Source organism: Mesoplodon densirostris, chromosome 16 (genome assembly GCF_025265405.1).
Source record: "Mesoplodon densirostris isolate mMesDen1 chromosome 16, mMesDen1 primary haplotype, whole genome shotgun sequence".
Lineage (NCBI taxonomy): Eukaryota > Metazoa > Chordata > Mammalia > Artiodactyla > Ziphiidae > Mesoplodon > Mesoplodon densirostris.
In genome coordinates, this window is record NC_082676.1 from 82820111 (window position 1) to 83352728 (window position 532618).

A 532618-nucleotide genomic window follows, 5' to 3' on the forward strand; every position below is an offset into this window, starting at 1 on the left:
AAGACCCTACATAAATACTATTTATGTACACTAAAATTTGAATTTCATATAATTTTTACGTGTCATACATACACTTCTTTTGCTTATTTTCTCAATTATTTTAAAAAATGTTAACAACCACCCTGCTCACAGATCCAACAAAATCTGGTAGCAGGCCAGATTTGGCCGGTGGCCCTTTTCCACCTGATAGACAATTTCTGGTCACTGATGATGACCATATGTCCAAATTGCGCTAAGGTTACCCAACAGAGACAATTTAGACAGAAGATTAGAGATTAGTTCCGCGATCCTTATTCTGCTAACAGCAGAAAGCAAACAAACAACTGTTACTGACCTTCTGCAGGTTTAACAGACTCTTTAGGTACCCCAGCCTCTGGCTATACCTGAAAATCATCCAGGTAAAAAAGACACCCAGCGACCGGAAAATGCAAGGCTTCAGGAAAAGTCATCAAATCAAGGTGGACAAAACATCGGGCAGACACTACGGAGCCCTCGGTCTTCAGGCAGAGCCGTCAAACAACGGCTCCAAAATCCAGGTTACACCTTTCCAACACGTCCCCCAGCTCTGAGCCGGCTCCTGCCATCCAGCGGGGCCGCAGACTCGTAACCACACACACACTCCCGACCCGGCCACGCTCGGAAGCCGCCGGCGCTGCGCGGGCCAGGACACCCGGTCCGACCGGAAAAGCCCCTTGTTCCGTCTCCTCCCGGTCGCCAGAAGGCGCAGAAAACCTCCCGCGGGCAGTCACGACGTCCTCCTCACGCAAGGAGGGCAAAATGAGAAAAGAGATAAGCACAGACAGGCACCAAGAAGGAAGCCTCGCTTCCGACCACCCCTACACTTCAGCGACTCAGACAACCGCTCGCACCGTGACGGGGGGGAGTCCCCGGCCCTCCCTAGGACCACGATTCCGGAGTCTCGCGGGACGTCGCTGTTCCGCACCGCTCAGGTATGGGGACATCTCGCGGGAGTTCCCCGCCGGTGCGCAAGGGTCGGGGGGCCTCGCGGCTCCGCCCCGGTATTTCCCGTCCGCCGGGCCGTTTCGCGCAGGCGCGCGCGGCGGCGGCGAGTTGGCGCGTCGCGCAGGCGGCGGCGGCATGGGGCTGAGCCGGGTACGGGCAGTATTCTTCGACTTGGACAACACGCTCATCGACACGGCCGGGGCTAGTCGGAAGGGCATGTTGGAGGTAACGTTCCGGCTACCGCTTCCCTCCGGCGAGCCCGGCGCCCCGCCCCGCGCGCTCTCTCGCCCCCTTGGGCCCCCGGCCCACTGCCCTGTCGGCTCCCTCCGCGCCGGCGCCCCTGGTCCCGGAGGCCCCTCGTGCTGGCCCGCGGCGGCGGCCCCGCTCAGAGAGCGGGGAGGCTGCAACCTGAGGGCGCTCCCAGCGCTAGGGCTCCCGGAAGGATGTCGCCAAACTGCCACGAGGGCAGAGTCGCCTCCGCACAGAAAGGCGGCCGCGCGCCAGGCGCCTGGCTTTCTGCCGGGACAGGTTTGGACCCGCCGGGACGAGGGGGCACCCGGCTCTCCGGGACTGACCGCGGGAGGATGGTCTCCCACCGCGTGCTCTTCGTTGGACCTTTGAGCCTGGACTTTATCAACTCGAGGGAGTTTTCTCCGCAGGTGTTCCTGCCGTGGGTGTGACCCTCAGTAGGTTTACTTTCACGAGGCCTTGCTCCGCCGCATCCTCCCCTTTCTGTACCTACTGATGCTCTTTCAGACCTTTCCCGTGCTGTTCAAGACCCGAAGCCACCCCTGCTTTCTTTCGTCTGCATTCAGCTTTAAAGAGAAAACTAAGGATTACCATATCTGAAAACCCCACTTTCAGAAGCTAACCTTCCAGCCCTGAGTGCCCCGTCTTCTTCATGCTTCATTAGTTAGGTTGTGTCTCCCTGGATCTTCAACCTCATCGTCCTCTTTCTTGGTGCATTCCACTCCTACTGCGTTTTCGGATCTGTCCAATACTCTTTTTTTTTTTTTTTTTTTTTGCGGTACGCGGGCCTCTCACTGTTGTGGCCTCACCCGTTGCAGAGCACAGGCTCCGGACGCGCAGGCTCAACGGCCATGGCTCACGGGCCCAGCCGCTCCGCGGCATGTGGGATCTTCCCGGACCGGGGCACGAACCCGTGTCCCCTGCATCGGCAGGCGGACTCTCAACCACTGCGCCACCAGGGAAGCCCCTCCAATACTCTATTTTTATTTGTTTGATAAAGATGTCGTTACACTCTCTTATGATACTCCATAAGCAATATAATCAGTGTTTAATCATATATAGTCAGCTTGCACATTTCTTGGGTTTGAATCTTGGCTCCACAATTTTCTCTGAGATCTCGGGCAAATAATTCAACTCAGTGCCTCAGTTTCTCATCTGTATTACAATACGACACTAGGGCCAACTTTAAAAGACTGTTTTGGGGAATTAGTTGAGATAATGTGTTTAACAGTTTAGCAGAATGATTCTCCAAAATATGCATTGGAAAAATGTTAACGATGATTTTATACAGTTATTGCAAAAAATAAAAAAAGGGCAGCAAACCTATGTCAATTTTTGAGCTAAAAAAAAATAAGCAAATGTGAATAATTCATGCAGAATCTTTTAAAATGCCCAGTACTTTAAAAAGAAAGCTTCCCTTGGACCCTTCTTTCTCCACAAGATATTACCTCTCTTGACAGCCATGTTTTTCAAGAGAAATCTGTACCATTATCTCCATGTTTCTACTTCCTGTGTATTCCCAAAACCACTGTAGTGTGTTTCTTTTTGTTTTTGCCACTAGGATGAAATAAACTCACCATCTATAGGCACCTCCCACATTGCCAGAATCCTGGACATTTTAAGTCTGTCTTAATGACTTGACCGAAGTATTATACACTGTTGACTGTCCCTTCATGCCTTTGATCTTGACCTCAGGGGCACCATCCCCTGCTATATCGTCTCCAGTATCTCTAGCTGCAAACTGTACATATTTACCTGTGTGTTTTTGGCAGGCCAAGTCCAGTGTGTTGTCATTAAGTTCTTGTTTTATTCCAATCCTTGCTATAGGCCAAGAGTTTAGGCTTTAAAATTAGACAGTTGAGTTTGAATCACAGCTCTCCCAATACCTAGGTGAAAGCACCCGAACAAGTTAGTTAACTGCTCTAAGCCTCAAATCTTTAAATAGTGATAGTTGAATAGTGAAATTAGTTCTCAAAAACCCTATCAGCTAGGTTTAATGTAATGCATGGGAAGTACATACAGTCCAGTGTTCCAGAATTATACCACCGTCCACTCTGTCACCAAGTCTGTCCTCTCCTGCACATCCCCTCTGCCCTTGTCTTAGTTAAAGGTGGACTTGTCTCTCACCTAGACTGTTACTATGGTCTTGATGCCAGGCTTACCATGTCCAGTTCATCCTCCACATTCCAACTCACATGCCCACAGCTAAATAGTGAGCTTCTTAAGAGGGAACAAACTGTCTTATTCATCACCCTGTGTTTGACACAGGGTGAATGTTGAATGGATGGATAAAAGTCCAGTTCTCTAGACTTGGTTCTCTTACCATTTGCTTTATAAATATCCTATGAAATGTGCAGAATTAACTATATGAGGATCTAGGATCGCTTTATCACATAAGAATACAACACCCACAAATGTTAGCCTATTCAAAAGTAACATCCAGCTTTCTGAATCACTCTGAAGGATTTATGAAAGGAGGAAGGGGGAAAGGTCCAGCCATTGCCTTGGGCTTGAGGAAAAGGAGTCATATACTGACTATATATCAGCTTTAATTTTTTTTCTTTTTTCAGCCTCTTTTTTTTTTTTTTATATACAATTTTTAAATGTTACTTTCCATTTACAGTTATTACAAAATATTGGCTATCAGCTTTAATTTATTTTTAAATCATCTGGGAAAGCTATTTCCACCCTCTTTCAGTGTCACTACTCAAGAGGAAGCCTTCTCCAGAAAACTGGGGTTTCTCAGAGAACAAAGCAAAAAAGATTTCTGCATTTTTGAGTTTGCTTTCTAATGGGTATTACAGTGAACATAATAAATGTGCTTTTATTTGTAAGTGTGTCAGAAAAAGTGGAGGGGAGAAAGAATTGCATTTTTAAAATAGGTTCTTCAGGGCCTCCCTGGTGGCGCAAGTGGTTGAGAGTCCGCCTGCCGATGCAGGGGATACGGGTTCGTGCCCCGGTCTGGGAGGATCCCATATGCCGCGGAGCGGCTGGGCCCGTGAGCCATGGCCGCTGAGCCTGCGCGTCTGGAGCCTGTGCTCCGCAACGGGGGAGGCCACAACAGTGAGAGGCCCGCATACCGCAAAAAAAAAATAAAATAAAATAAAATAAAATAGGTTCTTCAGATTAGGCCACATAGAGTAGATGATGTTTGAACAAAGACTTGAACTAAAAATAACAGGAGGGCTGCTTAAATTGTTAGTCTGTATGCAACCATCACGTTTTGTGAGCATGTATTTTTTAAAATAGTTTTATTTAGGGCTTCCCTGGTGACGCAGTGGTTGAGAGTCCGCCTGCCGATGCAGGGGACACGGGTTCGTGCCCCGGTCTGGGAAGATCCCACATGCCTTGGAGCGGCTGGGCCCATGAGCCATGGCCGCTGAGCCTGCGCGTCCGGAGCCTGTGCTCCGCAACGGGAGAGGCCACAGCAGTGAGAGGCCCGCGTACTGCAAAAAAAATAAATAAATAAAATAGTTTTATTTAGAATTCAGCCACTTCATATCTTTATCATATTTGTAATATGGTTCCCACACTGGCCCTCAAAAAGTCTTTTTAAATCACAGCTAAACACTAGTACTAATGGTATTTAAGTCTGGGTCCAGAAAGTAGGAAGTAGAACAGAGTTTCCTTTTTGTTTGTGTTGAGATAGAGCCTTAAATAGAGTTTTGAAGTAGATGGAATTTGAGTTTATATTGTGTCTAGAAACTGATCTCCCCTCTCTCACTATCTTAGCTCTCCCTTCTTGAGGCCTGTACGTGCCTAGTGGGCTCATTCTACTCAGAATCCTTTTCAGGCCTGACTTACCCTTACGCAAAATGTTGTCACAGCTCTAAATTAGAGACCTTTTCCCTCCATCCCCAATTAAATTTAGACTCCCATTCTCTCAGTGCAGGTGTTAGGAGAGTTTGCACCAGTAATGTGGACTAATTCACCTTAGGTATTATTTCTGTTTGAACTAATATTAATATGTGAATGACTGATAAACATCTTTCCCAAAGCTGTTAATATTAAAATTCCACTTGTTGTTCCAAATGAATATGTGATTAGTTTGTGACAAAATGGCAAAGTTAATTCAGGGAATGTAATGGGAGGCAGTTTTGAAACTTGGGAGCAATGTACCTCTATAAGAATCTCCCCTTTAAGGTGAGCTAATCTGCTTTTTCAGATCCCAAGAATGTGCTTAACAAACTGCCAATTGCAGTTTATAGGAAACTGGATCTTTATTGGGAGCTTTCATTTATGAACTGTGAGCCAGTTCCTGTTGAATCACAAGTACTGTGGAGTCCTAGAGGCCTGTGTCCTTTTATTGTGTAGCAGTAGTGTTGCTAAAACTGTACAGTGACCTTCAATCATAGCTCAGGAGTAATTCAGTTGCCATTGCTAGAAAAGATGGTGACATAACTATGGAGATTGAAAAGGCTTGATTTGTTCATTGGAATTTAGCTTTATAAAGCAAGAAATTTCTAAGTTTTCCCTTCACCTAAAATTCTTAGGGCTGGTTTATTTTTCTCCGACTAGTAAGACTTTTCTTAACTATTACGTTTTGTGATTAACACAAATACCTTGAAAAATATTTCCTTTACCTTTGGTGTGGTTTTTATACTCTAGAGGAAGAATGTGTCTCTTCAGCTCTTTCCCCTTTTCAGTAGGTGAATTGAGTGTCTGGTGTGAGTAGCAGATCATTTATTCCCTATAGAGTTTAGGGTAACAATTTAACTTGACTTTGACTGCTTCACTTCAACAACAGAAAATCTTTAGCCCCAACTGTGTGCATTGCCCTCATCCTCAAAGATCCAAAATTGCCTTGGCATGGTCGACTGTCCCAGATGTCCCTGGGACAGGCGGCTTCAAGTGCAAGCAGTTCACTTGGAAGGCGACCCTAGGAAGCACTGTAGGGGGTGGTGGAGTCAGACAGGGAAGGGAAGGAATCTAATACAGGCTGTGTTCATGAGCAGGGAACTGTGGGAACGGTTGGGGACTCTGGGAGACACATGTAGACATACTTTACTTGTCCCTTCCAAGGGGCAAACCCACCAGTATCTGCTGCTTATTGGTTGAGACCTGCTCCTTGGGCTATACTCTGGCTCCAGCCTATGTGCATGGGTGCCCCTATGGCGAGAATAAGCTCCCAGGCAGAGAAGCCCAAGCACTTGCAGTATGAAGCCTTTGGCATGTATGGGCATAAGGGTGCCAAGGGAATTTCGGTAGCTACAGCCCACCCAGCCTCATCTTTAGCACTCGCCCTCACTTGCCTTCCATTGTGGCTGAACTCAGCTTCTTGCCTTTCCCAGTTCACAGAATTCCAAGTACTGTGTCTTTGTGCTGTTCCTTCTGTCTAGAATGATTTTATCCTCCTCCCGTCCCCACCTTTGGGCTTGGCAACGCCTTGGTTTAAATGTTCCTTCCTCTGCCCTCCTTACCCAGCAACCCTGGGGTTGCTCCTTACATTTTATTTCCAGTTTTTTGTGTGACTGTCAAGGCACTCAACCCAGCATTTGTGGTGGTTATTTTCCCCACCAGATAAGTTCATGAGGACAAAGGGTCCAGTCTCCAGTGCCGAATACATAGTATAAAGGCAAGCATGTGGCCTGTGGAGTTAGGCAACTATGGGCTTAAATCTCAGCTGGGGCAAGTTATTTATCAGTTCTAAACTTCCATTCCCTCATCTCAGAAAGGAAATTCCCTTGCAGAGTTGTAGGAAAGATTAGAAATAATACATGTGAGTACTGAGCATAATGCCTTGCCACATTAGCATCTTGGTAAGAAGATAGGCCAAAGGGATAAGAACCTAATCTAATAAAAAGTCAAGATAAAGAGCTGTGGGAACATAAGAAGGATTATGATAAGGGATTCAGAACCAGTGTGACCAAGAGGGAGACTCAGAACTACTTGATGTTTTTTATCTGGAATCCTAAGTTTGGAAGAAGCACCGTCATTAAACTGCTGAGGTCACAGAACATGCCTGATTCCATTAGAGCTACATATACATGTTTTTAAAAGTACAGAATTAGGTCCCCTTTAGGACCTAATTTAGGCCTTCAGAACGTAAAATGGATAAGATGAGGAAAGGTTATGTGAACTAGCGTTATTTCTGGGAAGAGTCTAAATATCAGTTGTTAGAAATTTTTTGTTTTACTAAATATAAGCACAGTTTTATTTTCATGTCTTCGTGACCAGAATGAAAGGTGGTAGACTTAAACTGACAAATGAGGGATTTTTATTTTATATATATATATATATTTATATATATATATATATATATATATATATATATATAAAGAATCTTCTTAGAAAAAATTGGTTAAAAAATATGAATGAGTTGTCTAGAAAGGTTGGGAAATCTTCACTCTTGTGTTCTTTAAAAATAAGACCAATCCCCAACAGAAATGGTGTGGTAATAGAGCTTCCTTAAGACAGAGGAGTGGAGTTAGAATCTGTCTGTGCTCTGGGTTTATAGGCTCACAGGGTAAGTATTAAAGACATGAAGTATGTTGATGGAGTTGTTTTCCTTTATTTAGGTGATAAAGCTCTTACAATCAAAATACCATTACAAAGAAGAGGCTGAAACCATCTGTAACAAAGTTCAAGTTAAGCTCAGCAAGGAATGTTTTCATCCTTCTAAAAGCTGCATTACTGACCTCAGGACTTCACACTGGGAAGAAGCAATCCAGGAAACAAAAGGTGGTGCAGCCAATAGGAAATTAGCTGAAGAATGTTATTTCCTGTGGAAATCTACACGTTTACAGCATATGACATTAGCAGAAGATGTCAGAGCTATGCTCACTGAACTTCGAAAGGAGGTCCGCCTACTTTTATTAACAAATGGAGAACAACAGACCCAGAGGGAGAAGATCAAGGCTTGTGCCTGTCAGTCCTATTTTGACGCTATTGTTGTAGGTGGAGAGCAGAAAGAGGAGAAACCGGCACCTTCCATATTTTATTACTCCTGTGACCTCCTTGGAGTGCAGCCTGGGGACTGTGTGATGGTTGGTGACACGCTAGAAACCGATATACAAGGAGGCCTCAATGCAGGGCTGAAGGCAACAGTCTGGATAAATAAAAATGGAATGGTGCCGTTGAAGTCATCCCCCAGGCCGCATTATATAGTTTCTTCTGTGCTAGAGTTACCTGCTGTCTTACAAAGTATAGACTGCAAAGTCAGTGTGTCTGCTTAAAGCACAGAAAAGGGTATGCTTACGAATTTTAGGGTCAAATTACCGGGTTTGAACTAAGAAAAGTTAAGTCATTCTATGACCCAGTTCTAAGGATAATTATACTTGTCATGTAATGGCCAACCAACCATTGACTGGTATTTATATCTGGAAATCCAGAGTACATTATTATAAGTTATTTTTAGTAGTGTAACCCAGAAAACTTGAGGAAGTATATTTGTCAATCTGTGGCTTGAGATTTTTTTAAAAAATTATTTTGTTAATCTCTTAGCATCTTGGATCTATGAAGATACCAAGGAGGATAACTTATACATGGATGCACAAATACAGATTTTATGTTTTGGCTTAAAAATAGGTATTTTTTTTAAAATAGTTATTCTAAAACATATATACTAGAGATTTATTAGAGCAGTTGGATCTGGTTAATATAAGTACCAACTCGCAAATCAAGGCATTTCACAGTGAAATTATTTTCATATTTTCTGTTTCAAGAACATGCACCATAGTTTTGCCTACTTTGAACGTATACTTCTCTTATGAATCTAATTTTTATGCATTACCTTTGGGGTGGGGGGGGATAATTTTCCTATGGTATGTACATGACCAATAACTTCCTCCAGTAAAAAAGCTGTTAAAATCAGCATATGGTGCTCCTTTTCCATTACATTTTCACATCTTTCCAGGGTGAGCTTATAGGTTCCTGTTAGTCTTTACCTCTTATGGAAGTACTTTTACTATCTTTTCCCAGGTACGCACTGAGGTTGAGGGACCAGTCTGTCTTGCTGTGGATGAGTGCAAGCCACATGGCCCCAGAAGTCACTTTCCTGGAAGTTGCCTTGGTGTGGCCTAATCATGCTGCCCGCATCTGTTGTCTGCTGACTGGAGAGTTTCACCCATATGATGAAAACTAATAGAAAATTAGGTTTTGCTATGAACCATTTCCAGAGTGCCATTTTAATACTTGACTGGCTCTTTTTGGTGTTACCATCTGCCTTAAGTCTCCTGTTTTTCAAATTTTGGGAACTATGTCATTGTTTCACAAATTTCTATATCCATTTCAGAGTTTGCTTTGAGCTTAGTAATTAAAACTCCATAGGGAGGCATCTTACAACTAGAAAAATTTCTCAAGACCATTAAGGCTAGAAAGTCTCTTGATTTCACCAGCCAAACTTAGAGTAAAATGGTTAATTAAGGAAAAAATAAATAATGATTAGGGTTGTTATTTGGTAGGGTGTTTTTTTTTTTTTAACTTTTGTATAGGAAACTACTAGTGTAAGATGTTCGTTAGTTGGGGTATATTTAGCTACGGCTCCTTCAAGTATTCTACAAAGAACAGGATTCTCTGCCATTGTGCATGTGCCTGTTGCACTTCTCACTCTTAATTTTTAAAAATGTGACTGTGCCCTTGACTGTTCGCTCTGAAGCTGCACGTTTGTGGACAGGGAATGTTTGTGTATAGCTCTTCCAGGTACGGTGTCCATGTGACTTCAATTATATTGTAGCTATTTGAAAATTGTTAAGTTGGAGGATGTTGACAGGAAAATAGTTGTGTGCATGATTTCTCCAGTGGGCTGAGTGTGATGCTGAGAGCTTGACCTTTCAGCTCACCCACAGGATGGGTCTAGACATGGCACGTTCACTGTGCTCACTGAGAAGGCTCATTGCTCCCAGATCACGGCAGCAGATCTCCTAGGATGTTATGTGAGCAGTTCGTCAGCAAAAGTGATCTGGCGGGGAATGAAATAATTGAGTTTTTTGTAATATAATATTACATTCCATTTGCACTTTTCCTTAGGGAAGAACTTTGTGGTTTTCTGCCTTCTGAGTGGAATGTTACAGAAGATACTAAGAACTCTTGGAATAGACCTATTTTATTAATAATGTTTTTGTTTTAGAATAATATTTTGTTTTTCATGGTTTCCCATACTCCTAGAAAGCCATAAATTCTCAGTTGTGCGGAGGCTCTCTCAAACACTCATTACAGAGGAAGGCCTAGAGTAGACACGAGTGGACGCTGCCCCTGGAACACTGACACAATGATGGATGTTTTCTGGTTCCATACACATGTCCACCCACTGGTGCATGAACATCTTAGATATGGTGGTGCCCAGGACCCAGCAAGTGTGAATATTGTGGGAAAGACAGTTTTCTTAGTTACAGAGGTACTTGGTTTAGCACTTTCATATTTCCTTGCAACCCACAATAGGAAACATTTTCTGTCACAATCCATTAAACACATTTATAGTGAACATTTAGTTAATATCAGTGTGTGTATATTAAATATATATTTAACAAAACTACTTCCTTGCTATGCGTGATGCTCAGGTTTTTTTCATTCCATCATTTTTTAAATTGGGGAATATATTTTTTTCATTTTTGAACAAGTACTTGTGGTACTTGTACAAGTATATGTGGTACACAAGTCAAAGAATGAAAACATGAATAGCAAAAAGTCCGTCTCATCTCTTTTCCAGCAACCCACCTGCCCTAAAGGCCTCTGCTGTCAGCAGTTTCCTGTGTATCTGCATATATAGGTAGGTATGAGTATATAGAATTCCTCTGATTCAGGCAGGTTTTTATTCCTGCTTTTCAGTTTTGGGAGGCAGTGATCTTGCTAAGAAACTGATTTAAAAAGTTAGGAAGCTTCTGTGCGTCGTTCATGTTAGGAGCATACATCTTTGATCTCAGCCATCCACTGTTGTTGATAAAGGTGATGGTTCCATTCGCTTTCACTGGGCCAGTTGTTCACTTTGAGGTCAGTGCAGCTGTGAAGCCCTTGCTTCTGCCCCAGTCTCATTGCCCTCTTCTGGTACCTATCACCACCCTGGAGATTCCCTTTGCCTCTTAGGTTGGATGTCCTGTGCCCTGTGTATTCCCTTTTTTGATTTGTTCCCCCTTTGGTGGCGTGCATCCTTGAGTAGTTTCCCTATAAATGTGAGAGATAAAAATATTCAGATCTTAAGTGTCTGAAAACGCCTTTATTCTCTTCTCCCATCATTGATAGTTTAACAGCATGTAGTTGGATATCATTCAGAATTTCAAAGGCATTGCTCTGTGGTCTAGCAGCCACTTTAAGTGACAATTTTCTTTTTCTCTTGAAGCTCTTAGAACTTTGGTTTTTCCCCTGTGGTCCATAATGATGTATCTTGTTATGCTTTCATGCTCTACTCTTGGCACTCTTGAACCTTTCCCAACAAAACCTTATGCTCTTTGTCCTGGAAAAATGTAATTACTTAATTGATAGTTGCTTCGCCACTGTGTTTCCTGCTTCCTTTTTCTGGAGCTCCTACTATTCGGGTGTTGGACCTCCTCTACTGACCTTTCACTTTCTTTTCTTTTCTCTCCTATTTTTCCATATCTTATTTAGTCCTATAATGCTTTTTGGAAGGTTTCTTCAACTTTACCTTTCAATCCTATTGAATTTTTTTTCCTGCTTGGCATCATGTATTTCAATATCCAAGTTTCTTCAATTTTCTAAATGTTCCTTCCCTTTTTAAAAAAAAGTTTGTGTTGGAGTATAGTTGATTTACATGAATGTTCCTTCTTAACGGTCTTTTATTTATTTATTTTTTTGGCTGTGTTGGGTCTTCATTGCGCGCAGGCTTTCTCTACTTGTGGCGAGCGGGGGCTACTCTTCGTTGCAGTGCGCAGGCTTCTCATTGCAGCAGCTTCTTGTTGCGGAGCACGGGCTCTAGGCATGAGGGCTTCAGTAGTTGCAGCACGTGGGCTCAGTAGCTGCGGCATGCAGGCCCTGATTAACATTCATTTTTGTTTTGAGTGGAATATTACCTCTCAAAAATTTTTTTAAAGTTTTTGAAGAATCCATGGAATCCACTGTATCTTCCATGTTGCTCTGATCTGTTTATTTGGGTTTATTTGTTCACCTTCGAGGCTTTCCTTAAATGCCTAGTGAACCATGTTTATCACAAGAGAAAGGATGGAAATGCTGATTGGAAGCTCTGCACGAGTGGCTGGGTCTTGTAAACTCAGAGGTTCCTTTTCTATAGAGTATCTGGGTAAGCAGTTATATGAAGAACCCCTGGGGTCAGTGTCTGAAGGTCTTTCCTCTTGATCTAGCTCCCTAGCGAAGAACCTCTGACTCCTGACTGAGGGTAGAGGTCTGATGTCAGCACCTGGGAGCTGAGTGGGAAGGAGGTGTGTGGTGGGGGGAGAGGCATATGGTCACTTAATCCCTGTTCCTGGTTGTACCTGAGCCCAGTTGTGTGTGCTCTCTCCCGGTCTAGAGACCCTCTGTTTTACTCTTTCCATAGAAGCATTGTGACTTCTGTTGAATGAGGACTTCAGGTTGGAGGGGGCAGGGGTCTAGGGATCTATTGGTATTTGCATGTTTTCTTTCTTTTTCTTTTTTCTTTTGGCCACACCGCGTGGCTTTCAGGATCTTAGTTCCCTACCCAGGGATCGAACCCGGGGCCCTGGCAGTGAGAGCACCGAGTCCTAACTGCTGGGCCGCCAGGGAACTCCCTCCATTTGTATTTGGAACACTTTTACCCCATCCTCCTTACCTCAGCTCCCTCTTCTCCTTCATGACTGAGGCATCTGGTGGTATCAGTGCCTGAATCTTTGGAGGAGTCACTGTGCACCTCATGATTTCTCAGCGTTTAGAAAAGCTGGTCTAGACTCAGCTTTCTTGAATCTACTAACTCCTTTGCCACTTGTCCATATGCTTTCTGGCTTCCACAGTTTTGTTGTCAGCGCCTGTTTTCCTGGTTTGTGTGTTTAAATTCCTTTATGATAGTTTCCATTGGGTTTGGGGTAGAAGCAATATTAGATGGGTACTTCCTCTTTTGCCTTTGTTGTGGAAGCTGTTCTCTTCTAGTCTGTGTTCAATGTAGGTCAAGTGCCTGTGCCTCATAGTCACTACCCACAGCTTGAGAAAGGCTGCTCATTTGAAATGGAGATTTACAGCATGCCCACAACTTTTTTTTTTAATTATATATGCAGCTTATTTCTTAAGATCTTTTCCCGAACTTCCTTATTCTCTGTATTCTTGTATACAGCATTCCTTCTCTGACTTTCATCATCATGGTGGGTCTCCTTATGTTCTATGTTTCTGAATTTTCAACATTGCTTGTACATAGATATTTATTTTGATTGGCAACTCTGTTCCTATGATCACTTCTAAGATGTAAACTCAGATTTCTTTATAATAAAATCCTTCTGAGCACAGTACATTCAATTTATACTTTTACAATGAAGTTTAACAGTATAGGGGATTCCCTGGCAGTCCAGTGGTTAGGACTTGGTGCTTTCACCGCTGGGGCCTGGGTTCAATCCCTGGTCAGGGAACAAAGATCCTGCAAGCCTCGCAATGTGGCCAAAAAAAAAAGTACAGAAAAGTCACATGACCTTGATGGGTCAAAGCATATTTTTTTTAACCAGTCTTCACATATGTGACATTGACAATACAGTTATTTCCATGGATTTCTTGGAAGATGTTATGATTTTTTTTTTCTGGGCATCAGCCTGACCTATGGAAAAGATCCTCAACCCAGGCTTTTTTAAAGTGACAGATGATAAATGACTTAATTTACTGAAACGGGAATGAAGAGCGCGACTGCATTATGGATACAGAGTTTCTTTCTGGGATGATGAAACTTTTCTAGAACTAGATAGTGCTGATGGTTTCACAGCATTTTGAATGTACTAATGCCCCTAAATTGTACAATTTTAAATGATTTAAAAGTTAAATTTTATGACGGTTTATTTGTTGGTTTATATCACCCATATTATACTTGCTGAGTTCCTAATAATTAGAGATGTGTGTTTAATCTTTTTGTACATCTCCCAAGTTTGAAATCTGTGCTTGAAAACATAATAAAGTAAATAAAATAATAGTTGGCAAAATACACTTTGAAAATCACACATATGGTGCTTCACTGAGTGTCCAGCAGATGTCATTGAAATAAGATATTTACAGTGCTCCTCTGAAAACAGCGCTGTTGTTACATTTAACTCCTTGGAATGAGCAAAGTTTGTGGAAATTCAGTGGGTTGACTCCTCCCTTAACGAATGATAAACAACATGGAGCCAAAGTAAGAACAGTCGGTACACTGGGTACACACCGCAGCTGGTGAGACAGCCCGTCTACCACAGCATGAGAGGGGGGCCACATCCAGTCCCCCTCCCCCAGCTCTGCCAGATTCCCTGCTTGCCCAGTGTTAACTCCCGAGTCAAGTGTCGGATAGTGTGGCAGATGAAAGAAAATGCAGGCGCCACGTTTGAAACACCCGGTAGTCAGACATAAAAACTAAAGAACTTAGTAGGAAACATGCATGTAACCAGCATGCTGAGCAGGGAGGACACTGGGATGTAATCATAATGAAACTTCCCTGTCACTTATTGTTCCTTTAGCCTCGACTCAGGGGCGAAGCTTTCTCCCTGCCAGTGGGCAAAGACCAGATGGAAACTCAGACATGGAGAATGTCCAGCCTAACAGATTAGTCCACACTGCCATGTTTGGTCAAGAGCAGGCTGGGGGCTGCAGGATGGTGGAGGAGGATGGTGTGAGGACAGGGTGGTTGTCGCTTAGCTGGAGCCTGCTACCGTCCTGAGTTGGCTCTGAGGCCTGCAGGCCTCACAGATTTTCTCACGTGACTACCTTGTGGGCACTGCCAGGGCCTCTGGAGGCCCCCGCTGGGCTCCTCCAGCTGCTGCTCCTGGGCCCCTTCTCCAGTGGGCTGCCTGCCTGGCCCTGGTTATCTGGCAGGCCTTTTCACCACTGACTCTCACCAGTGGGATCCCCTTCCTCTCCCAGGCAGTCCTCCTGGGATGAGAAGGACTCTACGTGGGTCCAGATCAGCCTCTTTCCCATGTCCTTGCCCCAGCATTAGTGAGAGTGGAGTTACACTCCCACCCACATCCCTCCACTGTGCTGGCTACCCTGCTAGGACCCTTGAACTTGCATGCTTTCCACAGTAAGTGCATGTCAACCTGTCTCTCTGAGTTTTATCGTTGGATCCCACTCTCTAAGTTTGAGGTCAAGGAGATAGTTCCTCTGCCACTCCCCAAGGTGATGGGACGGGCTGCAGTAGCTCTCTCCAAAGGAACCCCATAAATTCCCTTCCACCTCCATCTCTACTTTCTCAACTCTTATGTTTGTGAAATGGGTGAGGGAACTCAAATTCAGGAAACAAGTTCTTGACTAATTACCTTGAGAACTTCAGGGAGTCTCACGCTCACTTTGGTGTCTATTAATCTACTGAGTTAGATCACAGTTTCAACTTTAATATCCTGGAACATAAGGAAGAGGGAGTATAGTGCAAAACAGATGAACACTTCCTTTGTTTTTTATGTTTTTGGCTGAGCAGCTTGCGGGATCTTAGTTCCCCGACCAGGGATTGAACCCGGGCCCTCAGCAGTGAAAGCGCAGCATCCTAACCACCAGGGAATTCCCAGATGAGCACTTCCTAACAGAATATCAAATAAGGGAGCTACCGTGTGGTGGCTTCATTGAGGATGCGAGCTGGGTATTGTAGGATGTAAAATATTTGGCTGTGCTGCGCAGCATGTGGAATCTTAGTTCCCTGACCAAGGGTCGAACCTGCACCCCCTGCATTGGAAGCATGGAGTCTTAACCACTGGACCGCCAGGGAAGTCCCCTTGAAGGATGTAAATATTTGGGGCAAAGAAAGGAGAGAACATTTACAGAGAGAATTCAGTTCAACACCAAGTTATTGGACCCCTCCTGAGTGCCAGGCACTGAACGCTAAGCAATCAGGAGGAGTTCACAGTCTCCAAAGAAGGAAAATGATCAGCCTGGCTGAAGAAAGGGACCTCAGTAGGGATTGGTTACAAATGAAATTTGGACAGGTAGGAAGGACAGTCCTGGATGTGAGGCTCAGGGGTGGGGAGAGCATTGTCACCAACGTTTTAGAAAAGGAGGGGTAAAACTTGTGTGTGTGAGTTTATGGGTTTGTGTGCATGTGTGTAATGGGACAGATGAGTGTGTGTGGATATGGGGGTATGACTAGTGGGGTAAAAGTGTATGTGTCTGTGTGTAGAGGTGCATATATGTGAAGTGGGTTGCATATATGTAGTGTATGTACATATATGTAGAAGGGGTGTAGATATGTGTGCATAGTGAGGTGTGTGTGTAGTGGGGTGTGTGTGAGTGGTGGGGAGTGAATACAGTGGGTGAGTGTGCATGGGTGTGTGAGGCGTATGCGTGCAGTGGGCTGTGTTCATGTGTATATGTGAGTAGTGGGGTGTGCAGGGGGTTTTGTGTGTATGTAGTAGGCTGTGTGTAAGCATTGGTAACTGGGGTAGGAGTGTGTGTGAGCACCATGTGTGCTGAGTACTGCAGTATATGTGTGTGAGTCGTATGTGCAGTGCATTGCTTATCAGTGGGTTGTGTGAGTAGTGAGGTACGTGCAGTGGGAGGTGCTTGGTGGAATCATGTGAGTGGTGGGGTGTGTATGTTTTGGGGTTGTGTGAGGAGAGAGGTTGCAGGTGGGGGTGTGAGTAGTGAGTATGCATTTGCCTAGTGGGGTATCTGTGTAGTGGGCTTGTGTGTAGTGGGGTGTGTAGGTGGTGTGGGGTATGACTAGTGGGGTGTGTGTGTGTGTCGTGCTGTATTGTTAACAGTGTGTGTGTGGTGGCCGAACAAGAACAACGTGAGAAAGAAATGGTTCCTTTACCGGGTTAATACATGCCTGGGTGAGAGAGACAGACACAGAGAGAGAAAGGCTGGGAATCTCCTTTAAGATGTGGACCAGGGATGCCAATTATTTCTTTGCCAGTCTTTTCCTCTGAACCTCCAAAGCTCCTTCTTACAGGGACTCCTGTCCTTGGCTTCTTCTCTGAACTTCTCTGGCTGGGGAGGTGGGGGGAGTCGGCAGCCACCAAGTGAGCCCAACTGTGAAGGTCAGATTCTTCTTACAATTTGGGACTGAGAGGGTCTAGTTTGGGGGTTCCACTCATGAATGCCCATGGGAGCCAGGCCAGCCTGAGCAGGAGCCAGGGGGGCTAGGGTGAGGGCACAGAGGTGGTGTGGACTGTAGCAAACCCAGAAGGGGGTGACCTGCAGGAGGGCCCTGATCATCAAGCCAAGCAAAACAGGTCTGAGGCGAAACCACGGGCCCCAGGATTGTGAACTCAGCACATTCCACTCTCTTGAGTGAACGCTTAAAAGAGCGAATGAAGCAAAACCACAGAAAAAGAGAAAGTGGGTCCATGGAGAGAGAAGAGAAAGAATTACGTATGTAAGGAGAAGGAGGGTGAGGGACCTTCAGGTGAGGAGAGGTGTGCGCACTGCATTGTGTTTCCCCAAATTTCATATGTTGAAGCCCTAACCCCTAATGTGACTATGTGGAGACAGGGTCTTTAAAGAGGTGATTCAGGGGACTTCCCTGGTGCTCCAGAGGCTAAGACTCTGCGCTCCCGATGCAAGGGCCTGGGTTCGGTCCCTGGTCAGGGAACGGGCTCCCACATGCTGCAACTAAAGATCCTGCCCACGGCAACAAAGATCCCACATGCTGCAACTAAGACCCGGCACAGCCAAATAAATAAATATTATAAATAAAACAGAGGTGATTCAGATTAAATGAGGTCATAAGAGTGCACCCTTAATCCGATAGGACTGGTATCTTTATAAGAAGAGGCAGGGACATGCATGCCCTCAGAGGAAAGGCCACATGAGGACACAGGGAGAGGACAGCCATCTACAAGCCAAGGAGAGAGGCCTCAGGAGACACCAACCCTGCCAACACCTTGATCTTGTACTTCCAGCCTCCCATAGTTGTGAGGCAATAAATTCCTGTTATTTAAGTCACCCAGTCTGTGATATTTTGTTAACGGCAGCCTGGACAGATTAATACAGGAGGTAATAGCTATTAGACTTGCAAGACTTGGTTATTGTATCATTCAGCCAGCGAACATTTGAGCAGTGCACACACATACACACACACACACACCAGGTGTGTGTGTGCGTGCAGTGGGGTGCCCTGGGCACTGAGTCCACAGCAGGGAAACAAAGGAGCCCAGCTCTATTCTCGTGGAGCTCACAGGCTTGAAGCATGTGGGATACTTCATGGAAACTTTCAGTATATTCCCTCTGTTACGAAAGCCCCAGTGTGTGAACAGGACTGCGGGCTCTCAGTGATTCCCAGCCAAGACAACAGCCCAGAGGCCCTGGACCACTTCTGGGTGTTCTGTCCAGTGGATGCTTGGGGCTTGGGGCTTTACTCCACTGGGGTGCAATCTAAACTCTTCAGGAGCCAAAACTAACCCAGGGTTCTGGGCCCTCAGGAGCCTTGACTGTAGGCAATCATACATGCCTTTAAAGGGAAACTTTATTCTAAATGAGAAAATTCCAGGAATAAAAGAAAAAAATCCCATAGCAAGAACATCTTAGATTCCCTCAGTTCTCAGTTACTTCCTTTACCTTTTTCTCTAGAAATTAAAGATCTTTAAAATTCAATTGAGTAAATTTAATGATTTTATTGGCTTTAAAGTGATTCATAAATCGGGCAGCATCCAGTCCAGCAGATAGAAAAGGGCTCCCAAGTGTTGTACAAGGTGGGAGATTCTTATAAACCAAAGTGAGTGGGAACAAGGAAGTTATCCTGGGCATTTGCTGATTGGCTAAGTAGGGTTCCTTCCTTCTGTGGAGCAAAGGGCAGTCTTAGAGCAGCTCAGGTAACTTGTGCCAGGCAGGGAAGTGTGATTGGTGGACCCAGGCCTGCCTTTTCTGGGAGAGCTGAGCCTTAGCTAAGTTTTGGTTTGCTGATGTGGGGCTTAGCATGAGCAACTCCATCTTGGGCCTAATCTGGTTACTTTAACGCCTTCAAACTGGAGTAATTTCTAAAACATGTTCTTCTGTCAACAGCATTTTGATTCAAGATGATAAGTATATTTTGACTTACTGTGGTTAAAAGATAAACTGAGGTATATTAAAAATTTTAAGTTTATTTGAGCAAAAATTGATTCAAATCAGGCATCACCAAACTGGAAGTGGTAGGAGTGCTCCACTGACAAGAGCTGGGGAAAGACTTTTATAGAGAAGATGTGGAAGCAAAGCAAGAAAATTATTTGATTGGCTATAGTGTTAAGTGGTTGACTTATTTGGGAAAGCCTGGTTGGCTGTTTGTGATTGGTTGTCCTTAGGTGTTGATTTCTTAACCTTGAGGCATTTCAGGCTTAGGTTTTGGTTTGTTTACATAGGCTGCTAAGGCATTAGAACCACCTCAGTTTATTTACTTTTATTTAATTTAAATTTAATTTACTTTTTAAAATTTATTTATTTATTTATTTATTTTGATTGAGCTGGGTCTTAGTTGCAGCATGTGGGATCTTCATTGTGGCATGCGGGATCTTTAGTTGTGCCATGCGGACTTCTTAGTTGCAGCATTCAGACTTCTTAGTTGCAGCATGTGGACTTCTTAGTTGTGGCATTTGGAATCTAGTTCCCTGAACAGGGATCAAACCCTGGACCCCTGCACTGGGATTGCAGAGTCTTACTCACTGGACCACCAGGGAAGTCCCTTAATTTCCTTTAAGTAGGAGACATCAGTATGAACTCATATTCAGTTTAATAGGTAAATTGAGATAGATAGATAGATAGATAGATATAGATAGATAATTTGTAATTATGTTAGTATGCACGGGTCATTATACTTACATATATTACCTGAAGCTGTGTCCTGAGAGTGCCTAGAAGCAGTGACAGCTCCAATAGCAGTGAGCATACCCTCATCCAGATTTTGGTTTCTAAATACCATTTTTCAATGGAAAGAACCAGGGTTCCTTGGGGACATGGCTGATACTAGGGCTGGGGCAGGCAAAGTATAAACTGAGTCTGGAACATCTTATGGTGCCAGAAGCTAAGGAAGTGCTCCAAAAGCAAAAGGATGGGGGCCTGTCAAAGGGACACAGAAGTTAATCTGAAAGAGCTCCCAGTGGCCAAAGCTGGAAAAATTTGAGCAATGAAATAAATAACATAGCATTGGATTATAACCAAGAGTATAAAATAAATAACACATGAATCCATACTGATATACATAAATGATCAAATAAATAAATGACAGATCTTCCTTATAAAGAATTCTAAATAGGGCTTCCCTGGTGGCGCAGTGGTTGGGAGTCCGCCTGCCGATGCAGGGGACTCAGGTTCGTACCCCAGTCCGGGAATATCCCACATGCTGTGGAACGGCTGGGCCCGTGAGCCATGGCCGCTGAGCCTGCGCGTCCGGAGCCTGTGCTCCACAACGGGAGAGGCCACAACAGTGAGAGGCCCGCGTACCGCAAAAAAAAAAAAAAAAAAAAAAAAAAATTATTTATTTTTGGCTGCATCGGGTGTTAGTTGCGGCACGCGGGCTCTTCTTTGCAGCGCGTGGGCTTATTTGCCCTGCGGCATGTGGGATCCCAGTTCTCCAGCCGGGGATCAAACCCGCGGCCCCTGTGTTGGAAGGTGGATTCTTAACTACTGGACCACCAGGGAAGTCCCCAGACATATCTTATGTTGTGAGTGGTCTTCAGAACTCTAGAACCTGGCTTCTCTCTTTCACATCTCAAGTGGGGGGTGACACCCACACCCCATGTCTTGAACGTTCTTGCTCTTGCCTCGTTAGTCTCTCCAGACGTCAAGTATGCTCTAGAGACAGACTGAAACTATTTCTCATAGGACAAGATTTACAAACTACCCAACAGAATTTTCCCAACTTCATTTACTGACCTACTGCCATCAGTTTTTCTTCTAAATCCAGGCCATGGGCAAGATAATGGGCTTCTAAATGAAGGCACTGGATTCTACCCCTGAGCCTCATCTCTGGTTAAATTTAAACAATACTCAGTTTATAAAACAATTACAGTCAATGTTCCACTAGCAAGTCATGGTGAGAACAGAGCACATAATTTCTCCCTAAAGTGTTGGGCAACACTGCAACTTCATCTTCCACCTAAGCAAGACACCTTGGAGACATTTCTGATTTTTTTTAATGTATTTATTTATTTATTTGGCTGCATTGGGTCTTCGTTGCTGCATGCGGGCTTTTTCTAGTTGCGGCAAGCAGGGGCTAATCTTCATTGCAGTGCACAGGCCTCTTATTGAGGTAGATTCTCGCTGCATAGCACTGGTTCTAGGTGCGCAGGCTTCAGTAGTTGTGGCACGCAGGCTCAGTAGTTGTGGCTCGCAGGCTCTAGAGCGCAGCCTCAGTAGTTGTGGCACACAGGCTTAGTTGCTCCGCGGCATGTGGGATCTTCCCGGACCAGGGCTCGAACCCATGTCCCCTGCATTGGCAGGCGGATTCTTAACCACTGCACCACCAGGGAAGTCCATTTCTGATTTTTTGAATAAGGTCTTCAGTTAATAGTAATGTACTGATGTTAAATTCCTGGTTCTGATAACTATAACATGATTATGTAAGATGTTAATAGTAGGGGAACCTGGGGGAGAAGTATATGGAAACTCTGTATACTATTTTTGCAAGTTTTCTATAAATTTAATGCTAATTCAAAATTTAAAAGAAGTTTTAAAGTAGGAGAGCCACATGGATGTGATGATGTATTAAATATAGGGTAGAAGAGAGGAAGTCAAGAGTGACTCAAAGTTTCTTTCCTGAGCAAATGAAATCAGAATCTCTGGCGGGTAGGACCTACCCACTGGCATTTATATTTTTGATTAGCTCCTTTAAACTTAGTACACGCTTGTGCAGTGGTTTGTTTGTTTGTCTTTGGCTGCTCTGCTCGGCTTGTGGGATCTTAGTTCCCCGACCAGGAATCGAACCCGTGCCCCCTGCAGTGGAAGCACGGAGTCTTAACAACTGGACCACCAGGGAAGTCCCCGTGCAGTGGTTATTTTTTATCAATAGATTTCCACTTTACAGATGAGGAAACTGAAGATACTAGAGGTTAAATGACTGGGTGGTCCACAGTCAAACAGCCAGTAAAATGGCACTATGATTTGCATCATCTGACCCCAAATTCATTCTCCAACTTGTGAGTGAAAATCCAAGCAGAGAGTAAGGAGCATTAGAGAAAAGACATTCTTCACTCTGGCAGCATGCACCCCTGGGAATTTAATACCATCAACTGGAATCAATCAGGGTCTTGGCAGCTTGACCACCTCTGCGTGGCGTGGCCTGCCGCTGTGCCCCTCCCTGGCTGAGGAAGTTCGCAGGCACAGCAGAAGGGCTCCAGCCTCACTCAGAGCAGCAGAGCGTGGTGTGAGCACATCTTCACTAACCCCCTCTGGTTGCCGTTCACTCTGTGTGAAGTTTGCTACTTCCCCTTGGTCCCTTGCCCACAGTTTCCTACCCTTTTCCCCCAGCGTCTAGCTTTCTCCCTACCTCCTTCCCAAACCATTTTGCCCTATATCTTCACATCTTTTAAAGTGGAGTCCCTACAAAGTACATACCCCTTCCCCATGCTAGATTACAGCTTATTTCATAATACTGAGGTATTATTATGCTACTAAGTCTTCCCTTTCCACATCAGCAGTGGGAGGAAAGAGCAAAGAGTCGGAGGAGCATCACTAACAAGGTCAAAGAGGGACGGTGTCAGCATAGCCCACTTAGCAAAGCAAACAACGCTCGCTGGATTCTAGGCACCGGCAGCAGGCAGAGAAAAAAGATGACTCTTGCCGGCAGGAGCTCAGAAACTGCCAAAAGAGCAAACTGATGTAGAGATTATCAAAGTAAAGAGTGATACAAGTCTGGAAGTGAGCATGGGTGTCCTGGGAGGACTGAGGAAAGGGGCAAACACAGGTGCGGGAATTTCTGGGTTGAATGATGAAAACTGGCCAAGAGGTTCCCAGGGCGTCGGCAACGCCCAGGTTCGGCCTCATTCACAGAGAACCGGGAAGGCCCCGCGGCCTGAAGGCTGTGTGAGCTGGGCGGTAATGCTGGAAAGGTGACAGGGCCAGGTCTAGAAGAAGAATTTCAGCAGGAGAACTTGCAGGGCTTTAGGCAGGAGAGGGACAACACAGGTGTAAGTTTTAGAAAGTACATCTGGCCACTGCACGGAGGTGGCACACACAAAGCGCAGACAGTGGTCTTAAAAGCTTTAGCAATCCTCCTGCGGTGGTCCTGGGAGGGGATCCAAGGGCCTGACACAGGGGGTGGTGTGGCTGGGATTTGAGAGAAAGGACACAGAAATCTATAGGACCCGGCAACCGAGTAAATGTGAGGAGGTGATGGAATGGCTGTGACCTTCGTCAACGTGGGGAACCCGTAAGAAGAAGCATGTTTAAGGCAAAGATAAATATTTCAGTTCGAAACCTGTTGACTGGTTGCGTTTAAACTGTGTGTGGGGCACGGAAGTAGAATATCCAGTTGGCAGTTGGATGTTTGGGGCTTTAAGAGAGAAAGAGAGAAAACCAGAGTAACAGACTATAAAGACCCAGGAAGGTGTAACCAGCTGGTCCCCCAGAGTTGTCTCCTTCCCTCACTTCTTCTGGCCTTTTGACCTTCCCACTGACCTTTGCTGGCCAACCTCCTGCACTCCTTAAGCTCCTCTCCTACTTTGCATTTACAACTATCTAACGTTTTTGTATATTTCCCTTAAGTTTTTCAATTGTCTTCTAGCGTGTAAACTCCACGAGGGGCAGGGATTGTTTTTGCCAACGTCCTCCCCCCATCGTCACTGCTCTATTCTCAGCCCCTAGGACAATGCCTGGCACTAGTAGGTGCTCAATAAATATTTATTGATTGAATACATGATGGAAAAACAATAACCGAAAGTTTTATGTCTTCCGGTTTCCTCAACTGCGATTTGGGGTGTTGCCTGGCTGGCCTCCTCGGCTTGTTTCCAAAAGAGGATGCTAGACAGAGACCTGTGAACAACGGTGTATCGCTCACAGAGATCACTAACGCCCCCGGGTTCATTCCCTGAGGCTCTAAACTTTTCCGAGATGCCCCTGGGGCGGCGGGGCAGCCCCAGCCAGCGTTAGCATCCCTACCCATCATTATTTCCGAAGAGGCCCCACCACTCCGGACCCGCCCACCAGGCCCCACCCACTCAGCACAGACCACGCCCCTACGACGCCCTTAAGATGGCCCCTCCTCTGTCGGCCCCAGCCCCTCCTGCCTAGCCCCTGGTTTTGTCCCTGCAACGGAGGGTACCCCCGTCGTCTTTGCCCCGCCCACTCTACCGCCTCTCCTCTTCGGCCCCGCCCCTGAGTTCGGCCCCGCGCCTGGTTCAGGCCCCGCCTCCTATGGCCCCGCCCCTCGGCCCCGCCCCGGGCTCGGCGCTCCGCGTCCCGCGCCTGCCGCAGCCTCGGCGCCTGAAGGCCGGGAGGAGCGCGGCGCGGGGCCCTCCAGACACAAAGAGCGGCTGCAGGACGCGGGTGGGAGAAGAGCGCTCGCCCGCTCCCTTGGCCTGTACGCGCGCAGGCGGAACCGGAGACGCCTCCACGCCCAGGTGAGCCGGCCGCGGGGCGTGATAGCGCATCAGGGGGCGCACAAGGGTGGGTTGGTAGGGACCAAGTGCCGGGGGCCCGCGCCTCGCTCCGCCTCCGGGCCTGGGGGCCCCTCGGGAAGTCCGGCGGGACCCCGCTTCTCCTGAGACCCTGGAGCGCGGGGCGGGTCCGGTAGAGCCAGGCCCTCCGGCGGGCCGCGTCTAGTTTGGCGCTCCGGGACCTTGGCTCAGGTGGCCGGCGGGCGACCGGCTGGGGTCGCGAGGCTGCCGGGCCCGTCCTCTGGGCGGCTGCTGGCGTCCAGTTACTGCATGGGATGAGCTCTGAATAACATCCCCCCACTATGCCGAAGCTCTAGAACCTACCTGCTTCTTTTGGTGTATCAGGAGTTTGCACATGGAAAAATTGTTAGAAATAGGGACTCACGCTCTGGGGCGGAAAAGTCTGCTGCGAGTTTTGTCTGTCGTGAGTTGTTTGCAGAAACGCAGCTTTCCTCCCGCCAGTGCGCTTAGTCGCAGAACCCATAAATCGTGCTTATTACTGGGAGCTCCGCGTAGGGAGCTCCGTGTATTTGCACAGGATGGAAGTGAAGAAGGTCGCTGGGTTCCCTAATGCAACTGGAGACTTAGGCCACGCTGTGGAACAGGGAGGGGTCGGGGGCAAGAACTGTGGAGCTGGAGCGCCGGGAGGGTCGAGTGACGCTCGCACTCCCACAGCCAACACTGTCGATAAGACGGAGCGACTCTTGAGAGACGGTGAGCTGCTCCTTAGAGGCAGCTGCTGTGATTTCCAGGTTTTCCACATCGGACTTAGGATACTTCTAAAAGCAGAAAATTAAAAAAAAAAAAAAGATAGTTAAAACTGGTCGGTTAAACAGAAGGCTAAGTCAGCAACCTCTCAGTTTTATGAACCGAGTGCAGGAGTAAGTGTATATTAAAAAAAGCTAAGGCGGTTAGGGAAGCGGCTACCACCACGCTGTCCCTTTTCTGTTTGATTTGCACATCATCCGTAGTGGTTTAAGCTATTACAGATTGAACTGGTCTATATGGCAAATAACAAATATATAGCTCAGGTTCAATAAAAAATAGAGGATAATCGTTTTTGCAGAATGGTAAAATAACAAATGGTAAAAACAACAAGCCATCTCCAAAGAACCTGAACTTCAGATAACGTTACATCATCAAATTAGAAAGAGAACATGTTATGGAAAAGTTGGGGTCTTAACTTTTTTCAATTGAGGAGTTTATGTTTTTATTTTTTATTTTGGCCGTGCCGCCGGGCTTGCCGGGATCTTAGTTCCGTGACCAGGGATCAAACACGTGCCCCCTGCAATGGAAGCACAGAGTCCTAACCACTGGACCGCCAGGGAATTCCCTTCAACTGAGGAGTTTATATAAACTTTGATGGAAAGCTGTTTTTCTTTAGCTCATGTTTACCCCAGACATTGCCGTTAGCAGGGCTGCTCGGAGGTGGGCGAGCTGTGCAATTGCTGATGCCATGCTGTGAATCCCTTAGCGTTAGTGCATCTTGGGTTCTGTGTCCTTAGCCCTTGTGAACATCTGGTGGTGGGAAATAGAGTAACAAAAGAGTTGCAGAGTTCTAACTGTAAGTATTCAGGGTGTTCAGATCCTGCCCTTTTATTATGAGTAGCTTTAGGTGCTGGTTACTGGATAGTTCGTTTCGTGTTTTTTTTGGAAGATGGCACACTTGGCGTTTGGGACTTGGGGCATGTGAGAGAGCCCTCTGACCACATTCTTTTCATCTTGGACGCTTAGCTTTGGATCTTGCCACAAACAGGTGGTTGCTAAACACCTCTCTCCTTCCCTGACTCAAGACAGATCCAGAAGAAGAAGGCAAAACAGTGTCTGGCGTGGCCTGGAAGTGGACGTTTCAGAGGTGGAGTCAGGGCTGTGGTGTGGCTCCTGACTGGAAGGAGCAGTGCCTTCCGGCCTGGAAGGGTGTTTCCAGTGCCTTGGCCACTTTGCTCTCCGATTCCGTGGTCATTCCCTAAAAAGTTGAGTAGCGGTGGCTGTAACTGGACTTTAGATTTGGGCTTAGCTTAGTCCTTGGCTTCAAGTACGAATTAGGAATTCAGGCTCAAGGCCAGCAGTTTGGTTAATCACAAGCAGGAGGCCAAAACTTTGGGTCAGACCCTACCTGGAGCTATTTGGAGGGAGGTGACAGCAGAAGGCTTTCCTTCCCCCATCCTTGAGGTAACCTTGAGCCCCTGGTGAAACCTCTCTACCAAAGGATTCTGACTGTCGTCATCTTTTGGTTTGTGAACCGTGGGACAAAGGAGTCCTTTGGAGCATTCTGTGTTTTTAACCTCTTGATGGAAGTTGGAGTTTGCATCTGCTGCTGGTGGTTGCACTTTTCTGTCTCTCTCGACCCTGGATTGTCCTTCCTTAGACTTCAAGGGATGATGCCGTCTCATTTCTCAAGACTGGTGCATAGTCTCAAATGAACCACAGCCCTGAAGGTGCTGGCACATACCAGCTTTTGTGTGTTGACAGTTATTTTGTATTTCATGAGAGGAAACTGGCAAATCCTTGTGATGTGACACATGCTCTTATAACCCAGTTACCTTGTTTGGGCATCTGCTTTGCTTAATAAGTTAAGATTTTGGTATGTTGGAGTTTCTCAAAATGGTCATCATTTACTGTGATTGTCAAAGATCTGAAGGGAAATCAGTCTTCACAATCTCTAGGTTTTTAAGTTTCCAGTGAAGGATTTTACATTTGTAGGTATACATCAGTTATGTTTTTAGCTGCCTGTGATAGACAGCCTGACTCAGTCTTGGCTTAAACAAATAGAGGCCCCAAAAGGAAAGCACAGGCTTCGGGATGGGTTGTTCCGGTGGCTGAAGCAGCCTCTGGGGCCAGGTTGCCCCTCTTCCTCACGGTGTCATGTTGGTGGTGGCTGTCTTACTCACATCAGGAGGGAGAGGGAGTTTGGCTTCCATGGCTCGCTTTAAGAATGAGGAGTGGGGGACTTCCCTGGTGGTCCAATGGGTAAGACTCTGTGCTCCCAATGCAGGGGGCCCGGGTTCGATCCCTGGTCGGGGAACTAGATCCTGCATGTGTGCTGCAACTGAGTCCACATGACGCAATGAAGATCCCGTATGCCACAACTAAAACCTGGCGCAGCCTAAATAAAAAAAAAAAAAAAAAAAAAGAATGAGGAGTAAAATGCCTGTTGGCCTCCGGGCCATTTGAACCAGTCACTGGCTGGGAGAGGACCCCCTCCCCGATCTGCGTCAGGTCCCCCCACTTCCCTGCCACTACTCCCTGAAGCGGGGTGTGTGGGGACTGCAGGGGGCAGGCTTTGGGTGCCTGGTCACCGGAGGGCTTGTGTGGCTCGCCACACAGGTGGCATGTCCCCAGTACCTGAGCTCGTGCACTGGCCAAGCTACTGTTGGAAATGGAGCCCCGGTCTCTTGATGATCTGTGTTTAAATTTTGGCTGAGCACTCACTGTGTGCCAGGCTCTGTTCTCAGTGCTTTGGGTAAATTCCTTTGGGTGGTGCTCACAGCAAGCAGTCGGCTGAGCTGGGGCATGCTGTCTTCCCCATCTCGAAGACTGTACCTCACTGCCTCAGTGACAACATCATTTCTTTACATTAGAAAGAAAATGAGGAGTTTTCAGTGTTGATACAAACCTGTGACTTACATGATCTGTCTAGACGCGTGAAGTGTGGGGCAAGAGAGGAACTTTCCACCCAAATTCCGCCTGTGGGCAAGAGTGTGGATGGCTTAATAAATTGGGCTTTGCCTCCTGTGGGCCTCGTGGCTGTGTGTGCCCTCGGAAGTAACAACGACAACTAACAATAACAACAGAAGAGTCTGATGCTGGGATGGGGCTGAGCCTCTGCCAGCCCCGCCGCGGAGGGCAGTGGACTGGTCCTGCCAGGGCGGATCCGTCGGAGCGCGGTTCACACAGGGCCGTGGGGTCGCTCTCAGGGTCACAAGACGGCATGAACATAAGAGCCAACATCAAGTAATGTAATGAAACATTCACTGACTTGGAGTTTAGTTTCAGGGCACAGGAATTTTGTAAATGGTTGTAAATTCTTTAAAAACCAACAAGGCAGTCTGCTCAGTGGAGAGTTTGACAAGCAGGCTGTCACACCCCAGGGAGAGCGCACCGGATCTACAGTATGTCCACCTGCCCTGCACTCGGGTGGTCCGAGGAGGGAGGTGCTGGCACTGTCCGTCCACGTGGCCTCCTGGCTTCCGGCTGCCTTCGTGGAAGTGGACAAAACCAGGCAAAAGTGGGCAGAATCGTCAGTTCTGCAGCTGGGGAGGGACGGCTGAGCCTTGGACAGACGAGACTCCTCCCCTCACACTGGGGAAGGTGTGACCCCGTGATAACAGGGAGGGCGGTACCTTCTGTCCCAGGGGGGTGATTCCTCTGTGCTGACGGCAGCTCCACCGGGTAGCTCCCTGGGCCCAGGTGACCGATTCTGTGGTCTGGCTCCAGTGAAGTCTCCGCTCTCTGAGGATCTAGACGAAGAAAGTGACAGGGCGAGTTTGCCCCCTGACTGGGCCAGAAACATGAATGCCCAATTTCTAAACCTCATAATCTACGTTAATGGCCCGTTCTCGCCGCTGGTAGCACTCCTCAGAAAACCTCTTCAAACAGGATGTTTGCAGGGTCCTGTGTAATTCAGACTTAGCCGGCCCTGCTCTGTAGCAAAAGAGTAAAAAAATAGCTGACAGTTCATGCAGCAATGTGGCTTTAAAATTAAGCAGTTCTTGATACATTTTAAATTCTTTTTGAATTTTCATTATTCCAAATTGTACACATAAAAGAAGACTTTGACTGCCCTGCTGTGGACGCCCCTTAACTAAGCAATCAACGTTAAGGTCCCAGTTAACCTCCTGATAAGAGGTACAGAGAGGGCTTCCCTGGTGACGCAGTGGTTGAGAGTCCGCCTGCCGATGCAGGGGACACGGGTTCATGCCCCGGTCCGGGAAGATCCCACATGCCGTGGAGCGGCTGGGCCCGTGAGCCATGGCCGCTGAGCCTGTGCGTCCGGAGCCTGTGCTCCGCAACGGGAGAGGCCACAGCAGTGAGAGGCCCGCGTACCGCAAAAAAAAAAAAAAAAGGAGGTGCAGAGAAGGGCACCACTTTACCTGGGGTATTCCCGCCGTAACCTGAATCTCATTGTGCGGAGACCTGAGACAAACTACATTTGAACCACATTCTATAAAGTAAGTGGCCTCTGTACTCTTCAAAACTTTCATGGTTTCAGGGTCAAGAAACACAGAGAAAGTCTGAAGAACTATTCCAGTTGAAAAAGTGCTAAAGGGATCTGACAACCGTATACAGTGATTTTTTTTTCTTTCTTTTTTTTTTTTTGGCTGCACAGTGCGGCATGTGGGATCTTTGTTCCGCCATCAGGGATTGAACCCACACCCCCTGAATTGGAAGCACGGAGTCTTAACCACTGGGCTGCCAAGGAAGTCCTCTGTATACAGTGCTTCACTGTAGACTGGATTGGGGAGGGAGTGACTATAAAGGATATTATTGGGACAGTGGACAAAATATGAGTGTAAAGGTAGATTGGCCAATAGTATGTTAGCAATGTCACATTTCCCGAGTTTGATCATCATACTCTGACTATGTCCTTGAGTTTGTAAATACATATGGAAGTCTTTAGGGATAAGAGGGCACAAAGTCTGAAACTCAGTGGGGGAAGGGGAGAGAGGGTGGGAAAGAAAAATGATCACATGGACATGATAAATGAGGCAAAGTAAAAACAATTAATTGGTGAAGCTAGCTGGGTAAAGAGTATTCGAGAATTCTTTGTACTGTTCTTGCAACTTCTCTATACATTTGAAATGATATCAGAATAAAAAGTTACAAGGACAAATGTCCACCCTGGATTCACTGCAATCTAAATACCTTCCACCAATAAAAGTTTGCAGTATTTCATCTTTTCTTCTGTTTTTTTTTTAAAGTCTTTATTGAATTTGTTACAATATTGCCTCTGTTTTATGTTTTGGTCTCCTGGCCGTGAGGCATGTGAGATCTTAGCTCCCCAACCAGGGATTGAACCCACACCCACTGCGTTGGAAGGCGAAGTTTTAACCACTGCACCACCAGGGAAGTCCCATATTACATCTTTTCTAAGATGCATTTTTTTTCATCTTATAACATCTCTGAATTTGGGATGCATCTTATAATCAATGCTTTCTTAGAATTCATTGTGTCAGGTTTTGACATCAGTTTTTCTTTCTTAGTGATTTGTCTTAGAATCGGCGGCATCGTGGATTTGATGAAATATGGTATTCTCCCTGGCTTTGTCTGAGAAGTGGGAAAAAGAAGACAGTGCTTCGAGTAGCTTCACGTGTAAAGTTTTTTCATCTCTCAGCTCGCGTCTTTGTTCCAGGCCAGATATCCAGCTACATTTGCTTATTTCCACCTCTGTGCCTGCTAGATATTTCAAACTCAACACATTCCAGGTTGGATTTCTGTCTTCACCTCTACCACCCCAAACTGCTCTCCCTCTGAGTTCCCTATCTCAGGGAGTGTAAACCTGATTTTTAACCAGAGTTGGCTCCAGAATGGCCCCATGAGAGGAGCACAGGGACCTGTCAGTGCTTATGGACATGGGGTGTGTGTGTCCCAGTCTCACCTGGAACAGAGGCTGCTTTTTTTTTTTTCTTTTTTCTTTTTTGGCTGTGTTGGGTCTTGCTGTGAGTGGGCTTTCTCTAGTTGCGGTGAGCGGGGGCTACTCTTCGTTGCGGTGCCCGGGCTTCTCATTGTTGTGGCTTCTCTCATTGCAGAGCACAGGCTCTAGGCGTGCGGGCTTCAGTAGTTGTGGCACGTGGGCTCTAGAGCACAGGCCCAGTAGTTGTGGCGCACGGGCTTAGTTGCTCCATGGCATGTGGGATCTTTCTGGACTAGGGATTGAACCCATGTCCCCTGAATTGACAGGTGGCTTCTTCACCACTGCGCCACCAGGGAAGTCCTAGACTGCCTATTTCTTGAAGTGTCTTTGGGCTCCAAACGTCTGTGCCTCATTTTCCCCATTTGTCAAATGAGGATATTTTTCCCAAGTCTGTCAAGATAATGTACAAGGCAAGTTAAGTTACCATAAAACTCTGAAATTCTGTGACTTAAAAGATGAGAGCATTTTAGGAAGACTTTAAATTAGCATCATTCAAGTGGCCAGTTCCTGCTAGGTAGACCCTGCTCTGAGCTCCTGCAAGTGTATGGCCGACCCTGCTGCTCCTTGACTCCTAGCACTTCCTCCCCGGTTTCTTTCTGGTACAGTGTTCAGTTCATGGGTGAGTCGGGTGGGGCTGGTTGTACACCGGATGCTGGCAGGCTCCATCAGGAGCAGGTGCGTTTTATAGAACTGGCCGTGCCTGGTGCTTCTGGGCTCATCTCCACGCTAGGGCCACTGTGAGTGTGGTTGGAACTTCTGTAGCACCACAGTATCTCACTAGTTCTTGAACCCCTGTGTGTCAGTTGTGGGAATGGCTCCATCTGAGTCTTTGTAGCGCCATTTGACTTGGGAAACTTTGAGTCAGCCCAGGATGGTAACATTTTCCTTTATTTTGTTTGGCATGGACTTACTGCAGTAGCAAAATACTGTGATTTCCCCGTGGCCTAGTTTCTCCACTACCATGTTTCATTTGCATTTTGGGTGATTACTTCTTGGTGATTCTGAATCTGCTTTGGGGACCACTGAGTTGTTGGTGTTGATAGTGACCTTCACAGCAGGCTCATTCTTTAGAAGGAGAAACCCAGGGTATTCAGGCCACTGCTGGATTCTGTGGACTTTTAAATATGTGTAGAGAACAAACAAGATCAACAGTTTTGTGTGATGTGCCTTTAGGCTCCTAACTTCATGGCTGGAATTTAAGATAAGAAAGGTAGGATAACAGTGAGCAGGGGGCAATTTGTTCACAGGGTTTTCTGAATTGATTTTGTGGACTGTGTTACTTCATTCTCTTGTTTTCTTTATTATCAACACAACACAAGAAAGGTTCTGGCACAGAGAAAGTTTCCTAACAGATGAATAGAAATGGACTGGGGCACGGAATGTTTGGTTGAAGTACTGCTTTTTAATTTGGGGGACTATCCAAGTTAATGTTCTCTCCTTATAGTTAGGTTTCCTAATACAAAATTCTTGCATAACATTAGGACTTTCTAGTTTGGTTTAGAGCTAGAAGAGACATTTTCCTATCTATTCTGGATTTCAGATTCTTGCACTTATTCATGGAAAAACTTTTTTTTTTTTTTTACTATTCAAAACTGCTTTGTGGGTTTACATGTTATTAGTAGGCATGAGGTAGTATGTTAAGGTTGGTAGCTCTAACTGTGTGGTTAGACCTCAGTGTGTGTTCACTTACTAGCTCTGTGACTTTGGGCAAATTACCTAACCTCTCTGTGCCTCATTTTCCTTGCTTTTAATAGAAGGTTGATAATAGTGCCTTCTTCACAAAGCTAAATTCCTCAGTGTTTAGGAATGTGCCCATTACAGGATGAGTGCTTAAGAAATACTAGTTTTATATTGTCACAAGATTATTTAGCAAAAGCAAGCATCCTATGGAGGTGTCAAAGGTCGAGACATATCTCCAGTGGCTCTGACTGTCCACAGAAAGTAGACTCCAGGGCTTGCACAGATGGGAGTGGGGTGTTGAGAAAAACTCCTAGAGCCCTTTTCATTTTTCTCTCTCAACCTTTAAGGTCACTTGACTGAAATAAAAATAAATTGCAACAATTATCCCACAAAAAGAAACTACTCAGAATGGCAAACAAAATATACACACATTTCAGAAAATGATAAACATGGGTAACTTAAAGGAAAAGAATATGTTCACCAAGACGTTATCATTACCTTGCAGGTTCTTTCCTCATTTCCTCCCGTGTGGATGAACGTATTGTGTGGAGTTGAAATGTGTGCTAGACTTCTGTCTTTTTCTGCTAATTTCTGTAGTGTTTTATCTTTAATTTATTTTGGCTGCCCTGGTCTTAGTTGCACGGCACACAGGCTCTTCGTTGCGGCCTGTGGGATCTTTAGTTGCAGCACATGGGATCTTTAGTTTCAGCATGTGGACTCAGTTGCGGGATGCATGCAGGATCTAGTTCCCTGACCAGGGGTCGAACCCAGGCCACCTGCGTTGGGAGCGTGGAGTGTTACCCACTGGGCCTCCAGGGAAGTCCCTGTAGTTTTGTAAAAGATGAGCTTTGTGTGTTCATGCAGTTTACAAGTCTGTCCATTTTCACTGCTGTTGAAAACATTCACCTGGTGTGCTGAGCTATTCCCTCTGGTTAGGCTTCTTGTTTTTTTCTGAGCAGTTAGGGACTTTCAGATAACATTCAATGAAAAATTTCAGGCTTTCTATTTTCTCTCTCTTTGGATATGAAAGCAGACTCCTCTTTTCTTTCCTCCAGCCCCACCACTGCTCCTTTATGTGGCTGGTGGGATGAGTGTGCAGCGGGGTCTCTGACCAGAACATCCTCACCAGCTCCTCCCTGCGAGGGGTGTGGGAGAGTCAGCCCTTGACCCCAGAGGGCCAGGCAGCTGGAGTCAGCTCACATGCACCCTGTGGTGGAAACCTCTTGCTTGTGTTGTTTTAATTTGGTTTCTTTAGTGATTAGCAAGATTGTGCCTATTAAATGTTTGCTTATTTTTGATAAAGAAAAGCAACATCATGCCCTTAGGACTCAGCCTGTGTTCTTGGGTATCTTGACAGCATTGTTCTGGCAGGTGTGGGACCCTGAAGCCAGCAGGTGCCCCTTGCACTGACCTTCTGGTCTGTTCTCTGACTAATGCATGAACAAGGAGCCTTCACAGTAACATCCACTCACCTCCAAGTTTGGATCTCAAACATTTTGGAAAAGAAAAAAAAGTTAGTGTTTATGTGAATTCTCTCCTAGAATTTCTAGCTGCGATAGAAAATCAAATGCTCCAGCTGGCTTGCTGATAAAGCTCTAGGTGGTTCTGTGACCACTAATAACATTTCTCTAATGATAAGGGTCATGGGGCTCACAGCCTTGGGTGTCAGTTGTTCATCCCATTTGGGAAAGCCTCTGCTCTGCCTGCCTTCCTGCTGGCTCCAGCGTGCCCTCGCCTCTCACTTCAGGCAGAGAAATGTAGGTTACTCGTTTGTCTCTCAGAATGCATCTGCACCCACATCTCTCCTCCACAGTGGCCTCTAGGGAGAAGGTGACCTGCCCACCTCCATTTACTGGGGCTGGTCCTGTTCCCAGGGTTTGAGACTGGGTGAGAGATGAGAGGGAATTGCAGCTTCACATTCCACACCTTTGCTGCTCAAACGGGAGTGAGGTTGAAACCCGTTGGGAAGTTAATAACAGACCCTCAGAGGAAAACTGAAGTGATTTTGTTTGGTCAGGCTAGCTATACGTGCCTTAGCGTTTGTAAGCCTGTAGCAGGATAATTTATTGAAATTCAATATGTGTTTTAGGGACTTCCCTGGCGGTCCAGTGGTTAAGACTCCGCACTTCCACTGCAGGGGGAGTGGGTTCGATCCCTGGTGGTCGGGGAACTAGGATCCTGCATGCCATGTGTCCAAAACAAACAAACAAACAAAAACCCCACAATATGTGTTTTATATGTTTTTCCCATTCCAAGATGGTACCAGACCTTGGTGTTCCCTTGCCTCCAGGGGACTTATGTTAAAGGGCTGAAGGCAGAAGTTTCTGGAAAATGACCTCTCTCTCCCTTTAAAAAAAATTGCTTACACAAAAATTGACTTATATGTGCATGCATGTGTATAGTTCCAAGAGTTTTAACACGTGCAGATTTGTGTAACTGTCACCACAATGAGAACACAACAGCTCCATCACCAAAAACACGTGCTGCCCTTGGGTAGCGCTAACCCTGCCCGTGTTTGCTGACCCCATAGTCTTGCCTTTTCCAGAATGTCACATAAATGAAATCTTACAGCACGTGGCCTTTCTAAGCTGGCTGTTTCTCTCAGCGTCGGTGTGGCTGCACGGATGGTTGTCCTTTCACTGAGAGCAGCGTTCCAGGTGAGGGTTACCACACCCGGTCCATCCATTCACCTGATGGAGGACATTAGGATAGTCTCCACTTTTTGACAATTATGAATGCAACTATTGTAAGCATTTGCATTTGTAAACATTTCGTTTTCCTAGGGTAAATACTGAGGTATGGGATTGCTGAGTCTCATGGTAAATCTTTGTTTAATTTCATAAGAAACTGCTTTCCCAGAGTGGCTACACATTTTGCATTTTCAGCGCCAATGTGTGAGTTTCATTTGCTGTCCTTGCCAGCTCTGGGTATTGGAATTTCTTAAACATTTAAATTTTAGCTATTCTAATAGGTGTGTGTGGTGGTATCTCATGGCAGTTTAATTTGAATTTCCCTATTGGGGAAAGATGTTGAGCATCTTTTCTTTTCTGTTTTTTAAAAAAATTTTTTCGCTGCACCTTGTGGTGCAGATCCCCCGCACGTGGGATCTTAGTTCCCCGACCAGGGATCGAACCCGTGCCCCCTGTAGTGGAAGCAAGGAGTCTTAACCATTGGACCGCCAGGGAAGTCCCTTGAGCATCTTTTCATGTGCTTATCTGCCATCCATGTATCTCCTTTGGAAGTGTGTCCATTCCAGTGCCTTGCAAGTTTTTTTTAAGGGTTGTATTCTAAATGTTCAGTGATAGGTTTTTTTTTTTTTTTCCTGGCCTTGCCATGCGGCTTGCGGGATCTTAGTTCCCTACCAGGGATCGAACTTGGCAGTGAAAGCTCCAAGTTCTAACCACTGGACTGCCAGGGAATTCCCCTTAATAGTTCTTTTTATATTATTTGTACTAGTCCTTTGTTGAATATGTAATTTGCAGAGATTTTCTCCCAGTCTGTGGCTTGCCTTTTCATTATCTGAGCAGTACCTTTAACATCAAAAAGTTTTAATTTTGCTGAAATCCAATTTATCGGTGTCTTAAATGGATTTTACTTTTTGTGTCCTTTTTTTTTTTTTTTTTTTTTTTTTGCGGTACGCGGGCCTCTCAATGTTGTAGCCTCTCTCGTTGCGGAGCACAGGCTCCGGACACACAGGCCCAGCGGCCATGGCTCACGGGCCCAGCTGCTCCGCGGCACGTGGGATCTTCCCGGACCGGGGCACGAACCCGCGTCCCCTGCATCGGCAGGGGGACTCTCAACCACTGCACCACCAGGGAAGCCCTTCTGTCCTTTTTTTTTTTTTTTTTTTGCAGTACGTGGGCTTCTCACTGTTGTGGCCTCTCCCCTTGCGGAGCACAGGCTCCGGACGCGCAGGCCCAGCGGCCATGGCTCACGGGCCCAGCTGCTCCGCGGCACGTGGGATCCTCCCAGACCGGGGCACGAACCCGCGTCCCCTGCATCGGCAGGCGGACTCTCAACCACTGCGCCACCAGGGAGGCCCGCCCTTGTGTCCTTTTTAAGAACTCATCTAACTCCAAGTGATAAAGATTTCCTCCCATGTTTTCTTCTGAAAGTGTTGTACTATTATGTTTTATGTATAGATTAATGATAAACTTTGAGTTAATTTTTGTATAAGGTGTGAGGTTTTCGTTGTTTCTTTTTCCTGCATATGGATATTCCATTGTTCCAACAGCGTTTGCTGCAAACACTATTTTTACTCTATCAAATCGGTTTTGCAACTTTATCAGAGATCACATGGCAATATTTGTGAGTCTATTTCTGGATTCAGTTCCATTGATTTAGGTATGTACACAGTTGTCCCTCTGTATCCACGCAGTTTGATCCACAGTTGGTTGAACTCCCGGATGCAGCACCCTGGGATGTGGAAGGCCATGGAGGGTCGACTGGACCTGGCATTTTATATGAGGGACTTGAGCATCTGCGGATTTTGGTGTCTGCTAGGGTGTCCTGGAACCAATCCCCTGCGGATACCAAGAGAGGACTGTTTGTGCTCATCCCTTCATGAACACCACACTGTCTTGATTATTGTAGACTTGAAATAAGTCATAAAATTAGGTAATATGAATCCTCCAACTTTATTCCTTTTTTTTTTTTTTTTTTTTTTCGGCCGAGCTGTGTGGCTTGTAGGATCTTATTCAACGAGGGATTGAACCCTGGGCCCTCAGTACAGAGCCCTAACCACTGTACTGCCAGGGAGTTCCCGTTATTCCTTTTTTTCAAAATACTTTGTCTATTCTAGTTCCTTTGCCCTTCCATATGCATTTTAGAATCAGCCTGTCCAGATAAAAAACTCTGCTGGGATTTCTTTTGGAATTATGTTAAATCTACAGGTCAGTTTGGGGAGCATTGACATCTTAACTATATTGAGTCTTCTAATGCATGAAAATGGTATGTCTCTTCATTTATTTAGATCTTCTTTGATTTCTTTCATTAGTGTTTTGTAGTTTTCAGCATACAGATCTGCATTATAGAATTATACTTAAATGTTCACTTTTTTTGCAGAGGTGTTGTAAGTAGTATTGTTTTGTAAATTTCAGTTTCAACTCCACTGAAATATGATTGATTTGTATGTTGACTTGTATTCTATGATTTTGCTAAACTTATTAGCTTTAGGAGTTTTTTTTGTAGATTTCTTGGGGTTTTTTACATAGACAATCATGTAATCTGTGAATAGGGAGTTTTGTTTCTTCATTTCCAATCTGAATGGCTTTTGTTTCCTTTTCCTTTATTGTACTATGTCTTCCAGTATGATGCAGAATAAGAAGGGTGAGACTGGACGTCCTTGCTTTTCCCAGTCGTACAGAGAAAACATTCAGTGTTTCACTGTTAAGTATGGTGGGTTAAGCTATGGGTTTTTTAATAGATGCTCTTCATCAGCTTAAGGAAGTTCCCTTTTATTCATAGTTTGCTGAGAGTTTTTGGCATGAGTGGATATTGAATTTTTGAAATGCTTTTTCTGCATCCACTGATGTGATCATGTAGGTTTTTCTTTTTAGTCTGTTGTTGCAATGATCAATCATTGTTGTTGGGAGGGGAAGGAGGTGGGGAGGTACCAAATTACGTTATTCGAAGGATTGGTACAAATGAAAGAAGTTAAGTAGATGTTTTGGTACTATCTTTGATTGATTTTTGAATATTAAATCAGCCTTGCATTTCTGATATAAACCCACTTCATAAGTGTATTATTATTCTTATATATTCCTGGGTTTGATTTGCTAATATTTTGTTGAGGAATTCTGCATCTATATTCATGAGAGATATTGACCTAAGTTTTTTCCTCTTGTATTGTCATTGCCTGCTTTTGGTATCGAGATAATGCTGGCCTTGTAAAATGAGGTGGGAAGGGTTGTCTCTTTTATTTTCTGGAAGATATTGTATAGGACTGGTGTTATTTCCAACTTAAATGTTTGGTAGGATTTGCTAGTAAAGCCATCTGCACTTGGCAATTTCTTTTTTGAAAGTTTTTAAACTACAGATAAATTTCTTTAATAGTTTTAGAACTATCATTTAGATTATCTACATATTTGATCTTGGGGAAGTTCTGATACTTTGTGATTTTCAAGGAATTGGTCCATTTCATCTAAGTTGTTGAAGTTATGTGTGTAGAGGTATTTGTAGTATTCCTTATTATCCTTTTAACGTCTGCAGAATCTGTAAAGATATTCTTTTATTTCTAATGATGACAGTTTGTGTCTTCTCTCTTTTTTCTCTGTTAGTCTTGCTAGAGGTTTATCAATCAGCTCTAGCAAAAATCAGCTTTGAGTTTTATTGGTTTTTCTCTATTACTTTTCTGTTTTCAATTTCATCGATTTTTCCTTCTTATTATTTGCGCTCTTCTGCTTGCTTACATTCATTTTGCTCTTTTTTTCTAGTTCCTTTTTTTTTTTTTTTTTTTTTTCTTTTTGCGGTATGCGGGCCTCTCACTGTTGTGGCCTCTCCCGTTGCGGAGCACAGGCTCCGGATGCGCAGGCCCAGCGGCCATGGCTCACGGGCCCAGCCGCTCCGCGGCATATGGGATCCTCCCAGACCGGGGCACGAACCCGTGTCCCCTGCATCGGCAGGCGGACTCTTAACCACTGCGCCACCAGGGAGGCCCTTTTTTTCTAGTTTCTTAAGGTGGAAGCTGAGAATACTGATCCAAGACTCTTCATCTTTTCTAATATAAGTATTTAGTGATAGAAATTGCCTTCTGAGAACTACTTTAGCTGCACCCTATAGATTTTTATATGCTGCACTTTCATTTCCATTCAGTTTAATATATTTTAAAACTTCCCATGAGATATCCTCCCTGACCAATAGATTATTAAGAGTATGTTGTTTAATTTCCAAGTGTTGGGAGATTTTCCTCCTTCTGTTACTTACCTCTAGTTTAATTCCATTGTGGTTAGATAGGATGCTTTGTGTGATTTCAGTTTTTTTTAAATTTGTTGATGTATGTTTTATGACCCAGGATGTGGTCTGTCTTGGTGAGTGTTCCATGTTAGCTTGAGAAGAAGATGCATTCTGCTATTATAGTCTATGAATACTGATGAATCTTTTTTTTAATTGAAGTATAGTTGATTTATAATATTGTGTTAGTTTCAGGTGTAGAGCAAAGTAGTTTGGTTATACATATGTATGTATATATCTATATTCTTTTTTTAATTCTTTTTCATTATAATTTATTCCAAGATATTGAATATAGTTCCCTGTGCTATACAATAAAATCCTTGTGTTTTGGGGGGGTTTTTTGGCCGCACTGTGAGGCTTGTGGGATCTTAGTTCCCTGACCAGGGATTGAACCTGGGCCACAGCGGAAGTGCCAAACCCTAACCATGGGACTGCCACTTTTCTTTTTTTGAATATTGATGAATTCTGATGAAGTATTCTAGAAAGGTTCATTAGGTCCACGTAACTGATGATGCTCTTCAGTTCAACTACATCACATCCCTAATGATTCTGGGCCTGCTGGATATGTCAGTTTTGGATAGAAGTGTGTTGAAGTGTTGAACCATAATAGTGGATGTGTCTATTTCTCCTTGTAGTTCTATCATATCTTGCCTCTTGTATGTTGTACTCTGTGGTTAGTCCATATGTTCAAGGATTGTTATGTCTTCTTGGAGAATTATCTCCTTTATCATTATGTGATGTCCCTCTTTATCCCTGATAATTTTCCTTGTTCTGAGTCTGCTTTGTCTGAGATCCACATAGCTACTCCAGCTTTCTTTTGATTAGTGTTAGCATGGTAAATCTTTCTCTATCCCTTTACTTTATTTTTAATAAATTTATTTTTTAAAATTTATTTTTGGCTGTGCTGGGTCTTCGTTGCTGCTCACGGGCTTTCTGTAGTTGCGGAGAGCAAGGGCCACTCTTTGTTGCAGTGCGCGGGCTTCTCATTGCGGTGGCTTCTCTTGTTGTGGAGCATGGGCTCTAGGTGCTTGGGTTTCAGTAGTTGTGGCTCACGGGCTCAGTAGTTGTGGTGCATGGGCTTAGTTGCACCACGGCATGTGAGATCTTCCCGGGCCAGGGATCGAACCCTCATCCCCTGCATTGGCAGGCAGATTCTTAACCACTTTGCCACCAGGGAAGTCCCTATCCCTTTACTTTCAATCTATGTGTGTCTTTATATTTAAAATGGGTTTCTTGTAGACTGTGGCGCACGGGCTTACTTGCTCCACAGCATGTGGGATCTTCCCAGACCAAGGCTCCAGCCCATGTCTCCTGCATTGGCAGGCAGATTCTTAACCACTGCACCAGCAGGGAAGCCCCCAGGCTCTGTCTTTTGATTGGTGTATTCAGACCATTCACACTGAAAGTGATTACTGATATAGTTGGATTAATATCTACTATATTTGTAACTGTTTTCCATTCATTGCACTATTCTTTGTTTCCTTTTTAAAATATATTCCCCCTTTTTCCTGTCTTCTCTGGCTTTAATTGAGCATTTTATATGATTTCATTTTCTCTCTTCTCTTAGCATATCAATTTTTCTTTTGAAAAAAAATTTTAATGGTTGCCCTGGAGTTTGTAATATACATTTGCAACTAATCTATGTCCGGTTTTTGTTTTTTTATTATTTACTTATTTATTTGGCTGCGTTGGGTCTTAGTTGGGGCACGCAGGATCATCATTGCTGCGTGCGGGCTCTTCTTTGTGGCACATGGTTGCAGCATGCAGGATCTTTAGTTGCAGCCTGTGGGATCTTTAGTTGCGACATTTGAATTCTTAGTTGCAGCATGTGGGATCTAGTTCCCTCACCAGAGATCGAACCCAGGCCCCCTGCATTGGGAGTGCAGAGTCTTAGCCACTGGTACCAGGAAAGTCCCTATGTAGCCTTTCAAGTAACTCTGTACCACTTTACAGATAGTGCAGGTAGCTCATAACAGAGTATTCCCGAGTCCTCCTTCCCGTTCCTTATAACATCGCAGTCATTCATTTCACGTATCCATAAGCTATGATCACCCAGCACATTGTTGCTTTTTAAATTTTGAACAGTTATCTATTAAGTCAATAAGAAAAATGAGGGAATTCCCTGGCAGTCTGGTGGTTAGGACTCCGTGCTTTCACTGCCAAGGGTGCAGGTTCAATCCCTGCCCTGGTTGGGGAGCTAAGATTCCGCAAGCCATGCAGTGTGACCAAAAAAAAAAAAAAAAAAAAAAAAAAAAAAAGAAAAGAAAAAGAAAAGTGAAACACTTTATTTTACCTTCATTTATTCTTTCTCTTATGCTTTCCCTTTTTAAATGTTGATCTGAGTTTCTGACCTATATATATTTTCCTTTTCTAGGAAGAACTTTTAACGGTTTTTGCAAGGCAGGTCTCCTGGCAGTGCATTCCTTCAGTTTTTGTTTGTCTGAGAAAGTCTTTATTTCTTCTTCACTTCTGAAGGATAATTTCTCTGGATATACAACTATAGGTTGGTGGTTTATTCGTTCAATGCTTCAGATGTGTTATTCCATTCTCTTGCTCATGGCTTCTGAGAAGTCGGATGTAATTCTTTACTTTGCTCCTCTACAGGTGAGATTTGTTTTCCCTCTGGCTTCTTTGAGGATTTGTCTTTGGTTTTCTGCAGTTTGAATATGATATGCCTAGGTGTAGTTTTTTGGATATGTATCCTCGTTGGTGTTCTCCAAGCTTCCTGGATGTGTACTTTGGGATCTATCATTAATTTTGGAAAATCCTCAGCCATTATTACTTCAAATGTTTCTTCTGCTTATTTCTGTGTTTCTTCTCCTTCTCATTGTTTAAAAAAATTAATTTTTTAAAATAAATTTATTTATTTATTTATTTATTTTTGGCTGCATTGGGTCTTTGTTGCTGCACATGGGCTTTCTCTAGTTGTGGTGAGCAGGGGCTACTCTTCCGTTGTGGTGTGCAGGCTTCTCATTGTAGTGGCTCCTCTTGTTGCGGAGCACAGGCTCTAGGCACACAGGCTTCAGTAGTCGTGGCATGCGGGCTCAGTAGTTGTGGCTCACGGGCCCTAGAGCGCAGGCTCAGTAGTTGTGGCGCACAGGCTTAGTTGCTCCGCGGCATGTGGGTTCTTCCCAGACCAGGGCTTGAACCCGTGTCCCCTGCATTGGCAGGCCGATTCTTAACCATTGCGCCACCAGGGAAACCCCTATTTTTATTCTTATTTTTTATTTCTTGGCTGTGCTGCACAGCATGTGGGATCTTACTTCCCCAACCAGGGATTGAACCCATGCCCCCTGCAGTGGAAATGTGGAGTCTTAACCACTGGACCACCAGGGAAGTCCCTTCTCATATTTTAATTATGCATATGTTACATCTTATGTAATTGTCTCACAGTTCTTGCATATTCTGTTCCTTCCCCCCCCCATTATTTTTTCTCTTTGTTTTTCAGTTTGAGAAGTTTCTAGTGACATAAATTAAAGCTCACTGATTTTTCCTCAGCCGTGTCCAGTCTACTGATGAGCCTATCAAAGGCATTCTTCATTTCTGTTACTGTCTTTTTGATTTCTAGCATTTCCTTTTGATTCTTTCTTAGAATTTCCATCTCTCTGCTTATGTTATCCATCTGTTTTTGTAGGTTGTCCACTTTTTTTCCATTACAGGTCCTAGCATAGTAATCATAGTTAAACTTCAAGTCTGATAATTGCAAAATCTTTGCCATATCTGAGTCAGGTTCTCATGCCTGCTTTATCTCCTCAAATTCTGCTTTTTCTTGCCTTTAGCTCACCTTGTAACTATTTGTTGAAAACTGGACTTGACATATCGGGTAATAGGAACTGAAATAAGTAGATGTGTAGTGTGAGGTTTTGTGTTTTTCTGGCTAGAAATCCTAACTCCTACTGTGTTTGACGTTTGCTGAAGTGGTAGGGGCTTCAGATTCTTCAAGTGTCCTATGTTGTCTCCCTACTGTCTATAGGTTTCCCCAGAAACTCTATCTGAAATGGAATCTGTGTCTTGCAGCTCTCTTGGCGTAATGAACTGTTTTTCTACTGGAGCCCTGTGCATGTGGTGATGAGTTGCTAGGCGAGGAAAGCATTCTGTAATCCTGTGAGTCAGACTGTTTTTGTGGGCCTGAGGTCCTGGACTGTGCCCTTCAGAAGTTTCTTAGTTTTTCCTTTTTTTTTTTTTTTGTTGTTGTTGTTGTTTTTCCTCCCTGTTGTAAGACAGGAAGGCTAGAAGATGCTCCAGTTGTCAAGTTGCCCTTCCCCACAGGTCTGATAAGGCTCTGATAAAATAGTTTTCTTTTGAGGCAAGGCATTTGCTATGGGTGGTTTTTCAAAAAGGTTAGTTTTCTCTGGGTGCATTTCAAAACTGTAAGTTTTCCTCTCCTCCCTGTCCAAATCATGAGATTTTTTTTTTTCTCCAGTCTTTACCATGAAGACCTGGTGGGGATCCTGGAAGTAAAACTCATGAATGTGTGTCATCTCTTCTCCCTTCCCCCAGCCCAGGAGTTTTAAACTCCATCTCTCCATCTTCAGCCTCCAGCAGTTGTCACCTACTGTTTATGTGTTTCTATCAGTTACTGGCTGCAGAGAATTTTGCCCCAGGAAAGCTGTGGAACTGAAAAAGAAGTTTGTTCTGTCCATTTTTGCTTCATGTGTTTTGTTGGTCTAGTTTTGGGTGTATCTACATTTAGGATTATTATGTCTTCTTGGTGAGTGGACGTTTTGAAGTCATTTAATGCCCCTCTATATCTCTGGTAATTTCCTTGCTCCAAAGTCTACTTCTGGTGTTAATATAGCCACTTCACATAAAGAAATATTGTTTGTATGGCTTATTTTACCCATCCTTCTACTAAAAAATGAAGTAGATTTCTTGTAGGGAGCATGTATTTGGGTCTCATAGTCCCTCTCTTTTAGTCAATGTGTTTAGACCATTTACATTTAATGTAAACATTAATATGTTTGGATATAGGTCTATCATTTTATTATTTGTTTTCTGTTTGTCCCCGGTGTGTGTGTGTATGCTTTTTGAGGTACAGTTGACATATAACTGTCCTCTATATTTTTATTTCTCTCTTTTCCTTTCCTGGATTACTTGAATGTTTCTTAGTATTCCTTCTTTTTTTATTATTTCATTTTTTTCTTCCAGTTTTATTGAGATATAATTGACATACAAAACTATGTAAATTTAAGATGTACAGAATGATTTGACTTACATACATCATGAAATAGTTACCACAATAAGTTTAGTGAACACCTATCATTTCATATAGATACAAAATAAAAGAAAATGAAAAAATAATATGTTTTCCTTGTGATAAGAACTGTTAGGATTTACTCTCTTAACAATTTTCATATATAACATACAGCAGTGGGGCTTCCCTGGTGGTGCAGTGGTTAAGAATCCGCCTGCCAATGCAGGGGACACGGGTTCGAACCCTGGTTTGGGAAGATCCCACATGCCACAGAGCAACTAAGCCTGTGCGCCACATCTACTGAGCCTGCACTCTAGAGCCCGTGAGCTATGACTACTGAGCCATATGCTGCAACTACTGAAGCCCACATGCTGAAGCCCGTGAGCCTAGAACCCATGCTCCACAAGAGAAGCTCATGCACCGCATCAGAGTAGCCCCCGCTTGCCACAACTAGAGAAAGCCCGCACGCAGCAAATGACCCAACGCAGCCAAAAATAAATAAAATAAAAAATTATTAAAAAAAAACAAAAAAAATACAGCAGTGTTTGTTAATTGTGTTTATCATGTTGTACATTACATCCCTAGTAATTGTTTATCTTATAACTGGAAGTTTGTACCTTTTGGCCACCTTCATCCAATTCCCCCTCCCCATACCCCTCCAATAACCACGAATCTGATATCTTTTTTCTATGAGCTTGTTTGTTTGTTTTTGAAGTATAATTGACCTACAACACTATGTTAGTTCCTGGTGTACAACATAGTGATTTGCTATTTCTGTACATTTCAAAATGATCACCGTAAGTCTAGTTACCATCTGTCACCATAAAAGATATTACATTATTATTGGCTATATTCCCCTACATTATTATTGACTATGTTTTGTTTTTTGTTTTTTTGCGGTACGCGGGCCTCTCACTGTTGTGGCCTCTCCCGTTGTGGAGCACAGGCTCTGGACGCGCAGGCTCAGCGGCCATGGCTCACGGGCCCAGCCGCTCCAAGGCATGTGGGATCCTCCCGGACCAGGGCACGAACCCATGTCCCCTGCATCGGCAGGCAGACTCCCAACCACTGCGCCACCAGGGAAGCCCCTATTATTGACTATGTTATTGACTATATTCTTAGTGTCCCATTTTAATCACTCTTGAAGTTTTTTTTTACTCTTGAAGTTTTTAACCATGTATCTTTGTATAGCTATTTTACTGGTTGCTCTAGAGATTACAGTACTCATATTTAGCTTTTCCCTGTCTACTTGAAAATAAGATTGTGCCACTTCAAGGGGAACATAGAAACCACACCACCACTTTGTGTTACATCTTCATGCATCAGAAACTGCTTCAGTGTTAGAAGTTTTGCTTTTTGCTGTCATACATCCATCCATCACATGTACATACAAAATAGTCTCATATTTACATAGTTATTTGCCATTTCTATTGCTCCTCCATTATTCCTGAAATTTGAGTTTTCCCTCTGGTATTATTTCCTTCCCATCTGAAGAATTTTCTTTAACGTTTCTTTCGAGCAGGTCTGCTAGAGAGCTCTCCTCTCCCCTTAGTGCAGATGGTGCAGAAGGTAAGGATTCAGCTCAGTGCTGCCGAACGGTGAGTCTCCAGGGTGCTCAGCCACTGCTAAACTGTCTTGTGTAAACATCATGGTTAGTGTACTGGAATTGCCTGGTGTCAGCCGCACAACCTAAGCACCATGCAGCAGACAGCTGCTCTGTCCTGCACTAACCAGGCAGAGGTAGCTGAGCCTGGATGAGTGCCGTCTGATATCCCCCTTTGCTCCTCCTGACTCAGTGACCCCCTGTCTTCTTGGAATTGGTGCCCCCCTTCTCCTATGACAGAGCAAAGCCCAGCCATCAGCCATATGCTTCCATGGTCGCCTGGTGACATGGGAGCACTGCCTGCCAGCTTTTCCAAAACCATCAGATATTCCTCTTTGAGAGTATGTAATTAAACAGGTTTTTTTACACCCTCATTAAAGGAACTTCAGGCTTCAGAAGAAGGCAGGGGAATACTCAGGGGTTCAGGGACCTCCTGAAATCATTTGAGGCCAACCTGGCTGGTTGTGAAGCATATGTATGCGGACCAAGGGAGGGAACCTTCAGGCATGCAGAAAGGCTACCTTACAGGGAGGCCTTCCCAGTCTCCCCATTTAAAACTGTGAGCCAACTTCCCCACCGGCTCCTACTTTGTTTCTCTTGTACCACTTAGCACCATCTAAGATAGGATTTGCTTATTTGCCGAGTTGAGAGCATTTGTCTGTTTCGTTAGTTGCAGTGTCCCAAGTGCCTAGAATGGCACACGCTCAGTAAATATTTCTTCTTTTTCTTTTTCTTTCCTGGCCTCGCCGTGCAGCTTGTGGGACCCTGGTTCCCTTGTCAGGGGTTGAACCCGGGCCCTGAGCAGTGAAAGCATGGAGTCCTAACCCCTGGACTGCCAAGGAATTCCCTCAGTAAATATTTCTTGAATGAAAGAATACAGTTTTGCAACTTGCTTTTCTTTCTTCCTTTTTAAAAATAAGCTGTCCCTGACATCCTCCCATGGTGTACGTAGCCCCAACGGGTACCTCCTCTTTAATGTTCTCCCTGCTGTCCTAGCCTGGTCCCACAGATGCAGAGCAACTTGTATGACCTGCGAGTGGTTTGAGGGAGAGGACGTGCCCTGGGGCCCTTGATCCTTAGGATGGAGCCCCCAGTGTGGCCTCGTCCATGTGATGGAGGCTCTCTGGTGTGCAGATGCTCTGGACATGGGGCTGTCTTTTCAGGCCATATGCAGGTCATTACGTGATAGTCACTTATGTTGAAGGCAGTTGTACGGGTCTCTTGAGGCAGAATCTGGCGGGTAACCGCTGAAAAGCAACAGTGTTATGGAACCTAAGACTCTGGAGAACGTCACAAGGCGTTGGCGGTGAAACAACCTCCTGGGAAAAGCAGGAGACTGCAGCTCGTGCCTCGACTCTGCTGCTTGCTGTTAGGAAATGAACAAATGCCTTCCAGGTGTCCGCTGCCGTGTGATGAAATGAGGATACAGGCCAGGTCCATTTTTTGCTGCGTGGTGTTTGCAGCACTCAAAAACCACCCGCCTGGATACCCCCTACCTCTGACTGACCGCTTGTGATTGACCCTCAACAGATTTCTGAAGGGAAGAAGGGCTTCTTATCAAAACCACGTGGGTTCTGGGGAGTAGAGAATTTAAAAGTCTAAGAGGAAAGAGTAAGGGGACTGTGCCTTGGGGGAAATGGATGGTTTTGAATGAATCTTTGTGTTTGGAAAAGGATGTTAAGAAGGAAGAAGGCATCAGTGCAAATTACCTTGTTCAGCATCTTTACGAAGACTTAAAGAAAGATTTCAGACCGCTGAAAGATCCTTATACGTTCTGAGGAGAATGACTGCTTAACCACTGCTCACTATACTCAGCATATTTATTTTATGTATGTATGTATGTATTTTTGGCTACATTAGGTCTTTGTTGTGGTGTGTGGGCCTCTCATTGTGGTGGCTTCTCTTGTTGCGGAGCACAGGCTCTAGGCGCGAGGGCTTCATTAGTTGTGGCACGTGAGCTCAGTAGTTGTGGCTCGCGGGCTCTAGAGTGCAGGCTCAGTAGTTTTGGCGCACAGGCTTAGGTGCTCCGTGGCACGTGGGATCTTCCCGGAGCAGGGCTCGAACCCGTGTCCCCTGCATTGGCAGGCAGATTCTTAACCACTGCACCACCAGGGAAGTCCCAGCATATTTACTTTTAGGCAAGGTAGTCGGTGGTGTTGTGTAGGTCATCTGTATCGTTATTGATTTTTTTTGGGGGGTGGGGAATCTAGTTCTATCACCTGCTGAGAAACTGGTGTTAAAATTTCCAACTATAATTGTGGAATTGTCTATTTCTATCTTTGGTTCTTTCAGTTTTTGCTTTGTTTATTTTGAGACTCTATTGTTAAGCATGTGGATACTTATGACATGCCTTCCTGCTGAATTATCACTATGAAAAGTCTATCTTTGATAATACGCTGTCTCTAGAAGTCTATTAATATGGCCTCTTCAGCATTCTAATGTTTAAAGTATGCATGGTATGGGTTCTAACCAGTTACTTTTTAAAAATTGCAGCTTTACTCTAAAAAAATGACAGGCTTTAATGAGATATAATTCACATACCATCAATTCACCCATTTAATATGTATAATTCAGTGGTTTTCAGTATATTCACAGGGTTGTACAACCATGACCACAACACATTTTAGAACAGTTTCATCATTTCTAAAGAATTCCACATTAGCAGTCACTCCCCATTTCTTTCTGACACCCCACCCCCATTAGCCCAGGGCAACCACTAATTTATTTTCTATCTCTATAGATTTGCCTATTCTGAACATTTCATATACATGAAGTCATACTATATGTGGTCTTTTATGACTGGCTTCTTTCATTAGGCATAATGTTCTCAAGGGTCATAAATGTTGTAGCATAATCAGTATTTTATCCAACCATTTTTTCTGTTTTCTTAAAAAAATTTTTAATAGACATTTTTTTAGAGCACTGTTAGGTTCACAGCAAAATTGAATAAACAGTACAGAGAGTTCCCATATACTTCTCCCACCCCATAGCTTCCTCCACCATCAACATCCCTCACCATTGTGGTTACAGTTGATGAACCTACATTGACATCATTATCACCCAGAGTCCATAGTTTACATTATGGTTCACTCTCTGTGTTTTATATCCTGTGGGTTTTTTAAACGCATAATAACGTTTCCACCTTTACAGTGTCATACAGAGAAGTTTCATTGACCTAAATTCCCTGTGCTTTGTCTGTTCAGCCATGCTCCATCACTACCCCTGGCAACCACTGATCTTTTTACTGTCTCCACAGTTTTACTTTCTCCAGAATGTCATATACCTGGAATTACATAGCATGCGGCCTTTTTATTTTATTTTATTTTATTTATTTATTTGTTTATTTTTGGCTGCATTGGGTCTTCGTTGCTGCATGCGGGCTTTCTCTAGTTGCGGCGAGTGGGGGCTACTCTTCATTGTGGTGCGCGGGCTTCTCATTGCAGTGGCTTCTCTTGTTGCAGAGCACGGGCTCTAGGCGCATGGGCTTCAGTAGTTGTAGCACGTGGGCTTAGTAGTTGTGGCTCGCGGGCTCTAGAGTGCAGGCTCAATAGTTGTGGCGCACGGGCTTAGTTGCTCCATGGCATGTGGGGTCTTCCCGGACCAAGGCTCGAATCCGTGTCCCCTGCATTGACAGGCTGATTCTTAACCACTGCGCCACCAGGGAAGCCCCAGCATGTGGCCTTTTTAGATTGTCTTCTTTCACTTAGTAATGTGCATTTAAGGTTCCTCCATGCCTTTTCATGGTTTGATATTTCATTTTTTTAAAGTGGTGGATGGGGACTTCCCCAGTCGAAGACTCAACACAGCCAAAAATTAATTAATTAATTAATTAAAGGTGGCAAATAATATTCCATTGTATGGATGTACCACAGTTTATCTATTTACCCTTTGAAGGACATTTTGGTTATTAACAAGTTTTGGCAATTATAAATAAAGCTGCTGTAAACATTCGTGTGCAGGTTTTTTTGTGGACTTAACTTTTTATAATTTATTTGGAGTTAATATTCTTCCACTTTCACATGTAATATAGAAATCCTGCAAATGTATACATCCATCTCACCCATTTTATGATAGTTTAGATTTTATGTGTATTACATCTGCATATGTTATAAATTTGACAAAACAACGTTATGATTATTTTACTTTAGTTGTTTGTATTTTTTCCAAGTTTAAGACTTTTTTCTCTTATTTTACTCCAATATTTACTTTTCTGGATGCTGTTTATTCCTTTCCGAAAATATGTTTCCATCTGGTATAATTTCTCTTCAGCTAAAGAGCTTCCTTTACCATTTATTTCAGAACAGGCCTGCTGGCATTTCTCTTAGTTGCTTTTTTTAAATCAAAAATGTATTTATTCTATCTTCACTCTTGATGGATTTTTTTGTGTATGAAATTATAGTTGGACAGAGTTTTCCTTTTGTTTTGTTTTTAAGCATGTTAAAGATGAAGTTGCACAGTCTTCTGGAGCCGATTGTTTCTCATAAGAACTCAGCAGTCATTTTGAACTGTTGTGTCCTTATATGTGATGTGTTGTTTTTCTTTGGCTGTTTTCAAGGATTTTCTCCTTATACTGGTTTTTATCAGTTTGACTCTGATGTGCCTGGGTATAACTTTATTAACATTCATCCTAAATGGGGTTTACTGAGTTTCTTGAATCTGTAAATTTTTGTTTTTCACCTAACTTAGGATAATCTATGCCATTTGTCCTTCAGTCTGTTTTTCTGCCTAATTCTCTCTCTTCTCCTTCTAGGATGTATGCTAGACCTTTGACAATTGTCTCTTTAATCCCTGAGGCTAATCTTTTAAAAATTCCCTTTTCTCTTTTCTTAAGATTAGATGATTTCTATTCATCTGTCTTTAAGTTTGCTGTCTTTTTCCTCTGTCATATCCATTCTGCTGTTAAGCCCTTCATTGGAATTTTAAGATTTCAGGTATTGTGTTTTTTAGTTCTCAGATTTCCATTTAGCTCTGTTTTATAGTTTCTGTTTCTCTGGTGAGGTTTTTGATATGTGCGTTCATTAAGAGAATCTTTTCCTTCACATCCTTGAGTATAATCATGCTGGCAGAGGATTTTAAAGCAGCTAATTCCAACATCTCATTCATCTTGAGGTTAATCTCTGGTTGTGGTTTCTCTTGAGAATGGCTTACTCTTTCCTGGTTCTTCATTTTTGTGAATAATTTTGGATTATATCCTGGACATTGTGAAGTTGTGTTGTGGAGAATGAAGGTTCTGTTCTATTTCTCTGAAGAGTGTTCATTTGTGTTTGTTTTAGTAGGCAGTGAGATTGGACTCAGACTGAAAACTCTGCCTCTTGAAGCAGCTCAAATTTGATTTCAGTTCTTTTATTCTTGTCTGAGCTGCTTGGAGGCTGCTCCACACATGCATAGTCCATGGGTTTTCTGGAGAGTTAGGTAACATTTGCAGAATTCAGAGCTTTGTCTCTTTGGTGTTCTCCTTTTCAAGATTCCTCGCTCATTTTTCAGTTGCTGTGGTTGCCTCAAACTCTGTAAGCTATCAAAACTGTGTTTTTCTATCAAAGTTTTAGCTACTTCACATGGTGTGGGCTGGAGCTTCCCTCAGCCTAGAAGCTGTGAAAATGGGAAATGGACACAGTGTCTATCACTCCCTTCCTGAATCTCCCTGCTCTTTGTTGCTGTAGCAAATTAAATAAACCCAAGGAAAGTGTCATTAAAACCTCCAGTCTATAGCCTCTCAGTCAGAAGCACAGATGATGACCTGGACTTGCATTTGGTGCCTGAAGAAGGTGGGGGGGGGCCAGTCTTATAGGACTGAGCCCTTAACCTGTGGGGTCTGATGCCGTCTCTGGGTGGATACTGTCAAAATTGAGTAGAGGGACTTCCTTGGTGGCGCAGTGGTTAAGAATCCACCTGCCATTGCAGGGGACATGGGTTTGAGCCCTGGTCCAGGAAGATCCCACATGCCGCAGAGCAACTAAGCCCGTGCGCCACAACAACTGAGCCTGCGCTCTAGAGCCCAGGAGCGACAACTACTGAGCCTGCGTGCCACAACTACTGAAGCCTGCGCGCCTAGAGCCTGTGCTCCGCAACAAGAGAAGCCACTGCAATGAGAAGCCCATGCACCACAACAAAGAGCCCCCGCTCGCCACAACTAGAGAAAGCCAGCATGCAGCAACGAAGACCCAATGCAGCCAAAAATAAAATTAATTAATTAATTAATTAATTAAAAAAAAATTGAGTAGAATTATAGGACACCCAGCTGGTATCAGAGAATTGCTTGGTGGTGTGGGAAAACACACACACACACACAAGCAACACAACACACACACACGTTGGAATTGAGTGTTAGGATCATTTTATTACTTTTGAGGATAATGACTAATGGGGCCTTCTGTCAGTGTCTTCTTCTTATTCTGGATGGTAGTTACGTGAGTGTGTTCTCTTTGTAAGTATTCCTTGAGCCATACTTTTATGATTTGTGTACTTTTATCTTTGACTATTTACTCTTTATTTTTTTTGGCCACACCACATGGCAGGTGAGATCTTTCCCAACCAGGTATCGAACCTGTGCCCCCTGCAGTGGAAGCGTGGAATCTTAACCACTGGACCACCAGGGAAGTCCTGAATATTTATACTTCAGTATAAATTTTACTTAGAAAAAGTGTGTTAGTGTTCTGTTTATCTACCTGGAAAATTATTCATGATATATTGTTAATTGAAAAAAAAAGTTGCAGTAATATATATTATATTCTCCTGTCTTGTAATTTTAAAAATTCTAAAAAAAACCCCCAAAAGTATAAATAAAAATACTTGTTACACTGTGTTGATGAGGGTATGAGGACACAAACTGCTGGTGTGTCCCATTTAAATTCGATGCAGAGCATTTGGCTATATCTATCAAAATTGTAAGTGTGCAGATCCTTTGTCCCAGTGTTTTCATCATTTGTAGTAATACATCTTTCAGATATGCTAATGCATGTGCTCAATGACCTATATATAAGATTATTCACTGTAGTATTGTTTATAACAGCAAAATATTAGAAATAATCTATGCTTTGCTCTTGGATTGGAAGAATTAATAATGTTAAAGTGACCATACTACCCAAAGCAATCTACAGATTTAATGCAGTTCCTATCAAACTACCCATGACATTTTTCACAGAAGTAGAACAAATAATCCTAAAATTTATATGGAATCACAAAAGACTTAGAATTGCCAAAGCAATCCTGAGGAAAAACAACAAAGCTGGAGGCATAACCATTCCAGACTTCAGACAATACTACAAAGCTACAGTAATCAAAACAACTTGGTATTGGCACAAAAACAGACATATAGATCAATGGAACAGAATAGAGAACCCAGAAATAAACTCACACAGCTACGGTCAATTAACCTTTGACAAAGGAGGCAATAATATACAATGGAGAAAAGACAGTCTCTTCAGCAAGTGGTGTTGGGAAAGTTTGACAGCTGCATGCAAATTAATGAAGTTAGAACACTCCTTCATACCATACACAAAAGTAATCTCAAAATGACTTAAAGACTTAAATATAAGACATGACACCATAAAACTCCTGGAAGAGAACGTGGGTAAAATATTCTCTGACATAAATTGTACCAATATTTTCTTAGGTCAGTCTCCCAAGGCAATAGAAGTAAAAGTAAAAATTAACTAATGGGACCTAATCAAACTTATAAGCTTTTGCACAGCAAAGGAAACCATAAACAAAGCAAAAAGACAACCTATGGACTGGGAGAAAATATTTGCAAATACTGCGACTGACAAGGACTTAATTTCCAAAATATACAAATAGGTCATACAACTCAATAATAAAAAAACAAACAAAAAAAGAAATGGGCAGAAAACCTAAATAGACATTTCTCCAAAGAAGACATACAGATGACCAATAGGCACATGAAAATATGCTCAACGTTGCTAATTATTAGACAAATGCAAATCAAAACTACAATGAGGTATCACCTCACACTGGTCAGAATGGCCATCATTAAAAAGTCTACATATAACAAATGCTGGAGAGGGTGTGGAGAAAAGGGAACCCTCCTACACTATTGGTAAGGATGTAAATTGGTGCAGCCACTATGGAAAACAGTACGGAGGTTCCTTAAAAAACTAAAACTAGAGTTGCTATATGATTCAGAAATCCCACTCCTGGGCATATATCTGGAGAAAACTCTATTTTGAAAAGATACATGCACCCCAATGTTCATAGCAACGCTAGCAGCACTATTTACAACTGCCAAAACATGGAAGCAACCTAAATGTCCATCGACAGATGAATGAATAAAGAAGACATGGTATATATATACAAGGGAATACTGTTCAGCCATAAAAAAGAATGAAATAATGCCATTTGCAGCAAAATGGATGGACCTAGAGATCATCATACTAAGTGAAGTTAAGTCAGAGAAAGACAAATATTATATGATATTACTTATATGTGGAACCTAAAACATGATACAAATGAACTTATCTACAAAACAGAAAGACTCATAGACATAGAAAGCAACCTTATGGTTACCAAAGAGGAAAGATGGGGGGAGGGATAAATTAGGATTTTGGGATTAGCAGATACAAATTACTATATATGAAATAGATAAACAGCAAGGACCTACTGTATAGCACAGGGAACTATATTCAATATCCTGTAATAAACCATAATAGAAAAGAATATGAAAAAGAAATATATGTATTATATATATATATATATATATATATATATATATATATATCTGATCAGTGTATTCTCATTGATAGGAAATTGGTTAAGCAAATGTGGTACACGTAGCTGTAGCAAAGAACAAGGAAGCTCTTTCTATAACTGAATGATGTTTACATTTGCATCTTAATGTATTTGTGCATACACATATGGAATAATATCCAAGATAGGTTATTCAGTAAAGAGAATTTCAGGTAAAACTTCTGTTTCTAGGTTATTTAACTAACCAAACCATCCCTCATTTTGACTGGGGAATGTAGTAGAAGTATTCCATTTACCTGCAGTGGCTTGTAGTATAATACAACTTCTGTGGTTCAAAGAATTTGAAATCTTGAATGTAGTTTAAGATTTGTCTCAGAAGACCCAACACAGCCAAAAGTAAATAAATAAATTTGTTAAAAAAGGATTTGTCTCAGATTGTTATTGCCCCCAGAAATCTATTGGCAGAAGCAAATTGAACATTTTCTCCAGAGGAAGATTTAATTATCCCATGCATCAAAAAATAATACCCCAAGTAATTTTTCATGTACAGTGTTCACAGATAGTCAATTATAACCAGACACACAAAGAAACAAACAAGATACTATGAACCAGGACCAGCAGGAACAAAAGACAACAGAAACAGAGCCACAAAGACATGAGATATTAGAATGATCAGACAGAGACTTTAAAACAAATATCCTAATCATAACGAAAGAAATAAAAGCCAAGCTTGGAAATTTCAGCATGGAATTATTCAGTAAAAAATAATAAAAAGTAACACAGCAAATTAGAAAAGAACACAATTGAAATCCTACAACTTAAAGATACAGTGACTAAAATTAAGCCATCGATATGGACATGCTTCACAGTAGATTAGATGGAGCTGGAGAAAGAATTAGTAAACTGGAAGGTGGGTAAGTAAAAATTATACAGAATGCAGCATGTAGAACTAAAGAAGTGACGGGAATAAGTGACAGAGTGGCTTGTTGGAAAAGTTCTAACACATTTTGATTTGAGTCTTAGCAGGAAAGAGACAACGGTGCAGAGGCAATAATTGAAGAAATAATGAATGAGAATTTTCCAGAACTAATGGTACATCAGCCCACAGAGTCAAGAAATTAGTGAATCCCAGGCAGGATAAATCAAAAAGTACATCATAGTGTAAATGTATTGATAGAAATGAGAGAAAACAAACTAAAATAGAGATGATTAAAAGCAGCCAGAGAAGAAAGACAGATTACTTTAGGGGCAACAGATAGCCCACAACTGCCTTTTCAACAGTAACAATGAACAGAAGATGGATGACTTTCAACATGATAAAGGAAATCTATGTCCAGTGGAAACATCCTTCAAGAATGAAGGTGAAGGACTTCCCTGGGGGCACAGTGGTTAAGAATCCACCTGTGAATGCAGGAGACACGGGTTTGAGCCCTGGTCTGGGAAGATCCCACATGCCATGGAGCAACTAAGCCTGTGTGCCACAACTACTGAGCCCACACGCCAGAACTACTGAAGCCCATGCACCTAGAGCCTGTGCTCCACAACAAGAGAGGCCACCACAATGAGAAACCCGCACACTGCAACATAGAGTAGCCCCCGCTCACCACAACTAGAGAAAGCCCGCATGCAGCGATGAAGACCCAGCTCAGCCATAAATAAATTGATTAATTAATTGATTAAGGAAAAAAGAATGAAGATGAAAGGAAGAAAGTTTAAACAGACAAAACCAGTTTGCCACCTGCAGACCCAAAATGAAGTTCTAAGTGCTGTACTCTAGGCAAAAGAAAGATAGTTCAAGATGGAAAGTCAGAAATGCAAGAAGAGGGACTTCCATGGTGGTGCAATGGTTAAGAATCCGCCTGCCAATGAAGGGGATATGGGTTCGAGCCCTGGTCTGGGAAGAACCCACGTGCCGCAGAGCAACTCAACCCATGTGCCACAACTACTGAGCCTGCACTCTAGAGCCCGTGAGCCACAACTACTGAGCCTGCGTGCCACAACTACTGAAGCTCTTGTGCCTAGAGCCCGTGCTCCGCAGCAAGAGAAGCCACCTCAGTGAGAAGCCCGTGCACCCCAATGAAGAGGAGCCCCCACTCACTGCAACTAGAGAAAGGCTGCTCACAGCAATGAAGACCCAACACAGCCAAAAATTAATTAATTAATTAATTAAAATTAAGGGGAAAAAATTTTAAAAAGTGCAAGAAGAATGGGAAAACAAAAAAAACTAGTGAGTATGTGGGTAAAGCAGTGAGCCTTGACTATAAGTAGGGTTGGGAACTACCTTAGAATGTAATCATGTCGGGCTGGGTCATTTAGATTTCCTGCTGTAGTCAAGTGGAAACATCTGGGCAGACTGTTTTTAACCATCACTCGAAGACCCTGGAGAACTAGGAGGCAGTAAAACATGAACAGGTCAAGCCCTGGAGGGGGTGAAAGCCCAGGAAGGGGAGTCTGGCCTTTGGGGCTGCATGGTTGTGGGACCCTCATACATTCTGAAGGACGCGAGAAGGCTGAGCAGCACTTGTGACAGCCTCACGGGGTCGGGTGGACGGAAACGGGGGTCCAGACCTCACCAAGCTAGAGCACCTGGCAAACTGCTTGCGTTCAGGTCAGGACCTGGAAGATCGTTCCCAGGAGCAGGAGTGAGCTGGAACAGGTTGGCCTTCTCGGAAACCAAACCTCATTTGTATTCATCTCAATCTGTGATCCTGACTTAGGATGTTATCAGAACTATTCCAAAGGGCATAATAGTTTATAAAAGAATTAATTAGAGAAATTAAAAACTGTAAAAACGAACGTCAACTTAGTGGATATGTTTAGAATATGCACCAATGAAGAAAACGTTAGGATCTGACAGAAAACACCCAGAAGGAAGCATGTAGACAAAAGGAGCAAAAGTGTGGACTAGAGAGGAGTGTTAGGGACACAGAGGATGGCATGAAAGGGTCTGACACCCCTGTCCTTGGAGTCCTGGAAGGAGAGGAGAGGGAATGGAGCAGAAGCAATATTTGAAGATATAATGGCTGAGGATTTTCCAAAACTGGCAAAAGGTCTCAAATCATGCATCAAATCCTATGAGCCTCAAAGGAATATACACCTTCAAATATAGTGAAACCTGTCGTTTCTCACCTGCAAAATGGAATAGGGTTGTATTTAAAGAGTTTCAAACCGTGTAACAGTAATGTGACCTGAAATGTTGATCACATGACCTCCGTCCACAAGCTGTAAAACAAGGAAGGACGCCTCCTGCCCATGCCACCTAATGGATTATCGGCGTCCACACCCCCAGCCTGCCAGCTGCTCCCCCAGCTATCCCCTCCCCTACTGGTCTCCCTTCCATGCTGCTGCAGAGTTGATCACAAGTTTTGTACTGCATATAAATTACAAACCTTAAATTCAGGTGTGTAGGGAGTGTCATTCTGTCTATGAAGCACCATGGTTGCTTTCACGAGCCCACATTCACCTGTCGCAGGTGTGTCACTGGGATGCTCTTTCCTTCCCCATTGTTTTCCCCGTGGGGAAAGGCGTGGGAAGGACAGTCCTCGACCCAGGCTCACACAATCCGGGGTGCACAGTGTGTATTTTTCATTAATGAAAAATTGAGGTCTTGTTCAGGCTTTCCTCGTGACCCGTGTTTCCCCGCTAACCCAGCTGGAATTTCTTCAGGCCAGTTTGCACCGCCGTTGAACCAGAGGAATGTATCTTCGCTGTGGAATGATGATTCTTTTTTTTTTTTGCGGTACGTGGGCCTCTCACTGTCGTGGCCTCTCCCGTTGCGGAGCACAGGCTCCGGACGCGCAGGCTCAGCGGCCATGGCTTATGGGCCCAGCTGCTCCGCGGCATGTGGGATCTTCCTGGACCGGGGCATGAACCCGTGTCCCCTGCATCGGCAGGCTAACTCTCAACCACTGCACCACCAGGGAAGCCCAATGATGATTCTTTTTCTCAAAGTTGTCTCTAACCATAAAGGAAATGAGAAAAAGCCTTTCCTGATGTTGCCCACAGGCCACCGGTTAGGGATGCAGTTGCTCAGAGGAGTCGGGACACCCAGGGCCCATCAGCGCACAGCTCCATTTAAAGTGTCATTCCTCCAGCCTTTGCCTTAGATCACACGCTTCTTTTCCCAAAGTGCTTCTGGGGCCAGTTAAGATTCTAGCATAAAGCAAGGATGAGAGATAACTTCTGGCAGCAGAGGGGTGGAGGGACTGCAGGTCCCTGAGGCCTGTGTCCTCACGTGCAGCCATGGGGAGGTAAGTCAGTGTGCAGCTGCTCTGGTTCAGGGGGTCTCTCGTCAGAGGTGAAGTTGCTCATTTATTGGATCCCCGAGCTAATGGCGCACCAGGGGGACCCATCCAGAACCTGTCATCGAAGCTGTGAGAACTGACCAGAGAGCTCATTTGAATTCCTCTGTGTCTCCTTCCTTTTCCCAGGACCTGCTCCGTCCCTGTTTCTCTCTCCTGGGCCTAGCCTGGCACCTGGATCTTTCCAACCTCCCGAGGGGGCGTTTCTAGATCTGGCTGAGTTGACTCTACCCGAAGGCCTTGGCCAGGCGTGGAGCCCACCCTGATTTCCACAGAAGATCGTTGGGAGGTGGTGTCTGTCTGCATTGTGTCAGCCTGGCTTGGAACAAAACCTCTGGAATCCACTTCCGTGTTTGATTAATAGGGTAAAGGTGCAGTTGGCCTCACAAGCCCAGAGGATTACGTATTGCAGTTATTTTAGTAGATCTTTTACTTGAGTGGAGGAGGGAGAAAACGAGAGAAGGCTTAAGGGAAATAGCTTCGTAATACATTCACTTTTCTATGTCTGTTGGGCAGTCCCTTTTCCTGTGAGTAAATGTGATGTGATCCAAAGTGTCTGGAAAAGAGAGACAAATGCCGTCCGTTATTTTATTTATATGTTCTTTTTCACTGTCCTGTCAGCTTTGAGTCCATTTCTGATCCATGTTATTTTCATCTTTGGCTGCATATTTGTGGATGGCCACGTGTACAGCGAGTTGGGCTAGAGCCTTGTAAATACTGTCTTTCATGTTCTGAGACTGACCTGACTTTCAAGTTTTTCTATGTAGACACATTTTTAAAAACATTTTAGTGTGTTTAGGACATTGTGAAGTTGGTTGGAAAGAATGACAAACGTAGTTGTCTTTCTGAGTGTCTGAGTGTCATTCCAGAATGTCGATTCTGGAACTCCAAAGTATCAGGGCGTTTCCCTATTGATGTTTAAGACGGGGTCTGTTTAGCCACCATGCACTGTGCTCCAGTACCTCTGGTTACATAATTAGTGTTCTGCTAATGATGCATAATGAGTTTCTGCCAGTCTTTGCATGGATGTCAAAGAAAAATTCATGTCGCCTTTTCCCCAGCCCAGAGCAGGAGAGGGAGAGAGAAAGTGAGACTCAGCAGACGTTGATCCAGAATCCGTGCAAAGGCCAGAGGGAGACAGGAGACAGTGTCTGGGCAAAACTTGGTTCTGGGAGTTCCGGCTGTGGGAGGCGTGGACCCAAAGGCCCGGTGTCTCTGCGGCCTCACCCCTGGACACCTGCGGAGTGCAGTGGTGAGTGGAGCCCAAAGACATCATGCTGGACCGGAGAGAACTAGGATGTCAGAGCATGGAAGGTGCCTTGGGCCATGAGGTTTGGCCTCCTCATTTGGTGTCTCAGGAAGCCCAGGCCCTGTGAGCTGAAGCACCTTGACGGAGGCCACACAGCTGCTTCCTGACCAGACCTACCAGCCGGGCCATCCCAGGAGCTGCAGCAAAATTCTTGAGGACCTTCTACTTCAGACTTGTAAGATTCTCTGTTCAATAAACCGTGGACGTCTCTGTCGCTGTATCTGGGGTCTTTCTTCAGTCTCGCGGTGGGGCAACTACAAGGCTTGCAGGCCCTTCAGGGGTGCAGCCCAACAGGTGGCTCTAGTCCAGTGTGACTGGTGTCCTTACAAGAAAAAGAGATTAGGATCCAGGCAGACACAGAAGGACGACCATGTTGAGGACACAGCAGGAAGGAGAGATACTCCAGAAGAAACCAACTCTGCCGGCACCTTGGTCTGGGATTTCTAGCCTCCAGAACTGTGAGAAAATACATTTCTGTTGTTTTAAGTCACCCAGTGCATAGTACCTTGTTATGGAGGCCCGGCAAACTAATCCACAACCTGATAAGTGGAAAGTCATATGTCATTGTGCTTTGTTTGTATTTCTCCTGATGAGTAAGTACAGGTAAGCATCTCTTCACATGTTTAAGAGCCGTTTGTGTTTCCTTGTATGCAATGTAGTTCCTTTGCTAGATCACTTAAGATGTAAGTCTTTTTCATTATTGATTTTAGGGGCTCTTTATTAAGTAAATTAGCCTTTTGTTGTGATTTATATTAGAATTTTTTTTGTTTGCCATTTATCTTCTGATGTTATTCTTTTGTTCATAGAAATTTTGACTTTTAAGGCAAACTTCCCACTCTTTTAAGGATGATGCAAAAGGTGCATTTCATTCTGGTTCTTTTATAGATTAATTTTTTTTTGGTTTAAATTTCTGATTCTTCTGGAATTTACTTTGCTGAAAAGAATGAGATAGGTATCCAAAAAAAATTTTTTTTTGACATATGGCTAATCATTTCTTTGGGTAGTACTACCTTGTTTAAATTATTGCAGCTTTGTAATTGTTTTAACATTTCATAGGGCTGGTCCTCTCTTATTCTTCTTCCTTTTCAGAAAACCCTGACTTTTCTGCTTATTTATTCAAACCTTGGAAACAATTTGTCTATATCCCCAAAATACCCCATTATATATATATATATATATATATATATATATATATATATATATATATATTTTTTTTTTTTTTTTCGGTACGCGGGCCTCTCACTGTTGTGGCCTCTCCCGTTGCGGAGCACAGGCTCCAGATGCGCAGGCTCAGCGGCCATGGCTCACGGGCCCAGCCGCTCCGTGGCGATCTTCCCGGACAGGGGCATGAACCCGTATCCCCTGCATCGGCAGGCGGACTCTCAACCACTGCACCACCAGGGAAGCCCCCCCATTATATTTTTACTGCAGACATGTTAAATGTATAGATGAAGGAGACTTGATATTTATATAATGAGCCTCCTTATGCAAGAACGTGGTATCTCTTTGCATTTGTTAAAGTCTTTTCTCTGTGCCTTTCAGGAACATTAAAACATTTCTTCATACAGATCTTGCACATTCCTTAAGCTTATTCCTATGTATTTATTTTATTTATTTGTTTATTTTTGGCTGTGTTGGGGCTTTGTTGCTGCATGCGGGCTTTCTCTAGTTGCAGGGAGTGGAGCTTACCCTTCGTTGTGGTGCGCGGGCTTCTCGTTGCGGTGGCTTCTCTTGTTGCGGAGCACGGGCTCTAGGCCTGTGGGCTTCAGTAGTTGTGGCACGTGGGCTCAGTAGTTGTGACTCGTGGGCTCTAGAGCACAGGCTCAGTAGTTGTGGCGCACGGGCTTAGTTGCTCCGTGGCATGGGATCTTCCCAGACCAGGGCTCAAACCAGTGTTCCCTGCATTGGCAGATGGATTCTTAACCACTGTGCCACCAGGGAAGCCCATCCTGTGTATTTATTTTAATGTAAATAGGCTTTTTCTTCATTATATCAACTAACTGCTTGTTATTTGACTATAGGAGTGAAGGTTACTAATTTTTTTGTTATTAATTTTGTAACTAGTCAGATTAGTGAATAGTTTTCATTCAGATAATAAAGCATTTGCTAATAAATTTGAATCTTTAAAAATATGTTTGTGAGAAATGTAGCAATGAATTACAAAGCTCTGGGGAGTCTAGCAGTGCAGGTCCTTGTCTGATTATGGAGACTTTCAGAAATTTAAGACGAAATCTGTGGGGCAGGCAGGGCTTTGCGTTGTTCCTCCTGCCCCGGTGTAGACTCGATGTCTCCCAGCCCCACAGGAGGTCCCATCACAGGCAGTGCCGAGCAGGGCCTCCCCTCCCTCTGCTGACAGGTTGCCACCCAGCCTGCACGGCGTAGACCCTGCAGCCCCCATGAGTTTCTGCTCATCTGATAGTTCCCATCTTTGTATCTTCATGGATTTCTAAAATTAATGATTCACCTGGACTAAGTCAAGCATCCGTGCCTGTTCACAAGCCAGTTTTCCTCTTGGTCGGCTGTGTTTTCATACCCAACCAGCCCATCTCACGTGCTGCACAAACTGGATGTCTCTGCATGACCAGTTCCTACCCGGACATGGTTGAACCTCCCTCTGCTGGTGGCGGTGTCTCCAGCCAAGTCCTTTGTCAAGTTAGAGGCCTTTCCAGTGGTCTCTTCATTTCCATCGATTTCTGCCTTGGAATCATGGCAGCAAAATCCTTGCTCCTAACATTAGTTCATGAGAGCAGCATCTGGGGTCTAGCATATAGAAGGGGCTTAGGAAATGTCTGTTCATGAACCTTTCTTAATCAGTCATTTGGACTTCCCTGGTGGTCCAGTGGTTAAGACTCTGTGCTCCCAACGCCGGGGGCCTGGGTTCGATCCCTGGTCAGGGAACTGGATCCCAAGTGCCACCGCTAAGACCCAGCACAGCGAAATAAATAAATAAATATTAAAAGAATAAGAAGTCTTTTACTTTATTTCCTTCCATATGTGAAAGATGAAATACATATTCTCAAAAGCTATTAAATCTGTATGATTCTGTTTGGGCTGCCGTAACAAGTACCACGGACTGGGTGGCTGAAACAACACAAGTTCATTTCTCATTGCTGTGGACCCTGCAAGTCGGAGATGCAGGTGTCAGCAGGGTTGGTTCTGGTGAGGACTCTCCCCTTGTTTGCAGACGACTGCCTTCTTGCTGTCTGCTCACATAAATCATCTTAGCTCACCTGTGGGGAGAGAGCTCTCTGGTGTCTCTCCTTATAAGGACATGAATCTTCCTGGATCAGGGCCCTACCCTTGTGACTTCATTTTACCTTAATTACTTCCTTAGAGGCCCCATCTCCAAATACAGCCACACTGAGGGGTTAGGCCTTCAACATATGAATTTCAGGGGACACAAACATTTGGTTCATAATAATATCTTAGCCACTTTACCTTGTAAGCTTTCTTTTCCCTTAAATAAGAGTGCATGGTATAATTCACATATGGTGATGGCTGAAGAAGTTAGCTTTGGAATGTTTAGGAAGTTCTAGAATTGAGCCTGGAAGATACTCCTGTGGTCTGAGTGTGTGTGTTCCCTAGGTTCATATGTGGAATCTTAACCCCAGAAGGTGATGGTGTCAGGAGGTGGGGTCTTTGGGAGGTGCTGAGGTAGGTCAATAGGATGGTGCCCCACGAATGAGATTAGTGCCCTTATATGGAGGCCCCACAGAGTTCCCTCATCCCTTCCACCAGGTGAGGACACAGCAAGAAGGTGCCAGTGTAAGACTCAGGAAGCAGGCCCCACCAGAACGTGACCAGGCTGGCGCCTTGATCTTGGACTTCCAGCCCACAGAACTGTGAGCCATAAGTTTCTATTGTTTATAAACTACCGTCTATGGTATTTTGTTATAGTAGCCGTAACAGACTAAGAGAGATATGGTCCCCCATATCCTGTTCCTTACATGCAGGCTATTTTAATATCCCCAAGATTCTTAAGGACAAGCCCATAGCATTTTGTTGACTTTAATGAGGGTATGTCAGAGTCACTTTTCATTTCTTTTTATTTATTCTTTTTATTGCTCCATGAAGAGTACAGCTAAAGTATGATTCACTTGTAGACAATTTGTCAAGTGTGTCCTATTTTTCCTGTCTTGGACAGTGTCTGACTTTGTAGCATCTGTGAGAAGCAGTTTAGCCCACATGATGTGCAACTGTTTACCCAGCACGGACTCCATGGCTTTGCATGTTTTTGGTTCCGTCACACCAGTGGAGTGAAGGAGCCAGAGCTGCTAGGTCTTATGAAGAGTCTTGCAGAAAATACTCAAACAGTTTTAGAAATCACCTGGCGGGAGGGGCAACAGGAGTGGCTTTGGGGAAACAGTTTGCAGGTTTGCTTTGTTTTGCTTTATTTTCCTAAGTGCTTCCTGGGCCTTTTGTTTCTCATTCAGGCCCTTTGTTTCCTTTGCCCTTTTGGGAACGTCTGTCTTCTAGCCATGACAAAGCAACAGGAGTCCGTCGTACCTGCCACTGTTCCAGGAGGTGGGTGTGGAAGGTCAGCGTTTTGTTTTTTTCAAATATTTATTTATTTATTTGGCTGTGGTGGGTCTTAGTTGTGGCAGGTGAGATCTAGTTCCTTGACCAGGGATCGAACCCGGGCCCCCTGCAATTGGGAGCGAGGAATCTTAACTGCTGGACCACCAGGGAAGTGCCGTCAGCGCTTCTAATACTCTCCCTCTTCACTGTTTGAACTTGGAGTGTAATGTACGGAAGAAAAATGCACAGAGGGGCTTCCCTGGCAGTGCAGTGGTTAGGACTCTGCTGCAGGGGGCGCAGGGTCAGGGAAGTAAGATCCCACATGCCAGGAGGGGCGGCATGCATAAATAAGTAAATATATATATATATATACACACACACACACACACACACACACACACAGAAAAGTGCACAGATAATGATGAACTGTCACAGTGAACACACCCGTGTAACCACCATCCCAGTCAGAAGCAGAGTATCTCAGGAACCCCAGAACAGCCCCTCATATGTTCTCCTATTTATTATTTCCTCCCTGCCATCCACTATCTTAACTTCTAACACTATGGATTGATTTTTCCTGCTTCTGAACTTAATGCAAGTGGAATCATGCAATATCTGCTTCTTCCATCATGTCTGTAAGATTGAGGTTGTCATTATGTAGTTCATTCCTCTCCATGGCTTTACAGTTTCCCAGAATATGCCACCAATTACTTATTTTTACTACTGATGGATATTTAGATTGCTTCTAGTTTGGGGTGCCATGAATAATGCTGTCTAAGAAAGTGTGTCTTTTGGTACACAAATCCATGGTTTCTGTCGAGTAGGTACCTAGGAGTTGGATTGCCATGTTGTAGAGTGGATATGTATTTAACTTTGGTAGATAAAACTGAGCAGGTTTTTAGAGCTCTTGTGCCATTGATACCTCCACTAACAAGATCTGAGAGTTCCAGTTGCTCCATGTCTCTACCAATACTTGATATGATCAGTCTTTTATATTTTAGCTGTGGTGTAGTATACTGATAAAGCTTTCACAACTGCCCCCCAAGCCCTGAACTGTAGCATTTTCCAACAACTGTGTGTAAATAGTCCCACCAGGGCTTCCCTGGTGGCGCAGTCGTTGAGAGTCCGCCTGCCGACACAGGGGATGTGGGTTCGTGCCCCGGTCCGGGAAGATCCCACATGCTGCGGAGCAGCTGGGCCCGTGAGCCATGGCCGCTGAGCCTGCGCGTCCAGAGCCTGTGCTCCGCAACGGGAAAGGCCACAGCAGTGAGAGGCCCGCGTACCGCAAAAAAAAAAAAAAAAAATAAAAAAAAATAAATAAATAAATAGTCCCACCAGAGCAGATTTTAAGCTACCAACATGATGCCATTGAGACAGAATTGGATGGAGCTGTGAACAGTCAGTGTGAGCAGCTCCGGCCTCCTGGTTTTACCCATTTGGTACCTCTTGAAAGCCATCAAAGTCTAAGACAGGAGAAGAGGACAGCAGGGAACCCATGGGGGATGCTCCTCGGTTACTGAGCTGTATACAGTGACTGTGTACAGTTATAAGCATCAGCAGGCATTTACATGGATAAAGGGTCTCACCTGGAGATTAAGGGAAGCACCACATACTTGGAATGGCAGGGAAACGTTCCCTTTGCACCCCGCCTGTGCCCTTGTATGCTCCGTCCACATTCTTCAGCTGACTGAGGAAATCCGCCTCTGTGCTTACTTATAGGGTATCAGGTCCTCATCTGTGAAATGGGTGATAGAATGGCGCTCTTTGGGACCCCTCTTCTGACTCTGATGTTCTGTAACATTATCCTCAGATTGAGAGTCACAGGCAAAGTAAGAAAGCAGCTTATCCAGGGGAAATCTGGATTGAATAACAAGGTTAGAGGAATCACTCGTAAAACATCCAATAAGAGTCCACATGAGGAAAACAGTGAGGGTGGGCCATGGATGCCAGATCTGCTCAGTGTTGAAAATTCAAGTTTCTACTCATTGAGATAATGAACTGTTACTCATCACCTTGGTTAAATGTCCATCTGCTGTAACAAATGAAGCTTGAAGACAGACTTGTTTGTTTAAAAATTCACCGTGTTGGACTTCCCTGGTGGCACAGTGGTTAAGAATCCGCCTACCCATGCAGGGGACACGGGTTCAAGCCCTGGTCCAGGAAGATCCCACATGCCCTGGAGCAACTAAGCCTGTGCGCCATAACTACTGAGCCTGCGCTCTAGAGCCCATGAGCCACAACAGCTGAGCCCGTGTGCCACAACTACTGAAGCCCTTGTGCCTAGAGCCCGTGCTCCGCAACAAGAGAAGCCACCACAATGAGAAGCCCGCTCACGCAATGAAGAGTAGCACCTGCTCACCACAACCAGAGAAAGCGTGCGTGCAGCAATGAAGACCCAACACAGCCAAACATTTTTTAATAATTAATTAATTTAAAAAAGTCGTGTTGAGGGAGATTGGGCGGCAATGATTAAACTGAATAAAAGTTATTTTGGGGGTGCTCCAGAATCAGAAGTCTGTTTTAGCAAATGCCCTTGCCTTGCACTCACCTGGGTTCCTTTAGGAGGAAAAACTGTTGCTTTGTATTCGATGCAAATGCTATTTAATATTTTGGTAGAAGTGCAGAGAGTTGAATTTATAAATTCTAGTATAGGGAATTCCTTGACGGTCCAGCGTTTAGGACTCCGTCCTTCCATTACAGGGGGCACGGGTTCAATCCCTGGTCAGGGAGCTAAGATCTCACAAGCCGTGCAGCGTGGCCAAACATAAATTAATTAAATAAAATAAAACGGACCACACTGCCTTATAAAAAAGAAATTCTAGTGTGGAAAAGACTCCAGCGTGTGTGTTTCTTTGCATGCTTTGTAAGTTTTTGTTTAAATCTGGACATTCTGATTCTCCCGCACCTCAGGGATTAACGATTTTTACTAGTTGAGGGCCGCAGCTGTCTTGGCGATTTTTCCTAGCTGTTTTTGCAAAGTGTATTCTTTGTTGTGCATGGTGACTGAATTTTCCGTTCTGCTATGTCTGCGGTCAGCCAGTGACCTGACAAAGGTCCCCCAAATGTCTTCTCCTAGATACTCTGAGGGAAGCTGCTGCAGCCCAAGGAGGCTGACCCCAAGGCCAGAATCTGCTCTAGCCCCTCAGTCACCAGACCAACCAAAACACACATCCCCAGATTATGGAGGACGTGGTCCCCACTGCCCACTCTGGCTCCAGCCAGACACTCCAGGACTTTGGACCGCGGTCCTCACGGCTCTGGTCCCTGAGGCACTGAGGGTGGTAGATGGCTCCTGCTCGCTGCTCTCTTACAAACATCAGCAGCCTGTTTTCATCACCTTGCTCTAAGTGTCTGATCTGGTTCCAGAGTTTCAATATAGTTCCTTCCAGTCACTCTTTATGGCTCAGTTTTGCTTTGGTGGAGTGTCGTCCCCTGCCACTTTGCATGACGTCACCTCTCCCCAATGTTTTTATTTTTATTTTTATTTATTTAGTTTTTAGGCTGCACCATGTGCCTTGTGGGAATCTTAGTTCTCTGACTAGGGAATTGAACGCAGGCCCTGGGCAGTGAAAGCACGGAGTCCTAACCATAGGGAATTCCCTCCCCACTGTTTTTTTTTCCCTCCCCACTGTTTTTAATCATACATTAATGATCCTTACCCTATCACCTATTACAATGGGGATTCAAAATTGTAATTTTCCAGTTCTGTCATTTCTTCTACACTGTTATTGGCTATTTTTAGTAAAGAAGAGAAACTACTGCTTTCTTTATGGTAGAATTTTCTAGCTGAATTTAAGTTAGAAGTTGATATTGATACTGAGAGTAGGTTTTCTACATTTGCATATATGTAACGATACATATAGAGAAAGCTCATTTTTTTGTATGTAGAACCTTATGTGGATAACCTTGTATATGTATAACTAATTATGTATGTATAATATGTATAACTACAATTATGTAGATGTTTTATAACCATTGGGTCTATAGCTATAGTCCTAGCACAAATATAAGTACATGTGGTTATAAAAATCTTTAGGAACCAAGAAGATATTGGCTAAAGGGTACAAAGTTTTTATGTGAGGTGAGTGGGTCCCACAACGTTTTCTTGAGGACACCCTAGAAAGCAGGTTTTCTAGGACAATTTTAGAGTTTGATATCCTTATAGCTTTTAGTCCAAATATCTACTTTGTAGGAAGAGCAAATACTATATTGATTGCCAATTAAATGACGCATCAGCTTATTTTTATATTGTTGGGATTGGAAAATCCCTTGGATAAAAATGATAGCTTCTCAAGCCTTATTGCTGAGATAGTTAGGGCCGACGTTGGCAAAGTAAATAAATAATATAAGTTTTGAAAAACAAGAAAGAAGCCGTGAAAACAGTTAATGCAGAAATTAATCCTACAAGCTCAGAACTGCTGAAGTATGGAGGTTGATTACAAACCCCAAGGCTATTTGACATGGTGCCAAGACCTGCTCTTCTGGAGCCCAAGGCTGGACTTCAGTGTTTTATCTGGGTCGTAACATCTTTGCAGATACAGAACGCGCCATCTAGAATGCTACCTTGGTGCTGTTCATTCTGGGTCAGCAGGCTTTTACAGGTTTTTATGGAGGGGCTTGTTTGGAGTTGTTTCTGGGTGCGATGCTCTGGGTCCACAGACATCGGCCCACCCAGCTGCTTGTGAGAGACCACAGGTCTTTGTGGTTCCCTGTCCTTGATACCCAGCGGGTTTCCAGGACCACAGATTAAATTCCCTCATTGCTGTGCATCAGTTAAATGCAAACCTACACCTCCCATCCAGAGGGCTGCGTGGTCCTGCAGGGTGCTGGTCAGCAGCTGTTTCTTGGCCTGTATCCAGTTTGTTTGAGGGCAGGTTTTTCTCCCCAGGATGAAAACAGTGTCTTGCTTCACCTGGTAGCAAAGTTTATGCTCATATATTTAATTAAGCTTTAGAGCGTTAGAATTATTGAGAGTCTACTGATTCCAGTTTCAAAAGAATCAAACCGTAATAAGCCAAGGGCTCCTTTTTATCTGGAACATTGTCCCCTGTCTGCAGTCAGCACTGAACGCAGCGGGGTTTTCTGGTGGTTTCGATGTGTGGACATTTATGCATTTGTGGAATCCGGAGAGGATTAAATAATTCAGTTTGGGTGAAGAAGAAACTGAAGAGGCCCTTGGATGTTTATTATTTATAACGGCCACTTGGCTGTGAGGCCTGCACTTCGCGTGTGAGTAGGCCTGGGCGCCGAGGATGGGTGGTGCAGGAGGCGGGGCCCCGCCTGAGAGGTCCCCTGTTTCTCTTCTCCTTCCCGGGGTTCTCTGCAAGGATTCTAGGGGACGGCATTCTCTGCCCTCACACACAGGCCTCAGGGAGTCTGAACAGAGCTACAGGTTCCCTGCTGGGAGGGGCAGGGTTAAGGCCCTTGTCCTGCTCACTGTTGTGTCCTGTGGTTTAGGTTGATTGCTTTTCCCAGTCAGGAGGGAGAGGCGTTTCCCAGTGACACATTTCTGGAAATAGGATTTGAGCAGCTGGAAGGCTGGGAGCCTGGGGACCGGTGTGCGGGATGGTGATTCTACTGTCGTTCGTGGTGTGATGAGTACCAGGGCCTGGAACCTGCCCCTCCCCTCAGCAGCCCAGCAAAGGTGGTGTTTTAGACCCAATTTGACAGAAGCTCTGACTGGCCCAGAGCTGAGCCTGGCTGGGGGCCCTGCAGCCTTGCAGAGAAGCATGGGGATAGGGGATGGGTCACCTCAGCTGTGAAGGCAGCGTTGCCCATGTCTGGGGTCTTTTAGGGTGGCCTTTGCACGGTTCAGGAAGATTCTAGTGCTTTAAAATGTTCTCAGGGAGCCCTTGGCCGGTCTCCTTTGACCTCGACAGCAGGAAGGTGGCCTCTGGGCTCCCCACCCTGCAGTGATGCCACTAACGTGCAGACAGCAGGGTTTACGGGGGGGATCTGGCACCTGGAGGCTTGGGGGGTCAGATCCTGGGACCTGAAGGGAGTTGACCCCAATCCAGTCCATTTCAGTGTTGGTTTGTCTTAAGTACCCACCGGACACCAAGAGTCAACTTTGCAAACCAGTGTGGAGGGTTGTGCAGCTGCGTGTCCCGAGAGCATCCTCCATCACCTCCTGCTGTGTCTGAGGCGTGGTGCCTGCTGGGCCCCCATCCCTGCCTGCCCCAGGCCCACCCAGTGGACCAGCAGCAGGTGGATGGGCCGAGGAGGGAGGCCTGCTGGAGGGAGGCCTTCAGAACCCAAGGCAAGAGCAGACGCAGGGTGGGGTGGGGTGGGGGCGCTGCACAAGGGTTAGTGTCTTCTTTCGAGGAAGAGCCCAAGTGAGAACACAGTGGTCCCTTGCTTAGCGAGATCATCCCGCTGAGCAGACCATCTGGGAGGCGGCACCGTCCCCTCCTTGCCCTTCACTCCCAGTTTGGTTGATGCTGCAGTGCTCCCAGTAGAGAGGGTTTGGATGGGCCAGAGCTCAAGTCAGCAACCCCGACCGCTGACCAGGGCGAGTCTCCCAACTCGGGCTCTGTGCGGGCTTCAGGGTCCCACTGTGGGGGGCCGGCGGGAGGTGGAGCCAGTTCCCCGGGTCGGGAGGGCGCACAGCAGCCGTGGTGGTGCTAAATGCCGTTGGACTCCTGTCTGGAGCTGCTTTATGGAGGCCTGAGAAACATCCCCTGGGCCATAAGCGGGCAGGCTGGTACCTCGGATCACCCTCACCTCGAGGCTTCCCTGTCTCTCCCACCCCCCACGGAAGATGCACTGTCCACCTACCACAGGGACGCTGTCTGGGGCACAGTTACAGTTCCATTCTTGTGCCCAGCTTGGCCTTATGGAGGCTTTCTTGGTTTTTCCATAATTACTTTTTAACATCTTTATTCTTTTCCAAATGGTCCATCAGCTCTGTCAGAAACCACCCACATTGGGGACTTCCCTGGTGGTCCAGTGGTTAAGACTCTGCACTCCCAATGCAGGGGGCCCAGGTTTGATCCCTGATCAGGGAACTAGATCCTGCTGCAACTAAAAGAGCTTGCATGCCACAACTAAAGATCCCTCACGCGGCAACGAAGATCTCACATGCCACAACGAAGACCTGGCGGAGCCAAATAAGTAAATAAATAAATATTTTTTAAAAAAGAAGAAGAAACCACCCATGTTGTTTTCCACGTGGTCCCACGATACGGGACCGTAGGGTCCCTAGTGGCCAGTTTGTGTGGATTGCACTGTGGCCCTGCCCCAGGCCACCCTCCCAGAACGGTGTGCACTGCTTGCAGGGGACCCAGATCTACAACCTGCGTCTTCCTCCTTCTTGGCTGAAGTACGCGTCCGCTAGCTTCCAGGTTGGTGGAAAGTGCCCTTTCCTCAGGAGGTCTTTCAGCCTCCAATCCCATTCTTGCTGCGGGAGTCACGCCTGGCGCTGAGTGCAGAATGCTCTTTTCTCTCTAGACATTTTTAGGACTTGTTTGTTTGCTCTGAAGTTTCTTGAGGATTTACTCGGTCTGGATGTTTTTATTTGTTGGCCCTCACGGTGGGACTTTGCCGTCTCTCTGCTTGGAAAAGTCTTGTATTTTTCCAGAACCCCCCTTCCCATCAGCTGGTTGCCTTTCCTGGGCTTTTAGAGGATGCCTGGACTTTGGGTGTTGATTTTGAATTTTTTTTTTAAGGAAAAAAAAATCCAGGTAAAAGTGCCACAAACAGAACCAGGCAATTTCAGAAAGCAAACCACCAAATATTGAACTTTTTTTCCTTAAAAAAAGTTTTTTCTTATTTTTAAATTTTTAATTGTAAAAAACACAATGATATAAACTTTACCCACTTGGGACTTCCCTGGTGGTCCAGTGGGAAAGAATCCACCTTCCAATGCAGGGGATGTGGGTTTGATCCCTGGTCAGGGAACTAATATCCCGCATGCCTCAGTGAAGATCCTGCATGCCGCAGCTAAGACCCAACACAGCCAAAAATAAAATAAAATAAAATAAATAATAAAATAAATTAAAAAAAATTTACCCTCTTAATCATTTTTAAATATACACTTCAGTAGTGTTAACTGGTATCCACATTACTGTGTAACAGATCTCTAGGACTTTTTCATCTTGCAAAACTGAAACTCTTTACCTGCTGAGCAACCCTTCCTATCCCCCTACCCACGCCCCTGGCACCCACCACTCTACTTTGTCTCCTTGATTTTGACTAGTAATCTTACAGAAGTGAAGTCATACAGTATTTGTCGTTTTGTGACTGGCATATTCCACTCAACATAAGGTTCATCCATGTTGTGGGAGGTGACAGGATTTCCTTCCTTTTAAGGCTGAATAATATTCCATTTTATTGATATTTTCTTTATCCATTCTTTTGTCAATGGACGTTTGGGTTGCTTCCACCTCTTGGCTGTTGTGAATAATGTTGCAGGGAACATAGGAGTGCAGATAACTCTGAGATCCTGCTTTCAGTTCTCTGGGGTGTATACCTGGAAGTGGAATTTGCTGGGTCATATGGTAATTCTATTTTTAGTTTTTTGAGGAACCTCCATACTGTTTTCCACAGCAGCTACACCATTTTACATTCCTACCAAGAGTGCCCAAGGGCTCCAATTTCTCAACATCGTCACCAACACTTGTTGTTTTCTGTTTTTTGTTTGCTTGTTTTTTTTTTATAGTGGCCATCCTAATGGGTGCGAGATAATATCTCACTGTGGTTTTGTTTTGTGTGTACCTAATTAGAGATGTTGAGCCTTTTCACGTGCTTGGCCATTTGGTGGCCATTTGTGTATCTTTTTTGGAGAATTGTCTATTCAAGTCCTTTGCCCATTTTTTTAATCGGGTTACTGGTTTTTGTTGTTGAGTTATAGGAGTTCTTTATTTGTTCTGATCATTAACCTCTTATCAGATGTATGATTTGCAAATTATTTTCTCCCATTCTGTATGTAAGTTGCCTTTTCACACTGTTGATTGTTTTCTTTGATGTGCAGATTCTTAAGTTTGATATAGTACCATTTGTCTATTTTTACTTTTGTTGCCTATGCTTTTGGTGTCATATCTAAGAAATCGTTGCCAAATCTAACATCATGAAACTTTTCCTCTGTTTTTTTTTTTTAAGAATTTTATAGTTTAGATCTTATGTGTAGATCTTGAATCCATTGTGAGTTCATTTTTGATTATGGTGTAAAGTAAGGGTTGAACTTCATTCTTTTGCATGTGGATATCCAGTTTTCTCAGCATCATTTATTGAAGAGATTGTCTTTTCTTCATTGTGTGGTCTTGGCCATTTGGAAAATCATTTGACCACATACGCAAGGGTTTATTTCTGGGCTCTCAAGTGTGTTCCATGGGTCTATGTCTGTCTTTATGTTTTTTGGTTACTTTATTGATTTTTAATTTCCTTTTCTTCTCCGTCTCATTTTCTCTTTATTGGGGTACACTTAATCGAAGATGTATTTGGTCCTTGTCTTCCACTGTTGCCACTGAATTTTTTATTGTGATTATCATATGTCAATGTCAGGAAACCTCCCTTGGTGTCTAATCATCCCTATTGTCTAGTAGGCTATCTTGTTGCATGATTTTAATGTTTTTCCTTCACCTCTCTGGGGATATTAGTTTCTCTCTCTCTCTCTCCCCCCCCCACCCCGTGTGTGTGTGCTTGCATGCGTGTCTTGGGTTACTCCCCTCTCCCCTCCCACATGTGTCACCCTCCAAATCAGTGCCTTCAGCTTCCAGCGAATGGGGGTGTGTGAACATCAGGATTCTGAGCCCCACTCAGACTTCTACACGACCCCTGAGACCTTCCATAGTTCCAAGGTGTTTAGAGTGTCCAGTGACTTGTCACTTGAGCCCTTTTCTGGGACTCCAGAGTCCCGGCGAATCCATGTGCATCAGCATCAGTGCGACTCCAGTGCGGTGGTCGTGGTACAGACCTGAGCCCGGGCTGTATTTCCCAGATGAAGGTGCCCTTGGAGTTTTTCCAAGCCTTCCTGGCCCATCTCAGCACTGAGGTTTGTCATGTGGTATCTCAGCTACAGAAAGACCCCCCCAATCCTGGGGCAAGAGGAGGGTGAATTCCATAGGGCACACATGACCAGCAACAGTGCCTCCTTTCTCCCAGTGTTTTTCCCAGGACTTTGAAAGCAAAGCATGGACCTTATCTTGGATGGGGGTTAGGAAGTGCCATAGCAAATGGCGGCTGAAAGATCTTATTGCCTGACCTATAGAATGCTGGGCCTGAGTCACACCACTAGCCTGTGCCTGGATGGCCAGAGACGAATCACCTGCTGTCTTGGGACAGTGTCTCAGATTTCTGGGGATGAGGGAAAGGAGAGGAAAAGAAGTGTTTCTGAGTGGTCAGGAACTGACCTGTGTGTTGGGCAAAGCTGGCATGACCGAGGGGATGTGGGCTGAGTGTGCAGGGTCCTCGCCCCTGAATCAGCCCTTGCATGGAGGTGGGGGTCGTGGGGAGGGGGCAGACAGCAAGTTCTCTCAGGAGGGGGCTGGCTTGTCATTGCTCCTGGGAGGGCCCTCGGTGCCCTCTGACCTCCAGCCTGAGTTCTGCCCAAGACCGGAATCCTGGGGCAGAAGTTCGGGCAAGTGTGCCAGGCATCCAGCAGGCCCTGTGTGTATATGTATAGAGAAAAAGTAGAATGTATATCTGCCAAAATATTAAAATGATTTTCAGGTGGTGAAATTTTGGATGGTTTTCTTTCTCTTTATACTTACCTCTTTTTTTCTGATTATTCTGTAATAGATACTTTTTTACAGAACAAAGTAATTCTGGTTCTTTGAGCCAGTGAGGGAGAACGAGCCCCCTGGGAACACGTTTCTGGCCTCTCCTGATTTCCTCCCGCCTCACGTGTCCTGAGACGGCCCTGGTGCCCCTTCCCACACGCCAGCTCCTCCCCTGCCCTGGGCCACACTGCCTGGCGCGTTGGGACCGTGGAGGGAGGTGGGGGCGGCAGTCAGAGGGTACCGTTGTCTTCTTCTCCCTGCACGCAGCCTGCGATGGGATGGACGAAGAGGAAGAGAGCCACTATGTCTCGCAGCTCAGGGACGTCTACAGCAGCTGTGACACCACGGGGACAGGCTTCTTGGACCGGGAGGAGCTGACCCAACTCTGCCTGAAGCTTCATCTGGAAAAGCAGCTGCCTGTCCTTCTGCAAACACTTCTCGGAAACGACCACTTTGCCAGGGTGAGTAACTTCATTGACTTCATTCTCACAAAGAAAAGCACAGAGGGTGTGTGGTTATAGCTGCTGGCATCTGAGAAATACCAACTGACTGGAGATACTCATCAGAGGAAAGTTAGGAGGAAATGGGGTGCTGTTTTTCCTTCTGGGCAACATCTATGTTGTAGAAAGAAGTTCCTTAAGATTGCTTTTTTAAAGCATAGTAACTTCCAGAGATTTGTTTTGTTGTTTTTTCCAGAAAGATGCTTGGGTGATTCGTCCGGGGAGTGGAAGGTTGGTATGGATGGTGCGTGTGGTTCACAAAACACAGTGATCTGTGCGCAGCTCACACACTGGGTCATTCAGAGGCAGCTGCAGAGTACCTCGAAGGCACATTGTCTTGTAAAATTACCCAGCGTGAAATTCGTCCAGCAGCTGGGCAGAACATTGCCCACTGCTGTTGCAGGAACCAAGGCTCCCTGTGTTCAGAGTGTATCTCTGTGAGTGTATCTATCCCAGATAGGAAGTAGGCACTCCTTTTTCCCATTAAAGAAACATTATCAGGTCTAGTTTTTTCCTAGAGAGTTCTTTTCTCTAGGAAGTTCAAGGTCATCCAGAACGGTAATCTGGAGCCTGGACCACAACTTGCTTTCCTGATTGAAACACTAAGAAGCTTCTTAGTGTTCCTGCTTCTTAAATGTGTCCAGATGTTAACACGTTTGTTTTAGAAACAGTGCCTGGAATTCCCTGGTGGTCCAGCGGTTAGGACTCCGGGGTTTCACTGCCAGGGGCCTGTGTTCGATCCCCGGTCAGGGAACTAAGATCCCGCAGGCCACATGACGCAGCCCAGAAAAGAAAAAAACCCAGTGGCTATAATCTTACCTTTGAAGGAAGGGCATTTTTTCCACAGAACTCAGTAAAACTCTTTTCATTTTGAAGGAGAAAAAAATCTAGCTGCAAATATTCTGAGTTGGCTTTTGGGCAAAAACAAACGAAGAAGAACAACCAACAACCCCTCCCTGCTGGCCCTGGGGGAGGGTCCAGGCGGATCTGACCTCCTGTCACTTCCCCGAAGGCCGTGTGGCCAGTGCTGAGAGCAGTGCTGCTCCCCCTGCGTGGAGGACTCAGCCTCACAAACCCACTGCACCCTTTTCTGTCTCTTTACTCTGTTCCTGCTTTTTCTTTATGGACTTAAGAATCAGGTGTGTTTTTGATAGAAAATGTCCTAGCGCCTCTTGATATCACCTGGAATTGTATTTGGAGGCTAGATAAGCAAAAGGCACATTTGTGAAAATCAACACTCTGGTTAAAACAGCACATACAGGGACTTCCCTGGCGGTCTAGTGGTTAGGACTCTGCACTTCCACCACAGGGGACACAGGTTCAATCCCTAGTCAGGGAACTAAGATTCTTCATGCCGTGTGTGGCAAAAACAAAACAAAACAAAACAAAACAACAGCATGAACAGATGGTTTCCTTGATGATTTTTGACAGTTTGGAAAATTCAAAACCAAAAGAATCACTTTTGGGCCCAGATTCATTGTAGGATGTATCATTCCCGGCCTTTCTCTACTTTGTGCTTTGTCTGTGCGAAGGGGAGTATGACCTTGAAACCCTGAGTTACACTTGGAGGAAGGTCAGTGTTGGAGTAGCTGCAAAGGGAAAAGGGCTGTTACCGTTCCCCTGCTTCATCCACAGGCGGGGGAGTGCACACAGCCAGCGTTTAGGTGGAACATTCTGTAGAGGTTTGAGGGACACCAGTGTCAAGCCAGAAGTATCCAGGTAGTTGTCACCATTTTCTGTGACAGAAACCAATGGTGGAGATTTCAGGGAGTTTTGAAGAAAAACAAGATAAATCCTTTGTCCAGGAGAATGGATTGGCTTTTCAATTCAAATATCACATATTCAGTTTCCTTGCAGGAACTAACATATATGACGCCACAGAAATGTTAGTCATTGATACAGTAATCCAGTTATAACGATGAAGAAACAATATTATAATATCTGAATTAATAAGGTAATTTTTAATGCTATGAGGCTATGCTTGTTTTTTTTAAAAATTAATTAATTAATTAATTTGGCTGCGTCGGGTCTTAGTTGCGGTATGCAGGATCTAGTTCCCTGACTAGGGATCAAACCCAGGCCCCCTGCATTGGGAGCATGGAGTCTTAACCACTGGACCACCAGGGAAGTCCCAATATGCTTGTTTATAATTCCTTTTTCCCATTAAAGAAACATCATCAGGTCTAGTTTCAAGCCAGAAAGTTGACGTGGCCTAAGAGTCCTGTGACTTGAGCAATTTCCACGTGCGTTTTGTTATTTCTCATGTTTCTTTACCAGTGGTGAGGCTCTTACCTCGAGTATTTTAAATTTGGGTAGAAAGAGAATTTTCCTCTCAAAAAAAATTGATAACATAGTGTTACTGAAAATAATTTTAAGGTTGAGAGTGATTCTTGATCACAGGGTCCAGCCTCTTCATTTGTGAGGAGAGTCCGTGACCAAGCAGGGATGATGGTGTATCCTGTTGGGTCAAACACCTGATGCCATGGGCTGGCCCTTCCTTCTTTTATGAGCTGTGAGGGGAGAGGGCACAGAAGCACACACAAGCACAGTCAAAATGGTATCAGATAAAACAGCAGCACACTCGGCAATCGGATTGCCTCCTGTTTGATGGATCAGAAGAAAGTCAGCTGATAAGTATCAATATTATCAAAGTTGCAAAAGAAATCTGAGATTGGATCAAGCAAAATGGCCATTTCATTCTGCTCCCATGTAGTCAACAAGTACTTTTGAGCTCTTATTATGTGCGAGGCAAATCTAGAAGCTAGGAATGTAAAAATGAAAGCAATGTCTCTCTTTGTGAAATGAAATCTATGCAAGGTTATTCATTCTAGTATTGATTCACATGGCAGAAGACTGGAAACAGCCTTTTGAATATGAAATTAGTTCAATACATTCTTGTAGATCCAAATGATGAAATTGATGCCTCATCCCTAAAAAAGAGGGAAGAGACTTCAGACATTCTCCTAGTGGCAGGTTAGCAAACTCAGGCCTACCTTCCAGTTAGTGCTACTAAAAAGGCTGAACAAAATAGAAAAAACAAAAGATCTTGAAAATGGTAAAGAGCAAACAAGTCAGGGGGAATTACAACCTAAAACTCTATGCTAAGTCACGTATCAAGAGAAGTTAAGCTCAGCACACAAAACCCCATTTGCCCTGAGAATATTTTCTGGTCTTAAATAGCAACTGTGAAATTGATACGTCATTTGGGGGTTTTAAAGGGCCAGGGAAATGCATGTCTAAACACAGGCTCACCCAAGGAGAAACTGGTGAACCAGCCCCCAGTTTAAGGGAGGATCCTGAGGGTGCACCTGTAGGGTAAAGATATAGGGTAAGTGAATCAGCCGTTGTGCTCTTTGCTGTCTGGGCTTGCGTGCGCTCAGGGGTCTAGATGACCTCAGGCCTTGCACTTAGATCAGGTGGTCCTGCACAGGCGGTGCCCTCAGGCACATGGCAAAAGCAAACAAGTCCTCTCCTGAGAAAGTTCCCTCATCCTGGGTCTGTAATTCTTCCTAAGTAATAGTCATATACAATAACCAGCATACAGTCAAGGGTAACTAGGCACAAAATCAAGATGAGCGAGAGCCAGAGAAACAACAGGCAACAGAAGCAGAGCACAGAGATGTGAAGTATTGGAATTACTGGGCAGAAAGTATAAGCCAACTATGGTTACTACGTTAGGAGAGATTAAACAAAAAACAAGCTTGAGGGACTTCCCTGGTGGTGCAGTGGTTAAGAATCCACCTGCCAGTGCAGGGGTCATGGGTTCGATCCCTGGTCCGGGAAGATCCCACATGCCTCAGAGCAACTAAGCCCGTGCACCACAACTACTGAAGCCCAAGCTCCCTAGAGCCCACGAGCCACAACTGCTGAGTCCGCGTGCTGCAACTACTGAGCCCGCACACCTAGAGCCCATGCTCTGCAACAAGAGAAGCCACTGCCATGAGAAACCCGTGCACCGCAACGAAGAGTAGCCCCCGCTCGCCGCAACTAGAGAAAGCTCGCGTGTAGCAACAAAGACCCAATGCAGCCAAAAATTAAAAAAATTTTTTAATTTAAAAAAAACAAGCTTGAAAATATCCACAGGAAAGAGGTAACTCTAAAAAGTGACATAACAAATCTGAATAAAGAACCAAATACAACTTTTAAGAGTTTAACAGCAGATCAGACACAGCTGAAAAGAGCACTGATCCAGGATGCAGCGTGATGTCATAAAGAGAAGGTGAAGACCGGGGAACATCCCTTTGGTTGGAATCCCAGGAGGAAAGGAGTGAATGAGGAGAGATTTTGTGAACAGATAATAGCTAAAACGTTTCCAAAACAGATTTAAGGTTCCAAAAACCCATGGAATTCTGAGTAGCATAAATAAAAAGAAATCCACATCTGGCCATATTATTGTGAAAGTGAAGGGAAACAAAGACATCTTAAAAGCAGCCAGAGATGGGTACACATGATCTCTCTGTATTTTTTCCCTACAACTGCATGTGAATCTATAATTATCTCAAAATAAAACATTTAATGATTTTTTAAAAAGCAGCCAGGGGGAAAAAGACATATCCTGAAAATCAGCCATAGTTAGATTGACTATTACTTTCTTAGATGTGACCGTAGAAGCCAGAAGCCAATGGAAAGGTGTCTCCAATGTACTAAAAGAGGACTGGTGGCAACCTGAATCCCATACTCAGCAAGAATACCCTTTAAGGGGACTTCCCTGGCGGTCCAGTGGTTATGACTTTGAGCTTCCACTGCAGGGGCGAGGGTTCAATCCCTGGTCGGGGAACTAAGATTTCGCATGCTGCGAGGAGTGGCCAAAAAAAAAAAAAAAGAATACTCTTTAAGAGCAAAGGTGAAAGAATGCATCTGTGAGAAGGTGAATTCTGCTCAGTTTCGAGAGGATATAGAGGCAAACACATCCATTAGATATTTGTTGAGTATTTACAGTGTGTCACTGTGAGATCACATGCTAGTTGGGGAGACAGAAAATAAACAAGTAATCCAGTGTCAGATCTGATACGTGTGTAACTGAGGCAGAGGTGCCCCCAAGCCAACAGCTGCATTTAGTGCCCATCGGCAGCAACAGAATGTGCTCATTCAAGTGCTGTGCCAGGTGTGGGAAGCATGCTTGGACCTACAGCCCAGGCCTGCTTTTTCTGCACTTACTGGTGACAGTAAGCTCTTGTGTTGATTTCTTTCTGTGGGACTTCAGTAGAAGCACAGGTAGAGAAAAGAGCTGAAGAGTACAGCTCAGTGAACAGCCACCCTGAACACACCTGGGCCGCCAGTATCCTGCATCCCTCCTCAGGTGCCCTTGCGGTCCCTCTGCCTCCAATAGTTACCACTGTCCTGATGCCAACAGCATAGATTTGTTTGCCTATTTCTGAACTTTATACAAGCGAAAATACACAGCATATGCTCAGTGTATACTCTCTGGTTCTTTTACTCCGTATTATGTCTGTGAGCTATATTCACACAATGTAGATATATTGTCTCTGTCAGTGGTTTGGGTTTTTTCCCCCTATTGTCATCTTTCATTGTCTGACTGAATCACAGTTTATTTACCCATTCTCTTTTTGGACATCTGGATCATTTCCACTAGTCTTTTAATAAATTATGTTTTTGCTGAAACAAAAAGCATTGATTGATAGTAAACTTTCAAGCTAAGGATGTGTACTGTCATTTTTAGGATAAACAATAAGAGAATGGAAATAGACTGTATAACTTCTCAGTTAATAAGGGGAAAAATGAAGTCCTAAAAGAAAATCAGTAAATCCGAAGAGAGGAAAGAAAGGAGAAAAAGCAGGCAGGTCAAATTGAAAGCACAAATAAAATAGTAGATTTAAATCTAAATATTATGGAAAAACCCAAGCGAACTTTTTGGCCAACCCACTATATCAGTAGCGACATTAAATGTAAAATGTTTCAGTTAAAAGATAAAGATTTTCAGATTTGGGAAAAAAATCCAGCTATATACTGTTCATAAGAGACATGTCTAAAACATAAGGATATAAAAATTGACATTATTAAAAGTTTGGTTAAAAAAACAAAGTTTGGTAAAAAGATATAACACGTAAATACTCCATAAGAAAGCTAGTCTTTGTGGTAAAAGCATTACTGAACTAAAGAGGGTCAGCATTTTATAGTAATAAAAGATTCAATTCACCAAGAGGATTTAAATGTATATTCTATAACCCAGCAATCCCGTTGTTAGGCATATACTCCAAAGAAACGCCTAAGGACACATGTGTAACTGTTCAAAGCTGGGGTTTTTAAAAAATAACTAAACCCTGGAAACAATGGGAATATCCACCAGCAGGAGGGTAGATTATTTTTTTTTATTTTTTTATTTTTTGTTGGTACGCGGGCCTCTCACTGTTGTGGCCTCTCCCGTTGCGGAGCACAGGCTCCAGACGCGCAGGCTCAGCGGCCATGGCTCACGGGCCCAGCCGCTCTGCGGCATGTGGGATCTTCCCGGACCGGGGCACGAACCCGTGTCCCCTTCATCGGCAGGCGGACTCTCAACCACTGCGCCACCAGGGAAGCCCAGGAGGGTAGATTAATAAATTATTGCTCAGTTACACCGCAGAGCAGAGAAAATGGGTGGATCATGCACAGCAAGTTACATGAATATTACAGAGGTAATATTGAGTCTAAGACACAAAATAGTGTATACACATGATTCCATTTAGATCAAATTTAAACAGAGGCAGAAGTAAACTGTGCTGTTTAGGGGTGCATGCAAATGAGGTATAAAAGCAACGATGTTATTAGAGTCAGAGCAGGGGCCGGGGGACTTAAATCAGGAAAGGAACCGTGGTGGAGGGCTCGCCCAGGTGCTGCCGTTTTCTCTTTCTTGGTGGGTGGTGAGAACGTGGATTTTTCTTTTTCTTTATGTGTTAATGTTTGTGGTCATCAGACACCTCTTTTCTACACTGCTTTCTAATTATGGGGTCTGATTTACTTTTATGGAGTTGTTAATAGTGTTTTTTGGTGATGGGGTTATGGTTCACTTTTACTTGCCTTATTACATCTTCAATTCTTTTAAATCTTAAGTCAATATTTGAAAAAATGAATGTCCTCAGTGCTGAAGGCAACATAAGATCTTCCATCTGAGAAAAACCAAAAGGCCAGGGTGTTACGTATGTGGCGTGTAGAAAGTAGCGTTGACCTCTCTTCTCAAATCCACAGGTTAACTTTGAGGAATTTAAGGACGGTTTCGTGGCCGTCTTGTCATCACAGGCTGGTGTCGGCTCCTCAGATGAAGACAGTGGGTCTTTGGAGCCAGGTAAGAGGCCTTCCTGGTCTCTGTTACGTCTCTTCCCGTGATTCCGTGACTTCTGGAGTATGATGTTCTCACCGAACGACGCAGCAGATCTGTCTCTGCCAAGCTGCGTAGACTGGAACTGACGTTCGGGTTTTTTCTTCTTTTGCTTCCTTATTTGTAAAATGGTGTTGTAAGGGGAAGACTCTTTTGTTTTCCTCTACAATACACACAATCCTCTGAATATACTGGCACTTCTGGTCACTAGATATATGTGGTTTTTCCCACACCAGGCCGTTTTGCAACACCAGCTGGGTGTCCTACAAGTCAACTCTGTTCTGACACCGTCTACCTGGACACGGCATCAGACCCCACAGGGGAAGGGCTCAGTCCCCCAAGACTGCACCCTCTTCAGACAGCCATCTCAAATCCAGGTTGTCACCCGTGCTTCTGACCCACCTGTAATAGATCAGAGGCTCCCACGACCTCCTCGGGTTCAATGAATTTGCTAGAGCAGAACCCAGGGAAACCCATTTACTTACTGGATCACCGGTTTATTACAAAAGGATGTGACTCAGGATAAGAGGTTTGTGGGGAGGGCCTGTGGGAAGGGGCTCGGAGTGCCCACGCCCCCTTCAGGCCGCACTCTTCCCCAGTCTCCACATGTTCACCAACTCGGAAGCTCTCAGAACCCCGTCCTTTTGGGTTTTATGGAGGCTTCATTACAGACATGACTGATCAAATGATTGGGCATCGGGGATTGACTCAACGTCCCTGGAGGTCAGGGGGTGGGGCTGAAAGTTGGTTTCCCTGGCAACCAGCCCATCCTGAGGTGTGGTTCCAAAAGTCACCTCATCAACATAAACTCAGGTGTGGTTGCTCTCATCACTTAAGAAATTCTAAGGGTTTTAGGAGCTGTGCCAGGGATGGAAGACCAAATGCATATTTATTATAAATCTCAGTATCACAGATGTCAAGTTAATACCGAGTGCTGTCCTTACAGCATAGAGTGTTGACAAGATAAAGTGGGTGTCGGGGGTGGAAGCATTGGAGAATCAAAAGCGCAGGGCAGGTGTGAGGTGTTAGCCAGGCCTTGGAGGCTGGAGGAGCAGGCAGGATGCCACCAGCGGAGGCAGCCCTCAGCCTGTCTTCTGTCTCACACAGTAGTGCTCTGTGTTCCTAGGACTTGTGAGAATCCTGGTTTCGAGCAGGGCCAGTGGGACAAAGGTGATATTTCAGAACAAACGGAAGTGGTGGCTTTGGTCAGGAGGTGGAGGGAGGGTTTTGGAGGGAGGCCCGCTCGACGTGTGGACTGCGGGCTCCGGTCGGAAGGTGATGGCGGACATGCTCATTCGAAGCCATGCTGGACCCTCGGGCTCGGCTGCTGCGCCCCGGCTGGTCACGGCTGCGTTTGCCGAGTGCTGGGAAGGAGAGTGAAGTGGCAGCGGGTCCCTCCCTCCCATGTGGGGCAGGCGTTTGAGGAGTCTGCTCCGCAGCAGCCCCCTGGTCTGCTCCTGGAGCCCGGGCAGGTCCTCAGTTGGGAGCAGGTGCACGATGATCTGGGCACCAGGGGTACCGTGAGGGAGGCTTTGTGTGCCAGGCTTGGAGCTGATGGACGTTTTATGTAGATTCCAGTGAACCGTCCTAGAAGTCCTGTGGCTGCTCCTGCCTGTTATTCAGGTGGGGTTTTGCAGCCTGGAGCCAGGCCCCGCCCCCGCCCCTGGGGCTGAACTCAGCTGCCCCACCTCCTCCTGCTGGAGCCACGCCAGAGCCCTGATGCGGGGGAGGAGTCAGCTGGCCAGCAGCCCCATCGCCCTGCAGTTCAGGTCATTGGCTGCTTTGTCTCACACTTGTCTTCCTTGAGATGGGAAGAAGCCCACTTGCCTTTCCGGACTCAGGGTTTTGGAGTGTGATCGCGTGATCGTGTGACCATGGACGTGGATGTGCCCAAGAAAGGCCGCGCCTCTGTCACCGCCCCCCTCCATGCTGGAACACGTGTGTGTCTGTGGGGGTGTCCTCACTTCCTCCAAAGACGGGAGAAGCTGTTTCAGGACTAGCGCTTTTCCACACCAGTTCCGTTTTTTTTTTTTATTATCATTATTTATTTAATTTTTGGCTGCATTGGGTCTTTGTTGCTGCTCTCGGGCTTTCTGTAGTTGTGGCAAGCAGGGGGCTAACTCTTCGTTGTGGTGCGCAGGCTTCTCATCGCGGTGGCTTCTCATGTTGCAGAGCATGGGCTCTAGGCACATGGGCTTCAGTACTTGGGGCACGTGGGCTCAGTAGTTGTGGCTCGCAGGCTCAGTAGTTGTGGCACACGGGCTTAGTTGCTCCGCAGCATGTGGGATCTTCCTGGACCGGGGATCGAACCTGTGACCGGCGGATTCTTAACCACTGAGCTGCCAGGGAAGCCCCCCGGTTTTGTTTTGTGTTGTTTTTTCTCTTCTTTCGATTTTCAGTGCTTTCCTCAGTGACACGGTCGTAAGCCCACCTGAGGTGGCTCGGACGGGGCTTGTTCACAGAGGCAGGGCGCCGGGTGGCCCTGCAGCCGCGGGTTGTGAGAGCCGGGGCGAGCCCTGCCCTGTCCTCCAGGGCCGTGCGCGTTTCAGCTTCTCACCGCAGCCACCCTCCCAGCCTCCCCCGTCCAGGGGCTTCATCCCTCCTTCCCTGGCCCTGTCCACAGTGTCGCTCTCTGCTGCTTTCTAATCTGTCTGCCGGTCCTTCCCACCGTCTCCCCCCGTGACTGGAAAAATGATTGGAGCCTTGATGCTCCAGGGATGAGCATGTCATCAGGGGGCCAAACGCCCCGGGGTTTTGAAGAACATCCCGCTTCCCCGTCATTCTGCTCCTTTCAGTAAAGGCCGCTACGGAACCTATAACCAATGTCTTTTCACTTGTAGACCTTGGTATTCCGCTCCTATAAATAAATACGCACACACAGGAGGCACAGCCAGGTGTCCAGCACAGGGCACCGTTGGCCTTGTGCTCTGCGGGCCGTCTGGGCAGCGGGTGGGGACTGGCCGTGACCCCCAGTGCTTCCCGCCAAGAGGCCACGGCTCTGTGTTCTGTGGGTGGTGGGAAGCTGCCCGCTTCCTGTCGTGATTTGCCACGTGGACACTCTTTTCTAGAGGAACGTTGCTCTGTTGGACGGAGGAGAGTGACACGTTTGGGGAACATTAGGAAACAGCTGTGTGTTTTCTGGGCGTCTCATTCCTCTGAGGAAAGTGCTGACCTGCTGAAATGATGAAGAAATGGGGCCACATCCAGGGCGGGTGGGACTCCGGACATGGACGGGTGAGGGAGGGGAAGGGCAGGAGCAAGGTCAAGCCACAGGGGGCAGACGTGGTGCTGGGTCATAACCTCCAGGTGAGCCACGAGCCCGGGGAGGGCCCACGTGCGTCAGGCCCCGCCTCGTCTTCTGCAGCTGGTTTCCAGAATGCGCTGCAGCTGCCCGCTCCCACCTCCCGTGGCTTTCCTCTTCCAGCACCTCCCCCCCGCAGTGAAGGTGCGGAGGCCGTGCGCTGGCCCCTCCCCCTGGCGTGGGGCACTCAGAGCCTCCTGTTTTCTCCCTGCCAGGGCGTCCGCTCCCTGCTCTCCAGCAGCCCCGGGAGTTCCCACACGGGAGAGATTCCAGGCCCGGGCAGGGCCCGTGATAACCTCCGAGTGTCCCGGGGACATGGTTAGCCTGCCTTACATGTCCGCTGTCAAGTGGAACTCAGCAGCTTCCTCCCCAAACTCCTCCCTTGTTCCCAGTTTCTGTTGGTCACTGGCACCACTGGCCAGGTTGGACCCAGCCTCCTCCTCTGATGGTCCCAAGGTCAGGGGCTGCAGAGTTGGTGCGGAGGAGAGAAGGGAGGTGGTACTTGGCCTTAGGAATCGTGACGCATCTGTGTGAAATGGTCCTCAGTTTTCCTGACCTGGCCTTACTTCCTTGGACCCTCTCCCCCAACCTGCCCATTCGGGTTGCTTCCTTCTGAACCTGTGTCCTCTCCTGGCCGTGGCCCACGTCACCCTCCCCAGTCTCTCTCCGGCTGCCCAGATTCCCTACAGAGTCAGCATCGTTTCTGCTCTGCCTGCGGGGTCCCCACTGCTCTGCAGACGTGGGCAGGTAAGGAGGGAAGAAAAGTACGAGGGGTTTATTAGGGCTTATGGGATTCTCATGAATCCCAAGCTAAAATGCACTCCTGCCTCTATCCCAGACTTCAGACCAATATGGAGTCTGAGGCTCCCCAGCTATGCTGAGGTCCTTGCCTACAGCATCCCGTCCGGGGGGCGGGGGGGTCCTGTAGTGAGGGGGGTGGGTGGGACGTGACCTTCTGGTCTCTAGAGCAGTATGTTGCTGGATTATTGGAGGCTTTTCTCCTTGTGTAAAAAGCTAGATTTTTGTATTAGTCTTTTATTGCATAATAAAAGCGTATTTTGCTTGGAAACATTTAAACAGCACCTAGAGTTTAGGATGGAAAGTCCCTGCCTCCCAGCCTGGCTGTCTCAGCCCCAGCCCCACTGTTGACCGTTCCCTGTGTTCTTCCAGGCGTTTTCCATGTGTGTCCCTGAGAGCCACGCTTTGCGCCCGAACCTGCACCTTCGTAAAGGGCATCTTGGCAGCACATGTGGGCCCAGAGGCTGTTTGAGAGGACACCTCCCGTTTTCATTCCAGGTGCCCCCCGGGCCGTCCCCCCAAAGTACGTGAGCGGCTCTAGGTGGTATGGCCGTCGGAGCTGTCCCGAGCCCTGCGACGCTGCGGGTGGAGCCCCGTGTTTACCGGAGCAACCTGCCAGGCCCAGTGTGAGAAGCCAACTCCGACGCTCCGCCTCCCTGGAAAGTGTGGAGGTGGGTCGACCCCACCTTTGCCCTCCCCCAAGTACGCACGCCCCCCCCCCCCCCGTAGTCACTGCTCACGTGACACGATACGGGAAGATGGGAGGGGGCATCTCTCTCATCGCCAGAGCACTATGGGGAGTGACATTTAGTTTTAAGGTGTCTCTGGGTCTCGCTGTCTGCAGGGAAACTCTGGCCACAGAGCGTCCTCCTTCAGACACGGGGGCCATGGAGAATCCCCTGCTCACCACTACCCCCCCTCCCCTGGCACTGCCAGAGGAGAGGAAGGTTAATCAGCCGAGGATAGAAAAAGCAGCACTGGGCGCAACCGAGGCTCACCCTCCACAACTTGGCGGGCATGTCATGCCAGATGCCTCCAGGGACCCCAGGCTCCCTGAGCTGTCCACTGCAGGAGCCTCGAGGGCTTTGTGTCAGGAAGGACGTCCACGGGGCAGATCCACACCCCACAGGTTGATCGTGGCCCGTTGGACCTGTTTTCGGGGTTCCAGAAGGTTCCTGGCTCCTCTCCATGATGTCCACATCTGTCTGATGAGGCTCTAGGGGGGCTTCCCTTTAATAAGACAGCTCTGGGCCCCCATATTAATTTGTTTATATTTTCAGCATTTGTTGAGGCCAAAAGGAAAAGCAAATAAATATGTATTTAGATCCTGGAGTCGCTTCTCTCAGGGATGTGCTGCACTTGGGCGGCACCAATAAATCCTAGGCCTTTGCTGCTTTATTCTCTCTCTTAAATTTGGCCCCAGGGATGGAAGGCTTCATGTGTCCGTGCCATCTCTGTGGTGCCGTTCTGCTTCTTAAAACCATCTTTGCTCCCCAGAACTAGGACCCTAGGGTTGCTGCCTTTAGGGTTGTCAGCAGGTTGAATGCATTAGAAAAATGAGATATACCACCTGCCCCCATAGCTGCAGCCTCAGTTCAGCGCCGTTTCTAAGTGCTGAGCCCTGGTCAAGCCAGTGTTCCTTCCAAAATCAGAAGCAGACTTTGACTTTGTGGTCCGCGGACTCGGTCACAGAAGCATGAGGTTTTACAGGACTTCTTGGTGGCCCAGACCCTTGGGCACCGAGGTCTCAGCAGATCACCTGCTGTCGCCGGAGCCCCTGGGGGTCAGAGACCTGCTCTTCCTTGACTGTTGCCAACAGACATGGGTGATGAGGGGCGGGATGCAGAGGGTGCCGAGTGCAGGCCGCAGCGTGCGGTCCGAGAGAGGAAGCTGGTGTGCATGGGGCCTCGTGGCTGACCACCAGGGCTGCCCTGTGGGCTGGGGCTCCCCTTCCTCAGGTGTCCCCCCCCCCAGCCCCACCAGACTGTTCTACTTGTTCCCGGTGCTCCATCCGCTGCCCTTTCCTTTGGGGACTCACACGTCCTTTTCTTTCTGTTTTTCCAGAGTCTCAAGTCCGATGAAGAAGCTGAAAGTGCGAAGGACCCTCAGAATGAGTTGTTTGAAGCACAAGGTAAAGCCCGGCCTTGTGGTCGGTGCCACCTTTGGCCAGTGCTAGGCTGCCAGGCAGCGGGCCACCAGCCAAGGACAATTTCCTGGGAAGTGCCCGGTGTGGGTGGTGTCCCTGGGGGGCCCTTCTCCTGGGGGCAGTGTCCCAGCTCTGGGAGACCCCTGAGGTCAGACCCTCGAGCGGGGGCCACTGGCTAAGGGAGCAGCTTCACGGTCTGGGAGGATCAGCATGACCCCAGCCGGCAGGCGTGGGCCTGGGGACTCCTTCCTGAAGCACCCGGCCTGGGCCAGCAGCCTCCCTGCCGCCTGGGGCCCTGTCTGCCCCGAGTCAAGGGTAAGACGTGGCTCTGGTCCTGGAGAGCCTGACGGAGCACCTGGAAGGCAGCCGCAGGCGTGCTTAGCAAATCTGGGTGCATCAGCACATGGGTCTGCAGGTGCCTTAAGGACACCTCCCACTGGAGTGTGTCACAGGGCAGAACGTGCAGGAACATGGCTCAAGGGCGAGACCCGAGCTGACCTTGAGCTTCTCCTGAGTGAGAAGTCTGCACTGGCACTGAGCATTATCCAGACTGTGGTCCTCGGGGGCTGAGGCTCTTGGTGGCTCAGCATTGAGCTTGGTGACGTCAGGGGATTGACCAGAGTGCCTGTGCTACTGGACGAAGCAGATGGACGCTTTTGTGTCTGGAAGAGCAGCCAAATCATGTCCTAAATTCCCTGGACTCTGTAAATCTAGGGGACGAGAGGAAGGGCTCCTGGGGAGGTTATTCAGCGAGTCATTTCGGACTCTGCCTAGAGACAGGTTGGAGTTCTTCTTTCCCTCCAGGTTAGAACTGACTCTGGTGTGTGAACAGTCATGTCAGACCTCAGAGGACTTATTTTCTCCTCTGCCAGCCATGAGAATACACCCGGATGTCAGAATTGCTTTTCCATTGTTACGTAGAACTTTCAGATGTTTTAAGCTGGAAGGGATCTTGGAGGTGGCCCTTTCCTTGTGTTTTCCTCAGCTCAACCCACAGCGTCATTTGTGAGCACACAGGCCCTAGCTTTCCTTGGCAAAGTGGCTTTCTGATCATTAGTTGGGTTATCAAAGTAACGCCAAGGTGGCTCCTCTCCTGAAAACTCTAGACCACTGGCCGAGAGCCCAGGTCTGGTCAGGTGCAGGCAGCCCTCTTCCTGTGTTGGGCTGGGTGGTGTGGCCTGGGCGTGGAGGGAACTCTGCTTTGAAGCCTCGCTCATCCGAGGAGAGCTCCTCGTGGGCGCCCCCAAGGTCTGTCCTCTTCCAGAGGGTGTCTCTCCGGCAAAGCTTCAGAAACCTCAGTAAGCCACCTGGCTAAAGTATAAAAGTTATGAAACCTGGCCGTCTGTCATCCAGGCTCACTGAGGTGTCTTTGCATCTCAAAGACACCTGTGCCTCCTGTGGTGGGGTGGCGTGGAGAACACAGCCCACCTTGGGTCGTTTTTGCCAGATAGAAAAAGATAAAAGATAAAACTGAGCCTGAATCCAAACTAGGCTTTGATGCTAACTTCCGGTTTATAGACGATGTTAGTGCTGGAGGGATGCGAGGAAGCAGAGTGGGGCAGGCAGTGAGTTGCTCGTGATCCAAGGCCTCGAGAGGAATAACCACATGCACGGGGAGGATTCTGTGTTGATACTGATTCAAAGAAATCGACTGTCGGGAGACTCTTGAGAGAGAGCTGGGTAAATCATTGTTGGTTTGTCGGGTGATAGTGGCACTGGGATCAGCCGTACGCACGAAACACACAGGGGTGAGAATACGGCAGCTGGCATTTGCTTTCAAATACTTGGGCAAGAATAAACGGAGGGGGGGCTTCCCTGGTGGCGCAGTGGTTGAGAGTCCGCCTGCCGATGCGGGGGACACGGGTTCGTGCCCCGGTCCGGGAAGATCCCACGTGCCACGGAGCGGCTGGGCCCGTGAGCCATGGCCGCTGAGCCTGCGCGTCCGGAGCCTGCGCTCTGCAACGGGAGAGGCCACAACAGTGAGAGGCCCGCGTACCGCAAAAAAAAAAAAAAAAAAAAAAAGAATAAACGGGGGTAGATGAAGCTGGGGTGGCCGGCTGCCCAAGGAACAGGACCACTGGCCTTTGCTGGACTGTGCTCTTTACTTTGGGTAGGTTTGAAGAGTTTCTAAAACTTCGTTTTTTAAACCTGGCCTTTTTGTTCTAAGTACAAACCTTGCAGCTGTGCTCTCAGTGCTGTGGCTTCGCAGGTTCCCTTCAGAAAATGCTTTCTGGGACTTCCCTGATAGTCCAGTGGGCAAGACTCCGTGGCCCCCATGCAGAGGACCCGGGTTCGATCCCTGGTCAGGGAACTAGATCCTGCATGCTGCACCTGAGACCCGGAGCAACCTAAATAAATAAATATTTTTTTGAAGAAAGAAAATGCTTTCCCCACATGCAGCAGATTCCTCCATTTGATTGTGACAATGTGCACAGAGTGAAAGTGGAAGGATTGTACCGCGAGCACTGTGTACCCACCACCTAGATTCCTCCTTTGAAGCTTGTGTCTCACGTGTGTCCATGTGCCCGTCCCTCCGCCCAGCCATCACTCCATCCGATTTCAGAGTAAATTACAGCCTTGGTATGTGTCCCCTGCTTCAGGCCAGCTGCCAACCTGGGGTTCTGAGGTCTTCGGGAGCCTCCGGAAGCCCTGCAGCTCCTCCTTCGACACCCCCGAGAGCCGGGTCCGGGGCCTCTGGGAAGAGCTGGGTGTGGGCAGCAGCGGCCACCTTACCGAGCAGGAGCTGGCCCTGCTCTGCCAGAGCGTCGGGCTCCAGGGCCTGGAGAAGGAGGTGAGAGAAGGCGGGATGGACCTCCCTGATGGGCTGGGTCTTTGTGGTGGTCATGGTTGGTGCTGGGCCTGGAAAACCCCTTCACTGTCAGACACTGATTCAGTTGTCACCTTCTGGTCTCACATCCTGTGCTGACTCCCAGGGCTCGTGTCGTAGGTCCGTCTCTGGCCGCCTTCACGCAGGATCCTCCTCTGCTGGGGGCACTCCTCCCCCACCCCTCCTCAGCGGCCCAGATCTGCCACCCAGCCCAAGTGTGGTACCCGCAGCGTCTGGCTACGCTCCCAGCAGCTGTATTCACCCCTTTCCTCCTGTGGGGGCCAGGGGAAGAGGAGGGCAGTGTGATGGGATAGGCCCCTCCTTACTGAAGTGCCCTCAGCCCTGCCCTTGCTGACCCTGAACTGCTGGGGGCCCGGGCCATGTTCCATACGTACATGTCCCTCCATCCAGCAAGCTCCTGGCACGGCAGACACGGGATGGGTGTTTGTGGGTTTTGGGAAGCGCAGGTGGCCATTCACAGCAGGATGGAAACTGACCAGGTGTGTGGATTTCACAAGCCAGAGAGGGGAGACCACTGTTTGGATAGGACAGCGAGCTGCCAGCTTGGGGAGGGTGGGGGCCAGGCCTGGGTGGGGTGGGCACAACTGCGGTGGGAGAGCCTCTGAGCAGATGTCTGGGGGCTTTTATTTAGGAACTTGAAGACCTGTTCAACAAGCTGGACCAAGACGGCGATGGCAGAGTGAGTCTAGAGGAATTCCAGCTTGGCCTGTTCAGTCATGGATTCCCTCAACTTCTGGAATCTTCCACACTTGTCAAGCCGAGCGGGTCCTGGTCTCATTACCAGGTAAAATGGGACGATTAACTCTTGAACCCCAGGGCGACGGCCATCACTCTCTGGCCTTCAGCATCTTCTGCAGGCCTGACCTCTCCGCCTGGTCTCCACAGAGGGTGCCCAGGAGTTGCTCGGGGTGTGTACACACACGTGTGCTGTGGGAGGCTGTGCAACCTTGGGCTGACCTGGCATTGCTCCTGCCAAGCTGTGTGTCACTGGTGAGCTACTCGCCTTCTCTGAGCCTCAGGTTCCTTGTCTGTAAAATGGACACACCTACCTCATAGGGGTCTTATGAGGATTCCCTGGCAGTTCCTTTGTTATGCCTCAATGTGGGGTACACTGTGTTCCAACAAAGGCACCCCCTTTCCCTCCTCCCCGGAGGGCAGAGTCACTGACGGGTCCGTGCCTTCCCCAGGATTAACCTTAACAAGCATTCCTGGAGCTGTGCTCTCCCCATCCTGTATTCCTGAATTTTATCCTGTACAAGGCCAGCTGGAGGAGAGCAGATTTTAGGTGGTTATTTAAATTGTGATGTTCGGTGCATTTGGTTTTGCTCAATCCCAGGACAGTCAGCCTCCGTCTCACACCACAGGGCACGGTTGTCCTGGGGAGTCTTGCTGAGGCTTCTTTGGTGACGTGGCTGATCCCGCAGTTTGTGGGCGGCATTGCAGGAACAGTGACCTTGTTCTCTGCTAGGCCAGGCGCGTCTGAGAATCAGGTTTCTGCACCTGAAGCCACTGAGACAGGGAAGGAACCAGGAGAGATGAGGAATGGTGCCAGGCCACCTGAGGGCAGAGACCACAGTGCAGCCGTGCCCAGAGCCTGTGGGAGGGAGGGCCTTCTCTGAGGTACAGCGGCCCCCGTTCCTGCCCGGGAAGTGCTGACATGGCCATGGGGTTGCGTCCTGTGCATGTGGATGCCAGCATGGCTGGAGTGGTGACGTGGGGCCTTGCACCTGGGCCCAGACGGAGATTCTCCTGCTCCATCGGGGAGCAGGTGGGCCTGGTGGTCTGGGGGCCCCCAGCTGCTGCTCCTTGTTCTGGCCCCGACTGCAGACGCGTGTCTGAAGGGCCCTGCCCTCCAAGGGGCAGGAAGCACAGCTGGATTCTTTTTTTTTTAGATGTTGGGGGGGGTAGGAGTTTATTAATTTATTTATTTATTTTTGCTGTGTTGGGTCTTCGTTTCTGTGCAAAGGCTTTCTCTAGTTGTGGCAAGAGGGGACCACTCTTCATCGCGGTGCGCGGGCCTCTCACTATCGCGGCCTCTCTTGTTGCGAAGCACAGGCTCCAGACGCGCAGGCTCAGTAGTTGTGGCTCACAGGCCTAGTTGCTCCGTGGCATGTGGGATCCTCCCAGACCAGGGCTCGAATCCGTGTCCCCTGCATTAGCAGGCAGATTCTCAACCACTGTGCCACCAGGGAAGCCCCACAGCTGGATTCTTGCAGCACCTCGGCCTCACAGGTCAGCTTTCTGGCTGAGGGATTCTTTTGCCCTTGTCTTAAAACTCCCTGACCCTGAATCCTGAGGACACGCGTCCTCTGCTTGGGCCACCCCCGCCCTCCTTCTGAAGCCTGTCTTGGGTTTCTCTGCACAGACCAGGTTTCCCTCAGCAGGAAGCCATTAGTGGTTTGGGGAGAAATTACCTCGGGGCCTGGCAGGCGCTGGGCGTCCCCTGCATGGCCTGGCGTGGACAGCGCTGAGCCCTGGGCTTCGAGTCAGATCCTGCAGGCGCCCCCTTCCCTGGAGCAGGAATCAGCGCTGTTCTCAGGCCTCGGGGAGGCCACACAGGCGGGGAGGTCGGGGAGGGTGCATGAGGAGGCCACAGGGGCTCAACAGAGCTTGTCCCCACGTTCAGGTCCCAGAGGAGGGTGGTGGCCAGACCACCACGTCATCCCTCGTGTCCGTGAGCTCGGGCCCGCGCCTCCTGTGCAGCGTGGACGACGGTACCGGCTTCGCGTTCCCGGAGCAGATCGTCACCCTGTGGGCCCAGGAGGGGCTGCGCAACGGCAGGGAGGTCTTGCAGGTTTGGACCGGTCGTGCACGGCTACTCCAGCAGAGGCATCTAGGCGGTCGGGGCCACTGCCCACAGGGCAGGCTGGACGGAGCTCCCCCTGTCCCCCCTGCCGCAGACACAGGCCCTGTGTAGGGAAGGCCCATCGTAATACTTTTTCCTTTATTTTTTGATATTGAGATATAGGAAGTCTTAAAAACATAATAAGTAAAAAACAGAGAAAACCACAGCCTGAAACAAATCTGTTTGAAGCTAGGTTTCAGCATCTTAGACTCTCCTCCCCAGTGCGTGTCAGCCCTGGAGCTGATCTGCTGACCTGGAGGAGGGATGTCTTAGTGGACACCACTGTCACAGACATCCGAGCGTTTCTACTCGCCCCGGACGAGCTCTGTGGGGAGTTCTTCTCCCCGTACCCACCCTCCGACCTCCCTCCAGTGGTCGCACACGAGGAGGCCTGTGCTCTCCCTGGTCAGTCAGGTCCCCTCTGTGGGGGCGCAGGGCAACCCTGGGGCTTTGGAGGGAGTTCTGCCCTGGGTGGCAAGTCAGGTGCACACAGGGCGGGCACAGCAAGGGAAGGGTGCTGGGGCAGGTGTGGCGAACTAGATGAGTTAGTTTCATTTCCAAATTTCACTTTCCATTGGAAAAAAAGCTTCAGCTCTACAGAAATCTATAGAATAATAAAGCCTGCCCCCCTCTGCTCCTGGTCTCCAGGGATGGCGACAGGTAAAGGTCTGGTGGGCATTCTGCAAGCTCTTCCCTGGCACAGGAAAGAAATGTATATTTAGACATTCCCATTTAAAAATTTTCTTTTGCAAAATTGGTGTCACACCGTATACCTTGCTAATTTACATTACCCTTTCCCTGTCGTGGGACACGTACGTTTTTTTCCTGTTATGAATCTCGTCATCTGTAATGCACGTATACCCTTCTGCCTCTATGCTGGTATTTCTCAGTAGGGCGGATTCCTGAAGGTACGCATTTTACCTCTTAATAGCTTCTATTGTATTGCCTCCAAAAATGTCCATATTGGCACAAAACAATAGAACAGGAAGGAGCAAAAATCCAGCCTTGAAGACGATCTGCCCAACTCCTCAGGCCAGACTCTCCTGGACCTAAGCTTAGCCGTTGCTGGGTCCCGCTGCCCAGCAGCCCGGGCGGAGCCCGACACAAGGCCATCCGTGGACAGCTGGCCCACAGGACTATTCTGAGAACCAGAGGCTGAGGCCGGACCACTGAAATTGGCCCCCGGGGAGGGCCAAGAACAGAGGGGCTCGTAGTTTTTTGTTTTTTTGTTTTTGGTTGTGCCACACAGCACGTAGGATCTTAGTTCCCCAACCAGAGATCGAACCTGTGCCCCCTGCAGTGGAAGCATGGAGCCCTTAACCACTGGACCACCAGGAAAGTCCCAGAGGCTCATGGTTTTGAGATTCTCCCTAAGACGCTGCTCCTGATTCCCTGCACGTGGAGGTGGGCTGGCTGCCATCAGGATCTGGCCAGTGACGAGTCTCACGCTTGCCCCCGACACTTCAGGACTTATTCTTTTTACTACTCTCTTGCTGTCACAGCATGTTTCCATTCCTTTAGCAACTGATGATTTTCCAATTGCTCAGGGTTTGATTCCATTGAATTGAGCGGCAGCGATGTTACTGAACTCCCCTCAGCAGGACCCTCCACGTGGCCCCCCAGGCGTATCTGTCCCCCTCACACAGGGTGGCTCTCGGGCGAGCTGGCAGGCAGTCGGGGTGTCCTGGTGCAGCAGGTCCATAACTGGTCACCTGTGACACTGGGCGGCACCTCCAGTTGCCCTGAGCACACCTGTCTGAGAGAGGTGTGTTCCCTGGGGGAGGAAGCCCACTAGGCGAGCCCTGGCCTTGGACGTGCTGGCCTCCCACACCCAGCTTCTCAGGACCTCACACGAGTGTCTGTGGGACCACCGCCAGGGCTGCTCTGTGCGGATCCCTTACCTCCTCAGGAATCGGGAGCCGCGCAGCCGGGTGTTCCTAGCCTGGGGTCTCCAGGAGCCTGCCCTGTGCGGTCTCCCCGAGGCCCAGCAGGATGGGTAGTGGACCTCGTTGGAGGCTGGAGGCCACCCCTCCCTGACACATGGGCTCCTCCCCAGGGCAGCCTGAGCCTCCTCCCAGCATGGCTCTGGCTTCCCCAGAGCCCCGTCCAGGAGAGTGGAGAGGGGCCTCAGCCTCCCACGCCCTGGCCTGGGAAGCCACCCACTGCTACCCTGGCACCATCCTGGGGGTTACGTAGGTCCGTCCCGGTCAGCACAGCAGGAGTACGTGGGCATGAACGTCGGGAGGCAGGCGCCCACGTCGTGCCACGTGGTTTTTCTAATTGGGAAGCTGATGCTGGGACCACTTTCTGTCCTCTGCCCCCACCCGTGATTTCGTTGCTGGGAAGTGTGCGCTTGTGTCAGGACTTCAGCTTCCCAGTTGCTGCACGCGCTTCAGCTGAGTGTCATTTCTCTCCAGAAGCACTCGCGGCCGTGGGGAAGGACGGAGATTCAAGTCTCCACCTCATAAGTTAAAGGAAGGGCCTCCCCGTGGGCCCTGCCACATGCCTGCCCCGCCCGTGTGTCTGGGCCTTGTAGCCAAGTGCACCCATTGCTGAAAGAGCACACGTGGCAAAAGTGTTCTTACTGGGCAGCCAGCAGGATGGACGGGCGTTCCTGTCCTACTTTCTCTTTCTCTTATTATGGTAAAATACGTAAAACAAAATTTTTCCATTCTTTTAACTGTAACTTTTAACTGTAACTTTTCCGAATCCCGAGGGCGAATGAGTGTGAGTCTCTGGAATGCTGGGCTGTGGCTCATCTCTCTCTGATAGGTCCTGTGTCCACCAACAGAACCCCCATCTGTTCCTGTATCTGTTTGTATAGTTCAGAGACATATTAGTCAGGATTCTTTGAGTCTGAAATGGCAAAAACCCAAGTCAAACTAGCTTGGGCATGAGGAGGACGTTAGGGACCTTCGCGGTCAGTCGGGGAAGGACCTTAGGCTCGGGGGTCCCAGCCCCGGGTGTTGTCTGGACTCTGCTGGCCTCTTGGGGCCTTGGCCTCAGGTCCAGTCCCCTTGTGCAGCTCCCCAGGGCCCACCTGGTTTATACAACACCTGATTTCACAGGGAAAAAGCCCTTCTCTGGCCTTCCTATCAATCCCCAAAGTCCTCTGCTTGGGACATGCCCCCTTCTGTGTCTGTCACTTTGTCCAGGGAGGGGGACTCTGTCCAGCCTGGGTCATGCCCACCCTCGAGGCATGGGGGGACACTGGGGTTGACAGGGTTGGGGGGACCGTAGTGGGGATGGGGTACACTGGGGTTAACGGGGATGGGGTACACTGGGCTTAACAGGGATGGGGGGACCGTAGTGGGGATGGGGGGATGCTGAGGTTGACAGGGATCGGGGGACCATAGTGGGGATGGGGTGACACTGGGGTTGACAGGGATTGGGGGACCATAGTGGGGATGGGGGGACACTGAGGTTGACAGGGATGGGGGGACCATAGTGGGGATGGGGGACACTGGGGTTGACAGGGTTGGGGGGAGCATAGTGGGGATGGGGGGACACTGGGGTTGACAGGGATGGGGGACCGTCAGCGGGGATGGGGCAGGGGAAGGGCTCCACCCAAGAGGCAGAGACTTTGCAGAGAGAAAAGGAAGGTGCAGGGACGACGTGGTCTGGGCCTGACTGTCCTGAGGGAGCCAGGAAGTGTCTGGAGACCCACTCATCCCGCCTGGCTGATGGGCCTTGCTATTTTCAGAGCCTCGACTTCAGTGTGGACGAGAAGGTGAACCTTCTGGAGCTGGCCTGGGCCCTTGAGAACGAGCTCATGATGGTGGGCGGTGCCACTCAGCAGGCAGCCTTGGCCTGCTACCGCCAGGAGCTGAGCTTCCGCCAGTAAGAGCCCCGATGGGGAGGGTGTGTGGGTGCCCCTGGCCAGACCGGCCTCCTTGCCCCCGGGTTCGGGCACCCGGCAGGAGGAGAAAGAAGGATGCTTCGAACACAGTCACAAAGCACAGCACGGCAGTTGGGCCAAGAACACAAACCATTTTAATTGGGTTTGGCTCTGGGTTTGGCTGGCTTTTCAGGCCGTCCGTCTGCTGAGCAGGTCGGCACAAACATTGGTTTTCGTGTGTTTATTGATCTTCTGAAGCTACAGAAAAGGCTGGCAGAAATCCCAATCTCGATCCTCAAGACTTTGCATCTCATTAGGTACCAACAGATGAGCCTTCTGTCAGGCAGTTCGGCAAAGGGGACCAGAGAAAGACTGTGCTTTGGGACAGGGATGCCTCTTCAGTGGGAGAAACGGGCACCAGAATAGCTGGTGCCAGAGATGGTTTGCACAGAGGCTTGGGCGGGACCCAGGGCGACCAGACAGGGACAGGGCCACATACAGGAATCTCCTCTGTTCTGGGCAACTCCCTGCACAGTCACTCTGATGCCAGGCTGCAGGTGGCAGGGCTGTGGCCAGGCAGGGTAATGGGTGGCCAGCCTTCTCCCCTTTATGCATCCAGTCCCAGGTTAGGTGCTAGGGATCCCTGGGGCCCGAGGCCCAGCTGCAGGCAAGAGGGAGCGTAGATAAATTCCTGCCTGTCCTGAGGCCATCTGGAGGGGTGGCACGCTGCACGTTCTAGGCTCAGACCTCCTGGTTCAGAAACCTGCTAGAGACCCCTTTGCCAGGCAGTTGGCCTGTCACTGTACGTGCTTCTGTAAACCGGGCACAGTAACTGTAGAAACGGCCCTGGGAGGAGGTGGGTCAGAGCCCAGCGCTGGCCGCTGCTTGGCGCCGTTAGCCCAGCCGTGTTTGTTCCTGCAGACGGGCTTGCTGGGCCCAGAGCGGTGTCCCCTTTGACCCCGCCTCCTTCACGCAGGGGGCAGGTGGAGCAGATGGCCAGGGAGCGGGACAAGGCGAGGCAGGACCTGGAGAAGGCAGAGCAGAGGCACCTGGAGTTTGTGAAGGAGACGGACGACCTCCACTCTGCCCTGGAGCAGCTCGCAGAGGAGAAGGTCAGGTAGGTCCCGCCGGGGCCCCCGGCCGAGGGTGGGCAGTGGACGGGGCGCCGCCAGCTGAGGCCCTGCTATCTCACCTGAGCCCAGCACTCTGCTGACGTCCTTCCTTGAGGGAAGACGGTGCATGTGAAGAAGCAGTCTTGCCCTTCGCTGGGGAGCGCGGCGTCTGGCCGAGTGCCTGTGACGAGCGTCTGCAGGGAAAAGTGCTCTGCAGGCCTCCCTCTCCGCTCCATCTGTTGGGGTCTGTCCCACTCAAGCTGAGCCTTCTGTCCGTGCCTGTGATCAGCGAGACGGGCGGACGTTTTGAGAGGACCAGGGAATGGCTTTGCAGCCTGTTGGCTCCGCAGGAGGGAGCCCGGGGCCCAAAACCGCACACCAGGCATCGCCCATCGGGTGGCCTGAGCGGACTCACGGTGAGCTGGCCGGGATGGTGGTGGACAAACCAGAGGAAAGAATTTCTGACCTTTTTGAAAGGCTTTCCCCCTCTCCTGAGGCGCCACCCACCCTCCCGGTGGCTCTTTACCGCGGCTGCGCTCTGCTGCATCCCTGACGTGGGTGGACGTGGGGCTGTGTCCTGAGGCGCGGCCTGGGGACGCGGGGTCCTTGGGGTACCCTGGTCTGGAGCAGCCTGACCCGCACACGTCCTTCCTCTGTGGCCTGTGCTGCCCCCCTCCCCAGCGCCCACAAACTTATGTGTGGACGATTTTAGACGATCTGTCACGGAGCTGAGAACTGATTTGCGCTGGTCTCAGCCCAGTCGGCCTGACTCTCCCAACCGCCCAGAAGGGACTCAGGGAAGTTCGCTCTGGGTCGGAGAACCAGAGACTCGAAGGCCATATCTCAGTCCAAGAATCTGGTGGGGGAACACACGAAGCCTTGAGGGCCACGCGAGTGTTTGGATTTTGCCCAGTGAGCAAGGGGGCATCATTGGTATATTTTGTTTTTGTTTTTGTTTTTTTGCGGTACGCGGGCCTCTCACTGTTGTGGCCTCTCCCGTTGCGGAGCACAGGCTCCGGACGCGCAGGTCCAGAGGCCATGGCTCACGGGCCCAGCCGCTCCACAGCATGTGGGATCTTCCCGGACCGGGGCACGAACCCATGTCCCCTGCATCGGCAGGCGGACTCTCAACCACTGCGCCACCAGGGAAGCCCCATTGATACGTTTTTAGAAATAGTTTTTGTGGTTGTGTTACGTTGTTTTTCTTATAAAAGTAATAACTGATACATGTTCATTGTAGAAAACTTAAAAAATACAAGTAGGGACTTCCCCAGTGGTCCAGGGGTTAAGAATCCGCCTTCCAATGCAGGGGATGCAGGTTCGATCCCTAGTCGGGGAACTAAGATCTGACGTGCTGCAGGGCAACTAAGCCCTCGTGCTGCAACGAAGAGCCCACACACCACAACTAAGACCCAATGCAGCCATAACTAACTAAATAAATAATAAAAAAGAAAGAAAATACAAGTAAAAGGAAAAATAAAAGGAAAAGTCTTGCGTCCACAGAGGTTATCACTCCTAACATTTTTTGTGAGTCCCTCGCTTTTCCATGCATGTCATTACTTACAAAATGGTGTTGTGTTGCACATACTTTCTGATGGCCACAGAGCACCCGTGATGTGGGTCTGTTCTGCCGTATTTTACTGCACCTTTCCCCTTTAAAGAGTGGAGTGATATGATCAAATTTGTATTTGTAAAATTAGCCCCAGGATTTGCGGGTTGTTAGATTCATCACACTCGTCCAACCTTTTCCCTAAGTGATGCCTGCCCTCCTTCCCCTCGTGCTCCCTCCTGGAAGCTCTGGGGTGAGACTGAGGGAGGCCGAGCCCAGTGTTTCTCATGCTCGATCGTTGACGTGGCCAAGCTCTGCCGAAGGGTTTCATTCCTCTTCAATCTAGATAGACTGGGTCTGAGAATCCTGTTAAGCAACTGTTTTAGCGATAAAGCTAAGATCTAGCACTGTTTTCCCTGCTGATGGAAATGGTTATTGCGGGGACTTCCCTGGTGGTCCAGTGGTTAAGACTCCGTGCTTCCACTGCAGCGGGCACAGGTTCGATCCCTGGTTGGGGAACTGAAGTCCTGCATGCTGCAAGGTGCAGCCAACAACAACAACAAAAAGAAATGGTTATTGCAAAAGATCACTGCAGCGTCTGAGGGGAAGGGCCTCCGCACCTTTCTCTGGCTGCTTTGGGATTCGCCACGTACTGGTTTTCTGATGCCTGTGTCCTCGTGACAGGGGCTGGCTTCTGTGCACATTTGGTCACCGAAGGCTTTGGTGCTGCCTTTATTTATTGATTCATTTTTTGATGATGTGGAGGAGGTTGAATGGCCGAGGAGTGTCAGAGACCTACCCAGAGGTCACCCGCTAGCTCACCCCAGAGGCCGAGGGACCCACTGGCTTACTTTGTCTGTGTGGGGTCACCTCCACCAGCCCCGAGGAGGGGTTTAAGGAGGCCCCACATCCTTCAATGGCACAGCATCTGCAGCTCTCTCATCTGCCAGAGGGACAAACGAGTCCCAGACGCTGTGGCCGAGTGCTCCGGCGAGAGACCCCGGGGAGGGAGAGGCCCAGGTGGCGCCCCTCAGGAGCCCGGCGAACCACGTGCCATGTGCCTTGCAGACGCCTGGAGCAGGGGTACAGGGGGAGGCTGAGTCTCCTGCGGTCCGAGGTGGAGGTGGAGCGCGAGCTGTTCTGGGAGCAGGCCCGGCGGCAGAGGGCTGCGCTGGAGGAGGACCTGCAGCGCCTTCGGGCCGAGGAGGCCAGCCTCCGCCAGAAGCTGAGCCTGGCCCTGAAGGTAGGGGTGTTTGAGGGGGCGGAGGGGTGCCTCCCCAGGGCCTCCCGCCCAAAAAGACGGAGGCGAGGTTGCCTAAGGGTCCATCCTCCACACCCACACCTTCCTGGTCCAGGATTAAACCCTCCCCGTGGGGCTGGGGGTTTCACACTAAAGAACATTTCCTGCAGCTATGGAAAGAGCCCATTTCTCAGCCAAAGCAGGAAGAGTCCTGGCTTTTCTGGGAGACATATGGTCCCTCATCTCCAGCCGTGTGGGCAGCAGGATGGGGACCCAAGGGCCTCTGGGTCAGTGGCTGCAGCCACCTCTGCTGCACCCCTGGGACCAGAGCACCAGTGGGGTCAGCAAAAGACAGAAGCATCAGCCTGCGCCCCCAGCCCTGGAGCAGACATGGTCTTCTGGGCTGTGGAGAGCGCCCCACGACCGGCACCCACCCTGCATTGGCTTCCAGTGCGGTGTCCCCGGCCCCCCTTCCTCCTCCTCCCCTAACCTGGGGCTGCGGGTTCTGTCTGCGCCTGCCCCGCCTCCCTCGCCTCCGTCCCCCTGGAGGAGAGGCTGGGCGTGCCTTCTTGTTGGTTCCCGTGTCTGAGGACACTGCCTTCCTCCTGGTGGACACCTGGGCCGTCGTGGTACAGCTTTCAATTTGGTTTTTAGAAGACGGCTCGGGAAGGGTTGCCCGAGAGCTTGGGTGGGTGGGAGAGATCGAGGCGGTGGGAAAGGGGGAGTATCCCCAAGGGCTCCGTGGGGTCCACCTTCCCTGCTTATGAGTCCTGCCTCTCACTCGGAGGGGGCAGCCCTTCCACACAGCTCCCTCCTCCGCCCCCAAAGCCGGCCAACCGCTGGCCTGTGTCTTGTAGGAAAACAGTCGACTGCAGAAGGAGGTGATTGAAGTCGTGGAGAAGCTCGCAGAGTCGGAGAAGCTGGTCCTGAAGCTGCAGAATGATCTGGAGTTTGTGTTGAAGGACAAGGTGGGTCCTCTTGCTGACCCTGAGTCTCCAGAGAGGCGCCCGTGGGCGCTGGGTAAAGGGCGTCAGGGTCTTGACGAAGAATACACAGGCGATGGAATTTAGGTTTTTTCTACTAAAATTCTATAATGGAGAGAAAATTATCACGGCGACTTTCCCTGTGTTTTCCTCCTTTCATGCAGTGCAGGGGTGCTGGTGACGCCCGGGGCGCCTGCACGTTGGCCTTTTAGTGACAAAGCCTGGAGCAGTCAGCACCCTCTGCACAGACCCCAGTGACAGGGTCTTGGTGGGGGGCACGCATAGAGGAGAGGTTAGAGGCCCCCCAGCTGGCCCTTACCATCACCTTCAGAGGAGGAGGGGAGGGGAGGTGCAGGGTCCAGGCAGGGGGCCTCCCAGGTGGCCAAGGCAGGAAGGCAGCCCAGGCTCCAGGTGGGAGCATGGCCGCCTTCCATAAATTCCAAACACCCTTCTGCCCTGAGACCTTTTAGACAAGGGGCGGGGAGGAAGAGGAGGGATGGGCAGCTGTACCTGCGGATGCTAATAAGCCTGGTGGGGACAGCGGCTGGGGGTGACAACACACCCTCCACCTGGCCTGAGGTCCCGGCCTTCATTTTCCTGCCTGCATCTGGCTTTCAGCTGGAGCCACAGAGCACGGAGCCCCTGGCCCAGGAGGAGCGGTTCTCAGAGGTCCTGAACGAGTACAAGCTCAAGTGCCGGGTATGTGGCCCCCCTACCCGCGGGGTCGTCAGGGTCTGTCCACTCAGACCCGGGTGGTCCCTCCCACCCCCTGGCCTCCACGTGGAGGGTGGTCCAGCCCGGGTCCACAGGAGCATCCCTATATGAGCAGAGCAGGCAGAGCCTCTGATCTCGGCCTGCCTTCTGCCAGCAGGGTCCTCCGAGCCTCGTGTTCTGAAAGGAGACGGGTGGGACTTGCCTGCTCGGCGCGGGTGCCCAGCCCCACACGGGCTGCCCAGGTGGCGAGACGGCCCCTGTCCTAAGGCCCCCTCTGTGTGTCCGGACACCATGTAGGGCTTCATCTTGTCTCCTATGGTTGAGTGTTTGCATTTCCTGGGCCAAATCTACCAACGTGAGCCCGCTCGGCTGGCGCTGCCGCTATGCAGAAGAGGGCGTAGGTGGTAAACAATGTCAGTGCTGGGGAAACAGATCATAACCCATTACTCTCTCGAGATTACCGAGGACTCCAGCAGATAGAACATTATTGTTTGGAGTTAGGGGTCTAGTATCCATTTGCCTCTCAATGATTTCCCTCCCAATTAACGTTAAGAACTGTCTTTCTGCACACGATGCTTTGGCCACACCAGAGGATAAAGGTGAGCCTGTGCTGGTCTGCAGTGTGACGTGACCCTTACCTCCTGCCCTCCACATCCTGAATCCCGGGTGCGCCTGCGTGTGGTCAGCTCTTACCCTCCTTGGGTGCCCGAGTGGTGTGTGTGGCTTGTGGTTGGGGGATGTGGTGCAGCTGGAATGTGCCGCTTGACTTTCTGAAAGGAACTCTTTCCTGCTGTGTTTTCTCTCTCACTTTGAGCACCTGTAACTAACCATCAATGAATACATTGCTTTAGTGCACCTGAATTTTTTCAAACAAATGTAACTGCCTTCATTTTTTCACATGACTCTGTCACTTAACTGCTGCTGCTGATTTCACTTTTGGTTCTCAAAATTTTACTTTTTCAAATATCAGCAGAAATGTTTTACATTTTAGTGCTAAGCTACTTATTTAGAAATTTGCCCTCTCTATTTTTGGGGATATTTTTGGCTGTTTCAAACTAACAGAGCATTCAAAAAGCGTTTTATTTGGAAGTAATTTCTAATACATGAAGTTACAAAAGTGAAACTAGCCTGGGGAACACCTGGATGCCTCTGCCCCAGTCCACCTGCTGTGTACGTTTCACCGTGCGCATGTGGACACGAACGTGTACATCGGAGGTGAGTCAGGCGATCACAACCCTCAACCCCGAACTGGCCCACGCACTTCCTGAGAGCAGGCTGACCCTTCAACCTCGCGGTGCTGTTCAGGTGCCCAACGTTGATGTTACATGTTCAGGAACTTTGCTGGCTTCTTGTTAAACCTTTGATGGGGGAGTTATTTACACCAAGAAATGTGCAGAAGCTACAAAGCTGGGCTTTTCTTCCTAGAGAACCAGCTTCCCAACACCTCCTAGGTAGCTGTGGATACTTAGTAACTTCACAATTTCCACCAATACAGTCCTTTAACCTGCTTGTTGTGTTTCAGTTTTGTTAGTCAACCTAACAATGTTCTTCGTTTTTTTTTAGCTGTGCTGCTTGGCTTGCGGGATCATAGTTCCCTGGCCAGGGATCAAACTTGGGTCCCCAGCAGTGGAAGCTTGGAGACCTAACCACTGGACTGCCAGGGAATTCCCCTAACAATGTTCTTCAGAGCATCTTCCTCCAGTGCAGGACCCAGTCTAGGACCAGGGCCCGAGTCTGATGTCCTCTAATCTGGAACATTCTTAGTCCATTCAGGTGGCTGTAACAAAGATACCATAGACTGGGGAGCTTATAAGCCATGGGCATTTAGTTCCTTTGTTCTGGAGGCTGGTAGGTCTGAGACCAAGGTGCTGACAGATTCGGTGTCTGGTGAGGCCTCTGTTCTGGGTTGCAGGTGGCCGGCTGTCTTCTCACTGTGTCCTTCTGTGAAGGGGCGAGGGAGTTCTCTGGGGGCTGTTTCATTAGAGCACAAACCCCGTCATGGGGCTCCATCCTCCTGACCTGATCTCCTCCCAAAAGCCTCACCTCCAAATACCATCACACTGGGGATCATGATTTAACATATGAATTTGGGGAGACACATTGTCTGTAGCACATTCCCACAGCCTTTCTTTGTCCTCCACGTGGATATTTTTGAAGAATACAGTCTCTCCTTCCTTTTCAATAGAAACGTTCTCATTTTGTGTTTTCGTGATACTTCCTTTGGATTAAATTGAGGTTATGCCTTCTCAGCTGTACAATGTAGGTGGCGTTAATTTTGATCACCTGGTCACAGTGTGGGGTGACACTTTAAGACCATGCAAATGTCCTGCTCTTCATCAGAAGTTTCACTGGATTTAGTATCAGTTAGTGATTCCTGCCAACTCCCGTCTTTGCCCCAGTGGTTGTTGCACAAGGATGGTTTTCCATCATCCACTCCACATCTGTCGGTTGGCACTTGGCATCTGCCGTCAGGCAGAGAAGTCCTGTCTATCTATCTGTGTGTCTGGTTGGTATGGGCTCAGGAATCGCCATTCTCATCAGTGGTTTGTATTGATAATTCGTTACTATGTCGAATTACTTTGGTGCTCAAGTCATGTGAGATTTGGCCAGTGGGAGTGTCTTCCGGCCGGCAGCCATGACCTTGTGACTTGTCACTGTCATGTTTTGTTTTAAGTTGTTCCATACTTTCTAGCACAGTGAGATGCTCCAGACTCATCTTATGCTTCCCCTGCCCTTGCGCTGGAATCAGCTATTTCTCCAATGAGTCCTGGCTCCTAACTGGAGAGAATGGCTTTAGAGACCAAGATCCGCGTGCTGCGTGTGCTCAGCCTCCTGGGGGCACTGCCTCGGGCCTAGGGTGTTTCTTATCCTCAGTCTCCAGAGTAGAGACACCTTGAACCTCCCTGCTGTGTGTCACCCATCTTTCCAAAGTCACTGTTGGACATTTCCCTGTGCTTGTAAGCAGGATATTTGCTAGCACAGAAACCATGTTTTCCCTTGTTGCCGAGTTCCCTTCCTATTCAACTATTGTCTTAGCTTTTTTTTTTTTTTCTTTCTTTCAGCTGTCAGCCTCAGTTTTCTGGGGCAAGGCTGACTTTGGTAAAGGGGAGTGTAAGGACTTCCCTGGTGGTCTGGTGATTAAGACCACGCTTCCAATGCAGGGGGCATGGGTTCCATCCCTGGTTGGGGAACTACGATCCACGTGCCACGAGGTGCAGCCAAAAAAAAAAAAAAAGATTTAAAAAAGTTGGGGGAAATGTAAAATGTTAATCGCTTCCTCCTTAGGGGTTCTCTGTGGTTTCATATTTTCACTGCTCCCTCGGGTGGACGCCATAATGGAGTAGCTTGTCCTTGGTCAGAAGTGCCAGATACAGATTTTCTCTTTACCCATTTCCACCCTGTTACATCCTGAATGTGTGTGTCCCCGTAAATCCATATGTTGAAGCCTGTTCCCTCAGTGTGGTGGTGTTCAAAGGTGGGGCCTTTGGGAGGCAGTTAGGTCATGAGGGTGGAGCTCCATGAAGGGGATTAGTGCCCTTATAAAAGGACCCCAGAGAGCTCCCCCATCCCTTCCACCAAGTGAAGACATGGGAACAGACAGCCGTCTATGAACCGGGAAGCTCCCACCAGACGCTGAATCTGCAGGCACCTCAGTCATGGACTTCTAGCCTCCAGAATTGTGAGAAGTAAATTTCTGTTGTTTATAAACTCTCCATCTGTGGAATTTTGTTAAAATAGCCCGGATGGACTGAGACACGCACCAGCCCTGACAGACGTCCCCCCCCCACTGCCTGGGCCTGGGTGGTCAGCCCCTCTGTGTGTGCTGACTCAGCACGGCCCGGCTCCCCAGCTGGTCTGCCGCCTCCGCCTTCCTCTCCGATGCTTTTGATGCTTTCCAAGGTGCTGTTGAAATCCCACCCTCCCCTGCTTCCTTGCTGAGCTTGCTTCTCCCGCTAACGAGAAGAGAAGCCTCAACAGGTCCAGAGCCCTCAGAGCCTTAGCGCTACAGTGTGTGCAGTGGACTTGCTGCCTTTCCTGGCTAGCACAGTAACACCCTATGACCCTGTGACCACCCTGGGCATCCACAGGCACCCCCAAATTCACGTGCAGCCCACATGAAAACAGGCACCCTGGCTCCCAGCCGTGGGACACCCACTGTGTAGACCGGCTGGGACCCAGGACGGCACACGTCACCCTCATCGGTTAGAACCGACAGTGGTGCCTGAGAGCAGAGAAGTCTGTGCCCAGCGTGGCACCTAAGGACCTGTTTTCTGGCACTGCTGAATTTGTGGGACATGCATATGCTCTTAAAATACCCATCTGAGGGGCAGAAAGACCCACCGACGGGGGAGGACATTGGGTAGAAATGATTCTGTCAGTGTTTCCTGCCAGGTCAGCACTGTCAGTGAAAATACCAGTCACGTGTGTAATTTCAAGTTTTCCAGTCACATTAAAAAAGGTAAAAAGAAATAGGTGACATTAATCACTTTAATTACATTTTATTTCCTGTATTACATCCACAATGTCATTATTTCAACATATAATCAATATAAACACATTTTAAACTGAGATATTTCACATCCCTTTTTGGGAATCTGGTGTTTAAGATCGGTGTAGAGTTTATGCTACACACACCTCAATCCAGACTGACCACACCTGACATGCTCAGTAGCTGGCGTGGCGACATCGTGGGATAGAGGGGCCGGGGGTGCCCACACCTGCCGCCCCGCAGGTCTACCCCACGGCTCTCACATCCCGTCCCTGCCCTTTCCCCCAGGAAGGAGCTGCTCCCTCTGTGGGGAAACTGTGTATTTGCCCAGGAGTTTCTGAAGGAGGTACAGTGATCCTAGTAAATCTGTGCTGCTTCTGAGATCTGCAGGGCCTTTCCCTTCTCCCACACGGCCTAGAACTGCCGATGAAAGGCTCCTTCTCCAAGGGCGGATGCAGAGACAAGCCAGGCACTGGTCACCGGGGAGTTCAGGAAGATGAGGTCTATTTGACAAGAGCTGCCTGGAGAAGAAACTCAAATAGATTAAAAAATCAGAGAGGAGCGGGCTTCCCTGGCAGTCCAGTGGTTAGGACTCTGCGCTCCCAATGCAGGGGGCAGGGGTTCAGTCCCTGGTCGGGGAACTAAGATCCTGCATGCCATGGGGCGCGGCCAAAAAAAAAAAAAAAGAAAAAAAATCAGGGAGGGAGGTGGGGCCTTGAGGGCGTGCCATGGTCTTGGCTGGTCTGGCTTCCTCCAGAGCCAGTTTCCCGGGAGGAGAAGCTGGGTGGAAATTGCATCACGCATGCCATCCTCCAGGTGGGGCGGCCACAGCGCACCCGGGGTTGGGGGGAAGAGTACGTGGACCCAAAGCCATGTTGCCGTGGTGCCGGCTCTGGGGCCACCTGGGAGGTGGGATGTGAACGCTACCCTTTCTGACCTTTTGAAAGTCAGGTGACCAATGTGCTTGTTCAGGTTTATTTCATTCGTGGGGGGACAAATTACGCTTGTCACAAACGAGACCCTTCCTCTTTTTTTCTTTTCCCCTGCGCTGTGTAGCTTGCGAGATCTTAGTTCCCCGACCAGGGATCGAACCCGGGCCCCGGCAGTGAGAGCGCCGAGTCCTAACCGCTGGACCACCAGGGAATTCCCAGAGACCCTTCCTCTTAAACCTTCACGCCCCCAAGTGCCCTCTTCCCCTTATGTGCGTGCTTACCCAACCACCTGTGGTTTCTCAGTATTTTCTCCATTTCTCACTTTCACTACCCTTTTTATTCCCTGAGTCCCTTCCTTGTATCCCATGGTGGAAGGTGGTGCCAGGCATAAGATGTCGGGAAATGACCCCTGCTCCTGTGTCGCTCACGGAGCAGTTAGGTGCCTGGGTGCAGCTTCGGTGCCCCGTCCGCCCTGCTGAGCTGGGGGCTGACTCCTGGGCCCAGTGGCCACAGCGGCTGGAGGAAGGGTCTGGCTCTGCCCACAGGACCTGCAGGACTGCAACGACGAGCTGCAGGCTGCACTGGAAGGCCTGCGGGCACAGCTGCCCCCGAGTCGGCACGGCCAGCTGCCCCCGGGACATGCGGCAGGTAGGAGCCCGGTGTTTTGAGGTGGTGGGTCATGTGCTCCTTCCCGGGGCGGGGTGGGGGGGCATGGGGCTGGCCAGCTGCACGGGTGGTCACAAGCCCTTCTGACCTCTTATGTGGGAGAAAGGGCCTACCTGAGGCCAGGGGTCTGTGCAATCCCCAGAGCCCCAAGGGAGATGGAGGAGGATGAGGGTTCTACCATTTGGGTAGAAGTAAGTGGTGAAGGTTATGAGGACCTTGCCATGACCTCAGGGCAGGCATGTCTCAGGGAGCCTCCTGGGTCCTGGGGAGGTGGGTGGAGTTGGTGATCAAAGGAGATGCTCCACACAGACGGTCCTCTGGGGGAGGGGAGGAGAGAGGAGGCTGGGGGGACAGGGGACAGGCTGGTCTCGGGTCTGTGATGGCTCGTACAAGGCAGGTGCTAAACCGTGTGAACCGAGGCCGGCGGGCCGCTGTGGAAGGGGTCTGAGATGGGGCGGGGCCATGGCGCCTGGGAAGGGCCCTTCCACCTGCTGCGTGCAGAGCCAATGCCAAAGGCGTTACTCGGAAAAACCAGGCTCCTGCCTCCCAGCCGGGAGGTCTCGACAGGCTGCAAGCACCGAGGGGTTATTGTTCTTGACTCCTTCTAGAGACTGGGCTGGAGGTTCTGAGGCCACAGCTGTCCTTGAGGAGGACGGGGTTTGGCTGCTTGCGCCCTCCCTGGCAGCTGGGCCGGGCGGGCACTACAGGTTCACGTGCTCCAGGCTCCACGCCCCTTGCTGCTGTGGGACCCCCCGAGACAGCCCCAGCCCAGCAGCCCAACCGCCTCTGTGGTCACCTGTCACGCAGATGCAGCCCCAGAGGACATGTCGCTCTCATCTGTAACCCTGAGAGCGTCGGGCTCCCGTATTGTCCTAAAGCTGTTACTTAAAGCAGGAAAGTCAACATGGGAGCCTCCAAGGGAAACCGAGTGGTGTCTGCTGTGCACCTGGGCCCGAAGGGAGCCCCTCAGCTGCAGCTGCATTAGTGGAGCTGATGGCTGCCGAGACCCACAGCCCTTCTGCCCTCAGCCAGGTGTTGGCATGTGGCTGGTGCACTGGTATCATCTGATCCCCAGATGAGTGTCTGGTGCCAGCGTGGCCACGGGGAAGGGGGTTATTGTCACCTCCTCTGTCCCTGGAGGGGACTGAGCTGCACAGAGCATGTGACCCTTGTCGAGAGCCACGATCCGTAATGCAGGGAGCAGAGAGACGGGGTCTGTGCCCAGGGTGCCGTGTCCAGAAGTCTCGAAGGCAGCCCCAAGCTTCATGTTGGCATTGATAAAACCAGAGCGCTCTACCAGCTGGAGCATTTTCTCGTACACTTTCCCCCCTCGTCTGACCGTAGAGGTTCTGTTGGTCCCTTCAAAGGAGGAGGGACAGTCAGGACAGCAGAGTTGTGGTGGCGGGGGCCACGTGGGTCGTGGAGTCAGGGCCGGCAGTGCATCCAGCTGGGGTCACTCCTGACGGGTGCCACTTGGCCAGACCCAGGTGGCGGCTTCCAGTTGTCAGGGCAACGGGATGCTCTCTTTCCTGAGATACTTACTCTGAGTTCTCTCAGGATGTCATTGAGCCTGTCACTCTTTTTTGTGGAAAACAATTTGGGTAAGAGGTCAGGGTGTGTCTGCTCCCTTCACTTTCTGGCCCGTGGACCAGCAGCGGCGGTCACATCCACATTCTGAGTCAAGCCCTGGGTGTGCCCCCCAACACGCACAACGTGGGGGAACCCCTGGGCCCAGGAGGGCTGGCCGCGCTTGTGGGTTCATAGGCGCCCTTTGGGGACGAGCTGTAAGGACGGGTGATGTTGCCGGTGGGGAGGATCTTCTGGACCAGGTGTAGCTCACACCCTCTTCCTACGATCTGTCAGAGCTTTCACAAGTGCTTCGTTTGCTTGACTTTTTTGTTGAGACCCCCCCCACCATGATTTGTGTGACATAATAGAAAGTAGGGAGGGCCTCTGAGAAAAGGAGGAAGCCGAAATAAGGAATGAAGACAGAGCTTCGTCATGGCTCATCCTAAAGCACCGTCTGTGCGGTGGTCACTTTTTCCCGTTGTCCCCATCCCTGTGTGTGCCTGCCACGGTCAAGGGGGCAGGACGTGTACCCGATGTGGCATCTTTCAGGGAATTCAAGGACCTGACAAATCTGCAGGGAGCCTCCTCACCATTCATACCTCTGAGTGATCTGTGTTCTGGCAAAGACTCGAAATGCTGGTTTGTAAAGATGCCAGCCTTGAGAACTCGGCGCAGCGGACGGTCCGTGGCCCACGTCCTCTTACTGCCAGCATCGCATTCCTCTTGCGGAAAGTGCCCGCAGAAGGCCGTGCTTCGTCCAGATGTCGGCTTGGAGGTTGGATCAGACCCCGCAGCGTCCTGGGCAAGACATAAACGGAAGTGTCCTCTTGTTGCAGGCATTGTCACGTTTGTGGGTGATTCCGTCCCAGTGAGTATAGAGACGGAGATAATGTTGGAGCAGGTGAAGGAACGTTACGAAGACCTCGAGATCCAGCTGGAGACCAAGGTCAGGGGAGCTGAGGGAGGCCGGAGGGGTCAGGGAGCTTCCTGCTGCTGGGACGCTTCTGCGCACACGTCTGCCCCATAGTGAGCGCGCTCAGGGGGACGGAGGTTTGCAGGGAACCGTGCATGACCTTGAGGTTCTGCCTCACACCCGCTTCGGAAGCAGGCAGGACAGAAGGTATAACTACTAATGGGAGGGTTGTGGTATCCCAGCGTCACGAGGGCTGCGCTGAGGCCAGACCTCCCTGCTTGCTCTGTGCTGGGGAGTCACAGCTCCCAACTCTGTTCCAGCTGAAGCACCCTGGGACTGCCCTGTGTGGGGGGCTCCCGGGCCACCCTGGCCAGGCCTGTCTTCTTGGGTGAACATGTCTCCAGCTCCGTGACCCAACTGTGGTGGGTTTTGTTGAGGGACGGTACCCACGTCTCGTCAGGTGTCACTGCCAGCGAGGCGGGGCCACCTCTTCCTTGTGGTCCTGCCCCTGGGCCCCTGCTGTGGCCTTGCCCGCCAGGTCTCCAGGAGGTTCAGAGCCCCTGCGGCCTCGCGGTAGGCATTGTCCCCCCTCTGCCCTCCTGCTGCTGCTGCCAGGCACCCAGCCCAGCTCGGCCCCCAGCAGCCTTTCTGCGCCTGCCAGGCCTGCCCCCCTAGGCCTCAGTGAAGGTTACGGGACGTGACAGAAGCAGGCGGCCACACGGGCCCTGGGGAGCCTTTCACAGGCCCCAGCACCCTGTTGAGGCCGGGCCCCCCGCTCTTTGGACGCTGTGCCGGGCAGCCTTGTATCGTCAGGCAGGTCATGTTTAGGGGCCCCTGGCTGACATGGCTCACGCTTCTTTTCCCAGGTGAATGACTATGAAAGGGAGATGGAGGTGATGAAAAGGGCCTTTGCGGAGGAGAGAAAGGAGCTGGAGAGGGCCTTCAAGCTCGAGGTTGGCATGCTGCAGGGTCAGAAGGCTGAGCTGGTGACGCTGCACCAGGAGTCGCAGGAGGTTGTCCAAGGCCTGCAGGACCGGCTGCAGCGGGCCGTGGAGCTGGAGCGGGACCACGCACGGCAGCTGGCCCAGGAGAGGGACCAGCTGGAGGAGGCGCTGCAGCGGGTCAGGTCCGGCACTGCATCCTTTTGGGATTTCGCGTCCAGGGTTTCTTGCTCAGAACCCGAATTTGAAATTGGATTTGGGCAAACTGCTCAGAATCACAATGGCTGTTAGTGGTTCTTGTTGGTGCAGACACGTGAGCCCTGAAAGAACAGGCTATTTTACAAAGATTCTGACTTTTCGGTTTTTTGCGCGTGCGGCATGCAGGATCTTAGTTCCCCGACCAGGGATCGAACCCGTGCCCCTCCGGTGGAAGCATGGAGTCTTAATCACTGGACCACCAGGGAAGTCCCAAAGATTCTGACTTCAAAAATACGTATTAACTAGAGCTTAGGCCCTGAAGGCCTTTGCTTTGTAGAATTTTGACTCACTTTACCTCCTGCCTCTGACTTGCCTGGTAGCAAGGGCAACATGGTCTCCATCATCTGTCATCTCATGGTCCTTGGGGAGGTGGATAAAAGGCCTAAAAGCCCCAAAATAACAGGAAGGGCCATTAGTCTGGGTCAGTGGGGTTCTTGAAAAAGCTGAGATGTGTGAGCAAAGGTGAAAAAGGGATAGTTTGGAAAACCGGAACATGGTCTTCTGTGTTACAGGAGAAAGGCCCACACGCCTGTCCTCTGGGCTCCGCCGGGAGGCTGGGGGCCTCGAGATCCCTCAGGGGAGCCTCAGGGTGGGGAGGTGGCCGGAGATGTTGGTGTGTGGGCAGGTGAGGGGAGCGCCCAGGTGTGCAGCTTGGCCCTCCTCCCCGGCCCCCCGGGGGCTCAGGCTGGCACACGCTCCATCTCAGGAGTCCAGGATTCTAGAAGGGCTTTTCCACGTGCTGCAGAGGTGATGCAGGCACTTGCAGGCCATGCACAGCCATGTGATGTGGTTACTGCTCCGCGTGCAGTGTCTTTGGCCCCATTAACCCCCGCACAGCACACCTGCAAGGTCCGGTGGAGACAGAGGCTGCGTGAGGTGTCGTGCCACTTGTCCAGGCAGGTGACACTGGCTCGCCACAGACGCGGGTGTGTCCGGCTGAGGTGCCAGCTCCTGCTCGCCGGGTGACCGAGGGCAGGCTGCTTCAGTGAATAAAAGGGTTACGTGGGATTTATGAGAAACCAAAAGGAATAAATGTCAGTGCACCTCCCAGCTTGAGAAAGAAAACATTAGCATAACCAGAAGCCCCAGGCTCTGTCCTCAGACCCCCTCACTCCTCCCGGTCGTATCTGGACCGTTTACCACCATCTAGACCTTGCTCTGTGCCCCTGCCTGAGAGATGGGTGTCCCAGATGACGTGGAACCTTGGTTGTGGTGGCCTGCCTTCTGAATTCCCTCCACCATGAAGCAGAGCTGGTGCCGGGCCACACAAGTGACACAGAGCCCGAGGTGAATGTGTGGGCACATGTCTACTATCTTGGCTGCTGCTGACAGGCTGGTTTCAGACCCAGCGCACACGCGAGTCCACAGTAGGCTCCAGGCACACACAGGGGCCTTCGGCACAGACACAGCCCAGAGCCCAGAATCCCACTCTGCTGTCCGTCTCGGGTGCTTCCCGGTGGACAGACACGTGAGCTCAGACCTGTGCTGTCCAAATTCTCTACCCCATCCCCAGCCTCGAGGCCCAGCAGGCTGTCCTGGTCCTCTCTGCTCCCCCTGCCCCGCTGCCTGCCCTGGCCTGTTGGCCCCATAGCTAAAGTCACAGTTTGAGTCTCAGTGGGGTCTGCATCATTGGACACCGTTTCCTGGGCACTGCCATGTGCCAGCACAGCCGGGGGTGCAGCCGGGAGCAAGACAGGTGTTTGGAGCTTTCAGCCGCCCCGTCCCCCCGCCCCGCCCTGCCCAGGTGGGGCTCGGGGCGGGGGGGCTCCATGCTCTGGCACCTGTAACCCTAGTTACAGGTCTGTTCAACTCTTCCGTTCCTTCCTGAGTCAGTTTTGGTAGATTGTTTCTGGGAGTTTGGACGTGGACATTTTTGAAGAATCCAGACGAGGCATTTTGCTGAACGGCCCTCAGCTTGGATGCCTGGTTGGATGCCCTCTTTATGGGACCATCTTCTTTCCTCTGATGTGTGGCCTTTAGTGAAACTCTCTTTGGAGGAAATTCCTTCCGTTTTTTGTTTATCCGAAAATGTCTCAAATTCTCCCCTGTTTCTGAAGGATGGTCTTCCTAGGAGCACGAACTTAGAGGAGCCGTCAAAGGGCTGCCCTCTGCCCTTTGACCTGGGCAGTCTGCTCCATCCAACCGTGGCTGCCTTGTGTGAGCGTCCGTTTCCTATTGCTGCTGTGATGAATTACCGCAGAGTCAGAGGCTTAAAGCATCGCGATTTAGAATTTCACAGTGTCGGAGCCGAGAAGTCAGAAGTGGGTACGACTGGGCAGAAATCTGGGTGTCGGCAGCTGCCTTCCTTGCCCGAGGCTCTGGAGGAGAACCTGCAGGCCTTACGTTCCTCGGTCCGGCGCCTTCCTTCTTTAACACCAGCAGTGACTGGTTGGTCCTCCTCCCACTGTCCTGACGCCCACTCTTCTGCCTCCTCTTCCACAGCTGAGGAGCCTTGTGCCCACCTTGGCCACCTGCACAGGCCAGGACACTCTTCCCATCTAAGGTCAGCGAATTAGCAGCCTTAACTCTGTTGCGTTGATTCCCCTTTGCCGTGAAACAGCTCATTCTCAGTTTCTAGGGACTGAACCCTAGAACCTGAGAATGGTGATCTGAGTTGTATCCTCTGGCTGCTATTAACTTCTCCATCTTCTATGGTTTTTCTTTGGTAAGTTTAGGTGTGTATTCTTTCACTTTAACTTTTTATTAAAGTGTTATATGCACAAGAAAAATACACACGTGTGTGCACTTGGAAGAATTGTTGATGAATTGGACACATCTGTGTCCCCAGCACAAGTCCCCCAGGGGTCACTTTTCCAAGTCAGCATAGTGGCAACCCTTGGGGGCTTTGGGGAGCCCCATTTTTTGTTCTGGGTGCTGGTGTACATAAGAATGGAATTGTTGGGTCGTAGGACATAGGTGTGGTTTTCTTTTTACTTATCCTACTTAGAAAACATTGTCTATTGAATGTATAGATTTGTGTCCTATGAAAAACTCTCAGCCACTATTTGTAAAATATTGCTTCTCCCCTCACTGTCCTCTACAACTGGATGTATGATGTTAGGTCTTTTCACTCCTCCATTTCTTTCTATCTATCTATCTATTTATTTATTTAACATCTTTATTGGAGTATAATTGCTTTACAATGGTATGTTAGTTTCTGCTTTATAACAAAGTGAATCAGCTATACATATACATATATCCCCACATCTCTTCCCTCTTGCATCTCCCTCCCTCCCACCCCCCCCTATCCCACCCCTCTAGGTGGTCACAAAGCACCGAGCTGATCTCCCTGTGCTATGTGGCTGCTTCCCACTAGCTCTCGGTTTTACATTTGGTAGTGTATATATGTCCACGCCACTCTCTCACTTTGTCCGAGCTTACCCTTCCCCGTCCCCGTGTCCTCAAGTCCATTCTCTAGAAGGTCTATGTCTTTTTTCCCATCCTGCCCCTAGGTTCTTCATAACCATTTTTTTTTTTTACATTCCATATATATGTGTTAGCATACGGTATTTGTTTTTCTCTTTCTGACTTACTTCACTCTGTATGACAGACTCTAGGTCCATCCACCTCACTACAAATAACTCAATTTCGTTTCTTTTTATGGCTGATTAATATTCCATTATATATATGTGCCACATCTTCTTTATCCATTCATCTGTCAGTGGACACTTAGGTTGCTTCCATGTCCTGGCTATTGTAAATAGAGCTGCAATGAACATTTTGGTACATGACTCTTCTTGAATTATGGTTTTCTCAGGGTATATGCCCAGTAGTGGGATTGCCGGGTCGTATGGTAGTTCTATTTTTAGTTTTTTAAGGAACCTCCATATTGTTCTCCATAGTGGCTGTATCAATTTACATTCCCACCAACAGTGCACGAGGGTTCCCTTTTCTCCACACCCTCTCCAGCATTTATTGTTTGTAGTTTTTTTGATGATGGCCATTCTGACTGGTGTGAGGTGATACCTCATTGTAGTTTTGATTTGCATTTCTCTAATGATTAGTGATGTTGAGCATCCTTCCTCCTCCATTTCTTAACCTCTCTTTCATTACTTCCGACTTCTTTTCTGTCTATGGCACATTCTGCCAGTGAGTTTTTCTTTTGACATTGGCTTTTTATTTTCCAGAATTCTGTTCAGTTCATCCTGTCTGATCATTTTTGATAGCTTCTTGTTGCTTGTCCTTTTTTAAATTTCCATCTTTTAGTTAAGTAAACATTTCATAATATTTATCCTTAGTTTGTGTCTGATAATTCCAGTATCTGAGGTTCCTACAGGATCTAATTCTGTTGTTCTGGCTTCTTCTGACTCTCATAGGTGGTCCTTTTCCACATATATTGCAGTGATCTTTAATTGTGAGCTCATGCTTACGTGATGTTTATCTCTGGGAATCCTGGGAGCTGTAGTAGAGGGTACTCCCTGCAGAAAGGATGTGTTTTGCTTTTGCCAAGAGTTGGGAGCCTCTTAATCTGAGACCACTTTAACCTCTTCCAGGGAACTGGCCCAGTGCATGTATCCACGGTGTGGTTTCTCCACACAGGTGTAGGTGCTGGCCTCAGGGTAACCCCATTTTTGTGTTGCTTAATGCTCACGGCTTTGGTTTCAGCTTCCGGGGTTTTTTTGTTTGGGGACCCCTGGAGGTTTCCATTACCTTCTGTGAGGACATCACACACTAGATGATCAGCTTTGCTCTGGTTATTTGGTGAGTGTGGGCAGCTGGGGTGGAGCAACTGCCATCTTATTTGAGGCCCAGGAAGCTGGAGGCAGAATCCCCTGCCAACCACATACACACACACACCTGCCTTGAGTCCATTTGTTTTCCATCGTGGAGCCGGAATGACAGTTCAAAACACAGACCTCATTTGTGTCACTCCCCTGCTTGAAACCCTTTGCTGCTTTTAAAATTCCGTTGACTTCTATGTCTTTATCTTTCTCTCTAGTTCCTCATGAGGAAAAATGAAGTGGTACTTATGCTTATGAAGGACATACTTATGCTTGACATTATAAGAATAATACATAAACATATGAGGTCATGTGGCTTTGAGTAGTTTTAGATTGAAAAGAAGCTAATGCCAGGTAGAGACCTGTTTAGGGGAATAAATGTCCGCAAGACCAACATGTGTTAAGGATAGACTCTCTGGGCAGCAGGCGTGGGTTTCAGGCTGCCTCCCCGTGATCTTTACTGGTCAGTTGCTCGTGTGTCACACATAGATGGGGTTACCTTCCCAGCGAGACTCTTAAGGGCATTGGAAGCCAGGGGGACTCTGGGCAGACTTGGTCCCAGCAGCCACTGTCGGTACTTGCTTTTCCCCCTGAAGGCTCTATGTTGCATCAGGTCGCCCTCTGTCCACTGACACGGGCATCATCCCAGGCTCCTCCTGGTACTGACCTCAGGGTGTAGGATGGCGGCACTCTTCCCTTGGGATCCGGCCTCCCCAGTCCTTGTGTTCCTCAGCTTTGTGCTGGAGTCCACTGGGTGGAGGGGGTGGCCACTCTCCTTGCAATGACCTCGCGAGGACTCACCCAGCATCTTGCACTGGTGCCAGCCATGGGCACACACACATTTCAGTGGAGGTTATAAGATGCAGGAACAGGCCAGCTGTGAACACGAAGAACCAAGGTGCTGAATATACCAAGGAGTTGATTGTGTGGCCGTTTTAGCTAAGAAAGCTTTGTCTTCTATAGCTTATCTCTTGGGAGATGCAAACCAGAGCAGGTTAACACAGGATACAGGAAAGCGAAGGAAGTGGTGTCCTGTGCCCTCATCTAGGGAAGGGGAAGCGTGGCTGCAGGGTCACTGCAAGACTGGAGTGCGTGGGGGTGACCAGCTTCTGGAGTTCCCACTCTTCTTCCTTTCTTAAATTTCTCATGCAGAATCAAGTTGGATAGGCTTTCTGAAGAAAACACGTTTTTGAAAAATGAGCTGGCGAGGATCCAGCAAGAGCTTGACGCTGCAGAAAGGACAGAGGCTGCCCAGAGGTAAGGGCCGTCTCATGGTCCCACCCCGACCCGGGTCCCTGACAGGGCTTGCTCTTCGTAGAGGAAGCTTAGAAGGCGTTGCTGTAGAAAGTGGGACGTGTGCACAGATAACCCGCATTCCAGGAGAGCCGTGCTGCCCTCTGACCAGCCTTGCCAGGCCCAGCGGGGCTTGGGCCTCCTTGCAGATGTCAGCAGCCACCTTCCTTCCTGAGCTCCTGGCTCGCAGAAGTAGGAGGTGCCAGGTCAGCGCCACCGCCCCCAGCTCCAGCACAGGCCCGTGTGCCTCTGACGCTGCTCTGCAAGCACCGCTCACCCTGCAGAAATACTCCACATGGTGCTCAGGGCTCGGGGGAGGCATCGAGCATTCTCGTAGGGGCGAGAGATACTCTTGCAGCCTTTCTGGGCGAGTAGAATCTGTTTGTTCTTCAGCTGTACTTTTCTCCGAGGTTCATTCCTGGTCTGTCGATTTCAGTGAGTCAGAGTCAGGGGTCGGGGGCCTGAGCACTGAGGCAGGAGTGAGTGAGTGAGTGAGTGTGAGTGTGTGTGTGTGTGTGTGTGTGTGTGTGTTGCGGTGGAGGCTCGGGATGCCTGTCAGTGCATTTCTGCTTTCACCATCGGAGCCTCATCCGAGGATGGTTTGTTTGGCTTTTTTTTTTTAAATGACGTTCAAGATGAGCCCGGCTCTAAACTGCCAAGAATGCGGTATTGATTTAATTAAAGTGCCTGATGATGAAAGCCTGGGATCCAAAGTGGATGGTCAATAAGCGATCGCTGTTACGTTACAGCCGTTCTGAAATCTTCAAGATTTTTCCCTCCAGGAACCATTTTTCCCTAAGTTTGGTGCTGGGACCCCTTTGACCTCAGATGTCAGTGAATGTGAGCCTGTGTTGGTGTTTATGCTGCTGGGTGTGAAGAGCAGTCGTGTGTGCTGGAGAGAGATTAACGTGTGTGACTGAGGAGCGTCATGGAGGGTTTGTTCTTACAGTGCTGTCAGGGTTCCTCTGGTTCCGAAGCTGGGATCCGATTGGACCAGCAGCAGCAATAGCGTAGGACAGTGACGGAGCAGTGGCTGTAGGGTACCAGGAGCAGGTGTACAAATCCAAGCCGCCAAGGTGACCGTGAGCGATGAGTGGTTGGTGATACTGTTAACTTTGCTTCTTCAACAGGAAGGAAGTTGAGGTTTTAAAGAGAGAGAAGGAAAAGGCCTGCTCTGAGATGGAAGAGCTCTGCACACAGGTGAAGTATTGACACCTGGCATGAAGCTGATGCCACCCTCCCTTTTCCATTATTTTGAAATAATTTCAAGCTTACAACAAGGAAGCACAGAACTTTGTTAGGAAAGACTTGAGAGTGAGTTGCTGACCCATCAGCCCTCTCCCACCCCAAATTAGGAAACCAGTGTGACTATGAAACTGCCCCATCAGCCAGCCCAGGACCTCATGTGGCTTCAGTCCACCTGTCCTTGTTGTTAGGACCTGGCACTTTTGAAGATTACAAGTGGTTGTTTCGGTGTATCTGGTGCTTCCCTGTGACTGGATTCAGATTATGTGTGAATATCCCCAAAGTGATGCTGTGTCCTTCTCATCCCATCCAATCTGGGGACACAAGCATTAGTGACGTCAACTTAGATTCTTGGTCAGGTGGTGTTGGTCAGGCTTCTCCACAAAGTTACTTTCCCCTTGGTAATTACTGAATATTTTATGGGGAAATGCTTTGATATGATGTGAATATCTTGTTCTTCATCAAACTCTCACCCCCTTGTTTTAGCATCCTCTGTTTCTTGGTGGAGTCAGTTGTTACTGTGATGGTGGCCAGTTGGTGACTAATCCCAGCTTCCTTTTATATTTGTTAATTGGTGTTCTAGTGTAAGGAAGAGCTTTTTCTTCTCTCCATTTATTTATTTATTTTCATTTATTTATTTTACTTATTTATTCTTGGCTGCATTGGGTCTTTGTTGCTGCACACGGGCTTTCTCTTGTTGCGGCGAGCGGGGGCTACTCTTCGTTGTGGTGCGCAGGCTTCTCATTGCGGTGGCTTCTCTTGTGGAGGAGCACAGGCTCTAGAGCACAGGCTCAGTAGTTGTGGCTCACGGGCTCTAGACTGCAGGCTCAGTAGTTGTGGCGCACGGGCTTAGTTGCTCCACGGCATGTGGGATCTTCCTGGACCAGGGCTCAAACCTGTGTCCCCTGCATTGGCAGGCGGATTCTCAACCACTGCACCACCAGGGAAGCCCTCCATTTATTTATTCATCATTATGTTACTATCATAGATTCCTATTTTATTCAATGGGTTATTAATATGTTACCATCAGTATTTATTTTCACGCTCAGTTTGTCCCAGATTTAGCGAATAAGAGCCCCCTCGGGGTGACTTCTGGGTCCTCCTGACAGGTCCTGGCCATTCTTTGCGCACTTCCTCACTTTCTGGTGCCCCACGATATTCCAGGTTCATCTACAACTTCCCTGCCCCAGTCCTGGAAGCAGTCATTTCTCCAAGGAGCCCTTGGTGACTTTTAGCTCTGAATGGTATTTAGAGACCAAGATCTGGGCGCTAGGAGTGCTCACGGCTCCTGGGGCATCGCTATGTCCAGGTGCATTTAGTGCATAGAGCTAGGGAATGTATACGTATATTTATCATGCTCACATGCACATGGTTTCAGGTATATTTATTTATATATCTCCCTACTGAAAACCATGAATTCAAACTCCTATCTGCAATTCCAACATCACAGGGATAATTCTAGTTTTCTCCCTTTCCATAACTCTTGCCTCTAGCAATGAAAAACCTGGTTTCCTCATCTTCCACAGATTTACTTAACTCTTTGATTCATCCCTTTACCCTGCGGGTAGATGCCCTGTCTCCCTCAGCACTGACCTCCACACTGGTCTCCCTTTGCCCCATAAGTAAATGCCTTCTGTACTTGGTCTCACTTACTGGCTTTTGGACTGAAGCACAGAAGCTGGGATGTGTCATTCTTGGTTTTGTTTTTTAATTCTTTTTTTAGTTGAAATTAGTATTGATCATTGCAGACTCCCAGGTGGTTATAAGAAGTATATTACAGGGCTTCCCTGGTGGCGCAGTGGTTGAGAGTCCGCCTGCCGATGCAGGGGACATGGGTTCGTGCCCCGGTCCGGGAAGATCCCACATGCCGTGGAGCGGCTGGGCCCGTGAGCCATGGCTGCTGAGCCTGCGCGTCCGGAGCCTGTGCTCCACAACAGGAGAGGCCACGGCAGTGAGAGGCCCCCGCGTAACGCAAAAAAAAAAAAAAAAAAAAAGAAGTATATTACAGAGAAATACACTTTGTCCAGTTTCTTCCAGTTGTAACGTTTTATGGAACTATAGTATAATATTTCTGTGTTCGTTTGCTAGGGCTGCCATAACAAAGTACCACAGAGTGAGTGGCTAATACAACAGAAGTTTATTTCCTCATAGTTCTCGAGGTTAGAAGTCCAAGATCAGGGCAGGGCTGGTTCCTCCTGAGGCCTCTCTCCTTGGCTTGTATACAGCTGTCCTCTCCCTGTGTCCTCACGTGGTCGTCTCTCGGACGTGTCTGTGTCCTCACCTCTTATTAGGACACCATCATATTGGACCCATATGACCTCATTTTACCTTAATCACCTCGTTCAAGACCCCATCTCCAAATACAGTCACTCTGAGGTATTGGGGGTTTGGGCTTCCACATGTGCATTGGCAGGGATCAGCCCATAATGAATATCAACAACCAAGATGTCGACCTTGATACACTCCATGCGCCTTACTCGGGCTTCCCCAGTTTTACTTGTGTACTCGTGTGTGTGTCAAGTTCTGTGCAGTTTTATCCCCTGTGTACGTTCGTGTCTCCACGACCATAGTCCAGACACTGAACAGCTCCAGCTGCACAGGATCCTTCACGTTGTTCTTTCATAGCCACACCCACCGCCTTCCTGCCCACCTACCACAGCCCTCAACCCCGGAAAACCTCTAACTGCCCTTCATTTGCAAAATTGTGTCATTTCAAAATGTGATACAAAAGGAAGACAGAAGGCGAAGTCTGGGGTTGCTTTTTCTCGCATATCATGATTCCCGGCTGTGTGTCCCCGGTTAGCTTCCTCCTGTCGCTGGACACTATTCCAAGGCCTTGATGTCCCACAGCTTGTTCTGTTTTGTTTCTTTTTTCTTTTTTTTTCTTTTTGCGGTATGTGGGCCTCTCACTGCTGTGGCCTCTCCCGTTGCGGAGCACAGGCTCCGGATGCGCAGGCCCAGCGGCCATGGCTCACGGGCCCAGCCGCTCCGCGGCATATGGGATCCTCCCAGACCGGGGCACGAACCCGCATCCCCTGCATCGGCAGGCGGACTCTTAACCACTTGCGCCACCAGGGAGGCCCTGTTTTGTTTCTTAATATTTATTTCTTTATTTGGCTGTGCTTGGTCTTAGCTGCGGCATGTGGGATCTTCGTTGTGGCCTGCGGTATCTAGTTCCCTGACCAGGGATCGAACCCGGGCCCTTGGGAGCATGGAGTCTTAACCGCTGGACCACCAGGGAAGTTGCCCACAGCTTGTTTTAAGGCTCACCTTTTATTGTTATTTATTTATTTTTTTGTGATACGCGGGCCTCTCACCGTTGTGGCCTCTCCCGTTGTGGAGCACAGGCTCCGGACGCGCAGGCTCAGCGGCCATGGCTCACGGGCCCAGCCGCTCCGCGGCATGTAGGATCTTCCCGGACCGGGGCACGAACCCATGTCCCCTGCATCGGCAGGCGGACTCTCAACCACTGCGCCACCAGGGAAGCCTAACGCTCACCTTTTAAAGGACGGCTGGGCTGATTCCAGTTTGGGGCTGTCACAGAGGTGCCGTGAACATTCTCAGCCGGGTCTGTGTGTGGTTATAGGTTTTCATTTCATGGGATGAATGCCCAGGAGAGCAGTTGCTGAGTTGTACGGTAGTTACGTGTTTAGTTTTATAAGAAATTGCCCAAGTGTTATCCAGAGCGGCTGTAACAGTTTCCGTCCCTGCCAGCAATGGATCCACTTTCCCCGCATCCTCGTCCACACTTGTGTTATCACTCTTGTACTTTAGCCACTCTGATAGCTGTGTGCTGAGTCACAAAGGTCAGAGGGGGCTGCAGTTGGGAATCCCCTTCCCCACGCTGGTTCTGATCTGGTGAAAAGGCCGTTTCCCTTGAGGGCAGGAGAACAGAACGCTCTGTGTACTTCAAAATGGTCACTGTCTTAGTCTGCTCAGGCTCCATACAGAATGCCACAGACAGGTGGTCTAAACCACAGGAGTTTATTGCCTCATGGTTCTTGAGGCCGGAAGTCCAAGATCAAGGCAAGGCTGACTTGGTTCTGGTAAGGCTCTTCCGGGTTTGCAGAGGATGCCCTCTCACTGTGTCTTCTCATAAAGTCACTGTCCTATCAGATTAGGACCCCACCTCGTGAGCACATGTAACCTTAATTACCTGCTGCAAGCCCTGTCTCCAGACACAGCCAAGAGTTTGTGGATACAGTTCCGCCCACAGTAGCCACTTTGTTTCGGGCTCCAGCCATCAGCTCCTGGTGAGCTGTGCCTCTCTTTGCCCGTCTCTCCAGTTTTCAGGGAATTGATCTGCCCTGTGACCTCAGTTCTCTGATGGGTCTCAGAAGAGTGGTTGAGTTTTCAGTTACTCAGCTTTTTCTTGTTGGGAGGTTGGGAGTGACGACTTCCAAGCTTTTTACAGGCCAGACCAGAAGCCAGAAATGGTGTTTTGTTTTTCACATGGGAGTCTGCGTGTTCACTGTCAGGACATAGAAATAGAGTGGATTTTCACCTGCCAACCTTGTGTCCTGACACCTTGCTGAGCTCTTACTCTTTCTGGGAGTGTTTTTATTTTTTTAATTTTTATTACTATTGTTATTATTTTGGCTGCGGTGGGTCTTCGTTGCTACGCGTGGGCTTTCTCTAGTTGTGGCGAGCGGGAGCTACTCTTCGTTGCGTGTGTGGGCTTCTCATTGCGGTGGCTTCTCTTGTTGCAGAACACGGGCTGTAGGTGCGCGGGCTTCAGTAGTTGCAGCCCGTGGGCTCTGTAGTTGCGGCACGCGGGCCCTTGAGTACACGGGCTTCAGTAGTTGCAGCACGTGGGCTCTAGGGTGCACGGGCTTCAGTAGTTGTGGCTCACGGGCTCTAGAGTGCAGGCTCAGTAGTTGTTGCACACAGGCTTGGTTGCTCCTCAGCATGTGGGATCTTCCCGGCCCGGGGATCGAATCCGAGTCCCTTGCGTCGGCTGGTGGATTCTTTTTTTTTCACAGAATAAAACGCTGCTTTTACATGGGTCTCAATCTGAAATCCACAAATGCTACTGAGTCAGTTCTTAAATGTTTTCATTTGTTTCAAAGTTAAACCCAAGACACATTGACTTCCTAGGAAATCCACTGAAGAGTGTTTTTCTAGGCTGAACACCTCTTTCCCTTTAGTCTCCCCCAGCAGAGCACGGACGTGTTCAGTACTTTACAGCTGTCCCACCACTGTACCCAGCTCACCCTAACTGTGTGTGTAGTGTTCCGAATGGTCTTAGTTATACCCTAATTTCACTAACTGCAAAAGATTTTCTGGGATAACCTGTCACATGAATTCTTTGGCTACTTTTGAAGTCCAAAGAACTCTTAAATGATTCTCCTTTGTGGGGCTGGGTGGTATGTTATAGGCGTTAGCAACTAGCACCTGGGGCTGTGCTGATCCCATCTGGCATCACTGGGAGACAACCAGAGAATCATATGATGCAACAGCCAACTAAGTGACTCAAAACCGAAGGTTAAATTTAAAGAAAAAACTAATTTAGAGAAAAAAAGGTAATCCTAGGGGAACTCGTTCTAAGCAATCAATCATTATGCCTGTGTGTGTGTGTGTGTGTGTGTGTGTGTGTGTGTGGAAGGCACAACCAGATGGATTCAGTGCAGCCTGGCAGGTGGATTCTTAACCACTGCACCACCAGGGAAGTCCTCTGGGAGTGTTTTTGTCACCTCTGGCTTCTCAGACCTCTGCTGTCCCCTGGAGAGACCCATAGCTCTCGCCCCAGCCTGCTTCTTCCTGTGCCTGGCTGGTGCGGTGGGAACACCCGGCCCTGGGGCGACAGTGACGTGCCCACCAGCTGTGCATGGACGCTGCCCTGAGGCACGGAGGGCTGCAGACCCTCGGCCTCCAGAGCGGCTGCTGGGGAAAAGCAGATGAGCAAAACGTGGTTTGTGTGAAGGTGTGTGACACCCGGTTGGAAATAACGAACTTCCGTGTGTCACCTGCTGGCTGCTGTTTCATCCCAGGCAGCACCGCCCAGCGTCCAGCATCCGCTGCCTGCAAAGTGACCAATTTTATCAGCGTGCTCCCCATACCGGGAGCCTCGTTTTTTGTGTTTAATGACAATGATTTGAGGAGAATCACGTTCCTCAAGTATAACGAGAGTTTTTTTTTTCCCTTCAAATTGCTTAAGATAATGTTAGAAATAACCGTGGGAGAAACAAGAAAACCATGCCAGTTCTCCAGAGCAGTGGTTGGGTGTTGATGCGCTGTGAGCCCCCCTGGTGCCCAGGCTGCTGCTTCTTGGATGGACCAGAGTTCATCCTCTGCCCCGTGGCCAGAGAGCCCATCACTCTGGGGACGCTGAGCTCCTCACCCACTAGTTTCTAGTAGTAACCCCGCCCCGCTAGCTGTGATGACCAAAATGGCCTCCAGACATTGCCAAGAGTCCCTCGGGGAGCAAGAGTGTCCCTGGTTGAGAACCACGGGAATGCTGTTGGTTTAAAAAAATAACTGTTTCATCTGTGTTTTATCCCTTTTTGTTCTAGAGTCAGAAATGCAAGGATGAATTGTCCCAGCTCAACCACAGGGTCCTGCAGCTGGGAGAGGAGGCCTCTACCCACCAGGCCCAGAGCAAGAAGAATCACATTACTGTTCAGCTGCTGACACAGAGACTGGAGGAGGCGGCGTGCCGGGAGGAGCTGCAGGTGAGTGGCCGGTGGGGCAGGGAGGGGCAGACAGGCTGGCCTGAAACAGATGAGGAACAGCCCTGATGTGCCTGGAGGTAAAGGGAGGGACTTAACAAGCAAGCCCTGAAAATATGTGGACTTCAGCAGCTTTTACAAAGCCTGGTATCTAGAAAAAGTAGTAGAAAGGGATTAAATCCTGATGATAGGAGAGTAAGTTGGTACAACCTCTCTGGAGGACAATATGGCAAAATATACATCAAGAGCATCAAGAACGTCCGTGCACTCTGGCTTCATGGTTCTGCTAGTGGGAACTTTACTGAGCATTGTGTAAGGACTTAGGTGGAAGTATTTTCATTGCTGTGGTATTTATAATAGCAAAACAGAATTGGAATCAGCTTTGAATCATCAACAGTATTGAATTAGTCAGTAAATGATGGTGCAGCCATTAAAAACCATGTTTTTGAAAAGTATTTAACAGCCAAGATATAATAAGAGGGGGAAAGCACAGCATACGTCTTAGTGACAGAAGCCCGTGCGTGTGGAGGGAGGGCCAGGAGATACAGCAGAGCGTCGGGTGTGGTCCTCAGGCTGCTGGGATCATGGATGAGTTGAATTTTGTAATTTTTGCTTTTCTGAAGTTTCTGCATTAAACGTGTATCACATTGCTAAGATACTTCTTATACTTGTGAAATTGATTTTTTAAAAACAGGATAACCAAATCCAAAAACTTGAACTTGAACTTGAACACGTGACTCAGGAACGGCAGAGCCTGAGACTGGCACAGTCACAGCTGAGAGAGGCCCTCGAAGAGAGTCGGGACCAGGTGGGTGTGCGCGGTGGTCCCGGCCCGGGAGGGGTCAGCCTTGCCTCTGACAGCCTGGCTGGGACTAGTCCAGCCAGGGGCATCGTTGGTCTGCGTCAGATCACCTGGCTAGTTGGGCACCTGCCAGGCCCAGGACTGAGTCAGGCTCAGTCCAGGGTCGGGTTGAACTCGAGTGAGCCACGTGAAGAGCTGTGCCTGTTCCTCACGAGGGGAGGAGGCCATAGCAGTGCCTCCAGGTGTGCCCTCTACAGATGGAGGGGCCAGGGAACGTGGCAGGTGGCCTCTGAGGTCCAGGCCAACAGGGCAGAGCAGCCCCTGAGGTGACCCAGCTCCGCGCCCCCAGTGGAGCCCAGGTGTCACATACCTGTGGGTGTTCCACCCGCTTTCCTGCCGCAGCATTTGTCCAGCACGCACCAGGCTCGGGAGGCAGGGAGTTCGCGGTGTGGGACACACAGATGTGAGCAGAGTGGGCCCAGGAGGGACGGCGGGTGCCTGACAGCGTGAGGTTCAGGGACACGGGGCTGGTTCTTCTGAGGAGCTCGAGCAGGAGAAGGGAGGTGACGGGGTGAGGTGCCCTGAGGGCCACGGGCCCAGTGTGGACTCAGACCTGGGGTGTGCTTGGAGGGCCAGGGTACAGCAGCGGGAAAAGGGCCGTGGGAGAGGGTCTCTAACCCCCACGCCTCTGCCCAGCCTTTATACCAGGTTCCCCAGCTGGCCCCTGGCCTGACTCCTGGACTTGGCTGTGGTCACCTGGTGTGAACAGTCATTTCTCAGATGGCCCGGGGCTGCAGAGGGGTCAGTCTGGGTGTGGGACCCCCCACCGGGGCCTTACGAGGTGCTGTCAGGCTCCTGTGGGCTCAGCCCCCCGGTGTAAGCAGGCACTTTCCCCGAGGTGCCGCCACGTACTGGGGGCTCCCTTCTCTGTTTTTAGTGCAAGAGGAACCTTGAGAAATTGCCTGGACTAGATTGAGCCTTCGAGGCTAAGGAGTCAGATCCGTCTGCTGGCAGGAGGGCTGGGCTGCCAGAGGTTTCCATGCCCGCTGGGATGCCCAACATTCAGCTGCCGTCACAGGCAGGAGATACTGCACTTAATCAGGCTGCTGTGACATGAGCTGGCGTCCCCTTTTGTGATTTAGACGAGGACCCCCATGAAACACACCTGGATGAAAGTGTGGAGAAGGGAAGTAAGGAGCTTCCAGGGCACCTAGGGACCCTCTGGGTGTGCGGAGGTGAGGTGCACACAGAGCCACGGGGGAGGGCGGGAGTGGCCACCGGTGCACCATGAGTGGTTTCAAGGTCAGAGGTCCAGCAGGGGAGCCAGGTGTCCAAGAGGGCACTTACAGGGGTCCCATGGACTGGGGCACCCGCACCGGCCTCTCCACGGCATGGGGTTCTCGTGGTGCAGCAACCAGGCGCCCCCAGAAGAGCATACAGGTGGCTGGGCTTCTGAGGCCGGTGCCCAGGAGTTCTGAATATCACTTCCCCACATTCTGCCGGTCCAGCTTGGATTCAGGGCAGGAGGGGCTGCTGTCTGAGGGGCTCGCTGCCCCGCCCCGGCATCCAGAACGCGGAGGCCTTGGCTTCCCGGCTGCAGTGGCCCCACTGCTCTCCTGGGGACGTCCCCCTTCTTACGTGGCAGTTGAGCAGGGCTCTCCGGAGGCAGCCCAGCCTCCACCCGCACCTCACTTCACAAGGAGGGGGCTCGGGGCACTCAGTTGGGCGGTGCTGATGTACCACCCAGCCAAGGGGAGAGCAGGCGGCGTGGAACCTGGGCAGGGGGTGTGAAGAGCCCTTTTGGGTGGGCGGGGGCTCAGACACGGGCCAGAGTGACTGCAGAGTGGCCGTCTGAATCTCGAAAGGCGGGAGGAGGCTACATCTGGTGGAGGGTGTGTGAGAACTGTCCTCCCCTCTCTTCATCCCAAAGAGCATGGTAGCTGCCCTGCTGGCCCCGTGTGTACGGGTGTGTCTCTGGGGGCACCCGTCCTGGAGAACCGCCTGGGGTGGCCCCTCAGACACGCAGTGACACGGGACAGTGAGGGACGTGGGGCTGCGGGCTCACAGCCTCGCTCCTGCCTGGCGTGGCCGGCGCCCTCCTCTGCAACCTGCCCTCGGCAGGAGCCCTGGCAGAGCTGTTGCCTCTCCTGTCTGTGGGGTCTCAGAGGGAAGTTCTGTGTGTTCCAGACGAAGCCGCCAGAGTCCAAGTGATATAAGTGGTGTTGAGATCTGGCCTCCCAGGTGGTCCGTCAGGGGAAGTGGCCAGGCTCTGGACAGCTTGGTACCAACGACCCAGTGGGTTCTGTGCCCAGGGAGCGAGTGCTGAGGTCCATCCACACCTGCTCGCAGCCCCTCGCTGATCACTGTGTAGCCCACCTCTGGGACCCCGGCCGCAGCCAGGTGTCAGGACCGTGAACTCTTCACTTAGAGGAAGGCTGCCGTACACAGCTGGCGTGGGTCACAGTACTAAAGGAATTACACCCCAGTAATGTACCCGGAAGGTAAACATGACAGAAGGTTACGTAATCCGGTGGGAGGTCACGTGGAGGATTACAGGCAGGGCTTCCTGGCTCTCGCTGTGCAGAAGCGCCAACAGCTGAATGGAGTTTGGGCGTCAGAATTCAGCTGAACGGGCTCTTTAGGAATCGTGGGTTTTGCTGCAGACACTTCCCTTGTGGGGTGACCTTAAAGGTAGGGATGCAGTCTTCTGTGTCTGGTAGTGACCCGGTAGCTCTGGGCAGTCACCCCAACACTGGGTGCCTTCTCCCCGGGCAGCTGTACGGGGCCACCATGAGGCTGAGGCTGGCCCGGTCCCAGCACGCCCACGCGGTCCAGCAGCTGCAGGAGCAGATGGTGCCTCGGGGCCGCGTGGCTGAGCTGCAGCAGCTGCTGGAAGGGGAGCGGCAGGCGGCTCGGCAGCTCCAGGAGGAGGAACGGGTAAGTGAGGACAGGGGCCCGGGGGCCGGCCGAGGGTGACGGGGAGGGTAAGGCTGGCTCTCTGGTGACTTAGCCAAAAGCTGCCCAGGTGCCCAGGGGAAGATGGCCCCGCAGATGTCCCACTACGTGAGGACTGGTTTATGGAAGCTATGGGACCCAACTTTCCCTGAGAACTGGGGGGCGTTGAGTAGCTGACCCAGAAGGCCCCCCAGTCTGTCTTCCGGGCTGCACGTGTCTGCAGCCAGCCACACGGCCACACACACGGTCCCTGCTTCCAGGCCTGAAAGATGGTGATAGAGGGGCCGCGAGGGAGGCGATGGGCAGGGTCCCTGCCTGTGTAGCCCTGTGAGAGTACAGGCAGGTGCAAAGGTCCTGAGGTGGGCTGTGCTCGCATGTTTAAAGGTAGCCAGGGCGTGGGGGGCGGTTGGACAAGAGGTCAGCGCAGTGACAGCACAGACTTGGGGAGCCCGGCTGTGTGCCACGTGCTGACCTAGGCGTCTAGACACATAGAGGCAGAGTCGCAGCCTCAAAGGGCAGCAGGACAGTGGCTCAGAGCACGCACGCAGGGATCTGGATCCTGGCTGCACCACCCCAGCCGAGTGACCTCGGGCCAGTTAACCTCTCTGTGCTTCCGTTTCTGTCAACTTCTGGTGGCAGCGGTTCCCACCTCAAAGCAGCCTCTCAGCCACCAGTGAGTGAGCACCTTAAAGTGTAAGCCTGCGGGGCACATCTTGTTCCTCAGAGATCGTGAGGTGGGGGTGGGGGGGCCAGAGGGTGAGGCACCTTCGCGAGGGAGGAACTGGCGCAAGCCTGCAAAGGTGGGTGAAATTCGACGTTTGTAAAACAAGTTCTAACGAAGAATAGCATTTCAGCATTATGCAAAAACGTTACGCTGGAGAGACAGCTAAGCTGTGAGAGATTATGGACACAACAAAGAAATTTAGTCAGAAATCCTTTAGAAAGACTAACGTGTTTGGGGAAACTCACCTTTGAGTCATTTAGGACTCAAAGGACAAATCCTAGCACAAAGCAGTCTGCTGATCTGCTTAGACTTCAATGAGGAATGCAGCTCTGTGGCTTGTGAGACATTTCTAACCATCCCTCTACGGATGAAAGGTTATCCACACGCTCAGATTTGCACACTTCAGCGAACTTCCATTCTAAAGTAAATAAACCCGTGATGATTCTTTTTAAAATGTACAGTGTTCGTCTCTAACCTCCTTTTGTGCAGGAAGCACATGAAAAACAGCTGAAAGCCGCAGAAGAGCGGGTGGAGGAGGTGGAAATGATTTTGAAGAACGTGGAAGCGCTCCTCCAAGAGAAAGTGTGTGAGCTGAAGGAGCAGGTGAGTGAGGACGCCTCGTCTGGGCGTTCAAGTGGCTGATCAGGGAGACGTAGCCCAAGGGAACCCCACGTCCTGTGGAATCGCTGAGAGGGGGAGAGGGGAGAGGCCATTGCTGCCCTAGAAGTTCTACTTGGAGCTACAGGAAATGAAGCATGAGAACCTGTAGAAATACTTTTCCTACACAGCCGTCAAGTATGGCTCATCTGCGGCATCCGGAGCTGCAGGTCCCCGGGCAGCGTCACTGTGCAGGCCACCCACTCCTGACCACCCCCGCATCTCTGCAGCCCCTCCCTTGCCGGCATGGCCATCCTCCCACCCTCTGTGTTCCTGGTCCTCACGTTCCTTCCCAGCAGTCAGACTTGGTGACTCCCCCAGTCACTCCCGGCAAACCCTCAACCCAAACCCCAGGTGAATCCTGAGGCTCCTGCACGTGGAGGTGCCGGGGTGGCCGGGGAGCTGTCCCAACTACACCCTCGCCCCCACTGCCCCCTCCGGTGGGCCCTTTCCCTCCTGTCTCTGACCTCCAGCACCTCTCCCCTCAGCTGTGCTCTGCGCTTGTTTCACTGGAAGACCAGAAGTGCCCAAAGAAATGCATGTGCCTGTGTCCCCTCCCCGCCGCCTCAGCCCCCCCGCTCCTCTGGAGCCTTGTCTCAGCACCACCCTCCAGAGCCCTGGTCCTACCAGCTCTCCGCTCCTCTTTACGGGAGTCCCTTCAGAGCTGTCTGTGCTCTCACCTGCCCGCCCAAGTCCAAAACCGTGGCGTCCTGACGGACCCCTTCCCATCTCATCCTGGATAGAGCCCCCAGCTCTTGGGTCCTAACAGCTGGTGTCCTTGTTTCCTTTGATGTGCTTTCAGCGGCAACAGTCACCTTCCAATGTGACGGAGGTGTTGGCCCTCCTCCGCTCAGAAACCTCCAGTGTTTCCACATCCCTGAGCAAAAGGCAGTTTTTACAGTGGCCTTCGAGGTTCTGCAGGACCTACTCCCCTCCCCTTGGGCCCCTGCCCAGCCAGCAGCGCAGCTCTGACTTCCTCACAGGCCTCCTGGCCATTCCTGTCATCCCCACGTGCCAGCTCTGCGTGGAATGTTCACGCCAGACAGCCTCACGGACTTACCTGGTGCTTTATTCAGATCTCCGTCCAAATGTCAACATACAGAGAAGCCCTCTCTGATCACCTCAGTCTCAGCTGTGTGTCCCCTCCTGGGTTTTCTGTTAGCAGGTCCCACCACCCGACACTGGTCCACCACCAGTCCCACCATCCAACACTGCGTGCTTGGTTCTGGTCTGTCTCCTTCCATCGGAATACATGCCCTGTGAGAGCAGGGCTGTTGCCAGGGCGGCACCTGGCCAACGGAGCTGCTCAGTTAACTACCTGAGTGAACGTATTCAGTGCTGACTCAGGAAGCGCAAATCTGGGACCCCCGTGTCTTAGCATCCTGACTAGTGTGGCCTGTGTTCCCATCACTGAAGCCCCTACAGCTGCTGTGTGTGTGGTGACCACAGTGCCTCATTGTGTCCTGGGTGACGGGATGGGCCTGCAGAGCACACTGAGATGAGCCAAACATCTTGGGTACTCTTGACAATTTCCTTTCTTTTTTTTTTTTTTTTTTTTTTTTTTTTGCAGTATGCGGGCCTCTCACTGTTGTGGCCTCCCCCGTTGCGGAGCACAGGCTCCGGACGCGCAGGCTCAGCGGCCATGGCTCACGGGCCCAGCCGCTCCGCGGCATATGGGATCCTCCCAGACCGGGGCACGAACCCGTATCCCCTGCATCGGCAGGCGGACTCTCAACCACTTGCGCCACCAGGGAGGCCCTCCTTTCTTTTTGAGGCCTACAGATTTTGGTCTCTGTCTTCATTTTATGGTAAAAATCAATGTGTGCAAAATGGGCTTAAGTTTTCTCTACCACATAGTTCATCAGATTCTCAATTTCCTCTCTCCCGCCAGGATAACAAAAATTGTCATTACATCCAATATTTGTTTCCAATTTGTTAAGAATCCCCAAACTGTGGTTTGAACAACGTGGAAGACTGGGAGGGGCAAGCTGGTAGCGTGGCATTTCTGCGTTAGATTCACAGTGCAGTGTGGCTTTCTCCCCTGTCCAGTTTGAAAAGAATACACGATCTGATTTGCTGGTCAAGGAGCTCTATGTGGAAAATGCTCACCTAATGAAAGCGCTTCAGGTCACTGAAGAGAAGCAACGAGGTGCTGAGAAAAAATCCCGATTCTTGGAAGAAAGAGTTAGAGCTCTCAACAAACTACTCAGTAAGATCGCTTCAGCATCTCTCTGTGTAGACTGCTTTTCTCCCTGGAGTTCATTTTGAAAGAACATCTTTTCAAAGTAAACCACTGTGATGCCATAACTTCTATGGCTCACTGGCCGCACACCCCTGGACAGATGAGGATTATGACTCTCTGTTCGCCCCACAAGCATTTAATGAAGGTCGACTATGTGCCAGATGCTGGGGAAACAGACATGTTGGAAAAGACTATATATTTTTTTAGTGGTCCCTAGGTAAAATTCCTAAATTTGCTGCTTACTAGTGAAACAGGTTATGGGGGCTCTCAGCAAGGTAAATGGTAAAATAGTTTTGATGTTTTACTTCTGACCTTGGTTACAGAGACTAAAATGCAAAGTCAGGGCTCTGCAGTTCTGCCATTTCACTGTTGCTGCTCTGGTTGAGTCACTGGCATTCTCCATAGTGGGTGGATACAGACACTCCAGAAATGCTTCACTGCCTGTGACTGTCAACTGGCGATGAGGGATAGAGGAGGGGAAGCCCCTTTGTCGGGGTCAGCTCCACTGCAGGGATGTTTGGACAGTGCTCGTTATTTTAGGGCTGTGGACTCAGGGAGGATGGTTTCTATTGTGAATGCAATCTTTTCCTCACTGAAGTGTCATCACACTGGAAAGTATATTATATGTAAAAAAAAAAAAAAAAGTATAGTTTTATATCCAAAATATACATAAATTATGGCCATTTGGTTTATCAGAATAAACTGCTGTAATATGAAGAGTCACTGTATTTGCAATAAAAGTCCTTTTCTATTCAAATTGATTTCTAAGTGTTTTTTTGTTATTTATTTTTGGCTGTGTTGGGTCTTCATTGCTGCGCTTGGGCTTTCTCTAGTTGTGTCAAGCAGGGGCTACTCTTCATTGTGGTGAGTGGGCTTCTCACTGTGGTGGCTTCTCTTGTTGCGGAGCACAGGCTCTAGGCTCTCGGGCTTCAGTAGTGGTGGCGCACGGGCTCAGTAGTGGTGGCGCATGGGCTTAGTTGCTCTGCAGCACGTGGGATCTTCCCAGACCGGGGCTCGAACCTGTGTCTTCTGCGTTGGCAGGCAGATTCTTAACCACTGCGTCACCAGGGAAGCCCCTAAGTATTTTTTAAACTATAAAATATTTCAAAGACACAGAAAAATAGTTTCATAAGAAACATTCATATGTATTACATAAATATTCAGATGTATTAAAAACATTGTTATGGGATTCCCTGGTGGCACAGTGGTTGAGAGTCCACCTGCCGATGCAGGGGACACGGGTTCGTGCCCCGGTCCGGGAAGATCCCACATGCCGCAGAGCGGCTGGGCCGTGAGCCATGGCCACTGAGCCTGCGCGTCCGGAGCCTGTGCTCCGCAACGGGAGAGGCCACAACAGTGAGAGGCCAGCGTACCGCAAAAAAAAAAAAACATTGTTACAACATTTTGGATAAAAGCGCAGTCCCTGTTCTATTGCATTCAACCTTCCTGGAGGCAACTGCTGTCCTGAAGCTGTTGCACCTCCCCACTATCTATCTGTACAGTCACTGTACATGCTTGAATGAGAAAAACCTTAAACCACTGGAAAAGATGGGAAGATCATATCCTGGACAGGAGGACTCAACACCATCAAGTGGGTTCTTCTGTCCATGCACCTGTGGTCAATTAATCTATGACAAAGGAGGCAAGGATACACAATGGGGAAAAGTGGTGCTGAGAAAACTGGACAGCTACATGTAAGAGAATGAAATTAGGACGCTCTCTAACACCATACACAAAAATAAACTCAAAACGGATCAAAGACCTAAATGTAAGGCCAGAGAGTAAAAACTCTTAGAGGAAAACACAGGCAGAACACTCTTAGGGAATTCCCTGGTGGTCCAGTGGTTAAGACTTAGCTCTTTCACTGCCATGGGCCCTGGGCTCGATCCCTGGTCAGGGAACTAAGATCCCACAAGCAGCACAGCACAGCCAAAAAATAAATTAAAAAAACAAAACAAAACAACGCTCTTTGACATAAATCGCAGCGATATCTTTTTTGATCCACTTCCTAGAGTAATGAAAATAAAAACAAAAATAAACAAATGGGACCTAATTAAACTTAAAAAGCTTTTGCACAGCAAAGGAAACTTTAAAACAAAAAGACAACCCACAGAAAGGGAGAAAATATTTGCAAACAAAGCGACCAACAAGGGATAATCTCCAAAATACACAAACAGCTCATGCAGCTCTATGTCAAAAAAAAACACAACCCAATCAAGAAATGGGCAAAAGATCTAAACAGACATTTTTCCAAAGAAGATATACAGATGGCCAGAAAGCAAATGAAAAGATGTTTAACATCACTAATTATCAGAGAAATGCAAATCAAAACTACAGTGAGGTATCACCTCACACTAGTCAGAATGGCCATCATCAAAAAGTCCACAAATGATAAATGCTGGTGAAGGTGTGGAAAAAAAGGAACCCTCCCACACTGTTGGTAGGACTGTAAATTGGTACAAGCCTATGGAGAATAGTACAGAGGTTCCTTAAAAAACTGAAAATAGAACTACCATATGATCTAGCAATCACACTCCTGGGCATATATCCAGAGAAAACCATAATTTGAAAAGATACATGCACCCCAACACAGCACTATTTACAATAGCCAGGACATGGAAGCAACCTAAATGTCCATCAACAGAGGAATGGATAAAGAAGATGTGGTACATATATACAATGGTATATTAGCCATAAAAAAGAACAAATAATGCCGTTTGCAGCAACAAGGTTGGACCTAGAGATTATCATACAAAGTGAAGTAAGTCAGACAGAAACACAAACATTATATCATTCATATGTGGAATCTAATTTAAAAAAATGATACAAATTCTGTTTACAAAACAGACTCAGATTTTGAAAACAAACATATGGTTACCAAAGGGGAAATGTGGGGGGGTGGAGAGATAAATTAGGAGCTTGGGATTAACATACACACACAACTATACATAAAATAGATAACCAACAAGGACCTACTGTATAGCACAGGAACTCTATTGAATACTCTGTAATAACCTATATGGGTAAAGAATCTGAAAAAGAATGAATACATGTATATGTATAACTGAGTCACTTTGCTGTACACCTGAAACTAACACAACATTGTAAATCAATTCTACTCCACTAAATTAAAAAAAAAAAAAAAGTAGGTTCTTCTAAATTAGAATTCAAGACCAGAATGACATCTGGAAAATCCCAACTATTTGGAAACTGAAATTACCCACGAAGCAATGAAGAAATTAGAAATTAGTAAAGGGATGGAAACTGTTCAAGTGTCCATCAATAAGACAACAGATTTTTTTCTCAAAAGGTATTTAACACCCTCTATTAGTTTGCAGGGGCTGCCAAAACAAAATAGTACAGACTGGGTGTCTTAAACAAAAGAAATTTATTTTCTTACAGTTCTGGAGGCTAGAAATCCAAGATCAAGGTTATTAGCAAGTTTGTTTTTCCTGAGGCCTCTGTCCTTGACTTGCAGATGGCTGCTTTCTTTGCTATGACATTTTGTACTATATGAAAACATTGTTTTTTCTAAAGTTACAAAACAGAATAAATTCAACTCATCCAAAAATACTATCAATTGTGAAAAGCAATAGATCATCTGAAATCTACATCTTCCTCCTCTAAATCCTAAAAGATTAATGCATTATCATTACAGATAATTCTTTTAGTTACATAACTAAGACAAAAAAGGGAAGACAAATACATATTAGGAATGACCATATGTAGAGAAAAGAAAACAATTCCTCAAAACATTTCAAAATATAGAATAAAATATTTAGAAAAACATGATTAACTGAAATTTGCTTAAGAAAAAGTAGAAAACTTGACCATAAACTAAAGAAAATAAAAAATTCATCAAAGATCAACATCTCTCTCCAAAGAAGACTCATACTGAGATGGTTCTGTAGGTATTAATGCTATTTTAAAAGGAACATTTCTATTAGAAATAAAGTAACAAGCACCACTAAAAAGAGACACCAGAACACTGACACCCCATCTGACTGTGGGGCCTCTCATTCTGCCTTCATGTGGTTCACGTGGCCTCTTCACTGAATCTGGGCGCCTATGACTGTATTAATTGACTGGATTTGGCAGAAATGGTACTAGTTCAGTACTAGGCCTAGCCCTTCAGAAAACTAGCAGCGGGACTTCCCTCGTGGCACAGTGGTTAACAATCCGCCTGCCAAAGCAGAGGACACAGGTTTGAGCCCTGGTCCGGGAAGATCCCACATACCGTGGAGCAAATAAGCCTGTGTGCCACAACTACTGAGCCTGCGGGCCACAACTACTGAGCCCATGTGCCACAACTACTGAAGTCCGCATGCCTAGAGCCCATGCTCCACAACAAGAGAAGCCACTGCAATGAGAAGCCCGCACACTGCAACGAAGAGTAGCCCCTGCTCGCCGCAACTAGAGAAAGGCCGCACGCAGCAACGAAGATCCAACACAGCCAAAAAAATAAAAAAAATTTTTAAACAATTTTAAAAATTAAAAAAAAAAAAAGAAAGAAAACTAGCAGCACCCACATCCACCCTCTTAACCCTGCAGGAGTCCTAAGCTGCCAGGTGAGAAGCCCAGCCAGCTTGCTGGAGAGAACCACGGGAGAGGCCCACATGGAGACCAGAGGCCAAGCCATCCCATCCAGGCCACCACCTGAATGCAACTGCATTAGGGACCCCAAGCAAGATCTGCAGAACCTCCCAGCTGAGCCCACTCAACCCACAGAACTGGGAGAACTAATAAAATGGTGTCATTTAAAGCCACTGTGTTCAGATGGCTGTTTCATAGGAACAGATTATTGAAAACACAAAGTATAGACACATATGTGAAGACACACACGTTTCCCTCTTCCCAAACACTATAAACCAGCATCACTCACAGCTGCAAAATTCCACAATAAAATAACACCAAATCAAATCCTGCAGTTCACTGAATGGTTAACACACCACAGCCAAGAAGAATGTTAAAAATGGAATGCAAGATAGTTCAACAGTAAAATTCTCTATATATAATTCATAAACTTTAGGGAGTTAAGTGAGAAACCATATATGATCATCACTTAAGTTCCCAAAGTGTACTTGGAAAAATCATGTTTGTTAACTACCACTGTTTTATTATGGTATTAAATTTATTTTGAGGTTTCAAGTTGCACTGGCCACAAGTTTTGGTAGTTTTCCTGGAGAAGTATGGGATAGAGAGATTAAGAAGACTGTGGCATTCCAGTCAAGTCAGGAAAAAGATAAGTTGTTAGCTATTACCAGCACTAGTCAATTTTCCTGACAGTTCTAGACAACAAAATCAATGTGAAAAAGAAATGAGTTTATATAGGAATGTGGCCAAATCATAATTTACAGCTTTTTATATGTACCAGCCAAAACCAATTAGAAAATATAATAGAAGATTCCATTCATATTAGAAACAAAAACTAGAAAGTAATTGGGCAAACACTAAAAAGAAATGGGATTGCACTTATACCCGTAACCAGTTAACGGTGGACACACTGGATGGTGGTATTCATTTTTTACACTGTATTTTTTTTAACCTTTTTAACTGTGCATATATTACCTCTATAATAAGAAAAAAACATAAATTTTAAAATTCTAGCCACAATTCTAGGGCCAGTCAACATAAATCAATAAAACCTACAAAATTTTAACTTTTCAACAAGCATACATTCACTTCAAATAAGGAATATATTTATTATTTTATTCTGGGAATTAAACAGAAAAGTACAATATATATCAATAATTTACGTACAGGAATGATGCTGGGCTGGCAACAGGGCAATGGCCTTCACTGCTGTCTGTCCTCACGGCTGATTCACACGGACTCTAGGATCACCTGCACATGGTTCCACATGCTTGGAAGAGCAAAATGCAAGGGAAGGAAGTGACCACTGATGGACAGTTAAAACATCATCCATCCCAATCACTAGGGAAATATTCCATATTGTTTATTACCAGGGATTCAGATGAAAATCTGATGCAGCTACGAACCTATGGGAGGAATTATTTTTTAAAATGAGGGAATTCCCTGGCAGTACAGTGGTTAGGACTCTGTGCTTTCACTGCTGAGGGCATGGGTTCAGTCCCTGGTCAGGAAAGTAAGATCCCGCAAGCCGAGTGGCGCGGCCATAAAAATACATAAACAAAAACAAACAGTCTGTCAAGGGCTGCCTACTGACCTAAGTACGTGTGTTGTGAAAATATGCAGATCCACACCCTAGGTAGAGCCCCTCTATAGCTTGATTTCTTGAGTATAATTTTGGCCAGAAACATTCACCTGTTTAAGACATAAACTGCACAGAGTGTGTCAGGTACTGTGTTTATCTGGATTTTAAACCTGAATGCCTCTGAGATTATAGCCCAGCATCATTCCTGTATGTAAATTATTGATATATGTTGTACTTTTCTGTTTAATTCCCAGAATAAAATAATAAGTATATTCCTTATTTGAAGTGAAAAGTTAAAATTTTGTAGGTTTTATTGATTTATGTTGACTGGCTCTAGTCACTGGTCATGGAGGGGACTGGTGCGGAAAGGCCACTGACCATCAGGCAAGCCCACTCTGTGCCTCTCCAATGTCTACCATTTTCAGTTTATCAGGCAACAGAAACTGCGCTCCACTTAGTTGACCAGCTCTTCACGTGACTTTCTGGTCACTGTGACTGTTGGGGGGAAACTGCACAAAGTTCCTTTCCTAGCCCCAATTTCAATTTCCCTTTCCAAAGGGGAGATCCTGGTGCTCACCTCACAAGCTTGCAGACAGGCAAGAGCCAGATCAGCCACCACTGCTGGAAATGGGCAAAATCCATTGTGTCCTTCCTTTCTTAACAGCCAGGTGATAAGTTAACATGTTATTAAACATTAAATACGCTGAAAATTTTATAGGCCATCAGCTCCACCTGCCCATGTGATTTGGAAACATGAATTGCAGAAATTCAGCTCCCCGGCTTGCACAATGCACAATTCCAGCAACACAAGATGCACAAGGACCTCCTATCTCCCTATACAGCCAGGTGAAACTTCCTCATTGTTTAAAAGAGATTAAAATGTAATATTGATAATTTACTTTCATTAAACAAAAACACACTATAGTATTTTGGGAACTGTATATAGTATTTTGGGAATTGTAGGAATGTTGTGATTACAGATACAACTTACCACACAAAGGAGAGAATCCTGTACAATAGAAAAATAAACCACTTCCACCTTGTGAGTACAAAATGAGAAGATGGCGGTGTATGAACTAGGAAGCACTCTCTTTAGGCACGGAATCTGCTAGAGCCTTGATCCTGGACTTGCCTCTAGAACTGTGGACAGCAGATTGGATATGTGGAGTCTCTGTATGGCAAGAATTCAAACTCTCTATTGAGAAATGATGCTTCAAAATGCAAGCATACAACATAGATTAAAAAATATGTTTACCATGGAAGGTTATAGAGTTATATTTGGAAATTAAATAAAAGAGAAACTAACGTTCAAATGAAAAAAAAAAAGAAAAAGAAAAACAAACCATACTCCTTGGCCAAGCATTCCTGGTTAAAATAAGTCTAAATTTTAAAACCAAAAAGTGGTGGGCCTGGGGGAGGTGGAGAGGGAGGTGGAAAAGTGTCCTTGGTTGGGTCCAGCCTCGAACGGGGGAAGCCTTGGCAGCCATCTGGCGCGAGGTCAGGATAGCACGTGCTCCAGGATGCCTTGTCTAATCAGCTGCTCGCACTTCCACCGAGGTAGAAAGTGCTGGGGAAGACGGGGAGGAAGAAAAGGGAATGAAAAGAATGTTAAATCACACGACGCATCATTAAAAAGCAGCAGCGCATTATATATATATTTCAAACTCCACCAGCTAAGTAGTTAAAAGCTAAACTTAAGTATTTTTGCTCTTTTAATCAACTGAAATGGATGTCACCTAGAGAGCTGTACTGAAATCTGAACTCTATAAACAAATTCACGTTTTGCTTAAGTTAAATTTAACTAAAGAGTTTTGAATTCTAGTAGGTATTTTCCTTAATGTTTGCATTTTAAAATTTATGCACAGAAAACCCAGGTAGGTGAGATTTGGGGCACTGGATCACAAGTGGTACAGCAACAGCTCATTAGGAAGGCAAACGGAAGGAGTGTCTTCTCCATTAAAACTTTTCTAGGATCTGAGTCTGAACAGTCATTCTTCTACTAACAGTGCAACTCTTCTCCCATATTTTCCAAGTCATTGTAACCTATGACATGGGTGCTGGTCACACGCTGTGTGTGAGGATGCCAGTGCCTGGCTAAGGCTCATCCTCAACGTCTCCTGAGAGGACACTGCTCTAGTTCTGAGGTGGAAAGGAGTCTCCTTGTCTGATTCCCTCTCAGAACACCAGGGCTTAAAACAAAAGTGAACATTTAGTAAACTCTGGAGCGGGGAGGTGCTGGAAGTGAGGCAGGAAGAGTTTCCAAGGTCACAAGTGACCAAAGAAATCTCAAAGACGAGACAGAGATACTTGGGTAAAAACAAGAAACAGTACATTAGAAAGTGCAGTGTAGGTAACCCTAGAAAGTAACTGAAGGAGACAGTATGCAAAGTATTCAAGGAAGCGGATGCCACTTCAGTGGCACCGTGCACCTGACAGTCCTCCACAAACTCAAAGGCCTCAGGTGAGACCCATGACCAAAGAAACTCCTCCAAACCAGTCATGAAGACCCATGGGCCAAGGACTGTTTAATTTAACTGAATTTTTAAAAAGCCTTAAGAATATAAAATGTAAAAAAAAATAAAGAGAGAGAGAAAAAACTATAGAGTTGTTCATTTAACAATTATTCCAATATCTACTAAAAAGAGGGTGTTCTGATTTCTGGACAACCAGAGAAGCATGCCTACCATAGAGTCAATAATAAAGGAATGTACAGTAGGAAAATGTTTCCCTATCAACATTTTATATTATGTGGGTGATCTACCCTATAGATTTTATAGAAAACTGGTTTCAGATGTGCGCAGACATTTTAGAAGCCCCTTAATATCAATTAGAGTAGATTATGCTTTTAAGTTTCCCCATTTTTATAGGGTGATACTGAGAGACAAAGTCTCATTAAGAGGAAGGCTTCTGAATGCGCCACACAGTAAACAGCAATCGTGTAACAGCAGCAGACGGAGGAGGGACTGGGTTTCGGCCGCCCTGGCCCCACCCAGGCCCTCCCTGCTGAGGAGTCTTAGTACACCTGGTGGGAAGACTGGCCACAAAGCTCGATAAAGAAATTCAACCAAGGGACACTTTGGGGCGAAGTGCATTTTCTCAGATCTTGCTTTATAAGGCTAGCTTTGTTCTTGTGAACCCAGAGCTTCACCCTCTATTTTCTATTCATTAGTATCCTTGGAAGGGAAACTTTTGCCTTAATGACCAAAGATTTTAGGGTACCCTGAAAATCTGTCTTTAATAATTTCAACTTTGGTTTCAGGAAACTATTTAAAACTCCAAGGGTACTAGTAAAATAAGAGACCAACTCACCCTCCCTTAGAGAAATGAGCTAAGAACCACATAACCAGAACCATCCTTTGGCTCAATAGAACAAACAGAAGTCAACAAAAGTGGCTAGGGTCATTAAATACCGACCGTCTCATAACAAGATGGCAGGCAACAAAGGAAAGAGTGGTTTTTACTAGTTCACCTTTCCTCCTGTGCTAATATGACTACAGAAAATAGAGACAGGATAAAATAAATTCAGCTAATGTGAATTCATCTAATGTGAACTTGAAGATTTCTAAGGAAACCATAAATTGAGATTCTTCATAAGGAAAAATTTAGTGAGTTATAATTTCACAATTTCAGTCTTTCCCTAGTAAATTCTATTATGTTTATATATTAAATACTTAGAAATTTTTTGATCCATATCACTAGTTGTTAGCTAAAGAACTAAGATTTACAAGGTGAAGAAGTATAGGCAGAAAACTAGTGCTTAGCACCTTTTTAATAAATAATAATTTGAAGAAAGGAGCTAAATGCAACAACTTAATACCCCCTTAACTAGAGTAAGACCCACTGTGGCAACTTCCCAGGGAAATGCTTAGTATTAAATTCAAGCAATACCCTAGTAAATTATAGCTAATGCTTGAGCATGGGTTTGAACTGCATGACTCCACTCAAATATGCATATATATATATATATATATATATATATATATATATATATATATATATATATATACACACACACACACACACACACACACATATATAAAACCTGTATTTTCATTTTACAGATCTTTAAATTGGCTAAGTATGGGGAAAAGTTTATGTTCCATTAGAGATCACAACAGGTGGGATCAAAAGAACTAGGGCTTTGGGTCCTAATTCTATTCAAACTGTTTTAGCTTCCAGCCTTTGGGTGAGTCATTTATCAATCCCTTTGTTTTTGAGGCAGAGACAGAAGTACTCAGATTTCCGACTGTGTGGGGAGAGGGGAGTCTGTAGGCACCCCTAATCCCTGTGCATTGTTCAAGGGTCAGCTGTAATTAACCCTTTCTTACTATATGCAACGTTTGCTTCACGTCTTTACATTTAGAAAAAGGACAAAAGAGTATTTTATAATAAACATAATTCCTACGATACAAATGATCATCCCAAGGTGATACTTACCTTGTTACTGATTCCAACATTTTCGTCATTCAACACTCTTACAAAATTTAAAGTGTCTTAAGACAATAAATACCTGGCTATTTTTTTTTAATAGGACTGAAGTACCATCATCAACTTCAAATTCTCCATAGTCTTTTAGACACCGCACCTGAAAAGAAAAACTGATGTTTTATCTAAATTACCTTTTAGTATGTAGAAACCATAAAGCAGAAGGGGATTTATATATACCCATATGAAAAGTATTAGGCTTTCTCTTTATTTCTTCTCTGTGTACTTAGGCCTAGTACTCCTTCCTGTGGTATTCTAGTGGTTCCAATTGTCCTGTTTTGACAGGGAGGAAGAAAAACGGCAAATCTCCGAATATATGTGTACATCAGCACTGACAACAAGGAAACCTAAGGAGCTGCCAAAAAGAGACAATGTCACTGGATTGTTTTCCCTCTGCAAATTGTGAAAAATCAAGCAGTTGAAAACACATCTACAGGGACTTCCCTGGTGGTCCAGTGATAAAGAATCACCCTTACAATGCATGGGACGCAGGTTCAATCCCATGTCAGGGAACTAAGATCCCACATGCCACAGAGCAACTAAGCCCATGCAACTAAGCCTGCGCACCACAACTACTGAGCTTGCGCACCTCAACTAGAGCCCGCGAGCTGCGAACTACAGAACCCTCGCGTCCTGGAACCCTGTGCCACTACAGAGCCCACATACCCTGGAGCCCATGCACCACAACCAAAGAAGAGAAAACCCGCATGCCACAACTACAGAGAAGCCCGTGCACCACAACGAAAGATCCCTCATGCCACAACGAAGATCCCACGTGCCACAACGAAGACATGATGCAGACAAAAATAAAATTAAAAAGAAAATAAAAAAACACCCATATCTACAAAGAAAAGAGAACATTTTAGATCTACCACAACCTGCCTCTTACAGATTCCTCCCATAAAGTATCAATATCTGAGAACAGGACATAAGTCTATAAGATTTGTTTTACAGATTCTGCCAATCTCCTTTGATTGATTGATTCAGACTCTTTCCCAGTATTACTTAGAAGCACACTAGGAAAGAAAACATATAGACTCATGCTACAAGAATCAGGAGAGGCTCTTAGTTGGAAGGTGGGAGGGGTAAGGAGCCTGATAACCACTTCTGCAACTGCAAAGAAGGAACATTCAAAGGTAGCCCCAGAAATCTCAGACCTGGCTCAGCTTCAAGTGCTACCACAGGAAGGCAGGAGGGCATTTTCATCTCCTATGAGAGTTCAGACCTCAGTTTATTCTCCAGAGTACTAGCACTGGTGTTACCAACTCCAATGACAAGTCTTAGATTCCTACTTTTCCTGGATAATTTCATGTCCTGTGATTCCTCTGCAATCCGACCATGACTCCCAAAGGTATTTTAAGTTGGTTTGAGAAATACAAGAAAAATCCCCCCCACCACCAGCATTTTGCTGCTTTAAGTAGACTTTTATTGTGGAAAATCTCAAACACATTGAAAAGTAAAAAGGCTAATAAACTCAATGTGCCACCAACTGGATTCAACTACTATCAACATGTGGCCAATCTTGTTCCCTCACCCACTTCTGGGTTATTTTGAAGCAAATCCTAGACATCATTTCATTTAATCTATAATTATTTTAGTGCTTATTTCTATAAAATAAGATTTTAAAGAATCCCAATACCATTATCACATCTTATTAATAATTTTTTAATATTATGAAATACCCAGTTAGAATCCAAATTTCCCCATTTTGTCGCATGAATTTTTTTTAAAGTTGCCATGCTCAAATGAGGGTCAAACAAGAGCTACACATCACACATTTCCAATATGTCTCCAAGTCTCCTTTAATCTACAGGGTTCTCCCCCTTCCCCTTCCCCTTGGCAGCTTATTTGTTAAAGAAACTGGGCAGTTTGGTAGTTTCCCAAAACATAGATTCTGTTGTGGACTCCCATGGGGTCATTTAACACGTTGCCCCACCCCTGAATTTCCTATAAACTGGAAGTTAGGTATAGGGGCTGGATCAGATCAGGTTTAGTTTTCTGGCAAATGGTGTTATGATGTCGTGAAGCACAAAATGTCTGGTGTCCCTTTTTGTTTTTTGGTTTTTTTTTTTTTGGCTGTGTGGGGTCTTCATTGCTGTGCGCGGGCTTTCTCTAGTTGCAGCGAGTGGGGGTTACTCTTAGTTGCGGTGCATGGGCTTCTCATTGCGGTGGCTTCTCCTGTTGCAGAGCACAGGCTCTAGAGCACGCAGGCTTCAGTAGTTGCAGCACACGGGCTAGCAGTTGTGGCGTGTGGGCTCTAGAGTACAGGCTCAGTAGCTGTGGCGCACGGGCTTAGTTGCACAGACTTAGCTGCTCTACAGCATGTGGGATTTTCCTGCACCAGGGATCAAACCTGTGTCACCTGCATTGGCAGGCAGATCCTTAACCATTGCACCACCAGGGAAATCCTGGTGTCCCTTTTTGGATGTTAAGATTGATCAATGGGCCTAGGTGCTACCCATACCCATCCACTACTAAGGTCTCTCTTAAGCTTTTCACCTAATGCTTTAGCAGCTACTTGCCTCCATGCATTAGGGCTACAAAACGGCATTAATCTAATTTTTTAATTCCTGCTGCATTTATTAGCTGGAATTCTTCTATACAGAAGAGATTTCCCTCGTAAACAATTTGGCTACCCTGAGATAGAATGTGTGCAGTAACGGCAGATGGATGCTTGACTCCATTCTTTCATTTACCATTTTCCAAAATGAGTTGCATCCTTCATATTCTCCAAGGAGACCCAAAGAGGTTTCAGTTTTAAAACTGTTGTTGTTAGGTGTCATTATCATTCATGCTTCTAACGCAATTGATGTGATGCAATTCACTGCAGTTTATCATTTTGATGCTCAAATTGTCCTTTCTTTGGCTAATGAGAGCTCCTTCGAATCAGCTCCCAAGTCTTTTCAGCACTCCCCTGGTAGTCCTTGATACTTTCTTTGCTTTCCATGCTCAGCTTGTACATCTTTAATCTACTTGAGACCTGGAATCAGCCATTTCCCCCCCAGGAGTCCTGGTTTCCTTTCACAGGAAATGGCATATAGACTCAAGAATGTGGATGCTCATGGCTACTGGGTTGGTCCTTGTTTCTAGGCCTTTTCAGTGGACAGAGCTAAGAAATACTTCTTTAGAAGAGATGATTCAACATGAGTCCATGCTATTACTTTTTTGCTCTATTCTTCAATATATAAACTTTATTAAAGAATATTATATTATTCTTAGGAATATTATTACTAATAACATTATTACGAATAATATGATTACTAAAAACAGGTTAAGATTTCTTTGTAATTCTTTTCATCCTTAGTATGTACCTACTAGGGAAATACAATCAATCTATGTGTTTTAAAGTAATTTAAATAACCCCTGTTTGACTAATCTACCAACATGAAAACACAGGTTCATTTGTTTCATTTTGTTTTCAAAATGTGTAGGTTGGTTTTCCACTTTGATTTCATTTTGTTTTAACAATATGTAAAATATTTACATGGTTCCAAAGTTAAAACTTTTAAAACAGGTACAGTCAGAAAATTTTAGCTGTTCCATCCTATTCCTACCACCACCTACAGGTAAAATTTTTGGTTTGAGTTTGTTTCCTTTCTTTTTTATGCTTTGCTTTATTGTGCTTCTCAGATATTGCGCTTTTTACAAATTGAAGGTTTGTGGCAACCCTGCATTGTCAGATGTTGGTTAGCATTATAATGCTAATGCATATTCAACAGACTACAGTATAGTGTAAACATAACTTTTATATGTACTGGGAAACCAAAACATTTCGTGACTCACTTTATTGAATATGCACTTTATTGTGGGTCTTAAACCAAACCCATGATATCTCCAAGGTATGCCTGTATAAACTAATATATATTCATATACCCCTTTTCTTTTCTTTTTTCTTTTTTTTCTTTTTTTTTTGCGGTACGCGGGCCTCTCACTGTTGTGGCCTCTCCCGTTGTGGAGCACAGGCTCCAGAGGCGCAGGCTCAGCAGCCATGGCTCACGGGCCTAGCCGCTCTGCGGCACGTGGGATCTTCCTGGACCAGGGCACAAACCCCATGTCCCCTGCATTGGCAGGCGGACTCTCAACCACTGGGCCACCAGAGAAGCCCTCTTTTTTTTTTTTTTTAACATCTTTATTGGAGTATAATTGCTTTACAATGGTGTGTTTGTTTCTGCTTTATAACAAAGTGAATCAGCTATACATATACATATATCCCCCTATCTCCTCCCTCCTGCGTCTCCCTCCCACCCTCCCTATCCCACCCCTCTAGGTGTACAGAAAGCACCAGGCTGATCTCCCTGTGCTATGCGGCTGCTTCCCACTAGCTATCTATTTTACATTTGGTAGTGTATATATGTCCATGCCGCTCTCTCACTTTGTCACAGCTTACCCTTCCCCCTCCCCATATCCTCAAGTCCATTCTCTAGTAGGTCTGTGTCTTTATTCCCATCTTACCCCTAGGTTCTTCATGACATTTTTTTCCTTATATTCCATATATATGTGTTAGCATACGGTATTTGTTTTTCTCTTTCTGACTTACTTCACTCTGTATGACAGACTCTAGGTCCATCCACCTCTCTATGAGTAACTCAATTTCGTTTCTTTTTATGGCTGAGTAATATTCCATTGTATATATGTGCCACATCACCCCTTAGACAAAAGTCATTACAGTCTATGCATTAAAGAAAAATCCATTTTAAAAAGGTATACTTACTTCTATGTATAGGCTTTTTGGAGGTTTCATATCCTGTGTGATGTCCAAACCTTCATCTCCTCCCAACGACCTCATGTAGGTAGCAAGGGACTTTTTGTAATGATTGAACCATTCCATCTACAAACATAAAGATGGCCATTTGACAAAGCTGTAAGTTAACAAACTTGCAGAAATTATATACTAATCCTTTCAAAAACAGCACACATCCCCACATGGATCATTACTACAACCATTCATTCAAACTACAAATATTAGTGACTGCCTGTTATGAACCAGGCACTGGTCTAGGTACTTAGGGTCATTTAACAAAGTGAACAAACATCTCTGTTCTCACAGAACTTGCATCCCAGCATACTTAATCACAGACCTAAGGAGCTTTCCACCAGAAACCAAACCATGAAAAATACACCATTTCAGTATTATGATCTCTTCAAACTTCAAACTCTGTATTGACAGGTTTTCTGAAAGCTATAAAATGCTGTTGAGAAAAACACCCAAATGTCCATCAACTGATGAATGGATAAGATGTGTACATCCCTACAATGGGATTATTCAGTCGTAAATCGGAGTGGAGCTCTTATATGTGTTACCACATGGATGAACCTTGAAAACATGCTGAGTGAAAACCACAAAAGGCCACATATTGTACGATTCCACTCATATGAAAAGTCCATACTAGGCCAATCCATGAAGAAAGTAGAGTAGTGGCCTCTAGGGCCTGGGAAGAGGGGACAGAATATGTTCTGGATAAGATGGTGGTGATGGATGCACAACTCTGTGGATATCCTAAATACACTGAATTGTATACTGTAAAAGGATAAACTTTAGGGGATGTAAATTGTATCTCAGTAAATCTGTTTTTTTTTAATTGTTGAGAGAAATTAAAGTAAACCAAAATATGTGGAAGGATATACCACTTTCAAGGATTGGGTGATTCAGTACTGTAATAACGTCAACTGATCTATAGATTCAATTCAATCTCAATCAAAACCCCAATTTTTTAAAAAATGGAACTTGATAAATTGAGTCTGAAATTTGCAAGGAAATGCAGAAGGCCAAAAGCAGTGAAGACATTGAAGAAGAAGAACAAGATGGGAACACTTACTCAAGACTTATTATAAAATTCCAATAATTTAAACAATATGAAATTGGTACAAGGACAAATAGACTAAGAAAGAAGAGAAAGTCCCCCATCCAAAATCCATAGATATACTGACATTCAATTTATGACGAGTGGCACTGTGCACAGGGCAAGGGGAAAAGAAGACCTTTTCAATGAATGATGCCATCTCAATATCCATATTCAAAATGCAACTAGGCTCTTACATTATTGACAAAAATCAATTCCAGTACTGTAAATCTCTTTGTGAAAGGTAAAACAAGATAACTCCTAAAAGACTATACACATAACCTGCATTAGTAAAGTGTGTGCGTGCGCACACATACACACACCCCTCCCTCAGGTTCAATAATTTGCCAGAATGACTCACAGAACCCAGGAAAGCACTACACTGACAATCACAGTTTTATTGCAATACAAATCAGAACCAGCCAAAGGAAGAGACACCCAGGATGATGTCTGGGAGTCCCAAATGTGAAGCTTCGAGTATCCTCTCCCTGAGGAATCAGGACACACCACCCTCCTGGCACACTGATATGTGACAACACACACAAAGTACTGTCAACCAGGGAAGCTCACACAGCTCTGGGGTATCATTACATAGGCTTGATTGATTGATCAAATCATGGTTGATTGAATCACAGGTGACTGAGCTCTACTTCTAGCTCCCCTCTCCTCTCTCCAAGTTGGACTAATATCAAGAGGCTAAAAGCCCCAAACCTGAGGGGATGGTGGGAACCTCTGAATTTGTAGCCAGTTGGTCAGAAGGGAGGGTGGCCTTGGGAACCTCAAACTTTATGGCTGGTATCTGAAGTGAGAGCAGTCTTAACCTATGAAGTTGGGTCTAACTTTAGGTAGTGTCCGAAGTCACTGCAACACCGTAGGCAGTGTGACCCTCACTTTGTAAATGAGGGAATTTAGGCACAGGGAGAGGTCGAGTCACTTGCCCAAGATCTGACAGTGGCAGAGCCAAGGTTTGTACACAGGTTTGCTTGGCTCCAATCCTGTGTCCTGAAATATTGTCCCTTAATGACTGGATAAATCAAGAATTCAAGTATTCACACTGATAAGCAAATTATGTATACCCACATATTTTATGGAAAATCTCCCAATAATAATGCCAGGTTTTTCATCCTACTGATGGATCACTAACAAGTAACATAATGGGACCCTTTATTTTGTTAAGTAATAGTAGTTTTCCATATAGCATTCAGAATTACTCCTACCATTCTCATCACAGTATATACTACAGACCAAAAATTACTCAAAAACAAATGTTAAAACAAAAAAAGAGAAATACTATTAATACTATTACAGAACACTGCCATAACCTCAGCGATTTTCCAAATTCACAAACTTGAACAACAGTGCTGACTTACTTCTTCGGCAGACATGTGAAATCGTAAAGCACTTGGCAAGACACTGCCACATTCCCACCTGAGTGCTCTAATCCGAAGCAATCGGTCATACCTAGGACATTAATAAGGTATTAGATGGCGTAACAGAGGGATATCAGAAGTTGTTTTGATCAAGAGAGACTCCAGACTCAACCACCAAAATTTAACATGTGGACTTTTATTTGGTTCCTGAGGCAAACAAACCATTGTAAGAGGACATCTTTGGGACAACAGGGAGAATAGGAATACAGTATGGATGGATGCTGTGAAGTCGGGTTCATTCCTCTAGGTATGAGAATCATGGTGGTCATGTAAGAAAAGGTCCAAAAGGTCCTTATTTCTTAGAGATGCATACTAAGGTATTCAGTGGTAAAATGCCCGATGTTCTACAATGTTTTAGCATAGACAAATAAAACAAGATGAAGCAATTATGGCAAAATGTTAAGAATTGTTAAGCCTATATGATGGCTCCATGGGGGTTTGTAATATTCTTCCCTAATTTTATGAATACTGCAATTTTTTATTATAAAAAATATTTAAATAGAAAAAAGAGAAGAATTTAGAATGCTTATAAAAGAGAGACAAATCTAAGAATTCCTGTTATCCATATAAAATGGTTAATTAGGAAACCACATGGGAACCCTCCACTGCTCCCTGCCACCCCAGCAAACACAGAGAAGCTCACAGGTATGCTACAGTGCAGCGCTGATTTCTTAACAAAGAACAGTGTCGAAACTTGATGGTTGGTATCAAATCACTTCGTCCACCTGACTTCGCTTCATTCCTGGTAAAACATTTAAGGAAGAAAAGAATGTCTACTTCAGTATAAGTCGAATTTTCCAAGCCAACTAACAAGTGACTCCATGCTTGTTTTTATCCATTTATGTTAGCAGTTAACCTACCCAAATAGTACCTGCCTCCACATCAGAGCTTTTGCTGACATGTTAAAAGATTAAAAAGCCAAAAGCTAACTAATTTGCCTAGGATCACACTCCCAGTGTTTTGTTTAGCCATGTGGCACTTTGCATTTTGCACACAGATTCATCTCCTTTGTCTCCAAAAGACAAATATTGTGTTTCCTCACTTTTTGGAATCCCTTTTTCATGGTGGGATAAGAGACAGATCGAATATCACGGTGCATAAGATCATGGCCTCACATCATGTTCTGATCGTATGGAGTCCTCTTTCTGTGGTACTTCCAAATCCTCATTCTAATAAAGTGAGCTAAGAATTCTGGAGTCAGATGGTCCTCCACTCATCCAACAAAGATTTATTGATCTTCAACTATGTGCATGTTCTGTACTTTAGGGTCCTTCACACAGAGAGGGAGAACATTTTGGTTTTACCCTGTAAAATATATATCTCCTTGGATATCAGACGAGTATTGCACTTTAAAACCAGATGTTTGGGAACTCCCTGGTGGTCCAGTGGTTAGGACTCTGCACTTTCACTGCTGAGGGCACGGGTTCAATCCCTGGTCAGGGGACCAAGATCCCGCAAGCCTCGTGGCGCAGCCAAAAAATAAATAAATAAAATAAAATAAAACCAAATGTACAGTTGTTTAATGGGCATAGTGTTTCAGTTTTACAAGATGAAGAGTTCTGGAGATGATGGTGATGGCTATATGACATTATGAATGTACTGTATACACTGAACTGTGTGCTTAAAAATGGTTAAGATGGGGGACTTCTCTGGTGGTCCAGTAATTGGGACTCCACACTTCCACTGCAGGGCAGGGGGCAGGGAACTAGGATCCCACATGCCCCACAGTGTGGCCAAAAAAAAAAAAAAAAGTTAAGATAGCAAATTTTATGTGATGTGTATTTTACCATAATAAAAAAAAACTGGAAATAAAACAAAACAAAGCCAGGTATACAGAATGAATTAGAATCTACTCTGGAGTTTTAAAAGGAAACAAATACAAAATATACATGCCTGCTCCAGGCCCTGAAAATAGAGGTAAAATATATGTCCCATTTTACCATGTCTTCTAGATTGTTCTATACACTTCTGCCACTCTACAAACATTAGATTTATTCTCCACATTTTTTGTTGTTGTTTTTTGTTTTTGGCCACACCAAGAGGCTTGCAGGATCTGAGTTCCCCAACCAGGAATCGAACCCGTGCCCCCTGCAGTGGAAACGCAGAGTCCTAACCACTGGACCGCCAGGGAATTCCCTATTCTCCACATTGTTTACAATGCGCTCTGGATTATAAAGAAATAGCACAGGGCTTCCCTGGTGGTGCAGTGGTTGAGAGTCCGCCTGCCGATGCAGGGGACACGGGTTCGTGCCCCAGTCCGGGAAGATCCCACATGCCATGGAGCAGCTGGGCCTGTGAGCCATGGCCGCTGAGCCTGCGCGTCCGGAGCCTGTGCTCCGCAACGGGAGAGGCCACAACAGTGAGAGGCCCGCTTAACGCAAAAAAAAAAAAAAAAAAAAACAGAGAAAGAAATAGCACAAATAAAATACACCCAACCTAACATCAGAGGACTTTATTAGGTACATAAGAACTTCCTTAAAAAACTCACATTTACACATGAGTAATTAAACAGGAATAGATTTCTTCTGACAAGTAATTTTAACCAGAAACTGGTAATAGTGACTGACCCCCGAGAACCAAACTAGGAGGATAGGGCACAGAATTTTGGATCATGAATTTCCAGATGGTATGAATATAGGAAAATCATCCTCTTACTGGACCAAGGCCTGTTAGGCCACCTCCTAAATATGTCTATAAACTGTTCACTTTCTCCCTAGTCTGGCTTACCTCTCCTGCCACCTGCATGACCACCATGCCTCCCTATCCTCTCAGCCCCTCCGTCTACTATCCACACAGCAGCCAGGGTGGTCTTTTAAAACACAAACGTGCCTCCACCTGCCCCACATGCTTAAAAATCTCACCAGGTGTCACCCTTTGCCTGCTCACTAAGTTTCAGCCACACTGGCTTTCTTTAATGATCAGTTCCCTGAGTATCCCACCCTCTTTCATAACTCAGGGTCTTTGCTATATGCTGTTTCCTCCACCTAGAACGCTCTCTGACCCAATTACTGCCTTGCTAAAACCTGCTTCTCCTTCAGGCCCCAGCTGAAATGTCTCTTCCTTGGAGAGAACTTCCCTGACTCCTCAATCTACTAATATTTTCAATTCATTATTCCCTCTCCTAGTCTTGTTGTTTTCCTTCATAGCATGTATTCCAACTTGGTGTATCTGTATTTAATATCTGCCTTCTGCCTTACACTGTAAGGGTCACGGGGGCAAAAATCTTGATTATGTTGTTCACAATTGAAATACTAGAGCCATTTATCAGCTCATAATTGTTTAGTACATATCTGTTGAATGAACAAATGAACAGTATGGGAACCTGAGTTCAGGACTTTACATTTCCCTTACATTTACTGCAGACCTGTTGCAGTTCAGTTCCTTGTTCCATCTGTATCTATCCTTAAATACAGTAACTGCAAAATGTGCCTACTGTTCTGTGTACTCCATAAATCTTAACAGCATAGTACTGATTTCTATATCCAACTTACTGATGAAAACACTCCCTAACAAGGCCAAACATGAAACCTCATGTTGCAGACAGGTTGAGATCTGAATACCTCGCCTTTGATCCAGCAGTTAGTACTCTGTGTCTTACTCTTCACCAAATCACAGGACCCTATGAAGTTGGTCATTCAGCCCAAATTCTCCACTGGGCCAACTACCATGCTTGGCTCTAAATGGTCTGTAACTCAAGAACCCTCTCACCTACCAAGCCTTCTGTAGCACTAGTTCTCAGTGAACTGCATTCAAGATATTGTAAGTCACTGCTGCTCCTGCTAAGTTTACAAACTGCCTGTTCTCCTTTTAAACCAGTAAGTCTTCTACTGATGAAAACAAGCAGTGGAAACAATACATTTCACTTATTAAGGTTGTTACTTACTCCCATCTCATCTCTTTTAGGTCCACCCCAATTCCTTTCAAGTCATATCAGTCAAACAACAAATATTTATTGAACATCTACCATGTGCCAAGCACTGTTTGAATCCCTATGGACATAGCAGTGATTAACACAAATCCCTCTAGTTCTGTATAGTTAGGGTATGATCAGGCTCACAGAGAATTAGAAAAAACAAATCATATCTAAAATCTAATGTTGAGACTTCCCTGGTGGCACAGTGGTTAAGAATCCGCCTGCCAATGCAGGGGACATGGGTTCAAGCCCTGGTCCAGGAAGATCTCACATGCCACAGAGCAACTAAGCCTGTGCACCACAACTACTGAGCCTGCACCCTAGAGCCCGCGAGCCGCAACTGTTGAAGCCTGTGCGCCTAGAGCCTGTGCTCTCCAACAAGAGAAGCCACCGCAATGAGAAGCCCGTGCACCGCAATGAAGAGTAGCCCCTGCTTGCCGCAACTAGAGAAAGCCCACATAGAGCAATGAAGACCCAACGCAGCCAAAAATAAATAAATAAATAAAAATTAATTTTAAAATAATAAAAAGTTTAAAAAATTAAAACTAATGTTAAGATTATCTGATTTCAATATCATATTTCTTAAATTGTTTTAAAATATCAATCTTATCAACTTACACATCAGATTGGTTTTGTTCATATAAAGCTTTCATCTCCTCCAGAACTTGCCTGAGTCCATCCTCCTAGAACATATAAAATTACACTCATTAATTCCCCCATCAAGTTTGTAGCACTATTTTATCTATGTTTATCTTTGATTTATGTATGTCATGAAAAACCAATAGTACGGGACTTCCCTGGTGGTGCAGTGGTTAAGAATCCGCCTGCCAATGCAGGGGACACGGGTTCGAGCCCTGGTCTGGGAAGATCCCACATGCCACAGAGCAACTAAGCCCACGTGCCACAACTACTGAGCCTGCACTCTAGAGCCCGCAAGCCACAACTACTGAAGCCCTCGTGCCTAGAGCCTGTGCTCTGCAACAAGAGAAGCCACTGCAATGATTAGTCCACGCACCACAACAAAGGGTAGCCCCTGCTCGTCACAACTAGAGAAAGCCCACGCACAGCAACGAAGACCTAACACAGCCAAAAAAAAAACCAAACAAAAAAACCAATAGTCCTTCCACACCTACTAGGATGGCCATGATAACAAGTGTTGGAGAGGATGGGGAGAAATTGGAACCCTTGTACAGTGCAGGTAGGAATGTAAAATGGTACAGCCCTGTAGAAAACAGTCTGATGAGTCCACAAAAAGTTAAACACAGAATTACCATATTAACCAGCAATTCCACTCCCAGGTATATACTCAAGAAAACTGAAAACCTAGTTTTTCATACAGAAACTTGTACACAAATGTTCAGAGCAGCATTATTCATAACAGCCAAAAAGTGGAAACAACCCAAATGTCCAACTGATGAAGAGATAAACCAAATACTGTATATCCATTCAACGGAATATTATTCAGCCAAAAAAAGAAATGAAGTACTGATACATGCAACAACATGGATGAACCTTGAAAACATTATGCTTAGTGAAATAAGCCAGACACAGAAGGACAAATATTGTATGATTCCACTTATCTGAAATAGGCAAATTCATAGAGACAAAGTAGATTAGAGGTTACCAGGAGCTGAGGGGAAAGAGGAGTGGGGAGTTATTGCTTAAAGGTTATAGAGTTTGTTTGGGGTTATGAAAAGTTTTGGAAATAAGAGTGATGGTTGCACAACAATGTGAATATAATTAATGCCACTGAAGTGTACGCTTAAAAATGGCAAATTTTGGGGCTTCCCTGGTGGCGCAGTGGTTGGGAGTCTGTCTACCGATGCGGGGAATGCGGGTTTGTGCCCCCGTCCGGGAGGATCCCACATGCCGCGGAGCGGCTGGGCCCGTGAGCCATGGCCGCTGAGCCTGCGCGTCCGGAGCCTGTGCTCCGCAACGGGAGAGGCCACAACAGTGAGAGGCCCGCGTACCGCAAAAAAAAAAAAAAGGCAAATTTTAAGTTATGTATATTTTACCATAATTTAAAAAAATAAAAAGGAATTACTAACACAAAATATACAATTAACATACTGATTAAGGATAATCTTGAATATACTGTACTGAGAAAAGAAGTCAGAAAGGAGTACACACTGTATGCTTCCAATTGGCCCCGTCCAGAAAAGTTTGCAACTCCGAGCATGCTGACTCCAGAAATACACTTAAAAAGACAAATATAATCTGTAGCACAGAAAGAAAATCCATGGTTGCCTAAGGCTGCAGATGGGAGGTAGCTAGTAGCTACAAAAGAGAAAAGGGAATCCTTGGGGTGACAGAAATCTTGATTGGGTTGCCGGTTATAAGGATTGTATACATTTGTCAAAACTGAAATGTCTATTAAAATGTGTATTTTGTTGTATATAAATTATACCTTGATAAAACTAATGACCAAAAAAAAAAAATCAATAGCCCTACAGAAGCAATAATGCATGACAAAAGTATATAAATAATTTATTATTTACTGGAAAATGATCTTAAAAGGTTACTACCAAAAAAAAAAACAAAAACATTGCTAGAATAGAAAATAGAAAGGTCAAAGGAGTTTTTCTACTTGAGCAAATCATTAGAGAAATCATTAGGCAAATCATTAGAGACAAGCAAATCAAGACCACAATGAGGTATCACCTCACACCAGTCAGAATGGCCATCATCAAAAAACTACAAACAATCAATGCTGGAGAGGGTGTGGAGAAAAGGGAACCCTCCTGCACTGTTGAGGGGAATGTACATTGATACAGCCACTATGGAGAACAGTATGGAGGTTCCTTAAAAAACTACAAATAGAACTACCCTACGACCCAGCAATCCGACTACTGGGCATATACACGGAGAAAACCATAATTCAAAAAGATGCACGTACCCCAATGTTCATTGCAGCACTATTTACAACAGCCAGGACGTGGAAGCAACCTAAATGTCCATCAGCAGATGAATGGATAAAGAAGATGTGGTACATAAATACGATGGAATATTACTCAGCCATAAAAAGGAACGAACTGACTTGTGGACACAGAGGGGGAAGGGGAGGGTGAGACGACTTGAGAGAGTAGCATCGACATATACACACTACCATGTAGAAAACAGATCGCTAGTGGGAAGCTGCGGTATCGCACAGGGAGATCAGCTCGGTGCTTTGTGATGACCTAGAGGGGTGGGATGGGGAGGGTGGGAGGGAGGCTCAAGAGGGAGGGGATATGGGGATCTATGTATACATCTAGCTGATTCACTTTGTTGTACAGCAGAAACTAACACGACGTTGTAAAGCAATTACAATCCAATAAAGATATAAAAGACACATGCACGCAAAATTTTCCCTTGGAAGGATAAAAACATTAGAATTATAAAATTCATAAATGTCACACAATAAGTCTGTCAACAAGCAACCCCTACACCTGAAACATTGTAAACCTACTAAATTGAAAATTTTTAAAAAAGGAGAAGAAAACCACTAATGCTAGAACAACAAGCAAAATAAAACCCACCCCAAACAAAACAAAGATAAGTAACCCATCTACTTTTAGAGCCAAAATATATGCATTAGCAAAATGCTTCGGCACTACTGGTATAATTACAGAATTACACTTTACTTAACCCTGCTCGGATATAAGAAATGATTCTTTTTTTTTTTTAAGTTTGTTTGTCTTTTTGTGGTACGCGGGCCTCTCACTGTTGTGGCCTCTCCCGTTGCGGAGCACAGGCTCCGGACGCGCAGGCTCAGCGGCCATGGCTCACGGGCCCAGCCGCTCCGTGGCATGTGGGATCCTCCCGGACCGGGGCACGAACCCACGTCCCCTGCCTCGGCAGGCGGACTCTCAACCACTGCGCCACCAGGGAAGCCCTAAGAAATGATTCTTGATGGAAAATGAAAGCATGATTTCTACCTTCTCTTCCATCAGGTGGTTAAAGAGATCATAGAAAAGTCTGATGTATTAGAATTCAGTTAAATATTCCATTCATTACAAATATTATTTTAAGGAATAGTTGAAACTCTTGCACAATGAGTAGATCAGCAGGTATACAAAAGACAAGTGTGAAATAATTTTTTAAAGATACCTAAAATAATTTTCCTAAAAACTCACTTAAACGATTACCAGTTCTGCATGTAGAAAGTGCATAATCATTCCAATTTGCTGAACACAGCACCTAACCATGAGGGATTCTGGAATGAACAAGGCAGAGTCCCTGCTCTAAACCAGCCATCATCTGCCTGGGAGGAATAATTCTTGAAAGTCTGTGTGGTCAAGGGCGTGTGGGGTCAATCAGATCAATTCTTGGTCTCAGCTCAGCTGTGCCAGTGGCCGGCTCCGAAGGCAGGCACGACTGCAAGAAAAGGTGCACCTCCGCCAACTAAGACCCAGAAAAGCGAGCGATTTTACAACTTCTAAGTCCGCCCCTGAGCCCTCCACCCCGAAGTGCGAAACCAACACTTATCCTAAAATGTGAGTGAAAAAGAGAGCTGGACTAAGGGTCTGAATAGCCAGCACCGTGGGCAGTCTCTGAGCCCTTGGGCTGGTTTCCTCCCATGTACCACGACCCCCAAAGGACCTAGTCTTCCGACCCCAGCGGGGCCACATTTGACAGCCTCCACGCCTCTGCATTCCAGCGTCTCTACTGAACCTCCCACTATGGTCTCCTAACTTTTTAGATGAAGTAACTGTCTGAAGTTGCAAGAACAACATACTGGACTCTAGGAAACCTGTATTCAGATTGAGGCTCTGGCTCCAATATGCTGCAAGTTCAGGCAACTTGCTTAACTGGATCCATAATTTCCGCGGCTCAGTTTCCCCATCCGTTAAATGACCTAAGTGTCAAACTAACTTCTCTTTAATGTTCAAAACAAAACTCACCTTCCCCAACACTCTTCCTGCTGACCTCCGATGTTTACTCCGCTACCAGAGAGAGAAGCCTCCCGAGATGCCGACCCCTCTCCTCCCCCACTATCCATCCCACCTCCAGCCCTGTCCTCGTAGCTACAAGTCCTGCTGTCTCAGGACACGGCTTTCAGCACCCGCTGACCGGGCCGTTCGGACCATACACAGCTCTCGTGTGGTCTCCTGTAACCACCCAGAGCCATTCTTTCTTCTCTTCGATCCACTCCCCAAAGTGCCGCCACAATTATCTTCAAAACACGAAGAGTTACCCCATCGCTGCCCTGAAATGCCTTGTGAGTGAACAGCAAACCTCCCGGCCCCGGAGCCCCCGTGCGGCCCGCGGACCCCGCGCCGGTCGCCCTTCGCCGGCGGGGAGAGGGTGTCCGCACCGCCGGCTCCCCGGCGGGGCTGCGCTCACCGAATCCTCCAGGCGCGGCCCTAACGCCCCGCTACCCCGGTCCACACCTCCCCAGTGCAACTCACACCTGCGCTCCAGCACCCGTCTCCGGGCCTCTCCGGCGCGTCACCGGGGCGAGACGCCGACCGTTCAGACCGCGCGCGGGAAGCCGCAGAAACCAACCCGGCCACATCCACCGCGGAGAACCACGGGCACACCCGCCGTCCCGTCCCGGCTGCGCAGCCCCCAGAGAAGCCACCCCTGGGAGGCGCCCGCCCGTCCGCCGCCCTCACGTTGAAGGCCGGCAGCCTTCCCTCGGCCGCGCGGTGCAGCTCGCGGACCAGCTCCATGGCCCTCTCGCAGAACATGGTGGACACGCCGGCCCTTACAGACCACCGGCTCTCAAGCAAACAGCCGCCGAACCAGGCCCTACGATTTCAGCTCCTACAGGTCCGCGACGCGCGGGGCCGACCCCGCCTCCGCCCCGCTTTGGCGCCCAAACGCGCAACCAATAGGAGCGCACTGCCGGCCTCCAGGCTACGGCGGCGGCCAGGGGACATTTGCCTCCGCTCTGCCGCAGTGTCACAGGGGGAGCCCCACACCTGGGCGGTTGCGGACTTTGGTGTGGTTTCAGCCCAGCCCTCCTGTCCAGGCCTCGGTCTGAGCTCAGGCTGAGCCGCAGGACAGCTCCCGCGCAGCACAGCTCGGGATGGACGTACGTCCCCTTTTCCGTTGAATTCATTCATTCTCGTTTAGGTTAACGGGGGCGCGCACGGTGCGGTCTAGAAGGCAGACCCGGCAAAGGTGTGCAGTGATGTTAGCACCCAGCGTTGCGTCCGTTCGGTTTTGCAGTGTGGGTTTGTTTGTGTGATGGTAAAGGGAAAACAACTTTTATTGGGTATCTCTTGTGTGCTGAGACAAGAGATAGGGACTGTGACATACTTCACGTAATTCTGACGATTATCCTTAAAGTGGTTATTAAGACTCTTGGTACTGATTAGAAACCAGAAGTTAGAGAACTTGCCCAAGGTCACACAGTTCGTAAAGTGACAGACCCTGTATTTAAGCCTTCAACTCCACCGTACTACATTTGATATTAAATCAGTCATTTAAAAACGTGTACAATAACTTACAAGGTGGTGGTGGGGGATTGCCCTAGATTAACATGAATACACATAGCCATATTCCCGCCGAGATGATTACGGAAATTTTCATAACCATATAGAATCAAAGGTGGGAATTACTGCTATGGAAACAATTCGTTTTATTTGGCTTTTTTTTTTTTTTTTTTTTTTTGGCCCCGCGGTGTGACATGCGGAGTCTTAGTTCCCACACCCATGCCCCCTGCAGTGGAAGTGCGCAGAGTCCTAACCACTGGACCACCAGGGAATTCCCGTGGCTATTTTTTTTTTTTTTTTTTTTTTTAAGTGTTACTTTGGACTTCTCTGGAAGTCCAGTGGTTAAGAAGCCACGCTTCTACTGCAGGGGGCGCTGGTTCCATCTCTGATCCGGAACTAAGATCCCACATGCTAAGCGGCCAATAAATAAATAAAACAAACAAACAACGTTACTTAGATCCATTCTATCTTACCCTAGAAACTTTGTTCCTCTTTTGCAAGTATAGATACAGTAGATGTGTGGTCTGAGAAATGAGCCTGGGAATGGCCTACAAAGCCTCTGAATCTTATCCTTACGTTGAGTGACCTTTCCTTCCCAGCTCTACAGTAACGGATAATTTAGCTAAGTGTTTTTATCAAATACACAATTCTATAGTGTAATCCAAAGAACACCAGTATCCACGACCTTCCTTCGCCATAAACCTTTTCCATTTCAGGCTTCAGGCCTGAGACTCGCTTCCTTACCTATACAGTGGGGGTTTGTGATGATTCATTATTCCTTCAGCAAATATTTATGAAGTGCATATTCAGCATTGTTCTAGACACTGAAGATAAAGCAGCAAAGTCCCTGCTGTCAGAGTCTAAGGTCTAGTGTGGGAATCAGCGATACGCAGATACAGATATACTGATGACAAATATATTGGTGAAAAGTGCTGAGAAGAGTATAAGTCAGGGAATGTATGTATAAAATAGTCAGGGCATATATGTATAAAATAGATAACTAATGAGAAGCTGTTGTTTAGCATGGGGAACTCTGCTCAATGATCTGTGGTGACCTAAATGGGAAGGAAATCTAAAAAAGAGTGGATATATGTATACCTCTAACTGATTCATCTTGCTGTACAGAAGAAACTAACACAATGGTGTAAAGCAACTATACTCCAATGAAAATTAATTTTTTTTTAAAAAAGAGTGTAAGTCAGGGAAGGTGAACTGTGACGGTGTGAGGGCCTGAAGGTTTCGAGTTAGTGTTCAGAGAAGGCACAGACCTAAGTGGAAGGGAGTTAGCCATGTGGATATGATGGCTCGTGTACATGCCACCCACACCCTGGGGCCCCTGCCTCAGCAAGGAATCAGTGATGCTGGAGCAGGGTGAGCTAGAGAGAGGCTGGTGGCTGAGAACAGAGTGAGGGCTGGAGGCTGAGGCCAAGTCAAGTAGGGCCCATTGGCCCATTTCATAAGCTTTTGGTTTCATTTTCCACGAGGTGGGGAGCCATTGAAGTGTTTTGAGCAAATAAGTGACAGAACTGGATCTAGGGTTTTTAAAAAGACCTTTGTGGCCACTGGATTAAGTAGACAGAAGTGAGGCAGGAGACCATTTAGACTATTACAAAAATCCAAGTGAGGGATTATGGCACTTTGGCCCATGGTGGAGGTGGTGAGAAGTGGTTGATCCTGGATAGATTTTGAAAGGAGAGCTGACCAGGCTTGGTGATAGACCTGCTGTGTCGTGAGAAGGGAGGAATCAAGGATGACTCCGAGGTTTTGGCCTGAGGGACTGTAAGGATGGACTTAGCATTCTGGAGGTGGGGAAGGCTATGGATGGAGCTGGGGTGGGAGAAGAGCTGAGAGCTCAGCTTTGAACATGATTTTAGGTGCATGTAGGATGTCAGAGTGGATGAGTAGACCACTGGATAGAGGAGCCTGGAGTTTAAGGAAGAGGTGTGGACTGGCGATCCAAATGTAGGTGTCCCCATTGTAGGGTGACCTGGATAAGATTAGAGCCTGGATAAGATTACTTATAGAGTGAGTGTGGACCAAGAGTTGAGGACTGGAGGAAGGCCTAATACCAGCAAGAAATACTCAGTACCCCTTACTCTCTTCTTTGCAGCCCTCCCTTCCTAGCTTTTTTGTTTTTCTATTGATTGGAAAGGATTTAGTGAGTGATAGAGTAAAAAAATGTTTTACTTTATTTTCTGGATTCCCAGTCTCCAGTATGTGCTTCTACATTACTTTAAAGAATTCACCAAAAGTATATTTGGACAAATATGAATGCTGGTTGTGATATTTAGTAATATGGTCAGTGAAATTCTTTTGCAATTTCTAAGTATCATTACAAAGCTAATATAAGGAGCTATTGAATTTCTAAAGACGTTTCTAATTGATCTTAAATTATCAGTTGCCAATAGTTTTCACTGGCACAAATGTTGAAATTACAAGTTACTTTGGAATAAATAAGCGAATCTCTTGGTTGTGGATCATTTGTAAAAAAAAGAAAAATAATGCCATATTAAAGAAAGCCAAAGCTATAAAACTGAATAGGTGAAACTGCTCTTTCCTTTCTGTTTTTAGGATGGGTTGAATTAGTACTTAATTTGTTTCACAAGTGGAAATTTGTGAAATGGATTCTTCCCCCATTAGCTAGTTGTGCTTTATAAAAATCTAAAATCTAATACTGGTTTTTCAAAAAAGTAAAATTTTTAAGCAGCTCAGTTTTCAAACGTTCGGCCCAAAAGAAAAAAAAAAAAGAAATATCTATACATTTCTGTTTCAAATTAAAAAACAAAACTACCAGATCACATATTTTTTAAAGAAAAGTCCTTGTGGGAAAATAGTTATAAATCATTATTAGGACAGAATTGTCATGTCACCTTTTTCTTTTTGTTGTGTAAATTCTTATAAAACCCTTTCGGGGGTTTCCACTGTTGGGGGTAGTCAGAGATCCGGGGATATGAGCGGAGTACCCTTCGGGCCGCTGCAGTGGGCACCAGGCGGCCTCGGGTCTGACCTAGCCCGACCCCTGCCCAGCGCTACTCTGCCAGTCGGCCGCGCCCGAACGGTGACGCGCCTTGCGGCTTCGTTTGCCCGTGTCCAAGATGGCTGCGATCGCCGCTGGGGATGTTGGGCGCGCCGGGCGCCGGGTAGGGGGCCCCGGCCGGCGTACCCGCCTACAGCCACTCAGCGCTGGCCAATCAGCGCCGGGAGGCCGCCGGCCCCGCCCCGACCCCGGCCGGCAGGGACGTCTGGGCGGCGGGCTAGAGGCGGCGGCGGCTCACCTGAGCGGCTGCTCTCCTGAGCGGCGGCCGGCGGCGAGGCCCAGGGCGAGGGTGAGGCCGGCGGTGCTGGCCACGGAATGAGGAAGCGGACTGAACCCGTCGCCCTGGAGCATGAGCGCTACGCCGCCTCGGGCTCGTCCTCCGCCGGCTCGGCCGCCGCGGCACTGGACGCTGACTGCCGCCTGAAGCAGAACCTGTGCCTGGCGGGCCCCGGGCCGGCCGAGCAGCGCTGCGCCGCCGACGCGGGCATGAAGCGGGCGCTGGGCAGGTGAGGAGCGGCTGAGGCGGGCCGGGACCCACAATCCTCCAGAGCTACTTGCTCCACCCCGCGTGCCCCGCGACCTTCTCCGGGCGTCCCCGGGTGCCTCCCCCGTGGTCCCCCTCTGGCCCCCGCGCCCCCTTCCTTCCCGGGCGGGCCTGGGCAGCCCCTCCAGCGGCCGGCAGGTGAGCGCCTCTCGACGAGGGTGGCGAGCTCCTGGACGCCCGGGAGTGCCGACTCCGCTCCGACCTGCTCTGCGTCCGACTCCGACCCATCGTCCCTCTCGCCGGGTGGGCAGCTCACCGGTGCCTGAGTCTCTGCGGCACCCTCTGCTCGAAGCTGCTGGTTCCTCGGGGACGGTTGAGGGGTCGGCCGTGTGCAGGGACACGGGGTGCACCGCATCCTCGGCTGTCGAGGGGGTGGGGGGAAGCCCGGCGTTCGCGAGCAGCTGGCTGGTGGTACGTGGAATGTGTCCGCAGGAGTCGTCTCCTTGGGAATCTCCGTCCCGTCCGGAAGTCACCTGGTTATTTTCGGTCTCCCTTTGGGGAGATGAATGCGTTTATGTTAAATTAATCTCACAGTTGGGATAGGGGCGTATTTCACGCGGGCAAGTCTCTCCCCGTAGGCTGGCTGTTTGTAGAATGTATCACTCATGGCAGTTTTGAAGTCTTGATGTTTCATGGTGTTTGAAGAAGTTAGTATGTAATGTTCTCAGGTGTTGTAGCAGAGTCACTTATTTTGGGGTCAAGTGGAATGCCCTTAATTGACACTGGCCACTTCCGTGTAAAATATTTATCCAAATAGCCCCTAAAAACATCAATTGCATTGCCTGAAAGATCATGAAATTAAACTATATATTTCTCTAAGTCAGTGGTTCCCAGTCCTGCCAGAAGTTCAGGGACTGAAAATATTTTTGTTTTTGTGTAAAATTATCTAGCAACTGGTTAGTATCTTTTGTGAAACTAATCTGTTCTGTGGAAAGGTTTATCTGCATTAAAAACTCACAGTTGGCTTTAATGCACTTTTAGTAACAAGCTTGACATAGCACTTAGATAGGTTGGGAACTCTTCCTCTGAAGAAATCAAGTTGTGATGCACAATGTTTGGGGAAACAGTGCTGGCCTGGCACCTTCCTTGAAAGATGTACTGTATTAAAAGCATCTGATTATTTTTATTTTTGAGTTGAAGACAAAGAGAGACATTCAAGTGGTGCCATATCCTTTGGATAAACAAAAGGCTGTTTCGGGAATAAAAAGAAAAGCAGAGGGCGGGAAGGCCAAATTAGTGTGTCAGCCCATGGCTTCCTTCCCTATTGCCTGAAATGCTCTCCTGGATGTTCTCCTGCTGTGTCTTCTCCTTCAACCAGGTCTCTGCTTTACCGTCACCTCTTCAGAGAGGCCTTCCCAGACCAGCACATCCAAAATAGCCTTCCTGCCGCCCCCAACCCCCCTATTCTGTTTACTTGTTTCTTCATCGCACTTATCCCTTAGCTCAGGGGTCCCCTGTGGTGCCCAGGCCACACAGCAGGTGAGCAGCGCAGCGGGAGAGCAGGCGAAGCTTCATCTTCCACTCCCCATCCCTCCCCATTGCTCGCCTTACCGCCTGAACCATCCCCCCCATCACTCACATTACTGCCTGAAACCATCCCCCTCCCTTCCGTGGAAAAACTGTCTTCCACGAAACTGGTGCCTGGTGCCAGAAAGGTTGGGGACCGCTGCCTTAGCTGACGGTGTGGTTGCCTGCACACTTGACTTGCTTTGTGGGTAGTCTCCTTCACGAGAATGGAAGCCCTCTGAGAGCAGGGACAATTTTTCTCTCAGCGTCTTGTCTCCAGGGCCTGGCACGTAGTAGGTGGGAGAAAATACTTGTTGGATGAATATCTAGAATAGATTCCTAGAACTGGACTTGCTGAGCCAAGGGGTGTGTGTTTATGACTTTGAAAGCGAAGGCCAAAGTGCCCTCCCGAGAAGTTGTACTGATTTGTACTCCCTCCAGTAGTGTCGGGTACTTGCCCCCCCAATATTGAACATTACCAGATATTTTGATCTTTTTCTACTTGATTGATGAAAATGACATCTGACTTGTCACTTTAATTTGCATTTCTTAATGGTTAGGTGGCAATTTTTGTGTGTTTTTCTAAGCTCATTATACATCTTTGGGATTATTTACGTCTTTAATGATCCACCTTTGTTTGGGTCCTCCTGCACATTTCTTTTAACTTTCTATTGTGCACGTGTTCAAATATACAAAAGTAGAGGAGACAGTATAATATGATATAATGAATAGTCAATAGTTTTCCATGTTTTGCCAATCTTGAATCATCTCTTCCTCCTCCCCTCCATTTTTAGTATGGTGGGGGACTAGGCTATTTTAAAGCAAATGATTTCATCCATAAATATTTCGCAGTATATCATGAACAAATAAGGACTTTTTGAAATATATCTAACCCCAAAGCTATGATCATATTATATCAAAATTAACAATTTATAATCTGTAATTAATTTAATATTATCTAATATCCAGTCTACATACACATTTCCCTGTCTCAGAAATGTCTTTTTAAGTTAGTTTTAAAATCCTGTACATTTCTTAAGTTTATTCCTAGTTATTTTATCTTTCTGTTGTTATTGAAAATAGAATATTTTCTTATATTACATATTGTAACTGGTTGTATTTATTACTTCTGTAACTAGCAACTTACATAATCTTAGTTTCAAGTAGTTTTTGCAGTTGATTCTCGAATTTTCCAGGTATACTATCATGTCAGCTGCAAATAATAAGAATTTTGTCTCATTTTCTACTTTCTTATGTCTTTTGTTTCTTTCTCTTTTTTGATTACATTGTATTTCCAGAATGAGATTGAATAATAGGGATGATACTGGATATCTTTGTCCTGTTCCTGACTTTAAAGAGAATTCTTTTAGTGTTTGTGCCATGTTAGTTATTTTAGTAAGGGGTGTGTTGCTGTTTTGTCTTTTTTTAAGTCAAAAATGGTTGTTGAATTTTATCAAATGCTGTTTTAGCATCTGTGAAATGATCATATAAACTTTGTCTCTTGACCTGTTAATATGCTGAGTTGTAGTAATAGATTTTATAATATTGAATCATCATTTTATCTTATTGAATCATTATTGAATCATCAATGATAACTCTTATTGTGTAGACAGATTCTGTTAATATTTTACACCATTATTTGTGAGACTAGTCTGTAATTTTCTTGTTCAATGCCGTCTTTACCAAGTTGTTTTAGTGTTCTCTATAGCTTTATTAAAAGTTTTCTCTTTCTCTTCTTTAGCCAGTTTAAATACTTTTGAAATGATCTCTTTCTTTAAATTTTGGTAGAATTCACCTGTAAAACTACCTAAGCATGGTGCTTTTTTTTAGAATATAGCACTTTGATAACTATTATAGTTTCTTAGATTTGCTCTCTCTTTCTGGGTTCAGTTTTGGTGATTTATATGTTTATAGTAAATCATCTTTTATATCTAGCTTTTTCCTCTGTACCTGGGGCTGTTCCCTAGTCTTGTTTCCTATTTTATATACTTATACTTTTTCCCCTTTTTTCTTGCTCTAGTACACACACACACACACACACACACACACACTAAAGTGGATTTTTTCCTAAATAAAAAAATATTTTTTCCCAAAGAAAACCTTTTTTTGTTTATTATTCTGGGAGGCCAGGATGGAGAGAATGTGTTCTATCTGAAGGGGGCAGCAGCTACTGCATTCTCTCCTGTTGCTCCCCAGCAGGAATGTGGCTCCAGGACAGCCAGATCTTCCAGTCTTTCCTGAAGAATAGCTGGGTGTAAGCCTGCTTCTGTGATCTCTAACTTTTTAAATGTTGCTGGCAACTAATTCAGATGAAAACAACAACCTTGGAGGGAAAACAAAACCAAAACCAGCTTGTGTGTGTGTTTTAAATTTTATTTATTTATTTATTTGGCTGCCTTGGGTCTTAGTTGGGGCATGTGGGCTTCTCTGTAGTTGCGGCTTGAAGGCTCAGTAGTTGTGGTGTGCAGGCTTAATTGCCCCAGGGCATGTGGGATCTTAGTTCCCTGACCAGGGATCGAACCCATGTCCCCTGCATTGGAAGGCGGATTCTTAACCACTGGACCACCAGGGAAGTCTGTGTGTGTGTGTGTGTGTGTGTGTGTGTGTGTGTGTTGATTTACAATGTTGTGTTTCAGGTGTACAGCAAAGTGATTCATATATATATATATATATATATATATATATATATATATATATATATGTTCTTTTTCAGATTCTTTTCCCTTATAGGTTATTACAACATACTGAGTATAGTTCTCTTTTGGTTGTTTTAATTGTTGGACCAAAGGGTTATTTTTGAAGGTAAATGTTTATCTGACTTACATGTCAACTGTGTACTCCATAAGAGGAGGGACTGGATACTATTTTTGCTTTGCGTATGTCTGGTATAAGGAGGCAAGTGAGGGATTCTGTGGGCCGTTCATTTTCTTTTCTGTAATCTTGGAGTTCTTGGCAATATGCAATAAAGGCATAAGTGGTCTAAATTGGCCCTAAGGAGGCAGTAATGAGATGTATAGGTCTCTGTTTCAGTCAACTAGACTATCCTTTGACTGTCAACTCACAGGCCAGGTCTGCCAGATAACCGAGATCAGTGGACGGCCTGGGAGATATCACAGCCCATGACCTTTGTATGTAAATACAGAAGAACTCAGGCATCACCCTTGGTTCCTTCTTGATCCAAAAGAAGGAACTTCATGCAGGGCTGCTGATGGCTTCACCATAACCCAGAAAGGCGGGTGACCACGGTGAACGTCTGTCTCGGAGCTAGCTTTTGTCCTTAAAGTCTGCTTTTCTCCATCCCCCTTCTCCTCCCACTCCCCAGAGTAGAGTCTGTGCCTGGACCATGACAAGCAGGGGGGCAGGCTTTGTTGTGCCTCAAATGGGGCCCCCAACTGCGTCCCTTTCTTCCCAGTTGTGGTTTATCTCCTCAGGGACACATTCCAGCCCTTGGACCCAGGACCCTGGGACTTCGCACCTCTTTAGTGAGATTTGTGTCCTGTGTCTCTGCTTGTTTCCCAGTTCCTTGCAGCCAGCATATACTCTCCCTTCTCAAGGGAGTGTCTGTCTTCTACAGTAATGTTGAGCATACACTGCTCAAATGCAGGAGATTAAAATCTCCAGAAGATACTTATCACAAAGGTAACCTTGGAAAGAGGCTGAGAAGATGGGTCATCTTCTCAGGGTTCTGTTGACAGCAGTGGAGACAGGATGCCTTTCCCGACTCATGATCCTCCTCCTCCTCCCACTAGAGCACTTTTCCTTCCAAAATGCAGTCTACGGGAGAATTTTAACTGCAATATTATCTTGAAAACTGACAGATTAAGTCAATGCTTTTCACCCGGACGTGATGCCACAGAACTTGAGTGTCCACATGGAGAGTGGGTAGGTCATTTGTCTCTTCCTGAACTGAGGGCCAGGGTCTGGAGTGTCAGTGAGGACACGGGCTGCTGACACAGGGAAGTGTGATGCCAGGAAACCCAGCCTGAGGTGTCCAGTTAGTAGAAAGACCCGTTGTTTAGGCTTGGTGCCCATCTTAGTATTGTTTGATATTTTAGGGGAAAGCTTGAATGGATAACTGAGTCTCAAGTGAGTGTTTTCAGGTTTGTGGCTTGGGGTGAGTTGCTTAACTATGAGTTTGTTTCTTCCTCTATACTGTGGGGATAAAAATATCTTCCTTATAGGATTGGGGTGAGGGTCCAGTGTATGAAAGAGCCAGGCCCACAGTGAGCACTCAGTCAGTGGCATCTTGGTCATCCCCAGTATTGTTGCTAGTGTTATTTGTTGGAGTATTGAGAAAGCTCTGTTAACTTAGGTCAAGAAGAATGTACCCCTCCCTCCCTTTCTGCCCCCCAGGTTTTTTTTAGTTAATTAATTAACTTATTATTTATTTATTTTGGCTGTGCTGAATCTTCATTGTGGCACACAGGACCTTTCGTTGTGGCTTGTGGGCTTCTTAGTTGTGGCATGCGAACTCTTAGTTGTGGCATGCATGTGGGATCTAGTTCCCCCACCAGGGATGGAACCTGGGCCCCCTGCGTGGGGAGCACGGAGTCTTACCCGCTGGACCACCAGGGAAGTCCCTGCCCCCAAACTATCACAGTATGTCTTCTCAGCCAGTTGTCATGCATGTGGTTGTCATCATGATCAGTTAACACATCTGTTGGGAATAGAACGTTTTAAGCAATACTTTTTGGTTATGCAACACTTTTTTTTCACCTGTTCATTTAGCAAAGTTTGATGTATGTACAGTAACTCTGCTAAGTGCCGAGGCTGCAGCAGTGGATGTGGGTCATGTCTTGTGGACTTTACCTTCTGGTGGCAGAGGCAGGTGACAAGCGAACAAGTATGTGCTGTGTCAGGTGCTCAGGGCTTGAGGAGGAAAGTAGGGCCAGTAAGGAGCAGCTGAGGCGTGTGTATAGGAGACCTTTCTCGTAAGGGGACATTTGAATGGAAGCCACTGGCTGCTTCCGAGTGGAGGAGTGCCTGGGTATGATGTATGTCACTGACATGTCACTCTGATTGCTGGGATGAAGACAGACTGGAAGGGCAGCAGGAGTAGGGGGACCCGCTAGAAGTCATCCAGGCAACAGACGATGGGGACTTGGGCCTGGGGTAGCTGTGGATGTGAGAAGTGTTGCATTCTGGATCTGTTTCCAAGGAGGTGTCAACAGGACTTGCTGATGGATTAGTAAGAAAGAGCGAGGAGAGTCCCAGGGTTCACCAGTTCTCTTCTGAGCAGTGGAAGAGTGGAGCTGCCATGTGCTGAGATGGGGCAGTTGTGGGAAATGAGTTTGGTTTGGGGCATATGGAGGTGCCTCTGAAACATGCAAGTGGAATAGGTAGGAGGAGCTGGAGTTCAGGGGAGAGCTGGGGCCAGCATCCGACGTTAGCCTGCAGGTAGTGTTCAGAGTCACGACAGGATCCCAGGGCTGGACCCTGGGCCCTGGACAGGTAGGGGCTGGAGAAGAAGAGCCTCAAACCAAGGAGACCTGGAGGGAGGCAGCTGAGAGGAGAGCTTGGAGGAGGGGGTCAAGGGAGCTATTGGAAGAAAGCCTGTTGCAGAGGAGAGTGTGATCTGCCTTTGGATTTGGAGACATAGGGATCAGTGGTTGTTAGTGTGGTTAACTTGAGTGGTGGAGGCAAGAGCCTGATGGAGTGGCTCAAGGGAGAAGTAGGGAGAAGAAGTGCAGATAGCTTTTCCAAGGAGTTTTGCCATAAAAGGCAACAGAAATGCGGGGGTGGGTAACTGGAGTAGGAGGAAGTTTCTGACCAGTGCTGTAGAGTGCCTTGGTGTGGTCCCGGGGATAGTCCAGGAGGGGAAAGACTGGTGATGCCGAGCACTGGTGGCGTGGTGTCTTTGGGACCCAGTACCCCAAGGCCAAGTCAGTGGTCCCCAGACAGGGAGGTAGGCCAAGGGTGCTGTGAAGTTGCAGGGAGGTGGTTAGATGTGTTGGGGGAGCACTGGAGGTTCTCTTGTGGGTGCTTCTGTTTTCTCTGTGAAATAAGAGCAAAGCCCTGTGCCGAGGGGAGAGGAGGTACTGCAGGTGTTTCCCTTTCAGTTCTCAACCTGGACCCCGTCTTACCTCTCTATCCTTAACCTAATCAGATGTTTCCTACCATTATTTGCTAAAGTCTCATTAACACGGACAGTCAGGCTCCTTGGCAGAGACTCTTTTTTTTTTAAAGAAGATGTTGGGGGTAGGAGTTAATTAATTAATTAATTAATTTTTGCTGCATTGGGTCTTCATTTCTGTGCGAGGGCTTTCTCTAGTTGTGGCAAGTGGGGGCCACTCTTCATCGCGGTGCGCGGGCCTCTCACTATCCTGGCCTCTCTTGTCGTGGAGCACAGGCTCCAGACGCGCAGGCTCAGTAGTTGTGGCTCACGGGCCTAGTTGCTCTGCGGCATGTGGGATCCTCCCAGACCAGGGCTCGAACCCGTGTCCCCTGCATCGGCAGGCAGATTCTCAACCACTGCGCCACCAGGGAAGCCTGAGACTTCTTTTTGACATGTGGTGTTGCAAAAATGGATGACAGAAGTGGTTCTCGTGGGAAGTCGTTGCAGCTGTGACTTGCTGTGTGTCTGAGAAGCCATGTGTGTTCTGCACAGCCGAGTACTGCCTGGTCCTGGGGGGCCTGAGGGCAGCTGACCCCTGGAGGGCCCTGCATATGGCCCAATGACAGGGGTGTTAAGCTGGGTTTGAGGTGGAGGTGGGGAAGAGATCAACATGAACGGAGGGCAACACAGAGTGAGTATGTGGGACGTGGGCAGAATTCTAACCTCTCAGGTTTTGCTAATACACAAATAGAAGTTTCTAAATAGAATTTGTCTTGAGGTGATACTTATGGGCTTTAGTTGTCTTAATCATGTGTAATCTGTTTACCAGGTATGGAAATGCCCTGAGAAGGTAAAAAGAGAAGGGGGTAGATGAGTGTCAGTGTGAGCAGTTTCAGAAGGAATTTCATTTTGCAAAGATGAAGGCAGAGAAGGAGTGTCAATGAAGGAATACAAGCACGTCTCGGGAATGCTGCAATTTAGGGTTTGTCCCTAAAGCTTGAAAGTTGTCCTGAGCTTTAGGGTAAAGAAAAGAAAGTTGAAATTATTTTCAGTTCTTATCACACCTTCAGATCTCCACACAAGGTTTAGGGATATATATACATATATATTTTAAAATAAATTTATTTGTTTATTTTTGGCTGCGTTGGGTCTTTGTTGCTGCGCTTGGGCTTTCTCCAGTTGTGGCGAGCAGGGGCTACTCTTCATTGCAGTGCGTGGGCTTCTCATTATGGTGGCTTCTCTTCTGGCAGAGCAGCACAGGCTCTAGGTGCATGGGATTCAGTAGTTGTGGCACGCGGGCCTCAGTAGTTGTGGCTCGCGGGCTCTAGAGCGCAGGCTCAGTAGTTGTGGCGCACGGGCTTTGTTGCTCCATGGCATGTGGGATCTTCCAGGACCAGGGCTTGAACCCGTGTCCCCTGCATTGGCAGGCGGATTCTTTACCACTGTGCCACCAGGGAAGTCCCAAGGTTTAGATATATTGACTGAACTATTCGTAATGGGAAGGGAAGAATGTTCAGTATTGAAGCAGGTCGTTTGGATGCCGTAGTTCAGGGTCCTAAAAGAGATATATGCCTTTTAACTTTCAACTGTTTCTTTCTCCTAATAATGTGTACAACACAGACTCTTTACCGTTTCATGTTTGACTTGTGCCCTTCCTAGGCCTGGAATATCATGTGGTTCCTACCTGAAAGTGGCTGTGTCATTGTTGGGTGCTCATAGATTATTGTATTCAACAAACAGTTAACTTGCTTCTATTGTTTGTTTGATATCAAGCTAGGCACTGGGAAAGATGAAAGATGGTAGTATCTATCCTCAGGGAGTGTGTTGTCTATCAGTTTTAAGTGTGGCGGCCGTCTGCTCTTATGCTCAAACGTTTTTTTTAACTTTTTTTTTTTTTTTTTTTTTGCGGTATGCGGGCCTCTCACTGTTGTGGCCTCCCCCGTTGCGGAGCACAGGCTCCGGACGCGCAGGCTCCGGACGCGCAGGCTCAGCGGCCATGGCTCACGGGCCCAGCCGCTCCGCGGCATATGGGATCCTCCCAGACCGGGGCACGAACCCGTATCCCCTGCATCGGCAGGCGGACTCTCAACCACTTGCGCCACCAGGGAGGCCCTTAACATTTTTATTGGAGTATAATTGCTTTACAGTGGTGTGTTCGTTTCTTCAAACATTTTTATGATGTCTGTAGAAGAGACAAAATGCAAGTGTGGCTGGAGATGATTAGTCTGATCTCACATTCATCCTTTGTTGCTCTGACATTTTTTGTGCTGTTTTATCTTCGCAGTATCTCATCTTTTAGGCTCCCACTTCAATGACAGGATATAACTCATCCTGTCAATGCATCCCTGGCGTACCAAGCTTTCTGTAGATAAAAGAAAAGAAATGTTCACAGTTTAGGGACACAGCACACCTTGACAAGGCATGTCATGGCAGAACCTACAGGAAGGAAAATAAGACTGCCATTCTAGGACATCGGATACTTGGCTTTGGGTTCCAGAAGGAAGGGACTGTTACACCAGTGGAGGCCAGCTGGGAGCCTGCCAGTACAGCCCCAGGGCCTCAAGAGAAAGCACAAGGGAGATTCTGCAGGGACCAAGGCAGGGATCTTCAGGTATGAGGCCACCACAAGGGATGGCAACTGCCATGATGAAAGGCAGCCCTTGAGAGATCCTGTCTCTTTCCCTCTGTTCCTTTCTCATTTTGTTTTTTTCCTGATTACAAAAGTAAAAAAAGATTTCTTAATACAAATTTAAAACAGAGAATATAATTGAGAAAGTGGAATTATCCCCTGGATAATTACTGTAACAGTGTGACATATATTGAGAAGATTGCTTGCATGTTTATTCTTTTATTCATCTAACAAATACTTGTTGAAGATTTACTGTGTGCTGGAGCCTGTGGATAAAACGTTAGAGTCAGACAGGTCCCAACCCTTGTGGAGCTCACATTCTCCTCCTGAAGGAGAAAGAAAGCAAAAAAGGTACATGTAAATACACAGTAAATTTCAAGAGGTGGTAAAGTGCTATAAAGAAAAACAGGGCTTCCCTGGTGGCGCAGTGGTTAACAATCCGCCTGCCAATGCAAGAGACACGGGTTTGAGCCCTGGTCTGGGAAGATGCCACTTGCCGCGGAGCAACTAAGCCCGTGAGCCACAACTACTGAACCTGCGCTCTAGAGCTTGCAAGCCACAACTACTGAGCCCACATGCCACAATTACTGAGCCTGTGCGCCTAAAGCCCATGCTCCACAACAAGAGAAGCCACTGCAATGAGAAGCCTGTGCACTGCAAAGAAGAGTAGCCCCCGCTTGCCGCAACTAGAGAAAGCGCATGTGCATCAACGAAGATCCAACACAGCCAAAAACAAATTAAATAAATAAATAAATAAAGCAAGATAGCTTTAAGAAGAAGATAACAGACCCAAAATGGAGTTGCTTATGCTAAATAAGCCCACGTCACCAAACGGAGACTTAACTTCATTACAGACTCGGCTCTCCTAGAAATGGGTTCTTAAACCAGTCAATCAGGAATCACCTGGTCAGCACTAATGTAGTCATCTGCCTGATAGACCCCTGTTGTCTCCTAAAGGAAAGTGACCGTGGAATAAATAACTCGCTTCTGTTGTCTCATAAAACTTCCTTGTTCCCGCTCTCTTCTCCCTGTGAAAGTCTTTCATTTTGTACAGCTCCTTGGAGTTCCTTTCTGTTTGCTACATGAGATGCTGCCCGATTCATGAATTGTTGAATAAAGCCAATAAGATCTTTAAGGTTTGCTCAGATGAATTTTGTTTTTTAACAGGAGCTAAAACAGTTGTGTATGAAGCACTTGAAAACAAGCTATACTATAGTGATAAAACATCCTTGTCACTGTCAGGAGAACAAGGCCTTTTCACAGTAGGTCACCCAGCTGTTAAACTCTGCCAACATCCTCATGACTTTTTGTTTTCTTCTCTGGGAACAAAGACATTTATGGATTGCACTTGTGTATTTTATTAAGGCCTTAAAGCTTTTAATTCTGTTCAGTGAAATTACTCCCAATACTGTGTTTGAATAAGAGTTTGAAGATTGTTCTTAAGGTTTCCACCTATAAACTGGGTAGAAGTCCACCTGTTAGTTTTGGGGAGTGAATTTTGGATTTACTCTTTTGTTCCTTCTGAGAGAATATAATGAGATAATAGAATAGAATATATATATATATATGTATGTACACATATATATGATGGAATATATAATATAAGATGTATTTTGGAATATATCTATTAATACAATGGAATAAAGCCAAAAACTCTTCCTTAATAATTTTGATGGTTACAGTAATAGAGGAATTGGTAAAAACTAAATATAGATACGTTTTAATAGGAATATAGTTCTTCCACTTCTGGCCACTGAAGATAGAGTAACAGGGACTGAATTTACCCTGAAATAACTAAAACAACAACAAAATCCAGACAAAATGCATGAAACAAGGTTTCAAAACACTGGCCACTGGCAACGAGAGATAGTAGTCTCTGAGAGGTGACAAACAAAGTGAGCCCTACAACAACTCCAGCTTACTGCCGTGTGAGAGTTTCCCCACTGTATCACAGGGACCAGGAAATTGATGTGGAGCCTGGTGGACTTCCTGAGCTGTGGATAAGGTGCTGAGAGTCTGGGGACACCAACATGCCTACACTTCATAGGACAGAGGACCAGGGAGAGACATCGGTACAGAAAGAACTCTGAAGATCTGCAGAGGAGAATCTGGAGGTCTCTACACCTTGAGTATTCAACACAGTGCTGCTCAGCACACGTGTGTGAGGAAACTGAGGCTGGGGAGAGAACTTCCCGAAAGGTTTAGATGAAACAGTTCCAGTTCCCTCTAACAAGACCATAATTCACTGAACATTGGGTAGAACACTAAGGAATGTCATGCTTCAGTAATGGGAAATAGTTAGCCCTAGACAGAGTACTGCTCTGGACCCACGTAACAAATCATAAAAACAAAACCCAGAAGAATCAAACTGTTTCCAATTCACTGCATCCTGAAACAAGATTCAATATTTATAGGAACATAAAAATATCCAGCACCCAACAGAGTAAAATTCACAATGTCTTGTATCTAATCAAATATTACCAGATGTATTAGTTTGCTTGGGCAGCCGTAACAAAGTACTACATACTGGGTGGCTGAAATGAGAGAAATTTATTTTTTTCACAATTCTGGGCGCTAGAAGTCTGAGATCAGTGTGTTGGCAGCATTGGTTTCTTCTGGGGCCTCCTTGGCTTGTAGACATCCATGTTCTCCCTGTGTCTTACATGGTCTTTCCTCTGCATGTCTGTCCAAGTTTCTTCTTATAAGGACACCAGTCTTATTGGATTACAGCTTACCACAATGACCAATTTTTCTTTTTAACATTTATTTATTTAGGCTGCACTGGGTCTTAGTTGCAGCACGCAGACTCTTAGTTGCGGCATGCGAACTCTTAGTTGTGGTATGCATGCAGGATCTAGTTTCCTGACCAGGGATTGAACCCAGGCCCCCTGCATTGGGAACGCAGAGTCTTACCCACTTGACCACCAGGGAAGTCCTCACTAATGACCGAATTTTAACTTAATTTAACCTCTTAAAGACTCTATCTCCAAATACAGTCACATTCTTAGCACCTGGGGTTAGTATCTAAATGTATGAATTACAGTTGGGGAGCACAGTGCAAGGAGACAGGAAAATGTAACCTGTAATGAGAATAAGCAATCAATGAAAACCAATCCAGAACCAACACAGATGTCACAGTCAGCAAAGGACATTAAAACAGTTATTACAACTATATTCCATGTGTTCAAAAAGTTAAGTAGAGTCATGGAAGATACGAAAATTACCCAAATCAAGTTCCTAAAGATGACAAACTACAAGTGTGTTAAGTGAAAGATACACTGAGGGGCATTAATGGCAGATTAGATGTTGCAGAAGGAAAGATTCAGTTATCCAACGTGAAGCATATAAAAAAGAATCAAAAAATTTTCAGAACTAGCACTGAACTGTGGAACAACTTCAGGCAACTTAATATATGGGTAATTAGAGTTCCCACAGAAGCAGGAGAGAAAGAAAAAATAGGTAAAAGAATAATGGCCAGAAACTTTCCAAGCTCGATGGAAACTGTAAACTCAACTCAGTGAATCACCCACACAAAAAACAGGAAGAAAACTATACCAAGGCACATCATAATCAAATTACTCAAAACCAGTGATGAAGAGAAAAATCTTAAAAGCAGCCAGAGGAAAAAAGACACGTACAGAAAAGCAAATATGCAGGTGAAAGCAGATTTCTTGTGAGAAAAAAAAAGTAAGAAGGCCATGGAGCAGCATATTTAAAACACTGAAAAAAAAAAGAAAACCAAAAGACCTCTGTCCACCTAGAATTTATTCTCTTTCTTTTCTCTTTTCTTTTCTCTTCTCTTTTCTTTCCTCTTTTCTTTTTTCTCCTTCCTCCCTGCCTGCCTTCTTTCTTTCCTTATAAATGAAGTATAATTGACTTACTATTATTAGTTTCAGGTGTACAACATAGTGATTCAGTATTTTTATACATTACAAAATGATCACCATGATAAGTCGCTACCATCTCTCACCCTACAGAGTTATAGTATTATTGATTATATTCCCTGTGCTGTATGTTTCATCCCTGTGACTTACTTATTTGACTGGAAGTTTGTACTTCTTAATCTCCCTAACCTATTTCACTTATCCCCCTACATGCCTCCCCTCTGGTAGCCACCAGTTTGTTCTCTATCAGTCTGTTTCTGTTTTGTTATGTTTGTTCTGTTCTTTAGGTTTCACATACAAGACAAATCATATGGTATTTGTCTTTCTCTGTGTGACTTATCTCAGCGTAATACCTTCAGGTCCCTCCATGTTGTCGCAAATGACAGATTTCATTTTTAAAAAAATAAGTTTATTTATTTTTGGCTGTGTTGGGTCTTTGTTGCTGCATGCAGGCTTTTTCTAGTTGCAGCAAGTGGGGGCTACTCTTCGTTGCGGAGCACGGGCTCTAGGCACGCGGGCTTCTGTAGTTGTGGTGCTCGGGATTAGTTGCTCCGCAGCATGTGGGATCTTCCTGGACCAGGGCTCAAACCCATATCCCCTGCATTGGTGGGCAGATTCTTAACCACTGCGCCACCAGGGAAGTTCCCAGATTTCATTTTTTTTTAATGGCTGAATCATGGTCTAGTGTGTATGTGTGTGTGTGTATCACATCATTATCCATTCATCTGTTATTTGTTGTCTTTTTTGATGATAGTCATTCTGACAGGTGTGAGGTGATATCTCATGGTTTTCATTTGCATTTACTTGATGATTAGTGATGCTAAGCATCTTTTCATGTGTCTGTTGGCCATCTGTGTATCTTCTTTGGAAAAATGTCTGTTTGGGTCCTCTGACCCATTTTTTAATTGGGCTGTTTGTTTTTTGATGTTTAGTTGTATGAGTTCTTATCCATATTGGCTATTAACCCCTTATCAAATACACTGTTTTCAAATATCTTCTCTCATTCAGTAGGGTGCCTTTTTGTTTTGTTGATAGTTTCCTTCACTGTGCAAAAGTTTTTTAGTTGGATGTAGTCCTATTCGTTTATTTTTCCTTTTGTTTCCCTTGCCTGAGGAGATATCTATATATCTATATCTATCTGATGCCAGAGAGCATACTGCCTATGTTTTCTTCTAGGAGTTTATGGTTTCAGGTCTTACATTTAAGTCATTAATCCATTTTGAATTTATTTTTGTATATAGTGTGAGAAAGTAGTCCAGTTCGCTTCTTTTGCATGTAGCTCTCCAGTTTTCCCAACACCGTTTATTGAAGAGGCTTTCTTTTTCCCATCATATATTCTTGCCTCCTTTGTCATAGATTAATTGACTATATAAGTGTGGGTTTATTTCTGGGCTCGCTGTTCTGTTCTGTTGATCCATGTGTCTGTTTTTGTGCCAGTATCGTACTGTTTTTTTTTGTTTATTTATTTAGGCTGCACTGGGTCTTAGTTGTGGCATGCAAGATCTTTCTTGTAGCATGTTTACTTGCAGCATGCGGGATCTTTAGTTGCGGCATGTGGGCTTCTTAGTTGTGGCATGCACGTGGGATCTTTTTCCCCGACTAGGGATTGAACCCAGGCACCTTGCATTGGGAGTGTGGAGTCTTACACACTGGACCACCAGGGAAGTCCCATTGTTGTTTTTTTTTTAATTGAAGTATAGTTGATTTACAGTGTTGTCATACTGTTTTGATTACTATAGCTTTGTAGTATAGTTGGAAATAATGGCGCATGATACCTCCAGCTTTGTTCTTTCTTAAAATTATTTTGGCTATTTGGGAGCCTTTTGTGTTTCCATACAAATTTTGGCATTATTTGTTCTAGTTCTGTGAAAAATTCCGTTGGAATTTTGATAGGGATTGCATTGAATCTGTGGATTGTTTTGGGATTCTTCCAATCCATGAACACGGTATATCTTTCCATTTGTTTTTTTTTTTTTAGTTTCTTTCATCAGTGTATTATAGTTTTCTGGGTACAGATCTTTTCCCTCCTTGGTTAGATTTACTCCCGGATATTTTATTCTTTTTGATGCAATTGTAAATGGGGTTGTTTTCTTAATTTCTCTTTCTGATAATTCATTGTTAGTGTACAGAAATGCAACAGATTTGTATTATTTTGCATCCTGCAGCTTTACTGAATTCATTGGTGAGTTCTGATAGTTTTTTGGTGGTATCTTTAGGATTTTTTTATATATAATGTCATGTCATATGCAAACAGTGACAGTTTTACTGCTTCCTTTTCAACTTGGATTCTTTTCATTTTTCTTGTCTGATTGCTGTGTCTAGGACTTCCAATACTATCTTGAATAAAAATGGTGAGTGGGCATCCTTGTCTTGTTCCTGATCTTAGGGGAAATGCTTTCCACTTGTCACCTTTTTGTATGATGTTGGCATAGGTTTACCATAGATGGCCTTTGTTATGTTGAGGTATGTTCCCCCTATCCTAACTTGGGTGAAAGTTTTTATCATAAATAGGTATTGGATTTTGTCAAAAGCTTTTTCTGCATCTATTAAGATGATCATATGATTTTTATTTTTCAATTTGTTATGTGGTGTATCACTGATTTCTGGATATTGAAACACCCTGCATCCATGGGATAAATCCCACTTGATTATGGTGTATGATCTTTTTGATGTATTGTTGAATTCATTTTGCTAATATTTTATTGAGGATTTTTACATCAGTGTTCATCGGGGATATTGGCCTCTGTTTTCCTTATTTTGTGGTATCCTCATCTGGTTTTGGTACCAAGGTGATGCTGGCCTTGTAGAATGAATTTGGAAGCACTCCTGACTCTTCCTTTTTTGCGGTAGTTGGAGAAAGGTAGATATCAATTTTTCTTTAAATGGTTGGTAGAATTCATCTATAAATCCATCTGATCCTGGACTTTTGTTTGTTGGGAGTTTGTTTTTTGTTTTTGTTTATTTTGATGATTCAGTTTCATGACTGGTAATCATTCTGTTCATATCTTCTGGTTTTTTCTGATTCAGTTTTAGGAGATTGTACGTTTTTAGGAATTGACCCATTTATTCTGGGTTGTCCATTTTATTGGTGTTTAATTGTAGTAATCTTTTATGATCCTTTGTACTTCTGTGGTGTCATTTATAACTTCTCTTTCATTTCTGATTTTATTGATTTGGTCCCACTCTTTTTTTTATTGATGAGTCTGGCTAAAGGTTTGTCAATTTTGTTTATCTTTTCAAAGAACCAGCTCTTAGTTTCATTGATCTTTTCTGCTGTTGTTTTAAGTCTCCATTTATTTCTGCTCAGATCTTTATTTTTCTTTCCTTCTACTAACTTTGAGTTTAGTTTGTTCTTCTATTTCTAGTTCCTTAGATTTTTCTTATTTCCTGAGGTAGGCTTGTATTACTATAAACTTCTTTCTTAGAATTGCTCTTGCTGTGTCCCATAGGTTTTGGATCATTGTATTTCCATTTTCATTTGTCTTCAGGTATTTTTTAATTTCCTCTTTGATTTCTTCAGTGACCCATTGTTTGTTGAGAAGCATATTGTTTAGCTTCCACATTTGTGTTTGTGTTTTTTGCAGTTTTTTCCATGTAGTAGATTTCTACTCTCATACCACTGTGGTTGGAAAGGATGCTTGCTATGCTTTCCACCTTAACTTTATTGAGACTTGATATATCTTTTAAGTTCATCTGGTCTAATGTATCACTTAAGGCCAGTGTTTCCTTATTGATTTTCTCTCTGGATGATCTGTCCATTGATGTAAGTGGGGTGTTAAAGTCCCCTACTATTATTGTGTTACTGTCAGTTTTTCCTTTCATGTTTGTTAATATTTGCTATATGTATTTAGTTGCTCCTATGTTGGGTGCGTATATGTTTACATTTGTTATATCTTCCTATTGGATTGATCCCTTGATCATTATTTAATGTCCTTCTTTGTCTCTTGTTACAGTCTGTTCAAAAATCTATTTTGTCTGATATACGTATTGCTGCCCCTGCTCTCTTTTTGTTTCCATTTGCGTGGAATACCGTTTTCCATTACCTCACTTTCAGTCTCTGTGTTTTTAGATCTGAAATGAGTCTCTTGTAGTCAGCATATAGCTGCGTCGCGTTCTTTTTTTTTTAATCTGTTCGGCCGTTCTGTGCCTTTTGATTGGAGCATTTAGTCCATTTACTTTTAAAGTAATTATTGATAGGTATGTACTTATCACCATTTAAAAAAAATTTATTTATTTATTTTTGGTTGCGATGGGTCCTCATTGCTGTGCACAGGCTTTCTCTAGTGGTGGCAAGCAGGGGCTACTCTTCGTTGCGTTGGTGCGGGCTTCTCATTGTGGTGGCTTCTCTTGTTGTGGAGCATGGGCTCTAGGCATGCGGGCTTCAGTAGTCGTAGCATGCAGGCTCAGTAGTTGTGGCTCGCGGGCTCTAGAGCACAGGCTCAGTAGTTGTGGCTCACAGGCTTAGTTGATCCACAGCATGTGGGATCTTCCTGGACCAGGCTTGAACCCATGTCTCCTGCATTGGCAGGCAGATTCTTACTGTGCCACCAGGGAAGTCCCTACTTATTTCCATTGTGTTAAATGTTTTCTGATTGTTTTTATAGTTCTCATTTGTTCCTTCTTCTTTTGCTCTTTTGTGATTTGATGATATTTTTAGTGTTATATTTGGGTTGCTTTCTCTTTGTGTGTGTGTGTGAGAGAGAGAGTTGCAAGATTTTGGTTTGTGGTTACCATGATGTTCATATATAACAATTACAGACACATACGTAATACATGTTAGTAATAACTTGTGTTATTATTTTAAGTTGATGGTCTTTTAAGTTGAAATTCAGTCTAACAACCCTGCATTTTTATTCTCCCGCCATGTTTAATTTTTTTGACATCATGTTTTACATCTTTTTGTTTTGTGTATCCCTTAACTACTTATTGTGGATATAGATGATTTTACCACTTTTGTCTTTGACCCTTCCTACTAGCTTTATAAGTGGTTGATGCACTACATTTACTGTATGTTTGCCTTTACCAATTAGATTTTTTCCTTTCATAATTTTCGTATTTCTAATTGTGTGGTTTTTTCCTTTTTTTAAAAAAATCCTGCTTAGAGAAGTCCCTTTAACATTTCTCATAATGCCAATGCAGTGGTGCTGAATTCTTTTAGTTATTGCTTATATGTAGAACATTTTATTTCTTCTTCAAATATGAATGATAGCCCTGCTGGGTAGAGTATTTTTGGTTACAGTAAGTCCCCTATATATGAACCTTCAAGTTGTGAACTTTAAAAATGGAAGCATGTGCTCACATGTCCAGTCATGTAAGTTAGTTCATGTGTCTGGCATACATTGTCACATGCGTGCATCCTCTACAAGTGGTTGTCCTTTTGTGTACTTTACTGTACAGTAGTGTATAGAGTACAGTAGTACAGTGTCTTTATTTCAAGCCCAGGATATCTGGAAGGAAGTGTAAAAGCAGTGATGATGTAGCTGGACTTTTCAAGGTACTGTACTGTAAGATTAAAAGTGTCTTCTTTATTTTTTTTATTTTTTTTAAATAAGATGTTGGGGGTAGGAGTTTATTAATTAATTAATTTGTTTTTGGCTGTGTTGGGTCTTCGTTTCTGTGCGAGGGCTTTCTCTGGTTGTGGCAACCAGGGGCCACTCTTCATTGCCGTGCGCGGGCCTCTCACTATCGCGGCCTCACGGCCTCTCTTGTTGTGGAGCACAGGCTCCAGACGTGCAGGCTCAGTAATTGTGGCTCACAGGCCTAGTTGCTCTGTGGCATGTGGGATCTTCCCAGACCAGGGCTCAAACCCGTGTCCCCTGCATTGGCAGGCAGATTCTCAACCACTGTGCCACCAGGGAAGCCCCCTTCTTTATTTTCTGTGTTTGTTTTTTTATGTATTACTTGTGTGAAAATTATTATAAACCTATTACAGTACAGTACTATATAGCCAATTGTGTTTGGGTACCTAGGCTAACTTTGTTGGACTTACGAACAAATTGGACTTAACGAGTGGACTCTTGCAATGGAACTTGTTTGTATGTAGGGGACTTACTATATAGATTTTTTTCCTTTCATTACTTTGAATATATCGCACCACTTCCTTCTGGCCTGTGAAGTTTCTGCTGAAAAGTCAGCTGATAGTCTTAGGGAGTTCCCTGCACATAACTAATTGCTTTTTTCTTGCTACTTTTAAGATTCTTTATCTTTAATTTTGCCACTTTAATTATAATTTGTCTTGGTGTAGATCTCTTTGGATTCACCTTGTTTGGGACTTAGTGCTTCCTGGACTTGGATGTCTGTCTCCTTTTCCAGGTTAGGGAAGTTTTCAGCTATTATTTGTTTGAATAAGTTCTCTGCCTCTTTCTCTCTTCTCCTGGGACACCTATAATGTGAATGTTAGTATGCTTGATGTGGTCCTAGATGTCTCTTATTAAACTATGCTCATTTTTTTTTTTTTTTTTGCAGTATGCGGGCCTCTCACTGCTGTGGCCTCTCCCGCCGCGGAGCACAGGCTCCAGACGCTCAGGCTCAGCGGCCATGGCTCACGGGCCCAGCCGCTCCGCGGCATGTGGGATCTTCCCTCACCGGGGCACGAACCCGTGTCCCCTGCATCGGCAGGCAGACTCTCAACCACTGAGCCACCAGGGAAGCCCTATGCTCATTTTTAAAAATTCTTTTTTCTGTTCAGGCTGGATGGTTCCACTACTCTGTCTTCCAGTTTGCAGATTCGTTCTCATTCACTGTTCGTTCCTTCCAGTGTAGTTTTATTTCAGTTATTATGTTCATCAGCTCTGTTTGATTCTTCTTTATATTTTCTAACTTGTTGAAATTCTCACTGCGTTCATCCATTCTTCCCCCAAGTTCTTTAAGCATCTTTATGAATATTACCTTGAACTCTTTGTTGGGTAGTTTGCTTATCTCCGTCTTGCTCAGTTCTTCTTCTAGGGTTTTGTCTCGTTCCTTTATTTGAAACAGATTCCTTTGTTGTTTCATTTTGTCTAATTCTCTGTGTTTATTTCCCTGTATTTGGTAGGTTGGTTACGTCTCCTGATCTTGGAAAAGTGGCCTTATGTAGGAGATGTCCTTTGTGGCTTAGCAGTCTGCTCCCCTCTGGCCACCAGAGCTGTATGCTCTAAGGGTGCCCCCTATGTTGGCTGCATGGGCCCTCCTGTTGTGGCAGGGTCTACTACTGTGGGCATGCTGGGAGGTGGGCCTGGACCCGGGCCAGGTTGACTGCCAGGTCCTGCCTCGTGTGGTGGCTGTTGGCCCATTGGTTGTTGGGGCTGAGTCCCGGTACATCTAGCTGCATGTCCTGGGGTGTCCTGGGGTTGTTGCCAGCCTGCTAGTGGGCGGATAAGCCCCTGGCCCTAGTAGGCTAGGGAGGAGACTCCAGAATGGTGCTTGCCAATGCCACTGTTCTTGTGGTAGACTGAGCTCCCCAAAATGGCTGCCACCAGTATCTGTGTCCCCAAGGGGAGTCCCAGTTGCCTCCTGCCTCTTCAGGATGCTCTCCAAGATTAGTAAGTTGGTGTGACCCAGGCTACTTTCAAATTACTGTCTCTCTGCTGGGACTTGGAGCATGTGAGATTTTGTGTGCACCCTTTAATAGCACACTCTCTGTTTCCTGTGGCTCTCTAGCTCTCCTGTATAGAAGCCCCACTAGCCTTCAAAGCGAGATGTTCTGGGGGCTGATCTTCCTGGTGCAGGACCCCTGGACTGGGGTGCCTGATGTGGGGCTCAGACCCCTCACTCCTTGGGGAAAACATGTGCAATTGTGATTATCCTTCTGTCAGTGTGTTGCCTACTTGGGGTGTGGGTCTGCCTCTCCTACCTGTCTCATTGTGGTTCCTTCTTCATACCGTTAATTCTGGAAAGTCTTTTCTGCTAGTCTTCATGTTCTTCTCATAGACAATTGTTCTGTAAATAGTTGTAATTTTGGTGTGCCTGTGGGAAAAGGTGAGCTCAGGGTTTTCCTGCTCCACCATCTTGGCCACACTTCACCTAGAATTCTTTACCAGGTGAACACATCTTCCAAAAACAAAGAAGTTTTCAGACATATGAAAGCTGAAAGAATTAATCACCAGCAGACCCACACTGTAAGAAACTTTAAAGGATGTCCTTCAGGCAGAAGAAAAATTATACCAGATGAAAACCTGAATCTACACAAATGAATGAAGAACACTGGAAATGATTATGTGAGAAAATATGTAAGCTATATTTTTTATTATTTAAATATCTTTATATTAAAATTGCTTATATAAAAGTAGTAACAATGCTTTGTGAAGTTTATAACATCTATAAAGTAAAATTCATGACAACAAATGGATATAGGCCAGGAGAGAAGAAATGGAAGTAAACTATTATAAGATATTTATGTTATATGTGAAATGGTATAATCTCACTTGGATGTCAGTATGATAAAGATGGATACTGTAAACCTTAAAGCAGTCACTAAAGTAACAAAACCAAGAGTTAATAGGAACCCAACAAAGGAAATAAAATACTTGGTTAATTCAAAGGAAGGCAGAAAAAGAGGAAAAGTGGAACAAAGATGGATGGAACAAATAGAAAACAAAAAGCAAGATGGTCCAAACACCCAATTATAAGGCAGAGATTATTCAGATTGGTTAAGAAAAGCAATATCCAACTATGTGATGCCTACCAAAGAAAGGCATTTTAAATATAAAACAAAAAGGTTAAAATTACATGAATGAAAATATATACATACCATGGTAACACTAGTTAGAAGGTAGCTGGGATGTCTATATTAATATCAGATGAAGTAGACTTCAGAGCAAAGAATGTTACCAGAGACAAAGAAGACCATTTCATAATGACAAAGGGATAAAATAATCAAGGGGACATAACAGTCCTAAGCATTTAAATACATAATTGACAGGGCTTCAGAATACATGAAGCAGAAATAGAACTGCAAGGAAAATAGACACATCCACAATTATAATCAGAGATTTCAATAACTGATAGAAGCAGGAGGCAGAAAATCAGTAAGGATATAGTACGCTTGACCAACATTGTTTACCAGTTTAACTTGGTTGACAGTTCCCCCAACAATAGCAGGTACACATTCTGCTCAAGTACACATGGAACATTTACCAGACAGACCACATTCTAGGCCATAAAACAAGTCTCAATAATTTAAGAGAATTTATGTCATGCAAAGTCTGTTTTCTGACCACAAAGATTTAAATTAGAAATCAATAATAGAAAGATGTCTGGAAAAATCCCCAAACATTTGAGTACTGAATAACACACTTTTGAATAAGCCACCAGTCAAGGAAGAAATCAAAGGGGAAATTAGACAATAGTTGGAACTGAATGAAAATAAACATGTATGCCCCTAAAGCATACTTGGGGAGTTTATAACACTAAATACTTACAGTAGAAAAGAAGAAAGGTTTGTAGTGAATGACTTTAGCTTGTTTTAAGATACTAGAAAAAAAGAGCAAATTAAACCCAAAGTAACCAGAAAGAAGCATATGATAAATACCAAACAAATCAGAAAAATAGAAAACAGAAAAACAATGTTTATAGCAGGTTTAATGTATAACAAGCAAGTATTGAAAACAACCCAAATGTCCAACAAGTGAATGTAAAAACAAATTATGTATCCCTACAATGGAATATTACTCAGCAATCAAAAGGAATGAACTTGGAACATAGAGGATATATTGGGCAGTGAAACTACTCTGCATGGTACTACAGCGGTGGATACATATCATTATACATTTGTCCATACTCTTAGAATGTACACGGTGAGTGAATCCTAAAGTAAGCTATGGACTCTGGGTGATGATGTGCCAGTGGAGGTTCATCAGTTGTAACAAATGTATCACTGGTGGGGGATGTAATAGTGGGTGAGGGGACTTCCCTGGTGGTCCAGTGGTTAAGACTCCATGCTCCCAATGCAAGGGGCATGGGTTCTATCCTCTGTCGGGGAACTAAGATCCCGCATGCTACATGGTGCGGCCAAAAAAAAAAAAAAAAGTGGGTGAGGTTGGTGGGGGGGAGGTGTTGTATGTACCTTCTGCTCAGTACTGCTGTAAAGCTAAAACTGCTCTAAAAAAGTTTTTTTAAAGGAATTAACTATTGATACAGACAGGAGTAAGTGAACAAATGAATCTCAAAATAATTGTGCTGAGTGAAAGAATCCATTTCATTTAAGTAAAACAAGCAAATTCAAACTAACCTATAGTGATAGAAAGTCTGTGGTTGCTTGGGGGTGGGGAATGGGGACCAGAGAGGGGCAGGAGGGAGGAATAAAAAGGGGCAAGAGGAAACTTCTGGGGTGATAGGTATGTTCTTTATCTTGAATGTGGTGATGGTTTCACAAGTGTTTAATAGGTTAAAACTTATCACATTATACACTAAATATGTGCAGGTTATGTCAATTGTACCTCAATAAATGTGTTTAGAAAACAAAATAAATATTATTGAGCTTTTACATGAGCATTTTGAAAAAAGTTTTCCCACAGCTTTCATTCTTGTCCACGTTGTCACCACCTGCTCAGTGTAAAACTTCTTTTGGTTTTATTGCCACCAGCCTCTGAAATTATGGGCATTGTCAGGTGAGCTGAAACACCAAGGAGAAACCCATGTAAGCTGAGGGTCAAGTTACTTTTTGGATTTCTAGCAATGTTTAATTCATTCCCAGTGAGGATTTGGTGGAATGGAAAGAGTGGGCCAGACTGAGAGGCCCAGGACACGAGCTCATCCTCAGCTGAGGCTTTACCTTGAGCAAGTTAATTCATAACTGTGAGCTTAGTTTTCATATCTCTAAAATGGGAGTGTTACCTATTTTACCTGCTTCATGGAGTTGTAGTAATATCTCAACGAGGTTTATCAGTATTATACAAGTATAAAGTGAGTGGTATAATGTTTTTTTTTCCCTGTCCACTTACCCCATCTACTTTTTCTGTTAATTTAAAAGACGTTTGCAAGAGACACCTGTTTTGCATGTTAATTTGTTTTCCTTGTTTTTATACTTTTTTTTTGGAGATAATTAAATTACCTGTATTGTTAAGTCCTTATTTTTTTGCTTTGTATTGCTACAGGTTTCAGAACTTTCTCAGATACTTTGTGGCTATGAAAATAGCACTGGAGAGTAAGTAGTTTCTAGTTGGTAGGGTGCTTACTACTTTGCTTAGAGACTTGTATTGTCTCTTACTGACAATTCTAGTGCTAGGCAAACAATGCTTCTTGAGTGAAAAGGGAGTTATAATAATTTCCCAAATGAGACAGCCTTATAAAAAAATTATTGTGGTAAAATATACAAAGCAAAATTGACCACGTTAACCTTTACGTGTATAGTTCAGTAGCATTAAACACATTCACTATGTTTAAATGTCTGTGTTGCTGAGGGGGCCTTTGTTAAGAGCCAAGGCTACACTCAAGGTCTTGGTCTGCAGTCCCTCAAGAGCATGAAGGCTGTGTTTGCTGAGCTTTTAAAGCAGCACTCTTGTATCCTGGATGCCCCACTGTCTTTCAAAAATAGCATCAAGCAAGTTGGTGTTTGCTGAAGATGGGGGTAAGTAAAGTGAAGGAGAGTGGTAGAGACAGAACCATCAAAAAGAAATGAAGAGAAGGAAAAGGAAAGAATCAATAAAGATAGTCACAGAAAGAGGTAATAAAAATAACATTGAGTGCTTTGTACCAGATACCATTTCCTTAAGCACTTTACATGTTTTAACTTTTATTTTTATCTATTTAAAAATTATTTTTGGGCTTCCCTGGTGGCGCAGTGGTTAAGAAACCACCTGCCAATGCAGGGGACATGGTCTGGGAAGCTCCCACATGCCATGGAGCATCTAAGCCTGTGCGCCACGACTACTGAACCTGTGCTCTAGAACCCGCGAGCCACAACTACTGAGCCTGCATGCCACAACACTGAAGGCCGCATGCCTAGTGCCTGTGCTTCACAACAAGAGAAGCCACCACAGTGAGAAGCCCGTATACCGCAATGAAGAGTAGCCCCACTCGCCGCAACTAGAAAAAGCCCATGTGCAGCAACGAAGACCCAAAGCAGACAAAAATAAATAAATAAATTTAAAAAATAAATTAAAAAAAAATAAAAATTATTTTTTATTTTTTATTATTTTTTTTGGCTGTACCACATGGTTTGCAGGATCTTAATTCCCTGACCAAGGATTAGACCTGGGCCACCACAGTGAAAGCATTAGTCCTAACCACTGGACCACCAGGGAATTCCCTGTATTAACTTTTAAATGTTTACAACTACCTCACAAGGTACTGTAGTCCCCATTTCACAGATGAGGAAATCAAGGCACAGATAGGTAGCTTGCCTAGGGTCACACAGCCACTGGAGGCAGAGCAACAAAAATTGGCTGTGAGATATAATGGAAGAGAAGACCAAATAAAGTCAATAACAAAAAATGCCTCTAAGGAATAACGCCTTGGAAAGAAGTATGCAAAATCTGTAAGAGGAAAACTTCAGACATTCTCGGAGGACACAGAAGTAGACTTGAACAAATGTAAGGACCTATTTGTTCTTGAGTTGGAAAGTTCACATCATAAACTGCCTAATCTCCCGAAGTTTGATTATTCATTTAACAAAATGCCAAGTAAAAATGCCAACATGGTTCTCTCGGGTTCCACACGAGCTGATTCTGAACAAACAACATACAGGAGTGCCAGGAGCCCTGTGGAGGGGAGTGTGAGTAGAGACTGGACCATGCTGCCGTGTTCAGGTTCTGCAGGATGGCAGCAACTCTGAGTAACAAGCCATTGAGACAGGACGGAAATTCCAGAAACATGAATACAAAGAACATCTGCATGATATCACTAATGAAAAAAGAAAAAAATATTTGCAACTCATTTAGATAAGGAGCTAATTGCTCTAATAGATAAAGAGGTTCTGGGAATTGAAAAGAAAGATCAAAACCCAATGAAAAATGTGCAAAGGGCATGCATAATTAATAGAAAAAGAAATACCATATCCCTTCAGTATGTGAAAGGGTGCTCAACCATACTTATTCATAATTAGAGAAATCAGATCAAAACTACACCAAGATGCCATTTCTCACCTATCAGATTGGCACCCATGCATCTTAGACAACCATTTTGCTAGTGAGGCTTTGAGGGAAGCAGGAATTTGAGAGTAATCTCTTAATCACAGATGCATTTACTCTTTGATCCAACAGTTTCCATTCTGGGACTATCCAGTGTGCACTTGCACATACAAAATTGCACTTGTACAGGTGATTTGTGCACTGACTGCTGGAAACAGCCTCAGTGTCCAGTGGTAGGAGACTGGTTTAATGCCCTAGGATGTATCAACCCAGTGAAATGTTGTGGGGCTGCAACATAGCTGTGAATTGACAGGGAGAGACTGCCCGGGTATATTGTTGAGAGAGAAAAATCAAGGTGTGAAACAGTTTACAGTGTGTAGTGTGCCCCCTTTTGTATGAGAAAAAGGAGGATGAGAACATGTACATGTATTTGCATAAGGAAACGCTGGGAGGATAAATAAGTATCTAATAAAAGTGGTTATCTGAATGCATGGAGGCGAGTTGTCAGTGAGACTATGTTGTTTTACTTTTTGAAATATGTAAACATGTGACCTTTAAAAAATTTATTAGTAAACAAAAAACAAAAATAAGCATGTAGAATATAAGCTCATGTCAGCATTGATACCAGCTACTTGACCGAATTAGTACCGACAACTACACGCACATTGCCAGAATCACATTGCTCTGGTGAGCCTGCTCACTCAGCTTCGCCTGCTCCCCAGGTGGGCTGGAAATGTAGTCTGACTGGAAATGTAGACACTTCCCATCATCAGCTCTGCCCTAGGGAAGGGTGAGTACAGACTTCTGGAGATCTGCTAGCCATCTCCACCACAGATCCTAACTTTATGTGGAATCGAGTTTATAAGAACATACTATGCTAGTATATTAACAGAGGCTCCTATAGGATCATATGATTTGGGGGTATTTTTATTCTCTTTTCAATGCTTTTATGCAGTTTGCAAGTTTTCTACATTTGTCTGTTATCAGAGAGGGCATAAAGCTATGAAAAAGTAATCCCTGTTGCATATTGCGAGCATATTCCATTTTCCTCTCACAGACTGTGTTACAGAGAGGACATCTGTGCAGAGCCTTCCTGACATGCTAGGATGCTCACCTCCTTTGTGGTCAGTCCTTCAGAGTGGATGGAATTGCTTGGTCAGAGAGCAGGGCCCTCTGGCAGTGGGTAGGGTGTTTGCTCATACTTACTGTTTTGGTATAGTCAGTATTCTTTTTTTTGCCACTGCACAGCTTGATGGATCTTAGTTCCTGGACCAGGGATCAAACCCGTGCCCCCTGCAGTGGAAGCGAGGAGCCCTAACCACTGGACCACCAGGGAATTCCCTGTCAGTATTTTTTTATACATATAAAATTATTTATTTATTTTTATTTTCGGCTGCGTTGGGTCTTCGTTGCTGTGCGCGGACTTTCTCCAGTTGCGGCAAGCGGGGACTGCTCTGATGCGGTGCGCGAACTTCTCTTGTTGCGGAGCATGGGCTCTAGGCGCGCAGGCTTCAGTAGTTGTGACATGCGGGCTCAGTAGTTGTGGCTCGTGGGCTCTAGAGCGCAGGCTCAGTAGTTGTGGCGCATGGGCTTAGTTGCTCTGCGGCACGTGGGATCTTCCCGGACCAGGGATCGAACCCATGTCCCCTGTGTTGGCAGGATGGTTCTTAACCACTGCGCCACCGGGGAAGTCCCCCCTGTCAGTATTCTTATTCTTTGCCAATAACATAGGTGAAGATGGAACTTCATTGTTTAATGTGTATTTCTACATGTGCTACGTGTTTCAATAACAGGAAATGTCACAAAATACTGTAGCTCTGCAGCCCTTTGCACTGAAGATAAATTCTCACAGTATTGTCTCATTGTGAGTCTTTGTTTTGGTCAAATGAAAATGGAAGGAGAATAAATTAAAGAGCTACTTCAGTAGAGTCTCAGAATGGCCTTGACCCAGAGGGCAAGATGGCATGGTCCTGGGACATTTGGTCACCCTGTTTCCTGCTGCAGTGCAGCAGGAGGCTTTTCTACTCCATTCGCGGTACAAGAAACCCCAGGCTTAGAGATTCTCAAGTGGATGGAAATGCAGATGCTTACGTTTGTTTTTTCTAAAGCTGCCTTTTGTACCTTCATATTCGACTGTTTCATTGACAAGTCTACTATCTATTACACTTAACATTAAATATTGATCAAAGACATCTATCTCATCAACCAACATTGTAATGAAAAGTAAAATGTCAAACATTTTATTTACTGCCTGGCACATAGTAGATACCTGATAAATATTTGTTAGATGAATGGAAATTCAAGTGAAGAAGCAAGACTTTTCATCTGTACTCACTGCTACTGTAATATATTATTCTGAATACTCTAGATATTATGGGAAGTTAAGAAAATGTTAAAAGATAAACCTATAAAGAGGAGCAAAAATTTTCATTGCTTGCTTGCAGATAATGAATTTTTAACTGGAAAACTCCCAATAAAAATCAACCAAAAAATTCTCAGAACTAATGGAGCTCAGTTAGATTTTCAAATGCAAAATAAATATACAGCAATTAATCACTTCTTTATATACCAGTAACTAGCCAGCTAGAAAAATGTAACAGGATAAGCTCTATTTCACATTAAAGATAAGAACTGTATAATATCTAAGAATAAATATATAAGAAATACATAGCATCTCTATGAAGAAAATTATTCAGCTTTACTGAGAACATAAAATAATACTTGTTTAAGTGGAGAGATACATTTGTTTTTAGATGAGAATCCATTATATTGAGAAGATGGTGTTTCTTTCCCAAATAGATTTAATGCAATTCTGCCTGGGATCAGTCTGCCTCAGTTTTCCTTTAGGGAAGGCAGGACACAAGGTCATGAGTAGTTCCGAGGAACACACGCCTCCCAGGGTTGCAAACAGGAAGCCAGGGACCAGGGACTGGGAGGTCAGCAGAAGGGTAGTCAGAGTGCGGAGGCTGCCCTGTGTTTTTGGCTCCTGAACTCACCACCTCTCTGGGAACTGAGGAAGAAGACTGGGATTCTCTGCATTCTAAACTTTCATGTATTTCTTCTGTTTTTTTAGAGTATCTGGCCCTCTGTAGTCCAGAAACCTTCTGTTTACCTTTTGCAGAGAATAAACCTTCAGTCTTTTGGTGGGGTGGGGTAGTGGCCCCATCAGTGAAGTAGGAGTCCGGAGGGATTTTTCACATTGTCCTCCTGATTTGGGTCCCAGCCTGAGCGCCTTCCACAGGCACTGGAGCCACCTGTCACGTGCCTTATCTCTTTGCATGCTGGATTAGGACTCTCCTGGGGGTGTCAACTAAATTTGGAAGCTTTCCAGCTTCTAAAATTTGGGTGTCTCTCCTCTCATTCTTTGCCCCTAGGGTTTTATGCTTAAAAAAATATTACTGTCATTTTTGTGGGGTTTTGAGAAAGAACAGTTAAATCTACCATCTTTAGCCTTGTATATAAAATTTTAATGTCTCTTCAAGGAGGCATTTTAGATGGAGAGAAACTTTTGGGTAACTATTTAGGAATATATAAACTCAACCCTTCTTCCCACCATATTCCAAAATACATTCCAGGATTAAATGTAAAATGTAAAGCTCTAAAAGAAAAATAAGAAAAAATTTTTGATTTTTTTTATTGAAGTATAGTTGATTTACAGTGTTGTGCCAGTCTCTGCTGTACAGCAAAGTGACTCAATTATACACATATATACATTCTTTTTTTATAATCTTTTCTATCATGGTTTTATCACAGGATATTGAATATAGTTCCCTGTGCTATACATTAGGACTTCATTGTTTATCCATTCTAAATGTAATAGTTTGCATCTACTAACCCCAGCCTCCCAGTCCATCCCTCTCCCTCCCCCCCCCCATTTGGCAACCACAAGTCTGTTCTCTATGAGTCTGTTTCCATTTTTTAGATAGGTGCATTTGTACCCTATTTTAGATTCCACATATAAGTGATATCATATGGTATTTGTCTTTCTCTTTCTGACTTCACTTAGTATGATAATCTCTAGTTGCATCCATGTTGCTGCAAATGGCATTATTTCATTCTTTTTTATGGCTGAGTAATATTCCATTGTATATATGTAGCACATCTTCTTTATCCATTCATCTGTCAGTGGACATTTAGGTTGTTTCCATGTTTTGGCTATTGTGAATAGTGCTGCTATGAACACAGGGGTGCATGTATCTTTTTTTTTTAATAAATGTATTTATTTTTATTTTTGACTGCCTTGGGTCTTCGTTGCTGCACACGGGCTTTCTCTAGTTGCGGTGAGCGGGGGCTACTCTTCGTTGTGGTGCATGGGCTTCTCATTGTGGTGGCTTCTTTTGCTGTGGAGTACGGGCTTCAGTAGTTGTGGCACGTGGGCTCAATAGTTGTGGCTCATGGGCTCTAGAGCACAGGCTCAGTAGTTGTGGCACGTGGGCTTAGTTGCTCCACAGCATGTGGGATCTTCCCAGACCAGGGCTTGAACCCGTGTCCCCTGCATTGGCAGGTGGATTCTTAACCACTGCGCCACCAGGGGCGTCTTGCATGTATCTTTTTGAATTATAGTTTTGTCCAGGTATATTCTCAGGAGTGGGATTGCTGGATCATATGGTAATTCTATTTTTATTTTTCTGAGGAACCTCCATACTGTTTTCCATAGTGGCTGTACCAACTTACATTCTCACCAACAGGTGGGAGGAGGGTTCCCTTTTCTCCACACCCTCTCCAGCATTTGTTATTTGTAGATGTTTTAATGATGTTTATTGTGACCAATGTGAGGTGCTACCTCAGTGTAGTTTTGATTTGCATTTGTCTAATAATTAGTGATGTTGAACATCTTTTCATGTGCCTACTGGCCATCTGTATGTCTTCCTTGGTGAAATGTCTATTTAGGTCTTCTGCCCATTTTTCGATTTGGTTGTTTGTTTTTTTGTTGTTGAGTTGTATGAGCTGTTTGCATATTTTGGAGATTAAGCCCTTGTCTGTCGCATCATTTGCAAATATTTTCTCCCATTCCATAGGTTATCTTTTCGTTTTTTTAAAAAATATTTATCCAGGGCCTCCCTGGTGGCACAGTGGTTAAGAGTCCGCCTGCCGATGCAGGGGATACGGGTTCGTGCCCCGGTCTGGGAGGATCCCATATGCCGCGGAGCGGCTGGGCCCGTGAGCCATGGCCGCTGGGCCTGCGCATCCGGAGCCTGTGCTCCGCAACGGGAGAGGCCACAACAGTGAGAGGCCCGCATACCGCAAAAAGAAAAAAAAAAAAAAAAAAAAAAAATATTTATCCAGTGTCAAGGTCAGAAAAGAATGTATACCCTTAGAGGAAGAAAGCATAAAGAAAAAGACTAATAAAATAAGAACAGAAAAAAATTAAAACTTCTCTTATAATTACAAATATTACCAAATAAAAAGACAAATGACAGAGGGAAATATTTTAGAAATATATAAAATGTCAGACAGAGGGATAATGTCCTTAACATATAAGTAATTGTAAGAGGAGAGCACAATTAGATTGAACAGCCAGGGAGACTTTGGAGCAAACAGCTGGGAAGCTAAAACCTGGAGGAAGCACAGGGCTGGGGACATGAACTGGTCTCAGAGGTGGGGAAGCATTAGGCCTGTGCAGGTAACTGATAGCTGGAGGGTCAGAGGTGGGCATTCCCCCTGGGACCTGTTTCAGATGCTCTTGCATGTAAAGGTTTAAGTGAGACAGTGATATGACCAAGTTTGCCTTTGAAAAGAGTCTCTCTGGCTGTATAGCAGGCAGGTGGAGGTTGGGGGTTCCATTTAAGAAGTCTCTCCAGAAGACCAAGGTATTGATCTCCAAAATGGGATGGGTTCACCCAGGAGGTGGGTGAGACACAGTCCTTAAGATATGGGAAGGAAATATTGGGACTTCTAATTATATTCATATTCAGATATTAACCACCCAGTTATACATGTGTTTACTTTAAAACGAACGTGTATATCGAGGGCATGTTCCCAAAATGTTACTGATTGAATGTGTAATCAAGAAAGTTTAGGGCTGCTGGTCTAGGCAAGATATGTGGCTGGCCTGGAGCAGAGAGACAGCGGACGAGGTGACTAGAGGTCTATGGGTTTGAAATGTTTTGGAGTCTTGGTGTGCATTGGAAGTGGAGGTGGGGCAGGAATGGGTATCAGGAATGACTGCTGGGGGTCTGCCACGGGCACAGGTATTTGCTGAGATGGAGAACTGGAGGCGAAGCAGGTGGAAGCAGAGGGGGAGAGGGTGGAAGATCAAGCATTTGGTTTTGGACATGGTAGTTTTGATTTGCCTGTGGGACTCCACGTGGAGACACTGAAGATAGCTGGGTATACAGCACTGTACCTGGAGCTCAGTCCTTTGAGGCCTGCACGTTGTTGATCTGACCTGAGTGTTGGTCAGGGCAGACCAGGTCATGCAGCAGAACCCCTGGGTCACTGGTGTATTTCTTACCCCACTGTGTGTCTGGTGTGGCCTCTGCTTGTTGTGGTCACAGAGGATCCAGGCCAGCAGGGCCTCCAGCTCCACACACCCTCCCTCCACCTTGTGGGCCGTTGCTGCTCCTGAAGCGGAAGGGACATGGTCTCTCTGCTCACGTTTCCTTAGCCAAAGCAAGTCACTTGGCCACCCCTAACTCTAAAGGGGAAGGGGGACGTGCCATCCTACCCTGGGCCCAGGAAGGCACAGAGGCAGAGAGAACGGTGAGCAGCACCGGCGATTGCCATGTGTTCTGTGCAAGAGCTGATGGGCTCAGCTGTTTTTAGCAGATGACAGTCGAGTAGCACTGGGCCCGCAGCACAGAGCACTGCTCCCCTCTTCGCTGCCTTAGGGCATGTCCTGCAGGCCTAGGGCAGAACACCACTCAGGCTGAACAGGGAGGTCCTGTGACTGCTAGAAAACGCAAGTGTCCTGGGGACCGAGGGCCACAGAAGTGAGGTGGGTCTGCCTGTGAGCTGCCAGAGCCGGGTGGGGTCCACCCCGGAGGAGGCTGGCAGCCCCACCACCATGCACCCGCTTCCCGCTTAGCTTCCCTTCTGATGCTGCATGCCACGTTACTGGCGTCATTTCTGAAGCATGAAACTACTGCTTTTAAGCACTAACGTGGTTAAAGAGTAATTGTAATTTAGGATGCCAGAGCAGGAAATTAGAGCTCAGCTGGGTAGTTCGACCAAGCAGGGCTGGACAAAGTCAGCCCAGGACAGAAGCTCTTTCAGTTCAGCTCAGTGTTCCTTCTCCATGTGCGAGACCGAGACCATGACCGTGCCGAGCATTTCATGTCCTTGTTCGTTTACTCTGCACAACGGGCCTTTCAGGTAGATTCCATTTAGAGTGAGGGAACCGAGGCTCAGAGAGTCGGGCTGTGAGGAGTGACAGGCCATCTCTGCCTTCACTGCTATGCAGAGCCCAGGTTTGGGAGCACGGTGCCTCGCACTTTACAGGCGCTCCCGCTGGAGGGAAGCACCGCAAGGGCCCCAACTGCCTGAGGGGCTATTTTACTGGATGGGGGCCTTGCTCTGAGCCTTCACCCAGCACTCTGTTCCCTCCCCTGGCAGAGGAATCAGGCAGGTTATTGAAACATCTAACTCGGGAACAGTAAGGTGAAAAGCAAATCACTATCAATTTGGAAATCGGAGGGGAAGCGGGCGCCATTCCTGCACCTGCCTCCTCACACATTGTCCTAGAACGGCAGCCCTTCTGCCTGTCTGGGCGCATCTGAGGGTTGCTCACCAGGGCTCGTGGAGGTGGAGTCGGTCCCCAGGTGGGTCCCTGAAGGGCTCCAGTCCTGGTGCTAGAGAGGTGGACACGTCCACAGCAGCAGTGGGTATGCTGGCTGAGGTCACAACCTTTCTCCAGGAAAGAGAGGGTGGCCAGTTCCCAACAATTTTAAACCATTGGGTGTTGGAGCAGTGCATGGGAAACGGCTGTTTGGAAGCTGATAGGCTTAGTTGCATAGAGAATCTTGCAAGCGCTGAGCATTTATTGCCTAAGGGAAGTCTGAGGGCTTGTACCAGCTGCCCTGCAGAGGGCCTGTGGGAAACGAAGCCTCCACAGCGTCAGGTGCTGGGAGCAGGCGGACCAGCAGGAGTTACTGTGGGGGCCTGGCCTTAGGTATCACTTCTCCTGTTCAGTTTGGCAGGTGCTATTTGACTGGAACACACTAAGGTATACTTTTGTTTTTCATCTCCACAGTGCAGGAACTACATTGATATAAACAAGCTCATTCACTGATGTTTTCCTCAGTAAAGAGCATCTTTTGGGCTTCCTTGGTTCCTAGATTTGGCTTCTGTTCTTTCAAGAAAGGTCTCTCTCTCTCTCTTTTATTTTATTTTATTTATTTGGTTGCACCGGGTCTTAGTTGCAGCAGGCGGGCTCCTTAGTTGCGGCTCACCAGCTCCATGGTTGTGGCATGCGAACTCTTGGTTGCGGCGTGCATGTGGGATCTAGTTCCCTGACCAGGGATTGAACCCATCCCCCTGCTTTGGGAGTGCAGAGTATTAACCACTGCACCACCAGGGAAGTCCCAAGAAAGGCCTCTCTTTATCTCCCCATCAGTGCTTCATATTATTGCCCTAGTTTCACAGCTCAAAGTGGGGAAAAAGAAGACAGCCTCCTTAAAGTATAAATGACAACTTTCATTTGGTGGCATGCAATGAAAAATCTTTAAAAATATATACCTTCTCAGTTTGCTCAAAGGAGGGCTTTTGCTCTTTTGGCAGGAAATGGTTAAAAAAAATTTTTTTTTTAATGAGAGCTCCATCCACAGGAAGTTTTCTTAGGCTGAGCTTAGAGACACAGCCTTTCTCATTAAACATGATGAGTGCAGCCTCATTCTTATTTTCTGTCTTGACCTTAAAATGGGGACAGGGCTTTGTTGTTTAAAAATCTTCATTTGTTATCTGCCTGTTTTCCTTTGTTAGCAGAGAATAAGAGTGAACCCCTGCTAGTCTTGATGTCCTGCATGAACTGTTCTCCAGCTGCAGATTGACAGAGTATCAGACAGGGTTCATTTCTTAACACCTGCTGGTTCCATATCATACAGAATTTCCAGCTCTAGCCTTGCAGAGGACATGGTAGTGTTTATATGAGGTGGGGGCCTTTGGGGATGATTGTACTGTTATTTTTCCCATTTCCTGTTCCAAAGACAGACTTTGACAGCTCAGACCTCTTACAAAGAAATAATGCTTCCATTGTTCAAAGCAGTTTAACTATGTTTGAGTATCTCTTTAGAAGGCACAGAAGGAGAAGAAAAAGAGAGGTAGGAAAGGGAAAGCCCAGGTCAGATAAGCGAGCAGACAGAGAAGCGATGGGGCCAGTTTCTTGGTCTGAACTGCTGGAGGGGGTGTGAAGACTGTTGTTCTGAGAAAATGGGACGGATGGCCAAGAGCTGAGCAGACCAGACAAGTTCATTTTTCTTCTAGTGTAACCTTGATTAATTTTTTCTGACAGTACAGTCCTGTCTTGCATAGGATTTTGCGGACTCAGTAGTTTGGCTTTGCTGGATTTGGCTTGGTGTTGTCATGTTCCCCAGGTCGCTTGGGATCCTCTGTGTCTCTGTGAATGGTCGGACCGGAGAATGTCTTTGTCTTGGACATAAGGAAAGATGGCCTGCGTTCAGTTCCACGTGGACCGTGTGCTCGTATATGAGCCTCAGTTTCTCATCTGGAACCTGGAACTTATGTACAACATTTTAGCCCAGAAGGCATGAGGCCTGGCAATTGATGCCGAAAAGCCAGAATGCTTAAAAAGTCAGCCATAAATGTGAATGAACTTCTGTGGAAGGACCTATTTTGGCACCAGAGCTGAGGTCAGTTGCGGGAGAGTCCTCCCACTGTGGGCACTGGGAGCCAGTAGGTGTCTCCTTCACTGCCGTTCCTGCCCACTCCCATCCTGCTTCTGGGACAGCATGTACCCCTGTGTCTGGCTTCCATCTCCCACAGCGGTGAACTGGCACTGCAGGTAGGAGCAGTCCTTAGGGCCAAATTTTGGTTATTGGTTTTTTGCTTACTGCCGTATGCAGTTTCCTGCTTCATTGAGCTTATTTGATCTGTTGAGGCCAGAAACTCCTTTTTGTTTGTTTGCTTATGAAAGTTGTTTAAGTCTTAAAATTAGAACCTTCAGGTCCTGTCCTGAGAGATTGAAGGGCTCCTTTGGCCACTCCAGGGTGGCTTCCTTTGTCCCCAGTTCTCTGTCCCTCCTAGGTTTTTTGTTGTTTGGTTTTTTTGTTTGTTTTTTGGGTTTTTTTTTTTTTTGCGGTATGCGGGCCTCTCACTGTTGTGGCCTCTCCCGTTGAGGAGCACAGGCTCCGGAAGCGCAGGCTCAGCAGCCATGGCTCACGGGCCCAGCCGCTCCGCGGCATGTGGGATCTTCCTGGACCAGGGAATGAACCCGTGTCCCCTGCCTCGGCAGGCGGACTCTCAACCACTGCGCCACCAGGGAAGCACCCTCCTAGGTTTTTAAAGAGAATCTCAGGAAGGATTCAGGCGTGCTCAGCACCCTTACTGGTCTGTTCCAACCCCAGGGGAAGGGAGATGCCATACAAAACTCTGAAGTGCGGGTGGTGGCACATTAATGATCTTGGGCATTGAGTCTGGCTCGGCAGGGACAGAGGGAAAGGCCGTGAAGGTGAAGTAAGTGGCAGTGTCGCAGGAAAGAAAGAGTGGGGCCAGAGAAGATGCTCATGTCCCAGGTCTCAGGTGAGTTCCTGGGACGGGCGACGGCTGCCGAGTGTGGGTTCTTGGCTTTGCGCAGGAAAGAATTCAAGAGCGAGCCATAGTAAAGTAATAAGAAAGTTTATTCGGGGACTTCCGTGGTGGAGCAGTGGTTAAGAATCCACCTGCCAATACAGGGGACATGGGTTTGAGTCCTGGTCCGGGAAGATCCCATGTGCCACGGAGCAAGTAAGCCCGTGTGCCACAACTACTGAGCCCACATGCCACAACTACTGAAACCTGTGCACTTGGAGCCTGTGCTCCACAACAAGAGAACCCACCGCAGTGAGAGAAGCCTGTGTACCGCAACAAAGAGTAGCCCCCCGCTTGCCGCAACTAGAGAAAAACCCATGCGCAGCGACGAGGATCCAATGTAGCCAAAAATAAATAAATTAAGTTTTTTAAAAAGGAAGTTTATTCAGGGAGATACACACTCCATAGACAGAGTGTAGGCCATCTCAGAAGGTGAGAGGCACCAGGGTACGGGGTTGTCAGTTTTTATAGGGGTGGGTAATTTCATAGGCTAATGAGTGGGAGGATTATTCCAACTATTTTGGGGATTTCCAGGAATTGGGCCACCGCCCACTTTGTGACCTTTATGGTTGACCTTGGAACTGTCATGGCGCCTGTGGCTGTGTTATTTAGCATGCTGTATTACAGTGAGCATATACTGAGGCTCAAGGTCTAGTGGAAGTCAACTCGTCCACCATCTTGGAGCTGATTGGTTCTAACCAGTTTATGTTGTGTCCTCGATGGCTGTCATTCTTTTAAAGGTTATGCCCTGCCCACTTCCTGTCTCAGCAAGTGCCGAGGTGCTCAGGGGCTGCTGGGTGGGCAGGCGGCTGTGGTCTTCTCAAGTGTGGTCAAGTCATACTTCAGACCAATAAAACTAGAATTTCTTTTTTTTCTTTCTTTAGTTTTATTATTATTTTTTCTTTTTCTTTTTTTGGCCACGCTGCACGGCATTCAGGACCTTAGTTTCCTGACCAGGGAGCAAACCCATGCCTCCTGCAGTGGACCGCCAGGGAAGTCCCAAAACTAGAATTTCTGAAGCAAGTTCCAGGCATTGATATTTTGTAAATTTCTCCAAAGATTCTAATACACAACCAAGTGACTGTCAACCAGAGTAACTTTCAGTGTAGATGCTTGGTTGAAGACACAAACTATGAAATAGAAAAAAACTGTGGAACTCAAGTGTAGTGGGAGCCCAGAGAAGTTGGTGGTGGTTCTGATAATTTTCTGCATTAATGATCATGGGGCAGTAATTCTTTGATCAAACATTCACTGAGCACAAACTGTAGGCGTGGCATTGACTTAGCTACCACAGAGACAAAGTTGAAAGACAGGGTCCCTGCTGGAAGGACTTCATCTGTTGGAGAAAGATGGCCAGACCCGATGATTATGCTGCTGAGAGAAAAACTTTTCCAGCGTAAATTTTGATCTGAAGTAATTGACAATAGACAGATTAACAGGAGAAAAGTTTATTATGCATGTGGGAGTACTCTATAAAGAGAGTAGCTACCCAAACAGCCAGAGGGAAAGGGTTTATACTGCCAGTGTCATAAAGGGGAGGGGCAGGACTGAGCCTTGTTGATACAGTGTTTTTGGATGTCCCGTGCCCAAGGTCAGTCACCTCCCTGACTGGAGACCTCCCCAAGGGCGGTTTGTGGCAGCTGCTCTTCTAGAGCTCTGCCATAGGCAGAGGAGGGAATTTCCAATGAGATTTCTTTCTGTTAGAAATTAGGTGTTTTCATTTTGAAGTAATTTTGACCATTTCTTTTGGGTTATCAGTCCCCACATTCCCCCAGTTGAAACTTCCCAGGAAGTTTCACAAGCAAGGAGCTGGTTGATTGCTGCAGAGAGACGACTCAGCTGAGAAGGTGAGAAGTAGGCAATCTGCAGTAGGAAAGAAGACCTTGGGTTAGAACAAGCAAACAAAAAGAAAAACAAAGATTAATGGTTGGAGCAGATTCTAAACCCATTTTCTGAGTCCAGAGGGCAGTCAGTCGAGAAGATATTTAAACGTTGAGTTTGAAGCATTTTTAGGTGGTGGAGGGAGGATGGCAATAAGATGGATTTCCTGGTTTGCAGTTTGAATGTCTTTGGTAATGGCATCCCACACGTGATCTGCTGTGGTGAAGCCTCAAAAAGGTTTACATCAAGTTGACCAGCTTCATCCGGAAGGACTTTCCAGACCCTCAGGGAAGGGGAAACTGCATGACAGCCTGGAGTCCCATTGAGGATCTGGGCAGTCAGGTCACCTCGAGTCAGGAGGGTGTGAAGAAAATTAGAAATGTTAACTTGGAGGGTTGTAACCAGGCATTGAAGGAAACCCAAAGCATTGAGAATTTGGTGAAGACTGATAAAGTGTACAAGAGGGCAGGATCTAGACCAGTTTACAGATAGATAATAAAACCTCAAAGATAATGAACAGGACTAGAAATCTGAATAACCCACAAGGGTGTGTTACAGTTTTCTGTTGAAACATAAAATTTCTCTCCACAGTTATGTGCTTCTTTGATCAGAGATACTCAAAAGTAAGATTATTTTTCTTTATTTAAAAAAAAAAAAGATTTGGCCTAATCATTTACATAAGTGCAGCAAGCATGCCAGTTGACCACATAGGCCTCTTAAAAGTTTGCTTTGCTGGAACATTTTGTAAGGAATCTCAGACTTTTAAAAGTCTTTCAAAGCTAGGAAGCCAAGCCAAGAACTGCAGTAGCTATAGATTTGGATGAATTCCTATCTTCCTGAAGTCCTTAAAATACCTTACAGTTTTGGGGCCTGCCAGGAAGTGACGTGTAAGTAAGGCTGGGAACTATGTAAATTAGGTAGCAGGCCTGTGTTCCTAAGAGGCGTTTCTAGACATTGGTTCCATAAAGTCAGGCTGAGTTCCTTAAAGCTGTCTGGTTGTATACAATTCTGTGAATCATTTTTAAATATGCCACTCCAGTCAGAGCCTTGGTTATGTAATCAGTGTTTCCAATTGTGTCCTGTACAAGGAGGACGGATTCTTGCTGAACTTATGCAAGTAACGACATTGCCATGAAAATAAGAACAGTCAGTCAGAGTCTCTGAATTCTGGAAGGATCAGGCAGAGGGAAAAAGATAAACGTTTGTTACCAAAGTTAGTGTGCCCAATGCACAGTGAGGCCAAACAAACCAGAACATTGGAGTCTGGAGCAGAGAAAGGTTTATTGCAGGGCCAAGCAAGGAGAACCAGTGGCTCGTGCTCAAAAACCCCTGATGGTTTTGGCGGAAAAGTTTTTATAGGCAAAATTTGGGGTTAGGGTTGCAGGGTGTGTAACTTTCTTCTGATTGGTTGGTGGTGAGGTATTACGGTGGTGCTACAGGAATCTTGTGCGCAGCCTGAAATTACCATCCTCCACCTGGGTGGGGGCCTTAGTTCCTGCAGAAGAAAGTCAAAGATATTGTTTTGTATATCCCTTGAGGAGGAACCAGGACCCTGCCCCAAGGGTGCACTGTTGTTCTTGACTGCCCCTCCCTTGTTTCTCATTGCCTCCCTTCCCCAGTTAGCAACTGTTTGAATCTGCCCTTTGGAAATCAGGGAAGGTCAAGGAGGCTGAGTGAAGCCTATCTCCTAGAAACAGGGGGTGCAGAAGGGCTTTTGTGCCCAGGAGGGCCCCTCAGAGTCCTGCTTGGTTTCAGCTATTGTTGAAAAATCCATTCATAAAACTTTTATATCACGTCAGCCTGATACACTGGTTGGTTGGTTTGCTTATTGATTGATTGATTGATTGATTGATTGATTGATTGATTGATTGCCGCATTGGGTCTTTGTTGTTGCTCACGGGCTTTCTCTGGTTGCAGCGAGCCGGGACTACTCTTCGTTGTGGTGCACGGGCTTCTCATTGCAATGGCTTCTCTTGCTGTGGAGCACGGGCTCTAGGTGCGCGTGCTTCAGTAGTTGTGGCTTGCGGGCTCTAGAGCGCAGGCTTAGTAGTTGTGGCCCACAGGCTTAGTTGGTCCGGGCATGTGGGATATTCCCGGACCAGGGATTGAACGAACCCATGTCGCCTGCATTGGCAGGCAGATTCTTAACCACTTTGCCACCAGGGAAGTCCGATACACTGGTTCTTAACAGTTACACTGGGATTGTTCATGAATGCTGTAAGCTAGCCATCATCAAGTTATTTCCCTGTTTATTATTTTTATAACAAGTGTGTTAGGCAAGTTTTTTAAAAAAATCACACAGTGGGCCTCCCTGGTGGCGCAAGTGGTTGAGAGTCCGCCTGCCGATGCAGGGGATACGGGTTCGTGCCCCGGTCTGGGAGGATCCCATATGCCGCGGAGCGGCTGGGCCCGTGAGCCATGGCCGCTGAGCCTGCGCGTCCGGAGCCTGCGCGTCCGGAGCCTGTGCTCCGCAACGGGGGAGGCCACAACAGTGAGAGGCCCGCATACCGCAAAAAAAAAAAAAAAAATCACACAGTAAAAACCTTAGTTAAATATGTGGGTTTTGTTTTATTGCTGCACTTGATATACATGAAATAATGGATTTCAAGCAATTTTACTGCATATCTACTTGTACTTTTATTCTTAGGTTGAGTTTATAATTTTTATAATCTTAATAATCTAGTAGATTATATTAGGTTGTTATTCTACCTGGGTTTATTAGCCAAATAATGTGTGCTCATATTATACTTAATGCTGATAACTCAGAGTGAAACCATGCACTTCAGGTGGGACTTGAACCCACATGCCGGGAGTTGAACCTGGTCAAAACCCACTGTCTTTTAATTGAGGTCACACACCTGGTCTCAGGACTTAATGAAGCTGAGGTTCTTTATGTCTTGTCGAGTGAGAGACAAAGTGATAGGTAGAAGTGGATTTATTTAGAGAGAAACACACTCCACAGAGTGTGGACCATCTCAGAAGGTGAGAGTCCCCGAAATATGGTGTGGTTAGTTTTTATGGACTGGGTAAATTTCATAGACTAATGAGCAGGATTATTCCATCTATTTCGGGGGAAGGGGCGGGGGTTTCTAGGAATTGGGCCACCACCCGCTTTTGGCTGGTTTTGGTTGGTCTCAGAACTGTCATGGCACTGGTGGGTGTGTCATTTAGCGAATGCATTACAATGAGCATATAATGAGGCTCAAGGTCTACTGGAAGTCGAATCTTCCACCATCTTGGATCTAGTTTTTGTCATGTCCTTTGGCTGTGTCATTCTTTTAAAGGTTGTGCCTTGCCCCCTTCCCTCCTGTTTCAAGAGGACAAGTGCTTTTATTAAACTGACACCACTAAACTGGTTTTATTTATACATGAGCTTGAAAAATATTTGGGTTCTTATACTTCTGGGAGTTTTAGGAATATTTAATTTGTCACTTATTTCTCTTTAAGCCAGTTGGAACAGAGCTCCTTAAAGGGGTTTTATAAATTAATTTGGTAATACCATCCAGGGCTAGGAAAACATCACAAATACAGTGGTCCCTTGAACAACATGGGTTTGAACTATGTGGTCCCTTGAACAACATGGGTTTGAACTATGCGAGCGGGTCCACTCATAAACAGATTTTCTTTCACCAAAGACGTACCACAGTACCACATGATCCACAGTTGGTTGAATCCACAGAAGCAGAACTGCAAAAATGGAGGGCCAACTTTAAATTATACTCAGATTTTCAATTGCATGGAGGGTTGGCACCCCTAACCCCTTTGCTGTTCAAGGGTCAGCTGTAGCTTATATACATACACACATACACACACATATGTCCATACATATGTAAACAGACAGTCAGATACAAAGAGAGATCTTACTGCACTCGTCCTGACAGCTGAGCCACCAGTCTGCATAATCACAGTCACACAAAACTCAGCAGCTTATGTAACGGAAGAGTTGGTTCTCGTCTTTGCCCTGCTTTATTTATCTTTTTATCTGAATTTAGTTTTGGGGAAATGGAACAATTTAAGGTAACCTGCTCAAGATGAGGACTAATGCTTTTTTACTATATCTAACTTTTAAGATTTTCATTTCCCACGATATGTAATCCTGTGGAGGCAATGGACTAACTTTCAGGTGAGGGACTTTTTGAGAATACCAAGCAGCAGTCTGGGTGTTTCCACAGCCCAGCTGCGTGGGTAAAACACCCGACCTGTTTCCACTTTGTCATTTTCCTTTTCATCCTCAGGTAGAGGCTGTGTGGAGTCCCTGAGTCCCTTAACAGCCCCCCATGGAGGCAGGGGCCTAAAGCTCTAGTGGCTGTAGGGAGGTGGGGCTGGGGTGGGAAGGCAAAGGCCTGGCAGGGTGGACAGAAGGAGCCAGTAGAAAGGTCAGGCACGCGTACAGCCCTCTCTGGGATGCCTTCTGAGGAGACGGCTTGGCATTTCCAGACAGAAAGTAGAGTTAGGGGATCAGGGGATGAAAAATTACTGAGGAGACATCAAGGGTGGGGGATGAGGGACTTGATCAGATATCAAGGTGGGGGATGACTTAGCAGGATTCTTGCTTAAGGCAGGTCAAGGTCAAGGCAAGAGGGCTCAGTTCTTGGTAAAAGCTGAGAAACTAAGTGAATGTCTAATGACCGCATAAAAATTGTACAAGTCAGGTGGTGTCAAATTCTTAGCTGTCAACAAAAATGAAAAGGGATTATTTGAGTGTTTTTACTGTGTGATTTTGAGCATATAACCCTGAAGAAGTGGTGATACTAGTAAACTTCCATTCCCTTTTACTGATATGAACAAGTTCTCAATACTTATATTTTTAAAAACCAAAAACAGAAATAGAATTAATGCTAACTCCCCTCTTTTTTCTATCAATAAGTAATATATAGAGAGAGACATGATGCATTTGGGAAAGTAGTGGAATCCATCTCATTTAAAGATGTATTTTCAATAAAAGTTTACTTTGCATGCTTAATAATAATTTACCAAAATTATAACATATTTGTCATTTTGATTAATGTGTATGATAATAATTATAATAATCCAGAAGAAAATAATTTTAATGTAGAAGAGCCTTATTGCTACAGGTCTATAATTTTTTTTCATTTCTATTTATATATATATTTTTTGTTCAAGAGGGATATGACAGCTAGTAAGTGGTAGATTGGATGCTGGACCAGATCATTTGACTTCAGAGCCGGCACCTTAACCACTACATTCTATGCCTTTCCTCGGTGAACGGGTAGATTGTGCATGGAATTTAAGATGCCCTTTTAAACTTCTCCTGCATCATCTAGTTAACTCCTGTATTCCTGACTTAGTGTTTCCATCAGTGGCCCTTTCCCTGGAAGCCCAGACTAGGTCAGGTCACCCTGCACCAGATGCCTCTCTCACAGCCCTCTGCCCCGCTGAGCTGAGAGCACAGCAGAGACGCAGATGGCATCCTCTGCTGCCCTTATTGTCCACTACCCCAGGAGTGCCCAGTGCTCAGTAACGACTGGTGGTTGAGCCAGGTGAATGAGTGAAAGGATTACATTGTCAGATATGCATATTTTTCATCAGCTTTATTGAGGTATTATTTACATCAGCTTTGTTGAAGTGTTATTTACATGCGATAAAATTTACCAACATATACATTCATGTGTCCACAACCACAGTCCAGAAAAAGAACATTTCCATCACTGCAAAAGTTGCCTCATGCCCCTTGCAATCTCTTCCCTCTACTCCCAGCCTCTGAGGTCACTGTTCTGCTTTTCTGTCTCTGTAGTTTTGCTTTTTCTGGAATTTCAGACAAATGGGATTATACAGTATGTAGTCTTTTGTGTCTGTCTTATTTAACTTAGCCTAATGTTTTTTAAAATTTTTTATTTATTTATTTTTATAAATTTATTTATTTATTTTTGGCTGCATTGGCTCTTCGTTGCTGTACGTGGGCTTTCTCTAGTTGCAGTGCGTGGGCTTCTCATGGCGGTGGCTTCTCTTGTTGCGGAGCACAGGCTAGGCGCGCGGGCTTCAGTAGTTGTGGCACATGAGCTCTACATCGCAGGCTCAGTAGTTGTGCATGGGCTTAATTGCTCTGTGGCATGTGAGATCTTCCCGGGCTAGGGCTCGAACCCGTGTCTCCTGCATTGACAGGAGGATTCTAAACCACTGTGCCACCAGGGAAGTCCCTAGCCTAATGCATTTAGATCCTTCTGTATTGTTGCATGTGTCAGCAGTTCAAGGTATATTTTTTTAAACCACCTTACTTATTTTTGAAATAGTCCAGAAATAAATAACTAAACCCATTGAGGTTGAGACTTGATATGCTGATAAGCAGCAGTTTCCATGTGTGCTTGGGGCTCATGGGGTCCCCAGAACCCTTCAGCATGTCCGTGAGGTCAGAGAGATTTCATGGTAACACTGAGATGCTGTTTGCCTTTTTCACTTTCATTCTCATGGGGTTTCAGGAGCTTTCCAGATGCTGCATGACATGTGGGATTGCAGCAGATTGAATGCAGAAGCAGATACGAGAACCCATCTGTCTTCTTTTAAGCTGTCTGACTTAAAGAAATTTGTAAAAATCTCCTCACTAAAATTTTTCGTTTTGGAAAATATCATTTTTTATAACAGATGTTAATTATATTAACATGTAATGGGTTGTTTATTGTTATTAGATGACTTAATAGATATTTTAAATTTTTCTTTAGTTTCTCATAAAACAAATAGTAATAAACACAAATCATATGAACAGAAGCTCTTTTGGGCCCTCAATTTTTCAGTTGTAGAGAGGCCCTTAGTCCAAGAAGTTTGAGACTCTCTGGGCTAGGGACATTTTTTAACAGGGGATCAGGAACAGGATGAGGAAGTCTTGGAGCTGGTTGTGGATTAGAAGAGTCTTGAGACCTGGGGTGATGACCTGGCCCGAGGTCCCCGGAAAAGGGGCCTCTGGAGGGTATGCGGGCAGAAATATGAGAACATGCAGTGATGGCCAGAGCCTTGTTCTCAGCCCCTGCTGCCTTCCGGGACCTGGTGTGGCAGGTTCTGTCGCATACGTGCTTCCTCTGATGGGTAGCCCACGCTTGCTTGCAGGAGAGCAGTCAGAGGCTCAGAGGCAGCCACTCTCCTGAGGTGAAGTTGCAGCTACTGTCTGACATGAAGTTGGGCACTTTCTGAGAATCTGATGGCTGTGCTGGGTTCTGATCCCAGGGCACACAAAGGAAATCAGCAGGACTGTTTCTTGGGCTTTCAGGAAACAAATTTTACCCTTCTGGTAGAGTTCTAAGCACAAATTAAAAGGCAAAAGCAGGTGGGAGGCTCCTCTTATCATTGGTGATATTCTTGTTGGAAACAATAGGTGTGGATCTTGGTCAGTGATGCTGTTACTAAACCACGCAGACTCATTCCTGCCTTTGACCTGCTCACTGCTTTTCTCTTTCAGGCGAAAGGGCCTGTGCTTCCGACTGAGGAAGATACTCCTCTGTGTCGTGGGGTTGTACGTGGCCATTCCATTTCTCATCAAACTGTGTCCTGGGATACAGGCCAAACTGATTTTCTTGAATTTCGGTAAGTGCTGTGTGTCCATTTTTCCTTTCATTTTAGTAAGAGTTCGTTTTCATGGTGATTTATGTATTTATATATTCACTACTGAGATCAGGAAATAGAGCCTTTTTATTGTCCAGAAGGTTCCCTTTGCCCCTTCCCAGTTAAAAGATGTTTGTAACGAGGGCATTGCTCTTCAGGGTTGGCATTTGTGTGCACAGGTGACTGCTGCGTGGTGGGGGGGTCTTTCTTCAGCTGAGGTGGGTAGGAATGTTGATAACATGGAGAGTCTTCTGAAGCTGTCTTGTTGGGGATGCTCTGTGCCTTGTGCAGTCTAGGAGGTTAACTGTCCTTGGAAAAGGTGACCACTGAAAATAGTGCCTTAAAAATAATTAGGCCTTTTTTCTTTAAACTAAAAAAAAAATCTTTTTTTCCCCCTTAAAAAACCCTGACATACTTTGGTTTCTGTGGAATTATATGCTGGCTTTAGAGGTGTTATAGTCTCCTTCAGTTAACTTGGACCTGGTGTGTTCCAAAGTTTTGGTTTTTTTTTTTTTTTCATGCTATATGTTTACTTTTGGGCAAGTGGGAGGAAAAAGGGTAGAAGTATCAGGTTTATGAAGTGGAAGGTATACGGTTGCCAGGAATAATCCTTTTATGGAGCATCCTTTTACACCTTCAAGATGAGGCCAGGCAGGGAGGGGGGACTGCGCCTGCGGGCCTTAGAGGTCGGCGGATAGAACCTGGTGCTTGGCACACAGCAGGTGCCTCATGAGAGGTGGCCTTGCAGTCGGGTGTCGGGAGCACTCAGGGCAGATGAGGCAGGCTCTGCACGCTCTTGGCTGTGCTGGTTTGCAAAGGGTGGGTTTGAACTTGTGTGTGTTGGAGCTGGAGGCTTGGGAAGCTGGGCTGGTGCTATGGAGGCAGCGGGGGAGCTGGTGAAGAGGAGGTGGGGGGAGAGGACAGACAAGAGGTGTTGAGGTGTCCTGTGCGACTGGCCTGGGGCAGCAAGGCAGGGGGTGGGTGGCCCCTCGTCTGGAGTAACACCAGTGCTGCAGACTCTGCAGAGGCCCGTGTGCATTGGGGCACGTGAGTTTGGGGTGTTAAGTCTGCAGTAGACTTGATCACAGAAAAGTGGATGTCGCTGCTAAAAGGGAATGTCTGCTCTAAAGAGGCGCAGGAGGAGGAGGAACAGAAACAGTGAGGTGGATATTTAATACTTCATAAACCTAAAATGCATTTTTTTATTTGGGTGTCATAAAGTAAGTGTAAAACACATGTAGGTACACTATGAAGCATTTGATTTTTCTAACATAAACGTGGCTTAACTTCCAGGAATTTATCATCCCTGAGTTTTCACCGCTTGTGAGAAGCACAAACTTAGAAGGAACTCACAACCTATTAAAATCAAGAAAGTTTTTTTTTTTTTCTGACTGTAATGTCCCTTAAATGTCCACAGTCAGTCTAGCACAGAAGAGAGTTTGGGTTACATGCAAACACGAAGCCACAGGCTGCAGATTTCCTGATAGCAGACCTTAGAGTCAGCCCTGCACAGCTTTCCCACAAGGCAGGCCTCCGGACAACTCCAGGCCCCTTGGGCAGGTGTCTTGGCAGCAGGTGGCCTGCTGCCCTCTGGGCTGCCACACCCTGGGGTCCCAGCAAATATTTGAATTGAGTTGATTTTCTTTAGGTCAATCATTGGGGTAACTTTAGACACAGCCTACAAATTTTGCACTGTTGATTTCCTAATGAAATGGCAGGATGTTCCTGGATTCTCTGGGTTGGGCTCCATGGCACAGAAGAGGAGGGCCAGGCTGGGCCGTGGGGCCGTCCTGCACCCCGCAGAGAGACACCCGTCCCCAACTCCTTGTTTCCGTATGCCTACTGTGTGGAAGTGGGGTAGTTGTCTGTGCCCCTCCCCTGTGGAGGAGATGGGGATCTCCAGGCTGTCTTGCAGTGTGACGTGGCAGTTTCATTTCACGCTTCTGGAGGGCGGCCTGCGTGTTTGGGGGGCATCTTCATTCTTATCTCCTCAAGATGTGAATCGTGAGCTGTGGATTTCCATTTGGATATTGAAGGAAGTGTAACAATCTTTTGGGCCCCAAAACATGATTAAAATAGTCTTAAGTTCATAGCAATTCTATCTGAAACTAAATGTATAACTCAGATAAATAAGCATTAGATGAAGGATAGCATCTATGATTTAAGGCATTATTCTACTTAAAATATATTTTCATAAACAAAAAATTACATGATCTTTCTAAAAACAAAAGATTAACTGAAAAACTCTGAATGGCGTGAAGAAGAAAATGAAACTTGTTCAGAGAAAATCACTGTCACATTGTTTATTTCCTGCTGGTCTTTTTGTGTGTGTCTGTACATGTAAGCATAAATATATGTGCTTTTCAGTACTCACATTCAAAAGTCGGTACCCCTGCCCCCAGCCCAGCGATGTTGTGGTGATACCAGCCCCTTGTCACAGTCTTTGCCCTGGGATTTAGAGCCGTCTCCTGGTGGGAAGGAATGTTTGAGTTCAGAGGCTGGTGTAAAACTGCTCTTGTCTGCACACTGCCTTGGGCCTTTTTTGGAGATTAGGGTTAATATATGAATTGCTCATTTGTTGTTCAAGCCGAAGGCCAGCCTGTCCACTACAGCTTTCACGGGATGGCGGTCCTTCAGCCTCCTCTTTTTCCTTCCCCGTAGCAGTCCCTGTGACCTCTGATAGCTTTCTTTCCTTATCCCTTTCTTCTTGTGGAAGCCCAGAGCCCTTCGGGGAGCTGGAGTTTGATAAAACCCAGAGGGCCTTCCCAGCCCTTCCCTTGTTGGTGGCCCACCTCTGCCCGTATATCAGGGTGGTCTTTACTCAGTGCCTGGGATGGGGCATAACCCTGCTGTTCACAGTTCTCAGGCAGTCAGACGTGTTCTCTGCAGCTCAGGAGTTCTGGCCTCTCACCCCACCAGTATCTTCTAGATTGGCTGAGGAAAGGATGGCAGGCTCCGTTGTTTTCTGTTCATTCTTGTGTTTGCTCACTGTTCACCGAGCACCATCTCTCGAGGGTCCTTTCTAAATCACTCCCCATGATGTTTGTGGTTGCTGATAAATGACAGCGAGGGCAGAGGGTGGATAATACACAGCTGGGGAAGCAGGAGAACCCAGAGGCCTGGTGTCCTGACAGCTGCATGGGCCTGTGTGCTGGGTCCCTGGGCTGTGCACTCAACTTCTGTGTGAGGCGGAGCTTGTAATCGATAGCGATGAGGAGCTGGGTCACTGTCCCCGGCTCCCGATTCCTGCCCCTGCCACCTTAGGGGACTGCTGGTGGGCTGGGTGCTCTCTCCATGCTTCAGCCCTGCGGTGGAAGCAGGGGCCAGGAGGGTGGGCTCCAGCCTGCATCCCAGAGTCACGGGCCAAGGGCTGTGGCCACACGAAGGCCAGCAGGAGTGAGCCGTGTTCTGGTCCAGGCAGATCCTGGACCCTCCTCAGGCCAGCCTGGGGCCCTGCACCCCTTGACTCCATTCCTTTGTCTTGCAGCAGTTCTGCTTGCTTTTACCAGTAGTGGCCAGGTGGTTCCTCTGGGGCTGTCTCCCCACCCCGGGACTGACCAGGCACCTCTCGCTAGCTGGAGGGGAGGCACACAGTCAGCACCTGCTGCACTTGGTGCATTAACGACATCCTGTTCCGCGGTTTCTAAAACAGAAATGAAAGTGAACCAGAGGATGGGCTTGGTGGGATGAGTCTGTCCTAGAGCAGGACTGAGTTTCTTGGTTCTAGATTTCTCAGGCTTGGAAGCTTTAGGATTAACTGCTAATCCTCGGAAGATGCTTTTCAGTGGTAGGGGCCCTCTCGGAGCTCTGGGGCAGCCCGTAAGCCGCATGGCCGCCTTTTCTGGGAGAGGGCCCGTGAGGCCTGACAGCAGTGCCCTCAGCCCTCGATGGTGCCCACCTTCCCTTTGGCACGGGCACTCCAGCCTCAGGAGCAGAGTTGATTGAATCAGCACTTGTTGGACATATTCAGAGTTTTACTGGCAAAGTCGTTTCCCCCCAGTGGTCAGATGATGCGCTGCCACCTGACGCTGCAGCCGCAGCTTCCCCAGCACGGAGCAGTCACCAGGGAGGGCAGGAGCGAGCACCGCTGTCTAAAAGAGACGCGTCCAGGGGAGACCTTTCTAGGCCTGCTGGTCAGGAGCCCTCCCTGAGGATGTTGTCAGAGTGAACTCTGACGCCACAGCACAACACACACCACAGACGGGGTGGCTTAAAACCACAGAAATGTATTCTCTCCCAGTTCTGGAGCCTCGAACTCCCTGTGTTGGCGGGCGTGGGCTCCCTCTTCCTGGCCTCTTCCCAGCCGCTGGGGGTGGCTGGTGCTCCTTGGCTTGTAGCTGCACCACGGCTGCCTTCTCCTGTGACTTCGTGTTGTCTTCCTTCTGTCTGTCTGTATCCAAATTCCCTTTTGATAAGGACACCAGTCGTATTAGATCAGGTCCACCAAATGACCTTACTTAAGCTTGATTATCTCTGTAAAGACCCTGTTTCCAAACAAGGTCACCTTCTGATGTGCTGGGGGTTAGGACTTCAGTATATCTTTTGGGGGGACCCAATTCGAGAACATTCAGGGCCCACCAGGATCAGAGCCAGTTTACCTTCCTCACTTCCTGTCCGATTAGTCAAGAGTGTGGGCTATGGAGTCGGGCTGCCTGGGTGCAAATCCCAGAATCATCACATGTGACTCATGGTTGAGCAAATGCTGTGGTCACAGTCGTACCAGCCTGTTTCGGGGACGGTGTTCAGAGTACTGGGAAGGTGCACCAGTAAATAAGATTCCACCTCCTTTGAGTGCCGGTTTTCTGTTGAGAGAAAATAATTAAAGTTTTTAAAATGTAGCCTGCTGCTTGGAAAAGAGATGGATTAAGAAGCTGGAGGTTCAAAAGCAGCCCTGGTGGGAGGATTTGTCTTCCCCGTGGTTTGAAATGCTCAGGGAATTCCTGGGGAGAAGGAGCATGTGCGTATCCCTATGTCCTCGTGAGTTGGCTATTTCATTTCTTCAGTGAACGTTTACTGAGCTGTGGGGACATTTGACGAAGTAAGAGTTGGAATGTAGGTATGTGGGCGCAGAGTATTGGGGGGCCAGCAGGTGCAAAGGCCCTGGGGCGTGAGGTGGGCATGCAGGGCTTTGGTGCCGAGAGGCCGTGTGAGTTACACAATGAAACTACTCTCTTCACCAAAGAAAACCAGAGTTGCATGACTTCCTTGTTGAAGGCGGGACTGGCTGGAAGTCAGGGCGACACTGCCCTTTGTCCCCACCCGCTCTGGAAATGGCCATTTTATAATGTGAGTAAATCCCATCTCAAGGTTTGGTTTTTTGTTTTTCATTTTTCAACTAAATATAACTTCAAAAATTGTGTTCATCTCAAGCAATAAAAGTGCACTGGTATACAAGGGGAAAATTACACACTCGCCTCCACCCCCCCCACACACTTTAAACCCATGTTCACAGCCTGGTGTGTCTCTCTGTATTTCTTTCCAAGCCACACTCAGTGTTGGTGTTGGTGTTGCTTGCTTGCTTGTACAGTGACGACATGGGGTTACGTAGCAGCAGCACAGTGATCTTACCCTCCTTCCCTGCTCTTCTCACCTGCCTGTAATTCACGGAGGTGCCTCCAGGTCTTTCGATATCGGCTGCCTCTGTCTGAAGGCCCAAGGCTTCCCATCGTTGGGTACACTGCAGTTTATCAGCCGTTGCCCTGTCTACAGGTCACCTGTTAAATTCAGGGCTGAATGAGTAGCTGCTGTCTTGTTCCCATGCCTTCCGTCGACTCTGTGTGGCTTGTGGGTTCTGTGGATTCCTCCACCTCTAGCACCCACTCCTCATATTTGGCCTCACTCTCTGTTAAATGACAGCACTAGGAACCTCAGAATCCCACTTACCTGGCCCGCACCCACATTCAGGTGGTCATCAAGCCCGTGGCCCCAGGTCCAGAACACACGTCCATCTGTCGCCTTTCCCACAGTCCCTCCCCCAACACCCTGGCTCCAGCCTTCAGTCGTAGCCTCCTTGTCTCCAGCCTCTCTCATGGCCAGGCCGACCCTCAGGTCTCCCAAGGATCTTTCCTTCCCTCCTTCACATCTTCTCACACCTTGAACAACCTTCAGTGGGTCTCTGCTTGGACCTCGTCCTTGCCGAAGGATCTGTAGATACACCTACCTCCAGCCCCGCCTGAGGCTGGAGGGCCCGGTGCCCCAGGCAGTATAACGTTGGGAAAGTACTTGGCACTTTTTGAGAGCTTCACCTCTGCTGTGTACGTGTGTGTCCGTCCACCCTCACTAATCCTGGTTTCCATCTCTTTGTCCCCCACAGTGCGCGTTCCCTATTTCATTGATTTGAAGAAACCGCAGGATCAAGGTTTGAATCACACCTGTAATTACTACCTCCAGCCAGAGGAAGACGTGACCCTCGGAGTCTGGTGAGTGTGCAGCCTCAGGGCTGCAGGGCCGGCACCGGCTCCGCAGCCTGTCCAGGAGGCAGAAGGCCTGTGAGGTGTGGCCACTGCTGTCCTGACAGCGGAGCCGTCTCTGAAACTCTCGCTTGTCCATTTTTATCTTTTACCTGCTGTTTCCAAAGGAAAGACCTCAACTAAATTCCTTGAACAATGGGGCACGAGATGGCCAGCTCTGTTCTGAGGTTTTCAAACCAGACTGGTTTTTGCAGAAAGCCTCGTTTCCAGGGGAGAAGAAAGCCAGAAACAGAGAATATATCACAGAATCGTGAGCGCAGGCTTGAGCCACACCTGTCTTGCAGAGAAGGGCCCACCCAGTTGTTGAAAACAGCTGCATTTCTTTCCACACAGCACTCAGCTCTTGAGAGTGGTGGCGTTTGCTCTTTTCTTAGCGTTTACTTTTTTAGCCATAAATTTAGGTTGGGCCTAAGTTCTGTGACTTCTTGGCATTTCTGTGGAATATGATTTAATGCTTTTACTGTGGACTAGTTGGTATTTACAAACAACAGAACCAGAGCGGACTGGCTTTCCTGTGGCGTCTTCTCTTTCTCTCAGAAGCAGCTCTGAATTGCTGCCTTTGTCTCAGTAGAACTGCTGTGGACGTGAGAAGCTTCTGAGTGAAGTGCTCTGAATCGCTTCCCTGTGCTGTGCGGAGGGCAGGGGGTCCTGCGTAAAGACCAGAGGGTGAGAGGGAGGTTCTGGTTCGTAGTGGCTGAGGCTGGGGTTGTCATTGGTCATTTCTGGTTTGTTTTAACAGAGCATTTACGACCAGTGTGTGCATGCGGGCTGCTGTGCATTTTCATTTTCAGTCAGAAGCCTGACATGTTTTGCTCAGAGGTGTTTGGGGGAATTGGTGGCTCTCCTGATGGTTAAGAGGGTCTGTGCTTTGAAGATGTGGGCTCAGCCAGGCTTCTTCCTTGAGCAGAGCAGCCGTGTTACAGGACAGGTATTTGTGGACAGTCACCTGTGAAGGTTGTGTTGGTGATGACCACATGAGTCTCCGGGAAGCGACAGCCGCTGTGTGCTGGTGGGCACCACAGCCCGCCCAGGTCTGCACCCTGCGCTGTCTTGATCGCAGTGCGGGCCCTTGGGTGGCAGCAACTCCATTCACCACCTGCCCTCACTGGCACCTCTCCAGGTCCTCCTGCTGCAGAGGAGCTGGAGGGGGGGCGGTGGTGGGAGGGCAGCTCCCCTCTGCCTGGCAGGGGGAAGGAGCCCAGGGATGGAGAGCTTAGCTTGCCTGGGCCTTCGTCAGGAGCTCCGAGTTTGGGTAGGCTGGCTACTGGAGGCGTATCAGCTCCCAGCACCTTCCAAATGTACCTTTCCATCTCATAGGTTTGTAATTGTGGGGGAGTGATAATTGCAGCTGTCAGAACCACCCAAAATGCAGTCCTCTGAAATGGGTCAGAGAGACTACGTTAGAAACGAGATGCTAACACTTAGAAAAGAAGAAATCGGCCACGTAATGTTTTTAAAACTTCCCAAGAATGAATTTGAATAAGTTTTACAGAAAAAAGGTATTAAATCAGACCCTCCCCAGTGATGAACAGTGACTTTGATGTGTCCTGAGTTAAGATGAACCAGAGCACCTCTCTAAAAGAGGGTTTGGCCACATAGACAAGTGTCCACCTGCCTGGCCAGGCGTGGAAGGACTGCCCACGTGGGCCTGTGACGTCTCCTGCAGCGGTGTGTCTGTGCCAAGACGGCTTGTGGACAGGCTCTGTGTTAGAAATTGTGCCTTAACGATGGCCGGGCTTCCAGTCCAGCCCATAGCCCCGTGTTGCTGAATTAGTACATATAACAGCACGATATGTCTTATGTCGTGAGTTAAGTTACGTACTTAAAGACATGGATGAGTTTGAGGGGACATGGCATTGCCCAGTGTCCATTCAGTGCCCATTCTGTGCTGGAACCCAGCTGGAAGGGGTCTTAGCTCACATAGCTTCCCCTTTATACAGGAGGAGCGGCTGTTGCCCCACCCCTAGTAACTGCTGCCGGGGCAAGCTTCTGGGGCCCAGAGAGGGCCCATCCGCGAGTCAGGAAATGACCTGCCTCAGCTGCCAGAAGCTGCCCTCACAGCTTGCAGTCAGCCCACCCAGCCTCCTGCTCTCCGCTCAGTTGTGACTTGAGCCGTGGGCATCCCGTCTGCAGGCGCGTCACCTGCCGCTCCCCTCTGCTTCTGCTTCCAGGCACACTGTCCCCACTGTCTGGTGGAAGAACGCCCAAGGGAAGGACCAGATGTGGTACGAGGATGCCTTGGCTTCTAGCCACCCGATCATCCTGTACCTGCACGGGAACGCGGGCACCAGGTGAGGTGGGGCCCATCGCAGTGAGAGCGTGGGTGCACCTGGGACATGGGCGTCCTGAGAACACACGAAGAGGCAGGGTTTGTCTGGGGTTTGGGAGAAGCTTGCATGAAGTCGTGTTCCCACAGGCCCAGAGCAGAGCAGGGCTGTGTGCAAGGTGGACCGGGCCTGCTTGCTTGGAAACCACCTGCTGAGCAGATGTGGGCAGCTGTGTCCAGAAACCCCTGGTCTGAAGCTCGTGCCTGGGGTGGGATGGAGGTTGCTGCGTCTGTCAGAGCGACCCAGAGCCTCAGCCAGAGGGGTGTCCTTCTTCCTGGGTTAGGGAACAAGGCTTCTCAGTGGGCAGGAGGCATGGTCCCTCAGCCGAGGTTTGTTGAGACCCTGCAGAGCCACCGTGTGCCCAGGAAGTCGCCCCTGCTCACCCAGCATCTGCTGTCTGGTCTGAGGACACTTTCTCGCTGGCAGGTGTGCCCTGCTGGAGGGGGAGGCATGCTTCCTGGGGAGGGGCGAGGGTGACGTTGAAGGTGGGGGAGTCCCACGAAGAGACCCAGCTGAGCATGCAGGGACACGCTTGTCCTCGGGGGGCCGCCATGCCACGCTCTCAGGCCAGGGTACTTCCAGCCCTGAGCCGGCACTGCCAGCGCATTCCAGTGGGCCATCAAGGAAGCACCTACGTCTGTGCAGGTCAAGCCCTCGCCCAGGTTTATCCCAGGTGCTGTTCAAGAGTAGGTTTAATGGATGTCTTTCAGACAAGCGGGGATTGGAGCCGTTGTTTAAAGAGGGCTCCTTCCAGCCCACACGGTCAGCCTTGTTGAGAAGAGTCTGCAGGAGAGCTGGTGGGGTGAGAGGAAGAGGGATGTTTTCTGAACAAGCATTGCCTGAAACCCCTGGGAGGGTCCCTGTTCCTTGGGTCTCGTGAGAGAGAGCCAGCAAGAAGCAGCAGGAGGCCGGGCACCGCGGGGCCGGGCTGGGGTCAGTCAGTTCACAGGCAGAACCGGCGAGGAGGACAAAGCAGGCCACAGCGGGCGTCTGGGCAGAGGGGCTGCACAGAGGGGGCAGCAGGATGTCCAGGCAGTGGGGCCCGCAGGGACATGGAGCCGGGAGAGCAGCGCGCTGCGCCACTGACTCAGCACGCTCTCGGCAGCCTGCTTTCCCCTCGTCTGGGACAAGCTACAGCGGGTTTCTCTTCCGCTTTTCAAAGAGCAAGTGAATACAAACAGCTCCTGTAGCCTCTTTCTGTAAATGAGGCAAGTTTGGAGTTCTTTGTGAGCAGTGCCAATCACATGGTAAAGAAGACAAGGTCTATCTGTCACTTCAGGATGGAAGGAATCTGGTGACTTTGAAGGTTTGCTGCCCACCCCCACCCACCCCCCTCCACGTCCCCAAGGACTACTCAGGCTGCAGATCTTGGCAGCCACCCGGCCGGGCAGGACAGCAGCAGCCTCGGACCCCCAGGACGCCCCCAGCCCCATCACGCTCTAAATCCCCCTTCTTGCTCCAGGTAGGGTATTGGGAACATTTAGAAAAGAGCCGTGACAAATTGTTGCAAAGGTAACTGAAGACACTGCAGTGTTTCCTTCTGGTCCTGAAGCTAAGTCCTTTGAACGTTTGTTTCTGGGTTGTATTGGCTTTCCTCCTTCGTCGTGTTCTCGCCTCCCCTGAGGACACTCGCTCCGTGTACACACACCCCGGAAATTGGCCAAATGCTCCTCATAAAGAAGGGAAAGAGCTGAGAAGTCTGGTGAGGGTGAGCCGCCTGCTGAGGTGCTTCCCTCTCCCGAGGTAGCTCTGTCCCCCTTGGGTGTCCGTGCACGGTAACAGCCAGCCAGCATGTGGGCAGAGCGTGGGGGAAAGAGCTGGACAGTCCTCGGGGAGGCGCGGGCGTGGGGTGGTGCCAGCAGTGGTGCCACTGAAGCTGGAGCCGCTGCTGAGGGGCCGGGAGGCCCACGTGGCTGTCAGATCACCACGGCACCTTCGACCCAGCGTCCACCCGCAGACACACGTGTGCGGAAGGACATGAGCGGGTGGCCGCAGCAGCGGAACCTCAGTTAGCAGCAGGTGGGAAAGAGCCAAAGTGACCACGAGGGGAGGGCGTGAATGGCCGAGGAGGAGAGTTCTGAGAGTTGGCTCTGGCTCTGTAGGTGAAAAGGTTGGGGCGGGAGGTGCCCGTGGCCTGTCCCCGTGGTGCATGTGCCAGCAGGGAAGTGCTTCCCTCCTGTTCATGGGTGGTCCTGGACACTGGGGAGCTGAGGGGCCCTTTGTGTCTTCTGGGGTTTGTACTGAAGGTTTGTATGGCCTGCTCAAACCAAAGGTGAGGTAATAGTTAAGAAAGATCCCCCAAATGCTCAGACTGTCCCTTGTTTGGCACCATACTGTGGAGGCAAACTGGGAGCCACGTCGGTACCCTGAGGAGGAGGTGACCTGTCCACCACCCTCCCGTGTAGGTTTGGGGGCCAGGCCCTAAGGGCCCAGATGCTACAGTGTTGATCCTGGGCCCCCTTTCTGAGAAGATGCACTAACAGCCATGCTTGTTTCCTTTCCCTGATGATCTAGAGGAGGCGACCACCGGGTGGAGCTTTACAAGGTAGGTGAGGACGGCACACAGTTTATGATGGACGGAGCGGTGCCCTTAGCTTATGACAGACAGAAGAGGCCACACAGTGGGCAGATGGATGGAGCAGTGCCCATGGGGTGTGACCCACACGGTCTGCGACAGATTGGGCGTCGCCTGCCGCCTGCTTCTGGCTGTTCTTTCCAGGACGCGTGAACAGAAGGGGGTCCCCCTGATAATTTTGAGTTAATGATCATTGTTGATCTTTTTAACACTGCCTGTTATGGACGTCTCCCCATGGAATGCTTCCCATTTTGCTGCCTCTGGGGATAGTTTCCAAGATCAGGATGAATGGACTTTGTGGATCATATGCCAGAAATTGGCAAATTACATAAAGTCACTTGGAATTGCTTGGGTTTAGTGGGTTTAGTCAGAGCCATGTTGCCCAGGTGTTTGTTTTTCACTTCCAGGTGCTGAGTTCCCTTGGCTACCACGTGGTTACCTTTGACTACAGAGGTGAGGGCTGTGTACTTGCCCCGCTTCCTCCAGGTCGGTGTGGGATATGCAGGTGTTGCTCTGAGAGGCTCCTGCGCGGCTGGCGGCTCTGCCGTGACCTGTGGCAATTGTGAGCACGTGGATGTGGTGGAGGGTCAGGGTCTTCGGAGGTGTGTCCTGCGTGCATCCGCCCCTGTAGGGTGCCTGGAACCCCAGCACACACCCTCTGTCAGCCACATTTTAAAAGTAGGAAGTACTGTCTTTATTGGACTCAGACTTTCCCCACAGCTGGGCACGTTTCATGCTCAGCACAGCTGGTTTTGTTGACGTTATGGAGACAGGGAAGAGAGAGACTCATCTTCTCGCCCCTCAGTATTTCTTCTTTCTGGCCTCCCACAGTTTGATGCGTGAGGAAAATGCTTTGTGTTGGCAGGGAGCAGCTGTGTGGCAAGTGTGTGCCTTGGACAGTCCTTGGTGGGAGAGGTCAGAGGGCTAAAGGCCTCTTGTCCAGCTCACCCTGACTGGGGGTAAGCGGTTGGGGGGGGGCGTCCACATCCGCAGACCCAGGAGCCAGTTGACATCACCTGGATGTGAACTTTGGAAGAGTTTCCTCTTGCTGCTGCAAGAAGTTACCACAGATGTAAATGTCTCGAAACAGCACGGACTTACTATCTTGAAGTTCTGGAGGTCAGGAGTTCAAAATCTTTAGCCACTGGGATAAGTCAAGGTGTGGGCACGGCTGGAAGCTCCAGGGGAGAGTCAGGTTCCTGGCCTCTTCCAGCTTCTCCAGGCCACCCTCACTCCTCGCCTGTGGCCTGAGTCTGCATCACTCTGGCTCTGACTTCTGTCTCCCTTCTGATCATAAAGACCCTGTGATTACTGGGGGCTCACGCTGATCAGGATCACCTCCCATCCCAGGGTCTCCTGATTCGCAGCCTCTTTCCTCCTGCACCCTTCATTCCCCTTGCGGTGTGAGGTACCAGAGGCACAGGTTTCGGGCTTGGACATGGACATCTTTGGGGGCCATTATTCTGCTGACCATAGGGTGAGGGATGGTTCTTTGGTGGAAGAGTGTTCCATCAGGAGGAAGGTGCTGCGTTGGAGAAAGTCTGAAATGAGGCCCATCCTTTCCTCCTGCTCCTGCTGCTGGACCTCAGGGTAGTGAGAGGGGTGGCCTCTTCCTTGTTCACCTTCTGGTGCTTCCAACAGAAATAAGATCCCATCTAGCACTTCCTCTTTTCATTTCCCATTGAGTCTCTGCCTTTCTAAGCCGTACAAGAGCTTGTCCCTGTCTCTGTCTCTCTGTGTCTCTCCCTGTCTCTTTGTCCCTGCCCCCACCAGTGCCCCGAGCCCTCACACTGGCCTTGTCCCTGACATTGGCTCCTTCCCTAGGGAGGATGCCCCAGGGAGGTGGCCTGTGGTGCCCCTGCCTCTGGGTTTTGCTTATGTAGCAGGACTTGGTCTTTCTGAGCCTTGTGGTGCTTTCAGATCATTTTGATGATGACTCACTGCTGAGCTGCTGGAAATGACAGTCACACTTGACTTTGCTGAGAATCTGGAGGGAAGGTCCCTTGGGAGGTCAAGGTTTAGGGGCCGAGACAGTTGGCTTTCCTCTGTTAAGCAAACAGGATGCTAAAAGCCCCTTCCTTTCTGGGTCAGAGTTGCCCTGAGCCTGCAATCTGCCTGTCTGGGGACCTCTCCACGCCTGTCCACAGCTGGGCCACAGCTGGGCCATGGAGTCAGGGCTGGGCTCAGGGGCCCCAGGGCGGACTGGACTCTCCCTGGCTGAGCCTGTCAGTGCCTCATCCTGGCGGCGTGCCTCATCCTGGCGTCAAGCCCCAGGTGTTGGGGCCGGCAGGGGTCTGCGTGTCCGACCACCCCGTCTGCTCAGCTAGCTGCTCGTCGAGACTCAGATGAGGGCGGGTGGATGGCCGTTTGGGTTCAGAGATTGTGACGGCTGAGGAGGTGGGGGAAGAAGAGCTGGCTTGGCCGAGACCTTGAGGCCCCAGACGTTCTGGGCCTCCTGCTGAGAAGGGGGAGGAGGTGGGCTTGCCCCTCGAGGTCCCCTGGGCTGCATGTGACGTCCTCCTCTCGCTGCTGCTTTCCCAGGTTGGGGTGACTCAGTAGGAACGCCGTCGGAGCGGGGCATGACGTACGACGCACTCCATGTTTTTGACTGGATCAAAGCGCGAAGTGGAGACAACCCTGTGTATATTTGGGGCCATTCCCTCGGCACCGGGTAAGAATTCCCCGCGTGGCCTTTGCAGGAGCAGGTCTTCACGGGCGACTGTCCAGCCCAGGCTCTCCTAGGGGCCCCGGTGTCCTCTGGACCCTGTAGCACCATTAGTGCTGTGATGGGGGCAGGGGATGAAGCACCACAGAGACCACGAGGGGCTTGAGATACTTCAGCTCCTCGACCCAGGAAGTGACGGGAGGTACAACAGCCGTCGTGGAGGTGCCGTCTCCTCCACAGGGAGGATGCAGACGCGCCTCAGCAGGACTGTGCCCTGAGGAGGGGGGTCCGAGCAGAACGGGACAGGGCACTCGGGCTTCCCTTGGCCTGGCTGAGGACGTATGTGCTGCCCAGCAAGCCCGGGAGCCGGGGCCTTGACTCTGTTTGTGAACGGTGGGCCCCTTAGCCCACGCTTGGCGTCGTCACCGGAGAAGTTGGGGAGGCATCAGTGGTGGTTCCCTTCCTCCATCTGCCAAGACGGGAAGCACTTCGATGTTCCACGTGAGCTGCCTGCATTGCTTCCACGGGCGTGGGGGCCAGTGTTCCTAAAGGAGCCCAAGACCAGCACCTGCTGTTCTTCTGCTGCCTTTCCTTTGGACGCGGTGGCTGCAGGCGGGTTGGGGCCGCAGGCTGGGCGGTGCCCGGGACAGGGCCTCCTGGCCCGCCCTCGCCGGGGGGCTGAACCCTGGACAGGAGAACAGGCCATCCTGCCCTGGGTGTCTGCATGGGACCCACCCAGGCTGGTCCTGGGAAGGCAGGAGGCCCCCAGGCCTGGCAGACTGCAGCCTCCTCCCTGCTGGCGGGGCAGCCCTGGGCCCTGCTGTCCTCCTCTGTGTCCCGGCGGCACCCATACGGACCGGGCGTGAACTGGGGCGCCGCTGTGTGGCCTGAAGGGGCTGCTCCAGGTGAGGTGCATGCCTCGGGGACACGGAGGTGCCCTGTCAGAGGGGCTGGCTGACGGCTGGGGCATCTGTGCTCCCCCCGCCCAAAACCCCACTGGTCACTTCGCAGATCCCAGCTTCCTCGGTCACCTTTGAGTATTAGGAGGATCTCATCTGAAACAATTTTTGTCATAATTCAGCTGAACTTTTTTTTTCTTTCCAGAGTGGCCACAAACCTGGTGCGGCGCCTCTGTGAGCGAGGTAGGGGCTCGTGTGGGGTCACACGTCGTGGGGACGGCCCGGCTCCCGTGGGCGGGTGGAGCGTTGGGGAGCCGGCTGTGCTCCAGGCCCTGGGGCTTCTCGTGAAGTGGGTGGTGGTGGACGCGCCGTATGGTGAGACGAGAGCCGGGCGCTGAGGTGGGGGCCTGAGCAGACCCTTGAGGGCCCACCCCCATTCCCCCAATCCACCAGCGGCTGGCGGGGCGTCACCAGGGGCTGGGCTCCGCTGTCCTGTGGAGGGTGCGTGGATGGGGAGCGGAGGAGTGTGTCTCACTGGGGCTTCTTGCTCACCTCCCAGTTCCCCGTTTGTTTATCTAGAGACACCTCCAGATGCCCTCATATTGGAATCTCCATTTACTAACATCCGCGAAGAAGCTAAGAGCCATCCATTCTCAGTGGCAAGTACAGATCTTATTAAAAACGGACTTATTTTTATAATGAAAATAATTGCTATAAAATATAAAAATGACTGTAAGTGTATAATAAATAAATTTAAATATCATAAAATTATTATTTAAATAGTCTAATGAATACAAACTTTATTAAAAGTTAATTCTCGGGGCTTCCCTGGTGGCACAGTGGTTGAGAGTCCACCTGCCGATGCAGGGGACACGGGTTCGTGCCCCGGTCCGGGAAGATCCCACATGCCGCGGAGCGGCTGGGCCCGTGAGCCATGGCCGCTGAGCCTGCGCGTCCGGAGCCTGTACTCCGCAATGGGAGAGGCCACAACAGTGAGAGGCCCGCATACCGCAAAAAAAATAAATAAATAAAAATAAATAAAAGTTAATTCTCATTTAGTTCTGGGCACTGGCCTGACTACAGACCCGCTCAGGATGTTTATAACTTTGTGCCAGGTAGAAGGATGGAGTCACAGCCAGGTTGCCTGAGGGCGGCTGTACCCACAGGAGGCTTTGCCCCCCTGGCATTGCTTGCCCATGGGGCTCAGTGCAGGCTGAGGGTGCTGTCCCGGCAGCCTCCCCAGGAGTGGAGCTGGTGGGCACCCCAGGGAAGGCCTGGTGGGGATTACATGCTGTTGGGCCATCACTGGCCGGATTTGAGGCCTTGGACCCTCCATTTACAGGCCGGGCCCAGAGGAGGGTCCTCTGTACCCTGTTGCTTCCTCCTCCCACTGCTCCGTGTGTCCAGGGGAGCCGTGTCGGCCCCACCCGACCTCATGCTGCTCCGTTGCAGACAGAAGAGTCCTTTGTTGGGTCTCCTTTGATGTTGCTCTTCTCCCGAGTCACACGGACCCCATTCCTTGGGGGTGGCAGCCTGTTGTGTGTGAGAAGCCTGGTCTCCTAGTCTGAGGTGTGGGAGCCCTGTTTGCGGGCAGCCCCCCTGCAGCCGGTCTGGGGGCCTCTTGAGCAGGGAGTCTGAGGGCGGGGACCAGGAAGGGCAGGGGCGCCCCCCCCCAGCTCCAGGGGGCCCACAGTTCAGCCTGCTCAGAAGCAGGAGTGACCCCCGGGCACACGGCACCTCTGTCTGGACCCTCAGCCCTGCGTGGGGTGTTTTAATTGATCCTCTGCTTGTTGTCTACATGTTGCCTCCAGATCTATCGATACTTCCCTGGCTTTGACTGGTTCTTCCTTGATCCCATCACAAGCAGTGGAATTCAGTTTGCAAATGATGAAAAGTGAGTACCATGGAAGAGAACTTAGAAAAACCCCAAGAACCCCCAGAATAAGTGTCTTGAGTCACATTAACCAAGTGGGATAGGATTCTGAATACACGGGGATCTTTTGTAAGCAACACATCTCTGTAAAGGGCATGTCAGTTAGAGAAGGAGAACCAGGAGTGTGGAAGGACTGTAGGATTAGATTAAAGAGATAGGAAGACAACATATTTTTGGTCCATAACGCTGTTTTATTTGAAAATTATCTGTCAAAACCAGAACTCCTAAACAGGTATTAAAGCAGTAATAGCAACTGTTATTCAAAAAATGACTTTGCCTCAGCCATAGGTTTTGTGTTTGGTTATGGAAAGATGTTACAAAGTTTTATATTAAAAGTATTTCTCTGAGGTAAACCAGCAGTTACATGTTCTATTTAAGGACTGTTCTTTGAACAACGTTCAGATTCTGCTGCTATTATCTTTGTGATATCTTAATTTCATGGGGTTTAATTTCTTCAAAAAAAAGAAAAAGGAAAAATCCTTATCTGAATATGCAGTTAACATTTAAAAATCTACATTTTTAAAAGAAGAATTATCTGAATAGACTGGGTTCCCTCTAAAAATGACAACGATGAGAAAGCCACCTTTGGCTGCCCCCCCAGCTGAGCCTGTGTGAGTGCTGGTGTGCCGGCCGGCTCTCACCCACTGCAAGTCAGGAGCCCCAGCTTGGTGGGCAGGTCTGTTCCCCAGTATTTGGTAAGGTGACAGCATGTGAGGGGGGCCTCCAGAGTCAGAGAGGCTACGGAGCAGCTTCGTGGGTGGAAGTCCAGAAAAGACGTTGCCCGTCACAGCGTGACTCACACACCAGCAGCGCTCCACCCGGGGAGTAGAACGCGGTGGGCGGGTGAACTTGCAAGCCGCTAGCGGCAGTTGCAGACTGCCAGAGTTGGGCCTCTGAGGGGTGGCGCGCCCCCAGGCCTGGTCCTGCCAGGTGCCAGGCTTGCCCCGGGGCTGCCCTTGTGAAGCCCCCAGATGAGCATGGGATCGCCAACAACAGGTGTCTGCTGCATCCAGCAGCTCCCCGTGAGACCTCAGTGAGGGGCGCCTAGGAGACCCCAGGCCCATCCAGTCCTTCTGTGAGGTGGTTTGCTGAAGGATAGGATCCTGTGAATCTGTTGAGAATGTTAATTTACTTGAAACTCTCAGGAGTGACCTTAAATATCATTTACACGAAAGATAAGTTAGAGGGTGGCTCTTTTGCCAACAGATGTCCAGTAAGGTTCATTTGAGTGAGTTTCCTGGCCCACCTAAATTACTTAGTTTGTAAATATTGTTTTGTAACTTTTTAAGAGTAGTCTACTAGCAAAAAATTAATAATTTTTAATTTCCAGGAAATATTCAGGGACCCGATTTGGTGAATGAATTGATCTCTAGATTTGGCTGACACCTGTCACCTAGAATAGATATTGATGGAAACATCTAAGAAATCAACTGCTAGTTCTCTATTAAAATGCCCATAGTTTGAGGCGTTCCACACCACGGTGAAGTGCTCCCTAAGCCAGGTCCCTGCTGTGGGCAGGACTGGGAGCCCAGGAGACCCCAGCTCCTCCTGGGGGCCAGTCCAGCGCCTTTCTTCCTCCCTGCAGCGTGAAGCATATCTCCTGCTCCCTGCTCATCCTGCACGCCGAGGATGACCCTGTCGTGCCCTTCCAGCTCGGCAGAAAGGTGGGTGTCTGGCGGGCGTCGGGCAAACTCATGTTCGGTCCAGTCTAGGCCAGGCAGGTGGGGAGGAGGGTCCTGCTGCTGGCAGGGCCCCTTGTGAGGGAGAGGGCAGAGGAGGTTGGCAGCAGGGGCGGGGCGGGGCTGGACAGCTGATGCCGCCCCAGAAGGAAACGTGAAAATAAGCAAGTGAATATCTCCTGGGTCCCCGTACAGGGGACTCAGCCAGGAGGGCTTGCCAGTTACTGGCTGGAGGGAAAGAACCCTTGATGGCGAGGCTCCCCCAGTGGCTGGAATTGGTACAGAACTCTCACCTGTTCTCTTGCCTCTGGGATGGGACTGACGACAGAGGGTGCCATGTTGCCTGTGTGTCTGCTTTTGCTGTATTTGCTTTGCCTTTGCTGCCAGGAAGCCCGATTAGATTTGTAGGTGGGGGTAGGGTGGGAGAGAGCACTGTCTGGCCGTGGCGCTGGCCTGCTAGAGGGCGCGACGTCCAGGCCACATCAGACCAGGCCTGAGGCAGGTGTGCGGGGGCCAGGTCCTTCCCTCCAGCTGCTCCGGGCACATGACCTGGCCATCCCGGGCTGGGAGGAGGGGGCTGAGGTGGTACAGGTCCTGAGCCACCTTGTTGGCGGGCCTTGGCCCAGGCACACGGCAAAGTTTGAGGCACACAGCCCACCCAGCCCCAGGGACTGAGCCATCGGGGCTGCTCCTGGCACTCAGGCCACCACCACATCCCGTAGCAGGTGGCTCTCTGCGGTGCTGCAGGCCCCCGAGGAAGGGCGGTCTGCAAGACGGGCGTGAGGACGGAGAGGGTCTTGAGTGGTGGCCCCGAGGGTCCCTGCTGTGGCCGAGGCAGGCTGTAGGGCGCTGGGCAAGGGGGTCTTGGGCTGCTCTTTGGAGACGGCAGCCACGGGCTGCTCTCTGTGGCAGAGGGAGGCCAGTAGGCAGGTCACCCCCAGGCGCTGACCCGCCTCTCCCTCCCCAGCTCTACAACATTGCTGCACCGTCACGCAGCTTCCGAGACTTCAAGGTTCAGTTCATCCCCTTCCACTCGGACCTTGGCTACAGGCACAAGTACATCTACAAGAGCCCTGAGCTTCCACGGATCCTGAGGTGAGGCGCCCTCCTCTCACCTGCAATGCCGTCCTGCGTGGCGATGGCTCAGGCAGGCGTGTGCGGCCGCAGCTACAAAAGCCATTTCGGGGCCGAGTCACAGTGAGGGGTCAAGAGCGTCACCCCTTCCTCCTGGGCCGTCCCCACCGTCAGTAGGGCTGTGATCTCCCTGTGGTGCAGGTCGTGCAGCGCAGACACCACAGCTGCTTCGGGTCAGGACTCCGTCCCTTCCCACAGGCCCGTCAGGTTGCTGCTCGTGCGCGTGGGGCACAGGGGGGTGCAGGTCTGGGCCAGCTCCTCAAAAGCCTGTTTGTCCCCAGCTGCTTCTGGAAGGGAGGCTGTGCCCCTAGCTGCACTGCGCTGGCCGAAATCCTGGGCCAGGACGTGGGCTGCTGCCCTGGGCACCCATCTCGAGCTTGGGCGCAGAGCCTGAGGATGAGGGGTGCGCTGGTGGCAAAGCGAAGGGTTTGGATGGACCAGGCGCTCCCTGCCTCCCGCTGGAGGGTGCAGGCAGCCCGCACGTCCTGGCTGGGGGGCCTCTGCGGAGCCCGGGGTGCTGGAATCAGCCCTTGGTGAGGTGTGTGCCAGGTGGTTCCACTTCGCCCTTGAGGTTGCGGGGGCGTTCCTTTGCAGTTTCTTGCCTCACGGATGTGGGCTGCTGCGAGGGGACAGTGATAAGTATGGGTTTGCTCTGGGACTGTGGTTTTTCCCCATAAAAGGAATACATTACGTAAAATGTAGACCAGAGAATGGCTCCAACATCGGGGTGCAGTTAGTGACCCCATCCTTGCTCCTGTGTGTCGGGGCTTGACTTGGGCGCTGCCGTTGGCGCCCTGCTTGTTTAACTCACGGGGTTTTCTGAGCGGAAGTGTGGTCCTCCAGGCTGCTTTGCGGCCTCCCCAGGTGGGCTGTAGGAGGACCACAGGAGGTGGGGTCTCATGTTTGGCCTCAAGAGGTTTGGCCGACAGGTGTCCTCCTCTGGTCCAGGGAGTTCCTGGGCAAGTCGGAACCGGGGCGCCAGCACTGAGTGTTACTCGCCACCTGAAGGAGCATGAAGATGTCTGCCGTTGTCCCCCCGCTTCCTCCGGCCAGCCCGGCACCCTGGAGATGCGCCTGGAGAGAACTCGGATGCCCGCGGGCCAGGCAGAGGAAGCCCTGGCAGACCTGAGGCACCCGCCCCGGGTGGCTGGGAGCACGGGTCTCTGTGGACAGCGTGGGCGGCGGGCATGTGGCCCTCTCTCCCTCTTGCTGCCACTCAACCCGAGGTCTTGCTGGGAAGACAGTGACAGTTTTCTGGCCATCGGCTAGTTGATCCCACACTTCCTGAGCTGGGCACCGGGAGCCTGGGGCAGGAGGCGTGGGGTCTTGGGACCACGTTGAGCTTTCTGGCACCACCCTCGAGAATGTGGGGCAACTTGGGTTCTTTCTGTCCCTTCCCAGAACGGACTCCACTGGTTCCATCAGCCCCTCCCACCCTGTGCACCCGGCTTGCCTTCCTTGGTGTCCCTGCCTCCCTGGGCGGCCCCACTGCTCCCAGCGGGGGAGGTGCCCGTGGTCCGCCTTCCTCCGATTTCCACCCACCTGTCTACCTAACCTGGCCTTAGACTGAGCATTTATCTAAGAATAAAATCGTGGTGGTGGTCCGTCTGTTTTCTCGTGCCGCCTCCAGGCCAGGCCCTACCCACAGCCCCAGGCCATTCTCAGGGAGGTGGTGTCGCCTCTGTAAGGCCGAGGATCACGGGCCCTTCTTGCCCGCTTCCTCCCAGACACTGAGGCCCAGCACGGAGAGACATGATCCCTGGGGAAAGGTATGTTCACGGTGGGGAGGTGGGGACGGCTTCTCCAGGTGGAGATGGCATTTTTCTAAAAACCAGGCCTACACAGGTGGCCTTTCCAACCTTACAGTTAACAAGCTCGTTGAATGTTGCTGTGTCGATGGACAGGTGGCGGGTGGGGTTTAGGCTGCTGGAGTCCAGGGACTCTTCTAGCCCACGAGCATCGCCCTGTTCACTTACTGGTGGTGGCGCTTGTGTTGTTTGGCTTTTTGCCAAACCAGCCTCCCCTGCACGTGTGCCGCTCCCAGCCAGTGCCTGCCAGCTGTCCCACTTCTCACCTCCCCATTAAGTGACCTCTCTCTCAGGGGAGGGTGTGTGGCTTAATAAGAGGGCTTCGAGCTGTGAAGCACAGGGTTTGTCCCAGGTCGGAGGACTTCAGTCCACCTAAGTCTCTCCTGATGGCAGGCCTTCCTCCCCTAGGTCGTCAGGCTCTGGCATTTTCCAGTCTCAGCAGCGCAGAAATTCCCCAGGGTGGGAAGGGGCTTGTTTACCTGCCCCCCTTGTGGCCTGTTAGCAGCTGTGCCCTGGCTGGAGGCCCAGAAGCAGGTTAGGTTACACCCTCTTCCTGAAGCACCTTAGACCTGCCCACGGTGATTCTTATATCTGGAAAACCCACGTATTTCTTAAACCGGGTTTGAAACGGAACAGACCCTCCTGAGGTCAGTTTGTCAGTTATCTTCTACTGGACAGGTTGGCTCTGTGCTCCTGGTGTCTAATTCAGGTGTGAGCACGGCCTGTAGGGCCCCACCCCGTCCCCCAGCGTCATGTCTCCTTGGATTTCCGTCAGAGCCGGACACCCATCCCCACCCGACACCGTCTTCCTGTAACTAAAGCACGAGGTGCCCGCCTGGCCCGGGCAGCCCCTTCGTGCTCTTCTCAGTCACTGAGGCTCCTGGAGGCCCTGCAGCTCAGAGCCACATCCCCAGCTCGTCTTGACCAAGGAGGCCGTCTAGACCTGGCCTGCTCTGCCTGGGCTCAAGTCTGCATCTTGTTTTCCTTAAAATTTTGTCTATGTAAATTGTCTCAGAGTTTTTTGGGGGGAATAAGGTAAGCTCTGAAGTAAAAATACAAGCTGTTAGTGTTTTTACAGGTGTCCGACAGTCTGAAGATAAGGAAGCAGAAAAAGGGATCGTGGGGCTGGTAGCTGCCGCCCTTGTCAGCTGTCAGGTAATTAGTAATCAGGTCTAGACATCTCTGCCTGGTGGCATCTCAGCTTATTACCTCTGTCTGAGCGACTAAGCTTAAACTGTGGGTTAGGACTGACCCTTTAATGGGTCACAGAAGTCAGTCGGTGGTCAGGAACAGCAAGAGATGTGCACAGCTGTGAACTGTGGTCGTCAGATGCATGTGTCCCAGGAGCTGCCCCAGACCTGAGACCAGGAATGTGCATCTCAGGTGCCCCCAACCAAGGGGCGTCTCGCACATCCTGCCACCAGCAGGGATCCACGGCGTTCTTGGGTACTTTGGGTAACAGTGAGCCCCAAGTCACATCCCTCTGGGTTTTTTATTTAACCTGCAGCCATACAATTTAGGGTGGTAGGGGAGGAGTTTTGGTCCCCAGGGCGTTCCACTTCCCAGGACCAGGAGTGGGTGGCAAAAGATGGGTGAAAAAAACAGTACAATTCACACCAAAAATGCCAACACCCAGGAGACAGTTTTCCAAGTGGCTGGGTTTAATGGTTCAGGCCCTCGTGGCTCTAAGCCCCACATGCAGCTGAGGTGAGAGAACTTTCTGTTCTCAGTCCCGGAATGATGGACCATAATTTAGCCCGGCTGGGACACGGGACTGCCCTGGGCACAAGAGTGACACACAGAGGCCAGATCAACTGAGCACAAGCAGGAAGGTTTAATCCGTGTCTCACACGAGGCAGTGACGGTGAGGGGCACAGTGATGGTGACACTCGGCCTAAGGGGCGGGCAGCAGAGGGCGCTGGGGATGCAACCCCAGACCCTCATGCCTCTGGGGAGGTGAGCCGTCAGGACGGGGATGAGGGCAGGACCCTGTGCCACCCAGGTCCAGCATTTGAGGAGACAGCCTCCGGACGCTTCCGCCCACAGCTCCTGCCTGCTCCCTGGCCCTGTCCTTCCCCTCTGCTCACCCGCTCTCCCCAGCTCCAGCCTGCTCTCTGGGCAGAATGGAAAGTGGGCTCCTCTCTGGGCCCACTCAGTCCTTTTCCAGACCAGGTTGTCATGCTGCTTGGAGGAGGGAGGCTGGCCTCCTGTGAGACCGGAAACGCACCCTCCTGGACTCGACGGGCACAGACCTGCAGTGGGGCTGGGTGTTCAGCTTCACCCAGCAGAGGTGGGGACCCCACCTGGGTCCTCAGGGCCAGGTGAGAACATCCCAGCATTGCCTCCCCAGGCACTAAACTTGAAAAGTGCTATTTTTAGTTGCTAAAACAAGGCTTCAGCTAGTTTCATTTCCTTATGAAAAATCGTATGAAAAAGCAAAACCAAAGCAATTCTGCATCAGCCAGCCTTGTCCCAGCCAAAGCTCCCTAGATGCTGGACACAGGTGTCCCCAGTGTCACTCTCAGTTGTCCTGGGGCCTGTTTATCTGATCAATCTGGAAACCCCGGGCTGGGTGCCCACACAGCAGCTATGACGACATGGCCTGGCACACTGGACCCTCCCTGCGTGGCCAGGAGGCAGCGCTGGGCCAGGGAGGACTGGGGCCACACTGGATGAGGCGCTGCAGAAACATACACCACCCCAGGCTTTACCACGGCTACCTGGCCGGACCCCAGAATCCAGAGGCTCAAAACTAAAAACGAGCTCACATAAGGTGTGTGCAAGGCTACGGGGAGCCCAGCAGACAAGTCCACCTTCCCCCCAGCTGCCCTGCTCAGTGCTGTGGGCTCTGCTTTCCTGCAGGAAACGGGAGCATCTCACCTCAGCATCTTCCCCCAACCCAATCCCTGAAAGCCACCACCTGGATCCCCATGGCCGTCCTGGAAACAGCACTGAAAAAAGCAGGGTGCTGGCAAAGTGCTTGGAAATGGGCAGAGTCAGCAAGAAAACAAACGCCTCTGGTCCCGTGGGGGGGGGGGGGGCCTAATCCCTGGGGAGGCTGGGGGGTGGGGTCTGCAGGGCAGAGGGCTCCACGCCCCAGATGTCCCGGGCGTACTCCGTGATGGTCCGGTCACTGGAGAACTTGCCTGAGCAGGCGATGTTCCTGATGACCTTTTTGGTCCACTCCTTGGGGTTCTGCAGAGGGAAGCGGGTGATCGGTGACCTTGGGCTGTTCCCAGATGCGCTTAGGCCCTGGGCAGCCTGACGGATGACAAGCACTCTACAACCAAGAGTTCCCCAGGGAGGGGGCCCACCCACCAGGAAAGTTTCCAGATGACTAGACAGAGGTCCTGCTGGGGTGCAGCACACACAATGCACAGACACCCCACCAGAGGAGTATGCACCCCCAGGCTGCAGCCAGCACCGAGAGGGGCCTCCCCGAAAGGAAAGCAAAGTCCCTCCCGGAGCCCAGAAGATCATTCCGTTTCTAGGCCCCCTCCTGTTCTGTCACAGGAGGGAACATCAGGGGCTGTTTCCTCGAGTGGGGGGGCGGGAGGGGTGAGACGTGGGCAACAACTCAGACACACAAACCCCTCAGGCCGCGTCCAAGAATCTGCTTTAACGACTTGGGCAATGAACCATCTGACCCAACAACTGCGCAGTCACACCCCCATCGCCAGTGTCCCCTCCTGCTGCCATCCTTGGCTGGGTGCACAGGGTGGCACACCCTCCTTTCCCTCCCCAGGTTCAGGAGCTGAGTCTTCCCAGGAGACCCCACTGGACATGCGCACACTCTGTGGGTCACGCCAAGGCAGGGACACGGGGCCGCGGACTGGGGAGCTGGCTCCCGCAGCCCCACCTCAGAAACTCCACTCCTTAGAGCTACAAGTCCTTGTTCTACTTGCTGGCAGATCTGTCACTTCTACAAGGAATCATTCATCTTCTCGTTTTAAGCACAGAAAGGTCTTCACTGCTCACAAGGCCCATCCCTCACCTCAGGCTCTCCTGATCACACCCACATGGGCGGTCAGATCGCAGGCTAGGGTGTGCAGAGCCTCCAGAAGGAAACTCCTGCCCTGCTCACCTGTGCTCCGTGGCAGCTGCCCAGAGGCTGCAGGGGAAGGTGCACTGGTGTGGACAGCAGCCTGGGCAGAGGGCCAGCTGAGTCAGTCCCTGAGCAGGAAATGAGGAAGCCCAACCTGCTCTGGGCCACTAGATGAACTGTGACCTCCTGGGAGTGGCCCAAGACAGCAGGACACAGCCACGCCCTGCTGCTTCCCTGCCAGGGCCCAAGGACCTTACCTGGTACAGCTGGTCCACCCGGGCCTGGCACTCCACGTATGCCTCATAATCCGCAAACACCTTGAACCTGAAAGGGGAGACAGGAAGCTGGGCTGGGTGGGTGACGAGTGGGAGGTCAGGAAACGGGCCTGGCTGGCTGCGTCCTCATGCTCTGCAGGACAGGGGTGGCCATGGGGACTACTCTGTGAGCAACGCTTCTGTCCTAGGGACCCTATTCTAGAAAAACCTTATTTTAACCCAGTGTTCTTTAAAGAACCTGTGCACGTGGGTTAGAGCTGCATAGGCTGAGGCCTCCCGCCAATTTCACCTCCAGGGGAAGGGCACAGGGTGACCACAGGCTCCGTCACCATCTGTTCTCAGATCTCACGGGCTGAGAACTGGTGGTGCAGGATTTATGGACACAGAAACACGTCTTGTTTACGATTGAGTCAGAAACACAATTCATAAAACCCTGTAAAGTCCCTCCTTGATCACAGACCTCAGCAGGGCCAAGCTCCCAGCCCCGGGCGTGTGTGGGTCTGACAGAAGCCAGCTGACAGCATTCATCAAAAAGTGACAGACTAGGGCTTCCCTGGTGGCGCAGTGGTTGAGAGTCCGCCTGCCGATGCAGGGGACACGGGTTCGTGCCCCGATCCCGGAAGATCCCACATGCCGCGGAGCGGCTGGGCCCGCGAGCCATGGCCGCGGAGCCTGTGTGTCCGGAGCCTGTGCTCCGCAACGGGAGAGGCCACAGCAGTGAGAGGCCCGCGTACAGCAAAAAAAAAAAAAAAAAAAAAAAAAAAAGTGACAGACTAAACCAAAGGAACTGAAAGTGGAATAGAGGTCGATTCTCAGCCTTTGACAGACTCAGCTTTTACCACCCGGGTGAAGAAGAGGCCTGTCGTCAGAGGAGGCACGGCCGACCTATAAAAAGTGCTGTGCAAGGCTGCGCCCCGGGGAGCAGAACCCCGTGTCAGCGGCCTCGTCATAAAACATCAACCATGTGGTGACTCATGGCCTCACAAGCTCATTCCACCTGAACCACTCCTGGGCTCCCCATTAAACCCAGGCTCCCTCTGCCCTGAGGAAGTCGCCTCCAACCTGCCCAGGTGACGCTTGTCACTCCCGTCCAGGAGGTCAGCTGGTGCCGGGGGCCTGGGGCTGGACCTGGGAGCTGGCAATCCCGTCACCAGGCCCCCAGGCTCGCTGAGCACCATCAGAAGCCCCACAAACCCCGGTCCCTGGGTGCGGCCGAGCCTCTGGCCGTGGGCTGAGGTGGGGGTGAGCCTCACCGAGGCCCAGGCTTGGCCCCAAACAACGTGCAGTTTTCAGCGTGCCAGGGGGACACTTTGACCCATTGGAGAGGGACGAGGGGCCTGTCCCACCTGTCATGGTTCAGCAGCATGTCGACGACACCCTTGAAACAGTCGGGCTCCCTGGGGGAGAAGAAGCCGCTGCCGATCTGGTCCACGGCCTGCCGCAGCTCGGGCAGGCAGTCATAGTACTCCCGGGCGCTGTACCTGTGGGGAGATGGCAGCCTCATGGGCAGGTGCTGGGGCCGTTTGTGCCTCGGACCCAGGACAGCCAGGTGGGGTTGGCAACCGCAGGCACTGGAGGTGGACATGGGCCGTGAGCACATCAATTCCACCACCTCCTTTTACTGTTACAGACCCGTGGTTGCTAGAGAACGTACAAGTCACACGCACGGCTCTGCCGCAGTCCTCCGAGAGGATGCTCAAGCAGCCCCGCCCCCGGCCCGCCCCCAGTGCCAGGATGTTGCAGAAGAAAATGACGTGTGAAACCAAGCTGGAGAGACACCCTGTGGCCATTAGGGAGTCCAGGGAGAGGGAGGCGTGTGGCAGACATGGGACGGGGCCGAAAGGGCCAGCGCTCATAGGCTGACAAGGTTCTGACTGTTTGGGTTCAGCAGCTGGTGCCTGAAGCCTCAACAACTCCCCTGAGGGATTTTAGGCAACTAGGCAATTTCAGTTGCACAGAATTAGGCCGGGCTGGGACCCCTCAAGGTATCCAAGGGTGTGAAAAACAAGTAGAGGAGATCTGAGGTCTTGAGAGGGACACACACCCTTTCCGGTCGAGGGCTTCCACGTCCTCCACCCGCAAGCCAAAGATGAAGAGGTTCTCGGCCCCAGCTTCCTCAGCCATCTCCACGTTGGCTCCGTCCATGGTGCCGATGGTGAGGGCCCCATTGAGCATGAACTTCATGTTGCCTGTGCCCGAGGCCTCGGTGCCCGCGGTGGAGATCTGCTGTGACAGGTCGGCGGCGGGGATCACTGCAAGGGGGCGAGAGCAAGACCCGTCAGCCATGAACCGCTCAACACGAGAGCAATGGGAACAGCACAGAAACACCACGCACTGACCACACGACCTGTACGGCTCCCTTTTTTGACCTAGGGCAGCCTGAGGCAGAGGATCCACAGTGGAGACGCCTGAGAAGCCCTGCAGGTGGCAAAGGACCTTTGTTCTGGAACCTTCTGCGGACCAGGGCCAAACCAAAGCCTGGTGTTGTCATCGTTCCCTTGTATCCTGACATCACTGCTGTCTTATTAGATCAGCCCCACAGGCTCCTTAAATGGCTTAAAGAGGAACCCGACTCACAGCACCAGAGGACTGGGGACAGCGGGGGGACAATCTTCTTGTGGCCACACGCACCGAAGTCACTCTGTGCCGTTTACAGACTGGCAGAGCGGCCAAGACACGACCCCATCCACGGCCCTGCAGCTTCTCCCAAGTGTGGGCTCCCTGCGTGAGTTTCTCCACGTGGCAGCGGAGTGCAGCCTCCTAAGGTCCTGCCTGCCTTGGCATCCCTGCTCCCACGTCCTCAGCTTGTTCTCAGAGCGGATGCTGCTTCCCTAACCCAGCTGAAGGGCACTCAGGGTCACCAGGCCCTTCTTCAAGGTCAGGTCCAGGCGCCAGGACAGAGACACAGGCCCCCCCGGCCCCTCAGGCAGAGGGGATGGTGGACACGTTACCACGGCCAGTCCAAGAGCTGGGGGAGGGTGTGGGGCCCAACTCCAGGCTGGCTGTCCCCAGGGTCAGTTCTAAGGAAGCGCAGGAACTGGCCCGGGAGTGCCAGGCAGCGGCCGCAAGTTGCTTTAGAAGCTCAGTGAAACACTAACCCCAACCCAACCCCCGAGCCACACATGGTCCATGGCAGTGGCGGGACCACAGGGATGGTCCTGATGACCCGTCCACAAGGGAGGAGGAGGGAGTGCGTGAGCCTGCCGTTCACTCAACGCCTGGAGGGCAGCGCACAGTCTCGTGGATCAGAGGGGCTGCTACTCAGGCCACAATTCCAGGCTCAGTTTTCCCAGCACTTCCTGCCAGGTCTCTGGAAGTGGCCGGCACAGAAAGGCCTGTCCAGCTCAGGACAGCTATGCTCCGAGGCACATTTGGCCACAGGCCCTTCTCCAGATGGCAACACATACCTAGTACCCACAAAGTGGAGTGGCCCCAGGCTAGACCCTCCCAGAGCAGGTGCAGGACGCCAGGCCAGAGTGAACAGGTGGGGACGAGCAGAAGCATCCTCTGGGGGACGGGGAGGGCCAGCAAGAGGGAGCCCCGGGACAGAAAGGCCAAGCTGAGGGGCAGAGGACGGGGAGTGGCAGGAAGTTCAGAGACCAAGGGTGTGTGAGGCCGAGGACGACCCACGCGCTCGGCGGCAGCAGGACTCCCCCAGAGCCAGACCAGGGGTGGGGGGCCCTCAAGCTGTCTGAAAGCAAGACAGGCCCTGACCACAGAGGACCACTGGCTGCGCCCGGGTAGGGCAGGCTCACCTTTCTCGGCCAAGGACACTCTGTAGTTCTCCAGAAAGATCACTTTGAGCCTGTCGCCCACAACCGGATCGTGGTTGACAACGTCGCCGATGGACGTGACCAGCTTGATGATCATCTTGGCCATGTGGTAGCCGGGTGCTGCCTGCAACCGGGGAGGGGCGCTCAGCAGACACCCTGTGCTCAGGGGCAGGGCAGGGTCGCAGGAGCTGGGGCTGGACACGCGCAGCCGAGTGGCTCTGCCAGTGGTGGGGGGGGGGGTGTCACGGGGCACAGTGCCCCACCCGCTTCCTTGGCTCCAACCGAGCGCCTCTCATGACAGCACCTCACCCACGTGCACAAATCTGTCAACCTCAAGCTTGGTTTTCTGATTCTAGTTGGTTTTTTCAAAAATGGAGAAAGGGAACAAGGACCTCTGAGAACTGACTACCGACTTACAGGAAACGCAGGGAACCAAGGAAGGTACTGGGAGATACCAGAGGGACGTGGTTTGGGGAAGACACACAACCCGATTTCTGTAACAAATTGCAGGGGAAAAAAGAGGGGGACGTGGAGAAAAACCTACAGATGAAGAGACTTAAGAGACACAGCCGCCTGTCACCTTGTGAGAACCTTGCTGGGTCCTGATTCAAACAAGCTCAAGATATCTGTAGCTGTCACAAGACGGCTGCATGTGGCCCTGGCTGGATATTTAACGATGTGGAGGAATTCTTGTCAAGTGTTTTAGGTGTGATGGTGGCGCTGTGTGGTTTTGCAGGAAAACATCACTGTGACGACAACTGATTAAGTTCTTAGGGTTCAAGTGTTATAATGTCTGTAATCTACTATGAAATGGTTCAGCAAAAGTCTGGGGGACAGGTTTGTGGACGTTCTACAATTCTTTTTTTCTCATTTTAAAAGCGTTCATTTTTAAAAAAATTTGAAAGTCCACATCTCTAAAATGCATACGGAAATACTGACAAAACAGCATGCTGGGGTGGGGTGGTGGTGGGATGAATTGGGAGATTGGGATTGACATATATACAACTGATATGTATAAAATAGATAAGTTAAAAAAAAGAAAAGAAAAGAAAAAAAACCCCAACATGCTGTCTGGAGTCTGCTTTAGAAACATCAGGAGTCGGGGGGCCGGGGGACGGTGCCCCCACCTTCACATGTGCTCAAGTAAGGGGCGAGGACAGTCCTGGGCCCACCCGCAGCCCCCGTGATGCAGCTGTGCCCAGGCTTCTGGGAAAAGTGGCAGAGGGTGGGGACGCGGGCCCTAGAGCGCGGAGCCCGATGATGGGACCCACTGATGGCCTGCTGGCGATACGCTGAGACTCTGAGATCCCATGTCCAAAAGCACATGTAAATAAAATGAATAAGGCCAGGCTGAGCCGAAAGCAGGCGCACGTCTGGCTGACAAAGCAGCCAGCGACTCATGTCTACTTGGCACACAAGTGCAGGGGAGGCGTGGAAATCCGGCAGTTACACAGAGAAATGGTGCTGCCCCATGAGAGGCAGGGGCCAGCAAGCCCAGCAGAGACTGGCCCTTGGGGCTGGGGACGCCACTACCCTGGGCCGGGCAGGCAGGGGCCCCATCCAGCTCCCTCCTGTGGCTGAGCTGATGGAGCCTGACCTGGCCCAGAGGCACACCTGGGGCCAGGACCTCTGGGGCTGTGTGTGCAGGTTGGCGCCCGGCCACCCGCAGCATCCAGCCCCGATGCAGAGACACTGCTGAAAAGCACGGTGGTTTGTGCATCCCCGACCAATGCCAAGCAGGAGCAAAGAAGACATCATCTCACCTTGCCCCCGATCATGACAGTCCTGGGCACAAAGGTCTGGGCTGGGTCCTTCTTTATTCCTGCAGGACAAACAAAAAGAGAGCCACGTGAAGCCCCTGGAGCCAGACATGCCTGAGCCCTGGGACAGGCCTCAGTGGCAGCGTCCTCAGAGGCCAGCCCGACACAGGTGCTGCACTGCCAGGAGCTCCCGTTTACAGAATTCTGCACTTGGTCCAGGTTGGTTTGGAAGGCCAGCCAGGAGCAGACTCTTCCAGAAAGTTCAGTGGAAAACCTGTGCCTTTGTGTCCAGAACAGCCCAACACAGGAGCTTCTCTGGGTCTGGTCACCAGGACTGAAGGCCCTTGCACGTGATGGGTACTCAAAAATGGGGTGACCTTGGGATGGTGATGATTCACTGTCAGCCTGCGAGGGGTGTCAGTGAGACTCCAAGCCCCCTCCGTCACTGGGACAGAGGGTAGGAAGCCCCCCAGACCTTTTCTGCACCGGAGCAGACAGCTCACCTCCAGCCCCAGCAGAATGAGGTGTCCTCACCAGGCCACCGGTTTCCAGATTCCAGCTGGGGGGTGGGGGCAGGGAGTGTCTACAGAAGTGACCGGCTGCCCGAGATGGCATTCACCAGAGTCAGGAATCGGCCACAGGATTTACAGGAGCCACTAAAGGGTCGTGGCTGATCTTTAACCTCTGACTTCAGGTTCTAGTAGGAACATGACCAGCCCTTAGTTCTGAATCTTCCCGCTTCCAGATTGTGGACAGAGTAACAAAGAGAACAGGAAAAAAAAAAAAAGCCCAAAACCCACAAACTATATTTTTACTAAAACTAGTAAAGAAGAAAAATACGCTAACTCCAGATCATTGAGCAAGTCCCGCTGGGTCATGGGATGGGTGGGAGACAGGGCTGTGAACTCAGGGTCTCAGGAAGCCCAGCCTCCCGGGGGCTGTGAGCGGGGGAAGGGGAAGCAGGAAAGAGCCCCGGGGGGCCGGGCGGGCAGACCCTGTCGGCACCCCTCCTACAGAGAGGCCTTGGAAAGGGGGTCTGGACATCCTTGTGGACAGAGGCCCACAGGGCCATGACGCCTCCTGAGCCAGCCTGGACTTGGAGCCCCAGAGAGGCGTCACAAGCTGGGGAGGCCTGTGGCTGCCTTGAGCTCACGAGGTCCCGGCCAGAGTCCCGGCCAGAGTCCCGACGCAGCTCCTCAGACACGAGCGACCAACCCGAACACACAGCTTTGCCACAGACGAGGGAAGTGGAAGCAGCCTCCCTGTGAGTCTCCAGCCTGTGAGGACTGTCAACGCAGACGGGAGGCCACAGCGCTGAAATGCAAGACCCCGGGAGAAGGCAACACACAGGCGACAAGGCAGAACCGCCCCCCAGAGTGCAGCCCAGTCACAGAAGCCAGGAGGGAGGGGAGACGCGCAGAAAACACAGTAGACACACAGAGCGTGGAAGCGGGACCAGCAGACAACACGGAACAGAAAAGGAGGGAGAGCTATCGACAGGCAAAAAGAAGGTGGTGGAAGAAACCAACCACACACCTCACTGGAGCCCCAGGAGAAGAAAGCCAAACACACGTTTTAATGTATTTCAAGGAAACTTCTTCCTAGAAATGATACAAGATATCAACCACCATCCTCAGAGTGCCCAAGCATCAGGAAAATTGACCCCCAACAGCCGGCACCCAAGACACAGCCGAGCAGAATGAGCACAGGCAAGAGAGCAGCTCACTCCGGACCCGCCCTCCAGATGCTGCTGCTCAAGGAGCAAACAGGAGCCTGAGAACATTGCTTCAGCGGGACCACCCTTCCCGCAAAAGGCCACAGACTGCTGTGGACGTGGAAGAGCTCGGGGCACAGGAGCTGGGCAGAAGGCGACCAGACAGCCCTGTAAGAGGACTGGTGGGCGTCTCATCGCAGACGGAAACCCAGGTCAGATCGAGGCGAGGATGGCAGAGCAGCACCACGTTGTGCGCTGCATACATGCAGGTGGACGAGCGGGCGGGGGGCGGGTGACACGTGCCCTGATGGCCCCATCGGAATGCCGCAGGCGCCCCGGACGCTCACAAGCCGAGCAGAAGCAGCACCCTGGGCAGCAGGAAGGCACCGGCCACAAGAGGTGACGGGAGGAAGGGTGGGCCACCCAGCGACTGGCCCTGCTGCTCACAGGCAGGGGACTCGGGGACGCCGCCGGGGAAACAACAAAGGAAATGCAGAAACATCACAACTGCAGAAGAAAACCACAGCAAGGAGCACAAAACAAAGTCTCCGTGAACTGCCGTTTCTGGCCCGGGAGGCGCGCCTTTCAGCCAAACGCACAGGAGGGCCCACACCTGGGCCTTTTCTGAGGGTCGGGTCAGAACCACTCAACCCAAACTAGCATCTGTCCTGTCACTTCACTGTCTCATGAGCGAGTGGATCCCTCAAGACGGAGTCTCCCTCACTGGCAACTGGAGAGCTGATGTTCTCGAGGGGAGCTCTGCGTCTTGGAAAGTATTTGGTTCCTTCATTTTCAAAATTAGTACTTGCTTTACTACATTACAAGATCTTAAGAACCAAGTTTTGGGCTTCCCTTGTGGCGCAGTGGTTAAGAATCCACCTGCTAATGCAGGGGACACAGTTCGAGCCCTGGTCCGGGAAGATCCCACATGCCGCGGAGCAACTAAGCCCGTGCACAACTACTGAGCTCACGTGCCACAACTAACTGAAGCTGGTACACCTAGAGCCTGTGCTCTGCAATAAGAGAAGCCACCAAAATGAGAAGCCCGCGCACCGCAACGAAGAGTAGCCCCCGCTCGCCCAACTAGAGAAAGCCTGAGCACAGCAACGGAGACCCAACGCGGCCAAAAATAAATAAATTAAATAAATAAAATTTAAAAAAATGAACCAGATTTTTCCTTGAGGCTTTATTATCTTATTTATAGAAGTAGCAAATGTTCATAGTTACTTTTAGGTGGGTCTTTGATTCACATGTGCTTCAAAATCAAATGCCACTTAAATAGTTTAAGGTGTATAGATATAACATACTGTTTCACCTTCTATGAGTATACTTCAAATGCCTCACCTGCTAAGTATCATCTCTCCAAATAACTTCAGAGGAGTCTAGTAACGATAATAGCTAAGTATGAAAGAAATGCTACACCAGACCTAGAACCCAGCCTCCAAGTACCCCCAAACCTCCACTCTGGAGGAGGTGCGGCCCCCGGGCCTCGAGCTCCCCAACCTCTGAGTTCACATCTCACTCCTTGTAGCTGCTCTGTTCTGAACACAGAAAACCAGAAGGCGCCCCTCAAAATGTATGTGCAACGTCCTCCCCAGTGGCCACGTGAGAAAAAGGCCCGGTGGAAGCGGGGGTGGGGCGCGGGGGCGGGGTACTCACGGTTGTACAGGGTGATCACGTGCAGGCAGTTGAGCAGCTGCCGCTTGTACTCGTGGATCCTCTTCACGTGCACGTCGAACATGGACGAGGGGTTGACCTTCACCCCGTACTCCTTCTCCAGGAAGGCAGAGAACTTCGCCTTGTTCTCCTGGGAGAACAGAGATAAGTAAGGATGGTGGGATGTTCACAGGGCCGAGCTCCCAGGGCTGGTGTCAGAGACGCAGCAGGGAGGGGATGCCCAGGACGCGCTGCCACCCCAGGTTAGACACAGAGGGACACAGGTGGTCACCGGAGCCTGGTGGGCAGAAGGGGGAAGCCTGATCCTGAAAGTGGATCCACAGGAGAGCGTGGAGATCAACAGGAAAGTAGACATGCAAACCCAGGAAGAGGGGCAAAGGAGACCCGGGGCGGGGGGCGAGACTCCAAAATGAAGACTATTTCTAGGCCGCCAAGGCCAGGCTGTTGGCACGGTGGAGGGTCAGTCTCGGTCTTCAAAGGCCGCCCAGTGGGCCAGGCCGCCTGGTGGTGAGGTGGCCACAGGGAGGCCCTGGTGTGCGGACAGCATGTCAAGTGCAGATGCGAGACCTGCATCGACTCCCACTGCTTCCCTCCAGACAAGCTCTCCTCTGCACCTGGGGCGGCGGTGCGCTCAGGGGTCAGCGGGGCCCCCTCTGCAAGGCTGAGTGGGGGGGTGGGCCCCTCACCGGGCCTACCTGCTTGACCTGGGCCACGTCCCTGATGAGTGCCTCGTCACTGACCAGCTGCAGCAGTTTCTTCAGTTGGCTCAGGTCCGTCAGGAAACCCTCCCCGATTCTCTGCCGAGTCGTAAGGGAGACACGGTTTCTGCACCCCTTCTCCCCCCGCAGCCCCAGTTCCGCTCCTCTCCCACGACACCCCCTCCCAGGAAGCACCGCACACCCGGCGCCGGTCAAGTCCCGACCACTGAAACGTGCCCTCAAATGCATGCGCCTCCCCGGGCTCCCCACAGGCCTGAAACCTGGGGGCCCGTCTCCGCCCACCCCCAAGGCCTGCACCCGCCAGAACCGCAGATGGACAGAGGCCTTCCGGCCGCTCCCGCCCGGCCTGGGCACCCTACCCTGCCCCCGACACCGCAGCACAGCGCTGTTTCCAAACGAACCCCAGCTTCAGTCTCCCTGTTTCTAATTCAGGACCGAGAGGAAAACTCCTGGCCTCCAGACACCTGGGCCGTCTCCGTGGCCTCACCCTGCACCGAGGCCACCAGCCAGGCTGCGGGGTGGTCACGTCTCTGCAGCGCTGCTCCCGGGCCTCCCGGTAACTGGGCAGGCAGACCTCAGCTCTGCCGTCCCTTTCCAGAGAAGCCTCCTTGGCACACAGCCTGCCCCCCAGCACCCCCGCCACATCCCCATGTCCAGCATGCGGCCTGGCCCCTGCGTGACTTGTCTCCTTCCTCGCTGAGCACGTGAGCATGGGAACAAGTCAACAATGACCGCGTCCCTGGCTCACAAACCTCTTCGGGGGCAGCTGGGCCTGAAGCCTAGGACGTCCCCTCTGAACTCCTGCACCGGCCACCAGGGCTGCTGACCGACCGCCCAGGCTCCCACACCCAGGGCGACAGTGGGTCTCCACCGCCCACACCCGTCCAGGAGCCGTCACTGTCCACACGCAAAGGAGCGGGTCGCCGCCCACACGGCCCCAGGCAGCTGCCGCTCGCTCTGCCTGCCCACAGCTCGGGGTGGGCTCAGAGGCGCTGGCCTCACCTCCACGATGGTGTCCGCCAGCCCCGGGTTACACAGGAGCAGCCACCGTCGGGGCGTGATGCCGTTCGTCTTATTCTGGAACTTCTCTGGCTCCAGCTCGTAAAAGTCCTTAAAGCTAAAAACACAGACAACGGGCAACTGTCACAAGCGCTGTTTCAAACAAGGTGAGCGAGAGGCACAGGGCCCTCTGAAGGGAGCCCCTGGGCGATCCAGAGCCCAGCCTTTCTGTTCCATCCCCCAAGGAGCCCAACTCCACAGCTGGAGCCTGGCCTCCTCCCAATGGTCGTGACAGTGGAGGGTGGACGGACAGTGGGGATTAAACAGTACATCACACAAAGCCTCAGGCCAGCACCGAGGACCCGGAAGCCTCCACACGGACAGACCCGTCCAGGGCTGCCGGGCGCTCACGCGAGGCGCTGCACAGGTCTGGGGCGAGGATACAAAGGAGGAATTCCAAGACCACAGCCCGCAGAGAGGCGGCAGAGCAGGGGACCTGACCGAAGGCTCCTCCTTCCTCTCGGGGACGAGCCCCAGCCCGTCACACCCTCACCTCCACCCAGGCGGAGCGCGGAGCCCCACAGCCAGCGGCACGTGCTCCAGAAGGAGAATCTGTGCCTGGATGGACGGAGAACGCAGACGACGGGAAGGGCTCCTGGTGACAAGAGGGCTCGGCCCCCCAGCATCGTCCACCGAGTCAGAGCCTCACCCTCCCACCGCCGCGCTCTGGGCAGTTCACTCGCCCTGGCGCGGGCAGGCGCAGGCCCCACTCACACTGACTGCTTCACGATCTCCGAGTGGATCCTCGCCACGCCGTTGACCGCGTGGGACCCGATGACACACAGGTGGGCCATGTTGATCCGCTTGCAGTCCCCTTCCTCGATCACGGACATCCTCCGCAGGCGGCCCACATCCCCGGGGAAGAGGGTGGCCACGTGCTGCCGGGACAGAGCCGTGAGCAGGAGGGCGGGGGCTGCGTTCCCCAAGGAAGGTCCAGCCTGACGGGGCCCCGGGCCAAGGTCCGCCTCGGCCTGGGGGCAGCGGGCCCGGCCCGTGGGCTCGGGGGAGCTGAGGAGGTGCCGTGTGATGTACAGGAAGAGGTGGGGATGCTGTCCCTGCTGGCCCAGGCAGGGTGTAACCGCAGTCTACCAGTGAGAATGGCTACTCTTTCACCGAAAGATTAAAAAAATGAACGATAATCACACCTGAATTCTAAGCGCCCCTGTGCCTGTACCACTATCCTTTCTGTGGGTGACAGAGGAAAGACAAAGGTGATTTGTTTCCAAATCACCCAAATGCTGCAGTGATGTCGCAGGACAAAGGCCTCTGGCATTCCAGGGACAGACACTCACACCTGAACCTGCTCAGAAATGAGAAGAAGACTCCCCCCGACGCAGCAGGGGTCCAAGCGTGGGGACCAGGCAACAGCTCTGCCAAGTGACAGCCCCAGACCCCAGAGTCCTCTTCCTGAACGGCTATTCCCTTCAAGAAGTAAAGCACCCGTCCCGGGCCAGACGCTCTGACGTGGAGGGCCGCGGAGGGCCCGTCAGCGCGGGGCAGCCTGCCCCCCTGCCCGCGTCAGCACAGGAAGGGCGAGCTCACATCCAGATGCCTCTGGTTGATGGCGTAGACAATCTCCAGGTGCCGTGGCAGCAGCCGCTCAAACATGGACACAGGCCAGCGCTCCAAGGCCTCGGGCAGCACCGTGTGGTTGGTGTATGCACAGGTCTTCCTGGTGATTTCCCAGGCCTACGACATTCCAGAACACCCCCGTGTTTTATGCAGAAAAAAGCGGCTCGTGGCCAGACGCCAAGGTGAGGGGAACGTGTAGGGTCAGAGGCAGGTGTTCAGATGCCACCAGGAGGGGCCCCGCACGTCTCTGCTCTCCAGGGCCCAGAACTTCCTAAATTCACAGGGAGCCCTGCGCCCTTCCCTGTCCTGATACGCCCACGTGCACCTCACATCCTGACCCAGAGCACACGCAGAAATGAGCACCTTACCTGCTACCTGGGAACCACTACGACTTTCCTCTGTAAACCAGACAGAGCTCCAGGCAGCTCTGCTTTATTGCCACCAAACTGACTTCACACCCACAGTCCAGAGGAAACTGGTAAAGTGCCTGGCCCTGCCCTCCGCTGGCCAGGGGTGAACAGGGTCTGCCCAGCCCCACCCAGAAGTGCAGCCCCAAACCAGAAAGGGGCTCTGGTGCTAAAATATGGGGTAAAAATGGTTTTATATGTTGATTTAAGTAAATGAGAGCAACAAAACCCCACTAAAGAATCTCAGACCAAAATAAGTGAAGCAGGGAGAACAAGCCTATAAATGTGTAAACGATGCATTTCTTTAAACTGAACACTCCTGGGTTTTTCGCCACAATTCTAAGATGAAAAAATATAGGTGAGAAGCTCTCAGAAGTGTCAGAATCCTTTTCTTGTCTTCCAGAAAACCACCCTTCTCTGGCCCTTAGACTGCCGCGCCCACTCACTGTGCCCTGCCCTTGGGAGGAACCCCAGACCCGCTCCTGGAACGTCCTTCTCCCCATAGCCCCGTCTTCCCAGGGACAACTTCCTTCTATTCTCCCGAGGCCACCAGAGAGGCCTCCCTCTGCGTCCCAGGACCAGCTCAGTACTCACCCCTGCTGTCGGGAGAGGCAGGGAGGTCGCCCCTGTGCCCAGGTGTTTGGGGACACTGCGCTCGGGCCCTCGGTGCTCACCTTGTCCCAGTCCACCTTCTCCACGTCCACCAGGATCCGCATGAGCTCAGGGATGGCCAAGGCCGGGTGGGTGTCATTCAGCTGGATGGCCACCTGCGTTTACACGGGGTGAGCCCCTCAGTCCCTTGCCCATGTGTGCAGAACTGGGGTCCTCGGCCGCCTGCCCCGAGGAGCCTGGTCATAGGGCTGGCAGCAGGAAGCGAATGGCACTGCACGGGCTCCGGGCCCAGCATGGAAAGCAGGGAGCAGGTCAGGGTGGAGGACCCGCAGGCCAGCCCCGCAGCACCGCTGCTCCTGCCTGACGGACACTGGCCGGTTGTGTTCAGATGACTGACCTGAGCCTGCAAACTGGCCACTTTGCCCGACGGAGCCTTTCACAGCGATCCCTGCTGCCTTGACGCCTCCTGAGGCCCAGGGCAGCCCTGGTCAAGGAGGAAGGCGGCCTGGTCCCCGGGCACGAGGAGGCCCAGGCTGGGGGGCGGCTTCCTGCCCCGCCCCCACTGTAGCCGGAAGGAGGCGGCCCAGCCCGGGAACAGCCCATCGCCGGCACGGCGCTCAGCCCTCTACACACGCACCTTGTCTGGGAACGTCTCGAAGGAGGTCCTTACGGGGTCGCGGCAGCCGAACTTGGACGACTTGAAGCGCCGGATGATGTCCTGCAGGGTGGCGGCCACCACGAAGTATTCCTGCTTCAACCGCAGCTCCTTCCCCTCAAAGAACTGAGGACACGCCCGGCTCAGCCTCCGCTGCATGGGCCCTTGGGGCCCCCGAACCCAGGACAGGGCCCAGGCTGGGGTGCGGCCCAGGGGTGCGATGCCTCGATCCCCGGTGCTGGGGCCGAGGCCAGGAAAGCAACCTGCCGGGTGCCTCACGTCCCAGGAGGCCTCATGCCTGAAGCATGAGTCTCTGTTCAGAATCTCGGGGGGGTGCTAGGGGAGGGCATTTTCTTATGAGCCTTTCAGCACCGGGCCCTTTGCTGCTACGTGCATGTATTTCCCTGATAAAATAAGAAAAACACACAACCCACAAAGATGGGCAAATCCTAAGGGCTCGTTTGGTGGCAGTGGATCATGTCGCTGAGGCCCCCGCCTCACAAGTGGGGACACCTGCTAAGAGCGTTCCAAACCATGACCACGTGGCATCTCAAGGCGTCCCTGCAGAATAGGGACTGCTGGCCCCACGCGACAACGCGACAACCAGCTCTTGGGGAGCTGGCACCAGGTGCTGAAGAGCAGAAACGGCTGGACGTGAGGTCTGAGGTCTCCGCGGCCCTGCACTCGGCGACCGTGTGTTTATGGGGAGCGTAGGTGTGAGGCCAGGAACCTCCTAAGAGCTCCCCTGGGCAGAGGGCAAAGGACGGGCTAACAGCACACAGGTGCTCCTGGACCCCGTCAGGGATGCCGTGTCCGCCCTCACTCTGAGGAGGTCACTCTAGTGGCCTCACCTGACAAACCTGAGGGCAGCACAGGGGCCCTTCTGGAGCCCAGCCCTGCAGGGGTGCTTCCTACACTGGAGGAATGGCGCGGACGAGGACAACCCGCAGCAGCTACTCACGTTGTCGTTGGGATACAGGACTCTGGAGATGTTCTCGGCCAAGTTCCGGTCCAGGACCGCCTCGATGTAGCCGCCCACATTGACTGAGGGCAGAGAGCGGAGTCAGGACCCGCGTGCCTGCCGAGGCTCCCGTGTGCCCTGATCGGTCTGAGGACAGTGTTCCCGAGCAGAAGGCGTCCCACAGCTGCTACGCCGACCGGCCCACACCCCGCCCCAGACCCCTGGCTCTTTCCGGAGGGTGCGGGGTCCCTGGGAAGTCCAGGGCTCACAGGGAACCCGCCCTCAGCCCTCCCGCAGTGGGGAGCCTTGTGGGCTGTGGGTGCAGACGGGGTCAGTCTGGGATCAGCCACCGGATGGGGACAGGAGAGGACGCACAGTCACGGAGCTTGAAGTCGTTGGGCGCCTTGGCGGACCACAGTCTCATGGTGTTGACAGTGTCGTTCTTGTAGCCCGGCACCGGGGTGTCGTACGGCATGGCCAGCACCACCTGCCGAGGGAAGACACGGTCCCCAGGCCTGGGCCACCTCCCCCCACGGGCTGGGGCAGCTCGGCCTCGCAGGAAGCGGCCCACCGGCCTGCCCTCCTCCGGCTTCGCTCCTTCCTCTTCAAACACACCCAGCCTGCCCCGTGTCCCTCACACCTGCAGCCCCGGCTCGCACGCGTCCTGAGCCGGGAGCACCCGAGGCCGCCTCCGGCGGGCCCTGACCACACGCCAGGCCCTCTCGAGCTTTACCTTCGACACCGGCGTCGACTGTCACCTGGCTCCTCGGGAGCCCCTCTTCCCGTGTCCTCGGCCTCCCCCTCCACGCCTGCCCTCTTCTCACTCAACTCTGCGTGGGTGATGTCGGGACTCACCTAACCTCTCCCCACAGACAGCTGCTATTTCAGACCATCTCCCACATCTGCGGTGAGGCTCCTCCTGTTGCCTTGACCTCGAACTTCAGCAAAACCAAGGCAGCCTGCACACTCCCTCCCGGCAGAGAACACTGGGCCTGCCCTACACCCCGTCCCAATCCGCGTCTGTCCAGAAGCACCAGCTCTGCTCTCGCCGAGCACAGGAAGAGGTGCACGAGCCTCGGGTCACTTCCACCCGCAGATCCTCCCACGGGCTTCTCACACTCAGGCCTGCTTTCGGGGGTCCTTCGTGTGCGGCTTCAGAAGGTGAAGGCAGCTCCAATGGCCGCAAAGGACTACGGGGCGGGGCCCCCGGGTTAAAGCCCCAGCATCACCCTTCCCTTCCCGTCCCCCCGCAGCCCTGCTCCCCAACCCTGCCCGGCCGTGACAAGCCCTGCAAAGCATCCGCAACCTGCTCCTCCCCTCTCCACGGCCAGTCCCCCAGGGGAAGGCCCTCACTGCATGGCGCCTGGGGTGCCGAGTGGTCTCCAGGCCTCCTTTCGTTCATCTTCTACAAGCACACACACCTAGAAAACCAGACCCCCTTCTCTGCTTTTCCAAATTAAATACAACTTATTCTGGCATCTTAGGCTGCCAGCCAGCCCTGGCTCCACGAGTCCCAGTTAAGACTTGAGTCTGGATGACTCACTTGACCCCTGTGACTCAGGGGCTTGCCCTGTTTATGCTCTACTGCCCACATCGCTGCCGTGGCGTCTTTCTTATGTATCGTAACCACCACCCATCCCCACCCCCAGAAGCTCTCCTCCGCCTCCGCGGTCTCTGAGCCCGGGCTGGACTCCGCGTGTGCACCCGCCGGTACGGCACCGCGTTCCGCCAAGCACTCGGTGCTCCTGCCCTGGTACCCCAAGGCCCAGCTGGGGGCCGGGGGTGCCGTGCTCCATTGCAGGGCATCCACCCAGCCGCCCTGCATGCCCAGAGCTCCGACCGCTCAGAATAACCCGTGAGCTGCACTGAGAGCCGGGGCCACACGCAGGACGGGGAGCGAGGGGTGAGCGCCTGCCCCACAGGGACGCGCGGCTGGTCCCACCCCCTCTACTGGGGACGGGCGGCGGTGGTCAGTGCCCTGCCCCTCCCAACGCTGACCCGCTCGCCACGAGACACCGCCAGTCTCCGCCGACGTGGCTCCCGTTAAACTGCAGAGTGTGGGTGGCTTCACAGTGGGTGTCTGGACAGTCCCAACCGAGCGTGGGGAGGTGGGTCCCACAGGGAAGCCCCAAGGGAAGTCGACGCGACAAGGCGAGTCGAGGGTCCCCGTGCTCAGCCCCCCACCCACCAAGAAGCGCCCGTGGTACCTGTGTGTCCAGCCAGCACACGCCCTCGGGGCTGTGCTCCACTCGCCCGTAGAAGTGCACAGGCAGCATGTACTCCGGCCGTGCCTTCTCCCAGGGGTTCCCGTAGCGCAGCCAGTCGTCCGCCTCCTCCACCTGGAAGGGCGGCAGGTGAGGGCGGGGGAGACGGTCCCGGGCACTGGTGGACCCTGCCCTCCGCCCGCACTGACCACGCCATCCAGACGATGCTGCACGGCACGGAAACAAAACTGTGGCCTATTTACAGCGCAAAGGTTTCCAATTCTGGTCAAGGCTCTGTTTAAAAATGAACACTTTGGACTGTTAAAGAAAAAACTCATATAAAATTAGCAGAATAAATCAAAGTAAAAAGATGTTAAGAACTGCTTGAATTCAGCAGTAAAAGGAAGAAGTCCTGGGGCACATCAACGAACCTCGAGACGTTACGCAGAGTCCACACACCGCATGACTCCATCCATGTGACGTGACCTGACCAGGACGGCCAAGTCACAGACAGAAGGATGGCCCTATCTACACCACACGTCCAGGACGGCCAAGTCACAGATGGAAGGATGGCCCTGTCTACACCACACGTCCAGGACGGCCAAGTCACAGACGGAAGGATGGCCCTGTCTACACCACACGTCCAGGACGGCCAAGTCACAGACAGAAGGAAGTCAAGTCCCCAGAAAGAGCATCTGGGTCATGCTTTTAGGACGGTGACGTGGCTGAGGTTACTGCTTCACTGTGCCTGTCTCCACAGAACTCCCGGCAAGACTGTTCTGCCTGGTGCAGGCAGATACTCATCACAGGACTGGTCCTGCCTTTGACCTCCTGTACGTTAGTGAGATTCCAACATCAGAGCCTGGCTGTCTCCACAGAGCAGTTCAATGAGCTGTCTGCAGAAGCAGCATCTTCCCAAGTACATGAGGCAAGGGGGTCTCCCTTCTGGAGCCCCTTCTCTGATAGGAAGGCTGGTCTGTGGCCCCCGTTGGCCACCAATGATGCTTTGTGACCACTGCCCACATTTACTTGTGCTATAGTTAAACTCCACTAAAAGCATTCTGACTGAGCAGCTCCCTTGACAGAAGCGTGGGAGTTGGCAGGTTTACCGCCGGCCTATCAGCCTAGGACTGTCTTTAAACTGTTATGCATGACGGCAAGAGGCACAGGAACAGGGAACCAGGAGGAAGAAGTGTCTGTGGTCAAACGGACAGAGACAGAGACCACCACCAAAACTGTAACACCCACCAGGCAGGGAGGAGCCTCAGAGTCTCTGTCTTACAAACACACACATCGCCTCGACCACAAAAGAGCTAGAATGGGCCACAGACCATACATGTACAAAGGCTGGCTCACATCTGACAGAGACACACACATAAATATCTGTGACTAGGGAATTCCCGGCGGTCCAGTGGTTAAGACTCCGCACTTCCAATGCAGGGGGTGCAGGTTTGATCCCTGATTGGGGAACTAAGATCCCATATGCAGCGCGGTGTGGCCAAAAAGGAAAAAAATTAAGAAAAAGAAAAAAAAGGGCTTCCCTGGTGGCGCAGTGGTTGAGAGTCCGCCTGCCGATGCAGGGGAGACGGGTTCGTGCCCCGGTCTGGGAGGATCCCACATGCCGCGGAGCGGCTGGGCCCGTGAGCCATGGCCGCTGGGCCTGTGTGTCCGGAGCCTGTGCTCCACAACGGGAGAGGCCGCAGCGGTGAGAGGCCCGCGTACCGCAAAAAAAAAAAAGAAAAGAAAAAAAAAAAAAAAAAAAAACTGTGACTAAAATCACCCAGAAGGTGGCAGGAGGAAAAGTGCATTTCTCCTTTCAAGGTCAGAGGGAGTATTTCTATAAATTAACCAGTGGCTACAAATCTGTTTTGTTTCCTGTTACTTTGGGCCATACTTTTCTTGGCTAACGTTTTATTGTGAGCGTTTTCAAACACACAGAAATGCCAAGGAACTGACAGTGAACTGCACACCCTCCACCCAGGCTCGGTCACTGCTACCATCTTGCTATACTTGATAACGTCTCCTTCCATCCATCCATTACTTTTCTGATGCATTTCAAAGTGAGCAGTTCATCCCAGACATCTATCCACTTCTCCCCTGAACACTTCAGCAGGCATGTCATTAAGGACAGTCCATCACAGTGTTTATTTTTTAGGTTAACAGACACACAGTGAAATGCATAAATCTTAAGGACAACATTGGTGAGTTCTGACCATTGCACACACCTGTGTGACCCAAACCCCATCAAGACAGAGGACATTTCCATTACCCTGATCATTAGCTTCTTCGTTCAGACTGTACGACTTTCCTGTTACCAGCTTTCTGATCCTAACTCCAGCCCTGCTTTATCTGTGACTTTTAGACCCCAAATTATTTAAACTATTCTCCACCCAAGTGGAAGAGTGCTGCCTTCCTTTCTCAAATTCCAAAGTGAGGGGAAACGCCCACCTCACCTAAGAGAAGGAAGGTGGGACTGCGTTTTGAGTCCCCCCGTTTACCAGCAGGGTCTTGGCCGTGTTACTTCTCTGCCTGATGCTTTAGAACTGAGGCTCATTCTTCCTAAGAGCCACATTGCTTTGCAGAGTCCAGCCCCTAACCCCACAGGACGCCACCACCTCGCTGGTGTCAGAGAGCGAGGGCAGGTGGGAACAAAGCCTGCAATAGCTGTTCTCCTAGCGACTCCAGGCCAATCCTCCTCTGCAGTGGGGTTGGGCTGGGGGGTGCCTTCGCTCTGTGAGAGACGACAGAAAACAACACCAGCTGGTGGCGTCCTCAACCCACAGTGTCTCCTGTGAGGCCCAGCTGGGCCCTGGCCCCAGCCCACCAGACGTCCTGTTGCCACACAGAAGCCGTGTGCAATGAGCACATGTGGGCGATGGGCACTGCCGGCCGTGGGGACAATGTGGAAAGCACGGAGTGCCCAGAACTCCCAGCACTGCCCACCTGCCCCCCTCTGCTCTGCCAAGGACCGGCACACAGCCTCTCCAGGAGGAGCAGAAAGTCCAAAAATAGAACTGACAGTGCCTGGCTATTTTCTCATGTGCATGAGAGCCGCAAGTGAGCAAAGGAAGGAGATCGCACCCACCTGCCAGCCATTGACAATCTTCTGGTTAAAAATCCCAAACTCATAGCGGATTCCATAGCCATACGCCGCCAGGCCCAAGGTGGCCATCGAGTCAAGGAAGCAGGCTGCAAGTCCAAACACAAAGAACTTCTTGGGATCGAAGACAATCAGCAGACCCAAGGCCTCTGGAGCCAAGGCCCAGACGCCAAGTCAAGTAGGCGCCAGAGGGCCAGCCCCCCGGGCGTCAGGCAGTGGCCCAGTGGTGACCGGTCACCTTCAGGTCTCATGAAAAGGAAAATGGAACCCCACTCTGATACCCTTCGGCCTGAGAGCCCGGGGCCAGGACAACACCAACACGGGGGCTACTTGGGGGTGTGGGAAGAGGGACGAACCCCCCAGAGGACACTGCCAAACTCAGCTCATCCCAACACACTGTCCCCTCCTGCCAACGTTCTCTTAGGGACCCTCACTCAGGCTGCAGGCCTCCCCACCCTCGCACGTTCTACTTGAAATCCAAGCAACATCACAAAACATCTCCCCACACACGGGTAAAGAAGGCACAGAAGTGGGGCCTGCAAATGTACATTTCAGCACCCACAGCACCAAATACCCAGGTGCCAAAGTGCCACCAGGGCCCCCGGAAGGTGCCGCCAAATGGAGCCCTCGTTCCGACCAAAATGTCTTGAAAGCAAACCACCGTGATTTGAATAAAGATTCAGAAGGCAGCCTTATTAAACTTGTGGATTTAAAAGAGCACAAAATTTTAACAACGAAACACCAGCACATAAGACACATGCCAAGTTACCAAACATGCACAGACCTGGGGGTGTCAGACCCTCTGCTGAGGAGGAACAACAAGAAGACCCACAAACTAAGACCTGGGCTCTCGCTCTGAGGAAATCGTTCTCGCAGGAGGGACGCCGCACACGAGCTACCGCAGGCTGGGGGCGGCCCAGGTCTGCACGGCGAGGGGAGCCGTGGAACCAGAGGGGCTCAGACGAGTCCAGGGGGAAGGCCGGTGGTGCTGCCCAGTGGCAGGAAAGGTGTCTGGAGTGGACGCGAAGCAGCCTGATGCGGCCTGAGGACCCGCGGGGGAGGGAACGGCCCACGAGCTGACACGCCGGCCTCACGGTGGGCGGCCTGGAGCTTCCCTCGAGCTTCGGGGACAGGTTCAGTTTTTACTGACTGAGCAGGACTAAGTGGGGGGGTGACCACGCTCAACGGGAAGCCGCCAGGGCGAAGGTGACCGAAGCCCGCGGGGCTGCCTCTGCCTGCCGGCCTGGACGCTGTAACGCCGTCTGCGGCGGGAAGCGACGGCTTAGCGTGGTGCGTGTGACCTCACCTTCGCAGGCCACACAGAGCCCACACCTGCCAGTGGGGCACATGCGGCCTTTCCCCTGGAGGCGGGGCACGCCTGGCCGAGGGTTAACCTAGAGCCGGGCGCTGCTGTGTCGGACAGAAACATACGCTGCGCTTATAATTTTTGAAGAATTTAACTTAAATTCTGAAAACATAAACACATACACACAACTCACCCAGAAAAATTTTAGGGCATTTGCTCCCTTTACAAAATGACAGCTCTCAAAAGGGGCAGTAATGCAGAGTGTATCACTTTAGGGCCCCGTACACACAAGGGCAGCACAGAACTTGATCATCTCTGCTCCAGAAGCACTGTGCCCAAAAGCCTCGAAGGACACAGTGACATCAAGTCTCACTGTGACTGCTGTTTCCACTTCCAAGCTCTTAATCCAGCTCCTTCCCCCCCATAAAGGCTGGCGAAAATAATTAAAACAGGAAAAAACCCCACAAACTTCAAACTGGGTATATTCTCAAATAGGGTGGCCCAAAGGAGCAGTAGCTCCAAGAGAAACAGCTCTGCTATTTTACAGCAATCTGTTTACTGTAGTAAAGCAGGAACAGTTGCTTTAAGCTGGGCTACATTCATAAATTGTGCGTGTGTTTCTAGCCCTCTGTCTTTCTCCCAGTTACTGGCTGTGGAGGTGGTTCGTATCTTGCAAACCCCTCCTGGCACCAGTTCCCCAATACTGGCAAGCCTGGTCACCATAATTAGGAAGCGCCCTTTGTGTGAAAGAGAATATATAATTTGCATTTTTTCCCCTACTGGTGGCAAAGATTTTGACCCAGAGGACACACTGTCCCATCCACTCTGAGGGACCAATCTATCCCCACGGACCAGTGCTGGGAGCATGGCTGATCTTGGCCTTGCCACGTGCTGCTCTCTGACCAAGGCACTGTGTCAGGAAAGGTCTGTCCTGGACAGGAGCCCGGGGTTACCTGCCAGCCTCCCCAAGCCTCCGTTCCCCAGGCCAGCATCCTCTTCTATTTCCTCCAGTTCTTCCAAGTCTAGCCCCAACTGTGAATAAAAAAAGGTAACATTTTAATATTACTTAATATTTTCCCTCAGCGATAGATGGAAAGATATTTAAATCTTATAAGCTTATATCAATCAAAGGTTAGAGTCTGCCTTCTTTTAGACTTGCAAATCCAACATTAAAATCTGGTATTAGGATGTGGAGAAAGGGGACCCTCCTACACTGCTGGTGGGAATGTAAATTGGTGCAGTCACTGTGGAAAACAATATGGAGGTTCCTCAAAAAACTAAAAATAGAGTCACCATTTGATCCAGCAATCCCACTCCTGGGCATATATCTGAAAAAAAACTCTAATTGGAAAAGACATATTCATTCCAATGTTCATTTCAGCACTATTCACAATAGTCAAGACATGGAAGCAACCTAAATGTCCATCGACAGATGAAGAAGATGTGGTATATAATCTACTATGGAATATTACTCAGCCATAAAAAAGAATGAAATAATGCCATTTGCAGCAACATGGATGGACCCAGAGATTATCATACTAAGTAAGCCAGACAGAGAAAGACAACTATTTTATGATATCACTTATACATGGAATCTAAAAAATAGTACAAATGAACATATTTATAAAACAGGAACAGACTCACAGATATAGAAAACAAACTTATGGTTACCAAAGGGGTAAGTGGGGAGGGATAAATTAGGAGTATGGGATTAACAGATGCACGCTACCATATATAAAATAAACAACAAAGATTTACTGTGTAGCACAGGAATTATATTCAATATCTTGTAATAACCTATAATGGAAAATAATTGAAAAAAAATAAAACTGAATCACTTTGCTGTACACCTGAAACCTATAACACAATATTATAAACCAAGTATACTTCAATTTTTAAAAAATCTGGTGTTTAATCAGTGCATGAAAATGAAAGCTTCCAGGTATTTCAAAAGCTGCTGAATCACTTAAGAATTAACAGTCAAAATGAGACATGGTTTATTAGCCAGAGATACTGACTGCCGTGTTATTAACCTACTTACAGTGGACAGATTATAACGTGTATCCTAAAAAGAAGCCAATGCTTTTAGTAACTCTCTACTTTCCCATGGTCTAATGATATTTATATGACATCTTTTTTTTTTTTTTGCGGTACACGGGCCTCTCACTGTTGTGGCCTCTCCCGTTGAGGGGCACAGGCTCCGGACGCGCAGGCTCAGCGGCCATGGCTCACGGGCCTAGCTGCTCCGCGGCATTCAGGATCTTCCCGGACCGGGGCACGAACCCGTGTCCCCTGCATCAGCAGGTGGACTCTCAACCACTGCACCACCAGGGAAGCCCTACGTGACATCTTTTAAAGCCAAAACCTAAAAGCACTTTTCCTATCTATTCCAACTGCATTCAAACAATCTTGTGAAACAGATATGGTAGGTTAAACATCAGAGAGAAAGCACCTGATTTAAAACCATTCAAGAATGCAGATCTTGGGGCTTTCCTGGTGGTGCAGTGATTAAGAATCCGTCTGCCAAAGCAGGGGACACAGGTTCGAGCTCTGGTCTGGGAAGATCCCACATGCTGCGGAGCAACTAAGCCCGTACACCACAACTACTGAGCCTGCACTCTAGAGCCTGCAAGCCACAACTACTGAGCCTGCGTGTCACAACTACTGAAGCCTGTGCGCCTAGAGCCCATGTTCCGCAACAAGAGAAGCCACTACAATGAGTAGCCCACGCACCGCAACGAAGAGTAGCCCCTGCTCAGCACAACGAGAGAAAGTCCGCGCAGCAACGAAGACCCACCGCAGCCAAAAATAAATAAATAAACAAACAAATTAAATAAAAGAATGCAGATCTTAAGGCTCTCAATTAGGACAGATGGATAATTGTTCCATTAATCTGTCTTTAGTGTATTAAACTTGACAAATTGCTTATTAATTACTTTTTTTTTTTTTTTTTGGCCACGCCACATGGCTTGTGGGACCTTAGTTCCCCGAACAGGGATTGAACCCTCACCCTCCACAATGAAAGCACAGAGTTCTAACTGGTCCGCCAGGGAATTCCCTCATTAATTACCTTGATCAGTGGTTTCTAAACTTTTTGATTTCAGGAAGACCTAAAGAGTTACTGTTTATTGATATTATATCTATCAATATTTATCAAATTAGAAATTAAAATGGAGAAATTTTTTGAAGTATATATGAATTCATCTTAAAACAAACCCATTACATATTAACACAAACAACACTGTTTAATGGAAAATAACTACATTTTTAAAAACAACCAAAAAAATAATGAAAAGGGTGGCAGTGTTTTACGTTTTTATAAATCTTTTTAATGGCATTCAATCTGTGAAGATATCACACACAATAGAGCCTCTGGAAAGCCTACCGTACATAGACTCATACGAATAAGAATAAATAGTTCTGACTCAGAGGACCCCTTGAAAAGGTCTCAGGGACCCCGGGGGTCTCCAGACCACACTTTGAGGACCTGACAAACTGCAAAGGGTGGAAGCTAAGTTGTGAGAAAATTAAAAACATTAGTCATAGAGAAATGATTTAGTATCTATTAAATCAAATGGTATTAACACATATAACAATCTGATTAAGATTTCAAAATACTGACTTCCAAATTTCAAATTTGAAATTTCAAAATACTGACTCCTACAGCAATTTCAAAGAGTGTGTTCCACCAAAACATTTTGGGTGTGTGGGGGAGATAGGATGTACCTAATAACACGTTACCACCTCAACATTAAGAAACGTGTTTAACTGCCACATTTTCCAAACCTGACACTGGAACCTCTTACTCCTGACACGTCTCTTAGCTCAGAGACCAGACACTCAAGGAAGACAGGCCCAGGGTGCATGTGGCCAAGATGTTTTGCTCCTTTACATTTTTACCTGGAACGCTGTAGGCACACCTCAGCCTAGGAAGGCAAATTTTGCCTTGATTTTGAGAGCATTCAAAAGAGGCACAGAAGTAGCTAATCGACACAAAGTCTAAAACTTTCCTGGGACTTCCCTGGTGGCGCAGTGGTGAAGAGTCCGCGCTCCCAATGCAGGGGGCCCGGGTGAGATCCCTGGTTGGGGAACTAGATCCCACATGCATGCTGCAACTAAGAGTTTGCATGCCACAACTAAGGAGCCTGCCAGCCGCAATTAAGACCCAGCGCAACCAAATAAGTAAGTAAATAATAAAAAAGGAAAAAAAAAAAACCTCCCTAAAGTGGGCTTTGGAAACAAAGACGGAAACTGAGCACAACAGAGCTCTCCTAACAACCTGACTTTTTCTTATTGAGTTATAACCCACAGACCGCAAAAGCGAACAAGTCGATGGTTTTCAGCATATTCCCAAAGCTGTACAGCTATCACCACTCTCCAGCTTTAGAACTTCATCCCCCCAGAGAGAAACCCCCTACTCAGCAGCAGTCACTCCCTATTTCTCCCTCCCTCACTTTTCTACTTTTTGTCTGTATAAATTTGTCTGTTCTGGACATTTCTTGTAAATGGAGACATACAATATGTGGCCTTTTGTATCTGGCTCCTTACAATTAGAATACTATTTTCCGGGTTTACCCATGTTGTAGCCTGTGTCAGTACTTTTATGACTGTGTAGTAGTCCGCTGTATGGCCACGCCACACTGAAAGACACCTGGTTGTATTCACCTTTTGGCTATTATGAATAATGCTGCTATGAACATTCATGTACAATTTTTTGTATAGATGTATGTTTTCTTTTTTTAAATTTTAATTTATTCGTGTACAGTTGATTTACAATGTTGTGTTAGTTTCAGTTGTACAGCAAACTGACTCAGTTATACATATATTCATTCTTTTTTAGATTCTTTCCTCATAGAGGTTATCACAGAATATTGAGTAGAGTTCCCTGTGCTATACAGTAGGTCGTTGTTGGTTATCTATCTTATGTACAGTAGTGTGTGTATGTTCATCCCAAACTCCTGATTTACCCTTCCCCCCCCCACTAGAAGTATGTTTTCATTTTTCTTAATATAAACCTTGGAGTGGAATTGCTGGGTTACACGGCAATTCTATGCTTAACTTTTTGAGTAGTTGCCAGACTATTTTCCAAAGTGGCTCCACCATTCTACTTTCCTACCAGATGTGATGATGAGCTGCCGCCTCGGCATTTTACAGTATGACAGCCCTGCTCAGGCTCAGCGTCTGGGCGTTTAGATAAGGACTCAAGCTGAGGATTCCCAACCCACGTCCCCACTTTGCTTTTCCCAGTAAAAATAACCTTTTAAAATAACCACTTAGAACTGGGCCTGAAACCACCTCGTAAGTACTAAGTGCTTACTGCCCTGCTCTCTATCTCCTGCTTGCCGGCAACCTGGGACAGAGGACTGCTCTTCCCCCCAACCCCCATTTCTGTAAGCAACAAGTCTTGTGACTTTACTTACTTTATATGGGTGTATTGCAACTGTACCTTCAATCAAAGTGATCCCAGGGTGTGTCTTTCCCCAAAGTGGGAGGGTGGATGCTGACCCCACGTGGGTGGCTTGTGCCTCCTCTTTCAGCTGGCCATAATTTGCATATTCTTAATTTAATACACTAGCTTCTCAACATAGCAGCATATGAGGGTTCCAGTTTCTCCATATCCTCACCAACACTTGTTCTCTGTCTTTATGATTACAGCCATTCTGGTCGGTGTGAAGTAGTATTTCACTGTGGTTTGATTTGCATGTCCCTGATGATTAATGACGCTGAGCAACGTTTCTGTCATTCTGTTATTTGGATGTAGGAATTCTTAATACATTCTGGATACTAGACCCTTATCAGATTTATAATTTACAAATATTTTCTCCCATTTTGTGGATTGTCTTTTAACTTTCTTCATTATGTCCTTTGATGTCCTTTGGCCAATTTACCTATTTTTTTCTTTTGCTGCTTGTACTTTTGGTGTCATTTCTAAGAATCCATTGCCAAATCATGAAGATGTACTTGTATATATTCTTCTAAGAATTTTATATTTTTAGCTCTTACACTTAGGTCTCTGATCCACTTTGAGTTAATTTTATATGTAGTGTGAGGTAGGGATCCAACTTCATTCGTTTGCAAGTAGATGTCTAAGCGTCTTAGCACCGTTTATTTATTCTTTCTCTATTGAATTGTTTTGGTGCACTTTTCCTTTAAAAAAAAAATCAATTGACCATATATGACACCAAAACCACAGGCAACAGGGACTTCCCTGGCGGTCCAGTGGTTAAGACTCCACGCTTCCAATGCTGGGGGTGCGGGTTCGATCCTTAGTCGGGGAACTAAGATCCCACATGCCGCATGGTGAGGCCAAAAAACATAAATAAAAAATAAAAAAAAAATAATGAAAACATTTTTATTAAAAAAAAAAAGCACAGGCAACAAAAGAAAACTGAACTTCATGAAAATTAAAACCTTTTGTGCATCAAAAGACATTATTGCAACTTCCCTGGTGGTCCAGTGGTTAAGACTCCACGCTCCCAATGCAGGGGCCCCACGTTCGACCCCTGGTCAGGGAACTAGGTCCCGCATGCCTTAACTAAAGATCTCGCATGCTGTAACGAAGATCCTGCACGTGGCAACAACGATCCTGCTTGCCGCATCTAAGACCCAGCACAGCCAAATAAAAAAATAATTTTAAAAAATCTACTATCTTAACCATTTAAAAAATTTATTTATTTATTTATTTATTTATTTACTTTGGCTGTGCCAGGTCTTACTTGTGGCATGAGGGATCTCCATTGTGGCATGAGGGATCTTCAGTTGAGGCATGTGGGATCTTTTTAGTTGCAGCAAGCAGACTCTTAGTTGCGTCATGCATGAAGGATCTAGTTCCCTGACCAGGGACAGAACCCAGGCCCCCTGCACTGGGAGCACAGAGCCTTACCCACTGGACCACCAGGGAAGTCCCTAAATAAATATTAAATAATTTTTTTAAAAAAGACATTATCAACAGAGTGAAAAGGCAACGCACAGAATTGGAGAAAATATCTGCACAAACTACATATCTGATAAGAGATTAATATACAGAATAGATAAAGAACTCCTAAAACTCAACAATAAAAACACCAAGCAACCCAGTTCAATAATGGACAAACTACTTGAATAGACATTTCTCCAAAAGAAGACATATAGATGGCCAATAAGCACATGAAGACACTCAACATCACTAATCTTTAAGGAAATGTTAATTAAAATCACAATGAGATATCACCTCACACCCATTAGAATGGCTACTATTAAAAAAGAAAGAAAGAAAGAAAATGATAAGTGTTTGTGAGGATATGGAGAAATTGGAAACTTTTACACTGTTAGTGAGAATATAAAGGGGTGCAGCTGCTCTGGAAGACAGTATGGTGGTCCCTCACAAAGCGAAACAGAATCACCTTATGACCCAGCAATCCCACTTCTATATACACACAAAAGAATTGAAAGCAGGGCTTTGAAGAGATATTTGTATACTCATGTTTAACACCCTTATTCACAGTAGCTAAAAGGTTGAAGCAATCCAAATGTCCAAGGACAGATGACTGGATAAACAAAATGTGGTATATACATACAGTGGACTATTATTCATCCAGCCTTGAAAAGATTCTGACATATGCTACAACATAGATGAGCCCTGAAGATATTAAGCCAGTCACAAAAAGACAAATATTGTATGTTTTCACTTATGTGAGGTACCCAGAGTATCAAATTCAGAGACAGAAAGTAGAACGGTGGTGGTCAAGGGCTGGGAGAAGGGGAGAATGGGGAGTTAATATATAATGGATATAGAATCTCAGTTTTTCATTCATTCATTCATTCATTCATTTGTGGGGGGGGCACTCCTCATCGTGGTGCGTGGGCCTCTCACTATCATGGCCTCTGGGGGGTTAGTATATAATGGATATAGAGTCAGTTTTTCTTTAAATTTTATTCATTCATTCATTCATTCATTCATTCATTTATCGCTGTGTGGGGGCCACTCCCCATCATGGTGTGCGGGCCTCTCACTATCGTGGCCTCTCTTGTTGCAGAGCACAGGCTCCAGATGCGCAGGCTCAGTAATTGTGGCTCATGGGGCTAGTTGCTCCGCGGCATGTGGGATCTTCCCAGACCAGGGCTCGAACCCGTGTCCCTTGCATTGGCAGGCAGATTCTCAACCACTGCGCCAGCAGGGAAGCCCTAGAGTCTCAGTTTTACAAGATGAAAGAGTTCTGGAGATGGACGGTAGTGACGGTGGCACAATGATATAAATGTACTTAATACCACTGAACTGTACACTTAAAAACAATTAAGATGGTAAATTTACATTATGTGTATTTTACCTCAATTTTTTTTAATTGGGAAAAAAATCAATTATAAATGTGAGGGTTTATTTCTTGATTCTCAATTCTATCCCACTGCTCTGTCTGTCTGTCCTTATGCCAGGACCACACCTGTAGCTTTGTAGTGAGTTTTGAAATTGGAAATGTGAGTCCTCCAACTTTGTTCTTCTTTCTCAAGATGTTTTAGTTAATCCTGATCTGTTGCAACTGCATCTGGATTTTAAAATCAGCTTGTCAATCTCTGCAAAGAAGCCAAATGGAATTTTACAATGGCAATGAGTCTGTAGATCAGTCTGGGGAGTCTCGCAATCTTTATTTTTTTGGCAGCGTGGGTCTTTGTTGCAGCACGTGGGCTTTCTCTTGTTGCAGTGAGCGGGGGCTACTCTTCGTTGTGGTGCGGTGGCTTCTCTTGTTGCAGAGCACGGGCTCTAGGCACGCGGGCTTCAGTAGTTGCAGCACATGGGCCCTAGAGTGTGTGGGATTCAGTAGTTACGGCGCATGGGCTCAGTAGGTGCAGCACCTGGGTTCTAGGGCACATGGGCTTCAGTAGTTGTGACACACGGGCTCAGGAGCTGTGGCTCGCGAGCTTAGTTGCTCCACGGCATGTGGGATCTTCCCAGACCAGGGATCAAACCCGTGTCCCCTGCATTGGCAGGTGGATTCTTAACCACTGCACCACCAGGGAAGTCCCTGCAATCTTAACAAGCCATTAACAGGGGATGTCTTTCCATCTTTAGGTTTTCTTTCTCTCAACAATGTTTTATAGTTTTCAGAACCTAAGTTTGTGTCTCTTTTGGAAGTTTGTTCCTAAGTATTTTATTATTTTTGATGCTATTTTAAATGGAATTGTTTTCTTTCTTAATTTCATTTTAGGATTGTTCAGATTGTTCATTGCAGGTATATAAAAATACAACTGATTTCTGTATATTGATCTTTATCCTGCAACTCTGCTGAACCCATTCATTTGTACCAATACATTTTTACTAGATTCCTTAGGATTTTCTAGGTCATGTCATCTATAAGTAGAGATAGGCTCCTTTCTTCCTTTCCAATCTGGATACCTCTTATTTCATTTTCTTGGCTAAATGCCCCAGCTCCATCAGTACAATGTTGAGTAGAAGTGCTGAGACATCCTTTGGACAAAGCAGCAGGTTATACACAAGCTGGGGACACTCTACAGAACAAACCCAGTTTCAACAAATACACTGCAAGGCAGACAAGTTAAAAAAGAGGAAACGCTCATAGATTAAGAGAGATTTAAGAGATATATTAACCAAATGCAACTAAGTTTCTGAACATACTATTTAAAAAAATTTTAAGGCAATCAGAGAAATTTGTACACTGCCTGAAAAACTGATATTACAGAATTGTTAAGATTTTAGAGGTCATAATGGTATGACCCTATCTTTAAAAATATCCACTGAAATATTTACAAGTGAAATATTATATTTGACATTGGTTTAAACAATCTGGGAGTGGTGGGGGCATAAGAAAAACAAGACCGGCCATGACTTGGGCTTGAGGACTGGTGAAGCCAGGTGATGGTATGTGGAAGAAGTTCATCATAACAGTTACTCAATTTCCATATATAAAGTTTTTTACAATAAAAAAATTTTAAATGTGTCCCTGATAGCTCAACCAGGAGATAGTGGCTTCTTCTGAATTTCTAGTTTTTAGAGTAATCTGCTCCCAGAACTAGCCCTGGGTGATGCAGTGGCAGCATGTTTTATTTCTGACACTGCACTGTAACTGGGGAGCCTGGAGGGAGGAGGCCTCCAGCCCTACATCACTGACAGTCCCACCCACAGCGTCTGGTACCTGCCTTGTGCCTGGAAGGAAGGCAAACGTGTGCCCGAAGATGCTCAAGGTCTGTCATCGGGGAAACGTTTCAAACACGAGCTTCATTAAAAGCTAAATGGCGGGCTTCCCTGGTGGCACAGTGGTTGAGAGTCCGCCTGCCGATGCAGGGGACACAGGTTCGTGCCCCGGTCCGGGAGGATCCCACATGCCGCGGAGCAGCTGGGCCCGTGAGCCATGGCCGCTGAGCCTGCGCGTCCGGAGCCTGTGCTCCGCAACGGGAGAGGCCACAACAGTGAGAGGCCCGCGTACCGGAAAAAAAAAAAAAAAGCTAAATGGCAAGTGAAATACCATTTTTAGGGAAAAAAAATGTACAGTGTTTAAAAAGATATATGCCTCCCTGTGTTTTCTAAGTTTCTACAATTAACATCTTATTTGTGTAGTGAAAATTATAAACAGGGAATTCCCTGGTGGTCCAGTGGTTAAGACTGTGCTCTCCTTGCCAAGAGCCAGGGTTCAATCCCTGGTCGGGGAACTAAGATCCCACAAGCCTGTAGTGCAGCCAAAAAAAACTGGCTTCAGGAATAATAAACAGCCATTTTAAGTAAATATTTTAAAAACATTATAAACAGATAATGCTTATTTATGGTATAAACATTCCCTAAAATATTTACTATCTGTAAGAATTATATACAGAGAAAATGTTTCAGAAAATGAAATGCTTTATACGACTGTAAAATCCACTGTTCTGTGGTCCTTATAGACATGTTCTAACATTCACAGTCAGTAAATGAAACTCAAATGACAAATCACCTGGGAGGATAACCTCCATCTTTTTAGATAACTGTGAGCCTAAGGTTCCTATTTGGGGGAGTCAATTTTTTTTCCAAGTTTTTATTGTGTCAACTGAAACTACCTGCCCCAGATGCTTGGCTCCCCTAAGTCCTGGAGGGGAGACAGGAGCCCCTGTGATGCCAGGGCCTGACAGCCACAGGAGGCTCACACCACCCTGCTTCCAACAAAGCCCCCAGAGCAACTCCCACCCCAACACCAAAACCAAACAAAAGCAAAGGCAGGGGCAGGTGCTGGGGGAAGGAACGACTCTGGTGAGGACCCTTCCACATGCGTGCAGAGGGCAGGGGTGCTGCCCATTCACACTCTAGAAATCCTACACTGAGCATCCGGTGCGGGACGGAGACAGACAGTGTCCACAGAGCGGGTACACACACAGTAAACAGACACGGCCATTCCAGCTCTGCCCTAAAACTGCACATCAACTGTGAAAGGGTGAGGCCTCTGAGTGAACAGCTGTCAAAGACGAAGCTCAGGCAAAGGCAGTGTTTACTCTGAGTAGGGGAGAAAGGGCAATTTTATAACTAGATGGCACGACCAGTGTCTTGGGGTGGGAGAGGGGAGCTGGCGGTGGGTCACTGGCTCAATAAAGTGGAGAGAAATGGGACAATACCAGCCATTTCTGCCACGTGGTAAACCCGCCTGGGGTTGGGGTACGGAGTGCAAAGGTCTAGAAGCGTCAAGCCTTGGCATCACAACGCACCCCAGTCCTTGCCCTCCAATGCATTAGCTCCCATCCACTTGTGCTTTCTCCCCTTGAGCAGGAGTGTCGCCCATCAACCCATTCTCCCTGACGCCCGAGCCATTTCTCCCGTCCCAGATGACAGTGCTCACCTCTGCAGGGCCTGGATTAAGATCCAGTGCCCACGAGAGGCCACCTAGCAGCCTGGCCCCAAGGACCCATACCTGATAGATGGCTTCGTCACAGGCGTTCTGAAGGCCCAGGTTCACCATCGTGTTCTGTAGTGTGCGGCCCATGTAGAATTCCAGCGAAAGATAGTAGATGCGCTGAGGAAGCAAAAGGAAGCATCTTAGATTGTGCATTCCACCCCACACACGAGAAGAGTCCGGTGCCAAGAAGACCTTCTTAGGGACTTCAGTCAACCCTGCACTTACCTGCACATCCCTAAAACGGGCTCACTCCCTTCAGCCTTGGCCAACCTCAGCTTTCCAGGGGCAGTGCCCCTAGTGGGGGCCCCTCGAAAGTAGTCTGTTCACTGCCCTTCTGGGGGTTTCCATCCAAGGGAATGGAAACGAACCACTGCCTGAGGTAGGGAGGCAGGGAGGGGCAGTAGTGGGGAACAGACTCCCAGGACAGACAGAGCCAGGTCTGAGCTTGGCGGGGCCTCTTCCCAGCCACGCCCTCGAGGAGGAGACCACATCGCTCACACGGGGAGAAACAGCCCTGCAGGATGAACAGCTTCTGATACCTGCACTAAGTACTCAGTGCAAACAGCACGGTCAACACAACAGGATAGACGGATGGACACGTCTACTTCCACCTGCTGACTGTCTGCTGGCTTTGGGGGACTGAGAGGTAAACCTCCGTGTAAACGAGGTGACGACCACTAACACTTGCTGCGGGCCACACAGGGTTCAACACTTCCCGTGCCTGGTGCCACCTGCACACACGACCACCCAGTGGGCCACGGGAGGCACTGGCAGAGCTGAGGTCTGGCCCGCAGGGTCCTGCTCCCATACAGGGCTCCATGCTGCCTCCAGCTGTCAAGAGTAAGGCCTGGGGACTTCCCTGGAGGTCCAGTGGTTAAGACTCCACGCTCCCAATGCAGGGGGCACGGATTCGATCCCTGGCTGGGGAGCTAAGATCCCTCATGCCACACAGCACGGCTAAAAAAATGAAATAAAACTAGAACTCTCAAAAAAAGAAAAAAAAACAGAGTAAGGCCTTGATGAGAGAAGGGAAAAACGCTTCCCTACAGAAGAATTCTGATTAATAAACGCAGAAGGAATGGGAGGAATGGAAAACCACCATGAGAACAGCACAGTAACAGCTGTGCAGGTGACCACCGAGGCTCTAGGGACTGACTGGATATTCTGCACAGCCCCCCAAGTGTCTCCCCCCAAATAATCCTAGTCACCGTGGTGGTTTTAGCAGATGCCCCCAAATTCCCTGATAGCCTTCACTCCGGGAGGTGGTGTGCTGCTCAATCCCCCTCCCGCTGAGGGTGGGCTGCTCATGGCAGCTCCCTTCCGACAAACAGTCCGCAAAGGGAAAACTGCAAATTCACAATTTTGGATTGTGACGACACCTTCCCCACATGATCAAGGTTAACTTCACCAGTAACAGGTCGGGTGATACGCTGTCATGAGAAGGGGACCTCGCCTCCACGGTCTTCTTTCCAAGACTCCCAACCCCAGACTGACGGTGAGAAGCATCGGTCAGACCCAAAGTTAGGGACATCTGTGGGGCTGCCTGACCAGCCCCCATCAGATCTGTCAAGGTCACAGAGGACAAGGCAAGACCAACCACCACTGCAGATAGAAGACTAAGGAAATAGGACAACTAAATGCCCTGAGGACCCTGGATTAGGTCCGGGACAGAGAAAGGCCATCAGAGGAAGAACTGACAGCAAGTGCTGAGCCAGCGCTGACTTCTTAGTTTTGATACCTGTGCTGTGGTCACTCAGGATGTTACCACTGGGGGCAGCCGTGAAGGGCACGTGGGCACGCTACACTCTATTTGCAACCCGCTGTCAATCTAATATTGCCTCTAAGTAAAACGTAAAAAGAGCAAAACCAGGCCTTGAAAAGGTGTGTGTCTGTGAGCTGTGCACGTGCACGAGACAGCACGTCTCGGTCTCAGGTGTGAATCCAGGGGAGAGTGTTGGCTGTGCTACGGTTTTTCCTTTCCTATAAAATTTCCAAAATATGCAATCTAAAACATCTATTTCCCTATGGGCTGCAGAATGCAGGGAGAAGAAAGGCCTGGATTCCTTCTCCTCAGGTGGCGAGAGGGCTGCTGGGGCCTGTGCACTTCACGGAGACACCTGCAGAGGGCGACCTGCTGAGCCCCGCACCAGCAGCTTCGGAGCCCACCATATGGGCAGAGACACGCTGAAGGTGCTTTCTTATTTACACCTTGTTTAGAATTCTGACCAGCAGCTGACCAGAAACATCTGAGGAAACCTGGTGACCGTCTGCCAGCCAACAGCCGTTTTAGCGGTGCTGCCCTTTGGGTTTTTCCAGCAGCATTCACACCATCACGTCACGCTTCACTGTAGTTGTTCTTAAACTACTCTCCTCAGAACCAAGAAGCAGCCTGAAAGGATGGGCCAGGTAGAAAGAGGCTCCCAACTTGCAAAACACACAGGCAGGGGACCTACGTACATGGAGAGACATCCCATGTCAATGGATTGGAAGGCTTAACGCTGTGAAGATGGCAATAATCCCAAAATGATCTACAAATTCAACACAACCCCTGTCAACATTCCAGCTGGCTTCCTTGCAGAGTGACAAGCTGATCCTAGCAGTCAGATGGAAACGCAAGGGGTCTGGAATAGTCAAAACAATCTTGAAAAAGAAAACAAAAGTGGAGGACTCACACAAATCTCAAACCTTACTACAAAACTACTGTCAGTGAGATTATACTGGCATAAAGAACACACAGAGCAATGGAACAGCACAGAGAGTCCAGAATAAACCCTCGCATTTGTGGTCAACTGATTTCCAACAGGAGTGCCCAGATAATTCTGTGGGGAATAGTCTTTTCAACAAATGGTGCTAGGACAACTGGATATCCACAAGCAAAAGAACAAAGTTGGACTCCTCTTTCATACCATATGCAAAAAATTAATTCAAAATGGATCAAGAACATAAATGTAAGAGCCAAAACTATAAAACTCTTAGGAGAAAACATAGGGGTAAATCGTTGTGACCTTGGATTAGGCAATGGTTTCTTCTGACATGACATCAAAAGCACAAGTGAAAAAACAGATAAACTGGACTTCATCAACATTTAAAACATCTGATACAATTAAGAAAGTAAAAAAGACAACCCACAAAAAGGGGGAAATTTTTTTTAATTGCAGTATAGTTGATTTACAATATTATATTAGTTTTAGGCGTACAACATGATGATTCACAATTTTGATAGATTATACTCCATTTAAAGTTATTATAAAATATTTCCCTGTGTTGTACAATATCCTTGTAGCTTATTTATTTTATACATAGGGGTTCGTACCTCTTAATCCCCTACCCCTATCTTGCCCCTCCCCTCTTCCCTCTCCCCATTGGTAACCACGTTTGTTCTCTGTATATTCAAGCCTATTTCTGTTTGGTTATATTCATTCATTTCATTTTTTAGATTCCACATATAAGTGATAACATACAGTATCTGTCTTTCTCTGTCTGACTTGTTTCACTTAGCATATAATACCCTCCAAGTCTATCCATTCTTCTTTTTATGGCTGAGTAATATGCCACTGTGATATACATATCACATCTTCTTTATCCATTCATCTATTGATGGACACTTAGGTTGCTTCAACGTCTTGGTTATTGTAAATAATGCTGCTATGAACACTGGGGTGCATACTTTTGAACTAGTGTTTTCATTTTCTTTGGATGTATATTGTTTTATGACTAGTATTAAACTGTGTATATTGACCACATCTTCTTTATCCATTCATCTGTTGATGGTCACTTAGGTTGCTTCCGTATCTTGGCTATTGTAAACAGTGAAAATATCTTTTCAAATTAGTGTTTTCATTTTCTTCGAATATATACCCAGGAGTGGAATTGCTGGGTCATAAGGCAGTTACACTTTGAGTTTTTTAACGAACCTCCATACTGTTTTCCATAGTGGCTGCACCAATTTACGTTCCCAGTGTAGGAGGGTTCCCTCTTTTCCACATTCCTGCCAACATTTGTTATTTATGGTCTTTTTGATGACAGCCATTCTGACAGGTATGAGGTGACATCTCATTGTGGTTTTGATTTGCATTTCTCTGATGATTAGTGATTTTGAGCATCATTTCATGTGCCTGTTGGCCATTTGTATGTCCTTTGGAAGAATGATTATTCAGGTCTTCTGCCCATTTTCCAATCAGTTTTTTTTTTTGATATTGAGTTATATGAGCTGTTTATATATTTTGGATATTAACCCGTTATTGGTCGTATCATTTGCAAATATTTTCTCCCATTCAGTAGGTCTTGTCTTTTCGTTTTGTCAATGGTTTCCTTTGCTGTGCAAAAAAAGCTTTTAAGTTTAATTAGGTCCCATTTGTTTATTTTTTATTTTGTTTCCTTTGCCTTAAGATTAAAAAAAAAACTGCTAAAATTTATGTCAAAGAGTGTTCTGCCTATGTTTTCTTCTAGGAGTTTTATAGTATCTGGTCTTACAGTTAGGTCATTAATCCATTTTGAGTTGATTTTTGTATATGGTGTGAGGGAATGATCTAATTTCATTCTTCTACATGTAGATGCCCAGTTTTCCCAGCACCACTTGTTGAAGAAACTGTTTTTTCCCCATTGCATATTGTTGCCTCCTATGTCCTAGATTAACTGCCCGTTAAGTGGGTGTGTTTATTTCTGGGCTCTCTATTCTGTTCCACTGATCTATGTGTCTGTTTTTGTGCCAGTACCATACTGGTTTTTGTTAGTTTGTTTTTGTTTTTTTATTGGAGTATACTTGATTTACAATGTTGTGTTAGTTTCAGGGTGATTCAGTTATACATATATATATTCTTTTTCAGATTCTTTTCCCTTATAGGTTACTACAGAATATTCAGTACAGTGTTCTGTGCTATACAGTAGGTCCCTGTTGACTATCTATTTTATATGTAGTAGTGTGTATATGTTAATCCCAAACTCCTAACTTATTCCTCGCCAACCCCCCTTATCCCTTTGTTAACCGTAAGTCTGTTTTCTATGTTTGTGAGTCTGTTTCCTTTTTGTAAATAAGTTCATTTGTATCTTTTTTTTTAGATTCCACATATAAGTGATATCACATGATATTTGTCTTTCTCTGTCTGACTTACTTTACTTAGTATGATAATCTCTAGGTCCATCCATGTTGCCACAAATGGTATTATTTCATTCTTTTTTATGGCTGAGTAATATTCCATTGTATATATGTACCACATCTTCTTTACCCGTTCATTAGTCAGTGGACATTTAGGTTGCAGTATCATACTGTTTTGATGACTGTAGCTTTGTAGCTTTGTGACTGTAGTCACAGCGCGATACCTCCAGCTCTGTTCTTCTGGGAGAAAATATTTGCAAATCACATAGCTGGTAAGAGATCTGTATCAGGAACATATATAAACAATTCAATAATAAAAAGACAGCCCAGTGGTAGGTTGGGCAAAGGATCTGCACAGACGTTTCTACAAAGAAAATACAAATTGCCAATAAGCACATGAAAAGATGCCTAACATCATGAATCATAAGGGAAATGCAAATCAAAAGCACAATGAGATGCGACTTCACATCCACTAGTACAACTATGATCAATAAGCCATCAGATAATAACAAATGGTTAGCAAGGATCTGAAAACTAGCTGGTGAGAGTGTAAGATGGTGCAGCTACTCTGGAAACCAGTCTGGCAGGTCCTCAAAAGTTCAACAGTTTACCATTTGGCCCAGCAATTCCACTCCTAGACATATACCCAAAGAAATGAAACCCTGTGTCCACTAAAAGACTTGTATTTAATAGTCAAAAGGTGAAAACAACTCAGATGTCCACCAACTTATGAATGGGTAACTAAAATGTGATATATCCATACAGTGGAATATTATTCAGCCATAAAAAGGAATCAAGTACTGATAAAGCTACAATGAGAATGAACCTAGAAAACATTATGCTAAATCAAAGAAGCCAGTCACAAAAGAGCACATATTGTACAATTCCATTTATATGGAATATAGGTAAACTACAGAAACAAAAAGTAGATTAGTAGTTGCCTAAGACAGGCAGACAGGGAGTTTAGGGTGGGTAACAGCTAAAAAGCGTGGGGTTTCTTTCTGGGGTAATGAAAATGTTATAAATCTGACTGTGGTGATGGTTGCACAACTCTGAATATACCAAAACCACTGAATAAACTGTACACTTTAAATGGGTGAATTGTATGGTATCTGAATTTTATCTCAATAAATATTGTATGTAAGATAGAATACTTCCAGTTGTAAAGGTGGTAGGATAAAAATGTCTCTGTCCACTTCTCCCTAAAACTCACTGACCCTAGGAAAACAGAGGTGGAAACAGGGAGGCAGAACTCAGCCAGAAACTGCCCCTTGTACCACTTCACCACCAAGCTGCAGGGGAGGGATGAGGGTGACTGTCCACTGCTGGTCTCTGCCTTCTGAGCCCGATGAAGGGACAAATCACTTTACACTCACATGTGTGCACACTCACACACCCACACGTGTACATGCATTCACACCCATGGCACACACTCACTCACACACACATACACACACACAATCACAAAACTGGGAACCAGGAGGGGCTGCTCCCTCCATGCTGCACACAGCAGGCCCTGAACCATCATCCAGCTGCAAGCAACTGGCTCAGGAAGAATCCCCTCCACTCAGAGATGGAGCTCAGGATCTACACCCTGAGAAGAAAAACAGAACAGACAGGAAATACAACAGGCAAAGAACACCCAACATTCACCAAGGGCCACATGAAATCCATAAACACAGACCCATCTAAGACATCAAGAAACACTGATAAGGTAACAAAGGGACTCAACCAAGCATGGGAAAGAAGTAAAATAAATAAGAGATAAAACCACCACAGAAATGTAGGCAGCACTGAATGCAAAACAGCGGCACAGCTGAAAACAAAAAGCTGGCTGGAAAAGTGAGCAAAGTGGGGGAAAATCATGAAGAGGACTGGAGAGAAAAATACCCATACAGAAGACAAAGAGTACTTAACATCTGCATAATTAGTGTTCCTGAAGAAAGAAAATGAATAAAATGTTAAAAATTTTTTCAATATGTAATTTAAGAAAAGTTTACATATATATTAAACCTACAAATTGAAAGAACATGCTTACATACAAAAAAAATTCCAGTGTCCTTTAAATCACAAAGACGTGGCAGTGTAACGAGTGGTTCTGCAGAGCTGCCCGCTGCTCCACCACCGCTCTCACTGCTGCGCACGGCCCATTGCTTCCTCCTGACTTTTCATTGTCCTGGACGCTATTTACTCTACACGTGAACTGATCTATTATTATATGGGGTTCCCAAAGCACGGTACCCCTCCTCCCGCTAGATGGGGCTTAGTAATCAACGTGAAAACACACTGAGACGACAACACCCAGCTGTCCGAGAGAGTGAGTGAATGTTTTGAGCAGCCATTCCTTTCTTCTAGGCACACATGAAGGCCATGCCTATTTATGGGGTTCTCCCAAGAGGTTTTATAAAAAGTTGGCAGGGCATAGAGCAACAAAGCCCGTGAGCCACAACGACTGAGCCTGCGCATCTGGAGCCTGTGCTCCGCAACAAGAGAGGCCGCAACAGTGAGATGCCCAGGCACCGCGATGAGGAGTGGCCCCCGCTCACCGCAACTAGAGAAAGCCCGTGAGCAGAAACGAGGACCCAACACAGCCAAAAATGAATAAATAAATAAATAAACAAACAATCAGATTTATATTTAAAAAATAAGTTGGCAGGGGACTTCCCTGGTGGTCCAGTGGTTAAGAATCCACCTTCCAGGACTTCCCTGGTGGCGCAGTGGTTAGGAATCCACCTGCCAATGCAGGGACACGGGTTCAAGCCCTGGTCCAGGAAGACCCCACATGCCACAGAGCAACTAAGCCCGTGCGCCACAACTACGAAGCCTGCACTCTAGAGCCTGTGAGCCACAACTACTGAGCCCTTGTGCCATAACTACTGAAGCCCGCGCGCCTAGAGCCCATGCTCTGCAATAAGAGAAGCTACTGCAATGAGAAGCCCATGTATTGCAACAAAGAGCAGCCCCCGTTCACCACAGCTAGAAAAAGCCCGCGTGTAGCAATAAAGACCCAATGCAGCCAAAAATAAATAAATTAATAAATTAATTTTTTAAAAACACTTTTAAAATAATTTTTAAAAAAAGAAGAATCCACCTTCCAATGCAGGAAACACGGGTTCCAGCCCTGGTCTGGGAAGATCCCACATGCCGCGGAGCAACTAAGCCCATATGCCACAACTACGGAGGCTGCACTCTAGAGCCTGACCACAACTACTGAGCCCATGAGCCACAACTACTGAAATCCGCATACCTAGAGCCTGTGCTCCGCAACAAGAGAAGCCACTGCAACGAGAAGCCCGTTCGCTGCAACTAGAGAAAGCCCACGCGCAGCAACGAAGACCCAAAGCAGCCAAAAATAAATTAATTTATTTAAAAAAAAAAAAGAATCTGCCTTCCAATGCAGGAGACGCAGGTTTGATCCCTGGTCTGAGAACTAAGATCCCACATGCTACGGGGCAACTAAGCCCGTGCGCTGCAATTACCGAGCCCACGCGCTCTGGAACCTGCGCACCACAACTAGAGAGAAGTCTGTGTGCCACAATGAGAGATCTCGAGTGCCACAACTAAGACCCAACACAGCCTAAAATAAATAAATAATATTAAAAAAAAAAGTTGGCAGGTCAGGGATATGATTAAGATTTTTTATTTTGCCTTTAACTATAATATGTATTTTAAAAGTTGCAGTTCGATCTTTCTGCTAAAGTTTCCAACTTTTAACTAGCACTATGAAAATAGCTTGATTATCTCTTTTTCTAAGAGATGGGTGCTGAGGGATAAAATGTTGGGCCCAGTCTTAAAGCCTCTGAATCTCTTTCATTTTCCTCCCAAGTTCAACATGGGTGTCCAGGGCTCACCTGTGTATTTAGTTCTGTAAACCTGCCCGGGCAGCCTCCTGCGGCATCCTGAACAAGACGGCAGCAGGAGCAGCATGGCATCCAGGGTCCCCCCAGCACTGTCCACTCAGAAAGGACCGACCACAGTCAGCTCTGCGTCAGGCACCGCTGCAGGCTGTGCTTGGCTGGAGCTCTGGACTCAGGGTTTGTGCCTTGTTTTCTGTTGCTGTTTTTGTCCGTGTGACTTGAGAACTTTTATTGTTCCCTCACATATGTTGATTTTGTTTTCCCCAGTTTCCTTAAGATGGTTCAGTGTGAAACCATCAAGCTGAAGAAGGCGCTTGAGAAACCGGCCAATGACATGCACAGATTTTGAACCACGCGGACTGGGTCCCATCCCGGCTCCTGCAGCGGCCGGTGGGGTGACCTGGTCACTTTATGTCTCTGATAGCACCATGCCTGCCTGGGACTCGGCAATGCTGGTCCCCTCACCTGGCCAGATTTTCAGGGAGGGGTGTGGAACCTAAAGAACAGGGTGACAATTCTGGGAAAAAAACACCTGCAAAGGGCCAGCTCTTTGCCAGGCCCAAACTCTGCTGCTGCAGGCCCAAGGCCATCGCAGGCCCGGCCCAGCCCCTTCCTACCTCTCCAGCCCCTCCAGCCTCCCCGGCGCCATCTGTGCAATCTTGGACAGGGCCTCCCGGCTCAGGGGTGCCAATCGAGAACCAGATGTTCACCTGCTTGAGCCTGAGAACAGCAGGGACCCCTTAACCTTGCCACACAGCTCTGGGGGGCCGTCTGCAGGCCTGAACTAGGTCACTGATCTTTCTTGCAGAGTCCCTTCTTTGCAATATGGCTGTAACAAGTGTTAAATGGCCTAGAGGCAGCCTTAAGTTTTTTATAAATTGAGTTTATTTATTACATGCAAAGCCCACACCAACAGGTAACATCAGAGAAAAGCGTAAACAAAGCTCTTCGACACAGATGAAAATGTGATCAACACAAACATTATACAACATATTACTCTCCTAAAGAATCTTAGGAGTTAATGAACTCTGTGAAAATGGAGTTTAATGTCAATAGGTAGAGCCTCATTTTGCTCTCTGTACAACCGAGATTAATACATAGAACTGGACTTTCAGAGACCTCCAATTTCTTTTCCCTCTCCTAAAAGTGTGTTTAGAGTCCTTGTTTAACGGAAGGGTCTGAACACTCTGCAGGAAAAGGAAAGAAATAACTTTCAACACTCAGGGCATTGAAGCACAGACTGGGGCAATCAACTTCACCACCAGCAAGAACCTGATTCTACAGGCAGATCTGGCCAGGAAGGTGTCTGCCTGTGCCAGGAACACGCAGCCTCACTCCTCTTGTCTATCAGATTCTGTCGGTGCCGCAGCGGCGTCTTAACCCACGAGCTGCCCTCTCGCAGCACAGAGTGGCTCCCGCCAGCCAGAGCTGGCCCTGACATGACACAGGGACACTGACCACTGACCCAACACAGAAGTCAGCTCCGCTGGGCCCCCCAGCCTCTACAAAGGCACTGAGGCCACCTCTAGCCTGCCGCCCTGCCCGAGCAGCTCAGCGCGAGGAGGGCTGCTGGGGGGAGGGGCCCTTCCACCCCTGTCCTCACGGAGCATGTCCCCGTGTACATGCATCTGAGGGGCTTTTTGGAGGAAACAGCTTTATAAAACCACTACTGTGCTTGTGTGAGGATGCTGAGCGCTATCTACCACACCTCTTAAGGCCCAACCTATGAAGTCACACTCGCACTTTCTTTCAGAGCGAAGTGCCGGGGAACCTTGGCTTCCCCTAACTGGTGGGTTGTGTCTCAACGTGGACCACAAATTCCGTTTTTTATTTTAGGTACTGGTACCGAGGAGTAGAACACAGGTCTGTTTGCGCAAAGTCAACTTGGAAAATGTAAAATATGATAAAATTACAGTATTTTATCCCTGTAAAATCTACAGGGACTTTACACTCAGAGATCACTTAGTTCTGCAGGAAACAAATTCACTTTGTGTTACATGATGTCAGTGTCACAGTCCTCTGCCTTCCACCTTATGTGCCATTAAGCTCTACAAAGCGTCTACTCACCCCATCCCAGAGCCAGATAATCATGGAGGCCACCTTGTCCCTGACAGATAGCCAGAGCCTAATCAATTTATAGTAAGTGATCTGGACCATGTCAAACTACACTTGTGACTCAGTGTTATAAGTCAGTGTTTTCAACAGAGCTACTTTCACCTTTAAAAGAAAAATGGTGTTTCAAGGCTGAGAAAAGACACTCAGCTAAAACTGAAATTACATATAATTCCTATTCCAGAAGATCCTGTCGAAGGCATTGTTAACCAGACTTTTTTTTTTTAACATCTTTATTGGAGTTTAATTGCTTTACAATGTTGTGTTAGTTTCTGCTGTATAACAAAGTGAATCAGCTACACGTATACATATAACCCCACATCCCCTCCCTCCTGCGTCTCCCTCCCACCCTCCCTATCCCACCCCTCTAGGTGGTTGCAAAGCACTGAGCTGATCTCCCTGTGCTATGCGGCTGCTTCCCACTAGCTATCTATTTTACATTTGGTCGTGTATATATGTCAATTGTCAATGTTGCTCTCTCACTTTGTCCCAGCTTACCCTTCCTCCTCCCCATGTCCTCAAGTCCATTCTCTATGTCTGTATCTTTATCCCTGTCCTGCCCCTAGGTTCACCAGGACTTTTTTTTTTTTTTTTAGATTCCATATATATGTGTTAGCATACAGTATTTGTTTTTCTCTTTCTGACTTATTTCACTCTGTATGACTGACTCTAGGTCCATCCACCTCACTACAAATAACTCAATTTCATTTCTTTTCATGGCTGAGTAATATTCCATTGCATATATGTGCCACATCTTCTTTATCCATTCACCTGTCAATGGACACTTAGGTTGCTTCCATGTCCTGGCTATTGTAAATAGTGCTGCAATGAACACTGTGGTACATGCCTCTTTCTGAATTATGGTTTTCTCAGGGTATATGCCCAGTAGTGGGATTGCTGGGTCGTATGGTAGTTCCATTTTTAGTTTTTTAAGGAACCTCCATACTGTTCTCCATAGTGGCTGTATCAGTTTACATTCCCACCAACAGTGCAAGAGGGTTCCCTTTTCTCCACACCCTCTCCAGCATTTATTGTTTGTAGTTTTTTTGATGATGGCCATTCTGACTGGTGTGAGGTGATACCTCATTGTAGTTTTGATTTGCATTTCTCTAATGATTAGTGATGTTGAGCATCTTTTCATGTGTTTGTTGGCAATCTGTATATCTTCTTTGGAGAAATGTCTATTTAGATCTTCTTCCCATTTTTTGGTTGGGTTCTTTGTTTTTTTGATATTGAGCTGCATAAGCTGCTTTTATGTTTTGGAGATTAATCCTTGGTCAGTTGCTTCATTTGCAAATATTTTCTCCCATTCTGAGGGTTGTCTTTTCATCTTGTTTATGGTTTCCTTTGCTGTGCAAAAGCTTTTAAGTTTCAATAGGTCCCATTTGTTTATTTTTGTTTTTACTTCCATTTCTCTAGGAGGCGGGTCAAAAAGGGTCTTGCTGTGATTTATGTCATAGAGTGTTCTGCCTATGTTTTCCTCTAAGTGTTTGATAGTGTCTGGGCTTACATTTAGTTCTTTAATCCATTTTGAGTTTATTTTTGTGTATGGTATTAAGAAGTGTTCTAATTTCATTCATTTACATGTAGATGTCCAGTTTTCCCAGCACCACTTATTGAAGAGGCTGTCTTTCCTCCATGGTATACTCTTGCCTCCTTTATCAAAGATAAGGTGACTGTATGTGCATGGGTTTATCTCTGGGCTTTCTATCCTGTTCCATTGATCTATATTTCTGTTTTTGTGCCAGTACCATACTGTCTTGATTACTGTAGCTTTGTAGTATAGTCTGAAGTCTGGGAGACTGATTCCTCCAGCTCCTTTTTTCTTTCTCAAGATTGTTTTGGCTATTTGGGGTCTTTTGTGTTTCCATACAAATGGTGAAATTTTTTGTTCTAGTTCTGTGAAAAATGCCATTGGTAGTTCGATAGGGATTGCACTGAATCTGTAGATTGCTTTGGGTAATGTAGTCATTTTCACAATGTTGATTCTTCCACTCCAAGAACATGGTATATCTCTCCATCTATTTGTATCATCTTTAATTTCTTTCATCAGTGTCTTATAGTTTTCTGCATACAGGTCTTTTGTCTCCTTAGGTAGGTTTATTCCTAGATATTTATTCTTTTTGTTGCAATGGTAAATGGGAGTGTTTCCTTAATTTCTCTTTCAGATTTTTCATCATTAGTGTATAGGATTGCAAGAGATTTCTGTGCATTAATTTTGTATCCTGCTACTCTACCAAATTCATTGATTAGCTTTAGTAGTTTTCTGGTAACATCTTTAGGATTCTCTACATTTAATATCATGTCATCTGCAAACAGTGACAGTTTTACTTCTTCTTTTCTGATTTGGAGTCCTTTTATTTCTTTTTCTTCTCTGACTGCTGTGGCTAAAACTTCCAAAACTATGTTGAATAATAGTGGTGAGAACAGGCAACCTTGTCTTGTTCCTGATCTTAGAGGAAATTTAACCAGACTTTTCAGTTGTCCAATTACCTTTCTAAATTTCTGTGTTCATTTCTCTTCCCTTCGCCATATCCTAAGAGCCCTATTCTCTACAAGGTAGAAAAGAGTCAGCTATCTGTTGCCTGCTGTTTACCTGCTTCATGTCTTAAAATGTGTGGGTTTCCATATGGGTTAGAGCCTGCTCTGTTTAATGGGCGGGAAAAAAGGAGGTATATCTGGAAAGATGTGTAAAATTCGCTCAGTTTTCTTCCTTGTATTTCTTATCAGCGGCACAGCTGACAAAGCTGAGTAAGGTCTGCAGGTGACAACACTGTGTTGGTGTGAATACCCTGAGTTTTTTCCAAATGCTCGGGTTGTATAAGGGAATCTCCTTGATTTTCCAAGTCACACATTTGAGTTTTCAGGGGTAAAGGGGTATCAAGTCTAAAACTTACTTTCGGGGCCTTCCCTGGTGGTCCAGTGGTTAAGAATCCACCCTCCAATGCAGGGGATGCGGGTTTGAGCCCTGGTCAGGGAGCTTAGGATCCCACATGCCGCAGAGCAACTAAGCCTGCACAATGCAACTAGGACCCGACGCAGCCAAATAAACAAATAAATTAAAAAAAAATTACTTTCAAATAGTTCACAGAAAAAATGTATTTATACAGAGAGAAAGACATAACAAACGTGTTAAAAATGTTTCATGTTTGGGGAATCGGGATAAAGAGCATATGGGAATTCTTTGTATCATTCCTGCAACTTGTAAAAGTCTGAAATCACGTAAAATAAACGTTTAAAAAATCATCTATAAAGGGCTAGGATGCAGGAATGAGATCGGTTACAATATTTCATAAAGATACAAAGGGTTAGCCATCCACAGCACCTGGGTATAAGTCAGGGTTCCCCAGAGAGACAGAATCAACAGGATATATACACAGAGATTTATTTTAAGGAATTGGGTCACATAATCATGGGGGTCCAAGACCAAAATCTGCTGGGGTGAGCCTGCAGGCTGAAGACCCAAGAAGGTGCGGCATTTGGAGTCCAAAGGCCTTCTGCCGGAAAATTCCTTCTGGCTGGGGAGGGATGTGGAGAGGAAGAGAGGGGAGGTGGCTCTGGTGGGGTATCAGTCTTTGTTCTGTTCAGGCCTTCAATTGATTAGAGGCCCATCTACATTACAGAGGGTGATCTACTTTCCTCAAAATCCACTGACTTTAATGTTAATCTCATCTAGAAAACACCTTCACACAAACAACCAGAAAAATGTTTGACCAAATATCTGGGCACCATAGCCCAGCCAAGTTGACACACACAATTAACCATCACAGCCTGCAGGAGGAGAGGCTGGACTGTCTTCTAAGAAAAATCACGGCACACACCCAGAGCTTCCTAATCTCATAAATGACGGCTTCAGCCTACCTTCCATTTGGCAAGCTGTCAGGGTAATCAGCAACACGAAACATCGGCCCCTCCCCAGCTTCTGGCTAGAGAAAGTAACTCTGAGCTCTCTGCTATCAGGGAAGCTTGCCCATGGGATACAAGGTCAACTTCACACAGATGAGGGCAAACACATCAGAGCAGTTGAGTGGGTCAAAAAGATCCCAGTGTTGGACCCACTCCTGCCTAATTAAAACAAAATTTCAGAAGTAGGGGTTGTGTGCAGCCAAGGCAACAAAAAACTGCTCCAGATCATCTTCCTTTAACTCCCAGATCCAGCCAAACCCTAAGATTAATTGTATTCATCATGATTATCTTACTAGAAATATTTAGGACAGCTGTTTGGACCCAGTGGTAGAGCTCCTTTCCTTAGTCCACCATTATGGTTATGCCAAGAGCTCATGGGGAAGAGCCGTGGTAAACTGGCCAGTCCATCCACTACAAGGATGCAATCAGGCCAGCTGTCTGCATCGTACAACGTCTGCTTTAAAGATCCATGGAAGAAATCTCGCACCTACTCATTCTAGAATTTACTGCAGAGATTCCATGACTCCCATAACTGGGCATGATCTGCAATTTGCTTTGGTTGCCAGAACTTACATCTGCATTTTGTGTCCTGACCGTGTATCTGAACTTAACCCACTTCCCTACCCTTACTGTCTTGCCCCAACTTTCTCTTTGAGGTCTTCTATGAAGTTGAAACTTTTGCAGCATATCTTGCTTAAGCATTCTCAAATTCTTTTTGGATGGAATGTTAATGTAAAATGGAAATGTTTTATCAGCAAACACAAAGCTATAATGTTTTAGAACAGCAAGGTACTCAGGGATGGATTACCTAGCTTGAACTTCCTTATTTTAAAGATGAAGAAACTGAGACCAAGAAAGGTTAAGAAATCCACCCAAGCCCAAGGGTCAAACAGGCCAAATGGTAAAGCCAGGACTTGAGGAGCCTGGATTTCTGTGAGCCATCCCTCACCACCCAGCTCTTTACCGTCCCTGAGTTTGTAGTGGAGTCCTGACCTTGCCATCACTTCAGAGACTCCTGGAGCCATCTTGAGAACTAAGCCTGCCTCCTGCCAAGAGCAGACTTCTTAATTTTAGCCAGATTTTTTGACTTAAGCCAGGCAGCTTACTTGAAAACTCTTCCTCTGAGCAATGAGCTTCAACTGTTTCTACCACTACCAAAAATAGAGTGCTTGAGAGTTATGAAACAATAGGTGCAGCATAGCACTATACTATTTTGTGTAATAAAAACAAATGTTTCTACCTGCACAGAAAAAGAGATGTGGAACACAAGATGTTTGTAGCATTTACAGTGTTAGCAGTAGGTGGTGAGATTACAGTTAATTTTTTCCTTTTTGGCTTATCTGTGTTTTCTAATTTTTTCTCCAATAATCAAGGACTTGCATAACTGTTTTAAAGTAAATAAAAATATTAAATAAAAGCACTTTAACTTATTGTTTAGATCGTCAGGCTGCCTAAGTCTGCAGTGCAGTGGCACACATCCTTGAAGCCGTTCTTAGGCTGGGGATGTGGCTCTGCAGGATTATTATTGGGAGACCTTCCACGTCCTGTCAGCTCTGATCCTCCTGGGGCTTGTTTCTTGTCCTTTACAAGCAAACATGTAACTTTTGCAGAAAAAGGAGATGATGAGCTTATTTTCAACATGAATTAGCCAGACGGAAGCACTCAAATTCCAAGTTGCCACTTTCAAATGACCTTCCTATCCAGGACAAGCAAACAACCTTCCATTTACAGCCTGTGTGGCTTTAAAGAAGAGAAAGGTTTACACCTATAGCCACCATAGCAATCAGTGGGGATGAGCAAACCTGTTTTGTTAGAGGGATTTAATCCTGTTCATGAAAGGTTATTTCCATAATCCCTGAGCCCATCACTAGCCTTTTCAAGATCTAAATATAGATAAACACTCTAATGGGACCCCACGGTGCTGCCCTTGAATGTGCCCTCAGAGATGCACCTGCTACATGAATAACAATGATACTGCAAATCAGAGCTCGCCATCAGCGGGGAATTCTGGGGGAGCCACTGCCTGTTGGCCAGTTTCCCTGGCAAATTCATCCCAAGCCCTTGCTGAAATAACCTGTTTCAGCCATTTGGTGCCACTTCTCTCTTCACCGTCTTGCATACTAACTATGAAGATCCTAGTTGGTATTCTAACAAATCTGTCCCTTTTACCACCTCTCTTTTCGAAAAAACAGAGTGCCCCAGAATACGTTTGGAAAAGCAACCAATCTCAGACTTAGCAATTATTAAACATTTCTTAACGCCCTACAAAAATACTGTAAAATACTATCAACAAAGCAACTGCCCAGTGCTCAGGTGTACACCGTAAGTCACATCTTTGCAAATTGGCTTCAGGCCTGCAAGTGTGTCCTTTCCTCACCAGTTTTCACTCTACATTAATATAGTAGAAAGGATAGAACTCTCCATGGTCAAGAGGAAAAACAAACAAACAAACAAACAAACAAAACTGGTAGCAGGGGCCTGGCCAAGCCCATACCCATCAAACTGAAAACTACCACTTTGGAGAATCCTATTTACTGACTTGGAAAGCTGTTGAAAAAGCTACAAATGTGGATGAATGAAACAGAAAAGCCACAAAATTGCATATACAACATGCTTTTTAAAAGTGTGCATATACATTCAAGAACGGGAAAAGATGTAGAAGGACATGCACCTATATTTTAACACAGTTAATAACGGACGTGATGAGCAAATTTTCTCTCGTGTATTTTTCTACCATAAACCTACATGTGTGTAAAATGTAAAAAGAATAAACAATTCCTTAACGTCGGCCAACCTTAAGCTAAGTGAAGTTCTTCAAGGCAGGTGTGAGCGCCTGGAAGGCAGAGCCCATCACTGCGGGCTCCTTCTCCTCAGCAGGCTTCCCAGTGACGCCCCCCATCTCTGCCCGCCCGGACAGCAGGCCCCAACCGCAGGGCTCCGGGCCGCCCAGTACGCGAGGTGAGGGTTAGGCGACGCCGTGTGCGGGGCCGCCTCACCCGGTGGTCTCTCCTCAACTGCGGGGCTGGGGGAGCGGGGTGTCGCTCCCCATCTTAAGGGGCCTCTCTTCACCCGTGGGTCTATCCTCACTTGGGGGGGTGTCTCCCCATCTCGCGGGGAGGTCCCTCCTCAGCGGGGGTCTCTCCCCACCCCGGTGCCGCCTCACCTTGGGGTCCCGCTCGTAGTAGTGCTGCTGCGTGCGGATCCAGCGGCCCACCAAGTGGTCTCGCACCGTGTGCGCCAGCGCCAGGTAGTAGTCGCGGCGCGTGGCCACGTTGCGGTCCTTGACGAGCGTGAAGTGCAGGTGCCGGTTGAAGCTCTTCCGCACCTCGGCCACGTCGCCCAGCCCCGCCAGCCCGCGCACGCTGATCTGCTTCCGCCTCTCGCCGTCCGTGAGCGGCTTCGCTATCGCGCCGGTAGTCCGAGGAGGACGAGGAGGGCAAGATAAGCCGCGGGGACACGCCCGCACAGAGGATGCTGCCGCTTCGCCGGTTGCCAGGCCGCGCCTGCGCACTGCGCTGCGGCGACGAGAAAGGGAGGTGCTGAGAGTGCGCCTGCGCGCTGCGGCGGACAACGTGAGGGGTGGGGCCTGAGGAAGGGCGGGGTCGCAGGGTGGGAGGGGCCTCCTGGAGGGGCTTGCACCTACCCCTGGGTGAAGGAGTATTGCTGAGTTTCTCAACTCCCAGAGCTGAGGATGAGGTCCTGAGCTTGTGGCCCATTCCTGCCAGCAACTCTCTTCATGTCCACTCCCTGAGACAGTGTCTCCTCCTGCTCGTCCCCCTCCCTAAAGCTGCGCACCTGGTTCCTACCTGCAGGTCCTCATCTGGGGCCCTCTTGCTCACTCTCACCAGCAACCCTCCAGTCTACACCCACTAGCACCACCGCTGCTGTTCCCTAGGGCCATCTTCGGGTCCCCGGCTTCATTCAGTGTTGCTCCCACTGCTCCTCCCTGATCTTATCTTGGCCTCTGGGGTCTCTGCATCAAGGAGTCCTTACAGGTTGGTTTAACATTGAAAAACTGGCAGTATTCACTGAAGGTAAACAAACACCTACTTCTGACCCAGCAATTCTAGTCCAAAGAGAATACCCAACAGAAATGAATGCTTATACCAACCAAAAGGCACGTACAGAAATGCTCATAATATTCATATATTCAAAACAGTCCTGGTCTTCCCTGGTGGCGCAGTGGTTGAGAGTCCGCCTGCCGATGCAGGGGACACGGGTTCGTGCCCCGGTCCGGGAAGATCCCACATGCCGCGGAGCGGCTGGGCCCATGAGCCATGGCCGCTGAGCCTGCGCGTCCGGAGGCTGTGCTCCGCAAAGGGAGAGGCCACAACAGTGAGAGGCCCGTGTACCGCAAAAAAAAAAAAAAAAAAAGGTTGTAACCAAGAGTTAAATAATTAACACTAATTGCTGTTCATCTGTGAAGGCAACAAACAGATGTTCTCTAAAGGTACAGAAGTCAGGCCTAGCACCCTGCCTGTGGTTGGAGCTCACCCTGGCTTTGCACTTAAGAATTGAGAGCCAGTTTGTTTCCTTAGTCCTTATTCTTTTTCTGCTACCTGTACCTAATATCCTCCTGACAGACCAGCTGTGAATTTTTCTTGAAAAAGAAAAACAAAAACTTTTTCAGGGCTTCCCTGGTGGCGCAGTGGTTGAGAGTCCGCCTGCCGATGCAGGGGACACGGGTTCGTGCCCCGGTCCGGGAAGATCCCACATGCCGCGGAGCAGCTGGGCCCGTGAGCCATGGCCGCTGAGCCTGCGCGTCCGGAGCCTGTGCTCCGCAACAGGAGAGGCCACGGCAGTGAGAAGCTCGCGTACCGCAAAAAAAAAAAAACCAAAAAAACAGTCCCAAACTGGAAACCACGCAAATGCCCACCAATGCTGGACTGATAAACTGTGGCGTATTCCCACAGTTGCATAGTCCCCAGCCGTGAGAATGATAGACCACATCCAATACGCAGATGAACAGTGCTGAGTGAGAGTAGGCAGCGCTAAAGAGCACAGCCTGAAGGATTCCACTCACGTGAGTTTCTGGTGCTGAGCCTTAGAGGTGGACATAGCTGGGGAGGAGGGGTGGGCAGGGAGGGGGAGTGGGTGAATCCGTGGCATCTGGAAAAGCTCTGATTACATGTGGTGTGCAAGCTCATCACTGCACACATGGGAGCTACCCCATGTGGGGAGTGTCTGTGGGTGTGGTCCTGGGGCGGGGCCCGGGGGGGGGCGATCACAGGTGCGGCCCAGGGCCTTCCACCATCTTTCTCCACAGCTCATTCTGTTTCCTTGCCCTCCCTTCACACCCAACGGGGCTCCAGATCCTTCTTTAGGCCAAAGCCTTCCTGCTTGCTCACAGATCCAGTGCCAATAACATCAGGCCTGGTGGGCCTGCCTTCTCTCCCAAGCTCCCAAGGACTCTCTCTCAGGAGCTGATCCTCCAAGATGAAGTCTGGGTCCTCCAACCATTTTATTCCCTATGTGTCTAGTCCATCCTTAGCTGCTCTTTTGGATCCTCTTGCTGAGATTCCTGTGGTAGTTTCCTCATGGGCTCCCCTGCCTCCCAGAAACTCCCCAAAACCATCCTACCCAGGCTACAGACTGCACAGCCCCTCAGCAGAGGGCTGAGCCCAGCACAGCTCCTACAAACCACAACCCCAGCCAGGTAAGCTTGCTAAACCAGCCTCAGCCTCTCCCTAGCAGGTCCTCAGGCTGGGCCTGGGGGACTTGAGGGGACAGGTGAAGGCAGGCACCCGACTGCAGCAGGCAGGCATTCTCATGTGTCCCATCCCAAAGGGACCAGGCAGAAGGGGAAGTGGTCAGAGCTGGGGTCAGTGAGAGAGCTGGGGGTGGGGAGAGAGAAGGAGCCCCCGAACTGTGGAGCCTGTGGGGCTGTGAGGGGCAGCGAAGGACACCAACCAACATCCACAAGCCTCCCTGATCTGGATCTTGCCCTCTGCAGCCCTCACCCCTGGGGAGTCCCTCACTGGAGAGGCGGATTTGCAGTGAAGGTCCTGCGGCCTGGTTTTGAGCTGCATCTCGGGGGGCTGCCTCTGCTCACCCTCAGCCCAGGCTGGCCTACCACCTGTTTTTTTTTTGTTTTTTTTTTTTGGCGGTACGCGGGCCTCTCACTGTTGTGGCCTCTCCCATTGCAGAGCACAGGCTCCAGACGTGCAGGCTCAGCAGCCATGGCTCACGGGCCCAGCCGCTCCACAGCATGTGGGATCTTCCCAGACCGGGGCACGAACCCGTGTCCCCTGCATCGGCAGGCGGACTCTCAACCACTGCGCCACCAGGGAAGCCCCACCACCTGTTTTTATATGGCCCTCAAGTTAGGAACGCTGTCTACGTTTTTATTTATTTTTTTAAAATAAATTTATTTGTTTATTTTTGGCTGCGTTGGGTCTCTTTGTTGCTGCGTGTGGGCTTTCTCTAGTTGTGGCGAGCAGGGGCTACTCTTCGTTGTGGTGCGCGGGCTTCTCATTGTGGTAGCTTCTCTTGTTGCAGAGCAAGGGCTCTAGGCATGCGGGCTCAGTAGTTTTGGCACGTGGGCTCAGTACTTGTGGCTCGTGGGCTCTAGAGCACAGGCTCAGTAGTTGTGGCGCACGGGCTTAGCTGCTCCATGGCATGTGGGATCTTCCCGGACCAGGGCTTGAACCTGTGCCCCCTCTACTGGCAGGTGGATTCTTAACCACTGTGCCACCAGGGAAGCCCTACATTTTTAAATGATGGAAACAAGTGAAAATAAGAATAATTCATGATGTACGAAAGTTACATGAAATCCACATTTCAGTGTCTACAAATCCAGTTACACTCATTCCTTTATATTTTCTCTAGGGCTGCTTTCACACATCCACGGCAGAGCTGAGCATCGTGACAGAGACTGTATGGCCTGACTCTGCCCCTTACAGAGGGTGCTGCCCCTGACCTCCTCCTGGGGGAGGGCCCCATGTCCCCAGCACTGCCTCACACTCGCAGGCCCCATGAATGTACCTCAGATAGAGCAAGTCCCCATGGTTCTAGGTGCTGCATTCCAGGCGAGGGTGGACTGAGGTGTGGGAGGTGGCTGGCCTGGGCAGAATTCTTGAAGCCTCTTTAAAATTCACTAGATCACATTGGGAAAACGCACATTAAAACCCCAGCATGGGCCTCCCTGGTGGCGCAGTGGTTGGGAGTCCGCCTGCCGATGCAGGGGATACGGGTTCGTGCCCCGGTCTGGGAGGATCCCATATGCCGCGGAGCGGCTGGGCCCGTGGGCCATGGCCGCTGGGCCTGCGCGTCCGGAGCCTGTGCTCCGCGGCGGGAGAGGCCACAACAGTGAGAGGCCCACATACCGCAAAAAGAAAAAAAAAAAAAAAAAAAAAAAACCCAGCATGGGCCTCCCTAGTGGCGCAGTGGTTGGGAGTCCGCCTGCCAATGCAGCGGACACGGGTTCGTGCCCTGGTCCAGGAGGATCCCACATGCTGCAGAGTGGCTGGGCCCGTGAGCCATGGCCGCTGAGCCTGCGTGTCCGGAGCCTGTGCTCCGCAACGGGAGATGCCACAGCACTGAGAGGCCCGCGTACCACACACACACAAAAAAAACAGCAGGCAGCAGGACTTACCTGCTACATACAATGGTCAACATGAAAGTGACCGACAGTGACTTCCCTCGTGGTCCAGTGGTAAAGAATCTGCTTTCCAATGCAGGGGACGCAGGTTCGATCCCTGGTCAGGGGAGTAAGATTCCACATGCTACGTGGCAACTAAGCCCGCGCGCCACAACTGCTGAGCTCTCACGCCTCAATGAGAGAGCCTGCATGCTGCAAACTACAGAGCCCACACGCTCTGGAACCCGTGCACCACACTAGAGAGAAGCCCGCGCACCACAAGGAAGAGCCCGCATGCCGCAAGGAAAGATCCCGTGTGCCTCAATGAAGATCCTGCGTGCCAGAACTAAGACCCAACGCAGACAAAAATAAACTAACTAACTAAATAAATGCTCTTTTTTTTTTTTTTTTAAGCAGCCTTTAAAAAAAGAAAGAAAAAAAGAAAGTGACCAACAGCACAGAGTGGTGGTGAGGTGGTGGAGTGCTGCTCAAGGGAGTGTAACTAGTACAGCCATGTTGGAAACAGTGTGGCAGTTTCTTATAATAAAATAGTCAATAGTTAAACATACTCTTACTACGTGGCCCAGCCATTCTACTTTTAGGTATTCATCCAGGATAAATAAAAACCTATACCCTCGGGCCTCCCTGGTGGCGCAGTGGTTAAGAGTCCGCCTGCCGATGCAGGGGATACGGGTTCGTGCCCCGGTCTGGGAGGATCCCATATGCCGCGGAGCGGCTGGGCCCGTGAGCCATGGCCGCTGGGCCTGCGCATCCGGAGCCTGTGCTCCACAATGGGAGAGGCCACAACAGTGAGAGGCCTGCATACCGCAAAAAAAAAAAAAAACCTATACCCACAAAACAACTTGTGCAAGGATGTTCATAGGAGACTTATCACTAATGCCCCAAACCCAAACTGGAAACAGCCCAGGTGACTATCAACAGGAAAGTGAAGAAACAAAGTAAGATATTGAAATAGTGGAATACTAACTCAACCATAAAAAGGAATGACACGGGTGAATCTCACAAACATTATGCCAAGTGGAAGGCCAGACACAAAAGAGCACATATTGTACAATTTCATTGACATGAAGTTCCAGAATTGGCAAAAGTAATGTGTTGTGATGGAATTCAGAACAGTCCCCCAGGGGCCAAGGATAGGGGGATTGTCTGGGGAGTTTCTGGGTTGACAGAATAGGGATATGGGCTATATGAGTGTATGTGTCACAGTGGTTTGAACTCTATTCTTAAGATCTGTGCATTTTTCTATATGAAAATACCTCTATAAAGATATTCTTAAAAAAAAAAAAAACTCACTAGGTCAGAAGTAAAAGGTAGAAAGAGCTTAAGTACCAAAAACAGCCTCCATCAAACAAGAAGCCTTTGCAAATCCAAGCCTCTAGGAAGCAACACTGAGTTCCTCCTGAGATTCATTTTGTGCAGAGACATTCCAGCTGAAGCTTTGAGCTGAGTATGAAGAGTCCATCCAAGAGAGAAGTGAAGGAAGTCTTCTTGCTGAAAGCCTATTTGCATTGCTAACCCTTTAGCCCTGCTGTTTGGTTTGGGTGGAGTCCTACCAGGAACTTCCACTGGGAAAACAAGAGGATATTTGGCTCCACAGGAAATTTGGGGGGCAGAGAGGGAAGGTCAGTGTCACTGTTCTCCGGATTTTCAATTCTCCTGCTTTCTTTTAGGCAACCTTTTGTGACTCAGTAGGCAGTCGAGGACCCCTCCCCATGAGCCCAGCCCCTGCAGGACCCAGGGCTTCACCAGGAAGTAATAGACCTGACCCTCCACCTGCCCCAGGGAGAGAATCTTCTCTCAGCCCACAGGCCTGAGGGGAGACCATGAGGAGACTGAAAAAATCTAAGGGTTGCCTTTTCAATTTGTTGATGGTGTCTTTGCTGTGCAGAAGCTTTTTAGTGTTTATCTTTGCTTTTATGGCCTTTGCTTTTGGAGTCAGATTTAAAAAAAATTGTTGCCAAGACTGATGTCAAGGAGTTTCTACCTATGTTTTCTTCTAGAAGTTTTACAGTTTCAGGTCTCACGTTCAAGTCTTTAACCCATTTTGAATTAATTTATGTGTATGGTGTAAGATTGTGGTCCAGTTTCTTTCTTTTGTATGTGGTTGTCCAGTTTTTCCAGTACCATTTATTGAAGGGACTGTCCTTTCCCCATTGTATATTCTTGACTGCTTAGTTGTAAATTAATTGACCATATATGCATGGGTTTATTTTTGGGCTTGCTATTCTGGTCCATTGATCTATGTGTCTGTTTTTATTATTATAGCTTTGCAATATAGTTTGAAAGCAGGGTGCATGATGCCTTCAGCTTGGTTCTTCTTTCTCAAGATTGCTTTGGTTTTTCAGGGTCTTTTGTGACTCCACACAAATTTTAGGACTGTTCTATTTCTGTGAAAAATACCATTGGAATTTTGATAGGGATTGCACTGAATCTGTAGATTGCTTTGGGTAGTATGGACATTTTAACAATATTAATTCTTCTGATCCATAAGCATGAAATATCTTTCCATTTATTTGTGTCTTCTTCAATTTCTTTCATCAGTGTTGTATAGTTTGCAGTGTACAAGTCTTTCAAAAGCTTCTGCACAGCAAAGGAAACCATCAACAAAATGAAAAGGCAACCTACTGAATGGGAGAAAGCATTTGCAAATCACATATCTGATAAGGGGTTAATATTAAAAATACATAAAGAGCTCATACAACTCAATAGCAAAGCAAAAACAAAAACAGAAACAAAACAAGCAACCTGATTAAAAAATGAGCAGAGAATCTGAATAGACAATTTCCCAAAGAAGACATACAGATGGCCAAGTGCATGAAAAGACAAGCGTTGGCAAGGACGTGAAGAAAAGGGAATCTTGTGCACTGTTGGTGGGAATGTGCAGCCACTGTGGAAAACAGTATGGAGATTCCTCAAAAAACTAAAAAGAAGGACTTCCCTGGTGATCCAGTGGCTAAGACTCCATGTTCCCAGCGCAGGGGGCCTGGGTTCGATCCCTGATCAGGGAACTAGATCCCACATGCCGCAACTAAGAGTTTGCATGCCGCAATGAAGATCCTGCACACCGCAGTGAAGATCCTACATGCAGGAACTAAGACCTGGCACAAAAAATAGAACTACCATTTGAACCAGCAATTCCACTCCTGAGTATTTATCCAAAGAAAACAAAAACACTAATTCAAAGATATATGCACCCCTATGTTCATTGCAGCATTATTCATAATAGCCAAGATATGGAAACATCCTAAGTGTCCATTGATGGATGAATGGTTAAAGATGTGGTACGTGTATACAAGGAAATACTACTCAGCCATAAAAAAGAAGGGACTCTTGCCATTTGTGACAACATGGATGGACCTAGAGGATGTTATGCTAAGTGAAATAAGCCAGACAGAGAAAGACAAATACTGTATGATTTCACTTGTATGTGGAATCTAAAAAACGAAACAGACAAACAAACCAGAAAACCAAGCTCATAGATACAGAGAACAGATTGGTGGCTGCCAGAGGTGGGGGGTGGGGGTGGGTGAGATGGATGAAGGGAGTCAAGAGGTACAAACTTCCAGTTATAAAATAATAAGTCCTGGGGATGTAATGTACAGTATGGTGACTATAGTTAATGATACTGTATTGCATATTTGAAAGTTGCTAAGAGTGTAGATCTTAAAGTTGTCATCACAAGAAAAAAAAAGGAAAAAATTTTGTAACTATGTAAGGTGGTGGATGGTAACCAGACTTGTGGTGATCACTTCACAATGTATACAAGTATTGCATCATTATGTTGTACATTTGAAACCAATATAGTGTTATATGTCAATTAAATTAAAAATGAATGAATTAATTTAAAGAAATCAATTTTTTTTTTTTTTTGCGGTATGCGGGCCTCTCACTGTTGTGGCCTCTCCCGATGCGGAGCACAGGCTCCGGACCCGCAGGCTCAGCGGCCATGGCTCACAGGCCTAGCCGCTCCACGGCATGTGGGATCTTCCCGGACGGGGGCATGAACCCGTGTCCCCTGCATCGGCGGGTGGACTCTCAACCACTGCGCCACCAGGGAAGCCCATGGAGCTAATTTTTATTTCTCTTAACTCTATAACTATTTTTCTAAATATTCCACGCTTGGACTTCCCTGGTGGTGCAGTGGTTAAGAATCCACTTGCCAATGCAGGGGACATGGGTTTGATCCCTGGCCCAGGAAGATCCCACATGCCGCAGAGCAATGAAGCCCGTGAGCCACAACTACTGAGCCTGTGCTCTAGAGCCCATGAGCCACAACTACTGAGCCTGCATGCCACAACTACTGAAGCCCGAGTGCCTAGAGCCTGTGCTCCACAACAAGAGAAGCCATCACAATGAGAAGCCGTGCACCGCAATGAAGAGTAGCCCCCGCTCACTGCAACTAGAGAAAGCCCGCGCAGCAATGAAGACCCAATGCAGCCAAAAATAAATAAATTTATATATATATAAAAAAGTATTCCATGCTCATTATGATCGTGATGATTGATTCTTCAGCAGAGAAACCTGCTTTTGATAAATAGCTATTAACTTGGGAGGCACACCAGCTTGGGGTTTGGAAGCCTCCAGACCTGGGTCCTAGTGGGGTCCTTCATCTCCTCAGCCACTGACCTTGAGCTCAGACAGTCCCAGCCTCTGGGCTGCGTGACAGAGATGACGGGTACCTGCCCGTGGCTGCTGTGATGATGAAATCACTGGCTCCATGCCTGACACCCAGTAAGCTCTCCATCAGCACAAGCCATTGTCGTTACTGTAGCTCAAAATAGAGAGATGCTGCATGTGGTATGCTTATCCCGCCACGAACTCAACATATTTTTCAAGGTGAATCCAAGGACCTTGAGTGTGAAGAGGCCTTGGAGGTGCCCGATTCTGACCTCTCACCCCCAGCAGGGACCCCCTTCTCGGGCACCCCTGAATGCTGACGTGCCGTCTTCTTTCAGGACATCTTTCCTCATCAGCAGCTTCCCTGTGAGTCTGAGCTCCAGCTTCTGGAGCCACACAGGCGGGGCCAGGCTCTGATAATCCTTACAGTATTTTTTTTGGGGGGGGGGGGGGAGGGCAGGCGGATTGCAGGATCCTAGTTCCCTGACCCGTGCCCTAGGCAGTGAAAGCGAGGCGTCCTAAATACTGGACCACCAGGGAATTTCTAACCCTTGCAGTATTGAGGACAGCTGTCGGAACCCCACCCACCTAAAGCCTCTTTCCAGGCCTGTGATGTCATGATTTATAGTACGAAATATATGTTTGGTCTTCATCCCTGCTCCTGGCTCACAGCTCCCCGAACCCTTGGGATTTCCTAAGCATAAGAGCAATGGGAGCATCTTTTGTTGCATTTGGTCTTTTGTCCTCAGTCCTATTAGCCCTTTCAATCATACTTGAATTTGCATTAATGAGATGATCTTTGGAAAGCCTCTAGGTAACCACAGGGTGGGGGCTGGTTGCCAGGGGAACCAACCAAGTGATTAGAGGGCTCAGAGATTCCGCCTTTCCTAGGCCCAACCTCTGGGGTGGGGACAGGGGCTGGAGATCAATGACTTTATCAGTCAAACCTACGTAATGAGGCCTCCATAAAAACCCCCAGAGCACAGGGTTCGGAGAGCTCCCAGGGTGGGGAGGGGTCGGGAGGGTGGTGCGCCCGGGGAGTGTGGGAGCTCCGCACCCTCCCCGATGCCTTCCCCTCGTGTCTCTTCTGCCTGCCTGTTGGTTTGTATCCTTTGTGATAAACTGGCAGTAAGAACTAAACTGTTTTCCTAAATTCTGAGAGAGTCTCTCTAGCAAACTACAGAATCTCAGGAGGGGGGCATAGGAACCTCTGATTTACAGCTGGTCCATCAGAAGCCCAGCTGACTACCTGGACTTGAGAAGGGCCTCGGAAGGGCGGGCAGTCTTGCAGGACTGAGCCCTCACCTGTGGGGTCCCACGCCGCCTCCAGGTAGATGGTGTCAGAACGGAGCTGAATGCTGTGCACCCAGCTGGTGTCTGAGATTTGCCTGGTGGGAAAAGCCCCACATGTCTGGTCTCAGGGTGGAGCATTGAGAGCAGAGTGAGGGGTGAGTGGAGGAGTAGACGGAGAAAATCCTCTACAAGGATGAACACTCCTCACATTTCATGGTCTCCCAACAAGTCACTGAAAAACAACTTTACCACAAGTTGCACACCCAAGTGTGGCTTTTCACAATTCTTACCTCGGGAGACTCTGTATTTATATTACCGACCTGTGATGATTCTGCACCCTTCTGAAAGTTCCCTTTGGGAATTGCCTCATGATTTTATTGCCATCCTTGATTTTATCCAAAAATGGTATTATCCCAGCTCGAATATCATATTTGCCTTCCAATCATTCTGAGATTGTTCTAAAAATCATATCCACCCCGAAACAATGATTTGCTGTGCCTGAGAGTATTCAAAAGCATGTGCGGGGGGTTCTTAAAGTAATGTAAAAACTAAAACTATATGTTAAAAAAACTGTTTTGTTAGCTTTTAAAACTGCCTCATTGGGGAAGCCTTTCTAATTATGACACAAACCCCAGAATTCATCAAATAAGATAAATTGTATCAAACTGTAATAAATTAGATACATTTAGGAAATTTCTCTGGTGGTCCAATGGTTAGGACTTGGTGCTTTCACTGCCGGGGCCTGGGTTGAAACCCTGGTTGGGGAACTAAGATCCCACAAGCCTCACAGCATGGCCAAAAAAAAAAACCAAACAAACAATTAGATATATTTAAATACATTAAAATAGTAAAATTGTGTATTGAAAAAATATTGTAAAGTCAAAAAGTAATAATAAAACGGGGAAAAATTTGCAACACATTCTACCACGATAGCTAATTTCCTTAATATATAAACATCTCTTAAAATCAGTAAGAAAATGACCATCATCTTACAGAATAATTGGCAATGGACATGTACAGATGTTTCACAGAAAAGGAAATACTCAGACACACGCACACAAGATGAATTAGATCAGTGCCTAGTCAAACTATCAGTTCTCATTTTTTACCTGACAGAATGGCAGAGCAAACAGCTTGGCCGTGGCTGTGTTGACGAGGGCTTGGGAAGCAGGCACCAGAGCTGCCAGTGGAGGTGTAGGGAAATCTGGCAAAGCAGCCACAATTTAAAATGTTCCTGCCCTGCACAGCAAAGCAAACCATCAACAAAACAAAGAGGCAGCCTACGGAAGGGGAGGAAATATTTACAAATCATATATCTGAAAAGGGGCTAATATCCAAATTACATAACAAACTCATACAACTCAACAGCAAAAAACAAAACAATCTGTTTAAAAATGGGCAGAGGATCTGAATAGACATTTTCCCAATGAAGACATACAGATGGTCAACAGGTACACGAAAAGACACAGCACACTCATCATCAGGGAAATGCAAATCAAAACCACAATGAGATATCATCTCACGCTTGTCAGAATGGCTATTATCAAAAAGACAAGAGAGAAGTGTTGGCAAGGAGGTGGAGAAAAGGGAACCTTTGTGCACTGTTGGTGGGAATATAAATTGCAGCAGCCACTGTGGAAAACGATATGGAGGTTCCTTAAAAAATAGAAAATAGAACTACCATATGATCTAGCAATCCTACTTCTGGGAATATAGCCAAAGGAAATGGAATCACTAATTAGAAAAGATACATGCACCCCAACGTTCATAGCAGCATTATTTACAGTAGCCAAGATATGGAAGCAACCTAAGTGTCCATTGCTGGATGAATGGATGAAAAAATGTGAAATATTATTCAGCCATTAAAAAAGAATGAAATCTTGCCATTTGCGACAACGTGGATAGACCTAGAGGGCAGTATTCTAAGTGAAATAAGTCAGACAGAGAAAGACAAATACTGTATGATCACACACGTGGAATCTAGAAAATGGAAGTCATAGAAACAGAGATCAGACTGGTGGTTTCCAGAGGTAAGGTGTGGGGGTGTCGGTGAAACAGATCAAAAGGTACAGACTTCCAGTTATAAAATAAAAGCCCTGGGGATGTAACGTACAGCATGGTGGCCATAGTTAACGATATTGTACTGTACATTTGAAAGTTGCTAAAAGAGTAGATATCACAAGAAAAAACATTCTGTAACTATGTACGGTGACAGATGTTAACTAGACTTATCAGTGATCACCCCACAACATATACAAATGTGCAATCATTATGTTGTACACCTAAACTGATACAATGTTATATGTCAATTGTACCTCAGTTAAGAAAAGAACAGTTCAAGACATGATGTCGTGTCTCGCCTGGGGAACCTGTTCCCGTTCTGCATGAGGTGGCATAACAGCAGCAGGCAAACCCTTGCGGGTATTTCAAGTGAAGTCCTTCCCGAAACTCCTCCAGGGGTCTCACAACTCTGTCTTCTGGAAAAGTGTTGCTTCTTAAAGGACTTTGCTCCCACCAGGGCCCCGATCTTCACAGGTGCTTGTCACCTCGAGCGGTTCCCTAGATCAGCAAGGCTGCCCCTTCAACCACTCCATTTGTATCACCCTTAAGACTCGTCCATCTCCTCCAGGAGGGCAGGGAAAATAGACCTCAACTCCACACAACACCCTCTCAGAACTGGACCCCAGAAGTCAAGGCAGGGTCTCCCAGTGGGACGCCTCAGTGAGTCATCTAAGACACAGAGCTCCCAGCACATTTTCTATTTTCTCAAGATACTTAACCCCGTGAAGACAAAGGGGAAGTAGGTTGAACTATTCTGAGTGTCGAGAGGGTATATTACATATTAGGGAGTAAAAGTCAGTTTAATTCCATTATTTTCTAATTTATGTTGATCCAAGCCTCTCCACCATCATTCAGCTTAAGCTGTAATTTAATTTAGATTTTAAATTCCTTATTAAAATACCCTTCTAAGAAGCACCCTAAAACAAAATAAAGCACGTTCCTGCTGTTGGGTCCGCAATGTCAGGCCAGCTCACGCACACGGGTGTGGGAGTGCAAACAGCTGGACACCGTGGGGTTGTCATCCAGATGGGGCAGCTGTTCTGAGTGAGGGCAGGAAGGTGGGGTGCAGGAAACACGGGTAGGGCATGTGGGTGGGAGCCTCTTGCCCATGCATATGCATCACTCAAAACGTGTTGGGATGTGCACGTGTGGCTATTTTAAAAAAAACAAGAGCCTACCTCATTATCACAAAGACACTCAGTGAATGACTTGCATATTCTGCTCAGCTCGAAAACATTCCATGACTTATTTGGGAATCTCTTGGGAAACGTCCAGTTGTTTATTTTTTCAGATGTGAGATCACCAACCTATAAACAGACCAAATCAATTTTCACTTCTGCCTTCATGCATTTTTGATTCCTTGCCTCTGGAGTCCATTAAGTATCTAAACTGTAAGGTATCATGGAAGGAAGGGGCTGGGAGGCCCACCAAGGCGTGGGTGCTGGGTGGAAAGTAGAGCCTGGAGCTTTAGTGCTGACGTGGCTAAGCATCTTCCTGCTCTGTCTTTTCCTGCTGTGTCGCAGGCAGACCTCTGCCCCCTACCCCAGTACTGACACTTCAGGCAAACCACCGGGCAGAGGACAGCTGGCTCCAGTTTCCAGTGTTTGCATCCTGGTGGCCTCCCTCCAGCCCTCTAGGGTTGGGGTTCTGGCGACGCCCCAATCCAGACTGGGTCAGGACACCCAGGAGGGGGTGGGGACTCCCCATGTGGCTGTCCTGCAGGCTCAGCGCTTCTCAGGTTGTACACTTGCATCCCTCTCCTGGCCCTGCCCACTCCGGGGTCAGGGATCCGTGCCCACAGGCCTAACACGTGGGCTTATTCAGCAGTCACGTCACTCTGGACCCGCTGCAGCCCTGGGAGGGGTCTGTCCAGTCTTTGTCCGGCCCGTGACCCGCTTCCGACTGTCCTGGATTAAAGCCAGATCCTTGCTGAACACACTGCAACCTGGAGCTCGGCGCTCGCTCCAGGCCCCACGGCCGCCGGAGGTGATGAGCCCGGATCCTCACCCGGCAGTGCCGCGAGCCACAGTCAAGGGGGCTCTGCCCTGCCAGAGCCCAGAACAGCCTGGGCCTCCACAGGGCCAGTCCCGGACAGGGGACGCCAGGAGGGCCTGATGGGGGCTTCTGTGTATCCTTTTGCTGTTGTCTCCCCAAGATGTACCGACACGATTTAATCCTGCCATCACGTCACCCACTTGGGCAGGTTTTTGTTTAAACTTTGGTGAACAGGGACCCCAGGTGCCTGACACCTGGGGTGGAGGGACATGGCTGGCGCTCACCGAGAGGAATCAAAGAAGCAGAAACCCTGGAAAACCCTTTATTTCAAGTGGAACGCATGAGGTTCCGCTTATTCCGTGAACTGTGCATATGCCACGGGAACGGCTGCGGGCCTGGGACACATAGCATCCTGTGCACGGCTCAGCCAGCATCCTGCGAGCCTGCGGGGACGGGCCGCGAGAGGGCGCGCCCGACTGACACTGCTTGGCTGCAAACGGCTCAGGGCAGCGATACATCCACTGGGCTCAGAACGCAGCTGCTACGCGGGCACGCAGCACCGCACAGACATCACTCGCTCACAGACACAGATGTCTCACAGCGGCTCGCGCTCGCGTTTAGACCGCCTCGAGAAGCCAGGGCACACGGGCCACAAAGAGGCATTTCCTCCAGTCTCAGCGCCAACCCGCCAGCTAACCCTGAGCCGCCCGAGGACCCAAGGAAGCGGCTTCTGGACGACGTCACAGTCCACACCCACAGAGGAGACGCCTGGTCCGCCAACCCAGGGGGCTCCCGCTGGGGGCAGTGGGACAAAACAAGACTCCCGTCCCTGCGATGGGACGGTGGGGACAGCAGCTGTGCCACCCTGGCCTCGGCCTGTGCCCCTTACCCTGTCTGGTCACTGCCCACCGGGAGCTAAGGCCTGGGCCGTGTTCCAGCACGTCCAGGGGCCGGTCTGTGAGGTCACGGGGAGGAGGGTCTCAGCCTGTGCCGTGACCCCCTCCCCGCACACTGGGGGTCCCAAAGGGGCCTATTCTCGCAGAGACAGTGCTTCTACGGGGACGGCTGGCAGCTGGGCTGCTACAAGGTGGGGCTCTTCTGTCGGCTCAGGGAGTCGATGTAATGAAAAGTGGCCCCCAGAGCCCAGCTGGTCTCCACGTTGTCAATCTTCCGGGTCAACTTGAAAAGACAAGGGGCGGGGGGGGGGGGGTGGAAGCAAGCACATGCGTGTGAAAGGTGGGCATGTGCTCGCGACGGGAGGGGGCTGGGGGCACCGGGGGAGTCCCCACCTTCAGCACTTTGTCCCCCGGGAAGCCGAGCCCGTGGAGCAGCGAGCTGACGTAGGTGAGATCCAGGCACAGGAAGGGGCTGCGCAGTGGCTGGGTCTCCGCCGTCCGGCACACTGGGAGGGAAAGGGCTCCTGGGTGGGGGAACGTGGAGGTGGGGGAGCACGAGCAGCCGGACTCCACCAACCTGGGGCACCCCCCCACCCCGCCAGGCCCTGTGTCATCCGGGGCCTCACTGCTGGTCAGAGCACAGCACAGACAGGGACTTGAGGCCAACCCAGTGCCCACTGCCTGCCTCCAGGCCCATCTCTGCACCGTGACCCCCGACACCTCTCCTAGGTGTGGACCTGGGCCTTCTGGGGACTGGAAGGACCCACCAAGCTGGCACAGAACACCACACCCCTGTTCACGACGGGGACGGACAAACCAACCCACAGCCTCTGCTCGGAATCTTTTCTGGCTGGTGTCTGGGAGACAAACCCAGAGGCGATGAGAACGATTTAAAAAAAGCCTTTTCTGACGGGAGGGAGAGAAGGTCTTTCTATGGAGAAACATACAGCGTTTAACCCCTTTGACCCGCAACTGGGAAAGGCAACCAAACAGCATAATCTCCAAGCAGCCCGTACACCCGGCCATGGCGGAGTGAGGGGGGTGGCAGCCACCGGGCACACCCCGAGGGACAGCTCTCCGTCCCCCACACTGGACTCTGCGGTGCAGGGGTCCCTGGCAATTGTGAATCTGCTGGGACACTTTGGGGAGTTGAGGTCACCCGAGTCACAGAGAAAGAGTCAGAAAAAGTGAAATCAAGGGAGTCTCTTCCTCACAACCCTGGGACTAAAAACCCCCGCCTCCACCGCCCGGGCCACACAGGGCGCAGTGGGCCTGCGGTCTGGGCTAGCTCAGCGGCCCCTACACACTCTCACACCCCCGAAGGCTCATCCAGTCGAGTCATGTGCCGACCAGGAGCTCTGGGGCCAGCACCTGCCTCACGCCCGGGCCAGCGTCCTGCCTCCAGGCCACTCACCGTACTTGGCCGCAGTCTCGAAGTCTCCGACCACGAGGCTGCCTCCCTTCTCTGCATCTGTGGAGGAGACGGGGCACCCAGTCTGCACCAGCGCCGTGGAGCCGAGACAGCACAGAGGCCCCCGGGCCTGCGCCTGGGGTTCCCTGGGGGTGGGGGGTCAGATGCGGGCGGCCGCACGTCTGGGCATCGGTGTGCAGACGAGGGTGCCCTGGCTCCAGCTACAGGGAGCCCACAGACCAGGCGGCCGAGGGACAGCTGCTCGGGTGCCCCAGAGGGAGGGGCCTGGGCCTAGGTGAGGGGTGAGAAGTCACCTTCCGCCTGGACTGGCTGGCTGCCGTCCACACTGGGCCCGACAGTGTAGCCCAGCGGGGCCCAGGGAGCCGGAACCTGACGGCTTCCATCTCTCCAGGGCGGCTTTCTGTGGACATTAACGTTCTCACCCTTGCCACGGGCAACACGTTCTAATATCCTCAATCTATTTCATCAAAAGACATGTCCGGTCACGACCCACTGAAGTGACCTCACAACCCTCTCGAGGGTTTCCAGTTGGTCTGACCAGCACCGGTCCCAGACTCACGATACCGTCTCCTGTCCTGATGGCACTGCGGGCTGGGAGGGGGTCAGGGTGATACCCCCAGGCTCCTGAGGGCGATCTGAGGGGTGGGCTGAGCCCTCCTGCTGGCCTGGGTGCCAGCGGCTGACAGTTTGAGAATCACACAGGTGAAAGGAGAATAAACCGACAGCGAGGAAGCCTTCCTGCACGGAGAGGCTCAGAGAACTGACTTATTTATAAAAAGGGGGCCTATTACTCTCTACTCAGTGACATGTCCCCCGCCCTCCCTCTATTTCTATCACCCTGATGTGACTGACGGGCCCTCTGCCCGGGGACCCACACCCAAGTCCCTGCACAGCCCAACCAAGCCCCACCCTTACCTATGAGGCCCACGTTTGCAGCAAGGTCATAATAGTAGGAAAAGGCATAAAAATCCACGTCCTTCACTTCCTCCGTCCTGTGCACCTTGTTTCGGAGGATCTCGGACACTCGGCCGGCGCACAGCTGGTAGAGGCTCCCCGCTGGGGCTAAGGGAGAGCAGACTCAGCGGCCAGTGGGCTCTGGGCGCCTGACCACACAGCCCAGGGTGACTGCGACCTGGGGGGTGCCCACCAGCAACTTTTCAGGGGCCACGTGCTGCGGCCAGCTCAAGGGGAGAAAGTGTGAGCACAAAAGGTGGCCGGAGAGAGTGTGGCCCGACCCTGAAGGTCACGCGCCTCCAGCTGCGTGCCTGCAGCTGCCGTGACGCAGCCCAGTGGATCCACCCCACACTCACCCTGCCAGCCGTGTGCTGAGCTCGAGTGTGCACTGTCCCACCCCATCTCACCAGCTGCCTGGGTGGGGCCTCCACCTCCCTCCTGTCACGGATGAGGAAGCTGGGGCCTACGGGCAGCTTGCCAAGCTCACAGGGCTGGTCACTGACTCCTGCTCAGAAGGACAGCGACAACACAAGACTGAGTCAGTGGACATGGACGGCCCACAGCCCACACCTGGACCCAGTTCTGATCTTGCCCCAGCCCTGCTCCACGTCTGACGGCAGCTCCATTTAGCTCTCCCAGGGCCCTGAGAGCTGCACCCTTGCACTTGGGACCTCATCTCCCTGCACTCTCCCTCGTCTGACCCGTCACACCACCTCTTCCGTGTTCCTTAAACATAGCAGCTGCCTCTGGCCCTTTGCATGTGCTGCTCCCTCGGCTTGGAGCTCACTTCCCATTTCTTCACGTCTTGTCTCAGGTATCACCCCATGAGGCCTTCCCTGGTCGTCTTTAGACCGCAATCCCCCCCTGGCATCCCCAGCCCCTTTCCATTTATCACTGGATAGTAAGGAACATGCATGGGTTCTCCACCCTGGGTTCCTGGCACAGAGATTGTAAAGCCTTGTAAGACCCTGAGTGGTGAGAGTGAGAGAGGCGTTTTGTGATTCATAATAAGCCCCTTTCAGTCCACCTAGGTTGTGCTAATGAGGTGACTCCGGGTGGGTCCTGATGGCTTCAGGATGGGGGCTGGTGATTAGAGGGCTGAAACTTTCAGCCCCAACCCCAAGGGAGTGGGCAGGGGGCTGGGGATTAAGTCAGTCACCAGCAGCCACTGAGTTAATCAGTCCCTCTGCCATGAGCCTCCTAAAAACCCTACACGGTGGGGCTCAGAGAGCTTCTGGGTTGGAGACATGTGGAGGTGCTGCTCCAGGGGAGAGGGTGCTCCCGGGGGGAGGGTGCTCCCAGGGAGAGGGGGTTGCTGCCGGGGAGGGGGGCTCCCGGGAAGAGGGGGGCTCCCGGGGAGAGGGGGGCTCCGGGTGCCCTCCCCACACGCCTGCCTTGTGCCTCTCTCCCATTTCACTGTTGCTCAGCTGTCCTTGATAAGAAACCAGTGATAGGAACATGTTCCCTGAGTTCTGTGAGTGCTTGCAGCAAATTATCCAATTTGAGGAGGAGGCCGTGGGAACCCCTGATTTGTGGCCGGTCGGTCAGAAGAACCGGAGGCCCAGCACTTGCAAAGGTCGGAGGGGGGCCTCATCTGATGGGGGCTGCACTGACGGCGGAAGTCAGTGTCGGAACGAAGTGAATCGCAGGACACCCTGCGGCTGCCAGAGAACTGGCCGCTGTGGAAAAAACCCCACACGTTTGGCGTCAGAAGGGCTGTGAGTAGCAACAGCCTTGTCACCAGAGGCAAACCTCACGCCCACGTGCCCAGCCTGGACACAATGCTTCAGCACCTCTTTTAGAAGGAACTCAAAGAGCACAGAGCCACGGGACCCTGTGGGTGAGACAGGCCCGGGGCTCTGCGGCCTCTCCCGCCCTCCCCAGCACAGGCGGTGGGTGTGGGAGGAGAAGCCATTTCCCACAGAGCTGCCAAGCCCACAGCCGCGCCTGGCCGTCTGCTCGAAGCCGAGGGAGGTCCAGATCCTCCCTCACTGGAGGCTTGCTGGGAAATCGGGTCCCTGGAAGAGCGGCAGACAAGGGAGCCCTGGGCAGGGACCCCGCAGGAGCCGGGGGTTCCAGAACCGTGTCCGGCTTGCGGGCAAGTACACACTTGTCTGAGAAGGAGGCTGGACGGTCCCCCTGCTTCTCTGAGGTGTCCGGAGGGAAGGGGCTGCCGTCAACCCTCACGAGCCACCCACGGAGGATGAACGTGCCGTACCTGCCTGCTGTCCTGAAACCCTGTACGTTACTTCGGCGTGTTCCCACTCTCCTCTGAAACCGGGAGGCAGACAAGGGCTGGCCAACTCTGCGCCATCCTCAGCTGAAACAAAGAGACAGAGGCGGATAAAGAGCACTGACCGCGGCGGGGCGAGGGCAGGCCTGGAGCTGAGACGGGGCCCGCTGAGGGGAGGCCGGCAGCACTGAGCGTCTCAGGTCAGCGCCGAGGGCCTCGGAGGGTCAAGGGAACACGCTTCCTTTTTGCCGCGGGATGGACTTGCAGAAGCGTCCCGAGTCAGCTTCGGGAGGCAGAAGCCCCAGCAGAGCCACTCCCAGCTCACAGCCACAGAGGGGCTTCGGGGTTCCAGGCGACGCTCATGACAACCCCAGTGGCTCCCCGTGGGGCAGCCTCCAGAGCCCCAGGATGCCAGCCCTCGGGGACACGCCTGCTGGCATCCTGCCGAGTGGGTCCCTGTCCCCGCCCGATTCTGGCCTGGGCCCGCCTGCACCAGCGGAACGTGCAGGACACAAGGCCGTGGGACTTCAGGAGGCTTTCCTTCCTCTGAGCCGCCAGGGGGAAGTGCAGACTGCTCTGCGGGGTAGAGGCCAGACACGCGCCCAAAATGCCACCTCACAGGACCCCGGAGACCCCAGCAGAGGGACCGCCGAGTGGATGCCTGTGCAATCCTGAGATAAGACGACTGCTGTTTGCAACTACGCAGGGCAGTGGGTGGTCTGCCGAGTGACAACGGCTCTCACGGCGGAGACGCCTCCCTGGGGCAGCGAGGGGCCTGCATCCCTTCTGGCGGCTGTCACAGCCCCACATGAAGACACACGGCTCCCCGCCGCTCTGCCGGGTCGGGGTGCAGGAGGGACAGGACCCTGAGGCCGGCACAGACGGGCAAGTGGGTGCCTGCCGTCCTCCACTGGCTAACAGGTGTTTTTTGGCCCAGAGTGTGGTCGTGGGTGTTTCTGAGACGTGGACGCGTTTTTGGTTTGCAACAAAGGGGCCACTGTTACGAGGTTAAACAGCAGGATTCAAAATAAAGGAGCTGAAGCAGGATGTGAGTGGAGAACAATTCCAGTGGAACATTCCCGCTCTGTCAGAACAGCCAGGCCCTGGAAGAGGCAGCGGAAGTGCTGGGCCGGGGGGGTGCGTGGCCGAGAACACGCGTGGGCTCGCACACGTCTGACCGAGGCCTTCAGGGGGACAGGCCGAGGCGGCCTCAGAGCAGGGCCCCCGCTCGCCTCGGGCATGTGGTCCCCTGAACGTCCCAGGGGCTCGAGCGCCTGCCAGCAACACCTGGCTTGTCCCAAGCCAAGCATGTCAGGGCAGGATGGCGCGGAGAGCGCCTGGCAACAGACACAGGCTTCGTCCCCAAATGCCACGTCTGGAGGAAGGCAGAGCCTGTTCCAAGTCCCCTCGAGAGCAGAACACAGGGGACGTTCTCAGGAGCCAGAACCTCCCCTGAAGACCCCCTTGGAGCCCCTCCCGTGCGCCCCGTGGTAAATCCTTACAAACAAGCCAACTCTGATCACACCCAGTTCCTTGGGTTCCTAAGAACCCCCTGCAACTCGGTGATTCAGAAACCGCTTCACTAGCATCTTTCTTTAAAAGTAACTGAGAAGGTCTTCAGGGGCCCACCAACAAGGTCGGTGGGGGGGCACCCTCTGGGGCTCCCAAGTCCTGCTGGCCGGGAGGGCTCTGAACACTGCACCTCACTCACCAGGCTTTCCCTCCTCGCCGCCTAGAACGGCCAGCCGCGCCGACATCAAGCCGAGCCCCAGGTAGCTGCGGAGAGAGAACCCAGGTGAGCGGAGGCCGCCCTCAACTCCGCCTGCAGCACGTTCACCAGCCTGGATCCAAAATGTGAGGGGCAAGGCAGCAGCTTCCTGCTTCTTCCAGGAGCTCCCTCAGTGGGGTTCAGGGCATCCAGCTCCTCAGCTCGACAAGCGAAGGCTCTGAGTTGGTGGGAGCTCGTCCAGGAGCTGTGGACACCGGCGAGGGCGACACACAGGTCCCCAGCTTTATGGTGTGGACGAGCCTCACGGAAAGAGCCTATTAAAGGCGCCAGGTGGCAAAAAAGACGGCCCAGAAACTTCCTGCACCATCTGTGGGCTCTCCCCAACTTTCCCAAACACCTCTTCCAAGGCAGAAGAGAGTAAGTACAAAAGAAGAAATGTAATCTTACTACAGGTGAATTAAAACAGGAAGAGGAGGAGGAAGAAGAGGAAGAAAGAAGGAGGGAGGGAGAGGCTGCAGGGGGGTCCACAGCAGGGATTCTGGGACCGAGTCTATGGCCCAGCACCCTGGTCGCTCCCCAGGCGGGAGGCGGAGGCTGGGGGAGGCCTGCAGTGCTAAGCTGAGCCACATGCCTGGACAGTGGACCTCTCCAGCCTCAGTGCTGAAAACAAACCTGTAGGAGTAGAGACTGTAGGTCCTATTAAACATCCGGAGGGACGTGAGGAAGCCGGGCGGGGAGGTCTGAAGGGTGCCCTGGGGAAGAACACGAGGGTTAAAGCACCTTTCCTGCTGGCCTTTCTAGAAAATTGTCCCCCACTCCCTCGATTCATTTGAAAGAACAGGGACATGCACAGATGTATTCAATTAAATCAGCCTTTCATCAGATCACATGCTGTGAAACAGCTTGGAGCAGGCAGTGAAACACTGTGTCTTTCCTCTTTTTTTTTTTTTTGGCTGCACCAAGAGGCCTAGTTCCCCGACCAGGGACTGAACCCACATCCCTTCCAGAAGAAGCGTGGAGTCTTAACCACAGGACCACCAGGGAAGTCCCGTCTTTCCTCCCTGTGAGTAACATTTACCCATTCTGGGAAATACGGCCCAAGCAGAAGAGTTATGCGTAAATTTAAGGCTATTCCATTAATGCTAAGTTTTATATTTATTTATTTATTTATTTTGGCCATGCCACGCGGCATGCGGGATCTTAGTTCCCCAACCAGGGATCGAATCCATGCCCCTTGCACTGGAAGCGCAGAGTCTTAACCACTGGACCGCCAGGGAAGTCCTCTTCCATTAAAACTAAAACTAATAGTAATAATTTAAAAAGTGGCAGATGAGGAAGGTACTTTTTAAAAACAGCACGCAGTCTCAACTGGAAACATTTTCGTGACCCTTAGAACAGCGGTCCCCAGCCTTGTTGGCACCAGGGACTGGTTTCATGGAAGACAAGTTTTCCACGGACAGGGGAATGGTTCAGGCGGTAATGCGAGCGATTGGGAGCTGCAGATGAAGCTTCGCTTGCTGCCCGCCGCTCACCTCCTGCTGTGCGGCCTGGTCCTACCAGTCCCCAGCCCGGGGGTTGGGGACCCCTGCCTTAGAACATCCATCCTGAAAAGGCCTGCGGCTCCGTCCCATCTGAGTCAGACTCCGGCCCCTCCCTGGAAGCCCTTGCGGGGGCGGGGAAGAACCCACCCCACACTCTCTGCCCCAAGGTCTCCAGGCAGTATCTAGTTTATTATCACCCCGCTGAAGACCAGATTTCTATTTTCTTTTTTCCAGGCAGAGTTCAAAGCAAACTAAGAAGCATTCACTGAGGGTGATCTGACCCTCAGGAGAGAAGCTGAGTGCACAGACCTCCCCCGGGGCTGAGGCTCCCCCACGGGGCAGGTGGCCTTGGGGGCGGCGGCGGGTTACCTCGAATCTCGGGAGGAAGGTGATCTGGGTGGACCCTCCGCCCAGGTCCAGCATGCCCACGTTGCTCCTCCCGGGGGTCTTCAGACTGCCTGCAGCACCGGGAGTAAAATCCACACAGCAATGCCCGTAAGTAAACAGACAGAACAGCAGAAAAGGGGAGGTTAGAAGCCAGGCCCTTCCGTGGAAAGAGAACAAGACAGACAGAAGCTGCGGCCACTTGAAAACGTCCATGTGTATTTGGGGGCGTGAAGGACAGCTGCCCCGGTGGTGGCTTTCATCTGAACGAGGGACAACCCGTGCTCCTGGGGCCTGGGCTCCTGATCTGTCACCTGACATGGCTCCCCATCCCCGGGGCGGCAATTCCTACAGCACACTTCCTTCTTTCTCATCCATGTGTCAGACACACTGGTCTTGTCCATAATTACAACAAAGGGACAAAACCCCACATCCTGAGAGTAATCTAAGAAAAATGACTCTTCGCCACCTGTTCCCTGTTCTACCTACAGCAGGACTTCAATTATAAGGTGATCAGCATTCGCGTCACGTCCGATATTGACTAGTGTGACTCAGGGCTCCTCTCAGGAATGAGGACCAGGGGAGGCTCCGGTGGGAGCAGAGGCAGAGCTGAGCCTTTGGAGAAGGACCCCCTGCATCTCCAGCGTTTGCATCTGCAAGCTTGGTGCCCGCCCCACCCATCCCAACACCCTACTTCGGGTCAGCAACCGGAAGGGGTTATTTTAGAGTGGAAATGACCTCTAAATGTTCTAAAGACCTGTGTCTGTGAACTGCTGGCTTTATGATGAAGGGAACCCACCTGTTAGGAAGTTCACGGTGATCCACGCGGCAACACCTGCAAGAGAGGGTCACAAACAGCATCTGAGTCACCTGAGATGCTGTAAACAGCAATGGGGACTCACGACAGCTTTCCAATTTCAGGAGCACAGGGAGACCACTTCCTCACTAGGCTCAGCCTCCAGATCAGCTACAGAAACGGGCATCACTCCATAGAACCATCCAGCTGCTTCTGGCAGACTGCTCTAGAAGACACCACACTAAAAATCAGAGTGCTCAGCCAAATTGTCACATCTCTTGGTCACACTCTTTATCAGCTGCCTCTTTTTGGAAGAGGTGGGATGAGAAACAAATGTTCCCTTTCCCTCCACCCAAAAAAACTCTTAAGGTCACGTTTAAAGTCAGGGGCTGGTAAGGAACCTTATGAAGTGACTCACCCTTAGAATTAATGCAACAGCAACGTTCTAACGCATCAGCAACTGGGGATTCTCCCTAAATGTTCTTAAAACAGAAAAGATGGGACTTCCCTGGTGGCGCAGTGGTTAAGAATCCGCCTGCCAAAGCAGGGGACACAGGTTCAAGCCCTGGTCCGGGAAGATCCCACATGCCGTGGAGTAACTGAGCCCGTGCGCCACAACTACTGAGCCTGCACTGTAGAGCCTGTGAGCTACTACTACTGAGCCTGCACACCACAACTACTGAAGCCTGTGCGCCTAGAGCCCGTGCTCCACAACAAGAGAAGCCACCGCAGTGAGAAGCCCGCGCACCGCAACGAAGAGTAGCCCCTGCTCACCCCAACTAGAGAAAGCCCACGCGCAGCAAAGAAGACCCAACACAGCCCAATTAATTAATTTAAAACTAAATCAGAAAAGATGATTTGTTTTCAGAAACGTGATCTATGCCAGGCTTGGAGCCAGTCACGAGGAGAATCGGTCTCTATCAGCTGGCCCCAAGAATACAGTGCTCTGAGACGGTCAGACTGTGGACTGGGGTGGGACCGGCACTTTGGTGTCTGTGCCTCCAACCAGGGAAGGTTCCCAGTGCAATTCTGACAGCAGCCCTGCATGCAGCCTGCCTCGAGGGGCAGCCTCATGGCACATGGCGCTTCTGGTGACTACCTTCGTCCGTCCCGTTCATTATGGAAACACAGTCGTCCCCTACGAGGAACGGCGATGCCTCAAACACTTCTTTCACCTAAATGTAAAGAGAGACAAGCCTTTATCGTTTAGAATCTAAACTCACAGTCCCAATCACTGCCCTGCTTTAGGACAGGACACGAGGGGTGGGAAGCCCCACAAGGCGGATCCCAGCCCTGGGCCACCACGTGGCCTGGTGGGCACGTTCCTGGGAGAGGACCTGGCACAGGGGAAGCGAAAGCGGTGAGCAACTGTGTTTGGCTTTATTTCCTTCTCCAATTTTTTTTTTTTTTAGCAATTATTGATACATAGAAACTTCAGTACGTCTGCACCTGTGTCCCACAATCCAACTTGAGCATGTGAAGCTATTCAGTAGTTTTTAAAAGGGACCTTGACAAACCTGCAACAATCTGTCATTTAGCAGCTAACAGGTTCAGAAACAGTGCGGAGGAGGAGGACTACTTTGCTGAGAACACTTTCCCTGATTCCTGATGGTAAGAACCCTGCAAGCACATGTCAAAGAGGCTCCAGAGCCGCCTGCAGGGAGATGCAGGGCTTGCGCAGACACAAAGGGGCCTCCTCAGCAGTCACATCTGAGCATCAGACCAAGAGCGGAGCCTGCATTTCCCACGAGGACGGCTGGCTTGAGCCGAAATGTCAAGAATTCAGGTCCCACGGCTTTAGACGCTCAGCAAGTTCTTGGATGGAAGGAAGCCATTCAAAAGCACAATATATTTTTAACACGAACTTGTTCTTTTTATAAAACAGATTCATTCTAGAAAACATGAATAGCTTTAAACATCCTGAGAAAGAAAGCATCATTCATCCATCCACAACCCCTCCACTGAAGGCGACACTGCTAACATTTCTACATGCTTCCCTCCTTGGGGAGCTTCTCCGTGGCCTGTCTGCCTGCTTGGACGTGGGCTGATGTTCCATGTTTTCAGTTATCACAAGTCACCCGCCCCGGGGGAACTGGATGAGCTCACCTTTCGCAGTAACTTCTGAGCCTTTTCTCCTGGTAACAGACGTAAACCAGCTGTGGCCTTGAGGACCAAGGGGGTGGCCTTCCAGAAGTCAAAGGGTATGTCCTGTTTAGCAACGTCCAGTAACTCCTGAATTCCTGGGGCACTCTGTGAACATGGTGGGTGGAGCAGGGTTTGCGCTCAGCGTGCAGGGTCACAGGTGCTCCCCACCCTTTTGGTTTTATTAATTTATAAATATATCTTTTCTAATTTTCCAAATCAGCAGAAACAGCGACTCAAGTGGTGTAGGCAGGAGCGTGGGGTGGACCCTCGGCAGCGGAGCAGGCCAGGGTTCTACACGCCTGGCAGCCAGAACCCCGCCAGCCCCACCACCAGCCCTGGGCAGCCTCAGATGAGCTGCAACGCCCCTGGACACCATGAGTGAATTCTGGGGTCCCTCACGGCACTAAAACCCGTGAAGAGCTACACCGAGGAATCACTTCACCCGCCGGAATGCTGAGCTCTCCATGCTGGACCAGGGCCCGTGGGGGGCAGGCTGGGCAGGGCGGGGGACGACTGCCGTGAAGCCTCGCCAGGCGTGTGGAGGGTACGATGTTGGGGGGGGTGGTTAGCAATGTCTGCAGGGGACACGCGTGCCTCTCACTCAGAAACCCCCCAAGAGTTCACCCAGGCGACGCCCTGGCATGTGAGGGGAACGAAGTGCACGTGAGGTGACACAGAGCAGCCTTTCCCAAACCGTGAGGAGCGAAGGGAGGGGGGTCACCTACAGGCCCCCGGAGGCGCTGGCTCTCCAAGTGCACCGTGCACACGCACGGCAGGACAGAGCATTCTACTTCCTGAGGGGGCATGATCTCCAAGGCACACTGCGCAGCCCCGGGAGCGAAGCGCATACAGTGTGAACGTGCTCCACTGTGCGTGTGAATAGAGGGGACGAGAACACAGAAGGACAGCGAGAAAGCAGGGACACTGTCCTCCTGGAGGAAGTGGGAGGGGTTCGCTGTCCGCTGGGAAGCTGTACAAGTATCCCCACGTGACTGTGTGCTGCCTGCTTGAACCAGTAAGATTTAAAAAGCCCCATGAGGGGCTTCCCTGGGGACGCAGTTGGGTTGGGAATCCGCCTGCCAAGGCAGGGGCCACGGGTTCAAGCCCTGATCCGGGAGGACCCCACATGCCGCGGAGCCACAACTACTGAGCCTGTGCTCTAGAGCCCGCGTGCCACAACTACTGAGACCAAGCGCCACAACTACTGAGGCCCGTGTGCCTAGAGCCCGTGCTCTGCAACGAGAAGCCAACGCAATGAGAAGGCCACGCACCGCAACGAAGAGTAGCCCCCGCTCGCTGCAACTAGAGAGAGCCCATGTGCAGCAACGAAGACCCAACGCAGCCAAAAATAAATAAATAGATAGATAGATAAATAAATTTATAAAAATAAATAAATAAAAAGCCCCATGAGTTTATGCCAAGATATATCATTTAATCAGGTTTGACCTCTAGAGTCACTCATTTTGATTTCTGTTTTCAATTTGTTTCTTAACCAAGCTACAGGAAAGCAAGGCCGTGACTTCACTGTCTGGGATCAGGATGCACCTGTGGCCAGAATGCTGCGTCAGCTTCTGATTTGAGACATGCTGGGGCCAAAGGAACTGACAGCTGCATGAGGGGCTGCTTTCGGGAGCCCCCTGGAACGCAGGTGCCCTGTGTTTGTGCAGCTCAGAAGTGTAAACGCCACCAACTTACCAAAGTCACCATTTGACAGTTCAGCTAAATTTCTTTTACACTTATTTGGTTTTGTGGATTTTGCATAATACATTTTTTTGACTTTAATTTTTTTTAGTGAACATTTGTCATCTTCAATCAGAGAAACCGAAACAAAAAAAAGTTAAACTTTCGGGCTTCCCTGGTGGCGCAGTGGTTGAGAGTCCGCCTGCCGATGCAGGAGACACCGGTTCATGCCCCGGTCCGGGAAGATCCCACATGCCGCAGAGCGGCTGGGCCCGTGAGCCATGGCCGTTGAGCCTGCGCGTCCGGAGCCTGTGCTCCGCGATGGGAGAGGCCACAGCAGTGAGAGGCCCGCGTTCCGCAAAAAAAAAAAAAAGTTAAACTTTCAAATAATGCTTTTTCTAAGTTTGTAGCGTTTGTGCTTTTAAATCACACCGTGACTTCTGGGCAGCATGCGGGCCAGCTGGGGGATATATGTGGTGTGTGTGTGTGGTGTATATGTATGTGTGTGCTGTGCATGTGTGGTGTGGTGTGTATGTCGTGGCTGTGTATATATGTGTGGCTGTGTGTGTGTGTATATGTATGTGATGTATGTGGAGTATGTGTGTGTGCTCTGTATGTGGTGTGGTGTGTGTGGCTATGTATGTGGTGTGGTTGTGCATGTGGTGTGTATGTGTATATATGTGCAGTGTGTGTGGTGTGTAGTGTATGTGGGGTGGTGGAGGGACCTCCCGCGGGTACCAGTGTCCTCCACAGCCTCTCCTACGCAGTGAAATGTCCCAGGTCAGCACAGCAGAGACGCTGCTCTGGCAGGACGGCTCCGCATCTGAGAGAAAAAGGGTCACTTTAACAAATCGACAGAAGGCAAATTTGATGAGCAAAGAGAGATGAGAGAACACTGTTACCTTATCAACGTCATCAGCATAAGCAGAAAGACCTGGCTTCAGTGCTTTGAAGGTTTCATGGGTCAAGGTGGGAGTTTCTAAAGGAAAATCATGTTTTAAAACAGGTACAAGTGTGAATACAAACACAAATACATGAATCTATACAACTATGATGAGCCACACTTTCAAGGCAGACTTCTGAAAACAGACCTTCATTGTTTCTCATCTAAAGTCTGCCTCTTTAGTTTGGCTACACAATGAATATTATACTTAATGTTTTGGTCAGAACTTTTCCTATTTAAAAAAAAATCAACTTTATTGAGGTATAATGTAAATACTCAAAACTACCCATTTAAAATGTTAAATTTTAACACAGTTCATTCTTGCTGATTCAACAGAGAAGCAGGGAATTCCCTGGTGGTCCCAGGGTTAGGACTCTGTGCTTCTACTGCAGGGGGCATGGTTTGATTCCTGGCTGGGAATTAAGATCCTGCATGAAGCAGCGTGGCCAAAGAGAGAAACAAACAAACAAAACAAACAGAAAAAAACCCAACAGAGGAGCAGGGCAAATGATTCCAAACTGCAAATGTGAAAATCGTTTTCTTAATCCTAGATAGGACACATTATACATTCTAAAGAATATTTCATTTTTTAAAAAAAGAATATTTCAGCCTTCTTTTTAAAAATTGAGTGTTTTAGATTATTAGGGGTCTGGACTCATGTGCTTATGGGAAGGGAGAGTATTCCCCGGCACACCGAGACCAAGGGGTGCTGTCCGAATGCAGACACATAGATCAAAGTGGAAAACTCAGCGACAAACTTTCTGTAAGGAGGTCTCTCCAAAGAAAACACGCCAGTGCATGGCTACTGAAGGATTATATGCCAACACACGTTGCCTTAAACTTAGCTTCAAAACCAAGTTTGGAGGTAGGTTAGGTCCAGCATATAAATATTTAACTATTACAACAAGTTTAAAAATAAAGCAGATGAAACGTAGATAAACATGCCATGAGAGGTTTGAAGAGACCTACTGAAGGCATCCGGAGTCACCAGTTCAGTTAAACGCCCAGAAGGGTCAGCGCCGAAGCAGAGGGGAGGGACCCCAGCTGTGAACACCGACCCACAAGGAGTGGAGGGGGGACTGGGTGGCGCTGGGGGTCTCCCCACGGGAGAAGCCCGCTGGTGAAGATGCCCAAACTCCACCCTCACTCCTCCCAGCACCCCCCTGGGAAGCCAGGCCCGCAGGCTCTGGTCCCAGCTTTACTCTCACTGAGGCCACTGCCATCTGTAACCCCTTGTTGCCTGGCCCCACTGGGCAGGCAGTGCTGGCCTTGGCTCCGGGTCTTTGCTCATGTACCTGACTTTCCTGGACTCCCGGCTCCCACTGGTCTGAACCTGGGGCTACTTCCTTCCTTAAACTCACCCCATGTGACCTCTGGCCTAAGTCATGGTCCTAGCCACGCAACCTGCCCGGGATGCTGGGAGGAGACAGGCCACCCCAACGCCCTCTGGGATCTCAGCTGCCCTTAGGTGGTCACCAGATGCCAGTGCGAATGCGGACATCTGGGACTCCTGGGAAATGGCACTGTCGACAGGCTCCCCGGGGAGTCCCAGGCCGGGGGTCCAGCCCACCCCGAGGGCCCAGGCTTTGCTGTGAGACGGAGGACAGGGGAGCACGGCCAGGGCTTACTACCCGGTACCTCCAGGCTGCCGGCTGAACTGGAAGATGTGCACTCGGGTGCCAGTGCTCCCCGCGTCAAACATGATGCCGTAGAAGACCTCAGGCCCGTGGGCAGCTGGCCCCGGGGGACTGCGGGACTGCTGGCCCCCCCGGGCCCCCGTGGCCACCTCGGGGATGCTGAGGAAGGCCTGCGTGGCGGAGGCCCAGTGCCACTTGATGTAGGCGATGTAGATGAACAGGCACACGAACAGTCCCAGTGGGTACGCCACCTTCGTCATCCTCAGGTTCCCATTGTTTGGTACTTTTCTCATTTCCTTGTCTGCTGAGGACTGTGCCACAGTGGCTGGTGGAATGGGAGGAGAGGCAGGAAAAACCCGTTAGGCTGCGAGGTTCTAGGGCAAGTCAGAAATCCCTGCGCTCAGGGACAAAAAGTTCCTTCAACCAGAACTTTTTCCACAGGTCTGCATTTTTCCTGTGGAGTCAGAAGTTTCATTTGATCCTCAGAATGATTCTGGAAGGTGGAATCCCCATTTTGCAGAAGAGGAACTGAGGTTCATAGAGACTAGACAACCTGTCCAAGGCTGTCGGTCCTGCAGGTGCTGACCTGGGCCATAGCCCCACAGCCCGAGTATCCCCTCTAGGTGCTAGTCCAGGCAAACGGCTCTAAACTCACTGCTATTTTAAAAGCCACGTGGGCATGGTGTCCCCAGACCTTTCAAGGTAACAGAGATGTATATGCAGTCCATTCTCTCCACTCTGACTTTTTCTCCCATGTTGGTAACTTATTTTTAAAGGTTTAAAATCCTGTCCCTTGGGGACTGCAGAGCCACAGACAGATCAGAGAAACGGCTCAGTCTCCTGAGAGTTTCACAACAGATACCTCTTGTCATTCATATACATGTTCCTGCCAAGAAGGAAATAATGCCCATGTGCTTTCAAAGCCCAGAGCAAAATAAATCAATTCAGCACCCCTATTTTTGGTTCACTGCACCCCAAAATGGAGGCAATTGCTCAGCGGAGGCACCGGGCGGGAACCCGAGACTTCAGAGGATGAGAAGCGAGGCGCCTGGTTCTCGGGGCTCCCCCTACCCTTGGGGACGTCCACCATCTGTCCACCCTGGCTGTCAGTGTGGGAGGCGGAGGGGACGTCCCAGGGGGAGGGAGACAGGCACGTGCCAGGTGGGAAGCAGGGCGAGTGCCTGTGGACCAGAAGAGCCCTGGGGGTGTGTGGGCCGTGCTCAGGACACAGGGATGGTGGCGGGGGAGGAGGGCTGGAGGACAGCGTAAAGGCCCTCACAGGGGAGGGCGAGCGGGGGCCAGGCCTAGAAGCGCAGGGGGCAGCCTGTGGTGGCCTCACGCCAACCCCAGGCTGTCTGGGGGTAGGAGAGACCAACAGTGGCCCTTGGGGAGAATCCAGCCCTACAGCCACACCTGGATGCCTGCGGCCCCTGGAGCACTGTCCAAACCTTGGGCCAGCCCTGTGCCCCTGCCAGGGGAGGGGCCCTCCCAGAGGCTCACCATCCAAGCTCGGATGGGGCGGGGTGGGGGCAAGACAACGCACCCCTCCCTGAGCACAAGGGGCCTCAGGGAAGCCTCTCTCAGCAACTCCCTCCCCAAGACTCACCCTCCCCAGCTCAGGCCTCACTTCACTCTCAGAATAACATCATACCCCTGCCCAGGCCTGGCCCCCATCGGCCTCTGTGCTTAGTCTCTACCTCTCCTGCCCCTGCTCAGGTGGGCCAAGCTGGTCCTCATCCCTAAGCCTCAGCTGACAAGCTGTCATCCCCACCTTCCCTGACCACCTCCACCCACTATGTGCTCCATGACTCCCTGCCCCCTCCTGACCAAGCACCACCATTATCTGTGATGATGATGAGTCTGTGGGATTTGTTCCTGAAGGTCTATGTGCCCTCGAGGCCATGAGCCCCCAAGCGCAGGCACTTAGCCTGTCTTGTGCTGCTACAGCAGTCTGGAACACAGGCCTTTATCTAGGACAGCCTTAAATATTCTGTTTTTTTTTTTTTTAAGCATCCTATTTCTTTGGTCCTTTGTCCACACCCCTGCAAAACCTACCCAAGATGCTATGCTCACGGCCGCTCTGAACCCTGCAGCCGGAGGCTCCTCCTTTGTGTTCCTTGCTCTCCATTCTCGTTCCCTGAGTAAAGCTGCATGTGGAGTGGTTCATTTGGGTCTCCCTTCCCTCCGGTGAGATGGTGCCTCTCTGGAAGCAGGGACCAGCCCAGTCATCCTGATCTCCCACCCACGACACAAGGCCAGAGCCCAGCAGCTGCTCAGCCATCACTTGCTGGTGAAGAAAGCAAGCTGATGGTGTAGCCATTCACCAAGAGGCATGGAGGATGCTTCGGGACCCGTGTGATGGCCATGCGGGAGGGGGCAGGAGACAGCACGGACCAGGCGTTCTACACGTCGAGTTTGAAATGACCGCAGGACATCAGTCAGAAACAGAACCGAGCCTTGTGAAAGACGGCAGGTTTGGGGTTGGCGCCTGAGGAAGCCCTCCCCAGGCAGCCGGCTCTCACCCAGCAGCAGGCCCTGTCAGGGGTCTCCTTTGGTTAGGTTAGAGCAACCCAAAGTTTCCCACTGCTAAGTGATCATTTAAGAAAAAAGTACTTCTAGAGAAAGTCCTAAAGCTACTATTTCCAAGGATGATTCGTGAGAACACAAAAACAATACTAACATCTTACAACTCTGAAAGCGTTTTATAAAATCCGTTTACATAGGCAAATTTTATCATGTCCTACGTTAGTCTAAGAAGCATAACGTACATGATCAGACTAACAGGTGGTATATTAAATTTCGAGGCAAAGGTTGCTCTTAATTAAATCTGTCTACCCATTGAAAAAACACCCCTTTAAACATGCTAGGTCCTGTTACCAGAGGCCCACAGGCTGGCACTTATATATCACACGACATATGTTGACTTACTTCCATACAACAGGACCAAGGCCCGGAAATGTCTGTAAATGGACTTGCCTGGGATCACACAGCTGGCACGCGGCAAGGCAGAGGAGTTTCTGGCTTCTGTCTCCAAATCAAATGTGCTTCATCACTTCACTTTCCCTATTCATATAAGACTACTTCAGACGACCAAAAAACACTCATGTGAAATTACATACATATAACCATTCAAGTTACACACCAAGTTCAGGGTGACATAAACAGAGGCCAAACAGAACATAACCCTGAGGGGGCACAGAGCCAGGAACAGCCTGGCCCACAATCACCTCCATGGCCCTGAGACCCGAGCCCAAAAGCCAGTTTCATTCCACGGGGTAAGGTGCTTGTCCAGAGCTAAGGAGGGGCAAAGCACATTTCTGTGACACCTCTATCACCACAGTGGCCCTCCCCAGAGGGTCACCAAGGAAAACAATGTTAGATGAGTTTTGGTCTTTAAAGGAGAGTCTAGAACAAAGCTGTAAGGAAAGGTGAGCCTGGAGGGAATGAGGAGTAGGCTGGGGGGTGGGGCAGGATGTAGGTGCCCAAAGGCAAACAGAGGTTTGGCTGAGCTAACCTTGCTCTCAGCGGGCTCCTGGGGCGGGGGTGCCTCCCTCTGTCAGGGGGAGACGGGGTCAGAGAGGAGAATCTCGGTGTGGGGCTGTGGCCGTGATGTCCGGACGGGGCCCGCCCCATCCCCCGGCTAGCTTCTTAAGGAGCTGGGGACGGCAGCTCGGCTCTCGAAATACAAGTTCTATCCCAAGGTTAAAATACCCAAAACGGCCGTGCGTGCAAGTGACTGCCGCACATGCTTAAAACCTATACAAAATTAAAGCACATGAACAAATACTAAGTCTCCTGGTAGGTTTAAACCGGCTTTTCTCCCCTGCCTGTCCTGCCCCTATTGGATCTCCTGCGCCCCGCACAGAGCTGGGAGCAGGTCAGCAGACCCTGGCTGAATGAATGAAGACAGCAGGGCTCCAGGCTCCCTGGGGGTGGAGACTCCGACTGTCTTGCCCACCCGGTGCCAAAACACCGACCGCGCCCCTCACTGGTCAGCGGAGTCCTGGCTGCCAGTGACCCTGAGGCCGCCTCCAGGCGCTGCCGCTTAAGACCGGGGAGTTGCCAGGCTCTGGGTCTGCGCCCCGGAGGCCCCCGGCCCTGCTCCGCCCTGGCCCTTCTCCAGGGCGCAGCGCACAGTGCCCGAGGGGGCCCACGTGCACAGATATCCCGGGCCCGGCGGAACCCGCCGCTTACCCTGCAGGGCCCTGTGCCCCACCCACGGAGCGAGGTGCCAGTTCCCGGGGAGTGCGCGGGCCGCGGAAATCGCTTCCCCGCGCTCCCGCCCCCACCGGCTAGAGCGCGGCCTCCACCCGCGGGCTGCGGGAGGAGGATCTGGAGGCGGGGCCCCGCCCACGTGCACCGCGCGTCAGCCCAGTGCGCAGGCGCGGTGGTGCGACCCACTGCACAGAGACCTTGACTATTCCCGCCCGGGTCCGGCGGCGGTTCCCTCTAGCCTGGAGCCTGGCCGGTGTTGTGCGGGAAGCGGGGTCTCGGCCGTGTGGCCCCCGCTCCTGGCCCCGCTTATAGGGTCCCCCGCGGCATGGCGGAGAGGGCCATCGTCGTCCCTGGCCGAGGAGTCAGTCCCGCAACCTCACGACCTTGACCAGCTGTGGAAAATTTGGTTTTCCTTGGGCTCCCCACCCCCGCCGCCCACCTAAAGTCCCTCTTTTCCCTTAAGGCAACGCACGATAGAAAATGCCACCACAACAGGACAGGCAGTGCCACCAAGCCCCTCCTGTTCCTGACCCCCATTTTCTCGTCTCTTCCCGGAGGCCGCCAAGGTTGCCGGCTCCTGCCTGGGTCGGTGGTCCATGCGGCCCCGTTTACTCAGGGTCCTGCTGGCAGGGCAGCCCACGTGTGCCCTCGGTCAATCTCCTCTCCTCACCAGAAGGCAGCCCGGCTTCCAGCTTCCGTTGCTGTGGGTGTGCGCACGTGACGGCATCTGGCCAATGGGGTGTGGGTGCGCCCCTTCCAGGCCTGGCCCTCGGAGAACCTTGGTGGTTCTTGAACCCCTCCACACCCCTCCCGGTGGCCTGAGTTTGTGGTTGAGACACGGACACTTGAGAGTGAGTGGGTGCTGACAGGTGGGATGTAGGGACACAAGGTGAGCGTGCCAGCACCTGGTGGGACTCTGGCCTCGTTTATCAGGTTGTCTGGTGAACACTGGCTCTGTTTGGTCAGCTCCACCTTGGGCCCACAGTGCTACCGCTTCCTTATTCTGGGTGGCTGAACTTTAGCCTACTCACAAGGAATGAGCCCAAGCCAGTGAAGCTCCCTGGCCTCATCTGATGTGAAAACTGGAAGAGTGCCTTTTGCTGATGCAGACGGTTAAAGGTCGAGACCCTCCTCCCCAGCAGATTCAAAACCTCTGGTTCCCATCAGTGTGGATGTGCTTCTCTCCAGTAGTCAGATTCTACTTTTAGCTTTGGTCCCTTTAAGTTTTCCTGTACCCCTTTGGCAGCAAGGAGTGCAGTTGTGAATGCCTCTGGGTCGTCCCTCCACCCATCTGCCTGTATGTATGTTACCCACAGTAAGCTCCATAATGGCACTATAGAGTTGCCACTTCATCCTTCAGTCTCAAGGTTCCTTCTCAGGTCGGAGGATATTATTCAGTGTCTCCGCCACCCAACACAGGCCAAACCGGGAGATTTGGTTGTTGGCGGCAGCAGTTAGCCAGCACTGTCCCTTGTGACACAAGTTTGCTGTCATGAATAATGCTACGGGATCCCGAGGACTGTCTCTATGCACGTGTGGAGGTATATCTGTGGGGAAAATGCCTAGAAGAGGAATTGTTATGGTAAAGGGTATGTCCTTTCCCTTTTTTTTCTTTTAAAAATTGGATCCATATGGCTAAATTGCTCCTTACATACTGTACTAATTGACATGCCCACAGTAGCGTATAGGAGCATGGGTTTCCGCATTCTTTTCACCAGTGGAGTCTTTCCAAACCTTTGGATCTCTGCAATCCAATTGTACACAATTCTTTCTTACATACAGTCATAAAGCTTTAATTTACATTCTAATGGTTTGTAATCATTGATTGTGGAACTATGATGGGTCTGCTTCAGTCTACCTCACTCACAACATCACTTTCACAATATTTCACTCTTAGAATTTCTAGAATTAGTCAGTTTTACTAACACAAGCTTAGCATATGCTATTTGCTGCTTAGAAATCTCTTCCCCCGGGGTCTTTCCTTAGTAAAATGCTATGGTCTGAATGTTTGTGTCTCCCCAAGTTTATATGTTCAAATCCTAACCCTCAAGGTGATGGTATTAGGAGGTGGGGCCTCTGGAAGTTGAATGACCTTAGTGCCCTCCTAAAAGAGCCCCCAGAGAGATCCCTCACCCCTTCTGCCACGTGAGGTTGCAGTGAGAAGCCAGCCCTCGCCAGACCATGAATCTTTGTTTTATATTTCTAAATTTCTCTCATCTTCATTATTTTCTTTCTACTTTTTAAAAGTGTATTCTGTTTTTTGTTTTTCTAACTAATTATCTCATTAATTTTCAGCCTTTTTTTTTTTTTTTTGGCGTCGCCGTGCAGCATGCGGGCTCTTAGTTCCCTGACCAGGGATCAAAATGCCCCTGCAGTAGAAGCACAGAGTCTTAACCACTGGACCACCAGGGAAGTCCCTTAGCCTCCTTTTTTAATAAATGCACTTAAAGCTTTCAATTTCCCTTTAAGTACCACTTTACCTTTATCCCACAAATTTGCATTATTGTCTTTTTTAAATGATCAATTTGAAGTTTTTTTCTAAATTCCATTATTATGTTTCTCTGTCCCATGAGTTACTTAGAAATGTTTTAAATTTTTGAATTAATTTAAAAAATTAACCAATTACTTAGTAAATTCTCACTTGATTGCATTGTGGTCTAGGGATATAATCTCTGTAACACTCATTCTTTGAAATTTGTTGACACATGCTTTGTAGCCCCATCTGTGGCTACTTTTTGTAAATTTACCATGTGTACTTGAGAAGAATGTGTGTGTTTCAGCTCTTGGGTGAATAAAATACCCATTAGGTCATACTTGTGAAGTGTCATATAAACTAGGATAAAGCAAAGGGCTGAAACAACGATACCCCATCGTAGGTTTAAGCAAACAGAAGAGGATAGCTCCCCATCTCCCTGACCCAAGGCTGGGAGCTCCGCTCCACACCGTCAGTCATCCGAGGATCCAGGTTCATGGGGCTCTGCAACCTTCAACATGTGCTGTCCAAGGCCATCCTCTCAGAAAAGTCTAAATCTCGGGAGGGCAGGAATGTGTCAGTTTTCTTCACCTTTGTTCCTGCAGATACAGAGTAAACATTCAGGAAGTATTTGTTAGGTATATGAATCAATGAATGAAGAAAAGATGGCCTCCTTGTTAACATACTGAAATTTAATAAACAGATCTTTTTCTTTTTGGACTTGATTTTTTTCAATTAGCAACATGTTGTTATGGCTCAAAATTTTAAAGGTATAGAAACAATAGGGACTTCCCTGGTGGTCCAGTGGTTAAGACTCTACGCTTCCAGTGCAGAGGGTGCCGGTTCGATCCCTGGTCGGGGTGGGGGTGGGGGAATACAGTGATAGTGTTCCCAGGCACACTGTCCCTCTTCCTGGAGACAACCACTGTTAACAGCTTGTTTGTATTCTCCAGAAGAATTTCGTACATACACAAGTATCTCTGCATCTGTGTGGACTGATTTCTAATATAGTTTTCAATTACAATAAACCGGCTCATTCTCCACCTTACATAAATTTCAGTACTTCTGAATTCGCACTTCTGAATGTGTTTGGTGTCAGTTTGTTGAGGGGACGCCAGGTGGCAGTATACTACCAAGAGATGGAGGCCAAGGGCCCGGGGGGTGGGGGGGGAAGGGGCTTCTCTTTCCAAAAATGATTTCATGTGGTTTTCCTCTGCCTAACGGACCTTGTAAGCTCTCTGGCTGTGAGTACTGTGTAAGTGTGCAGGTAAATGCCTGCCCGATTTCAACAAATTAAAGAGGACTTGGTTGAGTTGAAAAGCTAGGGCAAAATTGAGCTGTAGGATCTGACCTAGGACTCAGTTATGTTTAGTTTATTGAGAAAAACACAATTTTGAAGCTGCTCCCAGTCCAGACTCCCTGAGCAGGCTTCCTATATCATGTATCTGCACTCGCCTCCTCCCTCAGACTGGGAGCTTCCAATGACTTAAACCCACACTACAACTGTCATCTGTGGGGTTAAAGTAATGAAGGAAGCCCTCTTAACTTCTCCAGATTTCCCCTCGCTTTAAAAGATTAATTGGGGCTTCCCTGGTGGCGCAGTGGTTGAGAGTTCGCCTGCTGATGCTAGGGGACACAGGTTCGTGTCCCGGTCCGGGAAGATCCCACATGCCGTGGAGCGGCTGGGCCCGTGAGCCATGGCCTCTGAGCCTGTGCGTCCGGAGCCTGTGCTCCGCAACGGGAGAGGCCACAACAGTGAGAGGCCCGCGTACCGCAAAAAAAATAAAATAAAAGATTAATTGACTCCTTCCCCACATGAGCACCTACCCCAGGCCCAAGGCCACCCGGTTCTCTCTTCTCCTAGAGACAACGCCTTACCCCTTTCTCCTTCCTTCTAGTGACGGACGTTCTGGGTATAAGTATATATTTCCTTTATCGAAACCCCTCCCCCCAGCAAGGAGTGCGTTCACTACAGCTTGAACTGTACGCATTTTCCATTTAACAATATACCCTTGGAGATAATTACTGATCAATAAATACAAAGAGAATATTTTTTTGAGGCTTAAAAAAATTGAGCTAGGGCTTCCCTGGTGGCGCAGTGGTTGAGAGTCCGCCTGCCGATGCAGGGGACGCGGGTTCGTGCCCCGGTCCTGGAAGATCCCACATGCCGCGGACCGGCTGGGCCCGTGAGCCATGGCCGCTGGGCCTGCGCGTCCGGAGCCTGTGCTCCGCAATGGGAGGGGCCACAACAGTGAGAGGCCCATGTACCTCAAAAAAAAAAAATTGACCTATAGCTTATTACAGCTGGTGAACAACACGAGTCTTGTGTGGGACCTGATGCTCTTTTGCAGACGTTCACAACAGCGTCACCACCGACCCCTCATGATGGAGAGAGCACGCTTAGCTCCCAGCAGCCCCCTTGCCTCTTCCAGTTACACGCCCCTCCCAGTAACCACAATGGTGACTCTCAGAGAAGAGATCAGCCCTTTGGGCGGCTGCGTGGTATCCCGACGCACTGATGTGACATGTTGAGCCACGTGCCTCCAGTCTTTGCGTTAGAAATGGCGGTACCCTGACTGCCCTTGCACACATCACTTCATGTCTTCTCGCCTCTACCCACAAGCCCAAGCTCATCTCATAAAAAACCACACACAAAAAGTAATTTAAACAGGGGCTTTGGATCTTGCTACTTCTTCCCATCATTTCTATCTTCCTTCTGAACAGATTCCTCTCCCTCCTTTGAATTCCTTTTGTTCTTCTCATTTGACCAATCAGTGCCCACTCTTTGCTCGTCCCTTGAAGGCGTCTTTCAGCTTCTCCCACCAGAACAGACACCCTGAGGGCCTGGACCTGGACTCGACTCCGCAATCCCAGCTTGGCAAAGAGGCTAGAAAATCCAGATCTGGTTCAGCGTCTGTTGGATAAACAAATCTGTGTGCCAGTATCTTAGACCTTCTGAGTGTTAAGTATACAGGAGGCCTCAAGGATGAAACCTCCGTCTGCTAAACAGTTAAGCAACGAAACTATCCATAGTAGGCTGTGGAGCAGACTCTAATTGCTTAGTTTAATAGCTGTAATTAGTCTCTTCCCAAGGCTCTTGCTAAGACACTCTCCTGTGTAGCCACAGTGCACTTATCACAATCAGAAACTTAATACTGATTCTACATGGACCAAGGTTCACCGATTGTACCAAGAGTGTCTTTGTAGTAAAACGAAACAGAACATAAACTCTCTCCGTTACCTTCCTTCCTTTCCAGCCCATATCTTTTATTTATGTACTGGTCTCTGTCAGTCTCTTTCAGTCTAGAACAGTTCCTTAGCCTTCTTGTATGTCACGACCCTGTCATTTATGAAGTGAACAAGCCAGTTACTTTGTAGAATGTCTCCCAGTTTGGGTTTGCCTGACGTATCTTCACAGCAGCTTAGGAACTTAGGGGGGGTAACACCCCAGGTGATGTCACGTTCTTGTCAGTGCTTCACGTCAGGAGCCCATGATGGCTCATGATGGGTGATGCTAACTTTACTCACTTGGTTGAGATCAATCTGCTAGGTTTCTTCACTTTGGTACATGCACCCTTTAAATTAATTCCTGAGACAATTATGATTATCTTCATTTTACAGATGAGGAAACTGAGGCACAAAGACATAGATAACTTGCCCAAAGTCATAAGAGCCGTTGTGGCTCCAGAGCAAACACTCTTAGCTGCCACACTGGAGAGATCAACTTGGGGCTGGAAGCCTGGATGAACTTGGCCTGTGGAGGACCCTCAGAGGACGGGGTATATTTGGATGGACAGAAGGTGAAGGGTAATGGGCTAAGTCTGGAGCTTCTTTGCCAGCATGTCTGGCTTGGGGCTTGGTGTCTCTCTGGACACCAGCATTACTCTGTGGATTGTTTTGTTAAGAATGGCCCGAGGTGGGAATTCCCTGGCATTCCAGTGGTTAAGACTCCGTGCTTTCACTGCTGAGGGCTCGGGTTCGATCCCTGGTCAGGGAAGTAAGATCCCACAAGCTGCGTGGCATGGCCTAAAGAAAAAAACAAAAAGAACCTTAAAAAAAAAAAAAAAGGTCCGTTGTATGGTTTGTGCTGATCTGACCCTCCTTCTCTGGAGTGTCAGGGCTGGACTTGCTGGAGATGACCACCACTCCAAATGCCTATTCTGAGGGAAAGTTCCCTGTAGTTGTTTGAAGATCATGATGTGCCACGAATCTTGAGCTTCTTGACTACATCTGTGGCTTCATTGTACAGTATGGTGAGGAAGTGTCCATCATTTAAAAAAATTTTTTTTAATTTAATTTTATGTTTTATACAGCAGGTTCTTATTAGTTACCTATTTTATACAAATTAGTGTATATATGTCAATCCCAATCTCCCAGTTCATCCCACCACCACCACCCACCCCTGCTTTCCCCCCTTGGTGTCCATACATTTGTTTTCTACATCTATGTATCTCTTTCTGCCTTGCAAACCAGTTCATCTGTACCATTTTTCTAGATTCCACATATATGCGTTAATATACAATATTTGTTTTTCTCTTTCTGACTTACTTCACACTGTATGACAGTCTCTAGGTCCATCCACGTCTCTACAAATGACCCAATTTCATTCCTTTTTGTAGCTGAGTAATATTGCATTGTATATATGTACCACATCTTCTTTATCCATTCATCTGTCGATGGGCATTTAGGTTGCTTCCATGACCTGGCTATTGTAAATAGCGCTGCAATGAACATTGGGATGCATGTGTCTTTTTGAATTACGGTTTTCTCTGGGTATATGCCCAGTAATGGGATTGCTGGGTCATATGGGAATTCTATTTTTAGTTTTTTAAGGAACCACCATACTGTTCTCCATAGTGGCTGTATCAATTTACATTCCCACCAGCAGTGCAAGAGGGTTCCCTTTTTTCCACACCCTCTCCAGCATTTGTTGTTTGTAGATTTTCTGATGATGCCCATTCTAACGGGTGTGAGGTGATACCTCATTGTAGTTTTGATTTGCATTTCTCTAATAATTAGTGATGTTGAGCAGCTTTTCACGTGCTTCTTGGCCATCTGTATGTCTTCTTTGGAGAGACGTCTATTTAAGTCTTCTGCCCATTTTTGGATTGGGTTGTTTGTTTTTTTAAGGAAGTGTCCATCATTGAGTCATGAACAGAAAGAGTTGACTTGTGCCAGCTACAAACCTGCTTCACAGATAAGTCTCTGTGTGTTAGTGTCCACACTCACCTCAGGCTAGAGACCCCCAAGGCTTTGAGGATTTGTCTGAGCAGAACCATCCTGCTTCTTTGCTCTTCCCTCTGATTCTTTGACCCCTGTCTTCCCCTCAGCCCTTGCTGACCCTTGAAAGCCTCCTAGTCGCGTGCGCCTTTACTCGGCCACACCTGGCTCAGCTCCAGATCACTCAGCCAGCCGTCCTCTGCTTCACAGCAATATTTCCAGATTCACACTACCTTAGTTTGGGTCCCCCAGAAGAAGAGCTTGAGGCAGGAAGGAACTGGGGTGTTTATCTATCAGCTCCTATCAGCCATTGGTCGAATGTTAATTCCCCTGCGTGTCTGGCCTCTTGTACGCGCAAACCCTGGAAAGAGACCTCAGGCATGGAGATCAGATACTGGCAGCTGGAGCCGACCATAATCAGTGCTGGAAAGATAGGGTCTGAGGGCTACGGGCCAGGGCATTGGCAACTTCATTCATAGAATCTTAGGGTTTTAGAGCAGAAAGGGAGTTCAGAGAGAATCTAGCCCACTTCTCACTGTGTGGAATCAGGGGTGAGCACTGTGTCCTCGGGGATGAAGAGAAAACTCAAACGGGAAAATTTCCTCAATTTCTCTGAGCTCCACTCTTATCACGTATAACGCAGGAATTAACAACAATATCTACCCCACAGGTGGCACAGAGTAAATGACAAATGTTAGATGTTATTTTGGGAGAAATAGGCTTTGCATACAAGGTAGCTATTGCCATAATAGTGCTATGTAACAAACCATCAAGGTTGTTTTTTTAGGGTTGTTCTCTATACCTCACAGAGTTCAAGAGATTCCTGGGCCACTTTTATTTGTTGAGATTCCAGGAATATTAAAATGCAAATTGCAAAAGTAAGTTGACTCTAGTGGGAAAAATCAGTAGTTGTTGCCTATGGGGTGGGGACGGGGGTGCCCTGGGCGTGGGGCTGGGTTGACTGGGAGGAACCAGAGAACTTATTAAGGTGATGGAATATTTTGTGTCTTGATGGGGGTTTGGCCATGGGTGCACACTTTTGTCCAAACTCTGGAATGGGGCACTTTGGAGTCAAGAGTGACATTATATACGTTTTACCTAAAAAAAAAGCCCACAAACACATGTTGACCTCTGGTTAATGACGCACGTGCTGAAGCACCTAGTGGAAGGACATGGATGTCAGCAGCTTAGATGTCAATTTAGATGGATTGATCGCTGGACAGAGGGTAGATTTGTGATGAGGCAGATGTAGCTGTTTTAATAACCAGGGAATGAATGTGGTGGCTAAATGGGGGTTCTCTTTGAACTTTTCTGTATATTTGAAACTTTTTGTAATAAAATGTTGGGGAAAAATGGGTTACCAAAGAGTTATAGTATGTTTCAGTTGTTTGCATTTAACAAGTAGACGCCTGTTATATACCAAAATAAAGTGCAGTGGAGCTGTTCCCTTCACAAGGTAACTGTTGAATTCATGGAAAATATGAATTTATAGTGTAAAGATGTGGTCTCATAATGGGACACAAGTTAAAATTAGTATGGGGGCTTCCCTGGTGGCGCAGTGGTTAAGAATCCGCCTGCCAATGCAGGGCATATGGGTTTGAGCCCTGGTCCGCGAAGATCCCACATGCCGCGGAGCAACTAAGCCCATGCACCACAACTACTGAGCCTGCGCTCTAGAGCCCGTGCTCCACAACAAGAGGAGCCACCGCCATGAGAAGCCCGTGCACCGCAACGAAGAGTAGCCTCCGCTCACTGCAACTAGAGAAAGCAAAGACCCAATGCAGCCAAAAAGAAATAAAAATAAAATAAATTTATAAAAGAATAATAATAAAAAATAAAATAAAATAAAATTAGGATGAAGGGCTTTTTAACTCTTAATGTCTGACAGTGTAAGTCAGAATTACACTCTTTTGTAAAAAAACAGAGACTTGTATACAAACTCTGTCGATCTGTCCAAAGTCTGAATTTGCTGGGGCCTCAGATTACATGGCCTTTGTCTCCCCAACCCCAGAACAACTCAGTTGGTACCCATGGGATCCCTGACTTGCCCCCCCGCCACAGGCCTCTGGTTCTCTACTGTGCCCGTGAATAACAAAGCTTTAACATTTACTAAGCAGGAGGTGACAGGTCCTTCCCATCTCTTTCTATTCATGGCTTCAATTAATAATTAGTCCCCCTGCAGAATGAGACAATCTGTTTTGTGGAGGGAAAGAACCATGAGCCAAGCCAATTAGCATCTTGGTTCTGGCTGCCTTGGGAATTTAATTTAGTCTCACGGCCCATTTAAGTTCTGCAAATATTGTTGCCTCCCCAAGATCGAAGTCATGATAGTTAAATGAGCAAAGGCCCTGGGGACCCATATGCTGAGGATGCCCCGCAAAGCGGGCTGGCCTGGGCACGGGGCCAGCGGCTTTTGTCCAGCCCACATGCCCGCACCATTCTTCTCCCAGGACTCGGCAGCTGGCCCCGGGCAGTGCCGACCTTAACCACCCGCAGAGGGAGTGGCGGCTGCCCCCAAACAGTTGCACACTTGAGTGGGTCTTTTGTCTGCTCAGAAGACATTCCAACTGCCCGTTAGCAGTTTGCCTGTGCACAAAAGGGGGTGACCACCGGACAGGGCAGTCTGTCTGTGCAGCGTATTGTTGAGGGGCGGCGAGTCTGCAAACAGGCCGTCCGAGTTGTCCCCTGCGTGGAGGGTGTGTGGGGAACAGCCAGGAAGGACAGGCCAGGGCAGGGCTCAAGGAGCAGGATTAGTCAGACAATTTAATTAGGGACTGTGAGGAATCATGGAATCAGGATGTTGAGGCTCCAGGGGGAACTTGAGGAACAATCTAGATCTTTTCTCTCTCAGGAACCAGCCAAGCCTAGCAGCATGGAATCCTCTTTTAAAAGGAATGCCAAGGCCTCCTGAATTTCACAACTGTTGCTGGAAGAAAATTCTTTGCATCATGCAGATTTAAAATCTACTCTCCTTTCTTTTTTTTAAAATTTCTGAATGAATTTTAGAATTACTTTAATATATACACTAATAAAAACAACAACAACAACAAAACCTGTTGGGTTTTTGGTTTTTGCATATAACCTATAATCAATATGGGAAGAATGGACATCTTATGATATTGAGACTTCTGTGAACAAGGCATATCTTTTCATTAATTTAGATATTTAACATCTTTCAATGACACTGTATTATTTTCTGTATAAAAGCTCTTATATGTGTCTTGTTATATTTATTCCTAGCTGCTTCTTATTTTTGATAACGTAAATAATAGCTTTAAATTTTTTTGCTTGTTTTTGAATAGATATTTTACTAATAATTTTGTGTCTGGCTTCCTTGCTAAACTCTTACTTAGTTCTGTACGTTGTCCCTCTTCTTTTTTTTTTTTTTTTTTTTTTTTTTTTTGCCATACTCGGGCCTCTCACTGCTGTGGTCTCTCCCGCTGCGGAGCACAGGCTCCGGACGTGCAGGCTCAGCGGCCATGGCCCACAGACCCAGCTGCTCCGCAGCATGTGGGATCCTCCCGGACCGGGGCACGAACCCGTGTCCCCTGCATTGGCAGGCAGACTCTCAACCACTGCGCCACCAGGGAAGCCCTGTCCCTCTTCTTATATTTGTTTTTCTTCATCTTCTTTTTGATTCATTGGGTATGTTTTTATAATGTTACTTCTCCCCCTTTACTAATTTAAAGGTTACACACACTGTTTCCATTCTTTTAAAGGTCAGCACAGCATATTTAATTCATCAAAGCCCAAAGTTAATCATCACCTTTCCCTCTTCCCTAATGACTGGGGAACTTGGGACTCTACTTCATTCACCATTACCACCTCTCACCTCCAGATTTATACACTCTATTTAAAATTTTTAACCTATACTATATTACACAATTGGTATTTATTTAGATTTGTCCCTTTTTTTTTTCTTTTGGCCAAGCTGCGTGGCTTGCAGAATCTTAGTTCCCCAAATAGGGATTGGACCCAGGCCCACGGCAGTAAAAGCACGGAGTCCTAACCACTGGACCGCCAGGGAATTCCCCTGCCCTTATTTTTTTTTACCATTTTCTGTGCTCTTCATTTTTTTTTTTTCTTGCACCTTTCTGCTCTCCTTCCTCAAGCGACACCAGTAACAGCTGGCTTTCTGCCTCAGAGGCATCAGAGATGTGAAAACGGTTGTAGATGAGCCTGCGGCCCTGATTGCAGGGCTCGCCCAGGCGGCTGTGCTATGAGCCTGTGCCCGGCTCTTTTCACGCACAACGGCCTGGGCACTTGATGTTATCACCCACATTTCAGAGAGGAGGGAACTGAGGCTTTGAAAAGATGAGGGCCCAGCCCAGTGGGGCTCGAACCCCAAGGGGCCCAGCCCAGGCAGCACAGGCAGGTCTCAGAGCCTCCTGGGGGCCTCGGGCCGGCGGGGAGCTGGGGTCTCCATCCGCCATAAATCCTCTGTGGGTGGCTGGGGGCCGCCCCTGCAGATGTTGGCTCCTGGGCCCCTCTGCCTGCCCTGATGTGGGCTCAGTAAGGACCTCACGGGAGTTCTGGTTGGGAGCTGCTGGGGCTGAGAGGAGGGGACAGGGCCTCTCCTCCTCAGGACGGGATGGATCCCACCTCCTCCACCAACCGTCCTCTTGACCCCTCCTCTTACCCTTCCCGACTCTGCTTTGCCCAGGAATAATCTGGTGGGTCGGCCCTGGCCCGGCCCTGCATCTACCTTCTGGCCTGGGGTTCCCCAGACACCGGTATGGGTGCCCATAGGGAGGTGACATCTCCTCAAGGTCCCTTCAGACACGTTGACCAACCCAGTAATGCTCCCCAGCATTGGTCCCCTCCTCCCCCAGCCCTCGTGCCTGCAACCCGGGATCACTCCCCAGCCTGCATCAGGCTTTGCCTTCTGGGGACCAGCTGTCCCCTCGAGGCCAGACTGAGGGACCCTATACACGCTTGAGGGTGGGCAGGCGGGGACTTGGCTGTGTGGTCTGTCAGAAATCTTCACGGGAAGGATGGTGGTTCAACACGTCAACACTGGGCTGCAGGGCGGGCAGGCACTGGCGAGATGGTCAAATCTCTGAAACGAGTCAGCCATGTCCCCATGTTCAGAAGGGGACAGAGAGCAGGGCAGCACTGGCCTGCTGCTGGAGGACGTTGCTTTCCAAGGGGCAGAGACAGTTCAGGCAAGTCTCACTCCTTTATTTTTCCTCATCCTCCTGGAATTCAGGGCCAAGGTGTGACATAGCCCCGGAGCTGCTGTCCATCCCTGGCAACAGCATCCAGGGGACTCCGGCATGTCCGGGGGGTGGTGGTAGGGGGACTTACATGACAATGTTACATTGTCAAAACGGACACTACACTATTTACTACACCACAGACTTTATTTGGATTTCACCAGTTTTTCCACTAATGGCATTTTTTCTGTTTCAGAATCCAGTCCAGGAAACCATAATGGAAAAGAATAAAAAAAAAAAAAGTCTATATGTGTATAACTGAGTCACTTTGCTGTACACCAGAGACTGGCACAGCATTGTAAATCAACTATACTTCAATAAAAATTAAAAAATTAAAAAAAAATTCAATCCAGGACTCCACGTGGCATTTAGTCATCATGGGTCCTTAATCTTCCATCTGTGACAGTTTCTTGTCTTTCCTTGTTTATCATGACCTTGAACTTTTGAGCAGTATGTTTACTAATTTTTTTAAAACGAAGCTGGCTGACAACTGGGGGCTTGCAGACACAGTGACGGTTTTGGCCATCCTGATCCAGGAGACCTGACTTTTCACCCACCGAGGACCCTGCCGTTCTCTCCGGGTGGCTGATCCTCGAAGCCCTTCAAAACCGAGTGGAACCTCGCCCATCTCCTGCATATGTGCACTTTGGTGCACTCTTGTTGTTGCTATCGGAAGGGTGTTCTTGTGAAAACGGGAGTAGTAGCCAGTGTTTGGACATGGTCCTGACATCGTGTTCCTGCAGGCAGGGCAGCCTGTCCCGCAGGCCGCCTGCTCCAGCCTGGAGACGAGGCTCGCTCTGCTGGCACCTGCCTGGTCTGGCGCCTCACCTCCTCAGGGAATTCCCCAAGCAGATGCCAGACTCTGCCGGTGGTGGCTCCAGGCCAGTCTGAGCTGCGAGTGAATGTTCCTCGACCCTGTTTCCTACACAGGGCCCTCCGTTGCCCCTCGCGTATAGATGCACCCCTGATGTACTTACAGAGACAGGCTCCTTGGGAAACAAATGCTCTGGACTCGGCCCCTCAGGACCTGTCTCTGCAGTGAGATCATACAGTATTTGTCTATCTCTGACTTATTTCGCTAACATAATGGACCTCCAGGTCCATCCATGTCCATGTGTTTTTGGTTTTGGTATCTAATTGCCATATTAATTTTGGGTAGGATTCAAAGAGATTCAAAGGCCCTTAAATTCTTGTGGATTTGATGACATAGGAGCATTCCTGAAAGCCATCCCCAAGCTAGGACGGCTGCAGTAACTTAGCTGCGACCAGAAGTGATTTGGTTGCATCCTCAACTCAACTTCCTCCCTGCCTCTGACCTCCTAGCAAACTTGACACACAGGGCTGCAGGGGCGGGGGGGTCAAGTCGGAACGTCTTAAGTGCCTGTGGTCATGGTAGTTGTCTGTTGTGGATTTTACAAAAACGTATGGCTACATGAACTCATTGCTGGCCTTGGAAAGGGCATTTAATGTCCACCATTTGGGTGAAGATTAAGTAAACCAGAGTGTATCCACAAGAAGAACTATTGCACAGCCAAGGGGAAAAAAAACTTTTCAAATTTAAAAGTAATCTCATAATAATAAATGTGCATTAGAATAATAAATGTGCAATGAATGTGTAGGAAATTAGAAAAATTAGAAAAAAATACACGAAATAAGAAAATAAAAACATCATATTCCTACCACCCAGAGGTTGTCACTGTTTCTACCTTGGCATATATCCTTCCAGATTTTGAAGCATTTTGACGACAGTTAAAACTGCAGGTAAATCATGTGAAGTGAAAAAAAGAAATCAGTGGGACAAGCTGTATGTACTGTGACACTGAGTTGTAACATTTTGTATGCGTGGAATATACCAAAGATGTTAATGGGACTTATTTGTGAGTCATGGGCTTAGGGTGATTGTTACTTTCTTATTTCCTACAACAGGCATGAAGACTTTTATAATCAGAAAAAGGAGTCATTTCAGAGAGTAATTTACAGTCATTTCAAAAGTGAGAAGGCGATTGTGAGCGTATGTAAAATAGGATAAACAGCTTATTTTGTGTCTGATGATGATGTGGTTTCAGGTTCTCCTCCCTCAAAAATAATCAAATCAGATTGTGATTTTGTTCCCTGACACTAACACGTGGGCATTACAGGAGCGTGTATGTCACGTGGTCAATTCATCGCCAGAGGATTATGTCGTCAGGGGAATAAATGCGAAATTCTCAAGGTACTTTGCTCCAGTAATCAGGACTTTATTTATCTCTAAGCTAAAAGAGGGGATTGAAGTCTTTGACAATGATCAGAAAATGCTTTTAGGAAGATTCCTTTCCTATTACAATTTTTCTTAAAGTTGCAGTGCACATAGTGTGACTTGCCATGCAGAGGGCTTGATGGGACCGTTTCCTTTGCCTTAAAGGCACAAGAAGGGATGTCACAGGATTCCCGCAGAGAAAATAATTTGGAAGAGGAAAAGGTTGAGAGCAGGGGCAGTCAGCATTACTGGCAACGTTATTGGCAAGGCTTCCTGGCCCAGTCACCTAGGGGGACTTTGATTTCCCAAGCAAGTGTCACTTGGTGATGAGACTCCCACCATTGGCCACCAGAGTGTCCCCTAAACTATTTGTGAAACCGAGGCCTTAAAGTAAAATCAGATTCAGCAACTTAATTGTATCTCAGCAGTTTGATTTAAGTGCAGGTTCTGTGTTTGAAATGTGAGTGTGTTGGTGGTTTGGTCATGTAAGTGGGAACAGCTGGTACCTACGAGCTGGCCCAGCCCCTGGAGACCTGAGGCTTCCAATGAGAAGACGCTAGACCACAGCCACTTACCCCACCCTCTCTTTGGGGCTGCCCAAGATACCGGGATATTCCCCTTGACTAGTGCCATTGCACTTACACCATTGGAACGTGACCGCAGAATCGCCATGCCCAGGCCACGCCCAGAGGGGAGGACCCACTTCCCTGGAGCAATGGCCACCTCTTCTCCTGGCCAGGAGGCCAGCAGGAGCCCTTGTCCATCAGTGGAGCTTAGCTAGGTGTCTTCTGTGCTCCTGTCCTGTGCTTCTGGAGGGGCTGGGAGGATGGGGGGATACTCCTTACCTGGGTCTGGGTGCAGACCCACTTGGAAGAGGAATAATCTACTCACGGCTCCGTGTTCAGAACCACAGACCAAGAAAGTGGACAGCTGCAGCTTTGACCTGAGAGAAAGCCGCAGTTCCCCCACCACCCAGCGATTCTTCTGCTGGGAACCTGTGCTCACTGTGTCCCCTCTGGCGGTGCTACATGTAATAGTCCCAGCTGGAGAGACCCCAAATGCTCACCCACAGCAGAGTGGATGTGTGGGTCGTGAAATACTACACAGCAGCAGCAATGAACACAGTGCACATGGTCACGGGTGAACTCACAAGCGTGATGCTGAGTGGAAGAAGCCAGGAGGTAAAGGAGTTCACGTTGTAACTCTAAAGAACTCTTTCAGTAAATATAAACTTTCCTGCGGCTCAGAAGGCAGAGTGTCATAGGAACTGGTAGCTTTTCCCCAAGTGGTGTGTGGAGTGAGGGCGGCGCTGAGGTGACAGGGGTGAGAACTCATGTCCTGGTGGCAACGTGCAGGGTTCGCTCTGGACTCGGCTCCTTTCCAGGGTGTGATCCCCAGCGCCCCTGTGCCTTGGGTTTTTCACCTGAAAAGCAAGGATGGTAATGCCTCCCTCCCTCTTTGAGGGAGAAAGGAGGTAATAACATGGGGAAAGGCCTCACCACTGGGTCTGACAACAGCTGGTGGTGAATAAACATGAGTGACTTTTATATAGAAAATAAAAGCTGGACTTCCCTGGTGGTGCAGTGCTTAAGAATCTGCCTGCCAATGCAGGGGACACAGTTTGAGCCCTGGTCCGGGAAGATCCCACATGCCACGGAGCAACTAAGCCCGTGAGCCACAACTACTGAAGCCCAAGTGCCTAGACCCCATGCTCAGCAAAAAGAGAAGCCACCACAGTGAGAAGCCCGTGCACCGCAACGAAGAGTAGCCCCGCTCGCGGCAACTAGAGAAAGCCCGCGTGCAGCAACGAAGACCCAACACAGCCAAAAAAAAAAAAATAAGTTTATAAAAAAGAAAATAAAAGCTGACAGAAACACAAAGAGAAATTTAGAAATCCACTATCTTGTGTGAGATTTTTAATGGACATTCTCAAAACTGACACAGAGCGAGAAAATGAAGATAAGCAGAACACTTGAACAACACAGATGACAAGTTTCCTATAATAGGTAGTAGGTCTTTTGACCCATCAGAGAATATACATTATTTTCAATCATACATAGCATGGTCACAGAAACTGGGCATGTGTTAAGCCATGAAGAAGTTTTCAATAAAATAAAAAAAAATAGAAATCATGATATAGATCACACTGATCACAATACAATAAAATAGAAACTGATGATTGAATATAATATAAATATACTCAGAAATGATAAATTACACAGAAGTAAATGTACAAAGATGAATATACAAGGTTCATCATTGTTAGTAAAAGGGAAAATACAGACAACCTAGCTTTCTTTCATTAGACAAATAGTTACAACCTTGGTACATCCACAGTATGGAATCCTGAGCAGGAGTTACAAAGGATGAGGTGGACTTATACACAAGCATGGAATGTCCAAGACATTTTGATAAGTGGAAAAGTAGTTTGAAGGGCAAAGAGACACTGTATGATATAATTTATGCAAAAGACCCCGGAAAAGTAGACACCGCCAAGTGTCTCTGTTGATGCCAGCGCCTGGCTGAGGGGTCGGCAGGCAACAGCCATAAAGGTCAGCCAAGTCCCAGGCCTGCAGGGAGGTCCCCCCCCCACTATCACCCCCCAGTGTCCCCAGGGAAGCCCCCTGCCTGTTCAGGTAGTTGCAGCTGCTCTGGGTTTCCCAGACAGCACTGCTTTCATGAAAGTTGACACTTTTCAGTAGACTGGGGGCATGAACTGTATAACTAAATGTGATTTATCTGTATGTAATCCTTTGTAAACAGTGTTCCACGGGAACACAAGGATTGGATCAGAGCCTCTCCTTTGCTAGATCCTGCTTTGACCTTGACTCCTGGTCCTTTTATACCTTCTGGCTCCTTGAACCTTCTGTACTGAGTGCTTGGACCAGCTCTGGCTTACTCTCTAGAGCTTTAGGCCATTGTAGTGTTACCAACTGGGGTTTTAATCAGTAGAAATTGATAAGAGGCCAGACGAGGAATTCAGGCAAGGCTTTACGGGGACTTGTGCTGCAGCAGGAAGGAGGGAGAGCAACAGGTACCCTTGCTCACTCGCTGAGGGAGGTGCGAGCTGGTCTCGGGTCCAGAGGTCAGGCCAGAGGGGCGACTTGGGTGGTCTGTGCACCCCCTTGGTGGTGCTGTGGGCAGTACCCTGCTTTTGCTCCTGCACCTCAAAAGTGGCAGCTGGGTTTTGGGTCTTCTTGTTCCTAATTTGTTCATATCTTGCTATTCATAGTTTGCCCCAACTGCGTGCAGTTATCTTTAGTCCTTTATAGTTTCTTTGTATTTTGTTGCTTGAGGAGATGTTTGTCCAGGTGCAAGCTCTGCAGCCAAGGGTCCCGGGTCCCAGGTCCCAGCTGTATCGGTAGCAGATGTTTCTCGTGCTCTGCCCAGACCCCTCCCATCCCCCCGCCCCATGTCCTTTTCTGGTTAGAGGGTGTGTCCTCCCCAGCTGCTGAGGGGGCTGGAGCCCGCTCCTGCCACCTGCTCCTGGACCCCTCTGGGGAGGAGAAGCCACCTGGCCCAGAGCTGCGGCCTCCACCCCCTGGCACCCAGCCACCGAGGCTTCTGACTGTCCGACCAGGGTGAGGACCTCAGGGTACCAAGCCCCCACCTCCTGTCTCAACAGGACAGTCCCTGCAGTGCCCTTGAGCTCCAGAACTCCTGCGGGATCCAGCTGGAGCCAAACTTCACCTGAAAGCGCGTTCTTGCCTTGCTTCCTCCTTCTTCATAGGTGTTGCCTTTCAGTGAACCAGAGCTTGTGAACCCCCGTCTGGGCTCGGCTTCTGTGGGCCCCAGACTGGGACCCCTATTCTGAGTATCCTGGCTTCTCCAGCTCCCTGAGGACGGGGATGAGGACCGGCATTTTGGGCATCTCTTGGGGGTCAGGCACAGTGTGGGGCTCCGTGGAGCTGGGATCATGTAGACACAGTTAGACAGCGGCTGCCCCTGCTTGGGGAAAGCCCACCAGGATGAGACAGCCTCCCCCGACTGTGTGCACAGCAGCTCTCCTGACGGTGGTCAAGGTAAGTGGGTGGATCAAATGTGGTCGATTGGTGGCTGGGCAGGAGATGCCAGCTAAACGTGAAGCTGGAAAAAAAAGTGGAGGCAACTTACGGGGCTCAGCGTTGGTGGGAAGTGGGAGGTGGGGCTGGGACAAAGGAGCCACCGCCAAGTGTCTCTGCTGATGCCAGGACACCTGAGCAGGGGAGTGGAGGATGGGGCAGGCGGGGCATTGCCTCGGTGGGCTCTGGGGACCGGTGAGCATGGACTCGGGGCATCCCACCTGAAGGCCGGGAGGCTGGAGCCGTGGATGTCAGCTCCTGCCTTGTGGGTTGGGGTCGTTTGGGGGCGTTGACGCTCTGGTGTTCCCAGCAGTCAGGTGGAAGGCAGAGTGACAGGCGTTCGCAGGAAGCACCCTCGGCGTGTCCAGGAGGACGTGAAGGGGGCCTGGCCGGTGAGTCTCACCTATTGGGCTAAATGCTCTCCCTGCCCTGTGTTAAAAGATAAACTGAGGGGCTTCCGTGGCGGCGCAGTGGTTGAGAGTCCATCTGCCGATGCAGGGGACACGGGTTCGTGCCCTGGTCCGGGAAGATCCCACATGCCGCGGAGTGGCTGGGCCTGTGAGCCATGGCCGCTGAGCCTGTGCGTCCGGAGCCTGTGCTCCGCAACAGGAGAGGCCGCAACAGTGAGAGGCCCGCGTACCGCAAAAAAAAAAAAAAAAAAAAAGATAAACTGAGGCATATTAAAGGAATTCCCTGGCAGTCCAGTGGTCAGGACTTGGCACTTTCACTGCCGTGGGCCCAGGTTCAATCCCTGGTTCGGGAACTAAGATCCTGAAAACCATGCAGTGCAACCAAAAAAAGAAAAAGAAAAAAGTGAAGCATATTAAATAAAAATTGTAGGAGTTTACTTGAGCAAAAAACGATTTCAATCATGCAGTGTTCAGTCCAGCAGATAGAAAAAGCTCCGAGGAGCTGTACCAAGTGAAAAACTTTCACAGGCAGAGGGAGCGGGAACAAGGAAGTTACATGAGACAAAAAAGCATGTTGTTTATAGCAAGGTCACTTCCCTTTAGGGGACGGCAGGGGTAGATCAGGCAGATGACCTCATTAGCGCTGATAGACACGGTTACGATTCCACTTCTGGGGGAGGCGAGACTGTAGTGAGGTGGGGTCTGGGTTTGGTGACACAGCATAAGCAACTCCTCGTGGGCCTGTTGTCTAGTTTTTAACGCCCGGTTCCGTCCGTCCTTCCCACCCCCGTGGAGCACGCACTGTTCTCGCTTTACAGACGGGAGACTGATGAGAGGCCACACCATTGCTGAAGGTCGCACAGCTGCCAGGTGGCAGAGGGGGACCCAGGCCAGCCTGGCCCCGGGCTCTTAGCTGACCATCCGAGCTGCTTGGAGTCTAAATTGGAGCTTCCTCACATGTTACGAAGACCGGGGCAGGTCCCCGTCTCCCGTGGGCGTCATCCTGTCCCAGGGCCCATGCAGCTCCTGGGGCTCTGATCCCGGGCTGAGTGTCCCCACGCCCTCGCCTTCCCCCCGACCAGGTGCCAGGAGGCCCTCCTGACTCGCTGGCCTCACACACAAGCTGTGAATCTCACTTGGGTTTGGGAGCACAGGCGGGTGACTGCCGCTCCTGTTCACATCCATACAGGAGTGCAATGAAATTCCCCTCTAGGAATTTCCTCCTTGCCTTGGGGAAGGGCAAGACCAAACACAGAAGGGTTAAATGCTTTATTTCAATGGCTGTGCTTGTTCTGGAGAATTAATGGAAGATAAGCTAAAAGTTCATTTATAAGAGTATTAAAGGATAATTATGATGGAGTAAGTGCAGAGAGTCAAAGGGCATTATGATAAACAGACTTAAAACACAGAGCTGGGAAAAATAGGCTAAAATATATTCAGTAATGCAGTACCAACATTTCCCCACAAATTCCACTATCCGTGAAAATCCATCTTTCTCTCTCTCTCTCTCTTGCTCCCTTTTTTCTATTTTAATTAAAAGTGTAGTAATTCAACCCTTGGTTAGGTCATCTATGAACTTATAATTATAAATTCCATCCCAGGAACTTAGAGTTTGAGGCAGATCCACATAGGTGACCTTTTAATAGCAACAAAATTAAAAAAAAAAGATTTTGTGCAAAATCTGCTTCGATCAGATTAGATGGAAAGTGGGTAAAGCTGATTACAATCCTACTAAAGACAGTATTTGGGCAGTATTTGTTCTAAAACAATAGTATTAATTCTTCTTTAATAAGTATTATCTGGAAGAAATCAGTAATTAATGGGCCCTCAATATTAACTCACAGTGAATCAAGGGAAACTCAGTATGAACTCCCCATGCGGCTCACGACCCAGGAACAGGAATGGATGAGGCCATGGGTGCTGCCTGACCTGCCGTCAGTGGACGGCGCCCCAGCTCCTCAAGTTCTGGGTTAGACTGGAGCATGTTTGGCCTTTTAAAAACATAGTAACTTTACTGAGGTATCATTCATGCACATAAAATTCACCCTGTAAGTGTATAGGGCAGGGTTCTCAGGAACGAGATGCCAGATATTCTGAGCTTCCACACAGACACGACAGCAGAAATGGTGGGGGCTTTGCTGTGGTCTTTAGTGGCAGAGCATGGGTGTCTACACGGGGGTTGGGGGGCACAGTGATTTAAACAGGATGACCTGTCCTTTCACCAGCGGCAGCCCTCAGGTCCTGTGTGGTTTCCAGGGAGGTTTTGTTTGGCCCAAAGATTATTAAAACAAAACTTTGAGCTACATTAAAAAATAGGTAGATTTTACAATGAAAATCTGGATTTCTGCATTTTACTGAGAGATCAGAAGATCTACAGACTCCAGGCCCTTGTTCCCACATGGCTGTGATGAGCTGGTTTTTACAATCCAAGATTTAGTCAACGATCATGCATTTCATGTGGTGTTTGTGCTTTTGAATTTGCAATCCTCACTTCACACATTTAGATTTAAAATCCTCTGACGTTTAGCCTGGCCTTATCCATGCCATTTCTTAGATGTTTCATTTAATGTGTTTTATCGCTGATGACAAATCTTTTAGGTGAATAGGCTAATTTCCATTTTCCTCTCTGCTTTCTGTTCCCTCTTTCTGGAACTCCTATCATTGGGTGGTGGAACTTCCTTGTTAGATCCTCTAAGTTTCCTGTCTCCTATTTCTACCTTCTTTTGCTCTATATGTTGGAGGAAGATTTCCTCATTTTTAGCTTCCCAACCCTTATATTGAGTTTTAAATTTCTGCTACCACATTTTTGAAATGCCAAGAGCTCCTTTTTGTTTTCTGTTCCTTTTGATAGCATCCTGTTCTTGTTTCATGAGTGCATCCTTCCATCCTCCCCCTGCACGGGGGAAATTCCTAGACAGGGAATTTCATTACCCTCCTGTATGGATGTGGCATACTTGTCACAGATCATTTGACCATACATGCAGTGGTTTATTCCTGGGTTCTCCATTGGTCTACATGTCTGTCTTCATGCCAGTACCACATTATTTTGATTATTGCAGCTTTGTAGTAAGTTCTGAAACTGAGAAGTGTGAGTCCTCCAGATTTGTTCTTTTTCAAGATTGCTTTGGCTATTCCAGGTCTCTTGACATTTCATATGAATTTTAGAATTTCTATTTCTGCCATAAATATCTTTGGCATATTGATAGGTGATGCACTGAATCTGTAGATAACTTTCAGTAGTATGGACATCTTAACAATATTGCCTTCCAAACCTTGAAAACAGGATGTCTTTTCATTTATTGGTGTCGTCTTTGATTTCTTTCAGCAATGCTTTGTAGTTTCAGCATACAAGTCTTTCACCTTTTTGGTTAGGTTTATTCCTAAGTGTTTTATTGTTTTTGATGCTATTATACATGGAATTTTTTTTCAATTTCCTTTTCAGATGTTCATTTTTAGTGTATAGAAACAGCTGATTTTTGTGTGTTGATTTTGTATCCTGCTTACAGTGTGTGTGTGTGTGTAATCTTGAGGGTTTTCTACATATAAGATTATGTTATCTGTGAACTAGCCCTCATTTTTGAAAGATAATATCGGTGGTATATAATGCTAGGCTGACAGTTGTTTTCTCTCAGCTTTTGAAAATATTCTACTGTACTGTATTCAGGCTTCCATTGTTGCTTTAGATGGAAAGACAAGTTCTTCTCTTCCGGGATATGTTCTCATGTGCTTTGTCTGATAATTCTCTCCATTTTTTCCTGCCCTCTCTTTCTAGAACTCTCATCAGCCATGTGTTGTATCCCTGAAGTGATTCGCTAATTTTCTCATATTTTTTCCTCTTGTTATTCAACCCCTTGCTTCTCTCCACTTGTTTTCTGAGTGCTGTCTTCAACCTCTTTTTTTTTTTTTTTTTTTTTTTTTGCAGTACACGGGCCGCTCACTGCTGTGGCCTCTCCCGTTGTGGAGCACAGGCTCCGGACGCACAGGCTCAGCAGCCATGGCTCACGGGCCCAGCTGCTCCACGGCAGGTGGGATCCTCCTGGACCGGGGCATGAACCCGTGTCCCCTGCATCGGCAGGTGGACTCTCAACCACTGCGCCATCAGGGAAGCCCCCAACCTCTTTTTTTGGCTATGCCGCATGGCGTGTGGGATCTTAGCTCCCCAACCAGTGATGAAACCTGCATCCCCTCCATTGGAAGTCTTAACCACTGGACCACCAGGGAAGTCCCCCGTTTTCAACCTTATCTTAAACTCCTGCTTTTTTTGTCACGTGTTTAATTTCCAGAGGTCATTCTTACTTTTTAACTGTTCCTTTTTTTAAAAGGCTGTCTGTTCTGATTTCATAGACACAGCATCTCTCATCTCTTTGAGGATATTAACTATAGTCCTTTTAAAGCTGTGCATTCTATGTTTTCCCTATCTCCACTGCATTTCCCTAGTTTTCCATGATTTGTTTTGGTCTTTGTCTCCAACATTAAGGGCTGCCTCCAGCTACCCTTTTGTACTGAGAATGAGTAACTAAAACCAGATGGAAGTTCTGTGTGTGAGTGTGAGTTTGTGAGTGTGTGTGGTGGGTTTCCCTGCAGGTAATCAGACACCAAGCTGGTGCTCTGGGCCTGAAGGTGGCAGGGGTGGGGCAGCGGTCTCAGGATTTTTTCTCACAGTTGCCACTTTCAGTCTGGTGCCTCAGCCCTGCTTGCCACTGTGCCCGATGCCTTCACCTCTGGAGACTTTCTGGAGGGTGGGGAGGAGTGCCCCGTTGTGCAAGGGGCTGGCTCCCTGGAAGTCACCTTGTCCCTCCTGAAGACTTTCCCCCTTTTTGCCCCAGGCTTCATCCTGCCCACCCCGGGAATTGGGGTCTCCAATCCTGGAAATTTCTGGGTCCACATCCTCACCAATATTTGCTATCTCTTGTCTTTTTGATAAAAGCCAGCCTAACAGGTAGGAGGTGATATCTCGTTGTGGTTTAAAAAAAATTTTTTTTGCGGTATGTGGGCTTCTCACTGTTGTGGCCTCTCCCGTTGCGGAGCACAGGCTCCGGATGCGCAGGCTCAGCAGCCATGGCTCACGGGCCTAGCCGCTCTGCGGCATGTGGGATTTTCCCAGACCGGGGCACGAACCCATGTCCCCTGCACCAGCAGGCGGACTCTCAACCACTGCGCCACCAGGGAAGCCCTCGTTGTGGTTTTGATTTACATTTCCCCCCATGGTTAGTGATGTTGAGCATCTTTTTTTCTGTTAAATTACTTCCTTAGGATAACTTCCCAGGAGAGGACTAGTCACCATCTTCACGAGCTTTTTCCCCTATTGCTTTTCTTGCCTGTAGCCATGCTCATCTGAGGATGTGTCCACACTGGCTTTTATTTTCAATTGGCAGCAATGGTGCTATTTGTCCCCAAGTGTCCTCTGTGCTCAACATGGTGTCCCAGGATCAGGCCAAGGATGGGGCAGGGAAGGGCACATGGGTTCACCTCTGGAGAAGGCTGGCAACTTGCAGGGAAATGTGGGTTTCTTGACAAGCAGTGACACTGGCCTCAGGAAGAGGGGAACAGATTGTGGATGAGGGGAGGGGCCTCCGCACCATGTTTGATCGTTGGACATGAACGGGGACATCTGTCACCGCGCTCACCGGGGAGGGTGGCCTGCGGCCTCGTGTGACAATACGTTCTGGGCCTCATAATCACTCGAAAAATTCCACGTTTGCAGAGGGTTCTTCTAGCGTTTGTTGAAGATCCCTCTATTTTATTACAGAAATTCCAGCAAATCCTTCAGCGAGGGGGACTTTCTATTAACACACAGCTGTTAAGTGAAAATTAAAACAAACAAGAGAAAAACCAAGCCAGACCCCAAATAATGACACGCTGGCCTGTAGAGCCTTGAGCAGCGCTCTTTTGAAGGGAAGAGCCCTGACCATATGATGATTCCCAGAGGCCTCTGGAGGCCCTAGGTCCACGCCTTCCCTGCCTGCCTCTCCCCTCTCTTCCCCGTCTCCTGTTTCCTCTTTTTCTCCCAAGAGGGAGATTTTCATACCATGCTTGCCCTTGGTCAGCACCCAGGACACCGTGGGAACCACCCATCCCTTAGCTCAGTCCCCCTCCCCTCCCAAGAGATGCTGCCCACAGGGGCAGCAGGAGAGTGTTACAAATGCAGGAAGTGGGTCCCTGGCCATGCTTCCCTTTGCTTTTCTCGAGTTTTTCCTTGGTTAACATGTTGTAAACAGACATCTTTTCTCCATGCGAGGTGCAACAGCAACTCTTTTCCCATGGCGGTTCATCTTTTTTTTAGAAGGCAGGTTTATGGAGGTAAAATTGAAGAACAGTAGCACACACCCCTTTTAGTGTAACAGTCCGAGTTACAGTCACCAACCCTCAGAAGCCTTGGAGGCCCATCCTTCAGGAGCCGCTTGGCTTGGGTGGGTTTCCGGAGAGCAGAGCCTGAAGCAGGGGTTTTCTGAGGGAGGGGCCCCAGGAGGAAGGGCTGAGGAGGTGGGATGGGGCAGGGGAGGGGCTGACTTGTACCACCGTGAGCCCTTCTTGAGGGAGGGGTCACCCCTGAGGACCCTCTGTCAGCCAGTGGCTGTCCTGGGGGAAGCTGAGCCCCGGGCACTTTGGGGCAGGTGGCTCTGGCCCCTTGGGTGGTTCTCCAGGGAGGGGACCCCTGTGAGCCCATCGCTGCCGATGCTCACAGCAGCGGGGGGAGGGCAGCACCAGCCCAGAAGTCCCCTGGGCAGGCGGGAAGCATCCGACTGCACTTCCTTAGAACCAGAACATTCAACACGTACAAAACCCATCTTGGGAACACCATGTGTGAGGAAGGGCGCCAGCTCTGTGCCCCCAGCCTTCTCAGTTATGGGGAAGCTCGCAGAGGGAGTGTCTCTGCTGCACATTTTGAAGTGGAGGCAAAGGAGGGACATCGTCACCTTTACTTCTGACTGATCAACATTCTATCCGCAGGGAAACAAAGAAGATGTATGTTAGAAATATGTTCCTATTTTATAAATTTTTAAAACATTCATCTAGGCTCGTGGGGGAAGTACTTTCATTGCCGTTTACCAAAAGGTTGTTGGGTACTGGAAATCCATGTCATATAAACTATAAATGAAAATATATTTTAACTTGGGCACAAGTCTCAGGAGCTCTCGCTCTGTCACTGCTGGGGGGTGACGTGGGACGCGCTTAGAGGCGACTGTGGCCATTGGCGTCTAAGCCGGGATTACAGCACTCGCCCCCAGCAGAAACAGCTTCCTAAAGCATCATCTAGGAATCAGTTCTCTGAATTTGAGAAAACCGGCTTCATTTGAGTAGGATTAACTCCTCCCTCTCAGCCTGGAGGGGCTGTGCTAAATCTGTCATGAAAGTAGCTATAGAGTCAATTTCTATGTGTGTTTATATACATGTGTATCTGCCTCTCCATCCATCTGTCACGCCTTTTATTTTTAAGCACTTTAAGATAACATATAAAATGGAGATTGATGGACTATGTTGGTTTTTATTCAGAGCTGCCAGGAATGTTTCTAAAATGTATGTTTTCCAATTTTACCTTGATTTCACAGTTTTGTTCCTGTGACAGATCTTTGTTCCTGTAATAAACAAGATGAAAGGCTTTTCATCTCCAGCCTGGTGGGGTCCTCATGTACATGGGGTATCACACTGACCCCCAAAGCTCTGGACGGTCCACAGGGCCGGTGGTGGCCTTGGCACAGTGTGTGGTCTAGGTGAGGAAGGGCCAGCTGCGCCCAGGGGTGTGGGCCAGAGGGAGAGAGTCCCCAGGGGTTCCTGCAGGGCCAGCTGCACCCTGTACCCTCCCCCGTCAGTTATCAGACTCGGTGTCACATTTCACAAGCCAGTAAACTTGCCTTTTGCCTAAATTGATTCACGTTGGTTTTGACACTTGCAACCAGAAGAGCCTTGAAAATTTTATCTGAAACAGAGCATTCGAGCTCTGTTTCCAGCAACAATTTGTGAACTGATTAAATGGAAAACCTACCCTAGAAATAAAATATAACACGCATCCTTTAATAAGAGTCATAGCTTCCCTCAACATTTAGGGGGAATTTCCAGGGACCAAACATGAGGGTGAGAACCAGGGGCATGAGGAGAGCTGGGAGCCGGCTTCTGTGGGCCTTGACAGCTTCAATAATTAGACTCCCCCCCACTTCTCTTTATTTTAAAAAATGGAGCAGCAAGTACAGAGAATTCCCATATACACCCCTCCCCCCACCGTTTCCTCTATTATTAACAACTTGCATTTTATGGTACATTTATTACAGTTGATGAGCCAGTGTTGGTGCATAGTTATTAAGAAAAGTCCGTCGTTTACATTAGGGCTTGCTCTTTGTGTTGCCTATTTTATAGATTTGACAAACGCATAATGTCACATATACACCATTACAGCATCGTGCAGAATTGTTTCACCTCCTGGAAAATGCTCTGTGCTCTACCTTGCCATCCCTCCCTGTACCCCACCCCTACCGCCTGGCAACCACTGTTTTGGCTTTTCCAGAATGTCATAGAGTTGGGATCATGTAGCTCATGGACAGCATGTAACCTTTTCAGACTGGCTTCTTTCACTGACAAACACGTATCTGAGTTTCCTCCATGTCTTGTCATGGTTTAACAGCTCATTTCTTTTAAATACCAGATAATATTCTGTCGTCTGGACCTGTGACTCTGTTTACATATTCACCAGTTGAAGAGCCATCTTGGTTGCTTCCAGGTTTTTGGCTTCTGTGAAAAAAGTGGCTATTATATTCATATATAGGTTTCTGTGAGGGCATAAATTATCGACTCAGTTGGGGAAATACCAAGGAGCATGATTGCTGGATTGTACATTAAGATTATGTTTAGCTGTGTCAGAAACTGCCAAACTGTCCTCCAAAGTGACTGCACCACGTTGCATCCCTAACAGCCATGAACAAGGGTTCCCGCTGTTCACCCACATTCGGGCAGCAACTGGGGTTGTCAGTGTCCTGGATTTAGTCCAGGTGTGTGGTGGTATCTCATTGTTGTATTAATTTACAGCTCCCTAATGACATATGATGTTGACCGTCATTTCATATGATCATTTGTCACCTGTCTTCTTTGGTGAGGCATCTGTTCAGATTTTTGCCCATTTTTAAATTGGGTCACTTGTTTCCTTCTTGTTGAGTATAAAGTGTTCTTTCTATGTTTTGGATACAAGTCCTTTAAAGATATGTCTTTTGATCCAGTGCCCCCTCCAAAAAAAAATGTGTCTTTTGTAAATATTTTCTCCTAGTCTGTGTCTTGTCTTCTTGTTCTCGTAACAGTGTCTTTCACAGAACAGACATTCTTAATTTTCATAAACTTCAACTTATCATATTTTTCTCTCATAGATACTGCTTTGGGTGGTGTTTCTAAAAATTCACTGCCAAACAGAGTCACCCAGGTTTTCTCCTATGTTATCTTCTGGAAGCTTTATAGTTTTGTGCTTTACATTTAAGTCTTGATCCATCTTGAGGTAATTTTGGGGTCAGGTGTAAGGTCTGTGTCTAGTCTGTTTCTTTTCTGGCCTATGAATGTCCAATTATTCCAGTCTCATTTGTTGAAAAGACTGTACCTCTTACAGGAGGGAGTGGGAAGACCCTGAGTTCACCTCCTCCCAAATTACAACTATTTACAGAGCAACCATCGAAGAGACCAACTTGCAGACTAGCAGAAAAGATCTCCTACAACTAAAGATACAAAGAAGGAACCACAATGAGACAGGTAGGAGAGGCAGATGCAGTATAGTCAAGACTCACACTCCAAGTAAGCGACCCACAAAAGGAGGATAATCACTATTGTAGAGGTTCTCCCCAAGAAGCGAGGGGTCTGAGCTCCACATCAGGCTCCCCAGCCTGGGGGTCCTGCAGCAAAATGATCATCCCCCAGAACATCTGGCTTTGAAGGCCAGTGGGGCTTGTATATAGGAGAGCTGGAGAGCTGTAGGAAACAGAGAGTGTGCTGTTAAAAGGTGCACACAAAATCATATACACTCCAGGACCTAGTGTTAACATCTTACATAACCACGGTATGTTTATCAAGAAGAAATTAATTAATTAATTAATTAATACCAGCACATTATTATTAATTAACCCCAAACTCTATTCAGATTTTCTCAGTTTTTCCACTAATGTTCTTTTTCTATTCTAGAACCCAAGCCAGAATACCACATTGCATTGAGGGGATTTTATTTTAATAGAAGGAAAGGACTTGGGTCTGTATGAGGCAGTATAAGGGTAAATAAAACTGAATGAAGGGGAAAGATGCAGTTTTCTCACTCTCCCCGTCTTAGGGTGTCTCTTCAGGGGACACAGGGGCTTGAGTCATTTCTCTAACCTTTGGAATGTAAACAAGTCTCTCTAGGGACCAGAAAAGCCCAGGCCTCAGCTTTACAACGCAGTCACTTCTGCTGGGTCATGGGCCTCATAATCCACTTGAAATGCGGAGTTAATATATAGCAGCCTATCTTAAGGTGTAAACATTTGTCTTTTGGGAGATAAGAGAAGTTTTGTTATTCTTTTCAGAGGAGGTCAGTTAGCTAAGCAAATACTGCCTTGATTCCCAAGCAGACTTTGAACCTGCTATGCTGTATGAATTGTATGGGATTTTATTCTGACTTTGTAGTCTCTTGCGAGCTACTTACATGCTTGTATTCTGTTAGCTTATCCAGCAATGAACCAGTTATCTTTCTTTCGCTGTTGATGTGGCAAGGTCTCTCTGTTTTGGCTGCATTTTTACTCCCTAACATAAGACACTTAGAACCCGTTTCTCCCTTAGCGGGTGATACCCTTGAAATCCCACTCTGGGAAAGACCATGAACATAGGGGGGCTGTGGAAGACTGTCTATCCTGGCCTGTCTGACGAGGCCCTGGGTAGGAAAATGCCTTCCTTGATCATCTGTAGCCACAAGCCTGCCATCATGTGGGCCTGGCATTCTAATTTACATTAACTCATTGGTCCAGGAAACCTCCAAGCCTAAAATTAACAGGGAAAGTGGTACCTGGCTGATACCAGGTGGTATCTTCTTGTCAGCTAGAAGTAAACACAAATGGAGGGTCAGGAAAACTTACGTGAGATGACCTCAGCTGAAGTCCTACAGAACATGGGACAACCCTTGATCATTACAGAGCACATGACAAAGCCCCAGGACAGCTGGTTTCTGGTTCCACATGTAAGGAGTTTGGAAGTTGCCACTCCATCCTAACAGCAAGTGAAACACTGAACAGACTGAAAAAATCAACCACTCTTCTTAGATGCATAAGAGAGGTGACCACAGTGCTGCCCCTAAGTTTGGAAAGAATCACGATTTACTGGAGCAGAAACAAGAGTAGAGCCTCTGTGGGAATCGGCCCCAGGGGAGGGAAACCCGACCTGGGACTGACAAGTTGCTGGAGGCTCAGTGTGGACAAGCCTGAAAGTGAAAACTCCAGGGGGACCCTGGTCATAGGGTGTCTGCCTCAATTCTGTGAGACTTCCCTCCAAGAGCCCCACCAGGTTCCCACAGTAAATATCAGAGAAAAACCCCCAGGAGCTTCCTGCAGGGGGTGGGGACCAGGAACCATTTTGAACACATTGTACTGCTCTGTTAACAAGGCCCTCCCTCAGGAGAAATCAGTTAACCAGAGACTCACCAGCTGGGGTATTATCAGGGCCTGGGGGAGGGGCTTAGCCAACGCTAGTCAGCCCTAGCCTTCCACTGCATAAAGGGAAATACCCAACTTCAGCCCCCTCCAGCCATCCTGTCCCACCTGAGGGGGAGAAAAAAACAGAAGCACCTGTGAAGTTCACAGCTAAGAGGCACAGGCACTGAAAGACTGAGGCCTTAATCATCGGACTATAGAATGCCTCCCCTCCCCTCCCCCCATCTCACCACCACATTGCTAAAGGCCTATTTACATCATGTCTGTCTAACAAGATAAAATTACAAGGCACACCAATGGGCAAAAAACACAATTTGAAGAGATAGAGCAAGCATCAGGACCAGATATGGCAGGGATGTTGGAATTACAGACTAGGAATTTAAAACAGCTATGATTACTATAGTAAGGGCTCTAATGGATAAAGTAGACAGCATGCAGGAACAGATGGGCAATGTAAGCAGAGACATGGAAATCCTAAAGAAGAACCTGGAAGAAATGCTAGAGATAATAAACGCTGTAATAGAAAGGAAGAATGTCTCTCATGAGCTTATTAGTAAACTGGACATTCTCAGAGGAAAGAATCTCTGAGCTTAAGCCTACCTCAATAGAAACCTCCAAAACTGAAAAGCAAAGAAACTGATGTAAAAACAGCACAGAATATCTAAGGACTGTGGGACAATAACAAAAGGTGTAACATACACATAATGGGAATACAAGAAGGAGAAGAAAGAAAGGAACAGAAGAAATATTTGAAACGAAAATGGTTGAGAATTTCATCAAATAATTTCAAACACCAAACCACAGAGCCAGGAAGCTCAAACAGCAAGTAGGATAACTTCCCTCCACAAAATGAAACATAAGTATATTATTTTCAAATTACAGAAAAGCAAAGGTAAAGAAAAAATCCTGACAGAAGCCGGGGTGGGGGTGGGGAACACTTTACCAATAGAGGAGCAAAGTTAAGAATTACATCCGACTTCTCCCCAGAAACCATGCAAGCAAGAAGAGAGTGGAGTGAAATATTTAAAGCGTTGAGAGAAAAAACCCTACCAACCTACAGTTCTGTACCCTGTGAAATTATCCTTCAAAAATGAAGGAGAAATAAAACAAACACAGACAAATACAAACTAAGGAAATGTATTGCCAGTAGACCTACCTTGCAAGGTAATGTTAAAGAAATTCTTTAGAGAGAAGGAAAATAATACAGGTCAGAAACTTGGCTCTACATAAAGAAAGGAAGAGTATCAAAGAAGTGAAGGTAAAATAAAAACTTTCATGCAAAAAATTCTTAATTCATCTAACAGATGACAGCTTGTTCAAAAAAAAATAAGTCAATGAAATTGAAACAGGAAATCAATAGAGAAACCCAATGAAACCAAAAGCCAGTTCTTTGAAAAGATCAATAAACTCAGTAAGACTTTGGCAGGTAAACTAAGAAAAAGAGAGATTTACAAATTACTAATATCATAAATAAAAGAGGGGGACATAGATCCCATGGATATTAAAAGAATAATAAAAGAATACTATGGCAACTCTATGCCCACAAATTTGATAACGTAGATGAAAAGGATCAGTTTTTTTTAATTAACTTTTTTTTTTTGTGGCTGTGCTGCACTGCTTGCAGATCTTAGTTCCCCCACCAGGGATGGAACCCGTGCCCTCAGCAGTGAAAGCAGTGAAAGCGCAGAGTCCTAACCACTGGACTGCCAGGGAATTCCCCGGATCAATTTTTTGGAAGGCGTAATCTGCCAAAACTCATACCAGAGGAAATGAACAACCTGAATTGGCCTATATCTGTCAAATAAATTGAATTGGCAATTAATATCCTTCCCAAACAGAAAGGAGCAGGCCCAATGGATTCAGTGCCGATTTCTATCAAACACTTAAGGAGGAATGTATACTAATTCTCTTCAATGTCTTTCAGAAGATAGACGCACAGGGAATACTTCGTAACTCACTCCCAGCATCGCCCTACTAACATAACTGAGGAGTGGCAATATTAAAAAGGATAAAATCTGATAATTTCTCAGAACAAATGAAATGCAGGGGACCTCGGGCCGGGGAATCACAGCAAGCGCCCAGCAAGCGAGGAGTGTCCCTCCAAGCGCGAGAGGACCAGGAGCAGAAACCGCTAGGAAGGCTCTTCCCCTTGGGTATTTGAAAGCCTTGCCGGTAATTGTGCTTTACGAATGAAGTGTCCCAGTGTTTGCCGTTTCCTCTCTCTGGGGAGCTGCCCTCTGAACAGAGGCATCTTTGTTGCGCTCAGGAAGCTGTTTAACTACTGCGCGGCGGCCAGCGCCCGCGACGGTGGATTTTCAGTCGTACCTTCTCCTTTCCCGCTTCCTCCTCCACTCTTTAATGAGGATTCCGCCCGTTGATTTGCGGGTGCCATTAATTAGCGTGTTTGGGGGGGAGTGAGCCAGAACGAGCAGGATTCCGCAGTCAGACCCGGTCAGCCGAGCGCAGGGTCCCGGCCCTGCGCGCAGATGGCCGGCTCCGCCAGGTCCCCGCGGTCCCCGCACCCAGCCCGACCTCGGCCCCACGGCCCTCAGCCTTCGCCAGTGAAAACCCCACGCGAACGAAACACAGCTGCAGGGTGGCTGCTCTGCGGCACACATCTCAAAACCTTTGTTGGAAGCAGTGAACCAAACAGCTTTGTAAAAAGAGGTACCAGGCAGGAATAAAACGCACAGCCCGTCCCTGCGATGGGAGGGCCGGTCGGAGGGCTGGGCTGTGACTCGGATGTGGGGCTCCTTCCTGCCCCTCCATCCCTCGGGCTGCGCGGGGGAAGCTGTGCTCTCAGCCCACCCTCCTCCGACCTGGCCTTGGGAGTGGGGGAGGGGCTCTCGAGGAGAAGTACCGACGCAGTGCCGCTGAAGTTCACGTCCATCCGCCGCAGATTCCTTCCCTCAACAAATCCTGGCCGTGCGCGGAATGCCGGGCCCACGGGCGCCAGGACGGCCCGGCCCTTGTCTTGTGGAGCTTACCGATTGTCTAGGGGTGGGTTCCCCCAAAGCAGACCCTGAGGACGGGGATTGGGTGAAATAGTTCGTCTGGAAGTTGAAACTAGGCAGCCCTGATGAGGGGGCAAGACACAGGGAAGGCGGTGATAATGAGTGGGGTTTGCGGTTCTCCATCCTGACCGGGTGCTGGGAGCGACTGAGGCTGAACCCATCTCAGCCCAAACCGACAAGGATGCTGGGGTATTTACCCACCAACTCCCAATCGTCCTTGGAGGGTTGCTGCTGGGGCCGTTACCTCCCCAGGCCCCCAGGCCCGGCCGGTGCACTCCCGGGGCCTGTGCACATCGTCAGGCAGAGGGCCAGGTGTTGAGGTGTGTTTGGGAACTGTCTACAGGTGCTGCAGGTGACCTGGGCTGGTGGGCAGCCAGCAGTCAGTGCCAGCTTCGGGGTCTGATTAGGGAGCCAGGTAAAGCGCAGTAAACCAGCAGGCAAATGAGTAATTACAATCGCGGAGGTGTGTTGCGGGGAGCGGGCAGGAGCTGAGCGCAGTGGAGCAAGGGAGGACCTCCTTCAGGCAGGAGGCGCCTGTGTCTCCGGTGAGGAACCTGCAGCCCCGCCTCCCCGGGAGAACACATCTCACCCTGGCCAAGAGCCTGGGTGGCTACACGTGAGTCAGGGCGGTGATCGTGTATTCACTGCCACTGCAAACTGGCTAAAAGCATGTTATTTTTCTGTTAGATAGTTTTCTCAATTGCCAGTAGATGACCTAACACTTGACACTGGAAATGAAAGTCACCCACAGCACCCATCTGCCCTTAGTGACCCCTTCCTATGACCTGTTGGCCAACATAGCTTATGTCACCACCCCCCACCCTGCTGATGCCCAAGCAACATACCTGCTTCCATCTGCAGGTCCCTGTCCCCTTGGGGAGGCCATGCAGGCCTTCCCGGAGTCTTCCTCTGCTCAGGGATCCCCGCTCGGTTCTGGGTGCTGTACTGGCTCCTGCGTTTTGTCTGGTCTTGGGGTTCATTGGACTTACAGATGGGACTTGAGGAGTGTGGCCATGAGCTCTTTTGATGAGCTGAAGTGAAGGAGGCGCTGAGGAGGAAGGGGGTGGGGAGAGGAAAGAGGACAGAGATGGGTGGAGGTCAGGGAAGGAAGAAGGGAAATACAGTCCCGGGGGCCAAAGTGTTACCTGGGTTCCTACTTGGGGTTTCCTTGTTATCTCAGGACCTAAAGAGAAGAGACGGAGCATGGGCACCCGAGCCTCCTGCAGAAATCTGCCTCAAGCCCACAACACTGCTGACTGACAGCACCTGGAGCAGTGCAAGACTGAGGGCTTTATAGGCCCTCAGCACCTAGAAATTAAAAATAAAACCAATGCTGAACTTCAGAAAAGTGTAGGGAACCCCTGACATTGTCATTTTCCCCATTGGGACTTCGCTGCTTCAGGCCCGACAGTCAGGCTTTGGGTCTCAACCTCTCCAAGGCCTGCCAGGCTAGTTGCAGCTCTGCCCCTCAGTTTTCTCAACCACAGAATGGGGATAATAAGAGGCCTCCCTCGTTAGGTTTGTCACATGTATTAAATTAATTGATGTGTGTCTAGTGCTTAGCACAGCACCTGGCCCAGAAGAGATTTTTACGGCTGGTGAGGGGAATCTGGGAAGGACTCAGCCAGAGGAGCCCTTTGGACTGGGCCTCCAAGGCGGGGTCCCTGTGGCTGTGGAATAAAGATGGATTGCTGGGGGCGTGGGAAGGGGCACAAAGATGGTGGGGGAGACACCAGAGGTGGAAGGAAGCCCAGTGCCCAAGACAGCATCTTGGATGCAAACCATAGGAACCACAGCCAGCCAATTCATGCTGCAAAGAAGTTTACAGGATGGCATCACTTTTTTTTTTCCCCCAGACTGATGAAAGTTTGGAGAAAAAGAGCAGGGCCGTGACAGGCCAGGCATCTGTGAACGAGGCCAAATTATTCAGGGAACAGTGGGGAAGCGTCAGGGAGTGCAGAGTAGCCACTGGACACTCACCACTACTCCTGTACAAAACCCAGAGTGGACTCTGAGCCTCCAGGATAAGTCGTTTATCTGGGAGGGGATTTCAGGCAATGCCAGTAGGGGAGTTCAACAGTGAGACAGGAACAGGTCTCTAGAAGCAGAGCCCAAAGCACGGTCTGGCTGCATGAGCTTTATGGGGGGAGGGAGGGGGAATTCAGCAGTGAGGGGTCCAGAGAGGAGGGAAAGGGTGGACGAAGATGAACACTTGGGTCCAGATGAGCCTTGGCCTGACCCGTGAGCCGAAAGGGGTTTGAAGCAGAGACGGCTCTGCACAATTGTCCCTCCGAGGGTAAGGGGGCAGCCTCCTACCAAGTCATATCAGTTGATCAACCATTGTGTATGTGGGTGTGGGTGTGGGTGTGGCCTGGGTTAGAGGCTTTTGTCAGCAGAGGGCAGTTCTCCTGATTAGGGGCAAGAGCCTACATTGGGGTGGGGTGTGAGGTGTGGGACTGGGTGGTGTAGGGATAGGGTGGGGGGCGGTGCAAGAGCCCAGGAAAGGGGCTCTGGGTGGAGCACCCATAGCACTTAGGAAGAAAGCAATATGGGATGTGATAATTAGTGATAACTTGAGCAAACCCGGCTGGGGACTTCTGGAAGGCCTGAGTTATCCCACTGAAGACCTGGGGCCGTGTTTATACTCTGACTCCTGCCTTCTTTGGTCCTCGGCTTCTCAGGGCATGTATTCCTTGGCCCCTCTGGCCAGAGGACTCTGCAGACCAGAGAAAGCCCCCAGGCAAAGACGTGGGCCCTGGGCACTGGAGGCCCTGCAGGCTGCAGGCGGAATGGTCAGGGCACAGATGTGGACAGGGCAAAACAGCATCTGCTACAACAGCCTTTAAAGGGGACACAAAGGCAACCGAGAAGGAGCAGACAGAGGCGGGAGGAAAATCCAGAGAAGCAGAGCCGTAGGGTTCCAACGTGCAGACACATGCGATGCTCTATTCGCGGTGCGCATCCCACTCCTAGCGCATCTGCGCTTTGTACTACCAGCCTGGCCGGGGGCGGCTCCGAAAAGCCCAAGACGGCTGTCGTTGAGCCACTTACACCCCGGCCAGCCTCAGCCTGGCGTGGCGAGGAGCCGGGACGCGTCCAGGCGGGGAGAACGAGGGAAGCGGAGAGCACATTCGTGGCTGGCCACCGACAGGGGCTGGAAACCTTCCCTGGAAAATATTGAGCGGAGAAACTTTTACTGATTAGTTAAATCCCAGATAATCCTGGTTGATGAAGGCAGATCCGGACCCCTTAACGGATTTAGGGTTCCAAAACGACTCCAGGGGCTGACCCAGGCGGGGACGCGCTAGAGGGCTCTGGCTCTGAACGCAGATTTGTATATGTTGGGAGGGGGGCTGGGAGGCGCCTACCTTCCACCCCGCTGGCGGCAGAGGGGTTCCCTAAAGCTGTCGCCCACTTGCGTAGACTCGGCAACCGCCCGGGCGCCCGGAGGGACGCGCGGAACATGGGTGGGCTCGGAGCCGGCTCGCTCCATTTCCAAGTCTCCTAAAGCACTGGACGCGCTTCCCCCACTGGGCGGGAGCTGCGCAGAGCGCTCGCCGGCTCCCCAGGGGTGGGGTCTTCTGAGCCGATCCCTCAGAGTCGAGGGGCGCGAGTGGACCCGCGATCCACCGCAGGAGCTAGGGGTGGGAGTGGTGGGGCGGATTAGCGTAGCGGGGCGGGGCGCTTCTTACCCAGGAGGGGGCAGTGAGAATGCCCGCCCACGCCGCGCTCCCGCCGCCGCCACGCTGCGGAAAGGAAGGCGCCCGGGGTTCAGCTCTCCCTCCATCCTGGTCCCTCCCGCGGTGTGGCCGGAGGAGGAGGCAGTGACTCTTCAGTCCAGGAATTGCAAGGTCCCCTTATAGCTCCAACCTCGGGGCTCTCGGGGTCTCTCTCTGCTTCGCTTTGCTCTCCCGGTTTCTCTCTCCGTGCCAGGTGTGAGCGGGTTAATACACCTCAGTTTCTCTCATCTGCAAAATGGGTTTTATAATATCCTTCCGAAGGGGTTGAAAACCAGTGTGCTGTTGGCATTGAGTGGAGGTCACCGTGTGGTGCTGTCGAAGTTGGCCTCCTCCCGGATGGCCTTTTGGTACCTCTGGGTCCCTGGCCATCTACTCGAGGCCTCCTCTGACAGAGGCTGGGGGACAGAAACTTCGAGACCCGGGCCCAGGCGAGGGGGCGCCATCGGCCCTCCAAGCCGCAGGTGCAGCGCACACGTCTGCCTCTGAGACCGGCCCTTGCAAATGCCCCGGGCGGGGCCACCTCAAGGCCAATTGTCCAGCCTTCCTGCTCCGGACGTCTGCAAATGTGTGCATCGTTAGCTGTCTTCCTTAACTGCGGCCCCAAATTCTGATTTACAAACTTCTGCTCTGCCGGGCCAAGAGCCAGAGCATCTTGGCTGGGTCCTGTACCCCTAACACCTTCCCCTAAACCCAGAGATAAATTTAGGGAGAAATTCCTGGCGGAGCCAAAAACGACGCTGGCGTCTAAAGCCGCCCCCGACCCCGAGCGACTCAAAGGACAATTATCCCAAAGGAAAGTTATTGTTTTGCTAATCCCGGGAACAGCTTGCGAGGGGGAGATTTGGGTCTTCTTTTAATAATGAAAAGTTAATGCGCAGCCTCTTGTAATTATCTTTATCGGAAGCCTCTCGTTTAATCCTCAGGTTTGCAGAGGACCCACCCCGAGGCGCAGCCAGCTGTAGATCCACTTTGCCGGGTTCGGCTCCAGCTCGGGTTCCTCCGCGGCTCGGGTTCCGGTTCGGCTCGGACTCCAGCTCGTCCCCGCTCGGCTCGGGGTCCGACTCCGGCTCCGGCTGTGCTGATGGTGCGCGCAGAGACCCGTGGGGCGTCCGCGCGGCGCTGTGAGAGCTGCCGCACCCCTCGCTGGGCGCCCGCCTGGCCGCTCGTCCTCAGGGGCGGGACTGAGAGATTCTGCTTCCCGGGTTCCGCGTTGAAGGGTGGGCTCAGGGCTCCGAGCGATTCAGGTTGGGTGGGCTCAAATTTTCGGAGTGCGAGCCAGGAGAGGTTTACCCGCGTGTTTTGTTTCGCGCCCACTTTAACAAATATGGGCGCTGCACGTGAAAATCAGGCTTTCTTTGAATAGTCATAAAATCTGACAATAATGTGTTAGCCTCCATGAAGAGGGGTGGGTCCCAGTAGACAGGCCCTATTTTCCAATTTACCATCCCCACTTAGGGGTCACCAGATAAAATACTGGTACACACTTATAATTTAAAAGAATCACAGTTCATCTGAAATTCTGATTTCACTGGACCTCCTGTAATGCAGTTTGCAAAACCTGGCGCCCTTCTCTGACGCCCTGGCCCGGCCCGGCCGCTCCCGCCTCTCTCCTCTTCTTCTTCAGTTCCTTCAGTGTGTGAATTTTGCGACCCCGACGGCTCGGCCATTAGAACGCTGGGGTGGGTTTGGCTGGAGGTGGAGTGGGCACGGGTTAAATGAACGTTTTCCACTCCTTTCCCCTTGGGGATTTTCGGGGAAGGCCTTGCCTCCGGCGGTGGTGTTGGAGGGCTGGAGGGGGTCATATTGGTGGTAGTGTTGAGAGTGTGGCTGGGAATGGGGCCTTGGTCTTAATGGGCGACTGGATGCGGGGAGGGAGACTTCAGGGAGGCTGCGAGCAGGGCCTCCGCCGGAGTATCAGGAAGGGGAGAGAAGAGAATCGGGATCTGGAACCTGCGGCTTTCAGAGTAGAGGTTTAGGGAGGGGACGACTCTATGTTAGGAATAGAGCTGTCTGCTGCCTATTTTCCTCCCACCGAGAATGGGAGTGGGGGTGGGCAGGGGGACAACTAGAAAGGAGAGGGGAGAGGGAGCTGATTGAGGGGACCGCAGCTGGGAGGGCGGCGACCGAAGGGAGGGAAACTGGTGGCGTCCCCATCTCGCGGGGTCCAAGGCGTGACGCATCCGCGCCCCGCTGATTGGAGCCCTCCTAGCGCCCGACTGTATAAATCGTTCTCAGAGCTGCGCCCCCTCCGCAAAGGTGACCGAGAGAGGGTCCAGCCTCGCCGCCTAAGAAACCATGACCGGTCGGGACGCGCTTTCCGACGGGCGTTCCAGGAGCAGGGCACTGGTGCCCGGAGGCCCGCCCACCGGCTCGCGCCCCCGGGGCTTTGCCATCACCGACCTGCTGGGCCTGGAGGCTGAGCTGCCCGCACCTGCTGGCCCCGGGCCGGGATCCGGCTGCGAAGGCGCCGCGGCCGCGCCCTGCGGGGGTCCAGGGCTCTGGGGCTCCTGCTTGGCGCGCGGGGCCCTCCCTCTGGGGCTCGGCCTCCTCTGCGGCTTCGGCGCGCAGCCCCCTGCGGCCGCCCGGGCGCCCTGCCTCCTCCTCGCAGACGTGCCCCTCCTGCCGCCCGAGGGCCCTGAGCCCAGCGCCCCGCAAGTCCCCGGCCGCCCACCGACCCCGGCCGCCCGCCAGAAACGCAGCGAGAGCGTCTCGACGTCCGGTAAGGCCAGTCCGTGCCGCTCCCGTCCCTTCCCTCGGCTCAGGCGCGCAGGTTGACACTCCGGGGCCCCGCCAAGCCCAACGCAGACCCCCAGATCTAGGGAAGTCGGGACCCCAGAGCGTGGCCTCGCCGGGGAACGCATTCTCGCAGCCGCGCTCTCTGCCCCTGGCCTCTCCTCCGAGTCTGGTCGCCGCTGCCCCGCGGACACCACCACCACCCGGTCCGGACCCACCCTGGGGTCTCAGCGACCCGGCCGCGGTCTCTGGGGGCCTTTACCCCGTGCCCGCGCGAGGCTTGGCCTCTGGGAACGGCGGAGGGCAGGAGGCCTGGGCCTGCCTCGTTTGTCAGTGGCACAGAACCCGGTGCCCGCCAAGCTGGAGGGTTCGCTGAATTGACTGACGAATTGTCCGGCTCTTGGAGAGCGCGGGGCGGAGACCTGGAACTGTCCTCCTCCCTGTGCTGAAAAGCCAATCTGGGTACCGCGCTTCTCCCCTCCTCCCAGCACGTGAGAAGCAGGCTCGCCCGTCTTATGGTAGCTGTGCCCAGCTCCTCAGAGAAGTCGGGGTGGATTGCGGGGAACAGAAGGGAGCAATGGAAATCTACAAAGACAGGGCCGAGAAATCCAGAGGTTTGGGGTGTGGGGGAGGTGGACGGAGAGAAACTATGTAGTGGACTGCGGAGCTGAGCATCCAGGCAGCAGAGGCAGAAACAGTGCAGTGGTCTCCACTGCTGATTAAAGGAAGCAGGCGGGGGACTTCGCTGTAGGTCCAGTGGTTAAGACTCCGCGCTTCCACTGAAGCTGGTATGGTGGTCCGGGAATAACTAAGATCCTGCATGCCCCGCAGCGCGGCAAAAAAAAAAAAAGCAGGCGGGATCAGCAGGCAGGCCAGCGTCCACCCAGGTCTAAAAGGACTTTGTTTTATGAGTGTCTAGGTAAGATCAAATGATCCCCACTATTAGTTTCACTAAAAATGCAGGAACCACTTTCATAGGATGGGCTCTTTCCGTGTGAGGACCATAAAACTAAAGGCAAAATGCAACTGCATCCTAGCCTGTGAGGGCGTTTCTCAAGACCAAGACCAACACTGTCCAGTAGAAACATCATGTGACTGCGAGTAATGAAAGTTTCTCAGAGCCACGCTAAAAAGGAAAAATAAATAGTTGAAACAAATTTAAATACTCTATCTTATTTAATCCAATACATACAAAACACTGTCATTTTACATATACTCAATATAAAAATTATTAATATTTTACTTTTGGGGGTATTAAGTCTTCAAAATCCACTGACTATTTCACATTTACAGCTGGTCTCAATTCAGATTGGCCACATTTCACATCTCAATAACCTTATATATCTTTTTTTTTTTTTTTTTTTTTTTTTTTTTGCGGTACGCGGGCCTCTCACTGTTGTGGCCTCTCCCGTTGTGGAGCACAGGCTCCGGACGTGCAGGCTCAGCGGCCATGGCTCACGGGCCTAGCTGCTCCGCGGCATGTGGGATCTTCCCAGACGGGGGCACGAACCAGTGTCCCCTGCATCGGCAGGCGGACTCTCAACCACTGTGCCACCAGGGAAGCCCACCTTATATATCTATTGGTATACCAGATTGGACAGCATGGATAGCATAATATTATACTCCAATTTTTCTGGTGAAGTAATTGATGTAGGAGTAAAACTGACATTATTTTACTATTTTTGCATTTCTTAATTCACTTTTTAGTGTTTTGAAGCAAATATGCTTTTAAACAATGAACCTGACAATAGTTTGGTCTTCTAACCTTCCTTTCAACCTAGATCTTTTGATATAATGGATTTCAAAAGATAAAGCATAGTGGAGTGGGTTCTTAAAATTATTTCACCTGCCATCTATGAATCATCTGGGCACATTTGCCAAGAATGAATTTCCCAGATCCCACTTCCAGAGGTTTGGAATCGGTACAGCAGGGCAGGGGGCCAGCTCTGATGAGGGTCTGATGTCACAAACCTCCGTCCTCCCTTTGAGAAATGTTGGTGTATTGGTTAAGATGAGGAAGGTGAGATAGAGGCAGAAGGAAGTGGATGAATTTGGAAGCTGAAGGGACAGGAAATGCAATTAGTGTTCACGTAGCTTTGGCTTCACGCAGTCTGGGGTTTGATTCCCAACCTCACTGTTGACTGCCTGTGTGATCTTGGACAAATTACTTAATCTCTCTGTGCCTTGGTTTCCTCCTCTGTAAAAAGAGAATAATAATAGCAGCTGCTTTGGAGTTCTTTTAATTTATGGAGAATAACGGTGATAATGCATGAGCAGTGCTAAGCTCAGCACCTGGAGCATGGTGTGAAAAATGCGAGCTTGTAAATATTCACACCCCCAACAGGTTCAGAGCGTCATTCCTCAAAGTAAAATCCAGAAAACAAAGTGAAAAATATGCTCACCTTTAAAGTCCTCCCTCTCTCCTTGTGCTAATAGATGAGGACAGCCCATCTGAAGACAGGAGTGACCCGAAGGCATCCCCCGCCCCCGGCAAGAGGAAGAAACGGAGGCATAGGTACCTGCCCTCACCCCTTTCCTTGGGACACAGTGCCTGAGAACCAGCTGGCCCTGCGTTAGGGCAGCAGCGGGAAGGGCTCAGTAGCCATTTGGGAATGTAATTCTGCAGTTCCCAGGGGGCTGCAGGTCAGTCTTTGTAGCATTTTAAAGACACAATTTTGTGGGCCTTTAAAATGGGTCTTCTTAGAATGAGTTGATGGAATTCATTGAGGAGAAAAAAAGACCTAAAGAACTTTGTTTGGTCTGAACTAAATTGTGGACTTTCCAGAGGCTAATCATTCAGAGGTGGGGCATCCAGTTTTCATGAAGTGGACAAAGAGGGGCCAGCCATGGGGTCCTCTGAGGCTGGAAGCCTTGCAGCCTCCTGTGGACATGTGCCCACGTGTGTGTTCGGGCCTCCCTCCAGGACCGTCTTCACCGCCCACCAGCTGGAAGAGCTGGAGAAGGCCTTCAGCGAGGCCCACTACCCTGATGTGTATGCCCGGGAAATGCTGGCCGTGAAGACTGAACTCCCTGAAGACCGAATACAGGTGCAGGTCCCACCACCCACAGACACCACAGAGAACATGCTGTCCTTACATGCAGTGAATCAGCCCATAGCCACCTCTAAACAGCCCAGCGCTTCCCCCTCCGCACCCAAACTGAAGGTTACTTAGATGCCAGAGCTCTCCTTTGTGTTCATTTAGAGAGGATGACCCCTGTAACCTTCAAGTCTTTTTTCCTTTTATTAAATCATTCTTCAAAATACACAGTGTGTGCTGCATCTAGAAACCATGTCAAGATATCAATAAAAAAATGACTATCACTCCATTGCAAACCCTCAAAGAAGCCAGTGTAAAGAGCCTGACGAGGCTTTTCTGCAAACTGCCCCCATGCCCTATGCACATCTGGCCCTGGAACACGCACTCGCAGGCACACAGGATTGGTCTTTGTCTTTACAGAAAGCTGTCCTGTGTGTGCCTCAGCCTCTGTGCTGACAGCACATCCTCGCCAGGTGAGAAGATATGCTACTCACTCACTCTTTTTAAACAGCTTAACAATAGTCAACACTATTATTAAGATAAAGCAATCCAACAACCGAGGTTAGGAGAGACCATTGCCCTGGTGACCTGCTCCCATCAGTGTAAAAATCGACCTCTTTACGCACTGTGGGATACTCTGATTTTGTTTTGTCATCCCTGACTCCGTGGAAACCTCGGTGGAAACTGGTCCCGATCACCCAGCATGACCAGTCCTGCGAGCCACGAGAAAGGTCTGGGTCCCAGGTGCCCCCAAGAGGGTGCACCTGAGCCCCTCTGCGCTGGGGTCTCCTCCCGTAAGCCCTCTGCTTCCCCTCCCGCCTCAATCCAGGTCTGGTTTCAAAACCGGCGGGCCAAGTGGCGGAAGCGGGAGAAGCGCTGGGACGGCAGCAGCGTGATGGCTGAGTACGGGCTCTACGGGGCGATGGTGCGACACTGCATCCCGCTGCCCGACTCAGTCCTCGGCTCCGCGGAGGGCGGCCTGCTGGGCTCCTGTGTGCCCTGGCTCCTGGGTAAGGAAGAGGGTCCTGTGGCCGCGTCCTGCCAGAGATGTTGGGGGTCCCCATGCCCGGTGGCCATTGCCAAGCCAAGCAATGTAAATTTACTCAGATTCAGGCCCAGAATATCACATCCGATTTTTAATTAATTACAAGCCTTGGACTCTGATCAGTTGCCTTATTTTTCATTGGAACTATGTAGGCAGTGTGCAGACAGGTCCAATCAGGCCCTGGTTTTATGAGTGGAATGACACACTTTCATTATATGAAATATGTTTCCCAAATGTTGAGAGCTGTTAGAGGTTTTGGAAACCATACAGTTCAGAGCTCATGGTAATAGGAAGTGGGAAGGCGCAGGCAGTGAACCTGCAGACTGTTAACCCCTTGCACCCTGGACTCAGGAGGTCCAGTTCCTGGTCCTGGCTCGGCCATTAATAATCTGCCGCGTAGCTGTTCTGTGCCCTACTTTTTGGTGCTGGAACAGTCTTCACCGGTGAGGTCCAAGCTTTGAGGCTGGTTATTTTGAGGAGCTGGCACCCTTACTGGTCTGTTGGCTGTTACCAGAGACACTCTTGGGCTTGGAGGAATGAGTGACAGACAGCACGCTGGGCAGGGTGTGAGATTAGGATTAGGGGACCGAGAGGGCATTTTAGGCTGGGGAGGAGGAGGGTTTTTGTTCAGCAAACACTTTTTGAACCCCTACCCACCTGACACTATGCCGGGACTGGAGAAACCAATTGTCTTTGCCCTCAAGGGTTGGAGAGCCTGGAGGGAACTTTTGGGCAGGTAACTGGGCCCACCCCTCTGAGTTTACACGAGCAGGTGGGGTGGAGCTTACTGAGTCCGCAGGTCTGTGGCCGAACAAGAAACTGGGCCTGTGCTGCCAGACATCTGACTTTTTGAGAGAAGCTGCAAGTTTGACTTTTGATGTAAATCTCCTGATATTAAAATGTTGCCAACAAGTTTGAAAATAAAAATTAAAAAATCACCATGTCATCCAAACAAGGCACTTTGCTGGCTGTGTCCAGCTGGCAGACACCAGTCTACAACTCCTGATGTTGAGAGTTACCTACGAGACTCTCCTGCAGGCCCCAAGACAGGTACCAATAAGGGAAATTCTAATGGGATTTAGAGAACAGTGACATGGAAGAAACTTACTTAATTGCTGTATTTAGAGATACCTGTTTTTATTTATTTTCCTTTTTTGCAAGGGATGCATAAAAAATCCACAGGGATGATAAGGAAAGCAGAAAGTGAAGAAAAGCTGGCAGGACTCTGGGGCTCTGACCATCTCAAGGAAGGTTCTAGCCCACATCAGGCAGGACCCCAGAGGGCCTTGGAGGAAGGCAGCCCTGAGAGCGGCTTGGAAGACGTGGCCATTGATCTCTCCAGCACTACACGTCAGGAGACCAAGAGAGTGCAGCAGGGGTCTGGTGCCCAAGGATGTTCAGACTCTGAGCAGCTAGAGGGGCTCCAGCCAGGGAAGGAGGGGGCCTTATAAGGCTGCAGGTCCCCTCTCCCCCACCAAAGGCTGGAAATGTGCACATTCCTCACCAGCTTTTTCCAAAAGACAAAAGTCGTCGAAGACAAACACTCTCAGTTGGATTTTCTTCTTCCGGTGTCAGGATGAAATGCAATGCCACTTGCTTTAAGAAGACAAATGGTGACTTATGGAAAATTCCATTTCATTCTAGAATGGAAATCATTCCTTAAAGGCACATGAATCAGTTAATTTGGTGTAAAACTTTTATTCTCTTCTGTAGAACTTGAGGAGGGAGGATATTAAGTCCAAAACCCATTTTCACTGCCAGACATCCCAAGATTTGGTCCAATATACTGTGTAGACTTACTGGTTAAGTCTGCTGTCCTTACTCTGAATCCAAAAATACAAAATTCTTTAACCTACAGAGAATCATATATCTTCATAGATACTGAAGACTTCATGCAGACCTCGTATGAATGAAACATAACATCTTTACCTTGAACTTGGCTTTGGACTTTTCCATTTTCCTGTTAGGCAATGATTCTATGTCCTCCTGAGTGTCCTTTGATTGGGTCTGTGGAACTCTTCCAACCAAGAAAGCCCTTTCTCCCTTCCCTTCTGAAACAGCACAGGACCATGTCTGAACAACTGCTGAATATCTATAAACAGTGTTTTAAGTTCAGACCAGGCTTCCTGGCTTTTTAAAATTTATGTTTAAGAGCACTTTAGTGACTTGATTTCATGAATGTTTCCTTGCCTGCATTTCCTTTCCTTTATTTATTATTTAAAAATAAACGTTTTGTGGTGTGCTGGTGTTTCACACACCCCCTCTGTCTGCACGTACACCTCCTGCTGCCCCTACCGAGGGCGCCTCCATTAGCCTGGAAACATTATACCCCAAGCGCTTCACGCTCGGACTGCAGCAGTTACCCTGTGTCGCTCTGTAAACTCCTATGGGGCAGCGTCGGTGTCTTAACTCTCTTTTCTGAGTTCAGAGTCCAGAGCTTGCACCTTGTTGATGGGGAGGCTGAGGGGGAAACACGGCTCTTCTTGAAGAGGAAGGCGTGGGAAGGAGGGTGAGGACCCTCTAAGCAGGTGGCTTCCTCTGGGAATGGGTGCCGCCGCCCTTCGGGCTGGGCCTAGCTCTCCCGTCTCTCCGGATGAGAAAACACAGTTTCCTTCCTTTGGTCTGTTTCTCTCATCCTGTGATTGTCCCAGACTATTGTGAAAATTAAATGTCACCTATCCTTACTGCAGCAACAGCAGCTAACAATGAGCCCCACCTTCTCTCATTCATTCTGGCACCAAGATCTCAGCTGAAGCCTGGGGCTGACAGCGGGAGGGCAGGTGCTGGGAAGAATCTGGAAGTCACCTTCTCTCTCTCCCGCTGGACCCGCAGAGCAGGCCCTGAGCGATGTGGCCACACCTGTTCTGGACCCTTTGCTGCCTCAGGCCAGTTCTCAGATTCTTGCCTCCATCTCTCTTCCTAGTTTATCCAGGGTTGAGTTTGGGGGAGGGAGCTAGTAACCTGTGCAACTTATGTACAGCACACTCATAAAATCAAATATTATGCAGCCACTAAAAATGATAACAATGAGGCATACTTACGTGGAAAGATGTTCATGAAGTGTTGCCGAGTGGGGGCTTCTCTGGTGGCTCAGTGGTTAAGAATCCGCCTGCCAATGCAGGAGACACGGGTTCAAACACTGGTCCGGGAACATCCCACATGCCACGGAGCAACTAAGCCCGTGTGCCACAACTACTGAGCCCACAAGCCACAACTATTGAAGCGCGTGCACCTAGAGCCCATGCTCCACAACAAGAGAAGCCACCGCAATGAGAAGCCCGTGTACCGCAGTGAAGAGTAGCCCCCACTCGCCGCAACTAGAGAAAACCTGTGCGCAGCAACGAAGACCCAACGCAGCCAAAAATAATTTTAAAAATTAAAAAAAATTAAACGTAATTATAAAAAAAGTTGCTGATTGAAAACTTCTAAACGAACCCAAAAAAGGATACAAGTAGAAAAAAATATGTAAAGCAGAATAAAAATGAAATAAAGAAACAACTGCCATAGAACTATACAAATAGGGGACAAATTTCTAGGCAAAATTATCTAAAAAAAGGAGAAAACAGGAAGAGGCAAAAGAGAAAGGGACTAGAACCAGTAATATAGACCATTTTAAATGTATAAGGACACTAATGTCTAAGTTTTTTCAATCATAAAATGGGGATCGTAATAGAACACCCTTGTTTTCGTGGAGATTAAATGGAAGGATGTGAGTAAAGTGCTTACCTCAGTTTCCAGCATGGTAGAGAAAGAGCAAAATGAATACCATTGTTACACTATTACTGGCATTCCCGTTAGTATCAAGACCCCAGTGAGAACAGTTGTCATCATCATTATTTAACAACATGGGATACACTAAGTAAATCATGGGATAATAACCGGTTGGAACACTGTACAAACAGCGTTTAAGAAGAGCCCCAGGGGCACAGCAGAACTCCACCCGGGCGCTGCTGGGTGCAGGAGAGGGACATGCCCAACGCGGACAACCGTGCACTGTCTGGTGAACTTAAATCTGGGCTGAGCCTTCCAGCAGCTGGGGGACCCAGGTAAGGTCTGTCTTTCTGCCTCCTTCGCCTGCCCTGTTTGTCCAGGCCAGGGTGCTGGGCGCTCGACAGGCTTCCTCACTCCCCATTGGTCAGAACTGCTGTCACTCTCGGGCCTAAACCAATCGTGAGTCAAGGGGGCAGAATTCCTCGTTGGGCTTAGACCAAAAATTCACCTGCGTTCCCCAAGCTTCTCTCGCCCTAAAACTAAGTATAATTGGGCTCCTTCCATCAAAGAAGAAAAAGGAGCGGCCGCTGACCAGCTAGGGACAGGTTGGCCACAGGCAGGATGTGAAATAGTATATGTGACACTAAAAAAGAAGAAAAGAAGGCAGATAAAATTCCTTTGCAACGTTCAGAGCATTTATCTTTGGATCATGGGTAAATGGATACTTTTGGTCTTTTTTTCATATTTTTGTAAAGTTAGTATGTAAAAATATAATAAAATAGTGATTATTAATATTAATAATATTATTAAAATAGAAATTCCTCTTTCTCAATTTAGGGCTAAGCACACACAGGACAAAATCTCATTTAAAAATACGATGAGAACGTTTAAGGATAGAGTCCGTATTTTGCCTGCGTCTCCTGTCAGGTCAACACAAGTGCCAACTTGACAGGAAACACATAGTCCCCTTCAGCCCTTACTCAAAGCATGCAGCAAATGGGAATCTGACCACTGACAGCAGGACTGAATTGTTTCCAGCTTTCAAAATTGCTTTGCAGCTGAAATGTGGCTATAAAAGCCTAAAAGGAGATTTTTTAAAAAAATATAATTTTAGCAAGGCCAATTTGGACAGATTCCTACTATGAACCAGTGTCACCCCTGCTGCACTTTGGTGACAGGAGCAGCACATCAGTGCCTGAGAAACATGCGTGACTCCAGGGGATATTTTCAGAAATGACAGAAGAACAAGATATAGCAATCAGTGTCGTTTTCTTAAGTTTACCAGTATAAATACAATAAACTAAAAGTATCATTCTCTGTGGTCTACAAATCATGTCCATATTGCCTTTTCTTCTTCTCACAGCAGGTGAGAAACTGAGCTGCCGAGAAATTAAGTGAACTTGCTAAGCTGATCCTCAAGTTTATAAGGCTCAGGGCCAGAAGAGCTAAGCCAGCCTTGAAGCAGACGGAGGCGGCGGCTTGCTCTGTCATATGTGGACACTTGGGTGAAGCTGTATGGTCAGGCCTGAGAGTGCTGGCTGGGGAAGCAGACAGACCCAAGAGCAGGGAGCATGCGCGCATGCGGATACAGAGGTGGCAAGGCTGGCCACGAAGGAAAGGGCTCACTGTTTGATACGTTATTGGGACAATTGTTTATCCAAACGGGGAAAAATGAAATGGACATCAGTTTCACACCTCACAGGAAAATATGTCCAGGCGACTTAGACAAATGTGAAAGGCAGAACTATAAAGCTTTTAGATGTTTGGGTCCTGAAGATGCTTCAGTTGCCCCAAGGCTGTGGTTCAAAACAACCATTTTATTTTGCTGACAGTTTTGTGGGTCTTTCTTCAGCGAGGCTTTCCAAGCCTCAGCCCCTCTTTCCAGCCATCTATCATCTCATCTCTCTGTCCACACATTATATTTTTCGGAACCATTTGAGATTAATATGCATGCACCATCAGACCCCGTATCTCTGTTTTTCCAGCTTGATTGAGATATAATTGATATACCATTGTGTAAGTTGGAGGTGTACAATGCGCTGATTTGACACACGTGTAATGGCAGCCAAAGAACCCCGGGCCATTGATCTGATATTGCTCTTGGGATTCTTAGAGCCTCACTTTGGAAGCTGAGTAGGGATTGCCAAGGTTTCAGAATCCTGGGAATGGGACCAAGAATTTTGTCTTGGGTATAGCTCTAGGGAGACCTGCTCTCAGAGAATTACTGTGAAACTCTCTGTTTTTCAATGTTAACTTCTGCTCATCCAGGTCCCGTTCACAGGATTTCATCAGGGAGCCCACAGGCTGCTCCATACCCTGTTTTGGTGCATGACCACCTTCAGCTACACCCTCTAGTGTTGCCAAAGTTTGCTCCTCTGGGGAGTTTCTCACACAGCTGTGTTCTGCCCAAAATAAGCGTGCTGTGTCCCTGTCACCACTGATGGTCCCTGTTAGTGGATGCCTCACGTACAGGGCTCCCCGATGATGCAAAGCGTTCAACAACCTTAGGACAGAAAGCACTGATCTCCCAAGTGTATTGTATTCTTTGCCAAATCTATTACCCGGATGGTGAGAGCAGAATCACACCCATGACATCCGGGCCCAAGGAAAGGCGCGCAAAGCTGTTTTTACAGACGCGTCCTCCAAGTTCAGGCTTCCACACAGGTATCTATCAAGGGACTTTCCTGGTAGCACAGTGGTTAAGAATCTGCCTGCCAATGCAAGGGACACGGATTCGAGCCCTGGTCCGGGAACATCCCACATGCCACGGAGCAACTAAGCCCGTGTGCCACAACTACTGAGCCCGTGTGCCACACTACTGAAGCCCATGCGCCTAGAGCCCGTGCTCCGCAACAAGAGAAGCCACCACAATTAGAAGCCCGTGCACCACAATGAAGAGTAGGCCCCGCTTGTGGCAACTAGAGAAAGCCTGCGTGCAGCAAAGAAGACCCAACACAGCCAAAAAACAGGTATCTATCAAAAGGGAACGGTAGGGACCCATGGTTTCGTTCTGACTTCTTTGGATCCTCCCCACTTCTTAAAAATTCATCCAAGGCTGGCTGCCTTTTCGCCCTTTCCATCAAAATAAACGGATAAATAAATCATCACCAATAACATGCTGGCGCCACCTGTTGGCAGGCATGTGGCTGTGCTCTGGCCTGACTTGAGGGTCAGACATCTAAAAGCACAGCTTGAACACGTTTGTGTAGAGGAATTTGTTTTTCTACCCATCCTTCCAACCCACCCACCGAGCCACCGGCGGTGGTCGTCTCCCCTTTGAAATGTCTACAGTCATGTAACTGTCTCGTTAACCACCCTTTCTGTGGTTAAACTGCCCAGTTTATGATACTTTGTTATAGGAGCCCACACGGACTCAGACACAAAGGCCTCATCTTTTTTCAATTTATCATCATTTAAAATAATTCCCGCTATCCCTATGCCCAGTCCACCACCTTAATCTCTCTGCTGTGTGCACTAGATCTCTCCTCTCCTTCCCCAGAGTGTCTGTCCCTCAAGTTCAGGGCTGTTCTGGACGCAACTAGCCTTCGTTGATCAATTCATTAGAGAGACAAAGACTGTTCTGAGGGCCTCATTGTTCAGGGATGCTCCTGGACTTCCCTTGATGGAGACGTGGCTTCGAGGCCCGCGCTGTGTTCTTCCTGTCCACTGGTCCTGAAGCAACTTTAAAGTTAAAGGCAGAATCCATCACCAGGTGGCAGTGTTGGCCAGCTTTAAAGTTTGTCAAAATGGGCACCGGGTACTAGAAATTTGATTGTTTTGTTTTCTATCCCTCATCTTCCCATTCAATCAATCCAAAATCAATCAATCAATCAATCCAGATTCATTGGGCCCCTGCTCAATGCACACACACCCTCCTGGATTCTCAGCTGGTGCCTTCAGGGTTGGGCTCTGTTTAATTTCTTTGGGACTCCCAGGGGCCAGCCCCAGAGGAAGCGGTGTCCACCCCAGGCGGTCAGCACATGTTTGCTGGCTGACCCTTCCCTGTCGTGGCCTTTGTCTCAAGGTCGTGCTCATATCATAAACCCTCACGTTTGGGTTGATTGAGCTGAGAGGCTGGGCAGCCCCAGAGACATTCCTGAGGCCCCAGGTAGGGACGGTGATGTGTTTTCAGCTGCCTCTGCTATCTCAGGCAGAAAAAGAGGCCGATCTCTCAGACCAGCCCAGAAGCTGCTCCCTGGTTTCACTCCGTACCTCTCATCCTCCTCTGACCCTGAGGAGCCCAGCATCCAGGGCGATCACTGCCAAACGAGCGTCTGTGCAGGAATTTCCACCGGCCTGAGACCATGAAGGGGACAGGGCAGCCACTGCTGAGCATCAGGACCTCGGGTTCCGAGTGAGGGGACTGCACAGGCCTCTGCCGGACGACGGACCTGCAGGATGAACCACGAGGACAAGTGGCCACGGGGCCTTTCTGGCGTGTGTGGGAAACCCACAGGCTGTTCAGGATGAGGTCTTGGTGTGGGAGCTGGCTCTTCTGAGCAGTGTTGCCCTTGGCCGTCCTGCCCCCTTGCCCTTGGCAGTAGAAGCATCCTCCCCCTCTACCTGCCCGCTGCTCGCTGTTTGGTCTCAAAGGCAACTCCGAGACTCAGCGGAGAGCACCTTCCCTAGCTGCCCAGCCCCTCAATTTTTAATTTTCTGTGTGTCAAAATACAAACGTTCCCAGCCAGAATTGCTGCCATTCTCAGAAGCTGTTGGACCAAAATCTGTTTATCCCTGGTTGTACTTGAGTCCAGGATACAGTTGGTTCTAGGGGGACCGGCTTCAACAGGAGACCACAGGAAGTGAGCTGGGGTTCAGGGGTAAGGGGAGGGAGGCATGGTGACTTCACTGCTGGAGCCCTGAAGTGGGAGGAGAAACAGCAGCTGCCGACTGAGGGGAACAGCAGCCCTCTAGCTGGGAGGGGGCAGTCCGCTAGCTGGGAGCCAAAGAAAGACGAGGGAAGGGGCGGGGAGGGCATGAGATTTAAGCTCATTAGCCCTTAAATACGCCTGTGCAGCCCCCATGCCTTAGAAGCTATGATTTTACGGAAACAGAAAAAGCCGGATATTCTGTCCGCCATATCCCCATTGGGATGAACACAGCACCTGGCGTTTGAGAGCCGAAGGATTCAGGGTCTGGCTCCCACTCATTTATCTTGCACATGACAACACCGAGGCCCTTACTGCACGGTGGGCTGGGGGCAGCGCGAGGGCCCGGTGCGCTTGTCCTGGCTCCCTGACAGCGCCCTCTGTCCACCCGGCTTCCTCGAGGTGGACGGAGGAGGAAGCCAGGGCTTGATCCACGGGTGACGGTGGCCACAGCTCACAGTTCCTAGAGCTCGGCCCTCAGAGGGATATGCTGTGTCTGGTGATCGCCCCTGGGTTGCTGCCACAGCAAGTGTCCATGCAGAGAGGCGGGAGGGGCCGTGGCTGTGAGGTCCCTGTGGACCTGGGCAGCGAGAGAGGTACCAGAGACACATCACAGGAGATGCCGCTGTCTTCTCTGACGGCGCTCTTGACCACTGTGGGCTGTGGGAGTGTCTCCTGGGGGCCACGGAGAACTCAGAGTCCTACCTGTGGTTTGTGGATGGATGACACCTCAGTCTTTCCTGCTCACAGAGGGCTAGAGGGAGTTAAGGGGTTCCAGGATCTGGTGTTGACGGCCTTTAGGGAGCTCGTTGCAAGAGCTGCCTGAGAACAGACCCACCCCGAGGTCTGCTGGCTCCACATGGCCCCACCCTAAGCAGATGGGGGTCCCCAGCTCTGGGAGGACACCGTTGCCAGCCCTGTGCCACCTGGAGTCTGTTCTGGTTTTCACATCTGGTCTCTCCCACTCGTTGGTGGTGAACCCTCCTGCCCTGGGGCTGCTGTGTGCATGCTCCCTCCTGGGGATCCTGTGTGCAGTGTTACAGGGCACTGTGTGGGGGTCCTGGAGACCCCACTGCTGAAGCCATGGATACGTGTGTGCCCACACATCATCGCTGCCACTGAGGTCATGGGGACATCGGGAAATGCGGCCCTGGGGGCAGGGAGCCTGATACCCTTGTGCAGCCCATCCCAGACCCCCAGCAGCTGCATCCTCTCCTTCCTCCCACCCACTTCAAGGCTCTTAGTGTGGATTTTCTGTATTGGTTTTGCTTTGCATTTCAGTCATTTGATTTGGTGCCTGTCTCCCTGTCTCCCCCTTTCCTTGGTCGTGCCCTTGGGCTCAGGGGCTGTGTCTGGTTCATTGCTGTCGAGCTGACAGCCTCCACGCTGGCCCGTGCACACGGGATGGATGGTGGTCCACAGATCCTGTCACTGAGGGGAGTTGTGGGAGTGAGGAGAAAAGGGGCCAAGGAGCAGGGAGCTCTGGTGGCTCAGTGCTGGGTCTGCTGAGGGGGACAGGTGGGTCTCCCGGACCTGTATCTACAAAGCTGCTTCTTAGGAGGGTCCAGTGCTGCAGCTCCGAGCAATGTGGGAGGTAGGGCCTAAGAAGGCAAACACCCTAAAGCTGCTAAAGCTGTGAGCGCTGGGGGCTGAGGCTCCCCGCTTGACAGCTGTGCTGCCTTGGGTGGGGGTTTCCCCTCTCTGCGTTTGCTTTTTCATGTGTAAAGTGGGGACCAGGGCATCCTTCTCTTAGGATTGTGAGGGTCGCTCTCTCCGAGTTGAACATCATGCCTGAGACGTAAAGTGATCCCAGCTCCCCTGAAAACCCTCCCAGGCCTCCCACATCTGTGCCTGCCGACTTGCAGCCTTCTGCAGCAGAGGGTCCTGCCTGTGTTAAGGGCAGGGGCTTTTGTGACCCGCGCTGCCTGGACAACCGGCTGCTCTCAGAACTGCCGAGGCCCCATGGGAAGCTGCTCTGTGGATGTGGCCAGACGGGCGGTAGGGTGTGGCTCCACCTGCTGTAGTTCCCAGACAGCCGCTTCCAGGAGGCAGCTGGCGGCCTTGGTGGTCTCATCCTGGGTAAGCTGGGCTGCAGGAAGTGCAATTCTGTACCACCTGATTGGCTCAGTAGTGTTTTCTCTACCCACAATCACTTCTCTTCACCCAGCCTGAAGGAAACACCAGCTTTGTACTTCTTTCTTTAGAGTCAAGTCCATGTACATTGCCCACTGTTCTTGTAATAGGGGTGGGGCCGGTGAGCCGTCTTTATGTGGCGGTTACAGTCAGCTGGCGGGGGTCCTGGTGGCAGAGAGTGCATTGAGAGGCGGGTTGCGGCCATCTGCCCTGGGGGGCCTGGGGACAGGCTGGGGGCTGTGTCCCACGGAGCTCCAGAGCCCTGGCCTTGGCTGCCCACTGGCCAGACCCAGGCCTTGAAGCAGAACGAACCTCTCCCCCATCCCCACCTCCGCGACCTGATGGCGGCGGCGATCTCCATTGGTCGCAGACTGAGGGATCTGGCCCCACTCTGGGTGACCTGAGGGCCAGCTGGGTCCTGGGCACCTGGCTCCCTCAGTGATGACGGCTGGGCAGGGTCTGGGGACTTGGCCATGAGGGTGCCGCCAGCTGAGATCTCCCTCTTCAGTCGGGCCTGGGCACTGGCAGGAGGAGCCAGACTGGGTGCTGGTCGAATGCTCCCAGGTGAGGTAACCGGCCGGCGCATGCACCCCCTCCTTTTAGCCTTGGAGGGTGAAAGTCGAGCCGTGGGACCTTGAACAGTAAAATGAAGGGGAATGATGTTACTTTGCTTATGGGATTTGTTAAGTGTTAAAAGCCGCAAGGAGGCATGGAGACAGAACTAAATGCCTCCCCGTCCCTTTCTTGTCAGAACAGAGAATAACATTTGTTTTGGTGGAGGTTTTATAGGAACATCGTCACCTGGCCACGACCTAACCTCAAGAACAAAGGATCTGACACCAAGAAGTCTGCAACAACTAACCACGCCCCTCCCTCACCTTTCCTATAAAAGGGCTTTGCTGAAAGCTTTTGGGGAGTTCAGGGTTTTTAAGGCATGAGACACCTGTCTCCTTGCATGGCCCTGCAATAAATGTTTCTCTGCTCCAAACTCCGATGTTTCGGTATTGTTCATGCATCAGGCACACGTACTAGCATTCAGTAACATTCTCTCCATGGGGTCTCTTCCTCCAGAAGGCTAGAGCTTACAGTATGGCAGCTGGGCTCCAGGAGAGCAGGGGCTGCAGCTGTGGCCTTGCGGGGCCTGGACTGGGACAGTCAGAGCAGCACTGCTTGCCCACTTGAGGGGGAGCTTCTCACTTACACAAGGGGGTGAAGTTGATGGCCATCTTTGGGGCCCCCAGCCACAGTTATGGTCTTTCCCTATTTCAATGTTATTTATTCTATTAAAAAGGTGATTCAGGCCAAGTGGTGAAGCAGAGATTGAGGTGGGAGGAGGGTTCTGCCCACCGTGTGCCTATTTCTTAGGGCTCAGTGCCCTCATTTGTTCCACTCAGGAGTTGAGAGTGGGCGGGACTTGACAGCATTAGATAATTTTTAAATTAAGTGAAAAATGCAGGTCGAGCACTTGGCACAGAGCAGGGCTCATGTCTAGTGCTAGTTGTTATCACTGGTTCCCCAGCCTTAAAAAGCAGGCACCACGTGCAAGCACGTGCGTGCACGTGCACACACACACACACACACACCCGGGGCTGACTGACAGCAGAAGTTCCTCTTACAGCTAATAGGAGGGGATGTTTCTAAGCCCAAAGAACTCAACTAACCAGTTTTCAAAACTACCCTTCCTTCTGTTTACCTTATTTATTATGTATTTAGTTTGTGGGTGCTGTAATATTTAAGAGTCTGGTTGAGACAAGTTTCTGTGGGTTCCCTTCTATCTTTCCTGGCTTGACAACAAGAACATCACTTCCACTACTGGGCTTCCTGGGTACAGCCCAGGGAGGGAGGCATCACTCCTGTTTCCCTCTCCTCAGGGCTGCATGTCTGAAACATGCAACCTGGAAGGGGCACTCAGTGAGTTCAGTAGTGGAGGTGGTGTAGGCACAGAGACGTTAAGGAACTCGCCCGAGGTCACAGAGCTAGAAACGTCGGGTTTTGAACCCAGGCCACAGATGCTGGAGCAATGAGCGAAACCCCTCCAGGGTTCCCAATCAGCTACGGTTAGTGGAGCGTTTACTTCTCTGCCACATGAAAGCACCGGACCCCAGACCACCGCCCAGGTCCCCACAGCCTCCTGCGCCCAGGACCCCTGACCAGCCCATAGCCCACAGGGGCTGCTTATGTGTGTGTGCATCTTGGCGGGGGGCGGGGGACGGGTACAGGCCGACCAGGCCGCTAGAGGGTTCACTCGCAAGGGTGCCCAAAAGGATGAATACTTTGCCTTCAGCCTCTGAGACGTTGAACTGACCTAACTGGTGGTCCTCGGACCCACCTAAGGGCCTCGCTCCGCCGGTCTCCTGACGCCGAGCCGGCTCCCTCCCACGCCAGACAGTTCCAGGCGCCCGGGAGAGCCTGCGTCCACAGTGCGCGTATCTGCGGGTCCCCGCGCGGCGCAGCCGTCGGAGCTTGAGGACGCACCAGCTGAAACCCCGGCAGCCCGCCCTGGGACCCCTTCCCCAGCTGCTCCCCGTCGCTTCCCGGCCCCGCTCTAGGGTGGGAGAAGAGAGGCGAGGTGGGACGAGGTGGGGTGGGTAGATTCTTCAGACTGCGATCGGCAGGGCCCCGGGGTTGGCCAGAGGGCGGGGTCTGGGGGCGGGGCCTGGCCGGGGCGTTGACCGGAGGGTGGGGCCGGGGCTGGGCGTTGGCCGGAGGGAGGGGCGGGGCGGGGGCGGGGCGGGGGCGGGGCGGGGGCGGGGCGCGGACACGCGAGGGCACGGCTGTCACAGCCGCGCGGGGCTCTGAGGCGCGATGGCGGCGCGCTGCTTGGGCCGCGGTGTCGTACGGCTCCTGGGCGGCCTTTGCGGGGTGGGCGCGCGGGGCCTGGCGGCCCCCCGGCTCTGGAGCAGCGCCTCCGCCCCCGCCGCGCCGGCCGGCTCGTACCAGGAGCGGATCGCGCTGGCCGCCAGCGAGCCGGCCGCCTTCTGGGGGCCGCTGGCGCGGGATGTGCTCGTGTGGGACACCCCCTACCACACTGTGAGCGACTGCGACTTCCGCAGCGGCAGGATCGGCTGGTTCCTGGGAGGCCAGTTAAACGTATCCGGTGAGTGGGCCTGGGGGCCGGGGCGCCCCAGCTCACGCGGCCCGAAGGGACCCCGAGCCCAGGCGGCGGGGGCCCCACAAGCTCCCTCCTCAGCGTTCGGGACTCGCCCCCGGCGAGCTGCGCAGTCACCCCGCACCCAACCACTAGCCCCGGGGACTCCCGGCCCGGCCCGACTCCCCAGTCCCGGCTCGGGCACCCGGCGTCCCTCAAGTTTAACTGGGGCCCCCACCGCCCCGCACGGCGAGTGCGCCGGGCCTCGGTGGAGGCGGCGAGGGGCGCCAGGAGCAGGACTACCTGCTCTCGCCCCGGCGCCGCCGGAGACAGAACCGAAAAGCTTCTGGCCGATGTCACCGCCGGGTGCCGGCCGGCGACCCACCTGCTCGTGTAAACAAATAGAGCCGTGGCGGGTGGCGGGGCGGAGGAAGCCCGGCCGGCAGCGGGAGTCAGCCCGCGGGCGAGAAGGAGGCAATGGTGGGGCCTCCCAATACTCAGTTTCACCCTCGCCCCCAAGACCCACGGGGCTGGCTTTAGACCTCGTGCGACTGAGATCCCAGAAACCAGCTCCACCGCCAGTCAGTCCTCTGGTCTCTGCTGAGATTGGATCCACTACTGTTTTGTCAAGATTTGGGATTGGGGTGGGGTGGGAAAGGGTGCACTGCACCCACCCCCTGCCCAGCAAATGGAGAAGGCCCAGGAAGTGAGGGAGGACCCAGGCAGGCTAGGCCTGGGGTGTGGGCAGCCAGGTGGGGCGGTCAGAGGGGCAGCCTGTCGAGGAGGAAGGGGGATAGGTGGGGTCTAGGGGGTGTTTAAGGAAAGGATCTGTAGGTCTTGGTGGCCAAGGCCTGAACTGGGCAGTGGGGTCTGAATCTCCCAGGCTCCACCATTTACTGGCCCATTTTTTCTGTTCCTCTGAGCCTCAGTCTCCTCCTGTGTAGACCGGAGGCAGTAATGCCCACCTGAGGGACTGGTTGTGAGGCCAAGGCACATACAGTGATGGAACGGGCCCGGCACTTATTGGTGAGCTGTAAGTACTAGTGATTTCAACTTGTGAAATTCAGAAATAGTCATAGAATTATAGGTAGTATCTTGCAGTTATTTTTCAAACAAAGAAACTTCAGGGAACTTCGGACCAGATTTTTTTCCCTATGGTATATTGCTTTGCTGGTTTAATAAAAATGACTCAGTAGAGAAGTGTTTTCTCTAAACTTGAGTCAGCAGCAAGTGGCCTTGAACTATTGGGAAAAAACCAAACCCTTAGATTTGCAGGGTTGGCGGAATGCGCCCTGGATGGGGGAGAGCGGAGTGCAGAGGTTCGGCGCAGAAGGATGCAGCTCCTTTGGAAGCTGCCTTGGACTTGGGAGGCCTGAGGCTGCCGGGACATTCAAGGTTGGCTCTGAACATGTGCCGCCTTTCAGTCTCAGATAAGACGGGGTGGGGTGGGGTGGCGGGGGGTGGGTAACGACAGACATATTGGACAGGCAGCAAGGGCCTCCTGAGCCTCACTTGGTCAGGGTCAAGGTCAGGGTCAGGGTGCGGCAGCAAGCAACTCTTGTGCCCCTTTTTCTTCACTTTTTTCTCCTTTATGGTTACCTTAGCCAGAAACTGAACTTCAGAAAACTGCCTTGTAGAAAAACAGCTTTTCAGCCGCATTCTCACCTCAAATGTGTATGCAACCCACTCATCTGTCAGGAATATCCCTGCTGTTCGCCAGTGTCTGCAAATCACCGAGGTGATGGTATGAAAAAGGACCAGGCCAAGCCATGGCTGCCCTGGGAGCCACTAGAAAGTTGTGGGCTGGGTAGGGTGTTTTGGCATGATCTGTCTGTGTGACGATCGTGTGATGATGGCTTGTTCCAAAGGAGCATTGCTTGAAACTCCCTTTACCCCTTCAGGAAGGTCTGTGAATACAGTTCTCAAAGTGTGGTCCCTGGACCAGTAGCATCAGCAGGACCTGCACACTTTTTAGAAATACAAGTTCTCAGGTCCCATCCTAGGTGGCCAGAACCAGAAACCCAGGGGTGGGTCCTCCAGGTGCTTCTGATATACACTTGAGGTTGAGAACCACTGACCTATGTCCAACCTGCTAAAGTGGGCAGAATTGGGAACTGTTTAACAGAGACAACTCTGTTAAACAAACAAAAAGAGTCTGTGGGTGGTTCTGTACAGTTGAGCCGTTCCAGGTGTGTCTTTGGAGTCACACCTGGGTTTGAATCCTTGTTTTCCCCGACTGTTCTTTTTTTTTTTAAAAGTCTTGCCATGTGCTTTATTTTTTTTTAGTTAATTTTTTTATTGGAGTATAGTTGATTTACAATGTTGTGTTAGCTTCTGCTGTACAGCAAAGTAAGTCAGTTATACATATACATATATCCACTCTTTTTTAGATTCTATTCCCGTATAGGTCATTACAGAGTGTTGAGTAGAGTTCCCTGCACTATACAGTAGGTTCTTATTAGTTACCTATTTTATATATAGTAGCATGTGTATGTCAATCCCAATCTCCCAATTTATCCCTCCCTCCCTCCCCTAACTGTTCTTTCGTGCGTCTCCTCTTCTGTAACACGAGAATAGTGCGTAACTGAATTCTGTTCCGGTTCCTCTCGCTGCCATTTGATTAGTCTCCTGGATTCCATGGGTCAGGACTTTGGACAGGGCCGGCAGTGGCTTGTCTCTGCTCCCCGTCATCTACATGACTCTAGTCATCTACGTGCTGCTCACTCCCAAGTCTGGGGCCTGAACTGCAGGCTGGGCTCAGCTGGAGCTGTGGCCCAAAGCACCTACAAGGGGCTTCTCACAGGATGGTGACTAGGCCCAGGGTCGTTGGTGGCCAGAGGTCCCAGAGACCAAGGCAGAGGCTGCTAGGCTTCTGACCAGTGGCAGGTGACCTGCGGACACCTGGGGCTGCTATTACCATTGAATGAGAAAACACTTCTAAAGCACTCTGCACTGTCTTTAGAACATTCCTTGCACCCAATCACTGGCCTTTGTTATTTACTAATGGATCCTGGGAGGAGGCTGTGACCTTGAACCTGGTGTTCACCAGTGCTGTTGAGCCTGCTGTGCTTCCTCTGAATGGGACCATGGGGGTTTCCACCTGATCAGCCTGTTCCTGGAAGCAGGCTGGGGAGGGCACACAGTTGGCTGACATGGCTCTGAAAGCCCGTCTTGGATCCTGGGAGAGCCAGGCCGTTGTTGTAGGGGTAGGTAGGTCGTGGTGTCAGAGGCCCTGGGTGGGGGAGGTAAAGCCAACACCCCCTGCAGTGCCACGTTCTGAAAAGGATTCTTTCCAGCTTTTGAAGTTTGGCTCTTTCCCTTGTAGGGCTCAACAGATGTCTTTGCTCCTTGGGTATAAACTCCGAGGTGTCAGGAAGTTGCAAGTGCAGAACTGGAGGGTAGTGACGCATTGCTTTCAAAACACAAAACTAAACTCTCCTTTGAGTCTGATTTTAAAAAACAGGTGTGTTTATTCTTACTTTCAAGCTCGGGTATAGAGACACTGTTGTTAACTAAGCATTGAACACAGATTCCTTGGACGCTTTGGGGAACATTCCTTGCAGCAATGGAAACCATTTCGCTGTAGCTCTCTCCTCTTCAGGATGTGCCTCGAATAATTCAGATGGCAGACACGCTGAGATGGCAGGAGCCTGCCTCCTGCGTTGCATTTCCTCCCAGCGACTGAAGTATCTCTCTCAGGTCCCTCAAGGAACTCTAAGTGGACACGTGACCTCAGGTCTCAGAAGGAGCGTCCCTCAGAAAAGTCTGAATCCTCCCCAGTTGTTAGAGACGCGACTTACTTTAAATACCAGGTGCTTCTAGAAAGTTGGCAAATAGAATTTTTGTGACTGCTGTAATACCTCAAATTGTACCAAGGAGGTTTTCTATTTAAAGAAAACCTATTGTGAATTCTTTTGTGAATATTAACTCCCTTATCTCTTTGGATTGAAATTGAACTTCTGTAAAGTGGGGAGGGGCGGGGATGCATTTAAACAACCAGCAAGAGTTCGTTGAATGAAAATACCTGCCTTTGTGTGTACATGTTTATGATGGAAATGATGACCCTCTCGTCACCTTTTCTTAAAAACAAACCCAAACCCACCACACACACCAGCTTACCTGCTTGCAGAGCCGTGCCAGGCCCGGGTGCAGACCTGCCCTTAGGTGAATGAGATGATGCTTCATCTCCCCTCATCCTTGTGACACCAACATGAAGTGTCTGGTGGCCCCCTTGTACAGATGTGGAAATAAAGGCTCCAACTCATGTTTGGTGGTGAACGGTGCAGAAAATGCCCCAGTGCCTCGGAGACTGCATTCTAATGAGACGGACCACAGATCAGTAAAGGAGCAGGTCCACACTGGGGAACGTTCTCAAGGTTTTTACAGCTGCTAAGGGGAGAATTAGGAAGTGTGCTCCACCATCCCCTGCCCCCCTCCCGTGCTGAAGGAATCTTAGGGACGTGGTCTCTGCCTTCGGGGACGTTCTGACCCGGATGGGGGAGGGTTTAGCGAGCTGGGAAGATGAGTGAGCCGCTGAATGGTGTGGTGGGAGGGAGAGATCACTGTGTGCTGGGAAATTTGGAAAAGGCTTGAAATAAGAGGTCCGGTTTGAGCCAAGCCTTAAATTGCCCTCTCTTCTTGCCCAACTCTTCTTGGAAATACTTGGAAAGGAAATTTCCTTGTCCCACTGCCCAGTTCTTTGGGTCGAGACTTTTTTAAAAATGGGGGATGTAAGAGTTTCCTTCCCTTCCTCCTTCCTCTTTTGTTTTTCTCTCTTCTGTTGCGGCAATAGCGGGAGCCATGCATACGTGTTAAGAGCCAACATACATATTGGCATTGTAGAGCCACGTCGCCCCAGACCCTGTACTGTGCTTTTCTCTGGACGCTGTGTCATCTGAGTGTTGTCCATGGCAGCTGTGAACTGTGTTTCCCTTGGGGACACAGCCACACCAGCTGACCCCGTGGCAGGAAAACTCCAGTGGCTTCTAATTACTACCGTGACTCCTAGAGTCTGGAACCATTTCCACCGCCATGGATTAAGAGAGTGAGATTTAGCGGTGCTGTTTAGAGATAAACAGGCGAGTCTGCAGTTAGCGGTTAGCGAGTGCTTGGACAGCGGCCTGGCTCTAGAGCATGGTTTTAACCATGACCCCAGGCTGCCATCCAGTGGGGGCGTGGCCAGATGTCTTACAGAGCTCGTAAGAGTCTTTAATTACTCCTGTCCCCACTGGAAAAAGAAAGCCCCCCTGGAATCGGGAATATACATACCAGGTAGACGTGAGTGCATGTGTGCATACGTCCGCCTGTGAGCGTGGTCCTGGACCACAGCATCATGTCAGATCTTGGTAGAAGTGAAATGCTTAGGCCCACCCCTACCTGCTCAGTCAGAGACTTAGGGTGGGGCCTGGCTACATGCTCATAAGTCTTCTGAGGATCCTGGGGAATTTAGAAGCCCTAATTTAGACCAAAAAGAAAACTTCTTGAGGGACTAAGCCATGAAGATGAGAAGAGGTGTGTTCCCTCCCCTGGGCATGGGGCCAACCTGGGGTCATTTGGACACCACATTGCTCTCCAGCTCAGGGACTTGGGAGGTCCATCCGTCATCCAGAGCTTAGTTGCTTCTTCTGCTCTGAGCCCTGGGTCAGGCTGCAGGTGTCCAAACAGGAACAGGGCATCTGGCCCCTGCCCACAGAGGGGCAGCAAGTTGGATACATAGCAGGAAGAGTTAAGAGTCTGGGAGGCACGAGGTCCAAGGGAAGAGAAGTGCTCCATAACAGAGTGAGGCTGTGTAGGCTGGGACCTGTGGGAGGACGGGCACCAGACAAAGGGCAGGAGTGGTGAGGGTGGGACGGTGCACCCCGGGCAGGGTGAAACTGTGCAAAGGCCCCAAGGCAGGAAGACCCTCAGCAGACTCGGCACGGCCAGTGAGGGGGGGGGACGGGACCCACCCCTGCTGAGGGTGGTCACCGCCTCAGCTGCCAGGTGAAGGTAGGGCCTCCTCTGCTGCTTGTTCAAGAGAAGCCAGAAATCTGTGGTTTTAGTGTGAAAACTCTTGATTTCTGAACTTTGGACCAGACTGACACACACATTGATGTTGGGTTTACTGTGTAAATCCAGGTTTTGCCACCAAGCCCCTTCTCAGTTTGTCTTCTTGCTTTCCTGTCTTCTATTTTCTTGGTATTTTTTCTCTTCTATTTTTCTAGCAATTCAAAGAACTTTCCTGTGTAAGTAGTCATTTTTCCCATGACATCTATCTTTATTTATTAAATTTTTTGAGGTATAATTTATATACTTGTTAGGAGCCAGAAAGTTGAAATGAAACTTTTTAATTTTTAAGAGTAAATGACAGATAAAATAACCTGAGAGGGAAAAAATGTGATACACACACACACACACACACACACACACAGAGACACACACACACAAGCTAAAGTTTGTAAATGTTTTCATGTGAGTTCACCCTGTTGAGGATTATGGGGATCATGTGGTTTGTTATGGGGAGGGCCTCCCATAACTTTTGTCAGAATGGTTTTCCATCAGGAAGTATCTGTAGTAACTCGCAGCAGGGTGACTATCAGGTGGTAGTTGACCTTGTATTCCTGTGGTAGCACCTCAGCGTTGCCTTCCATCTGATTCTGACCCAGCCCCGTGAGTTAGATGAAGCAGTGGGTGCATCTCCCATTTATGTAGGAGGAGATTGATCTGAAGAAGATAGTAACTGCCCCAAAAAGAAACAAAAAAGAAAAATGTATGTACCTGGACATGAGGGTGACCCTGAAGACCAGGTGAGCAGTGGCTGCTGCCCCCAAAGCTGTTTGTGGTATTTATTCCTCTGCTGATGGGGAAGTGTGTAATGAAGACAGGCCATGAGGGCCGGCTGGAAGGGGCTCTGGCACAAACCAGCCACAGCCAAGCTCACCTTGAAGTCCAGCCAGTGGTAGTGAAGAGGAGGTTAGCAATGAACATGATCCTACTAATCTTCAGGTTGACGGTAGACCAGCACAACTGACCTGTTTTTGCGGGCAGTCACGTGACCTGAGCTTGGGTAATGGAGGGAAAGGGAGCAGAACCTCCCGGAAAACTAGCAAGGCATTTTGCCATCATCGCATCACTGCTTGGGGCAGGATGCTGGCTGGACACCTGAGAAGGGATGTGGCCCTTGTCCTGGATCGCACCTCCACCACACGAGAGCCCACCCCGCGCACGCGCACTGATTCGGAGCGCCCTGTTTGCATCGAGTCTTCTTTCCCACAGCCCAGCCTGCGATGCTCAGCCCTGGCCGCGCACATTAGAACCGCCAGGGAGCCTTGAAAACCACGGGGCCAGTCGGGTCAGGGTCCCCTGGGTGGGGGCCGGGGTTGGGACTCCTGGTGTGAAGCACCTGCTTCAGAGCATTCCCAGGGGTCACCTGTACCTGCGAGGTCATCTTTCTGTAGTGACCACCTTGTTTCTGCGGGCTCTATCACCCTTCTCCTTGCAAGGAAGTAGAAACCCGCCTCTGATGAGGGAAGGGTCCACCCCAGTGAGAGCAGCGCAAACCACTGCAAACCTGACCCTCCCCTTTCTGACTCCGGTGGCACCAAGTGTAATGTCTATGAACCTGTTTTTGTGCAGTCAACTGCTTGGATCAGCATGTTCGGAAGTCCCCGGAGAGCATCGCTTTGATCTGGGAGCAGGATGAGCCTGGAACTGAAGTGAGGATCACCTACAGGTACCATGTGTCCCCTGAGGGAGGGCACCTCTGTCGCGCTGGACGTCAGCACCAAACGCTGCTGCCGGGCTGTTGAGAGGAGGAGCCCCGGCCTCCTTGCCTACCTGGGCAATACTTGTTGTCTTTCGATTCCCCTGGAAGGAACTGGGTCCTCAGAAACAAATATGACAAACGTTCAAGGCACAGGGCAGACTCTTGGTGCAGTCCCGTGTGACTGTGACCTGTTCTGGGCGGGGGATTATATGAGTATCAGGGGCCATGTTTCCACTTGGGAAATGTTCTCTGGTCTCAGGAAAAGTAAGCATGAACATGGACTGAATATAGTACACGCTGGGGTAACTCAAATCAGCCTCTCTTAGTGTGCTTATGACAGTGGCACAACAAATAAAATTGTCTTTAAAAAGGGGCTAAAATAAAACAAACAAGAAGGGACTACACCTGATATTTGTATCTGTGACTCCTTAAATAAATTCGTCACGTATTCTGTACACCAAGCCTGTGTGTTGGGGGGTTTGAGCGGACCTGGCGTCTGGGGGCAGGTGCTGGCCTTCTCAAAGCCCTGCCCCCTCCCGGGACTGCCTTGCTCAGAGGTCTCTGGTCTGTCACGCATCCCTGCGGGAAAACCCCTTTGCTCAAGCTTCAACTTACCTTTACAGCGCTATCTCAGGAGGAGGGTTCAGAGGAGCAGGTCCTGACCCCGGGGACCCCCTGGTTTCCTGCTTGTTTTTCAGACGCAGGTTTTATCACAGATCCAGTGCACCAAGCCTGGGGAAGCTGTGTTCAGTTGAACTTCTGGATGGAGCAAAGTGACATTCGTTAATCTCCTGTGGTTCCTAGTGCGCCCTGCCTTGCTTGTCCCTCCCCTGCTCCCAATATCTCTCGGCCGTCACAGTCCCTCCCAGCCTTTACTGCCAGTCACTGCACTGACCTGGGTCCCCTGGACAGATAACCCTCCTGACTCCATGGGGTTCACACATCAGCAGCATTGTGGCCTGGGACCCCGGGGCCCTGCACACTGTAGTTGGGGGCACTGCTCTAATGGACAAGCTGCTCCGCTGTTCTTCACCCTTATTGGCCCGACTTGATCTATGTGTGATTGTCCAGTAGATTAAGTCTCTATGGGTGGGGGTGGAGGAGGTAAGGGGAGTTCAGCTATGGGCTAATTTTCTCCGGTCCTCCCGTGGACCGGGACCCGGAACTGGGGTTGGGCTGAGTCAGGCTTCTGAGAGCCACTCGGCTGGACTGCTTAGTGTGTGTTTGTAACTCCGGGGGAGCCTCAGGACTGCAGCCAGCTTGTTAAAACAAAGAACAACTTCATTTCCATTGCAGAGCAGCCCCGGGCAAGGTATAAACCTATAAGTACAGGCAAAGAATTTATTACTCTCTCTTTAAAAATAAACAAGCTCAGCCTGAAGAAATGGTTTTACAAACTTCAGCCTGTCTTAGTGCCAGGTGACTGTTGTTTTTACTGTTTGAGGGAAGAGAGAAGTGTGTGAACGGGTTGTCTGTAATTGCAGCTAGTTTTTTTTTTTTTTTTTTTTTTTTTTTTTTTTGCGGTACGCGGGCCTCTCACTGTTGTGGCCTCTCCTGTTGTGGAGCACAGGCTCCAGACGCGCAGGCTCAGCGGCCATGGCTCACGGGCCCAGCCGCTCCGCGGCATGTAGGATCTTCCCGGACCGGGGCACGAACCCGTGTCCCCTGCATCGGCAGGCGGACTCTCAACCACTGCGCCACCAGGGAAGCCCCTGCAGCTAGTCTTTGAGGGACTTGGATTCATCATTTTCCTGGTCATGTTAGGTTTCTGACATGAGATTTTCTTCCTCCTGTCTCAGAGGAGAGCTGCCTACGCTTGGTGCTGGTCATCTTGCCAGCATACAAACTGCCACTAAAATAAAGTGCATTCCTGCCAAGTGTCTTACATGGTGGCACCCAAGGTGCCCCAGGATGGTCACAGGCCTTGGTGACCTGAAGACCAAGTTCCAGACCCATGGTCTGAGCCCTTGAAGGAAACTGCGTGGGGATGTGGTTCTCACGGGCTGGGGTGCTGGAGGTGGATTCCCAGGGACCACGCCTGCCTGTTCTGTCCTAAGCTTGGGGGGCCCATCTCAGTCCTCAGGTGCACAGAGCCTCTCCCTCCTGAGTCTGCTGAATTCTTCTGAAGAGGTGCATTTCTGAAGAATCATCAGAGAGCTTGTAACGTGAACCCACTCCTGTCCCAAGCAAGCCCTAGTGATATGTGGGTCCACATGTGTTGCACATGCCCTCGCACACACGCCCTAAATGTGCACGTGTCTACAACCTGCTCTTGGTGTTCAAGGATCCTCCTGAGCCGCTCTCCTGGGTTGCAGGCACCGCCCTGCTCCTGCTCTGGAAGTCGGGCCATTGCCTGGGGGTGGGCTGTCTGCTGTCTTCAAGGTTCTGAGCCCTGGGGTGTATTGGCAGCTGCACCTCCCTAGGGTGGGGGAGGGCTGGCAGGACCAGCTTTGGGAACCCCTGGGCAGCCGAGTGTCCTCATCCCGGCCCCACCCCACCTGCAATTGTTGCTTGGCTGGCGGCAATTCCCAGGCGTACCCTGGCAGACGGGCTGAGGCCTCGGGGGCCCGCTGGGCAGTGCGTGGGAGGCCTCATGCTGGTGCCGGCTGCGTGGCTCTGGGAGAAGGACAGCCTCATGGGCTGGGGTTCTGTCTGTCCGGTGCGGTGCTCCCTCCCCGATGGGAGGCGAAGGGGCAGGACCTCTGCTGTCTGGAATCAGCCTGGGATGGCCTGCACGTGTCTCCCGGGGAAGAGGGCAGCCTGTGACCTGAGGCCGGAGCCAGGGCCAGAGGGCCGCCCAGCCGATTTCCGGCCTTCCTCTGCCCAGAAGTGTGTTCAGAACCGACCTGAGGGAGCTGTTCTCCCCAGCGAGCCAGCAGGCCTGCAAACCTGGGCCCCCTGGCACCGCCTGAGGCCTCCGAGGCCAGGGCTGCAGACGCCAGGCAGGCACAGATAATCTGGGTGGCTCCCCGAGGCTGTGCAGCCAGATAGCACTGGGAGCAGTTCTTTCCAGCCGTCCACGTGCTTATTTCGCAAGAGGGTCCTTCACATTCAGTTTAAGCAGACAGATTCTAGAGGCCCTTGGCGATGGGCATGTGGACAAACACAAATCCCTGTCTTCCAGGCAGGTGGTGCGGGGGCTCAAGACCATTGCCTGCCTGGAGCCCGGGCTCTGGGCCAGGGGTTTCCAAGCTGGGGATGGGCAGAGGGCGTGGAGCAGGGCAGACCCTGTGGCTGGTCCTGGCGTCCCTGTGCTCAGGACCTCTCAGTGGCGGGTGCCTGTGCTCGGACAGAGGAGGGAGCAGCCTGAGAGTGTTCACCAGGCTCTGAACCGGCATCTCCCGTGTGAGGCTCTCTGAGCAGGGGTCCAGACGTGAGTCCTTTTAAAAAAAAGTTTTTTAAAAATTTATTTTATGGAAGTAGAGTTGATTTACAATGTTGTGTTAATTTCTGCTGTACAGCAGAGTGATTCCGTTATACACATATATATTCTTTTTCATATTCTTTTCCGTTATGGTTTATCCCAGGATATTGAATATAGTTCCCTGATCTCTACAGTAGGCCCTTGTTATTCATCTAAGATGTGACCTTTTAATTAATCTGTAGCAGGTTTTAGCCCTGGCCTGGCCCTCCTCTGTGAACGCGGGTTGCCGCGAGGGCAGCGCTGCGGTGGTCATGGCCAGGCTGTGCAGCTGAGCTGGGCATCTGGGCTGCAGCGGGGAGAGCAGGCCTGGCACCCGCCATGTGCCCACACGTGAGCCGAGTGGAGTTTCCACTGTGGGTCCAGCCCTAGAGGCGGGGATTTCTGTAGTTGTTGCAGCTGGGCCTTCTTGTGGTGGGGCGTGCACAGTGGGGAGACCCTACCCAGAGGCGCAGAGCGGACGGCAGGCCCCCTCCCCGCTGCCTGCCTCAGAGCCCCTCAGCCGGTGCGGAGGATGCCTCCTGCCTGGGCCAGCCGACCAGGCACTGGGTGTTACTGGTGCCTAGCATGGAGGGCCCACTGAGAATACAGGATGGGGCCCAGCCCCTGGGGCGGCCCTCCGTCTGGGGCAGCCACACCAGCAACCCTGGGCAGAGGGTGCCGCAAGCTCTGAAGCCTGGAGGCACCTCCTGAGAAGCTGGCTTGTGCCCCGGGCCCCGGGTGTCTTTACGTGGCCACTTGTTAAGGTCACAGAAGGGCCCTGTGGGCTCTGGCGGGAGGAAGCAGGAAGTTGCTGGGACGCCGTTGGTGGGTTGGGTTTCCGGAGGCCGAGGAGGGGAGGCCTGAGGATGGAGGCCGAGGGCAGGGCCAGCCAGTGCACTGTGGGGTGAGGCGGCGGGGTGGGCGGAGGCCTGTGTTCCCGCCCGCTTTGTCCCCAGCTGTGTGTGACCTGGAGCAAATCTCCAGCTCTCTGACTCTGTTTTCTCCTCCACTGGGTGCTGGGTGTTGAGCAGCACAGGAGAGTGAAAGCCCAGACCTGGGTCTGGGAGGATGCGGGTCTGATTTGGCTGTAGGTCGGGGCAGGTGAGGGGAGGTCAGTAGTGGATTTCAGGTCTGACGAGGGGAGGGGCGCAGGTGGCCCTGCGGCTGCTGCGGCCGGGAGGGCCCGGTGGGGTTTTCAGGGAGAGGTCCTCACCTCAGGAGAACAGTTCGGAGCCCGCTAAAAGGCAGCCCCCCGACCCTTGCACCTGGTGCTTCTCACCCCCAGATTAACTACAGTTTGCAGTGAGCAAACTCCTTTATTAAAATATTAGGGCAACTGAGGGGGAGGATCATTAACGGACATAGTGAGGCTGAGGGTGGGGTGCTTTGGGGTGAACCAGGGCCGGTGACCATGAGGCTCCAGGACAGGGGCCCCTGGCAGGCAGGGTAAGTGGGTTTGTTGGTGGGCTCTCCTCGGTGGAGGCACCAGAAGCTAGTGGCTGCCAGGCTTGTGTGCAGTGTCCCCTGCTGACTTCTGAGTAACTCCGATCGCAAAACTTGGTCAGGAATCCCCGTGCTGACTCCCAGAATCCGGTAGGAGCTCTGGGTTACTTGGATGGAGCTGGTTTTAAACCAGCATTTAACTTTCCTTTAAGACGTGGCTCCAGATTTTGAAGCTGGCAAGTGCTTTGAATCTTTCTATACGTGACACTTATTTTTCTTTCTCATTCTTTGGGGCAAGCTGAGGCTCTTGGAATTTCACATTTTACAATGGCCCTGTCTTGGGACTGCAGGAGGAATGACCTCCACAGAGAGTCGAACCTCCTTGACGGGGCCGTTTCTGGGAACCCTCTGGCGGACGTTTAGCTGGAGGACCACACATAACAGATGCCTCCCTTGGAGCTGGATGCCTGCGTTTTGTGAACTCCCTTCTGCTGTGCAGGGGATGCTGGAGGGGCTGCACTGTGGGAGGTGGAGGGGCAGCGGCCTGCGGAGGGAAAGGGCGCTGGCCCCTGGGGGACCCGTCTTTAAGGAGGTGCTTCTGTTCCAGCTGTGTGGTTCGGCTTCTGGCAGCTGCAGACCTGGTGGTGGGAGGGGGGCCGACAGCCTTGCTGTGGCTGCGCTGGGTCCCCTCCGGGGCAGCACGGAGGCCTGCTCGGGTGCTTGTCACCCCAGGCCCCTCCTCCGCCCTCCCTGCTCCCTCCTTGGCCACTTCCTCTTCCGGCTGAGGTAGAAAATCAAGGCCCCTGGAAGGAGCAGCCCGGCAGGCAGCCCTGAGACCCTGCAGGGCCGCCCTGATGCTCGGCTGACATGTAGCCCCCCGTGCCCACCGTGCTGGACCCTTCCGTCTGCTGCCCAAGACCCGCTCGCAGGAGGGTTCCCTGTAACCAGCCACGGGCTGGCTGTCCTCCAGGTCCCCAGACCCTAACCCTGGCCCTGACCCTGACCCTAAGGCTGGGGCAGCCCCCGCTGTGTGGGCCACTGGCACTTACGATCTTAGTTTGGATTCCCGGTCACCCTGGGTTGTAAAGTGAGGGACCTGATGCCAGCGAGCTTAGGGGGCTCTCAGGCTCACCCAGCTGGAACTGCCAGAAACAGGGTTTGGACCCAGCAGTGTCTGATCTGCGAGATGTGCAGTGGAATCTTGGAGGCGGTGAAGGTGTAAATGGCGGGCTGCCCTGTGGCGCTAACTTGGTGACAGGCCTGTAGGTCCGTGTGCAGACATCGCACCCCTCCACTGACCAGGGCCATGTGTTCCAGGACCTCCAAGACAAGCAGACGCATGTTAACCGCGATTCCAGCTGGGGAGGAGAGGTCAGTGCCTGAGGGCTCCAGGTGGCCTCTAGGAGGGACAAGGGATGGCTGCGGAACAAGGTGGGCCTAAGGACGGTGGAGTCCTGGTGTGACTGCGGGGCCCTGAGGAGCAGAAAGTGCATGTGCTGGAGGGGCTCTGGGGACCTCGGGGCCCTGGAGGCAGGAGGGGTCACTGTGGGTACAAGAGGAGGGGCAATGGGCCAGGTTGGGGGGCCTGCCTGGCCCTTCATTCTGTCTCCTGACCCCCTGCGTCTGTCTTGGACCTCATCTGAACCTGGGAACAGTGGGAGTCCGGATGGGGTAGAGGCCTGGCAATTTCCCATCAACAGATCCAGTTAAACTTCCTCTGGGAAGCTGGAGCGAGGTTTCTGGGCCACTGGGAGGGTGGATTCTTTTGCTCCATCTGGGCCAACAGCCCCATTCTCCCTGCTGGTTGTCCTTGGACTGGGGCCTCAGACTGCTCTTGCCCAGGGCTACCGGCTCGCGGGAGCCTCTGGGGTTCTTCGTGTGTTGGCACTGGCTGCCTCGATGTGAGCGGGGCTCTGAGTCTGGAAAGGAAAGAACTTCTTTTCTGGAGACAAGACTCGGGCTGAAGGCCAGTGCCAAGGTCCAAGGGAAATCAGGCGTGAATCAGGGAAGAGGGCAGACCTTTTCTCAAGTCTGACCCGTCACTTCTGTTCCACCAGGGCTGCATCAAGAGTGGGAGAGAAAGACTTAGGATGAGAGGGAGCTGGACCCTGGGGCAGGTGGTTCTGAACGTGGAGCCAAACACTGAAGCGTGAAGAAAAGCACGCCCACCCCGCCCCAGTTCTCCTCCGTCCTGATGAGACGAAGGCTCGATTCGACCACAGTGAGCGGCTTTGAACACTTCTCTTGCTCATTTAAACCAATCCAAGGAAAGATGTTACATAAATAACGATGGAGTTGGCAGATGGCAAAAAATCCTCAGGTCTGGGAACCTTTGAAATAGGGTGTGAGTTGTTCTGAAGCTGTGGGTTTTGAGAGCTGCCCTTGGAGCCAGGCTTGGGTTTGAATCCTGACCTGATCCTTGACCCTTTCAGCTGAATAGCCTTGAGAAGTCACTTAACTCCCCTGTGCCTCAGTTTCCTCATCTGGAAAATGGGGTCGTGATGGTAGCTCCCGGCCCACGGGCTGTTGTGAGTGCTCCACGGATGTGCCTAGGGTTCAGAGCAGTGCCGATCCTGCTGTCACTGAAGGAACTGTGCATGTGGTGGCAGTGGGCGGGCAGGAGGAGGCTTCTCTGGGCAGTAACACGAGCGAGTTGGGGAAGGCTGAGGAGGCAGGAGCCTGTGGGCCTGCAGGTGGCCGAGGCTGGCCTGGAGAGGAGGCTCCTTATGCTTACAGGGGGTGGCAAGCGTGGCTGGAGAAGACGGGGCAGCTGGTGGAGGCGGTGAGGTGATACAGCAGGTGGCGGATCGGCAGGGTGCACAGGCGTGGCGGTGGGCCTACCTCCCCTCCAGGCTCCCGGAACCCCAGGCCATGGCCTGGAATCTGTAGCTGGCAGCAGCCCTGACGGTGGATGATGCATCCTCAGACCCACCTCCCACCCCAAACGGGGGCTTCCCATCAACAACCACGGCAGGGCTCGTGGAGCAGGTGGCCCTTCAGGGGAGGGATTCTGGAACCACATTCAAATACACTGGTGACTCATTCACCCCGAGCCAGTGACACGACTACCTAAGATTTACACAAAAGCAAACTGGCGTTGTCGCTCTCCTTCCTGCTGTCAGGGAACTACTGATTTTCACCCATTTTATTTTTCTGCCATTCTGCAATAATTATAGCTACTGCTTATAGGATGCCTTTATATGTGCCTGGGACTTCACATTTGGTCTTGTCTTAAGTCTGTTCGTTTGGGCTGCTATGACAAAACACCACTGACCGGGGGGAGTGGGGGGTGCTTATAAATAACAGAGACTTAATTCTCACAGTTGTGGAGGCTGGAAATCCAAGATCAAGGTGCCAGCACGGTCACCTGCTGGTAGGGCCCTCCTCCTGGGTCACAGCCAGAGCCTTCCTTTTGTGTCCTCACATGGTGGAAGGAAAAAGGGAGCTCTGTGGGGGTCTCACTTATCAGGGCACTAATCCCATCATGGGGCTCCACCCTCGTGCCCTAATTATCCCCCCCAAGGCCCCATCTGCTAATACTATCATCTTATCATCTTTGGGGGTTAGGATTCTGCAGACATTCAGACCACAGGAGTCCTCGAGACCACCTTAGTAGTGATCCTATTATTAGGCCTTTCTATGGTTGGGACAGTCTAGACCCTGGGTGTATGGGGAGCTGGATGGGAGCCCCATCTCTGATCAGATGTCGTTCACTGAGGCACTCTCCTGAGAGGGAAATTCTCTGAGTCCAGAACCTTCTGCAGAGCGTAGCAAAGCCTCAAGGAGAATACATTTATTTTTTGTAAGAAATTTAGAAAACATGCAGCCTTAGTGATTGCAGGTTCACTGGCTGGCCTGGTGTCAGCTGTGGCCGTTCAGCTCTCGTTTCCTGTGAACGCTGAGTGTGTCCGGGGCCTTCCTTGGCAATGGCAGCTTGGGCGTTTTTGTGTCGACATGTGGCAGCTGCTTCATAGTTCACTGCAGCTTACCTTGGCTCAAGGTCATGGTCACGTGATCAAATCATGACGTGAGAGGAATTCCATACTTGGGGTATGAGCCCGCTCAGCTGAATTTCCTGGGCTTCTGTTCTCTCGGTGGCAGTAAGTAGCAGAGCAAGCACGTCATTACGTTAGATTAGATTTAGTGGCTACAGTAACGTCTGGGCCAGAGGAGTCTGCCAGAGGGAAGGAGTTGGTCCCGAGGCCTGGTGAGCTTCTCCCTGTGAGAAGGGGACCCTCTTGCCGTGCTCCGCTTTCCGAAAGCCAGCCTTTGCTTCTCTCACCACCTCCATCTTCCAGAAATGGCTTGCTGAAGAGAATATCAAAGTCTAGAGCAGTGTACCGAAGAAAGATGTGTCCTGTCCAGTCCTGCATCTGGACCATGGGGTTGACCCCTCCCCTCAGCACCAGGCTTGGAGGAAAGAAGTGACTGTCACAGGTCTTCCACGCACACATCGACCCAGTTCCCTGGGTTCCTTCCCTTATCGGCAGAAGGAAATGCAGAGGACAGTAGCTGTGCGCTGGCCTATCAGTGGGGCGGTCCTGCCCATCGCTCTCTCTGAGGGGCAGGATGTCTCCTGCCAGGGTACAGGAGGTACAGGAGGCTGGGAGGCATTTGCGGGGTGGACCGGCGCTCATGGTTAGAGCTCGGGCTCCAGTTGCCCTGCGCCCGCCAGGGCTCTCGTCCTTTCTTGCTTACCTGCTCTTCCTTTCCAGTCCACAGGTATCTGTCGCATACCTTCTCTGAGCTAGGCCCGGCTCCGGACGCTGGGAGGCAGGCAAAGAACAATCCCTGCCCAAGTAAAGCTCATACTCAGTGGGGCAGGTGGACAAAGAAGGAGGTAGCCTCTTAGCCAGTGTTTAGTTAATGAGCACAAGAGCCAGAGTAATGGTAGCAAGTAAGCAAGGCATGCATTCCGGATGAGTTTCTTAAATACAACAGCACCACACACACACACACACACACACACACACACACACACACACACACACACACACACGCACGCACACAAACACACACGGCTTATCTTACTTCCCCTGGGGCTGTCCAGCTGTGTCCTGTTTTGGATTGATCTGGGCCAGAGGTGGCTTTCTTCTGTCTGTGTTTGGGCAGATGTCGTGTTGGTTACGGATTAGCATTGGATGAATGCTCCTCCCACTTGAAGCTTAGAGTTGGCTGTAGAAGGTCTCCTTCCTTCCCCCAAGGCCAGGCAGCAACTTGCTGGTGCTCAGCACCCTGAATATGAGGCCAGTCTGTGCACTTGTGCCTGTCATTTGCAAGCGTCCACATGGAAGGCATGGCCCTGAGGAGTCTACTCACAGACAAACGTAGATATCTTATTCAGAACCTGCATGACGAATGCTATATTTATCCTGGCACTTGAAAATAGAACTCTAACTCATTTTGTTGAGATCATTTCTCAGAAAGCTGCACGTTACTGTCCCTTGGAAAGATCCCGCAGGCAAGGAGGAAGCCAGTGCATCCTGCAGCCGCAGCCCAGAGCACCCATCACTGAGTGGCTGCATTATCTTTTTGATACAGAAACAGCATTTCGGTTTGTGAAAGTCTGAGAAGTTATGAGTATCCAAGAACTGCTTTTGAATGATTTTTGAGTACCTCGGGTAACAGGATCGCTTGAATAACACTTACTTTTTTGTGACTTGAAGACCTAGGTTTGCTGACCATATATTCCAGTGGTCTAAATCTGGAGGAGATTGCTAATGAAAAGCAAAAGCTTAAAATGAAAAATCCAAGTTTAAAAAAATAATGGATGAACTGGAAAGATGAGGAGAAATGGAGATGGAATTAAATAGGGACAAATGGATAGTCTGGAAAGTCCAATTTTAAAAATTAATTTGCTGACCGTTAAATGGAGGACCCCGGTTCAGAGTCCTGTTCTGTGTGTGGCGATGGTCAGTGGGTTAGTGACCTCATGTTGAATTTGGGCCACCTTTGTCAGGCATTAGAAAATAAATGTATTCTTCATTTACATGGTTAAATATAGAGTTGGGGTCAAGGGTCTGCATTCCATATTCTGACCCGGGCAGATACCATGAGAATGCCGGGGTCCGTTTGGTAACCTGGGGGTTTCTAGAGAATGGGAGTGGCGTCATGGAGGGCTGGGCGAGAGAACCCGGGAGAGAAAAGGCTTTGCGAGGTAGTGGTGGGGGGTATTCAGGAATCTGAAGGGCTATCACTGAATGACAGATTTTCCCTGGACATCTTTAAAGGGCTGAGCTGGGACCAAGGGGTGGAAGTGGAACAGCTACAAGTCTTGGCCTCATTCTAAGAAGACTGTTTAGTGCTGTGCGGGGTGATTCCCAGCAACGTGATGTTAAGCAGAGGCTGGACTGCTGTGGCCAGGAACCCCAGGGAGGCTTCAAGGATCTCTTCGACCTTGAGTTTTATGGCCTTGGCAGAGAGGATGGGAAGGGGAGTGAACTCAAGAGATCTACCCGGATCAGATTCTTTATGAGAGACTTCTCTGGATGCAGCAGCAAGAGTGTGGGACCCAGCAGACTCAGTTCCAGGGCCCATGAGAAGGCCCCTCAATCCTCCAGGGAACACCTGGGCTACTTCAGCTTGGTCTCCAGACCTGCCCAGGGCTATAGGTCAGCTGCCCAGCTCTGACCGCCAGGCAACTTCTGCCCCTGAAGGGAGTCCTTTCCCCTTTGCTGCCTTGCTCCTCCTCCCCACGGCCAACCTTTCCAGAAGGCTCTCCCTGCTGCCACGGTAATTGTACCAGAAGCTGAGGTGATAAACGCCCATCACACTTTCACGTGCCTTCATTTCCCCAGTGGGAGCTGGGCTGCAGGAGGACCCTTTCCCTCCCATTTCTTTTGTCTGGTGCCCTCCTCACCCCCACGGTGCCTAGAATGGAATTTTCAACATCTTACAAATTCATCAAAATGAATTAGTTGATTTTAGTACTTCTAGAAAGTAATTTCAAACAAAGACGTCTGATGGTAAAGATAATCTCTACTGAATGTTTGGCAGGGTCCTGAGTGGGTGAAGCTTTTCACTAACACTCGCGACAGTTAAACAAGGTGGAAGGGGCCTGCTGTTTCTCAGGTGACCTTGTGGCAGCTGAGAAACGTGAGCTCCCTTGCCCGTGCAGCTCCTATAGAAAGTAACCCAGGCCTCTCTGTCTGGACGGCTCTGTGCCTTCCTCGACTTCAACATGCTGCCTTCCGTCTGCAGAAAAAGGACTGGATTTCATCACCACTGATCTCTGACGCACTTGAGCCTCCATCTCCCCAGCACCGACTCCTTAAGTCCTTAGCGCTGCTGAAAACGGCACCTGCGCTGGGCCAACGTTCTCCGTCTGTGTGACTGCCTCTTGAGTGCTGTCACAGACTATCCTAGCCTCCTCCCCGCACGCAGGAGGCGTGTTTCTGGGCCCTGGCTCCGGGGAGTTTGCTGTTGGGGGCTGTCGGGGTGCTCTTTCTTTCATCACAAGCTCAGGTGCGGGGCGGATGGGGTCAGTGAATGGCGCTTTTGTCCTCCTAAAGTCTTAAGGAGAAAGGAGAGGGTCCTACCAGAGGGGCGCTGTGCCAGCCTGGGCAGGAGTCGAGGGGGAGCGCAGGCTGCACTCGTGTTACCCGAACCAAACTTGGGTCCGTCCGCTCGCCCGTGCACAGTAAAGCCAATCTACCGACACCGGGTTGGAGTGAAGGAAAGTGCAGCGTTTATTGCAGGCACCAAGCAAGGAGTCCAGGGCCGCTGGTGCTCAGAACACCCGACTCCCCAATGGGTTTCCGGAAAGCCTTTTTAAAGGCAAGGTGAGGGAGCGGAGTCAGCTCACCACAGTTCTCTGGTGGATGGTGACGTAACAGGGCTGTTAACATTATCTATCCTCAGGCTCCAGTAGGTCCAGAGGCTACAAGTAGTTAATTTCTTCCGTCTGGCGGGGGGTTTTAGCATCTGTAAAACAGCTCAGGAATGTGCATCAGATACTATTATCTAGTTACTTTAGAGAGGAGCTAAAGCAGAGGGCATGGGGCAGGGGCCTGTCCCGGGAAGGCCCCATAAGGTCCTGCTTGGTTACACTAGGGAGCTCTCGTCTGGTCTCCCCCAAGGCCTGTCACTGCCCAGCCTTCATGTCCTGCTGGCCCTTGCTGGGCTGCCCCTTTCTGGGCCTCTGGGCACAGGGCAACCAGAAACCCTCCTGGGTCTTGGCCAGGAGGGTGGAGCCACGTGGGTGGGGCGGACTTACCCTGCCCTTCCATGCCAGCTTTCTGTTAAATAACAAACACAATAAAACAAGAGCAGTGAAAACGGGAAATGTCCCTTCCCGTGGGAAGTGGGGTTCAGTGGCACCACGTGGGAAGCAGTGCTGAACCCAGCGTCCACCTGCTTCTGCCCTCCGGCACTTTCCTCCGTTTCCTGCTCTGGTTTCTCGTAGACTGTCATCCTCTCGGGGTCGTGTTGGGTCACGTGCCAACCCCAGGCCAATCAGCTTGTTCAGCGGGATGCTGCTCTCTGACTGGCTGGCCGAGCCTAAGCCCCCGGAGTGGAGGCAGGGGCCATGTGGGCACACGAGGTGGGGCACAGCATCCTGGTCCCTCAACACCCAGCCCTGCCCCGGGCTGCGGGCCGCTTTCCTTCCCAAATCACTGAGGCTTCACAGAGTTGGGGTCCCCTTCCCGGGGTCCCCTGCCCAGCAAGGCCTGTGCTGACCCCGAGAACAGGGGCCTCTCGGGGAGGACGTGTCAGAAGGCTCCGGGACTGGATGACCCAGGTCTCTGAGAAGCCCTGCTTTCAGTGGATGCAGGCACAGGCGATTTTTCTCAGCAGTGTGGCCGTGAATCCGTGTCAGGACAAGCCTACAAAGTTACAGTGTTTTCTGAAAAGAGCCTTCCATGCATCAAGTGTTGGAGTGGCTGCCCTCCCCCTGGCTGGCCGGGGCTCCAGTGCCTGCAGTTTGCAGAATTATTCCAGCCAAATGACTATGCGTTCTGGCCCTCCCCCTTCTCTGACAGCCCTCCCTTCCTCGTGCCGCAGGGAACTCCTGGAGACCACGTGCCGCCTGGCCAACACGCTCAAGAGGCATGGAGTCCACCGAGGGGACCGGGTAGCCATCTACATGCCTGTCTCCCCGCTGGCTGTGGCCGCAATGCTGGCTTGTGCCAGGATTGGAGCCATCCACACTGTTGTCTTTGCTGGCTTCAGTGCGGGGTCCTTGGCTGGGAGGATCAATGATGGTGAGCACGTGGGCAGTGGGAGGGAGGGAGGAACCTGGGTCCCCTGGCCTTCAGGGACTTAGCGTGGTGACAGACATCACTGAAAGTCACACATACAGATGATGGACACTACCAGGGACAGCGCATGGCTGAGTGAACATTTGCTCTCTCAGCTGAGATCTGAGTGCGTTGGATTTAACCAGATGAAGGAAGGGAAGATTCCAGATGGAGGGAATGGCATAGGTACCGGCTGGAGGAGGCTGTGTGGCTTCAGTGGAGGAGGGAAGAAACGTAGGGTGAGGTGAGGCTGGGGAGATATGGGGAAGATTCCACAGGTCAACAGCTGGAAGCCTTCTGTGGTGAGGAATGACGGGGTGGGCCATCTCCTGAGGCTTGGAGTCAGGCGTGGGCCTTGTGGTGTGTCTTTAAGGCCTTCTGTCTGCAGGTAGGTCAGAGCCTCCCAGGCAGGTGTGCAGAGCATATCGTCTCCTTCCTTTTTCTGGTGTCGGAGGGCTGAGTGTCTGAATGGTGGCCTCATGTCTGTGCAGCCTGACCCCTGCTCCCTTGAGATCCTAGAGGGTTCCTTGAGCTGGCTCCCCTGGGGGCTGTTGGGAATTCTTTGTGTCTCACAGAAGACTTGCCTTTGGGTAATGGACAGAGTTGGAGGGCATAGTTCTCAGACCTCTGTTGACCACTCTCTTTAGGAAAGACTGGGGAGCCTTTCTGCTCCCTTTCAACATTTCCCCTCTAATTTCAAGCGTTGGTGCTGCTACTCCTTTCTCTCTCTCTCTCAACTTTGTAGCACCTACTGTGTGCCAGGTTTTGTTCTAAGCAGTTTGTGAAGGCCATCTCTCTTCATTTTAACTTAGTCTTCATAAATATTATATGAGATAATACTCCTACTATTTCTACCTGCTCCCTTTTTCTATTACCATGGAATCATTTTAAAGTGTACAGTTCAGAGACATTAAGCACATTCACAATGTTGTGCAACCGTCATCACTATTCCAGAACTTCCCCATCATCCCAAATGGACATCTCATACCCATTAAGCAGGCATTCCTCATTTCCTCTCCATCCAGCCTCTGACAACCACTAATCTGCTTTCTCTCTCTATGATTTGCTTGTTCTGGAGGTTTTGTAAAAGTGAACTCCTACAGTAGGTGGCATTCTGTGTTCTCCTTCTTTCACTAAGCATCATGTTTTCAAGGTGCATCTATGTTGTAGTGTGTATCAGTATTTCATTTCTTTTTGTAGATGAATAATATTTCACTGTATGGATAAACCACATTTTGTTTATCCATTTATCTGTTTGTGGGTATTTTTATTTGTTTCTACTTTTTGGCTATTGTGAATAGAACTGCTATGAACGTTTATGTACAAGAATACCTGCGTTCAATTATTTGGATATATACCTAGGAATGGAATTGCTGGCACATATGGTAAATCTATGTTTAACTTACTGACAAACTGCAAAACTTTCCCAAAGGAGTTATTCTGTTTTACATTTCTACTAGCAATGTATGAGGGTTCCAATTTCTCCCAATCCTCATCAACACTTGTTATTTTCCTTTAAAAAAAAATTATAACCATCCCAATGGGTATGAAGTGGTATTTCATTGTAGTTTTGATTTGCATTTTTCTAATGACTAATATCATTAAATATCTTTTTATGTGCTTGTCCATTTGTGTCTTCTTTGGAGAAACATCTACTTAAGTCCTTTGCCCATTTTTTAAATTGGTCGTTTGTCTTTTTTTTGTCGTTGAGTTGTGAGTTCTCTAGATATTCTGGATACTGTACCTTTATCAGATATATGATTTGCAATTATTTTATCCCATTCTGTGGGTTGTCTTTTTGCTTTCTCAGTATTGTCCTTTGAAGCACAAAAATTTTTAATTGTGATAAAGTCCAGTTCATCTGTTTCTTTTTGCTGTTTGTGTTTCTGGTGTATTATTTAAGACTCCATTGCCAGTACAACATTACAAAGATTTGCCTCTGTGTTTTCTTCTAAGAGTTTTTTATAGTTTTAGCTTTTTCATTTAGGTCTTTGATCCATTTTTAATTTTTTTTAATTTTTATTTTTTTTGTGGTACGCGGGCCTCTCACTGTTGTGGCCTCTCCCGTTGCGGAGCACAGGCTCCGGGCACGCAGGCTCAGCAGCCATGGCTCACAGGCCCAGCCGCTCCGCGGCATGTGGGACCTTCCTGGACCAGGGCACGAACCCGTGTCCCCTGCATCAGCAGGTGGACTCTCAACCACTGTGCCACCAGGGAAGCCCTTTGATCCATTTTTTTAAAAAAATTTATGTATTTTGGTTGTGCCATGTCTTATTAGTGGCAGGCGGGCTCCTTAGTTGCAGTTCCAGGGCTCGCCGGCGCCTTAGTTGTGGGATGTGGGCTCCTCAGTTGCAGCAGGCAGGTTCCTTAGTTGTGGCATGCAAAGTCTAGGGCTCCTTAGTAGTTGCAGCTCCAGGGCTCCTTAGTTGCGGCACGCGGGTTTCTTAGTTGTGGCATGTGAACTCTCAGTCGCAGCATGCATATGGGATCTAGTTCCCTGACCAGGGATCAAACCCGGGCCCCCTGCATTGGGAGTGCAGAGTCTTATGCACTGCGCCACCAGGGAAGTCCCAGGTCTTTGATCCATTTTGAGTTAATTTTTGCATATGGTGTGAGGTAAGGGCCCAGCTTCATTTTGTTTGGCCTGTGCATATCCAATGATACCATTTATTTTTATTTTTTTTTTTATTTATTTTTTTTTTTGCGGTATGCGGGCCTCTCACTGTTGTGGCCTCCCCCGTTGCGGAGCACAGGCTCCGGACGCGCAGGCTCAGCGGCCATGGCTCACGGGCCCAGCCGCTCCGCGGCATATGGGATCCTCCCAGACCGGGGCACGAACCCGTATCCCCTGCATCGGCAGGCGGACTCTCAACCACTTGCGCCACCAGGGAGGCCCAATACCATTTATTGAAGAGACTATTGTTTCCTTTGTTGAATGGTCTTGGAACTCTTGTCAAAAATAACTTGACTGTATATGTGAGTGCTTATTTCTGAGTTCCCTATTCTATTACACTGATCTATATACCTATCCTTGATTTTTTTTTTTTTTTTTTTTTTTGCGGTATGTGGGCCTCTCACTGTTGCGGCCTCTCCCGTTGCGGAGCACAGGCTCCGGACGCGCATGCCCAGCGGCCATGGCTCACGGGCCCAGCCGCCCCGCGGCATATGGGATCCTCCCAGACCGGGGAACGAACCCGTATCCCCTGCATCGGCAGGCGGACTCTTAACCACTGCGCCACCAGGGAGGCCCTATCCTTGATTTTTGTATGCTGAACCATCCATGCATTCCAGGAATAAATCCCACTTGGTCATGATGTATAATCTTGTTAATATGCTGCTGGATACAGTTTGTTAGCATTTGTTTGAGGATTTTTGCATCAGTGTTTATAAGGGATATTGGTCCCTAGTTTTCTTTTCTTGTGATCTGTTTGTCTGGTTTTGGTATCAGGGTAAAGCTGGCCACATAGAATGAGTAAGAAAGTGCTTCCTCCTCTGCAATTTTTAGGAAGAATTTGAGAAAGATTGATGTTAATTTGTCTTTATCTGTTTGGTAGAATTCACCAGTGAAGCCATCTGGTCTTGGAAACTAAGGCACAGAAAGGTTAAGTGACTTGCCTAAGGTCACACTGCTACTTAGTGACAGACCCAGGATTTGAACCCAGGCATTCTACCAATGCTTTTAACATTACATTAGGCTGCTCCTTTCCTCTCTTGCTGATGTGGCCACAGTTACCAAGTGTTTCTATTAAGATTCTTTGAAACAAGCAAAAGCAATTGACTCTGGAGAATTAGTAGCTGGATGCCAGGCAACTCCCAGAACTCAGGAATCCTAAACAGCCAGGCCATGGGAAGGCAGGGGCCCGGTCAGCTCTGAGGGACTCAGTAGGGGAAAGTCCTATAACTTTTCTCTAGAGCTTTGCCATTAAGCAGCTCTTCCCCAGCACCCTACAGCCTCCATGTCCAGCTATTCAGGTGTCAGTTTCCTGGGGGCAAGACCCTGTTGGGACAAGTGTCTGTGTTCTCTTGGCTCAGTGAGGGTGGTATTTTTGGTTATTTATTGCTGTGTTACAAGCTACTCCAAAAGTAAGTACTTAGAACAGTATATTTTCTTATTATGTTTCATGATTCTGTGGGGCAGGAGTCAGGTGGGCATAGTGGGAATGGCTTCCCTCTGCTTTGTGATATCTGGGATATTGGCTGGATTGGTTTGAATGTTTGGGGGTGGACAGGGGTCTCTTTCTGTTCATGTAGCCTCTTCACATGACTAACTTGGGCCTCCCCATAGCAAGGCAGCCTCAGGCAGTCAGACTTGTTACATGGTGGCTTATGGCTCCAAGAGGAAGCAAGGAAACTGCCACTTGTCCTAAAGGCTGACCCTGGAATATGCATAGCATCTTTTTGGCTATACTCCATTGGTCAAAACAGTCTGTAGCCATCCCAAATTTAAGGGGAGGGGGCCTAGACCCTACTTGTCCATGAGAAGTGGCGTGAGACCAGGTCAGAGAATTCACAGCTGTCTTTTGTCCACCACTGGGAAGGAGAGTGTCAGTGTGGCGACCAGGTCTCACCGTGAGGAGGCAGCCACTCCGGGTAGTATGTCCTATTCTACGGCCCCGGTCCCCTGGCCTGGCCTCTAGGCTCTGGCCACTCCTCTTCCTGTATCTTCCCTCCTGGTCTAGGCTGTGTGAGGAGTGGAGAGAGGGAGGCGTGGGGAGGGCGGAGAATGGCTCTGCGAGATGCCGTGGGGGCAGAGTAGTGGCCCGAGCCGCTGTCCACGCCCGAATTCCCCAGTACCTGTGAATAGGTACCTTACCTGGCAGAAGGCCTCTGCAGATGTGATGGGACCCTAAAATGGGGGGACGATGCTGGTCGGCCTGGTGTAACTACCGATCCTTAAAAGCAGAGAACTTTCTCTGGCTGAAGCAGAAAACATGTGGCAGAGGGGGAGGTGAGAGAGATTCAAAGTGACAAGGACTTGACCTGCCTTTGCTGGCTTTGAGGATGAAGGAGGTTGTGTGCAGGGTGTGTAGGTGGCTCTAAAAGCTGAGGACGACCCCTGACTGACAGCAAGGAAATGGGGACCTCAGTCCTACAGCCACACGGACCTGACTTCTGCCAACACCCTGAGCAACCTGAAAGCAGATTCTCCCCAGAGCCTCCAAGTGAGATCTGCCCCCACCCCCACCGGCACCTTGATTTTGGCCATGAGACTCTAAGCAGAGAACCCAGCTTAGAGTCTCACGGCCGAGGTCACCCAGACTATAGAACCGTGAGCTAAAAAAAAATGGGGGTTCTGAGCCACTAAATTTGTGGTAATTGGCTATGGGAACAATTAAAAACAAAGACAGAAGCTGAGACCTGATCAAAAGCCGGGGTGAAAGTGAATCCCCCCCAGACCAAAGCGTCTGCTGATCCTGCCTGTGCTGGTGCCCATCGCTGCCCGCCCTCGGGGACCGCAGAGAGAGGGTGCTCCTCAAGCACCTCCTGGAGACTGGGCGTGTCGGGCCCGGAGTTTCCCGCCCTGGAGAACCACTCGGGCAGGGAGGCCTCGCACAGATGGGCACCGGGAGTGGGGCCTGTGTCTCGGAGGCCGAGATTCCAGCACCCAGGTTGGGCAGGGGCCACTGTTTTCTCCAGAGGGTCCTGAGCTTTCTTTGTCTCTCATCCCCTTGAGCAGGGTCCCTTTCTACCTGCTGGGCCATCTCCCTTCCTGCCCCACGGGGAGCTTCCCTGGACAGTCCCAGCTCAGGGATGTAGGCCTGGAGCTTCTCAGGTGGGCTCTGTCCACCTGACTTTGTCTCCCCAAGGTGACCGATTGCCAAGGCTCGAGGAGCAAACAGTGTGTGTGGCCGGGCCTGGGGTGCAGAGGTGATGGCACTGCCCTAGGCGCCCGCGGCAGTCCAGAGGATCTCTCTGACCCAGGCAGAGGCGTGTGCTGGCGGGGTCTCAGGTGGCCCATGGGGCTGTGCCGCCTCTAGGGCCCTTGGGAGGAAGAGAGGCTGTGAGCATGTCTCTAGAAAGCACGTTTCAGACTGGAAAGCTGAGGGAGACTGGCGCCTCAGGTAGGGCCCCCAGGAGCCGCCCCGTGGCGAGAGTTCAAGTGCAGGCAGTTCACTGGGAAGGTGGTCCTGGGAGGTGCTGCGGGCTGCAGGGAGTGAGGCCGGGGAGCTCCCACTGTGGGTGCCCAGGGCTCAGATGGCAGGGAAACCCTGGAAGGCGATGGGGCCGCGGGCGTCAGCATGAACCTCGGGGGGCTGGTTGAGGACTCCTGGGTGGGGTGATTCCTCAACACTTCTGCCTGTGGCTCCAAATCAGGCCTCGGTGCCCACGTCATAGGTCTGAGGGCTGTGCTTGGCCATCAGCATGGCAGCTGGATGGTTGTTCCAGGCTCTTGCTCAGGAGCCAGTTGTACAATAGCCCACCTCAGCCGTGATCCCTCCGGGGGCATCCGGGGGGTTGGGGCGTGGTGGGTGGAGGGTAGCCTGGAAAGGCCCCGGGGCAGGTGGGAGGGAGCGGGAGTCTGGCAGAGTTGAGCTTCCGGTGACTTATCTCCAGTTACACCTGCTCCTCCCAGAGCCGGGAAAAGGCTGGCGCTTCTGCTCTGAGCACAAAGATCCCAAAGCAGGTGGAACTTCACTTTTTTGTGTTGACTCTCTTGCTCAAGGATGGACTTTCTTCATTACACCCTTAGGCCTGGGGTGTGTGGCTGTCTGGGCTGTGAAGGTCGGAGTGGGGAGGAAACTGACCAGAAATACCTGCCTTTGACTCCGATAGCCAAGTGCAAGGTGGTTATCACCTTCAACCAAGGACTCCGGGGAGGGCGCGTGGTGGAGCTGAAGAAGATTGTGGACGAAGCCATAAAGCTCTGCCCAACCGTCCAGCATGTCCTCGTGGCTCACAGGACAGACAACAAGGTCCACATGGGGGATCTGGACATCCCCCTTGAGCAGGTGGGTTTATCTCCTTTTGTATAGTTTGAGGAGAAGAGGTTGTCATTGGATTAACTGAGCCTGAGTCTTGTCAGATTGTGGTTCTCAATCTGGGTCCCCCAGAGGTGCCCAGGGTTCCCCTTTGCTATTTGATGGGCTTCCATCCTGGTAGGGAAGATGGAACTCAAATCCCACAAACAGAGGGAAACATTTAACGTAACAGAAATGACTGGATCCATCCTTTTATTTGGAATTAAACTAGGGCAGGCTAGAGAAGGTGAACTCTGAACACTGTCTGCCGAGTCCTGAGGCCGAGGGGGAGAGGTGTTCTCGGGGACGCCGGGTGCAGGGGCGAGGTCACTGCCCTTAACGGGCTGTCTGGTCTTCTCCCTCACAGGAAATGGCCAAGGAGGAGCCAGTGTGCGCCCCAGAGAGCATGGGCAGCGAGGACACGCTCTTCCTGCTGTACACCTCGGGGAGCACTGGGACGCCCAAGGGGCTCGTCCACACCCAGGCGGGCTACCTGCTGTACGCCGCTCTGACGCACCGGGTAGGGCGCTGCCCCGGGGGGCTCTGGGCGGGGGGCCAGGAGAGGCTGGATTGGGGCCAGAGCTCCTGCTAACGTCTTCTCCTCATGTGTTCACGAGCAGGGCTGGGAGTCCTGGCATCAGCGTGGTGGAGGGGTGGGCTTGGGGAGCTGAGCTTGTGTCCTTGTCGGAAGGGCCTGGGTCCTGGACCTGTGTCTTCTGCTGGCCTTTAGTCCATCACACGTGTGCCAAGCCCTCCCTAGGCCTGACGTGCTGGCTGGCACGGCTGCTTTCAGGTGCTGGGAGTCCAGGTGCTCTGGCCTTCCTGGACCCTTGTCCTATACAACAAGGTTGGTGTAAATATGAGTACATTATTGTTATTTGTTAAGACGCATTCTTCGACTTAAGAGATCTTTTTTATCTGATTTTAAAAGAAAGTAAAACATTTTTATGGGCCCCTAAAAGTGCTGTGGCCTCTAGGCTCTGCTTACTGGGGCCACATTTTAATAGGAAAATTTTAAAAAAGACTTGATTGTATGAGGAGGCTTAAATTTAGTGTATGGAAATTGTATTACAGGGGACCATCCTTTAAGGATTCTAAAGCAAATGATCTGGCACAGTTTTATTATAGTAAATGCATTTAAAAATCAGCACTCATTTAAACATGGGTGGGTGGGGGGATTTTGGTTAACATGCATCCCTGGTTGCCTTGGGGAATAGCTGACGCTTCCCAGGTGGGCTGGGGTCTCAGGATATTGTCTGTGGACCAGACTCTCTCTCTGGCCAAAGGCAGAACTCAGCCCCAGGCAATGCAGGAACAGGGGAGCTGACTGGCCATGTGACCGGGAAGCCCAGGCGCATCCAGGCAGGGCTTGGATGCTGAGAGCACCTACAGTCTGGCTGGGGACCAGGACCCCGCCCACTCAGTCACTATGGTGGGGGCGGGAGTGGGATATGCTGATTGGCCAGGCCTGGTCATCTGGAGGTGGACCTCACGGATGAGCACAGACGACGAGCGGGTCCTGGGAGGGCAAAGATGAGGCCTGAGAGTGGCAGCCACTTGCAGGCAGCACTGAAGATGCGGAAGTGAGGCAGAAAGATAGATGTGGCACAGAACCAGGCTGGGAAGATGAGGTATTATGCTTGACACAGTCCATGTTAAAGCCGCTGTCTTCTGGCCGCTGGGTGACCGTGAGCATCACAGAGCTGTTCTCGTCTGAAAGCCCCTTGCTCAGCTCTGGATGGGCATGTTGCAAAGACTGACACGTTGTGTAAGTCAGAACACTTTGGAAAATGTAGCTACCGAGACCGAACACCAAGAAAGTCACAGAATGGGTCAACGTGTTTCCATCAATTTATAACAAAATTAGCATGAGGGGAGCTGTAAACGTGGTGAAAGAGTCTTCATTTTTTGTTTTCAAGCATTACCAGGACACTGTCTACATGAGCAAAAGAAGTGGGGATGTAAGGACGGGACCATCTTTTGAATTTCTCTTCAATACAGTGAGGGTATTTTAAAGCATTAGGAATAGAAACTTCCAGTCTTCTGTACATAAGCGTATGTCTATGAGTGTGTACGTCTGTGTGTGTGTGTGTCCGTCCGTGCACCTGCTGAAGGTATTAGGACTGTTGGTTTCTTCAGGGAAAAGGACAGTTGACTCTGCAGGGACGGTGGGGACATGGGCAGGTTTCAGGGTGAGCAGTGGGGTCAGGGTGCCCTTTGGAGCGTGGCCGGTCCTGGGCACCTGTTCTCCTTCCAAGAACAGCAGGTAGAGAGGTCGCCAGCCCCTTGAAAGATGTGGCACTGTGAGTCCTCGTATTAAAAATCCCCTCAGTTCCGGGATGCTATGGGCCTTGGGGTGTGGACGTCCTGCTTCACCGGTGCAGTGGGAGTGCCGTTTCCTTGAAACACCCCTCTGCCTTGGGTCATGGCTCCACAGGACCCTGGCAGACTCGAGACCACTGTGCTGTCTGGAAACTCCTGGGGGACCTCAATGTGTGTCTGTGGCAGCAAGAGACTGGGCCACTCGCCCAAAGGTTAAAAAACATCTTTATTGCAAAACAGAACACAGATATAGAAAACCACCGAAATCAAATGTGTGGCTTAATGAATTATTGTTGGACAAACTCACGTCAGTCAAAAACTGGGACATCGGCAGCCTCACACAGAAGCCCCTTCATGGCCTATAGTGTCCCTGCCCTTTCTAGTTTTGTCACCCAAATGTGCATCCCTAGGTACTGTAGCTTACTCTTGCCCACTGACTGTTCTGGGTAAGCCTTTTAAGCCAAGTTTAGCCAATGGGTTTTCCTCCATCCCTTCATTTCCTTGAACGTTGTCGGTCGTAGCGCCTGGCTGTGTGTCTCTCTGTCCTCAGCGTCTCCTGCCAAAGGGCAAGTGGACCCGCAGACAGGGTCAGGTTCAGGTTTGACTTTTTGGCAAGAATAAGGAGATGCCCGTTTCTCTCAGACTCTTAGAAGCTGATGATGCTTGGTGCGTTTCTTCGCCTTTTTGGCTTTTGTTTTTTTGCAGTTTTAAAAGGATTTAAAAAACTATGGTGTAAAAAACCAAAAAAGCTATGGTGTAACTTAAGGCAGAAAGGTGCCCTTATTTTAGACATAGGACTGGATGGAGTTTTACCTGTGGGTACACGTGTGGCCAGCACCTGTATCAGGACATGGGCGTCTCCAGCTCCTTCAGGCCCTGACATCCGCCTGCTCCCCCAAAACCCCCATCCCCGTCTGCCTCAGGACTAGTACTAGGCGACCTCCAGCGTATGGGTGGGCTTTGTGCTGGGGCTCAAAGAGTGTCCCCTCTGAAGTCCGGCTTCTTTTGCTGTCATCTGCGGGCCTGGAGCTACTATCACCAGCGTCCCCTCTCATCACTGCTGTGGCTGCTCCGCCCTCACTCCTGCCCTCGGGGGCCATAGGAGCAGCTGTGCCTCGGTGACAGAACACGCCCTGTGACGTGTGGGAACGGGTGACAGGCTCCTGACAGCCCCTCCTCCTGTTTCTGCAGTTTGTGTTTGACTACCGGCCAGGCGACGTCTTTGGCTGCGTGGCTGACATCGGCTGGATTACGGGACACAGCTATGTGGTGTACGGGCCTCTCTGCAATGGAGCGACCAGCGTCCTTTTTGAGAGCACCCCGGTTTACCCCGACGCTGGTGCGGACTGCAGCAGGGGCAGGAGGAAGGAGGAGAGGTTGGGGGCTGCGGGCTGCAGGGTGGAGGCTTTGCTCGGGTCGGGCTTGTGGGTTCTTGTGACAAAGCTGCCGGGCGGCAGGGGCCGGGCCAGGTCTGCAGTGGGATCACACGCGCAATGGGAGGGGGTCCAGTCGCTGGAGCCTTCGAGAGACCACCCACCCTAGTGTCCCCCTAACCTCTGCGGCCACCTGACCGGATCCTGCCCTTCCTCGAAGCCGAGGCCAGTGGCCAGCCTCCCCGGGTGCCCTGCTGCCTGTGCCTTCAGGCCACTCGGGCCGAGCTCGTGGTGTGTGGCCTGGAGCCGCCACCATGGAGAGGGATCCCTTTGAGGACCCACATCTTGCTCCCCTGGCATCTTCCTCCCTTGCGGCACAGCGCCTTCAAGTATTTGTTCAAACGTGACCGAAGGTTGGCGGCTCTGCCGAGGCTCTTGCCCAGGCTCTTGCCCAGGCGGTCCACAGCGTTGACGATTTGGTGCCTGGAACTTTGGTCCCCTGCCCCCAGGTCCTCTCCAGCCTCCCGCAGGGGCCAGATGTGCCCCTGAAAGATGTGCAGGGGGCCCGGCTAGGAATGAGAGCCGAGTCTCAGGTGGCCTCAACCTCTTGTGTGCAGAGTGGTGGCGGTGAGTTGGGGGGTTGATGGGGCGCGTGCGTCCTGGGCGCCGCTGCTGCTCCGGGGGAAGCACGGGTCGCCACTAGAGACCATTTAAATGTGCCTGAATGCGGGTTCTGCATTGGTGCTACTTCACGGTAATATCCCTTTGACCCGATTCCTCGCTGTGTCCCGTGGGTCAGGACATGGGCTGTCAGCATGTGGGTCGGCACCCAGGGCCAGGCGGAGGCTCCAGCCTCCGACGCGGGGAGCCCGGGAGGTGGCCCCATGGGGAGCCCCTCCCGTCCCGGAGGTGGATGCAGAGTGCGTTTCGTGGACACCGTGGGTGTCTGCACACGTCTGGCGCCCGGTAACGTGGGCCGCCTCCAAGTGAGGCTCATGGAGGTGACGTGACCCGGGGCCTCTCGTAGGTCGGTACTGGGAGATGGTGCAGAGGTTGAAGATCAATCAGTTCTATGGCGCCCCGACGGCCTTCCGGCTGCTGCTGAAATTCGAGGATTCCTGGGTGAAGAAGTATGACCGCTCCTCCCTGCGGACCCTGGGCTCAGGTGAGCGGCTGCAGGATCCTCCCTGCGGGCCCTGGGCTCAGGTGAGCGGCTGCAGGCGGCATGTGTGTGCCAGAGCCAGCGCAGGTCTCTGGATGGCTTCAGCACAAAGGCTGTGTCTGCGCTGAGTTCACATGATGCGGCTGCAGCCAGTAGAAAGCAGATGTCCCACGTGGAAGCCCCTTCTGGGAGCCCACAGCCGTTAAGGGTCTGGGGCTCAGCACTGTGATGTTGTCTGTGCTCCGTCTTCATTATGAAAACTCACCACGGCTGGAAGGTCAGGCCCGAGCCCTTTCCCTAGTGGCTGCCCAGGATCTCACCCCCTGCTGCTCCCAGCTCTGCCATCAGCACCAGTCTGCCCTTGGGTGCGTGTTTCCAGGCGGGGAGGGAGTTGTGAGATCAAAGGTTGTCTCCACTCGTCATCAGGATAGATGTCGCCAGGTCATGTGAGAGCGCTTTGGAAAGGTGACCTGGGTTACCCTGCGTTGAGGTGGTCCTGGGAGGTGGAAGGCGCCAGGCCTGTTCTCCTGCAGGGGATTCGGTCACTAAGGAAGCAGGACGCAGGTGACGAGGCAGATGCTCAGAGTGTTCTGCTGCGCGTCCCCCAGGCCAGGGGCGGGCTCCTATGGGCCTCACTCCATAAGGGCTGTGACCAGAGCCACTCTCTGGTCGGACCAGGCAGCAGCGAGCGTGCAGGGACCCCCTACTCCCCCCAGGGAGTCCTCACCAGCTGGCTGGGCGCTGTGTAGCTTGGGGGCACCCCTGTTGCATTACCAGCTCCAACAGCAGAGCCCTGCGGGGGTTTCCTGAGACCAGGGTATTGTCGAGGAAAATAATCAGCAACCAATCTATAATAAGAATAGAAGAGAATTTTATTCAAACCAAGCTGAGGACTATAAGCTCTAAGGGAACTGCTCCAGAGAAGCATGGTTTTCAGCAGTTTTATGTCTTATCAGGACAAAGAACATCAAACAAGTCAGGGATACATTCCTTCAGGGTTTCAAAAAAGCAGATCAGCACGTACACAGAGAGTCAGTATAGCCTTGACTCTGGGAAGGGAGTCTTATCATCAAAGGAGTCCCAGCACTGGCGTCCCAGGGAGGCATTTATCTCTATTTTCAGACATTCTTTACTTCTGGACAGCCTGCCCTTTTCTTTAATGATTAACGCAGATGTGCAGTGTATGTTTGACAGGCCACAGACAGGCTGTTCCAGTTAGCATAAGGTCTGAGTTAAATGGTGTGTGAGCCAGAATGACTTCCCCGCACCTCGACATGTGGACGTGTTTCTTCCATCAGGACCAGTGAGCTGTGCTGGCAGGTGGGTGAATAGCACGGCGGCTCCTGCACCTGGGCCAATTCCTGCCTTGGCCGGTGGTGGTCCCTCACGAACGTGGCACGATTCATTTCGCCGTTCTCCTCTCCACGGACAGTTTTTAGCTCTTGGCCATGGGAACATCCTCGTCCGTGTCTGCTTCTGGGGGTGGGTGCCTGGAGCGACCTCCTCCAGTCACAGGACGAGTGTGTCTGGCTTTAGTGGGTTCCGTCACCAGCAGGCATCCAAAGCAGTTGCCACGGGTGTGTGCACTTCTAAACGGGAAGAGAAGCACTCGAAGCACTCTCCAAACTGCGCTCCTGCAGTGTGCGTGGGGTTGTTTCCTCCACACTCTTACCAACTTCTTGGTTTTTGACCCTCTAATGGTGAAAATATCTCATTGTCATTTGTGTTCTTCCATAGCCAGAAACCTGATGATCTCACTGCTTTTTCAAGTCTCCTTTTGTGTCTTTTGGGAAAATTATAGAGCTGTTTTCGTTATGAAATCAGCTCCTTTTGGTTTCAGCCTTTCTGAGGTCTCTTAACATCTTCTCTCTCTCGTGTGGTTGCAGTGGGAGAGCCGATCAACCACGAGGCCTGGGAGTGGCTGCACAGGGTGGTGGGGGACAGCCGGTGCACGCTGGTGGACACCTGGTGGCAGACAGGTGAGCACGTCCCCGGGGGAGGGGCAGGGAGCACGGAGCGTCAGCTCAACGGGCGCCTGGCGTGTGGGGAGAGGAGGCTCGGGGCAGCAGCTGCCACTCTGCAGCTGTGAGACATGGGTGCGAAGGCTTCCCTGAGCCTCGGTTTCCTCGTCTGAAAGGTGGGGCCCGGGAGGGGGCGGAGGGGCGACACAGGGCCCTGCGAAGGTTCCCTTCCTCGGCGGCCCGCCTCCCGAACCCGGTACGGCCCAGTGACGGGTCCTGCTGTTTAGGCGACCTTGAGTCTAGATTTGCATCTAGAGGGAAAGGAGTTTTTTTCTGCGCCACTGTGTTTTGATTTGCCCCCCTCCTCTGGGGTGTCTGACTTATCAGGATTTTGGGGGCAAGAGACCACCATTGACGTAATAAACGTGGCTGAGGTCTCGTCCTTCAAGAAGCCAGAAAGTGAGACGTTCCCAGTGGCGCGGGCCTCGTGGTTCAGGAAGGCCCTGGATGTTCCCTACAGCAGAGTCTTGGGGGGGCCCTTCCCATGGAGGCTGATGGAGGCCGGAGCCAGAGAAATGCCTGCGGGCAGGACCCGTGGGCGTCCTTCCCTCCGCCCTCCTTTCCGCCATCCCCACAACACGGGATGGGGGCCGTGGCTCCTGGGGCTGAACCTGGCCCCGGGCCCGCTCTCATTTCCACGGTGGAGGGGACCGGCACCCAAGTCTGGTTTCTCCTCAGAAGTCCTTCTGTCACTGGGGGCTGTTTCCTTGCCCCGGACGGGCAGGCCTACCCCCCTCCCACTCTGGAGAGCAGCCCTGTGTGTGGACCCTGTGTCCATACGGTCTGGATACACGTGTCAGTAGCCCCAGGCCCACTGGTGTTTCTTCCTGTCCTCCCCGCAGAAACAGGGGGCATCTGCATCTCGCCGCGGCCCTCGGAGGAGGAGGCAGAAATCCTGCCCTGCATGGCGATGAGGCCCTTGTTTGGCATCGTCCCTGTTCTCATGGATGAGAAGGTGAGTCCCCCCGTCCACGTGCCCCACCCGCCCCACCCCCCCTCCCCCCGCCGCCTCCCTGGCCTCGGCTGCCCTCCCCCGTCACGCGGCACCCACCGCAGGGTCTCCTCTCAGAGGAGAAAGCTCTGAGCAGCTCCCTCTGGGGCACTTGTCCTGTTCCTGCGTCAGGCCCGGCAGTTCGGAGAACGCGAGATGGTCACTCCATCTGTCTCCCCATCTCCCGGGTCTGCAGGGAAATGTCCTGGAGGGTGGAGATGTGTCCGGGGCTCTGTGCCTGTCCCAGGCCTGGCCAGGCATGGCCCGGACCATCTTCGGAGATCACCAGCGATTCATGGACGCCTACTTCGAGGCCTACCCGGGTGAGCCTTTCCTGCCGCCGCTGGACTCGGTCTCAGAACTGTTTCCGAGGGGCTGGGGGTTGCGTGAATGCTCCCTCCTTTCCTTACCCCTGAGCTAGGAGCGGTCCAGCTTGGGGTTCTCCCAGGGGCTCAGGCCACGGGCTCCCAGGAGAAGAGCAGGACGCCACCTTGGCGACAATCGCGGTGGCTCCAGGCCTCCCTCCGGCCTCCGTGTCGTTGTCTTCCCGGCTTGTGTCATGTCGTTGGGTGGGAGTTCACGTACACGTGTGCCCCTGCGAACCGATGCTCTGCAGTCGCAAGCATGCCAGCGACACTCACTTTTGGGGAAGCTCGAGCGGGCTCCTCGTATCTCCTGCTTCCAGACGTTCGCAGCCTCCTGCTGTCTGGCAGCCCCTCTGCCCTTTACTGGCACCAGCTTAGCAGCACCGGAGAGGTGTCTCCATGGGGGGGGGGTGCGTCGGCAGGGGGGCTTCGGCGCTTCCTCCTGTCCAGGGGGTGTCCCTCATGGAAGGACGGGAGCCCCGCTGGGTCCCAGTTCGGAGCTGGTGCTGAATCCCCCACGGTGGTGCAGGCTACTACTTCACAGGAGATGGGGCTTACCGAACTGAGGACGGCTACTACCAGATCACGGGGCGGATGGACGATGTCATCAACATCAGCGGCCACCGGCTGGGGACGGCGGAGATCGAGGATGCCATGGTGAGCCCAGCCGGGCTCCGTGCCCTGCACCACCACCGGCTGCCACTGCCTGGGGTCTGGGGTGGTCGTCACTGGCTGAGTCGCTGCCTCACCTCTGCGTTCTCTGTCGTGCCCAGGCTGACCACCCGGCAGTGCCCGAGACCGCCGTCATCGGCTACCCCCACGACATCAAGGGAGAAGGTGTGTGTCCCCCGAGGACCCTCCTGGCCCTGGGGCCAGGGCTCCTGTAGGAGAAGCAGACTCGGTGGGCGGGGGCCAGGGCTTTCTCGTGGGTCAGGCTGCTGGTTCACGTGCCTCTCAAGTGGAGATTTTGGCTGAGGAGGCTGAACTGGCACAGGTGTTAGAAAAGTCAGGACTCTGAACTGTCCTGGGTCTGCCGTCCTTTCAGGGCACTCACCCACAAGCAGCTGTGACCTGTTGGGCCCAGCTGAGCTTGGGGAGCTTCCTCCCCGTCCACAGGGCCCTGGCGGCCCTGTCAGGGACAGTGTGTGCAAATGCCCTGTGCTGCCCACACGTCCCTCACACGTGCTCCGTCACAGCGCCCCATGCCTTGCAGTGGCTCCTTGACTGGCCTGAGACTCTTTGGAGTCTGACCTGTGGTTCCCCCTGCACAGTGATGGGCCAGGGGAGCACAGAGCCAGTGATCGGACTGGTCCTCACTGGGGACACACTTTGTTCCAAAGTCTGCCAGTTCCTAAGCGGTGGGTCTGGGAAGCGGGAGGGTCACCTGAGTGTTGTAATGCCAGGCATGTAGCAGTCACACTGGCCTGGCCTAGCCTGGCCTGGCCTGGCCTGGCGTGACCCAGACACTCTCTGACCTTATGCTGCGCTGCTGGGCAGACTGACTTCTTCTGCCCGGCTGAATGGCCTGGGCACCCTCCCTCCTGCTGTCAGGATGCACGATGACCCAGTGTCACCTGCCTCCCAGCCACGTCTGTGTGCTCTTCTTCTGTTACATACTGTCTCTAAGCCAACCTGTTGGAAAACTGAACACTTACGTAAGTGCTTTAAAAAAGCGTTTTCAGTTGCCACCGAAGGATGTGCCTGTGAGGATGTCACCCATGATAACAGGGGCGGGGCTGTGGGGGGCTGTTGGGGGTCGAGGGGATGAGACAGGACAGGTCCTCGAGTGTGCATCTCAGGGGCCTCGGGCCACATCACGCTCCCACCAGCAGCCCTTCCCTGCATCCTTTGGGGGAGGATTTGTGTATCGGGCACGATGAGGATGTGCACTTTCCTGATTTCTAATGAACATGAGCATTTGTCCACTTGTAAAACATGAACAACAGCCAAAGCTGTGGGTGTGTATTCGTCCCCACTCTCTCTGTTTGCATTCGATCTGACGGAGGGGAGCCCCCAGGTCTCGTGTGATTAGGACGCAGACCTGGAGAGCGACCTAAGTCCCTGCCCCGGGGGCTCATGTGCTGGAGGGGCTGGGGGAGAGGGGAGAGGCAGACGGACAGGACCAGTGGGGGTTAGGTGGTGCGCAGGGCGTGTAGATCAGGACGGGGTGGGCTCGGTGCAGGAACGGACAGGCCACTGAGCAAGGAGGCTGTGAAGAGAGGCTTGGAGGCTTGGAGGAGGGACAGTGCGGGTCAGCGGGGGAAGGACAGACCGTCCTAAGTGGCGCTGGGACAGCGATTGCTCACATGGAGAGAAATGGAGTTGGAGTTGGGTCCGTGTGCGAGATCATCCCCGGTGGGTTAAGGAGAAACGTGCTGGACACCCGTGGGAGCCACTCTGATCCTCGCTGGAGTATTGAAAACAAAACCTGGTGTTTGTGCTAAAATACTGGTTGACCAGCGCAGCCCAACAGAACTTCCTGCCTCGACGGAGCCATTCTTCGTCCGTGCTGTCCACACGGTGGGCCCCGGCTACACGTGGCTCTCGTGACTGGGGAGCTGCATTTTACATTTAACTTACCTTTAAATAGCCACGTGGCTGGTGCCCACAGGCTGGACACGTGCCCAGAGACTACTGCCTGGGCGGTGTTTCCACACCTGTTGCACGGGGTGGAGAGTGAGTCTTCTACAGCCCACGTCACGGCTGTGTCACGGGTGTGCGGACAGAGGTGAGTCACGGCTCCAGGGTCTCTCCACACGTGCCCGCCACCCGGGGCGCTCAGAGGAGGCAATGGAGTCACTTCCACCTTGAATGAAAATGGAAATGCCCTGGGCTGCAGCTAAAGAGACCAGCTGCCACAGGGTCACCGGCCTATGATTTAAAGCCCCTTTGGATTTATGGCCATTTGTGTGAAACATGCTGCCCCGGGAGGTGGGTCGTGGTCTGATGTTCCTGAACCTCTGGTCTCCTTCCAGCTGCGTTTGCCTTCATCGTGTTGAAAGATGACGCGGGTGACGCAGACATGGTGGTGAAGGAGCTCCGGTCGGTGGTGGCCTCCAAAATCGCCAAGTACGCGGTGCCCGACCAGGTCCTGGTGAGTGGACGCGCCTCAGGGGCCACAGCAATGCTCCTCCTCGCTTCCCACCATTGACGGGGGACGGTGACAGGAGGTGGGCAAGGGCGGTGGGCTGCTGCGTCCTCAGACGGAGGGAGACACAGCCACCTGCGCAGGGACTGGGCTGGGCTGTGGAGCATCGTGGATTGTAAACAGAGGCCTGGAGTGGGACCAGAGGTCCCCGGGACGGTGAGGAGACACCGCCAGACCCTGCCTGGGAGCCTGTGCTGGGGTCAGTTTCAAGGAGGAACTGGGCCACCTTCTCAGCCCTGCTGGCTTTTCACTCCTTCCTTGGCTGGGAGCTGGGCCTCGGTGGCAGGAGGGCCCAGCTTTACTCGGTGCCATACAAGGTCAGACTGTCGGCCTGGTGACCAGAGCTTCATCTGAACTCCCCGTAAGTTAACTGGACTCTTGCAAGACAGGCCACTGTTACAGGCCCCAAACGCAGCCCTTAACGTATCGCCTTGACGTTGGATGCCTGTAGTTGGAAAATGTCAAAGGCTAAGTTTCAAACACTAAGCAAGACATTTTCCTCTTAAGTACCCCTTGCTTCTTATGTTAGAAAAAGCCAACTACAGCCCCGGCTGGGGGAGGAGACAAGGTGCCCAGAGAATGCCTGGCTCTGCTGCCACCTGGGAGCCCCCCAGTGTAGTGGGCACGAGAAACGCATGTCGGCAGAGAGGTCCACCTGGGTAGGGGAGAGCCTCCTGGTGGAGGCTCAACTAAACCCCTGACCATGGCTGATTTCAGCTTTAGGTCCAGATGGAGGATAAAACCAGAGGCCACGGCCCCGCTCTTCTCTGGGGTGGGCTGCACGTCAGCCATTCCTGTCAGGTCCCCGGAGAGGGGCGTCCTCCCTTGAGCAGTACCCTTCTCATCTCAACGCCATCGGATATAGGCTGGGAGTCTGGGCACCACCCAAAGTCTAATGCTGCGCCTTCCCTGCCAGGTAGTGAAACGTCTTCCAAAAACGCGGTCTGGAAAAGTCATGCGGAGGCTCCTGAGGAAGATCGTCACAGGCAGAGCTCAGGACCTGGGGGACACCACCACACTGGAGGACCCCGCTGTCATCACGGAGATACTGAGCGCCTACCAGGAGTACAAAGACAAGTGGGGGGCCGCCCAGTGACGATGGCTCTGCCGAGACCCCGAGCCAGGCCCCGAATTTACGCTCCTAGAACACAGCTCCCGAGTCGGCTTGTTCCTAGACGCCCCAGCGGAACCCATGTTGCCCTCCACACGAAGCCCCAAGTCCCTGCCTTCCCTCTACGTGGGGACCCATGACAGGTCCTCACACAGGGTGAGCTTTCTCCCACTTGCCCTGAATTGGTTTCCCGGTGAAAAGTCCGTCACCTCCGTTCCCGAGTCTTCCCGACAGCACAGGGAGGTGGAGCCCCTGTGCCTGCTCAGGTGACTGGAAACTACAAGCAGTCATGTTTCCTCCAGGTGTTTCTAGAAACGAAAGGTGGAAATTTTATTTTTATACTTTTATATATTAGAAGAAAAATGGTGCAAACACATATGTGCAATGTGTGGTTTACTTGTACACACTCTTCTTAACACTTACGAAAAGCTCCTTCTTTGCCTCCGCTCTTGGGGAAATGTGGAGGCTTGGAGGGTGCACTTTTGGGTACCATTTGGCCTACTTGAAATCCGAATGGAAATGTTTGTGCCTCTGTCTGAACACAGCCATCTTGAAATCTCTCAAGCCCACAGCATCTGTTTTTGGTCTGTTTCCACTTCTCTTGGTTTGTGTGTGATGAAACCTAACTGCTAAAAGTACCTGTGGGGATGGGCTCACTTTTCAGCTCTGAAGGGCTCCGGTCACATGTTGTTCTGCAGCTTGCAGTCTGGAAACATTCCCCTCCCCCCGGCCTTGGACACTCAGCAGCCAGTTGATGCGCTCCATGCCTAGGGCTGTTCAGGGAAGCCAGGGACTCAGTAATGCAGCCGGAACTGGGTCCCTGAAAACTGCCCTACCGCCCTACTCTGAGCCAGGTCTCTCCCTTTTCCAATGTGCCTTGGGTTCTCTGGACCTAGCAAGACAACGTCGACCATTAGGTTGCAAAGTGCCTATTGATAGCCAAGCATGAGAGGGACCACTTGTGGAGTGCTGGGAGGGTGGCCTGCTGAGCTGGGTCCTGGAGGACAGGGAGGGCTGCCTCAACCTGCACCCCAGAGGGCGGTACCCTGCAGCTGTGCAGGCGTTCACGGGGACCTGGAGTGCTCAATACCCGCCATATGTGGCTGTGCTGGCCTCTCGGTGACAAGGTGAGGACGGGTGGCCTTGGCTGTAGCACACAGATTGGCAGCTCTCACCGCCTGTACCGGTAGCAGTTTGCTGGACTTGGCGGATTATGGTTAGGGCGCTACTTATGAAATAACAGCTATAAACTGGGACAGCGACCAGTGCCTCAAAATGATCTGCAGGGCTGTTCAAATAAAGCTTTATTTTGTTCATTCTCTTCTTTTTTTGTGGTGATGTTTTTTGATCAAATAATGCTATTTTTTGTTGTTGAATATAATCCTTGGAACAAAACTGGAAGAGACCTATTCACTCAAAAGAGAACACTTAAAAAATTCACTGTCTTATGGGGAGGAAATACACAACAAGCGCTCACCTATCTTAGACTGTTATTTGGTAGACTTACCTGTCTCTAGGCCACTGTGCTGGCCAATCACTAATCACAGGTAGCTAGTTAGATATAAGTAAAAAAACCAATAAAATAAAATACTTAGTCCCTTGGTGGCAGTGGCCATAGTTAAATACTCAGGTGCCACATGGCCAGGAGCTACCACACTGGACGACACAAGACCCCCTTGTCACATGGAGCCCTGGCCGTGGGTGCTGGTCTAGAGTACAGAGAACAAGGATGCAAAACCACAACCAGGAAGCGCTGCCCTTGCAGACCCCACAGGTGAGCAGCTCAGCCTGCCTGCGACCCACCCCCTGCGCAGGGGTGGGCAGGGTTTCTGTGTCCTTCAGTGGATGAGATACAGGCTTTAGAGAACGCACTGAACTGGTGCCCTGAGAGATGGGACAAGAAATGCTCCTCCAGAACAGGAGCTGGACTGTCCCGGGGAGAGTGTCCATCCCGAGCCCCAGGTGTGGGGAGGGAGGCTGTGGAGGATGCTGAATTTACAAAGGCGGCTCACCGGGGAACAACCCAGATCTGCACCTCTGGATGCCTGGGAAGTCACAAGCAGGACTTTCCTCTTATCAGAATAGTCTGGCCCAGGGCAGGGCAGCAGGAGAGGGTTATAGAAGCTTTTAACAAGTTCAATTGCGCAGCACCCCCCTTCTGGTGAAGCGACCCTGATCTTGTCTCCTGGCTGCTGGGGGCTTGTGAAGGTCATTCCCAGCATCACAGTCCCTGGCCATGTGATGCATCAGGCCACTAAGAGAGGACAGGATGCGGAGGTGAGCCTCGAGCAGGGCCTGCCTGGGGCCCAGCTGCCCCTGCCCACCCCGGCCCCAGGCTTCACTTCCTGCTTCGGATCTTCTGTCAAGGCCGAAAAGTCCTGACAAAGACCCAACTCGGAGTGGCCAAGAAGCAGAATGCAGAGCAGAGACGGATGTCGGATGGTGTGGAAGCAGCGAAGGGACCAGGCGGAACTCAGAGACCGTCGTGATGTGACCGCACATTTACCTAAGGGTAAATCTCGACGTGATTCAGGCACATGCCGGTCCCGGCTCACCCACGGCGGCTGAGCTTGTGGTGCAGGAGAGGTAGTGTGAATTCTCACCCCGCTGCCTTGGCCTGACTCGAGTGAAATTAACTCGAGTCCTCGCAGACTGACCTGCCCCCACCTCCAGCCCTCACGATACCCAATGTCGGAACAGAAATGCTTCTGCTGCCGAGCACAGTGGGCAAGGGGGCACTGCCAGGTGCTGCACTCCCCAGCCCACTTCATCCCCACGGCGCCTCCTGAGCAGACACTTGGCCCCACTTGGTAGAGGAGGCGGGAAGGTGGCAGAGCTGGGTTTGGATGGAGCTGACTCCATCTTTGAGACCCATGCTCAGATCCCCTCCTGGGAGAGCTTAGGGGAACATCTACATTTAATTTAATTTTATAATCTTTAAGGCATCTTACTGTTGGCCTCTGTATTGGTCTCTGGGCCGGGTCAGCAGCACCCAGGTGCAGGCCCAGAGAAAGCCTTCCCAGAGGTGGTGACTCTGGGGTGGGGGGCGGTAGGAGGCAGGGTGGTGACCTCCAATCTGAGTTAGAGGCTTTTCCTTCATCACTGGGAATTTCTGCTGTGTAACAGGGTGAAACCAAGCAAACAGATCCTTTCTGGTCTGTGAAAACCATTTGTCTTTGGTTCCACAGTATTATTTTTCACTGACTTGTTTTTATTTATCCTGCCTGGGCTCCATAGGGCTTCTTGGGTCTGTGGCTTGACGTCCACCTGAATCAATTTTGGGAATATCTCCATCATTCATTATATCTTTAAATATAGTTTTTGTCATTCTCGCTTCTTTTCTGAGGACGCAGACATCCCATATGTTGGAACTTCTCATGTTCTGGTCTCTCTTCCTGCCTTGGTCTCAACTGCCCTGAAAGCAGAGCCTGAGATAAAGGCTTCTATGCAGCCCTCCCTGTTCTTACTTAGGAATGTGATTCCAGGAACAAGTGTGAGGGATGGGTGAGAAACAGGGAAGGAGGGAAACTAACGCCGTGGCAACCGTTGCCGACCTCGCAGGACTCACGAGGAATCCTATACATGTGTCTCGGAACTGGCTGGCCTCTCAACTTCCTCCTCTGGACCTGCGAATGCACTCGGGGAAAAAATGGCTCCCGACCCTGGGCTCACCTTCCTGGGCCTCTCTCTGTCCTTTCTGTTACCTGATCACCATGCTGGGCTTGCCAGTGTCTTCACGCGGATGTTTCAAGCATTTCGTTCATCATTGTTCTCACTGCCAGTGTGAATCTCAGTTATCTAATCTGCCGTCACAGGAACAGAAAGTCATGCATAATGTTCCTTAAATGTGAAAGGTTCTCAATTCCAACATCCACTTCGCCCAAGCATTTCCCATAAGTGACTGAGGCCCTTTCCCTATTACTTTGTACTTGTTTGTTCCCTCCCAGTATAATGCAAGTATCTCCCCATCTTATTCCTTGTATTGATTGCATATGGCAAACCACTGTATTTGAGCGTTTGTTTAACCATTATTAATGGACACCTGAGGTGATTCCAATTTGTCTACATTAGAAACAAGACTGAAATGGACATCCATGCCCATCTTTGCACCATGGGATCAAAAGGAATGCTCGGCCCCTGCAATGGCGTGAATGTCTGCCCCCCTCCCCTCCTATTCACATGTTGAAATCCTATCTTTCAAGGTGATGGTGTCAGGATGTGGTGTCTTTGGGAGGTTGGGGTCTGGGAATCTGGACTTTCAACAATTCCCAGGTGTTTTGCACAGTTGGCCAGGCCCTGGTCCAGTTTCGGGGATCACTGATCAAGCCCAGCACTAAATGCATTTCCTTCTATTTCAATTTAAGAAAGTGATCTGGACAAAGACAGCTTTCAAACTAGTTAACAGCTTTCTTTCAGACATTTTTTGGGGATGAAATATAACAAACATATATAGAAAGATATACAAAACATAAATGTACAGCTTAACAAACTGACATAAACAAACACCCAGGTAACGCCCGTCAAGGTCATGATAGGAAACATTGCCTGCATGTGGGAAGCCACCCAGCCTGTTCCTTATCATAATCTGTGTTCCCCCTGACAAGTCACAGCCCCTCCGGTCCCAAGCCCTCAGGGTCATGCCTGAGTCCCCCCAGCCCCTCGTGGCGCAGAGCTGCCTGTCCCACGTTTCCCGCAGGCAGTCTCCGAGGCTCCCAAAGCAAAGCGGCGGTGGGGTGATTCTCTTGGTCTCCAATCTTAGGGACACTGGACTCAGACCCCTGTCCCCCCCAAACTGGAATGCTGTATATATGTCTCTATTTCTTATTTCTTCTCTAAGCAGTGATGCTCAACTTCGCCTTTTAAAAGTGTCTGGGGAGGGACTTCCCTGGTAGTAAAGAATCCGCCTTCTAATGCAGGGGAAGAAGGTTCAATCCCTGGTCGGGGAACTAAGATCCCACATGCCGCGGGGCAACTAAGCCCACGTGCCTCAACTAGAGAGCCCGCGCGCCTCAACTAGAGAGCCTGCGCGCCTCAACTAGAGAGCCTACGTGCTCTGGAGCCCGTGCACCACAACTAGAGGGAAGCCCGCGCGCCTCAGTGAAAGATCTCACATGCCGCAATGAAGATCCTGCGTGCTGCAACTAAGACCCAACGCAGCCAAAAAAAAAAAAAGTGTCTGGGGACCCTTTAAAACTACCCATGCCCAAGCCACACCCCAGACCGATTACATTGGAATTTCTGGGATAGGACTGAGGCATCAGGATATTTCAAAGCTTCCTGGATGATTCTAATGTGCAGCTAAAGTTGAGAACCCCTGTCTTGAAGAGTGACAGCACCCTGGGGCAACACGAATCACAGTGACCAGCTGGGGCACTTGCCACTGCTGCCTGGCAAACGTGTTTATTTTCACCCTCATGTCATGCCTTTCAGTCCAGTTGCCGACACTGTGAAGGCCTCGAGACTCTGATTATGGCGTCTAACCCCTGGGACGGTCCTCCTGGCACAGGTGACTTAAAAACAAGTGGCTGGGAAGCAGCACCGCTGGAACAGGCTCAGGGTGAGGGGAGTGGGTTCTCGTTGGTCTAACCCATGGGACACTTGGTAAGGCCTGGAGACATTACTGATTATCATGACTAGGTGGGATGCTGCTGGCATCTAGTGGGTGGAGGCCAGAGATGCTGCTAAACATCCTACAGTGCACAGGACAGCTCCCCCCTCTCCCTTCCCTCCAAGGAATTATCTGGCCCAAACTGTCAACACCACTGAAGTTGAGGGACCTAATCTAACCAGTCATAGTGGCCCCACCCCCCTGCCAGGAAAGGGGTGTTAGCTATGCTGGAGGGTGGGTGGGGGGACTGAGAAGGAAAGAAACCACAGCTAGCAAAGTGGGCCTGACCATGACACCCAAACAGAAAAACAGGACTAAACCATGCAGTGCAACACACGTGACTCAGCTCATGCAGAGTACGTGCTCCAAGACAAAACCACTGACCCCCGCAGTGGCTCTCCTGATTACAAATTCTTTTTTTTTTTTTTTTTTTTTTTTGCGGTACGCGGGCCTCTCACTGTTGTGGCCTCTCCCGTTGTGGAGCACAGGCTCCGGACGTGCAGGCTCCGCGGCCATGGCTCACGGGCCCAGCCGCTCCGCGGCATGTGGGATCCTCCCGGACCGGGACACAAACCCGTGGCCCCTGCATCGGCAGGCGGACTCTCAACCACTGCGCCACCAGGGAAGCCCCCTGATTACAAATTCCGACCCATCCTTGCCAAGACCATCTATGGCCAACTACAGCGCCACACCCCTCGAGGACCCTTCCATAACACCCCTGTTTTGAGGAGACTCACGTGTCCTCTGGTGCATTCCTTTGCTGCAGCAAGTTGAATAAACATTTTATTATTTTCTTGTACAGCCATGTTCCTGGCTGTTTTCAGTTGCCATGGAACACATATAACTCCAGTGAAAGTGCCTTAGACACAAGGAAGATGTCCTGCTTGTGAAATTAGGGGAAGGATTTTCAGCAAATGAAGTGGGTCCTGAGTGATAAAGCCGGTCTGTCCAAGTGGAGGTGAAGGAAAGCATTATCACAGAGAGAAGCAACAATAAGGACCAAGGCAGGGAGGCGCAGAATTAGAAATAGCAAGCAATCCTGAGTGTGTGAAACACAGGATTCAGGGCAGGGATACTCCAGACAGGCAGGAAGGGGCCGATCATGCAGCGCTGTTAAAACCATCCCTGGCAGAGCAGCTGTACTGGCTGCATCCCGCGCGGAATGAAGTAAGATGCTGCCAAGGCCTGAACTATAATCCGGGGCCCTGCCGACCTGGATTCACACAAGGAATCTTCATTCCCCCACGCTGGGTCTTCCGAGCTTTTCTTGGAGACAGCTGGGTGGGAGTCCGGTGCCCTCGAGCACCCAGAAAGGCCGTGGCACACTGGCCTGGCGACCGCCTTGCCTAGTAGCAAGAAAATCGATTCTCAGGGTTTCATTTTGAGTGGCCTTTTCTGGAGACGCTGCACAGTAACAGGAGCCGGTTTCCTCTGCCAGGAAAGCCTCCTCCCAGTGTCTTCCCATACAACTTCAGCTGCGTCATCTGCTGGACGCCCTTACGAGCCCGTTGGTCTCCTTCGGCAAAATTCCTCATTAAAACACCAAAGTGTCTCACGACGACCGGCTAGAGTCGGCTCTTCCGGGAGGAGATCGCGCGGGTCAGTCGGCGGGCGCGGCCCTCGGCTTGTCCGCCGCTCCTGGCGACAGCTCCGTCCACACGCTTACAAACCGCCGAACGTCGCTGTGACCGACACAACGGCGAACACGGCCGGCTGCCCTTTTCCGGCGCGTTTTCCGCTTAACCCCATCGGTTAGGAAACGGCCACGGGATTCTTCGTGGGCCCCACCTCGAGGTCAGACCGGACGTGAAAGGCTGGGACGGCGGGCGAGGACGCGGCGATGCAGACACCGGAAGCCGCTGCCGGGATGGCTCGCTGGCTCGGACTCGCTGGGAAGCGCCTTGCAGCAATTCCCGCCCCGGCAGCCAGAAGGGGCGGGGCCCCAGTCACTTCCGCGCGCGGCCGAGGAGGGAGGCGGGGCCTGTTCGTCACTTCCGCGCGCCGGGCTGTAGGCAGGGGGAACGGCGCTCGGGCAGCAGGCGCACGGGCGCTATGAGCGAGGCGGATGGACTGCGGCAGCGCCGGCCCGTGCGGCCGCAGGTCGTCACGGACGATGCCCGGGTCCCGGAGGCCAAGGGCGGCAGGTAGGCCGGGCCCGGAGCGGGACCGCGACCCCGAGGCGGTGACAGCGGCGAGCGCCTCGTTTAGTCCCCGGGGGCTTCGCTTCACGGGAGGAAGTGGGCTCTCGCCGCGCGGTGCACCTGCGGCCCTTCGGTCATTGCCCGGCTCCCGGGCCCCCCTTGCCCCGGCCCGGCCGCACTTTCCCGTGGGGACGTCTGCGGAGCAGCCCTGGGCGCGCGGAGAGGGCCTCCGCACCTGCCTTTCTTGCCGCGCCTTCAGGAAGAACGGGGAGCCGAAGGGACGTTGTTGGGCAGGTTTTGTGAGGGTCCAGGCTTGCACATTTTCCTGGTAGGGACGGAGATGCATAGGGACCTTCCGGAATTTAAATATACTTTGCTTTGTTAGCTAAAAACTGAAGCATAAGGCTTTAAAATTCTTAAAGTTCTCCTCTTAACTTTATGCTCTGAGTGTCCTAACTTTGGATTTTTAGGAAGAACCAAGAGTCCCCACACAGACCAAGCTCAAAGTGTGGAACTGATTGACTTATATGTTGATAGAAATATTGGGAATATTTCTTGGAGTGCCAGCGGGTGTGGTACATACTGAATGCGGGACAGCTTTTGCCGAGAGAGACCGAATTTATTCCCTGATGATAATGAGAGGAATACATTTGAAGAAGAGACATAGCAGAGAGGAGCGTTTGGGCTCTAGAAAGGAGATTCATGGAGAGTTTTTAATAATATGTCTCGAGGTCAGTGGAAAGGTTGGATTTATGTTTCGTATATAGTCCTCACTGTAGGGTGATCAGCTATCCTGGTTTGCCCTGGACTTTAGGACGTGGGACTCTAAGTGCTGACCCTGGGCAAACCAGGATAGGTTGGACACCTTTTTGACTGTGGGTGTTGTGAAATCATCTGGTGATGACTTAGGAGCCTTTAGAGCACACATGATCGGACTGGCAGTGCTGTGTTCCAGAAACTGTGCCAACACCGAGTCTCTACACACTCATGCCCAGGAGACCAGGAAGCAGCCGGCCTGGGTCTGTCTGGAGGTGCAGGGCATAGAGTGCCCGAGGGCACTCGTTCCATGGGCCCAGCTCTCAGCTGGGCTCCCCCAGGCACTCCAGACCCCAGGGCAGGGGGCAGAGTTAATTCAACTGTTTTTCAGTTTCTCTGGGGGTTTCTTCCTTAATGGTAGAGTTAATTGAATGTTCCAAAGCCCTCACCTGTTGCTGGTCTTTCCCTGGGTGCCTTTTGCACTGTGTTGATTTAAGACATTTTCTTGGCTTTCCTGTGTTTCCCTCTTTCTCTTCTTTGCTCTTCTTCTGTATCTTTGTAACAGTCTCTTTCCCGTCACCCACCTTCTGTATGTGTATATTGTAATTCTTTAGTTTTTTCTTATTTTTATCATGCAGTTCTTCTCTATTTTTCACTTCTTTTGTGGTGGTTTCTAGTAGTTCGTCTGATTGTCATCTTGGATTACCTTAAAAGTTGAGGGTTCACCCTAAGACGGGAAAACGTTGTGTATAATGGGTGAAGTAAAGGAATCTGAAGGAAGTAGAAACGTGATGGTGATAGAGTAAACTTTAGACGTGCTGAACAGAATAAAGGAAGCCTTGAAGGACATACTGTTCAGTTAACAGAAGCAGGACAATAGATTTCGGTGGACAGGACACTGAACGATACCTTGCTCAGTCTCCTGACTCTTGGCATGAAAGGTGGCATTAGCTCTGTTTTCCTGGTGAGGTCGTTGAGGTCTCTGTGAGTGACGTGGTTTATGTAAAGTTACAGAGGAATGGAGTCACAAGTGACATGAAAATGAATGAAGGAGAGAATTGGCTGCTGGACAGTGAGAAGCATTGAGAAGAGTTGTGTGTGACTCTGAGGTTCCAGGTATACTTGGCACCTTGGGTTCCAGTCTCTCCTGGGTTTGGGCCTAACAGGTTTTCCATAAAAATCACAGGTCTTTGTTTTTTTTTTTTTTGCGGTACGCGGGCCTCTCACTGTTGTGGCGTCTCCCGTTGCGGAGCACAGGCTCCGGACGCGCAGGCTCAGCGGCCATGGCTCACGGGCCCAGCCGCTCCGCGGCACGTGGGATCTTCCCAGACCGGGGCACGAACCCATGTCCCCTGCATCGGCAGGTGGACTCTCAACCACTGCGCCACCAGGGAAGCCCCACAGGTCTTTTTTGATCTCACTGAATCTGTTGGTCAGGACTTCTGTCCGGGACTCAAGGCCCTGATGTCCTGTGTGCAGAAGGGGTTAGAGAATGCCCTCTGCCGCATTTGGCTGGTGCCGCAACAGGATTTTGTAAGTCGTGGCTGAGCCGAGGGTAGTTGTCAAATCCTGTTGCGTCACTGTGATTGCTCTCTTGCCTTAGAGACTGTAGGAGGTTTCAGGGTGCAGGTGTAGAGAGGTTGGGGCAAACAAGTCGGTTTCCCAGGTGGCACCTGGGAGGGAAGTTGCTGGCCTTCTGGGATGTGTCAGCCCAGATTGGGAAGGAGAGTAGGATGGGCATGTGCAGCGCTTTGTCAGTGAAAACGGTACGGATGAGTGGAGGGTCCTTTATTGGAGTGGACGCAGGGCAGGTGTGCGGTGGGGGCAGCCGTGCAGGAGAGGCAGAACTGTGGCTGACTGTGAGTTCACAGGAGCTGGCAGTGAGGTGGGCCTGCCAGAGAGTTAATGAACCTTGGGCTAAAATAACCATGTGCCCAGAGCCTGGGTGGGAAGCCCTCCGACCTCACCCCCAGGACCTGCGCGCCCAGCAGTTACAGGCTCCGTGCCCAGGGGAGTGCAGCTCTCGCCTGTGCCGAGAGCTCGTTGAGTCCTGTGTTTCCTCGGCTGCATGGCTCTGCTCAGTGGTTTCTCCTGAAGTTTCTGGGCAGAGCTCATGGGTTTCGAGCCCTCCCCACCCTCTGCCCGACCTGTGTGCTTGTCACTCCCTGGCGGGCCGTGTTTACACCAGGATGCACGGAGGGCGGGAACTTGATGGGGCCTGGCATGCCTGCCGTGTGTGGAGGTGGTCATTAAATGCTTGTGGGCTCCCACGTGGTGCTGTCTGATGTGGCAGCCACTTGGCCACATGTAGCTACTTAAGTCTAAATTAATTAAAATGAACCAAAATTAAAAATTCAGTCCCTTTTTGGTGTTACGTAGCGGGTTTGAGGGATGCTGGGGCTGATGAAGGAAAGTGATGTGACTGTGGGGTGGCCGCAGCCACGTGAGCTTCGTGGGTGACACTGACGGGTTTGCGTGTGGGGGAATCTCACGGGGGAGGGTATGAGAGAGGCTCCTGGGTCAAGGCAGGTGGTCAGAGAGCTCCAAGGGCAGGAGTGGGGTGGGAGTGGCGAGGCTGTTTTGTCGATGGGTAATAGCTGTCTGGTGAGGTTTCACAGAGAATGCAAAGCAGGCAGGCTCTAAATGGCTAATATTTTGTTTGGGCTATTTTTAAAGTAATTGGATATGTAAAGTTGGTGTTTGGCGCTGATGGGCCTTTTGAGCTAATGTGTCTCAGCCTGCAGTGAGGAAGTAAACAGCCTGGGGCCGAGCTGCTGTTTCTAAATAAAACTTGACCCTGTGCAGAACTTTCCAAAGGGGCTGGCCGGCGGTCAGCCAGGGTGTTGATGGACTTCGTTCACTGGGGAGGGGTTTGGATCAGGTCAGCGGTGTCCGGCCGCACATCAGACACAACTGGGGTCCTTGAACCTGCCAGACAGAATCTTGGGCCTTGTTTACAGGTGCCCCCTTCAGGAGCACTGGGCTTGGTGGCCTCCAAGTTCTTCTCCAGTTCTTTATACTCTGATTGTAAGAGGGGGCTGGCTGGGTCCCCGGCAAGGATGGGCCGTGTGGACACAGGCCTTTGTCTGAGTTCCGGCCGCCTTTCTAGCTGTATGCAGTTGCCTTCTGTCCTGGCTGGACTCCTTGTTTTCCCCGTCGTAGGAAGGGGCAACCAGGTCTTCAAGCACGCTGCCACCGGCTCTAAATCACATTCCTAAATTAAGATTTTCAAATGTACACAACAGTGTAGAAAAGGAGAGTTAACAACATAGAGTCCAAGCCAGATGGGAAGGATCTGTTTTATGTGGAATCGTGTTCGGCAAGGAAAAGGGAAAGGGGCGCTTTGGCCAGTGTCACCATTTTCGTCGGTGAGTTTGCACAAGGCAGCCTCCCCTGAGGAGCAGGGGCCGGGGGGTAGGGGGATTACATCAGCCCCCTTTGCAGGATGGCCCGTCCTTCTTTGTGGGGGCCCTGCAGAAGGAAGGGTCTGTGCGGTGCCGTGTGGCCCGCCCTTTGGGACTCCACTGTTAAAGGAACCACAGGACCAAGTCATTCCTGCCCTGCGCCCTTGCAGATGCCCTCTTGCTGTGCAGACACTGGCTGTGGCCACCACGCTGACAGACTGGGCACCGAATCAGTGATGATGCATGTCCCAGCCTGTGGACGGGCGGTTTGCAGAGTTGGTCACTGACTTTGTTTACTTTCTTGACATCTTTGTTGAGATGTAATTCACACACCATCATTCACCAGTTTAGAATGTCCAATTCAGGGGTTTTTAGTTTATTCAGAGAGATTTGCAACAGTCATCACAGTCTAAGTTAGGAATATTTTCATCACCCGTTAACTTTTTTTGAGATGAAATTCACATAAAATAAAGGGAAACACCTCAGAGTGTACAGTCCAGTGATGTTTAGTGTTGGGCAACCACCACTGTGGTTTCAAAACTTTTCCTCATCCTATGAAACTCCTTGTTCCCATTAAGTAATCACTCCCTGTCTCCCCTCCCACCAAGTGTCCGTTAGCAGACGAGCGGATAAACGTTGGTGGTGTTGAGCTGCAGAGGGCAGGAGGTGCGGACACGTGCTGCAGCTTGGATGAAGCTGGACACGTCGTGCTGAGCGCAGGGAGAGGCTCACAGAGGCCACACCGGTAGCTCCATTTACCCTCAACGCCCAGAAGGGCAGACACAGTCAGCTTGTGCAGTGTTTCAAACGCTACTCCAGGCTCCAGGTCCAGGCGTCTCCTCCTGTCCTTGGCAGGTGGCGTTGCTAGCAGGGACTGTGGGCTTGGGGTCAGACCTGGCCCTCGGTCTCGTCCTTCTGGCAGTGGGCCGTGCGCCGGCCACCGTGCCCCATCCGCTTCCCTTGTCCTGGAGCAGACGGTCCAGTTCCGCCCGGTCACCCTCCTGAGCATGTTGCATGGCACCTCTTGTTTTCACTGTCTTTGTCATCACCCTTTTGGGGGCCCTTGCTCCTTGCCCCTCGCAGGCCTCTCAGGTCGTGCCCGCCTGCTGTTGTGTCTGGTGGTCAGTGCTGATCTGTGCCACGTGTGCACTGCATGTTCTCTGTTCTTGTACCCTTGACCACGTGAGTCAGTCATGGTAGAAGAAGGCTAATGGGGTTTGGAGACTGGCCTGGGAAGGAGGGGTTGCCTGATTTTCCCTTCCTGGTCACCTGTCTTCTGCCAGGAGCCTGGCAACTCGGCGTTTCATCTGCTGGGGGTGCGTCCTCAACCCCATGTGAAAAGGGGGTTAGGAACAAAACTCGCTTTTTGGAGGTTATTAGAGGGAAAATAGGCGCAGTGTGGGATACTCATTAGCAAAAGGGAAGTGTCAAAGGTCAGCACTGTCCCCTGTGCGTGAAGGTACAGGTGCACCTCAGTTTGCTTGGAGGTGTCCCGGCTCATCAGGTACAGGTGTGCTGTCCCCCTCACTGTGGGATACAGTCAGCCCGGCTCTCTGCTGCCGCATGACAAGGTCTGCTTTCCTCCAGGTCTGGTCCTTGTCCTGGCATCCTCCTGAGGTCTCACCAGCAGTGCCTTCCGTGTCCGTGTTTCAGCTCACAGTCTGTTCTCACTTCGTTCTGAGCCCTTGCCAGCAGAGTCTTTAAGGTCCGTGTTTCTAACAACAGTCAGTTCGAGGAAATCTAGACCTTTTCTATCCTGATCCTCACGATTCTTTGATCCTCCACCTACAGCTCGATTCCAGAGCTACTTCCTCATTTTTAGGTATTCGTTATAGCAGCGCCCCACTTCCAGGTAACAGATTTAGTTTAATTAGAAAACTGTATTAGGACTTCCCTGGTGGCTCAGTGGTTAAGAATCCGCCTGCCACTGCAGGGGACACGGGTTCGAGCCGTGGTCCGGGAGGATCCCATATGCCACGGAACAACTAAGCCGTGTGCCACAACTACTGAGCCTGCGCTCTAGAGCTGGCGAGCCGCAGCTGCTGAGCCTACATGCCACAACTACTGAAGCCTGCACGCCTAGAGCCTGTGCTCCGTAACAAAGACAGGCCACAGCAACGAGAAGCCCGTGCACCACAATGAGGAGTAGCACCCGCTCTCCACAACTAGAGAAAGCCCGCATGCAGCAAAGACCCAATGCAGCCAAAAATAAATAATAAAGTAAAATAAATAAATTAAAAAAAAACTGTATTAGTTTTCTGTGGCCGCCATGACAAGCAACCACACACGTAATGTAAACAACACAAGTTGATTCTCTCACAGTTTCGGGCTCAAGAGTCATGCACAGTCTCACTTTGCTGAAACCGAGGTATCAGCAGGGCCACCACGTTCCTCCTGGCAGCTCTAAGGACAGTCTGTTCCTCCTGTTTAGACTGAGGGCAGGATGCAAGCACTTCAGCTTGCTGTCCATGTGTCTGCAGGGGGCACTGTGTCATTCTTTCATTTCCACCTACCCCCAGTAGAAGCAGAACGATTTGTTTTCTGCTTTATTTGCTTATTAAAATCATGAGTGTTCAGAGCCACCCGGGTAGGACTTTGAGGTTACTCTGCCGCAAACCCCGAGTCACAGTGGGGAATCGTGGTCTTCGGGGTGCAACAGCTCACCTGAAGTGGCGTGGCTGTAGTTGGGACAGTTGGGGCTGGCCCCCAGGCCCCCACATTTCTGCATTCTTCATTGAAACCATCTTGTCAAAAGTCAAGTGAAACATTGCCCTCACGTCAAGTTGCTTTGTTAAGTGTGAGTCCTGATTTTTTTCAAGTCAACTTTTTTTGATAGAAAAAGATTTTCCACTTTAGGAGCTCATGATTTTAATTTGCTGTAAGTTACTCTTGATGGCAGGTGTTCAGTGAATTTGAATACGATGATGCAAGGAAACAGTGATCCTGGGCAGTTTATTTCTTAGCAGGAGGCTTCACGTGCTCCCTGGTCCATGGGTGAGTGAGGATGTGTGTGAAGAGTGTTGGAGAGGAGTTTCAGTCCCCCGTGGTCATGTGTCCACACGCTTCGCTAGAGGTCCCAGGGCACTGTCAGGTCTCCCCACGGCTTTCGCAGTGATGGCCTGGAGGTGTGATCTTGTAGGTTCTCTAACTGTCTGTATCTGTCAGGCTTCTCCCAGGCAGAAGAGCTGGGGTCACCTCTTGAGCTCTTAGAGGTGCAATGCCCAAAATGGTTGGGGTTGGATGCTCAGGACGTTCTGCTTCTGTTTCCTTCTTTTTTAAAAAAAATGAATTTTATTTATTTCTTTATTTATTTTTGGCTGTGTTGGGTCTTCGTTGCTGCACACGGGCTTTCTCTAGTTGTGGCGAGGGAGGGCTGTTGCGGTGTGTGGGCTTCTCATTGCAGTGGCTTCTCTTGTTGCAGAGCACGGGCTCTAGGTGCGTGGGCTTTAGTAGTTTTGGCACGTGGGCTCAGTCGTTGTGGCGCGTGGGCTCTAGAGTGCAGGCTCAGTAGTTGTGGCGCACGGGCTTAGTTGCTCTGTGGCACGTGGGATCTTCCCGGACTAGGGCTCGAACCTGTGTCCCCTGCATTGGCAGGCGGATTCTTAACCACTGCGCCACCAGGGAAGCCCTATTTCCTTCTTGAGTTTGTCTCTGAGCGTTGCTTCTTTGAGTCCAGGCGGCCAGAGGTGGCGGCTGAGAGATGCTGTCTTCCCCGTGGATGAGGGTGGCTCCTGGCCTCAGCGCCACTCTCTCCTCTGTCACTTTGTGCCCATCAGTTCTTTGGGTTTGCCCACTTTTAACCTCTGCTAGAGGATCCAAGATACAGCCTAGCAGACTACCTTGGAAATAACCGAGAAGAGTGTCCCACACGCTGAAAGGTTAACAAAGGAGCAAGGGCATGGAGTGCACAGTGCTGACCTTTAGTCACTGACATGGAGGTGGTGGCGGGCAGGCCAGGCGGGAGGGCTGCCCCTGCCCAGAGGGCCGAGACTGCGGCCAGTCCGCCTGAGCCCTGCCCAGTGCCTTCCTGTGCTTTGTCTCTGGCAGCTCCTTCAGCGGCAGAGTGTTCCGAGCCACCTTCCTGATGCTGGCTGTGTTCCTCACCGTCCCCCTGCTTGGTGCCATGATGCTGCTGGACTCTCCCATAGACCCACAGCCTCTCAGGTGAGCTGCTGCACAACTTGGGGGGCTGGGGGTGCTGCTTGACAAAATATAGTAAACGGGCTGAAATGACTTCTCGACTGATAAACCCACCTGCTCTGAAAGGTAGGTTATTATGGGAAATAGAGATCTGTGATTTCTTTAGTGCCTGTGTTTCATGTTAAGTTAGATGTTGTACAGTGTTATCCATGTTACTGTTTCAAAAACAAAACTTTACAAAGCAAAATTAAAAACCAGAAAAATCCCAAACAAGAGAAGCTTAAGTATTAGAGATGATTAACCTGAATTCATTTGAAGTGTCAAAAGCACACATAAACGAAGGTTAAGTTCAAGTTGCCTGCTTTACATTTTTTAAGTAACTGATTTTTTTTTTTTTATTGATAAGTGCTATTTGTTCAGCAGCCACAAATATGTTTGCTGGAATAAGGATTTATAAGTAGCTGATTTTTAGTAAACCTTGTAATTACTGTTCTGTTTTTCCTAAGTTACCCTATATCAGTGGGGATCTGTGGGTAATGCAGTCCGTTATAACTTGAAAAAATAGCATACACCTCAGGGTCTTGTGAATGTATTCACATTTGTAATTACAGTCACGCAGATTCAGGCTCCTCTTGGTGTGATTATTTATGACATCAAGGGCCGTGCAGTGTGGTTCAGTAAGTTCCTGTTTCCCCTCAGAACCGCCCAGGGTGATGAGGCTGTCTGCAGTTTACTATGAGTGAGTTCATGTAAGACTTAAAAGCTTCAGATAAGAACCCTGTTTCAGTATAGAGAGAATCTAACAGGTACAACTGAATAACACGTTGGTGGTCTGTGAGTGAGAGTTGAGGCTTCATAGTGTGTGGTGTGTTGGGCGTCCTCTCCAAGGGGCTCCCTCCTGCCGACCCCCTCACTGTGTAGAAGGATGCGGCTAAGCCTGCCCCAAATGCAAACTGCCTGGGCCTTTCTGGATAATCCAGTTGGCCAGGCAGGAGCATGAATTGTGTTCACAGCTGGGGATCCACACCTGGGCTGGGGAGCTGGCCTTGGAGAGAGGAGGCAGCGGGGACCAGGTGAGCATCCGGCATCTGGGGGACTGGGAGGGTTCGAGCTTCCATGACCGAAGACCCGTGATCTCAGTGGAGGTCCTTTATCGTGCAGCGTGGTGAAGAAATCCGGGGAAAGGAGGTGTGGAGTCCTGACAGCCTGGGGGGGAGCGAGGTCAGGAAGGCTTTGAGGTTGTGCAGCGTGAGCCCTGTCTGTGGAGTAGGTGTGCCGGGTGAGGAGGAACCCAGAGAAAGCGGTGTGGCTGGCGGGCCTCTCCTGGGCTCAGAGGTAGGGAATGACTGGCTCCCGCATTGGGGGCGTGGGCCCCTAAAGCCAGAACGAAGGCAGGAGGCCGGCAGATGGTGAGAACGGGAACGATCGGGGGTTTGGGGAAAGTGCTGATAACAGCAGCAAACAGGACTTTTGTAAAACTCCCTTCAGAGCAAAATGAACAAGGAAGGGGGAGACCCACCGACGAGGGCGAGCGGTGCAGTCTCAGGGCTGGTGGGGCTCGGCTGGCGGAGGTGCCCTGGGGGCTCTGTCTGCAGGGGATGCAGGAAAACAGAGGACAGACAGACCCAGAGGGCACGAGACCAGGGGCGACCCTTCCAGCGTGGCTTGTTATGCAGTTGGTGGCAGTCCTTAGGGAGCAGGGTCACCGGGAAGGCTGCCAGACTCGGCCAGATCCTGCTGTGCAGGGCAGCCTTCTTTTCTTTGTTAGGAAGGTTGGGGACTAATGGACACGACATACGTGACATCCCGATTCCTGGAGGGTGTTGCCCAGTGTACGCCAGGATACATTTTACATGTGGAGAGATGGGAGCACAGCGGTGTGGTCACCTGTGGTTGGCATGGGCGCAGGAAACGTGCGTCAGCTCAGTGGTCCTCACTGCACAGGAGCGTCCGCTCGTGGAACCAGAGGGGTGGGGTGGCTCAAAGGTTTCCTGGGCATCTCCGAGGACCCCAGCGTGTCTCCCTCCCCAAGGGGTCAGGGGGCATGGGACACTGTCTCTCTCCTTCCCCTGCAGGTCTCCCGTGGGCCTTGCCTGAGTTTTATTTTCTGTGTTTTCTATGTGCTCCTCACATCCCTGACCACCTGTAGCACTTTGTTGCTACTATTTGTTTATTATCTTTGAGTTTTACAGTTTCACTCTGCTAATAAAATGCATACTTTTGACAGTAATGGTAATAGCTTTCAGTTGCTAGAAGAATTACTATTCCTGTTGGTTTTTTAAATCATAGCCACAAAAATCTCTTCTTTAAAACTGTTTTTTCTGTTAAATTTTACAGTAACTGAAAAATATGGTTTAAATATGGCAGAAACAGTCCTATCCTTTTATGAAAAATAATGTTTCTGTTCCTTTCTGGATGGAAGCTGAGTCCTTCCAGAAAATGGTGGGTGGAGGCTGCGGTGACCACTGCTGAATTGGGGCCCATGGGCCGTGTCCTGGCCACATGCTTGTGAGACACATTCACAGCTCACAGTCGTGGGGGGAGCATTTCCTCAGTTCCACCTCAGAAGGAAGACTAAAGAGTGATCCTGATCAGATGGAACCATGGGGAGAAACAGGATAAAATTGGAAACAGCATAAGTGGTGACTGAAGTTAGGGGGAGTAGCACGAGTGAATAGGAGTTAACAATTAACGAGTTAATGCGAGTCCATGGGACTTGGGCCGGCCGAGGCGCTGGGCTGGGCCTCCTGGGCTGCTGTTCCCTGATGCTTCTGCGCCCAGTAGCGGGCCTGGGGACCCTTTTTGCATGTCCTTTGCATTTTCTCCTATGTTTTCTTCTCTCCCCGTGGAGATTGCTCAGGCTCCTTGGGGGCAGGGACAGCGCCTGATACACTGACTAGTTTGATGCTGCAGCCGTTCCCTGAGGACTTCCTGAGTATAGGGAAACCGGCAGCGTCCACGTGGGCAGAGGGAGCTTGAGTCTCAGGGGAGGCTCCCCTCCCCCTGCTCTGTGTGGTCATCTGTTGTTCTGTTTACACATGTACCTGCACCTCGGGAGGTGTGACCTTCCCAGGCAGAGTTTGAACCCAGATGTGTTGCAGGTCATGGTCCTGCTCTCCCCTTTTGGAAATAAAACTCCTTAGTTAACCCAAGAGTGTGTTTTTGAAAAGCAGGTAGAAAGCCATAATTGGAAGGCAGCAGAGGGTGAAGCGGGGGGATTCAATCTGGGGGGAGTTGTGCTGTGTCTTGAGTAGGGGGCGGAGGGGAGTGAAGAATTCTGCCTGGAGGGGGATGGGGGTGGAGAGTTCCCACATCATCACCCCCCAGCCACCCACCCCGCCTTGGTCGTCCCACTCTGGTGGGCGAAGGGGGCGGGAAGTGGGAGCTCTCCCCCCTTCCTCCCTCTCTCCCACGGTACTCCCCGGGAGCCTCCTGGGTGCCAGGTGTTCAGGATACAACAGGGAAAAAACACAACAAATCCCTGATCTCATGTGTTCTTGTGGGGACACACAGTCGACATAGAGAAGTGAGAGCTGAAAAGTGCTGCCAACAAAGTCGAGTGGGGTGGGGTCTGTGCTTCTGGGGGCGGCGTTGGACGCTGAATTGGGTGGTGGGAAGAGGCTTCACTGAGAAGGTGATGGGCAGGAGGCAGCAGGCTTAGGATGGGAGGTGCCTGGTGCCCTCAGGGACCTGCTGGCAGAGTGAGGGGAGGAGAGGGGGCTGTGGCCGGACTCGAGGGCGAGGAGCTCATGGAAGACCTTGGCTCCGGGGGAGAGGGCCCGTTGCAGGGGTTTGAGGGGCGGATGCCGTGATCTGACTGTGTTTCCCAAGGTGCAGGTGGGCTGCTGGGTTGCGAGCAGACTTGGGGGGACCAGGGAGGAGGTGGGGAGGGAAGATGGTGGCGTGGAGCAGGCTGGCAGCAGAGGACCTGACGTGTACAGGTGGCATCAGCAGGAGTTGCTGACGGGTTGGGAGAAATGGCGTATTTGCCTGTGGATGGAGAGGGGAGAGCTCCTGGGGCTGCTTCTGCGTGCGGGGAGGGGTCCAGGCCAGAGGGAGCTGGGGGGCCCCCGAGAGTGACAGGCGGGAGACAGGTGCGTGTGTGCGGACGCTGGGGCTGTGGCGCCAGGCCCAGCCGTCTTCTGTCCCCTCTGGAGCGGGGGGTGAGGCTGTCACTGTGAAATGTCCACTCTGCTCCCTCTGTCTCAGCTGGACCCGGATGGCCTGGCAGCCCGGGGGAGAATAAAGGCCTGGGTGTGTGAACCGTAGGGTGGAGCAGGTTGGATGGGTGGGCGGAGGCCCGGTGGCCTCGGGTGGCTGCGCGTGCGGAGTTTTCGCATCAGCCACGCTTACGTTCTCAGTTCTCTTTTGTGCTGTGACCTTTCCTGATATCCCAGGAAGTTCTTTTTCTTAACTTGTGCTTCTGGCAACTAAGGATGTTATTGGAACATGTGCGCTTTGTCAAAGAATGGGGAGTTATGCGTGTAGGTCCTTGTAGGTCCTCCGTAAATACTTTCTTCATGTACTTTTATAGACAAATCCCTATAATTGCGTTATTTTACAGCTTCAAAGAACCCCCGCTCTTGCTTGGTGTCCTGCAACCAAATACGAAGTTACGACAGGCGGAAAGGCTTTTTGAAAATCAGCTTGTTGGGCCAGAGTCCATAGCACATATCGGGGGTAAGTAGACCCCTGGGACTTGGCGCTGTCTGTTGCCTGAGTGGGGTCCTGTGGGGGCAGCTCCGTGGGGAGCCCCGGGCAGCCTTCTTGGCTGCGGTCGTGCGCGTGTTTGTCTACCAGATGCCCTGGCGGGAGCCTCTCACCTCTCCAAGTTGCAGGCCATTTTAGTGCTGGGTGATTTTGAGTTCATGTCTGTGAAGCATTTTATTCTGCTCAAACTGTTGGACCCTTTAAAATGAAAGGAGAAAGGAAAAAATGTGGACAAACATTGGTGTTCGGTTCACTTATCACATTGGGTAGGTGTTACTTGATAGGACGTTCCTAGCACAGATTGTCTTTGTGTCGATTTCATTTTTGAAAGAAACAGGAAGTATTCTCAATATTTCCACTTTTTTTTTAAAGCTCACTTTGGTGGCTACATTTAAGGGTAACCATCTGCTTCAAACTTGCCCAAACCTAAGAACTGGAATAGGGTCTGGTTCTAATTCTTGAGTCTGTAGCAACCTGGAACAGGTCTTTTCTGTCTGTTAGAATGAGAATTAAGCTCAGGAGTCAAAAAATATAGTTAATGAAAAGGTTGCCGAGGGTTGAGATGTGAGGATTTCCCAGCCACTTCTTACCTCTGCTCACTGGCCGTCTTTCCAAAGCACGGGGGAACGGCTGTGGGCATGGGCGGCCAGTGTGCTTCTGTTTCCTTCCGAAGGCCTGTCAGGCCCACGCCTCCACCTCTGTTGCTGTGGACCAGCCCCTCTTTCCCAGCCCTACTGTTGGGCTGGCCCGAGGACTGGATGTTTCTGCAGTTGGTGGTTGCTCTTCGGCAAAGTCAGAATTGTTCAGGAGGGATGGGCACTTCGTGATAGAGCTTCATGTTTCTCTTAAAAAGATTTTGATGTTTATTAATTTCACAGATTTTGTGTTTTGGGTTAAAAAAAAAGCCAGTATTGACATTTAAAACTGGAACTTTGAGGAGTTACAGTGATTTTAAAAAAAAATCTCTCAGAGGATGCTTTTCTTGTCTTTTCTACTTGGCCTGATGCCTCATCTTGCTCTGTCATCACGCCTCCCTTTTCTCTCTTAAAGGAGCTGCTCGTCCTTTGGTGATGTTCCTGGTTACCCCCTGCAGGTGTGAACCGCACAAAGGCCCCGGGGACCCACTGCTGCTGACAGTGGAGGGAGGCACCAGCCTCAGGAGGTGCCAATGAACATCCTTTAATTTTTTAAATAGACTTTACGTTTTAGAGCAGTTTTGCAGTCACAGCAAAATTGAGGGGAAGGTACAGAGATTTACCGTATATCCCCTACCCCCTACTTGCCCCATTATTATTGCTTTTAAAAATTTATTTTATTTGTTTATTTTTGGCTGCATTGGGTCTTCGGTTGCTGTGCGCGGGCTTTCTCTAGTTGCGTTGAGCGGGGGCTACTCTTCGTACGGTATGTGGGCTTCTCATCCCAGTGGCTTCTCTTGTGGAGCACGGGCTCTAGGCGCAGGGGCTTCAGTAGTTGTAGCACGCAGGCTCAGTCGTTGTGGCGCGCAGGCTCTAGAGCGCAGGCTCAAGTTGTGGCGCACGGGCTTAGTTGCTCCGCGGCATGTGGGATCTTCCTGGACCAGTGTCCTGAACACTGTGTCCTGTGCATTGGCAGGCGGATTCTTAACCACTGTGCCACCAGGGAAGCCCCTTGCCCCGTTATTAACATCTCCCATAAGATGGTACATTTGTTATAATTGATGACCCTCCATTGACACATCATCATCACCAGATTCCACAGTTTACGTTAGGGTTCACTCTTGGTGTGTACGTTCTATGGGTCTGGACAAATGTTTAGTGACATGCATCCATCATTATAGTATCATACAGAGAATGTTTACTGCCTCTGCATAAATCCTCTGTGCTCCACCTCTTCATCCCTCTCTGCCCCCAGCCTCTGGCAACCACTGATCTGTTTCCTGTCTCCTTAGTTTTGCCTTTTCCAAATGTCTTAGAGTTAGAATTATACAGCATATAGTCTTTTCAGATTGACTTCTTTCACTTGCTGATACGCATTTAAGGTTCCTCCATGTCTTTTCATGGCTTTATAGCTCATTCCTTTTTATTGCTGAATAATATTCCATTGTCTGGATGTAGCATAATTTATTTTTCCATTCACCTACTGGAGGACATTTTGGTTGCCTCCAAGGTTTGGAAATTATAAATAAACCTGCTGTAAACATCTGTGTGCAAATTATTTCGTGGACTTAAGTTTTCAGTTCATTTGGGCAAATACCAAAATAATTGCTGGATCATATAATAAGAGTATATTTAGTTTCATAAGAAACTGCCAAACTGTCTTTCAAGGTGGCTGTACCATTTTTTATTACCCCCGAGCAATGAATGAGAGTTCCTTTTGCTCCACATCCTCGCCAGCATTTGGTGTTGTCAGTGTTCTGGCTTTTGGCCATTTTAATAGGTGTGAAGTGGTATCTCATGGCTGTTTTTTTTTTTTTTTTTTTTTTTTGCGGTATGCGGGCCTCTCACCGCTGCGGCCTCCCCCGCCGCGGAGCACAGGCTCCGGACGCGCAGGCCCAGCGGCCATGGCTCACGGGCCCAGCCGCCCCGCGGCACATGGGATCCTCCCAGACCGGGGCACGAACCCGCATCCCCTGCATCGGCAGGCGGACTCCCAACCACCTGCGCCACCAGGGAGGCCCTCATGGCTGTTTTAATTTGCAATTTCCTGCTGACATATGATGTGGAGCATCTTTTCATGTGCTTATTTGCCATCTGTATATCTTCTGTGGTGAGGTGCCTCTTTAAGTCTTTGGGATATTTTTAAAATTGGATTGTTCATTTTCTTATTGTTGAGTTTTAAGAGTTCTTCATATATTTTGGATACAAGTTCTTTATCAGATGCATCATTTGCAGATATTTTCTCTCAGTCTGTGGCTTGTCTTTTTATTCTCTAGATGGTGTCTTTCTCAGAGCAGAAGTTTTTAGTTTTAATGAAGTGTCCAGCTTATCAATTCTTTCTTTCATGGATCATGTCTTTGGTGTTATATTTAAAATGTCATCACCACACCCAAAGTCAACTAAGTTTTCTCCTTTTTTATCTTCTAGGAGTTTTGTAGTTTTGTGTTTTACTTGATCTAGGTCTGTGATCCATTTTGAGTTAATTTTTGTGAAGGGTGTAAGGTCTGTGTGTAGGTTCATCTTTTTGCAGGTGAATGTCCAGTTGTTCCAGCAACATTTGTTGAAGAGACCATCTATACCTCATTATATTGCCTCTGCTTCTTTGTTAGAGATGAGTTGTGGATCTATTTCTGGGCTCTGTATTCTGTTACTTTGATCTATTTGTCTCTTCTTTTGCTATTACCACACTGCCTTCATTATGGTAGCTTTATGGTAAGTCTTGAAGTCAGGTAGTGTCAGTCCTCCAGCTTTTTCTGTTGGCTATTCTGGATCTTTTGCTTCTCCATATAAGCATTAGAATCATTTTGTGGATATCTACAAAATAGCTGCTTGGGATTGCTTTGAATCTATAGATCAAGTTGGGAAGAACCTCTTGACAATGTTGAATCTTCCAGTCCATGAACATGGAGTATCTCTCCTTTTATTTAGTTCTTTGATTTCTGTTATCAGAGTTCCATGGTTTTCCTCATCTAGATCTTGTACATATTTTGTTATATCTAAACCAAATACTTCATTCTTTTGGAAGCTAGTGTAAAAGGTATTCTGATTTTAATTTCAAATTTCACTTGTTCATTGCTGGTTTGTAGCAAACTGATTGACTTCTGTATATTATCTTTGTATCCTGCAACCTTGCTATAATTGCTTATTAGTTCCAGGAGTTTTTTTTGTTGTTGTTGATCCTTTGGGATTTTCGACATAGACAATCATGTCATCTACAAGTGAAGGTAGATTTATTTCCTCCTTCCCAGTAAGTATACCTTTTATGTCCTTTTCTGGTCTTACTGCTTTAGCTAGAACTTTCAGTCCAGTATTGTAAAGGAGTGGTGAGAGCAGACATCCTTGCTTTGTTCCTGATTTTCGTGGGAAAGCGTCTAGTTTTCACCATTAAGTACGCTGTTAACTGTAGGTTTTTTGTAGATATTCTTTATCAAGGGAAGGAAGTTCCCCTCGACTCCTAATTTGCTAAAAGTTTTTATCATGAAATGAGTGTTGGGTTTTTGTCAATGCTTTGTCTGCATCTATTGATATGTTCATGTAGTTTTTCTTTAGTCTGTTGATATTGTGGATTACTTAACCGATTTTCAAATGCTAAACTAGCCTCGTGTACTTGGGATAAATCCCACTTGGTTGGGGTGTATAATTCTTTTTATACATTGTTGGATTTGACTTGCTAATATTTTCTTGAGGATTTTTGCATCTTTGTACATGAGAGATGTTGGTCTGTAGTTTTCTTTTTTTTTAAATTTATTTTTATTAATTTATCTTTGGCTGCGTTGGGTCTTCGTTGCTGCGCGAGGGCTTTCTCTAGTTGCGGCGAGCGGGGGCTACTCTTCATTGCAGTGCGCGGGCTTCTCATTGCGGTGGCTTCTCTTGTTGCGGTGCGCGGGCTTCAGTAGTTGTGGCACGCGGGCTCAGTAGTTGTGGCTCGCGAGCTCTAGAGCACAGGCTCAGTAGTTGTGACGCACGGGCTTAGTTGCTCCGCAGCACGTGGGATCTTCCTGGACCAGGGCTCGAACCCGTGTCCCCTGCATTGGCAGGCAAATTCTTAACCACTGCGCCACCAGGGAAGTCCGGTCTGTAGTTTTCTTGAAATGACTTTTTCTGGGTTTGGTATTAGGGTGATGCTGGCTTCATAGAATGAGTTAAGAAGTATTTCCTCTGCTTCTGTTTTCTGGAAGAGATTATAGAAAATTGGTATCATTTCTTCCTTAAATGTTTAGTAGAATTCATCAGTGAACCCATCTCAGCCTGGTACTGTTTTGGAAGGTTATTAATTATTGATTCATTTCCTCAATAGATACAGACCTATTCAAATTGTCTCTTTTCTTCTTGTGTGAGTTTTGGCAGATTGTGTCTTTCAAGGGATTGGACCATTTCATCTGCATTATCAAATTTGTGGACATAGGGTTGTTCATAGTGTTCCTTTATTATCCTTTTAATGTCCATGGGGTCTATAGTGATGTTCCCGCTTTCATTTCTGATATTGGTAATTTCTATCTTTTCTCTTTTTTGTTAGCCTGGCTAGAGGATTATTTATTGGGTTGGCCAAAAAGTGTGTTTGGGTTTTCTGTAGCATCTTACGGAAAAACCCAAATGAACTTTTGGGCCAACCCAGTATCTTATTGATCTTTTCAAAGAACCAGCTTTTGTTTTGGTGATTTTTCTCTATTGATTTCCTGTTTTCAATTTCATTGATATCTGCTCTAATTTTTATTATTTCTTTCTTCTGCTTACCTGGGGTTTCATTTGCTCTTCTATTTGTAGTTTCCTAAGATGGAAGCTTAGATGATTGATTTTAGGTCTTTTTTCTTTTCTAATATATGCCTTTGATGCTACAACTTTCTTTCTAAGCACTGCTTTCTCTGAAGCCAGAAAATTTTGATAAGTTGTATTTTCATTTTGTTCAAAATGTTTTCTAATTTCTCTTGAGGTTTCTTCTTTGAATTATGTGTTATTTAGAAGTGCACGTTGTTTAATCTCCAAGTATTTTGTGATTTTCCATCTCTCTTTCTGTTATTGATTTCTAGTTTAATTTCATATTGGTCTGAGAGCAGACGTTGTATGATTTTTATTCTTTTAAATTTGTTAAGGTGTGTGTTGTGGCCCTGAATATGGTCTGTCTTGGTGAATGTTCCATGTGAACTTGAGAAAAATATATATTCTGCTGTTGTTTGGATGAGGTAGTTGATATCCAGTTAATCAGTGATGCTGTTGAGTTCAACTGTGTCTTTACTAATTTTCTGTCTGCAGAATCTTTCCATTTCTTTTTTATTTTTATTTTTTTTATATCGAAGTATAGCTGATTTTCAGTGTTGTGTTAATTTCTGCTGTACAGCCAAGTGACTCAGTTACACATATGTATACGTTCTTTTTCATATTCTTTTTCATTATGGCTTATCCCAGGACATTGAATATAGTTCCCTGTGCTGTACAGTCAGACCTTGTTGTCCATCAGTATCTGTCCATTTCTGAGAGAGGTATGCTGAGGTCTCCTCCCCTAATCATGGATTCTTCTGCTTCCTTTCAGTTCTGTCAGTTTTGCCTCATGTATCTTGATGATTCTTTTTAGGCACATACATGTTAAGGACTGTTATGTCTTCTCTACAGTTGACCCTTTGTCATTACGTGGAGGCCTTCTTTATCCCTGATTGTGTTCCTAGGTCTGCAACTGCTCTGAGGTTAATAGAACTACTCCAGCTTTCTTTTGATTAGTGTTAGTGTAGTATATCTTTCTCTGTCCCTTCATTTTTAATCTGTATGTGTCTGTATATCTAAAGAGGGTTTCTTGTAGACTGCATATAGGTGGGTCTTGTTTTTTGATACACTCTGACAGTCTCTTTTTTAATTGGGGTTTTTATACCATTGATGTTGAAAATGATAATTGATATACAGTTGACCCTTGAACAAGTCGGGTTTGAACTGCGTGGGTCCACTTACACATGGATTTTTTTCCAATAAATACATTCTGCAGCACTACTTGATCCACAGTTGCTTAAATCCACGGGTGCAGAACCTTGCGATACAGAACCTCCTGAATGCAGGACCTGGAGGATGTGAGGGCTGACCATAAAGTTATACACAGACTTTCGACTGTGCGCAGGGTTGACACCCCTAACTCCCAGGTTGTTCAAGGGTTAACTGTAGTTGGATTTCTATCTCCCATATTTGTTACTGTTTTCTATTCATTGCCTTTGTTTTTTTATTTCTTATTTTCTCTTCCACTCTCCTTCTGACTTTGTAGTTTCAGCTGAACATTTATGATTCTATTTTCTCTCCTTTCTTCACATATCAGTTATACTTATTTTAAAAACTTTTTTTAGTGGTTGCCCTAGAGTTTGCAGTATACATTTAAAAATATGGAGCATTTCATGAATTTGCACATCATCTTTGTGGTTCCAGTTCTAGTGTATGTGCTGCTGAAGTGAGCACTTAATTTTACACCGAGGGCCTTCCTAGCAGTTCTTTCCCTTTGGTTGGGTGTAATCGGCTTCAGCAGCAGACACTGACATGAAGCAGACGTGAACAGCCCTGAGTGCTGAGTGTCAGCCCGAGGGTCCCCGCTTCTTTGAGGGTAGAAAATCCTGTTTTTATCCCTGACTGGTGTCTGCTGTGCCCTGGATCCAGCCTCAGGGTCACGGCCATGCTGGTTCTGAGGCCCCCGTGGGGTTTATCGCTGCACGTGTTAAGACTTTTGTCCCCAGACACCACTTGCCTTCATCTTCAAAACTGCCATTTCCTCTCTGGAGATAAAAAGCAGACTGGCCGCCTCTGTTGCAGAAGGTTGTGAGAGCACAGTCCTTAGGCTAACCCAGTAATACCCTTATTCCCTCCTGTCTTTAAACAGATGTAATGTTCACTGGTACAGCAGATGGCCGAGTCGTAAAACTTGAAAACGGTGAAGTAGAGACCATCGCCCGGTTTGGCTCAGGCCCATGCAGTAAGTCAGTGACCCCTGACGTGTGTCTCTTCCAGGCACCCAGGAGGGTGCCAGGAGGAGCTGTGTTCCCCAGAAGTTGGGTCCTTGGAGGAGGAGAGCCTGACGGCCCAGCTAGAGGCTGCCTGGGCTCCTCATTTGCCACCTGTGCTTGCAGTTTCCCATCCAGCTGTGGCCGTGGCCCTGCCGGGCCCCCACGCCCCAGAGCTGCTGCAGGAGGTGCTGGGCTTTGTTCCTCACATGCTGGAGCGCATTCCTGCACTAGCCCCTCAGGAACCTCAGCCCTGCATCCAGAGTGAAATACCCTTAGGTCGCTCAGCTTTTAGAAACTCACTGTTTAAAAACTGGTAGCTTCCAGACTTATTTGTTATCTTTTTTTAAGAGCTAGAATGTTTTTCTAAAAATGATGCATTTTTATGGAAATGCAAAAAATGCGGAGAAGAAAGTAAAAATCACCTCAGAGAGTCTTCTCAGGTGTAACTGTTAACAATTTAATGAATAACTTTTCAGATTTCTTTCTGTTCATGGATACTCACACCCACACATGGTTTTATGTGAGGGACTCATACTCTACATTTGGATATTTAACCTGCTTTTTCCCACTCTGTATTTTGCCTATAAGTGCCTCTGCAGTAAGTGCCCTGCAGTATATATACACCTTGAGGAGCACACCCTGCTGTGAGCACCCTATAGTAAGCACACTGCAGTAAACACCCTGTGGTAAGCACCCTATAGTAAGTGCCCTGCAGTAAGCACCCTGCAGTAAGCACTCTGTGATAAGTGCCCTGCAGTGAGTGCCCAGCAATAAATATGCTCTGCCACAGGTTTAAAAAGAGTATAGTTAGTAGAACAGGAGAATGGATCTAAGCAGTAAAATAGGAGCTTTCCCTTTATGACGGGTGGAGGGACCCTGCCATGTCCCTGGATGGGCACAGCATTCAGGTCCAGCTGTTGGGCTTAAATCCCACTCCTGAGGTTCGGTGGGATTTGGGAGTGGGGCCTGTGTCTGCTGACGTCCCTGAGTTAACTGTTTGAGTCTCAGGATGCTGATGTGAACTTGCTTCTTGGGTATCAGTTGCTGTCCTTATGTCCACATCCAGATTCTCGGGTGGTCCCTCTAGACATGCTGGACAATTGTCCTAAACTCTAGGGGGGCTGGAACACAGAGGGCCGAGTCTGTCTCTGATGCCATGGTCTGTTTTGTTCTCTGCAGCGTGATGCAGGTTTAGGACGGGGTGGAGGAGCTGTTTGGACACTGAGGGGCCACAAATCTTGGACCAACCACTGATTCCTGTCTGTCTGTTTCCCTAGAAACCCGAGATGATGAGCCTGCTTGTGGGAGACCCCTGGGCATCCGGGCCGGGCCCAACGGGACCCTTTTTGTGGCTGATGCATACAAAGGGCTATTTGAAGTAAATCCCTGGAAACGTAAGTGACAGTAACTTGTTTCCTTCTATGATGATTACCGATCTTTTAAACAATATGTGCATTTATTTATAAATGGATTTAGTAGAATTTGTTCAGTACAGTCTACTGGAGACGCTGATGTTTTTCTTACTCACTGAATGGAACTGAAAATATTCCCTGCAGATACCAGCCAGTATTCACACCGTGTGGCTCCTCACTTATGCCTGCTTCTGGCCCATTCCCTCCTTTCCCCTGGCCTTTGTGTTTGAGCCACAGGATCTCAGAAGGACTCATTTTGAGGATGTTAGGCTCCTCTTCCTATCTTTACTTCTCTGTGTATTTCTCTGCATCTGGTCTTGCTGTTTGTTTTCTGCCTCTCTGTCTTTTCCTTCCTCCAGCTCCTTCTCCTCTTTCTCTCCCCTGACTGAGCACGATGTCACCTCGATCAGTGCTACAACATTGCTGTATGCGCTTCAGCGGGAGGTTCACGCTGAGGGAGGGGTTGCCATCGTGGCCCCCGGGCGGCCCCCGCTCTGCTGGGTGCTGGCTGTGTGAGAGTTACTCAGCCTCTCTGTGCCTGCTTTCCTCACCCACGGGGCAGGGATGACGGGAGTGCCTGCCTTGTGGGATAGTTGTGGGGGGTTCAAATGGGATTACATGTGGGAGGCTCTGAGCGCTCCTTGAACGTTTGTGCTACAATCTAAAAAGATTTACTACGATTCCTGCTTTTTAAATTTAAAAGCAGATGAGGTGAACATTCTATATTTCTCTCAAGCGGACAAACAGAAAATTGCCTTTTTAGCCTAAGATTCTTACCAGATTTTTAAGTCAGTTGGTCTTGATAAAAGGAGTTCCTCATCCTTAGAGGGGGGATTCTGCCTTTAGTGGAGCTGGTCTAAAAAAATTCATCACCTAATAGAAAGAAAGGAAAACGCTGATTTTTACTGTAAGAAGGAATAAATCTTCTGTCAGGACACGGAGAAGCTCATTTAGTTTTTCCTTGTAAATCAGTTAGGCCGATGGATATTTTGAAAGTATTGAGTTACACGTTCTTAGAAACAAGCAAGTCTCCCCCACTTCTGTCTTCTTTCTTCCTTCCCTTCTTTCCTCCCCCCCCCCCGCCCCTTCCCTCAGGTGAAGTAAAACTGCTGCTGTCCTCCGAGACACCCATTGAGGGGAGGAAAATGTCCTTCGTGAACGATCTTACAGTGACTCGGGACGGGAGGAAGATTTATTTTACGGATTCTAGCAGCAAATGGCAAAGACGAGATTATCTGCTGCTGGTGATGGAGGGGACGGATGATGGCCGGTGAGTGTTCCTTCTGGGTCTTCTCCTCAGGGAGGCCGTAGACAGGCAGGGTGACTTCGCAGAGCTTATTACTTCCAAGAGTTGTTGGGGTGTTTCTGAGCATAGTACTCAGCTTTTAAGGGAGGATCTTACTGTCTCCTGGAAACAGGGGGCGGACACAGTGAAACAGCGAGATGTTCTCACTTTGTTCTTTGGAGAAATGAAGGTAGAATGGCCAGGCTGTCTGAGGGTGTGGTCTCGCAGCCGGGGGAGACCTCACAGGCGACCTCTGAAGGGGACTCCTGTGAGGCTGCAGCCATGGTGGCCCTCCCTGGTGCTGAACCAGTGCTCAGGTCAGCGAGAGAGCTGACCGTGGGCTTGTCTGGAGGAGGGTGCCTGGGTCTGCCCCGGACAGGGATGGGCCTGCAGGGCCAGCCTGGAACTGGTCTGAGCGGAGGATGGGGGCCCTGCTACTCCCTTGGAGGACGAGGCCCCCTCCATAGGCCCTGGCCCGAGGGCCCAGACCGGAAGCAGGGCTCCAGCCCAGCAGGGGCCCCCAGACACCCCGTGTGACCTCTGCTGTTGGCGCCCGCAGCCTGCTGGAGTACGACACCGAGACCAAGGAGGTGAAGGTTTTGCTGGACCACTTGCGGTTCCCCAACGGGGTACAGCTCTCTCCTGCGGAGGACTTTGTCCTGGTGGCAGAATTAACCATGGCGAGGATCAGGAGGTGCGTGAGCCTGGTGCCAGGTCCACCGAGCTGTGGGCTGGGCGGCTGTGAGGTGTCAGCTCAGAGCCTGGGACGCAGCGGGTGCCTGTCCTGTGTGATGAGAGAGTCACCTTCCCTCTGCCTTCCTCAGCCTTCTTGCGTGTTAAGGGCTGGGAGAGTCTTGATGGAATGCTGACCGCGATCCCGGCCCTTTTCCCTGCTGGTGGGCCTGGTCCGGCCCTGCTTCCCGCACCTGCTTCTCGCGGGGTGGGCCCAGGGCTCTGAGGGCTTCTTGGAGCAGCCGTGCCAGCGTTCATGATGGACGGGTTTACAGTTGTGTCCATTCGGTTATTGGGACCAAGACCAATTTGGTGCTCGGCTAAAATCTTTCCTTCAGTTGGGGGGCTGCCGCTCACTGCCTGCTTGGGCGAATCTTTCAGGTTCTACGTGTCTGGCCTGATGAAGGGAGGGGCCGACCTGTTTGTGGAGAACTTGCCTGGATTCCCAGACAACATCCGAGCCAGCGGCTCCGGGGGTTACTGGGTCGGCATGTCGGCCATTCGCTCCAGTCCTGGGTTTTCCATGTTGGATTTCTTATCCGAGAGACCGTATCTTAAAAGAATGATTTTTAAGGTAACTATGAGAGCGATTAATTTCAAAAAACAAAATGAAAATGCATCTAATTACGGGTTTTTTGACCTTTATGGAAGCTCTGAAAATTCTAGTTCTGCTTATAGTATTTGGTGCTTTGAATGACTTCTTTAAAACGTATTTTATTCTTTGCCTTGTAACGTAAATGTAAACATTTGAGCCCTCTGATTTTTTCCTCCTGGTTTCCTTGTCTGGGTATTTTTATCGTCACCCTCCCCGTCGTGACCTGTTGGGGCCTCTGCCCTGCCTGTCCCTCTTGCTCTCCGCTCTCCCCCAGACCCCGTCCCCGGCAAACTCAGCTCTTCCCTGAGTGGTTGCAGGTGCCGCTTCCTCCCGCCCCGCTTCCTCCTGCCTCCTCGGAGCCTCGTCACCCCCTTCATGGGATTCTGCCCATGTCCTTAGCCGCAAATACTAAACTGTTTGAGACTTAAGGTCGTGGAAGGTGCTGCGCAGCAGTTGCTGAGTCTGTGTGGCACGTAGCCCTGTGTCTGGGCCCCGCCAAGGGCTGCGGGCACCTTCTCAGTGAGGCTGGCCCACGGCCTTCAGTGTTGTTCCGAGTTCGGCAGGTCACTGTTCAGACGTGACACATCGTCGGCTGCAGAGTTACATCTGTTCGCTGGGGCCTGGAGGGGGCAGAATGGCAGGGTGGGCAAGGAGAAGGGTTTTGAGGAAGGCCTGACCAGCTGTGGGGCCCTGGGCAGGGGACGTGGTCTCTCTGCCTCAGTTTCTCCATCTGTCAAGTGGGAAGAATAATAGCACTTCATCAGGTGATGGAAAAATTTAATGAGAATATGCAGATGCTGCCCTTAGCTGAGTATAGTGAGTGCTCGAAGCTGGTACCCGTCAGAGGATGTGCTCTGTCCGTGGTGATCGCATCTCCCCTGGTTGATAGGATGCATCTCTGCCCTGGTGGGACGTGTGCTCCATCAGAGCAGGTGCTTTTTCTGTTGAGTTCTCTCCTTTATCCTCAGCACCTAGAACAGTGTCTGTATCAGGAGCCAAGACCGTGCGTGAGAAAGGGCCAGCGGGGTGGGCGTGTTCCCGGACATGGGCGTCCTGGGCAGGAGTGGCCCGGCGTCTTCATGTGGCTGGGAGATGGATGGTGGGTCTGGGGCAGGGGGGAGGTGGGAGGTGGGAGAGGACCACAGGCCTTGCAGACTTGAAAAGGAGGTTAGATTTTCTTCACAATGTTGTTGAAGTCTTTGAGGATTTTCTTTTTTTAGTTTTGAGACAACATCAGACCTAAAAAGCAGCAGGAAGGGAACAGAGAACGTCTTTCCCTCAGCTGTTTGCAGGCAGGTGGCTGACCTGTCACCCCCGGACGCTCCAAGCGCTGTTGCTATAGCAGGGATGACCCCCTTGGGCCAGGATGTCCCGCGGATACGGGTGACCCTCCGGTGCACAGACCCAGCTCAGGCTCGTCAGTGGCCCAGGGGGGTCCTTTGTAATGGGACTGTGCCCAGGGTCGGGCTGGCTTAGTCGCCACCTCTCCTTGTCCCCTTCAGCCTGGAGCGGCTCCCAGACCTGACCTTCAGGATCCCAGGTCAGCTCTGCTGCAGAACGTCCCTGCCTCGGGCTGCCTGGTGTCTCTCACGGTCAGGTTCAGGCTGTGCCTCTCCGGTGCCCTCAGCATGACCTGTCGGGAGGTGCGTGGTGTCCACTTGTCCCTGCAGTGCCCGTCACCCCATCCACTGGTGGCTGCCGGGTTTCCACTGTGAAGTTATTCTTTATCATTTGTAATTAATAAGTATTTTGTGGGGATAGTTAGTAAGTGTCATTATGATCTCGGGGTTGATGGTTTTATCAGTGATTATGATCTGTTAACCATCGTTGCTTACTTTGACGCTCACGTTGTCCGGCTGTGGCCAGTGGGAGCCCCTTCCGTGTGGCCCCTTGACCTTTGCATGTGTCCCGGTCGTTCTTGGAGTAGTTCCTGCTTCCCGGCCCCGCCCATTGTTCAGGCTCCTCTCGTTCTTTCCCTGCCCTGCTCTGGGATCAGCCGTTTCTCAGGGAGCCCGGCTTCTCCTAGAGGGGACAGGTGCTAAGTGTGCTTACTGACGGGGGGTCGCTGCTCCCAGGCCCTCGTGACAGAGCTGGGGGTGTATGCACACGTGTTCGTGCACAGACCCTCACACCTACATTTATGTGTCTTCATCTGTTTCTTTAAATTGAAAACCATAAGTAAGGCTGTGTCTCTGCTTCCGGTCCAGTACCACAGGATTTATGCCAGTTTTCTTACCGTCTGTGTTTGTACTTCCCTTCTCTAAGGGTGAGAAGCCTGGGTCTCATGCTCCTTCACACCTATGTGATCAGATTCCCCAGTTGTTCCTGTCTGTAGCCATTGTCCCCTGTCATGTGGCCTCAGCTGTTATGTGGCTCGGCTGTCACGTGGCCCCAGCATCACATGGCCCCGGCCAGGGCTCGAGCACCCATGCTAGCCCTTTTCCCTCCTCCCAGCCGTGTGCAGGGGCCTTACCTCTCAAGGGCTCATGGCCTGTGCCAGGTCACCCTGCTGCAGGACACCATCTCCCCTGCTTGGGTCCTGACACCCTGCTTGGAGCCATGGCCCTCTCTCTTCTCCAGCGTGGACTCTCCCTGCTCAGACCGACTCTCTGGTCTGGGCCGCCCCTGCACGCACCTACCCTGCTTGGCTCCACAGGCTACTTCTTGACTGAATTGTTCAGGTGTGGGGTGTGCCGGTATTTTAAAAAGGCAGCTGCAGTGCCGTGTAGAAGCGAGCCAGTGGGGAGGTGGGGGGCAGGGTGGGTGGGACGTGCACAGCGGGTGACAAGAGCCACGGTGCCCGGCCTGCGGGACTCCACGTGGCCCGTGTCACGCTCTCCTCTCACTGTGCTTCCCTTTCAGCTGTTCAGCCAGGAGACGGTGATGAAGTTCGTGCCGCGGTACAGCCTCGTCCTGGAGCTCAGTGACAGCGGGGCCTTCCGGAGGAGCCTGCACGACCCCGATGGGCAGGTGGCCGCTTATGTGAGCGAGGTGCACGAGCGTGACGGGCACCTGTACCTGGGCTCCTTTAGGTCCCCTTTCCTCTGCAGACTCAGCCTGCAGTCTGCTTAGGCCCGTCGTTGCCCTGCGCGCCACCCCTGGGCCAGGAGGTGCGTGGACACACCCTTCCCACCGGCACCTGCCGGTCCGCGGAGGTGTGGTGCGGCCTCTTGGGGCACCCTTACCTGGACTTGGCCTTGCATCTGCCGTGGGGAAGATGAGTCCACGTAAAGCCCTGTTCTCTTAAAAACCTTCCCAAGTGCAGTGATTCTTCAGGCCCCGGGGACTTGGTGCACTTAACAGGCTTCAGGTGTGGGGATGGAGCTGTGGGTGAGTCGGCTGGCGTCTCGCCTTTGCTGTTGGCTGTGTCCCGCCAGCCTCGATGTCTTTGTTGTTAAATGGGTGATACCTGTCTTTGTGGGAGGGGCTCCGGGAGGGCGCGGAGAGCTCAGGGCAAACGTGTGTGAAGCCGCGGATGGGCTGTGCAGGCGAAGAGGGCACGGCTACGTTCCCCAGAGTCAAGTGAGACCCGAGCCTCGGCCCTGGGCGTCCCTCCCGTGGCGCCCACCCTCCCGTGGCGCCCACCCTCCTGCTGCGCCCGGCCCCTCCCTGCCTGGGTCCCCGCCAGCGCTCTGAAGGCAAGGACCTGGGTGTGTGTGGAGGAAGAGCACGTTGATTCCAGCAGCTCAGAGGACTCACCGGCTTCTCCGTGGACAGCCTGCCGTGTGGATCAGAGGATGGGGAGTGAAGGTGGGCGCTGGGCACCAGGAGTCCTGTTCACACACCTGGTTCCTCACCCCAGACCCAGGTGTGAATTGTGCATGTGCTGGGGTTGCGTCTGCTCTAGTGTTACAAGCCTGACGCTGCTCTGTATCCTCATGGGTGTGTCCACACATGGTCCCGGTTGTGGGGTGATCCATGTGATTATGATAATTAAATGGACTTTTCTGTGGATGAACCTCTTGATGGTGTTGCCTGGGAATTTCTTCTGTGCTTTCATCTACTTTAACAGTGAGTGAGGTCTTGTCCTCCACCTGTCGTGAGAGCCGATCTGCTGGGGTCATGTTTAGATTTGCTCGGGGCCTCCCCTGTGGCCGCCTGCCCCCCACGCTGACTCAGTCCACATGACACTGCTCTCCTGTTGCCATTCTCTAAGATGGAGCTGATGTCTGCTCCTTCCCTTCCTGCGTATTTGTGAGAACACATCAGGGATTGTGTCTCTGGAATTGTCTTTGTAACTTGAAAAGACAGTATTTTGACTAGGGGATGACATTGAACGTCAAGGATGGCCGACATCGTGGTGAGACTTGAACCGTTTGTGTCTTGTGCTGGTTCATAGCTCCTTTCCCCTCCCTGCTCCCAGCCATTTTAGGGGAGAGAGTCAGGGTCTGATGGGGGCTCATTCCGAGTTGCCTGCTCGGGGCCAGCTTTACGCATAGCCGCGTACAGCAGAGTCAGACTGGCTGCATGGCCGTGATGTGACCCGTGTCCTGTCAGGTGATGTAACTTCATAGGAAATGCTTTTTAACAGGCAACAGTGCACCCATGTATCGAGTCTGCAGGAATAGTAAGGTGAAACCTGACCATTCTGCCTCGAAAACACACAGCCCAAGTGCGCTGACCCTGAACGTTTCTTCTTGGTTGGGAACTGAGGGCTGTGCTCTCAGTGCAGAGAAGCTGGTAGCTTTTCACACTTTTCAGCAAAGGTGGCTTTTTTTTGTTTTGACTCAGATGTTTATTTTCTGTCTCAAAGTGTCATTTCCTGTGTTTTATCTGGTAACTTGCCATGATAAGGTGCAAAATACAGCCTCATTAGGCTTAAATATATGATAGGTTTTTGTTGTAAACATGAAACGGATTTGCTCTAATGGGAATTACTTAAAATTAAATCAAGTGATTCATTCACTGTGTGCTGCTTTGTCATCATTACAAACACTCCATCAGGACTCAGTTGCTGCCTTTTATAGGACAGAGGCCCCGCGTTGAGGTTTTTGTCATCAGCCTTTGCCGTGTTGAGTTTTCATGTGCACTGACCTCTTTGTGATATAAGGAGACGTGGCCGCGTCTCATGGGGGAACCGAGGCTGGGGAGGGACCTGCCTAGGGTCACAGGTGGCTGGGGGCGAGAAGGCAGGGTGGCTGCCCAGTCCAGGGTCAGGCTTGTGGGTGCCTATGTCCCCGGGCACCGAGGTGGGACAGCAACGGGGCTAAGCCTTGCAGGTGGTCCTCTGGGTGGCTGCGTTCCTCAGGGCCTGGCCCGTCTGCAACCCAGGGCGGGCTGGGCTGCATCTGGAGTGGAGGCCCTGAAGCTGGATCCCAGAGTCTGCACGGCTGGTGAGCAGGGGCGGAGGGCCTGGTGGGGAGGCTCTGGAACACAGAGCAGGGCAGGCCTGTCTGTCGGGAGTTTGACTGGTTCTGGTCAGTCTGAGACCTCAAGGGTTTCTTCTTCCCGGTCATAATTCTGGTACTGTATGTCTTAGAATCCTGTGTCCTGAACTTGACCTTTTCCCAGTGACAGTGACTGAGATGCAGGTGCAGCTTCCCACTGTCAGAATCCTTCCCTCTTAGAGCAAAGCTGGGAAGTGTTAAAAAACAGGTAGAATCGGGTGGCAGCATGGGACTGCAGGCCACCACTGGTTGACATCCACTCCCTGTGGTAAGCGACGCTGTCACGGGCACAGGGGGAGTTGGGGGCAGGGGTGCCATGAGGCTGCTCCCCCCCCACACCTCTCTTTCTCACACCATGTGAGGCCTGTGGGGCAGCGTCCGGTTGGTCTCACAGTTGTCAGGAGACACTTGGCCTTGTGCTCTGGTGCGTGTTTGAAAGTGAGGATTGAGGGGACCTCAGAGCTCGTGTCCCCTGCGTCAGTCACGGGGGCCCCACAGGTGTGTCCTGAAGCGTCCGGCCCTGGTGCTGGACCCCGGTGTGCCTGCCGTCCTGCCGACGGACGGGGTCAAGCAGGGAGTGAACTTGCTTGTGTCCACGGGAGGGCTGCCTTCAGGGGCCTTCAGAGTCTCGAACGAGTCCAGCATCGCGTGGTATAGTGGCCACCACTGCCCCTGAATTAGTGACCAGGAGGTGAGTCAGGGCCGCAGAAACGGAGGCGGCTGTGGAATTATCGTGACTCTTATTGCCGCAGGAGCCAGAGGAACTTCACTTGGGGGTTCGCGTTTGTCACATTTATGACAGCGAGCTAAGTCGCCGTTCGAATTTAATGCACATTTTCTGTTTCCTGTGAATTACCGAGTCGTTCTTTTAAAGGTGACAGCACGTTTTGCGCTAATCCGTAGTTGGACGAGGACACCCGGGCTCACGGTGCAGGCGTCTGGGTCCCCTGCTCCCGCTCGCCTTGTGCCACCTCCACTGCGAAGGCCTTCCCGCCTTCCCGCCTTCCCACCCACGGCGGTGCCCCCGCCCAGCATGTCCCCCACCCTGCCTCCCTCTCCGGGCCGGGCCGTGGGATCTGCTCCGTCCCTGCCCACCTACCTGCCCAGGCGCAGCTGCCGAGCCTCAGGCAGCAGAGAACGTGGGGGTGGGATGCGCAGAGGACAGTGCAGCTGGAGGTGGGGGGCCTTGGGGGTTCAGTGGCGAGGCCCCCCAGGGCTTTGTGGGGGGAAGGGGGCCTCCTGACTTGCCCATTCTCCCCTTAGCAGGTCAAGCAGCAGGCATTGCTTCGAGGTGATGAGTTCTTTATTCAGGTTTATTCCTAACTATTCACCCAAGACGTCACTGATGCCTGGTCCCTGCCCAGTGCTGGGACGGTTATTCAGATGGAAAGATGGCCCTCTGGGCTTTCCTCGAGGGCCTGGGAACCCAGGGCAGTGAGGTGGGAGGGCCCCTCGGGGTCGAGAACCCGTGTAATCCCCATTGGAGGACTCGCCCTGTCTGTGCAGACCCTGAATCTAGGTGCACAGCGTCGGGGAGACTAGTTAAGTTTGGAAGGAGACTTGATGTGTTCAATCCAGCCGTGGGGTTGCTCTGCGCTGACCCCTGGCACCGCCGTTCTGCTCTCAGGAGATGCTGCTTCCCAGGGCCCACGACTGCAGGGTTGGAGCTGGGAGGCGGGAGTCAGTGACAGCGGAGGACAGGCACCTTGACGCTCTGGAGCCAGGGGACGAGCCAGACTTCAGAGTAGCAGCTGAGAGTCTGAAACGAGGGTGGCCTGAGGGTCCCCGTTCATGGAGGCTTTCCACCCCGCCAGGGCGACCTCACCCGCCGCAGAGGGGGGTTCCCAGTACCACTGCTTTGGGCGGGTGTGTTGTGTGTGTTTGTACACGTGTGTGCTTGTGTGCTCACGTGTGTGCGTGTCTGTGTGTGCACCCACACGTGTGCATGTTTGTTTTCTTTACTGAAGAATTTGCTCCCTGCCCTGACTTTATTTTGAAAAATTTCAAACCTACAGAAAAGTTGAAAGAGTAATTCAAAAATATATACTCAACACATGTATTTACAAATTACCAAATTTTGCCACATCTGCTCTCCCTGTGTGTGTATATAAAATTTCTCAATTATGTACAAGTTTTCTTTTGCTCTCCCGCCAACCCCCAAACCTGCAGTGTTTACTCCCTGGAGGTGTGCCTGTGGGAGCGAGGAGGGGTGTCGTTTGGGAAGTCCTAGGGGGCTGCCTCTTGCTCTCCCGTGTCGGGGGTGGACGTGGGTGCTGCTCAGGGGTGGGATCAGGAACCTCGCAGGTAGAGCAGTGCCGAGGGTGATTTCCGAGGCTGCGGAGGTGGCTGGGGGGTGGTGAGCGGTGGGGAGGCCAGAGCCCTCTTACCTGCTTCAGGGTGCGGTTGGTCTGGAAGCCGCAGTCATCCAGGCTCGAGTGCCTGTTCTTCTTGCAGCTGGTTCTGCTGATGTCCAGGTCCAGCATGAACTTCAGGCCCTTCACTATCTGAGGGCATAGAGGGCGGGCCTGGGTCACTGGGTCCAGGACACGGTGAGAGGTGGGGTGAGCTGGGGGCCCACTGCCCTCCCCCAGGCTCGGGCATGCGCTCCTGCAGACGGTGGAGGCTGAAGACCCCAGTCCCCGGGTCTGGGCCCCTGGAGTCCTGACACTGGCTACTTACACCCACGCACACCACCCTCCATGATAGGGACAGCATCCTGCTCTGAGAGTTTGCAGTTACCAAAGAGAAGAGAGATAATAAAGTCACCCCCCAATCCTGTACCCAGGGGTGACTGTTATCGTGAGTCAGTATGTGGGGTGGTGTCAGGCAGCACACATCCTCGGGGCTGTGGGTCTCTCTCCCCAGGGCCAGCTCCCCGGTCAGTGACCACGAAGCTTGCTGACTGGCTGCACCGGGCCCCTGCTTTTCGAGAGTGACTGCGTCCTGTCACTGACTGTGTCCTGTACCCTCATTGACCTGTGTTCTCGGGACCCAGGATGAGCCAGGCCTGGCTGCCCTGTGGTGTCCCCGTGGGAGGGGGAGCACTGAGCTGCTCGTATGGGGCCGCCGAGAAGCCTGGGGACCTCGCAGGGTGTGACACTCCTGCAGGGACGGGGCAGTGGTTGGGGGATGTGGCCGGAAGTGCTTTGGGGCCGTGGAGCAGTGGCCTGCGGGCAGCCCGGCAGGCAGGCAGCCCTGAAGGTGGGCGGCGGGGCAGCTTGTGGCCTGTGGTAGCCGCCCTCGCCCGCCCTCCTCCCTGTGTGCTGCCTGGGAGGAGCCTGGTTCAGTGAGAGAGGGCGCCGGCCTCGGTGCCCGACGCTGGTGGCCCCGGTCCGGTTCTGGCCGCCTTGGGCAGTCCTGAGCCCGGACCCCACCTGGACGAGGGCTCTGCTGATGTGCGACTCCCGGAACAGGAAGGCGTCGTTGCTGCAGTTGTTGAAGCTCTCGGCGCTGTGTCTGGCTGCCCTGAGGACGTCCGGGTCGTTGGTCTTGATAGTCTTGGGAAATCCTGGCTTCACACCCGAGTTAAGGATCTGGGAACAAAAATCTGGACGAGAAACAGAACCAGACAAGAACGTTACTGTTGGGCGGGGGGGTCCTTGGTCCAGGGATCATGCCTCCTGCCTCTGCTCCCAGTGTGGCGCCTGGCCCATCCGCCCACCCGGCCTGTTCTCCCCTCCCCTGGCCGTGTACCCTGCCGGCCCGTCCATCTCTCGCCCCCCAGTGCGTCTGCCCTCCATCCCCGTGGTTGCCCCGTCCTCAGCCAAGGGCCAGTGCGGTGGGCGGCGCAGAGGTGTGGTCCCGTCCTGTCCCTGCCCGCGTGTGTCCCTGGGTTCTGTCCTTTCAGAACCCAGGTTGTTTCCAACAGTTCCAGGCGCCTGGACGCCCCTGCCCGCCCTCAGGCCTAGAGCCTCTGTCAGGATGAGCCTGGCGTTCCGAGGAGTCGGCCCTGGCCTTTGAGGCCACCCTATGGCTTCGACCCCTCAGCTTGTCCCCAGCAAGTGGCCGAGGGGAAGTGCTCGAAGGCTGTCCTCCGCCCCCAGGACTCTCGACCGAATCCGCCCAACTGCCAGGTCCCCGCGGCGCCCGTGTGCTGCTTCCTTTGGGGCGTTTGGGCAGCAGGTGGGTGGTGGCTTTTCTAGTTGGTGGCTCAGGGGTGACTTGATTTCAAATTTGTGTTTCTCAGTTTTGCTGCAGTGGTCACGGACTACTTCTATGTTAAAATCTAAAGGGAGGGGGAGGGAGAACGGGAAGAGGGTTTCGGGTTGTGGATTACTTCTCTTTTCTAAGAATTCCCCGGATTTTCCTGAAATCATCTTGTGCCGGAAGTGACCCGGAGCTGACCCACCCCCTGGTGCCAGCTCAGCTGTTTTCTTTCACTGAGTCGCGTGGAGCGTGGGGTCCGCGCCTCGTGCACGGCCTGCATCGGGGATCAGCTGCGTCCTGGCCGGTGTGGAGGGTCCGCTGCCCTGTGCTGCCCTGGAAGGTCACTCTGCCTCCCTTGGCTGTGACCTTGGGGAGCACCTGTGGTGCATTCAGTGGGGGTGAGGTCAGTACGTGGTGGACCTGCTGGAGCCACAGCAAGTAGAGACTCGTGGACGAGCTTCCAGGCGTTGCGTGCGGAAAGGAGGGGTCAGTGCTGCCTGGGTCCCCTCCTCACGGGGGACTCGCTGGGACTGCAGACGCAGGGTGCTGGGTGTGGGCCCCGCCGTCTTGAGGACACATGGTTCCCTGGTTGTGAAGAAGTCTCGACTCGTGGGAGGAAAACAGTGGTGTGAGGTCGGCAGTGCTTGGGGGCTTTGTTCCTCAGGGGCTGGACGGGGTTGTCCCGCTGGAGACAGGGCCCCCCAGCCACAGGGCTGATGGACTGAGAGGACCTTCACCTCAGCTGGGGGTGGGGGTCAGAGTCAGTGGGCTTGCTGGGTCAGGACCCAGGCACCTGGCAGGATGGCCTGTGTGCGCTGTGTGTCCAGGAGCCTGGGCCGGGGTCAGTCCAGTAGGCTGGGACCTCTTCCGGGGGCCGGCCTGTATGCGGGTCACAGCAGAGGGTGAGACACGGCGGATGCCAGCTCAGCCTAACTCAGTGGGGAGGTCTTGCCAGGGTGTCAGTGAGCCCATCAGCCTAGAGCGAGGTTTTCGGAGGAGGCTGGTTCCACCCCCGCCTGAGGTCTGCACAGAGCTCTCCTTAGAACTGGACATCTGCTGTGGCAGTGGGCACACGAGACCCCCACTGGGTGCGAGAACCAGGACGGCCAGAGCCGGCCCTATGCGGCCTCGCTGAGGGGTCTCCTCTCCAGGTGGGTGGAGCGGTGGAGGGGGCTCTGGCAGTGAGCAGAGGAGGTGTGGGTCCGGTCTGGGTAGCATGTGCGGAGGGCCCGTGACCCTGCGGGTGAACCGCTGGAGCTCGTGACGGCCTCTTTGTAAGGGGGGCTGGCGATGCCCGCCCAAGCGGGACCCCTCCTGGCAGGCGGGCCCCAGCTGGGTCCCTGGGTCGAGGTGGAGCTCTGGAGCTCTGTGAGGCCCCCCTCAGCTGGGAGGCCTGCTCCACTCCCACGAGAGCTTCCCAGCAGGTGAGGTGGTTGCTCGTCCCCCATGAAACTCTGTCCCCAACGTCTCTGAGAGTCTCCTTTGCCATAATCCGGCCCTCACACGATGTCCCCACAGACGCTGGGCTGGGCCGTGGCTGAGGTCTCTGGACGCGGCAGCTGGGTTGGTCGGCCGGCTGGGCCCTGAGCCCGTGGCTCTGCCTCTGGTGCTGGGAGGGCTGCTGGCCCGCTGCTGACGACAGGAAGTCCGGTGTGGTTTTCTGTTTGGAAAACAGCTTGATTTCTGCCTGTCAGCATAGTCCGAACAGCAGACGGGAAGGACCACCTGGCGGCCGGTCCAGTCTCCCATGTGTTTGTGGGTCTATAGCCACGGCTATTTTTTCTTTGTACAAACTATATACGTTGCTTTTTCTGATTATAAGCTTACTTGTTTGGTAGGAAACGAGAAACACAGAAAAGTACAACAGAAACATTAGAGCTCGCTCTCAGTGTTGAAAAGGTAACCACTGCTACCTGTTTTTTAAATAAAGTATACTACATTTAATTTCTCTTGAACTTAACATGATTGTAATAACGAAGTGAAACTAGGTGAGGCCAAACCTCCGATGAATGCCTCTGCCAAACCTGTGATGTCAATTCCTAAGCGATTTTGGTAAAGTTACAAAGAGGTTGTAGGAAACTTGAGGTTGGTTCATTTTTAACTACATTTCCTGAAATATAGGCTTCAGTTAAGTGAGGCTTCATCAGCAGAGTTATCTAAACAAACAGTAAAACCCCATTTTTAATTTAAAAAAGTTGAAAAGTCAAACCTATTTTCAGAGTGATTCTTCAGAACATCCACAGGGCAAGGTTGGTGCAGAATAAGCCCAAAGAGGGGCTCTCCTTCTGGAAGAAGACAGGCAGCCGGGGGCCCTGGGCCCCAGCCAGCTAGCCCCCTCCCACCACTGCCAAGGGGTCCCCCCCCCCCCCCGGGGCTGGCCGTGGTCCCATCTACAGGGAGGGAACGGGCCTCAAAGGAGTGCAGGGCGGGTTAAACCTAGGTGTGAAAGCCGTGCTCTTTTTCTCTCAAGAAGTATTTCTCGATGGGTGCTGTGGGCAACTCCAGGTTGGGGGCGGGACAGTGATCCGGCAGAAGGGGCTTAAAGAGGGAGCTGGGGATGGGGACCAGTTAGAAGGCGCGGAGACGGGCCGGGGGAGCAGAGAGCAGAACACGAGGGAGACCTGACCGCCCTTAGCTGCAGGCTGGGTGCGGGGGCCACGGGGGGATCGTGAGTCACACTGGTGGCAGGTGGTGGCCTGGTGACGTGGACTGAAAGGACAAGCAGAAGGAGTGGTGACGTGGACTGAAAGGACAACCAGAAGGAGAGGTTGTGAGGAGGAACAGACACACTTTATCACACACGCTGGGGTGGGGAGGGGCCGGGCAGCGCAGAGAAGTGAGATTTCCAAATGAGCCGGACTCTCTCCCCCATCCCCTGCCTGTCGGGGCTTGGAGGCTTTGGCCCAGAAAGGCACTGGGAAGAGGGAGGCAGGCAGACCCCTTGGTGAGGGCGGGCTGAGTCAGGAAGGAGAGAAGAGGGCCCCTTACTGCTCTTGGGAGAGAAGTAGCTCTTCAGCTGGTCTTGAAAAAAATGACTCAAGATGGCAAGAGATTGGGCAAGAGATGAGGGGCTGGAGACTTGGGAAGATTAGGGTGACAGCGCTGTGCTGGGTACTGAGCGGGGGCTCCTGCCGCGCCTGTATGCACAGTTGTAAGAGCACCGGGCGAGCACAGTGTGCAGGGGGCGCAAGGCTTGGAGGGAGGACAGCGGAGGCCCAGCTTTCCTGGGGCCAGAGCAGACTCTCCGGGGCAGAAATGCGAGCCCCTGTCGTCTCAGACCTGGGCGGTGGAGCTGGCCCTGGGACCGAGAGCGTGGGCAGGAGCCAGTGCGGGACCTGCCTCTGGCAGATCCTTCCCACCTGCCCTGGCACAGCCGGGACCTGCTCCAGGAGCCAACATGGCTGGGGATCCCGCAGGCCCCTGGGCTGCTCAGGCTGCACCAGTGGACTCCCGGCCACCCGCTTCTGTGAAATCACCCCAGGCCCCTTCGACACCCGCTGATTCAACCCGATTCAAGGGAGTCAAGGAGTCTCTCCTCTCCTGTGATCAGAATGGGAAGCAAAACGTCAAGGAAACATTCTGACGTTTCTTGCTGAAAGGCGTAACTTTCCATCTAAATCACAAGTGATTCCTACTCCGGCTCCTGTCCTGCCCTGTCCCTACACCCTCTTCTTCAGAACTAACACCGGCCGCACTGATTTCGGTGGCCAGGCTCTGCGCTTGCCCTCACCAGTTGGGGCACTCGGTTCCGTCCACCAGTGTGTGGGCACTTCACAAACATCGAGGGGTTCAAGGCAGATCCACAGTTGAGCAAGTGGGGCCGGAGCTTGGGGGACATGGTCAGCAGCCCTTTGGGTTGCGGCAACAGTTAACTGTTTCTATGCAGGTTAAAGAGGATGGAGTCTGCCCTCCAGTTACCACCAAACATGCAGCAAACGTCCCAGGAGAGGACAGCAACTCCCTGACAAAGAGCAGCTGGTAAACTGAGTGAGCAGCAAATGTGTTTGGTAAACGTCCCTCAACGTGCTTTTCTGAAAAAGGAAGACGTGGGACGATGTCCCGTAGGAGGCACTGGAGCCTGGGGCGCTGGCTGTGCGTCCATGGATGCACCGAAGCCGGGAAGGGGTGCTGGGCCCTTCGGAGAGTCCAGTGCCTCCGGCCACGCAGCCCCTCCCTCCCTGGTGTGGAAGGGAGAGGGGGCTGCTCAGGCAGCTGGGGCTTCCCACCCCTTCCTGTTTCAGGAGGGTCCTGTGTGTGGCTGGGAGGTGGGGGGACCTGAGAAGGGAACCGGGGTGCCCAGGAGCCAAACACTGAGGTCCCCACTGGAGGCCACCCCACCGTGTCCCCGGTGCTCTCCTCGTGGTGGCTGCTTCCCTGCCAGCATCACGGGGCCCTTGTCATGTCACGGGCGGGGTCCTGGAGCACACACTAGGTGGACTGTGCCCAGAGGGCGGGGTGCTGGTGTCCACTGCCCACCTGGAGGTTCGCTCCGAGCCTTGCCCCCTCACGTGACACCAGAACTCAGTGCGCTGGTGGTTGCCCTTAATTCCGTGGGGCCACACCCACCCGGCTGTGCTCTGGGGGCTCTGACTAATGAGTAGCCCCGTTGTTTTGAGAGCATAGGTGTCCCCTGGCACAAACAAGATGCTGGTTAGTCCCCACCTTAATCCACTGGGACATGCCCAGAGTGAGTCCCGAGTCTGCCTCTCAAAGGCTGTACAGCCTTAGGGAAACTGCTTGACCTTTCTGAGCCTCCGTGTCCTCATCTGTATAATGGGGTGATGATGGCACCAACCCCACAGGGTTGTGGTTGAAATACAGGAGACCATCCGTAGGAAGATCTTGTCGATAGAGGACATGCCATAGTGTCATGATTATCAGATATGTGAAATGGCTGCAGTGGGGCTCTGAGGGCAAATGGGTGTCCCCACTGGAAAAAAGAAACCTCAAAATGCAGAGGGTGGTCAGTGGCCCACACGCCAAGATGCAGCAGTTTCCCCCCATCCCCCGCCCTGGGATGCAGGCCGGCGTGGGCCTCCCTTGTGGTGGGTGGTCTCTGGGTCCTCCCACTGGTGACGATGGCTGCTGGACCCCAGACCCTGCCAGGCAGCCTGTGATGGGAAGATCGGCCCCTGTGAGCCCGACTGGGAGGGCTTCCCAGGAGAGATGAGAGTCAGGTTGAAAAAGGGCTTCCGTTTTCAACTGAAGGAAAAGTGGCAGAAGAAATCGATGTAGCAATTTCCTAGGTTCTGAAGGGCTTGGGGAGGGAGGCTGCTGGGCTCAGGTCAGCGTAGTTGAGCGCCAGGGGTGGGGAGAAGCCAGGTACCCAGGTGGCGACACTCGGGGCCCCTGGCCTCCCACCACGGAAGGCTCTAGGATCTGTTCTCAGAGGAAGGCCGTGGGGCTGAGGGGCGGACTCGGGTCTGGGGCCGAGCTGTCTCTTCTCGACACCCAGACGGGGGCCTCCAGGCCACTCACTCGAGCCCGAGGCCCTCGCTGGGGCCGTCACCTGTCACCTGAAGGGGGCAGCGGAAAGGATCTGTGTGGCACCGGGGCTGCTGCCAGCCGAGGCTCAGGAGCAGGGGTGCGGGCGGGCGGCGGCCCCCCTCCCCAGGCCCGGGGCATTGCCTTCCGTGGGCCACCGCAGCCAGGCGCCTCCAGGGCCTGAGGGGTGCAGTGGTTTACCCATTTCATGGACAGTGAGACTGAGGCTCAGAGAGGCTCCAGGTCCCAAGGCCTCTGCATGTGGCTTGGACTCTGGACCCTCCTCCATCTGGGCTGTGGGGCTGAGAGCAGGCCTGACGGGGGAGGGCCAGGCCAGCCAGAGGGCTGTGTCAAGGGCAGGCCGTCTTCCACCTCCCGAGGGGGCAGGTGCGGGACTGGGTTGGAGAGGGTTTGGTCCAGCACCAAACCCCAGCAGAGGGGAGGCAGTCCTGTCAAGGAAAGGAGGCCAGCGTCCAGCGCCTCCTGGGCCAGGATTCCCCACACAGTCCTGCTTCCCCGCTTATTAGGGGAGGAAACGCGGCCGGCAGAAGCAGCTTAGGAGAGCGGCACAGAGGGCACGAACGTTCCATCCCAGTGCAGTGGGGACGGCGGGCCCCTCACTCAGGCTTTCACGGGGAGTCACTTCCCTGGTCTGAACGTCCAGCCACTTCCCTGGCCTGGCCTCCTCGGTTGGGCACTAAGGGGGCCCAGGAGGACAGACAGCTCCCGGAGGAGAGGACCCGCGAGGCTTCATGGTGCGAGCTAAGACCGCGGCTGGGGGAGGGGCAGAGGCAGGATGTCCCGTCCCCATGGTGCCTGAGATGGTCCAGAGCCCCAGGCGGTGTCACCCACTCCCGTGGCTGTGACCTCCAGGGACTGAGAGGCTCAGGCTGTCCCCTGGGCACCTGCCTGGGCATCCCCGACCTGGTCACCCGTGGCCAGGCTCCAGACCTCTTCAAAGAGGGAGGAGGGCAGAGACCAGCTGCTACCTGGGGGCTGTACCCTCTACCTCCTGCTGGTCACTTCAGCCCCGGCTACCAGCTTCCTCGTGCGCATGGGGGCAGGTGCTCACCGGCTGTGTTATTGGGCAAGTCGCCTAACCTCTCCGTGCCTCATTTCCTGGCCTACAGGTGGCGGCTCCCCTCGCCCTCCCCCCAGCTCTGGCCTGGCTGGGAGGATGAAGACTGAGGTTCCCCGGAGCTAAGTCACAGGGCAGCAGCGGAGGCAGGAAGGGTGCACCATCAAATAGAAACGGCCTGACCGCTACCCTGTGCGCTGTCTCTGCGGAGGGGCCGTGGCGGACCTCCCTTGGGTACTTGCAGAGCGGCCAGTGACAGAAGGCACTTCCCCGGTCCCCAGATCCCCCCCAGTCCCCCTCTTTGCCGAAGCCTGCTCCCCACAAAGGCAGCTGCTGTGAGGTCCCCTGGAACGTGCCTTGGGAACGGGGTTGGGGGGCAAGCTTACGGCGCCTGGACAGTGGGGAGGCCCCCTCTTACCTCGGGAAGGGTCCCCTGTGGCACCCAGGACGAGGCCACAGACGACCAGCAGAATCCCGGCAGGACACATGGCTGCACGCAGGGCTGTGCTGAGCAGGGGCGCCGGCAGCGAGGTGCTGGGGGAGCCCCGCCCCGCGAACCGCCTGCCTGGGGTGCGGGTGGTGGTTTCTTGCTCTTCATCTCCACATCTTGCAGCTACAAACTCAACCGCTTCCTTTGTAAAAGTTTCCAAACAGCGATTATTGGCAGGGGAGGGGAGGAAGAGGTGAGAGCTGTAAGCAAAACTTTTGCGATTTTCTACCCTTGAAACACATGGAAGAGACATTGCAGCAGAAAAATGAGCAGGGATTTTCAGAAGCACACGCACTTGGGGTTCCTTCTCCAAAGGGTACGCTCCTCAGGCCTAGGTTCTGGGGTCTGAGTGGCCCACTGCAGGAGTCTGTCCTCCTGCTGGCATGAATTAGGCGACTCTCCCTGGGAAGTAGCAGGAAAACAGGGTGCAGACTGTAGTTCAGAGGATGACCATCACCAGGCCTGGAACCGGGTGAGGAACAGCATTTGCTGTGGAGTGATGGATCCTTGAACCTTTTTGGCTCAGATCTGGCAAAGGAGAGGAACAGTGTCTGGCCTAGAGGTCCCGGCACTCTGCCCAAACTCTAGGCCAGGCCCACGGTTAGGAGTGGGAGCTCTGGAGCCAAAAGGCTTGAGGCTCTACCTCTGAACACCTGGCTGACCTTGGGTGGGGGTCTCCAAGCCTCAGTTCCTCAGGTTATGCTGAGGATTTGGGGATGTCGTGAATGTCAACGGCCACCGTGCCTGTGCCCTCCACCAGGCATGGCAAGGAGTTGGGCTTCCCCTGTGCGCACGGCCTTGACCTTGCAGTACCTCGGGAGCCGGCGGTCACTCCTGCATGTCCTCGGTGCGGTGGCTCATTCCCACTTTCAGAAGCTCCGGGGGTTGGGGAGCTCAGAGCGGTTATGGGACCTGCCTGTCACTGCAGTGTCTCTGGCCCTCGGCCCTGTTGTCTGTGAATGTGGGTGATGATCCACCTCGCCGCCCAGGCCTGGGGGCGAGCAGAGGCCCAGAGAGGAGGAAGGAACTGGGGTTAGAGCAGCGTTACGGGCCCCCGGGGAAGTGTGCATGTGTGCACTGTGTACATGTGTCCTGTGTATGCGTGTGCACCCAGTCTTTACATGTGTCTGAATGTGAACATGTGGAAGTGTGTTTTTCTGAGTGTGAATGAAAGGTGTGTATGTGCTTACACGCAGATGTGTATATCTATGTGAGTGTGTTTTGTAGGTATGTTGTGATGTTGATTTTATGTGTCCACTGGGCCACTGAGGGCCCGGACATTTGGTCAAACACGATCCCATGTGTGTCCACGAAGAGTGTTTCTGGAGGAGATCAGTGCTGGAGCCAATAAACTGACTAAGGCACCCGGCCCTCCTGCGTGGTGGGCCTTGTCCAATCAGTCGAAGGCCTGAATAGAACTAAGCCCGGGAACTAAGAATCCTCTCTGCCTGCCTATCTTCCAGCTGGGACATCGGTCTTCTCCAGCCTTCGGACTCAGACTCGGACTGTCCTGGGTCTGGACTTCTCAGCCTCCTTAATCCCATGAGCCAATTCCTTGTGATAAATCTCTTCATACATACACACACCCTACTGCCTTTGATTTTCTGGAGACCACTGACCCATACATTTGTGCAGGTGTCTGTGCCTGTATGTATCTGTGTGTGAGTGTACGTTGCTTTCGAGTCTGTCTGTTCATATGTGTCTGTGTGTCTGTGTCTCTGCACGTGTGTGACTGTGTGTAGGTGTGTACATGTACTATTTCTGCCCCATCCTCGGCCTGCTGGGGGTTGTGGGCTTTGCACTGAGCCCCACTCGCTCATTGGTGGGTCTGTTCATCACTCACCCCTCCTGCCACCCTTTCCTGCTTGAAGTGTGGTCCCCTGCCCAGTGCCCAGTCAGCACTCCCTGGGCCCTTGATGGAAATGCAGCTTCTCAGGCCCTGCCCATGATCAGGCTCTATGAGTGGGGCCCAGGAATCTGTTTTCACAAACCCCCCAGGAGACTTTGTCTTTCAGCCTCCACACTGTGCCCCCTGCTGGTTGGCCGGAGCCGTCCAGTTCTCAGGCTGTCCTCCGCCGGCCGAGGAGCGAACCAGACACCTGAGCCGTCCTGCTGCTTCCAGGTCCCGAGCTTCCTGCCTCGTGCAGCCCGTCTTGGTCACAGCCAGGCCCAGGGAGCCTGGGGCTCCGCCAGAAGTGTTGCTGCATTCGTTCTGATGACAGCCGCGGTGATGGTGAGAGGGCATGTTCCAGCACTTGCTGTGTGTCAAATCCCCACACCATTTGACAGTCGAGGAAACTGAGGCACAAGGGGGTGAGAAGTTGCGGGAAGTTCTGCAGAGTTGGGGCCCAGGCCCAGCGCTGTGGTCCCGGCCGCTGCCCTGCACTCCCTGCCCCCTGTCCGCCAAATCCCCCACCCCCCTGCCCCCGGCCTGGGGCCCCAAGCCTGGGGCTGTCTGTGCCGGCCACGCTGGCACCGGCCAGCCTGCAGATGCCAGCTTGGCCATGGGGGTCCCTGGTGGTGGCCCGAGTGAGCCGACATCCTGTCCAGCACGACTGTTGGCAAAAGCATCACTGAGCCCTGCAGAGCAGGAGCATGGGGGACCTTGGAAGGAGTCTAGGGTTGTGTGTGTGTGACTTTTGTGCACCCAAACAATGTACAGAAGAAGCACAAAAACTGGTTGTCCCGGTAGAGGATTATCCGATGGGCTTCTGAGACCTTACGCCCTGCGTGTACTTTATTTTCTAAAGTCCACGGTGGTTGTCTGAGTGGAGGGGCAGGAGTGTGCTTTTTTGGTCTGGCAAGAGCTGCTGGGTGGCGAGCAGACTTTGTCCACACGGTGGCGCCGTGATCCAAGAAACGAGCAGGCCTCGCCCGGCGTTTCCCACGCTGGGGGCTGGGGGCTTCCTCCTCTGCTCTGGGACCCCCCCACCCCTGTTTCCGTCCCTACATCTGCTGTCCTGGTGATGGATTTCAGCAGTCCTGGGCCCTCTCTGGGGAAATGCAGTTCTCAGTGAGGGTGGGAGGGACCCTGCAAATCTTCGGCCTGGGGGCTCTTCAGTCTCCCCAGGCTGGGCCTCCTCCTGGGGGATCTTGGTGCTTCTGCGGGTGGGGTTCCTGCGCCCAGTGCCGCCCGCAGCCATCCGTCATGATCGCACATTCTGCACGTGGGGGGCTGCATGTGTTGGCATGTCCATCTCCATGGGGTCTGGGGTGTCCCTGGGAAGAGCCACAGGCTGGGCCTGGAATCACCCTAAGACGCTGGTGCCATGTCTGGACTTGATCTCAGCGGGGCTGTCGGTGTGGTGGCCCCTGGAGTGGCAGGGAACAAACCCCTGGATCAAACCTACCCTGAAGCTCATGTGCTGCTAGATTTTCCAGTTATGAGTTCCCATCCAGTCTCTTGCTGCTTAAGACCATTCTAGTTGGATTTTCTAGGTTTGTTTTCCTTTCCCTCAGCATAAAAGGCCCCAACTGACAGGTTGGAAACAAGTCCGTGGCTGGGTCGGTATCAGGGGTATGTGCTTGCCAGCTGGGAGGCTGGAGAAGTTGGTAATGCTATTGACCAGGAGAGCTGAGAACCTTCCCAGTGGTGACGGGAGCCTGGATCCACAGGTGGAGCTGAACTCACGTGCCACAGGCACAGTGGGGCTTGGTTCCTGGATACTGCACACAACCTGCCTTACCTGTCTCAGTGCTGTGGCTTCTGCCCAGAGGTCACGTAAAGGCCTGGCCTGGCTTCTGACACCCGTTACCTAAGGTTGCCAGTTAAAATACAGGGCACCCTGTAAACATGAATTTCAGAGAAACAACAAATAAATTTTTAGTATAAGTATATCCTAAATATCGCATGGGATATATTTATACTGAAATCATTCATTCTATAAATTCCAAATTCTCTGTATTTTTATGTGCTAAACCTGGCAGTCCACCCCTTGCTTGGTCTGGTGACCTGGCTGGAAGGACAGGGTTGCCAGCTCTTCACATGTGATTCTTCTGGGTGGATCCGGGGGCTCTCAGCTCAGGGCCCCGGTGGGTCAGCCTGGTCAGCTGACCACACCGGCCAGCCCCGGGTCCTGGTTTGGAGCAGCACCTGGTGTGATGGGACGAGATTCCGCTGCTCCTCTTGCCCTTACGCTGTGTGGGTAAGAAGCGTCCCCAGGGGCCCTGATACTTGCTCGCCTGGGTGGGCTGCATGCTGCCCCTCCCCTGGGGACTCCACGAGGGCTGGGCTGCTTGGCCTCCCGCTGTGTCACCCAGACAGCGACTCACGACATCATGTTGCGGCAGTGGCTTCTCGTGGAGACTGGAGCTCAGCCTGCACAGCTGTCTCTACCGCCCTGAGGGTGGCTGAGGCCCGGGCCTGGGACCAGGGGGCTAGCCCGCAGGGGCTGAGGGCGCGGCTGCCCCCTCTGCTGACTGCTTGGTGGGCACAGGGCACCGCCGGCCCCACAGCGGGACCTTGGTGCTCATCCTCCAGCCGAGGGGAGGGTCACGCCCTTTCCCAGGGGCAGCCTGAACCCCCGGGGCTCCAGGCAGCATCTCTGCAGGCCCATCGCCGCTCCAGAGTTCGGCTGCCCTCACGCCCCAGCAGGCCCCCCGCTCTTCCAGCACCATCTTGTTTGCTCTCCAGGGACTCATCCCTCCTATCTCCACAGAAGGGATATTTAAGTTGAGCTCTGATGACGGGGTAGGAGTTTTATTGGCAGGAAAGGAGGGGGTGAAAGCAGAGGGAGCATCGTGAGCAGAGGCTGGTGGGGGTCGGGCTCCTCGTCACGACAGCTGTGCTGTTCTGGCCCAGCCTCATCGTGTGGTCCTCGACCTCTGGGTCCTTCTTGGGGCCACCTGAGCCTAGGCAGGTTTGCTCAAGGGGAGCAAGTGCTGGTGCCGACAGCGAACTTGGCTCTGCCGCTGCCAGCCAGGCCCTTGTCCAGTGGCCCTGTAAGCCTCACACTGCAGGACAGTGGCAGTAGAGTGACCTATGACCTGGCACTGGAGAGCCAAGGGCTGTGTGCAGATTTAGACTCTGTGTCCACCTGGACCGTCCCCACCCGCCTGCTGAGTTTCCATGGGCCGCATTCTCTTCGAGTGGGTTTTACAGCCAAGGGCTGTCAGGGTCTGGAGTTGGGGCTCTGGAAACTCCTGGAAATTCTGGAACCGGAGGGTGAGGAGGGAAAGGCTCAGGGCAGCACGTCGGGTGCTGGGACCCCAGCACAGGGACACGGGCTGCTGATCGCCGAGGCGAGGCAGCTCTCTGACCTGTTTTCCCCCTTCACATCTTTCTTTCCGACTAAAGCTGCGTTTTCTGCTCTTAAGGCTTCACGTGATTACATTTAGCCCCCTGCCATACCCCTGTATTCTGGGTAATCACCCCACCTCGAGGTCCTTCCTCACATCTGCAGCGGCCCTTTTCCCTGAAGAGTACCACAGTCACAGGTTTCAGGCTTAGGATGTGGGCATCTCTGGGGCCATTGTTGCGTCTGCTCCAGGGGGTGTCAGGAAGAGGAGGGCCCTGCAAGGTGGTGGGCCAAGAGCTGCTGAGGCCTCTGGGGGCCTCGGCTCAGCTATCTCACAGACCGCCTACCTTCATCCTCCTCAGGAAGGTCTCACGCTGAGTACCGCCCCTCCAGCAGACCTGAGACAGTGGCTGGAGCACTTGGCATATGGGGGGGTCCCAGTGAGACATGTGCACTCGTGGGCAACAGCCAGACCACACGTGACCATGGCACTCCCTGCTGCACCTGCCCAGGAAGCCAGACCACAGCCTCTGCTGCAATCATCCCAACGGTCAGGCTTGGTCAGGAACTGCCAGCTTCCCTAATTCTTGTCCCCGTGTTCAACTTAGCGTCAACCGGAGAAGAAAGCCGAATGTGCCCCCAGCCAGGCCCTCGGGATGCCCCGCTTCTAGTTGCCTGCCTCCAGCCTCCCCCGTCCCCCTCCCTGGCCTGCACGTCCGTCTCTTGCCACGCGCCAGTGGCTGACTTCCCTTGCTGTCTCACGCTCTGAATAGGGGAGATAGCTTTTGCTTGTTCCCCTCTGGGTGGTCCTTGTTTATTTCCACGCCGGGAAATGTGGGTGGGGACACAGCCTGTACAGGTGGGCTAACGCACAGGTTCTTGCTAGGCAGCTAGGGATCTCAGAGCCAGGCCCCTGGAGGTTGGGGAGGTGCTGGGTGGTGGGCTGAGAGCAGCCCTCAGGGCGGCTGGAGAGAGCCCTCAGGCAGAGGTGGCGCTCACAGTGTCCCCCCAGTAGCACGGCCACCCCGCCAGCCACTGCGATGTGGGCCGGGCACTGAGATCTCCTGCCTCCGGCCGCCGGCAGCTTCCAGGTGGGGTCCTGGTTCCTACGGGGGCCTCTCATTAGAATAGCCCCACAAACTCGGCAAAAATGCAGACCGTTTGTTCCTGAGTGAACACTCACTCTGAGGATCTGGGTGTGGGCCTGGGAATGAGCATCTTCAAAGCTCCTGGGGGCCCAGCTAGACCTTGGGAGCGCAGCTGGGTCTCCATGAGAGCTCAGGCAGACACACCGCCCACCCCACGGCCCAGGCTTGTCTCCCTCCCTGCGTCCCTCCTCGTTTCACGGAATGATTGCGGATTTAAATGCATGAAGATGGTATCAACTACAAATTGGCACTTGCCATTGGCACTTGCCACCTACTTCTACAAGGGTTACATCAGGTGCTGCTGCAGCTGCTGACTTTCAACACCCCCTGAAAGGAGCTCAGGTGGAGAGCAGAAAGGAGGCCCTCTGTGCTCTGGGGAAAACTGGCAGAACAGGTCTGAGATACGTATTTTCAGGAGCAGATTTTATGAGCCCAATTCTTGTATCTCCTGATATCTAGAAAAGCACTAAAATCCTTCATGGTGACGACTGCTTCTCGTGCCTAGCAGAAACCTTCTGTAAAAAAAATATGTGCTTGATTGCATGTACTCCCCTTGAGTGAAAATCACACATATACTGACCTTCCCCCCACCTCTTTGGAGCAGTTTCTCAGAGCTATCTGAAATGCGCTCTCCCGGGCTGCAGTCCTCATTTTGCCCCAAATAAAACTTAGCTCACAACTCTCACATTGTGCATTCTTTTTTAAGTTGACAGTGGCTTCTCTGCCTCGGTCCCCCTTGGCATCTGACGTCCCACTTATTGCTGTTAATTAGGCACCCGGGCGTACCTTCCCTCGGGCGTCTGTAACTCTCGGGCCTCGTTCGTTTGGCTCCATGCTGATGCGGATAACCCATTTCACTGGCTTTCCTTCTGCCATTAGTTTCCGTAGCCCTCGTGTAAAATTTCCAGATTGTAATTTCCCGACTCCAAGTTGTGTGGTGAGCTAGGGTTGGTTTCACCGCCTCCCTTGCCTTTGTCCCATCCTTGGTGAATTTTTTATTTTTTTAATAAATTTATTTATTTATTTTATTTATTTATTTTTGGCTGTATTGGGTCTTCGTTGCTGCACACAGCCTTTCTCTAGCTGCAGCCAGCAGAGGGCTACTCTTTGCGGTGCACGGGCTTCTCATTGTGGTGGCTTCTCTTGTTGTGGAGCCCGGACTCTAGGTGCACAGGCTTCAGTAATCGTGGCACGTGGGCTCTAGAGCACAAGCTCAGTAGTTGTGGCGCACAAGCTTAGTTGCTCCGTGGCATGTGGGACCTTCCCAGACCAGGGATCGAACCCGTGTCCCCCGCATTGCCAGGCGAATTCTTAACCACTGTGCCAGCAGGGAAGTGGGGTTGGTGAATTTTTAATTGTGCAGGTGAATCTGCTGAGGTGTTTACCCTCCTGAAACCCCTGGGACCAGCCCGAACCAGGGCTGGCTGGACTTACATGTCGTGTGTGTGGTGGGTGCAGGTGTCACAGAACCACGAATCCAGGGTCAAAGGGACAGTCATGAAAGTCGGTTCTCACTTGATTTCTTCCACAACATTTTAGTAGAAAAATTTTCAAGCTTTTTCAGAAAAGTTGAATGAATTGTTCTGTGGACATTCACAAGCCACCCCCTAGATGCCACAGTTAACTTCTTCTACATTGGCTCCATCCATCCATCATCCATCCATCCATCATCTATCCATCTATCCATCCATTATCCATCATCCATCCATCCATCCATCATCTATCCATCTATCCATCCATTATCCATCCATCCATCCATCTATCCATCCATCATCCATCCATCCATCCATCCATCCATCATCCATCCATCCATCCATCCATCCATCATCCATCCATCTATCCATCCATCCATCCATCATCCATCCATCCATTCATCCATCATCCATCTATCCATCCATCCATCCCTCCATTATCCATCATCCATCCATCCATCCATCCATCCATCCATCCATCATCTGTCATCCATCATCCATCCATTCATCCACCCATCATCCCTCAGTTCCTCTTGCTGTTTTTGCACATTAATTACAAAGTAGCTGCACTTCAGTTGATGTTGAATCCTGGGGACCCCATGCTGCCCAGTGACCACGTGGCCTCAGTTTAAATTCCCCTGGAAACAGGAAACCTGCTGCCTGCTGCAGCCCAGTTCCACTGCTCCAGCTGAACCAGGTTCCCTTCTGTGCCAGGGGCCCAGTGACAGGCTCCCTTTCTCCCAGGTGTGACTCTTCAAAAGAAGGCATTGAAGGGAAGCAAGAGGTGGAACCCATGGGGATGTTAGAGCCTGGGGCCGGGCCCTTCCCAGCCTCTGGCCCAGGGCCTCTGGCAGGCCCGGAATGTGTGGGTCTAACAAGCCCGTAGGCGAAGCTGATGCAGCTCATCCAGGCTCCACTTTGAGAACTACTGATTTAAGCTTGCACGGATCGGTGGAAGTCCAGTTATCCCTAAAGTAATTGCTTAGTCAGAGTCTTTGGTGTCCTTTTGGAATAGGTATGGAAACATGCTTCTGGCCCGAGGGTACCACTGTTTGACCCCTGAGGGAGGCCAGGCCAGCCCCTCTCCTGGGCCCCCAGACACACCAGGCTGCTGGTCGTGGAGTGGGCACCTTCAGGGTGGCGACTTACTACTGTCTGGGTGTGTTTCAGGCTGCATGTCTCTGCAGGTCTGCCGCCGGCCGCCCCAGTGGCCTCTGTACCTCTCCTCAATGCCTGGCTGTCCATGGCTCCACCGACTGGCAGGAGATGGGGTCCAGGCTGAGTCCCCACAGAGAGGCATCATCATCACAGCTGGATGGGCCGTGGCACCAATAACCTTTCTTTGCTTAATTTATTTCCTCACCACTCAAAGTAAAATGTTCTGTAAGCAGGCAAGTGTGTGTCTCTGAGAACGCCTTTGCCTTCTTCTGTGGACTGCGCAATGCTGTCTTTCACACTCTGCTGTTGCAAGTTAAGTCATTAAAGAAAGAGTAAACTTGTGCTAATTGTTGATAGCTTATTACTACCTACGAGGATGGCCAGGCTGGGGATGTGTGTGAATTTCATTAATTTCTCTAGGCTTTTGGGGTTTGGCTTGAACTCAAAGGCCCTCCATGAGCAAACCCTTGTAAAAGCTTTGATTAACTCTTGCCAGTGTCAATATGTTTTATTACCTTCTGCAGCCCACAGGCTCCCCCGTGACTAATTTACACGGATGTTCCCAGCCACCGTCATGAAGGCCGGTGCTCTGGGCAGATAGGAGTGGATTGAGTTGCTTTATGGGCTTCAGCTCAAGGGCAGTTCTTCTCCGTCAGAGATGATGGCGGGGGCGAGTGGGGGGTGTCTTCTGTTCTGGGGAGTCAGAACTTGTTGCATCAGAAACCAAAGGGCTGAGCTTAGACTGACATATACACACTACTATATATAGAATAGATAACTAATAAGGACCTACTGTGTAGCACAGGGAACTCTACTCAATACTCTGTAATGACCTATATGGGAAAAGACCCTAAAAAAGAGTGGACATATGTATATGTATAACTGATTCACTTTACTGTGCAGCAGAAACTAACACAACATTGTAAATCAACTATACTCCAATAAAAATTAATTTAAAACAAGAAGGCAAGGTGCTGAGCTTGGAGATATGACCTTGGCCATGTCCTTGAAGGCTACGTGGGGTCTGGGACTCAAGTTCGAGTCTTGATCTAAGTTTGGAAGCTGTGGGGTGGAGGGCGAGTCACGCCCACCTCCGGCTCCCTTTCCCTCCATTTGAAGGTGAGGGCAGGAATCTTGCCCCTAGACGGCCAGGTGCGGAGGCATCTTCACGGCCATGGGTGTATGCAGAGCCGCTGACTTCCACTGGCTCGTGGTCTGGGGTCCGTGGCTGCCTGGCCTCTCAGGGTGGGAGCCAGGGGACAGACGTTGTCAGCCTGTGGCCCCTGCAGCACCCACCTGCCACATTCCACCCACACCTGCAGCCCCTGCCTCTCTGCCCACAGGACCAGAAGGGCTTGGGGGGATGACAAGCCCAACCTCACCATGACTCCTGGGGGTAGAGGGGGTGGAGGTCTGCATGATGGGGGCACCCCAGCCTGCCAGACCTGCATCCCCGTGCCACTGGCTTCCCCTTGGCTCCAAATCCAAATTTATCCACACATTGATCTTTGAGGCTTGCTACTTTGATTTGATTGAGGTAATATTTACATGCAGTGAATGTAAGATCGTAAGCAGATGATTCCATGAGCTTCCGCAGATACACACAAGCGGGTACGGAGCCCCGGGTTCCCTCGAGCCCTGGCACCAGTCTGCCGGCTCCCCAGGCACCGTGTTCTGATTTCGTCCCCAGAGACTGGCCACCTTGAGCTCTGCACGAGGGACTTTTCCATCCCCCTTCTTCTGTTCAGGTGATGTCCCTGGGGTTGAACCCTGTGGTTTGTGTGTTAGCGTCTCCTTTCCTTTTACTGAGGAGTAGGGTTCCCATCTGTTTGTCCATTACTTGTTGACGTGTGTTACGTTTTGTCCAGGTTTTGGCCACCATGAAAAGTGCTGCTATAAATGTTCTTGCATAATGCCCTTGTGTGGTGGTTGTTTTTGTTTCTCTTGGAGGGTATTGTTGAGTCGTTGGGTAGTGTGTGTTCAATTTCATGAGAAACTGCCAGGCTGTTTTCTGGCCGGACCGTTCTTCACCCCCAGCAGCAGTGCTCTCAGCACTTGATACTGTCAACCCTGAACTTTAGCCATCATGGTGGGTGCACAGCAGCATCTCCTTGAGATTCTCATTTGCATTTTCCTGAAAACTGATGATGTTGGGCTTCTCATCTACGTATTGGACAACTGTGTAATTCACTTTGTGAAGTATTTGTTCATTTTTTGCTCGTTCTTAAATTGGCGTGTCTTCTTATTGATTTGTATTTCTTTATATCTTCTGGGTAGAAATCAACAGGCAGGTATACACATTACACAACTTTCTCCTGGTCTGGGGCTTGTCTTCATAAGCAGAAGTTTTTCATCTTGATGAGTGCTTTCTACTTTTGTAATTGAGATGTACATAGACTCTCTGAGCTGGGATTGTGCATTTAGTTTTTGCAATTAGAAAATTTCATTATTCCCTGAAATATGACACAAGTGAATCTATCTATGAAACAGAAACAGAATCATGGACATAGAGAACAGACTGGTGGTTGCCAAGGGGGAGGGGGTTGGGGAAGGGATGGAGTGGGAAGTTGGGGTTAGCAGATGTAAGCCAGCATATATAGGATGGATAAACAACAAGGTCCTACTGTATAGCACAGGGAACTATATTCAATATCCTGTGATAAACCATACTGGAAAAGAATATAAAAAATAATGTATATATATGTATAACTGAATCACTTTGCTGTACAGCAGTAATTAACACAACATTGTAAATCAACTATACTTCAATTAAAAAAAAGTAAAAAATTTTATTATTCCCATGATACATCCCCCGCTCACCCCAAGGTAACTGGCGTTGGCAGCCTCACCTGTATCCTCCTTCACCTTTCTCCATGCTGCAAACACACCCACGTGAGATTGCCCTTTTTTTTTTTTTCACTTAGATGGGCCTGGACTCCACACTCAGGGACTGGCCTTCTCACGTCACAGCACAGTGGTTCATCCACGGAGGCAACACAGATGGAGACCTGACACCTTCTTTTTCGTTGCTGCTTAAGATGGCAGAGAATGGATGTGCCGTGGTTTATTTAACTCCTCTTTTTTTTTTTTTTTTTTTTTTTTTTGCGGTACGCGGGCCTCTCACTGTTGTGGCCTCTCCCGTTGTGGAGCACAGGCTCCGGACGCGCAGTCCCAGCGGCCATGGCTCACGGGCCCAGCCGCTCCGCGGCACATGGGATCCTCCCAGACCGGGGCACGAACCCGCATCCCCTGCATCGGCAGGCGGACTCTCAACCACTGCGCCACCAGGGAGGCCCTTAACTCCTCTTTTGAAAGACTTGTGTCGTTTTATTTTGCTGGGAATTCAGGTTGTTTCCAGTGTCGTGCTGCCTCAAACAATGCTGGGATCCGAGCACACAGCTGTCACACCACCTCACCGTGTCACAGGCCTTGGAAGCTGCTGCCTTTTTCCTGTGGGATAAATTCCCAGTGCGAGATCGTTGGGTCGTTGAGTGTGTGGTTTTGAGACTTGACAGGTCTGGCAGACTCTTCCCCCAGAGACTGTGGGAATTCACAGCAGTGGGTGAGGTTCTGTGTCCCGTTCACAAGCACTGGCTGTTGTCACTTAACGTGTATGTCAGTCTGATGGGCGATGACACTCTTACTCATCCCCCTGCAGCCCAGTTGTGCTTTTCTATGAACTCATCTTAAAAACTGACTTGCGGGGGCTTCCCTGGTGGCACAGTGGTTGAGAGTCCGCCTGCCGATGCAGGGGACATGGGTTCGTGCCCCAGTCCAGAAAAATCCCACATGCCGTGGAGCGGCTGGGCCCGTGAGCCATGGCTGCTGAGCCTGTGCGTCTGGAGCCTGTGCTCTGCAACGGGAGAGGCCACAGCAATGAGAGGCCTGCATACCGAAAAAAAAAAACAACAAAAAACTGACTTGCACAGATTATCTACAGATTTCTTTGCTGTTCAGAAATGTTCTTTTTCTCTCTTTCTCCCCATTTTGTCTTCAACACTCTCCCTTGCTCTTCACCTTGTCCTTCTCAAATGATGCGTTTCAAACCAATTCCTAGGAGATCTTTGGTTCTCATTCAGTGATTTCGCATCTTTTGAAATGGTTGTGACTCTCCCCACGTGTTTTCCTCCAGCCTCAGGCCCTGCCGACAGGCCTTGTGGCCGCTTGAGCTCCCTGGGAATCCAGTGCGCAGCTTCTGGGTAAGATTTTGATTATGGCTGGCTTTATAGGAACCGTCTCAGTTTTGTAATTGCGCCCTAGTGTCCTGGACGTGGTTTCTTTTTAGAGGACTGATCCTACCCGCGCCGGGATCAGATTCATCCTGACTGAATCTGAACCTCCCTCCATGGTGACTGAGCTTGTCTCTGAGCCTTTCTTCCTGAGAGTGGGTTTTGTGGCTGGAGAACCAGCTTCTGGCCTCTGTGGAACCGGCACCACCAGCCTTGGTGTGGCATGGTTCCATCCCGACCACCAGCAGGGCGTCTGCACCCCGGGAAGGAGGGAGCCCTTAGAGCCCAGGAAGTGGTGTGCATGCAAGGGCCACAGCCTCGTCCAGAGCAGGAGAAGCACGCCCAGCCCCTCTCGCCTCCTCCACTCTGGGGTGCTTTGTGGAGACTGGGGCCAGGCAACCAAAGCACGGAAATGCTTTTCAAAGCGTCAAAACCTATTTGACTAGGGTTTGAGCCTTTCAGCATTTCAACCGTCCATACATGTCCACGTGTCAAGTGAAAGGGCCTCCATGAAGTTAATTTCTTTCTCTCTCTTTTTTTTTCTTTTAAATATTACCTAGAGCACAGGGCCTGCACAAGTACAGCACCCTATTATTATTATTTTTAAAAATATTTATTTATTTATTTAGGCTGCGCCGGGGCTTAGTTGCGGCACACAGGATCTTTAGTTGTGGCATGTGGGATCTAGTTCCCCGACCAGGGATGGAACCCGGGCCCCCTGCATTGGGAGCTCAGAGTCTTACCCACTGGACCACCAAGGAAGTCCCTCTTTCTCTTTCTTTCTCTCTCCCTCCCTCCCTCCCTCCCTTCCTTCCTTCCTTCCTCTCTCTCCTTTCTTTTCCTTCTCCTTCCCTCCCTCCCTCCCTCTCTCCATCTAATAATGCTCTATGTAGAACATTTGAATGATTATACCACAGAGTATAATGAACAAAAGAAAGCTTGCAGACTTCCCTGGTGGTCCAGTGGTTAAGACTCTGTGCTTCCACTACAGGGGGCACAAGTTTGATCCCTGGTCAGGGAACTAAGATCCTGCATGTCCCGTGGTGTGGCCAAAGGAATAAAAAAAGAAAAAGAAACAAAGTTTGCAAACTTGCACATAATCTCACTATCCTCAGATAATTTCCCACACTAGCTTTGTGAATTTTTTTCAGTGATACACATACATTTATATACATATAATATATATGTTAAATTTTATATGTATTTAAAATTTGGCTCCTATTATGTATGCAATTCTCTCTTACTTAACATTATATTATCTGCATTTAACTATGTCATTAAGTATTCTTTAAAAATGTAATTTTTGGATAAACTTTTTATTGAAGCATAATACGCACAAAAGAGTGCACGCACCATAAATGTGTAGCTCAACTGATTTTTCACATGAAAATGTGATTTTTACACTGCAGAGTAATCTGTTGCATGTAACTCATCTGAGCAGGCTGTTGTTTGTAATTTTGCATGATGATAAATAGCTCTGTAACAGACCTCCTTGTGCACAAATCTTTGGGTGCATCCTGGGTGACTGATTTTTAATTAAACATACACGTTTGTAGGAATCATCCTCCCAGACTTCAGACTATACTACTCAGCTACAGTCATCAAAACCACATGGGCCTGGCACAAAAACAGATACATGGATCAATGGAACAGAATAGCGAGCCCAGAAATAAACTCACACATGTATGGTCAATTAATCTACGACAAAGGAGGTAAGAATATACAATGGAGAAAAGACAGTCTCTTTAGCAAGTGGTGCTGGGAAAGCTGGACAGCCGCATGTAAAACAATGAAATTAGAACATTCTCTAACACCGTATACAAAAATAAACTTAAAATGGATTAAAGACCTACATGTAAGACCTGAAACCCTAAAACTCCTAGAAGAAAACATAGGCAGAACACTCTTTGACATAAATGATAGCAATATTTTTTGCATCTGTCTCTGAAGGCAAAAGAAATAAAAGCAAAAATAAACAAATGGGACCTCATTAAATTTAAAAGCTTTTGCACAGCAAAGGAAACCATCAACAAAACAAAAAGAAACCTATGGAATAGGAGAATATATTTACAAATGATCAACAAGGGGTTAATATCCAAAATACATAAACAGCTCATACAACTCGACCTCAAAAAACAAAACCAACCCAATCAAATATGGGCAGAAAACCTGAATAGAAATTTTTTTTCCCAAAGAAGACATAGAGATGGCCAGCAGGCACAAGGAAAAATGCTCATCATTGCTTATTATTAGAAGAATGCAAATCAAAACCACAATGAGGTATCACTTCACACCTGTCAGAATGGCTATCATGCTTCTTATGTGAGAAGATTTTAACTTCTTATTTAATTTCTTTAATTGTTTTGAGAAAATTTGGGCCACCATTCTTAGTAAGGTTTTCAAATTGAGTGTAACTTACATTTGGAAACGTGCCCAGTTTGTGTTACAACTTGATGGGTCTTCCATGTCACCATCACCCAGGTCAGCCCCACTATGGTCCCTTGTGTCCCCCCACCTGTGTGTGGCTGTTTGACCAAATACTTATCTGCACCTGCTGAAATGGCCTTGTACTTTTCCATTATTCTTTTAATGTGGTGAAACACAGTAAGTGATTTTCAATGATAGGTTAACCTTGCATTTCTGGAATAAACCCAACTTGAACATGCTATTACCCTTTACATATATTGCTGGATTGGATTTGCTAATGTTTTCTTTAAGATATTTGTGTCTATGCTTATGAAAAAGATTGACCTCTAATTTTCCATTCTCAAAATATCCCTCTGATGCAAAACCAATTTTGTCAGACAGAAGGTAAAAGGTTTAGCCCTCTGGAAGGCAGCTGGTGGGGAGGGGAGGGAGTGGGTGGTGGCTCAAGAGCTACAGATTCTGACAATTTTCACTGAGATTTAGTAGGTTTTCTTGCACAAATATTTTTTCAGTTGCTCTCTGCCCTTAGGGCGGTTTCCAGAGACTTCAAAACGGTTATTATTCTTTGAAAACACTTTTCACCAGTTGTGGCTGTCTCACTGCAGAACGTGGACTATTTCGTTATCTTTGTTGGTAGGATTTCCACTATAAGTGCTTTTCTTTATTTTGCATTTCTTTTCTCTCAGGTGAGACTTCTGTGTAATTTTGTCAGCTCTGCTCTGCAATTGACTATTTCTCTCTCCAGCTAAATCTATTCTGCTGTTCAACCCATGGAGTTTTAAATTTCAATTATTATATTTTTCATTTTCAGAAATTCCACTTTGTACTTTATTAAAACTATATGGCCAGGGCCTCCCTGGTGGCGCAGTGGTTGAGAGTCCGCCTGCCGATGCAGGGGATACGGGTTCGTGCCCCGGTCTGGGAGGATCCCACATGCCGCGGAGCGGCTGGGCCCGTGAGCCATGGCCGCTGGGCCTGCACGTCCGGAGCCTGTGCTCCGCAATGGGAGAGGCCACAACAGTGAGAGGCCCGCATACCGCAAAAAGAAAAAAAAAAAAAAAAAAAACTATATGGCCAATTTTGAGAGTCTCTTGTTCCTTTGGTTTTTATCCATTTCAGCATATTAAGCATCTTTATATTTTTGAATTTGATAATTGCCTTTCATTTTCTCAGTGAATCCTCTCTCCTCACTTTTTGTTGTTGTTGTTGATTCTAGATTGAAATGGTTTGTTTCCTCATACATATCACGATTAAAAAAATTCAAGTTTATCTGTGGGGATTCTTTGTGGCCTGAATTTAAAATACCTCCAGAAAGGATATACGTTTGCTTCTGTCAGGAGCCTGGAGATTGTGAATCTAGGTCTGTTGTAACCTGGATTTTCAGCTTTTATTTTCCACACAGAGGCAGTGTGACTTGCATCCCCAAAGCCCTGGGCGTGTTGTCTTCTTGCGGGGAGCTTCCTTCCCTTTTCAAAACTCCCAAGTCTCTGTCCAGCGTCAGGGAGGCTCAGTGCCCCCTTGCGGGAAGGCAGACCTCCGGCCTTGTTCTCTGGCAGGTTCTGCGTTGGACAGGCCAACTCCTCTGCCTGCCGGGTGCCTGTGGGTGACCCTCCACCTCAGCAGACCCGGGGTCCAGTCCGCTTCACCCCCCTCTGCCGATGCACAGGCTTGCATCCTGGCATCAAAGCTCAGCAGCTCTGTGACCTTGGGTTAGTTTTTAAAAAACGCCTCTGAACCTCAGTTTCCTCATCTGTAACATGGCCACATAGCAGTACTCTAATGGCAGTTAAATTATTTCTTTCCTTCCCTTTCTCTCTTCTTTTATATCCATTTTCCCTCACTTAGAGTAACTATTAAGCCAAGACCACCAGAAACCCCGAACTGTGTATTAAATTAGATTGAAGCTCTCCTTGCAATATAATAAAGGTTCTTTGAAAATATTTCACCTCTTAATCTGTTCCGCTGGTGTCTTCTTGCCTCTCTGATTTGCCAGGAGGGCAGAAAACCCAACAAAGAGCTTTGACGTAAAAAGTCTCTTGGTAGCTGGTGTAATAAATCTTCAACCGGAATTCAGGTAACTCTCACCTTTGAGCCACGATGAGGAAGAGGGGAAGAGCAGGGCAGAGGGGCATCCCACGTGGCTGCCACCCTTGGAAGGCGTTCTTAGACGTGGCGTTTAAGGTCTGCCGGGGTGTCTTCAGGTAGCTGGAGCTCCCAAGACGGGGGTGTCATGTCCTTTGAATATTTCTCGGAAGATAAAATACTCTGACTGCCCGTGTATTTCAAGTCTTGTGCGTGTAATGAGAACCTTTGCTTCCATTGCCAGGGGCTCTGAAAGGGGGTAAGATGTTCATTCACAGTCAGTAAAGTTCCCTCCTACTTTCACTGTGAAGGATCTGGGATCCCACCCAGCTGAACTGTCGGGGCTGCTTGGCAGTCACGGCTGTGAAGGGTTCAGGAGGTTTGTTTGTCACCTCTTCTGGGTGGCAGGCCCCTTGCTCCCTTTTCCATCAAGGCCTTGTGTTCCTACAAGAGATGATACACATGATGACTCCTCTCTGGTCCTGGGTTCACTTCCCCGTCCGGAAAGGCCCCCTTCTCCTCTGTCAGGTGGTGCCTCAGCTCCAGAAGCAGCCCCTCCGGAGGCTGTGTTGCTGTGCCCAGAGGCTTCTCTGCTTCACGAGTCTTATTGGAAACCCTCCCCAAGGCACGCTCGCACATGGGGGGGCCGTGGGCTGGCCTTGGAAGGACAGTCCTGCTGCTGTAAATGGCACCCGAGAAGATGCCTGGTGTAGGCAGCAGGGGGAGACGCAAGATGCAAAGGGATGGAGGGGGGGTGGGACCCATCTATCCATCCGTCCATCCATCCATGCACTTAGGTATGGATGTATTAATTTCTTTTCTTTTCTTCAGCAGGCATTTGAAGGCTCTAAGCCTGGTGCTGGAGTTACAAACACAGGACACTCTCGTGTCCTGCTCTCTCGTGGCCAAGAGTGACATGTAAACAGAGATTCATTACACAGTGTGAAAATCAACACGGTGAAGTGCATGCAGTTGGAGAGGAGGGCAGAGATCTGGGAGCGGGGCTGGGTGACCAGGGGATGCTCCAGAGTTCACCTTCAGGCCAGGTCTTGAACTACGGGGCTGAAAGGGCTGAGTTACTGTCCGCATGAGAGTCCGGCATGGACGAAAGTGTGGCCCGTGGCAGGACGTCCTCCAGGTGGACGAGATGACAGGTGCAGGTGCTGATCACCCGGGGCCCCGGGGACCTGGCTACGGGATTTTCACTTTATTCTACAGGAGCTGGGGCCTTACGAAGGGATGTGATAACAGTCAGAGGTGCATTTTGTAAAATCGTTCTGCAAGGCTCTTTGGTGGACGAGGAAAAGAGGCCAGATGAGAAGCAAGTGTCCAGGCAGGAGGTGCCGGTGCTGAGCCGAGGGGAGGTGGAGGGCAGTGGCAGCCGCTCCCCGGGAAGAGGCTTTGGCAGGAGGTGAGGGAGAGACATGGACGGAGGTGAGACAAGGCTCAGGGGCTGATGCCGGGGCCACCAGGAGATCCGGAAAACAGGCCACAGGTGTGACGGGCGTGCTGCGTGGGTAATGGATGTTGGTGAGTATTGTTCAGGTTTAGGGGTCTGTGCACATTCAGGTGGGGAGGTCTCACAGACAGTTGTAAACACGTCAGAGCTCAGGAGGGAGGAGGGAGAGACACGGGGGTGAGTAGCCATAGAAATTCTCTGGAAGCCCTCTGACGAGGTCCTAGCTTATTAATTAGCATCTCTACAGCACATCACAGTGTTGGTTCATATTAAGCTTGTGATAAGCTCAAAATGTAGGACTTTTCCATCAGAACTGCCGACAATTCAAATCTCTGCCGTCTCATTCCTGGATGACTGATCCTTTGAGTTCAAATGCACGACCTCACGTCTGGTTATCTGTAGTCTGACTCTGGCCTACAGGGCCTGGCTGATGTGCTGCCCTCTGAGTCCTGTGGCCCCTGCCGCCATGGTGCGGTCCCACTGGCGGGGCTGTTGACCAAGCAGGGCCCTGCGGCTCCTCCGGGTGTGGCCCTGACCCCTGGGAGCTCCTGCCTGCAGCTCAGCGCCCCCCAGTTCTGTGCGTGGGGCACAAAGACGCCACCTGCTCGAGGGGCAGTGCTCGTTGTCATGAGGTCCCTGAATGAGTGTATCGGCAGAGGTCACAGGTCATGTGCCTTGGCCGTCCTGGACGCACCCACCTGACTGTGGTTTCGGGCCCCCTTTCCTGTCCCTGGAAGAGTTTTAAACTGGAAGGAAGCTTAGACGACCCACTGTGTTGAGGGGAAAACAGGAGTCAGAAAAACCCCCGCTCTCTGCCAGGGACTGTCTCAACCCAAATCACAGGACAATTTCTTTGTTATTTGTGGAAAGATGGTGAGGAATTTAGAGAAATGGTATAAGTGGTTAAAATCTTTTACTTCCTCTTTCTTAAACATTACATTTTCAAAGACTGGCAGGCAAATTAGAAGGGAAGAGAAGGCGTGTGGGTGGCGCGTGGGAGCCCAGTCTGAAGCTCTGATGTCTGTTGCCCAGCAGCACATGGGTTCCAGGTTTAGATGCTCCCCAAGATTCGCCCCAGTTTGGGGCGTTTGACCTCGCCAGTCCTGGCCTGGTTGTCGGGGCCAGGGTGTGCGGCCAGGATGGCCCGGAACCAAGAAGGCCCTGGAAATCCAACCGCCTCTGCACTGAGCAGCTAACTTCTTTTACGTTAGCCAGGGGCAAGGAAAAGTTTGTTCTTTTAAAAATTGGGGTAGAGTTGTTTTACAATGTTGCGTTCGTTTCTACTGTACAGCGAAGTGGAGCTCCCTGTGCTGTACAGCAGGTTCTTATTACTTATCCATTTTATACATATTAGTGTATACATGTCTATCTCAATCTCCCAATTCATCCCACCCCCACCCCCCGCTTTCCCCCCTTGGTGTCCATGTGTTTGTTCTCTATATCTGTGTCTCTATTTCTGCCTTGCAAACCAGTTCATCTGTACCATTTTTCTAGATTCCACATATATGTGTTAGCATACGGTATTTGTTTTTCTCTTTCTGACTTACTTCACTCTGTATGACAGTCTCTAGGTCCATCCATGTCTCTACAAATGACCCAACAAGGAAACGTTTTGTTGACAAGGAAAATCTCCTTGGTTGGTTTGCAGCTTAAAAAGCTGTGAGTCAGGCATAAACAATTTCTCCTTCAGTTTGCGTGTCACGCAGACCGTGAGATGGGCAGACGAGGCCAAAATTGATCAGAAGTGAGGAGCAGCTGCCCCTGTGTGGATCCTCAGTGTGTCCTTCCTGGGACTTACACCCCCTCCCCCCCGCCCTGCCCCCCCCCACCAAACCCCATCCCATCCCATCGCCTCTGGCTGCCGGTGCACTCACCTTGTCTTGCTCCGTCCACCAGGACCCGGGCAGCGGTGCAGCGTCAGTGCCCTGGCCCTGGCGGGGGGGGCACGCCCCTCCTCCTCCTCCTGCAGGTGAGGGTGGTCATGATGGCCCCCTCCCCCAACAAAGCTGTCGATGCCCCCCGCCGAGCCGTGGTCCCCTGTGGTCAGAAGGCCGCTCAGCCTCGGGCTGCCTTTTTGAAGGGACCTGAGCTCCCGATGGACACTCTGGCCCAGTGCAGGCAGGGAGGGGCTTCGGGAGGGCCTTGGAGAGAGGGCTCTGGAGAGAGGTGCTGCCTGGGAGTGGGGTGGGTGGGTGGGGAAGGTTCCAAGAGGTGCTCCTGTGGTCAGAGGGGAGGCATGCGGCGTGGGCCCCGATGGACCAGCGTCTCCTCCGTCGTGCCAGCTGGGTTGGTTCTGTGCAGCCTCCACCCCATCACTCGGTGCAGGTCCTTCCTGAGGGGTTGGCTCAAAACAATAAACACTAAGTCAGTGTGCTCGGGGCATTTTCACCTTTCTTGGTCTCCAGCTTTGTGAAACAGAAAGACGGCCTTGGCTCTTGGACAGCTCAGGCTTTCCCTGGGAACAGGAAGCCGTCTGGGTTTCGGCGCTGGAGGGGTGCTGGGCGAGGTCCCACGCCAGCCCACACTGTCTTTATTTCTGTAGCTCTACAGTAATGCTTATCATGGAAAATAACTGTATTGTAAAGATGAAGTGCTTTTTTTTTTTTTGCGGTACGCGGGCCTCTCACTGTTGTGGCCTCTGCCGTTGTGGAGCACAGGCTCCGGACGCACAGGCCCAGCGGCCATGGCTCACGGGCCCAGCCGCTCTGTGGCATGTGGGATCTTCCTGGACCAGGGCACGAACCCGTGTCCCCTGCATCGGCAGGCGGACTCTCAACCACTGCACCACCAGGGAAGCCCTGAAGTGCATTTTAAAGCATGTTCTGCTCTGGAGACGCTAAAGACACCCCTGACAAGAAGATGACTAGGAAGCCAGTGAGAGGCTTCTGAGTGGGAGATCTGAGCCCGATTCCTCCCTGTGGTTCCCTGAGCAAGAACCAGGGGTCCCCCAGCCTGGGGAGAAGGACTGTGGTCCCCACACAGCAGGAGGCTCGGCCAGGAGCCAAGTCTGCTGGAGCTTGGTGCCAGGGACGACCCTGGGGATCTGGGGGCGGCGGTAGAGAGAGACCTGGCTGGAGTTTCTGCCAAGGTGGGGTGCCCTGCAAGAGACACTCCACGTGACACTCCCTACCACGAAATCGGTGGAAGAGCAGGGTCTCGATGAGCTGCTGGGCGGGGCTTGTCCCGCACCTGTCTGTGGAGTGAGCCCTCTCTGCTCTCAGACGCTGGTGGCTGTCTCCAAGGCACTGTCTTGAGATGGGGGACATTACATCAGTAGCTCACTCGGCAAACCCCCCTGTAATTAGCTTGGGTGACTTAGTGAGGAGGGAGATCCGTCTGGGTTGCGGGTCCACTGGGCTTGCGTGACATCTCAGAGGAAGGCCGTTCATTTCTCCTTGAGCGTTTTCGTTGACCCAGTGCTTCGTGTGCGGGGAGCTCAGCATGGTTGGCGAGGGCACAGCTGCAAGCCCAGCTGGCCAGAGCCAGGAGCCCATGTGGTGGCGGCCACGGTTTCTATTCCTGGGCTGTTGGAGCTCCTTGTGAGCCCTGGTCTGCAGAAGAGCAGGAACATTTGCAGTGAGAGGCAGATGGTTAGATGGCCACAGCCCCGATCCACTCCAGAGAGTCTGGTTTATGCCTGTTGTCCTGTGTCATTATCCGTTGCAACCCTTTTACTTACTCAGTGCCCTGATTTGGACAATAAGTCACACGGTATCCTCCAGATGGGTAATATGTGTCGTACATGAAGAGTCCTTCTGTGTTAAATAGGTGAACACCCAGATAGGAATGTGGAGTAAAGCCACACAAGGTACTGTGTATGTGCAGATTAAAACAGTCAGGGGCTTCCCTGGTGGTGCAGTGGTTGAGAATCTGCCTGCTAATGCAGGGGACATGGGTTCGAGCCCTGGTCTGGGAGGATCCCACATGCCATGGAGCAACTAGGCCCGTGAGCCACAACTGCTGAGCCTGCACGTCTGGAGCCTGTGCTCCGCAACAAGAGAGGCCACGATGGTGAGAGGCCTGCGCACCGCAATGAAGAGTGGCCCCCGCTTGCCACAACTAGAGAAAGCCCTCTCACAGAAATGAAGACCCAACACAGCAAAAAATTAATTAATTAATTAATTAACTCCTACCCACAACATCTTAAAAAAAAAAAAAAAAACCAGACAGTCAGTTCATGATGGAAAACACTGTTAACGAAAAGGAAGGCAGCATGAGGAAGTATTTTTTGCCAACAACTGGAAAGCTTTGCAAACAAGTATAAACACACAGAGTCGGGACTTCCCTGGCGGTCCAGTGGTTAAGACTCTGTGCTCCCAATGCAGGGGGCACGGGTTCAATCCCTGGTCGGGGAAATAAGATCCCACATGCCACATGACACAGCCAAAAAAATAAATAAATAAACACACAGAGTCTTGCATGGGTATGGGGAACGGGACCTGTCTCATCTTCCTGTTCGTAGCAGAACTTGGAAGACTCCTTCTGGAAGGTGGCTTTGCACCTTGTGGGAGAGCGTTTCCACTTCCAGGAATGTGTCTTTAGAGAATATTTTAGAACAAGTAAAATCACAGTTGTTCACTGCAGCCTTGTTTATAGAAACTTGGAAAGACACGAAGTGCCCAGCAGGGAGGAAACACTTAAATGTCACTGGCTGATGGTTAGCAAGACCCACTAAGCACTCGGCAGAAATGGTCCCCTTTGGGCCCCACCACAGCCTTGTGAGGCAGGTACCCACATTGTCCCCACCTTACAGATGAGGACACCGAGGCACAGAGCAGTGAAGGGACCTCAGCCAGGGAGCAGCAGAGTTGCCTCTGGATGTGGGCAGTGTGGCCTCTAGACCCAGATCCAGACCATCTCCCCCAGCACAGGGTGCTGCCTGTCCAGTGGGATGGACGGTCCTGCCATCAGACCTGGGGTCGATACTTAACGACTTGGAAAGTTCAGTATGAAATGGGTGGGAGCATTTATAAAGCAGGGTGGGGCTGAATCCAGGGAATGCCGTGACCCTGACTTTGTTTATTCACACAGTAACTGAAGCTGCTGCTCTGGGACCTGAGACAGACGGGCAAACACCACGCAAACCTCCCTGCCTCGTCGGCAGGACCCAGTCCAGGGGCCTGGCATGTCTGTGCCCATGGAAGGGAGCGAGTACTGTCGGGCTGGGGCCCACATTTATCATCGTTTTTTAAACATAATTTACACAGAGTAAAACACACAGATCTTTCAGTCTGATGCGTTTTGTAATTTCATACATCTGTGTAAGCATCGTCCAGACAAGACAGAGGAGGTTTTCCTCATTTCAGGAGTCTCCCGTGACCCTTCCCACTCAGACCCCCAAACCCGCTCCCCACCCCGGGGACACCCGTTCTGATCTTTCAGCACAGGTTGCTTTGCTGTTCTTGGCCTCACAGGTGGTGGTGTTTTTTGTACTCCGCCTCATCCATGCTGGGGCCTGGGTCCGAACCGTCCTTCCAGTTTCTGAGTTGCCTCCGTGGTGATGAACAGCCTGTGCACATTTGTTTGTGGACACGGGTTTTCTCTTCTCTTGGGTAAACGCCCAGGTGTGGGATGTCAGGTTGCAGCCTTGAAAGGGGCTCGACTTTATCAGAAAGTGTCAGTTTCCAGGTGGTGCTGTTATCACACGTTCCCAATGACACGCGCTCCCCTCGGTCGGCACTTTGCCAACGTTTGACAATGTCAGTCTGTTTTTCTGTGCTGGGGGTGTGGGGTGTGTGGTGGAATCTTGCTGTGTTTTTTTTTTTTTTTTTTTTTTTTTTTTTGCGGTACGCGGGCCTCTCACTGCTGTGGCCTCTCCCGTTGCGGAGCACAGGCTCCGGACGTGCAGGTTCAGCGGCCATGGCTCACGGGGCCAGCCGCTCCGCGGCCTGTGGGATCTTCCCAGACCGGGGCACGAACCCGCGTCCCCTGCATCGGCAGGCGGACTCTCAACCACTGCGCCACCAGGGAAGCCCCTTGCTGTGGTTTTAACTTGCGCTTCCTGGTCATGACGACGCCTGGCTTCTCTACTGTGCTTGTTGCCATTTTTCACGTAATCTCCTGTCAACTCTCTGCTCAAGTCTTTTGCTCTCTCTTTCTTAACGTCCCTGTTCAACCCCTCGTCCTGCTCTTCACTGGATGAGGTAGGTGGACGCAGAAATCAGTGGTGAATTGGTACTGATGGCAAGAAAAATTTGGAGAAATATGTTAATTCCAGAAGCTGGGGAAGCTCTGGTCCAACGCTGTCTTTACCTTCTCTTTAGTCGTTTCTGGTTTTTCGAGGCCTCTCTCAGTCGGGAGTTATTGTGTCCTCTTCATGCTTCTACAATCCACCTGGGACCTCTGTCTGTCTATTCACACATCTGTCCACTCGGTGGCCTGCTCGGGGAGAGGCAGTGCCTGGGCTCTCTCCCTGTCCCTGCTGGTCTTGGGATGGGACCCTCCTGGGCACCCCTTTGGTCCTCCCGGCCCCTGTCCTACCACAGGCTGTGACCAGCCTCATACAGCCCGACACGGCCTGGCTCTGTCTTCTCGCTCCAGGGGTCCCCTACCCCCGGGCCGTGGACTGGTACCGGTCCGCGGCCTGTTAGGAACTGGGCTGCACAGCAGGAGGTGAGCGGTGGGCGAGTGAGTGAAGCTTCCTCTGCCGCCCCCATCACTCCCCACCGCTCGCATTACTGCCTGAGCCATGCCCACACCCTGTCCATGGAAAAATTGTCTTCCACGAAACCGGTCCCTGGTGCCAAAAAGGTTGGGGACCGCTGTCCTGCTCGGTCCTTCTCTGATAACTCAGTGAGGGACATCCTGGACCCATGTGGCCCCCACACATCCCACCTGGACATCTGGGGCAGGTCAGCCTTCCAGGGAGCCGAGGGGTAGATGAGGGGGGTCGTGAGACTTCTCACCCAGTGCCCCCCCGATTGAGTGTCTGGGGGCCTGAGCTGCGGCCAGGCTGCGAGGTGGACTTTCCCTTCCCTCTCTCACCCCATCCCTCACCCCTGCTCCTGGGATCACAGCCCCACACGCCCTTGACTCAGACTCTGCTTTTGGAGGCTGCAGGCTGAGGGAGTCCAGAATGTGGTGCCTGATCCTGCTTCCATGTGGAAAGCCCTGCAGTGGCTGACCTTTAGAACAAGACGCCGTGTTACAGTGCGGCTGCGGGGCTCCCCCGGGGCCAGCCCCTGCCTCCCTCCACCACCCCTACTTCTCCAGCAGAACCCAAACTCCCCTCAGAAGGGATGCACAGTGAATTCCGCTTGGGCTGCGGGTGGCAGGGAGCTCAGGGAAGTCTTCCCAGGAGAAGGATGCTTGAGCAGCCTCTTGATTTGTGTCTGTGGAGTTGTAGGGGTTATAGTGTAGAGGTCATGGTATAGGGGTCATAGTGTAGCGGTTAGGGTGTAGGGGTCATGTTTTAGGGGTTAAGGTGTAGGGGTCACAGTGTAGGGGGGTCACAGTATAGGGGTCAGAGTGTAGGGGTCATGGTGTAGGGGTCAGAATGTAGGGGTTATAGTGTAGAGGTCATAGTGTAGGGGTCATGGTGTAGGGGCCAGAGTATAGTGGTCATGGTGTAGGGGTTAGCATGTAGAGGTCATGGTGTAGGGGTTATAGTATAGAGGTCATGGTGTACGGATCATGGTGTAGGGGTCATGGTGTAGGGGTCATAGTGTAGAGGTCATGGTGTAGGGGGTTAAGGTGTAGAGGTCATGTAGAGGGGTAGGGTCTAGAGGTCATGGAGTAGGGGTCAGAGTATAAGGGTTAGTGTGTAAGGGTTATGAGTACAAGCTTGGAAGTCAGACTGTTGATTTCAGCTCCAATTCGGGCCCCCTCCTAGCTCTGTCAAATTACTTACCTCTCTGAGACACAGTTCCTTCATCTGTGATAACAGGTTGTTGCTCACATCTACGGTGTAGGATTGCTGTGGGGTTTAAGGGATGGCTGGTGTACGGTGCCTGGCACTTGGTGACTGGTCATTCAGTGCTCTTTGTATGTGCTAAGTGTGTTTTCTGAGTGGGTCCCCCCAGGACCTGGGTGTTGAGGCCATTCACTCACTCAATAGAGTATGTCCTCCTAAGGATGGAGACCTGTGTTAAACACCCAGGAATTTCTGCTCTGCTCAGGAAGCCTGAGGATTGAGCAGATAATAAGAGTCATGGGCTGTGATGAACGGTACTCCAGGTGGGGTCTACAAGAGTGTCTGGTGTAGCCCAGAGGTTCTCAAAGTAAGGCCCCCAGAACAGCTTCAGCATCACCTGGATATTTGTTAGAAATGCAGATTCTTGGAGCCCATCCCAGACTTGCTAGATCAGAGGCTCTGGGCTGAGGTCTCCCAATCTGTGTTTTAACCAGCCCTCTGGGTGTTCTGGTGGCCTAGAAAACCCCTGGGGGGCAGGACAATGCAGCATCCTGCCCTAAGGACCCAAATAAGATGAGATGAGGCTTGCTTCCCCAGTAAACCAAGTGTTCCTGCCCTGCGCCCATCCTGATTTCCACCCTTACTCTTGGGATGGCCATTGACTAGGCACATCTCTCAGGCTGACCTGGATACTCTCTCCACTCTCTGCCTCTGTCCTGTGTCTGCCATGTCACCCTCGCTGGAGGGAACGCACTGGAATTTCCAGGGGCTGATAAAGATGACAAGACAGCTGTTGCTACTCTTTGGACAGAAAAGCTTGTCCCCATAACCAGCAGGGCCAAACTAAGAGGATTTATATCTGTGTCTGTCCATGGGTGCAACGCCCCTAACGCAGATACAGTTTCTGGAAGTCTCCATAAGCTTCGTCAGCCCAGGCTGACCCTCAGTGGCTGAGGAGAGAGGAGGCCTCGGAACCAGACCCTAAGATGGTTCATGGGCAGGTGATTTCTAAGGAAGTGCTCCCAGGTGAGACTGGCAGGGAGTGGGGGAGGCGGGTGGGAGGGGAGAGGCTGCCAATGAGGGCTGACCCCACAGGGAGATCTCTGTCTTGCCTGGGTGCCACCTGTCTTTGGCCACGGGAACACAGTAAAGAGGTGACCCTGGTCTTCTCTAGGGAGACGCTGATCATCTCTTATCTAATTGTTGCCCATCCACCTCACTTGCCACAGTGACACAGGCTAGTGGACAACTGTGAGGATGGTCCCCAAGGCTGAGTTGATTGATGCTCATACTTGATTCTTGGGGAAGATAAACCAATAGCAGGTACAAAGATTTAGGTGGATGATGTCTTAAACAATAAAGAGGAGGGATACTTCATTCCCTTGTGAGGCCCCCCAAACAGACACACTTACCTGCTCTTTACATACAAACCACCGGTGGGTGTTTGTCCAGTAGAAGGACCTTATTGCATGTTGGTCACGACCCAGAGCACGTGCTTCTGGAAGCCCCCATAGCCAGGTGGCATTAGCAGATGGCTGGAATCGTTTCTGAGTTGGGAGGCGGCCAGCCCTGGGCTCCTGGGGCTGCACCATGTGTGATTTCAAAAGGAAAACCCAACAAGGATCTATGCAGTCACCGGAGCCGGGGCTCGTGGCCGTTCAAGCAGCATGTTTTCCGGAGAGGTTTTATCATTAACCTTTGATTTTGCGTGTACATTCAGGCTGTCTCGTTCAAACAAGGGCAGTAAAAGACATATTTCCAAAGAAATCGAGGACTGTGTCTGGGGGAGAGGACAGACGGGCAGATGGGAAAACTGCTGGTTGGGGTCACATATGCCCAGATTTTCTGCAGCAGGAAAGCACCCCCGAGGGTCATCTCGCTCAGGTATTTTGGATGTATTCCCGGGTCCTGGGAGGGCGACACCGAAGGGGCCGGGCTAGGGTGGGTGGGGGAAAGGTCTCACTGTATCAGAGGTGCCCATTTACAATTTCTGCATGTGTGCCTGCCGTGGACAAGCCGTTTTGACTTCAGTGCGTGCAGGGCTTTGCTTGAAAACATAGTTCTGCTCTGAAAACGTTAGAAAAGCACCGGGCTCATTTCCTCCTCTCCCTTTGCACCGACGAACAAGAGGCACAAGAGGCTCAGCAAAGCACATCGCTGGTTGCCCTGCGAGACGGTGACAGACACCAGCCTTATCAAGGCCAGTCTGGCTTTTACTCCACGGAACGATTATCTGATTAAAAACTTGGCAGGTTCACTTGAAATGGCACATTGGACCTCCAGAGACGAACTGTCCTGAGGGGGGACAGTCACGGGCTGGCGTGGAGCCGGGCTCTTCCTAAATACACGGTCTGGTCTTTTCCCTGAATCTTCCCTACATCGAAATCTGTCCTGTCTCTGTCTTTTTGGACTTAAGCCTTTATTTGTTTGAAATCGGCTTGAAACACCTGCTGTGCCTTTTCCATCATCGTCACCAGCTCATTTGCATAACATGTTAGGGTTTACGACAGCTTTTCCAGGGATGATCCACACTAGGTTAACAGTAGTGCCGTGAAGCAGGTTGTTACGTCCCTAATGGATCCGAGGTGACTTGTCTAACTTTTCTCCACCCGTAGGTACCGGTGGCGGGGGACGTGCGCCCCAGAATTGTCTGCTACTCATTCCACGGCAGGCAGAAGGCTCGCTCCTGTAGGGTCGGCTGCTTCTGCGGGCTCCTTATTTAGCAAATACCTCTGGCATATCTGCTCTGTTGCAGGCACTGTTCCAGACACTGGGGGACAGCAGAGGACAGAGCCCCTGAACCCAAGGGTCTGGACGCCGGGGGGGACTGGCCTGCAGAATCCCTGGGCCACCTGCGTTGATACCCACCTGCGTTTAACCACCGAGTTCTAGGCTCCAGGGGTGTCCTGTGGTCTTCTCTCCTCCACTTACCTGGCACAGGAAGGTCCCTAGGGCCAGATGTCCGGACCATCCTTCACTTCCCGCCTTCCTGGTTTATCTCTGCCGGCTCTTCTCTCAAGAAGGGAATCCACAATTTCTTATGCCTTTGGGCTCATTGCCCGTTTGTTTTACTTGAATTTTACAAACCAGAGAGGGTAAAACAGTCTTTACTTTCTTCACCAGCTCCCCCATTGCCGACCCCGAGCACCGTTTCAGAGGGAAGTACGTCCTGTCCGTCTCTGGAAGACAGTCCCCCGGCTGGACCCCTGTCAGTGGCCGAGCCCCCATCTGTGGGCCTGCGGTGCCGTGGGGACGCCTCACTGCTGCAGGACGTGTGGCCAGCGGCTCCCAGGCCAGGGGCTCCGGAGCCCAGCTTGGAGGGGACACGTGGGGCCGGGCGGAGGAGGGGCACCAGTTTCTCCCTGGAGGATGAGGCAGCTGAGCGGGGACCAGGACAGCGACTGGGGGATACAAGGTCCTGTAATATTGCGTTAACTCAGCCTTCAGTCTGATGGGTGAGGCCCTCTTGGTGAAACGTGTGTGGCTTAAAACCGAGACCGTAAACCAAATAGGAATTTGGTTTGCTTCACGAGTCAAGATAATTGTACTTTGAAAAATGTTTTCAACATAACATTAATTTTGACCTTTATGTGAGGTGTGACATGTGTGTTTTTAAAATGGGTATTCATGCGTGACACATTTTCCATTATCACCTTATCAGATTTTCTGAGTTGCTGCCGCAGTGGATTGGTCAGGTGTTTAAAATAAGCAGTTATTTTTATGCTCCTGCAAGGACAGGTTATAGTGGGGATTGAACGGAATTTTATTTTTTTTTCCTTCCAGGAGCCTCAAGAACAAAGGCCCCGGGAGGGTGGTGGGTCCTGACACCAGGACCCGCCGGCTGGGATGGAGGGATGGGAAGTGAGGGAGGGGACAGCAAGGCATCGGCCCGTCAGTGCAGCCCTCACTCCTGCCCCTGGAGGGACTTGTGACGGGACCTGGCAGCGCTTTCCTGTACCCTTTGATCTAAGATCTCCTTGTGAAATACCTAAAACGCAGGTTGAAGATTTCTGTGGATGCCCGCTGGAGCCACTGGCTTCCTGAGCTGGCTTTCCCTTCTGCCAGAGCGCTGTCCCAGCCCAGGGACTGAGGGGCCCAGAAGCTGGGCTGTCTCCCTCCAATCCCCATTTCTAGGCAGCTAAGGGCTCCTTCTGGGGATCCACGCTCTGTCACCTCCCGCCGGAGCCCACGATAGGAAAGCCCTCAGGCAGGGTCTCCAGGGCCTGCAGGGGGAGCTGTGGATGTGCCAGGAGCCAGGAGAGCTGGGGTTTGTGGCCAGGGCACCCTAGGTGCCATCGTTTTTATGGGACAGTTGGGGAACATGGTGACCGGTGTAAAATCTTTGGGAATTAGTATGGAGCAGGGTCTATTTAGATGGGAAAAAAAGTACATTGTCTGTGCTTCAAGTTAACTGGGGGACTCAGGGACTGGAGGACTGGGATAAAGCCATGTGATCCGCATTCCCATTGAATAGGACAAGCACAAGCACTGCATTGTTCTAGCCTTCCACACTCACTTTTCAAAATCACTTGGCAGCAGTAGCGGCCTTAACTGCTGAATAAATATGGTTACTGAAAATCTAAAATAATACATTATAAACTATTTAAAGCAGTAAGAGAATTCACACTATTAGGAGCTTGGAGGGAATTAGCCATCTTTAAATACCTCAGTAAACAAAGACTGTATTACACTTTGTAAGCACAAAAATTGCAGGAACTGCTTTGTTCATTTCAGAGGAGAGACACCAAGCACTGTTTGGCATTCGGATACTTGCCCACAAGTGTTTAGGTGCTTCGTTGGGGAAGAGATCCCGAGATCTTTCCACGGAGAGGAGGTCTGGGCCTGGCGCGTGGGAGGTGGTGGTGTGTCTGGGGGGTGTGGGGCAGGAAGAAGGGAGCTGGAATCCAGCGGGAATTTCCTTCCGTCTCATCTCACTGTGTGCACTTGCATCCCTTTCCCCGTCCTTTCACAGCCTGGTTTCCTTTTCGGGAATTACATTTTCTCCAAGGGACCAGCGTAGGGGCCAGTTCAGGCCAAGCTGCCAGTTATTCCCTCCACAGTGTTTGCATCTTGAGTCAACAGTGGCTGCTATATCCACCCCAGTGATGGCAGCCGGGAGAGATCACCCGCTGCAGTGAGTAGTCTTCTTTCTCCTTGTCTCCGGGGGTCCTGTCCCCAGCCTCGCCCCTGGACCTATGGGCTTCTGATAACTTCCAGTGAATTCTCTGGGTCGGAGCAATTCTTACGAGCACTGAATTCTGGCTGATATACTTCCCCACCACCAGCTGCTCTATAACTCGCGGCTGTGACGGTCCTTCCATCCTTCTCACGTCTCATCGATGCGATGCACGCGGTCTGTGATTTAGGTTTGAGGACTCACATCATAGCAGATGTTGCCAGGGGCCTTCCCTTACCTCTGTAGCTCATGCCAGCCAGACTCCACTGCCAGCACCTATGACTCTCGGCCCCCTGGACTCAGGAGCCCCAGACATTTTAGGGCAGAGACAACTGTCCCTGCCGTGCCCTTTCTGAAGTCCAGTTACTAATGCAGCACAGCAGCCATACTGAAATTAATGGTGTGAAGCATGATGAAGCAGTGCTTCGCACCATTAATTTCTGGATGGCTGCTGTGCTGCATTGGCAACTGGAACGGGGTGGGGTGGGGTGAGAGCTGGGAGCAGGGAGGGCACCCCTGGTCATCCCAGGACGAGCAAGGCCAAGGGTACATGGGACAGAGCAGAGGCCCCTGGGTGGGAAGTGGCCAGGCTGGGCTGGGGCTCAGAAGCCACCCTAGGGCCTCTGGACATTTCTGTCTTTTCTGCAGCGGGGAGGGGGGTGGCAGGTGGAAGCCAGCCTGTGGCGGAGCTCCATGGTTTGTTACAAAAGTGCCAACGTAAACAACTGCACCCAAGGAGCCTATGTTTGGTGTAAACCCTGGAGCAACTGAATTCCTGAAGTTCAATTCCTGAAGTTCAAAGCCACAGAGATGCACGTGTTTCTCCCCAAATCTGTCCCGTCACTGGGATGGAAGCTGCACGGCCGCCCTGGGCTCTGTCACATCTCAAAGGGGGGAGTTGTCCACCTGGAGAAACCATGATCTGAGGGCATGTGCCTGGATGCCCTTCAGGTGTCGTGCTCAGCCCTGGGTGGGCGCACCAGCTCTCACACGGGGAGAGGTGTGTGTGGGGGGCGTCCATGCTCCTGGCAGGGATCGCAGACGCTGTGACCCGTCCGAGCCAGGGCGGGAACAGACCCCAGAGCAGAGTCCCTGGTAGGGCCAGTGCCGTGCTGGACTCCAGGCCCCATGGGCCAGTCAGGGGCCCAGTGGGACATGGAGGGTCTTGACGGTCACAGGCGTCGGCCCTGGGATCCAACAGGAGTGGTTGCAAGGCCAGCTCTCCTTGCGTTTGGGGTGTAGAGTAAGACTCTTGAGACCTTATTCTCGTGAGCAAGTGGGGTGATAATTGTCCCCAAACCACAGGGTTGTTGTGGGGCTACCAGGGGACCTGTGACGTGCCCTCAGGTGCACAGCGTGTGATGGGTGCAGCCGTCCTCACTAGTGGTTCTGTTCCTGCTCCTTCAGTGATGACAGCGGCTTGAGGGCAGGATGTCTGGACACTCCCTGCAGAGGAGCTCCATAGACCCCGGGGCTCCTGGAAGCAGTTTGGAGAAGAAGGCTTTGCCTGACTCCCTTGTGGACAAGGGTGGTGGCTGGAGCCCAGAGGTGAGGGACTGTCCCCACCGCTGGGCTAGGGACCGAGGCTGTGGGTGTTTCTGAGGCAAGGGCTTGTTCATACCGCACTGCGCATGGAGAGACCCTCAGAGTCTGGGATGCGACATGCCTTCGCTGGGCTGCGGCTGGTGTTGAAACGCATCCCTATGGTTTCCTCCTTTGGGCTAAAGAGTTGGCCTTTGATAATGTGCAAATTCAGCTGCCTTCTTTTGTTTGGATCTAGTTCATCCATTCATTCAAATATATGTTGGGTAACTCCTGTGTGCTAGGGAATTTTCTGGATGCTGGGGGAGAAAGTGGTGAGATAAACGGACAAAAATCCTTGTCTATGAAGAGTTTCATCCCAGTGGGAAAGGAGGAAGACTGTGGACAAGACAAATAAGAACAGGGTACAGGTTGTTGGGAACTGCTGAGTTCTAGGAAGAAGAATAAGGAAGGAGATAAGAATTGATGATGGAGGGAGGGAGGGTGGGGGAGGGACAGGGGTGCCGTCCAGGCAGAGCAACAGCAACCCGGCTCCGTGCTCCGTGGTCCTGGTATGGGCTGGCGTGTGGGGGGAAACAGCGGCCGAGAGTTCAGGGCAGTGGACGGCGGTGCTCTGGGCGGTGGGTCTGGACGGGGTCCTACCCTGGCCGTGGTGAGCGCGGTGGGAATGGCTGCTTTGCCCAGGAGAGTGACTGCTATGTTGTCCAACCTCCCCTGCAGAACAGGGCCAGGAAGCATGAGGCCACCCACGTCCCCTCCCTAACCACTCAGTGCCACAGCCTGGTGGGCTGCTGTCCTCCCCGTCCCGCCTCCCATCTGCTCCGGCTGCGTCTCTGGCGTGTCTTCCCAAACAAGTCTCTTGCCCTCACGTCCTGCCTCAGGGTCTGGTTCTGGGGAGACCCAGCCCGGGTGCTGCGAGCATCACCCTCATGGCTCTGTGCACGCACACAGTGTGGTGACTGTGGCCTCGGGTTGAGGGCCCCTCCGCCACGCAGGTGGGCGCTGGGGGGCTGGGAACACAGCCCGTCCTCACAGAGCGAGGAGCCCTCTGTGCTCCTTGCTGGCATCACACTTGGGAGTGTGAACTGGGCCGGTGTGGACCGGGAGCCCTCAGCACCCCCGTCTCTGCGCTGAGCTGCGGTCTGCTGGGGGTGGGTGGTGGCTCTCGAGCACTGTCCCCAGGCATGGGGACTTGGTTAAGTACACACACTCGGTCACCTCACTGTGCAAACAGGTACTCCTGAGGGAAATACCTTAGGGAATTTTGCTTTAGGCCACAGAGAGCGATCCGGTTTAAGTGGCGTGAGCAGAGGGTTGTTTAGAACAAGAACCTTGCGAGACGGGCTCTTTGGTGGGACCCTCGCCCCTCACTTGGGACGTTTCCGTCCAGGAAAGCAACACCTCTGGCCTCTCATTTCCCCCTTGCTCCTTCCTCCCCCGGGGATGAGGGGCGCTTTATGGGGTTGGACAGTGTAGGGAGAAGGAATCCGGCTCCTTCTTGCCTTGGTTTTGGGGCTGTGCTTCCCTGCAGGGAGTGGCTGGTAGGCACAGGGCACCCTGCCCAGGCCGAGGGCTGTGCACTCAGTGCTCCTGTCACTGGCGGTGAAGGGCCTCTTCCAAGGCTCAGGACATGGAAGCTTGTCCGCGCACCTCGCATCTTGGCTGCATCTCCAGGATGGGTGGTGCTGGTTTCTGACGACTAGATTGGCAGTTGATGTGTCTCAATTGGTTTTGAAATTGGTAATTAGTGTGACTCTGTTGGTTCTGAACTTGAGTGGGAAACAGAGGCACACGATCCATGGACCCCCTGAACGTGACCACGTGAGCTTTTCTTGTGGCTGCTGCACATGGTGGCAGCCTGGCTGGCTTCTTGTGACAGGAGAACACTGGTGGGCGACCTTCATTTCCCCCAGCAATGTGCGCTGTGGCGGGAACATGGCAGCGGGTCCTGCCAGCCCTGCCGAGGCCAGGCCACCTCCGGGTGACCAGGTGGCCCCCTCCATCAGCCTCGGAAAGTGTCGCTCCTGGTCCACAGCTGCAGGGGGTGCTGGGCGTTACTGTCAGCCCCAAGGTGTGAACAACCAGAATTTTTGGAAACTTTTCTAAGGAACTCCTCCAGGGTGTGGACAGTTTCTCCCATTCATGGGGTGGAGCTGCCCCAGGAAGCCAGGAGATGGGCTCCAAGTCACCCATGGCATCCTCCCCTCACCCAGCCTGGAGGAGATAAACTGTAACAGCTAAGACAGAAACTCAACAAAAGCAAGCAAAATTTTGATGTAAATGCCATTTTGGAGAACTGATTAATATGTCAAAATATTCAGCTCCCAAGGTATGTCATAAAAATAACCAGAGTTCTCTGCAATTTCGTGATTTAACATTCAAATGAATGAGCTAAATTCCATTTCATCAACTCCTTTTCAAACCTGTCTCCTCTTTCCTGGGGTTTTGGGCAGCTTCTTTGCTGGACTCTGAACTGGTGTGGGCTGGAATTCCGGGGGGTGGGGGGAACAATGGGTTCTGGAGAAACGGAGTGCGGGGGGACAGACCATATGTTATCCTAACAGGAGAGATGTGCCTTTGTCAGTCCTGTCCTTTGTTTCCAGCACAGAGAAGAGGCCAGGGACAGGGTTGCCAGGCAGTCACAGCCCCTGCTCCTGGCGGGAGCGGGATGGTGACCAGTGTGAGGTCATCCTCCTGGTTCATGCATCCTGGCCGAGTCTCCCCAGCAGGCAGTGCCTGAGACATACAGAGCCTGCTCTCACCTTTTACGGGGGTTGGAGGTGTGATCCCAGGGATTCGAGGCAGTGGGGGTGGGGAGGGAAAGGGGGGCAAAGGTGAGGCCCTGAGCACTGGGTGTGTCGGCCCCTCAGAGAGGCCTGAGGACCCACGGTGGAGGGGCAGGTGCCCCACCTCCCATTGCCCGTGGCTCCAGTTACCCTCCTGCCTCTGCGTGTTCAAAGAGCTGTGAGTCTGGGCATCAGACGCCGCTAACCCTAACCCCCCGTCCCTTCCAGCCCGGCAGCTGCAGGGAACCTGGGGAGGGCAGGGCGGCGAGGGCCAGAGGCCCCCGCGGCAGCCGAGACCCAGCTCCACGGTCGGGAGACCCCAGTCGGGGGCCTTCTGGCGCCGCGCTGCTTACATGTGGCTCTAGAAGGACGCCGACGGGGGACTGGTTGGGAAGCAGTCAACCCGCAGGACGGAAGGAACCCTTGAGAATCAGCGGCTCGCGGGCGCCGCTCAGGGATGGAGTTGACACGGGTACCGTGACCCTGGCGTCCCTGCTCGTGGAGTCCGGGGGTGGGGGGAAGGGAAGGGGCCTCGTGGTCCCTTCACCTCGGGGAAGCAAGGGGCGCTTTCGCTGCATTCGAGCCGAGGGGGAGTCCCGGGGGCGGGAGCGCCCTCCGCCCACAGCGCCCTCACACCCGCACCCACGCAAGGCAGAGTCAGCTCGGATTCCTTATTTATTTATTTTTTTTGCGGTACGCCGGCCTCTCACTGTTGTGGCCTTTCCCGCTGCGGAGCACAGGCTCCGGACGCGCAGGCTCAGCGGCCATGGCTCACGGGCCCAGTCGCTCTGCGGCATGTGGGATCTTCCCAGACCGGGGCACGACCCCGCGTCCCCCGCATCGGCAGGCGGACTCTCAACCACTGCGCCACCAGAGAAGCCCAGGATTCCTTATTTGATCAGCCAAGGGCACGACATTTCCCCAGGAGCGTGGGGGCTGAGGGGTGGGAGGGGTAAGGTGCTCCATGTAGACCAGCACCCACCCCGCCCCCCACCCCGGCCTGCACCGGGGTGGGGGGCGGCTGCAGGAATCCCGAGGGGTCCTCAGAGAGTCCAGGGGTGGCAGCTGAAAAGACCAGCGGAGGCCACACTGGGAGAAGAAGTCTGGGGCTGAGCTAGGGGCTCTGATGCCAGGCCAGAGCCTAGTGATGTTGCCCTCCGGACCCCGGACCCTGGCTGGTGGATGGACACCCCCACCCCCGCCTCACCAGACCGCCAGGCCCAGGCCGGGGGGTTTGCTAATCTTTCACTCTATGTTCTTGCCGCACCGGCGGCCTCAGAACCCTTCCCCGCAGCACTCCAGGTGGCCGGCGTCGGTGTGGCCGTCGCGAGCTGCCCTGCTGTCGTTGAGGGGGGCTCTTGTTGTCTCTCAGCAGAGGAAAAAACCAGAAAAAGCATCCATGAGCTAGAAATAGAAATTGAGGCCACTAAGCAAATGTCCAATTATCTTTCGAGATAGTGCCCAAGTGCCGTCTGCCTGCTGATCTGCAGCCTTTTGGAGCGGCCAGCTGCCTGGCTGGGCAGTGACTGTCTGGGGATGGCAGCTGAGGGATAGCCGGGCTTAGTGTCCTGGCCGGTGTACATTTCAGTGCATTAATGTGAATAAAGCACGCTTGCTTCCACGTGCAGCCAGACACAGTTTATCAGTATCTCTCTTTCCTGGGACAGGAATATTCCTGTACTTGTCTCACCCCAGTGCCCCAGCCTGCACATTGCAACGTGAATGGCGGAATCTGTACAAAGCCCTGTGACCTGCCTGCATCTGGCTGTGACGCTGCTTCTCTCCTTCAGACACAGCCATTAAATTGCCATTTTGTGGCGAGGGAGCACTCTCCCAGGAAAATCAGCGGAGAAAATAGGCAGCATTGTCCTCACTATACTCGCGAGATGAGGATGGGGTTGCACAGCGGGGCCAGTACTGGGGAACCAGCGCTGTTGCTTTGTGTTCACTGAGAACGGGAGCTTTCGGGCTGTGTCTCATCCGCTGGCCCTGCAGCGTTAGGATTCGGGCTCCGCGCCCTCGCAGTCAGGGACCCGGGGCTGGGCTCCTTCCTCACCTGCTCAGAGAGGCTTTGCCCTCACCAAGCGACTTCCCGAATATCTGCTGTAACAGCAGGTGGTCAGCTGTGGTGGCTGCCCCAAGGAACGTGACTCTATTGCTGGGGTCCTGACCCCAGCCCTGGAACATGTCTTATAAAGGTTTTTGTGTGGTTCCCCAGTTCAAAGGTCTTGTCTGAAGGATGCTGTTTGGATTTCAAAATATTGGATTAAAACTTCTGGGACAGCTAAATGGAAGATTTGACACGGGGCCTGTTTTTAAAAGTCTGAGCTGATTGCTGCTATGGACACATGATCCCTGTCTTCATTGTTACAAATACCTGGTAAAGCGAATAGGCAATATTTGTTAAGTACACACGGGCCAGCCTGGGTCACAGAACTGGCAGAGGTGGCCTCATCTGGCCCCACCAGACAGCTCTCTAAACAAGGCGTTAACTGTGTAGATGATGAAGCTGAGGCGTGGATGTTAACTCACGATTCAAATTCAAACATACATGAGAGGAAGACTCGGAATATAACCCAAGTGTCTGGCTCTAAACCCAGATTCTTAATCACCCCATTACATGCCCCCCTTCCCTTCCAAGAGTTGAAGATTAAAGGAGTCAATACACACAGCACCTAGATTGCTGCCCAGCGTACCCTGACCACTGAATAGATGTCAGCTCTTTCAGCATCACTGCCACCACTGTTATCCCTGGAGTAGCTAAGGGGGCAGAGAGTTAAACCTGGTCATTTGGCCATACGTGGGGAGAGCCTGGCTGAGAAAATGCCAACACAGAGGGAATCATAACCCTCCCCCATCCAAAAAGGAGAGAACACAAGAAGAGCTTCCCAGTGACACTGAGTTCCTGGAGGCAGCCATGCCTGATATCCACTCCTGGAGTTTTCAGTGCTATGTGCCCATAGCACCTTTGATTTCTTTCTGTTTAAGCCAACTCGAATTGGGGAGCCCTCGCTTGCAATCAAAAGAGTTCTGGGCCTCCCTGGTGGCGCAAGTGGTTGAGAGTCCGCCTGCCGATGCAGGGGATACGGGTTCGTGCCCCGGTCTGGGAGGATCCCATATGCCGCGGAGCGGCTGGGCCCGTGAGCCATGGCCGCTGGGCCTGCGCGTCCGGAGCCTGTGCTCCGCAACGGGAGAGGCCACAACAGTGAGAGGCCCACATACCGCAAAAAGAAAAAAAAAAAAAAAAAGAGTTCTAACATGTTCAAGCAGAGACATCCTCATCTTCCCTGCAATTCCCACAGCCTGTGTCTATCATTTATTCCCTTAAGAGCCATGTTTTCTAAGTCCGAAATCATGATTAATGCCTTGACAAAGAGTTTCTTTTCCTGACCTGAAAATTTCATTACAGGAATTTAGTGGTGTATTAAAGGGTCACCTTGGTAAAAGAGCCACCATCCCTTGATTACATGCACCATGAATCTGGAGCAGCTCAGCCCCCTGGCCACGGCCATTGTCTCTGTCTACTTCCTACTGCAGGGACCCATGTGCTGGCCGATTTTATCTTCCTGGCTGCAGGCATAAAGTCGGGGTCTGCATCTGACTCATTTTTGTGTCCCCAAAGGTGGCTTACATGTAGTCCCATATAAAGCAGGTTTTTCAGTAAATGTTGATACACAATGTTGGTGTGGTTTTCTGGGAACTTCTCTTAAACCACCAAATCCCAAGACATCAGTAGATTTTTTAATCTGCTTTTCCAGACCCCAGAAACACTGCAAAATTAATTAAAGGGACACAGTTCATGCTTCCTCAACACACAACTTAAGCATCTGATTTGGAGCCAAAAAACATTAACCTCTAATTAACTATATGCTCCTGACACCCATAATGTTGCAAAGATGCTAATGCATGAGGTTATTAATTATATCTAATTATTCAATTAACGAATAGCAAATACCAGTGGAGATGAAAGTCTGTGAGTGATTAACGAGAAGACTCCAGTTTGACAGGCTTGGAGCTGCTTAGCGGCAAGAGAGAGGATTTCTGGGGCACTGAGTGGCCTTCACGGAGGGGGAGGGTACTCACCTGGCCTCCCCAGAGACGGAGACTCGAGGCCTGGAGATCCAGGCTGTTTGTGGGCTCAGAGCTTGCCCTGCCAGGTGGGGGTGTGCCCACCTCTCTTTCCCAAAGCTGGGGGGCCCCGGGCCCCAAGCCCAGACCTGCCCATGGTGGACGGGGCTGTCCTGGCCTCTTAGCAGGTGGGGGCTTAATACACAGTGACTCAGGAGTTCCTGGATGCTGCCTGGGCCTTGAGTAAGATACTGAGAAAGTCATGGGCCGGAGGGAAATGTGGACTCAATGTTAATTTGGGGATAAGCAGCAGATGTGAATTCTCACCTGGGCGCTTGCACCCTGGGGTACACAGACCAAGGGGAGAGATTTCCAGATCTTCAGTGTCCACATGCTGGCCTCCTTAGTCAATCAGGGGACATGCAGGACCCGTGTCCCTTTCCCCCCTAATGGTGCCCACTGGCCCCTCATCTCTCCTATTCTGGAAAGCAGGACCGCCGGAAGACGGCAGGTGAGCGCAGGGACCCTTCCCACATGAAACCCTCTCGGTCTGGAGAAGTGCTGGGAGGGTCTGCATCCAGAGATGTAGGCAGTGGAGTGCAGGGCTGGTGCAGACTACAGCCAAAGGCAGCATTGCCCTTGGGGGACAGTCCCGTGGGCGTGAAGCAGAGAGAATGTCAGTAAGAAACATTGAAATCAATTTTTTTCATGAATTTAAAAGTATCAGCTTTCTCCCTGATTTTGGCAATGCTTGTCATCTGGATATGTCATTTGGCCAGAAAGAAAAGTATCTTTGAACAGCCAGAGCAGTGATGCTTACAGCTTAATACGATTATGATTTTCAATGTATTTCGAATTTGGGGTGGGGAATAACCATTTTTTTCAATATAAACATAAGCTAAATCTTGCTAATTACAATTTAAAAATTTTTAAATTTTATTTATTTATTTTTTATACAACAGGTTCTTATTATCTATTTTATACATATTCGTGTATATATGTCAATCCCAATCTCCCAGTTCATCCCACCATCCACCTCCCACCCCCCTCCCCCCTTGGTGTCCATACGTTTGTTCTCTACATCTGTGGCTGATTACAATTTTGTGTGCATTATTCTAAAGGAAGCTGAAACCCATTTTTTCAAATCATAGAGTGAAATATTTATTCAAATTATAGTCAGTCCTCATTTTATCAAAACAAGTATTTACTAAATTTACTGATTCCTATTCTCATTAACAAAAAATAAAATTGTAAGCAACCACCAAAAACCTAACCATCAAACCCTTAGGTTTTTAGCATTTTCACCTTCTCTTTTTCTTAAATATAAAAAGAAACTTTGGTCATTATGTCTCAAAGTAGATAAGGCTGTTTATGATTTTAATAGATTATTCTTAATTATTCTCCAGGCTTTTATCACATGTACTATTTCATAAATAATAATGTTTCCTACGTTTGGCATTATGACACTGCATAATGACAAATCCAATAATGAGAAACAGGCTTTAGGCTTATTTTCACAATCTATTATAAAATAAATATGAATTGATTATATTAGTTTTTACAATGTTTTTAAATATACTTTCAAAATATTATAAATTATACCTAAAATACACATTATTATTTTTTAAAAAATAAATTTATTATTATTTTTTTGGCTGCATTGGGTCTTTGTTGCTGCACGTGGCTTTCTCTAGTTGTGGCGAGTGGGGGCTACTCTTCCTCGCGGTGTGCGAGCTTCTCCTTGTGGTGGCTTCTCTTGTGGAGCTCGGGCTCTAGGCATGTGGGCTTCAGTAGTGGTGGCTTGCGGGCTTCAGTGGTTGTGGCTCGCTGGCTCTAGAGCACAGGCTCAGTAGTTGTGGCGCATGGGCTTAGTTGCTCCGCGGCATGTGGGATCTTCCCGGACCAGGGCTCGAACCCGTGTCCCCTGCATTGGCAGGCGGATTCTTAACCACTGCGCCACCAGGGAAGCCCTCCAACTTCTTATTTTACAGAGGAGGAAGCTGAGCCCAGAGAGGTAACGTGATGGTCAACGTTACTTCCCTTGAAGATACCTTGTCAAGGAGTAGAATGAGAGATTGTTTGTGGTTCGTGGGTAGAAGGTAAAGTAAGGATTCTCCTCCCGTTTATCCAGTGGGGAAGGCGGGTTTGTAAATGGACCAGACTTTCCAATTAAAAGGCAGAGAATGGAAGAACAGGTCAAAAACCATGATCCACTGATATGATGACTAAAAAAGACATATTTGAGATTTCAAGACACAAATCGATTGAAAGGGAAAGGATGAAAAAAGATATTGCCTGCAAATAGCCACCCAAAGAGAGTTGGAGTAACTGTACTAACAGCAGACAAGATAGAATTTAAGTCAAAAATTGTTGCTAGGGAAAATTGTACATTTTATAATGAAATAGAAAATCCATCAAAACGATGTAACAGTGATAACAACAGAGTCCCAAATATATGAAGCAAAACAGGCAGATTTTCAATACCTCATTTTCAATAACATATGGAACAGCTAGACAGACATCAGCAAATAAACTTCCAATGCCAGGAAACAATGTTATCTCAACACGGCACCCAACAACAGCAGAAGACACATCCTTCCCAAGCACATGGAACATTCCACAGAGTAGACAATATATAAGGCCACAAAAGAAGTCTTAGTGCAGTTAAAAGGGTTAAAATCATACAAAGTATGTTCTCTGACCACAATAGAACGAAATTAGGAAGCGATACCAGACGGAAATTTGAAAATTTCACAGAAGCGTGGGAAATAAACAGTACACTCCTAAATGACCAATAGGTCAAAAACAACCAAAAGGAATTGAGAAATATTTTGAGATGAATGAAAATGAAAACACAACATACCAGAATTTATGGACACCATGAAAGCAGTGTCAGAGGGAAAATTATACCCATAAATGCGTACATTAAAAAAGAAGAAATATCTGAAGTCAATAACCTAGCCATTCATCTCAAGAAACTAGAAAAGGCAGAGCAGCAGCAGGAAGTAAATAATAAAGATAGATGGAAATACATGAAATAGAGGACAGAGAAACAGCAGAGAAAATGAGGCACAAAACCCAAAATTGGTTCTTTGAAAAGAGGAACAGAATTGACAAACCTGTAACTAGAATGATCAAGAAAGGACAAGAGAGACACAAAGTACTAAATCAGGAATGAAAAGGGGACATTATTGTGGGCCACACAGAATAAAAAGGGCTGTAAGGGGACACTGTGAGTAAGTGTGTGACAACATGTTAGATGATCTCTATGAAATGGACACATTCCTAGAAAGACACTAACTGCCCAAACTCACTCAAGAAGAAATAGAAGATCAATAAATTTATATAACAAGAGATTGAATTGGTAATGCAAAAGCTTCCCACAAAGAAAAACCCAGAACGAGAAGGCTTTCCTGGTGAATTGTTGACAAGGATGAAGAAAAATAAAGTGAGCGTTCAGTTTGGGCAAAGAGGAGAAAACAACAAAGTTGTCCTGAGAAAAGGCAAGACAGGAAATTAAGGACAATAAAAGCAGGACCTGGTGAATCTGAAAACAGAAAATGAGAAGTAAAAAATAATCTCAAGTTGACTTGAAGACACACGTGTGTGGATACTGACAAGCTCCCATGTGTGCGTTGCCACACACACATGTATGTACACGCACAGACGTGCAGTAAACTCAGCCTCATAAGAGGACAATTCAAAATGAGAAAGTGGAGAAACCACAGATGCAGAAAAAACATTCAGATTCAAATTGAAAAGGATACTTTGCTTAGCTCTATGTAAATAAACTTGAAAACTCACGGGGACTGGATGATTGATTCCAGAAGACCCAGGAAACTAACAGGTCGGTGGCCATGTCCAAAGCTGAGCAGTGGTTCAAATGACCCTCAAGAAGCATCGGCTGTGAGAGGGGCAGTGGCACACCGGTGCACGCCTGCATTTAGTGTGTGGAGCTGCTGCCGTAAGCTGTGTACATATGCGCACAAGGCACCACTGTTTTCTGGGCACTTGGGCATGCAGGTGGGAAGAAGCTGAGTTTCCACTGCACATCCTTTTGATCCATCTGGCTGATTTTTACCATGCGCTTGTCATTTTCTAATAAAAAATATGGGGAAAAATCGTTTCACAAATGCCAAAGAGGTCTCCGTGTGCCTATTATTAAAAACACCCCCAGATACAAGGCTGAGGAAAACTTGAGGTGTCATCTGAGGGTGCTGAGTGTCCTGACTGGTGTGTAGATGTTGGTCTCCTGTAGTGACCCCGCATGTCCCACTGGCCAAGTACTCTGTTGGCAGTGATAATACCCCGGGCTTGTGGCCCAAAGTCTCTTTTTGCCAGTGGCGGTCCTAACCCATTCTTTTACCACGAAATAATAAAGTTGGCTTGGCAGAATGGCTTCTGAAATGGGAACAATGATGCATGCCCACAGCTGTCAGTCTTTAGCAGAAATTTGTCATATTTCTGCTAAGAATTAAATTCATCCTCCATTAAAAAATACGACTAAGAGAATTAATTAATTTTCAATGTAATGACTGAAGCAAGCAAATCTTGCACAACAATGAGGGTGTCTGAACTTCTGATGAACTGTTTAAAGTGTTTGAGTATAGTTGAATTCTATTCTCTGATGATAATTGCAAAGATCCGAGACTCCCCTAAAGGAGCCGTTTGGTGAAATACTCTCCAAGGGAACTGATCTGGAGACTAATGAACAAGGGCCTCAGAGTCAGAGGCCATAGCAGACTGTTGTCTCTGTGGCCCCCATGGTGACCTCACGCCCCATTAACCTGGGGCTTGGCCAGGCGGTTGTTTAGGGTGGGACATTAGCAAGTGTGAGCGTGGTAAGTGCTTGCATGTTGGGGTTTGTCTTCCTGGGACTCTGCGTCGTGGAAGCCAGCTGCCATGTATGAGGGACAATGGCTCGAGGCCACCTGTCATCAGGAAGCCCAAGCTGCCCAGTAGAAGGTCAGATGGAGAGAGCTCTGTGCCATCCACTCCCAGCCATGTCAGCTGTCCTGGCTGAAGCCCCGCGGCCCAAGTGTGCACTAATTGGAAGGAAGAAGTGTCCAGCTGAGCCCTGACTCAAATTCTTTATTGTTGTGTAAGCCGCTAAGTTTTGAAGTGTCTTGTGCAGCTTAGACAAGGGCCAGAGGTCCAAGCTGAGACGCACCTTGAGGAAAGGGAGAAGATGCAGGAAATAAATACACCGAGAGTGATGACGCTGTCATTGTAATGCAGTCAGAGCTCCTACTGCTTCACAAGGACTCTGAGGTACACTGCAGCAAAGATCCTTATGATTCAAGTGTGGTCCCCATGCCAGCAACACTGACATGCCGGGGCGGCTTGTTCATTTGTTAAAAACCCCAAACCTTGGGCCCTGCCCCAGCCCTGCCGAATCAGAACCTGCCTCTCCACGCGATTTCCAGGTGCTCCACGAGCACATTCACGTCTCGGGTTCTGGGTCGTGAGTCCCGGGGATGCCATGCTCTGGGCTGCGAGCAGGTCGTGACCATCTGCACGCAAATGTATTTCAAGATGTCGGTCTCCCTAGAGGCTTTTGCAAGGGAGTGATTCATCCACTGAAGGTCTCACTGCCCCCACGCACGGAATAATCAGCCCTCATGTTCCCAACTACCAGCGTACATTTCCAGGCCATGTGGCAGTCATCAGAAAAAAAGTCAGTCAAAGAGGTCTTTGTTCACTGTCAACGCAGAGGCACTGTATTCACCAGGAAAGTGACTGCCTGAGAGGAGCCTTGTGTGTGTGGGGGACAATGGCAAGGGCGCAATGTCTCTGAGCCGCTGGATCCAGCAACTGAAAGGCTGGCCCAGTGCCTCCTTGAAGACTGCACAGAACTGACCCCCATCGTGGGTCAGAACACAAGCCCAAGCCCTGCCCTTCCGACCCTGAACCGGGGACCGGGGTGCACTGGAGACTCTGCACGTCTCAGGACACCACAGCGTCTGCAGTCTTGGCAAGTGGTTCCAGGCCCACCCTTCCTACTTTAATCTGAGAAGTAAAGACATTTGATGGTACCAAGCAGCGGTGTGCTGTGAACCAGCAACGTGGAACAGAAATAACCCACAAAACCCCCTGATTTGCAGCGTCTCCTCATTTCTGCAGTGTAGACACTCTGACCACCGCAGACTCCAAGCCACCAACAGTTTAACACCCAGCTCCCTAGATGGAGCCTGTCCGAGCCCTAGAAGCCCGGTCGGGGAGCGGGGTTCTTGTGCGGTGCCTCTGCGGAAGGGGATGCTGCCGCTCCTCCAGGCAGGTGCCTGCTCACAGGGCGGCTGGCACACACCCCCTCCCCTCCTGATGACAGCCCCCCGGGCAGGTGGGATGAAGGAATTCAGGGCTAAACTCCCGCCCAGGGCCAGGACGGGTCCTATGTCACGGATGGCGCCCAGGGTCTCTGTGGGGCGTCCGGCCCTAGGGAAGATCCCTGGCGCCAGCATCTTTTCACAGAGCGATGAGCCTGGGTCTCTCCCTGGAGCTCTATCGCCACCTGGCGGCGGGGTCCCCCTGTGTGGGTGCAGGCGAGGGCGCAGTTGCTTCCGGGTTCCAGATGGTGCGACCTGGGCACATGGTGGGTGAGCTTTGATCCACAGGAGATGGAAGCCACGTGGTCCCGAAGAAGTCCCAGGAGGCCTGTGCCCTGTGCCCAGCCGCCGGCCCCTGGCCTGGTCTCCGGCTCCCCTGCCTCACGGCTGCGTCCTTGAGGTGCATTTGTGTCAGAACAATGCTGCTGTCCCAGGCTGTGCCTTATAGGGACCAAAATTGAGACCAGTCCCAGTTCCCGCTCGTGCCACTGTGCTGCCTTCCTCTCTCTCTGGTGGTGATGTGGGATGTCACAGGGTCAAGTGTTCCTGCCCTGGCCGGGCATCCGGGCTGGAGGGCCTGAGTGCCCTGTCCAGCAGCCTGACCTGCCTTGGGCAGGATGAACTCCAGGAGCCGGACAATAACAGTCCTGCTCTTCCTGAGATTCTGGGGTTGGAAAAGGGACCAAAACAGGGGGGTCTTTCTTTCTAAAAGCCTTTTAATACCTTCTCAAAACCCCAGCTTTCCAAATAAATATATAATACACAATATTATAACATTAGTATATTATATAAAGCAATATGTAATATACAGTCCCAGCTCTCCAAATATATAAATAATAAAATATAGTATATTATGTTATATTATTCGATATATTAATATAGTGCATATATTATTATTTATATATATTTGGGAAGCTGGGATTTTGGGAATATTTTAAAGGCTTTTAGAAAGGCAGACTCCCCTGCTTAGGGAGAAATTTCCTAAGTTATAAGAAGAATGTTCTCTGTAGTTTTGCCCAGAAAGGATCACATTAGCGGTTTGGTACCTACTTCTCTACAGCTGTTCTCTCCTTAAGGACTAACGTGTGCCCATGTCCTATAATGTGGCGGGACTCCTGCAGCCTCGGGTGCCCTTGGCCACGAGTCTCAGACCGCTTCCCAGAGGCGTTTGGGCTTGGACACCTCCAGGTTTTGAAGGGCCGGCGGCCCTGTCGGATGGATACTCTGCAATGTGTTTACAGGGTATCCTGTCTGATGAATCCCTGCTGGGAGACCTTCTGCATCTCATTTCTCACTCACACATGCCTTGCTACTTGCCGAGCTCACCCCCAAATCCAGAGGGCCTTATGGTGGGTCGGCGGGAGGTGCCGGGTCACAGGCTGGCTCCAGGGTCTCCCTGGGGGGCACACCCGCCTGGAGGAGATCGGGGGACAGTGCTCTGTGCCCCACCACCTGCCACCACAGGGACGCTCTCTCCTGCCCTTTGTTCAGTTTTGCACATTTGCTGTTCTGCTGTTGTTGACCATCGGGGACTCTAAAGCCACCCAAGAAAAGCCCCAGTTATGTTTGGACCAAGAGATGTGATGTAAGGGGGACCAGCTGAGCCTGGGATGAGCTGCACCCCCGCGCCCCCCACCTGTAGTCACATCCTCATCCAGTGCATCCCCAAAGGCCCCAAGCCCAAGCAGAGCCATCCTTGGAGACACACCTGTTGTTTCAGTCACCATGGCTTCACAACAAACCAGCCCAGACCTTAACAGCTTTACACAATGTTGTTTATTGACCGTGCGTGTGTGGGTCAGGAATTTGGATGAGCACAGCCCTCTCCATGTGGTCTCCAGCTCCTTATGGCAGGTGACCGGCCCCCTGTGGAGGCCACACCCCAGGAGAGAGAGGCGGCTTAGCCTCCGTCGTCAGCATCGCATCCTGTGAAGGGCACGTGGGACAGACGCATCTCAGTGCTGTCACGTTTAGAAATTCATCGTCCAGGCCACCGTTTTACAGAGGTGACCTCAGCGGTTGTACAAGCTGGACACTCAGGGACAATGTTGCTGGGCCGGGACTGAACAGGCTGGGGCTGGGGACTGTCCCACGGAGGACTCGGGGTGTCCTGGATGATCCTTGGCCCACCTGGGCCCTGGCAATACCGCGGGTGGAGGGGGATGGCTGGAGGCTCCAGGCAGGGGAGGAAGTGGATTTGGCAACAAAGGGCCCCCTGTTGCTGGTGGGTCATCAGTTCCTTCTGACCAGGAGCCCAGCCGGTGGCAGAGGATGAAGAAAGCAGGGGGTGGGGTAGGGGGGAGCCACGCAGCCAGGATTGCAGCCAGGGCTCTGGTGTCAGGCTCCATCGTGCAGCTGGCACCAGGCAAGGGGCAAGGCTCCCTTCAACCCCGTCCCTTAGCCAAGGGGGGCCTCCCTGTACCAAGGGCCTTCCAACAGCGAGCCTGAGGCCTTTCTGCTAGGAGGACAGGCCGGGGCCTCTAGCAGCCCTGCTGGGTGGGGAAGGCTGAGGCCCGCCTCTGCTTCCTGTGTCCAAGGAGCCGGTCATGTCTCCGATGAAACTTGGGGGTGGAGGAGGGGCTTCTGTGACTGCAACTTCTCAATGCCTCACTCAGACGTGGCTCCCAAGGCCAGGGTTCAGTGGTACGCCCTGAGCCAGGCTGTAAAACGCCCCAAGAGTCTTCCTCCGATTTCCCCTTCCTTCAGGAAGCCCTCCGTGACTTCCTGCAAACAGGGTTCCGACATCTGCCCTGAGCACCCACTGTTCCAAGGTGAGCGTGAGGCCAAGTCCTCCAGGCACAAAGTGCCGTCTGGTCCACAGCGGCGGCCAGACCACGTCGCAGGCCTTACTGGGCGGAGGGCACAGGACCGTGGTTCTGATGGGGGTGGGGACTGGGCGTGAAGGGTGTTGTGCCCTGCACTCCCCAAGGGAATGGGAAACAGCTGTGTCGGGAGCCCATCTGAGCCCTCAGCCCCTGGCTCTGGTCATGTCGGCAGAAATACGCTCACCCGCGTTCACTGCAGGACAGCCGGGCTGTAGGCTTGGCGGCTCTGTTACCCTGGCGTGTGGGAAGGAGGCTTATGTGGCTTGGACCCCGAGCAGGACGGACACTTGTGGGGAGAAACTGCAGCCTGGGCTTGGAGGAAGGGCTGGGCAGTGCCCTCCCAGGGAGCCTCGTCGCCTGGGCTGGGCGCTGCTACTCGCGGGGGTGCCGACTTGCCTGGCTCCTGCCCTCACACCCCATCTCCACAAAGAGCTGCCCGGCCAGAGCCATGGGGGCAGCTTCCCCGGTGGAGTCTGGGGTCTGGGTGACCCCACTGAAGATGCACAGGCCTGGGGAGCCCCTGCCTGCTTCCTCAGTGTAGCCCTATGGTCCCTGGGCTCCACCTGGGGCCCTGCACACCCAGGCTCACTGCCATCACCTGAGGGAGGTTTCGGGGCTTGGCTTCTGTTTCCACTTGTCACACGTCCTCGTGTGACTAAAAGGTACTCTCTCTTTGCGCAATTTTGGTTCACACAGAATATGTTCTGTTTGGAGAAAGGGGGGTGGGCACCAGCATGCCCTTGTGCTGACAGTTTAGAGAGTAAGGCAGAAGCTGGGGTGGGTGCGAGGATGCTGGTGGGAGGAGGGAGGGGGACGGGGCGGGGGGAGCGTGTTAATACAAGAGGGTGTCTGAGTGCGCCCCACGCCCCCAGCGCTGGGGGGCTGGGAGCTGAGCCAGGACTCGGCCCGCAGGGCCCGCCTCCAGCCCAGCAGTCGCCCCGCGCTGAGCCCGAGAGGCTGGAAAGGGGGCATGTGTGAGCCACGGCCCTACCTGGACGCGGGATGTTTGGACTCTTAATTAACTTAAATGTTCCTTAATCATCCTCAGATCATCAACCCTGATGAGGGTTGCCAGGGCCACAGGGCTATGGCGAGCGGAGGCCCCTCCACACTTTCACGTCAGTCCCGTGGCCCACGTGAACCGGCACCTCTTCCTTCTGCGACGCCCAAGGATCCCTGGAAGGAACCAGTCACGACAGGCCGTCATTCAGTGTTTCCTCTGAACCCTCACAGCAGCACCACCAGGGATGGCAGAAGAGGAAACAGAGGTTCACAGGGGACCAGTGACAGACACAAGCCTAGTTATGACGGTCCAGGCCTCGCGCCGGGTGAGGATGTGGTGATACCGGGCAGGTCTATAGTGTCAGGTGCGGGGCTCGTGTGCAGTACACCAGCAGCATTGAAATAAGTGCAGGTAATCATCCCGGCTTTTCAGGTGAGTGAGAAGCTCAGAGAGGGTGAGTAACTTGCCTCGGTTCACGGAGCAAGTGAGAGGCTGAGGTGGGCTTCCTGGGTTGCCGGTGCCCGCACTTGGGAGCTGTGGTTTGCTGTGGTTCCTGTGTCTTCCTGGAGCAGGGATGCTCCCCCTTCCACGCCACCGCCCACCCGCCCTGTGGCGTGGCCCTGAGGGCCGTGACACTGCAGCAGGAGGCGGGGAAGACGGGTGTGTGCTCCACGCACGGGTGCACCCGGGCCTCACGCACAACCTGGAGCGTGTTTCACAGTTAGACGCCCCCGTTGGGACTGTCCGAAGCCTCAGCCCAGCGGCTCCTGCAGAGTCTCCTTCCAACGGGGGCTGAGTCTTCCAGGCTCCTGCCAATGCACGCGACTGTTCGGGACCAGGCCAGATAGGTGATGTGTCCCACAGCAGCTGCGGACGTACCGAGGGCACGCGGGGGGCGGCGAGTGCCTGATGCCGTCAAGAGTGGCGCCGACAGCTGGGCCCTGGTCTCCATAATGAGCATCATGAGTGCCCAGCCCCCTAGAGGCCATAGGGGCAATGGATACCCTCTCTGGCACTTAACTGGCCCCTACGGAGTACTGTGAATTCAATCCATCTCTGCTGGTCAGTCGAGTGCCCAGTGGAGGCTGCATTCAGATGCGTGAACCTGTCTGTCTGGTAGGTAAGTGTGGCCCCAGCTCACTGGTTGCTGGAGGGGTGTGCACCTCTGGGTGACAAGGACAGTGCAGTGCTCAGCTAAAGGAACAGTCGTCTCGGTGTCCCTGCATGGCAGGACCTGGGGCAGCGGCAAATAGGAACCTCGGCCAAAGGCCAGAGCCATCCCGACGCTGCTGCTGGGCTTGGTGGAGGCGGGAAGCCTGAGCCGTTTCTGGCCATGCACGGCTCCCCCCTGGAGAGCCCGGGCCCCCTGACCCTTGGGATGTGTCCACCTGGGGCTTCTCCCTGGAGGACCCCACATTCTTCCCTCATCACCCCAACCACCCTTCCTGATCCTGCCGTGTGTCTTTTCCATCCAGCAGACGTGGGAAAATCTTTAGACCCCTGTGATCTCCCTGCCCTGTGACTCACTCAAGACACCCTCTTTGCTACAAAGACCCACAGGGAGCCCCGCTCCCAGGGGTCACCATGCTCCGCCGTGTGGGACAGCTATATGTGCCCTTGTCACTGACCCTGGAGCCTGTTCCAAGGCTGCAGTGGGCCCCACCTGTCATTCCCGCAGCTCCTTAAACGCCCTGTCCATCCTCACCCACGTGGAGCTCTGACCCCTTCCCGCGGGTCAGGGAGATGACAAATTCATGCTTGTCTGGCGGGGAGCCAGCCGTCTGCAGGCCCCGGCTGTCTGCTTGTTTGGCGTCCACCCTTGGTTTGCTACCAGGAACAGAATCTTCAGGTGAGATTCCCAGCGGGTGAGGCCCCACCCCCTCTGGGCAGCTCAGCTCATCCTGAAGACCAGGGAGGGGCTTTCAAGAGGTCAAGGGGGTGACATCACAGCCACAGCTGCACACCACTTCCGGCTCCACCCGACGCTCCCAAGGTCATTGACAGCAGATCACAGACGTGAGCCTGGCCTCTAGTTGGTTAGAGACAGGACAGGTGTGTTTCCGAGAGGTCAGTGTCCGCTCAGGGTCTGAATCTACACTTAACTCTTTATTGGCAAATCGGGTCGACAGATGTCAACACCCATGGCAACAAAGGCAGGTGGACTTTGAGGGGACGACACGAAATTGTCCTCAGGGCTGGAGTTGAAGCCAATCCACAGGGGCCCCTGGGAGGCCCTATGAAGCCTCAGGGGCCCTGGAAAGGCAGCTCAGTGTCATGGCCACTGGGCATTCGTGTCCGGAAGTGGTAGCAGCTGTTGGCCTATGGGAAGGCAGCTCATGGATGATTTTAAACCCGATGCTGCCCTGAATGAGAGGTGACCTCCAGCATCCGGAGAGGCACAGGGTGACTGGCAGGGGTGAGGGACACCCTGCCCTGGCTTTTGGTGTCAGGCAACTGTGGGGCCCCACTGTCTGTGGCATCTCTGGCAGCCGCTGATGGCACAGTGACTGAGGGATGTGGCCTCCCCGACAGGGTTCTCTTCGGGACCCGGGGTAGTTCCCTGGGGAGAGTTGGAATAGCTGGGCAAGCGGGGACACCTGGTGGGGGGCGACACCCGGTGGAGCAGGGTGCCCAGGGAAGCAGGGGCAGAGAGGGGCCTCAGGGCAGCAGGAGCCCGGCAGCATGTGGCGTCTGCAAGGATGTGGGCAGACCTCTGCTGTGCAGAGGAACCAGACACCCACCTTTGCCAAGATGACACTTCCATGGAGGTTGCCTCAGGCCCCCTCCCCACTCGCCCCACCACCCACTGGCAAAGACTGGCTGCGGACATAAACCAAAGTCCTCTCGGGTCCTTAAGAGTCCTGACCCACTAACGTCTGGGCGCAGATGTGATTCCTCACTGTTTTGGTAAACCACGGCTGAGGCCGCGTGCCGTAAGAGGGGGTGACGGGTTAGGGTCTGACCATCTAGGTGGCAGCTGACTTTGCTGTTTCCGGGGAGCGTGACTTTGGAGAAATTACAGGCACTGGGTCCCCGCTGCAGAAAGTGTTTTGACGAGAATGCAACGAGCTGGTGCAGAGCGGACGCTGTGCCTGCGGTTCCGCCAGGCACCCTGTGGCCTGGCGGGTGGGTGCCGGACGGGGCCTGTCCTCACTCTCCAGACGACACTTAGGTGGTGCCGGGCGAGTTACCTGCTCTCACCCTCGGCTCTGACTGCCACCTGCCGGGGCTCTCGGAACTGTGTGGGAAAACTGGGCCTGGGGCAGGGCCTGCCTAGGTGGTGCCTTGTCTGGGGCGGCTGCAGTGACCGTGGGACAACGTGGCCCTAGGGGGGAGCACGGTGGCTCCCAAACACTTCGAAGATGCTGTGTGGGCAGCGGCCGCCCACAGAGGCACCTCCCCGACGAGGCCGAGCAGGTGGCGGTGCTGGGCCGCGCTGTGTCCACCTGTCAAGTGAGCTGCGGGGCCGCACGCGGCCAGTCGGTTGTCCTCGGACAGGCTGAACCCCACCCCCTGCACACTCATGGCCACGAGGCACCACGTGTGGTTGTGGTGCAGGTCCTGGGGAGGCCTGGAGGAGCCGAGAGGATATGGGGAGGGCTAAACATTTCAAACGGAGGCCAGGGGGAGACGGGAAGGGGGTCCAGCGGGAACCCAGAGGGGCTGGCATAGAGCCCCCTGATGGTGGCGGAGGAGATGGGGGAGAGGACATAATCAAATCCAAAGATAGGCAACTTTGGGCACCTCCTGAACTAAAAATGGACAATTTAGGACACATATAAAGACCATTTCACACAATGGCTCGCAATGAATAAGCCCAAGAGATTGGGCTGAATAGATGGAAAGGCACAAACCAGCCAGTGGACGTACCCTCAGCGCCTGAGTGACCGTGACCACCCATCTCTGCATGCCCGCGGCCGGGCCTGGCCTCCCCGCTGCACTCACCGGCTGTCCAAAGAGGCAGCCTCACCAGTCACCCTCCCCTAGAGATGAGGTCCAGAGAAGTGCGCCCACCTGCCCAGGATCACACAGCTAAAACCCAGATTGGTTTGGTTCCAAATCCGCCCTCTCTCACCAGGTTCCTCTGACTCATCCCAGGATGTCTGGGCATCTTCCCTGTGTCCTGCTTAGAGGGTGTTTTTGGTGCATCCACAGATGCAAGTGCCTGATGGATCTCGGATTTGACCCAGGAAAGCAGTGCTAATAATTTTCAGAATATTAAGTGTTTAACGTCGAGGAGAAGAGAGGCAAGTGAGGGGATCAAACCTGAGTCCTTATTCCAGGACAGTGGTTCTTAATTTCTGCTGCACTTTGTAATCACCAGGCTGCATCCCTGATCAATCACATAAGATTTCTGGGGCTGGGACCCAGGCAGCAGGGAGGTTATAAATGCTGTGGGTGGAACCACTGCCCTAGAGAGACGGCCTCTGTGTCCACTGAGGCTATCGGGATAATAATATTTACTAATGTGTTCAAGTGGGAACGTCAGCAGCTGGGGATGCTGTGATTCTCACCTCAGGACCCCCTGCCACTGCTTCAGCAGCTGAGCCCTGGCGGCTCTGCAGCTACTTTAACAACAAGGAAAAGGTATTAGTGAAGCCCAAGGGTTGATATTAATCAGAAAAAAAGTCTTAAGCAAAAAAGCTAAAAGGTAACTTTTGTTAAACAATGAACACTCGTGAAACAGCAATGAAATGGTATTAAAATGTCTGTGATTACGTATTTCTCAGCATTCATCTGATAACTAAAGCAGCATGAAGCAATCGTTGCACTTAAAAAAAACGACAAGAAAATAGCTATTCATTTAGTTGACAGAGAAGGTTCGTGTCCTCTGTAAGATCACTAGTGACA

At 50.1% G+C, this 532618-nt stretch overlaps 10 protein-coding genes and 1 long non-coding RNA gene across 19 annotated transcripts; 6 read left to right on the plus strand and 5 right to left on the minus strand.

Moving 5' to 3' along the window:
* The first annotated feature begins 1044 nt into the window (after window positions 1–1044).
* On the plus strand, window positions 1045–14230 carry NANP (N-acetylneuraminic acid phosphatase). Its single transcript, XM_060078401.1, has 3 exons — window positions 1045–1188; window positions 7731–8400; window positions 9133–14230. The coding sequence occupies exons 1-2, from the start codon at window positions 1099–1101 to the stop codon at window positions 8385–8387; spliced, it is 747 nt and encodes a 248-aa protein (XP_059934384.1). The 5' UTR covers window positions 1045–1098; the 3' UTR covers window positions 8388–8400; window positions 9133–14230.
* Window positions 14231–24582: 10352 nt separating this feature from the next.
* NINL (ninein like) lies at window positions 24583–137379 on the plus strand. Of its 4 annotated transcripts, none has more exons than XM_060078183.1 (23): window positions 24583–24758; window positions 76670–76863; window positions 84085–84181; window positions 88812–88984; window positions 90378–90444; window positions 93060–93250; window positions 93939–94091; window positions 95934–96101; window positions 99856–99992; window positions 100967–101107; window positions 103720–103894; window positions 104749–104859; window positions 105493–105573; window positions 111555–111657; window positions 114081–114190; window positions 115024–115283; window positions 121230–121334; window positions 122501–122570; window positions 129128–129286; window positions 129978–130091; window positions 132861–133022; window positions 134254–134367; window positions 136471–137379. In XM_060078183.1, the coding sequence occupies exons 2-23, from the start codon at window positions 76681–76683 to the stop codon at window positions 136687–136689; spliced, it is 3093 nt and encodes a 1030-aa protein (XP_059934166.1). In that variant the 5' UTR covers window positions 24583–24758; window positions 76670–76680; the 3' UTR covers window positions 136690–137379. The 4 variants fall into 4 exon arrangements, with proteins under 4 accessions (XP_059934166.1, XP_059934165.1, XP_059934168.1 ...); XM_060078182.1 differs by lacking the exon at window positions 136471–137379 and adding an exon at window positions 135224–135835; XM_060078185.1 differs by lacking the exons at window positions 132861–133022; window positions 136471–137379 and adding an exon at window positions 135224–135836.
* A 5003-nt stretch (window positions 137380–142382) lies between these two features.
* GINS1 (GINS complex subunit 1) lies at window positions 142383–164284 on the minus strand. 2 transcript variants are annotated; one of them, XM_060078580.1, is made up of 7 exons: window positions 164104–164284; window positions 159125–159189; window positions 155237–155335; window positions 154534–154624; window positions 152035–152151; window positions 147349–147423; window positions 142383–144405 (listed from the first exon to the last, which is right to left on the minus strand). In XM_060078580.1, the coding sequence occupies exons 1-7, from the start codon at window positions 164176–164178 to the stop codon at window positions 144337–144339; spliced, it is 591 nt and encodes a 196-aa protein (XP_059934563.1). In that variant the 5' UTR covers window positions 164179–164284; the 3' UTR covers window positions 142383–144336. The 2 variants fall into 2 exon arrangements, with proteins under 2 accessions (XP_059934563.1, XP_059934562.1); XM_060078579.1 differs by lacking the exon at window positions 164104–164284 and adding an exon at window positions 163899–164084.
* Window positions 164285–168148: 3864 nt separating this feature from the next.
* ABHD12 (abhydrolase domain containing 12, lysophospholipase) lies at window positions 168149–236660 on the plus strand. 2 transcript variants are annotated; one of them, XM_060078230.1, is made up of 14 exons: window positions 168385–168471; window positions 190602–190790; window positions 215662–215786; window positions 222118–222223; window positions 224446–224565; window positions 227116–227146; window positions 227584–227629; window positions 229718–229847; window positions 230946–230983; window positions 231320–231399; window positions 232552–232634; window positions 234259–234337; window positions 235320–235447; window positions 236435–236660. In XM_060078230.1, coding segments are annotated over exons 2-14 (1008 nt in total). In that variant the 5' UTR covers window positions 168385–168471; window positions 190602–190788; the 3' UTR covers window positions 236475–236660. The 2 variants fall into 2 exon arrangements, with proteins under 2 accessions (XP_059934212.1, XP_059934213.1); XM_060078229.1 differs by lacking the exon at window positions 190602–190790 and having other exon boundaries at window positions 168149–168471.
* Window positions 236661–239104: 2444 nt separating this feature from the next.
* On the minus strand, window positions 239105–293460 carry PYGB (glycogen phosphorylase B). The gene is made up of 20 exons (XM_060078228.1): window positions 293113–293460; window positions 274995–275096; window positions 264087–264165; window positions 261813–261916; window positions 258731–258862; window positions 256899–257010; window positions 256524–256606; window positions 255545–255688; window positions 254970–255062; window positions 253859–254005; window positions 253031–253194; window positions 252260–252374; window positions 251234–251335; window positions 250521–250668; window positions 247151–247209; window positions 245370–245511; window positions 243659–243866; window positions 242961–243095; window positions 241597–241663; window positions 239105–240489 (listed from the first exon to the last, which is right to left on the minus strand). Exons 2-20 carry the CDS (start codon window positions 275064–275066, stop codon window positions 240337–240339), a joined length of 2259 nt encoding a protein of 752 aa, XP_059934211.1. The 5' UTR covers window positions 275067–275096; window positions 293113–293460; the 3' UTR covers window positions 239105–240336.
* Window positions 293461–307830: 14370 nt separating this feature from the next.
* ENTPD6 (ectonucleoside triphosphate diphosphohydrolase 6) lies at window positions 307831–328208 on the minus strand. Of its 2 annotated transcripts, XM_060078128.1 has the most exons (15): window positions 328080–328208; window positions 326862–326948; window positions 323887–324210; window positions 322208–322284; window positions 319587–319730; window positions 318580–318655; window positions 317484–317519; window positions 316670–316758; window positions 315432–315511; window positions 314742–314806; window positions 313016–313117; window positions 310759–310905; window positions 309826–309882; window positions 308805–308917; window positions 307831–308694 (listed from the first exon to the last, which is right to left on the minus strand). In XM_060078128.1, exons 3-15 carry the CDS (start codon window positions 324176–324178, stop codon window positions 308596–308598), a joined length of 1377 nt encoding a protein of 458 aa, XP_059934111.1. In that variant the 5' UTR covers window positions 324179–324210; window positions 326862–326948; window positions 328080–328208; the 3' UTR covers window positions 307831–308595. The 2 variants fall into 2 exon arrangements, with proteins under 2 accessions (XP_059934111.1, XP_059934110.1); XM_060078127.1 differs by having other exon boundaries at window positions 308691–308917.
* Window positions 328209–368404: 40196 nt separating this feature from the next.
* Window positions 368405–378014, plus strand: VSX1 (visual system homeobox 1). Of its 2 annotated transcripts, XM_060078924.1 has the most exons (5): window positions 368405–368828; window positions 371279–371357; window positions 371766–371889; window positions 372710–372890; window positions 374087–374376. In XM_060078924.1, the coding sequence occupies exons 1-5, from the start codon at window positions 368405–368407 to the stop codon at window positions 374374–374376; spliced, it is 1098 nt and encodes a 365-aa protein (XP_059934907.1). The 2 variants fall into 2 exon arrangements, with proteins under 2 accessions (XP_059934907.1, XP_059934908.1); XM_060078925.1 differs by lacking the exons at window positions 372710–372890; window positions 374087–374376 and adding an exon at window positions 378000–378014.
* An 8428-nt stretch (window positions 378015–386442) lies between these two features.
* ACSS1 (acyl-CoA synthetase short chain family member 1) lies at window positions 386443–428104 on the plus strand. 2 transcript variants are annotated; one of them, XM_060120491.1, is made up of 14 exons: window positions 386443–386734; window positions 394340–394436; window positions 408319–408518; window positions 415329–415504; window positions 415881–416033; window positions 419027–419174; window positions 420236–420373; window positions 422257–422349; window positions 423234–423346; window positions 423579–423705; window positions 424277–424404; window positions 424521–424584; window positions 426723–426841; window positions 427812–428104. In XM_060120491.1, the coding sequence occupies exons 1-14, from the start codon at window positions 386443–386445 to the stop codon at window positions 427989–427991; spliced, it is 2028 nt and encodes a 675-aa protein (XP_059976474.1). In that variant the 3' UTR covers window positions 427992–428104. The 2 variants fall into 2 exon arrangements, with proteins under 2 accessions (XP_059976474.1, XP_059976475.1); XM_060120492.1 differs by having other exon boundaries at window positions 423240–423346.
* Window positions 423432–435529, minus strand: LOC132503742 (uncharacterized). The gene is made up of 4 exons (XR_009534642.1): window positions 434352–435529; window positions 431679–431809; window positions 426328–428314; window positions 423432–424628 (listed from the first exon to the last, which is right to left on the minus strand). It is a non-coding gene; the product is annotated as an uncharacterized LOC132503742 (long non-coding RNA).
* A 65-nt stretch (window positions 435530–435594) lies between these two features.
* On the plus strand, window positions 435595–464356 carry APMAP (adipocyte plasma membrane associated protein). Its single transcript, XM_060078650.1, has 9 exons — window positions 435595–435758; window positions 443963–444079; window positions 448620–448735; window positions 456245–456337; window positions 457646–457762; window positions 458876–459050; window positions 459625–459759; window positions 460179–460371; window positions 463255–464356. The coding sequence occupies exons 1-9, from the start codon at window positions 435667–435669 to the stop codon at window positions 463462–463464; spliced, it is 1248 nt and encodes a 415-aa protein (XP_059934633.1). The 5' UTR covers window positions 435595–435666; the 3' UTR covers window positions 463465–464356.
* Window positions 464357–467460: 3104 nt separating this feature from the next.
* CST7 (cystatin F) lies at window positions 467461–476975 on the minus strand. The gene is made up of 4 exons (XM_060079427.1): window positions 476906–476975; window positions 469154–469326; window positions 468167–468283; window positions 467461–467538 (listed from the first exon to the last, which is right to left on the minus strand). The coding sequence occupies exons 1-4, from the start codon at window positions 476973–476975 to the stop codon at window positions 467461–467463; spliced, it is 438 nt and encodes a 145-aa protein (XP_059935410.1).
* Window positions 476976–532618: the final 55643 nt, after the last annotated feature.

Excerpts from the sequence above, each read along its gene's own strand:
- VSX1 (XM_060078924.1), top strand. The coding sequence starts at position 368,405 with ATGACCGGTCGGGACGCGCTTTCCGACGGGCGTTCCAGGAGCAGGGCA. Across the intron at positions 371,890-372,709 it reads TCCCTGAAGACCGAATACAG|GTCTGGTTTCAAAACCGGCG; the intron begins GTGCAGGTCCCA and ends GCCTCAATCCAG. Across the intron at positions 372,891-374,086 it reads CTGTGTGCCCTGGCTCCTGG|GGATGCATAAAAAATCCACA; the intron begins GTAAGGAAGAGG and ends CTTTTTTGCAAG.
- GINS1 (XM_060078579.1), bottom strand. The coding sequence starts at position 164,003 with ATGTGGCCGGGTTGGTTTCTGCGGCTTCCCGCGCGCGGTCTGAACGGT. Across the intron at positions 159,190-163,898 it reads AGACGGGTGCTGGAGCGCAG|GAGGATGGACTCAGGCAAGT; the intron begins GTGTGAGTTGCA and ends TATATGTTCTAG. Across the intron at positions 152,152-154,533 it reads TTCACATGTCTGCCGAAGAA|ATGGAATGGTTCAATCATTA; the intron begins GTAAGTCAGCAC and ends TTATGTTTGTAG.
- ACSS1 (XM_060120491.1), top strand. The coding sequence starts at position 386,443 with ATGGCGGCGCGCTGCTTGGGCCGCGGTGTCGTACGGCTCCTGGGCGGC. Across the intron at positions 422,350-423,233 it reads GGACACCTGGTGGCAGACAG|AAACAGGGGGCATCTGCATC; the intron begins GTGAGCACGTCC and ends TCCTCCCCGCAG. Across the intron at positions 423,347-423,578 it reads CTGTTCTCATGGATGAGAAG|GGAAATGTCCTGGAGGGTGG; the intron begins GTGAGTCCCCCC and ends CCGGGTCTGCAG.
- ABHD12 (XM_060078229.1), top strand. The coding sequence starts at position 168,281 with ATGAGGAAGCGGACTGAACCCGTCGCCCTGGAGCATGAGCGCTACGCC. Across the intron at positions 222,224-224,445 it reads GACGTGACCCTCGGAGTCTG|GCACACTGTCCCCACTGTCT; the intron begins GTGAGTGTGCAG and ends TTCTGCTTCCAG. Across the intron at positions 229,848-230,945 it reads GGCCATTCCCTCGGCACCGG|AGTGGCCACAAACCTGGTGC; the intron begins GTAAGAATTCCC and ends TTTTCTTTCCAG.
- PYGB (XM_060078228.1), bottom strand. The coding sequence starts at position 275,066 with ATGGGCCGCACACTACAGAACACGATGGTGAACCTGGGCCTTCAGAAC. Across the intron at positions 250,669-251,233 it reads ACGTGGCCCAGGTCAAGCAG|GAGAACAAGGCGAAGTTCTC; the intron begins GTAGGCCCGGTG and ends CTGTTCTCCCAG. Across the intron at positions 245,512-247,150 it reads CTGTCATGATCGGGGGCAAG|GCAGCACCCGGCTACCACAT; the intron begins GTGAGATGATGT and ends CCCCGGTTGCAG.
- APMAP (XM_060078650.1), top strand. The coding sequence starts at position 435,667 with ATGAGCGAGGCGGATGGACTGCGGCAGCGCCGGCCCGTGCGGCCGCAG. Across the intron at positions 459,760-460,178 it reads ACCATGGCGAGGATCAGGAG|GTTCTACGTGTCTGGCCTGA; the intron begins GTGCGTGAGCCT and ends CGAATCTTTCAG. Across the intron at positions 460,372-463,254 it reads TTAAAAGAATGATTTTTAAG|CTGTTCAGCCAGGAGACGGT; the intron begins GTAACTATGAGA and ends CTTCCCTTTCAG.
- ENTPD6 (XM_060078127.1), bottom strand. The coding sequence starts at position 324,178 with ATGAGAAAAGTACCAAACAATGGGAACCTGAGGATGACGAAGGTGGCG. Across the intron at positions 315,512-316,669 it reads CCTTCCTCCCGAGATTCGAG|GGCACCCTTCAGACCTCCCC; the intron begins GTAACCCGCCGC and ends GTTCTTCCCCAG. Across the intron at positions 310,906-313,015 it reads GGTTTCAGGACAGCAGGCAG|CCCCAGCGGGGAGCCTCTAC; the intron begins GTACGGCACGTT and ends GCTCTCCCTTAG.
- NANP (XM_060078401.1), top strand. The coding sequence starts at position 1,099 with ATGGGGCTGAGCCGGGTACGGGCAGTATTCTTCGACTTGGACAACACG. Across the intron at positions 1,189-7,730 it reads GTCGGAAGGGCATGTTGGAG|GTGATAAAGCTCTTACAATC; the intron begins GTAACGTTCCGG and ends TCCTTTATTTAG.
- NINL (XM_060078182.1), top strand. The coding sequence starts at position 76,681 with ATGGACGAAGAGGAAGAGAGCCACTATGTCTCGCAGCTCAGGGACGTC. Across the intron at positions 115,284-121,229 it reads GAGGCGCTGCAGCGGGTCAG|AATCAAGTTGGATAGGCTTT; the intron begins GTCCGGCACTGC and ends TTTCTCATGCAG. Across the intron at positions 121,335-122,500 it reads AGGACAGAGGCTGCCCAGAG|GAAGGAAGTTGAGGTTTTAA; the intron begins GTAAGGGCCGTC and ends CTTCTTCAACAG.
- CST7 (XM_060079427.1), bottom strand. The coding sequence starts at position 476,975 with ATGTGTCCTGCCGGGATTCTGCTGGTCGTCTGTGGCCTCGTCCTGGGT. Across the intron at positions 469,327-476,905 it reads CACAGGGGACCCTTCCCGAG|ATTTTTGTTCCCAGATCCTT; the intron begins GTAAGAGGGGGC and ends TTTCTCGTCCAG. Across the intron at positions 468,284-469,153 it reads TCAGCAGAGCCCTCGTCCAG|ATAGTGAAGGGCCTGAAGTT; the intron begins GTGGGGTCCGGG and ends CTATGCCCTCAG.